At 34.6% G+C, this 522,500-nt stretch overlaps 2 protein-coding genes and 1 long non-coding RNA gene across 5 annotated transcripts; 1 reads left to right on the top strand and 2 right to left on the bottom strand.

Moving 5' to 3' along the window:
- Positions 1-9,584: 9,584 nt before the first annotated feature.
- ZNHIT6 (zinc finger HIT-type containing 6) lies at positions 9,585-66,841 on the bottom strand. Of its 2 annotated transcripts, XM_074266344.1 has the most exons (12): positions 64,454-66,841; positions 63,449-63,721; positions 63,151-63,281; positions 59,019-59,084; positions 58,822-58,928; positions 58,641-58,726; positions 56,299-56,402; positions 35,264-35,332; positions 33,618-33,698; positions 32,930-33,007; positions 17,343-17,467; positions 9,585-10,794 (listed from the first exon to the last, which is right to left on the bottom strand). In XM_074266344.1, the coding sequence occupies exons 1-12, from the start codon at positions 66,815-66,817 to the stop codon at positions 10,709-10,711; spliced, it is 3,570 nt and encodes a 1,189-aa protein (XP_074122445.1). In that variant the 5' UTR covers positions 66,818-66,841; the 3' UTR covers positions 9,585-10,708. The 2 variants fall into 2 exon arrangements, with proteins under 2 accessions (XP_074122445.1, XP_074122443.1); XM_074266342.1 differs by having other exon boundaries at positions 63,449-66,841.
- Positions 66,842-78,484: 11,643 nt separating this feature from the next.
- On the bottom strand, positions 78,485-424,110 carry COL24A1 (collagen type XXIV alpha 1 chain). Of its 2 annotated transcripts, XM_074266340.1 has the most exons (61): positions 423,936-424,110; positions 423,367-423,503; positions 406,286-406,350; positions 381,350-382,725; positions 375,319-375,372; positions 371,476-371,529; positions 363,265-363,318; positions 359,070-359,123; positions 334,660-334,704; positions 331,113-331,166; positions 329,637-329,681; positions 327,392-327,445; positions 323,746-323,790; positions 311,491-311,544; positions 307,783-307,827; positions 301,377-301,430; positions 301,248-301,292; positions 300,886-300,939; positions 300,381-300,434; positions 285,176-285,229; positions 261,567-261,620; positions 251,985-252,038; positions 250,805-250,849; positions 248,523-248,576; positions 233,756-233,800; positions 215,685-215,738; positions 208,662-208,715; positions 206,940-206,993; positions 205,502-205,555; positions 204,400-204,453; positions 203,989-204,033; positions 203,840-203,884; positions 195,695-195,748; positions 192,135-192,188; positions 190,917-190,970; positions 190,639-190,692; positions 188,217-188,270; positions 187,995-188,102; positions 170,770-170,823; positions 169,051-169,158; positions 166,157-166,210; positions 165,835-165,888; positions 163,893-163,949; positions 158,528-158,581; positions 152,680-152,733; positions 152,526-152,579; positions 139,178-139,231; positions 137,131-137,238; positions 121,600-121,707; positions 120,095-120,202; positions 119,949-120,002; positions 118,657-118,719; positions 113,537-113,590; positions 104,853-104,888; positions 94,643-94,678; positions 94,512-94,538; positions 92,694-92,759; positions 91,851-92,019; positions 88,371-88,480; positions 81,852-82,067; positions 78,485-80,006 (listed from the first exon to the last, which is right to left on the bottom strand). In XM_074266340.1, exons 1-61 carry the CDS (start codon positions 423,945-423,947, stop codon positions 79,860-79,862), a joined length of 5,244 nt encoding a protein of 1,747 aa, XP_074122441.1. In that variant the 5' UTR covers positions 423,948-424,110; the 3' UTR covers positions 78,485-79,859. The 2 variants fall into 2 exon arrangements, with proteins under 2 accessions (XP_074122441.1, XP_074122442.1); XM_074266341.1 differs by lacking the exon at positions 423,936-424,110 and having other exon boundaries at positions 423,367-423,497.
- LOC141541826 (uncharacterized) lies at positions 134,120-165,968 on the top strand. The gene is made up of 3 exons (XR_012481912.1): positions 134,120-134,250; positions 149,953-150,038; positions 165,849-165,968. It is a non-coding gene; the product is annotated as an uncharacterized LOC141541826 (long non-coding RNA).
- Positions 424,111-522,500: the final 98,390 nt, after the last annotated feature.

Below are 522,500 nucleotides of genomic sequence, written 5' to 3'. Positions count from 1 at the left end.
ATGGAATAAGCATTTAATAAGTGATTGCTGACTTGAGCTGTACAAGACATCTGTTGTGGTCCAGGAGGCAAGTGGAACTGAGGTGGAGTAAGTTAATGGCCACACTCCCACACCATCTACTGGGGCTGTTGGGAGCCAAGACTCTGTGGTGCAAACCTGAGGTAATTTGACTTAACTTTGTGATCTGGGACCCAGTTGTGGTCCCTTTGGTTAAAAAAGAATATTGTATAAAGAAAGTTTTGTGCCTCTGATGGGAAGTTCCTGGTCCCCATGGATCTTCCTTTGTGGACTGCTTTTATCTGCATTTACTCCTGTTTGTTGTTCTCCACCCTCCCCCCATTCTGGAAGTTACTGAATAAGCTTTTATTAAATAAATTACCTATCTAAAACCTTAGTTTCTGAGTGGTCCATTGCATCAGACATGGAACCATAACCAGGCCAGGCTAATAAAAGTACTTTCCTGGAGCCTTTCAAATTTAATCCAAAGAACCTTAAACTGAAAGGTGGTAGGGTAGGGGGTGGGGGGTTGAAAGGAAAAAAAAAAAAAACTGCCTAAGAATCCCTGCCAAGCTCTGCCTTAGAGAGTGGCTATAGTGTAGAAGAGGAGGAAAAAAAGGTAGTCATCCAGAAAATCTCAAGAGGAAAATTCAAGGAAGGAGCCAGCAATAAAAACCATGGTCTCCGATGCCTATACATACAAAATATGTATAATAAACAGGCTGAACTAGCTCCCTGTGAGGAGGAAAATCTGATTTCAAGAGTATCACAGTGACTTGGTAGGATGGAATCCATGACAGGGATATGGCCCTGAAAGGTTATATATTTTTTCAAATGTTAAAAGATGGGAAAAAGAGAGTAGAACGGTTTCATGCATCGAAAAGATACAGTCATGTGAGGGGCTCCTGGAGCCAGAGTAAGCATGGCGAAAAGCATTTGGGTAAAGATCAACAGAAGAACAGAAGACATATTGTTATCCAAGTATGCAACAGACAGGGGAAATGGATTAAAAGATCAGAAACCTGGCACAGGAGTAAAATATAATACTGATGGGGATTATAAATTACCCAGATATCTGGGGAGAGGTGTCTGTCTGTCTGTCTCCTATTTTCATTCTTCTGTCTTCTTTCTCTGATCTCGCTCTGCTAAAGAAAACTATTTTATAATTTCCTGTCTTGCCTTAATAATTTCATTCTTTCAGGAACATTAATGGACTACCAATGGAGCTGCAAATTTGTCTAGCTATTCTGAGGAGCCATTTGGAATTAGTTTTCAAGTCATTAAATTATCCGTATCTGTTGATTCAACAAATACCATAACCAGATCTATATCCAAGAGAGATCAAAAACAAAACAAAACAAAAAAAAGAAAAAGAAAAAGAAAAGGAAAAGAACCCACGTGCATAAAACATAGGAGCTTTTTTTTTGTGGTGGCAAAGAACAAGAAAGTAAGATATGGTTGAACAAATTAGAATGTGTGAATGTAATGGAATAATATTGTGTCATAAGAAATGATAAACGGGACAGTTTCCTAGAAAGCTGAGACATGAATTTATGCAGTAAAGTGGATAGAACCAAAAGATCAATTTATACAATAATACCATCAAGAAAAGGAAATTGAAATAGCTCAAGAACCCTGATAAATGCAGTGACCAACTGTGATTCCAGGGATCCAGTGAGAACCTACTCACCTCCTGATAGAGAGGTAATGGGATCAAGGTGAAAAATGAGTCATATATTTGGGACATGGTCTATTCAGGAATTTATTTTATTTGTCTTTTTTTTTTTTACAAGGGGTTCATTTTTTTTTCTTTAAAGGTGGAGATGAGTTGGAGAAGGTAAAAGAGAAAAATAAGTGTTTTTTAATTGGAAATTTTAAAAAATACAAGTTTAAAAGGAGGCAGCTATACAGAGAGATGGGAGAGGGAGAAAGTAACTATTCACTTTAGAATTTAAGATAAAGGAAAGTCAGACGTAGACTAAAATGGATTTTAGGAGAGCATTTCACAGATTTGGAAAAGGAAATTTGATCGATTGAAATTCTATGAAGAAATAAGCCATGAAGGATGGGGAAATTTGAAGTAGAACTACTGAAGACACAGTAAGAAAAAGTTTCAATGAGGGAGAAGGGAGTTGTTTTTACACATAGGGAAGTTGGCTGGAGTATATAAATATGTAATTATAAGGAAATGTAAGATAATCACAATTCTGGTTCATGTTGTACAATGGAAAAAAACAAAAAACAACAACAACAACAACAAAAACAGGATCTCTAGCCAGAGGGCCATAGTTCAAATCTCAATTTTCAGTTACTTGAATCTTTGAATCTTGCTCTGCTCCATTTCTGTAAAATGAAGACACTGAAAATCTCAACTCCTTTCAAGATCTAAATCTACAATGTTATGAACAATAGAAGCATATAATGTTTCTACATTCATATTTGTGTATTAATATAATGAAATAGTCTGTAATCTTGTGAATAATAGAAACATTATTCTCTCTCTATGGAATTATATATATAGAATACATAGTCTCTCTATATTGATAGAATGAAACAATTATATATATATATATATATGTACACACACACACACACACACACATATATATATAAAATGTTATGAACAATAGCAGGAAAGCCATGGACTTTTCACAAAAAGACAACTGACTCAAAGGCACTTATTTGTACAGAGTAAAGTTTCCAGAGGAAGCCAGGTGTTTTCCTGATTTCTAAAGTAAACTGGGATTTAATATGAAAACCCCCCACCTGCTTGAAAATAATCCTCAGAATAACAGAAGCCACCCCCACCCAATTCTGGCACTTCAGGGACTTATACCTGCCCAGACAAAGGTTCCGAAGGAGCTCTTCAGATTCACAAATAAGATGGGAGGTTCAGGTATAGTTTATGAAAAAGAAATGTTGGAAGCATAAGACCAACCCACTTCTCTCCTCCCTTCCAGCTTCCCCACCCTCCCACTTAAACCCTTCACATTTCTGTTTTTAAAGGTCCTGGGCCCTTCTTAAAATGGTAATACCCAATGGAAGGGAGATTATCAGGATCATTAAAGGTGACTTTCAGGTTGTCCTGTGTCCCTCCATTTATTGTTCATTCATTTGGTGAGAGCTGGCTATGTATATGTTTCACTTATATAAACATAAAAATAAGCTTCTGGAAAACAAGGAGTATTTTTTGTTTTGTTTTCTAATTCTTGATCCCTACTATAGTGTCCAACAAATCTTTAAGATGGGAAGCATTTAATAAGTGCTTGTGGTACCAAGTACTGGGGTTACAAAGAAAGGCAAAAACAGACCCCACTCTCAGGGAGTTTACAATCTAAAAGGGGAGGCAACATGTAAACAGCCAGATATAAACTAGGTATTTGCAAGTTAAAAGGAGCTAACCTCAGAAGGAAGGTCCCGGCAGATGGGACTGAGACCTTTATAAATCCTGATATTTCAGGGGATAACAGAATATAGATATAGAAAGTCCCTTCTTATCCTGAAAACTACTTTCAAGCTATAAAAGCTCCCCCTTTCTCCTTAATCTGGCCTTCTGGGACTTGGGGAACAAGTACAGACCCATCTTATTGATCAGTCAGAATGTGTTTATTAAGTGGTACAATGAGCTGGCCTTTGTAACTGATAAACAGAAATGGGTCAGTCCTTGTTCTCCTGTTCCTACTTAGCTTTCCAGTCTACTTAACCACTTACCCATCATGCCCTTCTGTGCCCAAGTTCAGCAATCCAATAATCCAATAATCTATTGTCTCCGCTACTTTCCCTACGGGCTACTCTCTATTCCTAGAATGCTTTTTCCTCATGTTTGCCCCTTAAGAAAATTGTGTGACTATTACATCAGGGATCTTGTGCAATCTACCTTGGGAATGTCTGTTTAAATAAACTATTCAAAGTCTCTTTGAGCTTCGGCAGTTAGGTACCACAGAGTCCTGACCTGGAGTCAGAAAGACCTGAATTCGAATCTTACTAGCAAGTCAACCTCTGCCTCAGTTTGCTCAACTGTAAAATGGGGATCATAATACTGCCTGCCTCCCAGGGTTGTTGAGAGGATTAATTAGCATTTTCTGTTCTATTCTTCTTGTTATTTATTCTCCCCTTCCAGCTCCAAATCCTATGATATAGAAGAAGGGGGCCAAAGAGCAACTTTTAAGAATGGCAGAGTAGGGCAGCTTGGATAGGAAATTGTGATCAGGAGGCAATATTAGAATCCTGAATTTTGGAGATGTGGGAGTTTGGGTGATGGTGACATTTACAGTGTGTTGAGCCTGTGAATGGCCATGGCAGAATGGAATTGGAGGTTATGGCAGTTAAACCAAAAGGCTAAGGATTTAGGAAGGCTGGGGTCACCAAAATAATGATTGATATTGGGGTGAGAAGGCAGATTGCAGGCTAGGGGTGCAAGTTGTTAAGAGGTGGGTAGATGGGGATGAGAGAGAGGGTGATCTAAATGGATAGAGTGATTACAAGAAAATGAGAAAATCTAGATGTGATGGTGGGAAGATGGAGTACGCCATCTCCCCCTAGACCAATGAGTCAGAAAGCGTCCCAGAATGTCTGCAGAGTAAGGGTACTCTGATCCTATTTAATCTGAAGTTACAATTTCAGAGACTAAAACTGTTCAAAGATCCTAAATTCAGTGGCTTTTTTTTTTTTACAGGCTCAAAAAAACTACTATTCTTCCTCCTTCCCTTGCTCCTCCATACACATACATTGCTCGTGACATGTAAGTTGGGTGGAATTTAGTGGCTCAAAAAAAAAAAAAAAAAAAAATCCCACACCATCACCCTCTATCACCAAGGGAGGTTAGAAAGGAACATTTAAATTACTTTCTCCCTCAAAAGTGTCCAAATATAGGTTAACCATAAACAGTACCATATAGTCTTCTGTGAATTTACCTAGGAGATTAAAGACTCAATCTCATTTGGTTCTGCTCACTACTAAAAATTAAAAAATAAAATAAAAGTGCTTAGAAGTTTTGATTATACAGGGTCAAATATGGCATTTACACAGGTTTCCAAATTGCACGGCTCTAGAGACCAAGCCAGGATGTTGGCTGAGCAAATGATCAATTTATTCAGGAAGAAGGTTGGAGCAGAGAATTTTAAGACATCTTTCAATCTGACTGGAATATGGAACAAGTTGCTGTCTATTCTGGGTTGGAGAGGGCCCTAAAAGCACAGCGTCATCAGAGCTTGGTTAACCAACCACCAGATCCTTTTTCAAACTCAGTTGCGAGCGAGGCTGTTTTTCTTCAGGCATACAGAGCAGCACAGTCAAGGAGGGGACTACAAGGTTCCATGAAAAATAGCTGGTTATTGGACATTAGGGACTCTCTTACCACAACAAATTCATACCATATGGATTGCCTAGAACCAACTATTCAAGGAACAGGAAAAAAAAATCATGGTGGTTTCGAGGCGGTGTATAACAATCATTTTTCACAGTAAAAATAACCCAGCCTGCTCAGCTGTAACGTGGGAGCGTGCAAGTTTTCCGATATGAAAAGTGAAACTACTACTGATCCTATGTAAAATTGGGACTTTTTTTTTTTACTCCAAAACAGACAGCAAACCTTTCTAAGAATAGCCCTCCCCCAAATCCAAAATCCTCTTTCCATCTCTTCCTTTTTTGGCTAAGTTTATCAGACCCCGAATGCATGTTTCTTGCCCACTGTACCAGAGCAGTCTTTTCAGTGTGAGGGTCCTCCATCCAACTATTCCATTTACACCTCTGAAGTTCTCCCCCCCCCTTCCGTTCCCTAACTTTGAGAGGACTTTCCTTCCAAATTCTCTTCAAACAAACAGCCCCTGAAATCCATTTCCTCCATAGAGCTTTTCCTGGCTTCTAAGTGAGCTGGACAAGATGACTTCCTTCCAAGCTGCCCTGGCTAATGCAACCCCCCATGATTTTCACTTTTACTTACCATCCTATCAAACAAACTTCTTTTAGCTTATTAAAAAAACAACAACAAAAAAAAGAACAAATGAACGTGAGCAAATTCAAGTTCAACAAACTGCAATAGCTAGGGGTGCAGAGACAAAAGTGAGGTTCCTTACTCTCAAATAAGAGTCATTTTAGATGATGACATTTTATAAGTTTGTTTATGGAGACAACTGGTCTTTACTTTTTTATATTTTTTTCCACTTTTGTATTCAACATCCTACATAAAATTACAGGACAAATTTGGATCTAAAAATCACTTTAAAAATAAACCTAGTCCATCCCATTTTTGGTCTTTGGTTAGAAATTTTGGGAGACTTTTAACTTGCCCTAATCCAGTGTCCAATATAGATGAGCATTTATTTCAATGATACTAACATCCTGAATCTTAACTGTGAAATAGTTAAAAGTTCCACCATAGCAGTGACAGTTGGATTCAAATGTAAGTGAGTAGTGGTTTTAAAGTTCAATCAAGCAATGAATGCAGACAAGATTCAAAGCAGGAGCTGAAAATACTCAGAATAAAGCAAGGCTCTTGGAACCAAAATCTTCCAAGAAAACAATTTTTACAAATCACTGTATAACTGTCTGGTTTTTTTCTTCAAATAATAAAAGAGGGTTAAAGTTGAAGTGATTATTAAAACAGATATTTCCAGTTTTAAGCTGGAGAAACAAATTGTTCTTTCTATTCACTGCAAACTGGGACAGAAAATAAGTCTGCCGTTGGAATGAATGTGCAAGAGCAGTAGGCAGATGATTTTTTAATAGTTCCTTTCAGGCAACAGTTATGCTCCATTTAAAGAAGGAACATTTATTAAGCACTTACTAAGTACTGAAGATACAAAAAAAGGCATAACATTAGTTCCTGTTCTCAAATAATTCTTAAAATGGAGACAATGTATAAACTATGTACAAAGAAAAAGAGGTACAGATGGGATAAATTGGAGATAATCTTAGAAGGAAGGTGAAAGGGCTGCTTGCACATGGTGGTACTTTAGTTGGGACCTGAAGGGAGGAAGCCTGTAATGAAGTTGCTGAACACTGCCCAGCCATCTCCAGACAGGCTGCCTCCACTCTGGCCACGATGGGTTCTGAGAAGAGAGCCTTGGTTTATTGTGCCAGTATCCACGCCTTCATTCTGTCCTTGGACTAGCTACCACGTTCACTCTGTCTTTCAGGCCTGCAGTATTCTCCTGCCCCACCTTCTCTTCTCTTAACTCTCAGTTAAAAACCTACCTTCTGGAGGAAGCCTTTCCTAAATCTTCCTCATTCTAGTGCCTTCCTTGGAATTTCCAATTTATCTTTTAATAAGGCTGGTTTATACCTACTTATTTCCATCTGCCTCCCCATTCAGGCCGTGAACTCCCTCAGAGCACAGGCTGGTTTTTAAATCTTTTTTTGGAACTGTTACATAGAATAAAAGTTCATTGACATACCTTCTCTCCCATCCTTCTTTTCCAGGTCCCCTTTTTGGTGTGGCTTTCCCCATTGGGATATAAGCTGCTTGAGGGTAGGGATAAATACGTAATAAATGCTTTATCTATTTATACTAACCAAGTGCTTTCCTTGGAGTTGGAACTCTTCCCTAACCCCTACTAGTATAGTACATGTATAGACACTATACTTGCTAGTCTATAATATGCCTATTTTGGCCATCAAGAGATACACTTTGATATTGATGAATTGTACCACTCAGGAGGGGCTATAACTAAGGTTCCCTATCCTCTTAGAAAAACGGTTGAATTATAGTCCAATTTAAGAAACATATGCATTCATATTTTTGATGGCTTTCACTGCATAAACTTTATCCTTCCAGTACAGATTCCCTAAGAATGGGAATATAGACACATATTAAAAAAATGTGTATTATGTATACATGTATGTGAACACATACATATACAACCATATAGACACACACACTCTTTTATACTTAAAAGGTTTTTTTTTTTTTTTTTTATTATTTTTGAAGCATATTGTACCAAACATCTCTTGAATTTCAAAATAACCATATGTAATGTTGGTGAAACTGGAAACTGCTTCCAAAATTTCAACAGGGAAAAAAGTTTGAAGCTACAAGCATTTATTCAAATCAGCAATGCTATGACAAACGCAAATAAGTCAGTCCTAAATGGAAACTGAAAACATTTCTAAGAATTCAGATAAATAGTTAAAACAACTAGGACTTTATATATACATCTCGTGCTATACTCTAATTACCTTCAGAAAAATTACTTTGAATCACAAAGATAAACTCTGAATAAGTAAACCATGTGTCTAAAGACAAAACATAAAAATCATTTTAGGACATTGTCATTTTAAAATCTATAAGTGATGTTAAAAAAAATTTTCAAGAAACTGAAAAAAAAAAAGCCACAAATTTTAAAAATTCTACTCCCCTAACAATATGATATAAAAAGATATATACATTTTTAGTATTTAATAACCACCAAGAACCTTGGATCCCAGTACTTGCTACAGGTGAAACAAATTGGCTGTTAACTAAGGTTTGGTAATTATAATATTTAGTGAAATAACTCCTTGTGATCTTTAAACTCATATTTATAATAAGAACAGCTGTAGATAATATTTACAGTAATTTGTGGCTATTAAATAAACCTTTATGCAATAATTAGCAATTATGAAAGTCCCAATTTCCTTTGAACTCAATGTTTATAAAAACAAAATGAAAAACCTGTTCATCTCTTGTGCATTGAATACGATTTGTGAAATGCAGCATGCTGAACTTGACATACATCAGTTTACTTAGAACCCTGTCAAAAATCCAGAAATGGAAAGGGAGAAAGAATGACCATCAAAATAAAAGTTCCAAGATTTTAGTTTCTAGTTCTAAAATATTCTGGACTCTCAGCAAATTAAATTCCTTTCCCCCAATTCCACCGCTTTTGAAACCTATGGCACAGGGCTATACCAACACATCTAAAACCAATACAGTGAAATCAATTGTACATCCTATCAGGGGGGAAAGGAGAATGCTTCCACAAGGCTAATCTAGGATAGGAATGGCTAAGAAATGGAATTTTAGAAATCAGGGATGGCAAAGATGAATTAAGTCATGGAGTCTTTCCCCTGGGTGGGGGAAAGTACAGGGTAAATACTTTGGGTTTTATCCAGTCTACATCTAAATTCCAGAAAGGATGGAACTCTTAACACTCTGCTTGGAAATATATCTACGACATAACAGATTTCACTGTCAGGAAATGCCTCTCTTCCCTGATATTCAGATTGCATGTCCTTTTGTGTACTTTATCCTATTTCTGCTAAATCACATCTCTGCACCATGCTTTCTAACTCTTTTCATGGTATTTATACTATTCACTTAACTCACTTTTGTCCCGTTCCCAATATTGAGTAGCGCCAAATTTCACATTAGTTTGAATCTGATCTATTCATTCATCATAAACAAACTCTTTGAGATATCAATTTTAGTTGTCTCTCTGCCATTTTGCCAGCAAGGTGTCGCTCACATGAGAAATTTTTATAGGGGAAGGGGAAATATAAAGATCAAAAACAGAAAGATGGAGGAATATATTCTTTTTAAGATGTAAAGATTTAGGGTATATAGAAAGCTCTCATATCAGGTTAAATAATGAACTTATTCTTTACAAATCATATTGAAAAGATGATTTATTTTTCACCCAGAGACTCACTGGACATCACCATATTCTAGATTTCCTCTTTCCCAGTTTCTATAGTAGCTATCATAAAACTTTTCTTTCAATTCATCCCTTCATAATCCTTACATATTTTCAAACTTCCTAGGGCCCCACACTGTTTTCTAGATCTCCTTCCAATTTTGAAACAATCATAAATTCAACAGTGTCCTTTTTATCTCTCTTTTAAAATCACTCAATACACAGATGCAATACAGATGTAATAATCTTTTAATCTATACAGTCGTTTCACAACTTAAGAAATTCCAGTAAAATTAGGAAAACGTTGCAATTCCAACAAGTGAAATCATAAGGCTTACAAGGATACCATATGATAAAAATTTAAAGTGTCCATATAATAAATACACATATGTACATTTCTATAGCACAGATTCCAAGTTTTCCAGGTATTGCTAGGAATGAAAAATAAATTAAAGATCCAACTACTTCATACATACTTTAATGACATTAAAGGGGAGAAGCATATGTAGTGATGGAAATGAAGACAGTATTAAACATTTATGATTCCTAGAGAGTATGCAAACTGATGATTCAAACAGCCTTCTGTTACATTTTAACAAAGTCCTCATTTGATTATATTAGGTGCCTTTCAGATTAAACTACTCAATTCTAAGACGTTGTTTTTTCTTCCCTCAAAACGGAAAGATGAACATGCAGTTTAAAAAAAATCATTGTTCCAAGGTCAATATACATATATATATATCAATGTCAATAATTGAACTCTCATGAAGCCAGATACTTTTGGCCCTTCTAGTTCACACACCAATCTTTCACTGGTTAGCAAAAATCTGAGTAATTAAGCTTCAAAATATCTAAGTAAAGATTAGATAATAAATACTAAAGTTCATATGAATGAAAATGGGAATAAATTCATTCAATGATGATCAAAAGAAAAAAAAGCCAGTAATCTGACTGGGCACCTCACATGAACACTGGGCCAGAAAAAAAAAAAAAAAAAATTCTTAATGTAAATTTAAAAAAATTAAATTTAAAAGTAAAAAACCAAAAACAAAATCAAAAGCGCTCCTCCTGTCCCAAAGCAGACAACCAATGCACATTCCTCAGGAACTCTCTTGAATTTCACCTTCTTCCTCCGAAGAAAGTCCTGGATTTTCATTGCCAAAACTCTCAGTAGATTCATTTGTCTCTGGAAAAGTAAGTAAAGATATAGTCATATATTTACAGTATTGCTGATTTGACTGTTGTCAGATCTCCTTTTCTTCTCCCTCATGATGAGTTGGGAAGAGTGCTCTACCTCACTGGGCCCCACAAGTCAGATCCCCCTGCCAACAGCTGTGATGTACATCCTGGCCATGATAAACAAGAGTCCCAGGGACTGAAAGTGGCAATTACTTTGTGAGCTAATATTCTTCCTGAATGCAGGGAGGACTCGGGAATGGTCACTTCACAGTGTGGTTATGATTCCATGCTAGTGGCTTTGATTAGATCACTATTATTACACAGGATATGCAAGGGTGGTTAGAATACATTTTTCCAAGATTTCGCTTTTTCTTGTTTTCTGCAAAAAAAACCTGAGGGCTCAGTATACATTCATAAAATGTGGGCTGATAACCTAGCTAGGTCATGAGCTCCTAATAAATTTTGGAATAACAATATTGGAAGTCCACAGATCCTGGGAAAGAGGGAAAGGCAAGATAAGAAACACTAGGGGGCAGCTAGGTGGCGCAGTGGATAGAGCACCAGCTTTGAATTCAGGAGGACCCGAGTTCAAATGTGATCTCAGACACTTAACACTTCCCAGCTGTGTGACCCTGGGCAAGTCACTTAACCCCAGCCTCAAAAAAAAAAAAAGAAAAGAAAAGAAAAGAAAAAAAAGATAAGAAACACTAAATGCATTACCTGGACTGGTATTCCAGCAACCAAGACCCACGATAACAACAATAACAAAAGCCATCTTTCCCCTGACTCATGCCTCCCCTTACCCCCCCCCCCCCCCCCCCCCGCCCCTTAATTTCTTATGAAACAATAAAAGCCCGAGTCAAGGGATGGCACATGATCTGAGCAGAGGACAGCTGTTCTGTGCTACAGTCTCCATTTTAAACTAACTTTTTTTAAGTCAAGAAGGCAATGGCATTTCCTAATCTTGGGTTTTATTTGTAGAAATACAAGAAGGTTGACATTTTCCCCCCTCAAGTTAATGGTCCTCTATACCACAGGGATCAAATTCATTGCCCAGGGCAGGAACACTTAAGGCTAAACCAGATTAAAACATAATTAGAAAATTTTTAACAAAATAAATCAAAATGCAATACAACACAATGTAAACCACAGCCATAGGGATGTTTCCATTAGAGTATGGCCTAATAACATTTTACCACGGCTTAGAGAAAGGTATTAGATCGATTACTGCCCAATAGCTTTGGGGAACATCCTGAGGATTTTTGGAACTTTGGGTTCCAGGCCTACACTCCCTTACATGAGATGTTTTTCATCATTTGAATGTAGCCTCCTTGAAGGCAGGGACCGTTTCTTTTGGATTTGTATTCCCAAAGTGCAACATGGTACCCGGCATATTAGTTAACTAATTAACACAAGGCATTTTCTTCATTCATGTAGTTTGCTTCCTTATGGCTGCGCAGGTTCCCTAGCTTCTCTTCTGAACTGCCTTTACTTTAACCCCAAACTGGGAGATGCACAAAATAGAGTGACCACAGATGGCAAAAAATTACATGGACAGGCTAGAATGGTGATCTTAAAGACAAAATTTAATAGATTCTGCCTGTATCTGGGTAAAAAAGAAAATGCCCATTGTCAAGTCCAGGAAAATGAGGGTTGCTCAAAAGGCAATTTATAAGAAAGAAAAAAAGACAAAATAAATCTTTAAGTTCTGGTGAATTTCAAGGTGAAGGAGCCATCAGTACAATGGCAAACATTTATTAGGCAAGGTACTTGCCCCTGGGATAAAGAGCAATACAAAACCATGGCTACCCTTAGCTCCAGGCCTACTTCTTCCCTCCTCTCCTTCCTCTTGGAGGGGCTGTCTCCTCCCATAAGAAAGTCAGCTCTAGGAGGACAGGGCTGGTCTCTTCCCCAGCACTGAAGGCAGAACTCAGTACAAAGGAAGCACTTAATAAATCCCTCTCAGAAGAGTGCAACAAGCACAAGTAATAAGTGAATTCAAGGCAACTAACTGCAGAGGAAGGGAAGACTAACATCTGAAACAAGAATGTGGGAGTGAGTCTGGGGAGGCCGGGTGGATTCCTTGAGGTAGTATGACAGTAGGACTACAGTGAGTGCACTAGGCTGTGCCATGGGCACAGGGAGGCCATCTCACACCTGAAAACCAAGGAGGCTCAGGCCCCCTCTCCCCAGCCTGAGGGCACCAAAGCTGAGGGAAGGCATCCTCTGAGCAAGGACCCTGGGCTCCCTGGGGTCTCAGCTCATCACAAACTGTGGGAATCCTCACAGAAGCAAGCAGAGCTTCAAGATGGGCCCAGCAGCACCTGATTAATATCTGGGATGAGAACTCAGGCTTTTCTGGGTCCAAGCCACAGGCTGAGCCCCTGCTTTTCTCCCTCCTTAAGACTGCTGGCCCTCTGGCTGTCTCTGAGTCAGAGCACCATGCTGCTAATGTTGGAATGTAGCTAGGAGAGACACCGGAGGCAAATATCTTTAACCTCTTCTATTAGAGCTTGGCAGAGTTGGGAGGCAGAGTCAAATTTTGGACTCTTCAACTACTTAGAGAATTCTATAAAATATGAGATTAAATTTACCCAGCTTGGCCCTGAGGGGCACAACTAGGAACACAAAAGGCAAACTGAGGATGAGGGGAAAGACCCTGGTTGGGATTAAGAAAGGCTTTGTAATAATTAGAAGTACAAACGTCCTTTTTGAGAAGAAGAGTGCCATCTTTGCTATTACTAGGGTTGGCCGGACCAGAACACTGCTGAAACCTCTCCCAACTAAGGCATTGGAATTCTCCTGCTCCCACTTTGGCACTGCAAATGGCACAGATTTGAGCACCTTCGTGGACTGGTGTGAATACAGGCTGTTCCAAAATAATAATTTTCTGAAGGAAAAATTAAGCACACACCAAAATATATCATATCAAATTGCATTATAAAAATAGGCACTTAACAGTGATTAAAAAAAAAAAAAAAAAAAAAAAAGCCTATTTACACCATTTATAAATTCCAGCTGATTTTTCATTGCTGTCTTGCTGTTATTTTTGTTGTCATTCTGTTACTTCAGAGAGTGACATTTAGAATCCCACTCAGGCCTCTGCATAAGTTAGATCTGGGTAAAAAGTGTGGTCTTTCTCTAGACTAATATGTTAAAATAGTCTCCCTTTTGTCAAGTACAGGTCACTTGTACTAACTCTATAGTGAGGATTTAAGCTAATCAGCACAATTCCTTTGATGTGCTAATAAACACTGAGCCATTTTCTTTTAGATTTAAAAGAAACAAATATCAAACTCAATTTACCTACGGTTCCATCAATGAAGGCAGACTTTTCAAAAGTAACTTTTGGCAACCTATGACCATAAAAAACATTTTAACAGAAGCAAAGTGTGAAAACTGCTGAATCTCAGCCCAGAACCACATTTCATCTCCCTGCCCCCCACCACTGTAGCTAGAGCCAAAGTGAAGAGAGACACCTTGTACTTTAAATTCAAGACCAACAATTTAACATTTTGTCTTAGGAGAGGGGGAGGAATTCCAAAGCCTTTCCAAAGAAAATGCTGTCTTTGGTTCTTCCCAATTCCTAAATCTAGGCTATTAGCAAGACCACCCTGGCAAAAATCCCATGTTCCAAGAGCATACAAAGAAGCACCTTCTAACTGCTCATACAGGAAGAACTCACAAATGATTTTCTGAGGCCTTTATATCATTGACAAAATGAGAATCAAACCTTCCATGTTTTTGGTTTCCTCACTATAATCTCTTGTATTAAAAGCATAGCACCCAGAGAGCCTTCCATATCCATCAGAAAATGCCAACTTTGGACTTCAAGTATACTCCTAAAGCAGCCCTTTTATTCCCACATTTCTACAGGAAGCCCTACTTTCATTGGCATTCCTAAACAAGGTGAAAAAAGAAGCTGTGTGTGATGTGTTTATTTACACAGACATGTTTGCCCTGGCTAGTACTATACAGCTTTCAGTAAAACCAACATTTAGACAGAATTGTATGAAGATATTAATAAAATAAATTAAGTTATTACCTAAGATTAAAACAAACTTGTAATTTAAAGCTAATTTATGATTTATTTTGAGCATTATAAAATAATATAGCTACAAAAGTATGATTCTATAAAATATGAGAGACTATAGTATTTGGGATCTGCAATTTGTAACTAAGGAATCTCAAGAGTTTGTTCCAAGTAATGACTGCCAAATTTTGGTCATTTTGAGGATATATCTCTTTCACTACTAATTCAATTTAAAAAAAAAAAAAAGATGTGTCACAAACAGGAGGGAAAATATAACTAATTCAAATCCTATTATAGGAAAAAAATCTTGTTAGAATAAAGAGCTTGAAGCCTCCTGCTGCTTACACGTATTGTTTATGTAAGAATTAGCAGGATTTGTGGGGTAAAATAATTAAGTCTTCTCTAGTCTCTTAAAAGTGTTTGGTTTATAATTACAATTTGTATCTGAAATGGTATCTTGTGGGCTTGAATAAAGAAAATATGAAGCAAAAAAGTCCTTACTGAACTTTGTATAGGTTACTGAATCTTCCTTTTAAAAGGATTCCAAGCTTAATTTAATGTATAGATTGGGAATACAAAATAAGCTATGATCAGAAAAGGAGGGATGATCAATTGAGAGGTCCAGAGGAAGTTTTTCTGAGGGATGGATCCTTCACAGGAAGCCATGGACAACATTTTGCAAGATCAGGAATGGATGAGTTGTAATTTATATTATTATGAGAGAGGAAGGGCAGCAGAAACAAGCTTTTATTAAGCTTGTGCTAAATATTACCTCAAATATTACAAATATTACCTCATTTGATCCTTAGAACAACTTTGAGAGGTAGATAGAGGGATCCACTGACATATCAAAAATGAAATTAAAGCTAAGTCAGAATGTGTACTTTCAGAAGAATGCAAGTTCTAAAAGTACAGATTGGTCAAAAGGGGGGTGCAAAGGTAGCCAAGGAAGCAGAAACAAGAAACAAAAAGGAGGTGGGTTTAGTTAGGGGAGAATGGGAGGGAGGAGTGGAGAGGAACAAAGGACCAAGATAGGACTACTGCCTAAATATAAAGGTAGCCATCAAGTCAAATCACTTTAATAAACTCATAAACAACCCTACTTCTACACTCACACAAGACCATAACAAGAGCAATCTAGAGAGGATGTAGAATACGACCCCAGTTAGAGAGATGCCAAGTAACCTAAGGTGACAAGGTGGCTTGTCTGCAAAAGCGGGCACCTGGGGACTGCCCTGCCAGAAGCTGCAGTCTAAGAGATAAAAGAGAAGGGTCAGTGAATGCACTCCCTAGATAGCCCTGCTGCCCTTCCCTAGGAAGGCAAGAAAGGAGAGGTGAAATAGAATTCACTCCTTGACACAGGTGGAGAAAAGCCTGATTCTCCAAAGATGCTTCAGGAGGATCTGAGCAGAACAATTTTTTCCATTACTATAAGTGTGTGTTAAGAAACAAAGATCACCAATACCTAAACAGATTGCATCACCAACTATGTAAGATCAGTTAAGATTGATGTGAGCTGTGATCCCTTTTAAGATTCCTTTCTGATTCCACAAATCCCCATGGCTGAATTCCAATGGGAGATAACAGGCTCTTCCAGCCCCCATAGGATCTGAGCTAACTTGGGCTGTCCCAGCCCCCATTCTAAAGATCTGCTTAGGTTTCCCAATCTCCACCCCAAGCACAAACAGCTTCCTCCTTATCTAAAAACCCACAGAATTCTATTCAGATTCTAGCCCTGGCTGAAGCTCAAGACAGAGGCCAATCTGGGACTCTACCCATGAGCCCCTTCAGATTACCAAAAGCCCCCCTATTATAAAAGGGGCAAAACTGGAGTCCCCTCTTTGCAGAAATCCCAAATATGGCCATTATGCCGGCCATGTCAAGGATTTTTGCCCACCAGTGCCAGCCCTGGCTCTGGTGTCTTTCTACTTTTAACCTTACTTCCAAACCCCACAATAAACCTCTTTTATCAATCTAGGTTTTCAGATCTGTGAATTCCTTTACAGAGGACTCTTGCACTGCTACTAGACCTCATTTAACTCTGCATCCTTGTGCCGAATCCAAAGGGGTTGCAGGGGAGCTCCATTTGACTCCCTGTACCCCGAACCTGTCACTAGATCTCAATTAAGCCTAATTTCATTTAGATACTCCTTATCTAATTCTCATCAAGATTAGGTGATGCAAACCAAGTAATAAGACAATTCCAGTTGACAGCTTCTTGTGTTGGAGTACATTGCATTTACTAATTTTAAATAAATCTTCAAAATATTCCATAGCTTTCTAAATAACCACTGCTTTATACAACAAAAGGAAAAGAAATAAAAAGGGTTTAAAACCATATACTTAAAGAATATTCAATAAAGCAGAATTGTTTATTTTCTGGCAACAGTTAACTGACCATTAAAAAGTAAATTACCAAAAATGCTCTTTTCCCCATCATTTAATATGTGTATTCTTAATTATTATTTATTTTGTGGAATTATATAAACACATATAATACTTAAACATTAATTTTCATTTACCTTGGCCAAGGATTATCATGTCATTCTTAGATCCTTTCAATACCACATGTAATGTTGGGTACTCAATCACCACTTTGTCTTTCAAATTGTCCGTGAGACTTTGACAAGGATCCAGTTCATAATACCTTTAAAAAAATTAAGGTTAGAAAATAAGCATTCAGGAATGAAAAGAAAAACAAAAAATAAATAGCAGCATTCTGGGACCAAGATACATGAAAATGAAAGCCTTTATAAACTTTATGGATTTTAAATTTGATTACTTCTCAGAGAAAACCCAACAAAGATCATATGATGACAAAGAAGTAAATTCAGACTTTTGACTAAAAGCAGGGCTATTTTCATTGATGACCTCTATAGTCTACTCTTCAGATGATCTCCTATTGAAAGATTTTGAACTCAGAAGGCTAACCTTGGTCTCAATTCTGACCACTTGCAAAATGGAGTTAAGCACTTTCCCTCTAAACAGTAGCAAGAAAAGACCTAGCTCTTTGGATGATCATTCTATTATTCAATGAACAAGTATTATTCAGTCATTCAGGCAATGCTATAAGTACAAAGAATGAAATAATCCTTAATCACCAGATTGAAAAATTAACACATATACAAAGGCTGAAGCTAGTTAGAGTAAAGTCTTTTCCCCAAAGTAAAGTGGAGTTGGTCTTATGAAATTTTAATATATTAAAAAATTAGTTAGCATTTTCCAGTTGCTAAATGTTTTTACCTTTGTCTACTGACAATTCATACATTAATGTTGAAGACTGAAGTTATTTTACCATTAAAGTGATTAAATAGAAAAGTATGAAATCTGGTCAACAAAGGAGACATCAAGGATATGCAGAAGCTGCACATAATGGGACTTGAAGAAAACTAAAATGAAACCAATAGCAATTTCTTTTCCCCTTTTTGATGAAAACATCATGAAAATATCTGGTTTCATATTTCTCTAGACCAAAAATAATTATGACCTATTCTAAGAAAAATATTTTAGCAAAAGACAGAATCATACCCCAGTCTCAAGTACCTTCATTACACTTAAGTACCATGTTTTAACTCAGTCATTAAAACACATAGCTGTGAGCTCTATAACCATAGCCGCTTTATAGCAATATCCTACAAATATTAAAAAAAAAGTTATCCATAAAACTAAAAGCAATCCAAATACCATGTCAGATTTCTATTGACTCATGACTTAGATGGGATATTTTATGGTGCCCAGCAAAGAACTAAAGAACTTGTACTTTAGTAATAATTATGTAATAATCACAGGAGATGACCTGAGTCCAGAAATCTGTTAGCTGTTGAGCCTTTCAATTTGAAAGAAAAATCGCTCATTTCAGAATTCAGTTGATGACATAGAGCTCTCTTTGCCTTTCAAAAATCTCTGCTATTTCCTCCTCTTTTTAGTCTAATATATTTTAATTCCTATTAGGTGGCTTGATTAAAGCCCAGCAAATGAAGAAAATTAAAAAAAAAAAAAAAATTAAGTTATATAATCAAATCTCTTCCCTGAAATGAAGTCCTATCAGATCTGGTAAGTAGTGACCTAGTGTTTCTGCTAGAAGATTTTCAGTAACTGGAAACCCACAACCTTTTGAGGCAGTTTTCTACTTTTGTATAACTCTCATTATTAGAATAGAAATACCTTCCTACAGTGGTCTGAAATTTGTCCCTTTGAAGCTTCCTCCTGTTGTTCTCTGGGGCTAACTGGACACAATCCGTTAAAGAGATGACCAGTTTAAATATAAATGAAAGAGGCTTAAGAAGTCCAGGGCCGAATTCCTAGTTTCTTATGGAATCCTGAGCTCCCTTCAAAAATTAGCTCAAATGCCATTTCCTAGAGAAAATTACCCAAATATCTTCATTCAACCCTTACACCTACTGTGTAAATTTCTGAGTTTTGTACATATTTTATATTATTATCATACATGATTCCCCTGTTGATGATTAAGTTTCTTAAAGATAGGAAGTAATCTCACTGTAGTCCTGGCACCTAATACAGCTTCTGACACATAATAAATACTTAATAAATGCATGTTAAATTACATTTGGTCAAGCTATTTAACTGTGTCACTGCTTCTAATTTGCAAAATCAAATTGATTCCTCCTCATATCCAGCACCCATCCAAATTTTTACAATGACTGTAAAAGTTCATGAAATAGTTTACCTTTATCTTCTTCTTGCACTATCCTGAATCTATATGTTATGTACATTTCAGTATGCTGGGCTAAATATAAACATTCTATATTTAAACCCACAAAACAACATAATTCTCTACACTTTAATTTCCTCACCAAAAAATGTAGTGGTCGGACTATATAATTGCTGAAGATGGTTTTCCCTTCCACTAAATTAATTGATGTGAAAAAAAGTAAATAAGCAGAAGATATCCATCTACTAAATACAGCACTTGAAATTTCATTCTGTATAAGCATGTTTCTCAATCTAGAATTCTTGATAAATTTACTAGCATTTAGAAGGGCAAAATTGAGTTTCTAATCTTTTTTTTTTCTATTACCTTTAATGAGATCAATAAAAATCTACCAAAACACCAGAAATTTTTGAAAAATAATGCTTTTGAACACAATTTTTAACACTACTGAACTGAATCAAATGGCTCCTAAATCAAATGCAAAGTGCTTAAAATTCACTAAAATTTTACTGTTCTTCAAAATAAGGTGAACTTGTATCAGGAACTAAGTTATGTAAACAATGAAAAAAGCTGGAAGGAAAATAAGTGGAGTGGAAAAATTTAACTTTAAAGCCAAAATGTTATACAGCAATGAGAAGGCACTTTAAAAATTTAGCTTAAAAGAATAAAGTCTTGTAAGTTTACTATTAGATAATCCAAACAATACAAAACCCAACTAAATGCAGATGAAATAGATCTAATTCATTCCTGGTACTTTAATATTTTTGTCCAAATATTTCTATGTGACAATTTCTGTAACTCACAATGTCCCAGTACTATTAGAAACAGACCTTATCTATGAGTTAACATTCTTTTAACGTATTTCTTATATTCCATTAAATTTAAAAGAATCTGATTCCTATCATTTTTTGCATTTGATTTTTTTTTTTTTTTTAATTCATATAACTACCATTACCCATGCTGGGGAAAAAAAGGGCACACCTACAGCAAAGCTTATCTTCCAAACTTTGTGATGAAACAAGGCTTTCTTTAATGGAAAAAGAGCTTTTCTATTCTAGTAGCCCTTAATATGAAATTTCCAAGTGTGAAGGTGTCTGAACCTTGTTTTTTTGTGATAAGAGTTCAACAGTTTTACAAAAGGTATAAAAAACAATCCTCATTCTGCAATGTGGAAAGGCCATCATAGATACATTATTTATAAAAGAATGTAAGAATGTAATTTGATGAATACTGAAATGCTGAGGCTATTTCACCACAAATTCTTTCAAAAATGTTTACTAGGTATGTAGCATGCTGGTATATTCTGTTTCTCATCTTTACTCATTTCAAGTCTGTTCTTTACTACTACTTATTTAATAATTTGATGTTTGTAATTAAATAAGTGTATACTGTCCCTTTAAGGGTGCAAATTACAACCCAGGAATCACTAAGTGCTCTCGTCCAAGTGCATACATCTACTTACTTGGGACTTTTTTCCAAGATTTAACACTACCCAAATACCAACATGGCACATCAATCGCGTGATCTGACTCATCTACTGAATTTTTCTATTCATAACCCTCTCCCCCACAATTATTTCCTTTATGTTACTGCTTGTGCACAATAATCTTCTTAGGACATATATAAGACTATTTAGGACTATTACACACTTCTCCAATGCCTTTTGGGTGACTCACAAGAACTGTGAATCTTTGGAAGCAAAAGAACTACATGATTTCCAGTCATACAAAATCTTCAGGGGAATAGTGGTATTTGAAAGATGGACCTTTATTTCAGGAAGACGGTAGGGAGATCATTAAAAGCACCTGTCAGCTTCTCATAAGAATCACATGTACCAAGCTTGATTCCTTCCCTTCTCAGAACAGCCCAGTCAACCGGAAACATCATTTGTCATTGATCCATCTGATAGTTCAGCCAAAATCTTTTGAATGATTATAGATCTTATTTAGGAGGCTATGCAATGTTTTAAGGAAGTACAGAACAAATAATACAATGTCAGTTTGCATTGGGGGAACTCCCATCTATAGCAAAGTTGGGTTTTTTAACTTTTTGTGTGTGTGTGCTATAGACCCCATCAGCAGTCTGATGAAACCCATCAACCTTTTCTCAGAATGTTTTTAAATGCATTAAGTAAAATACATAAGATTACAAAATGGAACCAATTATACTGAAGTAGCTATTGAAAAATTTTTTTTAAGTTCAAAGGTAAAGAACTACAAATTCAAAAGGAAATCCCTCTTTTATGTGTAGTGTTTTACTATAAGACAAAACATCTTGTGTAGTGAATGAATACAGACACAATTGAAAAGGTTGTCTCCCTTTTTTATGCTTTACTTGACTTTGTTAGGGCAGCTAGGATAGCACTAGCTATCACTAAGTAGCTAGTGATAGAAATAGCACTAGATTTTTGAATCAGAAAGACTCATTTTTCTGAGTTCAAATCTGACTTCAGACATTAGCTGTGTGATCCTGGACAAGTTATTTAACCGTTTGCCTCAAGTTTCCTCATCTGTCAAACAAACTAGAAGAAATGGCAAACCATTCCAGCAAAATCCAACAAACCCAAATGGGATCATGAAAAATATAATGACTGAAAAACAACTAAACAATGAGTGACTGTAATAACTAGGGGATCTGTTAAGGGACAGCTCAATTCTGAGAGCCTCCACAGCTGTGAATTATAATATCTGAAGGAGTGCAGGGAAGCCTTTGCTGACACACGTGTTGCCAACTGGGAACGAGATATAAACTGGAGGCAGAGGGAAGAGGAGAAAGGTCAAACAACATAACGGCCTCTCAGTCAGAGGTCAGAAAACAGTACCTGCCTCTCAGTCTCCTTGTTATCATCCTCTCACAAGAGGAGATCCATTCTGGGTTGGATCTCCAGCAGTCACTGTCAGGTGGCTCCCATGTATTCCAACAAGGATCAAAGTTCTTTGAAAAATATTTGATAATTTGACAAACTTGTGGAATGCCATGTTGGGAGAAAACTTTTAAGGAAATGGACTATACTGTTTTTGTGTAGTCAACAAACAGTAAATAGTAGGGGTCTTATTTTTTCTAGACCCTTCATCTGACTGCATGACTTACAGAAGAGCATTTCCCAAAAGCATGACTGTAGGCAACATAAAAAGACTCACCCCCTCAATGAGTGCATATATTATTTAGAGAGAGGGACAGAGAAATATAAGTGGGTAGATTACTGGGTATTCTGAGGTCTTTTTAAATAGTAAGTATATCCAACATCTCCATTACCATTGTTTCTTTCAGATATCTGAGAATCAATCCTTTGATATCTCTAATTCATATTAGAGACCTGTGAATACTAATCTATTTCATCTTGTCCCCATTTTCATTATGTCTCTTCTATGTTCTTAGGGTTGGGGAATTGTTGTAAAAACTTTCAAACTCTTTCTGTTTTGGTCTGTTTCTTAGATTTCTTCCAGTTTCATCCTTAATTGTTCTTGGAATGATTAGGATTAACTGAATCTCAACAAGGTTTCTGTACACTTTAATTCCTTTCACAGCTTCTGTTATGTTAAGCAGTACTCAATATACCAACCATACTTCTCTGCAATATTTTTTAGAAGGTTTTCTAATATAAACCGTATTGGCCTTAGCCAAATTTCTTCTCTACTTAGGGTTATTACAGATAAATGAGAATTATGTTCTCTACTCAATTATTAAGTGAATCCTGTTTACTGAGGTACCTAATACACAGATGGAATATTAGTGAAAGCTTTCACCCAGCCTTTTTATTGCTGACATTCTCTTTTCTCAGGTACAATTCTCAGCTCTCTATTATCAGTGCTCCTTAAATAGTAACATAATTCATCAATAGATTTTAGTTTCAAAACTGGTTTCATCCAAATACCTCATTCATGATGTATTCTGATGGAAGTGGATATCTTCAACATAAAGAAGATCCAACTCATTTCCAGTTGATCAATGATGGACAGAAATAACTACACCCAGAGAAGGAACACTGGGAAGTGAATGGAAATTGTTAGCACTACTGTCTATCTACCCAGGTTACTTATACCTTCGGAATCTAATACTTAATGTGCAACAATAAAATGGGATTTACACACATATATTGTATCTAGATTATATTGTAACACATGTAAAATACATGGGATTGCCTGTCATCAAGGGGAGGGAGGGGATAATTTGGAAAAATGAATACAAGGGATAATGTTATAAAAAAAATTACTCATGCATATATAATGTCAAAAAAATTTATAAAAAAAAAAAAGAAAACTGAAAAGAACTTAATAAAAAAATACCTCATTCATAACTGTAAGTACCTTTTTTTTTTTTTTTTTTTTTTTTTTTTAAAGCCTGTGATTTCACCAATAGCTCCTACTAGGAACTTCTAGAAACATAAATCAATATCTTTCCTACTAATTATTTTAGAATTTTTTTAGCATATGTTTCCTATTACTTAAAAAAAATAATAATCTTATAAAGTTTACTCAAAATCACTCAGTAGGATGTGTTAGAGCTGAGACTTGAACTCAGATCTTTTTAATTCTCTACCCACTAAGTTAGGGTATTATACTATTTTGAAAATAAATCCTACAAATCTAAATAGCTAAAATATCAGCCAACAAAGGTTACCTCATGCACAAAATTGACTATGTCTTTCCTGCTTATGTACCTTCAGGGGTTCCCAAAAACATGTAAGATATTAAACTTCTTGGGTTGGAAAAAGCCACCTCAAAGGCTGGCTCTAGGCTTATTACCCATTTATCCTCTGGATATTTTTATGATAATCTAACTGGTCTCCTTACTTTTCCCTAAATAATGCATTTCTGATTCTGCTGTGGCCACGGCTAAATCCCTCAACTCAAGTGTTGGATTCCTGAAATGTCTACTTCTTTCAAAATTTTCCTGATGCTCCTTGTCATCAGTCTTTTCACCTTTAAGATTATCCCATCTATATTTATCTATTCACTGAGCCTGAGTAGAATCATAGCTCCTTAGATAAGGAAGACATGGAGAAAGGGAGGCAGAAAACTGACATATTCATGAAAGTGTATGAAAGAGTAGGATTAGATATTCCCATGCCCAATATTTTGCTATTAAGAAGCAAAATAATAAATTTTATAAGAGGTAATATTAAAAAGTCTATACCTTCATGTGTTATCTTTTCCTATTTTTAATTGCTCTAATTTGTTATTGACTCCAAACTTATTCAGATAAGTTAGTTGATGATATGACTATACATAGCTAGTTTAGAGACAACAAACCTGTAGTTGTCTTCTGTGTGGTAAGTCAATCTTTTTTCTGCACTATTATTTGGTGCTCACCACAACTGACGCCTCTCATCTCTCTTTTTTACCTAGAGGTATTTATCTAATTTTTGATGTCTCAGAAATGCTTTATGTTCATTGTTAATTACAGGGGCAGCTAGGTGGCGAAGTGAATAGAATACCAGCCCTGAAGTCAGGAGGACCCAAGTTCAAATCTGATCTCAGACACGTAACACTTCCTAGCTGTGTGACCCTGGGCAAGTCACTTAACCCCAGCCTAAAAAAAAAAAAAAATTGTTAATTACATCTTAGGCCTTTCTGCACCCATTCCTCCAGGACCTTCACTCACATCAAGGAGAAACAAAAATATTTGATACACTGACTGAATCTCACAATGTGTATACTTATTTCCCACGCTCTCAGCTGTAAAGGAGGCATTTCATTCTTTTTTTCTCCAATTTTTTTTTTTTTTTTAAGGTATCTAAAGTTCAGTATCGTTCAAGGATCTTTTCATTTAAAATGTTGCAAACATTTTATAAATTTTTTTTTTGATTCTGCTTATTTCATTTTGCACTTATCTCAATTTTTCCATTTGTGAACCTTTCATTTCCATTGCTTCTTACTGAACAGTAATATTCTATTACATGCATAGACTATAGTTTTTCATTTATTCCCTTTTTGTTTCTAGTTTTTTGTTATCTTAGAGTATTGTCTGTGGCCTTCTTGGGAGCACAGACCCATTACTGGAATTACTTATTGTAATCCAAATGTTGGATTACAAAATACAATTTACTCATTTTTCTTGCTTGATTCCAAATATCCTGAATGATCAAACCAATCCACAATTCCTCCAACTGTGCATTTATGTGCTTGTCTTTCCAGAGAGCCCACCAACATTGACTACTCTCTTTTGGGGCATTTGCCAGTTTCTAAGATGGAAGATGAATGCTACAAACTGTTTTACTTTGTACTTCTCTTATGATTAACTCTTTGGAACATGATTTCCAGTCATTTACACTACATGATTCTTTTAACCCTTTTCATACAATATCTTTTGGCCTTTGTATACTGATAAATTATTATTGGAGAAAAGTGCTTAGTTCTATATTTGTATTAGCACCGATATATTTCAGAGATGAGTCTTATGCTGACGACTGTTAATATCTTTTCCTATTCATTACCTTTTCATTTTCTGTCTTCAGGGTCATGTAAATCTTTTATGTTTCATATAATCAAAACCACTTTTTATTTAGCTATTTTTTCTATTCTTCGGTTAAGAATCTTTTCCCTGACCAGAGTCAAAGTGCTTTTCTTGTTGTCTTTTAACTTTTTTTTAAATGATCTAACATTATACTCATGTCAATACACATTCAAAAGTTATTCTATTTTCTTAGCAAAAATATTTATGACATAAAATTTCTTTTCTTTCTCAATTCTGATCCATATTTTCTAAACTTTTCTAACATGTTGAATTCTAAATGGCTCTACTGTACTCTTCTATGCTCACCTTTGCTTTAAAATCCTATTAAAGCATATGTTCATTGAAACTGTTGGGTATTACTAAATTCTTTATACAATTTCTCTGTCTCCTTATCCTTGGCAACAGATGTTGGGGCATAAGCTGCAATTAACTTCATGGTGGTCTTTTTGCAAATGCTGAAATATGAGAAGATGAAGTGTCTATGAAATTATGTAAACATAATAGGAGAAATAAAAGGAGAAAAGCAATTTAGCCAATTCCTTTTACTTGTCTTTCTCAGGAGAACCTGTTCCTCCAGGTATTGATTTGTCTTATGCTTTACATAAAATGCAAATATTCAGATTGATGATTAGTTCATCTAGTAGTATGTCAACTGGCAAGCACTAGAGGTCACTGACAAGGATCTTATATCAAAGGTACTGACTAATAAGTTAATATTTATAGATGGTTTAAAAAACTGTCTAATTCCTTAACACTCTCTCCTCTCTTTTTTGCAACTTGATCACTATCACTAAAAAGTTGAAAAAGACTGCTAAGGACATTCTACTTCTCCAAGACTTGGCTCAAATTCAGCTTTGGTAAGAGGTCTTTCCCAGTCCCCCCAATTGTTTGTCCTTCTGTTTCATTATTATCTTTCCAGCTACACTGGTATGCATCTTTAAAGTAATCTTTTATTCCTCTTTCCCACATCCCAATGAAGAACTAAATGGGCTTCATAAGCCTTCTTGGAAGTCTTCAAGTAAGGGCCAGAAGACCACTTTTTGATCATATTTAGATGGCCAATAGTGTCACTATAGACCCCATCATCTCTAATATATTCCTCTCTTTTTCACCCATAGAAACACAAATTTATCCCAAGAAGTGACTTCAGAGGCCTTTTAGCCTAATCCCTTTACTCTGAGGATGAAGACATTGAGTCCATGAGAGTTGAGTGACTTATCCAAAATCATATGGGCCAGGTCAAAGGCAAAAATGTGACTCCATGTCCTCTAACGCCAGACTCAGTGCTCGGCCCACTTGTATCTCTGCCCAAGCTCACAAAGCCTTTCTCAAAAAATGAAACAGGTCATTGACAAGTATCTGTGCTCAGTCTCTTCACTCTCCACAAAACTGGCAAAGTGATCTCCCATGGCCCAGGTCTAGTTTCACCATTCCCACATTCAGGAATCCCATGGCCACCCAGCATTTCCAACCTTTTACAATTTGACTATAACCTATTCTTCTAGATTTATTTCCCCATTATTACTTCCAAATATTCTATAGCACATATGAAATAGGCTACTAAATGTAGATGAACATTTAGGTATGTTCTAATTGCTGCAGAGAAGCATTACTTTTTTACTATGATTTCTAGTATATGCTAAGCTTCTTGAGGGAGTTAGTTTTATGTCCCACATTGTCATCTAGAAGCTAATGTCCAAGAAAAGCCTTTAGATTCACTGCCTTCTAATGGAGTTGAACATGATTATTATTACCGAAGTGTACTTTCTTCTCTGGATTGATTACAGGAAATGTCAGTGGTACTAAAGAAATTCCAAAAGGGAAATTAGGAAAAATAATGTAAATGAGATCTAAAAAGAAGTGGCTTGCCTTTGCTTATTAAAACGTTCCCTCACCACAAAGTTACATTCAAGAAGTTTTCATAGAGGCCAACAGCATACTCTCTCTGTTTATATAAGTAGAAAGCAGCTGAAAGTAGTTAAGAATGTGCTTAGAAATTCTGGAATTCTTTTTAATGTTCTGTGATAGATTTAATATTGCATCACTGTCATTTAAATATTCTTAATTTCCAAAATCTCTAGGTTTCTTTTAAGGGTAAGATGAAGACAAAAAGAAATTCCGAATTAACAAATACAATTCAGTAGCACTAAAAAAAATTTTCATTCTAAGGTGCAAACTGGCAATTCTATTCTTCAAAGTATTATTATTAATCCTTCTTCCCCTAGTTATTAGTCCAATTTAAGAAAATAACAATTTTAATGCATAAACTTTTTAAAATAAAAACAATCTAGATTAATTAATATATTTGGAGAAAAGGTCTATAGGTTTTACCAGTCTACCAAAGGGATCCACAAAAAAGGTCAAGACTTAATCTAGTCATACCTTCTCACAGAAGCTGAAGCTTAGGAAGTTAAATAAAGTGATAAGATGAGGAAGAAGGGTCAATATTCAAAAGCAAGTCTACCTCCAAATCTACCAATCTTTCTACTGTGTTACTTACTACACACAATACTTGAACTAGATCTGCTGTTGTTTAATCAAAATGTTCCAGTCAAAAGCATTTATTTTCTTGTTTCTTTATGTTTGTCCTTATGATCTAATTGTTTATAATGGGCACAAAAAATGAACGAGGGGAAGAGAAAGAAAAAACACAATATTACAAGTGGACATCAGCTTTACACACACTCTTTTGGGATAAATTAACACTTAACTGACTATGATATGTACAAGGCAGCTGGATCAGATGGCTTACATGGAGTAAGGAATTAAGGCATTAGCTAGACAGAAATTTGTTGTCTGAAAGAACTCTCTAGGTCAACAGTATGATACGGCAGGCAGGGGAAGCTAATGTGATTTTAGGATGCATCAAAATTTTAGAGGTACAGATTGCAGGAATGAGATGATAGTCCTATGGTACTGTTTTAAACAAAATATAAAATGTTATATTCATTTCTAAATGCCACATTTTAGGAAGGATATTGATAGTCTGGAGAATTTCCAGAGGAGGGGAACTCAGATTGTGAAAGTACTGAAATCATGCTAAAGAAGAATAGTTTGAAAGATTGTGTGAAGGTTACAGAAGAGAAGCTCAGAGGACATATGATTTATTGATTATTCAAGAGGCTATTATATGTGGGGAAATAATTATCCTTTTCTATCTTAGAAGGCAGAGTTAGGAGCAAGGGATAGAAATTACAGAAGCAAAGTCAGGCTTGATGTAAAGAATAATTTCTTTAAGTCAGAGCTAGTCTGAGCATCTTACTATATGATGATAAATGCTGGATTCGGGGGTTATGAACAGAATCACACAAAATTCCCAAACAGTTTTTGCTTAAGAAGATTACATTCTATCAGCCAAATGAGTTTAAATATATACAAAATAAAACCAAACTCATGAGGGGGAATTATGTACTTTAGTGTCAGCATGAAAGGGCTAATGACATCTGGAGATACTGAATCCTAGAGAGAAGGTGGTGGGGAAGGCGGGAATTCAGACATGGATATTCCAGGTGATGGGATGGAGTCAGGAGATGAAACGTCATGCAATAAGAGACCCCCGAGAGGCCCATTTGGCTGGACCACAAGATGCATGGAGAAGAGTAATAATAAGTCTAAGAGAACAAGTAGTTGAAGGTAACTCTTGAAGCCATGAGACTCTAGAGATGGTGGCACTCTTGGGAAGGAAGCAGATGAGATGGAGAGTCAAAGATAACTTCTGTTTCACATATATGACCATGGAATTAGAACTATAAGGGACCTCAGATGACACTTAAGCCTCATTTGACAAATGAGGAAACTAAATTCTCTGAGGTCAGATGATTTATTGGAGATCACAGAGGGAGCAAGCTGAGTTCCAAGGCTTCTGGCCCCAAATTCAGGCTTTTTCCCATGCTGTTTCCCTATGGAACATCTGGCTCAAAATGCCTGTTAGGGAGTTGGTAATCTGGATTAGAGGCTAAGAACAAAGCTGGTTATATCAATCTGGGACTTATGTGCAGAAAAGATAATAACTACTATGAGAAATGAATTCACTAACAAAGTATAGAAAGAAGAGGGCTCAGGATAAATTCTTTGGGATACATCCAGTTAAATAATTAAAAAAATAGGCATGAAACCAAGAGAGAATCCAAGGAGGAAAAAAATAGTAAATAAAATCAAATTCTATAGAGAGGATGAGAAGATTGAAGTAGGGGAGGGGTAGAGAAGGACATCTGATCTAGCAACGAAGAGATCACGGGTGACTCTATAGGGCAGTTTAGTTTCAGTTGGGTGATCAAGTTGGAGACCAGGATACAAACAGATGAAAAGAGAAAAAGGGGAAGGAGTAGAGAAAACAAGAATGATCGCTTGTGCCTACAGTTGGTCTGGGAAAGAGAGCAGAGATGTGGAAGGATGGAAAGAATTAAATAAGGGGGAAGAACTCTAAGAATCAGGGACAATGTGGGTAATTTAAGTAGAGGGGAGACTAGGCCAGAGAGAAGGTAGGATGAATATTGGGTCAGCCTGCCAAAGAAATCTGAAGGTGAGACCAAAAATGTACAACTAGAGGCTGGAGATGAGACCAAAGGTACAACTAGAGACCTAGTTTTCAACAAGAAGTTCTAATCTCTCTGTATCTCCTCATGAGAGGATGGGATAAAGAGAAAAGGGGAATAATGTGAAGTACAGGGTGGGCTGGAAGGGACCTGAGGTACCTCTCAACTCTGATAGTTTGTGATTCTAATTCTAGCATTCGATAAGTAATTCAAATTCTAGTCAAATTACATAACTCAAAGCCCTTATTTCAGCAAGAAATGAAGTTCCAAAAGGTCAGGGGAACCACTCAAGGTCAGAAACCAACAAATATTGTAATGCCCACAAGCCAAAGGTGGCTTATCTGTTAGCTGCCTGCCAATCCATATTGACTAAGCAGTCAACTATATGTTAGGCCCTGTACTTGGACGCTGAGGCAAAAAACGATCCGTCCTCAAGAAGCCTATAATCAAATGGGAAAAAGCAGGCAAACAAATACATACAGAGGGAAAGCTCTGGAATTACGAGGGGTTGAGGAAAGCTTCCTGTAAAAGATGGAATTCTAGCTTGGACTTGGAGAAAGTCAATACTTAAAGTGGAAGAGGAAAAGCATTCCAGGCCTGGAGAATGGCCAGAGAAAATGCCCTCTCAAATTATGTCAAAAGAAATCTGCATTAATTGATATGATTAGGAAAGTGCCTTCTAAAGGCAAGGGACAAACAACCTATTGGAATGGCAGTTAAAACAACACTATGCAATCCATAACTTCAAAAAAACTACCAGAAATTATTGGATTGAAGGGAACCCTATTCTAATATGCAAGCTAGGGTTCAGTCAATATTCCTTCAATGATCAATTTTATAGAACTTTTATATTTTCTTTTTAATATTTTCTTTTAATGTAAAAATATTCTTCAGGAGAAATTGCTTTTTACTCCTAGTATAGCAAGAAGTTGAAAAAAAATTTTTTCTAGCTTCAACATTATTTATTTGATATGGGCATATTTATGTAGTTTTGACTTTGAAAAAATCAGCCTGTATTAATTTACAAAGTAGGCTTTCTAATCACAGCCTCAAAATTCACACCAGTCCAGCCTCCAATCCAGAATAAGTATCTTCTCTCTAACACTGCCAACTGAACCAAGATCTTTCCAGTTCTACTTTCACCTAACACTTTCATGTAACAGGGAGGTTCCTCCCTATTGAGACAATGCTTTTTGTGTTAAATAACTGTGATTGATGACATTGTTCCAATTAAATTGCTGAATTAATGAATTTTCAACTACCAACCACCTGGATAGCTGTCACTGTTAGAGATCATGTCTTTTTACATAAAGTCTAAAAATGTGCCTTTCTCTAACTTCTCTTTTTTATGGGGGGGAAGGGAAGACAAGGGAATAGGCACTCATTAAGTTGCCTACTGTGTGTTAGGCACTTTGCTAAGAGCTTTAGAAATACTATCTCACATACAATTGGCATCTTAATAATATCCCTAACTCATCACTTACAAATAATTTACAACACTTACAACTTAAAAAGGATCTTTCTAATCCACTTAATAGATGAAGAGACTGAAGCACTCAAAGTTTTATCTGCTCCATTCTTAATGCACAGATAATGGAGCCAAGATTAGAACAGACATCTCCAGATTTTTTTAAGCTGTCTTGCCATCCTGGTTTGCCCTGCTCTCAATTTGACAGAATTTTAGATTCCCTAAAAATCCCACAGAAACGTGTAGTTCTTACTTCCCTCAAATCATAATTCTAAAAATAAAAGGAGAGAAAATATGCCTAGTTCCATACAATTCTTAAAGCTACACAAACAAGCTATTACTTTTGATTATTCAATTTTACATATATCATACAATTACTATAGTTATCACGTACTTATTCAAATAAGAATTGATTCTGGTGGATTCGAATATCTAGAATTTTCAATATTTAATATTTCTCTTACTTAAACAGTATGAAACTTGGAAATGTAAAGATGAGTTAGGGTTTCCTTGGTTGCAACCAAATTCCAATGGTATTTATTATAAGATAAAGAGAATCAATTTTAGAATTAAAATTCTAATGGAAGAAGAATTCTAAGAGTAGTTACCAATAGGAGTGCTACTTTTTTTCCTCCTCGCAAATGTCATTCAAATTTTGAAGTTAAAGGTAATTCCCTGTCTGCCTTTATTCTGGCAAAGAAGCAATTTTATGACATCCAAAAAACAATATTTGAGTTACTTTCTATAACTGAAAGTAGCATTTTTAGGTTTTTAATATGGAACTTTATTTTTGCTTGTTACTTTCTTAGGTCATGTTTGTTTGCTTCAAGTTCATTTAAACATTTGAACTCTTTGTGAAGTTCATGAAATTTAAAAATTTAAAGTCAAATGGCATGACACAAAAATGATTTTTAACAACATCAATTACTTGGATAGATCAATGTTTGGAAGCACATCTGGGAATGAAGAGAATTTTACCTGATTAAGTTATGCTGCATGTTTTCAATCTTCATTAAAATTTGTACACCACTCTCAGAAAACACATAAGCTTTTAACCTGAAATTCAGTTATTCCTTAATTAGTAACATTCTGTAACAACAAAAGAAACAAACTTGATTTCTTATTATCCCTCAAGACAGATACAGCAAAAGATATTTTCCAACCAGTATCTTGATGTAAGAAAAAACAATCCATCCCAACCCTTTTTCCCCCCTCATTATTCCATTAAAGATCTTCATTTGAAAATATTCCTTTTACCCAATTATGCTAATCTGATTGTCATTTTCATTTAGTTTTTAAAAAAATTTCATTTAATATACTAGGTCTAGTTAGTACTTGAAGGTAATTTATCCGAAGTATAACACTTTTTTACAGCCAAGTATTTGGAATCTCTTAATTATTTGATTGTAAAAAGGCACAAATGCCTTTCCAAATATATTGATATTGAGGTTGGCATCCCTCTGGCTCAGCTTTGAGTGAGGAGAAAGATGAATACAAATTGGGAGCATATAAGACACTTCAGTGTATAGTCAGTCTAAACCTATACTTCAAGTTTCCCTGGAGCTACATCATAATGAAGCTGATAAAATAGTAACTGGAGAGTGATTTAGAAACCATTGATGTCCATAATCCAACTTCAGAAAGTTTTGAGATTTTAAAAGCATACCTCTGACGAATTACAGGATCAGATTTTTCAGGATCAATGTAGGTTCTTAAGATTTCATGAAGCTTCTTATCACCAGGCACTCTTTTTACAAAAAAGAAAAGACAAAGGATAACATTTGTGATTCTCTATTGAAGATGTAAAGTTTAAAAACCAATGGAGGGGGCAGCTAGGTGGTGCAGTAGATAGAGCACCAGCCTTGAATTCAGGAGGACTGGAGTTCAAATCTGGTCTCAGACACGTAACACTTCCTAGCTGTGTGACCCTGGGCAAGTCACTTAACCCCAGCCTCAGAAAAAAAAAAAAAAGAAAGAAAAACCAATGGAACCTTTGCATTTTGATTAACTTTTTAAAGAAGTCTGATCATCTTTTGTTTTTTACATCTAAGTAATTTCTGAATTTATATGCTTTCCCTAAACATGCTTTTAAACAAAAATTATTCTATAAAATGCTTATAAGACTTTTTGGTCATACTTATAACCTCATTAAAAATCTTGAGAATTTTACTATAATCAAATTATGAATATTAATATGAACTTGCAAAAATGGAATTAGCCTTATTAAAGAAAAAAAAATGTTTGCTTATGGCTAAAAAGGTAAAAAGTTTCGCCACTCTAACTGTTGAGGACAGATAAAAGAATTTTTACCCACAAAGTAATACTAGTTTTTCAACTTCTTCATATATATCATTTCAAACCACAAAACTGCTCAGCAAGATGTTTGAAATAATATATAAAGGGGGCAGCTAGGTGGTGCAGTGGATAGAGCACCAGCCTTGAATTCAGGAGGACCCTAGTTCAAATCTGATCTCAGACAGTTAACACCTCCTAGCAGTGTGACCCTGGGCAAGTCACTTTACCTCAGCCTCAAAAAAAAAAAATAAATAAATAAAAATAAAAAAAATTAATTTTATATATATGTATTTCTTATTCATTCAGTTGCATACAATTGTATGCATACTCAGGAGAAAAAAAAAAAAAGGACTTTCCTTATTTTTGATATAAGATTAGCCTTAGAGAAAAGCTCAAAGAACTTCATGGAAGTCCAAATTGACAATCTGAAGTGAACAACAACCATGAATGTGATAACAATGCATATTATGCGAACTTTCCTCAAAGCAACCTAAAGGAATAAATCTAAGTTCTACTTTTTGCAAGGAGAACACAATCACCTTTAAGTGTCAAAAATATAAAAAAGATAAGGCTGGCATTATGTGAGTGTATGCATGAATGTATGTGTTTGTAACATACTTGTATATATAAATGCCTCTACCTTATCATTTATTGGCAGTCTATTTAAACATAGGCACTTGGAAATAAATGAAAGTAGTATTCTGCAATTATTTATTAACTTTTATAATGAAATAGTTTATTTCTAAGTCTAAAATTCTGTTATACCCTTACTTGTATTATCTTCACATAGAACTTTTACTATTAACTGATAACTCTAAACATTTTTTTTAGAGATCTCAAATTCCTCAGGTATAAGATGTAGTAGGGCCAAACTATCTTTCCTTTATGATACAATCTTTTCTGTCAGCTTTAAAATTCCATTCTTCAGGATCTAAGAAATCCTTTGATATTCATTCTACTAAATGAGGTTTCTGTCTACTGAAATGATTTCTTTATACAGGCACAAGTAAATCATACCCTTTCTCCACATATTCAGCATGACTCTGAGGAAACAGGAGTTTCAGATGCCAATAGAAACGCTGCTCTCTAAAATGTAATAAAATAATAGCAATTATTACACAGATAAATTAATGTTAAATTAAGTTACAAAAATAATTTCTTTGAACTAATGATCAAAATGATTATCTTTTAAAAGTAATATTCTTGAAATTCAATGCTTTTTCCACAAAGAAATATTTTGCTTTTTTAGAGAATTTTAAGTTCCACTCTTGACAATTCTGGTGCATACTTTTTACAAGGAAAAATAATGGTGATAGTTCAAGTTTGTGTAATGCTTTAAGGTATTAAAAACACTCTGAGAATAATCCAAGAGGGATAGGGCTTAGCACACAGCCAGTCTCCCCTGACCCACTGCCCCCTCCAAAGCCCAAAGAGAAGCCAAAAGGCTAAAAACCATCCAAGAAAATTAAAGTCCAACCAAAGTTTTCAAAATGAGTAAGGTACCTATTCCAACTAAAAAATACTCCAGGGCAAGTAAATCAGCTAAAAATGATTTAAAAAAAAAAAAAAAAAAAAAAAGGAAAAAAAAATCACCAGACAAATACTCAAATAGATTAAAAAATACATTCAAAGGGATTAGGCAAGAATTGGTGACTGGATAAAGAGCAAGAGACCAAATACAAGAGATGAGGAGAGCAGAAAATCAGGTTAACATCTAAAAGAATAAATAAAAGTCAAACAAGTACAGCAGAGAGGCAATACAAAGATCGGTTTCTATTTCCTAGGGCCGAGGATAGAAACAGTTTGTTAAAGTAATTTGCCCAAGATCATCCAGCAAGCACCAACAGCCAGGATTAAAGATAGGTCTATGTAAATGGCATACCATTGGAAATGTTGGAAGACATGGGTGCAGATCGTACAGTCATTAAAGGTGCCTATTGTCCCAGTCATTGGCCAAAACTTATATGTCTAGCATAGGAGGATCAATATCAGCTGAAGTTAGTGCTGTCCCTCTGAGATGGATATTTGAAGGTGAAACAGTTTTTACTCCTTTTGTAGTTGAAAAAATCCCTATCAATTTGTGGGGAAGAGAGATTTTACAACAGGATTACAAATGAGTACTTCAGCTTTTTAGGCAGGCTGCTGTTGAAGACCTGCCTGCACTCTCACCTGTTCCCATTCAATGGAAAACTGATACACCTATGTGGGCCTTAGTGAGTGATAATAAGATTCAGGCATTATTAGATATAGTACAGGAGCAACTTGACCAAAGACACTTACAACCTCCTCTAAGTCCTTGGAATTCCCTTGTATTTGTTGTAAAAAAGAAATCTGGAAAATGGAGGATATGTTGACTGATTTAAGAAAGATAAATGAACAGATGGAAACTATGGGAACTCTTCATCCTGGAATGGCCTCTTTTGAATTACAGACATTAAGGGTTGTTTTTATTCTATTCCTCTAGATAAGGAGGATATGAAAAGATCTGCCTTTTCAGTGTCCAGCATTAATTTAGCTGAGCCTTACAAAAGATATGGACAGTTTTGCCACAGGGAATGAAAAATAGCCCTACTATGTGTCAAATGTATGTGGCTGCTGCTCTTACTTCAGTAAGAAAAATATTTCCAAAAGTTATGTTGTTACATTACATGGATGATATATTGGGATGTGCACCTGAGGAGCAAATGTTAGAAGCAAAAGACCATGGAAACACTTAAGGAACTACAAATTGCATATAGCTCCAGAAAAAATTCAAAGACATGCTCCTTTTCAATATTTAGGATATGAAATATACCCTAAGGTGCCTTACACTACAAAAACTTTCTTTAAGAACAGAGAAACTGAACACCTTAAATGACTTTCAAAAACTGATAGGAGATATCCAATGGATGCGTCCAGTGTTTGGCTTAACTATCTATCAATTACAATCATTATATGACACTTTAAGAGGAGACACTGCTTTAAACTCACCATGTCAACTTATAAAAGAAGCTCAAGAAGGCTTTGAGAGAAGTCAGACTGGTAGACTGCTAGAAGAGACTGGGTCAGACTATGACAGACACAGACTGAGTAAAAGACAATAAAGACTTTGGACTCTATTCTTATCCATTCTTTTGGTATCTATCCTGCTGAGACCAAGGCCCTTCCATAAGACCTCCAGAAAGCTAGCACAAACATTACAGGTTAACTCCAAGCCAAGTAATTTTTCCAAAGCGCTTTGTACCTGCTCACAAATATACCTACATGTACAAAATGATGACTATACACATATAATGAAAATAAAAAATAATTTCAGACTGAAATTCATTTATTATCTTTAACTATCTATAACTTGCATTCTAATGTATGGAAAAAGGACACCTGAGGCAGGCCACGATGCATGGAAGTAGCATAGTCTATTAAAAGGTACTTATTGCTCCCTTGGAGGAGTGAGTGCCAGATTAGCATGGCAGAAGATAGTAATGGAGAAGACCATCAAGCAGAAATCATAACAATCTGTCAGAATTTGACAATTCCCTTTGTTCTGTGATGAAATGCTAAAGACTATGATGTCAATTTCTAGAAATGAGTTATTTTAAAAGTTGGATGCACTTGAACAAGTCAAGTAGGATTTAATTTCTGTTTATACACTGAATTCAATGCTTTGTGTTTCCTTGGCCATTCAAGAAGTTAATTTCAAGGAACATATAGTAAAGAAGGAAATAAGATCTAATAAGAATATATATGCACAAAGAAATTACAGGCAAGAAAACGGCTGCCAAAATAAATAAAGAAGCTGCTTTAAGATCTGTAAGAAATGCTCTCTGGGAAGTGAAAACAGAAAAAGAACCAAAGTTTTCAAATAAAGGAAAAATTTTTTAAAAAAATGAATTTTTGGTTCTGTTTGGTGAATATTTTACTTTGGTGAATACTTAAGTATTTATTTATTTAAGTATTTAAGTATTTATTTAAGTATTCCATGTTAACTTTTGGCACCATCCTTTCAAAATTAGGTAAAAAATGGAATAAGACTGTATTGAATTTCAATTGCAAAAACTAAGGTTTAAATCTATGTAAAATATGGCACAAGGTGCTTTCTCCTAATATTTTAATGTTTTTCTAATTCTCAAAGATTTGAAATTTCATATCAATATTTTGCTAAGTATAACCAATGAATTATTACATTTCAGTTGCATTTGTTGTAAAAAAAAAAAAATACAAAAAAGCCCCCAAACTAGCTATTATTAGTGTTCTTATAAGTTATAAGAATTCTGCAAATGAAAATTATCAGGGTTAATAATGCAACTGTTTTTGGCATATTGTGTTTAAAAAAAGGATAAAATGACTAAATATTTCTTTATAGTATAATTATTATGGTTATGCCTTTTTATTTCTAGAAATCATTGATCATTTAAAAATAATTGAAATATGATAATTAAACTTAAAGGGTCATATATAATTTACAACTAACTACTTGTCTACAATGTCCATTTAAAAATAAATGGAAATGTGATTTAAATAAAGAGTTGAGATTTCATCCTGAAGCCTAGATTTTGCATAAAGAATCACAAATTCTTTGAGTAAAGAATCACAAATTCTGGGAAAGAATCCCAGATGTCATCTCCTTTCAACACTCCCATTTTACCAGCAAAGAAGCTGCAATCCAGATATGACTTGTTCTAAAAATTAGGGTTATCTTTGTTTTAATGACTTTTCAATAAGTTTTTTCAGATAATTCATTTAAGATAGTCATCCTGTTCAAATGAATTGTATTGCAGAGGTTCCTATGAATAGTTGGCCATATTTATTTGCTCTTGATTCAAAATACTTAAAAGACAGTTCTCCTATTTCACTCTCACAGACTTGCGTACTCTCTCTCTCTGTTTTGCCTATTTCTCCAGTTAGGTTTTATCAGATTACATTATGGTTAATAGTTGCAAAAATGTCTCTTGTCAGGCAGAATCCAAACAAAGAGATTATAGAATCCCTGTAATTTGCCTCATTTTGGTGGAATAGTTTTCAGTGATAATTCTGTATTGAACTTTTCAATATTTCATAAACTTTAAGACCACAAACTTTGACTATACATTTCCAATTAAAGCAAATGGAAAAAAAACAAACATACCATAATATACCAATAACATACCAAGAAGAGTAAAATACTTCAATTTTAGAGAAAAAAAGATGTATCTTTGAATGAATTTCATAATTTATAGAAACAGATATAGAAATGATTCAAAATGTAAAGGATTCTGCATCCAGAGAGAGAGCTATGGAGAGTGAATGAGGTGAAGGATACTATTTTCACCTTTTTTGTTTGTTTGTTTTTTCCCTTTTGTTCTCATTTTTCTTTCACAACATGACTGATATGGAAATATGTTTAAAAATGACTGTACAGATTGCTATCTTAGGGGTAGTCCAGGTATTTCTACCAAAAACAGAAAGACCAATACATATTTGCTTTACCTTCATCCTACAAAAAGTTAAAGTGATAAAAGGAAAGGTCTACTCCGAGCCTAATTCTTTCACAACACAGAGGGCTTGGCTTATGAAAAGGAAATTGTAGTAACAAAAAAGAAATAGTTTCCTTAATTTTTGCTTTTTTTACATTCAAGTTGTAGAGCTATAAGATAGTAATGTAAGAAAAATTTGGGACTAGTAGAATGTCTGGACAAAGGAACAGTAGTGAGGAGTTAGTATCTGGTTGGAAGGAGCTTTAGATGAGGTGCTTGAGGATACATCCTTGGTCTTGTGCCAGTTAACATGAGATCAAAGATTCAGAGCTAGAGCAGATTTTAAAGTTTTCTTCCCTTCTTTTTAGAGTGTTAGCATAAGAGTGTAAGTGACCTATCCAATGTTATAAATGTAGTTCTAACTCCAATTCTAGTGATTTTCCCACTGCTTTCATCTTTTTTTTTATCAATGGTGAAGAAAGGCATAAAGGTATGCTTACAAACTAGACAGATGACACAAAGCTGGGAGGAGAGTTAATATTCTGTGACCAGCAAGTTTGTCTGAAAAGTTATGGAGAGTTTAGTGGACTGCAAATTTGGTGAATCTACAATGTGAAGTGGCAGCTAAAGTAAGTAATTCAACTTTAGGCCAAATTGTAAAGCACAATTGTCTAAGACTGGGATAGTGACAGTTCTGTCTTCTGCTCTGGCTACATTACAAACGGAACACCATGCTCAGCTCTGGCAGACCAGTTTATGAAGGAAAACTGAGAAGCTAAAGAAGATCCAGGTGAGCAAGCAGATGACCATGCTGTGAAGTAAGGTTGCAGGCTGTAAGGACACTTAGCTTGGAGAACAGAAGCCTAAGGGAACATAATAGTTTTTTTCAATTATCTGAAGAGGAAGGCTCAGAATTCATCTACTTAGTTCGAAAGGGCAGAATTCAGAATCACATTGGGTTGGTGCTAACAAAATCTTTTATCAGAGCTGTTCCAAATCAGAATGAGAAGGATGACCAAATTGTGTAAAGGAGATTGATCCTTTTTCAGATGTAGGCTGGAGTAGATGGTTTCTGAGGTCCCTGACAACCTTGAAATTTTACAATTGCCAGATTTAGGAACTTCTGAGAGCCCAATTTGCTACTATGAATGATAATATTACCTATTGCAAGAACCAAGAGAATGTCCTTTTAGTTTTCGAATATTATATTGTGACAAAAGACAACGAATTGATGTTTTAGGATGATTAAGTTGATGAAATATCCAGTTGAATCCAGCTGGCTGCAGTTATACTTTGGAGGCATGTGAACATGCATTCAGTAGCAAAACAGTAGACAACAAATTGGTTGCTAAGTAAAATTAACTCTTTGAAGTATTGTCACTTTACTCTTGAGCTGAAAATTCTATTTGCTGGAATCAATTGTAATTATTTCATTACAAACCCAACTTTTAGCTCCATTTACCATTTTATATATGTATAAATAAAGTCCATAAAAAGAATTTCAGTTTCAATTCCAACTCTGATATGTACTGTGGGACCCTGGGAAACTAACAACCTCTCCAGGTACAAGTTTTCTCATCTTCCATGAGGTGGGTGAATCAAATGTTCATAAAACTCCATACAGCCCTAAATCTTGGTCCTATTAATAACTGCCACTGGATGGGAAAAAGGGGTGCTTGACCCACATAGTCAAAGCTATCCACCTGGCTAGAAATGGATCATTTTAACTGCATGTTGTATTTCTTTAATTATGGTTACTAAGATTTGAAATATATTTCACCCAATATAACAAAGAACAAATGTTTCAGTACTTCTCTAACTTCAAATGAGACATTACTTTCTGCTGCAAAAATCTTCAAATGCCAAATTCAACAGCTACTGGTTTTAAACAAATAAAATTTTTCCAGGAGGCATTTAGCAATATTCATCATTGTGAAAGACACAGCAGAAGTAGTAACATTAAATGACTCAAAGAACCAGAATGTTTGATACTAGACAGTAATGCTAATCTGAGAGGGATAAAGTCTATTTTCTTCATATGAATCCAGAATATATTCCCTGATCACTCTGCTTCTACACTAATTCAGAGCAAAGAAAATGTTCTACCTGTCATCTTTGGAATTTTAAGACATACTCAGTCATTGCTTAGATAATTTCAAGAACCACTCACCCAAAGTTCTCAACATTTAATAGATCCCCCAAATACCTTCAAAGAAAGTACTTAACATTCCAGATACAAAGGTGGGGGAATTCTTAGGAATTATCATAGTATTTACTTTGGTTAACTATAGTTAAGGTTATAATATAGGAATCCATTTGAATCTTATTTCTACTTTTCTATGCAATTACGATATTCATGAGCTCAAAGCTTTGTTCCTTGATCTCAGTTCTAAACTGAAATATTAGGAAATGTTTAAGAAAAACATTCAACTATTAACTTTTTGTTACAGATGTTTATAATTCCATAATTTTTCATGGAAATTTTATGGAAATTTTTTTTAAACCTTGTCTGGCCAGAGGCTAACACAAAAATGGAAGAACTATATTTATAGTTTTCCTACTCTCCACTCTTCACAGTGATAGCATTTACAGTATGACTTTGAAAAAGGCAGAATATCTGATCTTTCTTGAAAAATCAATCAATTAAGTAGTATTTATTAAACACTTCTTATATGCTAGGCACGGGGGAGACAAGTACAAAAAATGAAACAATCCATATCTATCTAATGCTTATATTCTAATGAAGGAAATAATAAGTGTATAAATATATGCAAGATAAGTAAAAAGTTATAAATACAATACACACGCACTTTAGTTAAATACAACATACATTTACTAGTCAAATAAGAGGGATTTTGAAAAGGAGGCCACAAGCTATTAGGGGGACCAGGAAAGACTTCCTGAAGAAGATGGTGTTCAAGCTATATCTTATTAAGCAGAGATAAGCAGTGTGGTACAGGCATGTTGGACAATAAGTACAAAAGAATGGTCATGCAAAATAGGGGAGGGAGAATGATGTTCAGAGTCTGGAAGGGGAAGCTCAATAGGTTTTACATTTTATCCTTGAAGCTGCAAGAAGTCACTGGAGTTGACTGAGGACATCATGCAGTCAGGAGTGATATTAAGGAACATGATTGCAGCAATATATAGGATGAGCTATTGGGAAAAAGACTTGAAGCAAGAGGGGTCCATTAGGACACTGCTACATAGTCTAGTCAAGAAGTGAGGAAGACGGGAACTAGGGTGATGGCTATTTGAGTGTCCAAAGGGGTAGGGAGAAACAAGATTTGGCCACTGATATGAGATGAAGGAAAGTAAAGATCCAATATAATAATAACAAGATTATACATTTGGAAGCCTGGGAATATAACTGAATTGTGCCCTGAGTTAATTTTAGCAATGAAAATACCAGTGGTGATAACCTCCCACATTATTTCTATACTCTAGTCAATATACAGCCATATCCACAAAATTAGATACTAAAAAGTCCTGTAATTTCTAACACTGAGTAACAGCAACATATCTAAAAGCTGTTAAAAGAATAGACCAAAAAACTGAGAAAGGTAAAACCTCAAGCATTTTATAGAGTCTATCTAAAACTGAAGCTTCTTAAAAAAAATACTGTACCTTATTTAGGCAAACCTTCCTTTCTTCTTTTTGATTTTCTCTTACTGACCTTGTTGACTTTTATTCTCCAATGCAATCAGACATCAAATTAGAAAAGAGATGGGAAGTAACAACCAGATGGAAAACAAGCTTTAAAAGGGGAGAATGCTTCTTCAATGAGGGGTGCCATTCAAGCTCATTAAGAAGCTGAGATGGAAGCAGTCTGTTGAAGCTAGGGAGCCTTCACTTTTTGGCTATAATAGGTTATCAGAGTGTGGCTGAATTGTGTGAATTTTTAGATATCATAAACCATATCAAATGAACAAAACAATATCCTAAAGACCGAGTACGAACCGTGGGGAACCTCTACACCATAGCTCACTCATTGACCATTCCTCCTCAGGATTTTGTTCTCCCTGGAGTAGGAGGTTCCTTATCTCTCTAACTGTTCTTCCTTCATTTTCCCCTTGTTTTCTTTCCCAACAAGAGAAAGCAGAAGGTCACCTATCAAAGACCAGGGGATGCAAGGCAGAATCCAAGTTTTCAATAAGCTTGCAAAAGCCCATTCAAACTTTTACATAGCTCTAATTGTTCAGAAGTTTCCCTTTACATTAAGTTTGTCTTTTTGCAATTCTTAATCAGTCAAATGACTAATTTTGTCCTTCAAACCCAAGCAGAACATTCACATTTTTGAAAAGGGCTATCAAGTTTCTTCTGCAGCTTTTCATGACAAATTCCCAGTTCTCCAGCACCAACATGTGGCCCCTCTCCATCCTGGTGACCCCTCCGGTCACTTCCTATCATCACTAGCCTTCCTAACACACGACACCCAGATCTTTATACAATATTCAGTTGTGGTCTTACTAGGCCAGCCTACAGCAACTGTTTTTTTCTTAATGTAACTGAAGATTGCATTAGATTTTTGGGCTGCTTATTGCACACTGCTAACTTACTGAGCTTATAGTCTAATTAGACCTCCACCTATCAAAAGTACTATCAAATGAAGTACTTACTAGCCACACCTTACATCTGTGAAGTTGGCTTAAAATGTTTTTATGTTTATTCCTATTATTTCATATTGAGATACAATCCAATATTTTCATCTGTCAAGGACCTTCTGTTATCCAAAATGTTAGCTATCTTTCCCAGTTTTGTGTCATCTACAAATATGATGTGCACACAAACCCCGTCAGCCAATAACTGATCCAGATCCCTGTGGCACTATCTGTTTATCTAAAGCTCATATTCTCTTCTTTCTCCACAATAACATGGGACTATCATGTTTTGCTAGTTTTAAATAGAAATTTTGTGGCATATTTAGCAAAGTCCATTAGCCTGTCTTTTGATGCCTTCATCCTCTCATTTTTCATCATCTCTCAAGTCACCAACAATGGCTCAGCTGTTATATATGCAAATCCTTCCTACACTTAAAGAGAGATTCTGTATGGACCTCAGTATCTGAATGCTGTTTCACAGAACTTGCATTCAGATCCCTGAAAAGAACTGTGTGACCCTGGGCAAGTCATTTAACTTCCATCTGCCTCAGTTTCTTCATCTGTGTTCTTCATCACACAATAACAAAAGACATAAGTGCTGAACTTGGTTCCCACCTTTCAGCCCAATGGGATTAAGAAAAAAAAATTTTTTTTTTTTTTTGCAGTTCAATTTATAAATCATTGAAATGAAAAGAAAAATAAATCAAAGTATAAATGAAGGTTCTGGAATTTATCTTCAAGAAAAGGAAATGAATAATCCCAGCTCTTCAAAGCATTCCACAATTAGATGAACATATTTAAATGTAATTCATGTTGGTCAAACACAAAAATACCTCAAGTTAGTCTAAACTTAGAATCAGGAATGTGTAACAATGCAATCTGAGGCTTGTATTTGAAGAGACTATGGATATAATTGTGAATGTATTGGCCTCTAAGTTGCCTTTCTTGCCTCATGTATTTCCTCACTGAGGTGAAGATGGTTGGCTGAACTGTCTAGAAAATTTTAAAGATAACCTAACAATGTCTTCCAATCTAATAATCTACCTTGAAAATTTAAGTTTCCTTTCAAAAAAACTGTCAAATTCCCTCCACCCTCAGAGAGATGCTTAGCACATGGGTCCAGGATTGTCTATCATGAGGTCCTTTTTTAGAAAACTGATTATTAAAAATGAAAGTATTCTTTCCTTCAATCACTCTGTACAGCAAAGAAGTCTATTTTTGAGCTATATCTTTATAGTCTAAAGCTTTCCTGACAAAAGCAATAGCTGGAAAATGAAAATACTATAAACAAGCTCTAGTTTTATACTTGGTAAACTGGAGAGATTTCTTTTAAATGAAAATATTTTGCATCAGGAATTCATGACCAAACCTTAGCATGATTTAAATACAGAATGCTTATTACTTTAAGATAACACAGAGGAAAAAATAAATTCACAATGTCTGAAAGTAGATCTCTATAATTTATATCTTCTTGCCAAATGATTTAAAAAACCTAGACTTGAGGTCAGAAGACCTTGGTCCAAGTATCAGCAATGTTACCAAGCGGGGAAGTGTAAACTTCAATCTGAGTTATTGCTTCCTCACCTAAAAAACTGAGTTGCTTCAAGGAGACTGCTTTTAAAATAAAAAATCACTATATAAATTAAATGTCAACTCCCATTGTATTTTAAATTATAAAGTTATGGTTCCTTGAACAATAAGCCCACATGCATTTTAAAGTTTGATCAATGTATGAATTGATAATACTTGTATTTCTGTTTCAAGGGAGTTTTTACTTTTTTAACTAGGGAAAGTAAATGTATCTACAAAGCTCTTGTATTCATTGATACTCTTCTTTCAAGCCTCAGGAATAGCCCTCATTTTATCTACCATATTTTCACTGCAGTAACTAGTAGTTAAATCACTATAGTTGGAGGATTGAACCTATTTCCTCCACCATTTCATCTTTCACCTGCCAGTTTCCCAATATTTCTAGTTCTGAACAGACATATTACTTTGCTATTTCCACTGTTGTTTTTCAGATTCAGGGGATAGATGAAGGAGGCTGATAGGAGCTGAACTTACATATATGATCATGAGACACAAGTCAGAAAGACCATGAGTAGTTTTCTTCTTGTACATGTAAAACTTGAAAAAATTAAAAGTTCTGGTGAACAAATTACACTAAGCCTTACAAAAAGGGGGAATTTCAGCATGATGAAGCAAGTTACCAATGCTACACTCCTGGACCACTGTTAGGAAACAGAAAACAACTTCTTTCACTACTATTATTCATTCAGATATACTTAATAAATCTTAAGAAACAGCTACTTGTGTTCTATCTTTTCAAATAAAAGAGGCTGAAGTTTCTAAGTAGATTTTCCCCCCTCCTCTGGGATTGTCTAAATAATTATGTTGAGATACAAAGAGAAATTCCATTTAAAATAACTGTCAATAGTATAAAATATTTGGGAATCTATCTACCAAGGTAAAGTTAGGGACTATATAAGCAAAACTACAAAACACTTTCCATAACATAAAATCAGATCTAAACAACTGGAAAAACATCAAGTGCTCTTGGATAGATTGAGCGAATATAATAAAGATGACAATACCACCTAAACTAATTTATTTATTTAGTGCTATACCAAACTCTCAAGAAACTATTTTATTGACCTAGAAAAAATAACAACAAAATTTATCTGGAAGAACAAAAAGTCAAGAATTTCAAGGGAACTAATGAAAAAAAAAAAAAAAAAAAAAAAAAAAAAAAAAAAAAAGAAAATGAAGGTGGTCTAGCTGTATGTACCTGATCTAAAACTAGATTATAAAGCAGCGGTCACCAAAACCATTTGGTACTGGCTAAGAAATAGAATAGTTGATCAGTGGACTAGGTTAGGTTTACAGGACAAAATAGTCAATAACTACCAATCTAGTGTTTGACAAATTCAAATGTAGGCATTGACCCACACATAACACCATATACCAAGATAAGTCAAAATGGATTCATGATCTAGGCATAAAGAATGATACTAGAAACAAATTAGAAGAGCAAAGGATAGTTCACTTCTCAGAACTGTGGAGAAGAAAGGAATTTGTGGCCAAAGAAGAACTGGAGCTCATTACTGATCACAAAATAGGTAATTTTGATTATATTAAGTTAAAAAGTTTTTGTACAAACAAAATCAATACAGACAAGATTAGAAGGGAACCAATAAACTGGGAAAACATTTTTACATTCAAAGGTTCTAATAAAGGCCTCATTTCTAAAATATATAGAGGACTGACTCAAATTTATAAGAATTCAAGCCATTCTCCAATTGATAATCAAAAGATATCAATAGACAATTTTCAGATGAAGAAATTGAAACTATTTGTAGCCACATGAAAAGGTGTTCCAAATCATTATTGATATGAGAAATGCAAATTAAGCAACTCTTAGATACCACTACACACCTCTCAGATTGGCTAAAATGACAGGAAAAGATAATGATGAATGTTGGAAGGGATGTGGGAAAACAGAGACACTGATGCATTGTTGGTGGAACTGTGAAATGATCCAACCATTCTGGAGAGCAATCTGGAATTATGCCCAAAAAGTTATCAAAATGTGCATACCCCTTGATCCAGAAGTGTTTCCACTGGCCTTCTATCCCAAAGAGATCTTAAAAGAAGGAAAGGGATCCACATGTGCAAAAATGTTTGTGGCAGCCCTTTTCGTAGTGGCAAGAAACTGGAAACTAAATGGATGTCCATCAATTGGAGAATAGCTGAATAAATTTGGTATATGAATATTATGGAATATTATTGTTCTGTAAGAAACAACCAGGTGGATGATTTCAGAGAGTCTTGGAGAGACTTATATGAACTGATGTTACATGAAATGAGCAGAACCAGGAGACCATTATACACAGCAACAAGAAGACTATGTGATGATCAATTCTGATGGAAGTGGCTCTCTTCAACAATGAGATGACTCAAACCAGTTCCAATTATTCAGTGATGAAGAGAGCCATCTGCACCCAGAGAGGACTGTGGGAACTGAGTGAGGATCACAAAATAGCATTTTCACTCTTTTTGTTGTTGTTTGTTTGCATTTTACTTTGCTTCATTTTTTACTTCTTGTATGGCCCAATAATTATATAAATATGTATACGTATATTGGAATTAATATTTCTATCATATTTAATTTATTGTACTATTTGCCATCTGGGGGAGGGTGTGGGGAAAAGGGGGGAAAATTGGAACACAGAGTTTTGCAAGGGCTAATGTTGAAGAATTGTCTACTGTTTTGAAAAATAAAAAGTTTTAATTTAAAAAAACAATAATTATGTCACAGAATTTTATAAAAACATTAAAAATCCTCCTATATTATTTGATAGCAAAACTTCTAAATAGTTCTGACATTTGGACAAGGCAAATAAAACAAAGAACAACCAAAAAAAAGTTTTCAAAACACATAATAACTGGAATAAAAGTCACATATTAATACTGAAAGAAATGCTCCCAGATCTTGAAATCTTTTCAAAGCAAAAGAATGAAACAGGAAAATTTAATAACAGTCTCTCTTGGTCTATTTTAATACTTTAACATTTAACTCTACATCACTGGGTTAATTACTATGAAGCAAAAGAGAATAAAGATATACTTAGAACTGAACTTTAAAGAAATTAAAATTGCTTTCCTTTCATATTATGAAGAAACTTAATTTTTATATTAAACATTATCTGGGAAGCAGCTAGGTGGCACAGTGGTTACAGCACCAGCACTGAAGTTAGGAGGACCTGAGTTCAAATCTACCCTCAAGACACTTCACACTTCCTAGCTGTGTGATCCTGGACAAGTTACTTAACTCCAATTGCCTCAGGGGAAAAATTATCTGTAATATTGTGGAATGTTAACAAGAAACATTTTTTGGGTGGCAGATATTTTCCAAGAAATAAAAAATTATTTCAGGAAAAACAGAGATAATGGAAATTTGTGTTTTCCTTCAATCAGTAGATACATATTTAAACATATAATTTGTGCAAAGTTTAGTACTGTGCACTCAAAACAGGAGTTCAAATCTTTCTCATAAAGGTATTTAGGTAAGCTTTCCTACTCTCTTCCGAAATCTCTCTCTTCCCCATGACTCCTTTGCACAACTGTGGGGTCTACAGGTGTATACAATGAAGATAATCATTTTTTCCTCTATTATGTTAATCAGTTCTACTGAATTTGTTCTTTTTAAAAAAAACTTCTACTATAAGAATACACCGGGAGAAACTGTGTAAAGAGAATCCCTAGGACCAATTTTATCCATCTTATAATTTTTCTCAAGGCCTTATAATAACCAGTCCATTTAAAACTCCTAAAAATCTGCCTGTAGTTGACTTTTACCAAAAGAAAAGCAATGGGACATGAACAGAGAAATGACATAATGAGAACACTATTTTAGGAAGATTAGCCTGGCAGGATTTTTTGGATGGATTAAAGAATAGATGATTGGGGGCTGACTAAGGATGCAGCCAAGGTGAGATACACTTTCAAAAAAAAAATCACTAGGACTCAAGACTATTCAATCCATCCCTACTTATCATCCCCCAGATTCACTTATCACCTACCAGAGCAAATTCCTCATTCCTTCACAACCACCAACAACTATAAATATGAGCAATTTGATTTACTTAACATTCTACTCAAATCAGCATTCAGCAAAGATCCTACTTTTTATGTCTTATGCAACATGGGAGAGATTTTGGATTCTCAGAAGCTTGCCAACAGAGGACAAACTCTGGCAGGGCCTAAGCATATGGAAACAGCCTACAGGATGGAGCCAGGGATGGACTGGGTGAAGTTCAAATCAGTCAACTAACAAGTATTTTTATTACCTTTTTTTTAGCCACTAAAGTGGTTTTCCTAAAATTTAGGTTAGCACTTCCCTAACTCCAAGGGTTCCCCCTCACTTCCAGGATCAAATACAAAACTGTCAGTTCACTGCTCAAAGCTCTTCATGACCTGGTCTCCTCCTCCCTTCCAAGCCGTCTTACTTCCCCATGCACTCTTTCATTTAGTGACACTGGTCTGCTGGCCATTCTACAAACAAGTTCTGGGCACCTATGGCTATTTCCCATGCCTGAAAATGCTCTCCTGCCTTTAAAAGGTCCTAGCTCTGTCTCATCAGATCGGTCAACAAGCATACCTTAATTCCAGTGCCTTTTCTCTTTTAATTATTTCCTCTATATCTGGTGTATAGTTTGCTTCATACACACCTATCTGTTGTCTTTCCCTTTATATTGCAAGCTTCTTGAAGGCTGGGATTGTCTTTTGCCTCATTTGATAGCCCCAGTACTTAGCACAATTCCTGATATATAGTAGACACTTAATAAATGCTGTATCATTCACATTTCATGACATCACAGAAAATACTACACACTTTAATCTGGATTATTATTAATGTTTTTATGAATATTTTAGAAAATGTGTGACTAGAAAAAGCTATAAATATTAATATAGATCTGGGTGGTTAGACTTAGAAGCACCACAATTAGGAACACTAATTTTAGGGGAACTAAGCTTGTTAAATCCATGGTTCCATTAAAAAAAAAAAAAAAGTCAAACATCCTATTTCTTTACAAGAGGGACATCTAGTGGTTAGCCTCTAAACATTTCTAATAAATACCTCAGTTAAAATGTATTTCTATATTGATAACTTTTACATAAGACCTATAAACATTTGTTGTCGAAGATGATATAGCATATAAATATCCATACACACACACATGCATGTGTATGTGTATATGTTTATTCCACTCTAACTTATTAATACACTTGAATTCCTTCACAATGCCTAGTGTAAATGCTTATTTTCTTTTATATAGATTTATTAATACAAGAAAATTTTTTTTTGGACTCTCAAATTTACAATTTCTAGGAGGAAAAAAAATATATTTAAGTACTTTCCTTTAGAGCAGAAAAAGTATAGATTTAGAACCAAGAGAAGGGCTAAAAAATCAGATCTCTGGGTATTTCTGAACAAATTACATTATCTGGAAAGTTTTCCACATTCTGCAAAATGGGGATGAAAATATTTTGCATAATTTACGAGACTTTATAGTACTTAATAGCAATGCTGTCTTTAATGTTCTCTGTCAGCTTAAAATATTTAAGTGTGAGCTATCAATATCAATTATTATTCTTAACAATTAGATAACAGTAAATCATTGAAGGATGTGGGGCAGAAGGGTGATAATGAACATATAGAAATATAACTAATTTGGCAGTACTAGAAGACATGGGCTAGAAAGGCAGAGAAAGAATGTGGTAGACAGTTCATAAAAAAAAGAATTTTACAAGGGAGATGACACAGGGAATAGGAAGGAAAAAAAAGATGAGAGATTTATTAACTAGGTGTATAGTTCTTGGCAAAAATGGAGAAAAGAGTCAGGATAAGCTAAAGTTTTGAATGAAGTTGACTGGACCAGAGGTTGTACCACTGACAAAACACAGGGATATCAGAAGAAAAAGCAGAATATGAAAAGTAAACAGCTGAGGGAAAGGACTGAGACTTTTTAATTTGGATACATCTTAAGTATATGCCGCAGATCTCTGCACACAACAAGCATCAAATGTAGGAATAAAAACTGGGACTCATATCCAAAAAGGTGACAGATGTCAAGTCATGAGAATGAAGGTCACTGCCAGGTGAGCAAGTATGGTGAGAAAATGAGATCAAAGATTCTTGGGAAAGTCCAATGCTAATGGTAAGGAGGAGCTATCAAGTCAGCCAAGGAGATAGGAATAGAGGGAGAAGCAGAGGGTAGTATCAGGGCATTAGAAGCCACAAGAAAACCATCTTAAAGGATAAAACAAAGCTGTTCCCTCATAAGAACCCTGCAAGGTATTAGGAAGAAGGGTAAAAGATAGTATATCAACAACACTCAATGCTGTGGAGAAGGCAAGGATAACAAATGGGACTTTAGCCAAGTGTTTGTCAAGTCTCTCCTGTTATCTTTGTGGAAGATGGAGATGTGAGCTCCAAAGTGATGCAATTTGGTGTATTTATTTGCAAATGGCAAAATGGCCGGATGTCAAAGAATCATCATTAGTAGGTCATGTAAACTTGAAAGGACTCTAGTGGAATGCTTCCGGCATCTGACCTTGGCCATATACTTTTCAACATTTTCTCAAGTGATCTGAATGAAACATAGATGGCACACTCAACAAATCTGGGATTTAAAAAGTTCTAAACAGGCTAGAACATTGGGACACACCTAATGAGGTAAAATTTAATAGAAGAAAATAAACTGTACAGCATTTGAGTTAAAAAAAATCAACTTCACAAGTATGAGATGCTAGAACCAAGCTCAGACAGCAGAATGGAAAAGAGTTTTCAGTGGACTTCAAGTGTAACAAGTCAAATGGGATGATATAACATTTTGTGGGAAGAGCTAAGGAGGAAGAGTAGCACAAAGCAGTGTAGCAACATCTCCTCCTCCAACTACTCCAAGAGGACTCAGAAAATGCACCAGACTACACCCTGATAGGAATGCAAAGAAAAGGACAGGTAGGCACAGGGAGATGAAGAAGTCTGTGGACAAGAAGGATGTGGTCTGGCCAGGTGTGTACAATGAGGAGAAGCTGTGCATCAGGACAAGAAGGGGCATCCCTAGACCCATGCCAGAATCTCACAAGGGTCACAGGTGAAAACCGACAGCTTTGTTTTCCCATTACCCAAATCTGAGTCCCAGATTCACAGGAGACCACTATAAAGGAGGCTAGGCTCCCAGGCAGCTTCCTGAGACTACAAAAGATCGAAAAAAATTGGGGGGAAAAAAGTCATCTTATTGCAAAAATAAGTGACTCAGAAAACAGACTGAAGAGAGATCAAGATTAAGATTAAGAATCATTGAACGACTTGAATGTCTTGATCAAAATAAAGGCTGGAAATCATTTATCAAATTTTAAAAGAAAATTTCCCAGATCTTTTACAACCAGAGGTCAAAGTACAATTAGAAAGAATCCACTAGTCACTTCCAGAAAGAAATCACAAAATGAAAAATCCAAAAACATTTTAAGCAAAACCTGGAGATTCCCAATCAAAGAAAATATACTATAAGCAGTCATAAAAAAATAATGTAAGTTCTAAGGAACCACAGCCAGAATCAACCATGACTTAGTAAATGGCACTATAAAGGAGTAGAGAATTTAGAATACGATATTCCAGAAAGCAAGCATTGAACTGAAACTTACAGACAAAAACTACTTAGTAAAACTTGAGTGTAACTTTACAAAATGGACCTTTGATGAAGCATTCTTGATGAAAGATCAGAGTTACATAGAAACTTTGAAATTCAAATGTTGGAATTAAAAGAAATATAAAAAGATAATAAATACAAGCAAACAACAATAAAGACTGAAGCAAAAAAAAAAAAAAAAGTAAATGTCACTTATGAATCCTATCATCAAGGGTCATAATCAAAGGTTTAGAATAAATAATAAAAGTCTTAGAAGCAGTTGCTATAGTTTGATAAATTTTAAGAATGGAAAAGGAAAGTGAAGAGAATACCCTAGGGAAGCAGGAAAAAGAAGGGTACATAGACATCTATACAAATAAGAAATAAAGAATCGGGGACTGGGAGGAAATCAGCTAATCCTTGAATATCATTTTCATCTGAACTGATCACAGGAAGTTAAGTGTACATACACATATAGTTCACTTAATAAGAAATAAGGAAAAGGGGGAAAAGGGAATAAGAAAATAGATTATAGAAGGAATTAATCTTAAGCAAAACAAAGTCTAAGCATATGTGAAAATGTTTATAACTTTTTAAACTGGTAAAGTATGAAATTTCATCAAGGGTTAATCATTGACTGGGGTATGACGGAATGAATTATAGCATATAAAAAAATGGTAGAATACTATCATTTTATAAAAAACTGATGAAAGGACTGATTTCAGAGAAACTTGGGAAGGTTTCACAGGTCTTATGTAAACTAATAGAAAGCAAAGTGAATAGAACAAGGAAAACAATTTATACAAAGATAACAATGTTTTGTTTTTTTTTTTTTAAAAGAAGACTTCAAAAGAATTAATACACTCTGATTAGTGTAATGACCACCTGCAATTCCAGAGAAATAATGATAAATATGCTACTCACTTTCTAAGAGTCTGGTGAATAGATTCAAAAACATAGGAATCAAATATAGTCTTTGTACGTGGCCAAAATGGAAATGTTTTGCTTAATTACACTATTTATAACTTGATTTTGTTTTTCTTTTGCTCTCATTGGGTGCAGTGGAATAGATTTTTATAGATTAAAAAAAAAAAAATTAAAATTTTTAATCATAAAACATAATGTGCTCTTGGATTGTAAAGTTATCTACATTAAAGGAGGTGATAAAGTTCTGCTTTCATTTTATCTATTAAGTCTAGATCTAGGGCAGTAGTTTTAGCTCTGGGTGCCACATTTTAGGGAGGAAAATGGCTGAATGCTCTTCATATCATGTCAGTCTGTCACCGTGTGACTAGAAATAAAAGATAAGTGAAGAGCTAGCAAGAGATTATCTCACTCCCCTCCATGAGTTCAAATCACAAGTATTCAATGATCTAGGCCCAAGATCATGGAAAATATAAGATATCCTGAAGCAATAAGTTAATTTCCCCATTTTAAAAAAAGGTGAATTGTGGATGGCCTATGAATTGTAGATTGATAACTTTGCCTCACATGTGAGGCAAAGTTCTAAAAACACATTATCAGAGAGAGGGTTTCTGAGAACTTAAAAGATATAGCAAAATCAACATGGATTTATCAAGAACAGGCTATGCTAGATAAACTTCATTTCTGTTTTTTATAGTATGATTAGATTGGTAAGTTTGAGAAATGGCATACACATGACACAAAGATTTTCAGAAAAACATCTGACAGTTACCCTTAAGTATCCTAAAAGTAGACTTCAAAAAATATTCCCATGACATGCTCCTCAATAGCACCGCGGCATTACATAACATATAATACAGGGATAGTCTTTCTCTTGATTCTGTCCTAACCCATGTTCCACTTCCATGTTCAAGAACTCTGAAATTCTATTATCTAGTCATGCTGAACTCACTTATTTAGGTCTTCGTTTTCACTGTGACTTCTAGTCTTTCTTCCTAAATACTTTCCCAGGTCAGAATTCTTGCTATAGCTACACTCTTTACTTTTCCTAAAATAAATGTAGACTAATTCAATTTTAAATGATGCTTTGCATATACATTCCTTGCATCTTTGTCTTATTGTCTCTCATGTCTTGTTGAAGCCCATTGGTGAAATATTCCCACCATCTACTTCCTCTATTTCTGATCACATATAGCTAAACAGAGCTGGAGACGTCATGAAATTACTGAGTCTACTACAAATTTAGGCTGCTAATCTTAACTGGGCCTTAATTTGAATTGCAGCAGTGCAATCCTTCTATGCCCATCCCTAGCCAATTCCCTACTCCCCTCAACACAGCTATTCCAAGTTTTCTCTCCAAACTCCTGCCCTACCTCTTCACCCATCTTCTCAGATGAGGACTTCACATAGCAACTTAAATAAAAAAACAAAAAGAAAAGTCTTCACCTTACATTCTTCCTTTACTCCAGTCTCTGGACTTCTTGCCAAGGGCAATCACAATACATGTATTGTTGGTCTCTTGTCCTTTGCCTTTTTCGATAGATTTTCTTCCTATCACCTCCTTTACTCTTTAAAACTTGAATATTTATCTATTTTATTCCTGCTTTGTTGCCTAAAAATATACCCAACTATCCCAGATTTTTAAGAAATCCTCATTAGATTCTACTGGCCCTCCAAGGTTGCTCATCTATAAAATGAGGAGATTTGACTCCTCATTACCTCTAATGTCTCTTCTCAACTATGACCATATGAGCTGTAGCTCATTTACTCGTACTCCTGGGCAAGAACAATTCATTCTCGTAGTCTACTTCATTAGTATGATAAACAATAGATTATGCCCCCAAAGTTAACAGTTTAAATAAAGACACTAATTTAAAACATTTCTATAATTAGATACTTACTTCCTATCAAACATTGTTGAATTCTCTCTTCTTTTGGTGAAACCAATTGGCAAAATTCTTAAGTCAATGTTGTGTCGTCGTGCTCGGTTTTTCATATAATTTAACTAATAGAACAAAAAACAAACATTAAATCAAAAAGCTTAAATAACTTAAAAATTGAACTAAAACTTTGAAAAAATTATTGATGGCACTTCGTTATCTCAGAATCAGTATAGAGTCCATAGATATTCTGGTCTCTTTTTGTCTGCCTTTCCTTTTGGCCATTTCTGGTTAGCACTTCAATTAATAAGCAAAGGTCAAAGAAGAAAACAAATTGAAACTAGTCTTCTCTTAACTCTCAGAAGAATTCTAATGAGGATGATGAAGTTATTTCATTAAAATTAGGCATTGGATTCAATAATTCATGTATTCTATGTTCTCAAGAGACAATAAAACTGTTTTGTAATTTTTATAACAATTCATATTCTGAAAATTTTGTAAAACATTTTTTTCCTCATAAAAGTGAGAAAGTGTGATGTAACTGAGTCTCAGAGAAATTAAGTAACTTCATCAAAATCACACATCTATTGCCAAAATCAAAACTCAAACCTAAATCTTCTATTTCCAAAAGCAGGAGAGTTTATTATTTTAACATTATTAGGTGAAAAATTCCATAGTTAAAACTATTTATTGAGAAGCAAATTTCTGGAAGTGGTATGCTTTGTTTAATAAGTAAAAAAAAAAAAAATCACTTAGCAATCATAAATGCCTTTTGAAAACAAAATGACTTGTTACAATTCTGAATTATTCATAGCCTGAGATAACTTCGGAGTAAGACTTTATCATAGGCATCTCATTAGTAGTTTAATAGAACAAGCATATGTCATCAATGTCCAATAAACTTGGCATAACTAGTGGCATCAGTCTTCTGTAAAAAGTAAAAGACCCATTTGGATTCAGAAACAATTGATGAAAGACAATAATGGCCGTGAATAATAAGATATAGTTAAAAAATGAAAATCTTGATTGCAGAGATAGGTCATAAAATGCTTTGTAAACCTCAAATATGCTATGTTCAAGTTGCTCACACTATTTTGTAAAAACTTTAGGACTAGGTACAAGAAATTCAAATGTCACAATGAAAAATTTTCTCATTACCTAAAGTTTAATTTTTAATTTAAGAAATTATGTGTGATCTTAGGCCTTTTAATTGATAACCTTTTCTTCTCAATGCTCTAACCCAGTGGTGCCAAATTCAAATAGAAGACCATTAAAACTGTATATAAAGATCCCCAACGGTTGCATATCACACACTGACATCTGTATTTGATTGTATTTTTACTTATTGTTAATATTTTTCAATTACATCTTAACTTGGGTCAGGCTGTAGATCTGACACTTCCACTCTAGCCAACTCTCTAAAGAATAAAAAGTGTCAACCTGAATAAGTGGAGAGAGTTTCTTCATTAGACAATTCCTCACAATGAGGAAATCATAAGTTCAGCCACTATCTCTAGGAATAATCTGATTTTTAAACTTTGTTACATAGCTCTAAAGAAAAATTAAAATTCAATTTTCCTAATATCTTTCAGACACTATGCAGAAAAATAGCTCTCTAATGAACCAGATAGTACAAGAAAAGAAAAATGTCAATAATAAAATCGATGGAAGGACATATATATTTTAAAAGTATGATATGCTTTTTTGCTAACTATTCAACAGAAAAATAAATTACTATGTTGAACATTTCTGAAGACTTCATGTTCAAAGAAATTTATATCACAATGATGAACATCAATTTTGTATTTACTTTAAGCAAATTTTTTTACAAATGTGGAGCACAATGGAATGGAAAGAGAATTCGGTTCAAACCCTGCTTCAGCTATTTATCATTTATGTGACCTTGTAAAAGTAAACTTTCTTAAGCTTTCATTTCCTTATCTGTAAAATGAGGGAACTGAACAGACTAATCTGAAAGCTCACTTTTTGCTCTAAAGTCTATGCTCCTATAAAAAAGAAATTTAATAGTAAATTGTTGCAGTTATTGTCTCTTAAGCTTTTGTTGCTGCTGCTGTTCAAATTGTTTTTTGGTTATGTCTGACTTTGTATGACCCCCATTTGGGATTTTCTTGGCAAAGATACTGCAGTGGTTTGTCATTTCCTTCTTCAGCTCATTTTACAGGTCAGAGAACTGAGGCAAACAGGGTAAAAAAACTTGTCCAGAGTCACATAGTACTAAGTGTCTGAGGCAGAATTTGAATTAAGAGGAGTCCTCCTGACTTCTGTCCCAGTGCTCTGTCCGCTATGGTGCATCCTTAAGCTAGTTTAAACTAATATGGTTATTAAGAGAAATGAATACTTACAATTCTATTTGTTGAGGGTCTTTTCAAGAAAATATCTCTAGCAATATAGTCAGCTGATCTTCCTACATCTTCCAAAAACCTATAATCTAAAATTTCCAAAGTAAAAAAATCAGGTGACACAGGCCAAAGGAAAAAATGCATCAATTAATTACTACAAATAAGATGAGATATTATGCCTTACCACTTAGAAGATTAATTTCAGTAAACTGTTTTAATGAAACAAATGCTGTCTTCTCTCGAATTCCATTGCATGTAAGCTCTGTTTTGTGTTTCTTCACACAGGCTAAACTGGAAAGGCAATATACAAACCTTTGCATTTTTACTGAGAAGCATAAAGGTACAACAAGCCGAAGAAACAATACGAAACCTATTTCATACCTGCAGGAACATTTCATACAGCGTGGACACCTGTATTTTGCTTCTTCGGTACCACAAGTTTCACAGCTAAAAGAAACAAAAAAACCCCAAATTATTAAAAATTAATTATGTGTAATTATTAAAATTGCCAAAGTTGTATTCTGCTTGTAGCTTTACACAAGTACTTGTAACTTAATACACACGTTAATTGATTTGGACATATGCAAAAGCAATCTTTGGTTAAAAAATAAAAAAATAAAAATACTTCATGGCAGTTCATCATTGCCTTCTCTTCACTCCCTTCCTAACTCTGCTTAGATTTCTCAGGGACTTTGCCTCCTGGGACTCTATTTTTAAAAAGGGACCCAGGATGACCGGCCTTCATTCCCTCCCAGCTTCACTTCTGATTTTAGACTCAACGTCTGTTTGTACATTTTCCATATTACCACCTCTTTCTTTGACTTCAGCTCCCCTCCCACCTAGAATCTAAGCTCCTCTCAGGAGCTGTCCCTAAAGCCATCATAGGAGAGCGCTTCTCAATTCCAGAGGGTTTCCTCTTTGGCTACTCAGCTAGTGAAAAGTAATGTGATGGCGATACCACAAAAGACATTCCTCATTCTCAATGTACTCAGTTTGAGAGGAGGCAACATGCAAGCAACTATGGACAAATCAAACGGTACAAGATACATTGAGCACAATCTCAGAGGGAAAAGAGTTAAGAGTCAGGAGGACTAAGACTCTTGTAAAAGCAGAACTTCAGTTGGGACTTGAGATTGCCAGGAGGGGCAGATGAAGAGGGAGACAGTGAGCCAGTGAAAATGCTCCAGTCAGGAGACAGTGCCTTGACCAAGGCAAAGCAAGGAGGCTAGTATTGCTAGATTTACATGTAAGTGGGGAGAAGGCCTAAGAAGACTGGAGGCAGGTTATACAGAGTCGGCTGAGTCAAAGAGGAGGTTTTACATTTCCTGAAGGTGACAAGAAGCCACTGAGTTTATGGAAGGAGGTATGTCATGGCTAGACTTGAACTTTAGGAAAATCCTTTTAAGCTGAAAATGGATTGGTGTGGGGAACGACTTGAGGCAGGAAGACCCATCATCACCAGAATAGTGTAAGAGGGCCACCAAAGAAGGGGGAGTGTCAGAGGGGAGGCTATGAGAGGTTACCAAAGCAGAAAAAAAAGGGAATAACAACTAACTAGATATTGGGGAGGGAGGTCAAGAATAACACTTAGGTTTCTAGTCTAGATGCTTGGGAGGATGATGGCGCCTTGGTAGTCACAGGAAAGTTAGGAGGGGAGAAGGATTTGGAGGGAAAAATGAATTCGGTTTTAGACAAGTTAAGTTAGAGTTGTCTACAAGAAGCCCAATAAGCAGTTGGAGTCCCATATAGTGGAAGTCAAGAGAGAGGTTAGGACAGGGCAAACAGATCTGAGAACTGTTGTGTTTAGAGACAATGGCTAATTTCATAGAAGTTAAGATCACCAGTGAAATCGTATAGAAGGAGAAGAGGGCTCAGGACAGAGGCTTGGGGGCAATTCTTGTTAATGAGCACGATCTGGATGAATATCCAGCAGAGGCTGAAGAGGTCAGATGGGTAAAGGAGCAGAATCAGGAATGTCACAAAAACCGAAAGAGAAGAGAATATCAAGGAGAAGAGAGTGATCAACAGTCAAGGAAGAAGACTGAGAAAGGAGAGTAGATTTGGCAACCAAGTCACAACACTTGTAGGAAATTCTCTAATAACAAGAACAATAGTATTACTACTTTATGTGGACTAGAGACAATTTCCATTCATTTTTCTATCCTCTATTCAAGTTTATTAAGGAAATCAGATAATTCTTCCAATTATTATTCTGTTAGATATTTGGTAATCTCCTAGCACCACATACAATGACTCGCTCACCTACAAGTCCAGTTACAAATAAATATAGATCAAACCTCCTATAGTGAGAAAAAGAAAGTCTTCTAAATTCATTTTTTCTCTATAGAAAAACTAGCAGGGGTAGCTGCCAGACTAGAAGCTAAATTAAGGATATAATAGTAACATCTAATTTAGGAAAGATCAATACTTCCTTCTCCATTCCAATCCCTGACCAAATATCTTCAAATGTATTTCTAGGTTTTTGTGATGTCGATAGATGAGCCATCTATGTTCTAGACAATAAGATTCCTTTACCCATTTCCACCTCCAGAATCAATGCCTTTTTGTTTCCTGTTTCAATGCATGACAAGATCTCATTACTTCCAGTATTTGTGATTTCATCAACTCTTCTACAACTTAGTCAATGGCCTCAGAAATTGCTGTATATACATCATTTATCTATCACCTTGTGGCCAACCTAAGTAATAAACCTCTCCCCAGATTAGTCAGGCTGGTCTTTAGACAAGTCACACATGTCCACTATAGGGTCTGTGCAAATCATAAAAAATTCAGATTTGGTGACCAGCAGGATTAATACGGAGAGGCTTGGAAAGATTTACATGAACTGATACTGAGTGAAATGAACAGAACCAGGAGATCATTATACACTTCAACAACAATACTGTATGAGGATGTATTCTGATGGAAGTGGATATCTTTGACAAAGCGAAGATCTAATTCAGTTCCAACTGATTCAATGATGGACAGAATCAACTACACCGAGAGAAGGAATACTGGGAAATGAGTGTGAACTGTTCACATTTTCGTTTTTCTTCCCAGGTTATTTTAATCTTCTGAATCCAATTCTTCTTGTCCAACAAGAGAATTTTACGGTTCTGCACACATATATGGACATTGTATCTAGGATATACTATAACATATTTAATATATATAAGAATGCCTGCCATCTAGGGGAGGGAGTGGAGAGAAGGAAGGGAAAAGTTGGAACAGAAGTGAGTGCAAAGGATAATGTTGTAAAAAATTACCCATGCTTATGTTCTGTCAATAAAGTTATAATAATAATAAAAAAAAATTTTAAAAAGGCAAAAAAAAAATTCAGATTTGGGACTGTTTTTGTCTATGCTATCTATGATGACAGGAATCCTTACTCCAACATTCTCAATAAGATCATACAATTTTGATTGAAAACTTTCACTGAAGGGCAAACTACCAGTACCTCCAGAGGCAGACAACCCACTTGTTAAAAGTTTTCCCCTAAGATCAAGTCTAAGACTTTGCCTCTTTACCATTTTCATTAGTTGCTGTTGCTTACTCCATTTTCTAAGGCAGTGGTGTCAAATTCAAATAGAAATGTATCCTGTGAGCTGCATATTGATTTAGAAAATCATAAACTGCTATCATTTATTTTATATTATATTTTAAAATTTATTGTGTTAAACATTTTACAATCACTTTTTTTGTTCTTGTTGAAACAATTGGAGTTAAGAGATTTGGCTAGGGTCACACACCCAGCAAATTTTTAGTGTCTGAGGTAGGATCTAAACTCAGGTCCTCCTGACTTCAGGGCCAGTGCTCTATCCGCTGTGCCATCTAGCTACAATTTTACCTGGTTCAGATGACACAGGGAGTGTTGCTAGGGGCAGCAAGGGTTAACATTTTTGCTCAAGGCGCAATGTGAGCAAGCTATATTACTAATGATAAACCTGTGAAGATGTTTCTTACAAGATATTAAATGTCTTGTTCAGGACCATACGGCTAAGTATTTGAGTCTAGATTTGAACTGAGCTTCCTGACTCCAGGTTCAGGACTGGTATCTACTGTAGTTGCTTTGCCTTCTGTCAATTAAATTATAATATAAATTATAAAAATAAATTATAAGATGATAAATGTAAATGAAACCTATGTAGAAATTTAGGTACATTTTTATCTAAAATTAAGATAGGTCAAGACTACAGATTATTCATCTCTTTCCACAAGACAAAAATTAACAGAAGACAAAATTTAATTACTTCATTTGACCTCAAGATCTCCAATCCCCAAGACCTGCTCTGATTTACTTTCTGGTCCTCCAACACCACATTCCTGTTTTTCGCCAAACTCCACTGATCAACTATTATCAAATATTGCTACTGAGCCCAACTACCCAGTTGGAGCTTCATCAAGAACCCTAGGATGCTTTTGATTCCAATTCTCTTCATACCTATCCACCCCAAAGAATCTCCAATCAGTATCTCTTCCCCCTCCCCTTCCCACCATTTCACCCTTATCCTACCTTGACATGGCCAGCTTCCGCTTGCTGCCCACCTGAGGCCTTCTCGGTGGCTCCTGTGCCTCTGTCAGCTCTTGTCCAGCCATTTCTTCTTCCTTCACTTCTTGTCCACCTATCACTTCTTCCTTCACTTCCTGTACACACATCATTTTGTTCAGCCCTCGTCCATTCAACCCTTTCATCCCTCCTTCAAAACTCAATTCTCCAACTCTAAGACCTCCTCCACTCTCCCTCTCCACCTATCTCTTCTTTCATTTTCATTCCACCCACTTTTCTTCCTTATTCTCATCATCCTACCTACCTCTTTCATCTCCATTCCATCCACTTCAGTCTTCAATTCCATTCCATTTTCCTTTTTCTTCACTTCAAATTCATTCTCTTTCACATCCACTTCTTCCACCTCCATCTTAATTTCCTCCTCCTCCTTCAACTCCATTTCTCCCATCTCCTCCTTGACATTCATCCCCTCTAATATGATCTCCTTCTCCTCCCCAATTTTCTCTTCTATCATTTCTTCTTTTACTTCTAATCCCCCTAACATCTCTTCCTCTTTCACTTCTGTTTCACCCATCCCCTCCTTCACACTCATTTCTTCTATCACTCCCTCCATTCCAATTTCTCCCACCATCCCCTCCCCTCTGCTCAACAGTGAGATACCCTCCTCCAGCCAGCCTGGCATCTCCTTTTTCATTTGTAGTCTTCCCACCACCTCTTGCATTGCCTCCAGCCCATCTAAGAACTCCTCCTTTGTGTCTACTCCATCTACAAGTTCCTGCTCCCTGCCTTCTCCATCTACAAGTTGCTGTTCCACATATTCTCCATTCACAAGTTGCTGTTCCACATATTCTCCATCTACAAGTTCCTGCTCCCCATCTTCTCCATCTACAAGTTCCTGCTGCCCATCTTCTCCATCTACAAGTTCCTGCTGCACATATTCTCCTTCTACAAGTTCCTGCTGCACATATTCTCCATCTACAAGTTCCTGCTGCACATATTCTCCATCTACAAATTCCTGCTGCACATATTCTCCATCTACAAGTTCCTGATCCCCACCTTCCCCATCTACAAATTGCTGCTCCACATATTCTCCATCTACAAGTTCCTGCTCCCCATTTTCTGCATCTACAATTTCCTGTTCCACATATTCTCCATCTACAAGTTCCTGCTCCCCATTTTCTCCATCTACAAGTTGCTGCTCCCCATATTCTCCATCTACAAGTTCCTCCTGCCCATCTTCTCCCTCTATAAGTTCTTCCTGATCGTATTCCCCATCTACAAGTTCCTGCTCCACATGTTCTCCATCTACAAATTCCTGCTCCACATATTCCCCATCTACAATTTCCTGCTCCCCATCTACTCCTACAAATTCCTGCTCTCCATCTACAAATGCCTGTTCCCCGTCTTCTCCATCTATAAATTCTTGCTCCCCATCTTCATCTACAAATTCCTGCTCATCTTCTCCATCTACAAATTGCTGCTCCCCATCTACTCCTCCTACAAATTCCTGTTCCCCATCTACTCCTCCTACAAATTGTTGCTCCCCATCTACTAAAAATTGCTGCTCCCCATTTACTCCTCCTACAAATTGTTGCTCCCCATCTACTCCTCCTCCAAATTGCTGCTCCCCATCTACTCCTCCTCCAAATTGCTGCTCCCCATCTACTCCTCCAAATTGCTGCTCCCCATCTACTCCTCCTATAAACTCCTGTTCCCCATTTACTCCTCCTACAAATTGCTGCTCCCCATCTACTCCTCCTATAAACTCCTGTTCCCCATTTACTCCTCCTACAAATTGCTGCTCCCCATCTACTCCTCCTATAAACTCCTGTTCCCCATTTACTCCTCCTACAAATTGCTGCTCCCCATCTACTCCTCCTATAAACTCCTGTTCCCCATTTACTCCTCCTACAAATTGCTGCTCCCCATCTGCTCCTACAAATTGCTGCTCCTCATCTGCTCCTACAAATTGCTGCTCCCCATCTACTCCTCCTACAAATTCCTGTTCCCCATCTACTCCTCCTACAAATTGCTGCTCCCCATCTACTCCTCCTACAAATTGCTGCTCCCCATCTACTCCTCCTACAAATTGCTGCTCCCCATCTACTCCTCCTACAAATTCCTGTTCCCCATCTACTCCTCCTACAAATTGCTGCTCCCCATCTACTCCTCCTACAAATTGCTGCTCCCCATCTACTCCTCCTACAAATTGCTGCTCCCCATCTACTCCTCCTACAAATTGCTGCTCCCCATCTACTCCTATAAACTCCTGTTCCCCATTTACTCCTACAAATTGCTGCTCCCCATCTACTCCTCCTACAAATTGCTGCTCCCCATCTACTCCTCCTACAAATTGCTGCTCCCCATCTACTCCTCCTACAAATTGCTGCTCCCCATCTACTCCTCCTACAAATTGCTGCTCCCCATCTATTCCTCCTACAAATTGCTGCTCCCCATCTACTCCTCCTACAAATTGCTGCTCCCCATCTACTCCTCCTACAAATTGCTGCTCCCCATCTACTCCTATAAACTCCTGTTCCCCATTTACTCCTACAAATTGCTGCTCCCCATCTACTCCTCCTACAAATTGCTGCTCCCCATCTACTCCTCCTACAAATTGCTGCTCCCCATCTACTCCTCCTACAAATTGCTGCTCCCCATCTACTCCTATAAACTCCTGTTCCCCATTTACTCCTACAAATTGCTGCTCCCCATCTACTACAAATTCCTGCTCCCCATCTACTCCTACAAATTCCTGCTCCCCATCTACTCCTCCTACAAATTCCTGCTCCCCATTTACTCCTACATATTCCTGTTCCCCATTTTCCCCATCTACAAGTTCCTGCTGCACATATTCTCCTTCTACAAGTTCCTGCTCCCCATCTCCTCCATCTCCAAATTCCTCCTCCCCATATTCTTCATCTACAAATTCCTGCTCCACATCTTCATCTAAAAGTTCCTCTTCCATGTCTTCTCCATCTACAAATTCCTCTTCCATGTCTTCTCCATCTACAAATTCCTCTTCCATGTCTACTCCATCTACAAATTCCTCCTTCATCTCTACTCCATCTACAAGTTCTTCCTTCATGTCTATTTCACGTACAAACTCCTCCTCCATGTCTTCACCATCTACAAGTTCCTCCTTTAAGTCTATTCCATCTAGAAGTTCCTCCTTCACCTCCACTCCCTCTGCAAATTCCTGCTTCATTTCTTGCTCATCCATCAATTCCTGCTTCACTTCTGGTCCATCCATCAATTCCTGCTTCACTTCTGGTCCATCCATCACTTCCTGCTTCACCTCTACTCCATCTATTATTTCTTGCTTCACGTCTACTGCGTCTATTAGTTCCTCCTTCACCTCTACTCCATCTATGAGTTCCTCCTTCACATCTATTCCGTCTATTAATTCCTCCTTCACATCTACTCCGTCTATAAATTCTTCCTTCACCTCTACTCCATCAATTAATTCCTGCTTCACATCTACTCCATCCGTCAATTCCTGCTGCAGCTCCGGGGCCCCTGGGTTCACCTGAACCATCTCCTCTGGCTTATCCATCACTTCCACCTTGATCTGCAGCCCGTCCCATTCGAGCTTCGCCTCCACGCCCCCCGCCAACTCCAGCTTCACCTCCAAGCCTCCCCCCTCGGGCTCCAGTTTCAGCTCCAGACCCATCCCCTGGGCCCCGGGCCCGTCTTCCCCGCCCCGCGCTTCAGCCATGTCTTGGCGTTCCCTCCCGCCCCGCCCCGGCTTCAGCTCCCGCCTCGGGCCCCGCCCCCGCGCCTGCCACGCTAGGCCCCGCGCAGCTTCCCCTCCACCCGGGCGGCCTCCACCTTCCCGGAACCGCCAAGTGTCCCTAGTGCCTAGCCCTCGCAGCCGCGCTGCGGGAGAGTGACTGAGGGAAGAGCGAGGACAGCCCCTAAACCGCGCGCTGCGAACCACGTGACGCCACGGGCCACGGGCCTCCACGCGTTCCAGCCGCCCGCCGTAAACCGCACTCACCGCCCGAGCCGCGCCAGTCCCGCTTTACGACCTTTTCCCAGCACGAGAACGGCTGCACGCGCGATTTCCTAGTCAACAGAAGGCTTCGCGACGGCGAGAACCACCTTGGGGGCGTGACTTTCTTCTTATTGGTGCTTCAGGCGCCCGGCTCCGCCCCACGTCCTGGGCTTTTTCTCGGACGCTTTGCTCGAACTTCTCCACGCACCACGCGGCCTGTTCTGAATCTGTTGTACCTGATTCTTAGCTTAGTACCTAGTAAGAAGTAATTAAAATTAGAAACTGGCTCCTCCCACCAGGTGCGGCCTAAGGCCTCTCCCGCCCCCACCTCGGGCCTGCTCCTGGAACCTCGGCTCTGAAGAGTAGATTGTCACCAATTCTTGTTCCGACCCAGGTCCCTTTGACCACTTCCGATCTACGTTCCCAGTCCTTTCTAACCATCCCAGAAAACCATCATCAAATCAAGTCGCTGCAGCTCCTCCCGCGGGGGCGGGGAGGGGGGAGGAGCCTCTTCCTTTGTCCCCTCCTCACCCACATCATTATATATATATATATATATATATATATATATATATATATATATATATATATATATATATATATATATATATATATATCAATAAATATTGAGCCGTAAAGGATCTTCCCCGAAAGGATTTCTGGGACAACTTAAGACTCCTCCGGGATGTAATCACGTGCTTTCCTTACGCCTCTGGGTCAATTCCACTATCTCTTCCCCCCCATGTCATTTTACTCCGCTACTAAAGTCCCACCCTTTCTCCAGTTACACTCCTCCAAGCCCCACCCCTTCTCCAGTTACACTCCTCCAAGCCCCACCCCTTCTCCAGTTACACTTCTCCAAGCCCCACCCCTTCCCCTGTTACACGCCTCCAATTAAAATTTGACCGACTCTCGCTGGGGTTCTCACACTACGGCCGGAGGGCCACAAGCGACGTTTATGCGGCCCTCCGGTGGTGGCAAATGGGCTGAGGGGCGGAGTTTTACTGTAGTCCGGCCCTCCCACAGTCTGAGGGACAGTGAACTGGCCCCTATTTAAAAAGTCTGAGGACCACTCTAGGGTTTTGCTTTAGTTTCCCACTACTTAGCACTGTCCTTAGCACCTAGTAAGTGCTTAATTTAAGTGCCTTTTCATTCATTCATTCAGATCCTCCGACAAATGCTTAAAATTTTAAAATAATTATCTCTACCCTGAGGAGCAGCTAGGTGGCGCAGTTGAAAGAGCACCAGCCTTGAATTCAGGAGGATCCGAGTTCAAATCTGGTCTCAGACACTTAACACTTCCTGGCTGTGTGACCCTGGGCAAGTCACTTAACCCCAGCCTCAAGGTGGGGAGAAGAAAAGAAAAATGATGAAAGGATATGAACAGATAATTTTCTTTTCTTTTTTTTTTAATTTTTATTCATAAATTTTTGACAGTATATATGCATGAGTAATTTTTTTTATAACATTATCCCTTGTATTCATTTTTCCAAATTTTCCCCTCCCCCCATGACAGGCAATCCCATACATTTTACATGTGTTACAGTATAACCTAGATACAATATATGTGTGTAAATCCCATTTTCTTGTTGCACGTTAAGTATTGGATTCCAAAGGTATAAGTGACCTGCATAGATAGACAGTATGAACAGACAATTTTCAGATGATGAAATTAAAGCCATCAATAATCATATGGAAAAAATGCTCTAAATCACTATTGATTAGAGACATTCAAATTAAAACAATTCTGAAATACTCCTCACACCTCTCAGATTGATTAAGATGACAGGAAAAGTTAATGACTTTTGGGATGTGGGAAAACTAGGATACATGCATTCCTTGTGGAGTTGTGAACTGATCCAATCATTCTGGAGAGCCATTTGGAACAGTCCCCAGACTGTAGGGGTATTTAAGATCAGGGATTGATTGACATGATGTGACTGGTAGTAGGAATGGGCGGGGTTGGGGGGGAGGGGTTGAGAGTAAAGTATAGTGTGGAGTTAAATGGTTTCACCAAGGAGTTGTGGGTGAGAAGGACGGAGAGTGCAGCCACAGCAGAGGCGACAGTCAGGGAAAGGAAGATGGAAAATAGGTTTAGAAGTAGGAAAGCCTAAATGAAAATGGAATGGCAAAAGAGTATTATCAGTTTTAAGATTCAGCTTGTTTTCCATTTGAATTATCTTTGCAGATTAAATATTGATGACTGGATTCTGACATGGTTCTCCCCTTACAAATTCTCCCCTACCTCTGCTCTGTAGTTTCTGATAATATTAATTACCTTTTTTTCCCTTATTTTTCTAGGATGGTTCTCCATCTACCTCTCAGACTACTCCTTCTCTGTCTCCTTCTCTGGACTCTTATCCAGATCATAATTAATTGTGTCTCACAAAGTACTGCCCTGGTTCCTCTTTTAATTTTTTCCCCCTTTTATACAGCTTTACTTGATGAGCTCATTAGCTACCATTACCATCTCTATGTGGATGATTCTCACGTCTCTCGTACCCCAAACTCTCTGCTGACCTCCAGTCTCACGTCTTTAACAGCCCCTCAGATCTCTCCAATTGGAGCTCCAGTAGTCGTGTTAAATTTAACATGTCCAAAATCTCACTCAGTGTTCTTCAGAATGCCGCAGCCATCCCGGCTTCCCTCAGTCTCTTACCCTCTGGCATCCCTGCCCTTTTTACCAGTGTATCCCACCTCTCTCTTAACAACACAAACATTCTAATTATTCCACATAGTTTTCCTTACCTTGGCTGTGTTTCCAAGCTCCTTTTTCTTCTTCCTGAGTCTCTTTCTTCAGGTTCTACTCCCACACTTTTGGGTGCTCCCGAATCCTCCTTAATCCTGATCTATCTTTGAAGCCTGGGAGCTCGCCTTCTTGGAAGTCTCAGTAGACCTCTTCGGTCTTGACCCTCATCCGTCAGCTTGGAAGCTCAGCACGTTTGAAGCAATAGAACTGTGAACTTCTCTCCGGCTTGGGAATCCTGGTTATTCCTCTGCAGGTTTCAACCTTCTCTGCTCCTGGGGTCAGAACCACACAGATATTATTTTCATCTGTACTTTTTCCAAACTCAGTACTAAGACTTGGAATTAGTTCTTCCCTTGGAAAGCACCACTGGTACATCCAGAACTGAATACTGACTAGAAAAGCTGGCACTTGACACTTGTTCCCAATCTCACACGAAGTCACAATGTCCTGTGGGGATCTGGGACCTGATCTTGCTTTTGGGCCAAGCCCTGGTCCAATTTGGGTCTAACACCTCTCTGCCTGTCGCCCTGAACCTAGGTGGGCTGGGAAAATGACTCCCATTTCTCCCTCAGGATTTAATTTGGTGATTTCTAGATCTGACAAAAATATGGCTCAGTGGATAGAGCATGGGGGCTGGAATTAAAAAGACTTTTATTTAAATCCTGTCTCTAGATTCCCTAGATGGGTGCCTTTTCTTTGATTCAGTTTCCTCATCTTTAAAATGATGATCATAATAGTACCTACCTCTCTGGCTTGTTGTGAGAATCAAATGAGTTAATATTTGTAAATAAAAAAAATAAAGATTACATAAATATTAGCTATTATTATTATTAGTTTGGAGAAATTTTATTGCAAATAGGGGAATTCTCTGTACTACTTCCTATTACTCAGTCACCTTAATGTACTTGTTCTTTCCTTAAATTATTTTATTTGACTTCTAAATAACTTTGGAGCTCTTTCTGATTGTTCAGAATTTTGCAACCCACTCTTCTGGGGATTTTTCCTTACTTTAAAAAAAAAATCAATATAATTTAGTTCTTGTTTTGTAGCTTCCTATTTGTTTACTCAATTCTTTCAAGCTCTTTGGTGGTTTTTCCATGAGGTTTTCCTTGCCATGAATTATTTGTTTTTCTGTCTTTTTTCCTGTTGTTGTTCTTTTACTTTATATAGCTTATTTCTCCCTGCTTTGAAGTGATGATGGGATCTGGACTTAACCACGACATCTTATTTAGCCATCTTGCCAAAAGTCTCCTTTGAATTAGTTTTTTTGGCTGCCATCATGTGCCTTTGGCTCATATCAAGCTAGCAGACACTCAGAACTTTCTTATAAGAATGTCTCTTAATCATACTTCTCTTGTTTTCTGCTCAACGGAGATGGAGTGGCAATGAATAGAAACCACAATGAACTCACCATTTTGGCTGTTTGACTCAAGGGAAAGAAGTATAATGTAAGGATGGAAAGACATGGTCTTCGGAGTCACACAAATGGGGAGAATCCCAGTTATTCCTCTGTAGGTTTCAGCCTGGAGAGAACCTTCTCTGCTCCTGGGGTCAGAACCACACAGATATTATTTTCATCTGTACTTTTTCCAAACTCAGTACTGAGATTTGGAATTAGTTCTTCCCTTGGAAAGCACCACTGGTACATCCAGAACTGAATACTGACTAAAAAAAGCTTAAAAAAGCTTTGGACCTCAGTTACCTCAGCTATAAAATGAGTTAGATAACATGATTTTTAAGATCCATTCCAGTTCCAAATTCTATGATCCCACAAATGAATGAAAGAAAAGGTATTTATTAATAACTTGTTTTGGATAAAGTACTATATAATATGCTGGGGATATTAAAAAATAAGCAAGATAATCTTCTTTCTCAAGACAAGACGGGATTTAGAAAGGGAGATGATATAGAACAGAATTCAGATTCGGGATACACCCAATAAGGGCGGATGATAAGATTTAGTAATCTAAAGGATGAAGTCATAGAACAAAGAGTAAAGTTCTGGAGCACTTGTGGAAGGCTTGTAGCAATCTAGTTGGCAAGTAATTGGCAAGTGAGGTTGACATGCAAAAATATCTTCTTTCTAATTGATAAAATTATATCTTTCTAATATTGAACCACTACACAATGCAATATAACATATTTTTCAATCTGAAGAAGACTATATTCGAACCTTTCCCCATCAGTATTATATTTTCCACCATAGCTTATTCTAAAGGTCAAATCAGAATCTGTGGAAAACACCCAGGATGACATAAAATCTGAATTTCCTATGCAGTGTTCGCATTTGTTTCTCCATCTTGTTTTGACAACATGGGAAAAAAAAAACTTGATACCCATCTAAAAATGAAACTGTAAGTAACTGCATTCCCTTTGACCATATGATGAAAGTATACTCTCAGCACAATATAGCAAATGTGTAATTTTAAGGCTCTTTGATTTATCACTTTTATTTGAAAAACCTTATGTTCTAATTTTAGTTTGTTGACTAATCCATATTAACAATAAATATTGGGAAGCATTAACATTCTCATCGATTGTCAAATCAATAGAGGTACAAGAAACTTTTTACTCTTGTATTGATAGAAATCCATTTTTGCTTCATTCATAAGGGAAATTTTTCACAAAACTGATTTCTTAGAGTTTAGTTTTATAAAAAGAAAAAAAAAGGGACACCTTTTTCTTATATGCCGGATATGAACCAGTCCAAAATGATTTTTAATGGATTGTTACTGGAATTATTTTTTATATTTTGAGTAGACTTGAGGGCCCCGCCAGGGTGCCAGCTCAGCTTGGCCATAAATGTATGCCCCCTTGAAGTATTAATAATAGCGCCCTTTTTCTACTACCATCCTGAGTCACATAAGAGCTTTGAATCCAAAGCACACAGATTGCATAACCATGTACCCAGCTCTAGGTGACAACAACTTCATCACACCTATTTAGAGCCAACTACCTATAAGGTCAGGGGGAAAAAGTTACACTTGGTTCTTTCACAGAAATGCGCTACATTGCACATTAAACATGCACTTGTTTCTTATTCGCAAATGTTGAACATTGTAGGTCTGGGGTGGGAGAGAGAGACTTGGACATTCATGCCAGGATAAGAAAAGGACATCAAAGTCTGCCAATTTATTATACTTTTTCAATGGCATTAGTGATTGCTCTGGTCTTTGACTTCTTATATGCTCTGGGTGCTCATACTCATGAAAAAAATATTTTACCTCCTATAGGAGAAACTAAATTTTTGTGACTCAGTCTAACTACGTAATTCTTTGCTTTCAGTTCTTAGACTCCATAAATATTATAGTATAAGTTCAGATTTAGAAGGGATTTTATCTACCTTCTCCCTCCCACTTCCATTTTATAGATAAGAAAATTGAATCCCAAATTTGGAAATTAAATTGCCCAAGGGGTACACCAGTACTAAGTAGCAAAGTTTGGATTCAGATCCAGATCTATTGGATCTAAAGTAGCTGTGTTTCATTAAAAAAAAAAACAAAAAACAAAAACAAAACTATTCTGCTTACTACCTTTACTTATAAACATATTAGATTTCATAATTTAGCAGTGGGAGTACACAGACATTTGCTGGAGATAAGATAAGAGCCACATTTGAGTAATGAATAAGTGATTAATAAGGTGTGGTATGTTAATTTGGAATGGTATAAGAAAGGTAACCATCTATCTGCCTGGTGAGTAATGAACTGGTAGCACTGATAAGAAAGTAAATTGAACCAGGAGTCTCATAAATCTAATCAAAAGATATTTAGATTTAAAAGGAGAAAACTTTTCATTTCTATCCATCAAGATAAATATATCTGGGAGCAGCAACAAAGAAAAATTGAAGGCAAGATTCCTAAGCATTCATAGAAAATATAATGAGACTGGCCTTAGGAGCAAATATCAAATGCTACTGATGCAATTCTTCATGTGCCAGAGGTTGGGTATATGTAATAAAAGCACCTGACGGATATTTAGAGTATGCATAGACATTTTATATAACTGATTCTAGTCTGCTATACATGTAGTAGATAGTGGTTCCTTTGATTGACAGAAGTAGTGGAGACAGAACTTATGGGGCTTTTTTTGACTTAGTTTTCTCTTCTTGGTTCTGTCTCATCTCTTAGCATGACTTCTACCTGGCCCTTCACATCCAGTGAAAGGCATTAGATCCTTTCTTTCTGGGGTGAAATATGAGCTCATCAATACAAACGTCAGTGTCTTGACTTAGCCTTTGTTTGTTTGTTATGTTTGTGATGAAGGAGATTAATCTAGCTTCTATGACTTTGTGAGTTTTTAAAGAGTTTTTTAAAGTTTTTAAAGAGTGAGCTATATTTTTGAAGTAAATATCCCTTTGTAAAAACTAATTTTTAACTAAATAGAACATGCCCACTAGATATTGGTAGTTAACAGTGAATGTGGGTTACTACACTGAATTGGGGCTAAACACATTGATCTTAAGAGACAGGCCAGGACCTCAGAAGTACCTCTAGAATCCTAAGGTGAAGATGTAGCCAGCGTCTCTCTATGGGAGTAAATTCAGAGAGCATACTTACGACAGGAAAAATTGGAGATAATGTCCATAATAAAACTTTTGGCATTAGATGTTTATCATCACAAGCAAAATGAATTAGAAATCCTGCTGAAAATGGAAAATTTAATCTAATTGATAAATATGAGACTTGGTAAGAAAAGACATTACTGAAATATGGCTTTAGAAAGATTTATCTTATTCAAAAGCACATGGAAGGTACAAAGGAATAGGTGAGGAGAGTTATCTTAAGAAACTCAAATGAAGATACCCAGGAATCAGTTGGAGGGAAGTAAAGTGGAGGAATAAACAAGGGGAAACTCCATTCTGGATTATATTATCAGCAACAAGGGGAATTATTTGTAGAGATATAAATAAGGAGATCTTTGGATGGGGATGTAGGAAATGACCACTTAAAATTTTTTATTAGGAAGAAAAAGGATGTTGGGTATAGTCTGACATATTCCCTAGGTTTTAGGAAATCATTTTTCTAATAATTCAGAGAAAGGATGGTCTGCTTTATCTGAAAATTCTAAAGGAAAGGTGATCCTAGGAAGGAGAGGAAGGTCTCAAGAATGAAATTGTGACAATATAAAAAAGGGAAGAGAAGAATTGGGGGATCTCATTTCTTAGCTGTGTGACCCTAGGCAAGTCATTTAATTTCAATTGTCTCACCCAAAAAAAAAAAAAAAAGGAGAAAAATAATGTTGAGTTCAGAATCAGATCAAAAAAAAGAGAGAGAGAGAGAGAGAAAGAAAAGAAAATGCAAGCAAACAACAACAAAAAAGGTGAACATACTATGTTGTGATCCATATCAGTTCCCACTATCCTCTCTCTGGGTGCAGATGGCTCTCTCCATTACAAGATCATTATAACTGACCTGGAATCAGCTCATTGTTGAAGAGAGCCACATTCATCAGAATTGATCATCGTATAATTTTGCTGTTGCTGTGTATAATGATCTTCTGGTTCTGCTCATTTCACTCAGCATCAGTTCATGTAGGTCTCTCCAGGCTTCTCTGAAATCAATCTGCTGGTCATTTCTTACAGAACAATAATAGGTTAGTTCTTTAGTGGAAACATCTATTGGTTGTCTATTCCCATCACCTAAGGCAAACCTTAAATTGTGGGTTTTTGACTCCATATGGGAATGTATAACTGAATGTGGGAATTGCAAGATTATGATTAATTATCAATAAATCTTTGATTAAGTATACCTATTTTATATATCTTAAATCACATAAAATTTCTTGAGTGAAAAGGGGTTACAAGTGAAAAAAAGTTTAAAAAGCCTGACTTAAGATATGATAGCTTGGGTCTTTGGTATGTACTGAAAGAGCTCAACCTGAGCTTTTCACACAGTCAGTTATTCAGCAAGAATTTACTAAGGGCCCACTAGGTGTGTATTGTAATGAGTGCCTGACATACAAATTAAAAGCAAAGTTTCTGCTTTCAAAGAGCTCATAATCAACCAGGGAAAACAACATGCTGTCAATTAAAAACAAACAAGATGTGGGTAGGATAAGTTGAAGATAATGTCAGAGTTTAAAGCCTTAAAAGGAATCAGGAAAATGAATTGGGGTGGGGAAAATGACATGAAAAAGTTCTGAGGGGTAGAAGGATTGAGGATCAAGGTGAGAACAAAGGAAAAGTATTAGAAGAATGCTGTATATTTAAAGACTGTATGAGGGAAGACTATGATCAGAGAGAAGAATGTTAGAATTCTTGAACAGGAGACGGAATATTTGTGTGTGCTGATGAAATCCAGGTTGTGTTTCAAGTGGAGTGAAGAGGTCAGAGGTGATTTTGAGAAACTATGAGAAACTCATGGTCTTTGAGAAGATATCACAAAATCATGGGGCAGCTATGTGGTCACAATGGATAAAGTGCCAGGCATTGATTCAGGAAGATTCATCTCCCTAAGTTCAAATCAGAGAAAACAAAATTTAGAAATGAATCATATCATCTATAGAATAGGGCAATAGAAGAGAAGAGAGAAACCAAACATACAATAAAATCATCATCATTTCAAGTTTCTCCAAGTAATAACAAATCAATCATTCCTTATTAGATCCTTTTAATAAACCAAGTAGTAAGTCAGGAAAAGGTAAAGGAAAGTTTCAAATTCTATAAAGCTTAAAATCGTATCTATCTTTTGTTCTGTGCAAAACCATCAATCCAAGTCATGGAAAAATGACATTAAAATTCTCTCTAGGGTTTGGATTTTTGTGGTCCTTAACATGATCATCTATAGCAAAATTGGCATCAGGAAGTATACAGTTATCATCTAAATTCACTTTCAAACAAAGATGATTATCTTATTGTCCCAGCTAATTGCCTTAAGGTACCACCAACAATATATACATGCTGTCTTTTGGCTCTTTCTTCTACAGGTCTCCTTGTCACTGGTCTACCATCTCCATGATAGCATTCATTGTTCAATAGTTGAAATGTTTGCCTACCTTCTTCAGCTTTACCTCCAGAACTTAGCATAGTGCCTGGAATACAATAACAGTTAATAAATGCTCTATCCATAATACATAATACATATATTCTGGTATATATATATATATATATATATATATATATATATATATATATATATATATATATATATATATATATATGCATGTCAACCTTGCATCTCATATTTAGGACTCACTTTTGTGCTACTTGTTGAAGTGAAGGAACAGTTGGCCTTAATCACTATTGGAAAACCCATTGAAAATCTCCTCTTGATTTCTGATGGCTTTGATCAGGAACAGTAACAATAGTTGCTGTAAACTAATCTCCCTTCTGTAAGCTAATTGCTCCCAGTTTGAAACAAACTGGTCTGAAAATAATTATGAAACTGTCTGTATGGTTAACTTCTTTTTCTTGCATTCCCACCAATTATCTTTCTACCTGATAACAGCTCCTGTCAACTGAATGGCACATGGCCACCCATGAATGTTCCTCTTTTATTTGATTCCTACTTCTTCTGTTCTGATCACTTCTTTGAAAGGTTGAAAAGTTGCTACAAAATGCTGCTTATTATGTGTTGTTTTCCCGCATTAGCATGTAAGGTCCTTGGGAATAAGGAATATCTTTCAGTTTTTATATTCTTGCATTTAGTTTGGTGTCTAGGACCTAGTAAGGGCTTAATAAATGTTTGTTGACTTATTGGCTTATTATCGATGCTACTTTTGTAAGGAGAGATCTAGGTGTTTCAATGTAAGGTCTGGAGTCAGGAAGACGAATTCAAATTCTGCTTCAGACACTTATTAGATGTAAGATTCTGCCTTAATCCACTGGAGAAAGAAATGGCAAACCACTCCAGTATATCTGTCAAGAAAACCCCATGGACAGTATGATGTCACAAGTTCAACTTAAAACAAGATTAATCCTTTCTTTGGAGAGTCACTTTCCAGAGTTTATTTTAAAATAAACCTGCCATTTTCTTTTCATTCTATTTCTGAAGTTATTTGATTACCAGCCAGCGGATCCAACTGGTTAGAGAGTCTCCCCGTGTTCTCTTGGAATTGATATTGAAAATTGCCCCCCAATTTTTTCTCTGTTTAGTAAGGTTAGCGACTTCATTGGTCATACTCTTCTTTGTGCAAAGATTAAGAATAGATGTATTTCTACCAATCATATACCACAATACAACAGACCTTTTTAATTGAATATATCTTCTCCAGGCATTTTACTACTAATATATCATTAATATAGGTGTTTCTGCTGCTGATAAAGATGGAATCCCCTCCTTACTTCAGCGGATTATTTCATGAGTCTTTGTAGCCATAATGTGTCACCTGATGGCCAGCCTTTTCGTGATGAGCCTTCCAATCTTGGCGAGGATGACTGGTCCTTTGATGACAGGCTTATTGGCAAGCTTTTACTTGAAAGCTTTTTAGCTTAGTAGTATTTGTCAGAGCTTGGGTTCCCATGGCATAGTTTTTGGGAACTGAAGTTCATCTCCATGCTAAGATGAAGTATCAGAGATGGTCAGTGGGCTTGGAACACATACTCAAGAGAGGACATGGTAACAAAGGAAAAAAAAAACACCCCATCAAAAAACTGTTTGAAGAACGTTTTTATTATATTTGGGCAAATGTGACTTGCTGTGGCCAAACATATGTTAATAACATCAGAACACATTTTCCCAAATACAGAAAAGGATGATCTTTTTCTTGTTCTCCAAATGAATATTTTTCTGGCAACGAGGAAAGGTAGTGAGCTTTTGTAAACCTGTTTTGAATAGTAAAAGCCCATCTTTTCTGAGACATTACTTTAAAGCCTACAAAAGTGAATTCTTTTAGGCTCAAATGGATTAAAAGGAACAAAAAGTGAAACAGACTCAAAGAATGCCACAAAACATGGAATTTCTAGGATGCAAAAATATTTATGGTGGTTATAATTTAAAACAGCAGCAACTCAAAATATATGCTGTATTAACAATTTCCAAAAGTTACAAAAACATATATACAAAGCATCATCTCAGATGATCATGGTGTTTAAAATAGTACTCTAATTCAGAAAGTATAAATCCAAACCTACTACTGTATGTAGCTGTTCTGAAGTATTTTTTACAATGGTTTTAAAAATAAAAACAAAATGAAGAAATTCCCCCAAACTGTCCTGCACAAGATACAATGTGCTAATGTCTAGTCCACATCCATAACAACAAAAAAAATTTTAAGAACAAGGATTTCATATAAATAACGTTTTTTTAAGTATGTGACCAAACAAATTAAAATAAGTACTAACAACCAAAACGTATCTTGATGTAACCAGTACATATAGCCTTAACGAATGACAACAACAATGGTGGGAACCAAATGCTTGATGCTAAAGCTAGAAGCACCTTAGGTTTGAACGAGCACCTTGCAACACAAACAGGCAACACATAAGAGGTAGTGTACCCTTGCCTAAGATGTACATGCCCTCTAGGGACCAGAATACAGCTTAGTGGTGGGGAAAATAAAATTTAATGAACGATGACTTAATTTATTCTCAGACAGAAACTATTGCACATTAGGGAGCATTAGCCAGTATTGCTCCATGGTAGTATATGTCTCCAGCTGTCTGTAGGGGATTTATTTTTACAGTGCTGTCAAATAGGTTAAGAACACAAGAGACCCTGAAGAATTCCATAATCAGATATAAATTTCAGTCCCAGGGAATTCTACAAGAAAGCATTGATCAGTATATATTTCTTAAAAAATTAAATATCATTTATCAATATCATAGTCCTTTTATTTAAAAAAAATGCCTTTTCTCCTTCTTAGGAGGAAGTCTTTTTCTTCCTGAGATTCTTAAACTATAGCCAATGCTTTGTTTCACACATTTCCCATAATTTTTTTAATGATGGTCTTCATCTGTATGTTTTTTTTCCCTTTTGCAACAATTCCCTGGCCATCAATCAGATTGAATCCTGAACTGATTCAGAGTCTTTAGAGAAAGCACACAGAACTGCTTTCAATGTAGTGTTTCTGTCCTGTTTTGAGATGAGGAAGTTTATGTACTTCAATCACTGGGAGTTGATTAGGGTCCTGAGTGTGAAAAAGGAATTTTGCTTTATGCCAGCTGCCATCTTGAATCTGTAAATACACACAGAAACATATTTTTCATATGCAATTTTTCATTGTTAATTAACATCATCAGAAAGAGACCTTTATATTCACAAAGTAGAACTCTGAGATCTCCTGCTACTTCTCCTTCTATCTTCATTGTTTTCTTTGCTTCTCACCTTCATACTCCAACCAGCTCGGATGCCTATTTTCTGGTTATCATGGAGCTGGCTGGAGAGAAAGAGTCTATTCCATTTCTCACATTGAGTAGTTCACAGGCCTCTATTTCTCTGGAATGTTTCTTTATTTAGATGAAAAGCTTTCCTGACTACAAGTAAATTTAACTTCGTTAGTCTTCCTATCCCTTAGAAGCCTCAAAGTCATCATAATTATAGACTTTATTAATCACAGTATCATATATCATATTAAAAAGAATTAATTTCCATACTTCCCCAATTTGTTCATTATCTTCTTTTGATTTTTATATTAAACACTCATCTGGGCCTCAAATATAATAAAATGACCAAGAAATTAAACTCAGAAGAGAATGAAAAGGATAAGCTAATTTCCAAAGTTTAATTTAATTCATTCAATAAAACTTTATGCAATAAACTGTGTAGGCTTTATGGTAGCTACCAAGAATTTTAAGAAATGGTCCCAGACATCCAGGAACTTACTTTTTTTTAATTATAGCTTTTTATATACAAAACATGCATGGGTAATTTTTCTACATTGACCCTTGTAAAAACTTCTGTTTCAACTTCCCCCCTCCTTCCTTCTACTCCCTCCCCTAGATGGCATGTAGTTCCATACATGTTAAATATAGGAACTTACTTTTAATAGGAAGGATAAAATATGTACATAATTAACAATAATAAAGGTTTTAGTAAATGGTAAATTTTGTCTATATGAAATAGATAGTCCGAAAAGAGGTCAGAAGTGGGGAAAAAAAATCATTTCTAGTTGGATTGACCAAGGCAAGTATGTTTCAAGTATGAAGTAGATTTGAGCTGCGTCTTGGAAGATAGATCGAAGTTCAGCAAATAGAGAGCAGCACAATTAGGGAGAGCATTTCAGATGAAGGGTTGGAATGATAGGAACAAAATCATTGAGGTTAGAAAGAACAAGATATATTTGGGATTTTAGATCTGGAAAGGAAATTAGAGATCATCTATTATATAACCTCATTTGACAAATGAAGAAACTAAGGTCCAATTATCTACTGATTAGAATCAGGATAGAATTCAGAACCCCTGATTTTTAGTCCTATGCATTTTCTGCCAAAACAAACTGTATACTACATGAAACAATATTTTTTATAATTCAGATTTTATAATATACACTCCAATAAATTACAGTCAATCCTTATTTGAAAGGTTGTCACAAATCTTTATTTGAGGGCTTATAGTAATGGGGAGTTTACTCTTTCTCATTCAATTTTTGGCAAATTCTAATTATTAGGATGTTTTCCCATATATTGAAATTGAAAAGTTTATGGTTATAAGTCAATTGCATTAAATATAAGGAAAAACACATGCCTGAAATACTTCCTTACTGGAATGAAAACTCATTGAAGGTAAGTACAATGCAATTTATTTTTATTGTTTTCCTGACGCAGTTCCCTAAACAAAGCAGGAGCTTAATATTTATGGAATAGAATTGAAATTGAACTGTTTTATCTGTCTGAACACTGACAAATAAAGTCTGATTTTACTAGTCTAGAGAAAAATAAATTCCCTTTGTTCACAATACAATTAAACTAAAAGAAATAAATGTTCATACATCTCATGTTCATACTAATTTTTAAAGTTGATCACTGACCCTATTTCAGTGTAATGTAAATAACTTTAAAATGTCATTCCATTCCTTTCTTACCTTGCATTCATCTGTAAGCACCTTTGGTTCAAGTACTGTGTTTTCTTCAAAGATCTGGCCATTCCATCCCTTGAAACTGATAGGTGATCTTGGGGCACTAGTCCTTTGAGTTGTCCAGACTGGTGTGTTCAGACAGTGAATAGTGATGATATGGGTAGCTTCTGAGCTCAGCAAATGAAGGAAGTTCATCTGGACTTTCCCAATGCCAAACTCCAACTAATTTCATGAAAATAATACTTATGTTATGAGATGTAACAATTAAATAATTTTTGTCTTGTAGCAAATGGGGCTAAACAGGTAGATATGATATATCTCTTCCAGGAATTTTATAAAATATGTGATTATCATTCACAGGAATAATTTGATATTCAAGTAATTATGTTTTCATCTGCAAAACACAGTGATGACTTACTACTGATCTCTTAAGATCTCTTCTCCTTCCTGAAATCTAAATCCCACTTCAATCAATCAATAATTAAGAATCTACTAAGTGCTAAGTAGTGTACTGGGCTCCTAAGAATCAAAAATCAAAAGTGAAATAGTTCCTGCCCTCAAGGAACTTTCATTCTAATTGATTAGATCATGTATATACAAGGTGTCCCAAAAGTCTTACTCAGTTTTAAGCTTCAATGTCTTAAAACTGCAGTAAGACTTTTGAATTATTTTATACTTAAGAACATACAAACTTTATACAAAATAGGCAATTTTTTTTTGAGAACCACTGAGTCTCAGAATTGGAAGAGACCTCAGAAGTCCTCAAGACTAGAGGTATCAAACATGTAGAGACATGGGGTCAACAACATTCCCAATTACTCTCCAGAAACAGATTAAAATATAATTGGGAAATTAACAAAATAAATAAAAATGCAAGAAAACATGCATAACAATAATATGTCGCTTCAGGGATTCTTAATGTACCTATAAATGATCTCCATTTCTAATTGAATTTGATACCCTTGATCTAGACCAATCCATAATTGCATTCTGGCTTGGGATTTCAAAATGTAACTGAAACTGATCTTTCCATCATTATCAATGGCCTGATTCTGGTTTGTATTACAGAAGATTATAAGAGAAAGAATGAGATAAGGAAGAACTTAAGTTGACTAATAAAGAAAATTGTGTACGTGAATTAGAAGGGTTTGGACTAGTGACTTTGGTCAGTTTGAATTATGACAGAGAAATTGAGAAAATTTTGAAGATTAATCTTCAGACCCAGGTATTATTTCAGAATTTACTTTCTAGTAATAGAGAGGTAGGTTCGTAAAAGGGTTAACGAGAATTACAAGAATCCTAATAACTTGGAAAGATAGAGTCAATTTAAGGATAAATACTGGGAAGACTAGACAAAGAAAAGCTAAGTGTCAATTAGACTGTTCACATGAATTGATTGACTGGTATGTGGGGCAAATTAGTAATGAAGCTAGGACTGGACCTGGGTATGAGGAAGGCTAAAGGGGAGGCAAGTATGACTGGACAAATATGACAAAAACCTGTAAACAATTATATACTCTATCCAGGTAGGAGTTAATGGCTGACGCCATGTGAATGACTTCTTCACAACTAAAATTATCAATTAATGGAATAACTTCCCTCAAGAAAGGATGGTTTCCCTTCCTGGAGGTCTTTAAACAGAGTTTGGACAATTATTTGTTGAGTGTATGATGCTGGGGATTCCTTCTTGTATTTAAAGCGTTTCAGAAACTGGCTCCTTCTTATCTTTCCAGTTTTTTTCCCTACTTTATTCCTCTCCACATATTCTACAATCCAATGACTCTGCCTCCTTTCTGTTTCTTACATAAGTGTTCCATCTTCCCACTCTGCACTTATTATTTTTTTTTTTTTAACAAAAACTCAGGGCGTTTCCTCTAACTATTCTTTATGCCTGTGATTCCTTATTTTCCACCTCTTGGTTTTTCTGATTTCCTTCCAGTCTCAACTAATGTCCCACCTACTGCAAGAAGCTTTCTGGGCCCTCTTTAAGCTTAGTGCCTCCCCATTGAGAGTACCAGCCAATTAATTCCATATGGATCATGTGTGCAAATAGTTGTATGCATGTTGTTTCTCCCATTATGAGTTCCCCGAGGGCAAATTTTCTTTGTAAACCCAGTGCTTGGTATAGTGCCTGGCACATAGTAAGCACTTGAGAAGTGCTTTGGCTATTGATTGTATGGACTGTGCTGGATGGCTGCTGAAAGACTCAGCACTCAGATTCCATTATTTATTATAAGGGCATAGGGTGAGGATGATGCAATCCCCCATATGGAAGAGGCTGCAAGTCTGCCTCCAGAAAGGCGTGATGACATGTCATAGAAATGTTCTGATTTGAAGCAAGTTCAGTAGATGGGTCTGATTTGCGGAGAAGAATGGTTAATTAATTGGTTGTCTAGCTGGCCCAGACGCTGGTCTTTGGCTATTCTCAAACCTGTTAGTGTTGGAGAAAATAAGAGGTCTCAGACTTTCATCTCCCCATTGGGGCTGGAATGAAGGCTACAGTTCATGGTTTGTAGATTGCTTCTGTCCTAAAAATTTTTTCCTTCTTTGAGATAAAGGAAAATGCGAGAGCTACAGCCTTGTGTACTCCAGAATGTCAGGCAAATAAGCCCTCAGAGGTTTGTGAACTGGAGTGTATGCTAGAATTTGATGAAAGCTGAAGACAGAAAAATTAGGTCCAGAACCACCTGCTTTTCCTAGCCCAGCAGTAGTGAAGCCAAAGACTGATCTATCCATCTAGCTTTTGTCAGGGATCTTGGGATCCCTTTGATCTGATCTTGGGATCAAATGCAATATAGATCTATCTTAAGGTTGAGTCTGCTTTCCTAACTGAAATGACAGAGATAAAAACAAAGTCCCAGGTATTAGCAAAAACATTTGTACTTCTGTTTATTCTCTAGCTTTGCAGTAAATATCCTTATTTAAAAGCTAATTGGTATTAAATGAAATTGGGACTCGAATCATTGTTGATTAACAATGGGAGAATCCCTGCCAACCCTATAAAGGTACCTCAGAACTTTGAGGGTTAGATATAGTTGTCCTTTCAAGAAGTGGTGGATTCCTCCATCCCCTCCTTGCATATTTTTAAGCAAAAACTGGAGGAACATTTTTCTGGTGTAGAAGAAAGAGAGTAAAATCAAAGAATCACCTTTCTTATTCTTTGATATCTTGACTCCTAAATCCAATGATCTCTTCTTAAGGCTGATAGTATGACTTTTCTGGAATTTTTGTCACAATTACTAAGGGCACTCCTCCCAGATACTCTCTCCCTCCCCTCTCAGTTTCTGTGACATTGTTTCCTTTGGAATTCTTTCTGAGAAATTCTCTGTATTTTTGGCTATTCTCCCTTAGTTTCTTTTGCTGGATCATCAGATCACCATCCCTCACCATACCACTAAATACGATGTCAACTTCCAAAGCTCAGTCAAGCTCTGTTTCCTCTCTTTCCTCTTGACATTTCCTTGTGTATATCTTGTATATTTGCTAATCATTGCCCCTCTCCCAGCAGAATGCAAACTCCTTTATCACTAACACCTAGAAAAATATCTACTATACATAAAGCACTTAAAAATTGGTAAAATTACATTTGTTGAATCCCCTCTACAATGCATCTATTGACAAGCAGTAAGCATGATTATGCCTTTGCATTAAGACCACTAGGGTCTCCTGCCACAGGAGGCACAATAGCCAACATCTGGCTAGCTTTGATTTGGAGAGTTTTGTCCATAAGGGACAAAAACAGGATTTGTTGTCTTTGTGGGACACTTTTAGAGAAAGAACAAGAGTTTGAATAGGTGTGACAATGATGGAAAATTGAATAACATTCTATGTCTCTGCTTGGTCATTACTTTGGATTTTCAGGAGATAAGAGAGAAGGGCCAGGAGAAAAAAAAACAATGGGAAGGGCATGAAGAGGACAGCAAAGAAATAGGCACAGATAATAAAATAAAGATAACCTAAAGACTGGGCAGGAAGAAGGAACCACAGCAGTTGTACTCATTCAGAAATGTTATTAAAACCACTCAAAAAGGGGCAGTTAGGTGGCTCAGTGGATAGAACATCAACCTTGAATTCGAACACTTCCTAGCTGTGTGACCCTGGGCAAGTCACTTAACCCCAGCCTCATTAAAAAACAAAACAAAACAAACAAAAAAAACAAACTCAAAAAACTGCAGAACTCTATCCTGTTTTCCATGATGACTTAGACTTCCAGAGAATTGAGTAGGGTGACATCGATAAGTCAGAGGAAAGAATAAGACTACCTTTGTTATGTTGACATAACAAGACAACAAATCTCCTTTTATTCCAGGTTTTGGGGTGAAAAATGAAGATATATTTTGTCAAGATTTCTCAGTGGAGTATACTCCCAAAATATTGAAAGATCATTGTTAGTTCTACCTTCTGGCAACTGCTAGGTAGAGATATGGGCTGCATATTTCAATTTGGAAAAAAAAAATCTTTACTCCTTAATGGCCACACACTTTCATGTTAATGATTTTTTTTTTTTTTTGACTAATGATTCTAATCCATATGTAGTAAAAAACTGCATGGCTGCACTTATGCCAAGAACCTCTCTTCATTTACTGTCTCCTAGGTGTAGTTTTTCTTTATAAAGGGGGGGAAGGAACTAACTGGGCAAGTTTGGATTCTCTTTATACTCCACTGTCCCATCTTATTCCTATCCAACCCCTACACTGTTCCAGGCAAGGTTTTTGCCTGGTATTGATTAAATCCATGGCTTTGTCATCATAGCCAACAGTAAAAATCACCCTTGATGCATACCTGGACAACAAGCAGGTTATTCTCTCAAGGTCTTCTTCATGCAACCTAATTTGTCTTTGTGAGTCTATGTCTACATTTGCTATGGCCTAGTTCCCTGTTATTTTCCTATTGTGGTTGATATTTTAGGAAGGACAGAATTCATCCACTTGACTTCTTAGACACAAGAGAAAATGTCAAAGAGAAGTTCTTCTAAGGTGTCAGAACTCAAGATTGATCTTTAGGGAAAGAGAACTGGAAAGGAGGTTCCATAAAACAGAAGGATAATTGAAATTTGGGACAAAAGAAAATATAGGTAGACACACATACAAAAACTGGAATATACCTAGACCTGGAAAGGAACTTGTTCATTCATATCATCTTAATAGGAAATTGTACACATCTACAAGTTGGAAAATGTGGAAACATTCAGAATTATCCCTATACCTTATGGACTATATTGGTCCAAAGGGAGGGTGCATCTATATCCCTCCCTAGGTATGAAGGGTTATTTAATGCTCTCCAAAAAAGGAAGAAAAGTTTCCCTGCAAATCAAAGCCCTCAGATCAGAAGCCATTCTGCTTCTTTCAGGCTAACTAAAAAAAAACAATTTTGTTTTCTTAGTCTGAATGCTTACTTGGGGCCCTTTAAGGGAGAGACCAAATTCTGATGTTCCAAGGGGAAATCTTGAGAAAATAAGCCAAATAGACTGTTATTAAAAGAGACCCCTAAAGATGAACATATATATACATATCTCAAAGAAAGACTTCTCTGTTAGTGTAAAGGTCAAATACTTTACCATAGGAAGTTCTAGAAAACCCATTTATAAGAGAGATAAACATAGGATTTGTTTCCTCAATTTAATTAAATCATATTATTTGGAATGAAGTTTTTTGCTTCATACATGTTTTAAATATATGGCCAAAAGTAGATTAAATAATCCCTAATATCTATAGAATAATTAATTTATGGCTAAAAGGAAAAAAATACTTAAAGAAAGACATTATTTAATGATATCCAGGGAAGGTTAATTTTTACCTTTTACTTTATAGATGATGTTCAATATTAATAGTTTTTGTGCTGAGTCTTCTTATAATGATACCAGTATCATTAAAATTTATATCATTAGTCACTGATGACAGGTACTGTAGCTGTTACAGATCTGACAGAGGCATATGTGTATGTAAAACATAATACATATAAGTTATATGAGAGGAAGCATGTAATGGATAGAAGGCTAGTCTTGGAGTAAGGAAAAGATGAGTTCAATTCTTGCCTTGGAAATGTTGGATGTGTGATCATAACAAAGTTATTTAATCTCTTAATACTTCAGGGAACTCTCCAAGACAATAGAGTTTCCTCATGGGAATTTTTCCAATATATACATATTTATGTACCCATATATGTGTATAAGTATATACATAAATATTTATCAGAAATAGTTTTATAATATACATATATGTATACAAATATTGATAGTATGTATGTATATATAATATGTATACATACATATAGACACATTTATTTATGAAAAAACCATCAATAGAATTTGGCAAAAAAAAAAAAAAAAGGAACACCAAAAAACCGATTCTTTTTTTACTTACTTGGAATAGTTTTTTAAAAATCAGATAATTTTATTTCTTATGTTCTTGGGATAATAGGACTTTGTCTTCACTTATAATTAAGGATCATCATATTTACAGTACCTGGATATTTGAGCCTGAGAACAACTCTGGCTAATTGTGCTAGAATACAAGACATACATACCTTTGTCACAGATACAGGAGATAAGCACGTTTGGCCACCAGCACTGAAATTGCAGAAAACCTCAATGGCATCAGAAGGGCACCCAAGATTTGGATCAATCCAGTATTTTCCTATCAATTTACAGAAAAAAGGAGTGGATTAAGTATTAAACTAAAATGTATTTGAAAAGTTCTTAAAGATTTTTTGGAAGATGTTTTTAATTTTTTTTTCCTTCTGGGAAACAGTTACATTCCCAAAACTCCAATGTTCATAAATATGTTTTCATTCAGCAACAAGAGAATGTGCTATTAATAAAATAAGTAAAGAAAAATCATTATAAGAAATCAGAAAACTGTTTTTCAACTACTTTAAGTTTATCAAAGATCCTAAAGAGTTAAGATTTAGAACTTGCTTAGTCTAATTTCATTTTAATATGTGAGGAAACTAAAATATAGAGGAGTTAAGTGACTTGCCAATGTCACAAAAAATAGCAGTAAAGCCAGCACTAGGACCGAGATCTTTGGATTCCCAGTTTGAGTTCTTCCTTATCTCATGCTGCCTCCTAGTAGAGTCAACTATGATGATATACATTGATGTACCTTTAGACCAGATCATCACACAGGATGTCCCCAAAGTCCCAGAGCAGGTTTAACCTATTGAAGCTTTAGTATTTTAAGCTTAAATAGCTTAAAACTGCCCTAAGACTTCTGGGATACCCTATTGAGTTAGGAAAGAACATTTTGGTCAAAAATATGAAGTTATTTTTGTAAATCACTAAGACAAATATATGAATACTTCTACTCAAGTTCAACTAATAACATTTCAGTAACAATTACTGCTAAATAGCTCCAGATTTTAAAAATATCTCAAAGTTAAGAAAACATTCTTTACAAATCATTACGTATACAGTGGAAATACCATTATCTCTATTTTTCAAGGAAATTAAGAGATAGGGAAATTTAGTGAGTTACCCATATTTGCTAACGTTAATAAGAGTCAACTTAGATTCAGGATGAGGGTTCTTGACACTGCATCCAGACTCTTTCATTTTGTCTATGAAAGAATCTTCATGAGAGTATAGGAATAAAAGGATCTACTAGTGGTAAAAATAAAAGAAGAATGGGTTGACAACTAAGTGGAATGAGGGATAAATCACTGGGCCTGAAGACAGAAAGATCAGAATTCAAATTTGACTTTGGATACTTACTAGCTGTATAACACAGACAATACATTGCATAAAACTGGAGAAGAAAATGGCAAGCCAGCCCGATATCTTTCCCAATGGACAGTTATTATGGTCCATGGGGTCACAAAGAATGAACAGCATCAATAACTAGTGATAAGGGAATTCATGCAGTGCAGCATATACATGGACAAAGATTCTATCTATAACATATTTAAGAGATTTATTAATGAGATAGAACCCACAACTTCCAAAGACAGTCATCTACACTTTTGGGTCACTCTAATTGTTAGGAGATTTTTCTTTACATAACGCACTTACAACTTCTATCTATTGACTCTAGTTCTACCCTCTGAGGTCAAGGAACACAAGTCCTCTTTCACATGATTGTCCTTTCAATACTTGAAAAAAGTTCTCATATTTTCTATTTTTTATTTCCAAGCTTAACGTACTAAGTTCTTTCAACTGACCCTCATGTGTTCTGAATTTTAAGCTCTTTACTATCTTCATTCCCATCTTCTGGTTACTCTTTAACTTGTCAATATAAAATGTAGCACCCAGAATAGACCATAGTATTTCCAATGCAGGTTGACTTATACAGAGTACAGTGGGATTTGAAATTAAGTGGTCCTTTTCCTTATACTTCTATTAAAGGCACAATGATCCTCCATTCATTTTCTTGGTCATATCATTTTGATGGCTCATATTGAGTGTGAAGTCTCCTCAAATTTCCATACCTCTTTCACTTGCCTTTCTAGACACAAGCCTCCCCCATCTTGTATTTGTGAAATTGATTGCTTAAATCCAGGCCTAAACATTAACATTTATTGTTATTAAACTTCATCCCATTCAATTTGGTATAATTTTGGGCCATTTTGTTTAAATACTAATTATCACCCAATCTTTTTGCTAATTCTTTTTACTTTTTTGTCATCTGAAAATTTGAAAATTATTCCATTTATCTCTTTGCTCAAGTTATTGATTGAAAAAAGCAGTAGAACGCCAAGCAAAAATCTCTTGGATGCTCCAATGAAAATTTCCTTCCAAGATGATATCATACCATTAATGATCTAGAAGTTTGTAGAGGAAAGAAATTTGCAAATTTTTTTTTTTGGAGAAAGTTCTTGGTGACATATATTTTCATTATTTCTTAGAAAGTGATGTTTTCTGTGAGAAGTCTCTGAAATAGTCTATAAAATAATCTCTATTGCCAGTCAGATTTAGGAAAAAGGTAAAATTTATCTTTAGCATCCTTCTTCCTCATCTTACTTCCCTTTGGTAGTACTTCAGCAAAAGTAAGCAACACATATAGGGAACACATATTTTGATAAATACAAATGTGAAAATGGATCTACACTACAGAAATTTTTCATCAAAATATTTGTTTAAACTGGAAGATTGCCCCCCTTGAAGATTTTGGCCAAAATGATTAATTAGCAGGTGTTCCAGCTTCAGATGGAGAGCAGATTTGCATGTGCCAGCTAGGGATGATGCTGTCATCAATGCTGCTCACTAGATGCCTGGGACTAAGTATATTTACTAATGTTGCCCTTTGAAACTGGTGTTCTGATTAATTTCTCCTTTCTCCTTACATCGAGGGAGGAAGTTAGCACAGATAGAAATTGGTCTTTGAGATTTTTTTTTCCAAGGAATACTGGAACTGAAGAATATCTTAAAGGACCAAGCCGAATCATTTGATACAAGCCATATCATTTGATACAGTGAATTTACATGCACAGGACTAAAGGATGAATTTTTTTTATTTCAAAGTAAAATGACAATATATGCAAGTTATTATTTGTATTTAAAATATTTTCCATAGAAATGAGGAATTATAATAAATCTATATACAAAGATATTTTTAGAGAAAATGTGTCACTTAATCAATCTGTTGTTAACTAGCTCTTTGTATGAGTTTGTTTCTCTCTCTATCTCTGTCTCTGTTCCTGTCTCTCTCTTTCTTTCTATCTCTGTCTCTTTTTTCTCTCTCTCCCTCTGTCTTTTCAAGTAAAGGAACAAGAAAAATTTCCCTTATAATTGTGAGTGGCAAAGAGTCTGAGAATTGGTCTGAGTCAACCTGAATGAGGTTGTTGAGCATGTTGGCCACTAATGACAGTAGATTCTCTTTTGAAAGTGGAATTGTGAAGCTCTTTACCATCACATCTTTGATTATTTAGGAAGAGTGCCTAGGAGAAAAAGGTAATATCCTTTCATCATGTTAAAATGCTACTTGCTAGGATAGAAATGTAAAGGCTATTTCGAATTTCAAACCCACCAATAAAAAAGTTTAATGACATCACAAAACTGAGAGTACCTACCATTTGTCACTTTACGTTCACAGTTAAGCAAATCTCTACAGATGCGAGCTGGGTTATCTCGTGTGCCAAGAGGGTTCTTGATGCTGTGTAGTAAATTACTGAGATAGTGCAGGGTTTTGAATATTTCTGCACTGTGGTCCAGCAAAGTCACTTCGGTATTCTGGTAGTTCTGCCAAGCCACCATGATGATCACATTTGCATGGAGCAGCCATCACAGAAGATTAAATCCAATGATCAACACAAATCACAGACAGGAAGGAAGCATGTCCATTGCATGGAAAGAATCATATGGGAGGCAAATGTAAAGTAGAAGAAAATTTAAAAATATATGGATACGTTTTATTAATATCTGCCTACATTAAAAAATTTAAATGATACTTCACTTCCTCTCCCCCTCTATACTCATTTTTTATATTGCAAAAAATCTAAGACAATAATGGAAAGAGGAAGAATGTAGTATACCTACTGCGGCATGTTCTTTTGATCTTTTATTGTTTGGTAAGTATTTGATTAAGAAAACCAAGAAGCAATAACAGCCAATCCTCTTTTTAGGAGAATAGCTAACTCATTCTATCACTTTACTCTAAATTCCTCAATAGTAAATCATTTAACAGTGTAAAGATTGTGCCCTAAAAATGTTCTCTTAAAAAAGCATCCTCTATATACATTTGTGTTTAATCATATTAGAAACAGCTAACTTTTTCCATGAAAAAGCAGTCTCATATTTTTCAATATGTTTTAAATACAATCTTTGTGATGAAGCCACATTTTGGCCTCCTAAAAAATAACTCTCTATAATTTGTATATTCTACATGCCAATGTAAATAAAGCAAAATATATTACCTCCATCTGTAGTGCAGTATTTGATTCAATCAAGGCTTGAATAGCAGCATTGATATCTATTTGTTTCTGCATAAAACAAAACCGTTTCAGATCAGCAACAAGATCAACATGGAGTACTCTAAGTGGAGGCTGTAAATTCTTAAGGCAGTGCTATTCCAGGATACCAGACATATTATCTGAAGGGGGTGTAAGGGGGTGGTGGTTTATAGCTTATGGTTCAACAGTTCTTGCAGACATAGCCTGGCTCTCTAAAAGGACAACATACTGCCTTCGCTCAAATCTCAAAGGTCTCTTAATTAATGTAGGAATAAAAATCACAGCTCCTCAATGAAAAAAACTATTTGTCCACACCATATGAAAATGGAGGAAAGAGCTACTCAAGTGGAAGATGAATGAAATCTGATCCTCATTTTAATGAATTGAAAAGTGAAGAATAAATAACTTTAGTAACTTTTAATAGTTGCATTCTTGGAGGGAAAGCAGAATAAAATAATACTGTCCTGAGGTAGTTACCACATTAGTTTAAACTGATACTTTTGTGGTCTTAAAAACAATTTTGGTAAGTAGGAAAATGTGCCATTACTCCCAAAAGAAATAATACAGAAAGAATTCAATCTACCACTGTATTTAATAAAAGATATTTTTAGAGAAAGACTCAACAGAACCATTAGTACAACTCAAGTCTTTCAGCAATTCTTTTTCTTTTTCTTTTTACTGAGAAACCAAAATGGTAAAGGAGGAGCTGTGAATTGGTAGAACATCCTGGGTTGGCACACACCCAAGTCAGCTAATCCTTTTATTTGAGTTCAGAAAAATCATACTGCTTATTTCTTGGAAACCCATAGCATGGGAACTTTCAGTAATTCTCTCAATTTGTTAGTAACGTTTGCTACTTAAACTATACTTTAATCATTCAGGCATCTCTGTAAAATGATTGAACTATATAAAGAATGTACTTCTGGGAGCTTCAACATGGTGTTCTAAGCTGAAGTGTTGGTTCTTCAGTTTGTCTCTCCAGATTGATTTAATCCTCCTGACTAATAAGTCAGTTTGTAATGGGGGAGATGGGAACATATCTAGAATATGGCCTACATAAAAAGATGGAAGAAATCATAGATAAATGGTTTTCATTGGCAACATTTCTATCTTCCAGTTTGCTAGTAAGGTTTTCATGACAAAAGCATATTTGTGAAAATGATGTTTTATGGAAATTTTAACTTTGGATGAGGTTCTTACTCTATAGACCAAGAAACAAGAAGAATGGCCTAGCCGCCAAGGGGAATTCCTGGTTTAAATGCGTGTAGATATCTAGGATTCCTGACTTCTTAGTCTTAGTTTATTCTATGGGCCATGGGACTGTTCTCTTAACTCAGTCTTTTACTACTACATGAAATATTATAGAAGGAAACATACCCATTCATTTCAAGGCTGAAAACAAAAACCATTCTTCACTTTAATGAACAAAGTAGAAAAGCGTATGCAAAATTTCTCAAGTGGGAAACACACATAATGCTCCAAATTCTGACATTAAAAGTGCAACTTTCCACTATACTCTTCTGAGATGAAATATGATCTCCTGACACTTGTTTACTCTTGGAAAGGAAAGGGGGAATGGAAAGGGAACATTTATTATGTGCCTATGAATGTGCCAAGCACTGTGCTAACTACTTTAAAAATAATATGTCTCAAGGTCAGTACAATATTGGGAAGTCAACAATATGGGTAGTGTACACAAAGCTAGAACATGGAAATAGTGCTCATCAGAAAACTTTTTTAAGTATGAAATTATTCTATGGACTTAAAGAATATGGAACTTACTCGTGGTCCTGGTGCCCCTGGTGGACCCTGAAAAACAGAACAGATTTTTTTTTCTTTTTTTAAATAAAAAACTTTTTCAATTAAGCACATGTGTGAATTTCAGGTGTAAGCCTAATGGCGGGTAAACTTACAGGTGGTCCAGGATGACCTCTAGGTCCTTGGGGACCCTGAAAAAAAAGATACAGAATAAGAATATTACTCTTTTTGCTTAGAGTGCAGTAATAGAAGGCAGTCATTATCTTCTCTTTCTAAGTAGCCAAAAGAAAATTGCAAAATTGATTCAATGCTTTGAAATATATGAGGGGCTCTTTCTCATCCTTACCCAGACGCTATATTCTACTGCAAAATCCCTTAATTTGTTTTTTGGAGGAAGGCATTTCATCTCTTTAGTGAATTAGCTGAACATGTACACCTATATGCAAAGTGATTACCAAGTCAAGAAGTATAACTAGCAAACATGGTATTTAAAGTAGCAATCACAAAATGAGCCCAAGGAAAGAGCACGAAAAACATTTTTAAAATAACTTTAGATCAATTCTTTTTTTTTTTTTTTTTTTTTTTTTGAGGTGGGTGAGGGGAAGAGACACTGGGGGAAGATCACAGTCCTCAAAACATAGATAGAGATTTCTATCTATGGTGAGACATAGAAGCTCCTGTCCCCTGCTAGAGAAGCTCAGAATTAGGTAAAGGAAAAAATAACTTGGGACGTAAGGGTAGAGACAAGAGTCAGAGATGCAATATCTGTGAGCTTCCTATGTTAACCTATTATTATTGCTAACTAGTCATATAGCTTTCTCTTGTTGAGTACATGTGCTGTCAATCACTCTAAATCTTAGTATATTGTGGTAAAGTTATAGTGGTCCTGCCTCTAATTTCAACTCTGGTGTGGGAGGGATGAAGGTCGATTTCTGTTTTCAAATTTTCTGGAGGTTCAGTAAAACCTTGAGGTAATTTGCATGGTTTTGTCCTCTTGTCACAGAACAAGATAGAAAATAGAAAGAGAAAGAGAGCATGAGGACTGACTATGTTCCCAAAAGACTTATTGGGAAACATATATATATGGATCCATAGATAATCTTAGGGAGGGAAGGCACTAGTAACTAGGGGAAACCCAAATCAGAAATGGCCCTTCTGAGCTTGAAGCTGGAACAGGAAAATCTCAAAGATACTTTGGTTATGACCACTTAAGTCTAAAGAGCTATAACTAAGTAGATAATTGCTCTGTAATCCAAGTGTTGAAGAGCTGGCCCCATCTGACACTGAATACTAGGAAATTAGGATATAGAAGTAACCAGAAAAACCAAGGTAGCAACAGAGTGATGGATGTCAGTGGGGAAGATTGGCTCTTGTGACCAGAAGCCTGAGCAGCAAATGAAACTCTAAAGGGATATAAATTAAAGAAAGAGATTGGTCTGGCCAATAATCAGAACAGTATGGAGGTGGAGTATTGGCCACTGGAATATAGAAGGAGTTGTTAGGAAGTAAATGAGATGCAAGGGATCTGCTAGGAAAAAGCAAACTTACCCCTTGTTCCCCAATCCTCTGTTAGAAGAATACTCTTAAGTGTTTGGAAATGGGGGGGCATTTCTAAAATTCTTGACAAAGTCAGAGTTCTTTCCCCTTTGGGAGATGATCCCACTAGACATAAGAACACTAGACATATGAGTACCTGTCAAAAGTGGAGGCCCAAAGTAAAAAAGAAAGCTGGTTTTCTATGCTCTCAGATCCAAGTTCTTTCTAAACTATTAATGTTTTTTCAAAAATATTTTCAAAATTATTTTTATTTTTAAAATATTAAAATAAAACTTGTTTGGTGCCTTGTAAATTCGAGTGCTTTTGGTTAAGGAGGTACAAGCAACTTTTTGAGTAAGAAATGCTCATGTTTCCAGATGGGGTGGGGTACAGATTAAGGAGAAGAATGATTTAATGATTATCTTTTGAGGTGTTTCAGTAACTGCCTAAAAGTGGATAAGGACAGATGAACCAAAAAGAGAGGTAAAGAGCCTTCTGACTGTACTTAACCATGTCAGGGAGAAACCTCTGACATAGGATTACAAATACATGTGTGTATTCATGTTTGCATATACACAAACATAAATATGCATATTTATGCATATATGTGTGTTAGTGAGGGGCAAGATCGTGATTTTATTGATATATAGAGATCTCACCATCTATCCCCTCTGAAAATGTTCCTGACAACGTTTTTTCCTTGCTTCTATTATTTTCTTTCAAATGTACTTTTATAAAGCATTTGCCAGAATTCTTGAAAGATGAAACAAATAACACTTTGATGGTAACATATTTTTCTGCTAATGAGATGAACTTTTACCTTTCTTGATTTTATTTCACAGATCTTTTTACAAAGTTCTGCTTCATCTCGTTACATAAAAGCAAAGTTTTTGTTAGTCAGGAAATTTTGTAACCTTTTAAAATTTAGTCTGCAATAAATCCACATCAAGTAATTTTTTTTCCCTTCCTTTCTTTTTTCCTCCAGCAGGAATAAGTGGCAGGAACTGTGGGACTAGACATACCCTGAATGTATTGTTAGGTGCTGGAAGTGAGTCTAAAATACCATGAAGTCCCTCAATTATTGAAGGCTCCCAGGATGAGACTACTGTCACCCAAGAAACCAGACAGCGAAAGAAACACTTGCTGGAGCATTTCCACTGGGAAGAGTCCCTCCAAAGTTTTCACCCCGGAAAACCTCTGATGTCCTTGCTTTAGTTATAGATCTGACCTACAAACTTGCAATACTTCAAAAAGAATGAAATTTCTGTCTGAAATCTATGGAGCAGATTTATTTGAGCAGAGCAGACTGACTATATGGATAGAATGAATAGTTTTGAAAGATTGATTTTAAATATAGTTCCCAGGTAAGTAGAAGGATAGGGGAAAGACAGGCAGTACAGATCTTAAAAGAAAACATTTGGCAGCAAGTTAGAATAGAAAGTAAGGAAAAAAAAAGAAAGTAAGGAAATTCTACCTAACCACCATCCCCGGCAGTAAAGGAGCCACAAATTAGTGATGGAAAAGACCTGTCTTCAATTAAGATTAGGTTCCACAAATGTCAAATTTTAGAAAGTGTAAAAGTTTGTTCTTTCCAAGAAAATTCAAATTGATCTGGTAGCCAATGAGTTATAACTTTGTTTGCATTTTTCTTATTGCTGAATAAGACTATACTGTTATTGTAACTTGGTTTCCAGAGCACTGAAGCAATATAGATTTCTAAAACAACTTTCCAGAAAATTTGCCTGAACATTGTATTTCCAATATTTCTACAAAAAGGCAATATATCTCAATTTGCTTTGATTCACAAACTCATTACTAATAAAATTCTGTTCACAAAGGTTCATTTGTAGTATCACTATCTGAGCCAGACCCTTTGGGTATATTATATTTTGGAAATACAGTAAATCTTTAAGAGTCTTTAGTCAATTAATTATTTAAACAATCACTTTAAACATAAAACTTCATAGAATGCATGGAGGAGTCTCTAATGTATTTTAAGAAATGCTACTGGCTTTTTTCAATCCAACAACAACATAAAGTTAATTTGAAATTTTCACAAATTAACTTAATGTTCTCCAGGAATTACCGTTTTACCTTTATAAATCAACATTAACACTAATGAGATTAAAGGAAAGAAATAATGAATGCATTAAAATCAGTTCTTTTACATTAAAAGAGAATAAACTAATTATTTTATTGTTTCCATTAATATTTTTAAGCAGTTAAATTGTTGAAAGCAAAGACCAAGCTCCTGGTTGTTTTTAGGTTATTTGGTATAAAACTTTCTGAATTGAAATATTCAGCAAAAAGCTGATGTGTGCGTTTATGTAAATGTATAATTGCTTAGAATAATTTGGTGCCTTCTCTTCCATTATCTAATGAGATTGTTATTTTATCCTAGGCTTCCCCTCTCAATTTTGTGTGAATTTTTTTTTTTTTTTTACTACTTAATTTCTCATTATTTGTAGGCAATATGGAATAGTTCTGTCTTCAGGAAAAAGAGTACGAAGGAGACTATCAAGGTGAACTGTTCTAACCTTGTATATACAATAGGACTATTTGGTACATAGTCTTGACTGACCAACTCTAGAGTATGGCTTTTTAGTTTCTGCTTTAAGTCTTCCAATGATGTCTCCATTATTCATTAGCTATCAAGGCTGTCTCTTATCATTGTATTGCTCTGTTCTTCCTTATTTTAAGTTGAATGACAATTCATCAGTTAGTCCCAATTTTGATTATTCTGTCTTCCATACATCTTTTTTCCAGGCTTAAGAATCTGGTATATATGTGCCTCATAAGAGATAACTTCCTTTACCTTGTCATTCTTTAAATGTGGGAGTCAGAATTGGGCACTGTATTATATCTACCTGGACACTATTAAGAACTCCTAATATACTAATAATAGCTAACATTTAAATAGTACTTACTATGTACCAGGAGCTTTACAAAGATTTTATTTGACGTTCACGATAGCCCTGGGAAGTAGATACTATCACTATTGCATTTTACAGATGAAGAAATTGAGTCAAGCAGAAGTTAAGTGACTTAGCATCATATAGTTGGGAAGCATCTGGGGCTACCTTTACTATCAGGGCTCCTGATTCCAAACCAGGAACTCTATTTGTTGCTATCTTGTTTCTTTTTAGCCATTTGGAAGTAGGAGATATAATAATGCAATGTTCCCATATCTTATCAGAGTAATATTCTTTAAAAATGAGAAGAGCAACAGGGCATGTGAATGTATTAAGGAGACACTTATGTGGAGTAGATTTATACTTTTGGGTTCAAAGTTGGCCCTCTGTTGATTAAGAAGGGGCAGGACTCCTTTGATCTCTACATCTGGTATAGAACTTAAAATGCAGAGAGTGCATATTTCTTCCAATTCTTTAAAAAAATTATTTTTAATTTATGGAATAAAAGCAGTACTTCCATAACATAATATAACAAAAAAAAAGATGATTGCACATGAAATTGCAAATCTATTATGTACAACTTATTCTTTTTAAATATGTAATAAAGTCATCATATAAATCATTTCCCCCCTTTTTTTACCTTTCCCTATCCTAGAAATGACTATCATTAAACACAATATATATGTATACAAATATGTATATATATACATATTTATATTTACATATATATTATATATATATATGTAAAGTCATTCTATACATCTATTTTTCTGTTTTCTCTGGATGCAAATAACATTTTCCTTCCTTTAATTTGAGTATTTTTCATAGTCATGTAAGACACTGACTTATTCACTCAAAGTTGTTCTTAAAACAATATTGTTGTTACTACATACAATAATTCCAATTCTGGGGGAGGAAAGAGCAGGCTATAGAGGCTTTAACAAGAAGGATGGTACTATATAAGTAGCATGACCAACTAGAAGAAATAGTATGAATATAGTGGAAAATATATAGAGAGCTACTTTCTCACCCTTGGATTCTTTTTTTTTTCTGGTGGGCAGGACAAATGACTTAGCCACAGAATTTCTATTTCTTTTTTTGAATCTATGCCAGAGGTTGCATTTCTCATTGTTCTCAAATTTTACCTCAAAATTTCATTGCTGTCTTTTACAACCTTCATGTCCCCCTTGCATCTGTCTTTCAATCATGATTTTTATCTTTTAAAATTTACCTCCCCCAGATCATTATACACTTCGACAACAATACTATATGAGGATGTATTCTGATGGAAGTGGATATCTTCAACAAAGAGAAGAGCTAACTCAGATCCAATTGATCAATGATGGACAGACTCAGCCACACTCAGAAAAGAAACACTGGGAAATGAATGTAAACTGTTAGCATTTTTTGTTTTTCTCCCCAGGTTATTTTTACCTTTCGAATCCAATTCTTCCTTTGCAACAACAACAACACCAACAAAATTCGGTTCTGCACATATATATTGTACCTTGGATATACTCTAACATATTTAATATATATAGGAATGCCTATCATCTAGGGGAGGGGATGTAGGGAAGGAGGGGAAAATTCAGAACAGAAGGGAGTACAAGGGATAATGTTGTAAAAAATTACCTATGCATATGAACTGTCAAAAAATGTTATAATTATAAAATTAATAAAATTTACCTCCCCCAATGTGAAACCTTTCTTTTACAGTAACAAGCACCATGTAATATTTCTACCTTTTTTCACTTCTGAGGCAAGACTTACTGACAAAGCAAAATTTTCCCTCAGAATCTCAGACATGGAAGGGATTTTAGAAGACATCTAATCTTCCTCAAAAAAGAACAAAAATTCTGTCTGTAACATATTTAGCTAATAGCTATATAGTTTAGTATGAAGACTTTAAGTAAGGAGGAAGTTTCTACCTAGAGAAGTTCAATCCACTTTGGGAAAATTCCATGGGTTTGGAAATTTTTCCTGATATGACATCCAAATCTATCTTGCTTTAACTTCCACCAATTATTTCCATTTCTGCCTTCTAGGACTAAGTGGAAGAAATCAAATTCTATTCTTATAATAACTCTTTAAATACTGATAGAAATCTAGTATGTTCCATCTCCTATGTTAGTTATCCCTTCTCTAGACCTCTCAATTCCTTCAAAATCTTCTTATGGATGAATGAATAAAAAACATTTTTTTGAAACAATGACTATGCCAGGGAATAAATAGTATGCCATTAATTCAAGGTAGATCAGAGCAGCAGATTAGCAACACAACATCCAGAAGAAAATGAACATAGTAGAATGATGCTTAATAAATTCAAAGATTCCAGTTACTGAGTAAAGATTTTGAAAAAAAAACTGCTAGATAGCTTGGCAGAAATTAGATATAGATCAACATCTTCTACTCTATATCGAGATTAGCTTCAAATAGAAACATGATTTACTGAGTGACATCACACATTACAGGAAAAAAAGAAGAAATTGCTATTTGCATATGGGTAATTTTCCCCAACAAGGAACAGAGAATCATGGAAGTTAAAATGGATATTTCTGATTATATAAAATTAAAAAGAAAAAGAAAGATGACTCATATACACAAAAACGTAATGGATCTTTTTATTATAGCAAACAACTAGAAACCAAGGAGACTCCTATCTTTTGGAGAATGGTTAAAAAATTATAGCATATGAATGTAAGGAAAGAAATAAACATTTGTTAAAAATCTATTCTCTGCCAGGAATGTACTAAGTTCTTTACAAATATTATTTCATTTGATCCTCACAACAACCTTGGAAGTTGGTATTATTATTCTCCCCATATTATAGTTGAGGAAATTGAGGCAGATAGAGATTAGGTGATTTGCTCAGTGTCACATACCTCAAGTATCTGAGACTGAATCTAAACTCAAATGTTCCCAACTTAAGGCACAGTACCCTATTCATTGAACCACCTAACTGACTGATAAAATAATATGGCATTATAAGAAATGACAAAATGGATGATTTCAGAGAAACCTGAGAAGACTTGTATAAACTAATACACATAAACAGAACCAGGACAACAATTTATATAATAACATCATAATAAAAAAATACATCTTTAAAGACCTGAGAACTTGGATCTATTTAGTGACAATGAAGTCAATGATCAAGAATATTAAGAAAATAACTATAAACAAATACAAAGGCGAGTGAGAGCTCATTATACTTGGAATGGCTTATTTCTATACTCCATTTAAAAGGCCTTTTGCAACCTGAATGTGTTCCCTTTTCACCTCTGACTCAAAGAACCTCTTCCTTTAAGATTGACCCAACTGCTACCTTTCTATAGGAAGTCTTTTCTGGACCATTTCCCTTTCCTCCATCCCCTTCCAACTGCTAGAGCTCTCACTCTCCCTTGCATTTGTTTTATTTATTTTCTTAATACTTATTCTTTATGTTCGATTTATGTTTCCTTAACTATCATCTCCACTGCTATCTTTTTTTTTTTTTTTTTTCTGATCAGGCAGCTGCTAATGTTTTCTCTCTAAGGCTACCTTCCATCTCTTCTGTATTTATTTAGCATATATTGATCTTAGTCTTCCCATTACAAGGCAAGCTCCTTAAGGGATAGGACTGTTTTTTACTTTTTAGTCTTAGCCTATAGCTGGAAAGTAGCATGCACTTGAATAACAATTGTTGCTTGACTAACTAATTGACTGTGGTTTTCCTTGATTAAAAGGTAATTCCTTTGGGACTAGGGATTATTTTATTCTTAAATTTAAAATTAATTTAATTTTTAATTTATGGACTCAAATCCTGTTTTAATCTTTGCATTTGCATGCCCAAAGTCTGGCACAATGCCTGGCACAAAGCATACACTTAAGTTGCTTGATTAATGACCACTGAAGTCTCTATCAATACTGAAATTCTATGATTCTCTGCTACTCAAGGAAAATGGATAGTATTTAATTCAGTTAAGAAGCATTTATTAATGCACTAGGTATTGTCTGGAAGTTAGGAGTACAAACATTAAAATACGATGGTTTCTGCCCTACCAGAGTTTATAAGGGAAGATGACCTATATATAGGTAAATGAATGAATATAATTTTTTTGGAGAAAACATTAGTATCTGGAGGTTGATGAAGCTAGGAAAGGATACATGTAGAATATGACACGAGCTTAGCCTTAAAAGAAATGGGGAAAAAGTGTAGGAAGTACATTCCAGACTTAGGAAATAGCCAATGCAGAGCAGGTGGACCAGGTATAGACTTCCATCTATCCTGTCATGCTTCCTGGATGGTTGTCCATCTCAGTGACAAGGAGGCTATCCTTCCTCTGTCCCACTGTATTCCAGTGAAGAAAGTACTTAGTTGGCCCATGTTCTTGTTGTTACTGGGTAAGTAAGCATTCTTTTTCTCTTGAAATGTCTAATGAAGCAATTATTCCATTTCACACAGTTGGACAGTAAGGAATTTTGTAGAATTTTTTGAGAATTGGTGTGGAAAAGAATACTGAAGGGAGAAGGGTTCAGGAAAACTGGTTTCAAGTAGGGGGGCCACAAACCAGATGTGTGACCAGATACAACTCACCTAACTTCTAATCTTAATTTTGTTCCTAACATCAGAGATTTCTTCTCATTCAACTCTTTCTTTTTTTTCAGGAAACTGAAGCCAAGAGAACTTCAAGAAGTCTTCAGGTTGTGTGTGTGTGTGTGTGTGTGTGTGTGTGTGAGAGAGAGAGAGAGAGAGAGAGAGAGAGAGAGAGAGAGAGAGAGAGAGAGAGAGAGAGAGAGAGAGAGAGAAAGAATGAGAGAGAGAGAGAGAGAGAGAGAGAGAGAGAGAGAGAGAGAGAGAGAGAGAGAGAGAGAGAGAAGAGAGAGGGGAAGGGGTTTAAACTGTAGGATATAAGCTATAAAGTGCTATATAAAAGTGTGTTACTGTTAAAAGTTAGATATAACGGACAGGAACAGGAACAATCTCTATGTTTTCAAAGGTATAGGGAATGTGAAAATTCCTTCAATTACTGCAAGTGAAAAGCCAATATTTCTCTCTTCCTCCTTCACTCCTTCCCTCTTCCTGTCCCTCTCCCTTTTTTCTTTCTCTCCCTTTCCCCCTCTCTCTTCCTCTCTCCCTTCCCCCTCCCTTCTCTCTGTCTGTCTCTGTCTGACTCCTCTCCCTCTTTCCCTTTCTCCTTCTTTCTCTCTTCTTCCCTCTTCCTTCCCTATTTTTCTCTCCCTCCCCCTTTCTGTCTTTATCTCTCTTTTCTCACCCCTTCTTCCTCCCCCTCCTCCTTCCTCTCTTCTCTGTCTTTTTTCTATCTGTTTCTCTCTCTTTTTCTTTTTTGACTTTGTCTTTCTGTCTCTTTCTCGGTCACTATCTGTCTTTGCCTCTCTGTTTTTTCTGTCTCTTGGTATGTCTTTCAGTCTCTCTATCTGTCTTTGCTTCTGTCTCCACATATATACACGTGTGTGAGATTCTGTATGTGTATGTGTGAGTGAATGTGACAGCATATTAACCCAGGTCTCCTTGGCCCCAAAGCTAGTCCCATTTCCTATCCCTACTATTTTTATTTTCAGCATATTTTAAATGATATCAGAAGTATTCCCATTTTTGTGGTTAAGTCATTTCAGTCATATCTGACTTGAGTCTTTGATTCCATATGGGATTTTCTTGGCAGAGATACTATTGCGTTTTGCCATTTCCTTTTCCATCTTATTTACAGATGAGGACACTGAGGGAAACAGGCTTAAGTGAGTAGTCCAAGGTCACATAGTAAATATCTGAGATTGGATTTGAACTCAGGTCCACTTTGCTCCAGGGCTAGTATTCTATGCCACCTAGTTGCCCTTTAACATTTCACATATTTCCTAACAACTCACCACAAAATGGTTACAAATTAAGAACAACAAAAAAAATACTTTAAAAACTTACCATTTCACCTCTATGGCCCTTTTCACCTCTGGGTCCCTGAAAGAGAGAAAGAAAAGGAGGATTTGCCTGGTGTGTTAGTTATTACATGTTCTTGTGGTTGCAAATGAAATTTCAAGAACATGACAATCTGTACTATTTATGTTTTTTTCTACCACAGCAAGACTTTTTTTCATTAGTTTGTGTAAATTCCAGTCTTCCTTCTGATATATTTTAAAACACTAATTGATGTTCTGTTCTGTTAGTCTTACTATCTTGAATTCCATAGTTGACTGTGGCTCTATCTCTACAACATCAAAATAACCAGTAAATTCATTCCTTCTAGTCAAAATAGTTATTTCCATATTCCTGGGAAGCCAAAACCTAAATTGTGGAATTCTTATTACTATTCAAAAAAAAAGAGGGGATTTTTTTCTCCTGATACCTCTTTCTCTATAATTTTGAAATCCCTATTTCAAAAGCATTTCTTAGGATGGGAAATACATAAAAGGAGAATTTGTTAAAAGGGCACCTAATTACATTGTGCATTTGGGGGGAAACTTATCCTCTTGAGGAAGAAGAGGAGCCTTAAGTAATCTTCACATAAGCAGATCCCAGCAAGTCTCTTCTACTTGGTTCATTATTTCTCTGTCACATACATTTTCTTTGGCTGATTAACATTTTATCCTTATATGGAGAATACTTTTTTAGTGTACTTTTTAGTACAGACAGTTACTTTATGCTGATCAATCAGCTCATGAAGTATGAAAGCATGAAGTATGATGCTTTCATTAGATTTTCTCTGATAGACTTTAAAGCTTACAGTGGAAATACTGAAAATTTAGAGAAATGTCTATTGATAACCACATGTTTTTTTCCTAGCTGTAAATCTATTTCAGTGTGATGTTTTCTTTTGATCCTTTCAAACAATGGGATAGCATTTCTAATAGCAGAAGAATGTTATTTTTCTTTCCTCATTCCCATTTATATGCATTTAATAAAAAATTTCCAAATTACTACCAGATGCTAATTCTTCATAGGGACTGAATCATCCTTTGTCAGCATCTTAATTTTTTTATCTATTTGCTCCTCTCACTTTTCTTTCAAGAATAATCAGGCCTCCCCAATTTTTTAAACTTCATTATAGGTTCTTATCTATAAACTACTTAAAAATAGTTTATACTATTTAAAAGTTCAAGTTTATTGGTTTCCTTTGTACTCCTATGTATTTTGTTTTATTTATTAAAACTTTCAGAGATATATAATAACTCAGTGGGTTGGGAATGGAATTTTAGAAACATGTACTATTTTTTTTAATTATAGCTTTTTATTGACAAAACATATGCATGAGTAATTTTTCAACAGTGACCCTTGCAAACACTTGTGTTCCAACTTTTCCCCTCCTTCCCTTCACCCCTTCCCCTAGATAGCAGGCAGTCCCATGCATGTTAAACAGAATGTGTACTATTTATGAATTTTTTTAACCAGTCAGACTTTTTTTCATTAGTTTGTACAAATTCCAATTTTACTTCTGATATGCTAAAAATGCTAGTTGACATTATGTTCTATTAGTTTTGCTATCTATAATTTTATATTTAACTCAGGATTGGACTTCAAGACATCAAAATAACCAGTTAGTTCATTTAATCTAGTCAAAACAGTTATTCTTTGCTAGACACTCCAACTTCTGACTCAGGGAATTTTCACTTCCTATCTTCCATGCCTGAAATATTCTCTCTCCTCCTCTTCATCTCCTGATTTCCCGGGCTTCCTTCAAGTGTCAGCTAAGGTTCCATCTTCTGCAAGAAGTCTTTGTTAATGCTTTCAATTATCTTCAATTTATCCTTTTATCTTGTTTATACAGAGTTTGCATGTCATCTTTTCCATTAAAATAGTAAGCTCTTTGAGAGAAGGGACTATTTTTGCCTTTCTTTGTATCCTTATCAATTAACACAATGCCTGGCACACAGTAGGCTCTTCATAAATGCAAGATGAGTTACAGAGAAAAGGTCCATAGCTTTTTGCCAGATTGGTAGAGGAGCCTGCAACACCAGAAACTTATAAAAAAGTACTTACTGTTTTATTTCCCTGAAAAAAGTCTCAAGGTAGTTTCTTCCTCATTCTCCTACAATAGGTCTTCTATCCCTATTAATCTACTCAAAGTGATCTTTCCAAGGTCATCAAAGACCTCTATATGGTCTTTCACTCTTCCTCATTCCCCTTCTCTCTCTGATGTATATGACCCTGCTGAATATCCACATTTACTTGAAACTCTCTGTCCCCATGGAGTTGGTGACTGTTTTGGTTCTCCTATCTCTATATCTAATCTTTCTGATTCCTTTGCTTAATCAACTCCCTCCTAATTTTTCTAATTTTGAGCATTTCCAAAATAAAATCTTTTGTATATTTTCCTATATGCTCTATACTTCAGTCTGTTGATCTGTTTTTATAGTTTTATCTAATATTGATTACTCAAATTATTTTTCTAGTTCTATCTTCTTCCACAAATGCTATCACTCATTCCCACCTAGTAATCACTGCTACTTCAAACTTTATATCTTGAAAATCAAATATATCCTTTCAGCTCTATATCTATCACCTTATGACAGAACAATGAATAATCACACAGCCTTTGGTTTCAAGGAGTTTAACAGTTTGTAAAGGAGGGCTGTTAAGTTGGGCATACAAGTAAGTATAATATAGGCAGAATGTGACAGATGCCCAGGAAAGATGTCGACAAAGCATGAGGAGAAATTAGAGTATGGAAAGATCACTTTTAGATGTGTCTATGAGATAAGCATTAACCGAAGAGAATTATTTTAATTGGTAGAGATTTAAAGGGAGTTAGTTTCATAATAGGAGCACATTTTGAGTGACTTCCTGTAAAGGGCAGGAACTTTGGAGAAATATACTTAAGGCTCAGTATGATTGATTTAGTCCTACACCAAGGTATTAACTCAGTGGTATTGATAAGACAATGGTTATCTAGATTTACTTGTACTTGGTACTTAATATTGTTCTATAAGATTGACACCTATGATGATGTACTTGTAATAGAGTATATAAGAGCCAATAAGGACAGGAAGAAGGGCATTCCATCTCCCACCATCATGGTGGCTGGCCTGTCCTCCTGCATTTCCCCCACTGAGGCCAAGACCCATTCCAGAGGGCCTTCAGAAAGCTAGCTTGGGCCCCAGGCAAGGAGACAGATTATGAAGGAGACAATAAAGACTTTTGGACTTTATCCTTGGCTATTCTTGTGGTGATTATTCTGTTGAAACAAAGGCTGGTCCCAAGACCTCTAGAAAGCTAACCCAAACCTTACAACTTCCCATAGATGGGATAAGAGTAGGACATTGCCAGTGTAAAGGGCTGAAACTTTGAATAGGTGCACTTGAATCAGACAACCGAGCACTTAAGGCTGATTACCTATTGGAATAACTCTATTAGCATATTTGGAATTTCTCTTCTCACAGTTAATGCTAGCTCAATGCTTGGGGTTAGGAGAATCATAGGAGGGATTAGGGGGTAGAGTGAGACAAGTCAGTCACTTTGGAGGAGGGCGACCGAAAAGGGAGATTGGTAGAGAGTTTGTGGCAGTTTTGTCCATCCCCTTCACTTCTCCCCCTAAATACCAAGGACTTTTGCTTATCCCCGACTCCAGTTGATTCTGAGGCCTCCAGGGAGCTAGCCCAGAACTTATAGCTAGTTATCCATTTTGGTTGGAATATTGAATTTGAGAATTAGCAGGGTGAAATTTGGCTAGAAAGGTGAACTAGAATCAGGTTTTGGATGACTTTGATGATCAAACTTAGTAGTTTTTGATTTTTCCTATAGGGAATGAGGAGCCATTTAAGGTTTTAGAATAGTAGTACTCACACATGACTGGAATATTTGGAATATTACTTTGGCAACAAAAGAATGAGATGAATTGGAGGGAGACTGGAGGAAGTTACATATTAGAATGCATTCACAATGATTGAGGTCAGAGATGTTAAAAATGAAACTATGATGAAAGCAGAATGGAGTGGAGATCAATTGTAAAAGGCACTTAGGATCTAGAATTCACATTATGGATTCAGAGGTTAACTGGACTGGATTTGGCCACTAATTGGAATTCGAATGCCGTGTAAGTTACGGCTTCTTCCTCTCTTGGGGAATAGTTAGTGATGGAAAGAACAGATAAATTGTTTTTGTATAGAGGAAGAGATCTATGTTACTGTCAAAAGATGTAGGATACGGCTGCTGTTGTGGATGGATATTTTGATTCCTAATATCAGAAGACAATTATTTCAAGATAGTCACTGATAAAACATAAATATGAAGAAATGGATTTCAGATAAAATTTGGACAATTTTGGGGAGAAAATCACCTATGCCATTGATTTGAAAACAGATTTCTTTGTCAGCAAGATAGAGTGATTATTGATGGTAGAAATACAAATTAAAACATCTACTTCACACTTCTAAGATTAACTAAGATAACAGGAAAAAGTAATAATAAATATTGGAGGGGATGTGGGAAGACTGGGACACTAATGCATTGTTGATGGAGTAGTGAAATGATACAGTCATTCTGGAGAAGAATTTGGAATTATGCCCAAAGGGCTCTAAAACTGTGTATACCCTTTTATCTGGCAGTGTCACCAGACTGGGATATAGGGTCTGCATAGCCCAAAAAATCATAAAAGAGGGGAAAGGACTCACATGCACAAAATGTTTATAGCAGTTCTTTTTGTGATGACAAGCAACTAGAAATTGAATGGATGCCCATCAATTGGGGAGGAGTTGAATAAGTTATGGTATATAAATGTAATGAAATATTATTGTTCTATAAGAAATGATGAGCAAGCTGATTTTCAGAAAAGCCTGGAAAGACTTATATGAACTGAGTGAAATGAGCAGAACCAGGAAAACACTGTACGTAGCAACAAGATTATATAATGATCAACTAGGAGAGACTTAGTTCTTCTCAGCAATACAGTGATCCAAGACAATTCCAAAAGACCTGAGATGGAAAATGCCATATACATCCAGAGAGAGAACTATAGAAACTGAATGTGAATCAAAGCATACTTTTTTCACCAATTTTTTTTTTTGTTTTGCTTTTTTTCTTTCTAAGGGTTTTTCCCTTTTGTTCTGATTTTTCTTTTACAACAGGACTAATATGGAACTATGTTTAAAATAATTGTATATGTATAGCCTATATTGGATTGCTTGCTGACTTGAGGAGGGAGTTGATAAAGGGAGAGAGGAAGAAAAAACTTGGGACTTAAAATCTTACAAAAATGAATTGGAAAAATAAAATGCTACTGAGAAAAAATAACAAAAATACAAGGTAGAATGATGCCTCATTTGTGTAGAAATAGTTTGTTATTAAAAGAGACAGATTGTTTACTAAAAACTAGAGACATGTCTTATAAATTAAAAATATCAAGGACTCTGAAGAGATGGAGGAACAGTTTGAGACACTCAGGCTGTAAGCATGATGGTAACTTTCATCATGTGTTTTATAGCTCAAAAGGACAAGCCTGAGACAATGGGTAATCATAAATATTTGAAGACTGAGGAATAATGAAAATCTGTCATTTATTGGGGAAAATTGGTGGGGGTTGTGATAAAAAAATAAGTAGTGAATCACTGAAAGTCATTTAAGGACATCATAACATCAAGGAAGGAAGACAGAGCAGAAAAACTGAGCCATTGCTCTTAGAATCTGGATCCTGAGCTGATAGGCTCAATTGATTGATTCTTGATTGGTCAGAAAGAACTGATTTCCTTGGACAAGCTTCAATGACTGCTACTACCTTGTAGCCCCAGGTAGAGATGGAGAAATTGTTCTCTTCTGCCATCTAGGGCCAGAGGAGAGAAAGCACAGGAGACTTGGCAGCCTCTTTAGCATCCAGATGAACTGAGCTCTGTTGTGATCTCTGTTCTAACTGGACAGCAGTGATGGATGGGGAAGATGAATAACTGGCTGGGCTAATGATACGTACAGGCCAGAAATAGTCGGTTTGATGACTTTTGCAGTTATTTTAAAAAGAGAGGATACATTCATTGTTGTTGTTGAGTCATTTAAGTAATGTCCAACTCTTCACGATCCCATTTGGGTTTTCTTGGCAAAGACATTGGAGTGTTTTGCCATTTCCTTCTCCAGCTCATTTTACAGATGAAAAAAATGAAGCAAAAATAAATTAAGCAATTGTTCAGAGTCACATAGCTAATAAGTGTCTGAGGGCAGATTTGAATTCAGGTCTTCCTGATTTCAAGCTTAGATCTCTATTCATTGCATCACCTAGTTTTCTATAATTTACTATTATTATATTATTATTTTGAGTGCATTGATGGGAGAGTGTGATCTGGGTTTATATATGCATTGTGATATATTTTGTTATTTATTTATTTGTTTTAATATTTTAGAATTTATATTATTTCTTTTCTCTGGCTGTTTAATAATGGTTATGTTTAAAATAAAAAAGTTTCATTATTGTGAATGACTATCTGTATAAATTTCATGTGTAGTATAGGTAAATTACCTTGACAGTGACTGGTTGGATATATTGAAAACTCATTGGATTGGGGCTCAAGATCTAGTGTGGAGAGTAGAGAAAGCATATATATATTTCCCCTCACAGAGTAACTCCTAGTACCCTGAGAGATTCTGAATGTTTATCCTGTATATAATTTGCTCTGTTTATATTTGTTTTCATGTTGGCTCCCTATTAGATTGTACAATTCTTGAGGGAAGGGACTGTCTTTTTTGAAGCTCTAGCACTTAGAAAAATATCTGACACATAATAAGTATTTAATAAATGTTTGTTGTTTGATGATTGTGGAACTGGTGAATTACTGGTTACTTAGACATACCAGTATCAGAGCAGGTTGAAACAATCAAACAAAACCCAGAGAGAAATAGGGTGTTTCACATGCTTATATGGGAAAGGAAACAAGCATTTATTAAGCAACTATTATGTGCCAGGCATTGTGCTTCACAAATATCTCTTGATCTCCATGACTGCAGGTAGGTGCTATTTTACCCTCATTTTACACATAAGATTAATATGTTAAGTGACTTATCCAGAGTCACATGGGCAGTGTCAAGACTGGATTTGAGATCAAGTCTTCTTGACCTCAAGCCCAGTGCTCTACCCACTGCCTAGTAGACCTAAGTGTGAGAGGTATGAGTCTGACACAATATGCATAGTTACTAGATCTCAAGTATAGCACACATTTCTGGTGATACATTTGGAAGATAAAAAGATTGTAAATCTGGATAACTAGTAATACCATTAATAGAAATAGGGAAGTTGGGGAGATATTGAGTTTGAATTCTGAGAGGATATTTGGGCTGAAGCCATGTCAAAGAACATGTTATTATGTCTTCATAAGGTAAAGTCTTAGGGATATTGAAGGAAAGATTCATCACTTATATAGAAAGGCAGCCAATATGAGCTGAGGAAAGAGAAAAGCATAGTAGAAAAACCTATAGTTACAATCCTGCCTTCTTACTTGTATTAAAGATGGACTACCATATTTGTTGAGGCCCCTTATCTATTTTTAAAGAAATATGACAAATACAACATTACCTCCAAAATACCCCCCAGAACACAGGTTTCCAATGTCCAAATAGAAGAGTAAAAATAAAATAAAATTGGAAAAGATGAACTTTACCTCACAAATTGCCTCATATTTATGTTGACAAATTGTTCTCTCTCTCTATCCTGTCTCTCCCTCTCTCCATCTTTCTTTATCTCCCTTTATCCCTCTTCTTATCCCTCTCCCTCTCCCTTACTGTCTCCCTTTCCCTCACCTCTTTTTCCTTCTCTCTCCTTTTCACTCTCTCTCTTTCCCCCTCCTCTCTCTGTGTCTCTCTCTTTCTCTTCCTCCTCTCTGTCTCTCTCTCTGTCTTTCTGTCTCTGTTTCTCTTTCTCTCTGCCTTTCTGTCTCTGTCTCTTTCTCTCTCTCTCCATCTCTTTCTCTATCTGTTCTCTTCTCCCTTAGCTTATACCAGAAGAGTAATAGCAGTTCCCATTTATAAAACTCTTTGCAATTTAAAAACACTTTCCTCAAAGCAAACTGGTATATCAGACTAGACAAATGTTATTTTCCTCATTTTACAGATGAGGAAACAGGCTCAGAGAGATGAAGGGACATGCCTGTGGTCACAGGAATAGTAATTAGTAGAACTGGACTCTAACATTGGTCTTCTGTCAGTCCAATGTTCTTTCAACTACACTGTCCTCTTGTTGCCCTTGACATTTTAAAAAATAACCCAAACTTGTGACATGAAGAATTGGACTCTTCCTTGGCAGGCAGACTCTTTAGGCCACAGGTTATTGTCTTCTAGTTTACTGTGACTAATCCTAAGCTATTTCTTCCACCTTACACTGAAAGAAAGCTTTCTATACTTGGTTTTGAGAGAGAGGAGTGTCCTTAAAATAGGAAGAACCCTTCTTTCTCTCCAGAGTCAAAAGTGAAATCAATTAGTAGCAGGGGAAAAGGGCTTGCTTAGAGAGTAGGCTGCTGCTCTCACTATTTATATGTATTCACTACTTCTCCCATCTATTGTCAGTAGCCAGTCTTAAAGAGAGAAAACCAATTTCTTTTGCAAATTCCAGGGATCAGCCCTGTTTAAGATGTATCCATTAGCTTGATTCTGAAAAAACCTGATACAGCAAAAAACTAGGATATTGAATGAGACAAACTTACAGTTTTGCCTGTTGGACCTATTATGCCTTCTCTACCAAGGGGGCCGATGTTTCCCTGCAGGAGCAAAATGAAAGAGATCATTTTAAAATCAGATTACCTATTTGTCAAAAATCCCATGACAGTCCCGGAGAATTTATCTCTTGTTTAATGATGAAATATATCATCCATATTCTTGGTGATCATGAGAGTGAGCAATGATATAATATTAATACAAATTAAGATCAAAGGATTGTAGAGAAGGATTTTAAAGGTGACCTAGTCTAAGTTTGTGCCCAACCTCTGGGAGAGCCTTCTGAGGGGCTATAGTTGGACACATTGTACATTGACCTTGAGGTGAGGATGACATTTTGGTCCAATTCAAGTTGGTTAGTTGGTAGGTTGTTCTTTGTTCTTAAAGAAGACCTAAATGACATCAAGTTACAATATGAATATAGGTCAGAGGCTACAACTGAAATTCATAGCAAGTGAGTATTTAGATCACAGGTCACACAGACAGCAAATGTTAAGGAGTATGCCTAGGTGAAGGGGTAGGTCAATTCTCCAAGAGCCTCCTCAACTTCATAACATTTGAAGGAGTTGCAAAGCAGCTTCGAAGATGTTTCTTGTGGATTGGGAATGAAATAAATTGGAGACAAGAAGGAAGAGGAGAGAGTACAGACAATGCAACAGCCTCTCAGTGGAGAGGTCAGAGAATGCAGCTGCCTCTCAGTCTCCTTGTATCATCATCATCCTCTCACATGAAAAGATCCATTCTACAGATCTTAGTTAGACCTCCAGCAACCATTGACAAGTGGCTCCTCTATCACAACAATTGAAGTTTTTTTTTTTTTAATTTTCAAAACATATGCAAGGATAATTTTTCAACATTGACCCTTGAAAAACCTTGTGTTCCTATTTCTCCCTTTCCCCGAACCCACTCCCCTAGATGATATGAAATTCAATATATGTCAAACATTTCCATTCTTTTCTTAAGTAGGGATAACAATAGGTTATATTTTGTGAATTACCAATGGCTTATCAGATCCCATATGTGGCTTTATCCCTCCTGCATAGAATGCTCTACTTATTAAGCCTTTTATCAACCAATGTGTAATGCTTCATATACTCTAATCATATAAATATTTATACTAGGAATGGTATTAGACAAGGAACAGAACAAAGCAATGCAATACAACTATGGAGAAAGATGAGCAAAGCAATGAATAAACTCTCTGACAATATGTTAATGGATTGGAAGTTTCAGTTAGTGAAGGTCAAAGTCATAAACAACAGAAACGGGAGTTTCATACTTCTAGAATATAAATTCCTTTTGAATGACATAGACTTATCTGGGGCAAACATTTTACATTCTTGTTCACATTATCTGTTCTATTAATTGTCCCTTACTGGCATCCTGAATCATTCATTATTTTGAAGAATTAACAAATCAATTTTTTGCAACAAACTTTTGAAATTACAAGGTTATTTTGGGACAAATTTTTATATAAGTATATTTAACATATTTATTATGCATATAGTTTATTTATAATTTTTATATAAATATATCTGATATTCTATGAATTTATAAAAACTTCAAACAAATTACTGAGGTCAGGCTTCAAAGTCTGAAGCATATGATCCTCAGTTACTCAAAAGCATAAGAAGCAATCTCCAGGGGCAGCTAGATGGCACAGTGGATAGCACACCAACCCTGAAGTCAGGGTTGAAACCTGAGTTCAAATCTGGTCTCAGACACTTAACATTTCCTAGCTGTGTGACCTTAGGCAAGTCACTTAACTCAAAATTGCCTGGGGGGGGGGAAGTAATTTCCAATTACAGATGCAAGGTTATCTGTTAACCCTCAATTATCCATCCTAATGAAAGGAAAGTGGGATATGTGAACAGTTGTTTTTTTTCCTGCCTATCTAACTACTCTTTCTCAGGCTTCTTTGCTGGATTTTCATTTTTAATCTTGTTCAATAATTTCAGGTATCTACCCAGGACTCTGTCTGGGCCTTTTTTTTTCTCCATGCAATCTTTTATTTAGTGACTTCAACATCTCCCATAGGTTCAATTGTTATCTCTATGTATTTGACTGTCATATCCAGCCCTAGTCTGTCTCATGAGATCCAGTTCCATTGAATGAATGTTTAGATATTTCAAACTAGATGGCATCTCAGAATTACTAGGTCCAAGAGAGAACTCATTTATTTCCAAGAAAACCCAAATGATGTCACAAAAAGTTAGGCATTACTGAAGAACAACAAATTATTATCAAGGGTACCATGATCCTTCCAGTCACCCATGTTCACTATCTTAGTGAGACTTTTCAGTTTTCATTTATCTATCCATGTGACACAATGGTTAGAGTGATGGACCTCCAGTCAGCAAGATCCAAGTTCAAATCCATCCTCAAATGCTAATTGGGTGACCCTAAGCAAATATCTTAACTTCTATCTGCCTCTGTTTCCTTGTCAGTAAAATGGAGATAGTAATAGCACCTACCTCTCAGACAGGTTTTGAGGATCAAATGAAATAATATTTGCAAAGTGCTTAGCATAGTGCCTGGCTTTATATAATTATATAAATGTATATAACATAATTCTATAAATTTATAAAATTATATAAACGCTAGTTATTATTGTGATTATCACCCCACCTATTTATTCAATTTCTTGTCAAATACATAGCAATTCTTAGAGTCACCTTTCTATTTACACAATCATTACCCTAATTCAGGCCATCATCATCCCTCACTCAAACTATTTCAATAACCTTTTAATTGAAATCCCTCTCTCAAGTTTCTTTCCATTCCCATCCAACTTCCATAGTCTCGAAAATAATTTTCTTGAAGTACAAGTCTCACCATAACATCTCCTATACAAAAAAGGAATAGTGATTTCCTATTATCCCTATCAAGCAAGAATCAGGTATAAATTCTTTTTAAATTTTTTCAATAGTATTTTATTTTCCCAAATACATGGAAAGATACTTTTCAACATTCATTTTTTTATTGATTTTTTATTTTCAAAATATTTGAAAGACAATTTTTCAACATTGACCCTTGAAAAACCTTGTGTTCCAATTTTCCCCATTTCATCCCTCCCACTCTCTCCCCTAGATGGCATATAATCTAATGTACAATATTCATTTTTTAAATAAAGTTTTTAATTTTTAAAACAAATACATAGATAGTTTTCAACCTTGCATTTCAATTTTTTCTCCTTCCCTTCTCCTTACCTCTTTCACTAGATGGCAAATAATTCAACATGTGGAATTCTTCTATAGTATAAATTCTTTGCTTGGTATTTAAAGCTCATGGAAACCTGGCCCTATACTATCTTTTCAATCTTCTTACATATTATCTTCCCTAAACCCTCTTTCTCAACATGGTAGAAGTTTTTCTCTAGAACTCCTGAAGAGTTATCTATAGAACACACAGGCTATCCACCAATATGTGCCTTCTAAACTCTTATCATCTATTACTGGACTTCTTAAAATTTTTCCATTTGCAACTACTTTTTGCCTGAAAAAATTTTATGCAACCCTATATATACATACATACATACATATATGTATATATACATATATATAATATTATATATACCAAACACTTATTGATAATCATAATTTTGTGATCCCTACATAAGGATCCATAAGACCCCATATGGGGTCATGATCCACAATTTAAGCTTTGATCTATTACAATGGTCCACTACAGTCTGGGCCATTGCTAAGTTATCTGGACTTTTGTCTTGCATTGGATCCAATTCATAAGCAAGTCAACTCCATGATCCAGCCAACCTGGGTAACCTGCAGTTCTGTACAGGGACAATCCACTTGTTCTCATTTTGGTTGTCTTTCATGCCTGGAGTTCTTTCCCTCTTCAATACTGTCTCTTAAAATCCCCAGTTGTCTTTTAAGACTCATTGTAATCACTTCCTTCTGCATGAGGTCTTTCCTGTTCCCCAAGTCTCTTGTTCTCCTTTTATCTACCTAGTATGTATTGTTTTTTTGTTTGTTTGTTTTTTTTTCTGTCTACACACACACACACACACACACACACACACTTTCCTTGTTAAAATGTAAACTCCCTGAGGACAGGGAGTTTTACATTCATGTTCCAGATGTTTAGCTCAGTTCCTAGAACACTCAATTAGAACACTCAATTGGAACACTCCTAGACACTCAATTAACAATAGATAAATGGATTGGCTGATAAACAGGTGTAACTTTTTGGACAAACTGCTTAATCTCTTCTGGCCTCAGTTTTTCCATTGGCCAAATGAAGGACTCAAATCCGTAAGATCCATTCTAATTTTAAAATTTGATGAAAATATGAAAACCCCTACTGTCTCTTCAACTTCAAACTTTCTTTGTAAATTTCTTGGTGAACAACTTTTGTGAAATATTTAAGCATCTACATTTTAAAAGTCCTTTTGGCTCCTGCTAATTTTCAGGACATTTAGCAAGAATAAATAAAGATAACAATTAGTAGAATGGGTAACATGAACAAGACTTGAAGATAATATTTGCTATAGACAAACCTACTTGTAAATGGTCCAGTTTGGGATAAAATGAAGTGACTGTGGTTTTAAAAAGTGTTGCTTAATTATGTTCAACTCTGTGACCCCACCTGGAGTTTTCTTGGCAAAGACAATGGAGTGGTTTCCCATTTCCTTCTCCAGCTCATTTTATCAATGAGGAAACTGGGAGAAAAAGGGTTAAATGACTTGCCTAGAATTACTCAGCTATTAAGTGTCTGAGGCCAGATTTGAACTCACAAAGATGAATCTTCTTGATTCCAAGTCCAGTGCTCTATTCACTGAATCATCTAGCTGTCTTTAATAAGTACTAACTTGCTAACATATAACAACATATAACATATAAAATATATAACATTCTTAACATATAACAAGACAAGTCATCAATGTATACTCAAAAAGAGTGATGGACCCTAATAGTGTTTTTTCCTTTAAGAATTAAGTGTTCAAGTACAGAAAGAAGCTAAAAAATCAGTTTATTAAATCAAATATTTTAATGTTGCAAAATGAGCTTTAAGATTAGAACATGCAATCCATAGTAAATAAAAATTCCCAAATAGTATTTTCTGGCTAAGTAGAATTTAAATTTATACTTACAATTTGGCCAACAGGACCTTTAGGGCCTAGAATTCCAACCATGCCAATATCTCCTTCAGGCCCCTAGAAATACATTAAAAAAAAGAAAAGTCTTATCTGGATATGAATATTTCACAAATGAAAGAGACTCATATTAATACATAAAGAGCTGATTGACTAAAATGAAATGTAAAAGAATAATAGAAAATTGCATAATTATTATGAACATCATTGAGATGCAAAACAATTCATTTCAATAAAACATGTGGTCATTATTTCCCTGAACATATGCTTTAAAAACAATGAAAAATGATTTAAACAATATTCAATGAAATCCTTACACTATAATTTGGAGATTATGAAATGTGAAGAATTTTTTAAAAGGATACAGAGTCTGGAATAAAGTCTCTAGTACATAAATATTTCTTAACTAACTATGCACTTCCTAAAAAGGTATCACACATGTATAATGCATGTTTACACATGTACACATATACATGTACACACAATACATATATAATGTATTCAAATTATTATAAAATATATTATAAAATGTGCATATGCACAAGATATATAATGCATGTATCTATGAACATTATATAATGTGTATGAACATTACAATCAATGCATGTATATACCCATATTATAAAATGTATGCACATATACAGATTATATATGAATACACACATATTATATATAATGCACATATATACATGCATGTTATATATAATGTATGCATACATTGTATAATGGTGTGTATGCATGTATACCATATGCATATATTATGTACATCACATGTATAGTACATGTGCATATGTATATGTGTATATTTGAAGGAGCCCTGATTTTCTTGGTATTGATCTTTTTCCTCCCAATATAGATGGCATCTTCTTTATGACTTAGTGATAACTCATTTTTACTTATTACTTTCATCAAAATAATCCTGTGAGCTTGGTAGTGCAATGTTATCATTATTCCTATTTTGCAAATGAGGCAATTAAAACTGAAGAATTAAATGACTTTCATAGGACCACATAGCTAGGAAATGTCTGAATCTGGGTTTGAACTCAAGTCTTTCTTACTCCAAGTCCAACTCTTTATCCAACTACCAGATGTCCTAAGCATCATCTTGGATAATGGACATATTTTGTCAGAGCGTAAATTTGTAAATATGTATAAATATGCATAAATGCATCCATGTGAAAATATAGTTTTAAATCAAATATTACTAAAATGGGAATAAATGTTGACATTCGAATATCTTTTCTCCAGATAGATAAAAACTAGTAAAAAAAAAAAGAATGCAAACCTACTTTTGGACCTGGGAATCCTTGGAAACCCATCAAACCTTGGTCACCATGGTCCCCCTGCAATATGAATAGAGATGATGGTGATTATTCCAAACTGATGAACTGGTTGTCAGAATATATAAGTGGCATGCATCCTTGTTGGCACATACAGACTGCCCTTTCATCCCATGATCTCCATGTGGTCCTTGATTGCCTTGAGCTCCTGGGTAACCTCTTTTACCTGGCTTCCCAGGATGACCTGGTAGCCCTTGCTCGCCCTGTGGACAAACAGAGTTATTAGTATCTCTGAAGCAGAATGTTAGAATACATTACCATATTGGTTCTCAAATGAATTAGGTTAGCCAAGGAACTCTTTTTAGAGAGGTCCAGTCATATTTGTGTGTATTCTCTTTCTCTGTGATATTTTTTTCCTTTTCCCCCCAAATATAGAAAAATGCAAAATAGAGTGGCTAGGGAGATGATTAGATAGCATGTGGGGTATGGAGAAGGAACTGCTTTACATTTTAGAAGTTGGAGTAAGGATAGTAAAAATGAATATGGTAGTTGGGCTAGAGCCAATGACTCAGTCACAAGGCAAATTCTGCTTAGTCTACAAGGGACCTAAGATCAAGTACTGCTGGTCTGTATCGAAAAGGACCCTGTAAGAAAGTTCTCATAGGAGGCTTGTCATGGGGGAGGGGGACTTCTTTTCTCAAAATTTGCCAATTGCCTCTAGTTTCAATAGAATTGGAAGTTAAGGAGTCAGGAAGGGGGCTTGGTGTGGAAACAAGTGTCACTGTTTCTGCTTTACCAATATGGTTCAAAAGGCTTGGTAGAGAAGTGCAGACAAGGTTAACATTGCATTAAGTCAATCTATATACTTTCATGAGGTGGTTTCAGACATGGGACAGAAACTTCCACTTCTGAGCCACTTACTGTCTGGGATTGTTACTCCTAGAAGAGCCTACTGTAGGTAAAATGCAGCTCACTTGAGAGGTATATGATAATTCAAAAGGAGACTGTGACTTTAACACCAGGAAATTATGCATGTTGCTTCCTCTGTTTTTCTGTTCATTTATTGCTTCTTAGGTTCAGTCTTTAAAGAGAAAATCTGTTCCCAAGGAGACATCCTTCAGGAAGCAGATGAGGTCTGAAAATAAGATCTTCCCTATCTTTGTGAAGGAAGCAAATAACAAGGAGGAAAAGGGATTATAAGAATTTTTTAAAAAGCAACACCCAGAAATTCCAAGAATAGTCACAGAGAATGGATCCCAAAGTTGTAATGGATCTTAAAGATTGTCATCAAAATGGTACTTAGATAGGCATATACTTTATAGCACCCACAGAAATACAAACTGTCATACAGCCCTCCGTCTAGTGAGGGGGAGCTCACTACTACCTTTCTAGGTACCCCACTTGCAAAATTGTTAAGGAATGTGGGAAAACACTTCAAACATTGGGTTAATGGATTGTTCCATTAAACTGCTTCAAAGGAGAATGAATAAATCCCCTCTGATCAGCAGTTGGAGCCTGGATATGGCATGCTAAGGGATTCATCTACTATTCCTGTTCTTGTATTAATTTTATTAAAAGTTTAACATTTTTACCATCCTTTCATGTAACCCTTAATGACAATCAACTCATTTCTTTTAAAAGAACCAGAGCCCTAAATTACCTTTGGTCCTGGAACTCCTGGGCTTCCTGGCATGCCTGATGAGCCTTTTATTCCTCGAACTCCTGGAGATCCAGCTATTCCCATTCTTCCAGTGTTGCCTTTGATCCCCTAAACAGAAAATGGAAACTATGAAAATTTATTAGAGATGACTCAGTTTTCCAGCTTCAGGAAATCTAGAAGGTCTAGTTTCCTAATGTTCTGTTACCTCCCCCACCTCCTAAAAGTTAACTAGAAGGCTTATCCTGAGAAAGAATAAGTCAAAGAGTGCAAAGAGTTGGAGGGGACTTAATCTAATCCCTTCATTTTACCTTTTTTTTTTTTTTCCCCCTGAGGCTGGGGTTAAGTGACTTGCCCAGGGTCATACAGCTAGGAAGTGTTAAAGTGTCTGAGATCAAATTTGAACTCCTCCTGAATTCAAGGCTGGTGCTCTATCCACTGCGCCACCTACCTGCCCCCCCGCCTTCATTTTACAAATGACAATTGAGATAGAGAGAGGTTGCTTGCAATCATAGTTAATTTAGCGCAGAATTGGGGTAAGAACTTAGATTTCTTGACTATCAGACCAGTGGGATAAGTATTGACAGTTAAATGTTTTTTTCAGGGGTGTTGTGTAGCTTGAGATAGGAGAAAGGACCAGATGACCTCTTTTTATCTTGTTCAAGTTATTTTATTTCATAAAAGCCATTCCCCTCGATCATATCCAAACATAGTTTTACAAAACTAGACAATATAAGGAAATATAAGATTTTAAAGAAATATAATAAATATAACAAATATGTATTATGTAACACATATAATAAAAACAACAGATATAAGACAATATAAGGAAATCCATTTAGAGAGATTCTGAAAAGATGGGAAAAGGATTTGCTAGAAATGGAATTTAGCTCTAGGCAGAGAGGTTCCCACCCATCCAGCTTCTGATGCCAAAGTAAATGTATCCTTCTTGGATTGTGAGTTGCTTTTTAACAATGCAGATTCATAGGGCATCACAATTCTAAACAATAACTTAAAAGGGACATTGGTCTTTCTGAGAATGTATGGAGTAAAATTTTATAGACATATACTATGTCTATTTTTAAGTTCTTGAAACCTCAGGGCCCTGGGAGACATTAATGAATAGAAGATTGGTCTTAGAATCAAAGTCAATTCCTGCCTTAGGCATACACTGGTGATGTGATGCTGAGCAAATCATCACTTAAATTCCCAACATGCCTCAGGCAATGTTTAAAAAAGTTGTGCAGTGGAATTAATTTTTGTGGTAGAGTAGGTACACAATTTTCACAAAGAAAAAAATATAACAAAATAAAATCTTATTAGGAAGGCATACTTTCAAAAGTCCTTAGTTAGGGAAAAAAAAAAAGGAGGAAGGTTGGTGATGGTATAAAAATAAATTGTGGCTGCACAAAAAGCTCTTTCATAACTCAGAATGAGTTTAGAAAAAAAATCTAAAACTGTTGGTAGTAGGAGGAGAAGAAAAAGACAGGTCCCTGATTGAGGAAGATAATTTAATACCAAAAGATGATAGTGAGAAAGCCTGACTGCTCAGTTATCATGTATTTACTAGTTTGACAGTTTAAAAGACAAGAGAGCACCTAGCTTTCGTTTCTGTTTCTAGATGATTCCTTTTTCAGTCCTAAAATATTATTGTTGATTATTGCTATTACTATTATTATTATTTTATTGTCCAACTCTTCTTGACTCCATTTGGGATTTTCTTTGCAAAGAAACTAAAGGGGTTTGCTATTTCATTCTCTATCTCATTTCCTAGATGAGGAAACTGAAGCAAATAGGGTACAATCACTTAACCAGTATCATACTATCATATCAGACCTCATAACTGTCTAGTAAGTGTCTGAGGTCACATTTAAACCAGGTCTTCCTGATGTTAATCCTGGTACTTTATCCACTGTATCACCTCATAGCCTCATAAACTATAGATGTGATCACCAAATTGCTATGGGTGATCTCTACAGAGATAAGAAAGTTTCAGAAAAGTAAAGATAATGATTTTGTTCTAATTTTTCATTTAAAGAAGAAGATTCAGGGAGGCAAGAAAATTCAAACTGTTACACATGGGAAGTGGCTGAAAAAAAATCAGTAATGATTAGGCAGGAGCAGTAAAGAAATAGGGTGGACAAAATCCGTCTTCAAATATCTTTCTATATCCTTCCTTCCTTCCTTCCTTCCTTCCTTCCTTCCTTCCTTGCTTCCTTCTTCCCTTCCTTCCTTCCTTCCTTCCTAAAAAAAAACTTTTTTTAGTTTTATTACTAATTTTTACATTTTGTTTACACTTAAAATGAAGTTGGATGAAATAGACATTCACAATTTCACATTCTATCCTTTTTTTTTTATATAAAATGTTCATGTTGGGTAATATTTGTTAAGTTCATAATTTTTAAAAGATACACATACATATATTACATAAAGTTCTAGATTTGGAGTCATGGATCCTGTCACTAGCTATTTATATGACTCTGGGTAAATCAGATGCCCTCTCGAGACCTCAGTTTCCCCACTTGTAAAATAAGGGGGTTGATCTTGATGGCTTATGAGGTCCCAATTAGTGATAAACACATGTCTAGTGCATCACTCCTTCCTCTGAAACCAGGAGTGCTTGTTGTCTAGACTCCTCAAGTACTTAGCTTATAGATAGCCATCTGATCCCTGAAACAAAACTCCCTTCTTTTTAATAGGAATATTCCTCCTCTAATGCTATGTGGTTAGGAAGAATTTTTCAATAATAAGTACTGTTCATAAAGGAAATGTATTTCTCTGTGTAGTAGTCAATTCTTTGTCACTGGAAGTATTTAAATGTAGGTGTTAAATAATCACATGCCATATAGTCATCATAAAGAGAATTCTAATAAGAGTGGGAGAGCGAAACAAAATACTTCAAAGGTTTAAATTTGAAATTGTATAATATTACTTATAATTTAGAATATTACTCTTGTCAAAATATGATCACATTAACAGCATGTGAACATATCTCTAGGAACAATACTACAATCCTACATCTTTCTAGCAATGCTGAAATCAGTGGGAAATTTTCTTGGGTAAGAAATATTACTGATTCCTAAGGAGTAGATTTGTTTTGGAAACTCTCCTAAAATTTGTCATTTATAGCTTTCAGAACACCAAAGCTATGGCCCAGCTTGCCAGAAGGCATCTGTCATGAGGAAGACAGTGCAAAGTCAAGGTGAAATATACTTATGCCTGCAGCTCCCCAAAATGTTTTATATTGTAATGAAGTTTAAATCTCAGCATATAATAGGAGTTAGTACTTCCACTTGTTCATTTTAATATATACTTTTGAGTTTTTATATTCATCACTTAATAGATAGCATTTTAAAAGACTTTTTAAAGTGCTTTGTATAAATTTGTGTGTTACCTTATTTGATCCTCACAACAAACCCATTTTTTAGATGAGAAAATTGAAGCTGAGATAAATTAACCCAGTTGCTCAAGGTCACCCAGTAAAATATTTGAGGCAGGATTTGAACTCAAGTCTGTCTTCCTGACTCCAAATTGAGCATCATATGTATTATGCTACTTAATTAACTTTAATAGTGAAAATAATAATAATAAAATTATAGCTAACTTTATAGAGTGTTTTGTTTTTAAAATTACATGTATCACATTTGATTTTTTGCTCAAAACAATCCAGTAAGTTTTTTTGTTTTTTTTTCAGAAATGAAGAAACTGAGATAAATAGAAGACAAGTAATTGCCTGAAGTCACATAATGAGTAAATGTCTGAGATCATATTGAAATTCAGGTCTTCTTGACTTTATGTCTAGTACTCAATCCAATATGCAATCTAACTATATTTCTCTTGTGTATAGGAAATAAACACTCCTCTATTCTCCTTTGGGGAAGACCCTAGATATGAATCAGAAAGTTTTAGGTCAATTGTCCCTAAGGTGCTGATTGGGGGAAAGTAGACTAATTCCTCTTCTTTAAAGACCAGGACTTCCAGGACTAAGCATGGTCTGAACATTGTATGTTGGTCCAGAGCAATGGGCACAAGAGTTTAAAGAAAATATATGTAGAGACCTAGTTCCTTGGGACTATGGTACTGATATTGTTAGTTATTCAAGTTCCAGACTCTGTGCTAAGTATTGGAAATGCAAAAAAAGAAAGGCTTATATTATAATAGTGGGAGGTGAAATATTTAAGAAATGGTAGTGAGATAGAGGTATTCTGTCCTAGAAGTCAAAGAGGTTGGAACGATTGGACAATTCATTACCAGAAGTAATAGTAATATTGACTTAATTTTGAAAAATTATGAATTTAATGAATCAGGCAAGCAATGTTTTTAATCAATTGATATACTAGGCACAAACTTGATCATTTCCATTTACAAAAAAAGAACAGAAAAGGAAAAATGTATATGAAACTGCAAGTCTCTATTATGCATATAAGAATTAGTATATAAAAAGTGCTTTCTGAACTTTAAAGAGTTAAATAAATTCTAGGTTACATCATCATTTGTTATTATTATATGTTATATTATCATTAACATTAATATAAGTATCATAATAAATATATATAACATAATATGTAATAAATATAATCTAATAATATATATAATATAATAAATATAACAACAGTGTCATATTATTATTCTTATAATAAGGCAACTTTTATAAAGTATATAATAAGTTATTATATAATAAGTTAAATTTGAACTCAACTGCTCTTGAATCCAGACCTAGACCAGTATCCACTGTGCAATCTAGCTGCCTAAGCACAGATTCCGAGAAACCTAGGAAAATTTACTTAACTGATTCAGAGTAAACAAAACAAAGAAAACTTCAAACATGTAATCTTCAATGAGTAACTTAACCTTTACTTGTTTTTTCTATTGCAAAATGGGGATAACAATAGCTTCTCTTCCCAGGGTTGTTGAAAAATAATATTTGTAAAGTGCTTGGCACAGAATTTGGCAAATTTGCAGGTGCCAATTAAAGGCTTATTTCATTTTTTTTAGCCATTTCTTATATCATAATAATCTATTATATTAACATATTATAATTTGCTCAGTTAGTCCCTATTTTTTATTTTTAAAATTCTGCATTTGACATTAAATAAACAAGAACATTTAATTATTCAAAATGAGACAGAGAAGGAACATTGCACATGAAACCTCTTTAATACAGCTTGTTTTCCCTTATAAGCATGTTATAACTTCAAGTAGAAAATTTCCCTGATGTTCCACTTGTCTATGTTTCATTTTCACTTTTGTTCTTTTCTGTACAAATTTTTAAATATCCAAATATACATTGATCTATTCTTTTTTTTTTTTTTTTTTTTTTTTTTTTTTAGGCTGGGTTTAAGTGACTTGCCTAGGATCACACAGCTAGAAAGTGTTAAGTGTCTGAGACCAGATTTGAACTCAGGTCCTCCTGAATTCAAGGCTGGTGCTCTATCCACTACGCCACCTAGCTGCCCCTATTCTTTTATTCTTTTGTTGATAAAAGTTTTTAGAGATTCGGAAATTTTCCTAAAGATTGTCTTGTCTGTATTTCAAAAGTTTTGGTATGGTGTCTCACTGTTATAATTTTAAATCAAATTATTTATTGTTCCTATAATTTGTTTTTTGATCTACCAAATCTTTAAGATTAGATTTGATAGTTTGAATTCTTTCTTCTAGTGCAATAATAATTAATCATTATTTAAAATTTACATTGATAACTGAAGACTGAGTTTAATATTTCTCCTTTTCTGAATTTGTTTATGAGGTCTATATGTAATAACATATGATACATTTTATAAGACTAGTATGCAAACTTCAGAAATACATAGTATTTTGTAACTGCCAAAGATCTATCATGTCTCATATTAAAAAAAAAAATCTAATTTTAGGTCCATTATTTATTTATATTCCTTTATATTTATATAATTTATTTTTAAAGTTAATTTTAATTAAATTAATTAAATATCAATTATTACAATTAATTTAAATGTACTATTTTTATTATTTGTTGTTTATCTCTATTTATATTTCTTATTTATATTTTTGCTAATTTGTAAAGTTTTGGAAGGGATATGTCAATTTTCCCCTCATAATTTGGCTAACTTTTCTTTTAACTGTTTAGATGGCCACACCATTTAGTAAATATTTATTAAAGATTTATATAATTGCATTATCTATTATATTTTTAAATGGATTTGCAACTTTTCAATATGTTTATTTTTTTTTTTTTACCATTGTCTTATATTAGGTCATGATTGCTGCCCCTACATTTTAAAAAATGTCCCTGAAGTATCTTAGAAGCAAAATAAATTATGCTCTAATCTCTTATTTTAGCTATGTGAACCATTAGGTTTCATGTGTGTTTCTTGTATATATAATACATTTTTGAACTCTATTTTCTAATTCATTGCACTGCCCTTCATTTTATTGTTGAGCTAATGCCATTCACATTCATACTTTTTAAAGTTGTTAATTTTGTGTTTTTATCTATCATTATATCTTTTACTTTTTTTCTACCATCCCCCTTTTCCTCTTTGCAGAGAAGAAAGAATTGTAGAAAGAAGGTATCTGATCAATGCTATTTTGTAACAAGTACTTTGGTCCCATTCCTTTGTCTTTCCTTTCTTCACCAATCTCAGAGCCTAATCTCTAATATTTATCCCTTGTTTATGTCTTTTTGGCCCCTCCTTTAGGATCTCTCCTACAAAGCTAACATTTATTTGTGATTATTTGCTTCCTGTATTTGGCCTCCCTCTTAAACACTCCCACTCTGTATGTCTGTATGCTACAATAATTGCTATTCAGTACAATGAATGTTTCAAAACATTTGCTACTAAAGTTAGTTTCTCAGTCATGAGAGAAAGTTGAGGAAAAGTATCCAAATATTAACAACAATCACAAAATGTCATATGTAGCAAAGAACAAACATTTCTCAAGAACAAGTAATGAGGGTAAATATCCTAGTCATGTTTAGCACAATGTCTTGCCAACTGTGTCACTTAATAAATGTTTATTGAAACATTGTCTTCTAGGGACTCTTTCCAAAAAGTATTTTGTATCTGCAAATACCCACTGATGTCTTTATGAAGTATGAATATCTTTCTCAGATAGAATCAAAGGGCAAAATCACTGGACAAGAAAAAATTAGATTTACCTTTACAGGACTTCAAAAAACAAAGTCCTGGGTGAATTCAACAGTTTATGGATGTACATAGCAGGAGCTTCATGGGGAAGAGACCACTTCAGGGATAGAAAAAGGGAATTTCTCTCTTTTTTCTTGCCCTTTCTCCCCTTAGCCATAACTTTGAAGGAGAAACACTTGACATTATATCTGGCAGGAATACATATACTATTAAAAATGCAAACACAGAGATACAGTCACTCAAAGGAGCAAATAGCTTTTAGTAGGAGCATCTGTGATGGAGCCACATGTGAACTCATGACAGAGCAAGCTTTGGTGATCAAAAATCAAGCTGTAAAGAGGAGCCAACCCTGGGAGCCTTGCTGAGTGACAGACTCACTCGAGATTTCCATGCTCATGATAAAGTTGCATGTGGAATCCACAAAGAGAGCTAAGACTTTGGAGCACTATAACACAGTTACAAAGTGTCTTGGTGTTCCACATATGTCTATTGCATTACCATTGTACTTTGTTCCTATTCTTTCCACAAACCCTCAGGGTACTTGTGGGAAAATATGACCAAGTTTTTGCAAGTAAATGTTTTATAGCTACTTATTATGACATCTTAGTAAATCAATGCTTTTTCTAAGAACAAATTGCATCTACTGGCTGATTGTTAATAAAAAGTACATTGGCAAGCACTTGTGACCTAGTATTAGAAGTACGTGTCCACATGTAAGTCTCCTCTCACTATTAGGGCAGGATATTTTCAGTACTATATTTAGATGTTAGTATATTGTGAACCAGTCAGTCACACAAATAGTCCTTTGCTTCCCTTACCTCAGACAAGTAAAATTTATACCTGGATCAATAGTAAAGAATGATCATTTTATTTATTTTACTGGAGGTAAATTCCCCTGGGAACAGAGTGACTTAAAAAATTTGGGCGAGTAAATATTTTGTGCTTATTTACAATGCTTCTTTTTATGTAAATAAAGCTGTTATAGTATTTTTTGGAATTCCCCATTTCTTTCCTTCCTCTTCCAATGACCATAAATATCCAATAATCAAATGTTGCACTTGAAACATATTTATTTAGTGACATCTAAATCAAGATCAGTAGCCTTCCTGAATCCAGGTGGGGATATTTTAGTATTATAAGCTGCTAGAGTTAGATCCAAGGGGATCTAGAGAAGGGAAAGATCTAATCCAAAAGTTGGTCAGCAGTTTGGTCTTTATTATTAGTAGAAGTCAGGGATGAAGACTGGAGTTTTTAGAATTTGTCTGAGGGATAAGGTCAAAAGACCTGAGCTTAAAATGCAGGAGCAACTGGTTCGAGTTCTATCTATAAAAAATGTTTTCTTTTTACTTTTTTGTATAAGGGAAGGACACTGACAACTTTGGTCTGCAGCTCAACTTCATATAAATCTGTTTGGATTGCTTTGTCAAAACAGTCTATTCCTGATTGTGAAAGTTTATACCCCAATTTCATACCTAAATCCTATTTAGACCAAAGACTTCACTACAATTTTGGGATGGGCCCTTAATGTCTTAAAAAAGATCCAAGTAGAAATACCAACCCAGTCTGCCTGTCCTTTGAAATGATGTCCACGCAGAAGGCAACAATAAGGCTTCCTGCTAATTCTCACGCAACAAAGATTTGTTTAGGAGCAAGTTATATTGTGAAAATTAGATATGTGAGACCTATTAAAATACTACGATTAAATGTGTTGATTAAGGTCATATCACTAATAACAAAACAAGGATTATATTTCAGTTTTCTTAAGTTTCTAGTTTTTTTTTTTGTTGTTGTTATTTGTTTGTTTGTTTGTTTCACCAGATACTGAAGTTCCCACAACTTTATTCATTAATGAAAATAGCATGATCCTAAAGTTAGGGACTTTTTCTTAATGTTTCACTCCTCTTTCCATATTTTACATTTCCTTATTCCCTGTTTTCAGTGGAAACAGAAAAACTATTCACTGCTATTCGTATAATAATTCATGTTTAATTGGAAAAGGGGCAGCATTTGTCCTTGAAAACCATGGGTAAAACTAAACTACCATTTCAGCCAATACTTTTATCTTCCTCCCTAGCCAAATTTTTCATCTTACTCAGTAGACAGATTGATTGATTTGAGGCTATTTTTCTCTGGAAGCAGTTCTAATGAACAGGAAAATAGCCAAAACATAAACTACAAGAGGAAAATGGACCAAAAAAGTCTGGATTATCCATAACCAGTTAATCAGCCCCTGGATAATCAAGAGTTGACTAAATTTATGTAACACACATTTTGCCAAAGTAAATATGTTTCATTTCCAAATTTTCTCCTAAGAAAAAGGCTATATTACAAACAAAAACTACATGCAAATAAGAGTTGCCATAGCTTGCTTCCAGATTATGGGCAAGAGGATACACACAACCCAGCTGGGATGCAAGGTTTCTTGTGTCCACAATGTGGGCTTTCATGGTGGTCCTGCTGTTTTCCGCTCATGGGGTTCCAAGTTTGAATAGGGTGAAGCTAGTTTTTTTCACTCATGATAAAGCAAACTCCAATGAAATCTCAAGATTTTCAGTGTCTCTTTTAAGATGAATATTACATCCCTATACTATGTTTAAATTTTTGCAAAAAAATAAAAACAAAGTCTTAATTTATCACCGAGAGTTAACTTTTTTCTCAACAACAAAAAAAGTTTTATTATTCATAGCAATAAAAAAAGTCTGGTAAGCCTTCATTTGGGATGATGAATGAATTTATGATCTTTTGCAGGGAAATGTTGTTTTCCTTTTCATTAATGATTGTGATGATCCTCATGTGAAAAAGGAGTCCAGCTCAATGAAAACAGCATGGTAGACTCATTTACTACAGATGTGCTAAGTTTACAGCTCAGACTTAAAACGCTCACTTGTGAGAAAGGAAATATACACTAGGCAACGGTGATATGCCTCAATGTTATCCTTCAGTTGCACTCATCTGATGTTGTAAAAAGATTAAAATAATAAGGTGATCATGCCAGGGATGCTTTAACTTTGTTGGCTTCATCTAAAAGGGGCAAAACATTGTTTAGGAAAATCAAGCAATTGCATAAGGCTAGAAACCCCAGAATAAATATTTTTCTCAGTGGAAAAACTCAGCAGGGTGTTTAAAGGTAAGCCAAGAAACACTGTGGTACCATGCTTTAAAAAATGAAGCAATGGAACAGTGCCCTTACCCAGCCACATGTATTCCAGGGAACTTGGTTTCAGTTACAGATTTTGTTTAACCTCCTGTTTATTTGTACTTTCTTTACCTTAGAACCTTCAGGATATCATTCTAAGTAAATTGAACTTCTTTAAAGTCTCATTTAGTTTTCTAGTTCTAATTGGGCTGCAGAGTAATTTTAGGTCCCAATATACAATACTATCTTATTAATATCATAATGATGGACATTAATAATTTATAATAATTAACATTATGAGCAATAATAGCTAACATTTAAATAGTGCTTATTATGTGTCAGGCACTGTGCTAAGTGCTTTACAATTTTTATCTCATTTGATCTTAAAATTCATACTTTATTGTACTTAATGTACTTTGCAATCTAAAGAGAGTCATTTATAGAAAAAAAATTCTCTATTCAAAAAGATCAACACTTCATTTAGGGCTTGGGTTTAGACCAAAATCCTCAAGATAACATTTCATGAATCTTTTGTTATATTGGATGCAAACACATCAGTATTCAGAGTAACTGATGTGCTACTAATCCTGAGCATAAGTTAATACAACTCACTACATAAAAACATTAACAGTAGCAGGATATGTCATGACCTGATAGTTAATTGCTCATTAATGAACATTCTAGAAGTTAGTACAAACACATATCTTATATTAAGTAATTTCAGGCTCCTTTACTAATGTTAATGAATTTACTGTTCAGAGATTCTATAAAAGCATGTATTGCCCAGAATTTATCACATAAGAAAACAAATGACTGGTGGTCAGTAGTAAGACTAAGGAATAGTCGAGGAATAGAATGTTTCCTGCTATGTCTTTCTCGGATTTGAGCCAACATAAGTCTGATGTTCAGTATGCCTCTTCCTTTAAATAAGAATCAGATTAATTACTATTAATTTTTCCTGTTACAAAGTCATTTATTTCCAGGATTCCTTTCAATAGCAGCTTCTATGAAATTTAAATATTTCTAAGTTATTAACTCATTGCTCAGATAATGAGCAAAGAAATTTAGAATTTTTTTTGGAGTTTCTGCCAAGGAAAGGTTAGTTACCTTAGAAATCCCTGAAATGGCTTGGTGTGTTGCCTTCAATATTTATTCAGGTGACTTTGCATAAATGATTATTGTAAGCCAGTGAAAAATACTAGTTGGTTTGTAAGAATTAAAGTTTAAAAAAAACAAATTTTAAAACCTTATCTACTTATTTTGGAGATAAGTTAAAATACCTGACGTTTGTAAAAATTTCTACATGATGTTCTTAAAAGACTGGCAGAGAATTGTTAGAGGAGCAGTATTATAAAGTGACAAAAAGTTGGCTTTAGAATATAAGAACTGGGTTTTAATGTTGGCACTGCTACTCATTATCTCTGTGGCTTTGATCAAATCACTTGAACTCTCAATTTCTTCATTTATAAGATGAAGATTTTGGAAAATATCATCTTTAAGGTCACTTCTAGGTTCCAAGTGATGACTCTTGTCTATGGTACTCTCATGTTTCATGTCTGACTTTCTGACATAAGTAGCTTGAGTGACTTGGCTATAATCATGTAGCCTGCATGTGTCTGAAACAGGATTTGAAGTCAAATCTTCCCCTGACTATAAGGTCAGTCTTCTCTCTACTCTGTCAAGTGGGCCCCAAGTTGACTTAATTAGAAACAGAACGAAGCAAAAGGCAAGCATGATTACCATTCAGGGATGCCGTAACCTCTTTATTTTTTCAGAACAGGTCAGAATTAGGATTAGGGTTAAGTGGTTCTTCCCTATAAGATGATATTGTATGATTTGTTTTGATGTGCCATATGGCTTCCTCTGAAAGCAGCTCTGAGTCCTGTCTTCTTTGTCCTAATTGTGTGGTGAATGAAGAAACAGGCAGACTTCAAAATCTACTCTCAGATATGTTACATTCTAGTTCTGAACTTAGCTCAAGACGTTCAGTTTGGTATTCCCAACAAAGTCAATTCAAGAGTGACCTTTCAATTTTGCTGTGACTCCAGAAGTGCTCCAATCTCTTAAGTCCCATTTATTTCAGCACCTTCCTGAATATTTTTCTTTGGGCCATAAATCATCTGCTTATCTTCTTTCTATAAACTGCTAGGTTGCTGAGTATAGATCCAGGGTTGTTAGGGCGGTTTTGTTGATGGATCCTACTAGCAGCTAGGGTCTGACAGTGAGTTGCCACATAGCTGCTTTTATGCAAGAACAAATGTTTCAGATTTCATAAGCCAACTCAATGTTCTCTTTACTTAGAAATTTTTGATCCTTCTTGTGGGAGCCTCCAGGTATCATCTACAGCCAAGAAGAAGCTGTTTGTCACATTGAACTTTTGAATGACCTAATGTGGTAAGTAATTTACTACCCTGATGTGTAGCTAATGTTCTGATGAGTATCCCATATACCAAATAGCTGAAATTCTTTTTCAGCACATAAAATGCATGTAAATACACCATGCTGGTTTCTATTGTGCATATCTGGAATGTACTGTCTGTACTCTAGTTGGAATATGAAACATTTCCTATTCCTAGTAAAGAAATGCATTTATTTGCTATTACTAATATTTATAATTTGCCATTCAGTTTCAGAAGTTAATATTCATTTTCCTACTTTTCCACAACAAGAAAACATAATGACTTTTGGAAGACTGAGATTTCCCTTACTTCACCTATCCAAATATATAAAAGAAATTATACAAGCTGAAACATAATACACAAGAAAATAGACTCACTCTAAGATCACTCACCAGAGCTTACAATTGAGTAATAGGCTGGGCCCATTTCAATTCCTATTTGAAGGGACCATGAAAGATGGTTTCATTCTAATGTGACCCAATTATGTGGGACCTGACGACAAGTTATTGTGATATTTTAGTGTGTATATTACTTTAATTGCATCTTCCTATGAATGCAGCATTTCAAATAAAAGCCTTTTGAAATATTATTGAAATTATTATAGACACTAGCACTTTCTTCTACATGGATTACAAAGAGATCAAAGATAATATAAAGATTAGTAGAAACAATCAAAATGGGGATCCTGTTAGAATCTGATTCTGGAGCATTTACATCTAGAATACACCAGTGTTGGGACCTTGTCTTCCCAGAATCAAAAGTCTTTAGTCTTGGTTTTTGCGGTTGTGGTCAGGGGATTAGATCTAGCAATCTCCACTCCTCCTTCCTCTCTCTCCATCACCAGGAGAATGCCTCAATTTCCTCCTCTTACTCCACCCACTCATGTCACTTCCCCTTCTTTGTCCACATCCACTGATCCAGCCAGCACCAAATAGTTGGGGAGGGTCATCCTTCAAACATGTTAATAGAGAATTGTCCAATTGGCAAGTAGTTTCACATGCTCCATTATCCAAGTGCATTTGCTCAGTTCTAGCCCTTTACACACCAGTTATTTGGATCTGCTTTTTCCAGGCAATTCAGAAAATTCAGCACAGGGCAAAAAGAAACTTCCCTTGGCGTTTGAGATTAGTTCTAGAAGTTGTGGCAATATTAGGTACCCAATAGATTTGCTGACTTCCTGACTAATATAAAAATAGCCATCTTTTTTGATATCTGAGATAGAAATAAAATCTCATAGTGGGAAAGGATCTGAGAGTCCTATATCTATTCATGGACCCCTTTGATAATTTCCTCAGGAAATAGTTATTCAGCCTCTGTTTGAAGATTTCTAATGGAGGGAGTCCTACCTCCCCGAATAATTTCATTGTACTTTTGCATAGCTCTATTGTTTGGAGAGTGTTTCTTTTATATTTAATTAAAATATTCTTTTCTTCAATTTTCAACCATTGTTAGTTTATTACTCTTTGGCCAAATAGAAAAACTTCTCATTTCTTAAACCTTCAAATAATTGAAGAAAATTATGAAATTATCACAGGCTCTTCTAATTCCTTCTATCTCCCCCAATACACCGGAATAAACATTTTGATTTTTTCAATGGATCCTTACATGACATGGTTTCAAGGTCCGTAGTTATGTTGTTTACCTTCATGTATATGATGACTGGGTTATCTATGTCTTTTGAAAAACATAATACCAAAAACTAGGTATATTACTCTAGAATAGCAGAACTATTTACTCCCATGTTTTAAATATTATGTCTCTTTTGATACAGACTAGAATGATATCAGGGTTGTTTTTTTTGTTTTTTTTTGACTGCCACATCACACATTGACTTATGTGAGTTTGTGGTCCACTAAAACTTTCAGATCTGTTAAACTGTTTCACAACTACACTGCTATAGGCTCTGCCTCATTTTGTATTTTCTAAACTGATTTTTAAAATTTAAGTGTTGGACTTTAGATTTACTTACTTAACTTTCATATTATTATCTTTAGCCTATCATTCTAACCTATTTAGTTCTTTTTGATTTGAATTCTGAACCAAGTATATTTGTTCTCTCTTTAATTTTTGCATTATCTATGAAATTTGTTGTAAAAATTTGGAAAGCTTGCCATCTTTGCTTTTGTCCAAACCACTGATGAAAATGCAGGTATTCTACTGGAGGCCTTCCTTTTACTTGACACTGACCCAAAAACTAAGAAGAATTAACGACTTGCATACATATAAGGAAAATTCTAAGAAATTAATAGGGAAGCAGAACAAAACCAGAAAGCTTAAGTAAATGGTTTTTGCTAAAAACAAATGTACATGAAATACTATATTAGTTGGAATACAGAAAGGAAAATGTTGGGAAGAAAGAAGGAAGCTATGTTATTACACCAAAAATTGAATGAACACTGAGAGAATCTTTTCACAGTCCTTGAACAGTATCAAAACTATGAAAATTAAAGGAAAATGAATTTTGGCAGAACTCATTTTGAATTTTTGCCCCAAACCAAAATGTTCCATAAATAGTCCAAATAGATAAAGCCCAAGACAATCAGGTTGAGTTGCCCTTTAATTTGTTCTTTTAACATTCTGATAGAAATTTTTATATGGGCCAAATGCCTTAAATTATTTAAATGGGGTATTGAAATACTATGTGTGGGGGTATTATATAGTAGTGGATCCAGGATAATATTCTTTCTGACCTTCTCTAGAAATTAACTTGACATCATCCCAGATAGGTCTCCAGAAATAACTATTAAAAGACTGACTAATTTAATCTGAGATAGTGCCAAAGCAAAGAAATATAGATAGTATGTTCATGCTTTAGTAATAGAACCTTGTACATACATTTAAATAATATTTTATAAAAGGACAAAGAATGACTCACAGGAAGCCCTGGTCTTCCCGGTAGCCCAACTTTTCCAGAATTTCCAAGGATGCCTTCTGCTCCATGGTATCCTGGCTCACCTTTTTGTCCTGGTGGGCCCATGAGTCCCTTGACAAATCAAATAATTACACTGGTTATATAAAGACATAATACAAATGACTAGATCCCCATATTCTATATTCATCAATGAGTGGTTTTATTTGAGCATATCTGTCCCATGATAAATCCTAAACCTCCCCAGAGAGCTAGTAATGAATTGTAAAATTATAGAATGAATTCAAAAAGATCAAGTTTCTGTCATGAGGTTTTCCTAACCAAGAAATGTTATGCTAGTTATCAGTGTTTATTTAACTCTTTCGATTTTAATAGTATTTGCCTGATAATTCTACTTGTCCCAAGTTCATGTTTTAACTTCCTGTAGAGAACATAATGGCCACATGTTAACAGTTGAGCCAGGATAACTGTCAAGAGATACTCTTCCCCATTCCTAGAAGAAAATTTCATTTCCATCCTTCAGGGTCGTTCTCTTCTGTGAAAGCTCTCATTCTCTTGGTTGAATGCATTCTTTTCTTCCTCAATTTTTCTTAGAACTTTTTGGGATTTTTCCCTCCCCCACCTCATGTCTTTATACTATATATATCTATGTAAATATTGGACTCTCATGCTCCTGTCTACAATTTCAAAATAACAGAAACTCTTTGAAATTAACATAGTATTTCAGAAATACTTGCTGAACTGGATTGAATTCTTCATCTTCAGAAATTATTCCTTGTGGTGGTGTTCCGATTGTTCTCATACATTAAAAATCAGGTCTTTTTTCTTATTGTCCTTTTAGATCAGATAGATTAAAAAGCCAAGGGAATAGCCTATCAGTGTCAGTATCTCTCTCTATTTCTTTCTAATATGGCCTATACTTTATTGGACCTAAATTTATTCTTCTTTGCTTAAATATTTTCCTACATATCCTTTCAAGGGACAATCTACAGCTACATCTTGCCTTTGGCTAGGGTTGATGGGTAGGAAGTCTTAACTGAGCCAGTCAATACACATCTGTTTGGCCAGCTGAGGTTATTGGCGGTTAATGTGAAAATCATCTTTGCCTTATGAGGGAAGATTAGAAAATGGAAGGAATTTGTGTCCTAGCCCACTCTGTCTTATTTTCTGGGGAAACAAGAAGTTGAGACCTCAAATTTAAAATCCATCATGTGTCTCCAGCATGTTATTACTCGACACTGTTGTTATTTAGTACCATGAAGAAATCTTTGGTCTTGACTCCCTGCCCCCACCTTAACCCCTCCCCTAACCGGGCCATAATTCTAAGTTCTCTGTTTTGCAGGCAGAGTAAGGACAAGGCAAGGCTCAAAAATTGTGCTCTTGGGCATTATTGTCCTCTACCATGCTAACACATGAGATGATTTAATATAAAATAAATGTGTATGTGCTAGAGAACAAAATTTTCTAATATATATGTATTTAAAATGCACTTATTAAAAAAAAAGTTTATTTAAAAGGCAGTCTCATCTTGGGGAGGGGAAAGGCCAGAGTGAAGGAGAAAAAAATGGAAATCAAAATATTATGAACATAAATGTTGAAAACAAATACATTTTAAAAATAAAAGTATTTAGGGGGAAAAATCCTCTCGCCCTTTTTTGTGTTGTTCCCTAGAAGATTACCATTTTCCCCAGACCTGGTCCTTGTTCCACTCCAAAGGATGCTTCTTATAGGCTTTCTTTCCATCATTTAGCTAGTGGATTTCCTCTAGTAAGTATATCACACAGGCTTAAAGTGATTTAATCTTCGAGTGACAGTTGAGTCCCTGGGATTCTGGTCCCTGTGTTCAAAAGTCAAGCTTCCGTTTTCAAAGAGGAGACTATCTTTCCAGGATACGAGATCACTGATTGACCTCTCTGGATTTTAACCTATATACTTTCCCCACAATTTAATTATATAAGAGATTATTATAAGTTGTCATAAAACTTTTCTGCTATTCTGAAGTTATTGTCTTTATTTGGAAACAAGAGATCAATGAGAGAGAATTGCTACTTACAGGAATCCCAGGTTTCCCAGATAGACCAGGAGCTCCTTTCTTCCCTTTTGGACCCTAAAAATGTCAAACAGAATTATCAGTTGGTTAAAAAAAAGGGGAATTGAATCAAAAACTTTGAGGAGCTCTGCACAGGGATTTAGGAGATGTAGGTTTGCTTCTCAACTCTGCTCCTAACAGGGATAAGTCATTTCCTCTCTGAACTTCAGTTTTCTCATGTATAAAATAAAGGACTGCATTGGATGATCACTGAAGTTTCTTCCAATTCTGACATTTTATGACTCAGTTGAAGGGAAATTGAAGAGATGATTTTATGTATACGATTTCATGCTGGAAATGCAAATGGATATTTTGCCCTTTTCCATTCCTATTTTGCTTATATTCAGCAGTTTAAGACCAAGATCATCATTATCCATAGAGCTTTTCTTATCTTTGAGTAGTGGGAATCTCCAAATTAAAATGATTTTAGCAGCAGCAGGTTTGTCAAGATAGTAAAGGACTCAGCCTACCCTCCCTAACCATGCAATTGTTCTGATGACATTCTTGTGATTTAAAAAAAGAAAAATGTGGGATACATGGATAGGTCAACAGTGTTTTTCAGATTATTTGTCAATCCTAGGGTAGTGAGTGGGGAGAGCACTGTATTAGGAATGAAGAAACTTGGGTGTTATTGTCAGTTTTCTCCTGCTATAAATAGCCTTGTAATTTTGGGCAGTCACTTAAGCACATCGAGCCTCAGTCTATTGATGTCAAAAGTCCCTTTTTGTTCTAAGTTTTACGATTCTGAATAATTACAAATGTATTCATAAAAAGATGATTGAGAAACCTCAAGTAAAAATAAACAGTGATTATAAAAAGGTAGCATTGCATCATCAATAATAATAATGACAATAACTAGTATTAATCTAACACTTTAAAACTTATAAAATGCTTTATATGTATTATCTCATTTGATTCTTGTAACCCTGTAAAGAAAGGAAGGAAAGAAAGAAACAAACTTTTATTAAGTGCCTACTATGTGTTGGGCACTGAACTTAATGCTTTACAAATATGATTTTATTTTATCTTAACAACAACCCTGGGAGGTAAATGCTATTATCATTCTTATTCTAGGTGAGGAAACTGAGAGAGACAGAGGTTGCAAATTGACTATGCTCAAATAGCTAAGTTTGATAAATGAGTGTCTGAGACAAGCCTTGAATGCATGCCCTTTCTGAGTATTAACTCCAGAGTTCTAACCATTGTGCCACTTAATCCATTCAACAATAGATTATTCCAAATGAAAATCACTTCCATTTTTGGGGGCATTATTATTACATTGGGCAATAGTGACAATATAGCTTTCTCAGATTTCCATGAAGCATTTAAAAGGAGCAAAATGAATAAAGTATTATATTTAGGCTCAAAAAGTTTGACTCAAGTACAGCATAGGGAAGGCATGGTCAATTAGGATTGCATCTGGGGAAAAAGAGATCTGGGGGTTTTAGTACTCAAAAGTGGCACAAAAAAGGCACTTAATAAGCACTTGTTTATTACTTACTTGCTTGGTTTTGCTTTGCAAAAGGTCAAAGAGGTAGTAAATTATGAACTCAGATATACTGAGTCCAAATCCTGTGTTTTGTCTACCTCCATAACCTGTCTTTTAAAATAAGTAGGAAGGGGTACAGTAAATAGACTGTTGAGTCTAGAGTCAGGAAGACCTGAGTTCAAATGTGACATCATACTCCTGTGTGACTCTAGGCAAATTACTTAATCCTGTTTGCCTTAGTTTCCTCATCTGTAAATGAGCTGGAGAAGAAAATGTCAAACTACTCCAATTCTCTGCCAAGAAAACACCAAATGGAGGTTGGACACAATTGAAAAATGGATCAACAAAAAATTGTTGGGAAAATTGGAAATTATTATGGCAGAAACTAGGCAGTGACCAACACCTAATATTCTATACCAAAATAAGCTCTAAATGGGCTCATGATTTAGACATAAAGGGTGATACTATAAGCAAACTAGGAGAATGAGCCTCTCAGATCTGTGAAGAAGGAAGGAATTTATGGCCAAAGAAGAACTAGAGAACATTATGAAATGCAAAATAGAAATTTTTGATAATATTAAACTAAAAGTTTTTGCCAAAACAAAATCATTACAGCCAAGATTAGAAGGAAAGCAGAAAATTAGGGGAAAATTTTTATTTCCAAGACTCTGATAAAGCCCTCATTTCTAAAATACATACAGAATTCACTCAAATTTATAAGAATATATGCCATTCTTCAACTGATAAATGATCAAAAAATATGAACAATTTTCAGATGAAATTAAAATAATTTCTAGTCATCTGGAAAAATGCTCTAAATCACTATTGATTAGATAAATGCACATCAAGACAACTCTGAGATACCACTACATAGTTCTCAGATTGGTAAGAGGACAGGAAAAGATAATGATAAATGTTGGAGGGGATGTGGGAAAATTGGGGCACTAATACATTGGAGGAATTGCAAACTGATCCAACCATTCTGGAGAACAACTTGGAACTATGCCCAAAAGGCTTTAAAATTGTGCATAAGAAATCATTAAAAAGGGAAAAGGACCCACATGTACAAAAATGTTTGTAGTAGCCCTTTTTTAGTGGCAAGGAACTGGAAGCTGAGTAGATGCCCATCAGTTGGGGGATGGCTAGATAAGTTTTAATATATGAATGTAATGGAATATTATTGTTCTATAAGAAATAATCAGCAGGTTGATTTCAGAAAGGTGTGGAGAGATTTACACGAACTGATGCTAAACACAATGAGTTGAACCAAGAGAACACTGTACACAGCCACAACAAAATGATATGATGATCAACTCTGATGGAAGTGCTTCTTTTCAACAATGAAGTGATTAAGGCCAATTCAATCAATTTGTGATGGAGAGAGTTATCTGCATCCAGAAAGAACTATGAGGATTGAGTATGGATCACAATATAGTATTTTCAACTTTTTGTTTGTTTGTTTACTTTTTTCTTATTTTTTCCTCTTTGATCTCATTTTTCTTGCACAACATGATAAATATGGATATATATATTTAGGAGAATTGCACATGTTTAAACTATATTGGATTACTTGCTGTCTTGGGGAGGGAAGAAGAGAGGGAAGAAGAAGGGAGAAAAATTTGGAACACAAGATTTTGCAAGGGTGAATGTTGAAAACTATCTTTGCATGTATTTTAAAAATAAAAAGATATTTAAAAAAAGAAAAACCAGTCAACAACATCTGAAGAATGAATCAGCTAGAAAAGAAGACTAATATTAACTATGGTTTTAAAATTATTCAGACTTTTGTAGAACACAATAACAATAGCTCACATTTGTATAATATGTTATAGTTTTCACACTTCTTTTTTCACACTTTTCTGAATTAGGAAGTATAAGTTTTATCATTTCATTTGTGTATCTGCATGTGTATAAGAAAACAGGGAGAGTCAACTCTGTGTGTGTGTGTGTGTGTGTGTGTGTGTGTGTGTGTGTGTGTGTGTGTGTGTATAGTTAAAAGTAGGATCTGAGCTGGAAACTCTTTTTCCCATTAACTAAGTTAACAGCTGATCTTTACTAAACTAAATTAAAACTTAATACTGGGTAGAATGAATCTATTTGCCAATTGATTATAGATCTAGCAAAATGAGAAAAAAATTATTGGTATATGAAGTGTTAGAAGATGATTGATTGGGTTGCTGTCACCAGAAATATATAAGGTCTTACTCAACTAATACAAAAATTGAAATAACCTTCACTTAAAACCTTTTATGTTATTTTAAACTGTTTTCTTGACATTATTTTATTAAAAGTAGAACACTCTATGAATCAAGGGGTTCCTCTTTATGTTCTCATTAATATAATTGGTAATAATAATGTGTACATAATTGTGCTTATTTTACATAGCCAGCTTTGAAAATTTATCATAGGTGATAGAAAAACACTCAAAGATATATTTTTAAAACCGGGGCTTCACCAATTTATTGTAATGCCATTTCTTTGTGCTTAAAACAGTCTCATTTTGATTCCCTAAAATAATATTTATATGCTTTGCTATCGGGGAACTATAATAACAATTCACATTTATCTCCTACTTTTGGGTTATGTAGTAATTTTCCTTTGACAACTTCACAAAATCAGTAGTTGACAATTCTGTTATCTCAATTATATGTTAATTCTGTCAAACTTCCTAAGGGAAGTTACAATAAAATCAAATTAATTCAAAAAGATCACAACAAACTTTCCATTTTAACTAAAGCATTTATTCTTTCTCAAATACTTTTTTTAAAGGAAAAAAGGAAGGGCACATATCATGAAAAATTATTAAACTTTTTTCATATACTTAAAGCTATAGTTCTGATTTCAGGGAAACCAATGAATTTTGATTCTCTTTTCAAATGTATTGATCTTGCAACTGGTTTTGAATTGATCTCATTTCTTTTTCTTCTTAGATACTAATGTTGTAGTAAGTGATAACTGAATGAGTGGTCTGTCTGAATAGAATGAATATTTAGTTTTTATTTATATTTAAATCTACCAAAAAATCTTAGCAAATTTGTATACAATAATGGAAATCAGAAGACCTGGGGTTATCATTTTGGTTCAAACACTGACTGATATCCTGGGCAAGTAACAGAAATGCTTGTGACCTCAATTTCCTAACCTGTAAATCAAGGGATGGGAGAATAGATCAGTTAGTTTTCTTCCAGCTTTAAACTTGCTGTTGTTCAGTCATCTCAGTCAGGCTTGACTCTTTGTGATTCCATTTAGGGTTTTCTTGGCAAAGACACTAGAGTGGTTTTCTTTTCTTTTTTTTTTTCTCCAGTGCATTTTACAGATGAGGCAAACAGATGTAAGTGCCTTTGCTCAGGATCTTATAGCTAATAAGGATCTGAAGGCAAATTAGAATTCAGGAATATAGTTCTTCCTGACTTCGAGTTTGACACTCTATCCACTATACTTCCTAACTGCCCTAGGTTTAAAATTATATTATTCTAAAAATTAGAAATTTTATGAGATGAAAATAATGATCAAAACATAGGTCATAGAAATCATCAGGTCATGCTAGATAGATGCAATAGAGAAGATAGGAATACATAAATGAGTCATTCACTCAATAAACATTGTTTAAACATCTATTGTATACAATAAACAGTATATTAGCTACTCGTTATAACAAATACATGCTAGTTTTTCCATTTAAAATTTTAATAACATTTGGAACAATACTTATGGTTCCAAAATATGGGAGAAAAACTCCGACATCTAGAAGACCGGAGAAGGCCATCTACCAAGTAGAAAAAGAAAAACTCTTAGCAACATACAGAATAACATAATAGAGACATTCATTCAGGTTTTGAAAGATTGGCTATAATTGATTTTTGGTGACTGTAGTCCCATTATTCTCTCATTATTTTGATGCAGGTTCCATATTTCTAAGTACTTATTTTAAAGAGTATTAGATGCAATATACATTCATGGCTAAGATCCAATTCAAAGTCTGTATAACCCTACAAGGATTCTATGTCCATTTATTTATATATATATATATCCTTCATTAAAATAAAGTCAACCCCAAAGAGCTAAGCCTGAATGTTTTTCCAGGGAAGAGTATGTTAAGTGGGTTTTTATTTGATGGATAAACATGAATATTATTTAAGCCATTTCATAGAAGGAACTTTTTTTTTTCCTTTCAAAGAGATTTATAACATTTGAGGTAAAAATGATCTATCAGCTCCCCAACAACACATATTTTAAACATTAGGTCATTGCAAGATTCTGTTCGGTTTTTCTATCCCATTCATTCCTGTGGTTCTCAGGCATTTAAAGGATAGCAGTGAATCTGACACACCCTCACTCTATATGCTAAAAGCTACTAGTATAGCTTGTACTAAGGCTAGGAAAGACTAGTAGGAATGGATGAAAAGTCTAAATTATATAATAGTAGCATGTCCAAGCCTTTATAGATTATATGGTATAGAGGATACATGTTGTAATAGGTAGAACTATTTTTCTAGTCCTGTATCTAATGCATAATAGCCATGTGAACAAGATCAAGTCTCCTCACTTCTCAATGTTCCCAAAATCTTTGGGCTATAAGTGATCGTGAATAATTGTTGGGGACTAATGGAGATAGAAAATCTGTTTTCACTCTTTCTCCTTCCCCATATTAATACTCTCCCTAAAAGTCATATTTTCATATCTAATCATGGCACAGATAACTTGAAGTTCTTGAGGACTTTTATCACTGGAGCACAAAATTCTGGCTTGATTAACCGTGCTGAAAATACTGTTTCTAGAATGTCAACTATCTGCAGAATAGCTTTGGGAAATATGAAAAGACATTTCATAAGTAGGCTAGACACTAGGTGATTAATTTTTTTGGTCATGGTAACACACAAAAAAAGAAAATCATAAACTATCCTCCAGTCCTCAACAGAGACAGAGTAGAAGGAAAGGTGGCAGAAAGTACTAAGAATCACATAGACTTTTCATCCATTTAAAAAGATTTATTTGACCATTGGCATTCTAAATGTGAGATTCTTATCCAGAAAATCAGTGAATGAACAAATGGATGGAATAATTTCCATATTGACATAATCATTAAAAATGAAACCTGAATATAAAAGGAAATTGTAGTCAAATGGAAACTCTCAGATCCTTCTTGTAGAAACAAATAAAGGAATTAATGGAATTCTAGTCATTTTTGTATCTAAAGGAAATAATTCCCTTCATCATTTCCTATGTTAGTTGGTTATTATTCACTACACGAATCTTTTACTAATCTTGGACTATTTAGTATTTCTATCAATGATTCGGGTAAAGATATAGATGACATGCAGAGCACATAAAACTGAGAGAGATAACTAATACGTTGGAAGAAAAGGTCAGGATCCAAAAGTATTTTGATGAACTAGAACACTAGGTTGAAGAAAGATGAAATTTAATTGGGATAAATATAGTCTTACATTTAGGTTAAAAAAATCAGCTTCATAATTATAAGATAGGGCAAGCATGGACCAATGGATCTAAAAAAAAAAAGTTGGGGTTTCAGTGGCCTTCAATCTCTGTATTAATTAGCAATATATTGTGACAGCCAAAATCAAATGATATATTATTAATAATGTGCTCAGTACTGTGCATATCACATAGTAGGTGCTTAATAAATTCTTGTTCCCTTTTCACTATTTTCCTCCAAAATTAACATAATCTTGGACTTCATTGAGAGGTGATAGTTCTACTCTGCCACCATTAAGCCTCACATGGAGTATTTATTTAGTTGTGGACCACACACTTAGAGAAAGAAATAAATTGATAAATTAGATGATATCAAGTAAAGGGTAACCAGAAAAATGAAAAAGCTTTGATTCCAGAAACAGTTGAAGGAATAGGCAAATTCATCCTGGAGAAGAGAAGATTCAAGGGAGGAAAGATAACTTCCTTAAAGTATTAAATGGAGAAAGAATTAGACTTTGGCATCAGGGGACAGAATCAGAAGCAATGAGTAGATTTTGTCAAGAGGTGAATTTAGGCTTGATTCCTACAAAAACTTCCTATGTAATAGAGCTGTTCAAAATTGGAATGAAAAAAAATGGTGGGGTCTCTATGAAAATGTTTACATAGAGGCAAGATGACCACTTATGGACATATTTGAAGTGGGGGTTCTCTTGCGGATGTGTATTGGACTAGATCACTGCTGAGGTGCTTTTCAGCTCTCAGATTTTGGGATTCTTGCATAGACAAAAAGAATGTGTAGCTCACTATAGAGAATGATAAAGTAGATGACTTATGTGAAAATCTTGATAAAGACTTTTCAAATTAAATCAACAGAATACCTTACTACTCTTCTTAGAGGCAATGGGCACTAGACCTTAAGAAAACCCAAATTTCAATCCAATTTCAGCTATTAAAGCCAACTTACAACTATTAGCTGTAACTACAGCAGCTAGGTTGACCCCAGGTAACTTATTTAATCTCTCTGCTTGCTTCAGTGTCATCATCTATAAAATGGGAATAATAACAGCATTTATTTTCCAGAGTTGTTTTGAAGAAAAAAATTTGTAAAGAGCTTTACAAACCTTAAAGTATTACATACATGCTAACTATTGTTATTTAATAGCTAATGACTTCAGAAAAAAGATGAGTATGAAGGGAAATGTCAAAATATGTGTTGGAAAATAGAAACCAGAATAAGGAAATGTAAGAGACCACATAAAGAAAAATTCATAGATATGGATATTCTTTATATATTCTTATGTTATCTTTTTATATTACATAAGAAGCCATAGATTCACACACACACACACACACATGCATGCACATAATTTCCTTTTGTGATATTGTTTACTCTGTCCACTGCTTTTCAACTCTCTCCTGGAAGGATTCTTTCTCTCTATATATTTCTCTCTACATACACATATAATGAATACTCCTTATATATTTTATATATGTAATGAATACTTATGAATATGATATACATATATATGTAATATATATGATGATATACATGATACATGATATACATAAATACATAAATAATATATTATATGCAATGCTTAATATATGATACTTTCCATTATATATAGCATATTATGTATAATATTTTCTATATATAGATTATATAGAATATTAATCATACAAGCATATAAATATATGGATAAATATGTATATATACTAATGTAATACTTTTTTCAGAGAGAGAGGTGGAGGGCAGTTGATATGCAATGAACAATGTTACAAAAAAAGAAATTTATTCTCTGCTAATACAAGAAAAGACTAGTTACCAATGTGAGAGTCAATTCTGAGTTGGATATTTATAGACAGATTGTAGACTTGATAGAACAAAAATTAAAATCATGAACAAAAGGAAAATATGAAGATAAGTTATAGCATATAGTTCAAATGCAACATGTTTAAATATGCTATTAGTGCTTAATGATGGGAAATGGAGAAAGGAACTGTCAGTTTCCTATGGCAGTTTGACCCATACAAAATGAGTGTTCTAACAATGAGTACCAAAGAAACACTTGATCTTCCAGGAAGATCTTGACAAACATTGAGATATGGGAGATGAGAGCAACACTCATGTTGAATTTATATTAATTTGTAAAATTTTATGAAGAAGAATAATAGAAAATTTTAAGACATTGAGGATCATAAAACAATATGTAGCCATAGAGATAAGCCTTTAGGGAAATTCTAAAATGTAACTTGAATTCAGTTTAAATAAACTTTATTTATATTTATATTTTTTGAACTCTTAAGCTTTTCCAAGGATTACTTATAGATTTGTGAAATAGATCAGAGATCCATAGATATTGAGAAGAAGGATGATGTGGTAGATAGAGGGTTGGCTTAGGAATCAGAAATAATTGGTTCCTACTTCTAATACACATTAGCTATATGACCATGGACACATTCCTTTCATTCCTTCAGTAATTTTTTAAGACTAAAATTCACCTACAAGCTGCTGATCTGTATTGGTGGGTAGAGTTTTTCATATCAGGAACTTTTAATCCTGATGAATCAAGAGATCTGATTCAAAAGAGGAAAATAATATATTGATATATATTTCACATATGGTAGTCTTTGTATTCCTAGGAAATTCTAAGTTTCTAAGAACTTATCTTGAAAGTGATAATTCACCCATCCCCCCTCACTTTTTCTTCATTCACTTACTATAATGGGTCCTAGTTCCTTTAAGAAAATTGTTGAGTCTTGTTTGCATCTCTTGTTTAGGTGCTGCTCTAGATGGAACTTAAAAGGACAAATTCTATATGGGATCCAATGATACATGCTTAAGAACATGCAGCTGAAGATGGTTGGATGTTGAGAGGGCTACCAGAAACCTCAGCCAAACCACATTTTGGATAATATTACTTAAATTATACATCTTCAGTTATATTAAAAAGTCAATGCGTTGCTCAAATGGAAAAGTCATGAGTATAATCAATAATTGCCTGAAGCACAAAAAAGTAGGATGATTTGATTTATATAGCATTTCATTGTAGAAATAAGACAATCTGATGGTTTATTCTAACATTGGAAGTGGGAAAAAGAAGGCCGAAGCAGTGGATGTCCCTTGATGATGGTCATGTAGTTAGCTGTACAGTTATTGTTTCAGAATCTCAGAACTGAAAGGGACTAGTCTACCTTGCATGTGATTAACATTCCCCTTTACAGTATTGTCTGTGAGTCTTTATTCAGATTCCACTCAAACCCCTGTTGTAAGTGAGAATAAAATCAGATTATTTCTTGAGGCACACTATTCCATTTGTTTGGATAATGCTAATTAGAAAAATTTTCCAGAAATCTGCCTCATTGCAATTTCCTTCTTTCCAAATCCTATTCTCTGATGTCAGCAGAGTCTTTAATGTGATAACACTTTGGATATTTGAAAACAGTTCTTATGTCTTTCCTCTTCTCTCGTCAGGATAAACAGATCTAGTTCCTCCAAGTGATCCTTATGTGACATGGTTTTTGATCCCCACCCTGCTTGGGTTCTCTTCTCTGGCTGAATATATTCCTTCTTGCCAATATTCTATGTGATTACTTTTATTTCCTTAATCAGAGGATGAGTCCAAGGAACAGACTAAGTTTATAATCCATAAATTTATTCCTTCTATATTATTACCTCTCTCCTTTCTGGTTTTTTTTTCCCTAACTTTGGATAACCTGAGTTAATTTTGGTCCTGATTTGGCCAGAGATTTTAAAAGTAGACAATCAACATATTTGTAGCTAAGAATGCTTCTCTTTCTTCCTTATTTATAGGAGAAATAGCATGGGAGAAGAGAGAAGGTATAACACCTATGATTCTTGGATCTCCTTTCCATTAGCAGGCCAATTGCTTAGCAAATGTAAGTAATTATGTTATAATACAGGTAAGTATATAAATAAACCAATTTTTCTTTTCATTCTTGAGGAAAGAATTAGTGAATTATGTCCAATACCAAGAATAGAAATGTTGTTATATATTTGCCACTGTATTTATTGTGAATGAAAATAAGGCACAATAAATCAGCCATTGAGATAGCTAAGTGTGCTAAAGACTGGAGTGAGGAAGATCTGAGTTCAAGCCTCAGACACTTAATTACACGGTTATTTTTATTTAGTTATTTAGGAAAGGCATTTAACCTCTATTTGGAGAAGGAAATGGCAAACTACTTTAATGTCTTTGCCAAGATGACCTAATAGACAAAGGTCCATAGACTCATGAAGAGTAGGACACAACTGAACAATAAACAACAACAAAAATCAGTTATGTAGAGATTATGGTATCCATGCCTTTGGGGAAAAGTTGTTTGTGCTTTTTGTTTCCTGTGTACACTCCTGTTTCACTATTGAAGAATGAAAAGGAGAAAGAGACTTTGCATCCATCACCCCTACATTTTTATAATGAGTCAGATCATCACTTTGGCTTGAAAGACAAAGGATCAGTAAAAGCTGCAATTTCTGCCTATAGGGTTAGATCAAATAATGACAAATCTAGGAAAGGGGGTGACTCACCCCACATTATGAATAAATCTGGTCCAAATTTAAAAGAGCTAAGATAATATAAATTTTCATTCCAGTCTTTTAGGGATTGCTTTTAGCCAAGCACTAATATAATAAAGCCTCATCACATCAATAATTGCACCCTTTGAAAATATTTCACACACTTTGGCACAAAATAAGTTAAAAGGAAATTTGATAGTGATTTAGTGCATTTCTCCAATGTTAATAATTATTTTAGACAATTTTTCAATCAAAGTAGAATTTACTGCTAATACATTTCTAGATAAACCAGACATTTCCACTTCTCCTTATGCTAAGTAAAATGATCCCATCCCATTTACCTTGAGCAAAATAAACAAACAAACAAACAAACAAAAAACAAACAGAACTAATAAGTAAGTAGTAAATACTATGGCATGCACCAAGATCAGATATAAAACAATTTTGGAGCAAAAGTAAGTTTCTAACATAATTTTGTTGTTGACTCTGGCATCTTTTTTACTGATAACAACAGTGGTGATAACATTCACATAGTACTTTTAAGATTTGCAAAGCATTTCACAAATATTTCATTTTGTCATTTGAACTATCTTGAGAGGTAAGTATTATTGCTATCCCCATTTTATAGGTGAAGAAACTGAGGAAAGCAAAGATGAAAAGGGGGAAAGAGAGTCAAAATATTTCACTAAATAGTGAAAGATAAGAATTAATCCCTTAGCAAGGAACTGGAAACAGTGAAAAACCATCAGTTAGGAAATGGCTGAATAAGTTATGGTATACAAATGTAATGGAATATTATTGTTCCAGAAGAAATCATGAGCAGGCTGATTTCAGAAAAGCCTGGAAAGTTTTACATCAACTAATGCTAAGTGAAGTAAGTGAACATTGTACACAGTAACAACAAAATTAAGTGATGATCAAGTGTGAAAGACTTGGCTCTTTTCAACAAAGTGGTGATTCAAGGCAATTCCAATAGACTTGTGATGAGAAAAAAACTATTCGCTTCTAGAGAGAAGCCTATGGAGACTGAATGTGGACCAGAAATTAGTATTTTAACCTTTGTTGTTGTTGCTGCTGCTGTTTGCTTGTTTCAGCTAGTTTTTCACTATGATGATGGCTCTTTTGGTGTTTGTTGGTATGTTTGCCTGAACTCTTAAAGAAAATGTCATTATTCTAGTTTTGCAGAGATAAGTTGGAAGTGGCTTTAAGAAAGTCAGTTTGCTCTATAGAGTAGGAATCATAGGTTCTATGGTCAAGGAAAACCTAGTTTTCAGCATAAATAGTAGGAAAAAAAACATTTATGTTTTGACCTAACTGTTAACATACACAATTCAGGAATTTTCTTTTCCTTTTTTTCCCTTTTTTTCTTTCTTTTTTATGTTTTTAATTACAGTATTTTTGATGATTTTTGCATGGAAAATTATTGTTTAGCCTACTCCTCACCTCTTTCCCTACAAAAGAAAAAAGTCAAATTTAATAACCTGGAAAGATTTACATGAACTGATGTTAAGCGAAACAAGCAGAACCTGGAATACATTGTACATATAACAGCACAAATGTGTACTGATCAACTATAAAAGACTTAGTTCTTCCAAAGCAAAGCAATCCCAATAGAATTTGGACAGAAAATGCCATCTCCATCCAGAAAGAGAACTATGGAGATTGAATATAAATCAACATATCCTATGTTCACTTTTTTTTTTTAATCTCTCCCACGGTTTCTCCATTTTGCTCTGATTTTCTCTTCCAACATGATTCATAAAGCAATGTGTATTAAAAATAGATAAAATTACTACAATAAAAAAAATCAGTAAGTATTAAAAAATGTGCCTTCAATAGATTTCACTTACTTCAGATCCTCTCTCTCCTTTAGGCCCTGGTTCACCCATTTCACCTGGTTCACCCTTTGTCAGGAACCAAAACAAAAAACACACATGAAAAGGGGTTCTTAGACATTATCTTTTTTTAATGTTAACAAAAATAATAAGTGTTGTTAAAACTTACTGGGGCCCCTTGTTGTCCAATGGCTCCTCTTGGTCCTGGTACACCCACATGACCCTTGGAATAGAGAACACGACAATACTTTAGTGAATATGTAAGGAAGATAGTCATAGTATCATATTAAGAATGCTGTATTGGGGATCAAATTTGGGTTCTTATGCTATTATTAGATAATTGATTTTTCTGAGTCTCAGTTTCCTCAGCTCAAGTATAATGTGATTGAACTAAATGAAGGTTCCTTCAATTTATAAATTATGATTTTATGAATAGGGTTCCTTCACTAGAATCTTAGCATTGTATGGAGTCTTCTTTGAAGGCTAGCTCAGGCAAGTATAAATTCTGGAAGTTTTTCAAGCATTTCTGGTAATGAATTGTCATGAAAGAATCCTCTAAGATGAAGTTACAGAGGCATATCGCTAGAAAGTTAGGTGTCAGATAATGATATTTTTTTGCTAATGCAAATTGTGAAACTTTTCTTAAGGCACAAAAGAGGATTAAAATATACATTAGTGAATGAGGTACCTGCGATGAAAAATAACCAAAGTACTGGAGTTGAAGAATAGACAAATATTAAGTTATAGGGAGATGTTACAAAATTCAATTTAATTACCACAAGGGTTATGATTGTCAGAAATATTAAATAGCATAATGACTAATGCTATGATGAACGGTAGATATTGTCTTCTTTTTTCCTACATGTACCTTTATGACTTCTATCAAACTAAGGTAATAAAGAATATGAGAAGGAACCCATTTTACTGAACCTATTCCCACACTGGGGGTGTACCATGGCATCTAACCTGACATGCCAAGGACATAGATGTTTGGATAGTTGATTTTCTGCATTGAAGAATGGGAGCAATTACTGTGCACAATGTTTAGAAATAACAAATTACTTTGACATTCAGGAATCTGCCATCATCCTGTTTCTCATAAGAAGGAATGCCAAGTTGCCATGTTTCCTTTTCGAAATGTGTAAACAGAAAGATGCCAGTATCCAGGAAGAATAAATCAGGTAAAATTTGTATAGCAAATATTTCACAAATGGACACTCCCCAGTACCCTTTCCTACTGTCCTTGTCACCTCACATTCCTTTCTTTTCACTTCTCGTGTCCAAAAAGAAAATTGATTTTTAGGAGGAGAAAAGTTCCTGGATTTGTCTCTTCTCTCTGGGATAAAAAGAGTATGAATATAATACACAGGGATAAGTTTTGGATATTCTCATTAGTCGGCATAATGATTTTGCCTTTTAGGAAGCAAATATGTATTTCTGACACTGAAATCTAAATCCAGGATAAAGAATCCAATGCCTAAAATGCAAAAAAAAAAAAAAAAAAGGAAAGAAAAGAAAAAAAAAGAAATTTCAGTGTAAAAAAGCTGAAATTATATATATATATATATATATATAATGCGTATAATATGTAAATATATGTAGTTTTAGGGACACATGCTTCTAGTGGAAGGAAAAAAGAAGAATGTTCAGAACATAAAAGAATAAATTCAAACAAGAAGAGTCTCTGAAGTCCTGGTATTTGGCAAATCAAACTTTGACGAGTACAGAAACATTTAAAGATATTAAAACTGAAGTCTATGAACTCTAATCATGGCTTTGTGATTACTCTGGCTATGTGATATTCATGAAGCCTTTCCAAATTGATGTGAAATTTATTCCTCACCCTGCACAGAATAGACATGGTTGTTTTACTGGCTATTGACCTCAATTATACACTTAGCCTTTATCCCTCATTTTTCTCTTAATATATTTACACTGTTTTGGTCAAAAGCTATAGATACTTTCCTGTGTATTCTTATATTGGTTTAATATTTACATTTATTCCTCCGAACCCCAGCAAGTATAATTTCCTGGAGTACTGGCATTCTTTTGTTTGTAGGGAAGGGGTATAAATTCTTTTTATAAAGAAGACAGAACACTAATATAGAGTTAGTATGTTGGAATCTTGCCTGTTATCCTGAGTGAATCACTTAACTCTGGACCCTATTCTCTTCATCAATAAAATAATGAGCTTGGACTCAATGACTTTTGGGATCTATTCTAAAATCTAAATTTAGGACTCTCTGAATCTAGTTCAATACATTGCATGTATTGGATACTAAATGCTTACACAATTAAATGACAAAATATCGGAAATGATCAGTCTATCTGTCATAGGCTGCAAACTCCTAGATGGAAAAGTTGAATCTATGGAATTTTCTTTGTACTATGCAAAATAATATGTCAGATACAGTGAAATACTTAGTTGATGAGAAAAATCCAATCCCTATTAGGCCTCTCTTTATATACCAAACTGAACACTTCTTAGTATTCTCTTCTTAGTGAACTCTTCTTAAAATATAGCTATCATTGGTTTCAGTCATGTCTATCTCTTTATGACTCCTTTTGGGGTTTTCTTGGCAAAGATAGTGGAGAGGTTTGCCATTTATTTTTCCAGCTCATTTTACAGATGAGGAAATTGAAGCAGAAAGGGTTAAGTTACTTGCCTAGGGTCATACGGCTAGTAAATGTCTGGAGCAGGTTTGTATTCAGGTCTTCCTGACTCCAAGTCCAGTGCTCTGTACACTGGATCATCTAGCTACCCCGATGATAGTTAACAAAAACAAAGAAACATAACAAAAAACTCAAATACTTTTCAAAGATAAACATAAATAATATTTGTTTTATCCATCATTTTGAGCCTACTGCTCCTACCTAGTAGTATAGCTAATTGTGAGCTGACTGTAATTATAAGTCACAAACAAAGTCAAAATTAAAAAAAAAAAAAGTCTGATGATGATAATAGTCAGGCTCACATTGGGGAAATCAGTTAACACATAATGTCCAAAGTAAAAATAAAACATCTTGGAAGACTACCCACGAAGATCTGGAGTCTATGATGGAATAATACAATTGTCAACAAAGTTTGATTTTTCTCATATGAATTAAAGTTGTATTTTGCAAGAGTTGACTGGGAGAGGCTGTATATGCTTCATGAATTTCAAATGTTAGAACAATAAAATCAGCAGGTTGGCTGGCCTTGGTTAACTGACTGCTTAAAGTGGAGCCATCAGTAAACAGAATAAAATGGGCTCTAGAACCAAATGGGAGGGAATGAGAAAAGATGAGAGGAATGGATTTGTTGATTAAACAAGTTCTTGAAACACATGAAAGCAGCCAATGTTGAAACCCCATCAGGAGGGAAAAGAAGGAGGAATGCGGAAATAGAAAGAGGAGGCCATAGTGTGAGCCCAGTGGAAACATTCTTTACTTGGTAGGTCCTACTAAAGAATGCCAGACTGTCTGGAGTCTGGTAAGTAATAGGGATCTGGTTTTAGCTAGCTGGTTATAGGTGAACGGAAGCCTTTTATCTCACATTAGGGTAGTAAACTCTTCATTTGGCAGCCAATAGTTTTGACTTGGCCACACCATGTAGTTTAGCTGGCAGAGAATAATATTACTAAAACTGAATTTCCTACTGGATATGTTGGGAAGTTATGCACCAAAAAGACTAAGATGGAATCATATGGGCTCTAAAATATGTTGGAAGCAGTTGGTGTATTGCAACATCACAAAAAGGAAAAAAAAAAGCTTCAGAAGAAGTTCTTGGGCCTTCTTGCATTAAAATATCAGTTGATATAAATGGCATGCAAAACAAATTGATATTTATTTTTTATACCTTGATAGGTCTTTCCTAAAATGTATAAATATAAAATGACTTATCATAAGAAGAGAAATTGGAATTATTTGAAGCTGTCTTAAAATTAAATGAAAATGAAAATTAAATTAAATTTAAATTTTAAAATAATTAATATTCTAAATCCTTTAGAATAGGGTAAAATTATTATTTTTCAGAAAATAAATTATAACAAGGATTTGACATTTTTCTGTTTTAAGAAAACCAAAATATTAATAATCTGTATCTATCAACCCAGTCTAGTTAATCTGAGTTTCACTTCCAAATATGGGTCACTTAAGTTTTACCATGGTACAAAGTTAAATGAATCAATTCCTCCTGTTATTAATACATATTCAGTCAGGCCAGGCTTGGTCCTAAGCACAGTGTAAGATTAAAAGAAGAGTGAGATATAATTTTTGTCTTGAAAGGTATTTGACTAGGGTCACAAGAACATACACATGAAAATATAAGGAAAGAAATAAATCTGGGAAACTGAGGATAAATATAAAAGTGTAGCATAGTTCTATAAGAAAAGTATCAAGGTTTGCAAGAATGATAAATGATAGAAAAAGTCAATATTTGAGGAACTGTGGAAGGATAATAATATGAATACACTATAAATATATTAGAGTGATACAATGTGAAAATATGTGAAAAAAGTCACTAGACATTTTATCTACCATTCATCTTATATCTAGGAATCTTATTCTTATGTATATTTTTCAAGAAGGTCAAAGTCTCAAATACAGCAAAATAATTAAAACAGAACAGATCAAAAAAATTGATACTCAAAGACTGAGGAATGGTTGAACAAATGTTGATAACATACATAATGAAATTATGTTGTGTCATAAGAAATAGTTAACTTGAAATATTTAGAGAAACATGTGGATGAATGGATGCAGGGCCAAGAAACAGATCTATTAGAAGAATACACATGACTCTAATAATGTAAATGAAACCTAAAGTAAAAAGAAACTGATCTCAGATTCAATGTCATAAATATTGTTTAATTTAATTTAATTGGTTGATCCCAGAGGACAGATTATGAAATATCCTTCTCTCCACATGGCAGGGCGATGGAAGATTTGGGTGTGGAATCTTGCATATGCTGTCAGATGTGGACATGGTGCCAGTTTTGCTTAACTGTTTTCTTTGGTTCAAGGCCAGGCTCCATTGAAGGAAGGAGTATATTAGGAAAATAACTGTGGTTAAAGAAAAAATAACAAGGGTCCTTAAAAAGTACAACATAAGTTGAAGCTAGCAATGACTACTAAGGACAAAAGAAAGGGATGTTTTGGATGTGTAGGGAGCAGGAGAAATAAGAATGTGGGCCTACTTTTTAGGGAAAATAGGGTGATAATAACAGGGAACAAAGAGAAGAAAGACTCTTTTACTTTTATTTATGTTTTCTCTGCCAAGGAATACTTTTATTTGGAATAGGAAGCATAGGACAAAAATGGTTAATTGTTGAAATTCTCTCCTTTATCAGCTAAAATCGTCAGGTTAGCTGTTTACACTGCTTTTACTTATTCTTCTATTATTTTTCAACTTCTTACAACCTGACTTCCAAACTCAACACTCAATTGAAAGTATTTTGTACAAAATTCTCAATAATTTCTTTTTTTTGAATAATAAATTTTTATTTTTCACAATACATGCTGATAGTTTTCAACATTTACCCTTGCAAAATCTTGTGCTTCATATCTTTCTTCCCTTCCCACTTTTCCCCTCCCTAGATAGTAAGCAATCCAATATAAGTTAAACATGTGCATCAAACATTTCTTAATGGCCACATCTGATGGTCTTTTCTTAGACTTAATTCTTTTCCACATATCTGCTACATTTAATAATACATTTAACTATAATGATGATGGTGATGATGATAAATCGCAGTTACATAGCACTTTTAAGATTTATAAAATATTTTACAAATAAGATCTCATTTTATCCTTACAAAAAGTGTTAATGACTTCTGTTTTTTTACTTCAACAATTTCCCAATACATATTTTTTAACAAAAAACAGCATCAAGTAAAACAGACTTGCATAAAGCATTCTGTACCCATAGTCCACTGTGCCTCTACCCAAAGCAGAAATCATTTGCCTTTTAAATGAAGTAAAGCCAAGATCATATCTTTACAAAGTTTGAAAGGAGACAAATGTCCAGTAGTTATTACCTTATAGCCTTCAGCTCCACATTCTCCTCTTTCTCCTGGTTTGCCTATTGGACCCTATAGAGATCACACATATACATAATCAGTTTTATAACTGAATTCAAATGTCTTGAACTCATTTGATATAATTAGTATAGATTTTTCTTCTGCCAAAAATTCAAAGAAATACTTAAGCCAAAATGTTGAATAATTTGTTTAATTCCACTCAATAATAAAGACTTATAGGAATGGAATGGATTTCAATGAGACCAATATCTTTTTCCAACTGTGGGAAGCAACAAATTTACACAAAGACTGAAGGAAGAATGAATTTGTGGAATGACTGGCCTGGGAAAAAACTTGAGGAAATGAATCTTAACTAAACAGCCTACATTGTCAGATGAGTAAATTGTCTGACCCTGGAAGCATATGTATGTGCTTTATAAGTGACATCACAATAAGGAAAGGAAACAACAGAATTTTGTTTAATGACTAAAATAATGAACTCTATTAGTTCCTCATGGCTACTTTAAAGAATATATTGCAGTTATTTCTTCTTCTCTGTCATTCTTAACCAGACATGCATTTGTTTACCCCTAAATTTGTGGGAAATTCTATGGACAAACACTAATCCTAACCCTCCAGGCAGAAACCAACCAAGCAAACATTGTGCTTATAAAAATATCTCAAACATTCCTTTGAGAGCACATATACCTTTGATATTGTAAACTGTTTTCATACTTTGCTATAAAATTTACCTAAACATCTATTCAAATATGTTAGTATTTATGGGCTACTTCAATTATGGCTGATGCTGAAGTTGAAATCAGATGTCAAAACACACAACTCATATTTGAAACTAAGTTGATATTTTAAAACTCACTCTATTATGAAAATAGCCATCACATACCATGGTTACTCTTAAACCAGGGATTAGATCTACCTCTTAACAGACCCACTGGTAACATTGGTGTTAGGGATTAGGATTATAAGGCTACTTGTTATTATATTAGATTTTTACTGCAGAAAATTATCTTATTTCTAAGGACATTTGGTTTGGGGTCTACCCAAATTTAAGTAATAGCAAATAGCATTTTTAAGGGTTCTCCTCAATTTTTAAAAATCAATTTTATTTAGATAAATGTTTTAGAGAAGTCAGAACATATTCAATAAACAAACCAAAAAAGGTATCAGTTACATATATATGCAAAATAAGAAAGAAGCATTGAATTTAAGTCAGAGCTCCTGGATTTGAATCTTGATTCTGTTACTAACTACCATGTGACTTTATTTAACTTTTTTGGGACTCAATTTTCTTACATATTAAATTAGGGAGTTTGATTAGATGACATTAAAGATTCTTTTTAATTCTAAATTCTATGCTCTTTCTCATCTAATGAATGGATCCAATTATAGATTACATACTGGAGCAAGAATCTCCTTTACAATTACCTGCCAAGTGATCACCCAACCTCTGTCTAAATTTTTCTTTTTGGGGGGGTGGGGCTGGGGCAATTGAGATTAAGTGATTTGCCCAAGGTCACACAGCTAAGAAGTATTAGATTTCTGAGACTGGATTTGAATTCAGGTCCTCTTGACTTTGGGGCCAGCACAGTCATGCCATCTATGCCATCTAGTTACCCCTAAATATTTCTAAGAAGGGGAACCTAACTCCTTATGAAGTAGTCTCTTCCACATTGTTGTATTCTTTCCAAATTATTGTCCTTCCTTTTTTAAGGATTTCATAATCTTTTCCTCTTCTCCCCAACCTCTGAGCATATACTTAGGAACTTTGATATTTATGTTGAGATTACTGGACTCTCAGTTCATCAATATCTTTAAACCTTATAATCTGTGCCTCAATTCTACCTTTGCTTTTAAGACATCATCATTCATTACTATTTGTATGATCCAGAATTCTGAAACTCCTTTTTCTAATCCCCTATGCTTCTATTGAGTTTTCTGCCTCACTCCTTTCTTCTCACTGTGATCTCTCTTTTATTCATCTCTATTTTCCTATTCCATTATTCCATTGATCTCATTTGAATTCCTTTACATTTTTGACCCTATGATTGATTACTTTGACTATATTATCCCTGACCTTTAAATTTTTTTTTTGTCATATCACAAATTACATTGTCAGGCTCTAATACAAGATTACCTCAATCAGTCACTTTTTTTCATAGCAACTGATGTGTTGTTGAATGCTGTTGAAGAGTCATTCAACCATGCCAGTTGAGTTCACTACAAATTTATTAAACCAACTGGATCTTCTTTGCTATATGTTATTCATTTGCCAACCATTGAATGTGGATTTTTTTCAAGATTCCCTCGTGTCTGTATCAGTTAAAGATCTCTTTAGCTTCCATATGTTCAATTACCACCATTTTGGGAAAAATCTGAGTCATGATTGATCTCTCTGTCTCTCATCTTGTCTACTTATAGATTTCACTTTTTCCTTGTCCACGTAATTATTACCCTGAGAAAACCTTTCTAAGTCGTTCTTTTCCTGTTTGATAATTTTCTTTTTTGGATCACCATTCTGGGAAAGACCTCAGCCGTGCTTCATATTATTCTTGCTTCAAATCTATGGATTTCTTTTCTCTCCACATGCTGGATTGTCCCCTGTGACTACTGGTCTTCTTCCATTCCTTTGCAGCATTCCTAAATCCCTAAATATCTTCCATTAGAATATAAACTCTCTTTGAAGGTGAGAATTGTCTTAGTTATTTACATTTCAATCTCTAATGCTTATTATTTGCCTGGAATATAGCAAGTGCTTAATAACTGTTTTATTCATCCATCCCTTTCTATGTAGATCTCTCCTAAATTTAAATATATAATTCTAATCCTTCCTATGACTTGATGACTATTGGATATCTTCACCTGGATCCTACTGACATCTCAAACTCAATAAGTCCAAAACAGCTATTTTAATTTCTTCTCAAACCTATACTTCCTTTTCCTTTTTTTTTTTAAATTTTTACTGAGGGTACCCTATCCTTCCAGTTATCCAGGCTCTCATTCTTGAATTCTTTCTTGACTTTTCTCTCTTCCTCCTGTCTTTTTTCCTCCCCACTCATATCCAAGCAGTTGCCTAATTTTGTTGATTCTTTCTCCATATCTGACCAAGGTCTCCCTGACTTCAGGTGCAAAGCTTTATGCATTGTGCTATGTAGCTACCTATGTTCCTTCAGGCTAGTATGTGCTTAAGAAATTTTTGTTGAACAGAATAAGAAGGTTTTCCCTGATATTGAGCTTAAATTTGGCTTTTGAATGTTGCAACCATTGCTCTTAGATCTAAACAGAACAAGTCTGATTCCTTTTTCATATGATAGTACTTCAAAAATATGAAGACATTTCCAGTCTTTTTTTTTTCCTTCAGGCTAAAGGTTCCTAATTCCTTCTAACTAATCTTCATATACCTAGATATCATGCCAATTATAAGAGATCATACTTGCATTATCTAACTCATAGGGCCAATGGGAAAGAATTGCTGTTAGCCCTTAAGTGTTTATTAAATACCAGACACTTTGCTGAGTGCTAAGGATTCAAGAACAACCCTTGCTTTCAAGTTGCTTACAGCTTAGCCAGGGAAGACATATACTTTTATGGGCATCTACAAAATACATCCAAAGAAGGCACAAGGTAACCTTGGATGGGAAGGCACTAGCAATCTTGTCCATTAGCTGTACCTACTGGATGGAAGGTTTGAGGAAGGTGGAGAGGTAGAAAATGACTTCTGCAAAAGTTGATTGAAGTTTTAAAGAAAACAAGGAATTCCAAGAGGTAGTGGTGAGAAAGTTAGGCATTCCAGGAATGGGGACTACTAGCAAGAAAGAACAATGAGAGGAGAGGGAACAAAAGGTCTGAGGAATAGTAATTAGGTTGATGTAATCAACTGTAGAGTATGAGAAGGGGAATATATGGCAGAAAACTGGAGAAGTAGGAAGAGATCAGTTTGTTAAATGTTTTAAATGCCAAATAGAATAGTTTATATTTGGTTTCAGAGGTCATCAGGAACCACTGGAGTTTATAGAGTAGGGGGTGACATGGTCAGACCTATATGTTGGAAAAATCACTTGGTGACCACGTGGAGGTTAGAATAGAATAGGGAGAAATTTGAGGAGGAAGACAAAATAGGAAGTTAATCTAGTAAACTGGGCATAATCCTGTAAATGTGGGCTACTTAGTCAGGTTTTAAACTGTCTATAGGGAAGGTTATAAAGGACTGAGTTCCATAAAATCTTGTTTCTTTAGAGGTATATAATAGAAACCAAACTGTCTTTGGAACCAGCAGGCCAGAGTTTAAATTCTGTCCTGATAACTTACTACTCACATAGCCCTGGACAAGTTCATTTGTTTGGGCCTCTGTTTCCTAATCTATAAAAAAATAATATTGGGTTGGATGACCATTAAGGTCCCTTCCAGCTATAAACCTATGATTCCAGCCAGTGGGCATAAACGTTCTGGCACTATTTCTTCACTGCATGGGTATAAAACCATAAAGAAACCAAAGGACAGACTTCTGAGAACTTAAAAATTTTTTCAATTTGATTATTATGAAATCTTTGTCAAAATTTTCATAACTTTTCTAAAGTAATCTTCTTCCTTGATAGCTTCCATTAAAAAGGGTACATGACACCTCCATTAAAGTGGAATATAATTGTAATGTTTTTGTCATGTTAGACAACTGTTCATTTTTGTGGACATTTTTCCCAAATAAATTTAAATTGAAACCTTTTGTTTTTACATTGCCTGTTTTCCCTTAGATCTCGCCTTCAAATTTACCCATTTTACTAATACTTGAATGAAAATCCCATTTCAAAGAGTTTTTATTATCTCTTTTAACAACAACAACAAACATTTGTGTCTAATGATAGCCATCTCTAGAATAGGAGGAAGAGGGAATAAAAAAATAAATTTACATGATAACTTTATCATATATTTAAAAGGAATAACAAGTTGCACCTAATAGATTTGCAGTTTCATGTACATTTGCCTTCTTATACTATATTATTGAAATGATTCTTTTATTCCATAAATTAAAATTCAAATAAATAGAAAAATTAAAGAAGAGATTAAAAAAATAAAGATAGAAAAAAATAATTAGTTCATATATACCATTTTTTAAAAGTACACAAAACAATAGTGGTTAAAGGAGATTAAGTGACTTGACTAGGTTTATACAGATAAATTTAAATTCAACTCTTTCTGGCTTGAAGATATAGTCTCTATCCTTTGTACCATTTAACTTCCTAATTATGATCAAACTATGATGTATAAAACTAAGAAAATGTAAGAAAATACTATCAAAAGATGATATCAGTGTGGTGAATCTTATTTTATTCTAAAAAAACATCAAAACAGTATTGAGAACAAGACCTACTGGTTCACCTAGGGGCCCCGGTGGTCCTAGAATTTTGTTGTCTTCTCCTGGATAACCCTAAATGAAAAATGATGACATGAGAAATGAAAGCAATATATTAACCTTTCCACAACTCTGAAAAAAAAGACCCTTAACACCCTAGAAAGTTTAATTATTTAGATATTAAATCCCAGGTATGATATAGCTTAGTTTTGTTTTTGAAGCAAAATTTTCCGCATCTTCTGTTTTGCATGGAATCTCAAAAAGTGTATACATTTCATATTTAAAATGCTAGTCTGGATCAATTATATAGAAATGATAACATTGAGAGTTAAGTGTAAGATTGCCCATGGCATCAATCTCTCTCATGACTACTCCTAAGCCACCAGAAATCCTTGATGTGCAGGTGCCATAATTAGTCAAAAATCATCATTCCACATGAAAAGATGCCAAATATCATAATTGTTATATTTGTATTGTCTTATCTGTATCAGCACGAATGTCCAGTTCTTCAAAGACCTTATCTAAATGGGCTAACTCCTTCAGGGTAGACCCTGAAGCACAGTGCTGTCTATAAAAGAGACACTTAACTTGTTGAATGAATGTTTACTTGTAGAAATGAATTTAGTAGACTTTGAAAAGGATATTAATGGATCTAAATGAGACTAGGACATGTCTGTGATGCTATAAATTGGAACACATAGGATAGGTCTAGTGACTGGAACAATGATCTCATTAGTAGGGAAGACATCTTTTTTTTCTATTAATACAGGTTGTTGTTCCTTTCTTTACAACCTTAGAGAGTTATCTAAAGCATGTTAGGCTAAATTACTTGGCCCTGAATCATGAAGCCTGAAGGTATCAGAGATGAGTCTTGATCCCCTTGATTACATTAAAAAACTTTTTTGTTTTTTTGTTTTGTTTTGTTTTTTTAATATTTTATGCTTTGTTGTCTCTCAGCCACTGAAAACCATGATATTTGTTTTCTCATATCTGTAAACTGATGAGAGTAGATTAGTTAACTTTCAAGATCTCTTCCAACTCTAGTTTGAAGAAATCATAAGTACCCTTTAAGAAATTGACTTATAATAATGTCTTATTTAAAATTTAGGTGAGTATATTATTAAAAAATTTTGGAAAGGTGCTTTTTTGTTGAGAATGAGAATCCTGAGAAAAGACCTCAGCTGTGGGGGAAGACTATTCTTGTTCTACATTCTTTGAGCAGTCCTCATCATCAATCCTCAATCATCAATTATCTCCTCCTACATTCCTCCCCCCCTCCTATACCACATCACCATTTGTGGTATGGTTGTAATGAGATCTGACTCTTAAGAGTGTCTATGATGGTGTCAAACTGTTACTGTGGGAGTGAATTTGAGTGGGGGAGGAAGGAAGGTTAGAACGGTTCAAACACACACACACACACACACACACACACACACACACACACACACACACACACAGAGTGGGTGTTTAATACAATGGACTGAATGGAGATTCTTTTAACTGATTCCATATTGGATATGTGAGAAATAGGTCAAAGTAGGGAAAGGCAACCTTTGCCTTGGATCTAAGCTCAATCATCAATTGGGAATATCAATTCCCAAGAATTAATATCAACATTGAGGAAGCAATGAGGAGTAAGCCCTAGCAAATGTAGATATATAATTGGCACAGTTCTAAAACTTCAATAGTCTCAGTATAAGAAAAGAAAGGGGAAGCACCAATGGACTCCTCAGAGTCTGGATGTGAACAATAATTAATAATATATAAAATGTGGCTTTGGGTACATGACAAAGAGGGAATATACTAAAAGGGTATGACAATTTCTTAGTGTGAATATAATTTCTTAAGATTTTTGAGAAAGTTTTTGCTATTTTTTCCTGAGGGGGAATAAGAACTTATAAATTCTATATTTCAACCTTAAGTAATTAATAATGAGACAAAAATCTAATGAACCTACCTTTTCTCCTTTAGGTCCTGGCAACCCAGGAGGTCCTGGCTGACCCTGATGGCCCTAAGAAAAAGAAAACCACTGAAAAAAGAAATGCCATACTTTGCTTCCAAGTGGTTTGTTTGATTCAGTTTCATGCCCATGTCATCAGACCTTATATTCTTCCATGAACAGAAGGGATATACTCTGCAAGATGATGAGGTTTCACACTATGTCATTAGAGTTTGCTAAGGGGATTTCCAATGCATGTTCCTCTTAGGAACACCATCTATCAAATACAAACAAGTACTTGTAAACAGATAGTTTCATGTTTGATAATGTAAATCCTTACCATATATCCTGGAATTCCTGGTTCCCCTTCAGGTCCCATTAATCCTAAACTTCCCTATAAAACAAAATGAAAAATCAATGAGAGTAAATATAGTTAACTCCATAAAATTTCTAAATGCTATTCTTTTCATGGTTTTGTGTGTGTGTGTGTGTGTGTGTGTGTGTGTGTGTGTGTAAGGTTTGTAATGTCTAATTTGATACAAGCAAAACATAATAATTTATTCTTATTTTGGCTCAAACTACTCTTCTGTACTGTAGAAGTGGGAAAAGGGTTTTTTTGGTTTACTTTTTAGTATTTCATTAGATTTCTTTAGATTAACTTTAAGGTCCCTTTCAGCTCTAAGATTTTCTATACAAAGCATGATTATAAATCAATAGGACTAAGACACAAGATATCATTCCATTTAAAACATTGTTGTTACAAATTACCTGTCACCTTGGAGGCTGGACATATATAAAACTAATTTTTTGGAACATCTCTTTGTAAAAAATGTGGTCAGAAGCAGGATGAATACAGAGAGGCTTAGAAAGACATACATGAACTAATGCTAAGTGAAATGAACAGAACCAGGAGATCATTATACATTTCAACAACAATACTATATGATGATCAATTCTGATGGACGTGGCACTCTTCAACAATGAGAGGATCCAAATCAGTTTCAATTGATCTGTGATGAACAGAACCAGCTACACCCAGAGAAAGAACACTGGGAAATGAGTATGGACCACAAAATAACATTTCTACTCTTTCTATTATTGTTTGCTTGCATTTTTGTTTTTTCTTCTCAGGTTATTTTTACCTTCTTTCTAAATCTGATCTTCCTTGTGCAACAAGAAAACCAGATAAATATGTATACATATATCGTATTTAACATATGCTTTAACATATTTAACATGTATGAGACTACCTGCCATCTAGGGAAAGGGGTGGAAGGAAGGAAGGGAAAAATTGAAACAAGTTTTCGCAAGGGTCAATGTTGAAATATTACCCATGCATATGTTTTGTATATAAAAAGTAATAATAATAATAAAAAACAAACAAAAAAAGTGGTCAAAGCCAGTATATAAACTTCTTGACCTTATAATCATACTTCTTTCCTCCCCTTTAACCAAAATGAACTTGATTTGTCTTTGAATTCAACATTTTTGGCACAAAGTAATGTTTGATTAAATCTAAGTAAAAATCAGCCTCAAAGAATGAACATATGCCATCTCTGACTGATGAGTCAAAGCATGTACACACTTTGAAGGCAGTCTGAAAAGAGTTTCAAAATGATTGAGTAAAAGTATATCAAAATTGTAGTAAAAATATATTGAAACAGATAACTGTGTATATATGATTTGCATGTGTATAAATATTCTCTCTCTCTATTTTTATACACACACACATATATCCTTACCAAGAGATTCCTTTGAAGGAGACAATGATTATTTTCATGTAGGAGTTCTAGGAAAATCACTCACATTATTCCCAAGTTAGGCCAAATATCAAGAGGATTGGCCATTTAGAGAGAGAAAAAAAATGAATGGAAATCACGATAAATCATATGGAATTAAGGAAACCAAATTTAAAATAAACCTCAGCAAATCTTCTGATGGTGAGCAGTGTGCTACAATGATACACTCCTCCCTAATGCTATTGTCTTATTTGAGAATGAAAGACAAATAAAAATAACTGCAGTAATAAAGGATTTGTAGTCAGAAGGTCTGGAATTGAATCTTGGTTCCTTTACTTGGGAGTGGCTTCTAGCAAGTCTCTTTGCCTGTTTTGTCTTTTTGTATATGTAGAGTCAGATGGTATGGTGTGAAGGGGGTAGGGAAGTGATTTCTAAAGTTCTGGGTTCTTTCTAGTAGACTGGGTTGCCTTACTTCATGATCATGCCTTGAAACACTACTAGAAGAATATTAGACTGGTAATAATTCAGTTAGGATCCAATTCTGATCTGAGATGTAAGTAGAAACATTTTATAAAATTAGTTCTTATGAGAATTAGATGTAGCTTTTGTGAATGGCAAGTATTAGATTTAACTGTTCATTTTCAAACATTATAGACATGACATTTCCAAGACTCATAAGAGAGAGAAGATTTTTTTAGAAGTCTCTTTATAGAGCTAAAGATTCTTAACTTCTAATATAAGAAGTGCTGCATCATGCAATGTTCTCCAAATATCTTAGTGAAAGATCTGATATTTATGTCATTTAAAAAGAAATCACGTAAAACATTGCAACATTATTTAGGAAGTTTCTGAAGCAGAAGAGTGATTAGTATAATCTCATGGACATTTTTTTCTTCTTCTAAACTGTACTATGATTTCAGAAGTTCACTCAAATGTTGGCAATATTTTTTTCCATTGTGATGGGCTTGAATGAAATGTGCTATACTTCTTTCCATCCTAAAGGAGATTCATGAAAAAGATGAGTCATGGGCTTGTATTCTTAGGAAGATTTATCATGTCATAAAATAAAATAGCCAGGGGATAATACAGATGTTGAGAAACCCTAATGTCAATTGAATGTTCTTTTCATAACAATTTATCTACAATGACAACATAGTTTTCTAGATACTTAACTTCAGAGAATAGGCTTTCAGTGCTAGGCAAGTAACTGTAGCTCTCTAGATTGTGAAGTATATAATCTGCTTGTGTTTTATCTTACTTTATAATTTATTTCTTGTTTTTGTCTTCAATTCCTCACATCCAGAAACCACTAAACCATGCAAGTATTGTGGAATGTTCACAATACTCCCTGTACCATAGAGGTGGATTATTTTCAATGGAAAGGCTGCCATCCCTGTAAAGTTCATCAAGGGATGAGGCTTGAGGGAGACGGACACATTTTCTTTTCCACTTGTGGTTATAGATACATAGACCTGAAAGATAAACAAGTACTAACCACAGGACCTCTGGTTCCTCTGGCACCTTTAGGACCAATTTCCCCAGTTTGGCCAAGAGCACCTGTGCTTCCAATTTCTCCTGTTGGTCCCAGTTGTCCCTTTTCTCCCTGTTTGTATCATTAGGGATTGAAAAAAGAGAATGAATTCATATTTTGTAAAAGTAATGGTTTTAACCACATACCTAAATGACCCCAGAAGAATTCTCAAAATAGAAACTTTGCTTTAACTTAGTATTACATTTTAAAAAATTCTTTGAAGGGTGCAATGAAAACTCATTTTGGTAAAACAAGCCAGGAAAGTATACTGTTCATTTTTGAATTAAATCTTTTCTTTAGGAAAATTTTTGCTTTAGAAAAGCTGAACACTTCAAAGTTATTGACATCTATTTAATCAAAGAAGACCAAGGATCTGCAATTGCATGTTCTCGGGCTCATCTATTATTGGGTAATATGAAACAGAATGGTTTGATGAAGTCTTCTACTGACTACTTTTAAAAAGCATGTATCATTGTAATTTTAAACTGCTTTGAAATCTATCTTCTGTTTTCCATAATACTGACTGACCTAGCCTGAAAATGGGCCTGTTCTTAGACACACATAAATATCATTTTTCACTTTCTGGAAAATTAAATGAATACAAAGGAAATCTAAACTTTGGCCACAGCCAGGAAGGAAGAAATGTACAGTGTCATGATCCATTTTAGATGCTGGATGAAGTTTTATTGTCTTTTCTCGAGAGTTTAGTCTCAAGTAACAAAGTTATCCTACTTTATTTCTAATTCTAGTGATGACTTTAGACCCAATGGTTATGAATGGTGAAAAGAAAGCCCATGGCTGGTATTATTTTCATGTTCCAGAACAGTGATGGAGATTTGTTTCACTTTTTTTTCATTTCTCCATTCCAACAAAGATTATGTGGCAGATGGACTAGATGTATATTGGCAGAAATGCTAGAATTCAGTCTTTTAAAAACTGGACATATGGTCAGCTAAAGTTAAATATAATATATTTCTGGGATGGACATGGTCCAGTAACAGATTTAGAAAAACATTTCTCAATATTAATCAAAAGTCTAAAGCTCTCAATTCTACTCTCAGATGAATTTTCCATTGCAGCACACAGTAATAATTAAACAAGCATATCCACTTTTCTTACCAGGAAAACATCTCATGGGTTTGCAACAGAAAGTACACTTGACTTTCAGCACATTTTGGTAAAGAACACAGTTAATCCTTAACCTTGCAATTTGAGGCCAATGAAGTAATGGAGAATTGAAATCCACAGATAATTCAAAGATAATTTTAAATCAATATAATTCTTCCACTACATCCTTTCCTAGAACTATTAACATGCAGCAAAATCAACTTGACTTGATTTTTTTTTCAGTTCTTTTGATGCTCAGGACCTGTGAGTTCAAAAGAGGCATCAAAAGCAGGTCAGCAATGAAAAGAAGCCAGAGCAAAGTGTCAGGATCACTCACAAATTTTAAAAGAGATGGTTATAGAGTCCAATGGAAATTAAGGCTTTCTTTATTCAAGTGTTACTTTCCATCTGAACTCTCGCTCGAGAGTTTTTAAGTAATGAATGTCCTTGGGCCAAGAATCAGAAAATTTTGTGGCATAGTTATAAAAAATGGCACTATCTTGTGGAATTTTGGATTTATCAAAATAGGAAGAAGACAAAATTTGGAGGACGAATACATATAAAGTGAGATATTACCTTTTTGCCTGGGCGACCCCTTTGACCTGGATTTCCAGCAGCTCCTTCTGGTCCCTAGTTATTTAGACAGGAAGAAGAAACAGAGAGTTAAGTAAAAGACTACATAGGATTTTTTCATTATTTATTTATATTAGAAAATCCCTGTGAAATGTTGGCAATTCTATGAAAGTTGTAAATTTTTCAGCAATATAATCCATGTACAGGTTACAAGAGCAATTTAAACAGATAGCATAATGAAAGTTGCAGATTAAAAAATGATCTAGATAGAAGCAATGATACTATCTTTAGCTTGAGGAGGAAATAAATTTTGTTTGTAGGTTTTAATTAGCAAGCTTATAACTTAGTTCAATTGACAGCAATCTAACTTAACTCAAAAGCTTCACTGAGCACCTAATAGATGCTCAATATAGTGCTAGATGTACTAGGATTACCAAAGAATTATTATTTCTGGTTGGTTATCAAATACCTTAAAAATCTCACTAGAAATTTAAATTCTTTTCTATAGGTTTTTACAGATGGGAGATGGACTGATTTGATTTTTACTTGGATTTAAATCTCATTTGATATTGGGATTTAAGGTACAGGTTTGAACACAGTTTTTACAGTTGTGTTCTACTGTGATTCCATGGACTGCAGAACAGCAAATACTACCCATGGGGTTTTCCTGGCAAAGATTTTGGAGTGGTTTGCCATTTTCTTCTCCAGCGGATTAAGGAGAACAGAATTTAAGCAATTAGTACTGGGTCACACAACTAGTATCTGAAGCCACATTTGAACTCAGATCTTCTTGATTCCAGACCAAGTTATTTACTCACAGAACTATCCAGCTGCCTTTTGATAGTTCTACTCCCACTCAAAATAACTCCATGATTCCTCATTTGCTCAAAGGACAAAATACAAATGTCTTCGCCAGGTATTTAAAGCTCATACCTTTCTACTTTATTAGTATTATTGGTTTTCAAGAACTTTACATTTCAACCAAACTGGACTATCAGCTGTTATACAAAAACAAAATATCTCTTATTTTCATGCTTTCATACAAGGTATTCCCAACACCTGAGAAACCTTCCTTTTTCATCTCTCTCTTTCTCTCTCTCAGAATCCTTCAGCTTCAAGGTTTAGCTCAAGCTCAAGTTCAAGCTTTACATCTGTGAAATCTTGTTTGCTTTTCCCTAGTTTTTAGTGCATTCCTCCTTCTACAGTTTTTATTGTACTCTACCTGGATGTATATTGGATCTTCTTAGTAGAATGTAAATCTTTCCAAGGCAAATAATTTTGGTTGTGTTTTTGTATCCTTAATTATTAGTAAGTGATCTTGCAATAGTAGGCACTAAATAAATTGTTGCTGAGTTGACCATATACGAATTAGGGTTTAGATCAATCAATTATTACATGATTTACTATGCCTAGGCATCTGTGTGACAAGTATATGGGATACAAAGAAAAGCGAAAAAAGTTCCAAGCTTTAAAAAATTTACTTTCTAATGAGACAGACAAGTTAAGTACAAAGTACTACATGGTAACATTCAAAAGAAGGAGGATCAGGAAAGGCCTCATTTAGAATGTTGTCTTTGAGCATACTTTTTTTTTTTTTTTAATAGTTTTTATTTACCAGATATATGCATGGGTAATTTTGCAACATTGACAATTGCCAAACTTTTGTTCTAATTTTTCCCCTTAATTCCCCCCTCCCCTCCATGGCAGGTTGACCAAGACATGTTAAATATGTTAAAGTATAAATTAAATACAATATATGTATACATGTTTGAGCAGACTTTTAAAGGATGTCAGAGGCATTCTATATGTGATTCTCCTAATTGGTGAAGATATTTTTTTTTCTTTTTTGAAAGATAACAATTTGTGATTCCATATTAACTCTTGGTCTCTGGATACAAGAGAAAGAAGAAGAGAAAGAGAAAGACTTTGGACATTGCAGACAAATAGAAGAAGCCAATTTATCTTATCTCTGAGTTCCATTTTACATCACTGAAGACCATGGGGAATCTCTTCTTACATTAAATTAGAGATGTTTTCCCTTGGTTTTAGTGGAATTTATTTCATTTCCAGTGGTAGAGTTTAATCATTATGTCATATTTTCTGATATATATGTATGTATATATGTAGGCACATATACATATTCTACTTCCTATTGTATTTTTATTTATTTAAATAAATGTTAAATGTTTTTCCAAAATATCCCAAATCTCTAGGTTCCCTAAAAATTATTCTGTGAAGGTGTTCATGGGTACCAAACTGACAAAAGGGTCCATGAAAAAAACAAACAAACAAGTTTAAGAACCCCAGCCATAGATGGCCAGCTGCTCTTATTGGTAAGTGACTTTGTACTGATTGCTTTATTCTCCAAAAGCATCTAAATGAGATATATTCTCAATCAAATGATTTTGGCTTAATTATCCATGTAGGAAAAATCAAGTGGATGAATAAAGCAGGCCATGATATGTGAATAAATGTATATATAAACACACATAGAACACAAATATTGGGTGAACCACACAAATGGACAATGTATCAGGTCCAGAATGAAGTAGATGGAGAACAGACTAGACTGTCTTCGGAAAATTACAAATGACATCAAGCTTCTCGTGGAAACAAGAACCCAACTTTTCAACAGCAATATTTTTCCAGGGCTCTACTATGGCTGTCAGCCATGGGACATTATAATATCCAAAACAGAAAAGTCAATGACTGCTCAAGAGACAAAGAGAAGGAACATGGTAGGCATGAACAGGCTGTGTAACAAACATGTCATCAAGAAAGAATTGTGAAGAAGGGAAAAATTGCTCCAATTTTCCAAAAAAGAAAAGAGAACAGTCCTATAAACTCTAGGCTCAGGAGTTTGATTTCAATTCTTGGGAAAATTCTAGACTAAATTATTGGTGAACATCCAGAAAAAGAAGCAGTAATTCAAAAGAGCCAGTATAACTTCATCTAGAATAGGTCATGTCAAGCCAGGATAATCTCATTTCTTTTTCTGATAGGTCATGTCAAGCTAGGATAATCTTATTTCTTTTTCTGATAGTATTACTAGCCTGTTAGATGAGGGAGTTATCATCTAGATTTTAGCAAAGCAATTAATAAAGTATTCCATCTTATTCTTGTGGAATAAAGATGTATATATTCTATGAGAATACTTTAAACAGATGGGTCAAGGGCTGGCCAGACTCAAAGAGTCATTAATGGTTCAATGTTTCTAATAGATTACTTGAGAGATCTATATTTGGCCTTGTGTAGTCTAACCATTTTTTTTTCAAAAGTGTAAATAAAAACAGAGATCACATGCTCATCAGATTTGTAAATGATGCAAAACTGAGAGGGATGGCTAAGAAATGAAAGACATGATCAGGCTTCAAAAAGATCTTGATAAGATTCAGTGGGAATACATTTAATGTCTTGTACTTGGGCATAAAAAAATCAACTTAAGTTCAAATTGGGGAAGGCATGAATAGACAATTCTGGGAAAAGATCTATGAGTTTTAGTGGACATCAAGTGAAGTCAGAGTCAGTAGTGTCAAAGTTCAAAGAAGCTCACGTGATTTGAGCCTACATTAAAAGAAATCTAACTGCCAAGAGCAGGGAAGTGATAGTCCTACTATACTCTGCTCTAATCAGAAGTCAGTTGGAGTATGAATTCAGTTCTAGACACCAACGATTAGGAAATACACTAATAAATGAGGAGGTTCCAAACAGAGGATATCTGGGATGGTGAAGGGCTTTAAGTTGAATCAGTTGAAGGAACTAGGCTTTTCTAGCCTGGAGAGGAAAAGGCTTGAGAAGTAAAGGAACATGATTTATTTTGGGAGGAATTTTTAAAAATTATTTATTTTAATACACATTGCTTTATGAATCATGTTGGGAGGAAAAAAAAACAGAGCCAATGGGAAAAACCATGGGAGAGAAAAAAAATGAAAAAAGAAATCAATATAGCACGTGTTGATTTACATTCAATCTTCATAGTTCTTTTTCTATATGCAGATGACATTTTCTGTCTACAGTCTATTGGGATTGCTTTGGAGACATGTCTTTTAGTATTTGAAAAACTGTCACTCAGAGGAAGGATTACATAGGTTTTTTTTGCCCCCAGAGATCAAAATTTGAAGGAACACGTGGAAACTATAACAAGGAAACTTTAGAGTAGATGTCAGTTAAAAAATCTCCTATCAACTAGAACAGTCCAAAAGTAGAATGCCCTAATTCAAGAGGTGATGAGTTCTTCTTTTTTGAAAGTATTTAAGCAGAGTCTGGATTATACCTTGTTGGATATTTCATAGTTGAGATGCCTTTTGCTTGCCAAATTTCCTTTCATTTTATAATGTGATTCTGAGATTTTTTCAAAAATTTTCTATTATTATTATGATTATTATAAAGGACATTATCAATAAAGTTAGATTAAAAAAAAGTGTGGGTTGTTCATCTGGTGAGGGAAATAGCCCACTGTCTCATTGATTTCTTACAGTTTCAAAAGAAAGTGTAGGTTTCCAGTAATTTGGGCGGGTCCACTCTGTCAAATTTATGGTAAGACAAAGACAAGAGTTCCAGAGAACAAACAGATATAAATCAGGTTTTTTGATCTTCATCATTGGAGGGAATTCATCACAGTGATGAAATCACAAATCCATTGGGGAAATACAAATTTGGGATAAGTAGAGAACTATTTATGTGGAGATGAAGGGCTGACAGTTGGAAATTGTGGTCTACAGCTTAGAAGAGACACCAGGATTGTAGATATATAAGTAGGAGTAAACCACATAGACTTGCAAGGCAAAATGTATGAGTGGATGAGATCACTGAGAATGGCAGTGCGCAGAAAGAAGGTAGAACCTTTGAGGAGGCTTCTGTTTATGGAGTGATAAGTCAATATATAAATCAAGGCTTGGGTAAAGTATGTACTAGTCAGGCTAAAAAAGAAATTGCTCTCTACTATATCCATTTTATTATTTAGAAACAAGGATGGAAATTCCCATTTGCCATTCAAAGACTAACATGCTTCAGAGAGGTCTAGAAAAGAAACAAGTCAGGGTTTACTACTGTGCTTTGTACACAATAAGTACTCAATAAATAGTTTTTAAATGAATGAACAGATACAGGAGGAACTGACTCACATCCTAAACATCTGAGCTTGGCTAGCCAGACCCTTGTAGGCTCCTGAATTTAGGGGACATATTGTCTAAACTTTCTACCTCTACAATCTAACTGAATTTAAAAGAATGATTATACTAACTTTAGGATTATTCTTTGATCCACTGATAAACTTTTTATTAAGATTTTCAATTCTGTTTAAAATAAAATTCTTGGGGACTATGTGAGTATTCTATCCAGGGTGTCCCAAATGTCTTGGTATATATTTTTTTAGATTTAATGGCTTAAAACTGCATCCAAGATATTTGGGACATCACATACACATATAGGTATATATGTATACAAATGTATAGATACATAGAAATATATATCACTATTTCAGGAATACAGATATAAATATCTAGATCAGTTCCTTAAACATGGTGCTAAAATACCAGCCAGATTAAAATACAAGTGGGAAATATTTAACAAAATAAATAAAAATAAAAAAACCCCATAGATAACATTATGCTTAAATACTGTCACCAAATAGCCTGCAGAGATGCTTATAGATGCAATGGCCTCTTCTATTTATCTGATGTTACTGTGCTAAGATATGTTTTACTGGTATTATTATGGCCAATTGTCCATCCAAACAAAACAAAACTTAGGGTCTCTGTCTGACAATACATATTTAGTAAATAGCTGATTTGAAATCAAAATCAGTTCTTTTGACTCTCAGGCTAGCACACTTTCTACCACACTAACCTCCTTCCTAATTTCCTGATAACACATTCACATAACACTCTTTGACACAAAGTACTATTTTCACTACATTTAAACTGCAAAATAGCCCAGGATTGTTATATCTTATAATGGTAGGAAGTGTTAGTATCATTAACTTCATTGTTTAGATTCAAAAACTGAGAATCCAAGAGCTAATTTCTCCATTTAGGGCCACACAACTAAGAAACGATAGAGTTAGGAATCCAGCCCAAGAACTGGGTTCAAACTATGGGAGAATGTTAAAATGTTACATTTTCCCCCAATGGCATCAGGAAAGATGGAGTATCTAGTTCACTGGGGATCTGAAGCAAACAGGAAAAAGCCAGAAATGTGCCTACTAAAAATTTAAGGTTAAAAGGGTTTAGCAATTTTAGAATTTCTCATTCTAAATTCTTTCTTAGCCATCAGAATATGTTTCCTTTGGATCCTTTAGAAAGAGATTTTTCTTCTAAACGTGTATTAGGTATATAGTTCACTATCTCACTCACTCATCTATCTGTCTGTCTGTCTATCAACTATTCCAAATGTGTGTGTCAGAGAGACAGGGACAGAAAGATAAAGGGAGAGTGAGTGAGGAAGGGCTTTGGTAGTCTGCCAGAGCTAGAGTATATAAATCTAGAGAAAATTTGTTTTGTTGCTTTGTTTAGTCTTAGTAAAATTTTATTCACAGAGCTGGGCTAGTTTGTTTATTTCATTGATTGCTTAGTTATTCAAATCATTCATAAACAATCTTTGTTCCAAGGTGTAGGCTGTTTAAATTTAGGGTTATCCATTGTGAGACATTTGAGTATTTGCAGACTAAAACAGCAGGCTCAAATTCTAGCACAAACTAGGGATATTTGGGTGATAGAACAAATTTTATTAATAGCCACAGGAACACTTCTATAATTTCAAAACTGGTTAAATAGTGAGAGTGACAGATAACAGATGGTCAATCTGAGTGTTACATTGGTATCCAAGAAACAGTAAAAGATCCAGAAGATGACAGCTGGAATATTGGCTACATCCTCTAATGTGGGATTTATGGAAGAATTCAGCAGAATGAGAAAGTGTGGATTGATGGCTACTGGCAATGGAGGAAGGGTTTTCTTCACTGAAAAGATCATAGCTCCATCAAAATAACTATAGCAGTGAAAATATTAAGTAAATATAGCATTGATAGAGAATAAATGAGGCAAATAGGTGGTGCAGTGGATAGAGTCCTAGATCTAAATTTAGGAAGATATGAGTTGAAACCTAGCTTTGTAATCTGAAAAAAATCACTATCCTCCTCTATAAAATGAGGGTATCTCACAGACTAATTGGGAGAGTCGAATGAAATAATATTGGTATGGACCCACATTTAACACCATATACTAAGATAAGATCAAAATGGGTCCAAGATTTAGGCATAAAGAACGAGATCATAAATAAATTAGAGGAACATAGGTTTACCTTTCAGACTTGTGGAGGAGGAAGGAATTTGTGTCCAAAGGAGAACTAGAGATCATTATTGATCACAAAATAGAAAATTTTGATTACATCAAATTAAAAAGTTTTTGCACAAACAAAACTAATGCAAACAAGATTAGAAGGGAAGTAACAAATTGGGAAAACATTTTTACAGTTAAAGGTTCTGATAAAGGCCTCATCTCCAAAATATACAGAGAATTGACTTTAATTTATAAGAAATCAAGCCATTCTCCAAATGATAAATGGTCAAAGGATATGAACAGACAATTTTCAGATGATGAAATTGAAACTATTTCCACTCATATGAAAGAGTGTTCCAAATCACTACTGATCAGAGAAATGCAAATTAAGACAACTCTGAGATACCACTATACACCTGTCAGATTGGCTAAGATGACAGGAACAAATAATGATGAATGTTGGAGGGGCTGTGGGAAAACTGGGACACTGATGCATTGTTGGTGGAGTTATGAAAGAATCCAACCATTCTGGAGAGTAATCTGGAATTATGCCCAAAAAGTTATCAAAATGTGCATACCTTTTGATCCAGCAGTGCTACTACTGGGCTTATATCCCAAGAAATACTAAAGAAGGGAAAAGGACCTGTATGTGCCAAAATGTTTGTGGCAGCCCTTTTTGTAGTGGCTAGAAACTGGAAAATGAATGGATGCCCATCAATTGGAGAATGGTTGGGTAAATTATGGTATATGAATGTTATGGAATATTATTGTTCTATAAGAAATGACCAACAGGAGGAATACAGAGAGGCTTGGAGAGACTTACATCAATTGATGCTGAGTGAAATGAGCAGAACTAGGAGATCATTATACACTTCAACAGTGATACTGTACGAGGATGTATTCTGATGGAAGTGGATAATCTTCAACATAGAGAAGATCTAATCCAATTCCAATTGATCAATGATGGACAGAATCAGCTACACCCAGAAAAGAAACACTGGGAAATGAGTGTAAACTGTGAGCTTTTTTTGTTTGTTTGTTTTTCTTCCCAGATTATTTTTACCTTCCGAATACAATTCTTCCTTTGCAACAACCACAACAACAAAATTCGGTTCTGCACATATATATTGTACCTAGGATATACTATAAGATATTTAATATGTATGGAAATGCCTGCCATCTAAGGGAGGGGGTGGAGGGGAGGAGGGGAAAAATTCAGAACAGAAGGGAGTACAAGGGATAATGTTGTAAAAAATTACCTATGCATGTGTACTGTCAACAAATGTTATAATTATAAAATTAATTTTTAAAAAATAGAAATAATATTGGTAAAGTGCTTTGTCAACCTTTGCTAGCTCTGATCATGAAGTATTTTTGTACAGAATAGATTAGGGATTCTCCATGTCCTGGGGACTCCTGACCTCCTCCCATCTTTTTTTTTTTTTTTGCTTTTGTTAATAGTTCTTCCTTCCTTTAAAAATGTTAAATGATATCTATTTATATCTATGTTTATGTTTGTATCTATTCTAAAGCCAAGAGACAGTGTGGACTAGTGGATAGAAAGCTAATCTGTCTTGTTCCTATTGGGCTATTCCTGAAATCCTCCAGATTTTGAGTTCAAGTATTGCCTTGACATATTGGCTGTATGATTCTGGATAAGTTACTTAACTTTTTAGTGCCCCACATGACTTTCTAAACATAACAAATTGCAGAAGTTACTATGTTATTGGTAAAGAAAATATCCTGAAAAAATAATTTTGTGCTAGCAATATAGTCAAAGATCTAGGTCCTTTAATTCAAAATAATTGATTTAAATTCAAATTAATTATTTTCTTAACTTTCCTTGAGAATCTCAAAGTGCTGCTAAACCTGATTTATTCTTCCCTGTATTTCCATATTGCTTTATTGAGTTAGGACCCAAAACTATGACTTCATTGACATGAGGAATTCTCTGATGAGGAAACTCCTTCTACTAATTCAGGTCAATATGTTCTCTGAAATGTATACTTTGTTGAGTTCCCTCAGATCATGAGAAATCAATGACTTGTCCAGAGTCATACAGCCAGTATGTGTCAAAGGCACAACTTAAATACAGTTCTTCTTGGCATCCAACTTTTATCCACTATGCCATGCTTCCTCCATGATTAAAACTGAGCTAAAGCAAACAAAGCAAAGAATCTTTGGATAAATATATTTTAGCTCAGATTAACCTCAACAAATTTCTGATCCCCAGGGATAATATTATGCTATCCCTTCCAATTTTCCACTTTTTTTCCAATTCAAAACTCATCATTTCAAAGGTTTTTCAAAGGGCAAGAAGGGTATTGAATTGGGAGGTAATGGCAAAATGTTCCCAGGTGATCAAGAAAAAGTGTTTGCTTCCATAGTTTGGGATATCAGTCCTCTTGACTTCAAAGCTTCTTTTTAAAGGTGATTTAATAGAACTAAAAAAGAAGCAGACCTTATACTCAGTACTGCTTTGGACATAAAGTGACTGTATAACCTTGAACAATTTTAAGCCTCATTTTCCTTATCTGGAAAATACAGAATTTTTCCTTGATGATCTCTACAAAGTATTTTCCAACTTTGTTTAGTCATTTGTCAGTTATGTCTGACTTTTCATGACCCCACTTGAGGTTTCCTTAACAAAGATATTAAAGTTTGTAATTTTTACAGTTGAAGAAATTGAAGCGAATAGAATTAAGTGACAAAGCTAGTGAGTCTCAGAAACCAGATTTGAACTCAGGAATATGAGTTTTTCTAATTCTAGAACCAGCACTCTATCCATTGTGCCACCTAGCTGACCCAATTTCCAGCTTTAAAACCCCATAATTCTAGTAATTTACTATGAGGAAAGTATCTCTCTTATGATCTTCTTCTATAGATTAAGCTCATCCTGATAGTTGAAGGAAAAAAAATGCACATTCACTATTCCATTTAACTTTATTCTAAGGGCTGAAGACATGTTTATTGTCATTCAATCATGTCTGACTTTTCATGACCCCATTTGTGATGTTCTTTGCAAATATATTGGAGTCATTTGCCATTTTACAGTTGAGGAACTGAGACAACTAAGATTAAGTGATTTGACCAGAAATTTCTATCACTAGAAAAAGCATCTGAGATTTGAACTCAGAAAGATAATACTTCTTGACTCCAGAGCTGGCATTCTATGGATTGCATCATCTAATTACCCAGAAGGCATTTAACTTTGGACTCAATTAGGACCTAAGAATATACAGAGTAATTATCATTGCAATTGATTCCTTAGATGAAGATGACATTAAGTCAGGAAGATGTTTCTCCAAGGGAACATGCAAATGTCTTTTCTGTTGTAATTGGTCCAGTGACATAAATTTCAGATGTTGCTGTAGACTTTAGTAGGAAAATAAAACAGAAATTGGATGGGGGTTGAGGGTGACAGGCTGCACTCTTCTTGTTCTTTTAAGCTCTTCTTTTGAACTTGGTTCTGGAACTTGGGACGGAATAGAGATCACTCTCTCGAAGATCCAAAAGTACACTTAAATCCTCAGGACATGTCAAATAGTGGCCTTCTCTAGTGTGGGATGGGAAGTGAGGAAGGGGGACAGTTTGGAACTTAAAATTTAACATTGCATTCATTATCTTTATTTACATTTCTTCCAATTTGTTCACTTCTTGACTGGATTAGTGGCAGCCTGAAAAGTATCTACTTTCCATATCCTTTTCTCTCTCCACACTAGCTTTCAAAATACCAAAAGTATTAATGTTCCCATTTTATAGATGGAAAAACTGAAGCTCAGAGAGGTTAAGAACCATGTCCATGTTCATAAAGTTAGCAAATAAGGGTGATCTGAATCCAGGTTTTTTTTTTTTTGTTTTGTTTTGTTTTTTTCTATGTAGAAACTCTACTGCCTCCAAGTGTGACGTACTCATTTCTCTTGCTTTCTCCAAGGCTGGTGCTCTATCCACTGTGCTATCTAGCTGCCCTAGATATGCTCATTTCTCATCATTACTTTTTAGCATTCTGGCTTTCCTTCAAGTCTTCAGCTTAAGTATCACCTTCACAAAATTTTCTCTGATCCTCCCATATTTCATTTCCTCTTCAAATTTTCCTTGAGCATTTTGCTTGAATCTTTCCTTTATGCCCATCACATTCTAACTTGTGCATATTGCAAATATCTATGAATAGCCATGACTATATCATGTTTGACCCCTACTCATCCCATCAAAATATAAGCTTTTGTGGATATGGATTATCATTTTATCTCTAGAGCTTAGCAGAATATTGTTCATATAGTAGGTGTTTCATAAATGCTCAACAAATTGAATTGTTTATTCTTTACTACAGAATTTAACTAAGGAAGATCTCAATGGCTAAAATCAATTTCAACTTCAGGAAGGCCGATTAAGCAACAATTCATTGGCCTGTGAAAACTTTTTCGAAAACATGTCATGGTATTATTTATTGGGTTTATGAACCTAAGGGGATATAAAATTTCAACCAGAATGGCAATCAAAAGAATGAAAGAAACATATGACTGCACTCACCTCCACTGAGCCCCCCAAAAGGCATTATGATAAGCCAGGCCAGACTCAAGTAAAATTGTGAAATGGGAAAATGTTGTCCTCAGTCTCTCTCTATCCCCTTTTCTCTATCATTGTTTTCTTCTTCATTTTTGGAGGTTCTATCCTTATGCTGTTCTTTCTATGTTTGTTTTACTTTGATAACTTTAGATTACCTTCTTAGATAAGGATCTTATCTTATCTAAATTCTGTATCTTCCCCAGCAATTAGCACAGTGCTTTAAATGTATTAGGCACTTATCCTATATTTGCTGAGTCTCTATAAATGGATGGTTCAAACTTTTTATTCCCTTACTGCTATTGATGGCAACAGTGTGCTATTCCTTCCAGAAAAAAAAAAAAAAAGAAAAGAAAAATTTAAAGATGACTTTTATTGGAACTGACCCAAATAGAGCCAAAGGGAAGATAGTTTTATGGTGAGAGAACTTCTCATATAATGCTATGCAATAAGCTGGAGCTCTATCTTTATAAAACACCCAGATGCTGGTACTGAGAAGAATGAATGCCTGAGGGGAAATGAGTTCACATGGAACAAAGGTACAAGATAAGGCCCCATGCCAAAGGCAAAGCAGAGCCTACTCATGTTTGGGGATTCCCAAAGAACAATCAAGTGTTCCTTAGAGACACAGGGATTCTTTGAAGAAACAGCCATTCTTCCATGTAGATTTTCTTTTACTGTGACAAGTGCTATTCATGAAGCTTACTTGGCTCTGAAGAAAGTCTTCATCTCTCTTGAATATTCTGAAACATGTGACCCTGTTGATCACCCCTTCTTCTTGAAAACTCTTCTTTATTTGTGACATTGCTTTCTCTTGGTTCTTCTACATATCTGGGTGCTCTTTCTCAATGTCATTTGCTGGATCATCTTCCATACTCCCTACACATGAGTATACTCCACAGCTACATTCTGTGCTAATTTTTTCCCCTATGTACACCTTTGCTTTTTATATATTTTTCTTTTGGTGAGTATATCAGTTTCTAATTCTATGCAGATGATTTCAAGGCATCTATTTGTGATTCCTGATCTTTATCAACAAGACCAATTATACATTATTAATTGACTACTGAATATTTCCAATCTGGATATTAGAAATTTACAGTTGATTAATGTTTCAAATATAACATTTATAAATAAAAGTTATTGCCTTCTCTCCCCCTCCAAAATCTAACCTTTTACTAACTTTCCTATTTTTGTTAAGGATATCACTGTCTTCCAATCATTACCAGTTGACAATCTCAGAATCAATTCTGACTCCCTCATCTTTCACACCAAAAAGAAATCATCTTATAATAGAATCACAATGTTTAGAATCATAAGAGATCTCAGAGACCAAGTCATCTAAGTTAACCTATGCCCCCAAAGAATTTCCATTACAATGTACCAAACAAGTGTCTCAGCATGAACACTTTCAAAATTCACATAGTGATGGCTACTTTTAGGATCTGATGCATAAAACATTTGTCCAGCCTCTTATTTTTGTTGAATTAGTTCTTTGCTTTCTAAATGTGTTTCTTCTAAGGGACTGTGGAGTTTTGTTCTGATATATAACCTCAGTCTTTTTATTAGTTTATTTAATACATTTACAATTTAAATGTTGAGTTTGACTTTTATTTTCCTCTATTTTTCTAGTAATTGTTTTTTTTTTTTTTTTAATTTCTGAATTAGAATTTTGGTTTGCTGTTTTCTAATTAAGTCAGTTTTTTGTCCCTACATATGATTACTTTAAGACAACCTTATTTTAACATTTTTCTCCCCCTTCTCTCACCCCTTTTTTTCCTTGGGAATTTTAATAACCTTATTGATTTTTTCTTTCCCTACTTTATTTTGTGATATGTTTTCCCCCTCCTTTCACTTCTTTTTTCCTTCTTATTTAAGAGGTTAGTTCAAAATTCCCTTTCTCCTTCACCTTTTCAAATTTTTTAGTTTTTTCTTTTTTATTTTCCTTTTGTTTTTCCATAAGAAAGATATCTTAACTTTGTTTTCTTCATGAATTCTTTCCCCCATCTATTCTAAACTTTTATTCTTTGATTCATAGAATGTATTCTTAGAATTGTAAAGTTCCAAGTTTGTTTCCTCATCTAACCAATTTTTGTTATTGCCTTAAAGATTTTATCCTTTTACTTTGTTCCTTTCTTTCTATTAAGTCTAACTCTTACATTTCCCCAGAGAGACATTGCCCCATAGTAAAAAATATCCCAGCATTCCAAATTGTGAAGTCCAGTGCTTCTCCTTGCCCTCTCTATTTCACCCCCTCGTTTGCCATGCAATCTCCTTTCTGGTTTATAGCTTACCTTTTAAGTGCTGGTTTCTCAGGGGAGCTCTAATTTCCCTTCAAAGGAAGGGTATTGTCCATAAAGGCACACAATTCTTTTGCAGGAAGTATTTTCTGCTGTACCAACTCACAGCAGGAGCTACATTTTTCCATCCATGGAATTGTTCTTCAGTGGGACCTCCTGAATCCAGATGTTGATGGGTCAGAAGCTCCTCATTTATTTTCTCTGTTTTAATCCCTCCCTTTCACCACTTCAGTCATTCTCCTGTTTCCTTAAGTTCTACTTTAATCTTGATTTCTTTTTGTGCTTTTAGAAAGAATTCTTTAATGGTTCTTTCTTTCTTTCTTTCTTTTTTTTTTTTGAACCTGATAGGTGAATTACTTTTTCTAGTAATTTTTAATAGAGATGTAGACATGGGGTTATTTATGTTGTTACATGGAATTTGATGGTTGTATTCATTTTCCTTTCATATGTTTTTGATGTTTGTAAGTTAAATAATTTGCTCGTTCATCCTGCTTCAAGTGTCTCTTTTCATTGAATGTCTGTTTTATTTCATTCATTATTAAGCTCATGCTTGCAGGGTATGTCTTTCTCTTAAGTGGTGTCTTGAGCTCCTTTACTTTTCAGAATATATTTTTTCATTTCTTTTTGTGGTTTCCAGTGGATGCAGAATGTTGTTGTTCAGTTGTTTTCAGTGTTGTCCAACTCTTTGTGACCCCTTTTGGGATTTTCTTGGCAAAGACACCAGAATGGTTTGCCACTTCCTTATACAGATAAGGAAACTGAGGCAAATAGGATTAAATTACTTGCCCAAAGTCATACAGCTAGTATCTGAAGCTGGATTTGAACTCAGAAAGAGGTATCTTTCAGATTTCAACCCCATTCATTCTATCCATTGTCCCATCTAGTCTTACATTATTCAAATTTCCTTTTCTTTATATTTGAAGAACTTTTTCCTGGTCATTTCAAAATTTGCTATTTGACCTTAAAATAGTTCAATTTAGGCACTGATTAAATTGGCAAATTATTGACTGTAGACAAAGTAATATGTTCAAAAACAAGCTTTACTTTTGATGACTGTGGAGTTAGAACAGGGAAATTTATATATATATATATATATATATATATATATATATATATATATATATACATATATATGTATATATACACACATATACAAATATGTGTATATATACTTAGGAGGGACAAAACAATAGATTTGTTTTTAGATACACAAAGCTTAACATGGAATAAGTGGAAAAGTCTAGTAGTCAGGAGGAGAGATGGTACTGGATTAAAGGTGAGAGGTCAGCAGAAGATGTCGACAATAATCATCTTTGTAGGAGGAAAAGTTGAAACTATGGGAGGAGATGAGAGAGGAACTTTGGAAAGTCCCCACATTTAACAAGTGGGAGGAAGAAGAAAAGGTAAAACAGATCACGTCTGGGGCAATGGACAGATGTTCGGATTCATAAAATCTTACATATCATTTGAGAGCTGGGAGGTACTAGCAAAGGAATCCTGTCTAACCCACTCATTTTACAGATGAAGAAATGCAGCATTCATACATGGATGGGAAAACACGTGAGTCTGCAGAGAAGTACAAAGACTTTCTTCCCATCTTTTGTCTCCTCTATCCCCCACAGGAGAATCCAGTAGCCAGTCCCTTAATTATTCTTGGTGTCAGTATTAATGGCTTACTTGAAGTTCACAGAGTATTTCTCATCTTACCTGGGCTCTAAGGTACTCAAGTGAAAATGCCACTTTAGTGGAAGATTTAGAAAGCTTGATTTAAAAAAATGAACTAGAAACATTTATGCAGTAAGATTGGTTTTTATATGGATTATAATGATTTTTTTTTTGCATCACAGATTGATGTGATCAAAGATGGGAATGTGGTAATAGAGAAATATATATAACATTTGCCTTATTCCAAAGGGATAAGTTAGAGAGGTAATGGAGTAACATTGAATATTAACTCAATTTACTCATAGGAGAAAATCTGTAAGTTGTGGGGAGAAGTATGGAAAAGAATATTTGGTTGAGGAACAGCAGGAATAAACATAACTGAGGGGTGGGAATAGCTTGCAGACTACCTAGAGAAAAGGAAGAAATAGACAGTTAAATGGTATAGAGAGAAGCTATCATTGCCATTTGGAGACTTCAACTACCTTGACATTTGATGTCATTCTATTTTTGAAGGTAAATCAACTCTTTGACTTAATATGTTCAATTTTTAAAGGGTAGATGAAGGAATGGAAATAATTAATAAAAAGGAATATGTAGAAATAGAAATTGTAAAAACCCTGGGAGAAAGTTACTAGTCTGGCAAACAAGAGTATAACATATCTTGAGTTCAGCCATGTATTTTACAAAATCTCTCAAAAATACCTTCATGGACAAATAGGGGGATACATGATATATAGCAGATGTGAATTCAGAATGAGTGTATTTTTTTCTCATTCTGTTTGCTTCTTCATCAGTTCACTTAAATTTTCTTCTATTTTTTTCTTCTGAATTTCTCTTATTCTGAACTTTTGTGTGTAATAGTTTTCCATTGATGGAGTAGTGGATACAGCATTGGGCCTAGAATCAAGAAGACTTGAGTTCAACTGTAGCCTCAGACCTTTACAATATGTGTGATTCTGGACAAATCACTCACACTATTTTCCTCACTTTCCTTATCTATAAAATGAGATGGAAAAAAATGGCAAACCACTCCAGTATCTTTGTCAAGAACATCCCAGGGAGGGAGGGGATAATTTGGAAAAATGAATACAAGGGATAATGTTATAAAAAAATTACTCATGCATATATACTGTCAAAAATTTATAAATAAAACTTAAAAATAAGTTAATTAATTAATTAAAAAAGGAACATCCCAAATGACTTCACAAAGAATCAGATGCCACTGAAATGACTGAACAAAACCAACAATAGATGCTATTATGATTGTAATTATTATTAATTATATTACCAAGAGAGGTCTAAAAGCAGTGCCATACTCTTTCTTGTTAGCTTTAATTCCTAAATTTCACCTTTTGCTAAGCTTTAATAAAGGGGGCCTATAAGCTTATTGAGTATTTGGAGTGTAAAGCTAAATGCTACTCACTGGAGGGCCAATTGTTCCTGGTCCACCTGAAGGTCCTATAATTCCGGGTAAACCTGTCTCTCCTTGTTCCCCAGGCTCTCCAGGAGGTCCTGTATCTCCTATGTGACCCTGAAACATAAAAATAAAAGCATTATTTATTGTATAGCATATCCTTTAATTAAGGATACATGATGAAAAGAAATAATATTTTAGATTTTAACTATACCAAAAATGTTTTGTCACCTTTATTCCATCTTTTCCTTGAAGACCATCTTCTCCAGGAGTTCCTGGTTCACCCTAATTTATGTGAGAAACATAAACATTAAAAAAAAGGTTTTGTTTTTTTTTCTAACACTGCTAAGGCAGATATTTTAATTGAAAAAAAAATTGCCTTTGGACATTCCAAATAGTTGAAAAAAAGAATTTATTATGAAGCTTTTTATTTCCTTTATTTCTTTATTTCTAATGACATAATAATAATTTTTGAATTTGCTTCCCATGGCTGATTTAAAAAGTCAGAATGTTATAAATCTAAAATACAGTCAAATCCTAGCAAAATGATAAATTTTAGTCAATAAAAAGTTATGCAATGTTCATTTTGTAACTCTGGTCCTTGAACAATTGTTCATAGGCTCACATCATAAAATTATACTTACTTTCCTGTCATCTTCATGGAGATAATAATTGTAAAGTGCTTAGATTAATGCTTGGCACATAATAAGCAGTGCATAATTGTTATCTATTATTATTGTGTTCAAATGATTCAACATGTTATATTTTGAATGTTTCTGTGTCCCACGACCTGAGTAACCCAGAATATAGATGAAAAAAAATTTAAAAGTAGTTTTTTAAGAGGTTTCTCTATAGAACTTACAGAAATACATTTTATAAGATATCATAGAGAGAGATCATAGGATCAGGGTATTATAAACTTAGAGCTGTAAGGTATCTTAGCAACCATTAAATCTAGGCCCCTCATTTTACATATGAGAACACTGAGGCACAGATAGGTCCTGTGACTTGTCTAGAATCACAGAACTAGGAAGTGTCTGAAAAGAGATTTAAACACAGCTTAATCTGACTCAAAGTAAGAAACTCTATTAAATATGTTATATTACATATACAGGTGGATCTTTACTTTTTTGAGTCACTCAAAGGTAAAATTAGACTTACTGATATTTTCTTCCTGGGTTTACAAAAAGCAAAAAAAAAAAAAAAAAAAAACAGACTAGAAAGAGAAGGAGAAGGGGAGGAAAGAAGGAAGAAAAGGGAAAATGAATTCAAAAATGAAAAAATGAACTTAGATTAAATCTGTTCTATCATTGTTTTCCTGATAAGCAGATAAAATGAAACTGAGATGTTCTTCAAAAAGTACAAAATGGAAATCAATCAACAAGCATTTATTGGGCACCTACCATAAACATGGTATTTTGCTGGGTGTTGGAAATACTAAGACAGAAATGGAACAATACCTACCTGCAAGGTGCTTATTACCCTTATTTATGATTATGGGGTCTGGAACTCTAGACCCTTCCTTAGGCAAACCTCTATAGGAGTCTTTGTTGTACTAGGATAATTACAATACAATCTGGGTTCATGGTGACCTGAAAAGAATCTGTTTTTAATGAATCGTTCTGACATGTGAGAAAAGGAATGTATTTTCTGTAAAGTAGTGTTGTGGGAGATACATCTTTAATAGGAAATTAATATTACTAGTTTAGTAGGTCAGTTTAAGTTTAGCTTATCTGATCTTAAAAATAAAATAATAAACTACATTTCTATTATTGCTGATGTTTTAATGTTGAGGGTGAAAGATATTTTGGGTAAGGAGTAGAGGATAAAATGAACTCCTTTTAAAGAAATAACTAAATATAACTAAGCGCTATGAAATAATGAAATTGTTCACAGGATGGGTAAAGTTTTCTGGTGTTTTAGTTAATTTAGTCTCTGATAAATAAGAAAGGAAGGAAACAACATTTATTATGTACCTTCTATGTCAGGCACTGTCTTAAACACTTTACTAATATTATTTGATTTGATCCTCATAGAAATTCTGAGAAGTTAATGCTATTTTTATCCCCTTTTTACAATTGAGGAAACTGAATCAGAGAGTAAGTAACTTGCCTGAACTAGAAAGGGTCTGAGGCTGGATTTGAATTCAGTTCTGACTCCAGACCAAGTGTTCTATCCAATGTACCACGTAGTCACCTTTTTGTTCTATATTATTATGATTTTGTAATTGACTGGTGAGTAATTTAACCCAACAATATAGAATCACAGTATCAGAAATTTAGAGCTGAAAGGAGCCTTATTAATTGTCTAGTCCAACTCTCTAATTTTACAGATGAATAAATAGAAGTAATTTTGTTGATATATGTGAATCACTCTTCTTCCCTCTAGTATTAAGAAAAATCCCAGGGACTATATAAATTGGGCAATGGAGCTTTGAATATATGTCTAGAGTTCTAAAAAGCTGTTAAATTACAGCTGGATAGCATTAGCAATGTACAGCATACTTTTAAAAATTATGAAATATGGCCAGCATTATTCTGCAATGAATCAGAGAGGTTTATCACGTTATTTGATTGAAATGGACATGCTGGCAACTTTACATCTTTAAAATAGGCAATCCAGTGCACTAAATTGATACTTATTAGACACTCACCCTTAATCCTGGTTCTCCAGATGCTCCAACACTACCCACTGGTCCAAGGTCTCCCTGAAGCATGGAATAAAAATGGTAAAGTACTAAATCATTGAAATGAACACATTATCTTATCATGATGGGCATACCATAAGGGAGAGAGGTAGAAGAAATTTGCCTCTTTAATTGGCTATCTTCCTTCTTTCCCTTTTCTTGAGATTTCTCATTAAATATTAGCCAGGCATAGTGATTTTGTGGAATTCAATGGATGGAAGAAGCCCTTGATGAATGAAAATTACCTTTGTACCTGGCTCTCCTTGTAGACCGGATTCTCCTTCAATGCCTGGAGGTCCCTAAAAATGGACATTTTGATGTATTATTTACAAAATAAATGTTAGCTTCTTTTTAATTACCACTACATTTCTTTGCCTAAGAGAATATGGTGTCTATAAGCTAGAAGATTCAAGAATACTCATGTAAAATATTTGCTTCTGCTAATAATGGAGGAGAGAAATATGAAAGGCAGTATCTTCAGAGTGCCTTTAGAGGCAGGGCAAAGATACTTTCCTCTTCTCTGAGGATTCTCTGATTGAGCGTACATCCCCAAAGTAATTCCCTGAAACCTTTAGGCACTGGTAGAATCTTATGAACAATTTTGTAGTGACCACTTTATAGAAGTAGCTAGTGATAAAGTGAGACTTGAGCCTAGAATCAAGATTTGAGTTCTAATCCAGCCTCTGACACTTACTGTGTGATTCTGGGCAAGTCATTTAACCTCTCTCTGCCTCAGTTTCCTTATTTATAAAATGGGACCTCTCAGTGTTTTCATGAAAACCAAATGAGATAATATTTATAAAAACACTTAGTGCACAATCCCTGGCACATAATAGATATTACTTCTTGCTTTCCTTTCCTTTTCTAGTCTTGAAGCAGGTGTGGATTTTTTTTTCAATTTCACTTATTTTTCAACTTTTTCCATTATATTTCTCTAAAGGAGATAGTTATAAAACCTGGAAGGGAAGCACTGAGTGAAGTTAGCTCTCAGGCTATGAAATAAGAGCATCATTTACTCTCTGTTCTATTACTTATTATAAGAGAAGCTTTTGGGAGTTTATACTTGTGATTTTACTGGTTTAAGGAGCATCCTGTAGAGGAAACTCTTTCATTGATATACATTGTTATGTGTAATCTTAAAAAGCTGCTGGGAGCACTGAGCAAAGAGTTGATATGCCTAGGGTAACACAGCCAGTCTGTATCAAAGACCAGACCTATATTCAGGTTCCCACAATCCCTCTCAAGAAGTGTTTAGAAGTAGTAGAAAATTAGCATCATCAAATAAAACTGCCCTTTTTTTTCTAGGTAAAGATTAAAAATTTTAAATTTCCCCCTTATGTTAAATTAAATATTCTTAAAATTATTATTATTAAAAAAGTACACAGTGTCTGGATTGTAGACTGTATGTCATATGTTCAATATATATTTACTTTTTCATATTTTTTTTAATGAGTGAAACTTACCTCTGGTCCCATCTCTCCAACAGGACCAGCATCACCTGGTTGTCCCCGTGCCCCCTACATTAAAAAAAAATGTAAAAATCTTGACTATCAGGCATTAAATTAGTTTAAATAAACACAGAATTATAAACAAAGACACAAATATGGAATATACCATTTGTTTAACCATCATATTCATCAGTATTGTTCTCCTATCCATTGGAATAGCATTGAAATTGAAATCAGGAAGACTGGACAGAGATCAAATCCCACTTCTGATACCTAACTATGTAATCTATCTGGGCCACAATTTTTGTATCTGTAAAATGTGGATGATAATACATGTACTATATTAATTATTCACAAAGTAGTTAATGGGATGAAATGAAATAAAGTATTAATAATATTTACAAACCCTAAAGTTTTATATACAAATGCAGGCATTTCATTATCCTTATTCTTTCATGATCTTTTTTAGACCAATGAGATACTAAATTTTCTTACAACCACTGCTAAGTGATTGGAAGGCTAATAGATTCAATGACATATTCCGTTTCACTAATGGTCATTTGCATGAATTTTACAAAGATTCAAATATGATCTTCTAAGAAAAAAGAAAAGCAAGCTATGCCCAATTAATTCTGTTTGGTGAACAGTCTTGGCTGGCATAGAATCAGACTGAATAATTTCTGTGCTCATTTTGTGGATTTAGTAATAGTATAATCACAGTATGGTATAATGAAATGCATACTGGGGCTTTTGGCAAAAGAAAAGTCTAGACTAAGCAGTATTTTTTGAAGTGAATGAATAATGAATAATTAATAATTAGCCTATTGTAATAACAATAAAATTGCCCACACCAATGGGATCTATTTGCTAAAATTGGGGAGAGTTGTGTGCTCAAACATCTTTATGGAATTTTTATAGATGAATGGATCCGTATTTAGAAACCACATCATGTTAGGTACTTCCCCAGGGATCTGTAGGGCTATTTATTCTGTCTGTGCTTTGCTGGAGTGGGAGAAGCCATAATAGTAGCCTGTTGCTCCAGGAAACTTTGCCTCACGGGAATTTCCCCAGCTTGTTTGGCAAAGAGCATCCTAGAGGCATGCTTGTACACATTTGTGCAAGCTGCAACAAGTGCCTTTCTTACATCTATATAGGGCCAGCTGTCCACACCAAGGATGCTCATAGCTATGGCAATATGGACTCTTGACAGAAAAAAGGAATTATTTCAGATTTCTGCTAGAGATTCAGAATGATGTTTATGTTTTAACATAAGTACACTTCCACAAGTAAACATATCTGCTTCCCAGAAAGCTCAGACTCTCTCTCAGTTTGGCAATGCTTGCTAAGTTTCTGTGATTAGAATCAAAATGTGTGAACCCATGCCCATTATCTGCCAAATAATGCTTTGCTAACCATACACCTGGCTTTATAACTTGAGTGGTCACTTTAGATACTCAGGTTCTAACAAGGATTTTCTGTCACATGATGCTGTCTAGCCATTTGAAAATATAGAATTTTTCAAAGTAACATTTCTTTGTTCAAAGAATCAGAACTTACCTTTCTAGTTACCATAGCTCCAGTGATATACTTTTAAAAAAATACTAAAATTTTTAAAATTTAAACTAAATTAAAATTTTAAACTTAAACTAAGACTATTTCAATAGTTTAGTATAATAGTAGTTAGAAAACTGGGCTTTGAACTAGGAAGATGTGAGTTCAAACACAGCCTCAGACATTTATTACCTATGTGACCCTAGCCAAGTTGATTAACTTTTGTTGGCATTAGCTTTCTCAATTGTTAAAGGGAGGTGGTTATAGCATCTATCTTCAATGGTTGTTGTGGAAACAAAATGATACATGTATAAAGCAGTTTGTAAATCTCAAAGTACTACACATATGCCAGTGAAGATGCTGATGATATGAACTATAGGCTTGTTTTAAGTACTCAAAAGTCAGAGTTGAAAGGAATGTTAGATTATCTCCTTTTATAGACAAGGAGAATTTATACTGACAGTTTCTTCCCTCTAGATCAGTGGTCCTCAAACTTTTTAAATAGGGAGCCAGTTCACTGTCCCTCAGACTGTTGGAGGGCCGGACTATAGTAAAAACAAAAACTCACATTCTGTCTCTACCCCTCAGCCCATTTGCCATAACCCAGCGGACTGCATAAACGTCCTCAGTGGGCAGCAGCTGGCCCATGGGCCACAGTTTGAGAACCCCTGCTCTAGATGAAAATTTCCCCTCTTTCCTTCTATATTCCCAGCACAATTTTTTCCTGCGTCTATCTTTTGCTCTCTTCATTCCCTACCTTATGTTATATTTATCTGTCCACATGTCTCCTCAGAAGAATATAAACTTCTTGAAGTCAGGGACTGGGTCAATGTTATCTTTGTATCTTCAATACTTTGATAAATAAGTTGGGTGCTTAAGAAATCTTTGCTAAGTGGAAGCAAATTTAGATTATTAGGAGAAAGGAGTGTTATTCTAATTCAAAATAATGTAAGGAATTAGAATTGGACTGGAGGTCCAAAAGTTTAAAAAAATAATAACCCATAATAATCAGATAAAATTGAATAATAACCTTTTTTTCCTTTCTCTCTTAGTCTCTCTCTCTTTCTCTCTTTTTCTGTTGTTTCTCTTCTATTTCTCTCTGTCTTTGTCTCTTGTTTCTTCTTAGTAGAAAATAAGCATTTTACTTAAAGAGGCTTATATAGTTGGAGCATGTTTAATAAATACATATGGGAGGAAATAACCTCAGAGTTCAGTAAAAATAACTATTTTACTGCTAGAATTTTTCCACATACTGTCACTCACTAAATGAATTATACAAAGGCTACCTATAAACCTTTGTGTCAACTGATGGATAAGATCAGCCCGGTGGCTTGAAAGATTGCATTATATCACAAACCTTAAAAGTACATTACAGTCAATTATATTTGACATGACTCACCAGAAGAATGATTTCATGGGCAATAAAGAACCAAATGTAAGAGAGTGGGCTTGACAAGGTCTTTCCCTTTCACAATCAGTTTTTCCATGGAACTCCCTCACATATATGAACTCATGATGTAATTCTTTGTGTTGATTTAAATGCATTCTTGACGTGTTTGTACCTTTGGGTCCGTCATCTGTAGGGTCTGACTTCAATGTGTGATCTTTTGTTATAGATTTGGCCACATAGAAGAGTGTGTGTGTGTGTGTGTGTGTGTGTGTGTGTGTGTGTGTGTGTGTGTGTGTGTGTGTGCACGTGCATGCACGCATGCATGCAATAATAATAGCAAGCCATTCAAAGTAAGAATTTTTTGTGATCTATTACAACAGACTTCTCTTTGTTTCAGCATTACCCTATCTACCATAGTAGTCTCAGAATAAGAATATCAGACACGGTTTTATTAAAAACAACGAGAAAAGCACTAAAATTTGTATTCATAATAAGACATTTATACAATATCATTAGCTTTTACTGTCTATGATAAAGGCTACTTTTAATTATAATTGGCTACAACAGACTGGGGTTCATGGTATATGAAATTTAAAGATTGTCCATCATTAGCAAATGTCTTTGATAAACTTACTGGTTCTCCAGGAGGTCCCTTGTCGCCCATGCTTCCAGGGGCTCCTTGTAAACCCTGAAAAAATAAAATATATTTGTAGAAAAATATTGTCTGAAATTGCTTCAAAAGATAATCTACGAATTAGATGATGACTCATTAAAAGATGAGATGTATTTAATGTACTTGCCTATTTTTAGTTTTAGAATTAGGTGTGAAAAAAGGTAGAGTTAGCTTAGCATATAGAGAGCATATATCAAAGCCTGGAAAACCTGGGTTCAAATCCTTCCCCTGCCATATATTGAATGTATAATCACTGGCAAGTCATTTTGAACTTAGTTACCTAGGCAAGTTTCTGAAGTCCATAAAATATGGAGAAAATGCTGACTCATATTAGTGGAAGGTGGTTCCTTTTGGGGGGAATTCTAATATCAATAAAATCATAGATCTCATGCTTATTCCTATCCCTACTGGGTATGAAGAGAAATAGCATAGACTGGTATCATGTAGATAATCCTTTTAGACCTTGTGAATGCTACAGATAATAGATCTGTCAAAGTGCTTATTCTTTTCTCTCTTTTTTATCTCTGATGAATCTCCCATGCATACAACTTACCAGTTACCTAGTGTGTCAAGCTAAATTACATTTTCTGTTCATGATTTTCCTTTTGAGTCAGGTCATGGGAAGAAGTGGAAGGACCATTTTGGTTTATGGAAAGATATATTTTTATTAGTCTTCTGAATAGTTCCTGGACACTTTGTAAAAGGCCCTCTATTCTAGGGGTTGGCAAACTACCACCTGTGGGTAAAATTCATACCACCACTTGTTTTTATATGGTTCTTTAAGCTAGTAATGAATTTTACAACTTAAAATACAATTTTGTATTTAAATTTGTATTTTAGAGAGAGGTTGTTTTAAAAAAACATAATTGCATTCTTAGCTTGTGGGACTATATAAAAACAGGTAGAGGATTGTCATTTGCTAAGCTTGGTATTAGGCCAACCTCTTAATTTCATGAATGAGAAAATTAGGGCTCAGAGAATTTAGATGACCAAGAATTTGGATTGACCAAGGTCACAGAGTATCCATGTGTCCAAAGTCACATAGTAAGTAGAAGAACTAGGACTAATTAGAAGTTTGGTTTTCTATCTTCCCAGTCAGTGCCCTTTCTCTAATACTAAGTTGCTTCCTTTTAAGGTAACTGAGTGGCACAGTGGATAGCATGCCTGGGCTGGGTTCAGGAAAACATGAGTTGAAATCCAGCCTCATATACTTGCTTGCTATATGACTCTAGGAAAGTCACTCAATTCTTTTTGCTTCTGTTTCCTCATTGATAAAATTAAGTCGGAGAAAAAAAGAGCAAATCATTCTAGCATCTTTACCAACAAAATACAAAAAAGGGTCACAAAGAGTTGGATATGACTAAAAACAACTAAACAATTATAGAAAAAGAGGATAGAATGTAGAAATAACTCATTTGTGACCAATTTCAATTTACTGAAAATTTTGGAATGTCTTTGCCTAGATTCTATCTCACTACAAAAGTCCCCAAGGTCAATGAAACATAATTGTCCTCAGAAGAAAATGGGGAGAGGTGAAAATTAGCTTCAATGATTGTTATACATTCAGGTTTATTAATTCTATCAAGTTACCATCTGATAAAAATCACTCGGCATTATAGGGTTTCAAAATGAGTCCTAAGCTTGGATCCAGGAGACTATGGTTTAAATCCTGGTGATGACATGAGCTGTTATTATCTCTGGAGGAATCATTTTACTGTTTAAAGATCAAAAACAGTATCTGAATCTCCATTTCTTTATTTGCAAAACCCTTAGGCTTATGATTTTATAAATATAGGGAAATTTTGGTATGAGAATTCTTTCTGTTCACACACAATGACAATTTCAGCCAATAGTCAATAAACATTTATGAAGTGCTTACTCTATGCCAGGTATTGTGCTAAGTGTAAGGGATACACAAAGAGGCAAAGATGATCTTGACCCTCAAGGTACTCACAATCCAATGGAGGAGACAATTTATAGGAATAATTGCTTGTGGCAGTAGGTGATTAAATCACTTGTCTAAGCTCACAGAATATTTGGATTTCTGACTCCAATATGGGCTCTCTATCAACAGTGCCTTCCTTGTCTGTGATATGGAGATATTCTTTACATATTATCTTGTATATTATTTAGCTCATTGATACATAGTATGTACTTAATACATTTTTTACTTGCCTCATATGATTGCTGTGAGGAGAGCATTGCAAATCTTAAATTTTATATATATATATATATATATATATAGACAGGGGGTGGGAGGGTGGGAGAAAGAGGGGGATAAAGGGAGAAAGAGGAAGATGAAGAAGGAAAATAGAGAAGAGAACAGAGAGACACACAGAGAGACATACATACAGAGATAGACAGAGATAGAGGCAAAAAGAAACCGAGAAAGAGAAAGGGAGAAGAAAGAGGAGTAGGAGCAGGAGGAGAAGAAGGAGAACAATAAGAAGAGAGGTCAAAATGGACCTAAGACCCCAACCCACAGTTAAGGGATGGGATTTCATACAAAACTCTTCCAGTTGTTTGATGAGATCAGAATCTAGATTGCAAGATGAAGGCAATAAGTGTGAAAAGCTTTTTATTTTCTGGGAGTTCAACTATAAAAAAGGACAAAGTTATAGGAGGATAGCTTGAGGACTTGGTAGGTAAGCTCAAAATGTAAGTATTAAAAGATTCCATTAGAAATAAATGTAAAATGGTTCTTCCAGCATCTATTACTTGGCTTAGGAGCCCAATGATTACTTTACTTTTGTCACAGTCTCATTTTGCTGAATGCAAATAAAGACAAGGAGTTTAAAGAAGTCTGATAATACTATAGGTTAGAAGCCAAATTCAGAAAGAGATTCCAATAAGAGAATATTCATTAAGATTAGAAGTCAACCTCATTGTCAAAGGGGGGAATCAACTTTGGAGTCAGTGTACCAAATAACTAGAAGCTACAGAAAAAAAAAATAAACAAACAATTAAACAGAAGAAATCTGATAAAGCATGTCAAGCTTTGTGAAGCAGTATTTTATTGATAGCTTCAGTTTAAAACACACATGTACACACACATACATAAATACATACATATGCACTCAAGGACTATTCCTTCTTTCTCTGACAGTGACCAGTATCTCCAGTAGACTGGGTTTTTGCCTTTGCCTGAAATGATTGTGTTTCTCCTATGGGAAGCCACCAGCAGGGGACAGCAGAGACTCCCAGAGACAAAACAGCTGGAGTATGACAGCAGTAACAGCCTTTACCCCAGCTTACACTGGGAGCCCCTCTTGCAGGGATATTTTTCTTGAGGGATGTTTATATCAAAGCTTTTCTATTTCCTTTCTACTCTTTTCACCTTTTTATTCCTCAGATTTAAGAATATACAAAATGTCATCAGTTATTTAAAATAATGCCTTTGAGTATTTTTCTTTTTTATGGAAAAGTAAACCAATTATTTCATGAAACTCATTTATCACATGCATATGGTGCTTTCTCCATCAGGGTCAACGTCTCCAGGCTTTCCTGCTTCTCCCTGGGGAGAATGATGTAATTTTTAAAGAACAGTCCAACATACAGGGAAATATCTGTCCCTTGTATCAAATAAGAACTTAAAAAAAATCCAAACCTACATGTCAAGGGACTAGAAAATACACAAGATGAACCTAAAAGAAACAGAGTAATAGACAGGAACCCCAAATCCCCAAAGTTTTAGCTCTGCCCTTTGGGGTCTGACCTTTGGACAAGCCATTTTACTTCTTTGAGTCCATTTCTTGATTTTTTAAAGAAAAGAACTAGAGTAGATGATCTCCAAGATCTCTTCTAGCACTAACATATCATACTATGCAATTTTAAAGAAATTCAGTGTCTTCTTTGAAGCATTTCTATGACATCTACATTTGTAGGGGAAAACCTGTGTTTGTTGTAGGAAGAAGTTGGAAAAAGCTGGATTTTTAGGCAATGGAAGACTCAAAGTATTTAACCGGCTCTCATTGATGATATTGCCAATCCCTCAAACAATGATGATTTCTACTGACTTGCACATTCTGTAATACTTTTTTCTATATTTTCCCATGTGCTTGCTACAAGGTGTTTACTCAATGAGTAGATAAACTTATTCTCTTTCTCCTGACATTCAGAAGATACCAGTAGAACACATAGCTGTTCATTTGCAATTCTTTTCTCTTGCTGTGTCTACTCTACTTTATTTGATTACCTACTATTCTGATGACATCATCCTCTAGATTTTCTTTGAGGTTCCTTATTGGTTAGGTATTAAGAAGAACAAATTATCACTTGGTTTTAGGGAAAAGGGTCACCCCCAAAATCTCATTCTTTTAGCCTCTAGGTAATTGTAATATCCTATCTATGGGAGAAGTATCCTGGAACTGGTAAGTTTATCCGCTGATAAAAATGAATATGTTTGCTAACTCTAATATTTCTCTCCCATTTTGTCCTAGTACTGGATTGTGCTTCTTCCTAAAGTCTTTGTGAAGATAGGGTACTCCAAATATCTAAGTGCTAGCTTGTCCTCACTCCATGGTTGGAAGGAGGAGTGGAGAACCTGGGTAGTAAATAAATTCTGTTATCCAGAATTGACAGTGAATGAATTATTCTGGTAACAGGGTAGATGCTCTAAATGATAATGATAACAATAAATATCTGCATTCAAAGAGTATTTCAAAGTTTGTAAAGCATTTTACATATGTTAAGTCATTCTATCTATCTATCTATCTATCTATCTGATGATTAGCTTTCAAAGATGGGAAAAAACACAATGAAATAGCTTCAACACTAAGATTATTCTAACTATTCTCTGTTTCAATGTTAGGTTTGAGGGGTTTTTTGCCCTTAAAATTGTGAACCATAATGTAATTTACTCCCATTAAAATCTTCCTTTGGATAGTCTGAGTCAGAGGTGAAGACAGTGAGTATGAGAAAATGGAGTTCTCTCTCTCTCTCTCTCTCTCTCTCTCTCTCATCAGGGCAGTCTTTCTAATAGAAAAACAGGTCATATCATATTTCTGGGTATATAACAGGGAGAGATAAATGCATCAGCTTCCTGTATGTTCAGTTAGGATGTCCCTCAAGCTAATTTTACTTATATAGAGTGTAGTATAAAGGTAAAATATATCCATATTTATAAATGTAACCAAAATAGTTAGTATACTGCCTGGTACCATTAAGGGAATAAGAAACATTTAGTGACAATGGTCACTGTCATTATGATACGGTATATTGGACATAGTGGGTATTTAATAAACATTTATTTAAATTGGTAAAACATGAAAGTGCTGAATGGAGAGTTTTGTTGAAAGGATCAGAAGTAAAAAAAAATATTATATTTATCTTTGATTTTTAACTAGTCTCTTCTCTGAAGATCCACTAAAGTACAGAAAACAACTTTTTTTTGGTAGTACACCCTAATTTTCCTAAATAAATTTATTCAACAGGAATTGGAGCTGGCCTTGTGATTTCAAAATCTTATAACAATTGAATTTTTCTGGCCCTCTTTACCTCCCAATTTTTATATTGTAGGTTCACTTTCCCCCTTCTTTCTTATATCCATCATTCTGCCAACTTCTTGGCCCATTTAGTTTCTTTAATCCCTCTTCTTCTTAGTACCAAATCTTTAGTATGTTAATCAAGAATTTAATATACATACATATATATATATATACACACACAAACACATACATACACAAATATACATATATACATGTACATATATGTGTGTGTATTAACAATTATTTGAAAAAATATTCTTTTTAACTTTAAAGGACTAATATAGTTTCCCTTGGGAATTCTATCACTATACTTCAAGTGTTAAAAATATTTATTAGAAACCTACTTCACAGCTAAACATTGTGTTAGGGGCTCAGAGAGATATAATTAGTTAATCAACTTGTATTACCAAGCACCTACTATGTACCCGGCTCTGTGCTTACCATTGTACGTACAAAGAAAGATAAAAGATATCCCCTGTTCTCAACCAGATCACAGTTTAAAGGTAAGAGATATTATATGGATAATACTGACTATCCATCCAATGCTCAGATAATCTTTGCTATCACAGAGACTGTAGTTTAATAAGGGATATAATTCATTTATAGTTGTAATACAAACAATATTTAATAAAAACAGAAATGAAGTGCATGTAAAGTAAGGTTTGGGGGTAGAATTTTTTATTGATGGGAAAAATCAGGAAAAAAAATTTCTGGAGGAAGTGATATTTGAGCTGTGCATGAAAGTCCATGAAGGATATTGATATGCAGAGAGGCCAGGCAAAGGGAAGTGGGAAGAAATGAGGTGTGGAAGAAGGAATGAAAAATAAGCAATCCATTCTATCAGAGTTTAAAGTATGTAGAAGGGAATAAATTAAGAAAATACTGGAAAGGCAAGGTGGTGACAGATGGTAGAGGGTCTTAACTACTAGGTTAAGGAGTCTGGACTTTGAGTTTATTGAATAAGGTTAGGGAAAATATATACCTTTAAAAATTTAGAAGCAGATAGAGTACCCCAGAGAAAAAGTGCTGGGCCTGATTCAGGAAAATAAGTTAGAAACTGGCTTCCTACTGACTAGATGTGTGATCTTGAACAAGTCAATTAACCTCTGTTTGCTTCTTTTTCCTCTGCAAAATGGGGATAATAATAGAATCTATCCCACTCACATCCAAGATTGCTATGAGGATCAAATGAAAACATTTTAAAATAGTTTCACTACCCGAAAATTACTATAGAAATATTAGCTGTTATAATTTATAAAACAACTCAGGATAATTATGAAATATAATAATGACCATCTCCACTTTATAGATAAGTATACTCTTACCCAAAGAAGATAACTTGCCCAAAATAAGCATGAAGTTAAAAGGAAGAAGACTTAGAAAATTTTATCTTAGTTCTTAATACATACATGTGTATTAATATATATACATATCAATACATATACATATATTTATAAATATGCATATTATACATGCATGTAATAGATAAACACAAAGCATAATCTATTACCAATTATAATTATATATCAACAATTATAATACTATATTAACAACATAACATATACATATAACAAATTATAAAATATATTATATGTAATACATGTACTAATTTATAACAATGCTACATGCATATAAGTACATGCCGAAATACATGTATTTAATATACACAAGTGTATATTATGTAAATTATGTAAATACCCATATATAGGCATTTATAAATATTTATTTATATAACTGTTATGTAAAAATAATATTATGTTGTTATATGCAAAATATAGATATATGTATTACATACATATGTACATATACCCATGTAAATATATGTCTATGCATATATATTTCTCTATATAGATATATGTGTTTTATGTCTGATGTAAAGATAGCTGATATTTACATAGTATTTTAACATTTTCTTTTCTTTTTTTTTTTTAATTTTCAATTGTATTTTATTTTCCAAATAAATGTAAAAATACTTTTCAACATTCTTTTTTTAATACTTTGTGTTCCAGCTTTTTCTTCCTCCCTCCCTTACTTCCCCTTTCCCCAAGACAGGAAGGAACCTGACATAGGTTAAATATGTGCAATTCTTTTAAACATAATACTCTCACTTTTTCTTTTTCTTCCTTCCTTCCTTCCTTGGCTGAGGCAATTGGGGCTAAGTGACTTGCCCAAGTTCACACAGATAGGAAGAGTTAAGTGTCTGAGGCCAGATTTGAACACAGGTCCTCCTGACTTCAGGGTTGGTGCTTTATCCACTGTGCCACCTAGCTGCCCCTACTCTCACATTTTCAAAGCCTTTTAAAGACATCTCATTTGGTTCTCATAACTATCCTTTGAGGTTGGAACTATAGATATTACTGTATTATCCTCATTTTGCAGGTGAGGGAACTGAGGCTCAGAGAAGCCAAGGACTTGCCTATGGTCACAAAGCTACTAATTGTCAGAAAAAGGATTAGACCCAAGTCGTTTTTTTTTTTTTGTTTTTTTTTTTGTTTTTTTTTTTACTTTTCTGTCTCTCTGACTCTGTCTCTCCCAAGTCTTCTTGATTGTAAGTCTCCCCTCTCCATCTGCCATAAGATTTTATTAGGAGTTGACTTAGTACTGATTTTTCATTACTTACTGGTTTACCTTGAGCACCTCTCTCTCCTGGGTTTCCAGCATTACCCTAGATGAGAGAAAAAGAAAAAGCTAGGGTAGATAATAAATAATCAAGAAAGGCAATTTAAATTTGAATATTCATGTTTGATCTGAAATATGTTGATGACTTACGATAAGTCCATGAAGACCTTTTTTCCCCTGATCGCCTTTTTCTCCCTAACAAAGAATTGATATCAAATAATTTCAATATAAATGTAGTTTAGTGCTCATAGATGTATCTCTTGTGCATGTCTGTATACACACACACACACACACACACACACACACACACACACACACACAAACATACATATAACACAACAAAGTATCTAACTCTGTAGTGAAAAGGATTATAGTTATATTTTGGTTTTGGTTTTGATGTATATGCATTGGGAGAAAATTTTATTGATATTATTTATCCTGTTAACTTAGAGAGAATTCAGAATTCAGTTCTGTATTCCAGATGTTACCTGTCTTTGTTGGGTAGGTGGACAGAATTATATAGAAATTAAATGAATATACAATGAGGAAATAAACCATTACCTTACTACCTTGTATTCCTTGTTCTCCTGGGAGACCATCTAGACCTCTAGGTCCCTAAAAATAAAAATAAAATACAAAGGTGTAAGAAAATATAAATGAAAACAAAATATTTGTAACAACACATATGAAAATTTGTTATTTATTGTTATTGTTGCTTTTTTTTTAAATTGTAGAAACTGAGGACTCTTTAAGCTAAAAAAAAATAAATCTACCTCCTCTATTTTCCCCATTCCCTCACCCAATAAATTGTAACTCAGAATATGGTTATCTACAAAGTCATAATAACTGATGATGATATGGCACGTTAAGGTTTTCAAAGTGCTTTACAAATACAATTTCATTTTCACCCCACAACTCTGGAAGGTAGGTATTATTATGACCTGCATTTTACAAATGATGAGCCTAAGGCTGAGAGAGATTAAGTAATTAGCTCCATGTCACATAATATATTTGAAAATATTTGAGGCTAGGATTGAACTCAGGATCACAGATTTACTTACTGTTACCTAACTCCCTCACAAAATATTTTTTGAAATTTCATCTTATAAATACAATTGCTGTTCAATATTCTGTTGTCTAAAGAATGGATAGTTCATCAATTTTCTAAAGAAGACTTTTTTCTTATCTCATTTTTTTCCAGCATGGGGTAAATTATTGATTCAGTAAATAAAACCAGCATAGCTCTGATTGGTCCAGGTTCACTACTCATTCTATTTATTATGACTCTATTTCTCTATTGTCTTTATATTTTCATGGTTTCTCATATCATGCCATAGAATGATAAATTCCCTGATACATTTGGTTTCTTGGAATAGGGAAAACTTTTAGTTAATGAATGCTCATATTTATAGCGATTGAAAATGTTGAATTTGGAAGTGACTAACAAAGTTAAGAATCTCTATTTAGTATAGTGAGATCTTGAGAAAGAGAGAAAATTACTTTGGCTCTATGAGGCTTCAGAAATATACATTTTTAAATAATATGGCTGGAATCCATATTACGTAATAAAAATGACAAAAACATTTACCAAGACCATAGTACTTAGCACTTCTACTGAAATTATTTCTCTGATTAAGACACTTGATATTCCAACGTTACTTACCCTTCGTCCCTTTGGACCCTGTAGCCCAGGTAGTCCTCTTGTACCTACATGACCCTGAGTAGGAGCACATAAGAATATGAGAATGTAGAATTTTCAATTAAAAATGACCTTGGAAATTATGTAGTTCAGCACTGAGATTTTACAGAAGAGGAAATGGGGGCCCTAAGAAGTAAAGAAACTTGGCAAAAATCATGCCAGTTGTTAGGGACAGAAGTAATGTTAGAATCCAGACCTTTTAATTCGCATTTCAATGATTTTTAATATCACCCCATGATGGAAGTAGTAGATGATTTTTAAAAAATGAGAAGGGATTGTGAATTTTTTAATCACAACTTAAAAATAATCAGGGGACTATAGGCCAGGAACAGAATATACTTAATAAAGATGGATAAAAATATGTTTTCGCATAGACTTGAAAATAAAATCAGAAGAACTTTTAAGGAAAGGAAAGGAATGAAGCATTTATTAAGCTTTTACAATGTATCAGTCACTGTGCTAAGGGCTGGGGGATATAGATATACACACATGTAGGTGTATCAGTAACACATATGATATACATATATGCATTAAGTATAGATAGAAGTATATGTATATATAAATGCACATATATATACACATATAACACACAGATCCCTCTATATATCCTCCAAAATAACTGAAAAAAATCAGAAAAAATCTATTTGAAAGTAAATATAGCCACTTTTAGAGAAAGTTAAATTAATATTGATTAGATTTGTCTTTGTATTCTCAATGTCTAGCATAGTTCTTTGCAAGTACAAGGTACTTAAGACTGCTTGTTGAATGAATGGATTTATTATTAAGCCAATTAAAATTCATTATCAGTACTAGTCACTTCAAATGGAAGACACAATTGGAAAACCAAATTTAGCCAGAGATAGCATTAGGAATTGGTCAGCTTAAACTAGACTTAGGTTGAATGAAATCTCAGAGCATCTTAAACTTGAGACTATTTGTGTTTATGTATACAAATAAATGTTGAACACATAATACTTGCAAAAGAGACTAGCTTTAAGTATGATAAGTAGAATCCCCAATAGAAATAATGAATTAGTAGTGATGCTCTGGGAATTTGAAAGCTCAGATTCATTTGACTCAATGAATATTTAGTCTTTTCAGCTCTAGATCCATAACTTTATATTCAAATGCACATCTGACATATTTTTTGTAAGCAGCTACGCTAAAAAAATTTGTTCTTGCAAAACTTGTAGAAGTTACAAATGGTACACTTTTAAACTTTTGAAATGAAATGAAATTTTAAATATTTATTTTTGAAGCAAATATTTACTTTCTTTTAAATTATTTATAAATGAACATTTGTTGCAAACAAAGACCCACCCCATTTCCCATGAAATGTTTCTATGTTTTGAGAATATGTTTATATTTTGGATAGAAATAATAAATGTTCTTTTTTACTTACAGGTAGTCCAAGAGGACCTATGGGTCCTGGATCTCCAGGAGGTCCAGGATATCCCTATAATTTAAATAAAAAACATAAAAAGTATTACAAAATCTTCAAATTCAGTTGCTTAACATTGAAGACAAATTATATCACAAAACTATCCCTATCAATCAAACGACAATTTAACAAAGCTTCTTTGTCCTTCCAATGGGAAGAATGCCCTGGTTATTGTCTGTGGAAATAAGATTGACATTTTTATAGAGAAACAGGCAAGAATGTGCTGGATGTAGTTTCTAAGAGATGACTATTAAATTTTTAGTGAAAATGTTTATATCTTGGAAATTGTACAAATCAAGATGATATATTGTTTTATTGATTATTTAATCTTAAGAAAGTGATGAAGAAAATATTAATAATGACAAATTTATAAGTATGTCATGGGTACATTTCATCTCATCTCCCTCTGCACCTAAAAGGTTAAACATTTACCAACAGCACAATACTGGGAACCTCTTTTTGTTATTATGTATTCCATAGTACATGTATCATCTTGTTCTATAGTTTTTAGTCATGACTAGAAAAACACTTCATTGACACCATATTCTGAAAACTCAAAGAAGGTCTAAACAATACTAAAAATATGAACATGAATGTGTTCCTAAAGAAAGGAATTGAAATTATGATAGTAACATAGATTTATTAAGTCTCTCAGGATGTGGCTGGTTCTTGTAGCTTATCTTTTAGGTTTAATATATTTGCTTAACTGAGAAAAGCTAAATATATTTAAGAACAACTGGATCCATTTTTAATAATCAAGGAGTTAAAATAAAAGTGAAGCCCTTAAGGAATGATTGTCAGAAACTAAAATATGCATTATTGGAAGCATCAAGAGTTGATTTTTGATAAATCAAAATCTCACAGGAGATTTTGGAAGCAAGAAAAGAATCAGAAATTGGAAAAAATAATGTTCTTTTTTTTATCTTACTTTGAAATCACACTATGATCTTGAAAAATATCACCTATATATAAAGAATCTTGATTATTCCTATCTAGTATGGGTAAGAAGAGTGCAAGTTAAATATAGGCTCTTCTAAATATCAGTAGAAACCATACAAGGCAGATTTCAGTTCAAAATGAAGGGAAAAAAATGCTTGTAACAATGATATCTCTCCAAAGATGGAATAGGCCATTTTGGGAGGTAGTATGTTTTTTATCATAAGTTTCTGGGATGAGCTTAGATGACCATTTAAAAGGGATTCTGGAGGGAATTTTTTTTTTTTTTTCGGATATGGGTTGAACTACATAACTTCTCAGGGTTCTTATGATTCTGCGAGAATTGCAGAAGAATTTTCTACCCCACATTGTGGTAATTTTATAAAATAGATCCCCCCTGTAGTTTGCACATAATAAAAAAAATTCTTCAAAATTACAAGCAATAGCAGAACAATAATTAATATTTTCTTATATTTTAACTACTCTTTGTTGCTATCATTCTTTACCCAAAATTTTAAGTCCTTTGCTCACATTTGATGATGCCATCTGCCACATATTTTCTATAATTCTATATGCTAGGCTGTGAATTCCCTGAATTCCATAAATGGGAAAGATTGCTAATATAAATAGGTTATAAAATGATTTTTCGTCCTTTTTTCAATTCCAGACCAGATCATGTGCTTCTGAAGTGACTTTATTATATTGGCTCTTAGGAAGTAAATGCTTTTCATGTCACTGCTTGCTTACCATAATTCCTTTTTCTCCAGGTGGGCCCACTGGGCCTGGGCTCCCACGTTCTCCCTTTTTAAAAAGAAAAGCAAAGAAGAATATTTAGGTATTTTACTTAAACTTATAGCAATGTACCTTTATCTATAATACTGTTCAATCCCCCAGTTTTTAAAATCTATGGGTATTTTTTTTTCAAAGTTCTACCCTAAGAATTTTGGGACACACATATAAAGTTTGAAAAAGGAAGTCACTTTTTGAATAGTAAAAACATCTTGAAATTTCTTTTTCAGAGACAGGATATGAAAACTCTTGGTGATTTGAGACAAATGCAATCAGTAAAACATTTTTAACTTTGTGCTTTCTGCTGGAGATACAAAGAAAGGCAAAAGAGAATCCCTGGCTTCAGTTGGCTTATAGTCAGATAGGGGGAAGACAGCATATTAACATATAAAAGGCTGAAAAGCAGCTGGGAGGAGGATTTTTGGGGGATGGTAAGTTAAGGAGAGCCATGATAGAAAAGTCAAAATGAGTGCAGTCTAGTGGGAAATAAAGATATGGTTGATCTGGACAATCTAAATTGAGCTTTGGGTAGGAGGAAGGGAGAGGCCTCAGGGCAAAGGGGTCTTTTGTGGTGTGGGTTCCAGGGATGAAGTGTTCTTAGGTAATGTACATGTAAATGGGATAAAAATATCCATATATCATATAAGGAAGGGCCTTATAAGGAAAGAATTCTAAAGGTCTGATAGTACATGGAAAAATATGAGGGTCAAGTTTTATTTTACCTTGCAAATGTTTACTAACTAACTAATTCTTGCACAGAAGTTTCTTCCTTTATCTTGTTCACTTGTTAGGGTACAGAATACATTGTTGGAATTAGGAACAATTCTAATTAAGACTGACCATAAACTAGAGTAACAATTTTGTCTACTTAAGTAGGAAATGTTAATTTCTATTAATATTATTTGAGTTTCAGTAGAAATTGGATTATAGACATGTTTAGGTAAATTATAGAGAAGAAACATCACAGCTTTTTATATTTTTTCAAAATATTTATATTTGTACTGATCTTTATTACTCATTAAATGTATCTCAATCAATAAATAAAATAGCCAACTAATATTTTCTGGCCAAATATGATACGTTTAACATTCAAATAAAACAAGAGAGATATGAGAGAGAGAGAGAGAGAGAGAAGAGAGAGAGAGAGAGAGGACAGAGAGAGAGAGAGAGAGAGAGAGAGAGAGAGAGAGAGAGAGAGAGAGAGAGATGACAGATACAATAGAGATGACAGAGACAGAGAGAGAGAAAAAGGGAGGAGAGAGAGAGAGATAGACACGCACACAGATAGGCAGAAGAAAAAGGGGAGTGAAGGGAAGGAGATCCCCTTTTTATTTTTTTTCCTCCAATTCTTCTATATCTACCCCTTCATCTCCTTGCCTAGATTATTGTCCACACCCAGACTTCAAGAGTGGATATACTCTAGGATTTAATGTCTTAGAATTTCTTTCCTTATACTTTGTCTCATGTTGATCACATCCAGCTCCCATGTTTCATCTCTATGCAGATGAGTCTAAATCTCTATATCCATTCTTGGTTTCTGTTCTGAAGGCCACTTTCATTCCCTTTTAGTCATTTTAAAATGGATGTCCTTTAGTCATCTCAAACTCAACACAGGCAAAACAGAACTCAATTTCTTCACTCCCACTTCCAAATGGATCCCTCTTTTCAACTCTGTGATCTTTATTAAAGATGCCATCATTTCTCCAGTCACTCAGATTTATAATTTTGGAGACAACTTTGATTCCTCTCTCTCTCTCTTGTCCCTCATATCCAACCACTTGCCAATACTGTCAATTCTATACTCATAATCTTTCTCTTTTTACTCTCTAGGTTTGTTCATCTTAATTCTTCTAGATTGTTATAATAGTCTTTTAATTGATATTTATCTATTAGTTTTCTACCTCTCCAGTCCATTTCTCACATAGCTGCCAATTTACTAATACCAAAACACAAGCCTTACTATGTAATTCATCCAATCAAGAAACTCCAGTGGATCCCTATTGCTCTAGGATTAATTATAAACTGCTCTGTTTGAGATTTGAAACCTTAACAACCTGGTTTCCCTCTATCTTCCCATGCTTCTTGTGTATAATTAGCCTGCATGCATTCTGCCTGTTTGCTGTTTGTTCTATATGTCTTATTTTGTTCTCATGCCTCCTTCAAAAAAAAAAAACCAATCCCTATCCTGATTCCTCTGGTTGTTGGTATACTTCTAGAAATTACTTTATATCTACTGTCTGTATATTTTGCATTTATTTTAGGGCATGTACTATTATTTCTCTTCAATAGAATGTAATATGCTTGAAGGGAGGAACTTTTTTTGAGTCTTTGAAAATCTCCAATTCCTGACATGTAGCATGGGCTTAATAAATAGTTAATGAATAAATGAATACTATTTTAGACAGAGAATGGGAAGGGAAGATATAATAGATGTATTAGATATATTTTTGTTCTTAAAACAGCCTGAAGATAGATATCCTTTCCTCATGGAACTTATGACTTGGTTGGGAAGGCAAAAATTATATAGATGAATTACAAATTTTATTAGTAGTACTATAATTATCATCATCATTATCATCAATAAAATAATGAGTTGAAATTAATAACTTGAAATTTATATTATGTTCCACATCTTTCAAAGGGTTTTATTAATCTTATTTCACTTGTGAAATAACGTTAAGTTCTATGTCACTGACCATAAATACCACAGGAATTTAGAAAAGGAGAAATAAATATTTTATGAAATCCAGTGGAGTTTAGCTGGCATCAAGTGGGGTCTTGAAGCAGATTTAGGTAGAAAGAAGAAAAGAATATGTTACAAATAGAGGGACAGTTGAACTCAAATACATAAAAGCAAAAATACGTTTGGAAGATGGAGGCAATTTCAAGGAGTAGAGGATGTTACTGCTGGTAATTTTTGAAAGCTGTACTAGACATTGCAGGACTTCTGAGAGGCAAATGCTTTGGTTTTCTAAAATTAGAAGAGAATGGAATCTGTAGATCAGAGGTCAGAGTTTGACTATGATTCCTGACAAAATTCTAGGACCAATTATTAAAGGGACACAGTGAGCAGTTATAAAGAAAATGATGATCCCAAAGAATTCGCATGGTTTAATCAAGAACACATCTTGCCACAATGACCACATTTTTTTCACAGGGTTTGTGTTACTGAACTAGTATAATGGGGAAATTCTGTGAGAAATAATTTACCCATATTTTAGAGAAAATTTGAGAAAGTCTCTCATGCAATTCTTTTTGGGAAAGATGGATGATATTGATATTAGATAAATGTTAGTAAAGTGGTAACAGTTGAACAACTGGATCTATAAAATAGTCATTAACTGTTCAATGTCATTTTGGAATTAGGTCTTTGAGGAACACCTTCTTGAACTCTGCTTGATTATGTAGCTTACTATTTTATCAGACTCCAATAAAGCTATAGATGACTTGTTTATCAAATTGGTAAAAGATCAAAAACTAAGAGAGATAGTTAACATATTATGGATGGCTATTACACCGAGTCAGATTTTTTAAAAATCTTGACAAGTTAGGACAACGGAGTGCATCAAATAGAACTATAATAATCTTAGACTTAGAAGAAGCCCGGTGTGGTGGAAGAGCATTGAACTTGAAACACTGTGCTTGAAGTAATGATATCTTAAACAGGTCACAAAGTCTCTGGGCATGATTTCCTCACAGAAATTAAATGAGTTTGACTACATGACTTTTGAGGCTGCTTCTAAGTCTCAATATCTGAGTCCATGATAGTTATGTTCTCTGTTTTTGATCAGAAATCATCTGAAATATTATGATTAGTCCTTGGTAGCACATTTTAGTAAGGACATTGATAAACTGGGGATTCAGGGCAAGGAAATAAAAATGATGAAGGCTCTTGTGGTTCTACTATATAAAATCTGGTTGAAAAAACTAGAGATGTTTATCTTGAAGAGTCCTGCAGATGTGTTTATGTTAGAGGGTGTCAGGGAAAATAACACAGCATTTATTTTAAAATATTAGATGAAATTTAATGTAAAGTGGGATTCAAATCTGGCCCTAGACTCTGGGAAAATCATGTAACCATGTTAGCCTCAGTTTCTTCATCTGTAAAATGAGCTGGAGAAGAAATGGCAAACCACTCTAATACCTTTGCCAAGAAAACTCCCAATGAGATCATGAATAAATTAGTTGCCTCAGGAGGAAGAAGGCTCTCATCTTTTCAGTAGATGTCTTCCAGCACAGAGTGGATGAATATTTATTAAGTATCTTAATTAATTTTCATCTATGTGTTGAATTCAATGACCACTGAGATTTCTTTTAATTCCGTTCTTCCGTTTGTGTGTTTATAAGTATGGGAGAGTAGGTGAGCACATTTTGAGTCTAACTGGAAAAAAATGCTAATATACAGAGACTGGAGAGCTTTAGGACCTAAGTAGAAGAGAAAGAATTAGTGTATCTATATTAAGGAACAACTCTGGATTCTTGAGTGGCAGTATAATAGCCATACCATGAAAAAAACCTTATTATTGGAAGGGTCCTTAAATACTATCTTGTCCAAACTCTACTTGAAGTACAAATGACCTTATCATGATAAAAGCAGTATTTTAGCAAGATTAATCCATCAAGTATTGGCAGTATGATTTTTAAACTTAACAATAAAATTTAACTTAATTCAATTCTATATTCATTAGTTACCTACTATATTTCAGGTACTAGGCTACCGACACAAAGATAACTACTTTTCCAGTTTCTGTCCTAAAGGAACTAATATTCTATGGAGGGAAAGATGAATATCAATGAACAATTAGAATATATATATAAAGAAATCTTGGTAAGGATGAAGATATTATCATATATGAAGTAATGAGGGATAAGAATACTATTACATTTAAGCAAATTATGAAAGAATGGCAAGAATCGATGACAGATTGGATATAGGTAGTCAAAGTTGACATCAGTGTCTCTGTTCTGGGAGATTGAAAGAATGGTGGGATTATTGAACCACAAAAATAACGTAATTATTTGGAAAGGCATCAGCTTTGGAGAGAAAGAAGATTAATGCTATTTTCAATATGACCAGATTTATAATTAAGATTGGAGTATTTAAGTGAAGATGGCTTGTAGGTGATTGGAACCAGGTGTAATATTATCATAATATGTCATCATTTCACTGTGTGCCATGGATACTATTATAAAACTTTTTTGTAGGTAGGGAAATGCCATCCTTTCAATTTGTAGATAAGTAAGCCAAGTATTAGCCCCAAATCAGAAATTTATACATGGTTATTAAATTAATTATAAGTATTTTCTAAAGTTGGGATCAAAGGAAAAGAAGGAATAGAAGATGCTGCTTTTGCCAACTCCCAATGGAGAATTGATACTGTTTTTTATGATCTTTTAAGTGTGGGAGTTCATCATGGAAAATCACTTCCAGGAGAATAATCTAATAGAACTCATTAATCAAATTAAAATTTCCATAGCTAAAGCCAGGTTTACTCAGAAGAAACTACCTGATTCTTCAATGGTGAGTGAAAAGATTGGAAGAGATTGGCTATTAAAATCAGGAATTTTTTTGATTCCTCATTTTATTCAAAATCAGTTGGGAAAGTTATTAAACACTTAATCTATTCCACTCAGGCCCTATGCTTGGGAATATAAATATAAAAATACAAATATAAAAAGAAAAAGTGTCAATTCTTAAGGAGCTTACATTGTCCTTTAGCTGGTTTTTCTGATAAATAAGGATTTTTTTTTTATTATATATATATATATATTTTATAATATTATCCCTTGTATTCATTTTTCCAATTTACCCCCCCTCCCTCTATTCCCTCCCCCTGACGACAGGCAATACCATACATTTTACATGTGTTACAATATAGTCTAGGTACAATACATGTGTGCGAATATCACTTTCTTGTTGCACAATAAACATTAGAATCCGAAGGTACATGCAACCTGGGCAGACAGATATTAGTGCTAACACTTTACATTCACTTCCCAGTGTTTCTTCTCTGGGTGCAGCTACCTCTGTCCATCATTGATCAACTGGAAGTGAGTTGGATCTTCTTTATGTTGAAGATTTCCACTTCCATCAGAATACATCCTCATACAGCATTGTTGTTGAAGTGTACAGTGATCTTCTGGTTCTGCTCATTTCACTCAGCATCAGTTGATTTAAGTCTCTCCAGGCCTCTCTATATTCCTCCTGCTGGTCATTTCTTACCGAGCAATAATATTCCATAACCTTCATATACCACAATTTACCCAACCATTCTCCAACTGATGGACATCCATTCATCCTCCAGTTTCTAGCTACAACAAAAAGAGCTGCCACAAACATTTTGGCACATATATGTCTCTTTCCGCTCTTTAGTATTTCTTTGGGATATAATCCCAGTAGTAGCGCTGCTGGGTCAAAGGGTATGCACAGTTTGATAACTTTTTGGGCATAATTCCAGATTGCTCTCCAGAATGGCTGGATTCTTTCACAACTCCACCAGCAATGTATTAGTGTCCCAGTTTCCCCACATCCCCTCCAACATTTGTCATTATTTGTTCCTGTCATCTTAGCCAATCTGACAGGTGTGTAGTGGTATCTCAGAGTGGTCTTAATTTGCATTTCTCTGATCAGTAGTGATTTGGAACACTCTTTCATGTGAGTGGATATAGTTTCAATTTCTTCCTCTGAGAATTGTCTGTTCATATCCTTTGACCATGATAAATAAGGATTTAAAGAAAATTTAAAACCACAGTTGCTTGGCTGGCAATCTTATATTTTCTTTTCAGATTGCTTCTTCACTAAGAAAAACATCTTGTCTTTAGGGAAGTCGATACATGATCAACTTTGCCTCATTAAAGTTTAAGCTCTTATAGTATATTGGTAACTTATATTTCATATGGGATCCTATCTGCCTTTTACTAAAGGAAATAAAATCATCTTTGAATTTAGCCTAAGGTCCCAAAAGTAAGTAGAAAGCTTACCTTTTCACCAGAGCTTCCAGTTGTACCAACTTCTCCTGGTAAACCAATAGGTCCCTTTGGAAGAAACAAAATGAAGGCCAGATTATGTTATAGTACAATAAACTAATATCCCCCAAGGTAAAACATTCTGGCATGAATTACTGATCTGAATGTACCAACAACCAATGATTTATAGGACTATTCACCTTTCTCTATATTCTATCAACTTGGAATAATCCAATAGAACGATTTTTAAGGTGTCATGCCATCATATTGCTGTGAGTTCCATGACCTCTTTTAGAAAAGAAAATCCAAATGATATTAATCATATTCTTTGGCTTTCTCTTTTTTTGAATTTCAAGGATGGTTTATCTCCTTTCATATTAGTGAAAGTTGTGTAGATAGCACTTTAGTGCTTTGAGGTATGCAAAATATTCTCCATACTGTAATTCTCACAAGAACTCCAAGAGATAAAGCCTATTATTATCCTTATTTTACAGAGACACAGAGAAGTTGCCTTGGATCACAAAAAGCAGTCAATGTCTGAAGGAGGATTCAAACTCAGGTCTTTCTAACTCCCCACCTCACATTCTATTCATGGCACCACCTAGCTGCCTTGAATTGATGATTAGAAAAGGTGAATGTAACTAAGGTACAAGAAAACCCAATTTGTAAAATGGAGTTTTAGTAGTTACAGGTGGAAATTGCTTAAACCTCAATGTGAAGTATGTTCCTATGCAAAAATTAACACTAAAAGAAGATTAAATTGAACAAATTTCAATAAATATTAGCTTCATTCAACATACATGGGGTATTATAATTATTCAAATGATGGTTAAATGATGGTTAAAAATCCAGGGACTTTCATGGACATAACTGTGAAGAAATTTAAGAAACAGTACTATTTACCCATAAAAATGGGGTAACTTCCTTCTGAGTCAATTTTTGGAAGTAGAAATGTTTTCTTCTAATTATCAAGTTAAAGATGTATATTGATATAGATAGCAACTTATAGCAACTTAGCTATCCATCCTTTTATCTCTATCATTCATTTATTTATCTCTCTATGATTGTCTATTCATTTAGCTATCATCTCTGTCTCTATTTCTCTCTCTCTCTCTCTCTTTTTGTCTGTCTCTCTCCCCTTTTTCCACTTCCCTTCCCTTTCTCTCTTTCTCTTCTTCCCTCTCCCTCTCCTACCCTCTTCCTCTTTCTCTTCATATCCCTTTCTTCTCCATCTCCCTCTTCTTTCCTCCCTCTTTCAATATTTCTTTCCCTCCCTCTCTCCTTCCTTCCCTCTCTCTCCCTCTCCCCTCTTAGTGCAGAAACTGACATATAAATCTTTAAAATTTGACTATAAATCTAAAAAACTAAAGAAAGTGTAGAAATTTTGAAGGATGTCTATTAAGTTTTCTCTGGAGAAGCAGCTTGTCTTATGCATCCAAAGGCAAATGAAATAGTATTTCAAGACACACGGTTATTTCATACTATAATGCTATATCAACATGTGTTTAAATGTTGATTTATGAATGTATTACTTAGGAAAATATATTTATGAAATGTATTATTTATGAAAATAGTCACACAATACTTTTGAAGGTTACAGCAAATTACCTATTGTAATCAGTGATCTTATAAACCCGTTACTTGTTTGTGAGTGATGAAACTTCTTTTTTTAGGTAATGAAATTCCAAGGAGAACTTGCTAAGAACCTTTATTGTTATCAATATATACTTGGGAACTTGAAATAACTAGTGCAAAGGCAGGTATTTTTAAAAATGCAGCTGTTGGTAGTTTGAAGGTTTCTTTTGACAAACTTTGCTCATATCCTTATGTCTATTGGGAAACAGATTTTGTGTCAAAAACATTGTACAGACTCCTAAGTAATCTTAATAATCACTCAAAAGAGGTTGTATAAATGGAATGATAATAAAAAGTGATAGGAACTACCTCTAACTTTATTATGCCCTGAAGAAACAGTATCAAAACAGCCGGTTGCTCTATAAATTTCAGATAATAATAGTCCCAAAGTATTAAAAATGTAAAAACTACTATAAGGGTTTGATATATTCAAATAACATAGGAATGAATTAATATTACCTTACATATAAGAAAGATAATTTCACAGAATATGAGCAATCTAACTGAATCAAAGATAAAAGTTTGAGAATTAAGTAGTCTTATTCTTGACAAAATTTCTCAGGCGTAAGTAAAATATTTTGTATACACAGAATTTTTAAGGTGTTACAAATATTATCTTATATGAATCCATTTTGTTTTGAAATTTCCACCTATGGAAAACAGTACTAATACTGGCAAGTAAGAAAGCAAACATTAATGCATAATAAAAATTATGAAAGCACAGAATGATTCTGATGTTATTCCAAGTTTATTCTTGCTTTTGTTTTTCTCTAGGAAGCTGAATTAGACTTAAAAGAGAAAAAAAACTAAGAAAAGGGAATGTTTTAATTTTGAACAATTTCATAACAACAGTATTCTCTTTTCATAGTTTCTCTAGTATTCTAGGTTTATTTTGGTCTTAATAATGAGTTCCAATAACAGTATAATTTGAACTGTCTCATTACTGTATCAGATGTCTGCTTCTCAGGACAATATGCTTCCATTAAAATAAACTTGGAAGAAACTGTTGGAGATGAATTTCATATTGTTTTTCTTAGCTCCACACAATTAAAATTCTCAGAATATTTCAACTCCCTCCTCAATTTTCCTGAATATTTTGTGTTTGTGACAAAATAAGAATTGCAACTGAGTCCTTGCCCATATGCTTATGCAAATTGAATCACAACAGGGTCAGTAATGTAATTTTTATCTGTGTAGAAGACTGATCTAATTCTGTAATTCTGTGCAAGGTTGATACTTGAGTTATGGGTTGAACTTCTCACCAAGTTGACAGTTGGGGAAATATCAGTAGCTTACATCTTCTAGAAACTCTGACAAGTGGCATATATCATGGGCTGTACATGTTTGTGGAGACATTCTAACTCATGTCTGAAGTAAGTTGAGAGTTCAATTCAAGTAACTCAGACATCTAACTTCAGAATAAATTCCTTATCCCAGTGGAACCCTGAGCTAGAAGGCTAGAACAAGGTTAAAACAGACTTTAAAGCTAGAAAAGACCTTACCATCTGTCTAGTCACAAGAGGGAAAATGTTCCAGACATAGGGGAGAGCAAGTGAAAAGGTATGGAATTAGAAGATGGAGTGATGAAAGCAAGAAATGGAAGGAAGACCACTGTCACAGAAAATTTAGATGAAATTAAAGTGTAAAAAAATTGCAAAGGTAGAAAGGGACTAAGTTGCAAAGAATCTTTAGTCAAGTAGGATTTTGTTTTTGATTTTGGAGGTAATAGGGAGTCACTGGAGTTTATTGAGTAGGTTATGGTTAGACTCGATCTTCAGGATGCTCATTTGGCACTTGAGTGGAGGATGGACTGGATAAATTTGAACTTGAAATAGAAAGACCAACCTTGAGGCTAAAGCCATAGTGCAGTTATGAAATTATGGGGACTTGTGCCAGGGTATTGGTAAGTTTCAATGAGAGAAGGGAATGCATATTATGAGAGGTATTGCAAATGCAGAAATGATGGGACTTGACAGTGGATTAGATATATAGTCGGATTTGAGTGAGGAGTTAAGAGTGATACCTTGGCTGTGAATTTGAGGAATTGGAAAGGGAATGAGGCCCTCAACAGCAACAGGAACATTTTGAAATGTGAGAGTTTGAGAGGAAAGGTAATGAATTTTGTTTGGCACATGTATAGTTTAAAACTACTTGTGAAATCTTTGGTTTGAGATGTCAAATGGGAAGTTTGAGATTTGAAAATGGATGTCAAGAGAGTGGTTAGGGCTAGTTAAATAGATCTGAGAATCATTTTGGGAGAGAAATAGGGGTTGACATCACTAAAAGAGACTGCATAGAGGAGAAGCCCAGACAGGTCTTTGGGGGACACCCCACAAGATGACTTAGATAAGATCTAAAGGAACTGATACAGAGAGAAGTAAGAAGAATCAGGAGGATGATTTATACAATACACTGAAGATCACATTGACCAACCACAATGTCAGAGATGTCACAATGAAACATTACTTCCTGGTAGATGATGGACTCAGAACATAGATTAAACTTTTAAAAATATTGTCGACTTATGGATTTGTTTTATATAATATATGCTTGTAATAAAGATTTTATTTTTCTTTCTCAGATAAAGGATGGGGAAGAAAGCAAGACAATTTTTCATTTGAAAAATAAAAAATAGAAAAGGAAACTGAGAAGGCAATAAGGTGAAATAAGAGAGAACAATGCCACAAGAAGTTCAGAGAACACAGAGAATCCTATAGAAGATGAGACCCACAGCCTTCGATGGGCTTCAGAGAAATCAAGAAGGTTTAAGGTTGAGAACAGACTGATGGACCAAAGGAATACTTTGGATAGTTAGGGTTTGGATTTCCCTTGTTTCTAAAACATTCTCTCTCTTCATCACTTCCTCTTAAAATCTCTATTTTATTTTATGATTTGGCTTAGGTGCCATGTCTTCCATCACTGATACTCCTGGCTGTTACACTATATTTACTTATCTGTGTTCATGTCACATCTACCCTGATGTCATGGTCATCTCCAAGAAGGACAAACAAAAACATCAACTAGTAAACTAGTTGATCAAGAGTAGAGATTCTTTTGCTTTTGTTTCCCATGGTGCTTCGTATGTAGTAAGAATTTAATGGCTGTTGGATTGAATTGTCTTGCCCTCTTTATGTGAATACATTGGACATCAGTCAGCCCTGTTCTAAATGCTACATGAATCCCAACCATTTTGTGTCTGTATGCATTTCTTTTATCTCTTTCTTCTCTCTTAACAGGTCCCTCTACTGTTTTCATTGTAAACTCACTTTGAAGTTCCTGCCTTAGTCTCTCTCTCTTCAATCTGACAAACATTTACTAGGTGTATAATAAATAAAGATTTAAATTAAATGTGAAATAGTAGTTTTTGACAAGGTTGAGATACCACAAAATCCTATTAAATATAACTGTCATACTTTCTCAAATCACAGAAACCAGAAACATCAAGAATAAATGAAAATTAGTCTGGCTTTCTTGCTGGGTATTTACTAGCTATCTTCCCATCATTGCAATGAAAAACTTGTTGACACTTAGACATAAAAGAAATATGCATATTTCTACTGAAGAATAGCCAAATACCCTTAGGAAAGCTAAGATTTCTTTTTTTCCCCCCAGTATAACTGTCTGAATTTTTTCAATTGACATGCTAGGTAGAAAACTTTTTAAAAAGGCATTAAGTCTATGTTGCATCCCAATATAAAAATGTTCTCTTCTAAACTAACAATAGCAATGTTTAATGTCACACTCCTTGAAATAATTATTTTGAAAAATCAATTTATTTCTAGCAGTAGTCCATGATGGTGGGGTTGTGTGTGGAAGAACAAAAAATTTGGCAGACATCATACTGTTGTGGTATTGTGATGCTATGAAATTTAAACAGTTGTAACGTGCTCTCCTGGCAGTTACAATTACTAGTCTGTCCTAGACCCACCAGAGTACCTTTGACCACTGTCCTTTGCAGTGTGAGCTCTACCCGGCTCGCCTCCTCTGAGGCCTTCTAAGGTCTCTGGCCACAATCTCTTGAATCTATAGCTTAGTAACCGGTAGCGCACTCAAGAACAACCACATGTAATCTTAAAAGCCTTTATTATACCTACTCACATAATGCCCTGACTGATGCCCTGACTTGTTGGTTCCCTGGTGAACACCTGGTCAGAAGACCCATGTGTTCACTACCAAAATCCTTACCTCTTTCGGCTACCCATCTTGGCTTGGCCACCCAGCTAGGGAGCCAGGGTGAACAGCAGGAGGTTAAAGAGGGCGGTTGCTGCCTGCAGTGGGCTTATATAGGGCCTGTGAGGTCACACACACAGCCAATCAGCGAGAGAGTCACCCATTACGAAGCTATCTCAATATGGCCAGGATCCCGCCCAAGGGCAGTCCTAATATCCACAGAAATTATTTCTGGGCCTCAATCCCGATGCACTGTGTCCGCCCATTTAAAGGGCCCTTACAATTCCCTTTCTCTTGTTTTGCGGGAACCGCACATCTCACCAAGCTAAACTTTTAGCACCAGCTATAGTTCACTTGATCCATGAGATGACAGTGTTATGCCCAAGGAGGTACAAAGCAGCAGATCAGTAAACAGAAGTATGACAATGAGAACCAGGCTCAACAGTGGCCCAAATGTTCAACCCATTCATCAAAGTCATACTCGAGATAATATGCCAAAGAGGTAGGATGTCAACACTGAGGTGGGAAGTCAACAAGGTAAAACATCACAATTCTAGTTAACAAATATTAGTAGGTAGGTTGTCACAATTCTAGTTACATTTATCACAGTTCTAGACCAATTCTAGTTTCTTACAATTTTCTGTTGCACTTTTCACAATTCTAGATCAATTCTAGCTTATCACAATTCTCTATTGCACTTGTCACAATCCTAGAACAATTCTAGTTTATCACAATTCTCAATTGCATTTGTCACAATCCTAGAACAATTCTAGTTTATCACAATTCTCAATTGCACTTTTTCACAATTCTAGAACAATTCTAGCTTATCACAATTCTCTATTGCACTTTTCACAATCCTAGAACAATTCTAGCTTATCACAATTCTCTATTGCACTTTTCACAATCCTAGAACAATTCTAGCTTATCACAATTCTCTATTGCACTTTTCACAATTCTAGAACAATTCTAGCTTATCACAATTCTCTATTGCACTTTTCACAATCCTAGAGCAATTCTAGTTTATCACAATTCTCAATTGCACTTTTCACAATTCTAGAACAATTCTAGCTTATCACAATTCTCTATTGCACTTTTCACAATCCTAGAACAATTCTAGCTTATCACAATTCTCTATTGCACTTTTCACAATTCTAGAACAATTCTAGTTTCACAGGTGCACATAAGCAGTCATGTCCAGTAACATTGTCTCAATAACAATGGCAGGTGGGTGTGTTGGTTTTTCACCCACTAATTTAAAAGCATAGTCCTTCAATAGAAAGCATAGGGCAAAGCCTCTTCCCAGGCCACCATATGGCAAGTGGCCACGGGAGGAGCAAGCAGGCCCATTGTCCATTTACAGTCTTTATATTGCGTATCACCCAAAACAATCCATCTCAGCTGCAACACTGGAACTGTGTCTGCTGTCTCTGGTGTCATGGTCAGGAGGGACATCGCTGCCATCAGCGTCTGAAGGGCTGCGGACATCTGGCTGGTCCCTCTGGCTGGTTGTCTGGTCCTTCTCTTGGATCCCCAGGTTACAAATGTCTCTGGTGGGGATGAACTCTGCTGCTGGATCTGCACCTAGGAAGGAATGTCCCCGGGGCCCAACTTGGGCCTTTCCAAATGCCATCCAGGCCTTTCCACATCACAGTGGAAACAAAGTTGTTGTCAAAAAGATTAACAAGTCAGACAAAAGTCAGTCTGTCACTTAGCTGCACTTTCTGTGTATGCCCGAAGTGCATTGCTAAGGTAAAAGGCAAAGAATTTAAAAATGTAAAACCAAAATAATTTAAAAGTGTAAAACCGAAATAGATTAAAAATATAAAACCAAAATAACTTTAAAATGTAAAATCAAAATACTTTGAAGATGTAAAATCAAAAATGTTTAAAAATGTAAAATCAAAATTTAAAAATTGTAAGCAATCACATATCCCAAAATTCCCTTCTCTTGTTTAGAAGAGATCTTGGGGATAGTCTGTGCAGTAATGACTTTACTAGAACACTCGGCTATATCCCTGAATTCTTTTGCCTAAAAATCAAAGTTTGAGTTTCTGATACCGAATTGTACTCCAGGAGTGTGAATCAATAAATCTGATATTTTCCTCCTGGGTCAAAGATCACACACTGTCTATTTATTCTAGTGATTAAAACAGCAATTTTCCAACCCATTCTAGACATAAACACTGTTTTATAAGTACCCGTAGGGGGTTGGGAAATCAAGCTCACCTGTGGAAGTGGAAAATCCACGAGGTAAGAAAAGAGGAGTTTCAACTCTCCAAAGACGATCCTAGCAGTTTTACAAGTATAAAACTCCACTCTCTCTAACTGCAAGGTCTTGTCCCTGTAAGGTTTCTTAGAAATTAACTGAACTGTATTTTTAAAACTTTTCTGATTATACTCAATACCCCACAATTCCTTTATGCCTTGGGGCATAAAGCCTACTCCTGTCCTTTGAAAAGACACAGGAGTTTTGAATGGATTAATGGGCAGTGCTGATAGTATTATCGCCCTTCCTTTTCCTCCTCCCGCTTCTCCCTTGGCCCAAGAAGGTGAGGCAGAGGGAAGAAGAATTGGAAAATCCCCCAAAGGCTGATTCCAAATCAAACCTGAGCTTTGCACATAAAAAGAACTAAACTTCTTCTCAATGGAAGAGTAATGGATAAATTCCTTAAAACAACAATGCAGGAGGTAAACCAACAAAATGCTAAGAAGAATTTCTACAACTTTAGTCCATGTGGTTCCTTTATTTCCTTCCTTAGTTTCAGCCACTGGTTTGAACTCTTCCTGTTCTGTCTGTAGTAACCTAGCTTTTTCTTCTTTCTCTATCTCCATCTGTAGTTTAACCTGCAATTCCAGCAACTCTTGCTGTGGCATTTTGTACTCTATACTGTCATACAATCGCATTAGCTCTAGGTTGCTCCCTCTCCTAGCTCTATTTACTGGGTGTGGGGATAGCCTTTGTGGAGCTTGATTACAAGCTTCCTGCTGTTCTTCAGTGGTGATCTTTGTTAAAAGATCTTCCATCTGGCTCTTTAACCTCTTTATATAATAAGCATTATGTTCAGCTGTGTCCTTGAGCCTGATCCCAGATTTACCTGGGTCCATATTGCTTCTCTGTCTTCCCTCTTAAGTGGCGTTTCTACCGGATCTTTCAGAATCTTAATTCTGAATATTAAATATTTTCAAAACCTGATAATTCCTTATGTGTCCACCACGTTGGGCGCCATTTGTAACGTGCTCTCCTGGCAGTTACAATTACTAGTCTGTCCTAGACCCACCAGAGCACCTTTGACCACTGTCCTTTGCAGTGTGAGCTCTACCCGGCTCGCCTCCTCTGAGGCCTTCTAAGGTCTCTGGCCACAATCTCTTGAATCTATAGCTTAGTAACCGGTAGCGCACTCAAGAACAACCACATGTAATCTTAAAAGCCTTTATTATACCTACTCACATAATGCCCTGACTGATGCCCTGACTTGTTGGTTCCCTGGTGAACACCTGGTCAGAAGACCCATGTGTTCACTACCAAAATCCTTACCTCTTTCGGCTACCCATCTTGGCTTGGCCACCCAGCTAGGGAGCCAGGGTGAACAGCAGGAGGTTAAAGAGGGCGGTTGCTGCCTGCAGTGGGCTTATATAGGGCCTGTGAGGTCACACACACAGCCAATCAGCGAGAGAGTCACCCATTACGAAGCTATCTCAATATGGCCAGGATCCCGCCCAAGGGCAGTCCTAATATCCACAGAAATTATTTCTGGGCCTCAATCCCGATGCACTGTGTCCGCCCATTTAAAGGGCCCTTACAAACAGTGAAATAATTTTAAAATTACATAACAAGAATTTATACCATTGTGTTTTAATGTTGGAATAATTTGCTTTTCTCTTGAGTATTCTTTGGTCTCTACCAGATGATGAACTACCCTAGGAAACTGATACTTTCTCCCAAAGTGAAATATCTATATCTTTTATTTTTATTTCTCCAAACCTACTTCATCCTTGTAGACCTAGATTAAGGTCAACCTTTTCCCCTAACTATCACACAGAGTCTTTCAGGATTTTACCTTCAAAAGTAATCTTTATACTTAGCCATGGAACCCCAGAGATCTTTAGAGTCCTTCTAGTTTAATACCTATCTTCCTTGAAAATTCTCTCTACAAGATCCTCAAGCAGTGTACATCCAATGTTGCTTGAAAATCTCCGGCAAAGGGGTGTCCACTAATTTCTGAAGCAGCCTATTTCCTTTTCATAGATCTTGAATTGTTAAAAAGGTTTTTCCTTCATTGAGCCAAAATGTACCACTCTTTAATTTACACCCATTGTTCCTGGTTCTATGCTCTGAGGCTAGGAAGTACAAAAATATTTCCTCTTCAAAGTGTTGACTCTATGTTTCTTTCTATTGCCAAGCCTTTTCTTCTACAGGCTAAATATGCCCAGTTTCTTTAAGTATCCATATCATGATGGCAAGATTTCAGGATTCTTTATTATCCTGTCTATGCTTTACTAGAGGCTTTCTGACTGGGCTATTATAGACAGTGGAACCTGATGAACTCTGGAACTTAATACTTTTAAATACAGCCTAAAATGTTATTAGCCTTTTTTTTGGGGGGGGAAGATAAGTTGCTATATTGTAAAACAAATTGATGTTATGAGAGAGTAAGTAACATGCTCAAGGTCATACATCTGGTTTCTGCAGAGCTCGGCTGTAATCCAATGCTCAGAAACTCAATTCCAATTCAATGTTCTTACCTTATGGTATTGGTTTTAGTAGCATTTATATAAAGAAATTAAGTATGATCAAGATAAAAATTGATTGTTGTTAGAAACTTGACTATCATTCTGGAAAATTATTTATCCATAATGCTACCAATATAGTATTTGCCATTGAATATTAATCACTAGCACCATTTTCAATCTCCTTTCCTTTCATCCATCCTTTTTCTCTCCTAACTTCAAATCTAAAAGCCTTTGATTCCTTGTCCCCACCTACATAAAGAACCAGCCAGCCAGATCTTCCATTCCCTAGCTTCTATCTTTCAAACAGTGAAGGAAATAATGAAATGGTTTCATACTTATAGAAACTTCTTTTTTAAATATGAGCTGGATGTGGTTATGAATGAACTAAAATCCAGATTTTACTTAATGACTTTTCCCAAAGTCAAAAGGACTGAACCCAAAAGTTCAATGAACCATTTTTCTCTGCTCCTTGTCCTGAACGGTAGTGGTGCTCTGAATTAGGCAATATTATCAAGTTCATGAAAAAAGTGAACACTCATAAATAGGACAGATTTCAAAACAAATTCCTTATTTGAATGGCAAATATAACTTTGAGGAAATTCCTTTCAAAACTTTCCTTAAAAATTAAGGAAGAAAAATCTACCAAATCCTAAATAATAGGAAAGATTAGTATATTAATCTAGGGCTTTAGAACACATGTAAAATATTCAGAAAAATGTCATTAGTAAATATTAACATAATAAATTTCCTTATTTTCAAAAATATTTTGTAAAGGAACAGATGTCATGTCCCAGTTAGAGCAAATTTGGAAACACATGTGGTCAACATATCACGAAAGATTAATTCATTATGTTAATATACTATATACATCAGTAAAAGAGACGCAAAATCTGAGCCCTAATTTGAGTTTATTTTTATTTTTTATTTGAAAAGGCTATATTCTATATTTGGTGCCTCATCATGAAGAATACACTTTGCTTTAGTGTGACAACTCTAAGAGTAGGAAGGATAGGTAGAGTTTTTGAATAAACTCTCCCAGGATTCTCTTTACTATTTGTAATAGCATTTGTAAAATGTAGAGCATTGGTTAAATTGATATTTAATATACACACATCTATGTTCAAAATCAGCAATCTCACTAATTATACTCACTAATATTTTGCATGTGAAAATCATCTAGTGGTACCATGATTCATAGAGTGCTGAACTCAAATCTGGCTCCAGACACTTTCTGACTATGTGACCTTGAGCAAAGTCACTTAACCCCATTTGCCTCAGTTTCCTCATCTGTAAAATGAACTAGAGAAGGTAAGTCGCTCCAGTGTCTTTGCTAGGGAAACCTCAAATGTAGTCACAAAGAGTCAAACACTACTGAAAATGATTGAACCATTGGGCTGCTATCACTATCCAGAATATCATTAACTTGTGATATTTTTATTTCTCAGGTGGTATTCACTGCCATACAATTTAATCTTGACTTTTCATGATGTAAATGGATTGAGCAAATGAACAATTTTAATTATATTATCAATATTGTGAAAGCAACTTTAAAAAGTTTAAGGATTCTGATCAAGTTAGAGAACCAATAAGGAGGCATGCTATCTACTTTCTCATGGAGAAATGTTGGATTCAAAGTACAAAATGAAATGTAGATTTTTAAACATAGCCAATGTACAGAAATGCTTTTCTTAACCATATGTATTTGCTACAAAAATTTTGTTTTTTGTTTTCTTGTTTTGTTTTCATTTTTTCCAATGGGTTATTGGCATTTGAGGAACAAGGGATCTACTGATAGGTATGCCAAAGAGAAGAAAGAAAAGATGATAACTGAAACATTTTAAAAATATACATAGCAGAAGGAAGTCCAGAAAAAACATAGAGAAGTATGCTATCTTAGATTAAATGCTGAATTTATCATAATTAACATAATTATAAGAAAGATTGTATAGAATGGAGATTCATTATTTCATTAATAATTTTCTTTATTCCATATGGACATTAATTTGGTATGTGTTAAGTTTGGAATAAACTATTAAAAAGAGATTGAAGAGATCTTTTTGATTATCTAGGTGGTGTCAAGCTCAAAAAGAAATGGGTGCCACTAAACCACATATAAGGGTTTCTATAGGCTGCATAGTGACTTAGAAAATCACACATTAACATCTCTATTGTATTTTTATTTATTTTATTAGAGATTTCCTAATAACAATTTAATCTTGTTTGGGCCCACTTTACTCTAGCTCCAACCTTTCCTTGAATGATGAACATCTTCTGTCTATCTCTTCCTTCTAATATTCATGAGTAACAGTCATCTAGCCTCTACTTGAAGACCTCCAGTAATAGAGAATTCACTATCCTTTGAGGTACTATTTCTATTTGAGTACAGCTTAACTATTTAGGACATTTTTCCTTTTATAGAGTAGAAATAATACTTCCTTGCAACTTCCTCTCACTCCCTTCTATTCTTGATTCATAGTTCTTACCTTTGGATGCTAAAGTCTAATCTTTTGTCCCCATGTCAATTCTTAAAATACTAGAAAGCATCAGCTTTGTATTACAGGTAAGGAAGGAGTCCTGTGCTGTAAGAAATAACTAATGTGTCAATTCCTTTTCCTTTTCTGTATTTCTTTGTTATGAGAAAATATTGTGGTCGGGTAGATTGTGGTTCTGGGGAACTCATTGGGAAATATCAATGTAAAAAGAAAATTTAAAAGAAATATAATCTTAACCCTATCTTTTATTACCAAGCTTATACCTATTTGTTTTTGTGAGAAACAATGTAATATTAAATCTTTTCTTTGGAATTATCTTCCTATTTGCCATTTGAACAATAGCATACTTTTTCTATTTCTACACTTATTGTTTATTTTTTCCTATAAGCCTTTTCCCAAGATGACATATTAAAGATATCAAGCAAAAAACCAGGCAAATCCTTCTAGGGTTCAACAGTGACATCTGTGTAAGCATACTTTGAAACACACCTGGATATTACTCAGGTGCCCATTCTCTTAAACAAATCCTGTGACATTTTTATTGGAGCTTTTTATGCTTCACTTATAAAAGAATGTTTCACTCAAGTGTGAAACACTTCTGTTTTCATTGCCTGACTTTCATGATGCTTTTAATTTAGCCTTATTAATAAAGGAATAGGGAATTAAATTGGCAATTAGTACAGAACAAGCATTTATTAAACACTTATTATGTACCAAACCACTGTATTAAGTGGTTTACAAATATTATTTTACTGGATCCTCCAAATAATCCTGAGAAGTAGGTACTATTATTACCCCATTTTACAGTTGAGGTTACAAGCAGAGATTAAGCTAATAAGTGTCTGAGGCCATGTTTGACCTCACTGGGGCCACCTACCTGCCTACCGATCCTTTTATTCTTACTATTAATTTTAAAACTTTTTGCATTTTGCAACTTTGATGATTCTTTATATTAATGTCATTTACAAATTGTGACTTTCTTCTCTGAAAATGTGATGCTCCCAATACATTGGTGATTATAGCTACCAGACACCCGGCCACTGAATGATAAAATGTAATCTTATCTTATTATTTTAAAATCCCATCCAAAATCAAAATATAATAGTCAATAATAATGTGCTTCTACTTTCTTGGATCTCATGATACTATTCTGAATTAATAGAAAAAACATGCTTCCTACAATTATATTATAGTAAAGGAAGCTAACTATTACAGTAGAGATAAAAGCTTTGGATTCTAATCCCAGGACTGCTGGGTGATTTGAGCTAAATCCTTTCCCTGTACAATTTTTTTTCATTAAATTTATGCTTCATTATTTTCTCACTAAATTTCACAATTTTCTCACTAAATATTGTTTGAGGACTTTCCTATTTTAAGTCTATAATCCTATGAATAGCATTGAGACCTGGTACCTTGCAATGGCTTATCAATGAAATCCATAAGGATAATTATAACAATAATAATATATAGGTGTTTTCAGGGTTTATAAAACACTTTACTCATAACAGCCTTTTAAATAAGATAATATAAGTATTATCATTCCCATTTTATAGATGAAAAAATTGAGGCTTATGTGATTTATCCAAGATCACACATCTAGCTGGGATATGATTTCATTTGAAAATATGCAGATCTATATGTGCTTGAGTGCAGAGATTATGCTTTTGTCTTTCTTTGTACCCCCAGCACTTAGCACATTGCCAGACATCAGCAGAAAGCACTTAATAAAGGCTTACTTAATTACTTACTGACAAAGTTCAGTAAAAAACAGCAAACAAATAATAATTTCTACATTATGATGCTTACAGCAGCTCTACCATGGTGTATTGGGGTACAAAGGGCAGCTTAGTGACACAGTGATACAGTGATGGCACTTGAGTCAGGAAAACCTGAGTTCAAATCAGACCTTTAACAGTTACTAACTGGGTGACTCCAGGCAAGTCACTTAACTCTGTTTATTTTAGTTTCCTCATCTACAAAACGAGCTGGAGAAGGAAAAAGTAAACTACTTCAGTATCTTTGCCAAGAAAGTCCCAAATGGGATCATAAACAGTCAGGCAGAATTGACTAAACAATAAAAAGAATAAATTTGGGGTACAATTGGCTGGAGATGGTAGACATTTTCCAAATCAGTACCAACACACTAATGGAATCTCCCCAGAAAGAAGAGTTTGTGGTCAATTAGGTAAGTAGAGTCTTCCCCTAAACACTCTTCTGCATATAAAAGAAATAAGGTTCATTAAATGAAACAATCAAATTCCATCAATTCAGGACACTATTCTCATGACAAATTTACAGCAGGATAGCATGGCTGACTACTATTATAAATTAGTCTTTTTGTTAAGCATTTTAAAATAATTTTGTTTTCCTCCCTTAACATCAATGAAATCCTACTTTATATTCTAAACTCATTAATCTATCTAGTTTATCATGTTCCACTACTTCTCAGAAACTAATAACATTTGATAATATGTTTTAACTTTGTTTAATTTAATTACCAGGATCCAAAACAAACTGATTTAGCTCCTGGATTCTGATTTGGATTTAGCATCTTAGTAATTTTGGAATAACACAAATGGATTCCCAAGAGAACAATGCAATAGCTTGCAAGGTGTTATTTAAAAGTGTTTGTAAGTTATATAGGACTTTGGACTAAATGGGATATCAGAAATCATCAGAACAAGATAATCACAACAGGAAGCAGGATATTTCTAACTAGTCCAAAATTATTAACTTAATAAGTAACACTTTTGAATGTGAAATCACATCAATGTACAGATGGGAAAACTGAGTTCAAGGGGGAGTGAAATGCCTTGACAGAAGTAGGTGATAAACAGGATGTCTAAAAGCTGTTTCTGGGTCCTTTTGTTCCATTAGCTTACTACTATATACCAGGTCCTCTTAGCCTACAATTTTAACTGGATTATATGACAGTCTTGCCCATTTTTTCTCCTCCTAGTACATCTGCAGGAAGGCTTCTGGATTGATGGGACCTCTAGGAAAAATTGTTTAGCTAGCCATATCACAAATGGCTAGCTCCTTGGGCCTGAGGGATTCTTTGCATGTCAAGGACTTGGCCCATGCCTTTAGATAATGAACCAGCCCTTCACCTACAGCATGACTACTTGCTCTCTTTGGCTTTCTTTTATTCCAACTCTGGTTTCAATTCTTGAAAGATTCCAGCCCATCTTATCAGATCCATGGCCTGGCCAACCTAGTCCAGTTCTGTCACTGTTTTTAATGACCCAGTTTTGCCACCTGCTGGCCAAACTCAGCTTAGTTGTAGTGCCCTGAGGAGATAGAAGTAGATTTTTTTTTTCCAAGTATCCAAAATAGTTCTTCAAGGGATGTTCTTTGAAACTTCATAGAGATAAGATTAGAATGAATAAAAGCAGTATCAATTGACATGATTGTTAATCAACTTATGGAAGGCAAAACTTCAAGAAGTGGTAGGAACATATAAGAGAATTTTTTTTAAAAAGAATTTGGACAAATTTATAAATATTGATATCAACTTTGAGAACTCGGGATTTATTAGTCATAGAATATTAGAAATTGAATCTGTTAGTCTTTACTTAAAAAATGAAAAGTTGAGGTCCCAAAAGATTATGACTTGACCAAGATCACTACTATCTGATAGTTATCTTTCATTCTCAAAAAAAGACCAAAATAACATCACTGTGTTGAGGTCAATGTACAATGTCTGACTCTGGCTAATCAAACCAATATAAGCTCAGATCTGCTAGAAGTTGGGCACAAAAAGTCTGTGTGAACATTTGGAGTGGATTCTCTAAATTTACATTTCTCAGATTTCTTTTGAGCTACTTCAATTCTGCTTTGTTCTTAGAGCACAGTTCCTTTTCTCATGAGAGCATATCATGCTGGGTGGTCCTGTGCCAGGATATCCCAAGTCATATAATCAGTTCCAGAGTTCTTAAGAGAGATTTTGAGAGTGCCTTATATATGTCATTTCTTGTGAACACTTGTCTGAGTTCTCCATAAAATAGACTTTAAGGCAAGCATATGTTTGACATTTGAACAATATAGTGGCAAAGTACAACCAAACATTAATGATAATACTACTACTACTACTTCCTCCTCCTTTCTTCTTTCTCCTCCTTTTCCTCCCTTCTTTCTTTTCCTTCTCCTCTCTCTTCTTTCTCTTCTGCTCCTCCTTCTCCTCCTTTTCTTCTTTTTCCTCCTCCTCCTCTTCATTTTCCTTCCCCTTCTCTTCCTCCTCCTTCTCCCTCTTCCTCTCCTTCTTTCTCTCCATGCAGCCAGCTCTCTATTATCTATTCCCATCCCCAAGTCAGTCCTTTTTCCACTATAAGGGGCTACTTATAAAACTGATCTGAGGGAGCTATTATTATGTTATCCTAGTATATTTCTTTCTTTTGATGGAGATTTTTTATTAGTTTATTCAGATTAATTTCCCCATAACAAAGATGAATTGGCGCTTGCTCACAATATCTACCATTTACAGAATAGAATATAGTATATTTCTTTATGTCAATCTGTCCAACATCACTAAGTTAATAGCAGTTTTAGATGAAACATGTAAATCACAATATAATTAAAAAGATTCTTGCCTAATGATTTAACACTGACTAGAATATTTAGATTAAGTAGAACTCTTTCAGGTTATTTTAAAAAGCTAAAGTTTTATTTCTTGTTTATTTCATTTTATTAACTCCTAGATAAAACCAAAGGAAGACTATTAAATTATGTTTTAATAACATATGTCTTTTATATGAACACAAATGATAGAATTTACAATTTCAACAGAACTAAAAGAGACTTCTGCAATGAAAAGAATGATACAGTCATAGAGACGTGCAAATTATATTGGCTCATTTCAGTATTTTTCTTATTTCCTTTCTGTATGGCAGGTTTAATTTTTCCATGGAGAATTTCTAAGTAGATCACTAAATTGGTAGATTTAGTATAATATAATTTATTGAATTTTTTTAGCACTAACCTTGGTTAGTAGGATAGATACAAAATGCATTTAGGTGGTTAAAATTCAACAAGAGATCTGAACAGATAAAATAAACTTACTGCTTCGCCAACTTTTCCAAGGTGTCCTTGATCTCCTGGTTCTCCCTGTTTATATAAAACAAAAGTTTACATAAATTTCAATTTCAATATTTTCATTGCTTTTTCAACAGAAATCTTTTCTCTTTTTTATTTTATGTATGATTTAAACAAAACATTATACAGTGTGTGGTAAAGTGAGTGAAATTTATTTAAAACTAGTCAATTGCCCACATCTTTAGCTTTGAAGTTAGTTCCCTAACTAATCCTTTAATCTATTTTCCTTCCAATTCTCTCATTCCTTTGGCCTACCAAATCCATTTGTTATGCTCATTGTGGTCTTTGGTTCCACTGTCTCCACTTATTCTCATTGACATCCCTTGGCATTTAGGGATCATCCTCATCTACCCTTGTCATGGTTATCTATTATTTCATGATGCATTTTTCTACTCTTCATATTCTATTAGTCCTATCCCACTAATTCCAATGCTGAATAATTTCCTATATCATCATTTCTTCTTTTACTCTTAAATTCCAAATAATGCTGGAGAAAATCTTAAAAGTCTACTAGGATCTATTATCAATTTGTATCTAACCTCAACTGAATGTTTACTGTTCCAAGTTATTTTTAAAAAATATGATATTTGATCTTTATATAATAGTATTTTATGTCTCCCTAGAAAAATGACAAAATAATTTATAGTATTTATTTTTATCAGATTTTGAATTCTGAAGTTTTCTCCCTCCCTCCCTTTCCCTGTTCCAAAGAAAAGGTGGGGGCAGAATGATCTATTTTATACATGTGTTATCATGTAAAACATTTCCATATTAGTCATAGTTGTGAAAGGAAAAAAAACAAATCAAAAGGAAAAAAAACATGAGGTAGAATAAAGTAAATAAAAATGTACTGCAATCTGTTTTTCAAGTCCAGAAATGCTACAATAATCATGGATAACATTTTTGTTTTCATGAGTCCTTTTTACTTGTCTTGGATCACTGCATTGCTGAGAACTGATATATTCATAGTTGATCATTATACAATGTTGCTGATTCTGTGTACAATGTTTTCCTAGTCCTGCTCATTCTGATTTACATCAGTTTGCAAATGTTTTTTCCAGGTTTTTAAGAAATCTGCCTATCCATCATTTCTTATTGCACAAAAGTATTCTGTTATATTCAGATACCATAGCTTATTCATCTATTTTCAAATTGATGCACATTCCCTCAATTTCCAATATTTTGTTACCACAAAAAGGCTATTATAAATATTTTTATTTCCCTCCTTTTAAAGATCTGTCTGGGATATAAATTTAGTAGTGATCTTGTTGGATCAAAGGGTTTGCACCATTTGGTTGTCCTTTCAGCATAGTTCCAAATTGCTCTCCAGAATGGATGGATTCATGACTTCAGCAGTGTATTAGTGTCCCACATCCCCTCCAACATTTTTTGCTTTCCTTTTGTTGTTATACTGGCATATTGACTGATAGATGTGATAGTATCTCAGATGTTTTAATTTGCATTTCTCTAATCAAAAGTGATCTAGAACCCTTCTTTCTATGCTTTGATTTCATCTAAAAACTGCCTGTTCATATCCTTTGACCATTTATCAATCGGAACATGGTTTGTATTCTTATTTTGGCTCAATTCTTTACATATTTGAAAAATGAGGCCTTTATCAGAAACACTTGCTGTAAAGATTGTTTTCCAGCTTTCTGCTTTCCTTCTAATCTTGGTTGCATTGGTTTTGATTATACAAAAGCCTTTTAATTTAATCAGAATCATCTAGTTTGCATTTTATAATGCTTTTTCTCCTTGTTTGTTCAAAAAACACTCCCCTCTCTGAAGTTCTGGTAGGAAGACTAATTTCTTGCTCTTCTAACTTGCTTATGGTGTTCCCCTTTAAATCTCAATCATCCATCCTTTATTTTGTTATACATCATGAGACAGTGGACTATACCTAGTTTGTAACCTATTGTTTTCCTTTTCTTAGCAGTCTTTGTCAAACAGTGAATTCTCATTCCAAAAGTTGGAATCTTTGGGCTTATCAAACACTAGGCTACTTTTGTCTTATTGATTTTAATCATATTTTCTTGAGCACATGTTCCACATATTTTTTTTTATTCCTCAAATTCCAACTATACCTTACTGTCACCTTCACTTTCAAGAGAACTGAATTTAATTGAGAATTCAATCATTTCTACTTTAGTCCTTGATACTGATTTCTAGAGTTTAGAAGTATTATCTCATCAGTTAATTCATGTCTAAATTTTTTTCAGCAGCTAGAGTCTCTTTACCCTGGAACATCCATCTGCAGCCTTCTTCCTCTGGAATATTCCTGTCTGATAGGTTGACTTCCTTCTCCCATTGGTGAGTTTCTTCCAGGGTTTCCATTTTGTAGAGGGACCTAAGCCCACCATTGGGCAGTTAAGCCCAGGAAATAGAGCACCTTCTCTGGAGTCAGGGAGACTCATTTATATGAGTTCAAATATGACTTCAGACAATTATTACTTCTGTGACCTTGGCAAATCATTTAACCTTGTTTATCTCAATTTTCTCACTCTAAAATGAATTGGTGAAGGACATGGCAAGTCACTCCAGTATCTTTATCAAGAAAACCCCAAAAGGGATAAAAAGAATAGGCTATGACTGAAAACTGCAACAACTTCCACCAGTTTTTGTTTACCTCAACATTGATTTTGATTTCCAGAGTTACCCAACTCTCAAATTTTAATATTCCTTTTGTATATTACCTTCCTTCATTAGAGAACACTAATGGAGCTTTTTGAAGGCATAGAATAACTCTTTTTACCTTTATTTGTATTTCTAGTGCTTAGTACAGTGCTAGCATGGAGTGATACTTCATGCATGGTTCCTTCCATTTGACATTGATGGGGGTTGAGGTCCTTTAAGCTAGGATCTTGTGATTCACAAATGCTGGTCAAAAAGCAGCCTTTTGAATTCCAGTGATATCCAGGCTTTCTCCAGCCTCCACCAGATCTTAGATAACTTGGGTTTTCCCAACTTCCACAGTTTAAACCCATTGAATTCTATTCAATGCTGACCCTGGCTAAAAACCTGCCAGGAGCCTGGGACTCCATCCCCCTTCAAGATCACCAAGAGCCCCCATTATAAAAAGGGCCACTTTGGAGTCCACGTTTTGCAGAAGTCCTAAGCATGGCATCCTTATGTCAGTCATGTCAAGGGTTTCTGCCCACTGGACCTATTCCAGTGCCCTTTTATCTCTACCCTCAACTTTACTAACTAAACTTTACTTCCAAATCCTTACAATAAACCTTTTTATCAATCTAGATTTTCAGACCTGTAAATCTTTTTACAGGGGACTCTGCGCCGTCACAGGACTATCCTTTTACCGATGTAAAAGGGGGTTTTCCCCTTTCCTAACTCTCATCAACATGAACTTACTCAGCTCCCTTCTTCTGCAGTTCTAACCCTGTGTCTTTAAACATTCTTTCCTCTTGTCCTTGAATCTCAGAGGACAAAGTATTTTTCTTCTTTGTCACAGATGACCCCTCAATTCAATTCAACTTCCATTTGTACTGCCCATTCTGTGGTAGATATTGGAAATAGAAGTTGAAAAACAATACAATATCTCTTCTCATGTTTACAATATTCTCACTCTGAACACTTGATTCAACCATATCTTCAATTCCTCTTTCCTCTAAGATCTTTCATTTTCAATCATCCCTTCCCTAAAAGCATACTCAGGTTTCCTTATTCTTAAAATGAACTGCCCTTTGACACTGCTACTCACTCAAGCTATGACATTTTTTTCTTCTTTTCACAGTAGTCAGTAAGAGGCTCTATTACATTTCTATGTACTCACTCAGAATTTTCTTGCAATTTGGCTTTCATCTCTACAATTTTACTAAATTGCTCTCTTCAAAATTGTTAATGATCTAAAAAAGATAGAAAATACTAATAAGTAGATAGGACAGATATATATGGTATCTGAATTTTAATCAGCAAATTCGAAGAGAGAAAAGAAAAGATAAAAGGAACTGGGAGCAGGATTTCTATATGAGGCCTCATCAACAAAAGCTGAGTAGAATTCCTGTTTGAATTAATGCTTGCCCTTAACACAATGCTTTTTACATAGTAGGTACTTAATAAATGTTTGTTTAATTGAAATGAATTGTCAAGCATCTGCTAACCACTGATTAAATTATCTGCTGAAGTGAACAAGTAACTCATGGAACCTTACTCAAGGGACAGTTGAAAAGAATGAATGGTATGAGAGTGTGATAAATTGGCACTTTATCACGAGATTTGGCCATAAGATCTAACAATAAGAGCTATGGAGAGTAAAGAATTGTCTAACTGAAAAACCTGAGCAGATAAGCAGAGAAAAAAGAATTGTCCAAAGCCTCAGAGATTATGCTATATTTGGATTTATGCCTGAATAAACTTGGTTTCTCTACTAAAGGCACCAGTGAAAAGACTGTTTTATGGTATCAGGAAGGTTGAATTATTCTCTGAATGAGAGAAAGACTGGTTACTAACTAAATGTTTTGTAACATGTAGCATGGGATATGCATATGTTACCACTAAATGTTAAGGAATTAGAGAAGCATTTTTCTGAGGAGTCTTAGGAAACAAATCTGTTAATAGAATGTCTGATTCACTTTCTTTTGTCTTGTAACATTTATTCCTAGGTGTCTATGTTCTTTTGGTTGATATGGAGGCTACATTCCCATCTGCTATTCATATCTTCTTGGTTTATCTGCAAATGTTCAAGGTCTTTAACTGAGTTTTCTTCCTTCTGAGATCTTAGGTATTTTCAGTCTTTGGTTCTTATTTTCCCCTACTTGTCACCATCTATTTGATTCCTTCCTCTTTAATGGTGATTTCCTTGGGGGGTTGGTCTAAAAGTTAACTCAGTTTCCTCTGGCCTTAAGTCTCTCAGTCCTATGTAACTTCGGGAGGATATAACTGGTCCTAGCTGGAATTTGCTTCTTCTTCTTTTTTTTTTTTTCAGGCTTGATGGATTCTCATACAACTATATACAAATTCTGCCCCATCTCTCTCTGTATTCCTCAGTTCGTTGATTGAATATGTTACATGGACACTCTGCTGTCCTTCATTGAACAAGTTTTTGCCACTTGATTTTCCCTGGCACTAGGAGGAAAGAGGGGGAGATTTATGTTCTATTGTAAGCCTAGTCTAGTGTATGTAGGGAGGGGAGAGTACTGAGCATAGGTTCAAATCAGGATTCTATGAGTGCATATGGAGGAATAAAAGAGATAGTACCATGTCATGTTGATCACTCTGGGTCTTTGTCTCTTTCTCTGTCTCTGTCTCTTTCTGTGTATGTCTTTCTATGTCTGTCTATCTCTGTCTCTGACTGATAACTGACTGAGTACTGAGCCCTAATCTAAAAGGAGTTGTTTGCAGGATGAATCCTAAGGTCCTGCCCACCCCTCTAAATAATTTACATATTAGCATTGAAAAGCAACTAATCTGAACTCAGAAGATCCAGACCTAGCACTCTATGCCACCTAGCTGGGTATGTCACTTCATCTTATTTGCCTCAGTTTCCTCATCTATAAAATGAGCTGGAGAAGGACATGGAAAGCCACTCCAGTATCTCCGCCAAGACAATCCCAATAGGGTCATGAAAAGTTAGACACAAATTAAATAATTGAACAACAACAATATTGAAAAGCAGTGATAAAAAGTTGTTACTCAGATTTCACTTATCTGAGTTGGAATTTTTTTTTGACACAATCTGCCTAGACTGATTTGTGAAGAATATGTTCAGGAAGGAGAGATGGTGCAGAGAACAGGATTTATGTGACCATGTAAATTTCATTAAAACTGAATATGACTACTCCATCTTAGAATTCTGGGTGCAGAAGGAAAATAAAGCCATATAAGAGTCTGGTGGAGGGAACACAGCTTGCAAGAATCCCACGTCCTAATATTCCAAAGGAAGAATTTGGCCTAAAGAGGCATGGGATGTTTTCAAAAATTCTTTTTTGCATGACCCAAAGACAAATGGTTCTGAGGGAAAAAAGGTCAGATTGACCAAAAAATGATGCCAGATATTCAAGGAACATTACCAAATGTAGATTATATGGAGACGCATACACACACACACACACACACACACACACACACACACACACAGAAAGAGAGATACACAGAGATGCAGACACAGAGACAGAAATAATGAGAATGGATCCAAAAGAATGGCATGATTCTAAAAGTATTACAACATGAATTTTAAATCTCAAAACCAGCTGAGATTAACAATGATAGTAAAGACACTGTACCATTTTGATGTTGTGTTAAAGATCATAATAAAGGAGGGAATAGAAGGATACCACCCAGTGTGGATGAGATGATATTACTGGATAACAGATGTCAGAATTGCTTAATTCCTTGCTTCATTTTATTTAGGAGAATGACCTTTGCAATGGAAATGACACAACAAGGAATTATAGCACAGAAATAAAATAGACTTAGCAAAAAGTCAATAGAGAGTTACTTAATAGAATAGTGGAGAAAACATAAGAAAGGTGCTTGGCAAACTTAAAAACACTTATGTGATATTTAACATGTATTGGTCTACCTGACATCTGGGGGAGGGGATGAGGGGAAAAAATGGAACAAAAGGTTTTGCAAATGCTAATGCTGAAAAATTACCCATGCATATATCTTGTAAATAAAAAACTATATAAAAAAAAGAAATACAAGGATCCAACACAGTTCCAAAGGAGTCATGACGAAAAATGCTATACACCTCTAGAGAAAACTGAAGGAGTTTGAATGAAGGTGAAAGCAAATGAAAAAAACAAAAAACAAAAAACAAACCACTTATGTGATATAAGTGTAAGCCATAAAGATAAGTATTAACTAGGTAGTAAGGGAGCAACTAACTGCTTAATTAAATCAAGCAAGTGGCCAAGATGAATTACATGATAGGTACTGACAGTATTGGCAGATGTGATTGCTATACCATTTTGGTGATCTTTGAAAATCTGGAACAATGGCAACAGTATCACAGACTTTAAGGAGGGTGTTATGGGCCAGAACTTGGAACTTGAAACAAGGATTCTTACAAGGTGCTAAGTCAGTGATAAAGACAATGGTTACCTAGTTTAGCATGGTGCTTAACAGTTCTCTAGTTCAGTACATGTACTTAGTACTTAATATAATTCTATAAGATTCATACCTATAATAAGAGAGCATATAGGCTCTATATAAGCATATAAGCTCGGACATCTCTAGAGACAGAGCCAGAGAAGACAAGCAGACAGAAGGCTGGAGCATAAGCCCTTGGACTCAGATTCATCCCATCTCACACCACCTTGGTGGCAGGCTCTTCTCCTTAGCTTCTCCACTGAAACCAAGACTCCAGAAGGACTCTAAGAAACTGCCTAGCCCCAAGCAAGGAGACAATAAATGATTTGGACTTTAACCCCTGGCTGTTCTTGTGGTGATTACTGAACAGAAAAGAAGGCTGTTCCCAGAGACCCCAAGAAAACCGAACCAGAGAACGCTATAGGAGGGAAAATGTGGTCTCTATTTCCATGAAAGGGAGAGGAAATAAAAGATCAGCCCTCTTTTCTCTGACCTCTGGCAAAATTCTAAAAATATCACTAACAAAATAATTCACAAAACTTAGTGAAGTTAAGTAGTGATCAACAAGAATCATCATGGCTTCATCCAAAGATGTTTATACTAGACTAATTCTATTTCCTTCTATTCCAGAATTACTAGACTGATAGATCATGGAGATGCTCTAGAAAGAAGTTACAGAAACATGCAAAAGTGACATATTTTTTGGATATGAACAATAGAGGAATTTGTTTTTTTGAAATAAGCAGCTATATATTAAAGACTTTTTTTCCTTTCCTTTTTTCTCTCTTCTCCCTTCTCCTCCCTGTACTTCCTTTCTTCCCCTTCTCACCTCTCCTCCCCTCCCCTTTCCTTCCTTCTTATCCCTTCTCTCCTCTTCTTTTTTCTTTTTTTCTCCAGATATCACAAAGGTACCAGTGAAGTATATTGACTCTCTATCTATTATCCAACATTCATGTCTCATGATCAAATTCTTTTCTCTTCTTATCATTTGGTTTCTAGATAATGTATTTTTTTGAGCTTCTTTGGCAACATACCCACTCCCCAATATGTACTTCTTTATTGACTCTTGGGTGCTGTTCATTTTTAGTTTTTCAGAGGCAATGGCATTCAATACCTCACTGACGTATAGCAATACTGATAAATTGTTATTGAAAAGATGGGACTTTGCTTTCATGGAAAGCTGAAGAATAGTAAAAGAGCTTTTTTTATTTGTAAAAAAAGCAACCTAACTCACTTTCCTCAACTTATTCAACTCTGGTCTTAAATTAGAGTCAATTTATGCCATATATATACATATATATATACTACTAGATAAACTCTGTTGGCTTTTCATTCAAATATTCAATTATCTACTCAATATTCAAATGTCCATATGAGAGTTTGCAAATAGGTCATTAATTATTATTGTTTCATTCACTTTTGTTGGCATTAAAGTCCAGGATTGTTTCTACATCTTTAACATTTTCTTTTTCATAGTCATAATCTCCTCAAGACTCTTTCTCCTCTATTATAGATCTTTTCTATATCCTTCTCTGAAATCCAATTGCTTGACTGATTTCAGAAAAGCCTAGAAAGACTTAGATGAACTGATGCTGAGTCAAGTGACCAGAAAAGGAAAACATTGTGCACAGTAACAGCAGATTATGTGATGATCAAGTATGATAGACTTAGTTCTTCTCAGCAATACAGTGATACAAATCAATTCCAATAAACTTGGGATGGAAAATAACATTCATATGAGAGAGAACTATGGAGACTAAATGGAGACCAGAGAATACTATTTTTGTTTTTTTTGTTTGCTTTTTTTCTAGTAGTTTTTTTCTTTTTGTTCTGACTTTTCTTTCACAACATGAGGAATATGGAAATATGTTTTAAATAATTGCACATGTATAATCTATATCAGATTGCTTGCTGTCTTGGGGAGGAGGGAAGTAAAGGAGAAAGGAAAAAAAATTGGATCTCAAAATCTTACAAAAATGAATGCTGAAAACTATCTTACATATAGAATAGAAAAATAAAATATCTTACATATAGAAAAAGAAAATACTATTGAGAAAAAAATTAAAAACAAATAAAATGGATTAGTAAAAAAGATCCAGTTACTTTTCCCCCATATGTCTTCTCTTTTAGTCTTTTCTACTATATTCATGTAAGGGTCCTTTAAATGGGCAGCCACAGCGCAACAGGAGGTTGAATGGCCCAGAAGTATTCTCTGTGGATATAGGACTGCCCTATGGGTGGCATCCTGGCCATATTGAGATAGCTTCGTAATGGGTGATGGCTCTCTCACTGGTTAGCTGTGTATGTGATCTCACAGGCCCTTTATAAGTCCACTGCACACAGCAAGTCGCTCTCTTTAACCTGGCTCCCTAGCCTGAGGTAGCCTAGCCAAGCTGATGGATAGCCGAGAGAGGTAAAGAGTTTGGTAGTGAACACATGGGTCTTCAGACCAGGTGTTCACTAGGGAGTTAACAAGTCAGGGCATTAAGTCAGGGTATATGAGTAGGTATAATAAGGGCTTTTAAGATTGCATGTGGCTGTTTTGAATGCACTACTGGCTATTAAACTATAGATTCAAGAAATCATGGCCAGAGACCTTTGAAGGCCTCAGAGGAGGCGAGCTGGGTAGAGTTGACAATGCAAAGGTCAGATGTCAAAGGTACTCTGTTGGGCCTAGAACAGACTGGTAATAGTAACTGCCAGGAGGGCATGTTACACATTCATAAGCTCTTCCAGAATTATATTGGAGAAATTTTTTTTCCATTGCAAATTTGGCAGATCTAATATATCTTTTATTGGTAAATTCTCTATTATATGTTAAATTTAATCACAATAAATGGTGAATTCAAGAAGAAACCAGTATTTTTCAGATTTGTTTACAACAAAGTCAAATATTCAAATTTGCTGGAGAAGATAGTATATTTGTTAGGAAGAAAAACTTTGATCAGATAAAACTACTGTTTATGCCTTGAAAATATAAGATTTAAAAAGTCAGTGGAAAGTGGAATTGGTTAATGATAAAATGGAAAGTTTTCTACAAAACGAACTAAAAATACCAAAGACTGACAAAGTTATATGTTGGCACTATTGCTTGATAAAAATGCAGTAAATAGATGCTATATGAATTATAGTTCGACTAACTTAATAAATTGGATCCTACTGAGAATCAGTATGCACTTTGAATAAATACTACATGATATTTTCCACATGTAAGTAGACAGCTAGGTGGTGCAGTGGTTAGAATTTTGGACTTAAAATCAGGAAAACTTGAGTTCAAATTCAGCCTCAGACACTTACTAGCTAGGGAAATCACTTAACAATGTTTGCCTAAATTTCTAATCTATAAAATGAGCCAGAGAAGAAAACATTAAACCACACTAATATCTTTGCCAATAAAACCCCAGAGGGGATCAGGAAGAATCAGAATACTGAAAAAACTGAACAACAACAAGTGGACCAGAAATACAGAAGATGAGATTTAGAATTAATCTCGGCAGTCATAAGGAATAACCACTATTAATGTGTATGACTAGAACTAATACAGTAGTATAAATTATATGGAGCTTAGAAAAGAATGGTCTCTTAAGAAATCTATTTAGTCATTCATTAAACAAACATTTATTAAGATTCTAAATTTCTGCCAGGAACTCTGCTAGGTGCTGTGGATAAAAATATAAACATCCACAATCCCTGCTGTTGGTAACAAATGTTTTGCTTTGCTTATATTTAAACAATGGTAGTATGTATAAGTAAAGAGGATTCTCTAGTATTCTATATAATTATAGAAAAATCATATTCTAAGTAGAGTCACATATGCATTTATTGCTAGAGAATGCTTGTTTGAATAAAGAGCTTTAATCAATGTAGGGAGATTCTTTTCGAATACTTAGCCTTTTTTTAATTTAGCAGGACATCAATAAATTTGATCAAGATTTCTAGAGAATTTAGACAAAAGTCTAAAAGTTTGTCCAACTCCATGGATATCAACTTCAAAATGTCTTTATCTGATTATAATTTGTTGTCACTCCACTTATCTAGAAGTCTTACAACCCCAAAGCCTATTCTTAGTTATCACAGAGATTTTTAGTCCCTCAGTCCCTCAGGTCTCTCCTTTGTGCACTAGTCACACTCTCCCCATCTCCCCATCTCAATTCTACATTGATAATTCACATTCTTGCCTTGTTATGCTATTGAAGATCTTGCCCTGCCAAACCTCAATCCTATATTATTCCCACCATCAGCTGCCTTTTCTCCTACTCACATTGCTAAATAAAACCATAGAAAATCGCCAAACCATGCTGACTGGATCGTCTACAAATTTATGTTAAATAATCTCAACTGAGCATTCAAGGCAGCAAGTTTTTGGGTTTTTATGTCTCAATCAATTCACTACAGCAATCTTTACATTCCCTACAGCAACATTTCCAATCCTTTTCTTCTCCTTCAGACATTCCATAGTTCCTCTTTTCCCTAACATTTCTGCTTAAGAACTTTGTCTCAGATTTCACCCCTCATCTTCCCCCCACTCTCACCCCCCAAATGGAGCTATTTACTAAGAGCTCCCTCTTCTGTCTTCTTTATCTCAAACATTCTGATGCCTTCCTGTACTATCTCCTCCTTCACCTCTGTGTCACATGCTCTTTGCCAAGGTAAACCCTTCACATGCACAAAGGATCCACTTCTATCCCATTTTGCCACTTCCATCATCCCTACTTTCTCACTTATTTTTAACCTCTCCCTGTCTATTGGCTGTTTCTTTCTGTTTATACATATGCCTATTTCTCCCCCATTGGACAAACCTCCAATTACTTGATTTGTCCAACCCTACTTTCACTCCATGTCTCCTCTTTTTCGTGGCTAAATTCCTTGAGATCAACAAGAAGTGCTTCTACTTCCTTTCATCTCACTTTCTTCTTAACTCTTTGTAGACTTACTTCTGACTTCATCAGTTGACTGAAACTACTCTCCAAAGTTATCATTTAACTTTTTATTGCCTCATCTAATGTTTTTTTTTGTCAATCCTCATTCTTCTTAAGCTCCCTGAAGCCTTTGATACTATCCATCAGGTGTTTCTTTGACATTTTCTTCTCTCTAAGTTGTGGGGACCCTGCTTTTTTCTGTTTCTCTTAACATAATGTCTGTTTCTCAGTTTCGGAAACCTTTTCCTAGCTCTCTGAGATGATTTTCAATTTGACTTATATGTTTCTTCTTTCTAGAGAATGTTTTCTCCTCTACTGTATTGTTGGTTCCTACAGAACAGGGACTGCTTTTGGTCTTTCTTTGTATCCCCAGAACTTAAAATGTGCCTGACACACACAGTAAACATTTAGTGTGTGTTGACTAGACTTATCTTTGACCTTCTAACTGGAAGGTGGAAGGCTTCAGAGCTGAAGGAGAAGAATCAGGAAAGTTTTTGCCAATTATAAGGCAAGGATCCTTGCTCTTTTGAAAAAAAAAAGTTTTATAGCTACTTTTAAGGTAGAAGTGATGGAAACTACAGGATCCTTCAAAACCTACTTTAAGTTGGTCCAGAGAGGAGCCAGGCTTAGGGGAGTTCAGCGCCTAGTAGCATGTATGAGAAATAGCCTGTGTGTCTGGGACAGTGGAAACATGGGAAAAGCAGATGTATGGGTACATCTGGCCCAAAACCCCAGGGTGATAATTATGTATATTTCTTTTGTGAATGTGGAGAAAAATTTTATTTCTTTGTTTTAAATGTTTACTTTGTCATTAGCTATTAACACCGTGAAGGAGAGTGAAAACATAGGAGTTACAGATTTCCCTAGACAGCTTGACTCAGAAAGACTCTGCGGGAGCTACAAACAAACAGGACAAGGGACTTTATAAAGGTCTCACTTTGAAAAGTATGTGAAGGGGAAACCTGCCATAATTAGCAAAGTATGTGATGCTTACATTTTTTCCAGATATAGATATCTCACATTTTATACAGATAATTACTGATTTTTGCCTTCTTTCTACACTTTCTAGAAGTAAGATTCTCAGTCACTGAATCTTCTAGGTCATAGTTCCCCTGAAAAGCTTCTGTGGAAGTCTTGTATTTCCCATGTTCTTATATTTCTTTACTTTTCTTTTAATGTCTTACTCCATTTTCCTCATCTTGTAATGCCAAATTTATTTAACTTTGTCTTATTAATTCTTAAATCTTTCTTCCTCCTGAGCTCTTTTCTTATTATTGTTCTTCCTTTTGTTGAATTTTTGCCCCTTTGCTATGTGATTTTTTTCCTTTCCAGTTCTTGATATCTTCTCCTTCATCTCAACCTCTTTCCTCCTCCCTCAGTTTCCTTTCAAGTCCTCTCAAATCCCACCTTGTCAAAAAATTAACCTTCAGTCTTTATCACCACCCTTGTACATATTTTCTTCTCCTTTGTTAAAATACTGATAGCCTTTATATGGAGCTTTAAAGTTTGCAAAGCCCTTTCACAAATATGATTTTATTTAATCCTCATAAGAATTTTGACTGAAACTTGATGTCATACACATTTTATAGACAAAAAGAGTGAGTCTAAGAGAGGTTAAGTAACTTTTTCAAGATAATAAAGCTAACAAATTTCTAAAACCGGATCAGATCTTCCTCCCTCCAAGTTCAGCACTCTATTCACACCATATATCTAGCTGCCCCTGATACTTATCCTATTCCTCCCCACAACTTTTTTTTTTAACTAAAAAATAGAATAGAAAGTACAAACCCCCAATACTGGTCTCTGAAGGTGAATAGATGCTATATTTTATTAGATAAAATAGTACTTTATATGGTCTTATCTAACATTAAAGGGATCAAAAAGAATTTAATATTTTGCTACTCCAAAAGACACTTTAGGACCTTAAAAGAATCCAAAGTCATCATTATGAAACAACATTATCATTATATTGTAGGCCTGTTTAAGGATGAATTTGGGGATATCAGTTAATAGAATTATCTGGTTAACAGAATGTTGAAAAGCAGAATTTCCACTGTTACATATTTAAGACTATAAGAGTGGTTAAACAGAATTTTAGAGAAACTATTCACTAACTTATCCTTTATTATTTGGTGTCATAGAAATGCTAATAGAGTGAGAGATTTTAGTTGCAAAATGATAATTAATAGCTTTCAGAAAAATAGTATAAATTTTTATGTTGATATTTTTCATTACTACTCAAATAATTTAAAAAAATTCTTTAGCTATCAAAATTGTTTAATTTCTACTTTAGTGGGAGGCTAAGGCATACAGACTCAGTGATTCAAGCATAAGTCGAGCTGTTTGGAGAGGGTCACGACCCGGTTGTGCAAAGAATGATTTTTTTAGACACAGTAATTCTTGAAGAACTGATGGGTTTGTAATCTGTGTCAAAGGAGACAACATCCATTCCAGTGAAGATAGAAATCTTTCATTCTTAAGGTTAATTTAATTTCTTTCAGGTCTCAATAGTCTCATTCTCACTTCCTCCCTCCCTCCTTCCTTTCCTCCATGTCTTTTTCTCCCTCTCCTTTTATTCTTTCCTCCATTTCTCCCTCCCTCCCTCTTTTTGTCTATCTCTGTCTCTGTCAGTATCCCTTTATCTCACTGTCTTTCTCCCTCTCTCTCTCCCTCTTCCTCCTTCCCCTTCCCTTCTCCCCCCCTCTCTCCCTCTTTCTTCCCCCTTTTCTCTCCTCTCCACAAATCTATGAATTACACAAAAGTTGTACCTTCAAGCCATCTGGTCCAGGTTCACCTGCATATCCCTTTCGACCTGGTTTTCCCTATGATGCAAAGGAAAAGAAAAAAAAAAGATTATTTCTCAGATTGACATTTTAAAAGTTTGAAAAGTTCTCTTGAGATTTGTGACATTTCTAGTTCCCTTGGTAGCCAAAATAAATATTTGACAAAGATTCAATTATTTCAATTGCATCTTATTTAACAGAACCTGAAGGTTCTGAATTTGGGGTCCTTGGAATTGCTTCATAAAGTTGCTGTCAAGAAAACAGGATCATATGATTTAGGGCAGGAGGAGAACTTCAAGGCCCTCTAGTTTAACCCAGTTGCTTTTACAGATGAGAAAAATGAAGCTCAGTGAGGAAAGGACTTTTTTTTTTTTTAAGGAAATAAGCTTAGGAAGTGGGAGAGCTGGAAATCAATCCTCCATCCTTCAACATCAAAGCCAGTAGTCTTTATTGGGAAAGTTGAAGCCATTTATCTTGAGACAAAGCTATATACCTCTATATCTTTGTGTATTCTCTGCCCTTATTACTGTCTGTGAAGAAGAGGTGCCCTTCTACTCTATAAGGCCACTTTTCTACTTTAGTTCAATTCAACAAACACATTAATTACCTAATATAAACAAGCCTCTTTGCTAGGCATAGGGGATAGAAAGGAATGAAGGATAGAAAGATGTAAATTAAAAGCATTTTATTATCTTTGTTTTCTTCATCTGCCACTTCCATTTGACTACAACTTCCTGGAAAACAGGAATTGTGTCATTTAAAAATATATATCTTCTGTGCCCAACACAGAGCTGTAGTTGTTGCTAAATAATAATAATTCGCATTTATGGAGCATTTTAAAGGCTATAAAGTGCTTTCCATGTAAGAACTTCATAAAGTATGTAGTATAATTACTGCAATGATTATTATGTCCATTTTAGAGATGAGGGAACTAAGGCTCTGAATAGCTAAGTGACCATAATCAAATCATCACTAATGTAATAAGGGCCAGAGGCAGAATCTGAACTGGGTTACAGTCCAGTGAATAAAGGTCTGATGTTAGATCTTCCTGGCTTTTAGTCCAGTGTTCTATCTGCTATGCTATATGCTGCCTCTCCTTTCATGAGTATTTGTTGAATTTAAAATGGATTAACGGATACAAAAAAAGTAGTATAATTTAAATTAAGAAACTAATTTTGGGGACTGAATGAAAATGTTTTAGTTGTCCAGTTAAAAGGAAAATTTCTAACTCTGTACTTCATTTTTTAGTTAGGTAGACATGGTCTTACATATTTATTCCCTCAATAGTAGGAGTACCACTGTTAGCTTTACAAACTAATCAAACAACTTCTGAATAGTCTTTTGAAATAGCCATGCATTCTTTCTATCACAGCAAGAATTCTACTAAGAATAAATATCCATTCAGTTTATTTTAATAGTATAAAGGAAAGCAAAAACACAAAATAAAACAAAACTCAACAATCTCCCAACCACTACATTTCTCTAACTTTGAGAATGCAAGCCCTCTGAATTGCACAAGACAAGGTTCATTCATTTTCTTCAGATAATGAATCACTGATGCAGCTTCTATTCATTTGGGATATTTCTAATTTCTCTAAAATAAAAATTTCAAATTAGTTTCATTTCTCCCAAAGAGTTAGTGACCTAATAGTAATAAGGGGCAGAGAAAAAATTATTTCTGAAAAGGGACATAACTATGGAGAACTTCCATTCTATTCCTTGTTATAAAGGAAAGATGAGGAACTTTTAAAAGTCAACTTTTGATGGATGCTCCTCAAATCCTCAAGTCACTAAGTCACTAAACTGATTCATTTTTAGGGGTAGGGAATTAATTATACCAAAAACAGTTTAAAATCTATTTATAGAACCTGAAAACACCTTATAAGTTAAACAAGTAAACTTCCTTAAAGGGATTGTCAAAAGTATATTTTTGTTCTTTGCAGTTTTGTTGATCCACATAGAAAGCAGATTATCTGGGTACTATCAGAATAGCTAAAATATCATGATAGAAAATTTAGAGAAATATTAGACATGATTTGCATAAGCAACTAAGGCTATCAGAGAAATTAGTAAATATTTAAAAGATTTATATTATTCTTTAATAAGTCCCCAAAGAATTCAAGTGGTTAGCCTCTGCTTTTATTTTTTAAAAATTTGCTTTAGGCTAAATTATATTCTGACTATTTATACTCCATTATATAAAATATGGATTTCTGTTCTGGAGAAGCACTTCTGGTTTTCAAACATATTATTTCTGTGATACCTACTCGTGGACCCAGCTCTCCAAAGGGTCCAACTGGTCCTTCTTCTCCCTAAAAAATAATTAAAGCTTGTTACTTTAAAGAAAGTATTTACAAATTCACAAATTATTATTTTCCCTACTTCTGAAGAAATTTGAAGTCATTTTGAAACATTGATAGTATAATGATTTTCAACTTTTTTTTGGAGTTGTGACTCCCCCGTCAGGTATTTTTGAGTGTAACAATCAAAAATGCTATAAGACATATACCTAATTCCTTAAAATTTAAAGTAGATTAAAAAGACAATTAAAGGCATATTTTCTTATATTTTAAAAGTTTTACAATATCAGAAGATTGGTAATCAATAGCGTAATCAATCAATGAATTGATTTTAATCTCTAAGTGAGAGAATTCAGCCAGTCTACCTACTTGGAAATCTTTATTATAACATTAGGGCACATGATTTGTACATGAAGTCCTTTCCCTGACAGAATATTGACTCTAGCAAAGAGCCGATAAGGATATTTTCTCTTAGCAAATTTTCAAATATTGCTCAACCTCTTACACTTTAATAGGCCCCATATTTAGAAGGCTAAATCATCTGTTAGCAGTGCATTTCAAACCTGCTGCTTACTTCTTAGGTATAAACTTAAAGGAAATGATTATCTATATGGAAAACTAAATTATTGGTAATAGTTTACTTTAAAACACCAAAAACATAAAATGTAATGCTAAATATTTTATATGCTATCAAATGATTCATTCACAAAGAATAAAGTCTTTCTTTTCTGGATATGTTGTGTATATGACTTACTATGTCTGAACAACTTATAGTAGTATAATCAATTCTATTTAACTTGATTCATGGACATTTCTTCTACGACAGTTAAAAAGAAGACTCCTTCAGTTGAAAATACAAAATGATAAACATGACTTAAATTTTGGAGCATTATGAAATGTTGAATCCATATTCTGTAAACATGCCATGGAGACCACTGACATCAATCCCTTAGTGAATACAGAGCACTAAGAAATGACTGAGAACTCCATTTAATACCTGCCAAAATGGAATGGAAACTTGAAATCCTCCATGGCAAAAATGACACATCCCACAGTAACATTTCCTTTAAGCAAAATTTTAAGGTCTACAGAAAAAAGGAAAAATAAGCAAGAAAAGATGCTGAGTGGACACTTATTTTTCTCATACCTCAGTTCCTTTGGGACCAGGAGGTCCTGGAGGGCCTCGATTGCCCAGAAGTCCCTGAAAAGCAAACAAGAATCCACAATAAGTTTTTAAGTATCGTCTAATCACTAAACACTTTAAGAAACATTTTAAAGCATTTACTACATCCCACAGACAAAAGTGAAATAGTCCTCAAAGATGGTGACCTTTATTAGAGAATTGAGCTTTGAATAGAGTAAGATTATGGAACTTAAGAAATGTAAGAGAGGGCAGCTAGGTGTCGCAGTGGATAGAGCACCAGCCTTGAGTTCAGGAGGACTCAAGTTCAAATGTGGTCTCAGACACTTAACACTTCCTAGCTGTGTGACCCTGGGCAAGTCACTTTATCACAGCCTCAGGGAAAAAAAAAAAAAGAAATGTAAGAAAATTGAGTTAATGTCAATCTTACTTCATTTTACAGATGAGGAGACTAAGATATAATTATAATAATAAAAAATAATAAAAAAATAAAATATTAAGATATAAACTGGCTAAATAATGTGTCCAAGGTCACACAGGAATTGAAAAAGTAGAGCCTATGTTTGAACTCAGTTCTTCCCTCCCCAAATCTTATGGTCTTTCACATCTACCATGTTGTGTCAGTACTCTCAAATTTAAATTATATTTTTTTCCTACTTAGAAAAGAGCACACTCTTTTATGTGGTCTATATGTGCTTTATATGGTCTATGTGCTCAGAAAAGGTTTACTGACATAACAAAATAAAAGCTTGAATTTTATTAGTTAATTAAAAAAAAGATGTGAACTATTCACTAGCCAGAAGGTACAGAGTTAAATAAAGTTTGGTCTCTGAAAAAAAATCAGCTCCTAGCACTGGTAAAGCTTTGTTCTACAGTATGCATATTTATTCAACATGACTTTTAATTATTTCAACTTGGTGGCATTCTTGATCTGTTAGCAGCTTTTGAACTGTTACAAATCCAACTTCTTCTAAGTTATTATTTTAAAATTTTCCTACATAGAAAACTAAAGTGCTCTAATTAAAACTAAAATTCTATGATTTTAAATGTATTTTTAGAATGACAGGGAGAATTACACTATTGAGTTTCGTATATGTCCACTAGAGGGCACTAAACATCCTATGATTTTGTACATGGATACAAAAAACAAATCAAAACATTGTGCTAAAGAGGATTTTAGAGATGATTTACCCATATTTTTAAAATGAGGAAATTAAGGTCCATAGGAGTTAGATGACTTACTCAAAGGGTGAGCTTTGTAAGGATCAACAATAACTACTATTATAGTAGTTATGTTTCTTGTAGGGATTATTCTGTGGCACAAAGAACAAGGTTCCATGTGCTGATGTCTACCAGGGTCAGCCTACACTCACTGAAGGACAAAGGATGACAATCTCTTCCTTCTACTTTTTTCCCCATCAAGCTCTCCTCTACCTTGCTTTCAAATTAAACTTCCTAAAACACCATTTTAAGATATGTTATTTTCATTTATAAAGATGGTTCCCTATTATTTACAGGATAAATTTCCTTAGCTCATTATTCAAAGTTTTTCCACAATCTTTTCCAGCCTCTCCTTTCTATTTAATCTCAGTATACACCAACATAAAGACTTTTACTTTGGACAAATTTTTTTTTACTTATTATTTTGCTGTTTCCCTAGATATGATTTGTGTATCCTTATATCTATATGTTTATCTTGTGTGATAGTATGATCACATTTTCATATATTTATAGATAACTTTAAAAAGTATTATTTTGTAAGCATATCAGAATCTTATGAACTATGAAAATCTAAGTGCTTGTAAATTATTGTTTTAAAGTCTACTAACATAAATAAATCACCAATGTGTTTTCAATGTTAATCGAATTTGTCCTCTCAGTTTTTGATCTGTGGCAATGAGGCTGACTATGTTAGCATGTTATCAATATATTATTTCCATGCTAGAAGTCACAAGATTAATGCACAAGAAACAAAGTGGTACACTCAAACTCCTACATCTGAGACCTTAAGGAGCAATCTTGCAGTCCATTGTATCCATCAGAAATGGGCATTGTTCACTAGTACTCATAAAAAAATGTCTAGCAGACTTTTGCTTTTGCCACTAGGTGGTGGTGTGGGAATGTATAACTAGTTGCCTAGTACTTAGAAATTAATTAAATCTAATTCACCAAGAATTTGTTGTGTCTTATTTGAAAGGTGTTGAGGTTACTTAGATAAAACAATGAAAAAGAAGTTGTCCTTGTTCCCTAACAAAGAGATAAATACATACAACATAATTTTCAATGGATAGAGAAAAGAAAAACAAGAAAAATAAACTTGGAGAGCTAGAGAAGGAACCTCATCTTTCATAGATCTAACACTACAAATAAAGAGTAAAGCAAAGGCCTTTCATTCCCCTTTATCATGATTCAGTCTATTGCTATTTCTCAATTGTAAGGCTGTATGAACAACAGATTTGTACTAATCAGGAATTACTCATTTTCTTTATAGAAGATTTAGCTCCTGAATTTTTAGGAACTTAACATTGTTCAGGAAATTCACTCTCTATCATGAAAGCTAGTTTCTGGGACCCTTCTGGAATTCAATTTTATCCAAGAAATCTCCCTTTCTTCATCCAGGAGACTAACTTTCAGGAATTCTTAACTCTTTTACAGAGGAATAAGTCTTCCCACCACTCAGCCACATGGATCCCCTCTTCATGGCTGTCATTTTGCAGGTAGGAGAGTTAAGTTAATGTCTCTCTAAAGCTAAGGCCAAGAACTCAAGACTCAGAAACTCCTTAGAAGTGACAAGGCCAAGAGATGAAAAAGAGAAAATGGAAAAATTTTCCATTTTTGGAATGGAAAAATGGAAAACGTTTAAGAAGCCATGCTTTAGAATAATATTTTTAAAAGCATAAAATAAGATATATAGAATCATGAAGGCAATCAATTACATTGAAATATAGTTATCAAGATACTAAAATAAAAGACAAATTCATGATGGTCTAGAAGTATATTTTTCAAATGCTTGGTTCCAGATGGTCACCTTTCCCTTCCCTTCCTAAAATACCATCCATCAAAAGCCTTTCATCGAGGATCATTATCTTAGTAAAAATTTAATTGGATTAAATAGAAGATAATAAAAGCAGAAAAACTTACTTATATGTAACACATAGAGTGCACATCCCATCAAGCCTTTCAAAAGCAGAAATCTCTTTTAACCTTCAGAGCCTAATCATTTGACTTAGTTGACCTGACTGTCTTTCTTGCTCTTTTTCATTTACCTCCTAATCACAATATAGAATTGGAGACATCAATTAAGGTTATAAATTAGAAGTTCAGTGCTCTGTTTTAAGCATTCTATCTCCTTGTGAAAGGAAGTAGGATAAATGTAGTTAATTCATGACCAAATGCCCATTCAGAGATTAAAGAGATATCCAAGCTTTCATATTGGTGGCAGAAATCAGAGACTGCAAGATTGTTCCTTAGGGTCTTAGATGTAGGAGTTTGAGTGTACCAGTTTGTTTCTTGTGCATTCATCTAACCTTCTAGCATGGAAATAATATATTGATAACATGCTAACAGTCAGTCTCATTGCCATAGAGCAAAAACTGAGAGGACAAAGGCAACTCAGTCATCACTTGCATCTCTCTCAGTTCTTCTCTGTATCATCCTCAATGGACCTGCCAGTACTATTTTGATGTTCACCAGTTGCCAGGCCAAGAGACCAAAAGAGAGGTGAAGCTATGTCAGAATGCCAAAATACTAGGGAAGTTGGGACACCTCAGTTACATCTTCATTTTTAAAGAAATCAATATTTTTAACCAGGAAAAGGAGATCTCTTGGTTAATGTTAACATAACATTATAATTGTTATAATCTCCAAGTAGATTATAAGAGTGTTCATAAATATTGAGTTTTTTCCTTTTTTGGGGAGCCTAAATAAAACTTTGTATGTAAATAGGCATTCACTCAGAAAACATTGACTGACTGAATGCTTCCTGGTTATTGACAAATGATTTCTCTAATAATGTAAGCCCCTATATGTTTATTATAATTTGTAGCTCTCAATAAGACTTATTGAGTCAATTATATAAAACTATTTGCATAAATACACATACAAATAGATACCATAATTAACAAACTTATGCTTCACAAAAGTTTCTAATCCTATTTTGAGTTTGGGCCAATGAATAGAATTTGAAGGACTATCTTTAAAGCAGTGTCAGGATGACTTGAAAACAATTCAACTTGACTGTAAAATGGAGTTACCTTAGAATGCAGTGATTATCATATCCAGTTTTCAGATGAAGAAACTGAGCCTGAGAGAAGTTAAATGGCATACTCAAGGCCATCCAGTTAGTAAATGTTCTACTCAAGATTTGAAGCTAAATCTCTAATACTCTACTAATTGTATCACTTAGTTGTCTGAACAAACCATGAAGCCAGTTTTTTTTTAAAGGACCATCAGTATGTACCTTGAAAATCTTCATCTAGTATATTATCATGGTGAGGTAAATTGGTAAGGTTCTCAGATGAGACTGAGGTATCAAGGACTACTCTGGTAGAACACAAATCTTAAAGTATAAAATCATTTTTTTCATTTTATTTTGGCAAAGCAATTAGGGTTAAGTGACTTGCTCAGGGTCACAGAGCTAGTAAGTGTTAAGTGTCTGATACTGGATTTGAACACAGGTGTTCAAATTTTTTTAGAGTTTAGATTTTAGAGCCATCTAGGTAGTTACTCATGAACAAAAATTCTAGCAGGACCCACCAGGCTCCATTAGATTAGAAAACCTAATTAGGTTTTTATCAAAGTAGTCCTTTTCTTGCCTAAATGATTCCCTATCACACTCTGCATAGGAGCTATTCCAAGCCTTCTCTTCTTACTGAAAATACTCATATCTCTTCCTTCCATCACTCTTTTCCACCAGTTTCAGTTGAGATGCTTGAATCTTACTTCACTGAAAAAAAAACTCAAATCCCTTTTGCCAAAAGTTGCATTTCCCCCCTTTCCCTCCATCTCAAAACCCATTGATATTCTCATGCTGCCTTTTCCCCCTAGTGTCTGATACTCCTTTTCTTAGCAAAGGCTAAATCCTTTATATACACCTTTGATCTGATCCCTTTTTTTCTTTTCCAGAAGATTGTACCCTCATTTTCTCCCTCTCTTGAATCTTCAACTTCTCTCTGTCAACTAGTCCTTACTGCTTTTAAATTCACTCAAAATGCCTTAAAAATCTCTGAAACCTACCATTCCTTCAAGCTATTATCCTATATCTCATTTCCTCCCCTTTTAAAAGCCAAATTATTTAAAAATACTTGTCCACTTAAAGCCCATATTTACTGCCTTCTCTCATTCACTTCTCACCACTTTGCATTCCTCTGACCTGATCACTCAACTGAAACTTCTCTTCAAATTTACCAATGATCTTTTAATTAATTGTCTTTTCACTGTACAAATCTTTCCTGTGCATTGCACTTGACACTGTTGATGACTTTTTCCAATTAGGCACTCTCTTAGGGGTCCCAAGATACTTCTCTCTCTTGGTTCACCTATTAACTTCCTGATCTCAGTCTCTTTTGCTGGATCATTATTCACATCACATTCCCTAATTGTGAATACTACCCAAGGTTCTGTCCTGGGTTTTGTTCTCTTCTCCCTCTATATTCTTTTCCTTTCAGTTACTTCATCAATTCCCATGGGTTTAACTTACATCTTTATGCATATGACTCTCAGAACTAGAAACTGAACTCCTATCATTACCAAGTTTCAGTTCCATCACAAACTACCTATTGGATATTTCAACCTAAATATTCCAAAGATATTTTTTAATTCAACAACCCTAAAACTGAACTCATTATCCTTTCCCCCAACTCTTACTACTTTCCAAATTTCCCTATTTCTTTAGAAAGTACCAGCATCCTTCCAGTAAATTAGGTTTTTAATTTTGGTGTCATCATTCCCTTCTCCCTGTCCCTCACCTTACCTATCCAATTATTTGCCAAATCTTGCCACTTCCACCATCAAAACATCCTTTGCGTTAGCTCTCTTCTCTCCATTCTCTCCATTCACATAACTACCAATTCATTTCAAACCTTTATTATGTATTGCCTAGATTATTGTAACAGTTTCCAAATTAGCATCTTTGCCTCAAGTTCCTTACCATTCAGTTCCATTCCACATTTTTCTGCCATAGTAATTTTCCTTAAGCAGAGACTTGACCATTTAATTCAAGCCAATGACTTTCTATTGTCTTTATAATAAATATAAATATCTCTGCTTAGCTTTTGAACTCCTATATAATCTGATCCCAACCTACTTTTCCAGACCCATTGGATATTATTCTCCATCTCATACTTTGCAATTCAGCCAAATTGATCTCTCTGTTCTTCACTCATAATATTCTATTTCTCAGGGGTGGGAGTCAGGTCCTGCCTCTGACACATACTTGGATTGTATATTCTTGGAAAAGTCACTCAAATATTTTTACACCAAGAAATTTTCTTATAGCACAATGACTTGGTTGTTCAAAGTTATTCTTAGGACAATATTGCTGTTTCTGTACACACTGTATTCTTGGTTATTATTTCACTCTATTATTTCTTGCAAGTTTTTCCATGTTTTTGCAAAATCAACTATCTCATCATTTCTTACAACACAATATTATATGATCTTGATCATATGTCACAACTTGTTTATCTATTCTCCAACTGATGAACATTCCTTCAATTTCTAGCTCTTTTCATCACAACTGAAAACTGCTATAGTTATTTGAGAACATGTACATTTTTCTTTTCCCCTGATTACCTTGAGAAATAGATCTAATAGGGGGATTGTTGGACCAAGGGGTATGGCAGACTCATGTAGGAAGAAAAAAGTGCACAGAAGAGAACAAAAGAAAAGTTGGAAGCACAGAAAAGAAAATAATACAAAAATAAAGAGTGAAATGGAAGCTCATGGTTTTATATTGAATCTTCTTGCTATGTTGTGCTGTGTATATGGAAGTGTTGTGGAAATATTTTTGCCTTTTTCTATTTAATTTCAAAGTAATTTTTTTAAAAAGTAGCTGTAGATCTGCAAATATAGGGAGCTTCCTTGCTTGGAGTTTTCTACCCAACAATAAAATCAGAGTTCTAAACCAGAAGACTCCCAAAACAAAACCCAACAAAAATCCTATGGAAACAGGTGCCATCTCTATAGATACAAAATGAATAAATAGAAGCACACGTGACCTAATTGTTGCAATCATACTTGCAATTGATGGCAATTGCTAGCCTGTTAAAGTTGAGTGCCCTATTTTAGCCTATTTTTAAAATTATTTTTTTCTAATAACATATACAACTTTTCATATGTAAGTAAAATAAATCTGGTTAACAACTTAAACATTTAATACAAATGACTCAAACTTTTCTCATTGTTCTTTCTGTGAGGTCTCAAGCTTAAAGCTGGGAGGGGCAGTGAGATAGATGGCTCTAAACCATATTGAATTCCTTATAAAAGCAATACTTATTTTAATTAAATGCAGTCTACCCCAAACCATTTTTTGAATTTCCATTCATTTTCATCATCATTTGCTCTTGTGTTGGATATCTTTCTTGATAAATAATGGAAATTTCATTTCTGAAAAAAGAGTAGCCAGAGAGAGGCAGTATAGAAATGTAGGAATGGATAAATAGTTAAAAATCAGAAGCCATAGAGAGAGAATTATTCAAATTTCTAGACTCCAGCAGTCATGCCCTGTTTAGCATAATAAGCTGCATAAAGAAACTTCTGGGATTTGGTAATTTTCCATCTCAAATGTAAGCTACCAATTCTTGTTTAGACCAGATTGTCTAATTCAGTATTTCATGAGGCTAAAGTTCCAAAGAAAGAATGTACAGTTTTGGAAAACTACATAAGCATTTGTCAAATGAATCTTGGAATCTTAGACTGTTACTGCAGGATCCTTTAAATATTGGTTTATTTCAGTGGAATTAAAGCACTTATTACCAACATATAAGAGACTGCTCTAAGGTAACAAAGATGAACAAAAGTACACAATCCCTGCCCTCCAGGGGATGACAGTCTTAGAAAGAATTTCATAGTTATTTTTCTTTTCAATCTCAGAAACCTCTATATAGGGAAGGTGAATGTTGTAATGGAATCAGAAGATATGTATGGAATTTCTACTTCTTATTCTTACTAGCTATGTGACGTTAGGCAAGTCAGCAAACCTGTTAGACTAAATTTTAAGATAGAGATGATAATATCCCATCCTACTTAGATCTTAAGGTTGTAAATATCAAATAGGATCAGGCATATGAATATATTTTGCAAATGACACAAATTTAAGGTATTATGACATTATGTGAAGTAATGGGAACTAAAGTCAAAAGATATGTGGTGTCGGGAAAAATACACCAGACTGGAGGAGTCAGCATACCTGGGTTCTAGTCCTGGCTCTGCCATTTACTAGCCATGTGACCTTGGAAAAGTCCCTTCATCTCTCTGGCCTCAGTTTCCTTATCTGTAAAATGAGGGGGGTGGTATCAGATACAGTGATATCTAAGGTCTCTGAAAGCTCCAAGATTCTAAGATTCTAAATGTTTGAGGATTAGGCTAAATTTTTTAAAATTTCTACTTTGACCACTAAAAGATAATTATCTTTCATATGATCAGGAAAAAAACATCATACATGAAATCAAATAGTACAATTAAATAACAAATTGATTTGATTTAGATAATGAAATGCCTGGCATTTAGTAAGTACTCTATCAATGTTGGTTATTAATATGATTATCTTTATTGATGGTGGGAAAATAGTGAATTCATATTTCACAAATGAATTTTTCAGATTTTGATAAGCTTTCAATGAGAATGTGATTGAACTTTTTAAAGGAAAATGTTGATGGCTATTTTCTAATTGTCTTCCATTTTTTAGTAATTATTAAACTTTGGCTATTCTTTGAATACACGTTTAGTAGCCTACACAGAAGTAAATGAGATAGGAGATACAATTGCATTCCTATTTGTCAGTTTCTCTTAGATAATCAACAACATAGGAAATGAAGAATGCTTAGATCTAATTATTTTCATTAAAATAATTAAAAATATGGGAAATGAAGAACGGTTAGATTGAATTATTTTAGTTAGCTATCAGTGCTCATTTTTTTTGCCATGGAACAAGTCCAGTTTACTGAGACGATGGCTTCACTTTCCATTGTTTCAGGGCTTCAGTAACTAATATAGTTATTGTTGACTGGATTATTTTCATATTTTATTTCTCCTTCTTGCCCCAAGAGATTCCATCAGAATAGCTTAACTATGCAAATTTGGAAACCCTAAAGATCAAGCTGAGAACAATCATGTTCACTTACCTGGACTCTACTGATTTACAACATGCTTTGGATAAAACACAGTCATGAGATAAATGGACTTTGAAATTGCTTCTAACACATCTTGAAGCAAGCTGTATAATGTAAAATGGTTCACAGACACTATTTATTTTATGGGTTGTAAAGGAATATTCTCCCATCTTCATCATGTTCTCTCCATTCCTGGCGTGCAGAAGACTCTGAACATCAAATTTTAACAGTTCCAAGTTACAACATAATAAAATTTTACCTTTGGTCCTTCGGGTCCATTTTGCCCAGGAATGCCAATGTCTCCAGGAAAACCCTAAGAAAAGATATAAAAAAGTAAAATTTTACATACAGAGTTATCTTTTTCCTGAAAAAAAAAACACACAAATCTGAGAGGCATCTTAAAATTCCCTTTAGACTTTTCAAAGGCCAAGACCATTAGAATGAAGTATACTTCTTGAATACATGCTATCTGGGGGCCTTCATTTCTATGGATTTGCAATTTGCATTAATGGAAAAAATAGTAACAGATGAGACCACAGAGACACTGTAGTAATTATTCTGTTGAAGAAATCATTGAGCTGTGGAACTATGTTCAAGTTTAATCAATGACTTAAGGGTTTTTTTCCCTTTTCAATATCACATTCATTTCACCCCCATAAAGTTTTGTTCCAATATTTTATAGGTAATTCTGGATTCTCAAAAAGTGATACCAAGTGTACCACAAGTTCTGACAGGTCCTTTTAAGTCAAGATTTCAAACATGGATCCTTGGATAATCTGTTTCTATGGTTTCAGAACTAGCCTTGCTAAATTAGCAACAAAAGTACCAATATGACCACTGGATGAAGCCACAGATCTTCTTTAATATCTTCATAGACATAACAAGGTTGTGAATTGCAAGAAATCGAATATGCTGACAATAGCCTTGAGTGACTGGAAGGACATAGTTGCATTAGTTTATGGGTGATGGGAAATATGTTATTTTTGGTTGTGTTATGAATGGTGAAATGGGGTGTGACATTGGGTGATCCTGAACAAGTCACTGAATCCTGTTTGCCTCAATTCACTCATTTGTAACATAAACTGAAAAAGAAAATGGCACTCCAGTGTCTTTGCCAAGAAAATCCTAAATGGGGTCATGAAGAGTTGGATATGATTGAAGCTATCAAACAACATGAAATAAATTGTGTTAGATCCTGTGTTACTTGCCAGCAGTATGGAATGTTTCACAGTGATAAAATTATAAAACTGAACCAATCAGTTAAGTCATGTCAGTTAGCACTAGTTAAATGCCTACGATGTACCAAGCAAATGCAGCTAGGTAATTTAACAAATACAGTGCCAGCCCTGGAATCAGGAAGACCTGAATTAATAATTATTTATTAGCTATTTGACCCTGGGCAATTCACTTAACCATGTTTGTCTCAGTTTCCTCATCTATAAAATGAGCTGGAGAAGGAAATGGCAAACTACTACATTGTGCAGGTAGAAGATGATTGTTACATATTTGGAAATGAAAGACATATAAAATCAAAGAAGGAGGTAGTATGTTTATCACTGGAAGTCTTCTAGAAAATGTTGATAATTTATAATCATATGAAATGTACATTAAATATGAGAAATGGAGAAAATGGTAAGTTATGGCTTTCAAGGAAGAACCTAAGAGTTATTAACAAAGACCCTGTGGACATCAGGGAGGTTCTGTCTATTTTGGGGCTATAGTTGGGGTCATCCTGAAGTCTTTTTTGAATATCAGAACAGAGCTGGGAGAAATCGAACAAATGGGTTGAAAACAGAATAAAAAGCCCTTAGTCATTAAATAGTCATTTGTCTGGGATATTGTAGAAAAAGTTTCTACCGTGTCATGAGTTGTACTAGATGATCTCCAACCCTAATTCCAATGTTCTTTAACATTCTTTCATTTTATGATTCCATGAGTTTTAAAACATATATCTTTAGAACTTTCTTCTTTAAAACTCTGACATTTTATGATTTGAGTTTCGAAACATATAACTTTAGAATTTTCTCTGGATGAATTATGGCAATGGAAAAAATCCTCTTATTTTAAGAGCAAAATAATGTCGGTTTCTTTCCTGGAAACTAAAAGTTAAGTTAAATGTCTCTTATTATTCCTTTTCCAAGGGTGGTCAGCCTAGACCAAAATAACATTTTATTGAAGTACCAAAATGGAATGATTACCAATTAAGTGCTCAGTCTTACTATTCTCTCTTAGGATGAAAATTAGAGTAAAAAGTTTGTTTAGATGATGTATAGAGAGACAGACAGACACAAAAAGAGAGATACACACAGAGAGAAAGGAGAGAGAGAAATAGACACAGAAAGAGAGACAGAGAGAGACATATACACAGAGACAGAAAGAGAGAGAGAGAGAGAGAGCTCCAGAAAGACACAGAGAGACAGAGACAGAAAGAGAAAAAGAGAGGGAAAGAGACAGAAACAGAGACAAAGACAGACAGTGATAGAAACAGAGAGACAGAGAAAGACAGAGATAGAAACAGAAAGAGGGAGAGAGACAGAAGAATGTGTTGAAGCAGGAGAATGCATAACTTAATCATGCCTACTTCCACACTCTTCAAATGATGGCTTGGGAGATGAGCTGAAGAAGCTTTCCTGCCCTAGGAGTAAGTAGGAGTCAAGAGCTTTTGAAAGAATTAGTTAATCCAGACCACAAGAAACATTTCAAAACTGCTCCTTAAGGAGATGCACTGCTGAGGGTAGCAGACCTAAAATAATGCCAGATGAAGCCTTTGAAGCTTTAAAAGAAGAAAACTCTGGCTGTCTGGTTTGTATTCTCTTTTAAAAGGACCCAAACTAAAATTTTATAAATTTTGTTTAGAAAGAAAAAAAAGGAAAATGAGAATTACTTCCAGTTGAAGTTTTTGAATGCCAAGTGTTCAGACCAATTAGGTATTTTACAGTTGACTTTCAAAATTTTGTAATGAAAATGTGAATCTGGCATCATTTTAAAACAAGAATTTTGAGTTGTAGTAGGTTAAGCCATATGAGTGTCTAAACTAAAGTTCGATACAAGAAAAATCAAGAAGATAGAAAGAAAATTCTAGGAGTTGAGATTTGATGATTGGATACAGAATTTTGCTTCCAAATTCAGGGACTAGAATCACTAGTCAATGAAAATTCTTCTCTTCCTTTTGGGAAAGAGGCTACTGAAATGTAATAATATCACCAAAATAATGACAAAAAGTTGTTAAATTTCAACAAATAATTGAAATAAAGATTTAAAAATTCAAAAAGTTGAGAAACTTTCTCCTGGATATATATCTTCCAGGTAAAAGTAAAAGTACAGGCTATGTACCAATACTACTGCCAAGATTCTCCCCAACTCTTATTTCCTTTACTTCTGACATAAAGAGAAGATCAAGTTGCAGAACGAACTGGAAAAGAAGGTAGATTTGGGATGGATTTAAATGGTGAAAAAATTGGAGAAATAATTTGGAACATTTTTGGGTTTGCAAAGGTCAAAGATTAAAATGAGTAAGAAAGAAATTGGGGAGAAATTAAAATAGAAGAAAATCACTTGAAAGGGAGAAAAGGGATTGAGAAAGAAGAAAAGAGGAGAGGGGTGCTGTTGAAGTCAGATAAGTTTTAACAAAGAAGGAAAATAAATTGGTAAGTGCAAATAAGACATTAGTGAAATAAAATAGGGCATGACCCTCATGTTAAGAAATAATACAAAGGAGATAAATTGATGAAATGACTTATAATTACTGAAGGACAATTTAAAAGACAAGGACTGAGGAATTTTGCAATCAATTGCATTAAGTATGCAAAATTTGTATATAGTATAGTCATGACAATCTGTTTAAAATGTCATCCTGCTACCTGGGGAGGCTGAGTCTGGTGGATCATTTTAAAACAAGAATTTTGAGTTATAGCAGGCTAAGTCATATGGGTTTCTAAACAAAAGTTTGATACCAATATTGTGAGTCCCTGGCTGGGTAAGGAAGGCAAAACCAGCCCAAAGTAGGAAGTCAAAGTTCCCATGATAATAAATAGTGGGATTTGACCTTTGAACAGATATATTTCCAGTCTGGATGAGATAAAGAAACCTAGTCACTACAGTAAATATTCTTTTTTTTTTTTTTTTAATTCCTCCTCAATTCTCCCATACCACCCCCTTCCCAATCCTCCCAGGTTCATTCCCCAATTTTAGATTATTCATGGGGAACTCTTTTCTTTTCCCTTTCTTTCCTCATATCACTCAAACATCTTCCTTCACTATCTTCTTCCTCGCTCCTACTTCAGATGAAGAGGTGGCCCTTTTCCTTTAGAAAGAGCAGTTACAATCACCTGATGAAGTCAAAAGTCAAATTGCAAAGGATTAAAATAAGACTGAGAGACAAAGTGGGGGTACTGAGTACAAGGGCTTTTAAAAGCTTTCTCTGAGAAAGAGAGGAGAAATATAGGAAAACAGTTGGCTAGGATAGTAGTACTTTGAAAAGGAGTAATATCCCCATTCCTACTTCAATCAATCAACAAACCATGTTAAGTATTTATTTGCAAACAAAATTATCTGCACTTGTTATGGAGATTCTTCAGTAATTATGTCAAGAAAGGAATGGTATGTTCACATGACTAGCTAAATAAATTAACTGTAATTCTTGGGAGCTTTAAACAGGTGAGAAATCTTAAACTGATCAATCAAAAGATGAACTGCCAAGAAGTGAAGAACTTTCCAGTTGAGAAAGTATTGCTCTTGTGGGCAGAGAGGACAGAGTTGGCCATATGTTCTACCCATGTGGGACTCATTGTCTTTTTCACTTTCAGTTTGTGTCCATTCTTTCAGAGACTTTGTGTACTCAAATTTGGGGATAATATTTTTGCAACTGCTAGTTTTACACTGTCTTCTTAGCAATGAACTTTTCTAAAAGGAAATCAAGAGAAAGAGACAGACAGACACAGGGACATAGAAATAGAGAAAGACGCAGACAAAAACATCAAGACAGAGAGACTCTGGCCAATTATCTGGGGGAAACCTAGTCCCAAAGGGTTGCTTTTAGACCCTGAGGGAGTTTTCTCAATGGGAACCCAACTTGAGAGTTGGGAAAGTAATCCCATTTGGTATATTACAACCTAACGAAGGATTTTAAAAATTGTTGCTGTTGTTTAAGGTAGAGGAATGAGCACATTTGTAGGAAGCATGAAAGGAAGCAACAAAGCAAAGAAGATAAGGGGAAAAGAATGATGGTGGTGGTGCTGCTACTCTGCTGGAGAATACAGGAGAAGATTAGAACAATGATACATGTAGAGGATTTGGGTTTAGTGAGAAAATAGGCTATTTTGTCATAAGAGAAAAATAAAGAAACTTCTGTGCTGAAACATGAAACTAATGTCCCACAATCCTATAGTTTAAGAATTGATTTACTGGGATTTTGAAAGAATCAATGCTTTTGTATATGTATGTGTATGTGTACACACACACACATACACAAACACACACACACGTAATGTTTGAGTGTTTTTAACAATTAAATATTAAACTTCTTGATATTTTTGAAATGAGGATGGGATGAAAATCATACAATTAGCTTTATTAGAAGCACTGCTTCATGAAATTTATAAGGATTAGACTATAAATTTTTCTAAAAGACTTTTTTTTGTGATTATTTAATGAAAAAAACTCTGATCCTTTCCTTAGGGAAAATTCTCATTGAAGTCCCATAATTATTTTTCCCAATATATCTTAGAATTAAAATTTTTAAATAAGAGACTTCTGTCTCTTTCCTAAAATAGAAAAAAATATTTGACATTGGATCATCTGTCATCTTTATGTAAGCTACAAAGAAATTCATCAGAGATCTCAGAAGCATTTCAGTAATATTAAAAAGTGGGGGCAGGGACAATCTCCATCCCCCTACTTTTGTAAGACAATCCAGAAATTTAGCCAAAGAACAAAGTTTTAGTATTTTTGAAAATGTGGACATGGACTATGTCAAGCAGAGTTATCTGCTTTGATAGAAAATTCAAAACTCCAAGAATCAGTGTGCTATTTCACTCCATTAACACAAATTATAACACTTCAGAACATTTCTGGAGTAAGGTTGAATAAAACCATCACGTGGGTACCAGAATGCTCATGTTGTGCACCATCAAACTCAAATAGGCTGGTTCAGAAAATATGCAGCTGCTGATTTCTAGGCCCATATTCAAAGTCTTTCCAACTTGACAGGACCTACTATCGATTATATTTTACTGACATAAAGAATCCAGTGTTACCTGATTGACCTGATGATGACACATTGGAATGATGTGGATTTTAATGGCCTTTTAGAGGGAGTAAAGCATCAGATACATCAGAATCAACATTTAGTATGGATGGATTGATTTTAATGGATAACTCAAAAATCTTTGCCAGTGATGAAATGTCATGTAACAATAAAAAGGAAAAGAATGTAATTCAGAACTTGTAATCTTAAAAAAATGTAAAGCATAAAATAAATTATAAAAATGTTAAAGAATTTTTAAAAATCAATGGCCGATTTATTTCAAAGCCAAATTCTAAATGTTAGGCAATCAAGGCATTTTCTGCCCCTAAAATCAAACCATTGAATAACATTACCTGCCAATTTACAATTAATTATGCTATACTTTAGTGTTTACAAAATGTTTTCCTATATATGAGTTCTTGAGACTAATAATAGGATTGTGAGTTAAGAAAGACAGAAGTTATTCTTTCCATTTTATAGATAAGGAAATTGAGGCTCACAGAATGGCTTGCCCAGGGACAGAATATGACCAAGTGAAAAAAGTAGGACTATTTCTCAGAGCAATACCAAATGGAGAGTACAACAGAATGATTATAAAGAAAAGCAATATGAAGTCCTTGAGTGATGTACAAAAAAATCAATTTTACAATTACATAGAAAGGAGGGTTGGCTAAACAATAGATCCAAAATAGAGATTTTAGTGGTTGGTCAGTTCAATTTGAGTCAGTGGTATGTCATTCAAAAAACCCTAATAGATCTGGCTTTCATTGACAAACTTAGTTTCTAGGAATAGGCCAATGGCAATTCCACTGTACTCTTATTTTTCTTGAAACTTCATCTAGAGTTGTGTTCAGTTGATACAGTCAATCTAGAGAGCTTCCAGAGTAGGATAAGAATGACAAAGTCAAGTCTGTTTCTTATGAAAATTTGTAGAAGAAATTGGGTATATTTAGCCTGGAAAATAAGAAACTTAAGGGAATTGTCATAAAAGTGTGGTCACATTAGTAAGATTAGACTTATTCCATTTGTCTCCAGAGAACAAATGGATGTAAGTTGTAATGTGGCAAATTTAGACTGAGATCAAGGAAAACTTCCTAATGTTACAACTTCCCCAAAGTAGAATGGGTAGTATAAAATGTTACCTTAGATCCTGGGATAAAACCATATTACATTTTCTTCTGTATTTAAATCAGAAGGAAAAAAATACTATCTAACAAGTAGCAAAAGCCCAGAATGACAATGAATTTTCTCCAATTTCAGAGAGAACAAGGAAAAAAAATCCTATTACAACAAATTTCATTTTAAATAAAATAGGAATTATAATATCACACTCGTCTATAATACTAGGATGCTTAAGAAATTGAATCATAAATACAGTATCTTCCAAGAGTCTTAGGATAGTCATAGCTTAAAACTATTCTAAAGCTTTTGGAAAACTATTTTTATGAACCAGGTTGAACTACTCTCAAGACATACTTATCTACAAGCTCTTGTTATTGTGACTAGAGAAGTGATCCAAAAACTGAATTTCATTGTTTTTAAGGTGTGCATTCACTTAGAGAATAAATGAAAACATCTCTCTGCAGGTTTTGAAATTGTTTCCAGAGCTAAAAGAATAAATAACTGCTATCAAAATGCAAATTAAACCATTTCCATTCATCATTTTTAAGTGGGATGACTAGAACTTCACTAGAAGGCTGAACTAAGGCCACACTCATTGGAAAAAAATATTACAAGAAAACTAAAGTGGTCCTCTGGCCAATTGCCATGTCTATTAGGAGATTTGATGCTACTGATTCACTTTATACCATTTCAACTGTCACATTTTTGACTACTGAGAAAATGAAAAGTGGTCAATTTTGTTTTTTTTTTTGGTCTGCTAAAACTGGTTCCCAAGTTTGGGGTTGAAAATTTGACTATGCATTAAGTTTTCAAAATATACAACTTATTTTGCTATTAATGGAGTCACTGTGGAATCACTCAAAGCAATTGTAGAAACAGATGTGAAGGTCACAAAGAAGAAAACAAATCTATCCATAGTGTTTTTTCTGAAGAAACCAAATCATAATTTCAAGGTCAGATCATCTACTTCAGGGCTCTGCTCTATGGAGAAATTTATAGTAGTCCTGACCTTAGAAGAAGGCAAAGAATTGATTTATTCTCTTCTTTCTCCTCCTGCATTTTAAAATATTGTAGCATTGAAACTATAGAAAGAACACTGAATTGGGAGTGAGAAAGCTAGACGTAATTCATATTTGAAGCTAAATCATAATTGGCACAAATAAAGAATCACTTGAAATATTTGCATCCAAGTTTGCACTAGTTCAAGTTTGCACTAGTTCAAGTTTGCACTAGTTCAAGTTATGATTATGTGAAACATGGCAATTTGTTTCAGCCCCATGGAAATATGTATTGAATGATTTTGCATTAATAATAAATTTAATAAATATAATAAATTTGCCTCCAGGAGGAGCAGTGAATAGAATGATACCTGAGTTCAAATCTAGCCTTAGACACTTACCAGCTGTGATGACTCTATTTGCCTCAGTTTCCTTATCATAATCATGAGCTGGAGAAGGAATGGCAAACCCATCTAGTATCCTTGCCAAGGAAAACCCAAATGAGATTATGAAAAGACAGACACGATTGAAAAATGACTAGTGCCATAAAAAGATACACTTTGAGATTGAAAAACACTTATCAAACTCTGATTTATAGCTATTATTAACATTCTCATATGGCATATAATGACACCTAATGAAAATGAGTATCAGCAGAGTATTATCTGGGATCGACAATTTTGGATCTGATGTATCATTCCAATTCAAGTCTTTCTCACTCCCATTCGGAGCTCTCTTTATGTAGTGCTACCTCTATATAGATCTATCTTTTCCATTTGCTAATGGTCTGTTCCGGTAAGTCATTTTGTGAGCCTCAGTTCCCTCATCTATAATTCCTATCCTGACTACGTCACACAGTTATCCCTGTTATGAGTTTTGTGAACATATAGAAAAACATTTTGTAAACACCAAAGCACAGCATAATTAATTGTTGTTTCAGAATGGCAGGTAATGATTCAGTTGTAAGACTGAAAGAAGAAAATGCCTTCATTGCATAGTATTTCCATTTAGAATTTGGATTCAAAATGAAGGTAATTCATATTAAAAATCTTTTTTAATATTACAATATAATTTAAGTCAAGCAATATTTTTAAAGGATTCATTTCAGTTGTGCCTGACTCTTTTTGACCTTATTTCAAGCTGGAGTAACTTGCTTTTTACTTTTCTAGCTCATTTTACACATGAGAAATTGAAGCAAACAGTGACTTACCCAGAGTCACGCAGGTAACAAGTAATTGATGCCACATTTGAACTGAGAAAGAAGAGTCTTCTCAGTTCCAAGTCCAGAACTCCATGCACAATGGAGTCATTTAATGCCTTGTTAAAAGATCCTCTGAATTCTACTTGCTTATCCTGTAGGATCCTTTTTAGTTTTGATAGTCATTCAATGTGTTAAATGACATGACATATATATATATATATATATATATATATATATATATATATGCATATATATATAAATGATATAGATATACTATGGAGTATATCTCTAGCTATACTATGTGGTATATCTGTAGCTGTCCCTTCAACTACTAATTTAATAATCCTTGATTGTAATGGAAATCTTTAGAATCACCCCTTCCCTGTCTAGATATTTTGTTAGTTATCTATCTAGTTATCCATTCTAATGTGTTTCTAGGAATCTAATGCAAGTTTGCTCCTCTATAGTTTATAAACCCTATTCTCTTCCCTTGTTTGAAAGTTATAATGATATTTTCCCTTCAATATTGTGTCATTTATCCATCTTCTATAGTCTTTTAATTATAATCACCAGTCCTTTTAGCATCCTAGATCAGGTGATATTGTTTTGCCATGATTATTACTCTATCCAAGCCAGGCTATCCAGACCTATGAGCTCTTCTTCAGTTTTGTTCCACCATGCATTGGTGGTACCTAATAACATCAAATTTGCTTCTTTTAACTAGGACTTTAGGTTATTTTTTGTTGCCTAAACTTGAGACATTTATTTATAAACAATTGAGGCCCAAAATTTTACTACAGGTTCCTTTCTTAGTTTTTAACTTTCTATGAGTGTCTCAATTCCTATTCTCTTTCCTTTTCTGTAGTATTCTTTCTGGTATCTAATTTAGGGGTTTATTAAGTCAGTCTTTCCCCTTCCATGTCATTTTTAATTTAAAATTACAAAAGCATCAAGGACAATTCTACACATATATTTCACACATATGAAATAATTTATAATATAATATTAATAATATCTAAAATAATTTAGTTAATGTAATATGAAATAATCAATCTATGATATGATGGTACATAATATTGTATGATATGATATAATTAAAATAATATAATGTCCAAAAGGGAAAGCATATTATGGGCAGAAGACCTAGATTTTCAAGTCAATAAGCATTTTAAACATTAATTTTTATTGTTTTGTTTGGTTTTGATTCCCCTTGCATTTCTTTCCCTTTCCTTCTCCAGGACACTATCCCAAGCAACAAAGATTTAAAAATAGAAAAGGAAAAAAAACCCAGAATTTGCAAGACAAATACAACAACTGTATTTGAGAGCAAATCTAATGCCCTATGTCCTTTCAACAAACATTTAGTAAGTCCTTAATATTTTTGGGTACAGTGATCAGTAGCCAAGATACACAGCTAAAAAAGAAAACTAGTTTGCTAGGCACTAGAATTTTACTAATAGGATTTAAATCCTGGCTCTTCTACTTGCTATTTATATACTCCAGGACAAATCATTTGGTTTTCTAGGAGGTAGCTAGATTGTATGAGTCCTATATTATTTATTATCACTAAACACTATGTCTCTGTTCCACTTTTCCATCCTCACAGTGCCTAATACATGACTATGTACACAAATAAGCATAATAAAGCTAAGCTTGGTTTCAAGTATTGGGCAGCATAACATGATCTTAATTGTATAATTAAACTTCCAATGACACTTAAAGAACTAAAAGGGACGAGATGTATTATGGACTGCCTTTTTTGAAAGAACAAATAAGAATGCATGTATTTATTTGTATTTCATCCAAAGAGAGGGGCTTTTTTAGAGGGGAAAACTTGGTTTGAGAGATATGTTCCCAGAATGCACTTATAGGACAAAGTCCTGGCAGTTGCAGAAATGCTTGACATGTCAGTAATGTGCTGAGTCTCAGAAGGAAAGTAATAAAAAGCTTTAATATGATCTTTTTTGAGTGAAGATAATTTAGCCAAGACTTGAAGCCAAAAATATTTAAGAGGGTAGTAATAATAAATTCATTTTCCCTGTAAACTTAAAGGAGAAAGCAACATATAAATTTCAAGAGAGGGAGCTATTCCACTTTCAGAGAAAATAATGAATGGAAAAATACTATTTTCCAGATTGGATACAAGAATAAAAGCATCTCTCTAGGCACCTGGCTTTTCCTTCATTTGCTGTTTAGCCTTTTCTTAAAACCATGATTTATGGTGGAAAATGCTTACATTTGGTCATTGCTACTCAGGTATCTTTCTTTCCTTCCAAAGAAAAAAAAATAGCAGCTGAATTCCATATGTGTATCTTCCAGAAAACACAGCTGAGACAAATCATGTCCAGAGATGAAAATCAAATTCCTTACTGTAAGTACTGTCTTACTATTTGTGATCCAAATGCAACTTATTTGCATATGATCTTTAAAACACATTTGAAATAATTTCTATGAGAAATTCTAAACCAATTTGAAAATTGATTTCTGATTTATGTTAGAAAAAACTTATAATTTAAAATCAAATTATTCTGACAATATTTTTGTACATTAATTCAATTCAACAAACTCAAGCTAGCTCATTCTGTTCACATCCTTGGAACAGTCTCCAAATGGCCTCAGGTCATTCTTCTTTCTTAAAAAGTTGAGTACTTAGTTCAGTTTTCATTTTCACCTCAACCATGGCCCTCATACTAGAGGATTTCTATATACAAGTTGGTGTTACCTTAAACATCTGGCTTCCCAATGCAGTTAACTCTTTATCTCTTCAAACTTCATTCCACCTCAGTCACCAGGAATAGTAATGACCTTCATCTATTCATCATCCCAAAAGTATTATAACTTCACAATCCACAACTCTAATTTTCTTTAACTTTAAATATTTAACAGAAACAACACTATTTAACAATATTCTAAGTAGAATGTTTCTTTAAATGATACATATTGTATCCTCTAAGAATTTTGACACAAGAGAGCTATCGTACAATCTAGAGGCTTTCTTCTGCTAATAAGAGGTCAATATATAGTCTAGGCAACTCCTTGTTATTTTTGACTCTCACTAAATGACAAGCCCATCACCCCTTTCTATTTTATATTTCCTTGAGACTTTTTTACTCATATTTTTCATTAAAGATACTTAATTTTTATATCTTGCAGTCTATGAACTTACATCTCCAATGCCCTCTGTGTAATATTTATTTTTAGTTCTTCAGAGACTGTTATGTTCCATGAATCAGATCCATTCAGCAACACTAGTAGAATGATGATGCTAAAAAATGATGATGCTCCTTTGATTCTGGGAGAAATTTGGCTGTGTCAAAAGAATTTTGCAATTTCCTTAGTACAATGTGGTCCAATCTTCTCCCTCTGCTAACATCTCTAACGCATTGTCCATTTGCATTGTCTATCTCCGACAGACTCTGGGTTATCCATACAATTATGTCATAATGTAGGCAATAGGGATTCTTCATCCACTTGGTCTTTTTTTATGTATGGTCAGGCCAAACCCTTTTGAATAGTTTTCAATCATTTCCAGGAGATATTGAAATTAGCAGGATGTCCTTTGGAGTGCCTTCCCAATCACAGGGCATCTCCATTTCAACTTACATTCTATGTTGATGTTCTTTGTCACAGAGGCAAATATTTTTGGTCATGATACAATATTTAGTTTTTGCTTCATTTAATGTTTATGATCAGACGGTTCTTAAATAGTGTTATCTCTGACAACGTGATTTTGGCGTATGGGTGGAAGACAGCATATTAGTAAAGAGTCTTTAAGATGCATATTGCTTCATTAAATCAAAATTTTTTTTATTGAAATGCTTTTTTTCATTCATGTTCCTTAAGACCACTTTCTTTGGGGACATGACCTACTATTGTATATTTGCTTTTGGAGTATAAGTTCATACATCTTAAAATATTAAATTTGTTCTCTAAAGTGCTATTTGACTTTCCTTGTAAGAAAGACTGATACCAGAATCTAAACATGGAGACTCCATTGTTCTTGATAGAGAAAAAAATGCTGTATAATAATCTATGCAGGTATTTTCCATTTTTCTTCTATTTGTTATTCTCCTTCTATTTCTTGTCCTTGAATGCTCTCAGAATAGCTTTGCTTAGCTGAATCTTTTGCCAGGATTTCTTTTAATCTGGTTTCATCCTCTTCTGCTTCTGTCTGCTTCATGAGATAGTTGTCAAAATCTCTCCTCATTCTTCTTCATAGAATTTTACAAGCAAATAAACATTCTAAGTCAATTAGCTTTGGCCGCCATCACTTCCTACTTGTCAAACAAACCAAGTGTTTGCTGACTGAGGTGATTTGTCAGGCCTTTGATGTCCTTGTGGAAATAGATAATGCTGGTTTAACTTCTATATAAAATTATTATAATCAACATCAATGACATTTACTTGATTCAGTACTTATTTTCATGAATAATAATTTGTTTAAATAGTTAACTATTGAATTGCTTCAATTCAATGTCATATCTTTTTCTCCTTTGTATACTTTCTTAATTCTTAATTCTGTTTTTTAACTTTGATTTTTGCTCTGACAAATCACTTGTCTGACTAGATACACCTGATTTAGGAATAAATGTCACATTAATCATGTCTTTTTCTATTTATTAAATATGATCAGTTTAACTTAGCATGAAGTTATTGGGTGCTTGACTTGTGATGTTATTGGTATTCAGCACCTATTTATTCTCTTGTTGAAGAAAGTGTTAATGATTTAAGAAGAGTGAGAATTCTGTAGTCTGTATAAATCTTTGACTTCTTTTCTATTCCCTGTACTTTGCTTTCTGAGATATCTACTTTTGCATTGATATCACCAAGTATTAATGTGTATACTGATTTAATTTGTAAGGCCTTGGTGATTTCTTCATTGAATTTCTTCACTGGTGTATTTACAACCAAGGTTTGTTACATGGTTATATATTTTTAAATGTCTATCCTAAGTACTGTAATATGAATTGACCAAAGTCCCTTGAAGTTATGTTTCTTGTCTTTGTACATATGATAAAATCAAGTATGACAGTTAATTTTTAAAATTCTTTTCAAGAAGTACCTGTGAATTATCTTTCCCTGCATGTTTTTTTTCCTTTTTTTTCTTCTGGTTTATAGTAATTGTATCAAGTTTGATATAATTTATTTATTCCATGAGTAAGCCAACTCATTAGTCTTGGACAAAAATCTTACATTAACATTATTGACAACCCAAGTTAAAATTTATAATGATTTTTTTAAAGCACCTGTGTGATTTTTACCATGAATTTATTACTACCACTTTAGAAAGGAAAGGCTGTTGCATTGAACTGAAGGTAATTTTGTATTTTTCTTTGTTTCAAGGCTTTCCATATAAGCTTAGTCTATATTATTTTCTTAGCTAAATCACACCAACTTATACTGAGTTTGCAATATATTAAAGTCTCTGGAAATTTTTCCCATATGAACCATACCTTCTCCATTTTACACTTGTTTTGAAACTAAAAACATGATTTTACCCTTATCTTTATTACATTGTGTCTTAATCCACTAATCCAAAAATGTCATAAAGATGACTTTAATTTATCAGGAGTATTCTAGATATTCTTTTAGTATTTTGCTCTTTATTTGAGTTTCAATTCCCTATTTGGCATTTTGCTTCTATCCTTTCTATGTTAAAATATCTTTATTCTTAGTAGAGAAAATAAATTAGATGAAATAATTTTTTGAACTTGTATTTTCTTATTTTCAAAAAAATTACATTTAAAACCATGTAAAACTTTTCTGTAATTATATCCATATTCACTTCTTAAAACAATGAGGAAAAAATGCATGGAAGATTACTTGGTGCTATCCTTTCTTCCTAATTAGAGGATTAAAGAATTTCCTATACTGAACACAACTAAAAAAGAGTTTGTTCATCCCTGAAACTTCTTGAAGTCTTGCTCATCAACCATTTAAATGACTGATATTTTTTTTAACCACATGATATAGTATAGTTTTGTTTTTTTTTAAATCACTAATGATTTTCTCATTGCCAAATCAAAAAGTCTTTTTTCTTAAGTTTTATTCTTCTTGGGCTGTTAAAGCATTTGATAATCTTGAATTTTCCACCCCTCTTCAAATTCTCTTTTTTCCTTGATTTTCTTAACAAGCTATCTGAAGGCCATCTACAAAACTGCTGTACATAAGGTAACAACAGTGTTTTAACTGTTAAACTTCATAGCTTTTCTTCTGTCCTCATCCTCATTATCCTCTCCACAATTGAAGGATGGAATTACCTTCTTCTTCCCAGATAGCATCTAACTTGATTTATTATCCGAGGTCACAAGACCATAAATGTTTAGGTAGAAGAGATCTTAGAGGTTATCTAGTCCCACCTCTTCAATTTATTGATGAGGAAACTGAGTCCCAGAGATTAAGTGACTTTCCCATAGTTATATGGGTAGTAAGTATCTGAGATAACTTGAATTCACATGAAAGTGGGAAGATTGTTTGCCTCTAAGCCCAGTTGTCTTTTTACTGTAATACATTAACTTCTGGGTAATACTTTCCCCTCTGCTCATTTTCTTACTTGTCTAACTATTCTTTCATATTATACTTAATTGGGTCACACCATTTATGTCCTGATTGTTAGGCACTGGAGTTCCCATAGGCTTTGGGGTCTGTAAGAATCTTGGGAATATCCTGGAGATAAAATATGGGTAGTTTGGGAGCAAAATGAAAAAGAAAATAGTCCAGCTGATGGGTAACATAAATGTGGAACTCATTATGTTAAAAGTTAAGAGGCTCATGGAGGTTTAAATGAATGAACAGCTTATTGGTTGATAAAAGGGGATGAGTGGAAATGAGGGTATTTTGTTGAATCTTTGGAAAGTGATATCATGGGAGGACTGCTCACATATTTTCCCATAAAACACCTAGTCAGAAGCTTTATCACAATGGACCATTGCATTGTAGATTTAAATTTAGAGCAGGAAGGATTTTTAGATGAACTTAATCCCAATCCCTTACTTTAAAGATGAGGAAGCTCAAGTGACTTTTCCAAACTCACACAGGATGTAACTGGAAAAGCTGAGATTCAAATTCAAATCCTCTAACTCAAAATCCCATACTTATCCCTTTATGCTATACTGCGTCCAATAAAGGGTACATACAGAGTGGTACTTGAAGTCAGGAAGACTTGAATTCAAATCCTGATTCAAACTTACAGCTATATAATCCTAGGAAAATCATTTCTCTTTCTGTATCTCAATTTCCTCATCTATAAAATGGAAATAATAATAACACCTATCTTCCAGAGTAGTGTTTTTGGTGAGGATCAAACAAGTTAACATATAGAAAGTACTTTGCAACCCTTAAAGTGTCATGTTAATGCTTGCTGCCATCATCATCATCATCATCATTATTATTATTATTATTATTATTATTATTATTATTATTATTATTATATAGCATTTCCTACATTAAGAATAATATCATCCTGCTTTTTCTTGCACAGCATGAATATGGAAATATGTTTAGAAGAATGGCACTTGTTTAATCTATATTGGAATGTTTATTGTCTATGAGAGGGGGAATGAGGAGGAAAATTTGGAATATAAGGTTTTGCAAGGATAAATGTTGAAAACTATCTTTGCATGTATTTGAAAAAATGAAAAGCTATTTAAAAAAAAAGGGGGGGGAGAATGGTATCATTTAGCTCAATTGTGATGAACTTGGCTCTTTTCAACACTGGAGTGATTTCAAGACAATTCCAAGAGACTCATAGAAAAAGTCATCTATATGCACGGGCAATAAGTTAGATTTGAAGAATAAGTGCAATTGAGCAGTCATGGATGTGCCCTGGGTTGTGAGCCTGGGCAGCTGAAAGAATGTCTTCAGATGTAGTTTGCCCTCAGTAATAGGAAAATTCAGAAAGGAGTAGGGTCTCAGGAGAAAGATAAGTTCTGTTTTGAAGATGCTGAGTTTGAAACGTCAGTAGGATATTCAATGTTTGAAGTCCTACTGGCAGTTGGACAAGCAAGATAGGAAATCAGGAAAGAGGTTAGAATCAGATAATTATCTAGATAAAAAATGGTATCTGAACATGTGAACTGATGAGATAAACATCAAGAAGTAGCAGAGAGAGAAAAGAAAAGAAGGTTCAGGATAGACCTGGGGGGAGGCAGTATGGAACACCCAATATTAATGGGGGTGATCTGCATGAAGATCCAGCAAAAGAGAATGATGAGGAGAACCAGGATAAAGTAGTATTAGATAAACCTAGAGAGAAGTATCAATATAAAGAAGATTGACAGGGTCAAAGGCTGCAGAGAGGTCAAGAAGAACAAGGACCGAGAAAAGCCATTCGGTTTTATTATTAGTTACTGTGGAGAGAGCAGTTTCATTTGAATGAAAAGTCAAGATTTTGAATCATTTGGAGGAAATGCAACAGAGGAACCAATTATAGACAACTTTTCCAAGGAGGTTAGCCAAAAAAGAAGATTTAGAAGGTAATAACTGGGAGAGACAAGGATGTGGTTGTCAGAAGTAGAGAGGCAGTTAGTAGACAAATGGAAATTTAAGATGAGTGAGAAATTGGAAATGATAGAAAGGGTGATTTGCTGATGAAGACTGGAAAGAATGGGATCTCGTGTGTGTGTGTGTGTGTGTGTGTGTGTGTGTGTGTGTGTGTGTGTGTGGTAGATTACTATGGCAAGGAAAAGCTATATTTCTTCAAAGGAGGATATAACAGCAAAGGATCACTGAGTGATGTGAGATGGAGAGAAGATGTAAAAAGCATTGCCTTATTTCAATGAGTATCCTTTTGAGATTATGTAACAAAGTTGTAACACTGTTTCATGATTTTCTTTAGGTTTGTTCAGTGGCATATGAGTAGGAAAGGAAGTAGCAAATGATGGAAGTAATCCAAGTCTGAGGTGTAGTAGGGCAAGATTAATGATAAGATTAAAGGATAATATAGAATTGAACTGGTTCACTTAGAGGTTAAGACAGGAAAGCAAGAGGAGTATAGCTGGTACAGGAGAGGTGTTCTGAATGAGAACTGAAGGGTCATGGGAGTTTTTCATTCTTCTCAAGATCTTTATTATTAGGAATCTTGGGTAGGGTGGAAGTGATGAATATAGTTGAAAAGAAATGTAATATAAAAATGGAATGCAATATAAATAAGAAAAAAAGTTTGAAATGCTATTTTAGTTGTCTCATCCCATTTGATAGAAAACAACTGGCTGCATTTACCAAAAATATCATGTAAACTTCAAACTTTTTGGCATTCTCTATTGTCCCGGGATGTCAGTAGAAGAATCAATTCACAGACAATAGTCTTCTACTTTGTTACCTCAGGACCAAGAAGAGACAAGCATGTTGCAATCCTATAAGTATGCTGCTATCCTAAGCCTGTTTTGAAGAAAGAAATAAGATCTGAATGTACCATCTTTTATTTCTAAGAACTGAACATATCTAACCAAGAAGGTAGGGGATATTAAAATCTCATGTTCTAAAACATTCAACTTTTATCTTTTTTATTTCACTGGAATTCATATTTCTTTGAAGGCTCGGATGTGAAGAAATGTAAACTTCTTTGGCCATATGGCAACATACCAATTTGTCTTCAATAAGCAAAACATTAGGAAAGAGGAAAATACATACTTGAAAGTATTCTGAAGTGACATTTGTTCAGATGGTTTTCAGAGACAATCATCTTATATGCCAAAGGCAAATAGTTCAGATTTACATCCAAGGATCTGAAATTGTTTTAATTCCATTGAACAATTGAGAATTGAACTTTAGAATAGATGCTACTAATCCAGAGAGATAAAGCAGCTGTACATGTTATATGATTTTTAAGGATGCCCTGAAGGTTTTTCATCTAAAAACATGCTCAGCTGGGAAAATCATGCGTTTGGCCTAAAAATTCTTGTTCTATATTATAAAATAATGCCACCTGAAAATCCATTGAAGCGACCAATCATTTATAGCTCAGTGTTAATTATATCTTTTCAATGCAGTGTAATTCAATTACCATGCATTTAGTATCTGCTATGAGTAGATTCCTGATATTAAGGAGATTAATGCCTTTGAATAATGTAAGTATATGAAGGCTACAATGAATCACTTTGAGGTTGAAGGAATCAGGAAAAGTTACATAGAAGATATACTGGAAATGAGACTTAAAGGGACAGGGAAGGGAGTAAGGCATTCTCGTCATATCAAAAACATGAGCAAAGAATCAGAATGTTAAAAACCAAAGAAATCTTTGGATCCATTTACATTAGAAAATATTTTCATATGAAATGTAATGTGAATACATTTATAGTAGAAAATATCTTACAAATGAGAAAACTGAGTCTCAAAGAAGATGGATGATAGCATCAGAAAAATAAAATCTAGAGGAATATTTTCTATATCGGGGTTAAGTGCCTTGCCCAGGGTCACATAGCTAGGAAATGTTAAGTGTCTAAGGCCAGCTCTTCCAGACTTCAGGGCTGGTGCTCTATCCACTGAGCCACCTAGCTGCCCACCTCTAGCTTTTTGAAAAAAATAATTTCACAACTGCTTAGTGGTAGAATTAAGTCTTGAATTCAGATCATCTCCTTGTATACAAGAACTCTTCAATCCCACAAAATGCCATGTTAGCCATTACATGGTTTTACCCCATCCTTTAATAACTCAATCTTCCACTATATTGTCATAGAGCTTCCAGAAATGGAAATGACCATAGATTCTCAAAAGTTAAGTAAACAAAGTATAGTTACCAAGTATTTGATTTGTTCATACATTTGGTCATGCTACTTCCACATTTAAAACTCAAAGTCATCTTTATTGTTCATTAAGCAAAGTGTAAACTTTTTTTCTGGCAGCTAGGTAATACAGAGGTTAGAACACTGAGACTGGAGCCAGGGAGTCCTAAGTTCAAATCTGTCCTAAGACACTTAATAATCATGTAACTGAAAAAGCCACTTAACTTCTGCCTATCTCAGTTACCTCAACTGCAAGATGGGCATCATAGAACCTACTTCCCTATAAAATAGGCCTTAAATTATGATTATCATCCACTTGAAGCAGGAACACTTATCCACTCCTTGATTCATTTTAATTCAGTAAACATTTATTCAATGCCTACTGTATGCAGAGTTCTATTAATACCAGTTGATATATAAAGTTTAGAAAAGATTTAGTCATTTATATCATGAAGCAATTAGTTTAATAAGAGTATGGTAAAGCTGTAATTAACTTACAATGCACAAAAATGTATTATACTTTAAATTTATGAGAAATATAAATACCAGTGAGTAGAATTATCAGTAATTACAAAGATTTAGGCTCAGCTTCAGGAGCAAATGATCACAATTAAATTTTCAAAAAATGCAGTCTCAGGTTCTCATTATTAAGAATTATTTTCAAGTGGGAACTAGATTATCATTTTTTATTGGGAATATTGCTTATGTGATTCATGTGTTGGCTAAGGATTGAATTAGATAATCTCTAGATTCCCATTGCATAATCTATAATCTCATATGCTTCTCAGGAAGGCAAAATAAACAAAAAGGAAAAAGCTTCTTTGGCCTCTGGACTAATTAATTTTTTAGAAAGGTAGCCATATTTGCACAGAAAGTCATTCATATGTACATCCTTCATTTGACCCTCATGAAGGAGACTTGTCTTTCTGTTCCTACCAGAATAGTGTGACACTTTTTACAATATTGGTACTTAATAAAAATGTGTTGAATTAACAAATGAAAAAAAATGACTCAAAACCCAACAAATTGACACCTGGTCTTTGCAAAAGAAATCAATTTCTAGAGCATCTTTTGGGACACGGGTTGTGTTCTAGATCATAATTACTGCATTTACAAACTAATACAACAAAAGCTTGTATTATTGATGATAATCATGGCGCTGACCCTGAATTATTGTGAAAAAGTCAAACTATTTTTTACAGACACCATTTAAAAAAGTAGCATATATATATAACATTCCCGAATAGTTTTTACTTTAAAAGTCCTTGGTAATTAAAGAGTTACATTTCCATTATGCAGAAATTTCACTTATGCAGATAATTTAACATCTAATTATATTTTACTTTGCTATATTTGGTACTGTAAATGTAATTCTTATTTTACTTTAAAATGAAATGCAGGCATTATTTTTAAATATTAATTTTGAAGCAATAGTTTTGGTGCATTTAAAATTAGACACTTTGACAAAATATGCATTTATTAAATCAATCAGTCAGGCTCAGACTATACTAAAAGGCATCTATGTAAGAGTAATATGAATACTTTGTTCTTTTAGAAGTTGGAGGAGAGAACACTAGTAGTCTCCTGCCCCTGGAAAGTGTCAAAGCATTTGGCATTCTGGGTATTTATTTTTTTTTTTTGCTTTTCTTAATCTAAAAAATTAGTCTGATCCTAAATAATTTTGTGTTTTATAGTATATGTGATACTTTATTATATTCTCATATATCTTCCCCTTTCTTTTCTTTTCCCTGGCCCCCTTCCCTGGGCTCATATGTTTGAATAAGAGTGAGCTTGAGAAGTATTCTATTCATGTGGTACATGACTCATAGGACATTATGACTGCAAAGAGAACCCAAACTTAATATCTCTGAAGATTCTATTTCAAGTAAGCTTCCAGGAAATCAACCAATTATAAATCACACATCAAGCCAATGTCTAAATTGTTATAAGATATGCAAACAATTCTGAGGCATTTTCATAGACTACTTAACAGAATGTTGTCCGCAACAACAGAAAAATGAAAAAAAAAATGCAAACATTTTGGAAGTAAACATTCTGTAAAGATCAAGGTCCAAAGAGAAGGGCATAAAATATGCTTCAAGAAGAGAAATTAAATTAAATATTAGGAATGTATTATGAATTATTTTGAGCTAAGCTTGAGAATATGCTTCTAGTATTTCTTTTCTTTACTCTATATTCCATTTTTTTCCTTTTAGCAGCTGGATGGTACAGAATCCTGAGACTGATGTAAGAATATAAAGATAGATATTTAACAATTAGGTGGGCATGGAGATCTGGGTGGAGTAGAGATGTGTATAGATATACTTTTACATTTAATCTGCATTATTAACATTTTCTCCCTCACTTTCTTAAATTTAAATAATTAAAAACAATAAATCAAACCCTAAATTGTAGCATTTCTTGATTTCTGAAGTGTGAATGCTCACACTAAAAATATGGCTCCATTCAGAACATTGTTGATTTGGGAATCTTAAAAACTTGATTTCAAATCCTGCCTCATACAATTAATAGCTGGATGACTCTGGATGACCCATTTGGTTTCTATTTGTTCATTTCTAAAATAGGAATAACAATAGTTCCTATTATCAAATTAAAGCTAAGTTCTGAAAGGTTATGTTATCCTTTTCAAGTCTAGGGATTAAGGGAACTTCAAGGAGCAGATATTTGTTCAGTTGTGTACAATTTGGATGAATGATTTTACTCACAAAGACATGATTTTGTTAGGGGGAATGTTTCCTTCACTGAAGCAGATCACAACCTCTTGGTAGATGGTTTTTGTGAATTACTGTTGCCAAAAAAAATTCACCATCCAGTGGCCAACTCTTTGGCGCAGAACTAAGTTGAAGTGATTCTTGGGCATTCTATTTTCTACTACAGAGGAATTTAGCCCTTTCTAATTTAGGAGAATCTACATTACTTTGTCCTTGCCCATCTACTGCATAATCTGTGAAAACCTTTGGTTATTTCCACAGGATAATGTAGCATGGGGATATACATACATACATACATATATATATATATATATATATATATATATATATATATATATATATATATATATATATATATATATATATATATATATATATATATATATACAAACAATATAAAATATATTGAGGTCCTCAAGTAAAAATTGAAGGACAACTCATTGCTAGTCCTTTCATGTTGGAAAAATTATTTGATTCCTTCAATTTCTGTTGCCTCAAAGATTCTTTCTTTTCAGTGGGAACAACTCTATGGGAACTATATGGCTAGAATAGAGAAGTTTTCCTAGAGGAACATCAATCCTATCTACTTATACAAGTTTCTTCCTTTTGAGAAAGAGAAAAGGAAACTAGAGACCATATAATTTGTGATCTTCTGCCCTCAATGGTCTAACTTCCAAAGTTTAACAAAGATCATTGTCAGATAGTATCTAATGTAACAAAAATATTTAATCTAATCTATGTTCACAGATGTTAAGTCTTCTGAAGTGCTCCCTTAATACTGCTATGTGAAAACATATTTTTATCAACGGAATTCTGTTCTAATGTTATTATTCTTTCACCAACATTTTACCTCTGGTCCTGGTGGTCCAGATGGTCCATGAGGGCCTGGGTCACCTGCTTGTCCCTAAAAAGAAAAGAAAGCAATGATAAGAATTTACAAAATAACTATAATTTATGAAGAAACAAGCATATAATAAACTAGCATTTTACAATGCAATTATCCCCTTCAAAGTTTCGTTGGTTTCCCATGCAAAAACTAGCAAAATTATATTCCATTTATTGAAAGCTTTCAACATTATTATAAAAAAAATATTTAAAATATTTTCATCTATGCTCATTTCAAAATAATATTATTATAAAAGAAATTAAAGCTAGTGGTTCCAAAAAACACTCAACTCTTTTAAAGATTATCTGTTAGATCATTCCATTTTCTCTAATTTTCATTCTCTTCTAATTTACTGGCTACTTCCCTTATTCTTAAAGCAACTAAAACACTTTGTTGAACCCTACAACCTACTATTTCATGACATTAACATTTTACATCCCAGGCATAGAGTTGATCCAAATCTTTTAAGTCATTGTAAATGAGGCTCTTCAGTGTTATGGCATTCAATGCAATCACCACAATGGCATCTTCAAGCAGGAGTATCTGGAGGAGCTCACCATCTATAAGTGATTCCTTCCTGGACTTGAATTCTGTGCAAGCTCTAAGTAAAAGGCAAGACAGTTATATATACCTCTGAAAAGCATATGTCTCTCTGTATTTCTATTAATTTGATATTAATCATCAGGAGTTCACAGAACAAAGTTATTACAGTTGTGAAATTGTCCAAGGAATCTCGTACAATTCACAAAAAAACCCACTTTTGTTAGAAGAGAATTCTTAAGGTAGTAGTTTTTCCTACTACATTATAATCTTTTTATTAAAAACAAATAATACAGATAGATTTTATATGTTCTGTGGCTTTCAGTCACTTGTACGACTAATGATATGATATGCAATAGATTATCTTTCATGAAGGACTGCCTATTATCTTATCAAGAAAGCCTTCAATAATACATAGATGTTATTTACTCTACACACATGCATATGTGTGGGAAAGTAGGAACTGAGTCAATAATTATTGATATTCTCTAGCTTGCTTTTCTGCATATAAAAAATCTATTTTTTTTGCACATATTTGGTATCTTCCCTCTCTCAGACACCTTGAAAATGAATGCTTTTAATAATATGTTGTGTCTAAGTTGGACTTCCTCTGTGTGTATTTGCTCTAGGACATTTAATATAACTATTTTTAGTTCAATTCTTAAAAAGTGACATTTACTTTCATTGTCTCTACTTTCTTCCCATTTGCTTCTCAATCTTATCAAAACTGAGTTCTTATCTCCTTCAACAGAAGCTACTCACTGTGAGTTTACCAATAATAACTAAGTTATTAAATCCAATAATCACTTCTCTGACTTCACCCTTCTTTATCTCTTTACAGCATTTAACAATATTGAACACCCTGCTTTAAAGTAATATTTCCTTCTTTGCTTTATGCTTTCCCATGCTTTTCTTACTTGGCTGCCTATTTCTTCATAATCTCCACTGCTGTATTATTTCCCATATTTTACCTCTTAAACTGGATTAAGTGAATATATCTTTGCTGATAGATGTCATATATGGATAGATACTGAGATACACACATGCAAATATATATGCACATATATGTATATGTGTGTATTTATATAATACATAAATGCTTATATGAGTAAATATATGAATTATAAAGCTTTCTGTGTGTATATATGTATTTATTATATATAATATATAAATATATGTATGCAACTCCCATCTCTTCTTACTTTACATTTCCAATTGAAAAAAAAATTCTTATTATGAAATAGAAACCTTTGGGACTTATTAATTTTTAAAGGCTTACTAACTTAAGAAAATTATTAATCCTTGTTTCCTTTTAAAAAGCTATGATTTTTAAATTAAATTAAATATATATTCAAATTTACTTTTTTGTTTTGTTTTTGTACATTCTAATTTACTTTGAAATTTACTGATATATCTTGATTTTACACAATAGACACTTTAATAAAAATATTCATAGTAATCTCTTACAAAGTATACTTCCTAAAGCTTGTTTGCTAACAGAAAGAAATGATATGTCTTTTAACTTTAATCATCATATGAACATAGACCTTTCCTTATATTTGAACAGTTTTGTTTGATTTCCATGTTGACTTTGTTAACATTATAGTAGTTTGTACATGGTAATTTTGTCTCCAATTTCTTCAATTTGCATATAAATCTTCCTCTGTTTCTTTAAATTCTTTGTATTCATTATTCCTTATAGTGTTCAATATTCCATTTCACTGGAAATTTGTCCAGTTATTTATCCAGTTATTTCCCATCACCAGTCACTTATTTGGCTTATTTTCCAACTTTTTTCCTATTACAAAATGTTGATATGAACTTATTTTGTACATATAGAGCTTTTCTTTCTGTAAATAACTTATTTCAAATATAGTTCTAGTGTTATTTTCTGGGTACAAAAGGTCTGAGAAATTCAATAGCTTTTCTTACAAAATATTAAGCACTTAGTAAATGCATGGAAATTTATAGTTTTACATAGAATACTCTTTTTTATGTTATTCTGTGTAAATAGAATACTCTTTTTATGTTATTCTGTGTAAATAGAATACTCTTTTTATGTTATTCTGTGTAAATGGAAATAAGATTGTTTTGTCTTTTTGTATTTTTTTGAGTTCAAACTGAAATTTTTTTTTTTAAAAAGAAGCCAATTTTCCTATATTCCCTTTAATAATGAGTTTTGCTCATCTTTGACCATCTAGTCTGGAACTGATAATTGTATGTTTCAAGATTATTAAACTTGCATTTAGCCTCTCTTTAATTATCTTGCAATCTAGCATTTTCTTCATTTGAAAATAAATTTATATCATCTAACCCCTTATTTACTTAGGAATAGTTTATAATCTAACATGTTTGTCAACTTCATATATATGCACACATACACACACACACACACACACACACACACACACATATATATATATGTACATGTTTAATATTACATGTCCATCAGAAATATCTAATAGAAAGGTCTTTCCTCAAACAGAATAGATTCATACTGTTCTCTCTGCATCCAGAATTATCCTTCTCTTATCTTCCACAACTTATACAAAAGTTACAAAAGCTTCTAAAGTTGAGATTTTTACCCTGCCACTTTTTGACTAAAGAAGCTTCAGGACCTACCTTATTGGCTCTATGACAAAAGACAAACTTCTTGGTTGAGCTTCCCAAATTCTTTAAAATCTGGACTACCTTTTCAGGAATAGCACTCATTACACTTTTACATATTCACCATCCTACTCAGTGCATCCTTAGCCAAGCTGCTCTATTAGCTAGATGTTTCCTACACACAACTATTTGCATTGGCTCTCCCTTATATCTGGGATGCACTGCCTCTTTATCTTCATTTTACAGAATCCTTAGCTTTTCTTCAAAGCTCAGCTAAAGTGTTATGTTCTTAAAAAATAATACATTGATTCCCCACACTTGATGGTTTCTCCCATCTCCAAAATTATTTTGTGTCATTTAAATCTAATTTTTTTGGTATATATTGTTTTTTCCAATAAAATATAATATACTTGAGTTCTTAGGCAATTTTATTTTTTCTTTATTTTTCTGGCACCTAATGCTAGCATCTGTTGAATAAATGCATAAAAATTGACACACCTGTAAGAGCATTAAATGATGGCTTTTAAGAGAGGATATCCAAGATTTGGGGTAAAATGTTTGGTATTATTATCTCAAAATTTAACCTAAGGAACAACTTATGTGCCTAGTTTGCCATCTCAAAAAATGTTTGTGACAATAATCTAAACATTGAGATGTAGAACTTTTCAAGCAATTTTCCATAGAACATACTTTTGTAGTCATATAATTAATTGACTGTAAGGTATAAACAATCCAAAATACTATTGTCTTTACTGCTTCACTATAAGAAAAATATTGATTCAATAGAGCAAAGCATTGAAGTCTCTTCCAACAACGTGTCTACATCTCAGGTGTAAAACTCATATGAGACTTCATGAAAGGTATAATAATAAAGAAAGTTGGTTGACAATCTCCTGAGTATGAATATCAATCAAGAGATATAACAAGGAGACATGCTCACCAAAGGTATGTTTCACTGTCATGGGAGAATTCCAATGAAGAGTCTAAGATGAAGAAAGGTTCCCTAAAATTGTGGAGTCTCCAGAAGCTCTTATTTAAGCTGACCTTGTGTTGATTGCATCAACCCTCAGAATACTGCAGAGCCTCCTAAATGAGATATGAAGTTACTGAAGAGTTTGACCTAACTATACATAAAGGAAAAACATAAGTGGAAGAAAAATTCTGATTGTCCAAAGTATGATTTGCAGAAGGGTGGACAACTTGGAGATGTGATCCATCTGTACCTTTACAAATTCCTGCATTGTCCATGTCTGGAAATATGTCTCATTCTGTATCTTGTCTTTCACTTCTCTATGAGAAAATGGGTGAGCTTCATAGTTGGTCTTCTAGAATTGTTGTAGATCATTTTGCTCAACATTTTTAAATCTTTCAAAGTTGTTTGTATTTTCAATTGTCCAATTGCCTTCATCAAGTCATACAAATCTTTCCACGTTTTGCTAAAACCATAATTTCTTTTTTTTTTAAACTAAAGCTTTTTATTTTCAAAACATATGCATGGATAATTTTCACCATTCACCTTTGTAAAACCTTGTATTCCAATTTTTTCCCTTCTCTTCCCTTCACCCTCTCCCCAGATGGCAGAAATCCAATATGTTAAATATATGCAATTCTTCTATACATATTTCCATAATTATCATGCTATACAAGAAAAATCAGATCAAAAAGGGAAAAATGAGGAAGAAAACAAAATGCAAACAAACAATAAAAAGGTGAAAATACTATGTTATAATCCATACTCAATCCCTACAGTCCTCTCTCTGGGTACAGATGGCTCTGTTCATCACAAGACCATCGGAACTAGCCTGGATCACCTCAGTATTGAAAAGAACCACATCTATCAGAATTGGTCATCATATAATCTTGCTGTTGCTGTGTAAAATGTTCTCCCGGATCTAGTTATTTCACTTAGCATCATTCATGTAAGTCTCTCCAGTCCTCTCCGAAATCAACCTGCTGATCATTTCTTATAGAACACTAATATTCCATAACATTCATATATCATAACTTATTCAGCCATTCTCCATCTGATGGGCATCCACTCAGTTTCTAGTTTCTTGCCACTACATAAAGGACTGCTACAAACATTTTTGCACACATAAGTCCTCTTCCCTTTTTATGATCTCCTTGGGACATAGAGCTAGTAGAGAAAATGCTGGGTCAAAGTGTATGCACACTTTTATAGTCCCTTGAGCATAGTTCCACCTTGTTCCCCAGAATGGTAAAACTGTCATTTCTTACATCAAAATATTAATTCATTATATTAATATACCATAATTTGCTGTCATTTCTAGTACTTTGCAAATGCAAAAAGGGGTGCTTAATTACTTCTCTACATATGGATTCTTTTCTTCTTTGATTTCTTTAGTGTATAGGTCTAGTGGAGGTATGCATAGTTTAGTCATATTTGAAGTATAGTCTTAAGTTGCTTTCCAGAACGGCCACACCAAGTCACAGGTGCCACCAACAGTGTACTAATGTAGTTCTTTTCCTGCAATTCTTTCTACAATTAATTTAACCAATTAAAATACTTTGATTTGCTTTTCTAAAGTTATCAGTGATTTGGATAATATTCACCTATTAAATAATAGTCTGGATTTCATTCTTTAAAAAAAACACTTGTTCATATCCTATGACAATTTATTAATTGGGGAATGACTCTTATTCTTAGAAATTTTAATCAATTCCTTCAGAAAATGAGCCTTTTAAAGAGAAAACTACTGCATATCTCACTCTCTACCCATTAATGTTTCCATTCTTAGTTGCTTTGATTTTAATAATAAAAACAATTTTATATAATAAAATAGCAAATTTTATTCTCTGCTTTCCTACCTTGTTTAGTTATGTGCATGGATATGAAAGAATTTTTGATACTCTTTTTTAAAAATTATATGATCTTTTTATAGCTAAATCATGTCAAGTAAATAAAGTAATCATTTATTAAATATTTACTATGTTGCAAGATATTGGATACTAGATATTGGAAACATAAATAGAGGCAAAAAGAATGACAGTCTCTTCCTTCAATTTATATTTTAACAGGAGAAAACAACACAAAAAAGAAAGCTGAAGGATATGGGGGGAAAGTAGGGATGTGTTGGAGTCAGTTCATATCCATTTTTCAGGGATCAACTGTTGTTTTCATTATGTTCATTTAAACCTCAGAAACTGTCAACTGCTACAAATCAGGAATTGATTTATTGTTTTATGGATTGTTTGATCTTAAGTGGTGAAGAAAATGTTAATAAAGCAGATTAAACTTAAAAGTGATTCATAAATTCGTTTTCCTCCACCTAGTTTTTAAACATTTTCCAGCATATCCATGAAAAAAGATAACCTGGTTTGGGGCATGGCAGAAATAGAAATTGATAGAGTAAGGAGCAAGGCCAGAGAGGAATAAAGGAGTAAATTTGAATCTAGTATCCACTTGTATCTATTACAACAAAAGATGTAAAATGTTAATTTATATCACATTTTTGCCAGACTACTTTTCATTTTTTTCAGTAAGAAGTGATTTTTGGATTTACTGAATACCAGGCTACTAGGCTGACTTGCTTCTATATGTTGAATATCTATTCTGTTTTGATGATTCTTCTATCTATCTTGACCAGTATAAAGGCATGATTATTTCTTTGTAGTATAGTTTGATATCTAGTTTTGCTAGGCTATTTTCCTTTCTACTCAAAAAAAAATGTTTCCCTTGAAATACTTGAACTTTTGCTACTCCATATGAATTTAGTTATCCCCCCCCCCCAGCTCTACAAAATATTGTTAGTTTGATTAGTATACACTGAATAAGTATATTAGTTTAGGTAGGTTTGCTATTTTTATTATACTGGCATTCTCTAACCATGAGCAATTAATTTCTCCAATTATTGAGGTCAGTCTTTATTTCCCTAGAGAATCTCTTGTAATCATACCCATATTGTTTCCATATGTGTTGGTAGATGGCCTCCCAGGTATTTTATACATTCTGTAGTTATTGTAAATGGAATTTCCTCTTTATATCTCTTCCTGTTGCATTTTGTAGGCTATAAATAGTAATGCCAAAGACTTATATATATTTAGATCATGGAATTGTATTGACTTTATTAGTTTTAATATATTTTAATTGATTCTCTGATTTTCTTTGAGTAAATCATCATATTACATGCAAAATGTGATAATTTTATTTCTTGTTTACCTATGTTTATACTCTCAATTCACTTTTTCTTTTCTTATTCCTATAACTAGCAGTTCTACTATCATATAAAATGTTAGTAGTGGTGATAGTGAATATTTTTGCTTTACTTAATCTTAATGGGAAAATTTGTAGTTTAGTACCATTAAATACATATAATTTGTTAAGCAAAGAATTTTCTATTTTAGTACTCTTTTAAAAACATAGATGAATGTTAGATTTTGTTTAAAAAGCTTTTCCTACACCTTTGACATTCATAATATTTCCATTATTATTAGGTTTTATTTTATTTGTAGTTTCCATAATGGAAAATTAAACTTGAAATTCTGTTGTAAATTCCATCTAGTTATGATTTTTTGATATGTTGCTATAAACCTCTTAGCTAATCTTTCATGATACTCAGTGGATATCTTAAACTAATACATCCCAAATGGAACACATTATCTTTTCCCCCACAATTTCCTTTACTCTAGAAGGCAACATCATTCTCCCAGCTCCTGAAGCTTACAACCTAAGAATAAACTGTTCTTTGAATTTTTGATAGAATTTACTTATACATTCATTTGTTTCTTTTCTTTTTCTATAAGGTATCATTTGTGGCCTTTTCATTTTTTACTTCCTGCATACATGGATTATTTGAATTTTTCGCTTCTTTTCCTGAGTTCAATTTTGCTCTTGAACACTTAATACTTCCTAGCTGTGTGACCCTGATCCTGGGCAAGTCACTTAACCCCAATTACCTCAGGAAAAAAAAATCAGTGACTTTTTTACATTGAATGTTATTAAAACTATTTTTAATTTTCAGAATTTGGGGGAAGTTAATTAAGGTTTTAAAATTTGTTGGTTTTTTAGTTGTTATACTCCCAATTTAGTGATCTGTTCCTTCTCCCTTGTTTTTAGTGAAATTATCTGGCAATTACATATTTTCCCATAAAGGCTCCTTAGGCTATATTCTACAAATTTTGGTATACTATGTTGTTATAATTTTCTCTGACAAAATACCCCTAAAATTTATTCTCTGACATACCATTTCCTCAGGATTAAGTTACTTAGTTTCTAATTTTTAACTCTTTAATTTTCCTTTACTGAGTATAATTTCTATTGCATTATTATTTTTTTAAAAGGCTGTGTTTAATATTTCTTCTTTCCTTACCTAATTTCTTCTTTGGGGTCTAAGGTTTTTATGCAATACATTTTGAATTTTTGTAAATGCATTGTACAGTGCTGAAAAATGTATATATGCAGATTAAGGGTCTGTAAACAAACAAAAAAATAAACCTTCAATAAAATAAAGGATTTCTAAGTATTCCTAAAAGACCAGAACTAAATAGATATTTTGAAATGGAAATGTATACAGCAAGAGAAACATAGGAAATCATTTATTGTTTAACTGAAAGGGAATTGTGAGGATACATTGTTTTCATGTTAATAAAGAGATAAGAAACAAATGACTTCCCAGAACTCTAATATTTTTTAAGTCATAAAGAAGTTAAAATGATGGCAGATCTATGGATGGTTTTGTTCTCTTTTAATGGTCTTAGAAGACTAAAATAGGAGGAAAGGGGCATTATAATGGGGAGGAAAGGCAGAATAACCAGGAGTAAATTACCATTGTAAAATAGAAGTGCATTAGATGAAGATCATACAAATAAGCACACAATCATAAATGCAAATTTTCCCTCTATAAATATATTAAACAATAGAGAAATAATAAGGAATGGGTTGGGGATAGAGAGAAATATGAAAAAATAAAAGGGTAGTATTAGTAAGAGAGCAGTCAAACAAAAACTTGAATGTTGTAGGCAGGAATGTAAAGAGAAGATAAAAAGGAAGAAAGAGTAAGAATCAAGGGTAAGGAGTAAAAATAAGAAAATAAATGCAACATAGAGGCAGCTTTTTCTTGTATAAGATCACGTGTCATTTAAGTGGTTTTTCTTCCACCACATCCTTTTTCTGTAAAGAGGGATGTGAGACAAAAAGGAGGAAAAATTGCAAGCAAGATACAGGATAGAGGAAATTTCATATACAATTAATCATGATTATAACTATGAATGGGATTAATTTGTATATAAAATAGAAGAGGTTATGTAGATGGATTAGAAGTTGGAATACAACAATATGTTGTTTACAAGAAATATACTTGAAACCCTAAGATTCTCATATAGTTAGAATGAGATGCTATGGCAAAATATATTATATTTTAGCTGAACTTAAAAAGGGGAGGAGTGAAGCAGCAGTTAAATTGAAATAAGATCAGAGTAAATATAGTGAGGTAAAAAGAAAAGTAGAGAAACTGTGATAATGTAAGGAAAAATCAATTCCATATTCCATAAAGGTTCCTTAAAGAATTAAAAAGTAATTGGAAACTAAACAATATAATTGTAATGAATTAGTAACCCAAGGAAATACTAAAGAAGGGAAAGGGACCTGTATGTGCCAAAATGTTTGTGGCAGCCCTTTTTGTAGTGGCTAGAAACTGGAAAATGAATGGATGTCCATCAATTGGAGAATGGTTGGGTAAATTATGTATATGAATGTTATGGAATATTATTGTTCTGTAAGAAATGACCAACAGGAGGAATACAGAGAGGCTTGGAGAGACTTACATCAACTGATGCTAAGTGAAACGAGCAGAACCAGAAGATCATTATACACTTCAACAATGAGACTGTATGAGGATGTATTCTGATGGAAGTGGATATCTTCAACATAGAGAAGACCTAATCCAATTCCAATTGATCAATGATGGACAGAATCAGCTACATTCAGAAAAGGAACACTGGGAAATGAGTGTAAACTGTGAGCATTTTGTTTGTTTATTTGTTTTTTTGCTTTTCTTCCCAGATTATTTTTACCTTCCGAATACAATTCTTCCTTTGCAACAACAACAACAAAAAAATTCGGTTCTGCACATATATATTGTACCTAGGATATACTATAAGATATTTAATATGTATGGGAATGCCTGCCATCTAGGGAAGGGGGTGGAGGGAAGGAGGGGAAAAATTTGGAACAGAAGGGAGTACAAGGGATAATGTTGTAAAAAAAAAATTACCTATGCTTATGTACTGTCAAAAATGTTATAATTATAAAAATTAATAAAAAAGAATCAAAAAAATGAATTAGTAAGTCAAAAAACAAACTGTAGAGACAAGAGAAAATTAAATCAAATAAAATGACAATAATGAGACAACAAATCAAAAATGTATAAAATGCAACTGAAACAGTTCTTAGAGTAAATTTGTATTTTGATCTCTTTCTCAACAAAGAGGGTGAATAAAGAAAAAGTATGGGAAAAAACAAAAACAAAATAAAACATTAAAAAATAATGTTTAATGTCAAAAAAAAAAGCAGCCACATTAAAGGATGGACATTTATTTATGAATTAATTATAACACAGAACAAAAGTATCGAATGTTTTGCTCACAAAAGACTGCTAATGAAATCAAAATAAAATGTTTTTGGAAAATATTTGACTAAACAATTAGAAATATGATGCAATATAGGTTTGTGGTTTCCTAAATAAATAAAGCACCCACAGGCATTCATTTCTATTTTGACACTATTGCTCTAGAACATTATCAATTTTTGAAAATGCATGCATACTAATGATCAGAGAAATGCAAATCAAAACAATTTTGAGGTACCATTTCATATCTATTAGAGTGGATAATATGACAAAGATATTGGATATTGGAAGGGATATGGGAAAACAGGGACACTAATACAATGTTGGTGGATTTCTGAACTGATCTAACCATTCTGGAGAGCAATTTGGAACCACATCCAAAGGACTATAAAATTGTACATACCCTTTGATCCAGTAATATAATTGCTAGGTTTATGTCCCAAAGATATCCAAAGGGAAAAGGGCCTACTTTTGCAAAAATATTTATATTTTTGTGGTGACTAAAAACTGGAAATCAAAAGGATGTCCATCAATTGAGAAATGATTAAACAAGCTGAGATGCATGATTATAATGAAATATTATTGTGCTGCAAAAAAAAAAAATGACAAGCAGGATGATTTCAGAAAAATCTGGAAGAATTGACATAAACTGATGGACAATGAAATTACCAGAACTAGGAGAATGCTATACGAAATAAAACCAATATTATGTGATGAAAAAAAAGTGTATAACTTAGTTATTCACAACAAGACCATGACTCAAACAATCCCAAAGGACTAATGACAAAGCATATTATTTGCCTCTAGAGAAAGAACTTATATTAATATGGAATGAAACATGCTATTTTTCACTTTATTTAATTTTTTCTTTTATTTTTCTTGTATAAACTTGCTTGTTAATTTAATACTTTTATCAATTTATTATTAATTTTATAATTTAAAATTATTTTATTGGATCTTGCAATAATTCCTAGGATTCTTATGGTCTTTCTATCCTACTTTCAGGAGAATTAGTTATAATTATTTAAAAATATCTTTTCTGTTCTTTTCTCTTAGTATCCTCTTGCTCTAGAGTATTTCTTCATTATATTAGGAGCTTTTATTTTCTTCTTCATTTCTTGAGTTTCTCTAGTGTTTTTAATTCCATTGGTGCTCTTTTTCCTACCCCTTTTTGTAATTTTTTTTTTTTTTGCTTTTAATTGATTTGAGTCATTATGAGATGTTTTGAGGTATTAAAAGAGCTGGAAGTATTCAAAATCTCTTACATCATGAATCCTGAAGATCTTTCTGATTTAATCTATAATATGCATATTTTTGAGAAATAATCTTTTGAAAATAGTGAAATATTCAATATACATACATAATTGAAACTCCTAAAATATATAACTGTTCATATAAACATATCATAATAAGACTGTAAAGGTCAATAAAAGGTATGATTTAATCTCCTGCCTTAAGAAACAAATAATTCTTAAGTATTCCATGGGGATAATTCCCATTATTTTTCAAAATTCCAGAGAAAGAAATTCCAGCTGCTCCTTCCCTAACCTTTAAAAATGTTTAACAAATCTCAAGATAAGGAAATTCTTCCTTATTAAACAAGAATCCACACATTGCAGATTAGGTTCATTTGGAAATAATGTTATTAACAATAGCATTGTGAACAATAACAAAACATGGAAGAGATAAAACAGTAAAGATATTCTTATGACTTTGGTGGTCTATTAATGATGGTAAACAAATGTTTTGGAGAAATATTGTTATTTGACGTGAAAGTGAGTTTTTAAATTGGAGAAGTGGTCTTTCTGAACAAAATATCCTTCAAGCAAGTGTTTGAAGGCAACCTTTACAGACAAAATACATCATAATTCATTGTCACTGTGCCACAAATGAATGTAGGAAAAAACTATAGACCAAAGATTTTTAGGACTAAGTCCTAATTTATGCTTTCATTAGGACTAAGTCCTAATCTTCTGCTCTCATAGTACAAAACTTTTAAGGTAGGATATTAAAGAATGGGAACAGGAAGTAGATCATTTCATTAAATTTTCTCTTTCCTCTACATTATCATATAGAATAATAGTTTAAAAGGGGAAGAAAATAATAAGAAAAAATTGAAAGGCTTTTAGCAATTATCTAATTCAACTATTAATTAAGCATTTACTAGGTACTTGGTATTGTAGTAGGAACTGGGGATAGAAAGACAAAAATGGAACAGTTTCTGTCCTCAAGAGCTTATGTACTATTGAATAGTCAAGTTGCTCATTTTAAAAATAACAATAAATCCAGGAATGATTAGGTGGTTTAGTCACGGATCTCCACAGAGCTGGGACCAGAACCGAGCTATCCCCTGAAATTTAGACCAATGATATTTCACTCTCACATGCTGCTAAGATGATTTAGATTAAACAGTACAAAACAAAATGAATATATTTGCTTCATGTATATGTGACTTGAATAAGCAATTATATAAAAAAATCTCAACAGTATATTATACAACCTTACATTCCTGAAATGCATTCCTTTTGCATCTCCACCTTGAGGATTCCTTCCATTCCTTCAAGATTTAGCTCAGTGAAGCTTCCCTTGATTGGCTTATCTTATAGTGCTTTTTTGCAAATTTTCCTTGAGCATGTTCTCTAAAGGTCTTGATTCTCATCAAATTAACCCACATTATATATACATAACATGTCAAATTTTATTAAATTATATGTAAGCTCCTTAAAGGAGGGGACTGTGTTCAGTCCCCTCCTTTAAGGAGTTTATATATAAGCACTTTATTACTGAGTTCAACTAATATTACTTATAATTTGGGGAGTTGACATAGTATATTACACCTTTTCTACCCTCTCTCTTTCAAAATAGTGGTGAAATAATATATTTTTTAAAACCTGAAAAATCCTCACATTGAATATCACTATAGAAGACAAGAGTAGTATCTTCCTTCAATTTCTGGAAGTTGCCACCATGTTGTCAAGAAAAGATTTGAAAATATTCTTGTAAACCTGAATTTTGTAAATCTTTTGTTGACTTATTATAATTCCACAAAATTTGCCCTCTTGATAATAATAATAATAATAATAGTTGATTTTGATATAGCCCCTTTAAGTTTCATAAAGCATTTACATATTTTGTCTCTTTTGAACCTTACAACAAAACCATAAACCATTATCTCTGGTTTAGGGATTTAAAAATTAATATTCAAAGGCCATGTATTCCTCACCACAAAGCTAGCAGTAGAGGAAGAATTTAAAGTTAAATTTCTCTGATTCTGAGTCCAGATCTTTATTATTCACTGTTCCATGGGATTTACCAAAAGTTAAAATGCAAACTGCCTTGATGCCAGACAAATAGGAAAGCTTTCAAGCCTGGCAGATGATCCCTAAAGATGAGGGTTCCTTCCAAAGGCTGTCAGGAAATGTCTTATTGTCTTTTGGGGTAGTTCAACCATAGAAAATGCCTTTGAAATACAATTTCAGGAAGCTACATAGATGGGATAAAATCAAGGATTTTTAAAAAACTAATATTCTACAGCCTGTGGGTCCTTGATCTAATGATGCTATCATGTCTTTATAAACTGAAACATGTGTAAATTTTTCAGGAGAGAGGAAAGGACTGTTTCTCTAGAGGACTTAGGAGAACCACATGCTGTGTGTATATGAGTTATAGAGCAGTATTAAACTTGATTTTTTTAAATAATAGTTTTGCTTTTGTAAAATGCTTTCATTAGAAGTATATGACTTAATGGGTGAATTAAGCATATTATGTTAATTAATTCTGGTTCTATGTTGTCTTTTTTTTTTTTTTCCTGAGGCAATTGGAGTTAAGTGTCTTGCCCAAGGTCACACAGCTAGGAAGTGTTAAGTGTCTGAGGCCATATTTGAACTCAGGTCCTCCTGACTTCAGGGCTGGTGCTCTATCCACTACACCACCTAGCTAACCCAGTTCTGTGTTGTCTTAAAGTACAGCATTCAGTGATGAATGTCTAGGAGCCATTGAAAGAAAGAATCAAGTACTTCTTGGCCAAAAGAGTTAGTATACCATAGTATCTCTCTTGGGAGCTCCTTCCTTAGTCAGTTGCTTGGAAAAATCAAAATATCATTATTTAAGATATTGTCTATTTTCTGGCTTGTAAACATATGATTCAAATTAAATACTTCTTGTAAGATGTTATCTAAGGGAATATCACAGCCAACCAAAGTCTTTAGGGTTCATAGAAACTTGGGCTTCGGCCTGATCTAAAGCGAATTGGGAACCAATAGCCTGTGGAATGTGAGTTAAATTACTAAATTAGCTGAGCCCTGAAACAGGCGAGAAAAGGCAAGACCAGTGAGTTTGAAACCCTCTTATAGCCGCTAAGACTAACAAGTATTGAAATTCATGCTATGACTTGCACTGATACAATCAGAAAGAGTGAAGTAAAAGGTCAAACCTACAGAAGGTCCTGGCTTTCCTCTCATTCCTGGTGGTCCTGGCAAACCAAGAGCTCCCTAGAGGGGGAAAAAAAAAAAAAAAACTAATTCAGGAAAGAGAGCAATCATCACATCACAAAAGGCAACTATGGTCTTATTTATGAATGACATTTCCAAAATATATCACAGTATTTGGAACAATTAAAATACATGTCAACAAAGCAATTTAATCCCACTGTTGTTTTTTTTTGTTTGTTTGTTTGTTTGTTTTTGATTCAGATGTTGTCATATGTTAATACAGAATGGTAAAAAAAAAATCTGGGATCAAAAGATTAGAAAAAGCAAAATTTGGGGTTACATCTTAATAATATTTATGAACTAATAAATTTGTTGTCCAAATTATGCAAGGGCTTTATTTACTGACACATTTAATGAAAGATACATATTATATCTTTTCTTTTAAAAAAAATTCCATATTATATTTCATTGGATTTTTTCAATATACGTAGAAATTATTCACAAAAATTACCTTGTCTCCAGGATACCCTGGTTCTCCCAGCTCTCCTGCAATGCCTTGTTCACCCTAAACAACATAGTATTATGCACAGGCAGACACTGAATGTAAAATAATGTATCTGCAAAGACGATGACATTATAAGAACAAAAATATCAATTTAAATGAACCACATGTAAACTTATCTATTATCCACATAAGTACTGAAAAGTATCCATTAGCAATATGAAACTATGACTGAGGGTTTGTGTGAAAGCTAGTAAATGGGAATGTTATTTTGAAAAAAAAAATTTTTTTTGAAGATAAACATAGTAGAAAAAAAGGAAAGTTTAAGAGGAAATGAATTATCTCTATGGTAATGGAAATATTTAGATCACCTTATCACCTTTGATTCCAGGTTGCCCCATATTCCCTGGAAGACCCTAAGGGGAAAAATGTTTTGACAGTCACTTTTGAAATCATAAATCAGTCAAAGAGAGATATCATTTAAACAATCAAAACCATACCATCGGCCCAGGAATCCCAGAAGGTCCACTTGATCCCAGGGGGCCAACAGCACCCTGCAATGCAATTTTAAAAATCAGTCCTAATTAAGTGTGCAAGAAGATTATAAAGAGAACATCAGACAAGCAAGTGGTTCAATGACTCCTTAGCTATGGTCAAATTAATTTACTTTCTCTTCAGATATTATTTGCACTTTTTTATCTTTAGCTGAGGTGATAGTGGCAGGGGCAGTGAATTCAGCATCAGAATATTTGGCTTCAAATCTTTATTCAACTACTACCTCTGTGACTTTGAAAAGTCAGAAAATATCTCTGGCCTCAGCCATTTCATCCAGAAAGAAGGTGATTGGATAATATTCCTTCTAGCTTTAACGTTTATAGTTCTCTTGGTCTATCCAAATCCTAGCTGTCCAATGCAGACCCTCCGTGAAGTCTTTCTGGGGTATTTTAGCCCATGATAAATTTTTATTTCCTCTAATCTCCTTTAATGTTTACTATTAAAACACTATATTTACTATATTAGGTATTTTAATTATACACACTGGCCTGTAACATTGCTTTTATCCCCTGAATTATGATTTTCTTTTCCAGGATATGAGTATCAATGAGCCAGATTATAAATTCTTTCAAAGTAAGGACCATATGTGATTCCTCTTTGAATCCCTGAACAATAAATTGATTTGATTTAAACTTAGTACTTTATTATACCACTTGAAAAATTAAACTTCCGAACACATTAAGTCTACTCCAGCATCAAGGCTGAATTCAGTTAAAAAAAAAAAATTCCCTGTTAGACCTTTTTCATTGTTCTAAGATAAAATTTTTCACCAGCAGTGTTATCCATATTTCTAGATCTCTGTATGAGCTTTCAGATGCTTTGTGGGATCCTTAAAAAATTGATATAAAGAACCAATTACTTCTCTACTGGTCTTCTAAACCTTATTCAGACTGGGATCTCTCTTTTAGGTTTGATGTCTTCTTTTTTTTTTCCTGCTTTACTCAAATTTAAGTGAGGGATTTTGCCTAGATTTTTCCTGCAATCCAATCACATTTTACTCTGTGATACTCTTTTTTGTAATTCCTTACTAAAAGAAACCAGTTCTTTTTTCATCTCTATATCCCCAATATGAGAGATAGAGTAGCATAATAGGTCATTGAGTCAGCTTTGAAGCCAAGGAGACCTTAATACAAGTATCACAAAGACAGATAATGTCTCTGTGACTTTGGATAAAAGCCTTAAATTCAAAATGGTCTAAGTAGCACCATAAGATTAATTTACAAAGAAACTGTAGACTTTCTTTGGTAGAGGGAATTTCTTCACTTAGGAGTAACCTGAGTTACTCATGTTACTCTGGTGCACCTCAGTTCAAATCTGAATTCAAATACTTACTAGCTGTGTGACTCTGCCTAAATCACTTAACCCCAATTGCTTCAAAAAACCAAGACAACAATAAAAAACAAAAACAGAAAAAGTTTGATTCAATTAAGTTATAGGTCCAAAGCTTAAAATATTGAACATAGTAGGTTTTTAATGAAAGTATATTGAATTATTGGTACTTTAACCAAGGTCAAAATAGATAGGCAATTCTATTCTATTCAAATTCTATTGAATAAATGTTTTCTCTACCATCACTTTTTTAATAAAAGAAAATAAACAACTTTTAAAAGATGCCTTTGGGAATAGAATAACTGTTCTACCTCCAATATAATAGGTCAATTCAAACAATCTAGAATTGTACGAAACAATATTTAAGAAGGGAAAATCTGACAGAGATTGAGAAATACTGTTCATGAAACAGCTTTGTTTCAGGGTAAATCTTAATGTGAAATAAAACTAAGATAGATTGTTTCCAACATGTTTAATCCTGAAATACATATGACAGTGGGGAGGAAAAGGGTAATTCTTTCCAGCTTGTTAAAATAGATACGCTATGGAAATACATCATTACTTATTCATCCAAAAATTTGTCAATTGGAAGCTTGTATTCTCAAAATTACAGTAGTAAGTTTACTCAGAGTTCAAGATATTCAAAAGCTAACACCCATAATAATATAATGGGCTGAAAGAATATTATGAAAATTTTTTGAAAATTATAAAACTATAAGATGTATGAAAGAGAAATCCATATACAAGTATATTGTATATAGACACATGTGAACAAATATAAGGCTGTTTGTATGTGTGTATTTTAGACAGATATATGTATAGAATGGAGATACATACATATTTATCTATATATCTTGAGAGAGATCTATATAGACTTCAACAGGTCAGATATCTCTCTCTCTCTGTGCATATATATATATATATATATATTCCTATATGTGTGAATTATATATCCACCATATCTACTGATATTTCTCCATACACATATATGTGTGTATATATATGAATAGCTGTTTAATATATTAATTAATAACACATGCTTATATGTGTGTGTATAATATGCACACATATAAGCTTTTCTTCCATATTTTGAAGTAGAAATAGGTACATACAAGCATCCTTAGCACAGTGTATTTGTGGGACAATAAGGAAGCTAGGAGCAAAGAGTATATGACAGGGAATAAAAATAAAAATACTGGAAAAGTAAATTTTTTGGAATAGATTTCTGTAGTATTCTGGTCTTGGGACCAGCCTTCCTTTCAGTAGAGTAATCACCACAAGAATAGCCACGTATTAAAGTCCAAATCCTTTATTATCTCCTTCACAATCTAGTTTCCTTGCCTTGGCCTGGGCTAGCTTTCTTGAGATCTTCCAGAGTCTTGGTTTCAGTGGAGAAGTGAAGGAGGAGAGCCACCACATCTTGAAGTTTGTCTCAGTCCAAGGACTTGTGCTCTAGCCTCCAGTCTTCTGTCTTCTCCAAGTCTGTTTCTGAACCCTTTCCAAGTCTGTGTCTGGCCCTTCTGTGTCTGTCTCTGGCTCAGAAGGGCCTTGGTCTCAGTAGAGAAATGGAGGACAGGACTGCCACCACGATGGTGTGAGATGGAATGAATGTCTCTAGTTGAGTTTGTCCCAGCTTATATGCTCTATTACAGTTAAATCCATTCATCATACTGAGTATAAGCCAATCATTATATCACTAGGGGACCATTATTTGTTGTAAGATTAAATCAATCATACTGAACTAGAGAACTATTAATCACCATGCTAAATTAGATAACCATTGTATTATCAATTATACTGATTTAACACCTTGTAAGAATCATTGTTTCAAGTATAGAGTTCTGGCCCATAACAGATTTCTATAATTTTGTGTTAATCAACCACTTTGTCTGGAAGGTACTCATTTTTGCCTCATCAAAACCATTGCTTCCTTCAAGGTTCAATTCAAGTACAACCTTTGACATAAAGCCTTTTCTGATATCCCCCAAAGCTAGTGCTTTCACTAAACTTCCTCATCTTTATTTTGTAATTTTTTTTCTAATAACAGGTGTATTCATAAGTCATTGAACAAGGATCTCAACTTTGGAGCATCAACAGCCAAGTTGTACATAGCACTGAGAAACTGCTTTTCATTTTTTTTTTTTTTTTTTTTTGTTACTTCCATGGGTTATCACAGTCAAAGAATTCCTTGGCAAGTAGTCATTCTGCTGGTGATGGGATTATCTGTACTTAGCTAGAATGCTCCTTCCACAGCTAATTCAGCCTATTGATATGACCAAAGCTTTCTTAGCATACTAGAATCATTTAGATCTTGCAACCCACTGACAAAGTATTCTAGAACTCAGATTCTCATTTACTACAGAATGAATAATTGGAATAGAACTTTACAGAGAATCTTATGTCATTTACCAGCTGAGAGCTAAGGATAATTAAGAAAGCAAACTTCAGTATAACTGGAAGAATGGTGATGTCCTAAACAGAAAATATCTCTCCCTCAAGCCCAACCCCTTTCTTTTGATATATGTATATGTATATACATATACACATATGTGTAAGTATATGTGTGTATATATATATAGATAGATAGATAGATAGATAGATATGTTATATTGCTAAATTCTGCCTATACATGTTTTTTTTCACTATTACAAATTAAGGAAGCATTTTAAAACCAGACATAGGATAGATGAGGTTAAGGAAAGACAAATTATATCATTTAAATTACTTCAAATTAATAATAGCTAACATTTATATAAATATAAACCTTATTCTCATTGACCCTCATAAAAATCTTATTAGGTATATTTATTAAAATCTTCATTTTATCCTTGAAGAAAGCAAAGCTTTTCATGAAGTAATTAAGAATGAAGGAAGCATAACAAGAAAAAACATAGCACAAGCACAACTATATTCAGCTTGTTGGCACAGTGGATGGAGTAGTAGAGTCAGATTTGGCCTCCAATGCTTACTTGTTTCATCATTCGTAAAATGAGAGATAATAATAATAACATCTTACTCCCAGGGTGGTTATGAAGATTGAATAAGACAATAATTGTAAAGCACTTTACAAATCCCAATGCAGTATAAAACTGCTAGCTATTATTCTTAAACTCAAAGGCAGCAGATGACATTGGTACTAAGTAATTAAGATTGAACTACATGTCAACCAGTTCTTCTTGCTGTTACTTATTAGTACATTATAAAACTGGAAATTGTATGAACTACTGGCCTTGATAAGCACTTCAAATGATTTCATTTTAATATGGGAAGTAATACAGGGAGTAATTTATTATGGATATGCTTTATGTTGAAACCACAGATGCTACCACAATCAATGAGTGACTAGCTGGTGAATATGTGTGGTAGTGGTTTTCACTTCAATATAAAGCATATCCATAACAGATGTAAATTTATCATCATTTCTATCAAATATTTATAAGGGAAAAGACATATATAAGTATATTGGGAGAGAATTTAAACTTCCCAATATTTCATTCTAGACAAATGTTTATTATCCTTAGTAAAAGGAACAAATTCAGATTTATGTGAAGAGAATCCCTGAATAGTTTCAGCATCTATGTTAGAAATCTACGAACTTTTATTAGGGCATAAGGTTCTTGAGGGCCCAAATTGGTCATTTTTTATCTTTGTACCTTGAGCATAATTCTTATGTATTAGTCACATTAAAATATCAATTAAAGTCCATTGAGTTGATTTTTAACTTCACTAAAACCACAGCCGTTAGCTGGCTAATACTATTTTGAGCCAGAGATGTTTCTGTAGAACTTCAAAAAAGCACAAAATTAAAAAAAAAAACTCTACACAAAATTAAATAAGATGGAATAATATCTATCTATAATTGATTACCTGCCAATTATATTACAGATAGTGAATTATGTATTATATTAAAATGAGTATTATGGCCCTTTGGCTATTAATACTAATGAATTCTGGCTCCTATCATTGCTCAGATACTACTGAATAATTCTTGTTTCAAGTATTTCTAATCTATACAATTTCATCTCCCATTTCTTGTACAGAAAAGAAATATTTGTCACAGTGCATGAAGACTACTATGATCAGCAAGCAGTTGAGAGAGTGATCCAGTAGCTAATCAGGGGATACATTTGACATTAAGAAGGAAGGAAACCCAAATGAGCAATATCAAGAAAGGAAAAGATCATAATGTTCACCAAATCCAATCTGTTGGGTTTTACTCGGAATCAATCTATAAAGGGAAAGTGTGGGAAGTGGGGAAAAGAAGCTCAGGTTTCGAATTCTCAGAAAGAATCAGACAATGAGTACCAACCTATTAACTGGCAAGGTGAAGAAGATACAAGAAATTCAAAGACGTGGGATGAAGTCCATTAAATGTGCAAAAATAAAGTGATAATCTATATAAGATTAGAACTCCTTCATCGATAAAGAACTTATGATTATTAGATAAAGCAAATGCCATCTACCACCATTCAATGAGTTTCAAAGACAAAAAACAACAAAAAAAAGACATTATAGTTATTTTTGGTGGGGGTAGGGATTTGTAGCTATTGATCACTCTTTAGTAATTTTTTTTTGGAAATCCATTATTATATGTACTTCTTTATAAAGCTTAATAGAAAACATGTATTTCATTAGATAATAACCCATAGTTCATTCATATGTCTCATTTAAGAGTAGGGATTTTATTGGTATAATGGACTCCCAGGTAAGGGGACTTCGATTTCCAATCCAATCTAGCAACTTCATGACAACTGTTGTTGTAGAGATCTTATTTAGAATACTAAGAACTTAAGGGTCTCAAAACCAATACATGTCTGAGTCAGGACTTTAATCTCTGTCTTTCTGGCTAGTTCTTTTTTTTATTTAAAAAATAAATTTGACCAAAGTTTATAAAAAGTAATGAGATTAAAAATTTTCATTTTGATAGATTAACTTCTAAATATTTATATAACATCATAGAAAATCTATATTAGGCAATGAAATGTTTTTTAAAAGATGGCAAAATCAATAAATTACACTTACCCTAAGTCCAGGAAATCCAGGAGGGCCGGCACCACCAACAAAACCCTTTAAAATAATAGTTATAGAAATAAATTAAATATAATTCTATTATAGCTTACAGAGGCCAAAGTTGATTTTCAAAAATATATATGTTAATTTTTCAACTTAATTTTATTTTTCCCAAGTTTTTTAATCACTCTTCCTTCTCTCTTCTCTCCAAAATAGCAAACAAGCCAATACAGGTTAAACTTTTGCAAATCTTCTAAGCATATTACCACATTTGTTATAGAAGAATTTTTAAAAGGGAAAATATTTAAATACAATTTTATTTTTAAAAATCATGTTCTATTCTAGCTAAATTTCCTGCCTCTTGCCCATGGTATCCAACCTCATGTTATTTATACAACTTATAATTATTTTTTAAGTTAGAAGATAATTACTCTAAACAAGATCTTGTTATAAAAGTTCTGTGCTTGCTGAGTTATCTTTTCATGGTAGTGATAATGGTTATAGTTATTCCATAGTCCCTATATTGGCCCTTTACCCTATCATCTTGGTCAAAGATGCATTACCTAGAGCATTAGTCTCTTTGTGTTCCCTGCTCCTTTCGAAAAGAAGGTAAGTTCCTCCGTTAATCACCATAATGTTCATAAGTTCACAAGCAGTGAACAGCTATTTTAAAAATAACCCTTTCTCATCCCAAAGCCTAGGGTATCATATCAGGAATTTAGTAAACAGATATGTAAAACATATCTTTAGCATCCCTCTGATTATTTGGTTCACAAAAATTATCATATACAGTAATTACAGAAGAGTTTGAAATGTTCTGAGAGAAAATGTGGTAGAAATAAGAGTATCAGCTAAAGAATCAATAAGACAGGTTCAAATCGTGATGCTGACATACTGATGATGTGACTCTTGGCCAGCTACTGAACTAATCAAAGTCCCAGGTAAGACTAAAGTTAAGATTAAATATCTGCTCTGCATCCATGGAACAAATTTCAACATTAAGAATTTCCCAGAGTGAGGAAATCAGAGATTTCAATCACCCAAATATAGTAACAGAAAAGAAACATTTAATAGTTCTCATTGAACAAAAAAGAAAACTGAATCAGTCTCAAATTTGTTAGTGCTCAGATTTTGCAAACTTTTAAGTAGTATCTCTCCAAGAAAAACACATAAATAAATGATAGGTACTCTAATAATGTAAGCATTAAATTACAACATATTTCACTACTGAATTATGAGTATCATCAATGACATACATGAATTGGAATTGCTTTCGTTTGATGTTGTTTAATAAAAAGAGGTGATGCAGTGGATAGAGCACCAACTAAGATATAGAAAGACCTGAGTTCAAAGCTGATTTCAGATATTTATTAGCCATGTAACTTTTAGCAAGTCACTTAACCCTCATTTACCTTTGTTCCTTATCTGTAAAATGGGGGCACTCTGGAGAAGAAAATGGCAAACAATTCCAGTAATTTTGACAAGAATATCCCATGGATTCTTGTCCATGTAGAGTTAGACATGATCGAATAACTAAGTAACAGTAAAACTCTCTATCTAAACAAATGATGCTCTTTTGACCTTATTGTAATTATAGGGCAAAATTTTATGATAAACCAAATATTTATGGAGTTTTAATTTACATAATGCATCACAAGGAATAATCTACAAAAGAAATAGCAAATTATTCCAGCATCTAAGAAAACCCCAAATAAGGTCACAAAGAGTTGGACACAACTAAAAAAAAAATAACAGAACAATAACAGCTTATTGGTATTTCCTAAATAGTGGTGCCCAGAACTTAATGCAATATTCTAGATGTGTAACTAGCACAGAATACAGTGGGGACTTATCACTTCTTTACTCATGGAACTTAAAGCACTTAGTACCAGTCCCAAATTGCATTAGGTCTTTGAGTTTCCATATCTCCTTGTTCTGTCATACAACCCACTCTACACTAGTGATATTGATGTTCTGAATTTGAGTATAAGACTTTAGTTATGACTATTAAATTTGTCTTTATAGTCATTATGATGTTTTAATTTATAGTTCTCACTTCCAACTTTGTATCATCTACAAATCTGATAATCATGCCATATGGCCACTTATGGAAGTAACTGATAAAGACGATAAAGGTCCAAGCAAAGAGCATGGAACACTCCATTAGTGTCCTTCCAAGTTGGTATGGAACTATTAATCATTACTCTTTGAATCTGGTCAATTAACTAATTCTAAATACATCTATATTATTGACTGGCTTTTTTCTATCACTTTCATTAACAGAGCATAAAATATTTTATCATATAGTTTTCTAAAACCAAGGTAAATTATGTCTAATGCAATCCAATCATCTACTAGTTTTATAAGGTGTAAAGAGAAATAAAGTTATTCTGAAACATTATTTTTTCCTTTAAATTTTTTTTATTATTAGAAAATCAACAACAAATACACACATTACTTGCTATGAAGCCATTGCTAGCTCCTTGTCATTAGCATTTCTTTTTCTAGTTGTTTGCTAACTAATTCTTCAATAGTTCATTCTACAACTTTGCTAGAAATTACAGACAAATTCATTGATAACAGAATTATTTGCCTTTGTATCTTATGAATTTTTTGCCTTGACTGTCTTTTCTTGTAAAATTTTAGCCTGTGGGATCCTCAGACTACTCTGAACTCTTCAGAACCTGTTTTTTCAGAAATTTAGGGAGCAAATCAAAGTATACCTGGCTTTACCTTTCTTCTCTACTCACAGTTACAAGGTAAAGTGTTCATTTCATTGAAAATTTTACATTATTTTCCTCTAGCAGCCATTTTCCCTTTTGGTGAAAATCAGATTTAAAAGTTCCTCCCTTTTGAAGCATGAAATCATCATTAAGGGAAATCAGGAAATTATTAATTGCTCTGCTTTTGGCAGAAGTATTACAGCTGATGTTAGAATAACTGAAGTCCCCTGTCACTACTTTATCATGTTTCTTTGTTAGGCGTATGATATTTCTGGAACTACTTCTTTCTGTTCATCTGCTCTGAAGTATATCCTGATGACAACTTTGCTTCTGTTTCTCCCTTCATTAAATCTTCACCCAAATGTTCTCCAGAATACTTTTCCCTTTGGTTCTTTGATTTCCTTATCTAACTCCATAAAATGCCTTCTTTCCCCACCTCCACTTTTACCTATTGAATTTATTCTAAATAAAGCATACATATCCAAAATCATATTCTATTAATGGCTTTCTTCCCACAGGTCTCAAGGTAAAATTTTTTTTATTTTAGGATCTTGGATTACTTTTGCTTGTTACTGACCTCTGGGCATCTGTGTACAGTTATTTTTGGTTACGAATTTTATCTCTCTTACCACCCTAGTCAGAAGCAATGCACTCCCATCCAGAACTACCTATAGCACTTAGATCCTCTCCTTGCTTTCCTATGCACTTTTACATTTTTATTTTCTTATTTTAGATATTATTATTCATCAGGACATCTTTATCTCTCACAAAAGAACTAGTACAATGACTTGCAAATAGTAAGCAAATATTTGCTGAATAACAAGTTTGATATACATATATATGTATATCATATATATAATATGCAAATTACATATATACATATAGTCTTTCTATATGAATGTATAGTGTGTGTGTATATGTGTGTATATGTAACTAAATTATATAACATCAGGCTCTTATTCAAAAAGGCAAATGAAGTCTATAACTGTAAACTTACAGGGTTCCCATCAAGACCAGCAGGGCCTCGTTCTCCAAATTCTCCTGGAAAGCCCTAGCCAAAAAAAGGAAGAGGAAAAAAGAAAGAAGGATTCAATTATAATAAAAAAACATATGAAAATAATTTTACATCATATTTTAATGAGAGAATTTGCCTCTAGTCTCAAGCTCTAACATCACTTTAAAATATTTTATATCAATATTATTTTATTAAATGTCATATACCTACATGAGCTGATGGAAAGTAAAATATACTGTGTACAAAGTAACAGCAATATAATATTGTAAGATGATCCATTTTGAATGACTTGGCTATTCTCAGCAATGCAATGATGCAGCACGACTCTGAAGGACTTAAGATGAAAAGACAAAGAACTGATGGTGTCTGATTGAACATGCTAATTGAAACATACTTTTTTTTAAACTTTATTTTTCTTGAGGCTTTTTTTGGTCTGTGTTTTCTTTTATTACATGACTATTTTGGAGATGTTTTGCATGACTACACATGAATAACCTGTATTGAATTACTTGCCTTCTCAAGGCGAGTGGTGGTGGAAAGGAAGGAACAGAGAGAATTTGGAACTCAGTTTTAAAAATGAATTTTAAAATTGTTTTACATGTAACTGGGGAAGAAATAAAATATTAAAATTTAAAAATATTTATGTATATTTTGAGATTCATAATAAATATTTTAGTTAAATAACATGACTATAGAAGACTAAGCCCAGATAGCAGCAGTAACTGGCCTATAATCATATATGGATTATGTATCAGAATGAAGGACATATCTCTGATCTGATCTACCTATTGTTTCATGTTGACTATCAGAAGCACATAAGAATATATTCCTCATAGCAGAGAAAAATTGATAGAAATATGTGACTCAGAGCTGTATTTCAAGATAAAATATGGGGTAGTTAGGTGACACAGTGGATAGAGTACTAGTCCTGAAGTCCTCCTGACCTGACCTGAATTCAAATCTGGCCTCAGATATTTTTTAATTGTGTGTTCACTTAACCTCTATTTGTCACAACTTTCTGATCTGTAAAATGGGAATAATAATTATATCTATCTCCCAGAGTTATTGAGAGGATCAAATAAAATAGTAATAATAAAGCACTGTTTGGCATATATTGTTATTGCTTGGTCATTTGAGTCATGTTTGACTACCATATTTGTTGTTAAAGTTTTTTTTTAGTCATCTTCAATTCTTCTTGACACCACTTAAGGTTATCTTGGCAGAGACATTGGAGTTCTTTGTCATTGCCTTCCCCACTTGATTTTGCAGATGAGGAAACTGAGGCAAATAGAGTTAAATGATTTGCCTAGGGTCATACAGCTAGTAAGAGTCTGAGGCCACATGTGAATCTAGGAAATGAGGTTTCCTGATTTCAGACACAATTCTATCCATTACACCACCAGTTTCCTTTAATTCATCATCTTTGAAGATCATATCTACTTAAACTGACCTGTGATCTCATTAGGGTTTAGTATTTCTTTTGACATAGACTAGAACTCATCTTCTCTTTTTGCCTCATTAAAAAAATTTTACTTAAAATGTTTCATTTTTATTTTCAAATTTTTTACTTGTTTAACATTCGTTTCTTAAAATATTTAGATTAAAATTCTTTCCTCCATCCAATTCCTCCCTCACCCATTGACAAGTCAAGTAAAACCCATTATACATTCCTTCCTAACCTATATAATTCTTGTCTATTTGTTTTCATAAATCCTCCACTGAAGACTGACTCATAGGGCTAGCAGATTGACTCCAAATCACCAAATATCCTTTGAAAGATGCTTATTAGCTTTTATAATACAATGAAAACCAATTCCACTTAATTTTTTATTTGCCACTGGTAGAAGAGGAAATAAAATATTTAAATAATACCAATGTAAAAAATGAATAAGCCATCAATGAACTTCTTAAGGGGAACAAACTCTAATTCACTAATTACCACCTGAAAAAAAAAAAGATCCTACAAGGAAAACCCACAGGGACATTATTGTTAAAATTTAAAACCCCTAGATGAAAGGGGAAATTTTACAAACAACAACAATAAAACAATTCAAATATGCTGAAGCCATAATCAGAATCACACAAGATCTATCAGCAGCTACAATAAAAGACTGTAGATCTTGGAGTACTATATATCAAAGATCTAAGGAACTAGGGTTGCAGCCAAAGATTCTATCTAGGCAAAATTAAATATTATTCTCAACAAAAAAATGAACATTCAATGAACTGCCAGATTTTCAGGATTCTGTGGTAAACAAACCTGAACTTAATATAAAATTTGACATATAAGAGTCAACATTAAAGATTAATTTCAAAAGATTCAATAAAGACAAGCTGTTTATGTTTGATATGTGGAAATGTAAACCATATGTCTAATACTGCCATTAGTAATTGGGTAATTCAAAAGAAAGATTGGGGTAGAGGTGAGTACATGGTTCCAAAAAATAAAACCATGAAGGAAAAGGTAAAAACAGTATTTTATTACACAACTGAGGTGTGACGACAAAAATTGACAAAGAGGACATGGGGGAAGAGAGCTTGAAATACTACTCACATTGAAAATGGGTTAAAGAAGGAAATATGTGTGTATGTATATATATTTGTACATACATGCGTATGTATATATATATACATACATATATGTACATATACATACATATATATATATATGTAGAATGGTATAAGACCTTCCAAAATTTATAAAGAAATAAAAGGAGAAGGGAATAGATAAGTTGGGGTAAAGAAGAGTATGTAAATTAATTGGAATAGGATAAAGAGATTACCCTCAGTGTATTTTAGTTTGTTTACCTAGATGTTGTCCTGGGGTATGACCACTGTACATACTAAAGTTTCTTGGAGCCAAGGTGAGAGTTGAATGCCAAATAGGTTAGTCTTCCTTGATTACTTACTCTACCACCACCACTACCCTATCGTATAGGTACATATATCACAAATGCCCAATCACAAAATCTTGTCTAAATCATGGAAATAAAGAAAACTTTGAGAAGTCCTATTCCCCATGACCCTGACTTATGCATTCCAAAAAGAAAACCATATTTTCCCTCTTCAATTTCAAATAAGCATTGTTGAGTAAAATCATTCTTTTTACTGCTTATCTGTAATACTCTAGCTCAGTTTAAACTCATCCTTGTTATCTAAAACTGATCATTTCACTTTGATGTAATCACCATTTTTCAAGTAGATTGAGATATCAGTCAAAATTGTATTCAGTTTGCTTTGATAACACTAGTGACAGAATACAGGTTTCTTCTGTGTTTGACAAAATAGACAAAATTGTCATACATATATGCTGAATTCTTTATGACCAAAAAAATTTCAGTTATATTCTAAGACAAAGAAAAATGCTTCCCAAGTGCCTTGTAAAACATATATCTAAAATTCAACTATGTGATATATACTTAAAATAATCTTGGGCCAAGGATAGAAACAAATAACAGATGTCAAGAAGGATACTTAACTCTGAAACTGTAACACTATCATTAGGAGCCAAACATACATGGCATCTATTTAAAGCTGACTTTTCCAAAATGAAGGTATGAGCTAAGAAAATTGTTTTCTAATATTTTTCTAATAACTTCCTTTTATTGTTTACTTATAATATTTCTCTAAGATTTAAGAAAAATAAATATTTCTGCCACCTGGTCTTTTTAAGGGTGTTGTTTTCCCACCATTTTGGAGAGTCCTGCTATTCTGACTTTCCAGTGGAAGAGAACTCTAGGGATCTGAATAGATGCACTCACAAAGTTTTGTTCTGTGAAAAATCTCTTACCGCAAGGAACAACAGAAATCTGACTCACCACTCTCTATACCCAAAAGAATTTTTAAAAATATCCTGGAACTTTCTATATTTTGGCATCTGTCATTGGCCAGGTGCTATGGAGAGTAAGTCCCACACTAGTTATAAAACTTTAGCTTCTTTCCTAAAAAGTTAATTTTGAACTAAATTCATTCAAGGCTGGGCCTATGTGCCATGCCAATTTGCATGGATGATTTAATGTAAGGAAGTGACTGATGATCAAGTTAATCTGATAGTCATGTAAAATTTTAGCAGCTCTAGATTTTCCTGGCTGTGAGACTGGAGAAAGAACTTTGGAAATGCATCTAAGTGAGGGGTTATTTGGATTCTGATAAGATGAAATGGAATTGAAGCTATTAAATCCACATGAAATTTTTGTCAGTGGATCTTCCTTTCCTTTTATGATGAATCTATCTTTGGTTATTTTTTCTTTTAAATTTAAAATGCTGTCGGGGGTTAGGCACAATTCAGATGTGAACCAGGCTTCTCTTTCCCCAGAGCTCTAAAATTTGAATCTTCTGGCTCCAAGTTTCTCAACTGGAAATTGGGAAACATAAAATAAAATCACTGGGACATATGGAAAACATTAACAAAAAATTAAGATTGGCTCGTTTTCTTCTAACACTTATAGCAAAGACAAATTTAGTTGAACTTCTATATGCTAGGATGTATAAAAGAAGAAGAGAAAATGTGACCTCACTAGTACCTTTTTAGGCATATAACTTTGGTCTGAGTGTATATACTAAACAATAACCACTTTTTCTTCTTTAAATACTTATAAACCATTTTTTCCCACAACCCAGTTACCCAAAGGGAATCTTTTTAATCATCACAAATGTTCTTACTAGATCCAAATATCTTCCAGCTTTTAGGACAGTGTTTTACATGCAGTAAACACTTAAATGGTTGTTGAATTGAATTTAGTTTATCTTTTGTAGCAAATGATAACTAATCCTAGGAAATGATGGAGAAAATCTTCAAGCACTATTAAATATAACCAGACAATAATGGGACATGTATGCTGGCAAAATGCATTAAACAAAATATTTAAGCACATTACAATTCTTCAGTGGATTTGAGATCTTTTTACTACAAGTATTGCTTCACTGATATCAATCACAATGCATTTATGCTCTCCTTTCTCTCTGTTCCTGTATTTTCTTAGACCCTGTATATGTCACCTGAGGTATAGGATGTGTTCAGGAAAGACTAGTGGTATGAAAGGTTCCAAGCTCCTCACAGGGCTGCTTTCCACTTTTGGAGCCCACCTGATTCACCTAACTCTTATCTGTGGCTCCAAGAAGCTGTAGCATGCACAGGTAAACCATTTTGAAAGAAGAGCAAAACCAGGTTGAGGGTTACTAAAGAGTCTCAAATCTACAGTGCATTAGAGGGGTGTCTACCCCAGGTATATAAAGACTTTCTCTTGTGCAATGAGCAGATAAAAACAAATTGTTCCAAGGGCCAGGAAGGCAGATGAATGGGATATTGTGGAGTGCTTAGAGCTTGGTCATATATCATATATCATAAATCCAAATTATGCATGAAACAAAAGATATTACATACCATTTAATGATGTCATTTTGGTCCTCTTCAAAAATGAAGGACAACGACATGTCACCTATACATTGTCTTTGAGGCTATGCTCTAGGCCATCTTACATTTCATGAGTATCACTGTAGCCATGTGTTATATGTGGGTTATGGGCCAGAACTCTGAAACAAGGATTCTTACAAGAAGTTAAGTGAGTAGAATCGATAAGACAATGGTTATCTAGTTTAGCATGGTGATTAATGGTTCTCTAGTTCAGTATGACTGATTTAATCTTACAACAAATAATGGCTTCCTGGTAATATAATGATTGGCTTTTACTCAGTGTAGAGCATATAAACTGGGAGCCTCAACCATATTCATTTGGAACTAGTGAAGACAAGCAGCCTGGCCTGGAGGCTGAAGCACAAGCCCTTAGACTCAGATTCATTCATTCCTTCTCACATCCTGTGGTGGCAGGCCTGTCTTGCATTTTCTCCACTGAAACCAAGACTTAGGAAGGCCTTTTAAAAAGCTAATCAGGCCTCAGGAAAGGAGACAAGACTTTGAAGGAAACAATAGAGGATTTGGACTTTAATGCCTGGCTACTCTTATAGTGATTACTGAAACGAAGCCTGCCCCAGAGACCTCCAGAAAACCGAACTAAGAACATTGCATATATGTCTATCTGACATATCTTAATTTCACTTCAGGATGACCTCTACTTCCTTTATATTTTCACGATGCTATTACTTGGGCAATTTCTTGCCCTCATTGCTCTATGTCTGATCTAGTCTTATCAGCCAAACCTGGATATACTAACTTGACCCTAATATAGCAATGTCGTTTTGATTCTCTTCGAGAATGGAAAACAATAACCAACCACCATCCCCACCAGCATTTCCTTTGGGCCATAAGCTACCTCTGGAAATATGCTGTTATCTGCTTGCATTCATTAAACTTCTTTGTTGCCTTAAATTACCTGTAACTTTGATCCTTTGGAAATTTTGGTGTTTTAATATTCATAACCACACAGAATTTCCAGGTAAACATCTGTATTAGGAAGGTGGATATTTGCACAAAGTTGAGGATGAGGATGGGGTTTCGATTGTGACAAGCATTGTACAATTTCCCAAATACAATCTACATCACCAAAAATAGACTGTATTTTTCTCAAAAGGATTTCTAGGAGAATTAATTCTGAGGAAATATGGGTTATTACAAGAAAAGACTTATAATATCCTGGGGCTTACTAGCTCACTATCTTTAACTGAAAGAAGACATTAGAGTTCTTTATTAACTATAGAAATTTCCTACTTAGATCTCTTGTAGGACACTCTCCAGCTCATGGTGTTCACCTTTGGCAAGCATATATCTCCCTATTGTATTCTCAGCTTGATGTTAATAATCAGTGAGTCATAAGAGTTATCTCTGATAGAATTTATCAAGAAATTTTCTTTGAAATTCAAGGTTGGAGCACATCCAAGCCATGTTCTGTTCTAACTGAGACAAATGTTTTTTTGGGGCAATCAATAAATACAGCAGGGTCTTGTATTCTTTCTACTTATCAAATGTGTGACTGTAAAAAAAGAGGTCAGAAAATTGTTTTCAAAAACCTGCCTGTTTCTTTCTTACATTTTAATCAAGCAAATCCTCATGTATATTACTCGAGAAATGTTTAATTAAATCAAATTTAAGCTCTTGAAAGCATCATCATTAAAAATATTTGTGCACTATCTATAGAAAATGTGGGATTCAAAATTTTAGTCAGTAACCCTTACTGCTTTTTAATGGGGATATGAGAAAGGACAAAAATGAACCTCAAAATTATTTTTATATATAATAGACACAAAAGAAATAGAAGCAGGGTCAGGGTTTATATTTCTGGGCTCAAAGATCATTCATAGACTTGTTCCTTGGGAGGAAACTTATGATATAAATCTGCCAACAAAGATCGATATAATCAAAGCTGTAGACTGTCTAGAAGCAATGGAAGTCTGTGAGAGTTGGACTATAAGAAAAGCTGAGTAGTACAGAATTCAGATTTTTAAATTGTACTTCTAGAAAAGTCTTTTGAGAGACCTTTGACAACAAGGAGATCAAAACAGCCAATAATTAAATTAATTCAGGCTCTTTACTGGGAGGCCTAAAATTAAAGCTGTGAAGCTTAAATACTTGACCACATAATAAGAAGATGGGACCCAATGGGGAAAAACTCCAGTGTTGGGAAATAGCAAAGGATGAGTTGGATAGTGTCATGGAAACAATGAGCATGAACTTGGACAGACACTGGGAGACAATGGAGAATAGGAGATGCTGTGGTCTGTGGAGTCAGGAGTTGGACATGACTGAAAAATTGTACAATGAAATATCTCTCTTGGTGAAAGCTAGTTTCTTTAGTAGTATCTAGAGCATTATGTATAACTACTAATTACTAATTGATAAGCACTTTGATTACTTTGATTTGATTTAAATAGATCTAGGAGAATTAAATAGTCCTTTGATGAGAAACAATCCCATTTATTGAGTTGGTGACCACAAATATGAGCATACAAAGTTTTAAGAAATCATATGAAAAGAGACAACAATCTACCTCATAAAATAATCAGGACAAAGAAACCTAAAAGGATATTAACCTAAAACCAAATCAAATCAAATAAATAACTTGGTTGTATATGTGTGTATGTGTGTATTTAGTATTTGCATTATAAATTTAAAGTTGGAAGGGTCTTTAAAGGAAGGAGGAAGAAAGAAATAAGTACTTATTAAGTATTTACTATGTGCCAGATACTGTCCTAAACATTTTAGAAATATTACCTCAGGGGCAGCTAGGTAATGCAGTAGATAGAGCACCAGCCCTGAAGTTAGGAGGACCTGAGTTCAAATCTGAATCAGACACTTAACACTTCCTAGCTATGTGACCCTGGCCAAGTCACTTAATCCCAATTGCCTCAGGGAAAAAAAAAAAAAGGCTTATAGGATTTTTTCCCCCCTGAGACTGGGGTTAAGTGACTTGCCCAGGGTCACACAGCTAGGAAATATTAAGTGTCTGAGACCAGATTTGAACTCTGGTCCTCCTGAATTCAGGACTGGTGCTCTATCCACTGCACCACCTAGCTGCCCCGACTTATAGGATTTTAACCTTGTATGTCAAATTATGGGGTTGTTTTGGGTGACCTCAATATAACTTTCAGAAGTAAATCTATAGTTTTATTCTCTTTTCCTTTAATAGATATTTTAAAAATGAGATATATCTATATTTCTAGCTAGCATACCTAATTGTCTAAAACATGAAACACAAGATTCCTTGGGTGAATAATGCATATTATTACAAATGCTAATTGAATAGCCAATGCATTGGAAGGTGAAATCATTTGTTATAAAGAGAAATAAATCTTTGGGGTACAGGGTCACATGGGCTAACATTTCAGAGTGATCTATGAGGCTTTCCTGAACACAGTTTGAATAGCAACCAGAGTTGAGAAATGTCACCATAAATGGGGCCAAATCATTTGATGGAAAATGCAAGTATGAGTACATGTGATGTACATGACATATTATAGGATCAGGAACATTTTCTAGTACAAACATTGTCAAGAAAGAAATGGGATACATATGGCTTAGAGTTGTAATCGCTTTTCTAGGAATCCTAGTTCATTACAAAACGGTATACTTTTATAGCATTCAAGTATGGCCAATTTTCTAATGTTTAGGCCAGAACAAATATAAAGAAATTACATAGAGCAACCATTTGGGAATTTCTATATGTTTATCTTTCCCAAAACTCATTTTGAATCAGGGAGTTCTGGAGGACAATTATATAATATAGGGGCAAACTAAGAAGCTAAGAATTATAATATCTTTAAATCCTTGAGTTCAATGAAAAAGCTTTACCACCAATCATTTACAATAAATGGAATAATAAGTGATCACAAATATGGCATTATTTCAAGAGATCCAGGAAATATTCCTACTTATTAAAGTATCTCATACAACTACCCATTGATTTGTGAAATTCCACTATTAAAGATGATTAATTCCTTTGGCTTAAGCTTTTGTTCCCCATATTCAGTTTCCATATCTTTACTACTTTTCAAAGAAATAAGATTAAAAATTCTAATTTAAAATATCCTTGGAATGAATAATCAAACATCTGATTATATACATACATGTAAATGTGTGTATAATGAAGTAATAATAATAAATAGTAGTAAAATAAAATAAAAACAACAATGATAATGAATATATTATGTATGAGGCTTAAGATTTGCTGGGAAATGCATAACAACTTGAAAACTTATTTATAGAGTTGAGTGACATTTTAGTGTGAATGAGGTCATCAAATCTTTTTTGAAGAAAGAAAATAAGCCCACTAGATTCATGGATGAGAGGACTCACCAGTGAGGGAAAAAAAAAGGTCAGAAAGGGATAAGGCTTTACAATTATGTGTAAGGTTGAATGTAAATCTTTCATACAATACAGAGAATAGAATCAAGGAATATGTCTAGCAACATTTAAGATACAATATTTACACAAATAAGAAAAGTAGCATAAATAAATAACTCAATGTCATTTCATTGCAGAGTAGAAAAGATAAATTTGAAGTAGAATCATTGCAATGAAGAAAGAAAACAAATTTAAACAGCTATTTCCTAGGATTGTTGTGAGGATCAAAAAATATAATATTTATAAAGTACTTTGCATAGTGTCTAGTCTATAACAGATGCTGTGTAAATGTTATTATTGTTGCTGTTTTCATAATTGTCACACTAAATAAAGTAAGTGGAACCAAGAGAACAAGGAAACAAGTTTAGTTTCCTGAATTATTTTAATCAGTTTAGTTAATTTCTCAAAGCTGATTAATAATCTAAAAAAACCACCATTAAAATTTTATTTGAATATCTATTCTACCACAATTTTATGAAAAGCAAAGTATGTTATGTTACTTCAAAGATACCAGAGACTGTAGAAAATCTGTTGCAGAGAACTCCATTCTCTTTTATAGAGCCCAATATGGCACAAGAAGCTCCAGACATATTGCAAATGATGCTTAGCTATGCTGTATAGATTTATGATCTGTTTTCATTACAAAAATATTTTTGTGTTGGTAAATAAATATAGAGACTTTGTGACACAGTAGAAATAGTATGGTGTTGGTAACGGAAACACAGAGATTCCAGTCTTCCCTGTCTACCAGAAAACTATGTAAGAGAACACAAAGTCTCAGTTTCCAACTTGCTACTGAAGTTGACTTGCAAAATCTTTAAGATCCCTTATATTCTTCACAATCTGGTTATATATATGTGTGTGTGTGTGTGTGTGTGTGTGTTACATGTACATATGCACACATATCAATACACACATATATTTGCACACACATATAATATATACATAGATATATACTATATATATTACACATATACATAACACATATATACACATTTATACATGCATATATATAGATATGTTTCTATATCTACATACATATATAAGACAACATTTAAATCTAAAAACATTAAAATCTTTGTTAACTTGTCTGTGGGCACAGTGGTTAGTCCACTAGATCTGGAAGCAGAAAGACCTGAGTTCAAATCTGACCTCAAATCCTAACTATCTGTGTGACCCTGGGTAAGTTACTTAACCCAGTTTGCCTCAGTTTCCTCATACGTAAAATGAGCTGGAGAAGGAAATGGCAAATCTTTCCAGTGTCTTTGCCAAGAAAACCCAAATGGGTTCATGAAGAGTCAGATATGACTAAAATGACTGAACAATAACAAAAACCTCATCATTTAAAAACAAAATCTGTATTTTTCATTGACTTTTTTAATCTTTTCGGCAACAGAAATCAGCTTCCACAATTGTTAATGGAAAAGGGAAGAAGCATTTATTTAATTCTTACTGTATGCTAGTTACTGTGCTAAGTGATTTTTACAAATTGTATCCCATTTTATTCTCATAATGATCTTGGAAAGTATATATTATCATTCCCATTTTATAGATAAGGAAACTGAGATAAAGAGAGGTTAAATAACTTTTCCAAGTTTGTATAGTTGGTATGTAAAGCAGGATTTGAACTCCAGTCCCAGAGATATATCTGCCATGCTATTAATTGTTGTTCAGTTGTGTCTGACTCTTCATGATCCTGTTTGGGGTTTTCTAAGCAGAGATATTGGAGTGTTTTTTATTTCCTTCTCCAGCTCATTTTACAGATGAGGAATCTGAAACAAATAGGGTTTAGTGACTTGCCCAAGATCACACAGCTAGTCAAGATCCGAGGTCAGATGTGAACTCATCCTGATTTCAAGTCCAGCACTCTATGCACTATGAAGCCTTATCACCACCTGGCTGTCCTATATTATACCACCTAGCTACCTTTAATCATTAAGAAACAAGAACTTAATAATTCTCTATTTTTAAAAAGTTTAAAACTTCTATAATAATAATAACAGAGCATCATACGTAGCATTATTGTAGTTAACATTGACTTAATGTTTTTATAGAGCTTTAAGACTTGCAAAACATTTTACAATTATTATCCCATTTGATTCATTCAACAACCTTGTGAGTTGGGTTGTTATCATTAACTGTATTTGGCAAATGAGAAAAGTGTGACCGAGTAAGGTTCAGTCATTTTCCCAAAATGGCACAGCTGATAATCTGAAGCAAGAATTGAACCAACTTCTTGATGTTAAGTCTAGAACTTCAGCCACCAATCACACCCTCCTGGCTGCCCTATTAGTGAAATGACTTATTGTCTGCTGAACAGGCTCTTCATGTAACAGAAATCTGATCTTTTGGAGGAGAAATAAATCCACATTCACATGTGTTTTAATTTTTAATAGATTAGAATTAGAAGATAGGACATCTAAAGTAAGTTAGAGACCAATTACCTGTCTTCCTTTTGGACCCTTTCTTCCACGCGGCCCAGGAACTCCCTGTAAAATAGAGATGACATGTAATATGAACCTATGTAACTAAATTATATGCTGTTGTTGCTTCCAATAGACAAATAAAGAAAGATAACAATAAAAGTTTGTTATAAGGGATGACTTGTGGGGAAGGGAGAAAAGATATATCAAGAAATATAGAGGCAACAAAAAATAAAGAAGTTAATGATGCTTTTAGAAAAAAGATATTTTGTATAGTTTTTCTTATTTGACAGGATTAGATGTGTTTTATTAAATTGCAGCTGAATTCAAATCAGATATCATCTCTGCCTGCTATTTTGTTCAGCCTGTGAAATCAGTCTGTTTTCAAGAGGTTTGAAGCAGATAATTCCCATCATGCCAAACAAAAATTCTGAGGATTTGAGGTAAACCATTCATATAAAAAAATTAGAAACAAGCATTTTTCATTCCAATTTACTCCCCTTCACATTATCTGTGATCAAATGTAATTTTTTCCTGATCCTTTAACAAGACATCCCTTCTCCAGACACCAGGCATGTTCAGTGGTTGTCCCCAATGTCTGGAACTTCTTTTCTTTTCATCTTCACTGCCTGGATTCCCTCAGACCTAACCAACATCTCACACTCTACATGAAGCCTTTCTAAAATCCCTCTTAATTTCAGCACCTGCCCTCTGAGATAGCCCCCATTTTATCCTGTATGTAATTTGTTTGAACATAGCTGTTTGAATCTTCCATTAGACTTTTGAGGGCAGGTTGTGTTTTTTACCCTTCGTAGCACAATTCCAGGCATATAGTATAATGTTTGTCAACTTGGGGTTAAGGAAAAGTTTATTTAAGTTAAAGAATAAGTTAAGATCTTCCCCCAATAGATTTTACCAATTCCTGTCAAAAAGGGAGAGCTTTTGTAAATTGTAAAATGGAGAAGATTTTAGTCTAATTATGAAGACAACTCTAATAGAACAAAAGCAAGAAAATGATAACAGTTATTTGATGGTATATTCAATTTGGTGAAAAGTGGTACATTCTATTCATTCTTCCTTAGCTAGTTCATTTATGAGTTTGTGGTAAGGGACCAAAGACGATACAAGAAGAGAAAAGGCAAAGAAAGACCACCAATGGAAGGAGCTTAGCTCCTACTCCCACCCATGCTCCAAATCACACACACATACATACATACATACACACACAACACTTAAGAAGGAACTACCTATCTATTATTTGTTGACTGTGATAGGTGAGGGGTTTGGTCACTTAGTTGATCTCAGGCTATTTTTTGTCCTTCATTCTTGAAAAGGATCATCTTATCAGGGAAGTAATACATAAATCCAACTCATTTTCAGGACAAAGCAAGATCCAGTGACAAAATATAGATCAGTACTGATGGAATGGGCCTGGATACAGTGGAGATCTTGGCTTTTTTTAAGCTCAGGTCGTTAACAGGTCTTGGTAGGACTGAAGCTATAGCCATCCAGTGATTAAGGCTAGGTAAAAAATGAGGTAGAGAAAGGTCTTCTATTTAGTTACCAAAACAAACAAACAAACAAAAACAAACAAACAAAAAAACATTGAATCTGGGAGGGGAAGACCCTTAGGGTTTCTAATCAAAACAGAAATAATTGCTACTTACATTCTGCTCCAAAATTCTGCTGGCTTGGACATCTCCATGTGTATGTCCAAAGTTTGGTTGATTCACTCTCTAAAACATTTCCTTCCCTTCCCCTTCTTTTCACTCACAAAAAACAACATTCTACCCCAGTTCAGGCCCTCAATGCCTTTACCTGTGTAGTTATAAAATCCTGATGCATCTCTCAGCTAGTTCCTCTTGCCTATTTATCTTAAGTGCCAAATCAATCTGCCTAAAACACAGGTCTGGCCATGCAATTGCTAGACTAACTATTAGTAGCTCCTAAGGCCACTAGGATAAAATACCTCAGTTTGGCATTTTGCCTACCTTTCCAAGTATTTTATTATTGTCCTTCACTTATTGTATATTCCAGCCAAATGAGCTGACCTTTTATTTCCATCACTATGACCTTTTATAGGATATTCTCTAGTCAGCCTTTTAAAATCTAATAAATCAGTACCATCTTCTCCAGATATCTGGATGCTCTTAGATCTTAGCATTCTTTGTTCTCAAATGATTTAGTGCTTGTTTTTTAATTTGTTTATATGTTACATCTTCTTGTATAATGTAATCTCCTTGAGGGTAGAGACTATTGTTCATTTTATATCCCAAGCACCTCCTAGACATGTAAGAAAAATATAGTTGAGGCGTTCTATATGTACCTAGCTGGATCAAAAATCTTCTAGTGGGGATTCCTGGACATAGAGAGCTGGAATGTGTCTTAGAGATCATTAAATCTGACCCTCTCATTTTACAGATGAAGAAACTGAGGCTCAGAGAGATTAAATGACTTTTTTCCAAAGTCATAGGTAGTGACAAAATTAGGATTTGAATCCAGTTCCTCTGACTGTAAATATAATACTCTTCTTCACTGTTCCAAGCTGGATATGCTCCTGTATTTTTTCTACACTATAGTTTTTGTGACTCTCTAAAGCTTCCATTTCTAACTTCCTCTTTTAACTGTTATATAAATACTATGAAAGTTAGGTTCTTGACCTAGACCTCATGTTTTATTTATATATGTATACACACACACACACACACACACACATATATATATATATATACATATACATGCACATATAACACAACATAAGTATGCACACAAGTATGCATGTACATTTGTGTACACACATGTGTGCATACATTTTACATAGGTGGGTATACAAATAGATCTGTGATCTCATTGATAAAGGATATTTTCTCCAGTGATGAATATCACAAGCCATCCCTTCTCACTCATCCTGTGCAGCTTATCCACAGCCTCCTATAAATTTGCCATAATAGGTCCACCCAACATCTTGGGGAATGTTTGAGTTTCTTTTCACATTAAAAGTCCTGTATGAAATATGAACTCCTTGGGCTGTCCCTCCAAATACAAATTTTGTGTCTAATCAATCAATATTTTTCATTCAATTTGTTTTTCTACCTTGAATAGTTAAACATATTTACAAATGGTAGAATTTACTGAGGACAGTATCTAGAATTCTAAGATTTGGTACTATTTGCCTTTCTTTGTATCCCCAGTCTTTAACACTGTGTTTTGCACAAGGCAGGCACATAATAAATATTTATTGCCTTACTGTTTTTCCCTGTCTTTTTGACACTTCCTCCTTGATTTATTCACATCAAGCAATATTTGCCCTCCTTTCCCCTACCATTTTTGTGAAGGTTACCCAACCCTAGATGTGGCTTTATTTATATATAAGGATGGGTAAGCAAGGACTGAGTTGGAAGGAAAAATCCTGATGTATTATCAGCTAGGAAGGTGTGCTGACATCATTATAACTATAATAAACATACTATTATAACCATTTTGGACACAAAGAAAAGCCTATGTTTATAATTTTTGTTAATCCATTTTTGTGTTAAAAAATAACTATTTTATTTCCCTAAATGTGAAATACTTGTAAAAACAACCATATGCTGCAAATTTGTCTTATATTCATCATAAATATATTACTTTTAAAATAAACCTTTATTTTAAAAAGTGACAAACTTACTCTTTCTCCTTCGGGTCCTGGTTGTCCTGCCATGCCAGGAGAGCCAATGAAGCCCTAAATAAAATAAGTTAAAATTAAGTAGCTATATTGAAATATTGATAAAAATACAATTTATCAATATAAATATTAGCAAAAACATAATTTATTAACTTAAATGTCAGTAAAACCCAATATGTGTTAATATAAATATTAATACAATATAACATAATATGCATTTACATAATCTCATTTCTGTTCATGAGAAATGGCAAATTTAATAGGAGACATCATTTCTTTCTCCCTTATTTCTCTTCCAGGCAATACAATTTAATCAAGAAATTTATCAAATTTATTCTGACCCAGTGTTATGGGACTCCCATAAGTGTATAATTCAGATCTTTAAGTTTAGAGTGTAGTCAAGTGAATGGGACATTCACATTAAAAATGATTAATAATATAAAATAAGCCATGTGAGTGATATATATGAGGTATATTGTTTGATATCAGATTCACACTGGAGGTTAGCTTATATTGGGAAAGTTTCATTCACAGAGGACTTTTTGAGTCTTTATGAATGAATAGAAATGATCAGGGCAGGAAGGTATCAAGAAAGAAAGTATTAAATGATGCGATTGGGGATTAGGTCCAGAGAAGAGACAATAGGCTGAGAGAGGCACAAGAGCTGACATCAAGCATTTCAAATGTGTCATATAGAAGGAGGATTCCACTGATTCATGGATGGAATTAGGCAAAAGAGTAGAAAGATGCAGTTACATTTCAGCTTGATTTAAAACAAAACAAAACCAAACAAAACCTCCATCTTTAAAGATCTCTCTGAATAGGACAGGAGGCTGCAGAAGGTATTTGATTATCCTTCACTCTCCAGGGATGAATGGGATTCCTGTTTATGAATAGGTTGCATTAGATGCATTCTGAGCCCTTTCCAGCTCTGAGACTCTGTCCTTCTGAGGCTATGCCAAAAGTTGTTGGGATTAGAATGACAATTATATGGCCTTTGAACATTCAGTGTCATCAGCTGAGTTTCTGGTAAATGTGATGTTTTCAGTGACTTTGTGTTTAAATACAGCTGGCTTTTGTTTTATGTTATCCAGCTGGAGAGTTGTTTGTAAAGAGGGCCAAAACAGCTTAATTGAGCTTACACTTAACTCAGTAAGCATTGGGAACCTAAACATTCAAATCTCTGCTCTGCTTGGGTGAAAACACAATGCCTCACAAGTAAGGATTTCAAAGTGTTTTTTAAGGCAGTAAAATATAGTTGAAGAATTCTATGAGTTAGGTAAAATAAGCACGTATAGGCTGAGCAATGTGGCAAAAAAATCAGATTCTTGCTTGCCTACCCACTTGCCAACAGTTTATTAAGTGCCTACTATACATATGGCATTGTGTTAGGTGCTGGAAATACAAAAGGATCCTTTGAGGGGCAAGAAAGACATAGATATAGAACATGAACAGATACATATGGTAGAAAGTTATAGAGGTCAAGGAGAGAACTAGACAGAGAAATTGTGTGGCAAGACAAAACTCTTACCTAGTAGGGAAAGGAAAGCTTTCCTTGCAAGTTTAACACCTGAACTAAACATTGAAAGAATATAAAATTTTTTAAAAGTAAAGATGAAGAATTGCCTTCTCGACATGGGGGTTTGTATGTGGAAATGGAGGGAAATAGAGGATATATTTAATTTGGAGAATTCTATGGCTTCAATACAATGCTTGTGTGAATTAAAGCTAGAAAAGTAGGGCAGAACCTTACTTGAAAATGGATTTTAAGGAATCTGTATTTTATCCTAAAAGCAAAAGAAAGCCATTGAAAGTTTTTTGAGTTGAAAAAAGTCAGACATATGTTTTAAGGATATTATTTTGGAAACTATGAGAAAAATTAGAATTAAGGTTAGATTAAAAAAAAAAAAGAAGAAGGCTCAGAACAATCCTTCATGAATCTCAATGTATGAGGTATAGGAAATGACTAAGAACTAATAAAGGATATTTATAAGGAGAACTAGGAAAGGACATCATCAAGAAACAAAAGGAAGAGACATTCAGAAAAAAAAGTGATCAATAGTGTTGAAAGTTATAAGAAAAAATAGGGGAGATAAAGAAAGGGAAAAAACTACCATTGAATTTGGCATATAAGGGATCATTGGTAAGCTCTGAAGAAGTAATTTATTAGAAAAGTTGCACTAGCTATTAATACTTTAATGTGTGAATGCAGTCATGTTCAACAGAACTCTTTAAAATGATTACTTACTCTTATACCTTTAGGACCTTGGTTACCTTCTGGTCCAGCTAACCCCTAGTAAAGAACAAAAGACATTAACGATATATTACTGAAGCTGAATTAAATGCCATAAAAGACATAATTTTCGCAGGCTGGGGACATTGGCTGAAGACCAATGAAATTCTCATAAATTTTTATGCTTTTAAAAACTCCTCACTTCATATCAATGAAGTGCATTGAGTTTTAGGTATTTAGATAATCTTTCTGGATCATCCAGAAAACATGTAAACTACTTGATGAGAGTTTTAAATGTTTGACTAACTTTGAGATTGTAATATACAAAAAAAGGAACCAAGACATTTCTTAGCTATTTCTAAACAACCAAGCCATAGACTCTTGTTTATAATTTCTTTTGGTGTTTGCATTTCTTTTATTTGTGTGAATGGAAAAATATCTGAAACAAAGCTTTGTAAGAAAACTGAAGGAATGATTATTTTGAAGACTAAATGAAAGCCAGAAAATGGATACCCTCGATTCTTCGGAGTAGTATACCTGTAATATGCATCATGTGTCAAGCACCATGGTAATACAAATACAAGCAAAAAAAAAAAAAAAAAAAACCCTCACTGTCTCTGCCCTCAAGAAGCTTATATTTAAATAGGAATAACACATAAAAGGAAGCTTCACTCTTTTCCAGGCTACACTCACAATTCTCCAGACTTTCTCTATCATTCAAAGTAATTTCCTTATTCTGAGAGTTCAAGATACCACTGTAACTCTTTCCTGATTGCTTAAAATGGAGATTCTGCAAGGAACAGACCAAAGTCCCCAGGTCATTTGTTTCTTCGTTTCTCTCCGAGTTCTAGTCTTTATTTTCTGGACTTCTTTCCTTCTCACTTTGGAATTTCACTCTAGCCCTGTGATTCATTTCTTTATTCATTTCTTCTTAGAACTTCCATTTTTTTAAAAAGTGCATTGGCCAGCCATGCTTTCACTCATCTCCAAACTCATCTCCTTATTGTCTTGAATTTCTATACCAAGACCCTACATAGTGTTTTATTCTCTTGGATTTCAGCTTTCTTTTGTATTGCCTTCTCCCATAAGAATGTAAATTCCTTAAAGGCAAGCACTTTGTGCTTGTATTTTTATTTCTAGTACTCTGACACATTCCAAACATTTAATAAGTGCTTATTGAGTTGATTTTCATCATTACAAAAACTTCAGAATAAAAAAATAAAATAAAGCAGATGAACTTAAAGACTACATTTTCAGATAAATTTTCCCAAGTTTCAATGTTTTGAGGAAATTAGGCAGCACTATGCCAAGGGTTTATGATATCATGAAGTAGTAATATTAACCCTTATTACAATCACACACATTGGCCTCTTGTTTCTTAAAGAAAGAACACCTTGTCAAAAGTAATACTGAGCCCATGGATTCAGAAGTACAAAAGGTTAAACAATAAAAGAGAAATATAAGGGCAAATGCAGAGGATAGTTACTGCACCTGCCTGCCAGGGTAACCAGGTGAACCAGCAAGACCAGCCATTCCAGGAAGCCCCTAAAATTACAAAAACAAAAATAACATATCAAAGCAGAACACATTTTTATATGTTTGAATACAATATTCAAATTCAGGGGGGAAATTGAATCCCCATGCTAATTCCTGATTGGAACCTCCCTGGGCTATTCAAAGGAACCAGTCACACCAAAAGAAGTGAATGAAAACAAGATAAAACTAGATTACTAACATCTTGTCAAATTCAAAAGCTAATTACTGGAAAATGTGAAGTGACATTTCTGGAAAATCAGGTATGTACACACATGTACACACAATGATAAATCTGACTAGAAAAGCAGTCAACTGTTAGGAAAATCAGATGGATCAGACAAAAATCATAAAAGTGAGTTTTTTAATGGCTTCCTGAATTAAAATTCCCTTCTTCTTCAATCATCCTTACAGTGTGCTATAGCTGTCTGAAAGGACAGCATCATATGGTGGAAAAAAACAGTGAACTTGGAACCCAATGACTTGAGTTTGTTTCAGCTCTACCACCATCCAAGTGGGTACCCTTTAAGGAAGTCACTTAAATTCTCTGTGCCTCAGATAATCTACGTAAAGTATTTTGCAAAGATTAAAGTCCTGAATAATTGTAGGTTTATATATCATATCAGGGCAGCTAGATGGCATAGTGTACAAAGTGTTGGGTTTGGAGTAGGAAGACTCCTCTTATTGAGTTCAAATGTGGCCTTTGATACCTACTAGCTGTGTGACACTGGGTAAGTCACTTAACTCTGTTTGCTTCAGTCTCCTCATCTATAAATTGATATGGAGAAGGAAATGTCAAACCACACAGTATCTTTGCCAAGAAAAATACAAATATGATCATGAAGAGTTGGATGCTACTGAAATGACTGAACAACATTATATCATTCTTAGTACTAGCAATGATGATAATATCTGGTCTCAGAGAAGGAAAGACTAATGAGCCCAAAGTCAGTAAGATTTGAGCTCAAGCCTGGAACATAGTTGGTAATTAATAAGCGTCAGTTAACAGCACTTAACAGACTTCTAAAATCAGATCAACTTGTTAAAACAGGAGTAAAAAGCATAGGAGACACTTAGGTCCTTCACAGAAGATTTTTACTGAGTCCTTCTAGATGTAACTGTGATAATACATAGAAATCAACTCATTATCTACCATGTATCTTAGGGAATGAGGCACATAAAAATGCACACATAGTTCCAGACATCTAAAATAGGGGAGGAGAGAGGGAGACGTTTTGTTTTGGAGAAACAAAATCAGAAAATCATTGATTAATCAATCAATGGAAGAATTGGGCCTGTAACCCAAATCTGCCCCTTTCCTACTTCATATTCTAACCATTAGAGTGTGCATAGATGGCAAGATATACTTTGAAAGGCTTGTGACTAACTTCATAGTAATTTCTCTAGTGTAGGAATTTGGTCCACATGAATGCCTTGTAGCAAAACAGGCATTTTTGTTTTTTATTCAGCATTTCTGTTGTTTTTAAGTGGTTTTGGTTATTCCAAAATCATTTCAGATTTTTCATCCTTATTAGCACTTTGTTCTTCTTGAAACAACTCGCTTTATTTATTTATTTATTTAGTAAGTGATTATATGGCAGAGTGTATAGAAAGCTGACCTCAGAATCAAGGAGAACTAGGGTCAAGATTTGCAACTAACAATCCTAGCTGTATAAACCTGGACAAATCACTCAATCCCTGAGACTTTTAGAATCTTGAAATCAAACTCAGAAAAAAAAGGCCACTAAACTAATTAAAGATCAATTGTACTTCATAATGACTTAGAAAACCACATGTTAAAAGTATCTATGTTCTATTATATTTTTATTTATTTTGTTAAATATTTTTGATTTGATTCCAACTGTACTTGAGTGTTGTGCACTACCTGTTCTAGGCGACTAAATATGAATCACAGATGTGGTAGTCATCTGAATTGGCAGGGAGGAATTTCCCCATTTGGGAGTTCTCTCTACTCATAAAATCAAAGACACTATCTGTCTTCCAACTTTGTAATTATATATATCTTCTATCCCATCAATAGACTAATAGACAATTTAGGCACCATTTTGTTAGATTCCAGAGTACATAGTTAATTGGTACATAGTTAATACTTAATAATTACTCACTGAATTGAATTATAGCCAATTTAGGTCCAAATCATAAAATATATTGAGCTTTGAGGGCCTAGAGCTCTGATCCTGGAGTCTGGTCTCAGGTACTTACTAGCCCATGTAACTCTGGGCAAGTGTGTCTATTTCTTCAACTGTAAAGTAGCATCTACCTCCTAGTATTGTTGTGAGAATCAAATGAGATATATTTATAAAGCATTTATCAAAATACCTGGTAAATAATAGGTGCTTAATAAATGTTCATCCCTTTTCCCCTTAAACCAAAAAATAAAATAAAATAAAATAAAACATAGATCTTCTCTAATCTTTAAACCTGACTTTAGACTTTTCAAAAGAAAACAGCCCACTCAGGACTATATTACTTGTGTTAGCAATGAGAGGCTTCTGGATTGTGGTCAGAGAATCGCTGCATAAGCAATTTTTCATTTGGCTGTGAGGCATTTAGGGTTTCTGCAGGCAAATCCACACTTTTAGTTCACTGTGTGCCAAAGCTGTATTTCATAAGTCATTTTTTTCTCTTCCCCAAGGCCTCCTCCCTGCTGCCCCTCTCATTTTCTTCCCATAATTACTCAATTGCTTTTCAACACTTGTTTTTCCCTCAAATTTCAAGAAATAGCCACTGCACCTGCTATGGACACATGAGTTGCATTCTTGGCCACCCCTAGTACTTTGGAATCTTGAAATATGGTGCCTGAGGGACTGAAGAGAGACCACTCATCTCACTTCACCTAGGATTTTATAGTACAGTTGAGTGAGAGTGAAACATTGCCTTTGTATCCTTATTTCATGGATTCTCCTTTGGGGGTCATTTCAGTAACCCCTGTACTTCTCCTTGAGGCTCTGCTATATATAAGTTGGTCTGAGGCTTTTTGCAGGAACTATCATAATAGTATTCTTGATATTAACCTCCCCCTCCCTCCATGTGTACCAGTTTTACACATAGCCAGCTATCTAGTGGACAACAGTATTATTCGTTCTTATAAACTGATATAATTGTCATATATTATTGATTTCTGATTACCTATCCTGACTGAAGGAGCAATAAGTCATTTTTATATTGTTTCAGGATGTTTGTTTGTTTTGAACAATAGCAGATGTCCCATCCTAATTGCATTTCACTTATGCCCAATTGATTAATTTTCATTCACTAATAAGAGCCAGTATGGAAAGGAAGCAGTCTTATTAGACAATAGCAAGAAGCAGACTGATGAAGAACAGAAGGTCCAAATGGATAATCCACATGGAGATAATAAAAAGTTAACTGTACTTGTAGTACATTAAATCTGACATATTAGCTAGGAAAAATAGGGAGAGGTTTGAAGAGCTCTCAATGGCTCTCCTGTTGATGTTGAATAAGATATATTTATAGGACTTACCTGATCACCTCGGGGACCAGGAGGCCCTGAATATCCTTTGATACCCTGCATGAAAGAAATAAGAGACTTAGTGTGAAAAGGAAATTCAGATATGCCAAATGAAAGTACAAACAGCCAGCCAGTCAATCAATCAATAAACATTCATTAAATGCCTATTATTATCATTCTGCCCAAGAATGACAAAAATGGCCCTCAAGGAGCTTACACTCTAATGGAGGAAACAATATGTAACCACTCAGTACAATTAAGCTATGGCAAATTATCAACAGAGGGCAAGAGAATTAAAAGAGGTTGAGAAAGACTTCCTAACGAACGTGGGATTTTAGCTAGAAGTTGGAAAAGTTGGGGAAACCAGGAGATAGAGATGATGAGAGAGAGTGCTATAGGAATAGGAGAAAATCAAAATGCCAGGAGTCCAAAGATGGACCATATACTCAGGGATCACATAGCCATGCACTGAATCCAAATTTCTCACATTTATATTCTTCACTTGGCTTCCACACTAAAAAGAATTTGACTTGGTTGATTTATCAGAGCCATTTTTATGGGCTTCATATTACCAGTAGAAGCAGTAGCACTTTTAGGACTAAAAGAAAAATCAAACAAAATTTCCCCAGACCGCCCCCTTTTCTGAAAATTCGATATCTAGTTATGCTTCTGTTACATTTGCTGAGGCTTGTCAAAGATTGGGGTTAGTTTAAATGACAATGAAATGAAATGCCTTTAGCCACAATCTGTTTGTAATTATTGCAAAGTTGGATCCCTTCCAGGCAATTTCCCTTATCCAAATCCTTGTCATAACATTCCCCAAATAAGCCAATATAAATGAGAGTAGTATACTCATAGGGTCATCAGAGAAGGTTCTAACAAGCTCTCTAGGAAATAAATCGAAGTAAACATTTTCTTAACCACAGTTAGAATGGAATATTATATTGCCTATTCCCAAAGTTGTGAGATGGTTGATAACCTCCTAGTGAGATATTTTATTTAGGAGAAAGAGCTGAGAGACAATGAAAAAGGAAGAGTAAGCTAAGAAGCTGAGAAGGACAGGAGCAGAGGAAAGAAGACAGTAAGAAGGAGGAGAGAGAGACAGATAAGCAATAGTCAGAGGAAGAAAAAGGAAGAAAGGGACAAGAAGAGGAAAACAACAGGAAGAAGAAGAAGAACAAGAAGAAGAATAAAAAGAGGAAGGTGAAAAAGAAGAGGAGGAGGAGGAGGAAGAAGAGAAGGAGGAAGAAGAAAAGGACAAAGGAAGGGAAGGGAGGATAAAGAGAAAGTATGCTTAGAGGGGCACACAAACTTAGATCAAGTAGTTTTGTTTTGTTTTGTTTTTCTGAGGCTGGGGTTAAGTGACTTGCCCAGGGTCACACAGCTAGGAAGTGTTAAGTGTCTGAGACCACATTTGAACTCGGGTCCTCCTGAATTCAGGGCTGGTGCTCCATCCACTGTACCACCTAGCTGCCCCCCAGATCAAGTAGTTTTGAAGCTGCTTCTGAATAACTTTGTTGGTCCCTCAATAACTGAACCTTTCTATAAGATGCTAACTAGAAAAAAAAAAAAAAGGAAATGGATATGGTCCTTAATACTTTTGCTGGGGTAACAATGACTATGTGAATTATTTGAAAAAACTATTAGATGGCTAAATAGCAAACCATTCAAATTAATATAACATACCTAGAAGAAACAAATGTCAAATGGAGTATAGAGAAAAGATCCATATTAATTATATGAAGTTGACCAGAAGAGGTATGTTTAGAAGTAGCTTTTGTAAGAGGCAAGAGTTACAGAAAAGCAGAGAAGACATAGAGGGTGTTCTAATTGATAAAAATAAAGAGGCAGCTAGGAAGTAGAATGGGAAAAGTGTTGGATTTGGACTCTTGTTATTGTTGCATTGTTTTTCAGTCATTTCTGACTCTTTGTGCCTATGGACTGTATACCAAGCCCTCCTATTCTCCACTCTCTCTCAAAGTCTCTTCAAGTTCATGTTCATTATTTCCATGACATTATCTGGTCATTTTATCCATTTTTATTCTCCTTTTCCTTTTGTAGGTCTTCCCCTATATCAGGGTCTTTTCAAATTTAAATTCAAATTCCTCCTTAGACAGTTACTAGTTGCATGACCCTGGACAAGTCACATAACATTCCTCGGTCATAGTTTCTGCAAGTATAACATGTATAATAAAGTATGTAAATATAATGTAAAAAAGAAAAGTATAATAATAATACCTACTTCACAGAGTTCTTGTGAAGATCAAATGAGATAATGTGTTAAAGTACTTTGTAAGTTCTTTATAAGAAATAAAGAAGATAAACTTATAAACTCAGTTGTTTAAACATTAATTTTCAGGCACTAATGATATAGAAAAGTAGAAATATCCTACAGGAAACTTGAGAACATCAAGCCTGGAGGTGTAGATTTGTGAATCATTCCAAGTAACTGAAAACATTTTAGAAACCAAATGCTCCAAGAGAATAAGAACACAGCAAGAAGAGCTAGAAGAAAAATGGAACCAGAGACATTCCATTATTATATTGAATCAGTCCTTTGTTTTTTTGGTATCCACCCTGTTTCAAATAGGCTGTTGGTCAGAAGTCAAGTTATAGAAAGTCCAGTTGTGGGTATAGAAGGAGGCAGATCCTTAGAGTCAGCCACACAAAGTAGTGATAGAAAACACTTTGCATATTTCAGAACACTATGTAAATATGAGTTACTGTGATTACTATGTTAAAAGACCTGTAATTCACAGGCATGTATACAAGACTGCAGCTTGTAGGGATGACTAAATCATTCAGATCTAAAACAAAACCGGGGGAATTACCCATTCTCTGCAATTTATTCCCTTCAAGTTTTGCATTCATTTATTTGTCCAAAAAAAAAAGTATTAAAGGTGCATGTTATACACTAGGTGCTAGGAACATAGAGATTTTTTTAAAAAATGATAATGTCTGCTCAAGGTAATTCATATCTACTGGAAATAAGATAAATAAACATAATTTGTGGGTCAGAAGCATGTACTAAAAGAGCCATTTTCTATCTTTGATCTGTTTACATCAACTTCAAGTTTTATTGCAGAGAAATATTCACTTTAGTACATCTTGTGTTTAGGTTTCCCTAAATGTTAGTGACAGAGTTGATACTTACCCCCTTCCTCTCATTGTACACTAATGCATAGTTGTTATAGGAAAGTCTTTGCTAAGATGTGAGATATCACAGGGACCCAAGAACAAATATGGAATCACATTATACATTAAAACAGCTCAATGAAAGATAAACAAAGGTAAAAGGTACTAAACAAGAAATCCTCTTCCCTTCAAGGGCCTAAGCAACTCACTACACTGATAAAGAGGAACTGGTAAGGTTCAGTTTGATTTCATGGCTTCTCATGGGACATGTCTTCAAATAAAGGGTGAGCCTGTTCCCCCTCCCAAAAGAAGACAGTTGAGGAAATCTCCCTCTCTTGTGCCATTATACAAGTGCTTGGACCTGCTGTGATTACTTGTAAATTTAGGAGAGAGAGAGAGGGAGAAAGAAAGAGACAGAGACAGAGACAGAGAGAGAGACAGAGAGAGAGAGAGAGAGAGAGAGACAGACAGACAGACAGACAGACAGACAGACAGACAGACAGACAGACACAGAGTTGGGAGAGAAAGGTAGGGAGGACTGCTATCTCTTCTTGATAATGGGGGGAAAGGCAATTTTTCTGACAAAAGTCCTTTTCCTCCTGGCTCCTCCAGTCCATAGCAAGGGACTAAGAAATACTTTCAGAGGTATGCTGGTGCCAACTTAGGAGAAAACTGTTAACTTTTTCAGCAGAAAATATTTGTTGTTGTTCAGTCATTTCAGTATTATCTGACTCTTTATGATCTATTCTAGCTCATTTTACAGATGAGGTAACTGGGACAAGTAAGGTAAAGTGACTTGATCAGCGTCATACAGCTAGTTGGTCTGAGGTCAGATCTAAATTTAGAAAGCTCCAGCCTCCCAAGCCCAAACCCTATGCACTGTGCTATGTTGCTGCCTGTGCTTGGTACATAATAGGTGAACATTTATACCTCAGAAATTGTCAAACACTACAAACCAGAAGTTTGATTAATATTCTTGTTGATTGTCTAGCTTTCAGAAAGTGATGAAGAAAAAATCAATATTACAGGTTAAATTGAAGTGTTCCTTGAATTCATTTCCCCCCTAAGTACCAACTAAAACATTTATCAGCACACCTCTACATACATGCTTCTATGAGTGATGCTCTTTAGACTAAGTCCAAGCTTGGAACACTGCCCTTGAACCAGGTGAATTCCTCATCAGCATGAGAAGATCATATGACCTTCCTGCTTTCAATCACCAAAGATGTCAGTAGATTAAAAAAAAAAAGGAAAACCAGAAAAGCACAGACTGGAGGGAGCGAAAGAAGCAAAGTCTAGGAAGGGATAAACCAGATTAAATTTAATAGAGAGTTCTAGAGAACTGGAGACTGGAGGCGAGGGAGAAGGAGGAAGGGGATTTGGCCAAAAGAGGTTATTTGTTTGTCTCCTATCATCAGTACTAAAGTAGATTATGGCCTTGGAGGGGAAGTAGGTGGTGAGGAAGCAGCAAAGACATACAGCTATTTAAAAAACAAACAATTATTTATGAAAAGATGAGAAAAGGGATAGTAGCTGAAAGATGGCAGAAATGAATGAAGGATTTTCTATTTAGTTCATCTTTAGATATTCTATATTGCAAAGGTACTCTGAAAATATCAGAGTCATATAGAAGCAAGTAAATTGTAAGCAAAGTGAGTGGCCCATGTTCATTTACTTTCTGTTGAATCAAAGAATAATCGTCATTTCTTTTGAAAAAAAGAAAAAGTATTTCTTAATTATAACAATGGGCCAGGAATTGGCTGTCATTCTGGGGATACAAATACAAAAGAGAGAGATTCTGCCTTTAAAAGTTTATATTTTGATTGGAATGGTGACCAGGGAAAAGTGTTTTGGTCTAGGAAATAGCTGATTGACTGACATGCCTTTCCTAACAGGAATGATAGGTTTAATGTAATTATTTTTTCCTGAACAAGAGACTGAGGGACAGGGAGAAGAAAGGAAGAAGTTCAAGAAATAGAGGCACAATAAGAAGACTGACTTCTTATATAAACTGGAATGAATCACTGTTTTGGGTCAGAAGTCAGCTAGACATAGTGGGCAATGTGGTTCTACAGTCAGGTCCTCAGTGATCCTGACAGCATGGCCCCAGGACAAGAAACAAAGCAGAGTGCAATAATATTCCTATCTATTCATGTAACACTATTCATATAGCTATTTCTCAATTAATGAGCCCTTACTTTATTTCCAAGTTTTGGAGGAACTTTTTATTTTGCTATTATGGAAGTGCTATATATTTTGACATTCATGGGCCCCCTCCTGTCATTGATTCTCTAATAGTGTATTTTAAATTCTAAAATTGCTGTATCAAAGGATATGAGCCATTTAATAGTACTTATCACATCATCCCAAATTGTTTCTCAGGATGGTGAGTTAGGTGGCTCAGTGCATAGAGTGCTGGGCCTGAAGTGAGGATCTTTCTGATCTCAAATCCAGTCTCAGTTACTAGCTATATGACCCTAGGCAAGTCACTTTACCTTATTTGCCTCACCAATGTTGAATTCATGACCCTGTCTCCCCATAGTCAGGCCACCATTCAGTATTTCCATTTTTTGCTATTTTGGGCAATTCAGTGGTTATGAGGAAAACTTCAGAACTTGTTTGATCTAAATTTTTCTTATGACTAGTTTATTTTTATTAGAATTCCTATATATGGTTTATATATTTTAAACAAATTTTTATTTTAAAAGTTGTTTCAATGGTTCTGTCATAAATTTGTGTTAATTAAATATCTTGAATACTAGACTTTAATCAGAAATGTTTGATGGGAAGATTTTCCCCATTCAATGCTTTCTCTTCCTGTGGCTTTATTGATTTTGTTTGTGGAAACAAATATATAGCTGATATATATTTATAATATTATATATATATATATATATATATATATATGATATATGAAATCAAAATTTCTAGTCTTTTTCAATGCCCCATCTCTTATTTGTTTATGAATTTATCCCAGAGACAGTTGGGGAAAATAATTCCCTCTTTTCTCCTTTCATTTTGTAATGATATGACCTTAAAATTTTTTACATATCTAATTGGAGTTTATTATGAAATGTGCTAAAATGGCTTGGGGGCACTCTTATTTTCTGCCAAATCTCTTTCCAGCTTTCTTGGCAATCTCTGTGGCAGAGGGAAGTCTTTCCTGAACTTGTTTTCTTGGGCTTTATTGAATCACAGGCTAATGCGTTCACTTTCAACTAAATCTAAGCGTACTCTATTCCACTGATTTATTTGTCTTTTCAGTAATGCAAAATAGTTTGGATGATTATTATTTTATAATACAAAATGCTAAGCTCTTAATTACTCATTTTAAATTATATAATTTCATTTTAAAATCTTGAACTTTTGATCCTTCAAATGAATTTTGTATTTATTTTTTCCAGTTCTAAAAAACAACCCCCCAGTTGTTTGATTGTCATGGGACTCAATATATAAATTAATTTAGATAACAACAACAAATAAAAATGATAGTACTAAGTCATTATTCACTCATATCTGACTTTCTATGACCCCTTCTGGGGTTCTCTTGGTAAAGAAGTTGGAGGGGTTTGACATTTCCTTCTTTAGCTCATTTTACAGATGGAGAGGGAACTAAGGCAGAATTAAGGAGTTGTCCATAGTCAGACATCTAATTACGTCTCCAAGGCTGAATTTGAAATCAGGGATTTTTGATTCCAGAACCAGTCACTCTATTCACTATAATTCCCAGCTGCCCTTTATTTCTATTTTATTAATGCAACGGCCATGAGCAATGAATATCTAACCAATTATTCAACTTCCTTTTTTTCTATAAAGGATTTACTATTATATTTATGTAACTCTTGTCTATGTCTTAGCAGGTTAATTCTTGGATGTTTTTAGCCTGTCTTTCTATCATTTCATTGTAGTTTTTGTGACTACTTTATAGAAATATTGCTGATCTTTTGTGGATTCATTTTATATTCTGCAACTTAAGTAAAGACATCAATAATATTAATTCCTTTACTTACTTCCTGAGATTTTCTAAGTAAAACAATCATATCATGTACTATAAACACAATTCTATAATTATCATCACTGCTAATGTTTATACTTTCATTTCCTCATATTTTATTGTTATGGTTAGAATTTAATTGGTTAATGAGGAAATATGGTTTCATTTCAAGACATGTTAAATCAATTCTTTCTCCTTCCCTCTTCTTGACAAACTAGATTTTATGCTCCTTAGTTTATTTTTCACATAGGTCTTTTTTTGGGGGGCGGGGGTTACTGTTCACTTCTTAAATCTCAAACATTATTATAATTTTAATAGCCTTGTTTGGTACGAGAAGTATAAAAGCATTGATTTAATTGCTTGATCTTTTCTGGAAAAATTATATTTATTTACCTTTCAGCAAGTAGAAAAGGGCAAAGAAAAGATGTGCTGGTACCAAAAAAAGATAGGAGAGAGGTAGAGAAGCTGGAGAAGCCTTCCTAGATGACTGTAGTGATAACAATTACAAAAATTGTTGGTATTTATATAGTGCTTTAAGATTTGCAAAGCACTGTACATGTTATCTCATTCAATCCTCACAACAATCCTGAGTTAGGTACTATTATTATTTCCATTTTATGGATAAAGAAACTGAGTGATTGATTTGTTCCAGTTCATAGAGATGTGAAAGTTAGAGCCAAAGTGTTTATATACATTTCTTGGTTCTTTTCCTGCTTGGTTAATTTGCTTTTCAACTACCCTGGCATTCTGTTTTTTAACCAGAACATAGAATTTAAGAACGGAAAGAAATCTTAGTAGTCATTTGCTGAAGCCCATACTTGAACAACAATCCTATATAACCTAAGTGACAAATGTCAAATGCCACTTTGGTTTGAAGGCTTTCGTTGAGGGATAACTTGCTATCTCCAAAAGTGGCACATTCACTTTTTTAATACTCAAATTATTATAAAGTGCTTTCTTTTTGTTTCAATCTAGTTTGAGTTTTGATGATCCTATTTGGGGGTTTCTTAACAAAGATGAGAGAGTGATTTGCCATTTATTTCTTCAGATCATTTTACAGAAGAGTAACCTGAAGCAAATACAGGTAAGTGACTTGCCCAGGGTCACTCATCTAGCAAATGTCTGAAGTCAGATTTGAACTCAGGAAGATGAGTTTTTCTGGTTTCAGGTCTAGAACTCAGTGCACAATGTTGCCACCTGACAATCAAAGTGTTTACCTGTATCAAGCTGAAACTTGAATCTATATATCTATATCTATATCTATATATCTTCTATATTATATATATATATATAACTTGAATCCATTACTCTTAATTCTTCTTTCTGAACCCAAGAAGAATTCTCCCTTCTCAATGTGAAAATCCTCCAAATATACATATATATATATATATATGTATATATATATATATATATATATGTATATACATATATATATAAATATATAAAATTCCTACCCATCTCTCCTAAAATCTTTTTCTTCAGGGTACAGCATCCCCCTTTCTTTCAACCAATCCACTTTTGGCATAAACCTTCTTGGTTGCTCACCTCTGATGTGTTCTAGCTTATCAATGTCCTTCCTAAAATAAGATAGCTGGAACTCAGGGACACTTGAAACATGGTCTGACAAGGGCTAGAATGCAAAAAAAATATCTTCACCCTCTTCCTTGATACCGAAGTGTACTTGCTATTTATAAGATCATATTTTCTTTCTTGATGTTACACTAAAGTGTTGATTCATATTGAACTGGCAGTCCATTAAAAGCCTCAGAAAATTTTAGAACTGATCTTTGGTTACAGCTATCCTACCTTGTAATTTTAAAAGTCAACTTCTTAAGGCCAAATGTAACATTTTATATTTATCCCTATTAAATTTCATCCTATTAATATAGCCAATTAATTGACTAGACTGTCAATATCTTTCTGAATTGTGATATCTAGCATATTATCTATTTCTCCCATTTTGGCATAACAAGTATATTCAATCAGACTGCAAATTATACTTTTATCTGAGCCTTAACAGAAACATTTAACAATGAAAAGTCAAGCACAAATCCCATGGGGGATTCTGTCAATGACCACCTTCCAAGTTGAGATTGAAGCATAACTGACTAATTTTTGGCTTTAGTCATTCAATCAGTTCTGAATCTATCACATTATATCATTGTATCACACAAATACAATATACAGATTATACATATACTATATATAAGTAAATATACGTATATGTACATGCATATACACATATATGCATTTTACATATGTATATGATACATATGTACATTTGTGTCTGTGTGTTTGTGTCTGTTTTTGTATAAAAGCTGTTTTCCACAAAGACAATAAGATAATTTTTAGTAAATATATTTTTAGGATATGGGCCTTCTCCTCACCTACTAGTTCAGTGTTCCTATTGTTTTTTCCCCAAAAGAGACAATCTAGTTAAAGCAGGTAATCCACAAGGATTTATTAAGTGACTGTCATAGGGCTAAGTACCATACTTAGATATATAGGATACAACACAAAAGCATGAAATTTCTTGAATTAGAATTATAGGTTTTGAGATAATATTCTAGCTCTGCTTACTGCCTCTGTAATTCCTAACCAAGTTACTTAATTTCCCAAAGCCTGACTGTAACATTCAGGCTAGTTTTTTGGAGATCCTTTGGACAGGCCTTAGACTCATCAGGATAGACACCATGAGAATGGTCAGGAATAGAGTCTAGAGTCTTTATTCTGGCCCAGTTTTGATCTTAGTGGAGGAGTGCAGGAGAGCCACCAGGATGATGGTCAAAAATGGAATGTCTCATTTCCAGTCCTTCTTAGCCCTTATATACTTTAGTACAATTACATCATTACAGAATACTAGATATGTGTGAACTAAAGAACTATTGCATCTCCACACTAAGTACTAAGTATATATGTGAACTAGAGAACCATCATCTCATCAATTCCACTCAGTCAACACCTTGTTTTAAGTATACTTCAGAATTCCGGCCTTCTACACTTGACAAATGTAGTTCCACACCATACTTTCTCATCTCAATGAAGAAAGGAGACATGTTCTCATGTCTCCTTTGTTGAGTCAATGATATCATCATAATTTTACAACATTCAATTTTTACTACTCTGCTTTCTACTCTATATTATTGTAATACTTGTATATAAAAGTTTTTCTGATTTCTTATTTCATATAAAATAGTCATATCCCACCATATTCATTATTTCTTATAACAGTAATATTTCATTATGTTAACTTATCAATTTGTTTAGCTATCTCCCAACTGACCAATATATACTTGCCCACCCCCACCCCCAGCTCTTTGTTCTTTTTATTTATTTTTTTATTTTTATTTATTTTTTTTTTTTTTGCTGAGTCAATTAAGGTTAAGCGACTTGCCCAGGGTCACACAGCTAGGAAGTGTCAAGTGTCTGAGATCAGATTTGAACTCTAGTCCTCCTGACTTCAGGGTTGGTGCTCTATCTACTGCGCCACCTAGCTTCCCCTCTTTGTTCTTTTTAAAGTATTGCTACAGATATTTTGGCATATTTTGGGATGTCTCTTTTCATCATTTGCCTCCTTGTGGTACAATCCCAGAAGTGGAATCTTTAGACCAAAGAGTATGGGTATTTCAATCAGTTTTTATAGATATAGAATTTCAAATTGTCATACAGAAGGATTGTTTCAATTCACAGTTCCACTGATAGTATGTTTGTATGCCTGTCTATTCACAGCCCCTATATAACTAGTGTTTACTACCACGCTATGATGCAACTAGAAGAAATAAAGTGGCAAAGACCCTTAGAAATGAATACAAAGCCAACTGGATGGCTGGTGTTCATTATGGAAGAGATATCTTAAGTAAAGTTAGCTAAAGTTGATATTGTGTATTTTTATGACACTTGGCATTTCATAAAACACAGCCCTTATGGAAGTTCTTAAACCTTGGATAGGGCTTTAGCTCAAATCTAATTCAAGCCATGACACATAAAATTCAATTGAATATTTCTGGAGATGTTCTAAATATTAATCTATAGTAGGAATGCTGTGGGAGGCAGGGTTGGAACAGGAGTGGCTGCTTAGGGTGTGGAACTGCACTAGATGCTAAATGTGGTATAGATCTAAAAGCTGCCTGGGAGGGGTCTGCCCTTTGGAGGAGCCATTTGCAGATGGCTCTGTAATCAACTGCAATTTGCACCCCTGTTGGCTATTCTACACTACCATTCCCCAAACTTTTTAACCACATGCCTAATTCACTTTCTGCTTGAATACCAGTCTAAGTCTGGAAGGGGATCGGGGTGAGGATGGCAATATACATGGATAGAAGGAAGCCATTGGACTGACTCCAATATTTGAACTGGATGTCTTATTTAAAACAACAACAACAACAAAAGATTGATCTACACTGGGTTCTTTTGAAAAGTCAGTATGGTTATGACTTTCTATATTCTCCTCAATGAATAATAAAAGGAAAAGGAAAAGCTCAGAGCTTGAATTCTTCTTCAGATATATTCATGGGAAATGGAGAAAGGGGCAGGGAATCAACCAGGCCAAAGAAATATTTAAGGAACTTCCAAGAAAAGGCATATTGTAATTTCTCTTTCAATCCAAGTCAAATGCTATTACTACTGAATTCTGCAAGTGGTAACAATTTTTGTTGTTCTTGTGCTACTATTGTTTCGTATAGAAATTTGTTTTATTCTGGACTTGTAATCATTTCAATGCAGGGAAATCTCACCAGTATAGGTGAATTCCTTGGAATACCCCAAAAGTTTAAGTGATTTGCCTGTAGTCACTTAATTAGCATACAGAAGAAGGTCCTACAATTAATATATAGCTGCTGTTGTTGTTTATCCTTTGTCTCCAAGAGGACTGTGACATGGGGAGGTGATTTTGTGACATGCAAGTAAATTGGATTTAAGTGAGAGAGGGCTGTGCAAGGTTAACTCTCTCACTTTCCCCTCCAGGGCCATCTGGATAGTGGCAAGATAAAGATCAAGATGACTGAAGATGACCCAGAATGCATTGGGAGATCTTTAATTAAAGCCTTCAACAGATCTCAATTTGTCTGAGGCAATACCCATTCAGTGATTAAGGCTAGGTGGCAATAGAAATAAAGAATCTCCTCTTGCACTTAATCAAAAAAAAAAAAAAAAAAAAGACAAATAAATAAGTAAATGAATGAATAGATAGAGAGATAGGGAAGGAGGGAGGGAAGTGGATATGATTGCTATTTACATTCAAAATGAGTCAATCTGGACCCAAACAATGATCAAATGGGGATTGGTCTAGGACTTATTGGTGGCTAATTAAAATCACATTGGTTTTGGTTTAAGGCAGAAACAGGACTTGAAACTTAGACTTCTTTACACTGAGGCTAGCTCTCTAGTTCCCATTACATGCCTCCTGTCATCTTATTAAATATAAGATGAAATTTTAAATTGGAAAGGTAATGTGATCGAGCACTTAACTTGGGGCCAGAAAGTTCTTAAATCCTGTTTTAGATAATTATTGGCAATATGACTACTGGGCAAGTCACTTAACTTTTCTAGACTGAACTTTATCATCTAAAACATAGGAATAATAATACTTGGAGCAATACTCTGTTTTGGTTCATAAACTTGAAACTGTAAAGCTGCAAGGGACTTTAGGGCTTGTCTAATCCAATCTTTTCATTTTATTTTTTTAGGGAAACTGACCTCTAGAAAGGTTAAGTAATTTATCTAAGATGCTATCAAATAAGGGTGCTTTTGAGAGACTTTTGAGAGTTTCTTGTACAGTAAAGAAATAAAATCAGTCAATGTGTGAGGCAGCAAGCCTTACTCAAATTAAATCAGAGACTCTCAAGGTAAAAAGCAAAATAGAGGATTTATTAGGATCTCAAGAGAAAGGGCAACTCCCAACAGAGAGGAGTGCAAAGTATAAGCTTCAAAGACAGGATTATATAGACCCTACCTCAGAAGCCCCCACTCCCCCTTCTGAACTTTTCTTCCATTGGCTGGGGAGTTCTAATTTATCCAAAGACTAAATATATATTCCAGAAACAGAGAATACTGGTCAATAACATACTCTTTACCTATGAGGTACTTAATGCTAATGAAAAAGTATAAGGTGGGAAACAGGAAGGAAAAGTTTGTTTATCTAAGATGTCAAACACTTGCAAAGTCTGAAGTCATAATTAGGGCATAGATTGAATCCCCTTTCTTATGAGAGGTCTTCACTCAATTTATCCCATTCAGTCAATAATTAAAGAGATTAAGTCAGACCATTCACTGGAAGGTCAAATAATGAAGCTTAAATACTTTGGCTACATGAGAAGATGAAACTCCCTAGAAAGAAAAAGGAGAAGGGGACAGCAAAGGATGCCCTGGAAGGACTGAGAGGAATATGAGAGAGAGTGAAGGACCGAATTGATGAGGGAACCCCAAAACTCTGAAAAATCTTTAAAGGAGAAAACCTCCTTGGACTCTGCCTCAGGGAGGGGACTCTACCCTAAGCACAAACAGTTTCATCTTTATTATCTGGCTCAGTCCTGAAACCCATTGAATTCAATTCAAATTCTAACCCTGGCTGAAACCCAGCCCAGAGCCAATCTGGGACTCCACCTACAAGCCCCCTTCAGCTTGTAGCCAAAGCCCCCTATTATAAAAGAGCCAAGCTGGAGTCCTCTCTTTGCAGAGGTCCCAAACATGGCAGCTATGCCATGCTTGGCATGCCAAAGGATCTCTGCCCACTGGAACTCTGGTTCTGGTATCTTTTATCTCTACCTTAAACTTTACTAACTAGACTTTAATTCCAAACCCCATAATAAACCACTATTTTCAATCTAGGTTTTTGGGTCTGTAAATTCTTTTACAGGGGACTTTTGTGCCACTACTAGACCTCATTTAACTCTGTATCCTTGCACTGAATCCAAAGGGGTTGCAGAGGAGCTCTATTTGACATCCTGTACCCCGAACCTGCCACTAGATCTCAATTAAACCTAATTTTATTTAGGTGCCCCAATTCTAAACCTCATCAGAATGACCTGAACAATGAATAACAACAACATACTGGTGCTAAGTGGTGATCTGAACTCTGTTCCTTTAATGCCTTATTCCTCTGCCACCTTCTCTCTTGTGATCAAATGGGAGAAAGTAGGTACTTAGCAAACTTTAAACTCTATAAAGAGTAATTATTATTGTGAGGTAGGTCATTAATACTCATTTTCCCTGACTTCAGAATAATAACTCATATTTCCTTGGAAGTTCTTAGAAGGAAATGTTGTTTCATATATATATTTATCCTTGTATTCCATCTGATAAATAATATCTATCATCAAGTATTTATTAAGTTCTTACTATGTGTCATGGATGGTTGTATGCAGTGGAAGTACAGGGATGAAGAATAAGATAATCTCTACTTGTAATCAAGTCACATAAGATTCCTATGGGGAGATAGGTATATACAAAGCATCTATACAAAGTTAATAAATATAAATTTATGCAAGATAGTTAGACAGAGGCAGGTTTGGGAGAAAGGCTACTAGTAATTGAGGGGATCAGAAAAAAAAATTTATGCAGAAGATGGTGTTGGAGTTTAATTCCCTAAGAAAGAGAAGGATGTAATTAGGTGAAATAAGGAGAAAGTATATCCCAGACATTTGGGATTATTTGGGTGAAGACACAGAGATGAGATGGGGGAAAGGAGGTCTATGCAGAGAAAGAAAAAAAAACAAAACAATTTGGCTGGCACAGATTGAGAGAGGGAGTGTAGCAAACGAGGCTGGAAAGAGAGTTTGGGTCCAGGTGGAATATGGTTTTAAAAACAAAACAAAAGATTTCATATTTTACCCCAGTGGCAAAAGAAATTCCTGGATATGAGTGGTGGAGTCCTCTGATCAAATCTGTATTTAAAGAAAATGACTTTGGCAGTAATTTGTGAAAGGGGGGAGAGATGAGGCAGGGAGACATTTTAAGAGACTTTTGTAATAATCTAGGCGAGAAGTGATGAGTATCTCAACTAAGATGGTTGCCATGTGAGTATTAAGAAAGGATCAGATGTCAGAAATGTTGTGAAGATAGAAATAGCAAAATTTGGAACCTGGATATATGGGGGTGAGAGACTAAGGAATCTAGAATAACGTTGGGTTCTAAGCATGACATACTAGATATTGGGTGTTTAATAAGTGCTTATTGTTTGATCAATTATAAAAGTTTACTGTTTATAAAACTCCTTTCTCATAACAAGCCTATTAAGATATGTAGCATAAATATTATTTTCTCATTTTATAGATGAGTAAATTGTGTCTCAGAGAGACTAAATGATTTATTTGGCCATGTTCAAATAGCTAGTATTTAGAGGCAAAATTTTGACTCAAGTTCAGTATCTTTTTCCATTATACACATCATGCCTTATTTTACTCCTTTAGCTGTCCAGACACATTATTATCATTATTATTATTATTATAAATTTTATGAGCTGGCCTGTCTTCATCTGATATGCCTTGGCAAAGGGACCTTTATGAATAATCACATTATATGATAGAGACATCTACCTATTCCATTTCTTATGCAGTCTGTCCCCTAGTCCATGATCTCTCCTTACAATCTTCTTATCATCTTCTCTTTCTCTTCCTCCCATGAGAGAAAGCAGGAGGCAAATGTAGGGGTGAGCACAGTGCCCCAAACCACAAGTGGTTCAAGAACCATCACATAGCCAGGGACTACTCTGATTTTTCCAGAGAAGGAATACAAATCTCTGTCTGACCAATTCTGTCCTTCAGTAACAGAGGTGTGAACATAGCTGTAACATTGGACAGCTGAGCAGCAAGCATTATCCCCAAATTTCCTCCTTCCTTTCTCTGCCCAGACTTTTATTGGCTTTGATAGTATGTCTCCCTGTGGTCTGTTTCCAGAGTGGTAACTAATGCCATCTACACCTCTTTTAAATGCAATTTACAAAACTGTTAGGAATTTAAAGACCTTTCCCACATGTGAAAGAATGGACTTCAAATCCCAAACCTTCAGGTTGGGTCTTGGCTCTCCAAGTTACTAACTGTTTGACTGTTGGCAAGGGATCTAAACACTCCGAGTTTCATTTTTCTCATCTGTAAAATGGGAATCATGCTATTATTTATATTCCTTATCTCTGTTTTGATGCCAGAAAAACATTATGTAAATGTGAGCTACTTAATCATATCTATTTATATAAATATAAATGGTATCTTTATTCTCTTACAATAAATAAAATATTTATCCTAAACAAAAATGGAAAAAACAAAAAAACCCCAAAAATCAAAAACCTGTGAATTGAATTTTATGACCCCCAATCCCAATAACTAACTTTGACAATTCACAAATATTGCAGAAAGTATAGGAAATTCATATTCCTTAATATCTAGGAATTAGGAGAGAAATTGACTAGAGATATAGATCTAGGAGTTACACAGGAAAAAACAACTGAACTTTGACCTATTATCATCACTCAATAGCCAGTCAACAAACACTTATTAAATGTCAACTGTGTATCGGGCACAAGGATAAGAGTTGGGGGTTCAAAGAAAGATAAAATATAAGGCCTTAATCTCAAGGAATTTAATCATATTAAGGACTAATTTCCTAAGCTATTTCCAAATGGAATTTAACCCACTTGAAATTTAGTAATACCGCCAAAATGTATAGATCAAAAAAGTCCTCTTTTCAAAGTATCCTCTCTCCTACTGAATAATATGATCCACTATGATCCAAGGATAGATATCATTAGCTCTTTAAGTGCTTTATCATATAGACCTGATATTCAAGAATTTGGGATACTATAGGAAGCAGCTAGGTTATTCATTACATAGGACACTAGACCTGAAGTTCAGAAGACCCGAGTTCTAATTCAATCTCAGATACTTACTATCTATGTGACCCTGGGCAAGTCACTTAATTCTGTTTGCCTCACTTTCCTCATCTGTCAAAAAAATCTAGAGAAGAAAATGAGAAAACACTCCAATACCTTTACCACCAAAAAAAAAAAAAAAAAAAAAAAAAAAAAAATTGAGGTCAGACACAACTGAATGACAACTGGGTTTAGAACCAGGAGTTCTTAACTGAGTCCATGATTTTGGATGAGGGAGAAATAACATTAGCCAGATAAATGGCACAGTAGATAGAGAGTCGGGCCTGAAGTCATGAAGAATTGAGCTCAAATTCAAATCTAGCCTCAGATACTAGGTAAATCATTTAACCCCATTTACCTCAGTTTCTTCATTTGTAAAATGAGTTGGAGAATGAAGAAGCAAACCACTCAGGTATCTTTGTCAAGAAAACCCCAAATGGAGTCATGAAGAGTCAAACATGATGGAAATAATCAAATACTTTCATAAAGTGAAAATATTTTGTGAAATTATTTATATTTGTACAAAATATTTTGTAAGAGGTGAGATGGATGCAAGTACTTTCACTGGGATAGTAGCCCTTTGCCCTTAGCTTGTCTGCTTGAGTTCGGGTTTTTTGGTTGCAAGATCTGGGGACTTATGACCGATTTCTCATTTTAATACAGTAACTTAACCACCTAGAGGTAATATGACATCATGACTGGTCAGGGAATCAGGAAGATTTGGATTCAGATTTCATTTCTAACATATACAGGCTGTGTAACCCTGGTCACTTAATTCTAATGCCCCAAGAAATTCTCTGCAGGATGAGAAGGTACAGAACAATAGTTGTTCAATTGTATTGAACTCACCATGATTCCATTGGGATTTTCCTTGCAAAAATACTAAAGTAGTTTGTTATTTCCTTTTCTAGCTCATTTTACAGATGAAGAAATCAAGCCAAACAGAATTAAGTGACTTGCCCAGGATCACATAAGTGTCTTGGTAAGATTTGAACTCTGGGAGACTGTGCGCTATGGCGCCACCTAGCGCCCAAAGTGGTTGCTGATCTAATTTGGTAAAGAGGATTTCCTCAAGAAATTCTCTCTTTATCAATAAAAATAACAACAGTTAGTAAATATGAAGCACTTCAAGACTGGCAAAGCATTTTACATATATCATTTCATTTGATCCTCATCACAACCCTACCCCTACCCCCAAAACAAAACAAAACTAAGTACCTAAATATAATAGATTTTATCTGTCTCAAATGTGAGTCTCAAATTAAGAGACTTCCCATGGCTCTATGCCAGTGTGTGTGGTGGAAACAACTTCTCTTGAACAAGAGATAACAAACTTTTAAACGTTTGGTGGGAAATATACATTGCTGCTGGAAAACAGCTAACCAGTGAGATGATAACAGGCCCATAGCTAGTCAGCCTAAGCCCTGAGGGATTGTTAGTCTATCTGAACTCCCTCTTGGACAGTCTTAGCCCTGGGAAATTTCCAAAATGATTCCATATACTTGACCCTGCAGGGTATGATTAGGATGGCCACAGGGATTGGTTTGGGAGACGGTTAAAGAGAAAAACAGAAAACAAAGAAAAAGAAAAGGAAAATCCAAAGAACATATCATAAATTTTCCTAACTTCTTAAGAGAAATTTGACATCAAAAAGAAAAAAAAATATGTATATTGGGAAAGTGTAGATAAAAATGGAGAAAAAGAAACAAATCTTATATATCCATTGTACAGGTGAGGCCAAAGGAAATGGTAACTTCTATTTTCTTGATCATCTATTTCTGTCTCAACCCCATTGTGGTTTTTACAGAATTTCCTGAAATTCATCTTCTCTTTAATTTTCTCAACACATCTGAACACCTCGCCTATAGTCATTACATATATTTGGGAATGCTTTGAGTATGGCTAATAGCAGGGGAGTTTTATTATGGCTACTGAAGCATTCAGGCACTTCCCAGGGTGAAAGAATTATGAGGTCACGATTAACTGGCATCCAAAAACTACTTGTTTCCCTTGGCAAAATTTTCAGCTCCTCTGACACACACACTTGAACCCCATTCAATTCTCTTGCTGAAAGACCAAATACCAGATTTAATATTGAGCAAGTGAATGAATGAGTGGACAATTCACAAAGTAGATTAATAGGTCAGTAGGGTTTTTTTTTGTTTGTTTGTTTTGTTTTGTTTTTTAAGTGAAGTCACTCTATGATTCGATACTATTTTCTCAGTAGGTGAAAGAAAGCAAATGAGGACTGGAAATGGAATCAAGAAAACTGGATTCAAATTCCAGCTCTGGATTTTATCAGTCATGTAACTGTATCAGCCATGTATCTGTATTAAAATGAGAAATCAGTCATCTAAAGTCCCCAGATCTTGCAACAAAAATGATTATAAATGATTCTCTATGATATTTAGATTCCTTATCTGTAAAATAGGAATAATTATACCTTCTTGGGAAACATCTTATCTCAAGTGGACCCAGAGCAGAATTTGGAGTCTCAAAGAGGAAGAGAGGAAGGAATAAACATGTATTAAGCATATGCTGTATCCCTAACACTATGTTAAGCATTTTATAGTATTGTCAGAACTCATTAATCAGCTTAACAATAAAACACAAAGAATAAATAGTAGAAAGACACTAGAAATAGGGACATCTGAATTCTGTTTCCTCTTATTAACTTAACATTGGAGACCCGAGTTTGAACTCTGCCTCAGATGTTTTTGTGTCAAATAAGATAATACATGTAAAGTGTTTTGTTAACCAAAAGTATCACGCTTTTGTTGTTGTTCAACAGTTTCAACTTTTCAGTAATGTCTTCATCACCTTATTTGGGATTTTCTTGGCAATGATGTCATATCCTTCTCCTGCTCATTTTACAGGTAAGGCAACTGAGGCAAACAGAATTAAGGTACTTATCCAGGATCGCACAGCTAGAAAGTGTTTGAAGCTAGATTTGAACTCATCTTCATGAGTTTTCCTGACTCCGGGATTGGAGCTCTATCTACTGTTATTATTTTATATTATAATAACTTTTTATGTTATTATTTTATATATACATTATATTATATTTTATATTATTATTTTATATTATAATAACTTATTAACTCCTTTGGAAAAGTGATATATATGTAAACCTCAAAACATTCTATGAAGGACATTTGTTATAATTATGTAAAAATCTTTTACATATAAAAATATTATAATTATGTAAAATTTATTTAGCTAAATAGTTATTGAGATCAAAGGAGTATACCCATCTAACATTTCAGAAGAGCACTGGACTGGAGAACCAAGTCCTGGTTAACTAGCTGTGAGATCTTGAACGAGTCACTTCACATTTCTTACGCATTTTCATAATGCTTTAAATTTTGCCAAGTGCTTTAGATATGTTAGCTCATTTGATCTTCACAACAAATTGGTGCTATTATTACTTTCATTTTACTTAACCTTTCAATGTTTATGACTGCCAGGTAAAAATTACTATCACTAATCTGTCTTAGCTTAGTTCAAGTTCCACATTATAAACTGAATTCTTCTAATCGAGTTCCCATTAGCCATTCTATTTCAACATGTTCAAAACAGAACTCACCCTTCTCCCAAACTCTCCCATCTTTCCAACCTCCCCATTTTGCCATGCTACAACTATCTTTCAAGTCACATATGTTCACAACATAGGAGTCATTCTCAGCTCTTTCGTCTACCCATCTCACTGGATATATGCATATATCAATTGCCCAGTCTTGTCAGTTTTTTTTTTTTCCTACCACATCTCTCATTTCCATCTTGTTCCTTCTTTCCCTCCTGATTTTTCTCCCTGATTCCAGCCTCTCTTATTTTATAATTCATCCATCACACAGCAGCATAATTAGTATGATTAAAGGATGGCTGTGACTTTGACATTCTCTTGCCCAAAAAGTTGGGTGGCTCCCAGTTGTCTCTAGGATAAAATATAAACTATTCTTATTGGCATTTAGAGATGATTTCACCTTCTCTCTCTGATCTTATTGCATATTATCCTTTTTTTTTATATCCTCTTACAAACCATTTTTTGCTGTTCCCATAACATGATGTTCTGCCTCCCACAGCAATATTTTTCTTCACATAGGCTGTCTCTCATGTCTGACATACAAGTGCAGCATCCCTATACTACTTCTGCTCAAGTACCACCTCTCATACAAGATGTACCCTTATTCCCCAGAATCCACTTCCCTGGCCCTGAGATTACTCTGAACATACTTGGTCTACATTTCAAGTTAACACTGTTTTAATTTTGTCCCTCTCTCCTAATATAGTGTCAGTTCCTCAAGAACATGGAGAGCTGAGGCAGCTAGGTGAAGCAGTATAGAGCACCAGCCCTGAAGTCAGAAGGATCTGAGTTCAAATATGGTCTCAGACACTTAACACTTCCTAGTTGTGTGATCTTGGGCAAGTCACTTAACCTCAGTTGCCTCAGCAAAAAAAAAAAAAAAAAAAAAAAAAAAAAAAGGAATATAGACACCTTAATTTGGCTTTTTATTCCCTATACCTAGCCTAGTACTACTACTACATAGTAGAAACCCAATAAATTCTTGTTGACTGAATTAGCCACACAGAAAGAAAAAAAGTGATACATTTTCCACTAGACCCCACTTTCCCAAATACCAGATTATTCGCATTAATGCTATTTCTTTGAAGTAACTCCAACATTCAAAGGATCTGTGATCTTCCTTCTATGGGCATTCCCTTTATTATGCAAATCTCAATCCATCCACACTGCCTAAGCTTGTGTATCACTTATCCATACTTTCCCATAATTCCACTGTGGTGTGTGTGTGTTTTTTGGGGGGCTACCCAATGATTGCACATTCTTTTCAATATATCCTGGAGATACTAATGAAATATATGAAATGTCTTACCTCTAGATCTATTTACATGATTTACATTTCCCTTTTTTGATCATACCTATCATTGATGACATTCTTTACGCAACTGTGTGTGTGTAAAATTCCTTGTTTCTAACATGTTACATCCTACATTCCTATCCCTCTCTCACAATCCATTGAGCTTCACCTTCAATTTTTCAGAAAGTTTTTGATAATGTTCAGTCATTCAGTCAAGTTCATCCTCATGACCTCATTTGGTGTTTTTTTGGCAAAGATACTGGAGAACTTTGTCATTTGCTTCTCTAGCTCATTTAACAGATGAGGAAAAAGCAAATTCAGTGACTTGCCCAGGTTCATATAACTAGTATGTATCTGAGGCTAGACTTGAATTCAGGGCTTCCTTTTTCCAGAGCTGGCACTCTATCCCCTGCACCAGCTTGTTGCTCTCAGAAACTCTAATGTTCCAAGACTCTCAGTCATACAGCATTATCTAAAGGATGCTGGTTTAAAAAAAATGAATCCTTGCTTCAGCAAACAAGTGACGTTTATTTCTTAAAGTGTTGATAGGCTTATACAATAGTTAGAAGCCATAAAACAATTCCTTAGCTATTCACTCTCAGCATCTTTTCTTTCTATTTGATATATAGCAGTAATCTACTACTGCTCTGAATATCAGTCTAGCAATTGGTTAAAATCAAAGTATTTTCTTCTGTTTTTAAATATGAAGGAACAGTCTTATCAGGAGCTTTTAGTAACCACCTTTTCTAAATACCTGTTCAGATTCCCCAAGTTGGAATTGCAAATTTCACAACCATTGGAGTGACTTGAAAGCAACAGATACCACTGAATTAAAATTGGAGACTTCTGAGAAGCTGCCTTAGAAAGTAACCATTAGTATGTCTTTTTCTTATAAGAACTGTCAGTGTTTAGACTGCAGTAACAATCTATTCATTGCTCCAGATATAATAACTATGATTAATTCCATATTATAAGGTCCTGTAAGGTTGACTCTACAGAATATGTCAGTATATACATGTATATTGCTCTTTGCACTAAGTAGTATTTAACATGCCTATTTATAAGTTTATGTCAAGCCCAAACCAATTAGAGGTAAGCAGTCTGGAGTCTGGTGGCTCCATGAAGGTAACCTCCTCTGCCTCAAAGAGAGCCTGCAATTCTGATACTCTCTAGGAGTCAGTATAAACCAAGAGCAATCACAACCATAGCATGATCACCAGTGGACAGATTCTTGCTATTCACTACCTGTGTGACTTTGGCCAAGTTATTTAACCTCTCTTGACCACAGGATTCTCACCTATAAAAGGAGGACCTCTAACATCAAAGACATCTAGGTAGCATAATAGAGTGTTGGGCTTGGAGTCAGAAACATGTGTTCAAATACACGTGTGATTTTGGGCAAGTCACTTATCTCTATTTATCTCAATTTCCTCAATGGTAAAATGGGGATAATAATAGGAACTACTTCCCAGGATTGTTGTGAGGATCAAATGATAGAAAGGACAGAAGAATGAAAAAATGGATGGATGAATGGATAGATAGATGGATGGATGGATGGATGGATGGATGGATGGAAGGAAGGAAGAAAGGAAGGAAGGAAGGAAGGAAGGAAGGAAGGAAGGAAGGAAGGAAGGAAGGAAGGAAGGAAGGAAGGAAGGAAGGAAGGAAGGAAGGAAGGAAGGAAGGAAGGAAGGAAGGAAGGAAGGAAGGAAGGAAGGAAGGAAGGAAGGAAGGAAGGGAGGGAGGAAATAAGCATATATTAAATGACTACTAAGTACCAGGCACTTTACTATGTGCTTTAAAATAATTATCCCCTTTCAACCCTAGGAGGGAGATACTGTTATTATGTTCATTTTATAGCTGAGGAAATTGAGGCAGAGATCAAGTGACTCACCCAAGGTGAGCAAGTGTTTGAGGCTGAATTTTACATTAGATATTCCGATCATAGGCCCAGTGCTCTATCCACTGAGGTGCCATGAGTTGATTCTAAGAATCCCAGAACATCCAACTGAGAAGGCATAAGTCAGTCTATCTGAAGGCTTTACATGCACAGGTATTTTCTTCCCAACATCCCTGACAAGCCACCAGCTTTCCTCTATATGAAAATCTCTAATGATGAAGGGAATCATGATCTCTCCATCCTGGCCATTGCATTTTTGGAAAGGCCCAAAGATTAGTTTTTTTTCCTTTACTCTGAGTTTCTATGGACCTCTGTGTCACCTCCAACTTCTGTCCCTATTTTGCAAACCTCTGGGGCTGAAATGGACAGGCCCCACCCCACATTTCCATCCCAGCTTTTCAGATATTAGAAGGTAAACATCAAGTCCCTGCTAAGAATGTCAGCTTTTTGATTTGCATGCTTTCATGGGAACTTTAAATGGTATGATTTCTAAGACCCTCTCTATCCTAGTGGTACTCTGATAAGGCAAGGCTTCGATTTTGATGACTGAAGGACATGACAGAGTAGATAGTAGGCCTCTAATTCATCTGTAATATATTATACCCTTCAGTCCAAATGCCAAGAAAAAAAAAAAAAAAAAAAGAGCCTCAATCTTACCTTGTTGCCTTGAAAGCCAGGGGGGCCTATTAACCCAAAGAGTCCTGGATCACCCTGTAAGTAAGAAAGATATAAAGATTTTATTTAATAGAAAAGATTTTTAAAAATTAACTTTCCCTTTAATTGCATTACAGAACTGTGACTGTGATGTGTGGGCCAACATTCTTTGATTTGTTTTGATCTGAAGCATGCTTCAAGGCTTAAAGCAACTCCTATCCTCAATTTGTCTTCCTACTCACTCTAACCTGAATCTCTTCTTCCCCTAATCAAAACCGTATAATACTCCTCATCAAAACTGCCACATAATCATATTCTGTTATTGAGTTCTTTGAGTCATGTTTGACTCTTTGTAACTTCATTTGAAAAGACATTGGAATGGTTTGCCAGTCCCTTTTCCAGCTCATCTTACAGATGAGGAAACTGAGGCAAACAGAGTAAAATGACTTGCCCAGTTCCACAGTTAATGTGTCTGAGGTCAGAATTGAACTGAAGAAAGTAGGGTGGGTTTTTTTTGTTTGTTTGTTTGTTTTGTTTTGTTTTACCCCAGGCTCAGCACTCTGTCCATTGCTCCACTTAGCTACCCTATTCTGTTGTGTGTCACATTTAAATGAGGATCTACAGGAGTATTCTGTAACACTTTTCAGAAATTTTAGGCTTTAAAGAAAGCCATAATTATGGGGTTTGTTTCTGTTTTCTTTCTTTTTATTTTTGAGCCTCAAAGCACCTAGCACAAAACAGAATATATTGTAGGAACCAAAATATTCTAAGATGAATTGACTTGAAATGATTGTCTCCTTACACAGTAGAAATCAGAAACTGGAAGAAATGCTTATTCGTTAAAAATGATGGCCAGGATTTTTAACATAGGGATGCACTGGGACGTAGGGGGATCTGAGACCTAAGGATTCATTAGTAAAGGTGTTCTTTATAGAAAAGTCCCTGAAATAAGTAAATATTGGCAACTCTTCAGCAACTTATACAAGAAGTAACATGATAAGGTGAAAGTAACAAGAGTAAACATTGAGTTAGCTCTTAAAAGCTTATAAAATCACTTTCTAGTTTTTCTAAGCCTTCCAATAACCCTGTGAGGATTTTACTTATCCATGAGTTTTTTATACAAATCAGAAATTTGATCCCTACCGAATCAGAGTTCTAGGTCCTATTTCTAGTCCTGCAAAGGGACTAGGATCTCTATTGGCGGAAGTAATCCTTTGAATTATCAATAAACTTCTGTTTGACCCACTCTTATATTTCTGAATCACATGTAGATTTGGCTATTTCTTTCATACATCACCACGCTGGAAATATATGTTCTTTTCAATAGTTAGCTTTTGCTTCAAAGCCATTATCAACATGTTATTAAATTCTATATATTTCTACATTTCTCCTTAACAGTGTTAACCATAATGAGCACATGAGCATTTCAAAAGCAAACTGGTTTCAAGGCTCCTCCAAGCTACCCTATATTTTTACACCAACAAGTAACTGGCAAAGAAAAAAAAAAAAATCAAAGTACCTGGTTTATTTGTCTTTGCTTTTGCTGGGAATTCTATTTTAGGCTGTCACCAGAACAGAAAAGGCTTCTGTTTTCTAAATTTTGAGGGGATAGAGTGTACTATATTTATGCTTCTAAAAACAGGCCTCTTGAGTTCTCAGATTTGGATTCCCTTACATTGAGGGTATAAGTCAGCTGCAGATAGGAGAGCAGTGAACGATCCCATTCCCAAAAATAAACTTGCCTTCCCTTTCTAAATAATTTCATCAATGAATTTATTTGCACCAGGAGAAGAAATCTCTCCAGTTCCAGGAATCACACACCTGAGGATTGCTGGTATGAATTAACTTAATCCTAAAAGAAATAAGGATGTGCTGAATAGGCTTATTCTATAAGGCATGAAGAGAATGGTTATCAGGTTGCAGGGAAGAAACTGGTAAAATACTTTGGAACTAAAAAAAAAAAAAATGAAATGAAGCCAGCAAGCACGCGCCACATAAACAAAGACACCCTATAATTGTCCTGGGGAGCTCAAATCTCAGTCTAAACAGATGTGGCAGATGCCTCCAGAAGATCTTCTATGTGACTAAAGCCCTGCATTTATGAATTTGTCACAGTGTTTATAGGAATGTTAGTTATTATCATGTAGGCTTCTGCTTTATTTTCATATAATGCTTGAGAATTCTCAAACATTTGATAATATAGTATATGATTTAGTATAGTAGAGTGATATAAGATAGGATAGTGATATGAGAAATGATTTTAGAATTTTGGGGATGTCCTGTTATGTAGTACTCTTAGGATCTGCAAAATATTTTATCTGATTAGGTTAATTCATTTGGTTCTCACAGCCACCTTTTCTCACAGCTATTTCCCCCATTTTACAAATGAGCAAACTGAAATGCTAGGGATACTAGCCTAAGGTCATGTGGGTCACATTTCTTACCTCCTGGGTAGGACTCTTTACTCTGGCAATATGCAAATTAACCTAAAGCAGAAATAACATGGTCTGGCTAACTCACTGGGCTAGGGTAAGGATCAGGAAAAATAATGTATGTGAAAGCCCTGTGAATACAAGCCAAAAACAAGGTATTATATCCATATATGCATATATACATTTGTGTGTGTGTGTATAATACATACACTTACTTGCTACATAAAGGGAGAGTCATTAGGTGGTAGCACAGGACACATAGCACTGGGCCTGCAATCAGGAATACTCAACTTCCCTAGTTCAAATCTAGCCTCAGATACTAACTAGCTATGTGATCCTGGTCAAGTCATTTAATCCCTATTTGCCTCAGTTTCCTCATTTGTAAAAATAAGCTGGAAAAGAAAATAACAAACCAGTCCAGTATCTGTGCCAAGCAAACCTCAAATGGGGTCATGAAGAGTTGGATACAAGTGAAAGTGACTGAACAATACATGTACATATGAACATACATATAGGTGTACATGTATGTCTCTATGGCATACATGTGTGTGCATGCATTATATGAGATGCAACTTAATGGCATAGTACTTGGTGTAAACAAGACCTGAGTTTGAATCTTGCCTCAGACACATGGAAATGATGTGATATTTGAGCCCAGTTTTTCCATCTAAAAATTGACAGACCATAATTAGCATCTATTTTACATGATTCATAAATCATGTTAAATATTTTCCAAATTTTTAAGTGTCGTATAAAATTTAGTGAGGTATATATGCATTATCCATCTATATATTATGTGTGATATCTGTATATTGTGTATCTGTATGTTGTATGTATTTGTTCTAGGTCGGCAATTTCATTTCCCTGGAGAACTTTTAGCTTGAAAACTCCCTGATCTGACACAAACCATTAACTTTGTAACTCATAGAATTCAAGAGTTGCCATTTACATCAATAAACTCCCTTATCCACAGTAACAAAGTGATTATGTAGCAGGTCTTTAAATTGTATCTTCCAGATTTCAAGTAAAACCTTGTTTTCCTTTTATCTCAGTTTCTCAGTCTATGAGCAATTGAACCAAAATGTATCTATATTGGGAACAGGGATTAGAGCTGTGGTTTCTCTGGTCCAGGGATCTCCCAGATGAGAAAAGTCCCTCTACCTGTACAGGGCAGCCCCCTTCTCTGCAACTTAAGGTCTTAGAGAATTGCCTAGGGTGCTAAGAAGTAAGTAACTTGTTACTATTTGTCAGAGGCAGGACCTGCACAGAGTCCCTCCAACTTCAAGACCTGCTCTCTATCCTCCACATCCTAATGGCATTGAGATATATATATATATATATGTATATATATACACACATATATATATATATATACACACACATATATGTAGGTATGTATATATCACATATATACATGTATGTGTATGTATATATGAAATGTAAAAATACTTTAGAGAACATGCTTTATTCTTCTTTGTATACTACCCTCCAACCTATTCCCTCACTCTCACAGAGTTCAGAGTAGTACATGCTCTTAGTGTCATATTCATTAAATAACCATCAGCAATAATGCTTCAAACAAATCAACAAATCAGTAAACCAATAAGTCAATGAATAAATGAAATTAACACAATGCTCAGGATGATTTCCTTTCAGTCCGATAGCAATTCAAAAAATATATAATGAGTGAAAAAAAGAAGCAAGACAAAATTAGAAAAACAACTCACGATCATGACTTTTAGATTTTTTTAAGGAAAGCTCCTTACCTTTTCTCCAGCTATGGCTTGACCTGGTGATAATCCTGGATCTCCTTTAGGGCCCTAGGGTATAAGAATGAAAGAATAGTGAGGGACAGGTTCATACACATTCATGTTTCAGCAGTCACTAGGCATTCTGAACTTGGGATTTCCTTTGGGAAAATCATTTAACTTTCTCCTGGGCCTCAGTTTGCTCATCTGCCAAGGGAGTTGAAATAGATAATCTCAAAGTTCCCTTCTAGCTAGGAATTCATGATTCCAAGAATCTATAAGTATTCTAAAATTTAGAAGAAGACAAGAAAGAAAATAAAATCCTTATGAAAAATTTGGCAACAAATATGTTGTCGCTCTTGTACATGATACCATTGTACATTCTAAAAAGTTTTAAATCAAAGTTACTATAGTTGTTTGCTATTTATCTCTTTTAGACTTGTTTCTGTGACTACATTTGAAAAGTAATAGTTTCTTGAAAATTCTTAATTTTCCTTAATTACTTCACATAAGAATTCATATTTAACATTAGATTTGTTTAGTATGAATTCTTATGTGAAGTAATTAAGGACTGGAAGCCAGTTACAACTCCTACTTTATATATATCATTGCCCAATTCCTATGGCACATTAGTGATGCAGGCCACAAAAATTGTTATTCCTACTGAAGTATAGTAGAATAATGTGGGTGTTTTCAGCAAAAATAATTGGGTATACAATACTTGAAATGGTTTGACTAAAGTTTTCCCACTTGTCAAAAGATCTTTTACTTGCCATCATAATAGAAACAATGCTTAGACAGCAAAAACTATTTCAAGTTTCCAAAAGAGAAGTACATTATTTAAGACTCTCGACAATGCGCTTCCAATCTGCCTTTCCAGCCTCAACTCCCTCTCCCCTTCATTCCAAACAAATGCTTCCCCAAACTGAAAGTGAAATTTTCAACTTCTATTAATTACTTCTTCATGGAATGCACTCTGTACTCATCTACCCCTTCACACATTCTGCTTCCTACCATATTTAAGTACCACTTCTACCATTTAGTCTTCTCTGATAGTTCAAATGTCCTCATTTCTCACATGGATCTTTTCCTATCTATCTCGTTGTTGAGATTCCCTCAGTCTCAAAATTATTTCATAAATTTTTATATCCAGTAGAACGTAAGCTCCTTGAAAGCAGGTGCTCCATTTTTCTTTGTAATGATTCCTATACGAGATATATATATAAACTACTTCATGTTTCAAAAAAAGAAATACTTCACCAGCCCTCCCACTTTCTCCTCCATCCAAAAGTATTCTCTTCACACCAGAAAATGTGGTTTGAATCATTCCATTGACTAATCCATCACTCCCTACCCTGTCTTTTATTTATAAGGATACTTCCTGTATCCTCCCCCATCCTAATAGAATGTAAGTTTCTTAAGGTTAGGAACCACATAAAGATTATAGCCTATGCTTCTTGGTTTCAGGGTTTTCTGACTTCAAAAATGGCCTTTGGAGATACTTGCATCTATATCCTTTTGATGATATCAGATATTATCAAGTGCCTTCTCTAGGGTTTATGATCTAGGTTTCCCTGCAATATGAAGCTGATATTTACTACCTGGTACTAAACAAAACAAAACAAAAATACAGAAGCAAAGGCTTTGAGATACAAAGTAGTAGATTGGGGGTGGGGGGACACACACAAAGAATCCATAGGATGATAAGGCATGAATAAATAGCTATATGTACCAATGGAAATTATATCCACATTAATGAGCTCATAGAACCAATAAAGAACTCTTATCAGGTACATGATCAAATCAAGGGGGAAGCTCAGCATTTTGTGGTCACTATTAAATGATAAGCCATCCATTGAGATCCATAGCCATCTGAAAGATGTCAACCTAGAAATCCACATAGGAAAAACTAAGTGAATGACAAATACTTATTTCTCAGACCATAGCACACAGTTATTGATGGGTGGCCCATTGAGTTGTGTCTATTAGTATATCTTTGTCAGGCCTGTTTTATAGATAGTGAATTGAGCCCACAAATGAAAAGGAGAAAGACAGCAAACAGGATTGTATTCAGGAAACTGCAGAGGACTTTAGACAATTCTAGGATACCTTTGACTGACAAAAAACCTCTTTTTTTTTTTTTTATTTTCAGGAAAATGCATAGCTACACACTATGATAGATCACAGTATCAGAAGAATCAAAATCATGAGTGACCCAAATAGCAATGGGAGACACATGCTAGGTGTAAATAGGAGATGACATATCAATAATGACCAATACATGATAAATTGCTTAAAAGACAACATGCAAGCAAAAAATATATAATTATTTGGAGTTCATGGCGCCAATGTGAGAGGTAACAGAGGCAATCTAAGTCCTATCTTCAAGGCCTAGAGGAAAGTCTCAGTGTCATTGTATTTATCATCTAAAGGGAATTTATGAATTGTACAGAATTGTACAGAATTAAAAGGCATGGGTGTGTTAACAAGGCATGGGTGAATTACTACCCATGCTAATAGAGCAAGTATTCTAATCAATGGATCCCAAATCCTTGATTTACAAAAGTATAAATAATTTCATAACAACGATAATAATAGCTAAAAATTATTTATAATTTTAATATTCACAAAGCATTTTCAAAATATTATCTTTTAGGGCAGCTAGGTGGTGCAGTGGATAGAGCACCAACCCAGAAATCAGGAGGACCTGAGTTCAAATCTGGTCTCAGACACTTAAATTGTTTGATCCTGGGCAAGTCACTTAATCCCAATTATCTCAGGAAAAAAAAAAGGATTATCTTATTTTTATCCTTATCTATTTCTGGGAAGTAGGGGGAAAGGACCAAGATGGTGGAAAAAGAGAGGAACAATCATTGATTAAGCTCCTACTTTGTGCCAGGTACTTTACTAAGAGCTTTACAAATATGAATTCATTTCATACTCATAATGATTTTAGGAGACAGGCATTATTCTTATTACTGTTTTACACTTGAGGAAATTGAAGCATATAGACATGAAATGACTTGGCCAAAGTCATGCTGCTAGTAAGTACCTGAGGCTAGATTTTAAATCAATCCAGGCCCAGAGGTCTATCTGCTATATCACCTAATTGCATCTACAGAGATCATTTTTGTTAAACTCATTTAGGGATGAGGAAAATGAGGCAGAAAAGTTAGGTAATATTCACAGGATTACACAGATAGTAAATGTCTGAAGCCAGATTGGAATTTGGGACTTGCTACCTTCAGTTCCAATGATCTGTCCACTACCATCTACCCACCTCTACTCAAGAACTGTACGTAGTTTGTGCTATTAGCAAGTACCTCCTATATGCCACATACCTGAATAAATTCTTTCAATACCAGAGAATTTCTGAGTATATCATCAATAAACACTAGATCCTCTCAGAATTTTTCCTCTGTATTAGGATTTGAAGTTCTAATTGTTAGGAGGCTAGGGCCCACAAGGATTCAGAATCACAGGATTTGAGAGTTAGAAAACCCCCCAACATCCATTTAGCCCAATCTATGCATGAAAGTGTCTGTTACTAAGCCCCTTGTAACTAAAGAGTACCATCATGGCAGTAAGGGCCCTTTAAATTTAATCTCAGTTTCCCATTAGAACCTAATTTTCATGACCTCATTGATTGATTGATTCATTCAACAAGCATTTATGATGCTCCTATTGTATATGAAATAAACAGGGCCTGCTTTCAATAAATGTCTACATTTGCATGGTTGATTTATAACATGAATGTGATTTTTTAAAAAGTCAAATCACTGAGCATTCATGAAGTTTCAGATAAAGTGCTAAGTATGGGGGAACTATTTGAGCTCAAGAAGCTTCCTCTCAATCTAATGGAGTGATGACATGCAAACAATATGTACAAAAAAGATATACACAGAATGAGCTGGAGATAATCTCAGAGACAGACCTAAAATTAAGGATGACAGAGAAAGGCTTCTTGCTAAAACGGATACTTTAGCTTAGACTTGAAGAAAACTAGGAGGTGAAGATGAGGAGGGAGAGAATTCCAGACAGAGTGGGGAGATGGTGTGTGCAGTGTGCAGCTCTCAGATTATATGAGTGAGTGAATATAATGTATGAGAAGACTAGAAAGGGAAGGAGTTTCTAAGTTATGAAAGGCTTTGTAACAACAAAGAGAACATTTCATATTTGATCCTGGAAGTGACAGGAAGCCACAGGAATTTAATAAATGAATATGGAGGTGACAGTGATGTGGTCAATTGTTGTTCAGTCATTTTTTCGACCATATTCATGGCCCCGTTTTGGGTTTTCTTGGCAAAGATACTGGAGTGATTTGCCATTTCCTTCTCCAGCTCATTTTACAGATGAGGAAGCTGAAGGAAACAGGGCCCAGGGATTTCATGGGTTCCACTGTGTGAGGCCGCATTTGAACTCAGGTCTTCCTAACTCCAGGCCCAGTGCTATTTGTATTGTATCACCTAGGTGCTTTATTAAGGCAGATATTTTCCATCAAAATTACTAAAACCATAAAGAAATGTTGTGCCCTGACTAAACTGAAAGAAGCAATGCTCATTGTTTTTAGGGTTCCTTAAAGAAATCTTCTTGTAGCTGATCTGACTACCAGCAGATTGCTTAGGACAGAATGAGTATCACATGGGAAGGTCATGATGCAGACTCTGGCCTCAGCATGAATCTTCAAAGGGTTGTTACTAAACCATTTGTGTGCTTCATTGGCTCTAGTAAAGATGTGTATCTACCCCCCTAATAAAAAACAAAATAAACAAATAGCCCACACAACACTTGATGGCATCAACAATGGAGGGAATGGACATATGAAAGCCTTAAGTGGAACATACTTCTTTGTGGAACTTATTAGTAGGGCAATATTTTCACAATTAGTCTCATAATGGGAGCTTTCTGATCTCAGTTAATGAGATGAATAGCTCTTATGTCCTTTATTACATTTTACTTTATTAACACTGGGAAGGATTGCAATGAAGCTATTATAATGGCCACGTGGCCTTTTGATCTTTTAATGTTTAACAGTTTAAAGACATGGCTCTTGGGGACTTGAGGTCAGATGTGACCTCCAAGAAGGATTATCTTTATGTGTTTCAAACAAGTGCTAACTGCAGCACATGCACAGTGTGTCCCTAAAGGAACAACTTTGCTCAATTACTTCTTATTTTTACATGGACCATACTTTAAAAAAGTAGAGGTATTAAAGGATGTTTCAGTCTATTCAACATATTGAGGTCAGCATTTGCATTATTAACCCAATATTTAGTACAATGGGATGAGAAGCTGTTTGAAAAACAAGACTTTGAATCTCATTCATGATGGAGAACTAGGAAAATCTTTTCATGACTCGCACTAAAGGTACACGTTATATTTCTATACAGCCAAATGATTTCTATTTGAGCTCAAAGTGCATTATCACATGCCTTGCCAAGTTTCAGCCCTTGATTCAACCCCCTGAGACCATTCTTCTAATTATCTGCCTCCTTGACCCAAATTTAAAGGACTCACCTACAGATTTGTAGTATATAATTTCAACTAGGTCCTCTCGGCTATGAAACAACACTTTTACTAATCTTCCCCAATTGGCTATGAATCCCCATATGAGAGATACTTCAAACCTCTTTCCCAAGTCTCCCATGCCACTCCATTCCTCCCTCTTAAGGAGGGTCTTCCTTGTACTTCACCATGGACATCTGGCACGAGTTTCCTCTTCCCTTTTACTACATCTATAAAAATTCACTCTCTTCCTTTTCTACAGTTTTTGATGAAGAGGTGGCCCTTCTCCAAAATAATGGCAACATCTCTACTTGCACCCTCGATGCCATCCCCTTTTGTTTCTATCGACAGATCACCCCTATAATCATTTGCCTATTTTTTCTAATTTTCATTTTATCTACTAATTCATTATTTGCTCCATACAAACATTCCTGGGCATCCCTCATGCTTCAAAATAAACCAAAGAAAGTCCCTTCACTTGAACCTACCATCTTCTCTATCATCTCTTTCTCCTTTTTCACAGACAAAATACTAAACAGTCTGTCTAGGATTATTGCTTCTATTTCTTCTCTTCTAACTTCCCAATTTCTTGCAAATAGCTTCCAATCCCATTACTCAAATGAAACAGCTCTCTCCATTACCAATGATCCTGTAATTAACAAATCTAATAACTTTTTTCTGGTCCTTATCCTTCTCAACCTTTGTGAAAAATTGAATACTGTCGATCAATTTCTGGATACTCTCTCCTTTCTAGAACATGATACTGCTTTCTTAATTTTTTTCCTGCCTGGAAATTCCTTCCCCATGTCTTTTGTTGGATTTTAAACCATTTAATTATCTCTTACATGTAGGTGTCCCCCAAGGTTATGTACTTGTTTCTCTTCTTTCTCTCTATTCAATAAGTTAACAACTCCTTTGGGGCTCAAATCTAGTCAGATAAATAGAAGAGAAATTTCTGTTCCCATTCAGATTATTCCAAGATCATATACCCAACTTTGACTTCTCTCCAGAGCTCTACCCATCTGCCTATGAAATATTTCCAACTAAATGCCCCTTTAGCATTTGAAACTCAACATTACCAAAATAAAACTCAGTATCTCTATATACATGTGTGCTCCCCTTCTCTCTCTTCCTCCTTCTCTCCTTCTTTCCCTCTCTCCCTTCTCTAAGGCACTATCCTTCCTTTGACCCAGATTAAGAACTTCAGAATCATCCTTGACACTATAATCTCCTTTAATCCACATATCCAATTAGTTTTTAGTTAATTGTCAGAAATTCTATCACCCTTTTCTCCACTCAAAATACCACCACCTTAATTTAGGCCCCCATCACCTTTTGGCAGGATTTGTGTACTAGCTTCAAAACTGCCTTTTCTATTTCTTGTTTCTAGTCTCTCTTCAATCCAATCTCATAGCTGTCTAAATTATGTCACTTATGCATAAATCTAAGGACATTATCCCTTTGCTTAAAAAGCTTCCAGGGCTATCAATTCTTTTTATGATAAAAGAAACATTTCTCTGGCATTTAAAATCATTTAGACTCAAGGTCCAGTCTACCTTTCTAGGCTTACCATGGATTACTTTTCTTTACATATTCTGTGGTATTCCAGTTAAACTGGTCTACATACTCTTGTTTCCCATGGCTGAAAATACCATTTCCTAGCTCCAGGTCTTTATCTAGGCTATCCTTCATAACATTTTTGGGTATCATCTTTGACATTCTGGTGGGTGTGAGGTGGAAATTTAGAGATGCTTTAATTTGTACTTTAATAATCTATATATGGCTGGACAAATTGTGGTATACTGTTATGATGGAATACTGTTATACCATAAGAAATGATGAAAAGAAGAGCTCTTGAGAAACCTGGGAAGACCTAAATGAATTTTTGAAAGAGTAAAGTGAGTAGAAACAAGAAAACTTATTATATTAAAAACCTTTTTTAAATGAATAATTTTGAAAGACCCCAATCAATGAAATGATAAAAGATCATTCCAAAGAATCACTGATTAAAAACATGATCCATCTCCTGATAGAGACTTAATGGACTAAATATTCAAGATGACATTTTAGAACATAACCAATTTGAGAATTTGCTATGTCTGACTACATATACATATATACATATATATATATATATATATATGTACACATATACATATAAATGTATGAATATATATGTATATATATACACACATACACCCCCACACCCCCACACCCACATATATATATATATATATATATATATATATATATACATATATACACACACACACACACATATATATATATATTTGTATATATGTTAAAAGGGATTTATTTTTCTTTTTCAGGAAAGAGAAGAGAATACAGTGTAGATTCTAGGTCCTTTGAAAACCCCATTCTCTTTCTTCAATATTTTCTATTGCTAATATGATTTATACATTATATAGGAGTAGAGCTGGGAATGTACATTGGCCTTATTTTAGGGTATTCTAGACTTTAAGAAGCATTGGGATCCTGGATCTTAGAATTGTTCACCATCTGCTTTGATAACCCTAGATGAGTGCTATCACTTGGCAAGTTTAGAAGGAAATGCAACAATGACTGCTTCCTTCTGGGAGTTTTCTCTTCCTCTCCTTTCCTAATGCTTCAGACATACTGTAATCCAAATGCTCAATTTCTAAAGTTTCCATGTTTATGCAGTACCAGGAAAATCATATGACTCTTGGGAAATAAATCACTTACCTTTGGACCGGGCAGTCCAGGCAAACCAGGATTCCCATGTGGTCCGGGCATGCCCTATAAGTAATGAAAAATCAATGTCAGTCATGGAACAGATCAGATGCTTGCTATTAATATGATACTTTATCTACTGTAGCACTAGCTGCCTAATAGTAAAATGCTGAGCCTGGAGTCAGGAAGAACTAGTTCAAAACCAGCTTCACACAAAGAGTTTGTGAGAGGGAGATTAAGGATTTTCTCTTTAGAAATCAATGATTCTGTTTTATGGGCCAGAACTCTGAAACAAGGATTCTTACAAGATGTTAAGTCAATGGAATTGATGAGACAATGGTTATCTAGTTTAGCATGGTTCAGTATGATAGATTTAATCTTACAGCAAATAATGGTTTTCTAGTGATATAATGATTGGCTTATACTCAGTGTAGAGTATATAAGCTGGGACAAACTCAGTCAAATAAGCCAGAGACAGATTCATTCCATTGTCCACCTTTGTGGTGACTGGAGGCTGAAGCACAAACTCTTGGATTCAGGCTCACTTCATCTCACACTACCATGGTGGTCTATCCTCCTGCATTTTTTCCACTGAAACCAAATCCCCTCTGAAGGCAAATGAGAAAGCTAGATGAGCACCAAATTGAAGGAGACAATAAAGACTTTTTGGACTTTTCCTGGCTATTTAACACCTGCCTTGTGGTTATTACTCTGCTAAAAAGAAGGCTGCCCAAAGCTCTCCAGAAAACCCACCGAGAACACTACATTTTGGCACAAGAACATTATAATTGTGAATCAATAAAATGAAGGGAACAGGAGATGGGTATTTGCCCATCAGAAACAAAGGACATATTATCCCAAAATTCTTAGTGTTCTTTTAAGCAATTAAAACTGCATTAAGACTTTTGCGATACTGTGTATGTATATCTATCTACTTTTATCAATCTATCTACCTATCTAACCTATCTATATTATGTGTGTGTGTTGGGGGGTGTTTCATTTGATCTTTATAGACAGATGCTATTTTCCCATTTTCTTGAAAATACTGATAGGAATTAAGTGACTTGACACATCACTAGTATCTAAGGCAGGATTAGAACTCAGCTATTCCTGATAGCACTTCACAGCTTTTCAAAGAAAACCCAATGATAAAAAAAACCTTAGGCCACAAGGTCCTGCTTTGATTTAGCACAGTAAACAAACATCAACTTTTGAATTTTGTCACTTCAAGCAAGTAATCCTAGCTGTGCTTCTAGGTTTATAAATACATGGAGATTTTCTCTATGATGCTTGCATGAGTTATATATTCAATAAACATGTTAAGGGAATTTTATTAATCATTCACACCTTAGTAAGAATCTGAGTTAAATGCCTAGTTGCAATCTTCTAAATTATGGTAATTGAAGTTTTATAGGATTTGAGGGATGAAGGGGCAAAAGGATAGAAGGGAGAGTGGGAAAAATAATTTTGGAATGTGTAGTAAATTTGTGAAGGGCACGTCAGTGCAAGACTTTCCAGAGCCAAAAAACAACATTAGGACACTAGGATCCTGGAAGGACAAACTGCAAATACTATCAGTAAGTGGGAGAGAAGCAAAGATGGAAATCTTATCAAAGATGAACTGTGTATTTTAGTATTTCACCAAGCAAACCCAGATATGTCTCCTCTTTGGAGAAAGCTCATAACTAGAAGAGCTTCTATTGTCTTCCCTTCCCATCCTCTTCAGTTGGTTTCCCAGAGGATTTGGGAGGCTGTGCCATTCTACTTCTATACAGTCTAAGCCCTTGGTTCTCTCAGACCTTGAAGATACACTTAAAAGCTGGTAAATTGCTACTATTAGCATTTTTCTTTTGAACCCCCTCAACACCCACAGCCACACCAGGATCCCTATTTTCATCTCTAAATGAAATGGGTTGCCTTAGTTAAAACAAAAACTGGCAGGGGGAAATTAACTAACACCAATTTTAGATTTATATAACACATAAATCTTTTGTTCAGCAGATGTAATTTTAGAAATATGGCAGCTCCTTGGAGTGATTTTTTTTTATTCCGTACATTTCTTTCCCTAGTTAACAGCTAATATTCTGCCCCTCTCTTTTCCACTATGTAATCCAGGAATGCACTATTTTAAGGAAGCCCACTCCCCTTCATTCCCCACAGCAAATGAACCTGACCTTCACCTACCACTCAGCAGATGGATGAGATCACTCCAGGGCTAAGAATAATATTACAAGTAGCAATAGACCAGTTCTGCTGCTGCTGCTGCTGCTGCTGTAGCAAATTTGATAATCTTCCTAGGACGTGTTCATAGAGAATGCCTTGACTGGGCGTTTATAGCTAAATAAACAAGATTCCATGAGTTTCTTGGCTTCTTTGGAGTTGGCAAAGGAAGGATAGACTTTAAAGATCTAAGCTACTTTTTGGAGGAAATGACCATCATCCATCTCCAAGGAAGACAGAATAGGAAAGGGCAAGCAGTCCAATTTTTACAGACATTACTTATGGGGAAGCCTTTCTGCTAGGAGCTGGGATACAAAGAAAAACATTTTAAAGAAAAGAAATAGTTCTTGCTTTCAAGGATCTTATATTCTTGAGAAAAGGGGAAGGATTGAAAAATATAGGTAGTTTCACTTCCAGTTGATCAATGATGGACAGAAATAACTACACCCAGAGAAGGAACACTGGGAAGTGAATGTAAAGTGTTAGCACTACTGTCTATGTACCCAGGTTACTTATACCTTCGGAAGCTAATAATTAATGTGCAACAAGAAAATGGGATTTACACACATATATTGTGTCTGGGTTATATTGTAACACATGTAAAATGTATGGGATTGCCTGTCATCTAGGGGAAGGAGTAGAGGGAGGGAGGGAGGGGATAATTTGGAAAAATGAATACAAGGGATAATGTTATAAAAAAATTTTACTCATGCATATATACTGTCAAAAATTTTTATAAATAAAATTAAATTAAATTAAAAAAAAGAAAAATATCGGTAGTTTGAGGAGAACAGATAGAATCATAGTTGAAGGTCCATGAATGATTTCATGGGGGAGGCGGTATATTTTATATTTTGTTCTGTGACATTTGGCTTTCCCCCACTGAAACCTCATTCTTGTTAAAGCTCTGTTTCAGGACTCATTCATCTCTTTTCATTCAACTTTTACTTGAATATCAGCATCCATAGAAAATGTTCTAGATATAATGGTTTGTTCTAGACAAAGTCTGGAAGAACTGGACTTCCTACATGAAACCTGGCCATGATGAATGCTGTTTCCTACTACCCTGAATTTAGATAGATGCAAGGGGAGAGATAGACACACACACAGAGACAGAGAAAAAGACAGAGACAAAGAGGCAGAGAGGGAGAGAGTAACTATTTCGTATTTTGTGTTTATTTATGTCTACATAAATACCCTGATAGAATGTAAATTCATTGAGTATAAGGATGTCTTTCTACCCCCAGCACCTAGCAATCTCAAGACACTGTAGGTACTCAATAAATACTTGTTGACTGATTGCTTGAACTCTAGCATTTACTAATTGTGTGAACCTCAGGTGAGTCAATTAATTAATAAATATTTATTAAGCATCTACTAAGTGCAGGCATTGTGCTGAGAATACAACAGATAAAAGCCAGTACCAGCCCTAAAGGAGCTCACCATCCAGTGTACAGGATAATCAGATACACTGAAATCTTCATTGATGAAGGGAGATAAGGAATCAGACTTCCTCACTTTGAATATACCTCAGATCCTTCATCTATTTGCAGGTTACCATCCATCATCCTTCCCATTCTTTAAAAATACATAATCATTCTGATAACAGAAAGAACATCCAACTCATTTACTCACCCTTGGACCTCTCCTTCCTGATGGACCTGGGAGACCAACAGGACCTGGTGGACCCTTGAAAGAGAAAGAAATGAGGCAATTAAAAGGAGTAGTAACCACATAGGCCCTCTCTCTCCATAGGCTGAAATCAGTTAAGATTTGAAATTGCCTACTTGTGTACCACTTCTCTAGTCCCAGCTGATAATCATTTAATAGCAACATCAATTTCCACCTGCCTCACCCCAAACAGCAGGGGTAAGAGCTAAAACTCCAGTTGTCCTTTTTAATCTGGTCAAAAATCACAGCAGGAAGCTCATGACTCATTGGACTGGCTACCCAGGATGGTTTGCAGAGGCATTGGAATGGGCAGTTTTGTGGGTAAGTTTTACCTAAATTGACTTTTACTAGAGAGGGGGAACTGCATTTAGGGTTTGGAGACCAAGAACTATAGATTTTCAAGCACACTTTAAACGGGGGCTACCCCAGAAAAGCTGAAGCCCTGTGGATTTTATGTACTTTTAAAGGAAATATGCCAAGACACAATGTAATGTGTGGAAAGCTAGATTGTAATGAAGTCCATCTGTTCCTTCCAATGGTTATACTACAATCTACCAGTTCTTGCCCTGGTAGGTAGCTCCTAGAGCCAGAAACTTTGTATAGGGTAAAGTATAGTATTGGGACTAAACAGAAATAAAAAAATTCTAGAGTAACAATTAACCTAGCCAATGAATTTCTTAGAGGTTAGTTAAAAAAAAAAAAACAATCAATAATAGATAACCATCTATTTGCTTTATTACATGCACTAGGGCAGGGAACATACCTATGATTTCCTCAGCGTAGGGAACTTATGATATGAACTCACATGGAAGTTAGCAACTCTTTAGTTATTTATAGCTTTAGGCAGTGCTGTCAAACTCCAACAGAAATGATCTCAGAAAGCTTCATATTGACTTAGAAGACCATGCTATTACCATTATCTGTGTTGTATTATATTTTTACAGTTTTTTTTGGTAAATTATTTCCCAATTACATTTTAATTTGATTCAGGTCTGATTCATGAATGCTGCTGACCTGATAGAAAGTTGTGCATAGTAGATTTGCAGTTTGGTATGAATCATTTTCTTAATGTAGTGTTATAGAAATGCTTGTTTTATTCTATAAATTGTAAAAAAGTAATAATTATAAAAATCTAAGAGATACATTCACCAGTTATATGGTCATAGGCAAGTAGCTCAACCTCTCAGAGCCTCATTTTTCTTGTCTATTATATAGGTTTATTTAACTATATTATAGCAATATTTAGACTATCTACCTTACAGGGTGGTATGAAAAAAATGTTTTACAAACTTTACAAATATATATATATGTATATATATGCATATATATGTATATATATGCATATATATGTATATATATGCATATATATACATATATATACACACACATATATAAATGCTAAAGTAATACCAATTTTTAATCAATCCATGTTACTTTAAAATGTAGTATAAACCTACATTATTTTATTTTATTGTGAATTTTTTGTGAGGAATTTGTGACTTTCCCAAGATCATAGAGTCAGTAAGTATTAGGTGTCTGAGATCAAATTTGAACTGAGGGCCTCCTGACTTCAGGGCCAGTGCTCAATCCACTGTCCCCACCCACCTCCATTATTTTAAAGATACTAAACATAGCTTCAAAACATGAGCAATATCACTGAGTATACATTGTAGAGAATGGGAAATGGGATTTATGCCTTTTATTCAAAATCAAATTAAGGATATGCTCATCTATTCATTCTTTTAAGCTATGATGTTAACTCTTTCCTCTCCTTTGACTAGGAAAAAAAAAAGAAATTCTAGAAAGATATCTACACATAGCTCTACAATTTCCTCACTGCCCATTCATTTCACCACTTGTAAAATCTGGCTCTTATCCCCACTATTCTAGCAAAAGACCTCCATCCAAAGTATTAATAAATTCCTTATTGCTAAAAACCAAAGACCTTGTTTCAATGCTCATTACTCTTAAACTCTCAGTGATATCAGACAATAGTTATTAACCTTTCCTTGAAGCCCTCTCCCTTTCCTTGGTTTGTACAAGGAATTCTCAAGGTTCTTCTTTTACCTTCTTGACAGTTTCCTCTTGGCACCTTACTTTCTTTCTGACCTTATTCCAAGGGAATTGTCCTGGAACCTCTTCTTGCTTCATACTCTCTTGGTTTACACACTCCCATGTCTTTATTCATCTCTCACCTCTCTGCAGAAAACTCCATTCTCCCGACTCCCAAGATCTCCTCAGAATTATAGGCTCCTATTTCCAATGCCCAGTTGATCCTTGAAATTTAAACATTTCCAAAACCAAACCACACATCTTCCTTCCTAAAGGACCTTCCTCCTGATTTTCTTATTTCTGTTGATGTACCGCATATCCTCCCCAATACTTCACCATCATCTTTAATTCTTCACACTTCTTTTTTGTTCACATTTGGAAAATGAATGATTTGAATTATACTCTCTCCAAGGTCCCTCATAATTGGAGTCCCGAGGGCCTATAATCCAGTCAGCAGCAAAGCTCCTTGGATGCTTTGCAATATTTCTCCTACAGTCTTCCTCCTTTTTACATTTGTTGTTACCCACTTAATTAGGCCTTCATCTCTTTTGACTTGGATTATAACACCATCCTCTTAACTGGTATCCCTGTCTCCAGTCTATCCCTTCCTAAATCCATTTTTCAAACTGCAGTGGTGAGTTGGATGGAGATGGGGGTCTGGAGTGAGGAAAACTGACCTCAAAAAGCACGTAAAAGATTCAGAAGAAATAAAGGTTGGAAGTCTAGCCAATTAAGTCATGAGGTGTGTGACTTAAATTGTTTTTTTAATATCATGGAATTATAGAGTCTCAGAGTACAAAGGAACATTAAAGGCTATCTAGTCCAATGGAGATCTTTTCAAGAATCCCTCTATAATCCATCTGACTCATGGCCATCTAACATCTACCCTAAGGACATCAAGTGAGGAGAGACCCATTATCATCTTGGATAGCCCCATCCACTTTTTAAATCAAGCTTAAATCTATCTATCTTATAGTTTCATCCATTGTTCTCATTTCTGCTCCCCTGGCTTCCTTTTAAGTCCCAACTAAAATCCCACCTTCTGCTGGAAGTCTTTCTTAATCCCTCTTAATTCCAGTGCCTTCCATCTATTAATTATTTCCCATTTATCCTGTACAGAGCTTGCTTTGTATATAGGTTTGTATTTAAAATCCCTAATTAGATTGTAGGCTCCTTGAGGGCAGGGATATCTGAGGGTAGGAACTATTATTATCTCTACTTTTCAGATGAGGAAATTGAGAAAGACAGAAGTTAAGTGACTTGCCCATAATCACAAGATGCTAGTGAGGCTGGATTTGGATTCAGGCTTTCTTGACTTCAGTTTTATCATCTTTCATTCATTCATCAAGAAGGCAGAGGAAGGAAAAAAAAAAAAAAAAGGAAAGGAGATGTGACTTGAATTGAGGGAGGAAGTACCCACACTGACCAAGTCACAGATTCTGGAAGTGTTGAACTTGTAAATATGAAGAATAATACAAATATGAATAATTAATAAAAGTATAAATAAATAATTGCTATCGTGATGTGCTGAGATCAAGAAGGATTTCAATATAAGAAATAATGAAATATGTTTGGGGAACTATGATCAACTAATCTTCCTCTTTCCAAATAAATTCCCATTATTCCCATTTTCATTTTTAAGATGATGATTTATTAAGTCTGGAATGTGTAGAATTAAAAACTATTGTGTCAATAATATTACTCTTAATAATAAAACTAGCATTTATACTTCATTTTAATGCTAGGAGCTAAATGCCATTATTATTCCCATTTTACAGATTAAAAAAGTAAAACTAAGAGAGGCTCAGTGATTTCACCAAACTAGCAAGAGTCTGAGATCAGATTATAATTCAGGTAGATCTGCCTCAAGGATTAGTGCTCTATTCACTGTGCTACTACATGCCTCAAGATTAAAAATACTTAAGATTAAAATAAAATATCTCTCTGGGGAGTTTGGATGAACAGATTAATTTGAAAATTTTGTGTTGCCTAACACAAAGCCTTGTACATTTTGTTGAATAAAATTATGAATGAATGAATGACTCACTGCCTTTGAATTATATTTCTGTTTCTTAACATCAGTTTCATTTAGAATGTTAATTGTTTTCAAAAAATAGATTTTTAGTTGTTAGTTACTAGCTGGTTACTAAGCAAAAAATTTGTCCTGTGTTAATAATATCTGTACACAATATTTATAGACATATACAAAACTATATTAAGTGTTGCTCAATACATATCAAATAACTTTCCAGTAATAACCACAAAGAAAAACTAGTCTAAGCATGTAGCATCATCTTCTCCATCCAATGGTTTCTGGATCTACACCAATGTCTCAAGTAAATGTCTACTAACATATTCATCAAACAAATTAGTCTTATAGATGATTGTCTTTGGTCTGACTTCAAAAAAGAAAATGCAATTTTTCATAGACACAGGACTCAAAAAAGATATTTGGTTTTCAAATGCAAAAAGTAAAAAATAATATTCTTTCTAATTATTTGATTTTTCATGTATTAGAACACTGCAGCAAAACTCAAATTTACTTCAAAATAATAATAGCTCACATTTAAATAATCTCTTAAGGTTTGCAGATGTCCTCCTTCCAAATAATCTAGTGGAGGTAAGTTGTATAAATATTTATCACCATTTTACAAATAAGGACACTGAGGCTCTCAAAGGTTTAAGTGGCTTACCTGTGATCACACCACTATTTATGCATCTGAGCTGGGTTTTGAATCAAGGTCTGCTGACTACATAAATGTTCAGTATTTTATCTGTTATAACATGTTTTTTAAAATGTATATGGCTTTGGAGCTCATGATAATTCAATGAAAAGTGGAAAATGCAATCAATCAGCTCATAACTCTGTCAAAACTTCACCAAATAAATCATTGCACCATTACTTTTGATTGCTTTTTGGATTTTCTATCTCTATTCAAGACCCACATAAATTACCACCATGAACTGGAGGCCATTCCCAGAATATAAGATCCTTGGGGGCAGGTTGTTTTTTTTCTTCTTTGCTCAGTACTGAGTATAATACTTAATACAAAGTAGATACCTAATAAATGTCTAGTTAGGTTGAATTTATTAACATTTTCTTCTTCACTGAATTTGTGTCAGATAGACATAGCCTGTATTTAATCTTCAAATGCATATTTATTGCACTTTTAAAAATTAAGTCTGTACCTTATAACAAATTCAGAATTACAATCCTTGCCTAGCCTAGGCAACAAATAATAGCTATTAAACATCTAACTCTTTTATTGATGAATAGTAATTCTTTGCAAAGTAGTTCTATCACTGGGTATATTACCACAATGTTAATGCCAGTAGTAGCTTAAAGGGCATAATTTAACTACTCTGGAAGACCATAAAACTCAAAATAAATCTAAGATTTTCTTGGTGTCAGTATCCTTTCCACAATATGGCCTTTAATCCATCCCTACCTGGACATTCCATACATATACTCATATACACACCCTCCCATAATTTTAAATAAGTATAATGTTTTCCTTTACCTCTCTTCATCTGTTCTTCTGACCCATCTCTTAACAAGAAGGTACATTAATCCTATAATTGTAATTATTTTTCAAAAGAGAAAGCTGAATCCATATTTAACAACTTGAATCTTTGGCTGAATTTCAATTAAAAAAAAAAAAAGCAAAACATCTGATTTATCCATAACATCACTAAAACTAAATGCTCCTACAATCTATCAATAATATTAATAGGGGAAAAAAAACATTACTCAGAAAAAACCAATAGCTGTGCTAAAATTGTTCCCACTGGAAGTACATCTTATAGGAGCCATAAATTCTTTCATTGTATTCAGAATAATTTTCTGTCACAGGTTTGGCTTATTATTTATACTCCATTACAAAATTTTCTCTAAAATTCTCACTAAGCTAATTTCAGCAAGACACATTTAAAGATAACTTACAGGAGGTCCAGGATCCCCTTTGGGGCCTCTCAGATTCCCCATTTCAAGCATCATATTCAGATCCTCATAGTAATAATAATCATAAAAGTCAGTTTCATAGTTATCTTCAATGTGGTATGTACCATCAGTATCAACTTTGCCTTTCCGTTGATCATGATTATTATCCACAGATGGTTCAGTTGTTATCCGATATAAAGTTGTATTCATAATTTGTGACAGATCCGTGAGTTTTTTAGTGTGCTGATTAATCTTGTTATCTTTTTTAAGGTGATCAGTTTTATCCTCTTTCATAAAGGGAGGGATGATGTATGGCCTCTCCTTAGACGAAGGGAGACTGGTTGTTTCTTCTTTATGTCTCACAGCATCATCACTTGAAACATTTTGGATTAATTTCTTATTGGAGCTTACTGTCCCCTTTTTGAGTTGGTGGTAAGGAGCTGATAGATTGAAATTTGGCAAGCTATGTTCTTTGATGATCATCTTTGTGACTTGAATTTCAGGTTTCATGAGATCACCATCAGAGATGTTTCCCCAGGGGACAGATGATGTTAAAGAGCTTGATGATTCCCAGGGTGTTCGAAGTTTATGGACAGATGGAGCCTCTTTATTTACTGAGTTTGGATTTCCTTGTCCTTCATAAAATGGTCTATACTCTGATGGTATCTCTTCACCAAACTGCTTGTGTGATGGAGACTTTTCTAGCACAAGACCTGGCAATGTGGTAGTGTGAGGAAACCCAGTCTCTGATCGATAGGTATCAATATGGCGACATTGCTGCTTCCGATATCTACAATAGTTTGCCGAGGCTTCAGCTGAGGGAATTATATCCAGCTGACAAATTATTCCTTCAAAGCGGACTGAATGGGAGTCCATACTTCCCAAAGTAAACACACTATCAGCATTGAATGCCTGCACTCTTGAAAGAGTGTCTTTGCTGAATTGCTTCTTTCCACATTCAACAAACATGGAAACCACTGTATCTTGAATATCAATGGCAAAGGAGTGCCACTGTTCATCATGAACACTGTAGTTGAAAGATGCGGCTAGCTTCCCACCAATATGGATCACTACTTTTTTGGGTAATAGTTGTACTCCCAATTGCAGTCGATTTTTATTTCTGATACTGAAGAGAAAAGCGTTGTTGACTCTATGTGAGAGTAACCCAATTACTATTGTGAATTGCTGTCCTAGACTGGATGGCAAAATTTTCTTGGTAGGTGCCTCTATTTGACTGTCACTTGTTAGAATGACACCTGTTTCTGCTACATGAACTCCTTGAGGTAATGGGGTAGATGATGATGCTAGAACCATGTTCTCCACTGGTTGATATCTTACATCTTTGCCTCCAAGGCCTAGTTGATAAAGAACATCTATGCCTGAAAGAAAAGGAGAGAGAAAAATGAAAAAACAAAAACAAAAACAAAAAATCCAGAATATTACTGAATTGAATTCATGTGCTTGAGCAAATGGAAGAGGAGAAAAGTGTTTTTATAGAATGAATATAATCCATCAATTAAACATTCTCAGTAGGGGAGAAGAGAAAGAAGGCTACATCATTCTGTGGTTTGATATAGCCATGTGTTTTAGAAAGTATACCTTCCCAAGTCCCTCAAGACCCATTAATTGGTGACTGAATGATTATTTTTACTGAAAAGATATACTCTATGAATATTTTATTCACACTTCCTGATGTTTATATTATTGGGCTTTTGTGCTCTCATGTGTTTGTTTTCATCTACTTTGCTAGATAATAAAGAAAAGACACAAAAAGTAAATGAATATTTTTATGATATGAATCAGGGGACAGAGGGGGCAAAGGAGAGATCAGAACAAGTCATTTGTTAAGAGCTGATGACTGGGAAGCTTAACAAGGAAGTGGCCCTAAACTGAGCCTAGAAGAAAGATAAATCAAAAAGCAGAAATAAAGAGGGAGAAACTGCACTTCATGGAATGAATAGAGATAGTAGAGAGAATGGCAATTCAATTCAATTTGACAAATATTTATGAGTATCAGAATTACGTTAAGCCTGATAAATATAAAAACCTGCTCCTCTAGAAGCACACACTTTAATAGGAGAAAGTACCATAAGAGGGCAGGGGAAGATGCTTGTTAAGCACCTACTATATGCAAGGCACTGTACTAAATACTTTACAAATATTATCTCATGATCCTCTCAACAACCCTTAGAGGTAGGGGCTGCTATTATTTCTATTTGAAAAAACTGAAATAGATAAAAGGTAAAGAAGTTCTTCCTAGAATGCTTTGTGTGACCTCCCCTTACCTCTTTGGCCCCCATCTTCTATCATACTCCTCTCTTTACCTGCTATATTTTCTCCACCAGAACATAATACAAGGTCACAAAACTAGTAAGTGTCTGAGGTCCAATTTGAACTCAGATCTTCCTGTTTCTAGGTCCAGAAGTCTATCTACTATCCTACCTTGCTGCTTCTACATTGGTAAGTAACTATAAAGTAAATGTTAATTGTTTGACAAATGCCTACTATCTAACAAGTACTGTATTAGACACTACAGATACTAAGATGAAGGAAGAAACAATTCTTGTAGTAAAGAAGCTTCTTCTGAAAATTTAAACCCAAGCCTTTTGACTCCAAATCTAGCATTCTAAATGAAGAATGGATTTTGGGAGAAAGGTCTGGGCTAGGGATTTTACACACATACACACACACACACACACACACACACACACACACACAGACACACACATATTACTATATATATTATATAAGTATATTTGTGTATATATGCATAAACACATAATCTTGGTGATCCAATCTAAGATTTTTCTTGGCAAAGAAATTGGAGTGGTTTGCCATTTCCTTCTCCAGCTCATTTTATAAGTGAGGCAAACAGGGCAAAATGAAATGCCTAGGATCACACAGCTAGTAAGTGTCTGAATTCGGATTTGAATCCAAGAAGATGAGTATGTATACCACAATGCATGCATATAAAATTATAATATGTCATATATATAAAATCTCTAGTCGTAATCTCTGCTGTTTTATTATATATATATATATATATGCTCATAAGTCACATGTATGTACAATATAAAATACATTATAAACACATATACATACATGTACATATCCATACTTGTGTGTGTATATACATGCACATATATATGTATATCATCATGGAAGGGATCAGGGCAGTCACAAGGAGGTGATCACTTGTGAGATCACTAAGAGAGAGAAGAGAATTCAGTATTAAGCTGTAGGGGGACACATACCTAAGAAGGAAGAGATTAGAAGATGATCTAGCAAATGAAATCAAAAAGGAACAATCCAAGAAATAAAGGGAAAGAGCAATGCATGAAATCCAAGGGAGGAGCCAGTCAGTCTCAAAGGTTAAGGAGAAAGCGGGCACAAGGCTTGAAAATTAGCCTATTATTAAAAGCTTCAATGTACCTAATATCCAATATCTATAGAAGATTTCAAATAAATGTTTGTGGAATAAATAATAAATGGATGCAAAAAAAAAAAAAACTCTTGATGTTCAGTGAAATTATTTAAATATTTGCTGAAACAGCCAAGAGGAAAAATGAGAAGATAAAGTGTTTAATATGTTTCATGAATGAGGATAGGAGAAGAGGAAATAGAAAGAAGACAAGAACTGATTAAAAGTTGGATTTTTTATAAAAGACCTTCTTGAAGATGACAGTTAAGGAAGTTTAAATTCTCAAAAGGATTTTCTTTTCAAAGAATCTATTAGTTAGATGTCAAAGAGAACAAGAAAAAAACATATAGAAAACCAATGTGAAGGAAGAGGAGAGAAGAAAGGTCTCTGTGGTTAAAGCCTCAGTTGAGAAGCCCTAATGATTGCCCTTCTGTTTGCTGCAGATGTTATCCACAAAAGTGAAAGAGCTCCGTTTCAACAAATATGGATGGCAAGTTTTCATAATTGTAATAGGCAGCCAGCTCCCCTATTAGTGCAAATAATGAATCCCATAAAGTGGCTGCAAGTATTGAATTCATTCTATTCAAAGTTATAATTATGTAAAATACAGTAATTGGTTCCAGCTCAATGGGAATATACAGAATGAATCTAAATGATGCTATCTCTTCTCACATTCTTTAATCTGCACCAGTCAAGACCTATCTATAGTCAGAAGGGAGAATGGATGGAAGTCAGAAAGGAACGTAATATTGAAGCATCCAACTTAACTACTTGTTAAATATTTTTTAAGGGGAGGTGCTATAAATTGGTGGCTTAAATAAAGATGATACATCATTAATGGCATGTACACACTAGGTATTTAATATTTTTCCATTGAATTGTAATGAACTTTCTATAGTGTTATCCTTCAAATAGAATTTGAGATTAAGGATTCTCACTGTTCTATCTGTATTCCAGTTCTTAGCATGGGGTGTGGGACATAGTAAAGGATTAATAAATGCTTTTTTTTTTCATTCATAATTAACTTTGTTAGACTAAATATGATCAAATGATCAGAATTCAGAACTGAAAAGAGACCTTATAAATATAGTCTAAACTCATTTTACATAAGAAACAAGCATTGAGATGTAAAGTGATCTTTGTCTATGTGGGCCACAAAATTTCAATCGGTAACACAAATTAATGAGGCAGGGCTCCAAGCATGATCAATCAATTAATTAAGAAGTCTGGAGGTCCCTAATCAATTGAGTTCAAAACCTTCCTTATGGTCAAGGAGCCCAGTGCTAAGGGGCTTTTTAGGTCTTGGAGAATCCCTGGGAGGTCCCCTTGTTCTTAGGATTTTTCTTCAAAAGCATGGAAACTACTTGGATTAATCTTAAAAAATGGGAGAACTGCCATGAAGGACTAAGAACGATGGCCATCAGTCACAACCATTTTGTCAACAGGCCTCTCACAGGTCATTAATTATAGGTTTTCATCTATAGGCCATCAATGGCAGGCCATATCAGCGGCATTTTCCACAATCCATCAAACACTAGTGTTTGGCTCTTAAGGTCCAAGAGGTTGTTCTCAAGCAAATCCACTAGGGAGTGGAGGTAGTAATTCATAGGAATGGAGGGTAAGAACTTTACCTGAAATACTATACTTGAAGAAATGTAACTTATTTCAAATTCTACACTTAGGGAAAAGGGTTTAGTACAATGATTAAATAATAATAGCATTCCTAACTAATTAGCTGAAAAATCAAATACAATTAATATAATCATCAATACATCATGGATTAATCATAACTCTTATCCTAATAGCATTAATTAATACAATGAATTCAAACTTAATCTTATTCTGCTTAATTTACAATGAACTGAATAAATGCTGATTAAATTAAGTAGGGGTATCAATATTTTCTTCACACCCAAAGTCACACAACTAGAAAATTTCAGAGCCAAGATAATTATCTAGGTCTTCTGAATCTAACTCTGATCTTTCTCTTGTACCACACTGCCTCAAATGGTTTTATATTAGTTGATCTACTTTCATATGTGTTATATATTACATGGTCCAACCTTGTTCAAGCATAAAATTATTCTACATTTTGACTTTTTGTCTTTTATTCCGCTTGAAATTTAAACTTGAAGAATCTCTAGTCTATCTGTTGATTTAATAGAATATTCATCCCTATAAATGAGATTGCCCATCATTAAAGAAGGGTCATCTCCAGTTGTCTCGATCTATATCTGCCCACTAGACCCAGTTGGCTCTGAAGGGGAAAGTAAGACAGGTGGCCTTGCCCAGCTCTCCCCCACTTCAATTCATCTGCATGTCATAGTATCACCTCCCTGATGTCATGGTGCTCTTCCAGAAAGACAAACATCCCTATGAAATATAAATAAAAATGTTTTTCATAATGAATAAATTCCCTTGGTCTGAAAGTATAAAGCTGGGTTTTTAACCAGTAAAGCCTATGGACCTCTTAGGGTAATGTCTTGTATTATTCTGCCTAAAATAAAACATACATAATCACAAAGGAAACTACTCATGTTAATATAAAGTTATCAAAATAATTTTTAAAAGATAGTTCATGGACTCCAGGCCAAGGACCCTTGCATAAATCATCTTCATATATTAAATGTTTGAGAGCTGACTGGAATCCTAGGATTTCTAATTCATAGGCTCTTGTAAAACTTGAGAATGATTAAGGACAATTGTAGTCTTTGAACTGGAAGGCAGATGAGTAACATGCCAAAGTTCTTATAGGGTCACAAACAGTCTGCAAAGGATAAACAGAGAGGAAACATGGGGACTGCAAGATTTAAGCAGCAGCTGTAGAAAGATGGTATTCTTTTCACTACCCAGGACTTAATGAATAGAAATGGAAAAAGTCGGGACCACAGGCACAACAGGCAAAAAAAAAAGACTTAAAAGGAAGAAGAGAGAAAACAGAAAGTGTCTACAAGTATCACAGAGCAGAAGTTTTGGAGTGAAGCTCTTTAAGGACTAAGGGAAGTTTCAAAAAAAAAAAAAAGGTCTGGTCTATTTTTCTTCCACTTGCCTGTATACTAACACCAGACATTGCAATGTATTCTGTTTGCTTTACATAAATGTTGCCCATATTCTGATTTTCAAACTTCAAACACAAGGCAGCATGGGGTAGAAGCTGGAGAAAACCATACATTTAAATTAAGTCAAAAAGCCAAACCTCAGTTTGAATATTAGAAGTTTTTAGAATTAAGAGCTCTGAGTTGTGATGATATTATTTTCAGTTACTAGGTATTCATTTTTTGAGGAAAGCAGGTAGTATCATGGAAAGAGTACTTGGAGTTGGGAAAACCCAAGTTCAAATCTTGCCTTAGGCTGTTATTATCTATATGATTTTAGGCAAGTCAAATAACCTCTCTCAGATTCAGTTAATATTTGTAAAATAGAAACAACAGCTCCTACTTCTCAGAATTGTTGTAAGGATTTACTGAGATATGTAAAGTACTTTGTGAACTTTAAAGTAGTACATAAATGGCATTATATAAAGCTATATATAAATATATATAACCTACATCATTATTATTATTAGCTATTATTTTCAATTGATACAGACTCAATAAAATTGCAGAGGGGATTACATAGACCTTAGGGCCATTATATTGCTCCTGGGCTAAAAAGTGAGCTAATAGTTGTGACAGAGTGATTGATTAAATCACCAGAGAGAAATATAATAAAAAGGAAGAAGACTTCCCAAAGGAAAGATCATTCCTTAAACCACAAAGTCATATAGGAGCCACTAAACTATATATAAAAATCCTTGAATCCTAAATAGTGTGACTTGGAGAACCACCCATTAATATTATTTTTATTCTATCTTATTTTTATTTATATTGTCAAAGATATTCCAATTGCATTTTAATCTGATTCTGTTATACTAAGAATCTAGGCATTTTTTGACATAGTACTCCCTCCCCCCATCTCCATTTTCTTTTTTTAGTTATATGCTTCCTAGATATCCCTTATTCTATTTCCCATTCTTGAAATTTGTGTTATATCCTGTGTGTACGCACTGTGCGAATGTCAATTGCTTTTTGGTTGATATACAGATTTGATTGTTTAAAGATGATGGTATTCAAAGACTTGCAACCATGTAGAATTATCAGAAGAATATTGGTAGTTTCAAAAATTTGGGTTTATATCAAGTAGCAACATGGGATTATTTCGCATATGGCAGTTTCCTAAATGCTGTCCAGCAAACTCATTCTCCTATTTAATTCTGGGTCCAATTCATCTCTTTTCAGGGCATATGGTGTAGATCAGAAAGACTTGGGAATTCTCCAGTTCTGCCCCCAACCAGGCAGAAGGAGGAGGCAGAAACGATCATGTATCAGCCTGCCAACTCTACCCTTCATAGCTACATTCATACCTACCAGCATTATTTTAATTGACACATTAATAACTTTTTTTAGTTAGAAAATCACATTCTCCAGCATCCCTACTCTACTCCCATACCAAGGGAATAAATTGTTTAATATAAATGGTATAATAATTTAAAAAATAGTTTAGCATTAGCTATACTTGTAATGATTGCATAGCATGCGAAGTCTGGGATGAATAAAAGTTTGGAAGCACAACCCTAAATACTACACAACCTTTCTCCAATATTGAATTATTTTTCTTCTACAATCCTATTCAGTAGTCACATGCTAATTCATGTTAAAGAATAATAACTAAAGGTCCATTATGAATGAACAAATATAATATAGAGACTTTAAAATGAATCAATGACTTAAATGTTACCTCAAAACAAATAGCACTGACTTAACTTTTTTTTTCAAATCAGGGAATATTTATAAAATAATACTCCAATTACAGACAGATGGGTGAATCAGTAAAGAAAATACAGAAGCTAGAGCTAGAAAGATCTGAGTTCAAACAGGGCCTTAGACACTTACCAACTGTGTAATTGATCCTGAGCAAGTCACATTACTTTTGTCTGCCTCAATTTCCTCATCTATTAAATGGGGATAATAATAGCATTTACCTCTCAGAGCTGTTGTGAGAATAGTGTTATATTTGTAAACTGCTTTCTAAATCTTAAAGTGCTATGTAAATGTTCACTATCTTATTATTTTGAACAGCCCAGATTCAACCTTCTCTTTAATCAGTACGTCTATAATGTCATTACTCCCAAGTTCTGTTCAGATGTCAACTCATCCCACACCTTTGTATGTCATGTCATTCTTATTCTTGTTTGTTGTCCCGTATCTCCAACACAGAAAGTTTACCACACATTCTGGTGTAGTTCTTGTAAATCTTTTTTTTTTTCCTTTTCTGTCTTCCTTTTTCTTCTTTTGTATTTTATTCTAAATAAATATTAAGATAAAAACTAAACAAAAAAAACAGGATGTCATGGGGATGGGTGCTACCTCCAGTAAAATAGCCTCTCTGTAACTTCATAGATTGTGGGATCATTGATTCAGAGCTGGAAGAGAACCTTAAGGTAGTTTAGTGCAGCCTTACTTAAAATCACATAGGGTACTAACGAGTAAAGTTAAGATTTGAACCCAGGCCCTCTGACTTCAAACCTATTATGAAACTATCACTTTTATTACCAAGTATTGTTTCAAAATGTTATTTCTGAATATTTTAAACTTTATTATATAGTTTCAAGACTATGTAATAGATATCACCTCCTGGTGATGAGTCTTTCTATAACTTAGATATATTGCTGGTCCTTGCTCAATAGACTAAGTCACTACCAGAACTATATTGAAAGCCATCCCAGCATGGAAGAATCTGATAGAAGGTTATAACTTAATGGTACAAACTTTGAGAACCCAGGATCACCTCAAAAATGCTCTAAAGCATCGAGGAGAACCTCTGGAGAATCTAATTTCATCTGCTTTTATTCCTTAAAGCCAATAGGATGAGATTTCACCTCATCTTGCCCAGATCCTTTCCTTCCTATCACTTCCCAATCATCTCCTTACCATGCTGGCCACACTCCAACTATCACTCTTACCTGTTCTCTCACACACACACACACACACACACACACACACACACACACACACACACACAAATACACAAATACAACATATTTTGGACTCTACCTCTGAATCCTTTGAATTCCTTTATGTCTGATGGTCCCCAGATCAGGCCTCCATACCAATTCTAAGCTATCTCCTCTCCATGTCACCCCATATTCTTTCTTTTTATTGCCTTCTCCCAGTTAGAACATAAGTTCCTTGAGGATCATATTTTTCTTACTTTTTATTTGTATTCCCAGTGCTATACTGAACATACTCCCTGGAGTACAGTAAATGTTAATCAATGTCATCTATCATCTAGCTAATTTATTTATTCTCTCTCCTTTTCTCTCCTTCTCCTTCCCTTTCCTTCTTTCTCCTTCTTCCTCTTCCTCCCTCTCTTCTTCCTTCTCTCTCTCTCTCTGACCCTGTGTGTGTGTGAGTGTATCTCTGCCTCTCTCGTGTGTCTCTGTCTCTCTCCCCCTCCATTGGTCTCTGTATATCCAACTATATCCTAACTACTATCCACCTATCAGTTGTCTCCCTGTCTATCTATGTATCCATCTGTCCATCCCCCTATCCATTCATCTAAATCTTTTACCAATATATCTCTCCATCCATCTACCTTGATTACTCTTTTACTTAATATTTTTTTCATTACTCAATTAGGCTACTTTATGACACAATTTCTATATTCTCTAGTTATGAAGACTGTATCTTCTACATCATTAATACCCTCCATGAAACTTAGACCAGTACTAGACACATGAGAAACATTCTAAAACATGTGGTGATTGAATAAATGAATAAGGATTCCATACAAGTTTTCAAATAAGAATAAAATTTAAAAGCCCTCTGTAAAAGATCACAAATCTGGAATACTAAAATTTAACTTTAGCCTCCTTCCAGTTCATTCCCCAAAGTGCCTGGCAACCCATCCCTTAGAATCAAAGAAGGGAGATTTAGAATACAGGGTAAAGAGGGTTAACTCTCAACAAAAGTCTAAATCATAGAAGAAACATGAGAGAAAAATTAAATCAACATCAAAACATCCGTGCTTTCTCAGCTTTGTGAATGTCACATTAAAAAATCCTTTCCCCACTCCCTGCCCTTTATTTGAGAAGTTGTGGCTGCATTCTAAATAATTTTTGCATGAAAATCATTCCATACATGAAGACAGCAGACACTGGAATCTAGTCCAGCTATGAGTATGGATTTGATTGTTTCTGAGGAGTGACAGGTTCTGATTTGCTCTAGAGCAGAGGATGCTTTTTAAAGAGCCAAATGAGGTAAAGCAAGTCATAGGTAAACCTAAGAAGTAGTCCATATTCTCTGCCCCTTAAATCCCATTCTGTGCCCCCTCTTTCTGTCATCTTTTCTATCCCCTTTGGAATCCATTTCTGTCCTTCCAGCAGATAAAACTCCATTCACTGTCCTCCTTAACTATACACACTCCATCTCAGCAGCATCTCACTCCATGTCCTGGACCTTTCCTAATCTTTCCCCATGATCAAACTGAACTTCACTGAAGTTCCATTGTTACCATTCTCTTAGAATTCTGCTTGGTAGACAATTCACCGATCTAATAATCTAATTAACTAAAGTGGTTCTCAAGTATTCTGTTGGGGTCTATTCCCTTTAAAGAAAATCTCAGTAGAATATTTCTTTATAAGCTTTCAAAGTTATTTTTAAAAGGCCTTTTACAAAATAGCACAAAACTAATTTTTTCACCATCAGTTTTATTCTGAACACAACAGTAGCACACTATATTTAGTGAGAGTGATTTGGTTATTTGTTTTCCATAAGTATTTTTTCCTACTTCATGACTTGGAGGGGAGCCTGGGTTCTAAAAGCTAGACCAGTGGAATGCAAGCTCTGGACTTATAATACAAGCTTAGCAATGGATTACCTCTCTGTCATCTAAGAAGCTACCTGGTTAAGTTTAGTTTCATCTTGAAATGAATTTTTCAATTATAGATCAAAAGACTCAGTATCTTTTAAACTTCTTTCTCTATTTTAAAAAATTGACACATTTCTTCATTCTAGTGTAAAAGATATGTGAAAGCTCTATATCCACTCTAGAAACTCTTTCATCTATAAGTATGTGAATATTCTGTATTCTGTCTTCAATTCAATTGTTTCAGTTGTGTCCAACTTTTCTTGACCCCACTTGGGGTTTTCTAGGCAAAGATACTTAAGGGATTTGTAATTTCCTTCTCCAACTTATGTTGCAGATGAGAAAACTGAGGAAACTGAGTTAAATGATTTGCCTAAGGTCACACAGTTACAGAAAACTAGGGACTTTATTAGTATTTCTCTTTATTACATAAGTTGCCATAACAGTAACATTTACCCCATAGTCATCTGTTACATAGTCTTAAAACTAATAAAATCTAAAACATTTAGCAATGATATTTTATAACAATACTTAGCAATAATCATTTTTAAAAAGTAATATTTTCATAATAGGTTTGAAATCATAGGGCATGAGTTCAAATCTTAACTCTATTATTTAGTACCTTCTGTGACTTTAAGTGAGTTTACTTCTCTACTATAGTTTCCTCATATATAAAATGAGTTTGGACTAAATGACCTTGAAGTTCTCTTCCAGCTCTGAATCAATAACCACATGATCTATGAAGTCACAGAGAAGATGCCATCTGTTACTGAAGTTAGCACTCATTCCCATGACACCTGTCTTTCTTTTGTTTTTGTCTTCATATTTATTTATTTAGAACAAAATACAAAATAAGAAAAAGAAAGACATAAAAGAAAAAATTTAAAAAGAAAAACAAAAGAAAACATTGTCATGTGCCCAGCAGCATATCAGGAAGGATTCAAAATATGTAACAATAAATTTTCCTTTAAATTCAATATAATATATATTATTATGTATAATATATATTATTATGATATATTATATAATATATATTATCATATATAATATAGTAATATATAATAATAAAATAAGTTGTATTTTCATGACTGTCAATCTTTTCTTTGCTTCCTTGTAAATTATTCTTTTGTTATCTGCTGCATACTTTTTACTTTATTCTTTTTTCCCCTTTTCATGCCTTCTACCTTGAGTCAGCATTTTGTGGAGAAACTGTTACAGTTGGGTAAGTTTCACTTTTTAAAATTTAAGAATTTTGTTTTTTAATTTGTTATTTTTTTTGTCAATTCCTTTGTAATCTTGCATGGGATTGTATTGAAAATGTTGATAGCCAACACATTGTACATTACCAGTCTTTGGACCAAACTGGAGAGAAGCTTTGGGTTTATTTGCATTTTAGTCATTTGGGTGGGAGTTGGAATAGATTTTGTGTTAGATCAGGGTTTGTTTACATTTGCTTCATGGTTGATCTTGATTATTAACACTTGCTTTTATCTTCTTTTCAAATATCATGAGTTTAATCAGTTATCATAATGTGTATTGATACTAATCTACTGGATTTTTAAAATCTCATTTCTAATTTCTTTCTTTCATTATTTATTTGTTTATTTAATATAGCTTTTTATTTACAAGACATATACATGGGTAATTTTTCAACACTGACACTTATAAAACTTTCTATTCCAAATTTTCTCCTCCTTTCTCCCACCCCCTCCTCTAGATGGCAGGTATTCCATTACATATTAAAATGTTTTTTAAAGCTCTTTAAAATGATTGATGTTGAAATGTGTAAACCTAGAAAACAACTTACAACATGTGGGGGGAAATCAACATTGTTAGACTTGAGAACTCTGATCCAATGGAGTGACTGAACATGATTTCTTCAAATGACTGAGGATAAAGTAGGCAGCCTACTTCTGGGAAAACAGGGATTTATATTTGCTCCTGGAGCCAATGAGGAAACACTTCAGTTTATTGGAAGGAAGAAATAGTTTGATGAGATCTGAGCTTTAAGAAAGTCATTTTGGCACCTAAGATGTCAATGGGTTGGAAAAGGAGATGATGTAGGAAACCAATTAGAAGATTAACACTCCAAGCAAGAAATTTTAAGGATCTGGACTTTGTGAGATGGATAGCTGTGTGATTAGAAAGAAAGAGATATATAACAGAGATATAAGTAAGGTAGAAAGAAGATCTGGCAACAGAATGAATATGTCAAGTGAGTAAAACTGAGGCCTCAAAGATCACATGGAAGCTATGAGCCTGGGTGACAGGAAGGATGCAATCAGTAATATTTTTAATGGATGATATTTTGTTGTGCTCATGACCTTTGTCAGTTAATATGTGAAATTTAATAAATGTTTTCTATTCACAATTCACAACAGGAGTTAGAAATTTGAGAGTCTTTGCTTGATAGGTTATGGAAAGAATATTTTTAAAGATTACAATAATTGATATGAAACACTTAAAATTTAAATGTTAATGAAGTTCTTTGCATGCATTCTGTCATTTGAATCTCACAGTAAAGCAGTGCAATGAGATCAACTTAACAAAGATTTATTAAGTGCCTACTACATGCCTGGCACCATACTAAGTTCTGGGGATATAAAGAAGGCTTAAAAAGGTCCCTGCTTTTAATGAACTTAAAATCTAATGGGGTAAGTACTGAAAGTATTTAATATTCCCATTTTATAGCTGAATAAACAGATTTCTAGGGTTTAAGTGAAATAAAGAGTAATAAAAAATAACTTAGTCAGTTTTCTTTTCTTTTATGGTGGAGGGGGTGTTAAGTGACTTGCCCGGAGTCATACAACTAGTGTCTAAGGCCAGATATGAACTGAGGTCCTCCTAACTCTAAGGCTGGTGCTCTTTCTAATGGATTTCCTTCCTTCCTCCCTCCCTGCCTCCTTCCCTTCCTTCCTTCCTTCCTTCTTTCCTTCCTTCCTATTTCTAAATTGTGAAGGATGTATAATCATATTATCTTCTCAAATGCAGGACAAACATGAACAATTCTTTTTTTTTCCCCACAGAGTTTTGACTTGACAAGCTATTGGGTTTTTTCCATCCCAAGATCTATGATCCCTTATAAAAGCACTACTTTCCAGCCTTTAATTAGTGGTTGGAGTAAGCATCTCCAAGATCTCTTCCAAATATACCATCTTCTGGTTCATTTCTTAAATCTAAATTATATTTTCTAATTTTTAGAAAATTTAATTCTCTCCTCTGATGAAATTCACATCAAAGTGATCGAGTATCAGTGAATATGATGACTTCATTTAGAGCATCTTATCAAGTTCTACATGGAACTTCACTCTTCCTTTTCTGCAATGCATGATGACACTTAAGCTACAACTACCTCCATGGTATGTTTATGTGTTTGTATGGAGTTTTTTTCCCCATATGTCAATCATATGCACTATAAGAACAAATGATCAAGGATTCAAGAAAATCCTCTTTCATTTTTATTGTTTTTAGGGCTGATGAAGTGATCTCTGCCAACTCCTTTGGTTTTACAAGTTATCCTTCCATTCATTTGAAACTGCCTTATATTTTATGGTTTCATTTATAAGAATGTTATTATCATTATGGTTGAGTTTCTCTAAATGTCTTTGATATAGGGCCTCTCAACCTGGGTCCATGACCTTAAAAAAATTTTGGTAACTCTATTTCATTATAAGTAGTTTCCTTTGAAATACCATTTGTTTTATTTTATACATTTAAAAATATTATTTTGAGAACAGGTAAATAGACTTCCTCAGATTGCCAAAGAATATATAGGCTTTCCCAGACACTCCATGGATATATCATCATTTTGATCATTGACAATAATCTCATAATTAGAGGGCAAGGAGTTATTTTGTTTATAGCAAGTGTAAAAATAATTTGGTTTTGTAATTTCTCCCTCTCTTTATTTCTACTTTGCTGTCATTGCTGCCAAAGTAGAAAAGTGCTTCATAGAACTCATGACTGCTTGTATTTTTATCTATTTCAAAGGTCACCTGGCTAAACTTCTTTACTCAGAGACCATGTTACTGATAATGATAATGCTCTCCATATTTAGTCAAACAAGTTCTCATACAGTAGACATGATCTGTCCCTTACACCATACTCAAAGCTTTTCCAGTATGGTAGAACAAGCCAGAAATTGAATTCTTCCATCATAACCTTTGAAAACCCAAGGTCAGTCATTCACATGACACTTTGGAAGAATAAAGTGAGGATTTTTTGATCATGTTAAAAAGACCTAGAATGGGAATTACATAAAAACTTAAAAAAAAACTATAACTATATTTTACATTAATATGATTGCATTATATTTTAATTTATATATTTTATGTATCTGTATATTTTATTTTATACATTTAAAAAATTATTATGAGAAAGGATCCAAAGGTTTCATCAGATTGCCTAGGCAGTTGGTCCATCACACATAAAAAAGGTTAAGAACCCCTAATTCAGAAAGATTTCAGTTTCTTGAGGTAGATTATTTATAAGAAGATTTTTAGAAGTACATGGCAAAGAATGGAGCAGAATGAAAAACCATGGGTAGACTAAGATTTAGACTACATGAGAATACAAGCAAGTGATCTATGAAATGTAACATTAAATACTTATTATATTAAGTATTGAATTTTATTTCACAAAATCCTATAAATCTTGATCACAAAGGATCTCTGATAACATCTATTCCAAGCATTATATTTTATAGTTAAGGAAATTGAGGTATAGGAAGTTAAATCATTTTCTAAAGATTACAATGATGGTGAATTTCAAAGAGATTATATGGCAGTTAATCCCAAGTCTGTATTAAATTGTAGAACAGAACTGAATTAGTATATATTCCATTCTTTGTTGTATGGCATATTGAGTTATGTAACACCATTTTATAGGATGCAAGAGGCCATGTTATGATTCTATTTATATTTCTTACATGACCAGTTCTACCCATTTGTTGAACCTAAAGTCTCTTAGTTATCTCGAATCATCATTTATTTTCAGCCAAAGTCATAAATGATATGTTTGAATTTCCAGAGGATGTGTTGAATTTTGTACATCTTGCATTGGTCATCAAGGACCAGGACTCAGTTGAGTTTTCCACAATAATAGTTACAATTAAGGGATAAGACTTGCCTAAATAATCACAGACTTGGATAACTAAAAGAGGCCTCAACAGCATCTAGTTCATCCCATATACAAAAGGTGTTATAAAAATAGTGATGAAATCTGTGACTTAAATTTTCATTAAACCCTGATGATCTGTGGCAAGTTCTATTCTCTGCCATATTTTATAAGCAGATAAAACAGCCAACAAAATTAAATAAATTATTCAAGATCATATTCTAGCCAATCTTCAATAATTAACTAAAGAATTGGTAACTTTTTGGATAATACAAATCTCAAAATGGATTAATTTTTTTAATTACAATTACCGAGTTGGATTATCTAATTCAAATGAACTGGAAAATTGCCATATTTTCACTTTATTCTACATTATCTAGTCACATGTTGTGTGGCCATGAGTCACAAGATACCACAGTTGCTAAAGTTATGAAACTGAAAGCCAACCAAAGGGCTTGATATATGTATGAATGTTTTATGAAAGCATGTGGGCCTATCATGTGATAGTGGTTAGGGATAATGCATGTGTAGATGCACCTACACTATAGAAAGAAGGAACAAAGAAAGGAAGGAAAGAAGGAAGGTAGAAAAGAAGGAAAAAATAAGAGATAACGAATAGATAGATAGCATTTATTTAGAGCTTACTGTGTACAAAGCAATATGCTAAACCCAAGAGATACAAATAAAAACAAATTGGTCCCTACACACAAAGAATTTTCCTTTTAATGGAGAAGGAAAATAGATAAAGAAGAACTAGAAGTTGGAAGAGAGGACAAAGGTTGATGGTAAAGAGGTAGAAAAGTCTGGAGAATGAATAAAGTTGGGAATAAAAGGGAACATGGCCTCATGCTTTTCCATGATTTGGACTAAAAGAATCACGAATCTATAGAACAGATTTCATGATGGAGGCATCTCTAGGAAAAGACCTAGAGAAAGGACTTTCTTTTGAATAGACACCTTGTGGAAGATTTACAGGAGGATATGGACAAAAGTCACCCAAGTTATGATCTGCATTATTGAAAGGAACACCTCTAATTCTGAGATCACAGATCCTTTGATGAGACATCAACTAAAGGCAGAGTCAGCAAACACCTACAAGAATCCTGGATTTTAGCCTACAGAATACAATATCTAAAAGAGTTCTTACAACAACTATAGGCTTCTTACAATGGGTTCTGTGGTTCCCTAAAATGGATTACATCCTGATAGAGGAAAAGTTAAGATGTGAGAAAATGAGTAGGGTTATTGAATGAATATGAAGGATGTTTCAAGATAAATAGGGAGGAGCTGACAAATTTTAAAGGTAAGTATCTACTATGAGACATAAATCTTAGATATAAAACATTAAATACATTTTTATGGACTATTTGTGAACACTTTTGTTGAGGGCTTTAGCTGAAAATGTTTGGGGATTCCTATAATTAGCTGGCATGAACCGCCTCTGTCTTTATAATCAAAACATTTTCAGATTAATTTCTATAGGAAATAGCCTCCAGAAAATACCCATTGAGATTTGCACATATGTGGTTTTCAGACAGTGGGAGCATGAACCTTACTTAGTATGGCATATATGCTGGAAATTAGGAACACACCTTGCATAGTGGTTAGTCATCATGTTAGAGACATTGTAACAGTGCCAAGATTTTAGTGGCAGTGAGCCAACCAGCATAGACGGAGAAAGAGAGAAAGCGTATTACTATTTCAGAAAAAAGGAAGGGTGTCTGCCAATTCCTCATAATATCCATTCTGAAAACAATGAATTTGTCCATGAAAAACGATCATTTGTCATGCGTGAGTAACCCAAACTCAGAGTTTCAAAACATCTACCAGACTCCTACATCTGTTAATAAAAGACTTTTTATGCTTTCTCTTGGATGAAATACATCTTAAAGTAACAAACACTGAGGCATCTTATGCAATAAAGCAATAATAAAACATGATAAATTATATTTCAAGAACATTAATATTTAACACGACTTCTTAGAGCTCCAACTTTTAGGTGACTCCTGGCTTGAAATGTATATATTCATCAATAACAAATAATGTCATTGAATAGGATAAAATTCCTGGAGGAACATGAATGTGCATTATTGGATGTCCAAGCACTAACTTCTTAGCATCACATCCATCCATCAATAATTAAAGATTTATTAAGCAAGCACCTACTGTGTGCCAGCATTATGCTGAGAACTAGAGCTTATAGTCTAATGGGGGGTTTAAGAAATAATCCTACATAGGATAAATATGAAATATCAGTGGGAAGGCACTAGAATTAAATGAGGTTGTTAAAGGGTTCCTGGAAAAGATGGGATTTTAATTAGGAAGGAATTAGGAAAGAACACTCCTTCTTAAGAAGGGAAGCTAGGGAACACTCCAAGATGACTAACCACCACTCTACTTGTCTTCTGACTTTCATGTTGCTAATAAGTATATTTATTTTCCATATTCACTTTGAACAGCATACATTTCTATTTGCTAAATGTCTGGGGTTATTTTGGATTTTTTACTTTCCCCTTTTATTAGGGGTGGAAAGTAGAGCAAGTCATAAAACTTTATGATTACAGAAGGACTAAAAATTCTGTTCTTCACATAAAATTTGTATTTTGTAAATGGGACCTGAAAAGCAAAAGGGAAATATCATCCCTCCTTTCTAATAACATAGACAAAGCATGATATAATGGAGAGAGTGTTGGACAAGAGTACCCAAGTTTAATTCTCAGATCTAACACTGGCATTGGCTATAGAATTTAGCCTCTCATTTAAGCCAGTTTCCTCATTTTTAAAATTCATCAAATATTAAGTTCCTACTATGTTTAGGTACTAGGGGTAAAAATAAATAAATAGATTTATCTGCCTCAACATGTTTACAAATAACATATTACATATAAAACATTTTAAGCCATGAGGTAGCATGATGTGAAGTATACATGCCAGCTATTTTTATTTTATTAATTACCATTTCAAAATCTCTTCCTAAAAACTATTTTTTCCTCTGTGTGTATTTGCCTGTTTTTCTGAGAACAAGAGTAAATAATGTCCGTGGCAGTAATGGTGGTTGTGGGGAGATGGTTATGATGATAGTGATGGAGGTGGTTGTGGTAATGGTAATGATGGTGATAATAGTGGTAGTGGTTGTGGCAGTAGCAGTGGCAGTAGTGAGCAGGAGAGGAATAGTGGGGGAATTATTTAAAACTCTTCCCATCTAGACTGTTGACAACAATTATATAAGGGGGCAATTCTTTCTTTCACCTTATCTCAAAAGTGTGGGTGACTGAAGGCAGAAATCTGGGTTTCTGCTTTCTTCTTTGTTATTCTTAGCTACTTAAAGCAATATGAACTCAAAGAATTTCCTCTTGTAAAGAATAGTCTGTTCTTTAAGGACACACACACACACACACACACACACACACACACACACACACATACTCTATCTTGCATCTGTTTAAGTAAAAAAAAAGTCTGCTAGAAAAATAACAAATATGTGTCATGCTCTGAGCCTTATGAAGCTCTTTAGATACTATCTCATTTGAGTTTAGTGTCTACTTTATGAGAGTATCTAGGAATTAAGGATAAAGAAAATCTGTGAATCAATGGTCTTGTGGTTGATACAAGAGAGTGTTCAGAAAAAAAGACAAATCAAGAGGAAGAAGGGCCTCAGGTCTATGCCATAAGATTATTGGTTGAAGGAACTGTGAGGATTAAACCTAAAAAGAAATCTCAGAAGACATAACCATCATAGTATTTTAGATTTGAAAGTGGAAGTATCTTAAGGGTCCTTGACTCTATCTCCCCTCAATTTTGAGATAAGGAAAATGAATTTAAAGAAGTTAAATGATTGGCTCAGGGTCACGCAGCTAGTAAGAAGTATCTAAAGCTGAATTTGAACTTAGGTCTTCTTGATTCTAGGCCCATCATCTTATCCACTATGCCACCTTGTGGTCTTAGAAGCCACTGCTAGGAACAATGGGTCAAAGTGCAAAGAGGAAAGTTAGACTTGATATAAAAGCAAACCCCCTTAAAATTTTGTTGTTGTTTCATTTAAATCAAATTTGACTTCTCATGACCCTATTTAAGATATTCTTGGCTAAAATACTGAAGTGGTTTTCCAGTTCCTTCTCCAGATCATTTTATATAGGAGAAACTGAGGCAACAGGGCTAAGTAACTTGCTTAGGGTACACAGCTAAGAAGTTTCTGGGGCCAGATTTGAATCCAAGTTTTCCTGACCTCAGGGCACTGTCCTAAAAATGAGAGTTATTCTACAGAGGAATGAGATGTCTTAAGAGAAAGGCGTTTTCATCTCATAGGAGGTATTTGAGAAGAGGCTAGATAACCACTCACCAGATAATTTGTGGTGAAGATTTTTGTTCAGAAAGTATGAGTGAGCCTTTGTATAGTGGTAAACATTCCTGCTACCAGAGAGGTTGAGAATGAAAGAGTTCTGAATTCTGAACACTAAGTTCAGCATCAATGTGATGAATTTCTGAGAGTAGAGAAGGCCACCTGACTGCCTAACCAGCCAAGTCAGAAATAGGACAGGTAAAAGCTCCCATGATAATTAGTGATTGGGTTAGGGCCTTGAATGGCTACTAACCCTCCAACCTGGACAAGCTAGGGAGACCTTACACCAAGACACACACATTCACAAATCCAGAATAACTAGGTTAGACTAAAAGGCTATTCTTGACTTCCCCAGATCAGTTATTCAGTGTTGAATGCAGAATCTGAACCAGGTCTTCTGTCTTCAGATCTAGACCTCCATATTCTAGCCATTATCCACCATGACTTAGTTGCCTTTTCATCATAGAACTTCCTTCAGTGCTTTGGAACTTCCTTACTCTGGAACATCCCTCTGCCATGCCATTTCCCTCCTCCCATTGGTGCGTTCCTTCTAGGAGCCTCCATTCTGGGATCAGCTATGCTTCATCCCTCTCCTGGCTGTCCTTCTGATGCTTTATGATCCTGAAAAGAAATCTTCATTCTCAATCACACTTTCTAGTTCTACTTTTTTGTGTTGTCTTACCTTATTGAAATGCAAGCTCCTTGGAGGCAAGGGATTTTTCCTTATATTTATACTACCAGAACTTAGAACAGGATGTGACACATAGTGCTTAATAAATGTGTATTGCCTGCATTTAGGAACTTGAGACTCTTTTATGCACATTAATAGAAACCTAGAAAAGAGTCTGCTTACTTGGAGGCAAAATGAGAGAAGTTTGAACCTAGACTATATAAGCCCAGAGCTTGGGGTTCTGGTCTATATGCTTAAATATATATATATATATATATATATATATATGTGTGTGTGTGTATGTGTGAAAAAAAGCCACAGACATATCCGTTCCTGGAAAGCAATATTCTTTATATAGGATTCCAAAATCTACAGGGCACAGGAGATCTTTTAAATAACCCAGTGATATTTAACAACAAAAACCATTATGTACTGTCTGCAAGAAAGACCAATGCCTTTTGAGACTTTAAAATGAAGTAATATACTTAAACTTCACATTCCCTAAAATCTGAATAAGCTTTCAATATACAGATTCATTTCCAAATAGTACCATGTCTTAAAATAGGAGGGATTGCTTTCCTTCTTGGAGAAATAGTGAAATCAGGACCAAGAGAAAATGTTCAACTGTTTGAGATAAGAGAATTGTGTGGAAGATGGATTTGATCTGTTGGGTTTGGTCACAGGGGATAGGATGAAGATTGTATAAACAGAAAAAAAGCAGTTAGGTTTAATTCTTAATAGGGAAAACTGCTCAGACAGAGAAATGACTGCCACAAGATGTAGTGATTTCTCTCTGCTCTTACCTTACCACCATTTTACATTATGAGGAAAAAGAACCTCAAAGAGATTGAATGATTAGTGTAGCAAATAAGTGTCTGAAGCAAGATTTGAATTCAGGTCTTCCTGATTCCCAGTTCAGCCACTGCTCTAAATCTCTGGTATTTGTAGGGGGATGATAGGTGTGCTGCTTCTAAATCTCTGGTATTTGAAAGTGGATTAAGAGCATGACTTCAAGACATTGGAATGATAAAAGGTCAGAAATGATAATGAATCAATGAAATGAAATGAAAAATCTCTCCCTAAAATCTTCCTCCTTGGGAAGGATTATATGAAATGATAGAGAGCAAAGAAAGCAGGAACATGATGATCCCAGGGAAATAAAGAAAAAAAATGGAAGATTTAAGAATTCAGATCAATACAATGCCGATTGTAACATCAGAGGACTATTAGAGGTGATGGACAACCAATGAAGAGCAAAATATCAAGTGTCAGACATGATCAATGTACAAGGTACACGTCTCTACCAATGTGGAGAGTTGTATGCAAACACCAGGCTTGAGCCCTGGATAACAGCTGACTTATTTGGCATAACTGTACTTCTCTGCTGCAGAGAAGACTTCTGGGAAGAGGAGAGGTCATGAGGAAATAATAGCAGCATAAACAAAAGCCTCAGCAAAACATCTTAAAAATTCATTATCTCATGTCTTTATTTCAATAGGACTAACATCTATGAGATAAGAAAACAATTCTCTGTGTGCTAAAAAAAACATAATTAAATTTTATATGTAACATTTAATACAAGAGGCTGTTAACACCAAAAGAACCTCAAGCTCCTTGACCACTGTCTTATCATAAATTGTATTTTGAAAATGAATAAAGTAACAAAGCTGAGTAACATAAAATAATATAGATTCTGTTCTTTCTTGCTCTTCAAATAGTTTTTTTTTTCCCCTTTTGGATGCCCAGCCATGGAGAGAAGATCAGGTAGTATGTCATGGAAATTACTTATTCCATTGTATACAGAATATAAAATAAACATAAAATAAAATATAAACATATTAATATATGTATATATGTGTATATATACATATATATAAATAAAATAACATCTCACATTCCCATACACCTTCATGGTGTATGATGTAAAAGGGCTTTATTTTAATATTTCATATATGCATATTACATATATGTATATGGTATATATTACCTCATGTAATCTTTACAACAATTTTGTATGATGTGTGCTATTATATTAAAAATAAGGAAGCAAAGTCTAAAAGAGGTCAATTGATCTGCCTAGAATCACATAGCGACTATGTGCTTGAGGTGGGATTCAAACTCAAGCCTTTCTAACTCCAAGCTCAGAGTTCTATCTTGCAATTTCTCAGTTAAATGTCTTTCTTAAGGACCAGGTCTTAAAAACCAAATCATTCCGGCTCTCATTGATTGGCCAACGATGGATCTCAGGCCAAACCTCATTTGATTTTTTGACCCTGATTGGCTCAAAATGAAGATAAATAGCCATTGTTTTTGTTTTGAGCAGAAACCTCGAAGGTTTTCCCTTGTAGATTGATTTTTTTTTTTTTTACCAGATAAAAGAGGCCATTTTTTGCTTCATTTCTCATCACTGAATGGGTGTTGCCACAATCAGAGACCTGTTAAAGATCTTAGCTTAAAAAGGCCAAAATTTCCCTTTGCATCTACTTCCATCTCTAGGTATCCTGTTCTATATCTTGTCATTGACCTACAAGGCTCTGGTGGAGAAAATGAGGCTGGTGATTTTGCCCAGCCATTCTTCACTTCAATCCAATTCACTTGCATGTCACAGCATCATCTCCCTGAAATCACGGTCCTCTTCCAGAATGAAGGACAAACAGTTACCTCACTAAAGTTAGATATTTTCAGGCAAATTTTTCAGTCACACACAAAAGAAAATATGTTTGATAAAGCATAATGTTGCTTTTTTAACTTTCCTGGGCCTTAATTTCCCCATCTATAAAATAAAGGGACTAGACTTGACATCCTCTAAGGTCCCTTCCATCTCTTAGTCTGTGATCCCCTACTTCTGTGACTTCTGAAAGATCAATTAATAGGGTAGCAAGGGAAGTAGTTATGCCAGCCTGTTATTCTCATTTCTGCAATTCCCATAGAATTCTCTCCCTTCTTAACCCCTCCCCTCCCCCACCCCAGGACTGCAACAACCCAGAGGGCACAAACAAACATAGAAACCAGAAATACTGAACTCTTTTCTAAGCAACATCTGCATCTGAAATAAGGAAAACCCCAAACCCACTAGTATGTAAATTTTAATGATGCAGATCCAGACTGAACATTTCTTATATGCCAGTGTTGTCTCCAGAAGTGCAAAGGTAACTGGGTCCCAGGAGGCCACCCCCAAGAACGCCCACAGGCTGTGAGGTCACAATCAGAGCTTTTTCACTATATGAGTATTCTCTTTTATGGGGCGTTTGTTTAAAAATGTAAGCAATTTCTCAGACGGAACATCTGAGTAACTCAGAAAAGGTCACTTTCTCCCCCAAATTTAGTTACTTTACCCTCACATTCACATTGTACTCTGTGGAAGTGTTCATTGTTAGTTTCTGCACAGCGGCATTTTAGGCCGTGAGGGCCCCAAAAGTCATGTGCTTGTACACTTTGGCAGCCAACCCAGAACCAAGACCCAACCCAGAAAGTAGGAAACCTTCTCACCTTGGGCTGGGATTTGTCCAGTACCTGCTAGGACACATAGTGTAAGAAAAAGGAGCAGGGCTTTCCTGAAAAAGAAAAAGGAAAAGGAAAAATTACTCTTTTTTGGTCAAATATTTACATTTTTAACATTCAAATTTTTAATTCAGAAATTGGAAGGAAATGGGCCCTTTAATAATGATAATATTGGCCAGTAGTTTAATCTTGTCTGACACTGTGATCCCATTTTGGGGAGTTTCATTATCCAAAGATAATGGAGTGGCTTGCCATTTCCTTCTCATTTTACAGAAGAGGCAAAACCTTAGGCAAACAGGGTCACTTTCACAGCTAATAAGTAACTGAATATGAATTTGAACTCAGGGCCTCCTGAGTTACTTCAGACCTGGTACTCTATCCAGAATGCCACTTAACAGCCCTTATAATAATAGTAATAATAATAGTAGCATTTGTATCCCAAGTTTACAGAGTGCTCTACATATTATTCCACTTGAATCTCATCGTACTTTTGTTACCATTTTTCAGATGAAGAAACTAAGATAGAGAGAAGTATGATTTCTAGAGTCACATATCTAGTAAGTGCCTGAAACAGAATTTGAATTCAGGTCTTCTTGACTGAAGTCCAGCACTCTGGCCACTGAAACATCTAGTGACTTTCATTAACAACAACAACATTAACAAATTAACACCAAACAACTACAAAGCAGGGAGAGAATGACAGTAAGCCAGATGGCTAAACTCGGGATCCATAAAGACCTTGGAAAGTTGGAACAATAGGCCAGAGGCAATGAAATTAAATATAAAAGGCATAAATGTAAAGACATGCACTTTATCTAAAATATTAAGTTAAAACAACAGGATAACTAGACAGAAGTGTATTAATTCTTAATACAAATAAAGACTTGTCAAAAAATTAAAAACCACATAAAAATAATGTCTAAATTAAGGAATCCATTAATCACAATCATGGGCCTAGAAACATAAAAGACTGCAGTGGGGAACTGAGTCCACAAACACTTCTCAAGTATTAACCCTATAATGGTTCAGGTAATCCAAAGGCAAAAATAATAGATAATAATAATAGTTACCAGTTACAATTCACAAACACTTTACAATTATTATCTCATCATTCCTTGGCCTCAAGGAGCTTACATTCTCTCTGGGACAACAATACATATATAAGTATATTTGGTTTGATTAGAACAAGTCTTATGATTTAATTAGTATTAGTTTAGTGATTCCCCAGAAGTATTAGTGATTAGTGTATGACTATTAGGATTACCTAGAGGAAATAGTGACTAGTATATCACTATTAATATTCACTAGAGGAATTAGTGTATCACTGTTAGTATTCCCTAAAGGAATTAGTACTTACTGTATCAGTAATATCTCTTAGAGATATTAGTGATTAGTGTGTCACTATTAGTATTCCCTAGAGGAATTAGTGTATCACTATTAGTATTCTCTCAAGGAATTAGTGAATAGTGTATCACTATTAGTATTCACTAGAGGAATTAGTGATTAGTGTATCACTATTAAAATAGTGATTCCCTAGAGGAATTAATGAATAGTATGTCACTATTAGTATAGTGATTCAAGAGAGGAAACTCCTTATAAAGACTGCTACTTGCTGGGCTATTTATAACCTCAGAAGGTCAGCAAACCAAGGGTCAAATCCAGTCCACTGACTATTTTCATACGGCCCAAGAGTTAAGAATATTTTTTACATATACATGGACCATATGAAAACAGATGGAGGGCTCAGTTTGGTCCATGGGCCAGTTTGTTAATCCTTACCTTAGAGAGTTGCTTAGTAACCAGAGAGCGAGTGATTTGTTTAAGGTCATATAACTGATATGTCAGGGTAGGAATATGAACCAGGTATAAGACACATTCTTTATCCACTGTGCAAAGTTGCTTCTCAAATGCAAATTATAGCAAAAGTAATTGAGATAGATGGAGGGTACTAAAGAAAGGTTGAAGAGAAGGGTCTCTTGTGAAAGATGACACTATCATCTATTGCCATACTGTACTTCAGTCAACCCACCTGGAATATGTTTTCAGTATGGATACATACTTTAATAACACACTCCAAATGAGGCAGACAGGAAGATGAGGGAACACAAAAACCATGTCATATGAAGACCAATTGAAAGAACTGAAGATTCTTAGCTTGGAGAAGATATAGTTATTTTTGAATATTTGAAAGATCATCATGGGAAGAGAGATTAGATCAATCACTAAAATCACTAAAGATCAATCACTAAAAGATGGAGAAAGGCAGAAATTAGAAGAATATAGGAAGGACTTTTTGAACAATTGGAAGGCTGCAAAAATGGAATTCTCCACCATCAGTAGTATTCAAGAAAATGCTAGATTATTACTAGAAAGTATTACTTCTTTCTTCTATGGCCTAGATGACTCCCAAGATACCTTCTAACTAGAGATTTTGTGTTTTTGTGAGTAAACAGTGATTAATGTAAACCAAATGATATGCAAATTTGCATAAATAACTTTAGTGACTATGCAATATGTCTTTTGACTATGGTGATTCCACTTTGTAAAATCATAAAATAATTTAATTGTCATCTTGGTTCTTGCTCAAAAAGCTTCCATGGTTCCATCTGGATTTGGGGGAAAAAAATGCAAGTTCTTCTCTGACACCTTCTTCCAATATTGCATTCTCTATAGTCAAATTTATCTATTTGCACTTCTCCATACAAAACATTAAGGCAGATAGATGGTAGGTATAGTAGCTAGAACACCAGGCCTGGAATCAGTAAGACCTAAATTCAAATTTGATTTCAGACATTTACTAACTGTGGGATCCTTAGTCACTTAACCCTGTTTGCCTCAGTTTCTCATATCTAAAATGATTTGCAGAAGGAAATGGAAAACTACTCCAAGAAAACTCCCAAATGGGTCATGAAAAGTCATTTAACAACAAATACAAAACATTCCATCCCCAGCCTCCAGGCATTTACAGAAGCTGTACTGGACTCCCTTTGTGCTTCTAAGGCCTTATTTCTCATCTCCCCCACCTCTCTCTGTCTCTTTGTTTTTCTCCCTCTTTCTGTCTGTTTCTCTGTGTGCCTCTGTCACTGCCTCTATCTGACTCTCTGTCTTTGTGTCTCTCTGTCTGTCTCTGTTTCTCTTCTTCTCTCTCTCTCTCTCTCTCTCTCTCTCTCTCTCTCTCTCTCTCTCTCTCTCTCTCTCTCATTAAATAGTTAGTCCTTCCCAATTACTCTGTATTTAGTTTTGAGGTATTTTATCTTTTTTGTGTACATTTTATCTCCAAATAAAATAAATGCTCCTCAATGACAGGGAGTTTGAGTTCTTTGTTTTGTAATCCCAACACCTAGCAAAATTCCTACCATGTGTAGATACTCAATAGATGCTTGTTGAATTCTTAGGGGAAAGTCAATGCTTTTTGTACAGATTAGACTTCTGAACTACTCATATTAGAATAATGAGTTTTAGGGTTGGACATTAAGGTTTTTATTTTTAAGTCAGAATTGAGCAGTTTTCTTATTATTAATTAGTTAATGTCTTCACCATCATTTTTTTTTCTATGTCAGTTTATGGAGTCTTCTGATAAGAAAATGCTTCTCTCACAACAGAATTGAATGGAAATCTAATGGGGACTTTGTGGAGAGACGAGAGATGGTCAATCTTAGACAAAATTAGAAAATATCTCTACATTAGCAGGAATAAATCTATAATACTGTGCATTAATAAACTCAGTGTCCCTCTATCATTGAATGATTTTTTAAAAAATTAACTATTAAGGGTTTACTATGTGATAAGCAATATGAAAAGTGCTGGAAATGCAAATGCCAAGTGAGGTGATACTAGGGGTAACTGCCCTCAAGGAGAATATATTTTAGTAGCCAAAAACAGCACACAAAGAGAAGTGATTAAGGGAAGCTGGTTTGGTTTAGAAAGTCCCAAGGACACTGATTGAAACAGTATGATAATGTTGATTTGATTAGTTTTTATGTCAAAAATTAGGGGGAGGGAGACAGGGAATGAGTGACAATGATAGAATGGAAAATACCCAGTGAGGATAAGAATGGATGTCTCACATCTGAGCTAGGACTGAGATCTCTCTTGAAATAGACTGGAACTTGAAGCATTTTTATTCTTATAAGGAGATAACTAACTCACCCTAACAAAAAATGGATTCGTTTGCAAATATCGCCAACCATTTTACTAAAACAATGGATCAATTCATAGCATTAATTGAGCCCCTGGTATGTTGGGGAAAAAATTCTTGGTACATTTCCTACTCTCTATCTCATTTATATCAGTAGCATATTTTTCACCTTGATTGTGATCTTTGTAATCCTGGGGGATTTCACATACTTTCAGGGATACACATGTTAAAAACTTATTTTCATAATAATATTAATGTTATTTATCTACTGAAAAACTTCTTTTTTCTAACTACATAAGTGTAAAGCCAGATTTTCTTCACATACTCCAACCAAAACAACATATTGCAACAATTGAATGCAGAAACAAATAGGAGAAACCACTGCCTTCTATTATACCAAACATTAAAAAATTTACAAAACTATGGAAAATAATGCTATTTTTCTCACTGAATGTTTTATTTAGGAAAACACTTATTTTTCATAAAAATATATTACTTATATAATATGAAATGAGTTTATTACTGTTATTTTTAAACAAATGGATAAACAGAATGAAATTATCAGTTTTAATTAAGAAATATCATAAAACATAAAATAAAATCATAAATAAAACATTTGTAAATTCTCAATAATTTTTAAGAGTTATAAGGGGGTCCTAAGATCAAAAGTTTGAGAATTCTTCCTCCAGAGAAAGGGACAAATAAAAAGGTGAAAATAATTTCAAAGGCTGAGAAATTGCATTAATGCAAATAAACAAACTTTTATTAAACACCTACAGTGAGTGAAACACAGAATTGTCTCCTCAGGATACAAAGACAAAAACTGAGTTCCAAGGAATTTTCATTCTACTTAGAAGGTGAAGTGAGAATGCAACACCTATCTGAATAAGAAAATAAATTCAGAACAATATTTAAAGGGATATACGTGATAACTTAAGGAAGGGCAGGAAAAAAGATGGAAAGAGCTTCCAAAGATCACACAGATCACAACTCATCTAACTTAGCAAAGCAGTCATGGGAATTCACCTGAGGTGATATGGACTTTTCCAGGGCCTTCTAGTTATTAATGTATCAGGAGCAGGATCTGAATTTCATGCCAAAACCAACATTCTTACTGACCCTCTGATATTCTCCCTTTTTATCATAGTGTTGACCTCTTTAAAATGTCTGACTTAGTGGGATAAGACTAGATAAATCAAGGAGTAAGCACAATTCTTATTCATTTTGAGAGTGACTCATTCATTAGTTAGGCAATCAAGGTACAGTTGCCAAAATAAAAACATTTTGGACCAGGGCCCTATTATAAGTCATAATTGTGATACTGGGCTTAATGATGAGTTTCAAAACCTCAAGACTTGAGCCATCTAGACATCCCACAATTCAAATACTGGTCAACCTTGAATTGTTTTCATGAAAACAACAGCAAAATTATAACATGGAGTTTAATAAGACTTTTAATATAAAAGAAAACCACAAACATGAAACCCATTTAGATTATTCTTTATCTAGAGATGTGACATATTTCATAGTTTTAATCACTGTCTTTGTATGCAATATGGATTATTTTATGATATATTCATCTAATGTATCCTTATATCATCGCTGTTGAGTCATTTCAGTCATATTTGACTTTTTAATGATCCCATTTGAGGTTTTCTTGGCAAAGATACTAAAGTGGTTTGTCATTTCCTTTTCCAGTTCATTTTCCAGGGGAAGAAACTGAAGCAAACAGGATTAAGTGACTTGCCCAGGATCACACAGCTAGAAAGTGTCTGTTGCCAGATTTGAATTTAGGAAGATGAGGCTTCCTGATTCCAGGCCTTGTACTCTATCCACTATGGCACCATCTAGCTGTTCCTTCTTATATAATAGTATACTCCAAATTATAAATAAAAAGTGTTTGACTTTTTTTTTCCTTTTCTTTTCTACTATCCTAAGGAAAGCTGTATGTAGCTTTCAGCATCTAGAGTTATGATGTGAATATTCGGTACCCATTTGTTTGGGATCTATTTGTTTGGGATGATCTTTGGCTAATCTAGAATGAATCCTATAGTACTTATCCTAGCTAGACTGGTGAATCCCAGTATGGCCCTGAGTCTTAAGTGTTAGCCAACTGTCTTCTTCCTTCTCTGTATTTTCATGCATTAAAATGGTACTATAGATCACCCAGACTGGCAAGAAGCCCAGCATTACCATCACCAGGGGATAACTCATCGGAATCATGCTGCCTTAGCAGAATATGAGAAGGGGAGAGAAATAGCACCTGCCCCAGGTACCTCTGGCCTAGGCTGGAACCTTAATCACTTGTATGAGTTGACAGATGAGAAAAGTCAACTCACTAAACATCCATCTGCGTACATGAGGGCAAAAAAACACCTGCCAAATGCATTTGATGGGCTCAGCACCTCCCCCACCAATGACCTCAGGAAAAAAATGAGCTTGCCCTAGACATACTGACAAGTTCATTCATGGTTCCAGGCAAGAAAACCTAAACTTGTCAAATATCTTTTTCTCTTGCCTTATCCAGGTGATCCCAGGAGATTATGACAAATCTGTTAGGCTATACCTTATGTAAGTGTACTTCTGTACCAAACTCCATGACTAATGGAGGGGAATAGACATATGGCTGACGTACACTTTCTTTCCCTCTCTTCCTTTGGCTGATGTCAAGTAGTCAAATTTAACCAATGGGGAAAAAAATTTAAGCAAGAGGCCAAAGACAGATGCTATACTGAATTCTGTACAAGGAATCCTTATCTACCTCACATGTTTCTGGAATATTGGAGAAAGAACTCAGAACTAGGAATCAGTATACTTGGTTCACGTCCCAACAATGGTGTTGAGAAGACACCTCTTCCTGAATTCAAATCTAGCCTCAGACATTTGATGGATATGTAGCCCTGGTCAAGTCCCTTAATTCTTTGCCTCATCTGTAAAATGATCTGGAGAAGAAAATGGCACATAGCACTCCAGTATCTTTAACAAAAACAAAAAACAAAAAACCCCACCAAAGTAGAGTTATAAAGAGTCAGACAGCATTAACAATGACTGAACACGATAATTGTTTGTTGACTAACATATAACTTGCTGAGGCTCCCCAATGCAGCCCAGCACCTTCTCAGCAACTTAGAGAAAAGTCTCTGAAGTACTCAGAGATTAAGTGACTTGTAGTACTTGTATACACACACACACACACACACACACACACACACACACTCATACATATACAGAGAAATGTATCATGTATATATACATATGTGTATATGCAAATACATATATGTACATAATAAAACCAATCAGTAAATAAGTTATAGAACTATAGAATGCAAACAGATTTATGCCACCTCTTCCAAAGTTCATTGGTACAGGACTCTACTTATTGGTAGAGATGAATGCCTGGACCTGAGTGAGAGGTTGGGTGGAGTTAATGAGAGACAAGTTGTTCAGATCTTGGGAGTCCTTTTTTGGGACTCTCCAAAGAAAGTTCCTGTAAAATACCTCTTCAAAAGAGCTCAAGATGGGTCCCAATGGGGACTCATCCACCTTCAAGTTTTCTTCAATCAGAGTTGCTTCAGGTATTTTAGGTTTTCATGTCTTCCAACTTCAAGAGACAAGATGGGAGACCAATCATACTTTAGGTAGCTGAAGGAAAATCCCTGGGAAGTTTTGAAAGGCACTGCCTATGTCCATCATGTCTCCAATCCCTTTGGTCTGCAGGACTCAGGTTGAGCTGAATGTCTTCACTCTGTCTTACCTGATAACTATTCTCCTATGTATACTTTCTTGGATTTCTACTTTGCTATGATTTGGATAAATAGATTTCTTTGCTATTTGCCACATGTGGAACTGGAATTAGGTAGGGAAATCTGAGATGTAGAGTTTGAGGTGGTCCTTCCACCAAAATGACAAAATGTTAGCTCAAACTCTATCATATCTTCTCAATAAGCAATATTTAAGAGAGCAGCCTTTTTCCTTTTGCAGAGAGCAGTGATAGCCTCTGACCCTAACCTTCTGCTTTCCCTCCTGATAGGAATGAGTATCTTCCTTGGAAAAAGGTGGAGAGAAAAGGCTTAAAATTTCTATTGTGTCTCCTTTGGAGCCCCTCCCCCACACACAGATAGTATAGCTTAAATAGATTGAGAGCTAGCCTTAGAACTAGGAAGACTAGTATCACTGATACATATTGGCTTTTGGGAACATGGGCAAATAACAACCTTTCAGTGTCTGAAAAAATCTTTAAGATTATATGTTACAAGAAAGTGATCCATTTTGAAAGGGATTTTCTTCACTCAGGAATTCATTATATTCATTATTCAGAGTCCCAAACCCCAAATGTACACCTAGGAGTTATTTCATCATGTGCATATGCATCCCTTGCAGCTTTCAATCTTATTATCCTAATGCTCTCCAAGGTATCCATTCCCACTAAAGCCCTAAAATTCTGCATTTATAGAATGACTGTTAATTCTTTGCTGTTAATGGAAAATGACAAAGTTGCAAGCAGAAATTGATCACCACAGAGACAGGAAACATGATGTGACACAATAATGGAATCTGTGAAAAATTTTGAGCTTTACTGTACATTATTTCCATTAAACTATGTCATATAACCTCAGATTAATCACTTTGAACCTTTTGCTCATGTATTTAATTTCCTGTAACAAAGTGTCTAACTGCAGAACTCAGAAGGAATTTTTTTCCCCCTTAACTTCTCAATGAGGCTAGGAAAACAACTTATTTCTTATCATGTTTCTGGGGGATCTAGAATCCCAAAGTGACCTAAACCAAGTAAAAAGTTAACACAGAACCTAAAAGAAATCAGACCCGCTGAAAAGAGTTGCTTAGAGAATAAGGGAAATTTTAATAAAAATAAAGAATATGGCCTACAGCACTGATTTTGAGAGACAAGTAACTAAGAGACAAGACAGAGCCCAGATTGCTTCAGCCTCTTGAGTGGGTGTTTACAAAGCAACAGGCTACCAGGTAATTGATGTGATGGTCCCTAACATTCTAAACTTTGGAATTTCCTTCAAAACCAAACCTGGCAATCCCACAAGCCTTATTGTAGTGGGAAGCAAGATAAGGTTGGTTCTTTCAATATATATCCTGGAGAACTGGGTCCTGGAATAACAATTCCAAGTTTGATAACATTCACAGTAATGCATCAGATAAAAATAAGAGGATTGTGGGGGACTAGAGACCTCAGACCATATTTAGGACCCCAGACTAGAAACAGAAGGCCTCTAACTTCTCACTCTTATTTTATAGACAAGGAAACTAAGGCCTAGAAAGGTTTTCTATTATATGTAAGAATGTTTAGGTTTTTTTCCTCTTTCTTTTTTTTTAATAGAATCAAGTGAAATCAAGTGATTGGTTGTTGAGTCATATCTGACCCAATAATTTTTATTTCAGGAGCAGCTTCTTGGACAGCATCCAGACCTTTTCACTTTTCTCTCCACTAGTTTGACCCAAGGAACCCCCAGATTTTCTAACTGAAAATGCTGCCCATGGGACCCTATGCTTCTTTTTTTCTGCTTCAAGTTATTGATGGTGGGGCAGCGAGGTGGCACAATAGATAGAGCACCAGCCCTGAAGTCAGGAGGACCTGAGTTCAAATCTGCAATCAGGCAATTAACACTTCCTAGCTATGGGACCTGGTGGAGTCACTTAACCCCAATTGCCCCAGCAAAAATAAATAAATAAAGTCAAGTTATTGATAATGACAATGTTCATTGCTTTTATTTATTCTGAGGGAAACTATGAAATTTAGCATTTTGTGTGCATTTAAGAAAGGGAATGACCTTCTTTTAAAGCAATTTACCCAGTTTCCACTTAACCTCCTCTGTAAAAGGGAAGATAAGATGACTTCTGAGATCCAACTAGTCCAATTTTCTTATTTTATAGATTAAGAAACTGAGACCTAGAAATGTGTATTTTTTCTCTTTCTTTTTTCTTCTTTTAATTGAATAGAGTGAAATCAAGTGATTGGTCATTCAGTCATATCTGACTCTTCATGACCCTATTTGGGGTTTTCTTGGCAAAGATACTGGAGTGGTTTGACATTTTATTCTTCAGTTTCACAGATGTGGACACTGAAGCAAAAAAAGTCAAGTGACTGACTCAGGATCACACATATAGGAAAGGTCTGAAGCTGGATTTGAATTCAGGAAGAATTCTTTCTGACTCCAGTCATTCTATACATTACCTCGCTACTCCAGTCAAGTTATTAGAATGAACTAATCTAAAAAACAAATGTGTAAGGTAACAGGGTCTGTTGGAAAGAACTCTTGACTTAGAAGTTAGAAGACATGGATTCAAATCTTGCTCTTGACACTTATTAGAGATGTAATTATTGGTACATCATTTCATTTCTCTGACTTTTATTTCTCATCTTGAAAATGGGAATAATAACATTTGGACTATCAATCTCGGGGGTTGCTGGAAGGAAAAAGTTAACCTTTAAAGGGCCATGTATAAATGTGCCTATTGTAGATATCACTCAAAGCAATTGCAGTTCTCATAATAACCTAAAAATGTGCTATCTGAGAAATACCTCTGGTTCTGAAGTCAAGGGAGCTGAGTTCAAATCCCAATTCTTACTCACTAAGTGACTTTATTCAAGACAGTTTTCTTGCATGGAAAAGGTGGGAAGATTAGTCTACATGTCCTCTGAGGTCCCTTGTGGCTCAACAGCTCTAATCCTAATGAATTTTCATGCCAAAATATTTGATGACCACAATCTAAGTTTTCCTCTTTACCACCTGTGGCAGACCCAGAGATATAGGAGCTGCAGAGGTCTTTATACATCATCCCTAACCTCTTAATTTAGCCCATAAGGAAACTGAGGCCCAGAAAGAGGTCATTTGCATAAGATTACATCACTAGGAAAAGGCAGAACTAAAACTCATAGTCAGGTCTTCTGAATCAATCTAGTATTGATAGAGTTTGGAAAAGATCTTGCAGGCCATTCAATCTGACTCCCTTAGTTTACAAATGAGGGAACTGAGACCCAGACTGAGTAAATAATTTAGGATAATGGATTAAAAACTGAAAGGGACCTTGGAGGCCATCTATTGGACCCCCTTTTAGTATCTGAGGTTCAGGAAATTGAAGTGACTAGGGATCATCAATATATAGATGAAAAGCTAAAAGAGTCAGGGATCAAAGGGCCATCTAGGCTTATCCCATTTTGCAGATGAGGAAACAGGCCTACAAAGGTATATGTGTTCTTTCTATTAAATGATAACTTTCTGTTTTTTTCTTCCTTTTATTGCTTTTTTCACTTGAAATAATAATTATTTTTTTCTTTATCCTCTGACAATAGAAGGGGCAATTATGCCTGGATCAGGAAGATTCATCTTCCTCAGTTCAAATCTGTTCTCAGATACTAACTGTGTGGACAAGTCACTTAATTCTATTTGCCTCAGTTCCTCTTCTATAAAATAAGCTGACAAAGGAAATGACAACCTAGTCCAGTAACTTTACCAAGAAGACCACCAATGGAGTCCCGAAGAGTTGGACGTGATTGAAAAAACGATTGAACAACTGATAACAGAAGTCAGACTCATGAAAATGAGGTTATCCTCTCCCTTCTTTTAGTTAGATGCTTGAGCAAGAAAAGGCTTCTAAATATACATTTATTTTGAATCCTGTGCCTTCAGGTAAGTCCTAAATCTTACTATAAATAAAACCTCCTCTTATTCTATTTCTCCCATACCAGAGCAGAATCCTACATTTAAATAAATAACTATATTTCCTCTTGTACTGTTTTGCTGTAAACATATATTTAGACTACCAAGACCACAAAGTCATTTTAAGAAATAGAAATGGGTGTCAGCTAGGAAATGGATCCTGTCTTCGAAACAAAACGTTCTATCTTTTGTCATCGATACCCTTTAATTAACAGGAGACTGAGCCGAGTAGACTCTCCCTCATGGTATCCCATTGGTTTAGTAAGTTGAAGACTTCAGAGCAGTGACATACAGTGGAAAAAACATTAATCCTAGAAGCACAGGTTGTTGTTTTTCAGTCTTTTCAGTCATACTCAATTCTTAGTAACCCCATTTGTAGTTTTCTTAACAAAGATACTGGAGTGGTTTGCCATTCTTTTTTTATTTTTCCTGTTATTTTACAGTTGGGGAAACAGGGGCAAACAGAGTTTAAGCATAGCGATGAAATGTCTGATTCTTGGCGCTCCATCCACTGTACCACCTAGCTGCTCCCAAGTCATAGGATCTCTGGCACTTAGTAACCCTGTGACCTTGAACAAGTGATAATAACAACAATAACTAACATTTATATAGTGCATACTGTGTGCCAGACAGTATTATGCTTTTTATGGCTGCAATTTGAGAGTTTAGACTAAATCCTTTCTAGTTTAAGATCTAAGGTTCCCTTAAGACTTTTTAGCTGTACTGTTTCCCTTTTGCTAATTTTACAGACTTCCACACTTGGGAGATAATTGAAAAGCAGTCACAGAAAATATAATATGACTTTAAAAGGGGGATCTCGAAATCAGTTGCCTCCAAATGATTTCTGGATTCCTGGGTTCAGGTTTGGGATGAAAGGAAGCTTGTCTGCCTCCTCCCAAGGACATCATACAAAAGCACCAAGGTAAATGAAAACTCCATAGTTTTCAGGAAGGAGCCTGGTTTGCCTTTAGCATCAACTGTTTCTCCTAAGCTTCTCCAGGGTGTTTCCAGCTTCTAGCCCTTTGGGTTTGACTTTCCATCTAACTTCCATTTCTTCAAGGAAACTGACTTTCCTTCCCATGTTTAATTCTCAGGTTAAAGTTAATTAACCAGGGCAAAAACTGGTGGGTGGGGAGGATTGTTAATATTATATAACAATCACTTATCCTGTCTCTCTAGTGCTATTTACTGCTCATTCTTTCTTGTGCTTTGTAACATGAAAATGAGTTTGAGAGTTTATGTTTTTTTTTCCCCCCCTCTCCTTCAGCTGAAGCAGAATGGGTCTCTTCATAAATTATGCAAATAAATCACTGTACTTCCCAAAACCTGGACTTCCTCCCCATAGAATTTCCCAGTAAAGTTTCTCCCTACTTTGTAAAGTATTGTAATTTTGCTCCGATGTTCTCCTTTCAAATCATTTTGTCTCTCCTCCTCCTTGTCCCTCCCCCCAATCATCTGGACCCAATTTACAAACCCCAAACTGCCCAGGAATTTATGCAAGGCCTTTTCTCTGAGAGTCTGGAAGGGGAGTGAATACCAGACAAGAAGAGACCAGGAGCAGAAGGAATGGCTTTAATCCGTGAAGTTGCTCACATCTAAGAAAGCAATATTAAGCAGCAAGTAGCTTCAGGGTGCCCAAGGAGGTAAGGGGTAGTGAGGGGGAAGAAAAGAAGAGGAGAAGATGAGAGGAAGCCAGGGGAAGGAGAGAAGGAGAAATTGAAAGAGAAAAGGGAAAAGAAAATAAAAGAAAGAAGAGGGGAAAGAGGAGGAGTCTAGGCTGCTTAAATAACTGCAATATAATTCAAAGGTGGTAGAGTGGACAGAGTATTGAGCATGGAATCAGGAAAACTTATCTTCATAAGCTCAAATCTAGCCTCAGACATTTCCTATCTCACATTAAATGACACTGTCATTTAATCCTTTTTGCCTCAGTTTCCTCATCTGTAAAATTAACTGAAGAAATTCTTAATCTTTGCTAATTCCAGTATCTTTGCCAAGAAATGAAGTTATTAAGAGCCAGACATGACTGAAAAAAAAATGGCCAAACAACAAAATTCAAAGATACTGGGGAAATGAAAAGGTCAAACAAACTTCCCTTTATACCCAGAAAAACTCCTCTGGGTCTGCCCTAATTTCGGGGCAAGCATGAAAGAGGAGGGTCCTTGGCCATTTTCTTGAGCCCTTCTGCAGCTTCCATAGATGCCCAAGTACAGATGGAATAGCCAAAGAGCTGGAAAAACATCCATTCTATCATCAGAAGGGTCAGGTACATAGAAGCTAACCAGAGTCTTAAGAAAATGGAGTACAGGATTCATATGCATATTTGGCCCTGCCCCCATTCCATATTTCACAAGTTTCTAAACTTGAGTATTACTTCAAGCCAATAGGCTTATTTGTGATCTGTAAAATGGGGATAATAGTCATCTTGCAGGATTCTAGTAAGAATCAAATGATATATAGATATAGATATAGACATAGATAGAGATGTAGATATAGATATATGTATGTACACACACACACATACATATAAAGTGCTGTACAAACTTTAAATTATGTCATCAATCTAGACCTAGAAAAGGCATCAGAAATCATCTAGTATGACCCCTAATTTTAAAGAGGAAGAAACTGAGGCCCAGAAAAGTGAATGGAACTATTCGTTTCAATTCAGTAATACTATCTTTATTGCACATATTTAATCCATATTAAATTGCTTGCTGTCTTGGAGAAGGGAGAGGTAAGAGAGGGACAGAGAAAAATCTGGAACACAAAATCTTACAAAATTCAATGTTGAAATCTATCTTTTTGTGAATTTGGAAAAAATAAGATATTATTGAGGTGTGTGGGGGAAGATGCTGTTATTTAAGGGAAAAAAACTATATTAAGTTGTTACTAGATAGCAGGTACTATGAAGGAAGAGACAGAAAAAACATTTTTCATGTGACAGGTTCTGTGTCAAGAAAAGCTTTACAAATATTATCTCATTTGATACTCACAACAACCCTAGGAGTTATTATTATACTCATTTTATGGTTGAGGAAACTGAGGCAGACAGAGGTTAAGTGGCTTGCCCAGGGTCACACAGCTAATAAATGACTGAACTCTGGTGTAGGCCCAAGAATCTATCCATTAGACCACTTAGCTTCCTCGAGCCAAGGTAGAGGCTAGAGTTCTAGAAACATAACTAGAAACTCCCAGTCTTGAGGTTTTGCAAAGGTGACTATTGAAAACTATCTTTGCATGTGTTTTGGAAATAAACAGCTATTATATAAAACAACAACAACAACAAAACTCTCTGTCTTCAAGAAATCCTCCACGGAGCAATACCTGAAAAGGCTATCTTTGATATAGACTATGTCCTGATCACTTCCAGCTGGAAGTTGTCAAATCTGACTACACACTAATAGGCAGCCCATATCTTAAACAACCATTTTTCGAGGAAATTAATTCCTGAAAGTAGTTGTTCTTCCTCCCCTAAATCCCATGACCCCATAAACCACTCATTTCCATGTCCATTTTTCTTTCTTCACTTTTTCCCCATCAAAGACTTGACTGAATCAGGCTGTGGGAGGGAGAAAAATAAAATCTTTCTCTCCCAAAGGTTTTGTAATTAGGAACAAATTTGAAGAATAAATATAAGAAATCTAATATTATAAAGTATAAGAAATCTAAGAAAGGGAAGGTTATAGATCCCCACCACCACCCTCCACTCCAGTCCATTTTATTCCACACCAGGGGTGAAGAACAAGTTTGCACAAAGCTACGCTGCTCTCATGAGAGAGCGACATTTTTAAATTTACTCATAACCTTCAACCTCGGTTCTGACAGCTTCGTAACCCCTGGAGAGTCAGCTAGACTAGCATGGACTAGTCTGCCCCCATCCCTTCCGGTTAAACTAAGGCAGGGGCTACGTCTTTGTTGCTACGGCCCATCACAGTATTCAGGATCCCCTCTCTACTTCCAAGTTAGAGACAAACTGATTTGCAACACTCAGAATGCAGAAGAAACCCCTTTCAGAGGAGAACTTAGAAGTATCCGATCTACCCACTCTCCTTTGCGTCCAAGGAGGTTTGAATATGGGGCGAGAGGCAGCAAACACTCAAAAAAAAAAAAAAAAAAAAAAAGCCAACCCGGGGGAGCCACACTAATTCAGCTCCATCAGGCCCCTTCAATTTTCACCGGGCACAGAGCTCCGCCCTCCTTCCTCCCTTCCCCCCTACCCCGCCCCGCTTCTCCCGCTCCCAAGTCCCAAATGACAGCGTAAGCGCAAGAACTGAGCAAGTTGGTGGTGACGGAAGGTGAGTCCCCTTTGCCCCAGTCTGTAAAAGCAGATGCTAGATGACACCTTAAACTCCAAAGCAGCGTGATTCAGACTTTCTCAGGGTCCTCGTTCCCTTCCTCCTCAGTCCCTTTCTACAAAGGATTTGGAAACCCGGGCCCCGAAATTGGCCGTTCAGTTAATCCAAAGAGCGAGACAGAAGCACAAAGCAGCAGGCAGACGCACGGAGGAGAAAGGGGTAGGGAGGGAGTAGAGAGATAAGAAAGAAGATAGGAATGAACGAGAAGAAGGGAAGAAGGGAGGGAGGGGAAGAGGGAGGGAGGGGGAGAGAGAGAGAGAGAGAGAGAGAGAGAGAGAGAGAGAGAGAGAGAGAGAGAGAGAGAGAGAGAGAGAGAGAGAGAGAGAGAGAGAGAGAGAGAGAGAGAGAGAGAGAGAGAGAGAGAGAGAGAGAGAGAGAGAGATGAAAAATTTCCGAGGAAGAGTATAAAAAAGGAAGAGAAGACCGGAGAAAGGAAAATAAAAGGAAGAGAAGGGACTGAGGAAAGAGAAGAGAGAAAGAGGAGAGGAATAAGGGAAGGGAGAGAGCGCAAGAAGGAGGGGAGATTGGGGCGGGGGGGAAGAGCAAGAAGAGGGAAGTAGGCAAGCTCACAGGAGCCTGGAACATCTCTCTGAAGGGGACCAGAAGCAGTTCCCTTTTCCTCCGGCTCAAATGATGATTTTACCATAAACTGCCTGAGATAGCCTCTGGCAGGGCACTCGTTTTCAAACATGCTATTTTACAAATTAAAAAGACAAGGTGAACGCCACAGCTGCCCTCCGGCTCCCACGCCAAGAAGCGACTGGGAACCGGAGCGCAGACCGCCTCCAGGCGCACAGCGAGAGCTCTGCCGCGCGGCTGGGTGCCTGCTGGCTTGCCCTCCTGCCCTCCTGCCCCACGCCTCCCGGGGCGGGCGTAGCTACTTACGTGACGGTGATCACCGTGGAGAAGACCTTTCCACGCCTTGTCCTGTGGGCTCCTAAATGCATTTGTCTGCATCTGTCCAAGCAGCGAAGTGCTAACCGAAAACAGAAGCCAACTCCACAGTGCTGGAGATGCAGGTACTGTCCATGAAAGGAGGGGGCGGGGGAGGGGGGGAAGAATCACAAGAAAAAATAAGGATGCTTGGAACAAACCAAAACAAACTTTATAACAGCTAGCCGAGGGAAAAACGGACCCCCCCTGTCGGAGCAAAAGAGGGAGCAGGGAAAGCTTCACGCTGGTTGACAGCCCCGGGGAAATGGGTGTCCCCAGGGCCGGTGGCTAAGGGAGCAGAGGGCGAGCTCACTGTCCCGGCAGAGGGAAAGCAGCCGGCAGCATCAATAGCGAGCGCCGCACGCCACCAAGCAAGCCCTGGAGTTCACTTGCGGTTCAAAGGCGACTCCGCGACTCCAGAGGAGCTCTCTGCGCTGGGCTGAGGAGGAGGGAAGAGGGGAGGGAAGGAGCCTGGGGGTGGGGGAAGTCCTTGGATCTGGGGAAGGAACCAGCGCACATACATACACACACATACGCCACCCCGGCAATCAAGTCGGTGGAAGGGGGCCGGTGGCAACTGCGAGGAGGAGGCTTTCAGCGCCGAGTGCCGCCCCGGCCGGCTGCTTCTCTTTGGGGAGGAGAGCCGCCAACTCCGCGGAGCAAATCCGGCCGGTGTTAAATTTCACCGCTCGCGGACTGGCAATGACATCACCAAACACAGAGCACACCTCCCCCTCACCCCCCTTCCCTTCCACCCGTCAACCTTCTCCACCCCCACCGCAGAGCAAAGCGCAGCCCCCGAGCCGGCGCGGACGGACGCCGCTTTGGGGGCTGCCCTGTCTGCGCCTGCCCCGGCGGGCTGGAGCTGCGCCGCTCTCGCCAAAGCCCGCTAGGCTGCACTGGCAGGGGAGTGAGCTGCTCGGGACCCATCTGCTTCCTTCCTTTTCCTTCCGTCCTCCTGAATATCAGGCATTTAGGGCCGTTAGGGGACTCCCCTTTGAACAAACCAGGAAACTGAGGCCGAGAGAAGCCATTTGCCTAAAACCACCCCCATCCAATCCAGCGTAATAAGCATTTATTAAGCACCTACTGCATGCAATGATCTGGACCAAGAGTTGGGAATTCAATGGCAAAAGAGAAAACAATTCTGCCTCCAAAGCGAGTTTATGATGGGACGGGTAACCAGGGATACAACATTGAAACATATATAATCACACCAGTATGTTCCGGTACTGGCACATAATATGTGATACATAATACATAGTACATAATACGTCCCGGCAGAAGAATTCAACCCGATTTAACAAACATTTAGGAAATGTTTACTATGTGGTATAACGGATTAGGAGCTTTCCTGGGAGCCAGAAAGTTCTGGATTCAAGATCCCCATCTGACATATAATAGCTGTGTGATTCTGGTCAAGTCACTTAATCCATCTATGGTTCTAAGTGTCAGAAAAAGTATGGATCTGCATTGTTAAAAGAAGTAGCTTCTTTTATGAGTCTAATCCCTATCCTTATGTGAGAGGTAATTTGCTTTAAAACCTGGGGGAAAGAACGAAAAAAAAAAAAAAAAAAACTAACTCTAGTTTGAATAAAATCATCAGAATCCCTTTTAAATCAAATACTTAAAAAAAAAAAAAAAAGCAAACAATATATTCCTGATGCCTCTTCAACTACCGGCTACCACACATTTTTTCATTGTTTGTTTCTCCTTAAATTTGGGAACACTAATGGCCCCTCAATATAATTAGACATTTTACAACAATTTCTCCATTTTTCCTTACACATGCACTTATCACAATAGGTCACAAGACTGAAGATTTCTCTTTGCTGGGAAGATGGGAAGCATTGTACTCTTTGCCCACTTTCCATTTTCTTTTTACTTCTTTTTAATTCTAAAATATCCCTCATTCAGTTTATGTTTTCCATTCCTTTCCTTGTCAACAATCTTTTAGTGGCAAGAACATTGAATTTTGGGTCAGTCAATTTGGTGAAAGATTTTAAATCTAATTACTTGGTTTCAAATTCTTGCTCTGCTGTTTATTGCTGTGTGACTTTTGCTAAATTATTTCATCTCTCTAGGTTTCCTCATCTACAAAAGGAAAAGGCTGGTACTGGATGAAAGCGCCAATGTGGGAGACAACAGGATATGCTTCTAGGAGAAGTCATCTTGTGTTCTCCTACCCTGTGTTTGGGAACAGACTCTTTTCACTGGCTGCACAGCCAGAGCTAACTGCATCTTTAAAATGGCCAGACTGGGAAAGTCTCAATTTCTGCCAGCATCCAGGATATAAAACTCTTGTTCACATGATGTTTAGGTTGTCACACTGAGTTGCATTTGGAGAAGGGATTATCCTTTCTCTTTCCTCTTAGGCCCTATGGAATCTAGAATCAGGTTAGAAGTTTTGGTTTATTTCATATGTTCTTTTCACTTCTGGAGTTCAAGCTATGGAGACTTTGGAGTTAGGATTTCTGGACAGATGTTGCTATTGCTCCCTCTGGGAAGCCCAGAGAAGCCAGGGTTCTGGGAATTCAAATCCAGAGGGGCTTTGGAACTTGGTGGGACCATACTATGTAGTGTTTGAATTGAGCTAACAGCTTTGTCCCTCTCCCCAGAGCCTGAGATGAGGCAAGGGAAAGTCTGTGCTCCCTAAGTGTTGGGAGGGAATATTTGTTCTTGATATATCTTTAAAGTAAACATTCCTTTGTAAAAAGCTAATCTTATTGTTGAGTGGTTAAATGGAACTGGGATGTAAGGGCCCCCTAAAATTTGGGACCGAGTAGCCCTGGGCATTTAAGTTAGTGACAGAGAGACCAAACACCCTCAAACCCTTTAAGTATACTTGAGAACAATGAGGAAGGGATCAAATATAAAAGGCTTGGGCTACATGAGGGTGTCAGAGTAGTTGCTATTATACACATATTAATTTTCTACTATGTGCAAAATACTAAAGATACAAAGATGAAGAGTAACAAAATCTGATTATTCAAAAAGCTTACAACATATAAGAAAGGCATATAAATGAAAGAATGAAACATTACATGTGAATATTGTGTTTTGAAAACAGTAATTAATTTAAAAGTAATAAATATCCATACCATACCTTTGTCTAGTAACATTATTATTAGTTCAGGACTTGAAAAATCATAGTCACAGAGGAACTAAAAAAACAAGAGTTTTTTTGTTTTGTTTTGTTTTGATTCTTGGATCCACCAGAAGCTCAAGCAATTTGACTCAAAGGATGTAGTTCAACCCAGAACACATTTATTAAGCACCTTTTGTGTAATGTCTAGTATATTAAACCAGAGGAAGAGACAAATTTTGGGTGAAATACGGGATCTTCCCCCACCTTCATAGCATTTGTAATCTTTTTTTTTTTTTAATAGAGAGAATTATGTTTCAATTTGCACTCAGAATTCATCAGTTCTCTCTCTCTAGAGGTAGATGGCATTTTTTATTATTAGTCCTTTAAAATAATTTTAGATTATTATTCATAGTAGCTAAGTCTTTCATACTTGGTTTTATCATTACAATATTGTTTATTACTAGATATAATGAACTATTGATTCTGCTCAATTCACTTTCTTCCAGTCCATATAGGTCTTTTCAAAAATTTTTCTGAAACCATTTCCCTAAGTATTTCTTGTAGCACAATATTATGTCATAATCATATATCACAACTTCTTTAATCACTTCCCTAGTTAACGGCCATCCTTTCAATTTCCAATTCTTTGCTACCAGGAAAAGAATTCGTATAAATGCTTTTGTACATACAATTACTTTGATCTTTATCTTAAAGTTGTGCTCTATTCACCTGGGGGTGAGAAATCACTGTCCTGAGCTTCAGACTTTTTCATGTTACTATTTTCAGAGCTAGTACTGGGATTCCGCAGGGTTTTGGTGCTTCCAAGGTAGTGTTATCTAAGAAGAAGTATCCTTAGTGTTCTCCTGATCTGTACAATGTTCTTTTCCAGATAGAGCCTTTATTCCCCATGGACACAAATACTAGAACTCCTCCTGGTTCCGGCACTGTGTCCAGGTCCAACAAACAAAGTTCTTCTTTCTGTTTTAGAACTGCAACCAGGACCCTTGCTCCCTTGTAACCTACCATAAGCATTCTTTTCCACCCTGGAATTATTTTCAGAACTGAACATGAGCAGTATGCAAGGGTAGCCAAACAACATCAAATCCTGAACCCAATACTAGGAAAGGGATCCCTGTTGTCTCTTTCTGATGAATGTATGTCCCCCTTATCATTTCGGGACTGAGTTCCCTAAGCTGTTGCTGCTGCTGTTGCAGCTGCCTCCAATGTCTTCTGCTAATATTGCCCCAGTATCTGTTCCATGCTGCCTTTCTGTCCCAAAGTGTAACATCTCTCCTTTGATTTCCTAATTTGTGTTGGTCTGGGAAAATGTCTCATCCTGACATTCTGTTGGCTCTCTAGCTACAAAATTCAATTTGAGAAATTATTTTAAAGTTATTTAGAAGAGAATTTAGAAGAGTTGAGTTGGGTTGCTGCCATTATCATGGTTCTGCTTTTAATGTAGCTTAGGAAAATCGCTTCCATTTAACCTTTTTTTTTGGAAGGTCTTCAGTAAGAGGAAATTCTCTCTGTGAAAGCCCATCTATTTTTTAATAGTGCTAACTGTCACCTTAATCCCTGTCCTCAAATAGCTTACATTTTAGTGAGCAGGGATAAGTAAGCCATTTACCAATGCTGATTATTCCAGGAATAATCCTTTTGCTGTACACTTAGACAATTTGAGAAGGGAGAATGCACTTTCATCTGGGGAAATCAGACAGCTTTCATAAAGGAGGTGCCACCTGATATAAGCCTGGAAGAAAGGAAAAGATTTCAACTAGAAGAGATGCTGAACACACTGAGAATAGCTTGAGAGTGTGAAAGCAAAGGAATGAACCAGGGCTATTTTGCAGGCCCAGCATTGAGAGATAGTTAGAAAGGCAGTTTAGCTAGTTGAGGAGATCCTGAAGATTATGGAGAAAAGAAGATGGAGCAATAGCCTGGAGCCTGATGACAGAAAGAACAGGGTAAAAAGTTTGTATTTTGAGTTTGGGGAAATGGGGAATTTGATTTAAGGTATCCGATTTGTTTTGCTTGTCCCTGATGGGCAGAACTACAGTAGGAGCAAATTGCAGCAGCTGGCTTGATTTAATTTAAGAAAAAAACTTCCTAATACTTAGAACTGCCTAAAAAATAAGATGGGCTACCTGTCACAGTATGGGGAGATCCATACTCTCAGAAACTTTTAAAATAATGCTTCAATGACCATTTTTTGAAGAAGTAGAAATGAGTTTTGGTCAGGTTCAAGTTGGAATAGATGACCTCTGGAATCTTGAGGTACTGTGATTCAATGAGGAGAAACTGAAAGTTTTAAGTAGAGGAGTGACAATGAGAAAGTTTATTTTGGCCACAGAATAAACGTTGTTTTGGAAATGGGAGACACCTCAAGCAAAAAAAGGCATTTAGGATTTTCTGATGAAGTTCCAAATTAAGATGGTGATTACATGAATGGAGAGGGGGTGGGAATGTGAAAGATGTTATAGAGGTGTGTATAATTGATAGGAAATTAAAAACAAAACAAAAACCTAAAGGTATTACATTGATCAATATCTATTTACATGAGATTTCTGGTTAAAAAGGTCAATTCAGTCATTAAAAAAATCCAGGATAGAGCTTCATCAAATTGTTTGGGAGTATACAATAAAGGCTTATTTTTATATTTTAACCAGAGACTATTAGGAGGAATGTAATCATCCAAATAATCTATCCAATCTGAATAGTATGATATTTTTACACAAGTGGTAAATATTATGAGAAGAATGTTCAAGCCAATAATAGGTGACTTCAGAGACCCTGTCCTCCAAATCCCTTATGTTACAGGGAGGTTTAAGGTCACACAGGTGAAAATCAGTAAATTTTTGAGTCCAGATAGTTGATCTTTTTGATTCCCTTTATTTTATTTTTTAATTTTTTTTTTTTTTTTTTTACTCTGGGTAAATGCCTAGTTCATCCTATGTATTATAGGTTTTTTTCAGGAATAACCATACATGGCTTTATAGGCTTGTTAACAGAAATATAAATAAAACATGATGATAATAAGTAAACAAAAGTTTAAACTAAGTATTTATTTAAAAAGCATTTAGGAGGGGCAGCTAGTTGAATAGAGCACCAGCCCTGAAGTCAGGAAGACCTGAGTTCAAAAGTGACCTCAGCATTTAATACTTTCTGACATTGTGACCTTGGGCAAGTGACTTAACCCCAATTGCCTCTGCAAGAAAAGGAAAGGGGAAAAAAAGCACTTAGAAAAGGTGTAACCACAAAGTATTCTTTTGATGCTTATTCCCAGCATGGAAATGGCATATGAAGCTCTTGGAGATTATTCCAGAAAGAAATAAGCTTTGGGGAAGATCTACCATTCTGGAAAGACTTTGGCTACAATTGGTGACTCACCAAGTCTGCTTTTGTGCACTAGGCTTTCTTAGCACCAGAGGCTTATCATCAGTGGGCTGGCTAGTTGCTAATTAATTCTTCAGCCATGGAAACTCATGAAACATAGACAAATAATATTGTGGGAGTCATTCCTGTATCAGCTTCCTATGTGAAATAAGATCACTGAATTCCTAGAATCAAGATTTAAATTATTACAAAATTAGAGGAAGGAATAAAAATGAGGAAAAAATATGGTATACAACTGAAATGACTCAACTCTAACATAAATTATTGATAACAAAAAGTGGGATATAAATAAATGAAAGGACATAGGAACTAATTATAATAATCTCATACAGAAGTTTAAACAATATGTCAATTGCCTTGAGAAGGAGACTTTTAAAATAAGTTTTAAAAAAGAGTGTCTTGATCAGTCAGATCTTGGCTTGTGTGCCAACTAGAAATTGACAGCAGCCAACGGCAACCCTGGTTTAAATTACAAAGTCATTTGCAACATCTTACAGAAAAAGAGGATGGAAGATTAGATCAGTACCACCTCATAAAACAGAGTGAAGTGGATGGTAAAATTAGTTTAAAGGAAATTTGGCAAATGACCCAGCTAAGGAAAAGAGGACAACAAACAAAAGAAAAATGAAAAAGATCTGCAAAGATTTTTTGAACCAGATTATTTTCTCCACCAAGAACAGTAGACCTATTATACTTATTCCCTAACATAGCACCAGATGTGGTGGTAGAGAAGGTAGCAATGATGCTAATCAGTTAAAGAACATTTATTAAATAAGTACTGGGAATTCAAAGAAAGCAAAGAAACAGTTCTTACCTCAAGGAGTTGGAAAGAAAAGAAAAAAAAAGAACAGAAAAGAAAGAAAGAAAGAAAGAAAGAAAGAAAGAAAGAAAGAAAGAAAGAAAGAAAGAAAGAAAGAAAGAAAGAAAGAAAGGAAGAAAGAAGGAAGGAAGGAAGGAAGGAAGGAAGGAAGGAAGGAAGGAAGGAAGGAAGGAAGGAAGGAAGGAAGGAAGGAAGGAAGGAAGGAAGGAAGGAAGGAAGGAAGGAAGGAAGGAAGGAAGGAAAGAAAGAAAAGAAAGAAAGAAAGAAAGAAAGAAAGAAAGAAAGAAAGAAAGAAAGAAAGAAAGAAAGAAAGAAAGAAAGAAAGAAAGAAAGAAATGAAGAAAGAAAGAAGGAAAGAGAGAAAGAAAGAGAGAAAGAAAGAAGGAAAGAGAGAAAGAAAGAGAGAAAGAAAGAGAGAAAGAAAAAGAAAAAAAGAAAAAGAAGGAAAGAGAAAAAGAAAGAAAAAAGAAGGAAAGAAAGAGAAAGAAAGAAAAAACAGAGATAGATAGAGATATAAATATGTATACATAAAGATATATGTGTGTATATATATATATAAACACACAAATGCACACATCTAAATACATATGTGTATGTTTATATGATGCTTATATCATATATATATACTGTGTTTCCCCGATAATAAGACACTGTCTTATTATTTTTTTGGGACTAAAAAACACCAGAGGGCTTATTTTCAGGGGAGGGCTTATTTTATCCTCCATCATGCCCCTTTTATCCTCCATCATGCCCATTTTAGCCTCCATCATGCCCCTTTTATCCTCCATCATGCCCATTTTAGCCTCCATCATGCCCCTTTTAGCCTCCATCATGCCCCCTGAGTGCTTATTTTATTCTCCATCGCTTACTGAACTTACCGAGTTTTTAGATGGTCCTGTCTCAGCTCTACTCCGCGGCGCTGCTCTCCGTAGCGCCAGCAAGCAAATCACCAGGGAAGAAGAGGATGACGCGCTCACTGCTGCAGCTCTGATTGGATGCAGCTCGGAGCGCGACGTGCGTTTCACCCGGGAGGGGAGGGCGGCGCTGCTTACTGAAGGTACCGCTACGCAGCATATAGCGCAGGGGATCACCATGATGACCGTTTTCATAGTAAGTTCGATAGGGCTTATTTTCGGGGGAGGGCTTATTTTAGCGGAATATTAAAGAGTATGTGGGTGTCTTATTTTCAGGATAGGTCTTATTATCGGGGAAACACGGTACTTATATATACAAACACCTATATGTATGTGTGTATAGATATATAGAGGTAGATATACAAGATATATGCATCATAGATGATAACTCTAGCAGCCAATAAAGGTTTCCTATAGAAAACAGCATTTGAGATGAGTGCTAAGGGAAGATAGGGATTTTAAAAGACCATGGTAAGGAGGGAAAATATTTGTACACATACATATAACTATACATGTACATACATACATGTAATTATATATAAACTGTCTGTGGCTCTCTACAAGGGCTAGTGCTCTAACCACTGCACCACCTAGCTGCTCCATTGTCCTTCATTCTTGAAGAGGACCACTGACATCAGAAAGGCAATGGCTTAACTTGCAAATGAATTGTATTTAGCTGTGCCAAGCCAAAGTATGAAAGAGTTCAGCACAATAACCAATGTATAGTAGGTACTATGTAAATATTTATTGCCTTTCCTATATAACCTATTATTATTATCACATGACTTATTAAAGGAATGTAGAAAATAAGATCCTAATATTTTATTGTTTGCTGATTATACAAAAGTATTTGTTAGAGTAGAGCAAAGCAACATTTTATATGCTCTCTTTTTATAAGATATCTCATATTTATATATAAAAATTACCCAAACTTCCTTGAAAGACACAGCAGCAGAGATTGTTTTGTTCAACAGCCCTCTGATCATAAATATTAGGAGAGGAAGAAAATGGGAAATGGAAATATGTACTTGCCAAATTTGTTTTCCACTATGGAGGAGATCCAACCCAGAAGTACAAGTTGAAGACTTTTCTGTGGATAGTGAGGTTATTTCAAATACTCCTATTGGTAAGATGATAATCTATTGGCTATATCAAGCCCCAGAACATTGCAGAGCTACAAGAGATTGTTACCACTCAAAAGGCTTTGGTCTAGTTACATGAGCAAAACAAAGAAGATAAAGGCTGTCTATTACTCAGATTGCAATTTGGATGGAAAACCTATAATGCATGTCCATTGATAAATACTTAAATACATATGTGGATTTATGTATGTGAGTGTACATATCTTATCTCATATAAGTATATATTTATACATTATATAAATATATACAGTTGATTCTCATCATTTGTGGTAATTATGTTCTATAAAGTTGCTGTGAACACTGAATTAGCAAGCATTGAACCATTGATCCTTAGGGTTGGATTGTTTTTACCACTTGATCAAGATATAACCTTGCTTTAGATATATTTCTCTTTAAAAATACATTTAATATCTATTTCATATAAAAAGTAATATGTGAATTTCCTCTTCCTTTTTCTGGATGTATGATATTGTTGATTCATTAACATTGAACTCATGACCAGTAACACTCATGTTTAAATAAAACTTGTCTAATGCATACATTTCCTCTGTAAGGTACACCACAGCCTTCTTTTGTTTAGAAATAGTAAACAATACTTCAGTACTCTGCTGAGTGAAATCATCAACAAAAAGCCTAACAATGAAAAAAAAGGGTACATAACAAAGACATTTTTGACAGCATGAGAGCTAAAACAAGAAGGCAAAGAATTGCCTTATTTGACCTCAATTGGGAATGTGCACACCAGACAATTCAAATTTTTTGTGTCTCTGAACATCTCCATGAACAACTACAAAAAAAAAAAAAGTACCATGAGTTTTTATTTTTGGAATTACAAATGAATTTTAGTGAATAAATGAATATGAAAATCTAGAATCTGCCTATCATGCGGATCAACTATATATGGCAGATGACATGACAATTAGATGGTACCAGATTATTATGATGTACACTTAGGTGAGTAATTTATAATGTTTGTCCATTACTATAAATATGTGTGTGTGTGTGTGTGTGTGTGGTGTGTGTGTGTGTGTGTGTGTGTGTGTGTGTGTGTGTGTGTGTGTGAAGATGTGTGTGCATAGATAATATAGTGGATAGAATTCTGGAGCTGGAGTCAGGAAAACTTATTTTTCTGAATTCAAAACTAGCCTCAGACACTTACTAGCTGGATAACTAGGCAAGTTACTTAACCCTGTTAGCTTCAGTTTCCTCATTTGTAAAATGGGATGAAGAAAGAAATGGCAAACCACTCCAGTATCTTTGCCAAGAAAAAGCCAAATAGGTCATGAAAAATTTGAACATGACTGAAAATTACTAAACATAAGAGCAGACCAAATTGCCTTCATGAAATTATAAAGTTCCATTAAATCACTCAAGACTTTTTCTACAAACAAGATTCCACCTTTTTAACATAATAATTTACCCGTGTTATTATATGACTGTGAGCAAAGGAACACAAGTCTCATCAATAAAATATGAGCATTACATAGAGAGCAAAGGTGAAGCACACATTTGGTGTGAATAGGCTGAAAAATACAACAAATGAAAAAACTTTGAAGAACTGGACAAGATGTCATTAGAAAAATGGATGATTACAAAAGACAAATTGGTCCCATGGAGAGAGAAATGGATAATAAATGGAGAAGCCAAGTGTTCCACAGGTATCTTTATGCTTACCTACCTACCTATCTATCTATATCTACCTACCTCCCTACCTATCATAATTTACTTTCTTCATTTATTCTTTCTTTCTCTTGTTTTCCTTTCTCCCTCCTTCCACCATTTCTTCCTTTTCATATCTCTATTCTTCCCTCCTTTCCTTCCTTCCCTCCCTCCCTCTTCCTTCCTTCCTTCCTTCCTTCCTTCCTTCCTTCCTTCCTTCCTTCCTTCCTTCCTTCCTTCCTTCCTTCCTTCCTTCCTTCCTTCCTTCCTTCCTTCCTTCCTTCCTTCCTTCCTTCCTTCCTTCCTTCCTTCCTTCCTTCCTTCCTTCCTTCCTTCCTTCCTTCCTTCCTTCCTTCCTTCCTTCCTTCCTTCCTTCCCTCTTTTTCTTTCTCCCTCCCCCTTTCTTTCTCCTTGTTCCAAGGGAAAACAAGATTGTCAGGATATTGGGTGGACCCCAGTGGCAATTTTTTAAGAAAATGAGGGCAAATGTCTCATAAGAAAGGTAGGGCTAAATGGATTGCATTGTATTTGCATTAATGGAAGGACTCACAAAGCAATGAAATCATAGATCTTCTTGAGAATTTGAACACTAGTATTAATTTAAGAGGAATATTTTGTGAGTTCAAAAAAGTTTTATTCTGATGTCACATTGTTATAGAGAGATAAGGGTATGAACTCTAGACAGAGCCTAAATATGACTCTGGTATTGCACTATATGTCTCTTGTCTGATGACCAGGCGGGCTTCTCATTCTCCAAGACTGCTACCATGACTCAGATGTCATATCACTTTGGAACTTTACTCAGTAAGCCTGAGGGCTTTTACTGGTGAGTTCCTTCTGGAGAATTCCACATGAAGAATGGGTCCTGGCTGGCCATGCTGCATTCCCTTTCTGGGTCTCTAGACTTCACCAAGCCTCAACACAGGGACCTCCTAATTAAATGAGTAACAGTGGTGATTATAAAAGATAAGACTGGTCATTTTGAATGTGTGGAATTGAAAAGGTTTTGCAGAAACAAAATTAACTCATTTGGGATAAACAGGGAAGTGGTTAATTGGGAAGAAAGAAACATTTTAAATCAAATATCACTGATAAAGATTTGATATGCAAGATATATAGATAACTAATAGAAATATGTAAAACTAAAAGTGTTTCCTCAATAGAGATATGGTAGGAAGATATTAATAAACATTTTTCAAAGGAAGAATTGCAAACTATTAATAAACCTGTGAATTAATATTCTATATAACTGACAATAGGAGGAATGCAAATTAAAATAACCTCGTATTTTATCTTGTAGTTGTTTAGCCATTTTCAGTCATCTCTACTTTTTTATGACCCCTTTTTGGAATTTTCTTGTCAAAGATCCTGAAATGGCTTGCCATTTCCTTCTCCAATTCATTTTACAGATGAGGAAACTGAGTCAAACAGGGTTAAGTAACTTGCCCAGGGGCATAGTGTTTGAGATCAGATTTGAACTTTGAACTTAGGTCTTGTACTACTTAGATGCCTTACACTCAGCAGATTGGCAATGATGACAAAAGATGGACAAATCTATGTTGAAAGGCTTGTGAAGAAGCAAGCATACTGGTTAATTGTTGGTAGAGCTATGAATGAATGAATGAATGCAATTACTCTGGAAAGCAATTTGGAATTATTTAAGTTTGACTAAAATACTTATATACTCAAACTCTGAGATCAAAGAAAGTCCATATCTGGTGAGATTAAAGGGTGTACATTACCCCTTCCATTATGTGTGTGTTTTCATGTTGTCTTACAGATAAATTATTAACTCCTTAAAGGTAAATAGTATTTCATTTTTTTCTGTCTCTTTAGCACATAGATCACATAGCTCAGCCAAGTGTCTGAGTATATAGTAAGTGTTTAATAGTCATTGGTTGACTGATTGACTGACATGAGAAGAAGGAACATTTATAGGGAGTCATTTCATTTGAGTTCCTAAAGTTGAGGGTCAGTATATTTATATACATATATATATATGTGTGTGTGTGTGTGTGTGTGTGTGTGTGTGTGTGTGTGTGTGTGTGTATGTGTGTGTGAGAGAGAGAGAGAGAAAAAGAGAGAGAGAGAGAGAGAGAGAGAGAGAGAGAGAGAGAGAGTGTGTGTGTGTGTGTGTGTGTGTGTGTGTGTGTGTGTGTGTACTGTTCTTATCCCCTATTTCTGCTGACAAGATGAAATTCCCCAACAATCAGCCACAGAAAAGAATCGAATTCCAACACTACATGGGGAGGTGAAAGCAACCATAAATAGTTTAGGAAATATTGATGTAGTAAAGGTAAAAATAAAGCTGCAATACTCTATGATGAAGCTAAGGTCAGGTGAAGGAAGCATGAAATCTGAAAGCCATAGAAATAAGGGTTAGTGCCAACAGAGAGGTGGATGTATTCTGACTCACAAAGAGATATCCCACAAAGGAAAAGAAGATATCAAGCAAGATAGCAACAATGAATTACCTTCAGGGGCAGCCAGATTTTCTTCCTGGTAATTGGATCCGGTATCCACTTTTATACTTCATTTTAGCTTCCATGCTTAATCTGTTTTCTTTCTCTAGCAATTGGAATAGACAGAGGTGACGGATTATTTCATAGGTGAATCAATGGGAATAGAACATTCCATGGGGAAATAATGAGATGATAATTAACGATGTTTAAATATCATATTTCAACATTAATATGTTAATAATAGAAGGATCCAAGATGTATAGAGTACACACACACACACACACACACACACACATACACACATATATATGTTGTAGAGGGCCAGAACTCTGGAGAAATATACTTGAAACAAGGATACTTACAACAAGGTGTTAACTCAGTGGAACTGATGAGATAATGGTTCTCTAGTATACATATACTTAGTACTTATCATGGTGATGTAATGGTTCTCTAGTTCACACATAATCAGTATTCTGTAATGATGTAATTACAATATGGTACATAAGGGCTGAGAAGGACCAGAAATGATTCATTCCATCTTTGACCATCCTCTTGGTAGCTTTCCTGCCTGTTTCACGCCTCCATTAAGACCAAGACTGGTCCCAAGATCTTCCAGGGAGCTAATCCAGACATTACATATATAGTACATATACATAGATATAGATAGTATAAATAGGATGTATATGCATAAATATATGCATATATATATATACATACACACATATCACATATATTTATATTTATATTATATATGTGTGTGTATGTATGCATATATATAGTACATAGTAGAAACTATGTACCAAACCCTGTTCTAGGTATTAGGGATAAAAAAACAAAAATGAAACAGTTTCTTCTTTTAATGAGAATATATTCTATTAGGGGAATTGCATGCAGTTGAGTAAGTGCACAATAATTTTGTGAATTTGGAGAAGGAGAGAGAGAAGGGAACAAACACTTATTAAGCAACTACTACATACAAGGCACTCTGCTAATAACTTTACAAATATTATCTCATTTGTTCCTCACAGCAACTCTGGGAGGTAGGTCCCATTAGGCATTCCATTTTAGAATTGACCTCATGGAGGATTCAATAACCTTTGAGCTGAGCTGTCCCAATATGGCTTTCTGTATGCTCCATTTCTTAAGGTTAAGAAGGGGAAAACAGCAAGCCAAGTGCTTGTCCCCACTTCTTGCATTAAGAAATAAAACTTTGAAAGGAATTAAAATCCAGCAGTGAGAATATTTGTTACTGTGGGCATTATGCCTGTATAGTAAAGCACTGTAGTGGCGCCATTCATACTGCTAGAGGGAAGAATCTGTCAGCATTTCCATTTTAACCCCCTTCTGAATGAATTCCAAAAACGACAGCATTACCAGGAAGCCCATTAGTCTTCCAATGTATATAGAAAACTAAATTAGAGTAAGAATGGCAGAACTCCCCTTTGCCCCTCAGGATTTCTTTCCCTGAATTAGGAAAATAGCTAAAATCCCTTTTTTAATGATTTGACTTCTGACATCATATATCCATGTCTATTGAGAACTGAAGAGTGCTTTTAGGTAGAGAGGGAGAAAAAGGCCAAGATATTTTTTTTCTTATATCTTTTTGTGTTTCTTCACCAAAATCCCTTCACAGAAATATTATTACAGAACTATTTTATAGGAATAATGTGTATTTCAGGAGTGAAAGTTTTTATCTAGGCTAACTTTTTCTGAATTTTCTAAGATCAAACTTCCTTTATTTTCTAGGATATAATTCTCTCCCAAATTTTGGTGAAAATAACTTGTCTTAAGGTTTATGATGAAACAAATTATAGTTCAGGATGGTAACTATATTGGGAGTATTTGTGTCTCTGCCATTGAGAAGACAGGATCTTAAGTATCAGTGTTTTCCCTTTTCTATCTCCTTTTATTTATAAAGAAAAACAGGAGTACTTGGAAGATTTAATAGGATCTACTGTATAGAGATATTTTTTAAGTCCTTAGACTGTCTTCCTTGAACTTTCTTCCAATGTTGAATCAGTGAAGACTAAGGGGAGCAGAAGCACATTAATGTCACTGACTACTTGAGATGTTGGTGCCATAAGACCAGTCAATGGTGGAGCACCATCCTTTTAAAAGGATCTTTTGCTAGCTTAATGCCCAGGGTGAAGCTCAAGTGTTCCATTTATAAATTGTATGATGTTGGGCAAATCATTTAACTTCTTTAATGCTCAGTTTTCTCATCTGCAAAATGAAAGAGTTGGTCTAAATGACTTTTCAAGTTTTCAATCTCATCTTATCATATTGTCTCTGTAACTCCATTAGTACAAAATCTCTTCCTAGATTTGTGGGGTTTGTTGATCTCAAAATGAATCCTCTGGGCCTAATTAATGGAGTAAGCTAATCCAAATATATTATAATTATTTTAAAAGCTTTATTAATGACTTGTTTTTGTTTCACAGATATGCTCTTTTGTCCTTTCTATCCCCAATGTCTTCACCACTTCTTTCCCATCACCTTATCTCCATCCCTCAAAATAGGGGGGGAAAGATCTAAAAACACAATGACACACTGATTTCATTTGAGAGTATATACATCATTCTACACCCATGGTCCCTTGACTCTCAAGCAAAAGGAGAATGGAAGATAACAGGTTTCATTTAACTATTTCAGGCAACAAATAGATATTTTTAGACATTCCCTACTTAGGAATATATACAAAAAAAGCTTTAATATTTTTGCATTGCAATAGAAGGCAGAATCTTCTAAACCCGCCATTTGGATTGCTCTTCCTAAATGATTTCCCTGATATCCATTCTTGAAACTTTCACTGTGTCTTCTATATTTTTGTGTTCAGATAAAAAACAAAATTTCAAAGAAATAGGATCTTCCGTGCAGGGCTTTCTTATTCAGTTAAACTAAGGGAGAGTAAAGAGAGAAAAAATGCATTCCTATTGTCTGACTGAATTGTCAATCATTCTTAAATACTTTACTAATGATATAATATCCAAATTCTTAAAATGAGAATTAAAAATGTCAATTTCTGGTTTTTAAAAAAAATTTAGTATCTCATCTTATCTTTTGGGTGTAGAGGGACTCTCATTTTTGTTTTGTTTTGTTTTATTTTTTCAGATGCTGGCTTTTAATAATCCAATAATTTTAAATATTAATATGATTATTATAATATAAAATATAATTATTAATAATAATTTAATAATTGCTCATATATAGAGTGGGCAATGGGTGATGGAGCATCCAGCCTGTAATCGGGAAGATCTGAATTCAAATGTGACCTTAGATACTTACTAGCTGTGTGACTTTGGATAAATCATTTAACCCTGTTTGCCTCTTTTTGCTTATTTATAAAATGAGCTGGAGAAGGAAATGACAACCCACTCTAATACCTTTGTCAATAAAACCCCAAATGTGGTCATAAAGAGTCAGACATGACTGAAAAAAATAACAAAAAAGTATTCTACTTTAAGTATTGAAAATATTTCGTATATGGTTTCTTTTCATTCTCATAACCTTGAGAAACAGAAGCTATTATTGCTCCCATTTTACAAATGGGGAAACTGAGGTAGAGAGAGGTTAAAGGGCTTGCCTAGGGTCACACAGCTAATATTTGTTTGTGACTAGATTGGAAGTCAGATCTTTCTGACTTATTAGATTATTATGACTACTTCACAATAAAGATCAGTTGAGAATGAATGAATGAATAAGCATTGGCTGTGTGCAAATACAAATTTAAAAAAATAAAATTAAGATTGTTTTTGCTTTCAATGAGCTTATATTCTAATGGAGGAGACAATGCATGTAGGGGAGGGGTAGCTGGGAAGGTTTTGATGGGGGAAGTCATGGAGATGATGTATGAAGCATTGGTCAATTACTTAACATATTTTTTCTAGGAATGGCATTATTTATTTAATTCATGTTTTCAGACATGGAAAGTAGGGAAGGCAGGATGAATTAAAATGAAGTAGGGAGATGTCCAGAAAGTATAGGAAGTGAGGTGGGTCTGAATTAGGACAGTTATGGAAAATAAGTCACAGTCAAGGAGGGATGATATTAATATGACCATTTCAGGCTAGGTCTGTGGTAGGGGGGAGGGTAGGAATAGAGCACAGTTTTGCTAATTTTGTGACTGAAGGAACAGACCCCTGATCAGTCATGTTCACTCCTTCATTCAGATTTCATCCTCCTTCTTTCCTCACTTGAGGAATCCTCCCTCTCATCTTTTCTCAGCTTCCTCTTCAGTGCTGTCTTCCTTATTGGAATATAAGGAGGATACAGAGCACTGTTTTGCTTCTATTTACACTCCCAGTGTTTAGCTCATACCAGGCACTTAGTAAGTGCTTAATAATGATGAGAAAACCCCAAGAACTCTTAAAATCTCCTTGGACTCTGCCTCAGGGAAGGGACCCCACCCCAAGCATAGTTTCATCCTTATCTAAAAACCCATTGAAGTCTATTCAAATTCTAACCCAGGCTGAAACTCAAGCAGAAGCCAATCTGATACTTCAGCCAACAGCCCCTTTCAGATTGTCCAAAGCCCCTATTATAAAAAAAGTCAAACCGGAGTCCATTCTTTTCAGAGCTCCCAAACATGGCATCCTTATGCATGTCAGGATTTCTGCCCACTGGAACTGTGATTCCAGTGCCTTTTTATCTCTACCTCAACTTTACTAACTAAACTTTACTTCCAAACCCCACAATAAACCTCTTTTATCAATCTAGGTTTTTGGGCCTGTAAATTCCTTTACAGAGGACTCTTGCGCCACTACTAGACCTCATTTAACTCTGTATCCTTGCACCGAATCCAAAGGAGTTGCGGGGGAGCTCTGACTCCTTATACCCTGAACCTGCCACTAGACCTCAATTAAACCTAATTTCATTTAGGCACTCCTTATCTAGATCTCATCAATAACTGCTTTCTGATACAACTGGAATCTAAAGTCAGAGCATAAATGGTTGGGAAAGCTAGTAATGAATGACGCCTGATCTTGCACTGCACTTTGATAAGCTTCTTGAGGACAGGGGCTATTTTTGGTTTTGTTTTTATAAGCCTGCTATCTAGGCAATAGCTCCTTGAAGCCATGGTCCTCTTCAAGAAGCAATATTAAACACTAACAACCCAGCAGCCATAAAGGACTAGTGACCATAAGTTGTGGTAGTGGACACATATAATACTAGCTAACAGGGAGGATCTGTTAAGGTTGAGAACTCCAAAGTAGAATGGGTAAACCAACTTATGAGTTTCCATTAAAACTATCATATAGTGAACCTCTTCACTCCCTACAACTAAGGTTGACTAAGGGAGGGAGAACCAGCTTGGTAACAGATTAGGTCAAAGCTTCTGTGCTGAGCAGTCAGTAGACAAAGTCTTTAAAAAAAATTAAGGGGCAGTTACGTGGTACAGTGACTAGAGTATTAGATCTGGAGTAGAAGGACCTGAGTTCTAATCCATTCGCAGACACCTATTAGCTGTGTGACTCTGGGCAAATCACTTAACCCCATTATCTCAAAAAATCATATCACAACAACAAACCAACCTCTTTGGGTTTACAAGTCTTGCCTCCACAGGATAAAAAAGAAGGGTCAGGACAGAACTTGTTGTGATGCTTAGAACTGTAGGCAAAGTGGCATACCGACAACTACTTTTTCAGAATCAGCAAGATTCAGGAGATGCTGAAGCGCTATGGAAAGTAATCCAGCCTGATCCTAAAATGAGTAAAAGGCAGTTCTCTCAGGAAGGGTTGTTCACTAGCAATTTCCTACAAACTGTATCTAGAGTTCTATTTGTTTTCTGCAACTTGTAAATAGACTTTGTCCCCACCTTTGACCTTGAACAACTAAACTATGAACTTGTTAGTAAAGAGGGAAACAACAGAGTAGGTGGAATTGCTTTGAAAAGTTCTCAGATTGTTTGGGAGAGTTCAATGACTTAAAAGAATGAACAGGATGCTGGATTTGGAATTAAGAAGACAAGTTGACATCTAGTCTCAGACATTGACTACATAAATACATGACTGGTGAGAAGTCACTTAAGTGTTGTATTTCTCAGTTTCCCCATCTGTAAAATGGCACCAATAAAAGCACTTGTTTTGGTTGTAATTAGGATAAAATAAGATTAGTTTTGTAAAGGACTTTGCAAATCTATAAGAGCCCATAATTCTTATCACAGAGCCTACGGCACAAGGATTACAAAGTTAAAAAGCACTCATTTGTTATCTCACATCTCTACTCAGAGACAGATAAATCAATAGCAATACTTATTTATTAAGCACTTACTATGTGTCATTTGTATCAACTTGAAGTACTTACTAACTGTGTGATACTTATAAATCTCAACATCTCTCAGATTCGGTTTTCCCATTTGTAAAATAAACATAATAATTGGTCCCACCTCACCAGGTTATTGTTTCCAGGTAAAATGAGATACTATATGCATAGTGCTATATTTTACAAGCTATATAAGCTGTAGCTATTTTTGTTATTAATCATTCTGGTCCATTGGAAAACAAACAGCAATAGTTCATAATGCAACTAATTTTTTGTTCTTTTTAGAGAGGACATTAAATAGAGTCTGAAACATTTCAAGTCAGTGGAAGAATTTGATTACTAATAATAAAACAGAGGAATAGAGATGCATAGAAATACTAATCTTTCTCTAAATTTGATATTTAGAAGAATATTATATGATGTAATAATTTTCATTTAAAAATATAGTTTTATTTCTTTGTTCTCTCACCTACTCCCAACCCCTGTAGACCACGAAATGAAATACTAGGCTACATACCAATTTTCTTTTTAATATGGATCCAGGGGAAAATACATTTAGAATTCTACTCGCAGTGTCCAAAAGTAGAGAACTTTGCTTTGGTTAAAGAATCACCAAACTATCAAATGTGGATAGAAAAAATCAGGAAATCAAAGCAATGGAAAGAATTACAACATGTTTTCCACTGTAACCAGATTAATTTTAGGAGAGATGGCTATTTTCCCTTAGAAGAAAAAAAAAAACCCCTCAATGATTTAAGCTTTTGGGTTTGAATAGAATGCAAGAGCAACATTGTTGGATTGGAACAGTCTGCTCGTTTTCCTCCAACTTCAGTATTTGCTCTTTAAGGGAACAAAATAAATGTGAAATATAGGATTTTCAGCATTGTGAATTGCTATGTAATTAAATAAATACAAAATAAGACATTATTTGTTTATTGCTTCCTAGCCAAAACTTTCTCTCTAGCATTTGTAGCAGAATATCAAATTACATATTTGTATCCACAAAGATAGATTTCTCCAGATGGGAGGATTCAAGGAAAATGCTATACAACTTTCTAAAAACAGCTATTCTGACCATCTGGAAATTAGTCAGTCATCTATTAAGCACCTACTTTGTGCCAGTCACTGTGCTAAGCAGTATCTTGACAGCTATTCTCTCAGCAAAACTTTATAGTTTCAAATCACAGAATTCCATGGTCTCAAGAAGACTTAAATTGTCTGTGTCCTGAGCAGTAATATATATGAGATAGATTCAAGCTTGTTTTTAAGGCCTTCTGTAATTGGGTCCCATCATACCTTTCCAAATGTATTTCCCTCTTTACATTTCAGACAAATTAAATTATTCCCTGTGTCCTTATTTACGTTCATTTCCCAGACATACTATAAGGTTTTTCCCTCCATGCCTTTGCTCAAGCTATTCATAATATTATGAATCTTGAGCCTGAAAGGACTTTTGAGATCATGTGATCCATTCCTTTCATTTTGTTGATAAAGAAACCTAGGTCTATGCTTCGAGAGTGACTGTTCTCAAATCACATATTACTAGTCCTAGGTCAAAGGACCTGAACTTATATCCCACACACAACATTTATCACCTGTGACAATTACTCCATCAAGTCCCAGTTTCTTTATCTGTAAAGTGAGGTAACTGAACTAGATGGCCTCTGCCATCAGTCCCAGTTCTAACTCTAAAACTACAAGTAACAGAGCTAAGTTTCAAACACAGGTCTTCCAACACCAAATCCATCTTTTTCTACTGCATAGGTTCCGTTTCTTCCCTCGATGCCTTTACTTATAAAACTCTTTCCTTCTTTCTTTTAAAAGCTCATATCAAATGCTAAGTCCTGAATGGAATTTCCTTTGTTTTCTTAAGCCCTCATGGAATATCTATTTGAACTGTTTTGTACATTTTGGCACTTAATTACATCTTCATGCATTATTATTGATTGTCCATTTTAAGAGGACCAATGCCATTACTGGGTAATGACTAAACTTGAATGCAAATTGGATTTTAGGGAGGCAGTCACATAAAGCCATAAGCTTCACTCATTCTTTCAAGTTCAGTGGCAGAACAAAAGTTAAGATCACTGGCAATAACAGCCTGGGATGCAATGGATGACCTTGATATCTCTGATATCTTACCCAGCTCTACAGAACCTGCTTTAACTGCTTTCCTGGCCACTGGAACAAATTGTTCTCATTCACTCTTTCCACCAGGGGAAAGTCTTCACATGCTTGGGGTAGACATTCCCCTAATTCATTGTTGGGTTTGAAGTCTATTTGTTACCTTCAACCTGGTTTAACCAGTCTGCTAATAAGTTTTTATGGAAGTATGGCCATAGTACACACTACAGCAGTCCCAGGTGAGAGTTGGGTTGGACACCAAAGGTAGATGAGCAGCTCTCAAAAGGATTCAGCAAACCTTCACAGAAGGGAAGTCCTTCCTGAACACTTCATCCCACCAATCTCATGCACTAATGATTTAATTCTAGGATCAGAGATCTGGAGTTGAAATAGATCTTAGAAGAAATATGATTCAACTCTCATTTAAATGATAAGAGAACTGAATTTCAAAGAGGTTGAGGAATTAATCAAGGTCACATAGTGGAAGAATTTAAATGTAGATCCTCTAATCCCCAAAATCAGTGTGTTAATTTTGTCAGTCCATCTAAATTAAAAACTTTTTAGGTAAAGAAAATTCTGTTCTCTCATCTGAGAGCTGATGTGGCTTATATCAATTCTGGAGGCAATAGTTAATTTTAATAAACATTTGCTGATTGACTGAGATTTCATTAGAAAACTGAAATGAAGTATTTCAGGAAAGGATGCCTGTCAGCAATTCAGAAGTCATAAATACTTCAGCTTTTCTTAGATTCTACATAAAACCAGAGCTGGAGACAATTAAAGAGAAAACTCTTGGACAGCCAGAGATTTCCAGCTCTATCCTAATCTTTCATTTAGTGTTCCACCTAGGAATGGACTTTAAGATCCCACAACATTTAATGATTACACATGGCCATAGTTATACCTTCTTTAGTATTTTTCTTGTTTTTAACTACTATAGAGCAAAAATTAGATCATGCCCACAATCCTTCCCCCCAAAAAAGACTCTTTACAGGTAGCCATATCATCAGGTCAAGCCAAAAACAACTAGAAACTTTCAAGTGAGCAAGATAGTACGCAGGTCTACATAGAAGTAGCATCTATCATAATAGCTGCACTTATCAGGAAGACACCAGGATTACTAACATTGTTTCAGGTTCATAATCAAAGGGGGTCTGTGGATCTACAAACTAATTTTGCTATAAATTAAACTGGAAATAACTTGCTTCAACACACACACACACACACACACACACACACACACCACACTAATGAATTGGAAAAAGAGCTTGGTGTAGTCCAGGTGTTTTGTGTCATAGATCCTTTTGGCTTTCTGGTGACTGCTAAGGACCCTTCCTCAAAATAATCTCCTTCATGGTTTAGGTTTGGTATTAGAACAAAAAAAGACATGCTTAAATCCTTCACCAATTAAAAGAAGCTTTACTTAGTCATAGCATAGGAAGGTTACTCGATAAGCATACTACTGCAGCACTTAGTTTGGGTAGATGTAGTCTATCCATCTCCATATGGAAATACATCTGGTCATCAAGGCAGAGTACAGACATTTGCCTAAGGGTTCTACCTCCATTTTTATGACCTTTTGTGACTAGGAAATGAGTCAATATAGTCAAAGATCATCAAAAAAGCTGCATCAAAAAAACAAACAAACAAACAACAACAACAACAACAACAAAACCTGGGAACTGAATCTTTGTCCTTTGTGCCAGTGGAGCACTGTGAATAAATGTGTTACTTTTCATGGAAAAAGTAGCCTGACCCATGTGGATGGAGTTAGGAGGACCCTAGAAGATGACTTTATCATTAATAACATGTCCTGAGAAGGTAAAGATCATGTTGATTTTAGACTTTGTTTATGACACATGCCTTCTTGATGTTGTTTGGTCATTTAGTCATATCCTATTCTTTGTGACCCCATTTGGGGTTTTCTTGATTATTCAAGTGGTCATATAGTTGAAGAACTCAAATGCAGATTTATCTTCTCCAGCTCATTTTACAGATGAGGAAACTGAGGCACACAGGGTTAAATGAATTGCCCAGGATCACACAGCTAGAAAGTGTTTGAGGCTCAAGTTGAACTCAGGAAGATGAATCTTCTTGATTCCAGGCCCAGCATTCAATTCATTATGGCATTTAGCTTTTCTGGCATTCAATTCAACTTACTAGCTGAAGAGAATTTTGTGTTCACTCTTTAGCTCTCATAAATTCACTGAACACTAGCCAGAAATTAAGAGATGGAGGAAAAAAGCATTTAAAATAGAATAGTGCAATAAAATTTCCTTTATTTGTCCCCAGAATCTCACCAAAATGTGACTGTGTACAATCCAGAAGCACTTGGATTTCTTTGATTTAGACTTCTTTGACTAAATGTGCCTTAGTTGTGACTAAAAAGATTCCAGACTTACAAATTCATCAAGGTTAAGGTGTTTGATGCAGTCTCCCTCTCCTTTTCCCTCTCCCTTTCTCTTTAAGAATTAAGTAAAACTCACTTGGAAGCTGCTCTATTGTGGAGACAGATTGAAATTGATGGCTGTGTTTCTTTTAAAACATGATGATTGCTGAAAGATTCAAGCTTGAAGGCCAAAATCTTGGTTCCAGAGATCTGAAAGGAGGATTATTCGGTAGAATTGGAAAAGACAAACCCCATTTGGCAAAGGAAAGCTCTCTCAAGGGTGTTTTAATTTACTGTTCTTCTGAATATATAGAGGAAAATATAATCCAGAGACACTGTTCTGTTCTAGGACTTACAAAAGTCTTCCCTGAAGAACCATTCAAGAAAAATCCTATCTTGTTTCTTAGAGAAGAGGGCCTTTGATACTGAATCCTTAATTTGGGTCTTTCAGGGAAAACAAGATCCACCTGCTATGACATTCTAGCTGACAGCACAGCTGAATTTACTCATGCAACTGGAAGAGCAAGTGTTCCCATCTACCCTGTCTTCAATTCTTCTCTTGCCAGGGGCCCACAAGACCTAGCTGGCATTCAGATCAGAAATTAATGTCAACCTATCAGGGTCTCCTAAGAGTGGTAAATGGAATTCCCCCAATTGAGAGAAAAATCTAGAAACATGGCTGATTTCACTTGGAAATTAGGACCATAGACCTTGATCAACAAATCTCGATGTTCTGATTTTTTTGTTTTGTTTTGTTTTTGTTTTGTTTTTTTATGTTTGGAAAATATTTGTGATTCTTCTCTTTTCTAAGTATAGCCAATGAAAGCTGTGAGAACCCTTATCCCAACTCCCACGCTTACTGACAGTCAGGTTCCCAGAGCTATGCTAGCTACATCTCTCCTTCAGGGTTCCAAGGGTACCCCTGAGGGTTCATGGTTGATTGCTTTCTCAGCTGGTGCTCTTGGTTCAAGACCTCACCAATGTATTTTCCTTAAGATTATTGGATGAAAATCATTTAGTCAGCCTTAAGTAGCTTTAAGAAAGGTTTATTTTTTAGGGATACAACAAGATGTTTGTACATCTTCCTCTGCCTCACCCCGCCAAAATCTGTGACACACTCTCCCTCAAGTACGTAGATTATCCAGGGGAAATTTGACTGAAGCTTAGAAAGGACATGAGGCCATGGAGTGACTCAAAGTTCCTATTCGTGCTTTGCTCTCATTTTTAAGGTGAATCAAGATGTTTTCTTTAGGAACTGTGTATTCTCATTGCTAGAACCTAGTAGAGTCTTGAATCCTTGACACTTAATGATGCAGATACTGCTGCCATCAGCTGATGTAGAGATGCCATTTAGAATATCAGTTGGAAGGAGCATCGAGGTTGTGCAGTAGACAGAGCACCATTCCTGAAGTCAGGAGGACCTGAGTTTAAATCTGGATTTAGACACTTAACACTTCTTATGTGTGACCTTAGGCAAGTCACTTAACTCCAATTGCCTCAGCAAAAACAAATACATAAATAAATAAATTAATTAATGGATGAATATTGATTGGAAGATGAGAGCTACTGATATACTAGGACAGTGACAAAAAGATAGCTGGTCCAACATCTTCTGGGCCCTTTGAATATGGCAAGAAGGTCCTTTTCCAGACAAAGGAGGGGAAGGAGAAGGCTACTGGCTAAAGCTGAAAAAGACCTCCTCCTAATCCAGGTGATTCTTTCTCAGAGATGAAGTGGAAAACCACAAGTTCTAATTTCTGGAACTCCATGCCTTCTCAACTACATTGATAATTTAAAGATGATCCTTGGAGGCTGGCCAAGTTTCCTAGATCTAGTCTAATATATCATTCATGTCTTTGGCAGAATTCAAATTCAGTTTTTTTTTTTTTTTTATTATAAGGCTAATATTTAATCTAGTAACCCCAACCTGCAGTAGATCTTCTCTTACATGTTCATAATGAATAATAGCCCTATATTTTAGCATTACATAGTTTTATGTTATATAATTACTGTGCCATCTAGCTCTCTATCTTTTAGAGATATTGAAGAGGAAGGAAAATTACAAAGACCTTTGTAAAAGCAAGTCTATAAAACATATTTTTGATTCCTTTGTTGTATCAATATATAGGGAGATGACAAAACAATATACTGGAAAATTTGTGAGAGGTTTGAAAAATAAGTGGCCAAGGTTTGGAAATCACCCCAAAGAATATGTGTGTGCAAATATGCACATAAATAAGTGTGTATGTATGCATATATACATATATGTACTATATATATATATATATATGAGTATATACTATACCTATACAGATATAGTTATATAATGAATGCTATCTTTCTTCCTTCCTTCCTTCCTTCCTTCCTTCCTTCCTTCCTTCCTTCCTTCCTTCCTTCCTTCCTTCCTTCCTTCCTTCCTTCCTTCCTTCCTTCCTTCCTTCCTTCCTTCCTTCCTTCCTTCCTTCCTTCCTTCCTTCCTTCCTTCCTTCCTTCCTTCCTTCCTTCCTTCCTTCCTTCCTTTCTTTCTTTCTTTCTTTCTTTCTTTCTTTCTTTCTTTCTTTCTTTCTTTCTTTCTTTCTTTTTCTTTCTTTCTTTCATAATTAGGGTTAAGGGGCTTGCCCAGGGTTACAGAGCCAGAAATTCTTAAGTATCTGGGCCATATTTGAACATAGCTCCTCCTGACTTCAGGGTTGGTGCTCTATCCACTATATCAATTAGTTGCCCCACAAATATTTTCTTCCAAGAAAAAGTCAGAAAACACTAAACATGAAAAACACTAAGCAGCATCACCAAAGATGAAGTTGATTTTCATTTTTTAATGATTTGTAGATATCTTTTTTTAATTTTTGAAGTTTTAGGATAATATTTATATTTGCTATTCTAAATTTAACAAATATCCTCACCAAAAGTGCCCAATATAAACATTTTCAAATTATTCTTACATTATCAGATATAAAATGTTCGGTATTCTGGACCAGGCCTATCATAGGTGATTCTCATGATTAGGTTACAAAAATTCTCTTGAGGGTAGATCACAAAGAGAAGTTTAAAAAGAAATACAGATTAGACAAGAATCTTTGGGGTCTGATGAGGGAGAGAGAAGAGTTTTATTTGTGCTGTGCACACACATTCCATCTCTATAACTATCCTGGTATGTTTTGAAAAGAGAAGACAATGAGCCAAAAAAGTCAAAAGTATAAGAGTAGGGAAAATGAAAATACATAATTAACAATAATAATTGTGAATATTAATAAGAGAAACCCACTTGTAATATAGAAAAAAAGCAGCAGAAAAGATTGAAAGCAAGGTCTAACGTGTTTACAAGAAATACATCTGACACATAAATCTTTACAAATATTTTAAATAAGGGGAAGAACCAACAACTACTGCAGCTGCAACTGACCTCAAAAAATCAGGAGAAACAATCACAATTTCAATCAAGGCAAGAGCAAAAAGTAAAAGAAAAAATTTAAATCAAAATAGGGAAGAAATGTGGTATCAATTGTATAGTCAGAAGACCTCAATTCAAATTCTGTCTTTGACACTTACTGCCTGTATTAATTTGGACATCACTTTGGTACCTAGGTCTTAGTTCTCTCATGTGTTCCATTAATTATAATTATATTATACTATGAATTCTATAATTACATTATACTATATTGCCTAGAGGTCCCCCCTCTAACACTAGATATATTCCAATGATATGGGATATCAGAATTTTATGAAAATATTTAATGCAAATATTTCTTTTCCTACAATATATGCTTTTTCTTCTATTTCTAACTGAATTGATTTTGTTTGTGCACTTTCAAATTTACATAGTTGACATTGTTTTTATATTTCTATTTCAGATCTGATACTATAGCATTTGTTTGTTTGTCTTAATATAGGTCATTACTTTCCTAATAACTTGTGTTTTGGGGTTTAATGAACTGCTCTGCTATGTGTAATGTTTCTTGATCTAGTTAGTCTAGTGTATTCTATAAATCTACTTTTTCTTATCCAGGAATTTTGCTAACTACTGCCTGGTAACAGTTTATAATCTCAAACCCTTCTTTTTCCTAATTTTTTCTTTATATATTTTGATATTCTTAATAATTTATTGTAGATGAAGTTTGTTAATTTTTTACCTCATTGAATAAAAAAATTGCTAATTTAATTGGAATAGCACTAAATATTTAGAATATTTTTAATATTTCTACCATTTTAAATATAGTGACAGGACCCAGCTATGGGTTTCTGTGTGTTTCTCTAATTAATGAGTACTTTTTTATTTACATAAAATTGTTTTGTGAATGTATTTATAAAAATATTATCCTATATTAACAAGTTGGTTTTCATATATTTAATGAACTTTGTTTTCTCAAATGAAATATCTCTTCCTATTACTTAAGTATTTATTAGTATACAGAAAAACCCATTATTTTGTGGATTTCTTTTTTATCTTAATCAATTTGTATTCTAATCAATAACTGTGTCTATTAGGATTTTCTTTGAAATTCTATAGTAATGTAATTGAACTGTTGTATGAACATAGATATCATTTTGATTTATCTTTGCTTATGCTTCCCCCTAATTTTTAAAATTTTTATTATTGCTATATCTTTATAATTCTAGACAAAATTATTTATTTTAAATATTAGATGTCAAATATTTAATATCTACATGAAAGTCATTCAGGTAATACTAGTAAGAGCCATACTGAAGAAAAAATCTAATGAAGATCTTCGACCCCCAATATAAAATAGGTATGGTGATGTCTTTTGATTCATGCATAAATTGGATTTAAGGGAGGCAGAGTTACATAAAGTCATCAGCCTCACTATCTCTTCTAAAGTCATCATCATTCAATAGTAGGACAGAATCAAGATGACCGGTGATGACTCAAGATGCAGTGGATGACCTTGATGTCTTCAATATCTAACCATGTTCTAAGTTCTACCTTCTCTTGCCTTCATTACCATTGTAACAAATTGTTCTCATCCACCCATTCTACCAGAGGAAGACTTTACATCCTTGAGGTAGACACTCTCCCCAAACTCACTGTAGGGTGGAGACCCTTTGGTTACCCTCAACCTGGTTTAGTTTGTCTCCTGAAATGATTTATTAGGGTGTGGTCATTGTGCATGCTACAGCTTCTGGTAATCACAGGTGAGAGTTAAGTGGATCAGATGGACACCAAAGGTGGAAAGCAACTCTGTAAAGGACTCGGAAGCCTTCATACCAGAGGTACTAGTTTTCCCTGAACACACCCTATACCTATATCTCTCCAAAGTAAGACTATCTAGTACTAATCAAAAATTAAAGAAAAAGTTCAATGGAAAGGAATGGATATACCAGACAGCCAACCATATATATATGTAAAACACCAGTGTTGGACAAAACTTTAGGAAATAAAAATAGGGAAAGGATTCACTGTTTAACAAATGTACTTGGGGGAAATAGTTGGCAGTTTGGTGGGAAAGGGATTGGCCCCACATCTAAAGAATTCCAACTGAATGAGGGACTTAAACACTTTTTAAAAGAATCCTAGAAAAATAGAAATAAATGGGGTGAATTATTTATTTCAACTGTGGAGGGGAGATTTTTTTTCCTAATTCAGAATTGAAAGGAATTATTGGGGACAAGTTAAATATGCTCCCTTGCATAAAAATAAAGTCTTTATTGCAAAATATGATTAAAAGAAAAATATGAATGACAAAAAATGACAAGTAAAAACTTGGTATCTATGATATAAGTGTAGATATCTATATACTATCTCTAATCTTCATCATGAAGCTGAAAGTACACATTAAGTATATTTGTATAATGGACAAAGAATTGAATCCTCCTGAGTATGTGCAAGTGATTGGCTGCAGCAGTATGTGTAGACAATTCTGTAGCTGGCTCTAGTCTGCTAACCATGTGATGAATAGGAGACACTTTAATTATAATTAGCTGTGTAACCAGAACTGGGGAAGCTTTCAAAAGACAGTAGTTGATCTCATCCTTTCCCTTGGTTTGGCTTCTTCCAGCCTGGTTGCATTCCTGGAAGACACAATGCTGGATGGAGAAGTCTTGGGCCCTCCATTTCCAAGGACAACATGTGATTCTTGAATATGGCCCTTGGTTCTTTGCATTAGTGTTTGCTCTTAAGATTTAGAGTAATAATACTGAATTTTGGAAAGTCAGGAGAGCAAGCCAAGAGGAGGTCATGGTGTGTGGCCAATATATAGCCAGCTGGTCCAGTTTTTAGGCCCTAAGGATCAATGACCTACTTTTAAGAGTCAAATCATCACTAACTAAGACAGTGGCAATGTGGCCAATGCTATATTGAAACTATTTTGAGTCTGAGCCCAATCTCCCAAGATACTGAAGTATCATGGGGAGAGAGTGCCAATAAGGTCTTAGGGACAAAGTTTTACTTCTGTTCATGTTGTATTTTTGAAGTAACAGTTCCTTTGTAAAAGATAATTAAAGGTACAGGATTAAATGGAATTAGTGTGGTAGCCATGGCAGTTAACATTACCATACTAGAGCCATAGCCTGAGTCAATAACATTAGATGTTTCAACTTCATAAAGGTAACCCTATTAGCTTTTTGGGGAACTATAGTCCACATTATCCTGGAATAGTGAACTCAAAGAGTTCAGGCAACATAAAGATGTGATAAAATGTCAACTAGATAAATGTACTATGGATAAATGGTCAAAGGATATGAGTTGAAAATTATAAAAAAGTTGACAGAAATTGTTGGCTATTATTAGAACAAATGTTCAGCCTTGCTAAAAATCAGAGATGCACATTGAAATAATTTTGAAGTACCACCTCACAACTGTCAAACTGGCAAAAAAAAATGGTTAAAAGCAACAAAATTCAGCATTGGCAGGATCATAGAGAAATATACATATTTGCCTAGAAAATATCTAATATCTGGCGCATAGTAAACAATGCTTATTGATTGGTTAATTTATTAATGCATTCTACTGGTGACATTCTGGATGAGTATTGTTTGGAAGAACAATCTATCGGTATACAGTAAAAAGTTTTAAAATAATCACACTCAATGACCCCAAAATTTCATTGTTGAAAATAAATCCTAAAAGTGTTTAAACAAGAATGTGTAAAACCTAAGTGTCTAAAATTAAGGCAGTGGTTAAATAGCATGCCTTTAATATTGTGGAATATTATAAATCAATCAGTAATGACTTTTAAAATGATTTCTTCTCAAATAACCCTGGGAAGCAAGTACTGTTATTAGCCAATTTTATACTTGAGAAACTGAGGCAGACTGAAGTTAAATGACTTATTCACAATCATACAGCAAAATGAGTGTCTTGAAGGTGGATCTGAAGTCAGTTTTTTCTGTATCACCTAGCTGCCTATGTTTAAATGACTCATTTCTGATAGTATCATTGTCAAGAAATATTAATCCTTTTCCTCTTCTATTTAATATTTAACCTAGGCTTATAACTGATACCTTTCATATTTTATAAACTTTCTTAAGTTTCTTTTGTTTGCTATATATTAATTTCGGTTTTGTCAAAACAAGTCCTAATCGTAGAAATTTTGTAAAAATTCCTTTCTTTCCCCAAAGAATAATGTTCAGTTTTTAAAATATTATTCTTGGATGCAAAAGATTTTTCTTGGCTCTGTTCTATGTCATATTCCATTTTTCTCTTCCCTTTTTTCTTTTTCATTAATGCTTAGTAGTCCTGAGATATTCTGATTAGAATTCCAAGGTATATGACCTGTGTTTTTTTCTGATTTTTTTTTTCCTTTGAAGTAGAAATTCTGGAGCTTGGCCAGGACTGTTCTTTGTAAGATGAATTTGGTTATCTTCTCTGGTATCAGTCCATGGGTACCATTGGGCTTCACCTTGTCCTCTGGTTCCAACATTTCTATATAACTGCATTTTAAAAAATTTCTTGACATGAGATTCTGGATTTTTATTTTATTTTCTTTCTAAGAAGTTACTTTTTCTCCAATTATCTCTTTAATCATTTTACAAATTATATTTTTATAAAATTATTACTATAGTAGTCTTATATGTCATAGTGAATAGAACTAGTGGATAGAGTCCTGACTTAAAATCAGGATGACCTGAGTTCTAATACCATCTCAGAAGTTTATTATAATAGTTATGGGTAGATCATTTAACATTGTTGAGCCTTAATTTCCTCATCTATAAAGTGGGATTTCACTGGACTTGATAGTCTCTTTGATGCCTTAATGGTCTCTTGATGCTTTCTTGATGCTTTTCTTGATGGTCTCTCATCCTTTCAATTTTATATTTAGGATCCTTCTAATTGTTATATAGGTATATAAAGTACTTTGCAAATCTTAAAGTTACACACACATGCACACAAATATATTTACATACATTTTCATATACATATACATACATACCCATTTATAAATATAGATGCATATGTGTGTTTGTATGTATATTGTATATATGTGCTAGTTATTTATTCTTCTTTGACTATGACTATGACTGCAACTACTACTACCACCAACAGTACTATTATTTTGCTTTAATATTTTTAATTGTATCTTTGGATTTTTTTAGGGCCTTCACTGATGTGTTAAGTTTTTTTCTGGTTTCTCTCCTAAGCTAACAGTTTTCCTTTTAAGTTTTTCATTTACAATTTGAATTTCACTCTCATGTTTTTGCCTTCAATTATTTTATTTGGTTTCTAGCCTTTCTCCTGGTTTTATTTGGCATTCCATTTTAATTTTCATGGCTCTAATTATAAGTATTCCAGACTTATTCTCATCTTCTGGAAATTTTTATGGAATTCTTTTATCCCATTTCTTTCTTTGCATTAAGAAGTTGTCTTTGCTTGCTCATTTCCTCTCTATCTCTTCTCATTTTTTTGTGGTTATTTTATTGTAAATATTTTCTTTCTACCTCCTCTTTTAAATTATCATTGCTTTTTATGTTATTTGGCATATTTCCATATTTTCTGAGGTGATAGGTTAGAACTGAGTTCACTCAATCATCTCATTGGAGAGCTAATAGGTAGACTTTCATGATGGATTATTTTTAAAGTCACTCTGTTAACTATGCCCAAAGGACTATCAAACTTACCTTTGATCCAGCAGTATTTCTACTGGGTCTGTATCCCAAAGAGATCATAAATAAGGGAAAAGGACTCACATGTGCAAAAATGTTTGTAGCAGCCTTTTTTGTAGTGGCAGGGAACTGGATATTGAGTAAATAACCATCGATTGGAGAATGGCTGAATAAGTTATAGTATATTTATATTAGAGAATATTATTGTTCTATAAAAAACGATCAGCAGAAGGATTTCAGAAAGGCCTAGATAGACTTATATGAATTTATGATAAGTAAAGTGAGTAGAACCAAGAGAACATTGTACAAAATAACAAGATGATATGATGGATGTAGCTCTTTCCAACAATGAGATGATTCAGGCCATAGACTCACAATGGAGAGAGCCATCTACATCCAGAAAGACTTTAGGGACTAAACATAGCTCACAACATAGTATTTTCACTTTTTGTTGTTGTTGTTGTTTGCTTGCTTTTTTTTTTCTTCCTCATTTTTTGATCTGATTTTTCTTGTGCAGCATGATAAATGTGGAAAAATGTATAGAATAATTGCACATATTGAATAAACATATATTGGATTATTTGCTGTCTAGAGAAGGGGATTGGGAGACAAGAGAGAGAAAAATTTGAAACAAAAGGTTTTGCCAGGGGGAATGTTGAAAAATATCTTAGATGTATTTTGAAAGTAAAAAGCTATTCACCAGCCCTGAAGTCAGGAGGACCTGAGTTCAAATTTGGCCCCAGACATTTAACACTTCCTAGCTGTGTGATCCTGAGCAAGTTACTTAATCCCAATTGCCTCAGCAAAAAAGAAATAAATAAAATTTTAAAAAAAGCTATTGTTAAAAAATAAAAGTGTAAAAAGTTCCAACAATGGATCATATTGTGTTTCAAATTTCTAAAAAATTCAAAGTAGTTAACTATAAAAAAATAAAGTCCCTCTGTTGATTAAAAGATGCAGAGAATAAAAGACACTTCTCTTTTTATATCACAATATCATTATCACACACACACACACACACATACACACACACACACACACACACACACACACACACACACACACACACAAATTGACTTGGTAGTCTCAAATATGTCCACAAAGGCTCTTTTCCAACAAGGAGTCTTTCACATATGTGTTTTATCCTTTCATACAAATACACTTTTCCTTGGAAAAATTAAACCATTGAGATAAATGATCAATGACCGTTTGATTACTAAAATCACCCAAAACATAAATTAGGAAAGATGTATATGACCTTTCTTTTTTCATTAGCTTCTCCTTCATCACAACTCAATTTTTTTCTTTCCAAAGTAACAACAAAATTTCCCTTTTCTAATATCATTTAGTCTATGATATTCCTTTATTTTCTTTCCTCTTCTTCTTCCAGACTCCTAAAAAGAGTGCTATATACTCGTTTCCTCTGCTTAAAAAAACTGACCCAATGATTCAAGTTCTTTTTTTATCATTCTATTTAGACTACTTTCTTAAAGATTTTTAACTTATTAATTACTAAAGTCAGTGAGTTTTTTCCACCTTTATTCTTTTTTTTTTTTTTTTTTTTTTTTTTAATTTTGATCACTTGACACTATAAAATAGCCCTCCCACAACAAACTCCTTTTCTCTCCAGGCTTCCATGTTAATGTACTCCACTATTCCAACTTCATTGATTCCTACTTCTCTCTCACTTTCTTGGGATTCTTTTTCCTCTTGTCCCCTAAATATTAACTAGTTCCAAGGCTTTCTTCAGTCACATTCTTTTCAAGTCAAGTCAACAAGCATTTCTCTCTCTATTCTTTTTTTGACATGTCATCAACATCACCAGTTTGTAGCTTAGCTGGAATTATGCCAGCAATTAAACATCACACCATTCAGGAAACATCCCCCAGTCATCTATTTCTGAAGAATATTTCCAAATTTATGTTTCTAACTAAACTCATTTTTTCTCCCAAGCTCTACTTTAGCATTTAAGTTTGCTTGTTGGAGCTCCATTTGGGGGATGTCAAGCTCAACATGTAAAAGTGAACTCATCATCTCCCTCGGGCTTATCCTCCTCCCTTTCTTATCTCTTTTAGTGACACTATTGTTCTCTTTCCTCCAGGGTCTTTTTCTCCTTTTACTCCTCCTTCTCGGCCTCCCTCATTCAATCAATCAGAAAATCTGATTGAACTGGTTGAACTATGCAGTTTCCTTTGCTTCCTTGGGACAGCTGCCATTTATATTCCCCCTTGTTGTAACTTTCCATGAACTTCAGAGAGAGCTCTATGAGAACAAGAGTTGCTCTTATAGGAGAAGTAAGCCAGCATAAATATTAACAAACTTACTATCTATGAATAAGTTAATGAATATGCTTTAGGGAGGGTGCCCAGGGAATTCTCATCATTTCCCACCCAGCTACTTTCCTGATTTTGTCATCTCCGAAACTCATCATTCTTCAAGATGACATCTATTCTGAAACTCTCACCTTCTTAGATCACTTCCAACGTTGTCTGCAAGATTCCCTTACCCCCTCAGCACCCCATTATGCTTTTCTATTTCTTTTTTTGTGTTGTATTTTCTCTCTTCCCCCACCCCACATTAGATTGTAAACTCACTGAGTTCAGGGACTTGTGTCTTTTTTTTTTTTTTTTTATCTCTAGCACATAATGTGCGCTTGATAAATGTTCATTGACTCTGACTCTCAATGAATATATAAATGAATGGATGAAAATTCATTTATTTAACACTTATTTTATGCCAAGCACTATATTAATTAACTGAAAAACTGAGAAAGTTCCTTATTTCAAGGAGTTCACATTAAAACTGAGGGAGATAGTATAATAGGCACTGTTTGCTTGCACATAGAAAGGCCCAAGGGGTCCATATGTCATGTACATAGAAGAAAACAGAATAAGAGACTTTAGGGCAGAAAGGTCAGGCAGTTGATGAGGCTTAAAGGATTTTATTGGAAAGTTTTTGGAAAGACCTGATGATCCTCCATTTTGTCAAAAGTAACAAGCTGTGAATTCCCATCTCATTCAAGAAGCATGATCAAAAACTTTGGCTTCCAGGTTCTCTCTCTTCCTCCTTCCCCATTCCCCTCATTGAGAAAGTAAGCAATTTGATATAGGTTATACATGTATAGTTATGCCAAACATTTCCATAATAATCATGTTGTAATATAAAGCAGCCAAAAAAAAAAAAACCCTCAAGAAAAATAAAGTGAAAAAAAGTATTTTTCAATCTGTATTCTGATGTCAGTTTTGTGTTTTTTTTCCCCTATGGGGATGGTTAACATTTTTCATCATAAATCTTCAGCATAGTCTTGGATCACCATATTTTTTAGAACAGCAAAGTCATTCACAACAGATTATCTTAATTTCTGTTACTTTGTATACAGTACATTGCACTTTGCATCAGCCCATGGAAGTCTTTCCATGTTTTTCTGAAAGTGTATTGGTCATTATTTCTTATAGCACAATAGAATTCCATCATAATCACACTCCACCATTTGTTCATCCATTCCCAATTGATGGGTATCCTTCAATTTCCAATTTTTTGGCCTCAGAAAAGAGCTATTTTGGACATTTTTGCACATATAGATACTTTTCCTTTCTGATTTGTACCTCTTTTGGGATATAGACTTAGTACTGGTATTGCTAGGTCAAAGGTTATGCATGGGTTTATATCCCTTTGGGTATTGTTCCAAATTTTCTAAATAATAGTTGGATCAGTTTATAAATCCAAAGCAATTCATGATGTTTCATTTTTCCCACAACCCCTCAATCATTTGTCATTTCCATTTTCTGCCCTATTAGCCAATGTAATACAGATGAAGTAGTAGCTCGGAATTGTTTAATTTGCATTTCTCTAATCAATAATGAATAATAGCATTTTTTCAATATGGCTGCAGCTAGTTTTCGTTACTTCATCTGAAAACTGATTATATCTGTTGATAATTTACTAATTGGTCAATGGCTCTTTTTTTAAAAAATAAATTTGGTTCAGTTCTCTATATGGTTGAGAAATGAGGCTTTTATGAGAAAAACTTGCTTTAAAATTATTTTTTCAGTTACTATTGTGAACTGTATTTCTCTCTGTCCTATTCCCTAGTCCATCCATTCCATTTTTTCATTTCTTTCCCCTTTCCCTTCTGAAAAGTGTTTTGTTTCTGACTATGTTCTCTACCAAGCTTCACTTTTCTTCTATCAGCCCTTTCCCTTCTCTTGTCCTCTTCCTCTTCTACTTTCCTGTAGGACAAGATAGATTTCTATATTCAATTGAGTGTGTATGTTACTCTGTCCTTGAGCCAATTCTGATGAAACTAAGAATTTACTTTCACTTACCTCATCCCTTTCCTCTCCACTATAAAAGTTTTTTTTTTCTTGTTTCTTTTATGGGAGATAATTTATTCTATTCTATCCCTCCCTTTCTCCTAGTACATGCCTCTCTCAGCTCTTAATTTAACTCTTTTAGATATCATCTCTTCATATTCAATTTACATCTGTGTCTTCTAAATGCCCTAATAATGAGAATTCTTATGAATTACAATTATTATTTTCCCATCTAGGAATGTAAATAGTTTTAGCTTTATTAAGTCCCTTATGATTTCTCTTTCCTGTGTACCTTTTTAAGCTTCTCTAGAGTCTTGAATTTGAAAATCAATTTTCCTATTCAGCTATCTTTTCATCAAAAATGCTTGAAAATCCTCTATTTCAGTTAATGTCCAATTTTCCCCTGAAAAAAAATATACTCAGTTTTGCTTAGTAAGTGATTCTTGGTTGTAATCCTAACTCCTTTGCTGTTCAGAATATCATATTCCAAAACCTGATCTTTTTTTTTTTTTTCATTTGTTTTTAAAATTTTTGAGTTCCAGATTCTTTTCTTTATCTTCACCTCTGTCTTCATTAAGAAGCCACATGTGAAGTTATGGAAAACATTTCCATAAAAAAAGGTGTTGTGAAAGAAAACATAGATTTCCCACTATAATAAATAAAACCCCTCAAGAAAAATAAAATCAGAGAGAAAGAGAAAGAGAGAGAGAGAGAGAGACAGGCAGACAGAGACAGACAGATACAGAGACAGAAAAGGTATAATTCAATCTGTATTTAGATACAACCAGTTTTTTTCTGTGGGTATAGATAGCATTTTTCATCATAAATCCTTCAGAGTCATGGATCATTGCACTGCTGAGAATAGCAAAGTCATTTACAGATAGCCATCCCAGAACATTGCTACTATTTTGTATATAGTACATTTCACTTTGCTTGAGTTCTTGGAGGGATTTCCATGTCTTTTCATCATGAATGCTTGAAAATCCTCTATCTCATTGAATATCCATCTTTTCCCCTAAAGGATTATACTCAGTTTTGCTCAGCTATGTGATTTTTGATTGTTATCCTAGCTCCAATGTTCTTTAGAATACAATATTCCAAACTTTCCAGTCCTTTCATGTAGAAGTTGCTAAATCTTCTGTTACCCTGACTATGACTCCATTGTATTTGAATTGTTTCTTTATGGATGCTTGCAATATTTTCTCCCTGACCTGGGAGTTCTGAAATTTGGCTATAATATTCTTGGGAGTTTTCATTTTGTGATTCTTTGGGAGGTTTGGTTTCTATTTAACTCTCTGATTCCAGGATATCAGGACAGTTTTCTTTGATAAATTCTCAAAAAATTATGTCTCACCTCCTTTTTTGATCATAACTTGAAGATAGACCAATATTTTTAAAATTACCTCTCCTGGATTTATTTTCCAGGTCAGTTATTTTTCCAAAATTTTCTGTGTTGTTTTTTTTTTTGTTGTTGTTTTGTTTTTTGTTTTTGCTTTATTTTATCTTTTTCTCATAAAGTTATTAGCTTCCATTTACTCAATTCTAATTTTTAAGGAATTATTTTCCTCAGTGAGCTTTTGTACCTCCTTTTCTAATTGACCAATTTTGTTTTTAAAGCAATCTTATCAGCTTTTTTTAATCTTCTTTTGCACCATCCTCAATTCTTTCCTTATTTTTTCCTCTATCTCTTTTATTTAATTTTCAAAATCCCTTTTGAGCTCTTTCATGGTTTGAGCCTACTTCTTATTTTTCTTAGAGACTTTGGATATAGGGACCTTGACTTTGTTATCTTCTTTTGAGTGTGTGTTTTGATCTTCCTTGTCACCATCATAATTTCCTATGGTCAAAAATTTTTTTTGTCTGCTCATTTCCCCTGGCTTTTGACTCTTTGTTAAAATAGGGCTCTGTTTCCAGGGAGGAGGGTGCACTGTCCCAAGCCTCTGGGATTTTGTGCAATTCTTTTCAGCTTTTATGCTGACTTTCCAAATTGTCTTTGGTGTATTTTGGCTAATAGGTCTGATAGCCACTAGTCCTGACACTGAATCTCAACACCAGCTCCTGCTTTGCGGGCACAGGCCTGGGGACCAGACTGTACTGGGATGGCCTGCACCTGAACTACAGGCTGGACTCCCACACTGATGTCACAGACCTTACTGACCTTCTAAGTTGTTTTCAGTTGAAAATGTTCTGCTTTATCTTTTGGGGTGTTCTGATGCTTTAAATTTTTGTTTAGACTCATTATTTAAAGAAATTTAGAACAATTTAGGGAAGAGGTTGGGCAAGTTCCTGCCTTGACTCCACCATCTTGGCTCCACTTTATTCTCTGATGTTTAATATAAATGCTGCAACATCTTGTGATATCATGATTGTGGCTTCATGGTACTTGAATCATTTCTTTCTAACTGTTTGCAATATTTTCCCTGGAATTTGACTATAATATTCCTGGGAGTTTTCATTTTGTGTTCTCTTTCAATAGATGAATAGAGGATTCTTACAAATTCTTTTTAATGCTTTCTTTGGAAGCAGCCATTGCCACTGCTGATTCAATGGTTCCTAAGGCCTGCTCCTGGTTTCCTGAAGCTATGCTGATGTGTCCTATGTTTATGGCATCAGACTTTAAGTCTAAATGTTATAAACATTTTGACCTTATGTTCATATAGACCACAGGACACAACTAAATCTCTTTCATTCAATCCTAACAGACTTGCTTTTGTATGTAGCCGAAATGCCTTTGTTTGATTCATTCCCTATAAAGTCTGAGTCTGGTTCACACTTAGTTCATACCTCTGATTGATTGACTAAATAGAAGTGTTCTAATTTGAAAAAATTTATCAGGTCATAGCATTTCCTTAGTTATTTTAAGTGGGTGGTAGTCATAGTGATTGATTGACTGAAATGTCATACCACCGGAATGCTTACATTACTTTTTAGGGTCATAAAAAATTCACCATGTCACTTTAAAAGCTGCTCTACTTGTCTACATTTCCTTCTGATCTTTGTTTTGTTGTTAATCCATACATATGCTAAATGCCTCAGTGATTCTCCTTTTTACCCCCTTTTTTGGTAATCTCATCTCTGTCCTTCTCACATATTCCTAATTTTCTTCTCATTAAAAAGGGATGTGTGTGTGAAACAAAACCCTTATAATAAATAAACATATTTAAGCAAAATCAATCCATGCTTTGGCCATGTATGATGCCTCCTTTTGTTACAAGTCTAGTATTTCTTTTTCTGGGGTAGTTTACTTCATCCTGGCAAACTCAAATTGTAGTTGGTCATTGCATTGATCAGAGTTTTAACATTTTTCAAAAAAAATTTTTATACTGTTATTGTTTTTATATTTATTGCTCCTTCTGGTTTTGCTCTTTTCACTCTATATCTAAGCATTTTCAATAAAAGATGATTCACCATTCTCTTTTCAGATTTCACCCACTCCCAGAGTTCTATAATTAATCCTAATCACTACCCTATCTACCTCCACCCTTCCTTGTCTATTATGGAAGAGTTCACAAAGGGTACATATGCATGTCATTTTAACATAATCTAAAGGAGCCCAAACTATTTTTAAACCAATACAAACTAGTTTTCCAAAAGGGAATCACATGGTTGTCATAAAATTTTATGTTTTGAGGATTCTTCAATTTTTTAGTTTTCCCAGCAGACTATTAAAGGAAGGTTCATTGGGCAAGTAAAGGAATAGAAAACAAATTGATGTGTTTTCCTAGACACTATTATCTATACTGGGAGAAATTTTTTCTCCCCCTCACAACCAAATGGGAAAGTATTAGTCTAAGCTCATTCTACCATATTCAAGATATTTATTAAGTGATTACAATGCTGAGAATTGGTGATACAAAAAGACAAAAAAAGTTCTTGTCTCAAGGAACATACATTTTATTTGGAGTTTATGGAAAGTAGACAGTAATAAAATATGAATGAATGAATCAAAATTTATTAAGAGCTTACCATGGGCCAAGAACCAGAAATACAAATAGAAAAACTGGAACAGTCTCTGTATTCAAAGAACTCATACTCCAATTGGGGGAGACAATACATAAAAGAAAATTCAGTTATAGGACAGTTGCAGGGCAGATGGAAAGTCCTTAAAATCCAAAGGGTGCAGTGGCCACTTGGATAGCAAAGTCCAGAAGTTCTTGTATTAGATAGGTAGTCAATATGACATTGTTGGAAAACTGCTTGTCCTACAAGTGACGATCTTAGGAGAGAGTGGAAGAGTAGATCATAAGATTAGTCCTCCATCTCATTACAAAACATGGAGTTGTTCATTCTCATATTATTCACATCCTGGGAGCTGTCAAGTAGTATAAGTGAATAAGAAAGGCAAGAAGGGATAGAAAAGCCCTCTAAATGTATATAGGTAAAAGGAAAAATGATTTAAACAGGGAGATCCTAATACACAGGGGCTGAGGATTCAGATCAGGGAAGGCTTCCCAGAAGAGGTAACACTTGAGCAAAGTCTTCAAAGAAGTTAGAGATTCTAAGAAAGCAGATGACTAGGAGGAGAATGTAATGTTATGTTATGACCAAAGTAGTAGCTGGGATTCTTCAAATGTTTATTTAAACAATGTCCAGATCATTGAATTTAAAGATGATAGAGCATGACAGAAATTCTTTAAAAATATATATTAACTAGTACCTTAAATATGCATTTGTAATTATTTCCCAATCTTTGTACTTTGAGAGGAAATTTTAATTTTCCCAAGAATGAAACCTAAATTACATTCACATCTAAAAATCCCCTTCACTATTTCTTCAGCTTGGAGAGCAGCCAACATGTTCCCAATTCAATTTAATTTTGGGGAGTAAGCTTAGTGTTTCAGCAAGTTGATTAACTCTTTCAACACCAACTGGTATTTTGGAGGAAATTTTATTCTAGGAAAATGACTTACAAAATAGCATATATATCTGTCATTAATATGGTCAGGGGTAAAAATGAGTGATGTATTACTTGCAATGGGGGCAAAGAGTAAGAGAAGCACACAACATATCAGACTAACAAAGTTGAGATAAATGGATGAACTTAAAAAAGATTATCTAGTCCAACCTCATTTTACAGATAAGGAACCTGAAGAACAGAAAGAAATGATGCCAACAAATTCAATTCAATTTGATTGAATCCAATCCAACTGAATTGAATTAAAAAAAAAAAAACCCATATATTAAGCATATGACATAAAGCACTGTACTAAGTACCAGGAATATAAATCTAGCATATAAATACTGTTAAATCCAGAGGTTTAGGACAATTGATTCTCTCTGTATTGTACAGAGGCAATTGGATCAGGTTCAGTTCTGGAGTGTTCGAACCTAATGAGAGGGATTAGATTTTCAATTCTCATACTCTTTTGCTCATTAAGGCTCCTACCCATGCTACTCAGAGTTGTTGCTGAGTTGTTTTTCAGTCACATTCAATTCTTTGGGACCCCATTTGAGGTTTTTGTGGCAAAGATACTGGAATGATTTGTCATTTTCTTCTCCAGTACATATACTTATAGATAAGGAAACTGAAGCAGAATTAAATGACTTCCGGAAGCTTACAAAACTAAAAAATGTGTCTGAGACCAGATTTGAACTCCCAAAGATGAGTCTTCCTTATTCTAGGCCCAGCATTCTATCCACTGTACCACCAGATTGCCATTTTAAATTATGTCACATTTTAAAGCAACAAGAATATTGAGGAAAGAAAACCTACTGTCATGTGTAAACTCAAATGATTCATTTCTGTAGTCTTCTTTAAAACTCACATTAGTAGAATATAAATTCTTAAAAGGACAGGAACTTCCTCATGTTGCATTATCATACATAGTACTTTGACTGAAAAATACTTGTTTAATGGTTGATTAAATATGATACAAAACAAGAGACAAGCTAGTATTTATTTAGCACATTAGAAAATATTTTAAAATGGCATCTCATTTATTATTTGCATTAACACTGAGGAAAATACGACAGATACTTTTAATCAAAAGAAGAAACTAAAGCTCAGAAAGGTAAATGAATTGCTGGTGGTCACATGATTAGTAAGTATCCAGGACAGAGTCAAATGCAAGTCTCCCCACTGTTAAGGCCATTAGTATATCTTCTAGGCCACTGGCTCTCAAAGAATCCTGAGGAGTCTGAAACCTTTTCAAAGGGTCTACAAACTCAGAATAAGTTTTAATTTCCAACATGGCAAACATCTATAAATATAACCTGCATAAAGAAAAACTTTCAAGAGACGCTTAATTTTTAATAATATAAAGCTACTGAGAAGAAAAGCTTAAGAACCACTGTCCTAGACTACATTGACTTTTATCTTAAAGAATAATGGACTTGGTGGTAGAAAATCTAGATTTGAGTTCCTGCTGGGTCACTGAAATGACCTTGCCAAGCTGTATGATCTTTGATAAGTTAGTGAACTTCTTTGGACATCAAAGTTCTCTTCTGTGATTCCTAAGGTTGCTTCCCATTTCCAGATGTTGCTATTCTAATGAGACCTCTGAGCTGTGTAGGACATTGACAATTTGATCCTTCTTTTGTATTGTGATTTTGTTATCTTTCCACAACTGGAATAAAACTCCTCTGGAAATGGTCTACTCCCTAAATAGTTTATCTGGAACTTGAATTCTCCTTGAACATTTATTTAACCTTGTGATAAAACTGGGTTTTTTTGTTGTTTCTCAGTGTCCACCCACGTGAGTATTATCTCTTTCTTTCACTAGGCCAAATTCTGCCCTGTGTTACTCACACAAGGCTCTCATTGAAGTCCAACTCCTCCACTGGGATGGGATTTGGAATAGGTTTTCAGAGGAAAGAATCTGGCTAGTTAAATGGGACAGTAACCACAAATATGAGACTTAAAGGTAATTGCCCAAGTTGAAGAAAATAAGTAATGAGACACCCATTTTGAATACTATTTGGACTTAAAGGGAAGGACACCATAGAAATGGAGAATCAGCTTTTGTGTGATAATGTTCTGGGTTCCAACTATTCCACAACCTTCTTTCTGGCTATGTCATTTTGGGCAAAGCATTTAATCAATTAGTTAACTCACCCCAGGCAACTCTCTGACATATGAAATTGGAGAATTGACATCTATATTGTATTTATTAAGTATTTACATCTGCCAGAAACTGTGGTAGGTACTGGGAATACAAAGGCACATTGATAGAGAGTTCACCAGAACTTCCCTACACACATGAAATCATACATACACACACACATCAGGCATTAGCAATGTTGAATTCTAACCTTCTTCAGGCATTCTCCCACTAACTAATCACAAATAGGCCACTAAGTTAATTAATGTTTTAGTTTTCTTCAATTCTTCAAATGAGTCATGATCCTATTGATGTGGACACTTCCTTCTCAGAATTTACTAATTGTGTGACTGTGGGTGAGTCAATTAACAATTTCCAGCCTCAATTTCCCCATCTGTAAAATGAGGATAGAAAACCTATTCTTCTGGGTTGTTCTAGGATCAAATGAGATCATGTATGTAAAGCATTTACAACTCGTAAGTCCTACAAAAGAGTTAGTTATTATTACATGCATTTTTAGTGATTCCTTTTAAGCCATTTATATAATAAAGATCATCACTGGAAATAAGTGAAACTTACAGAAACTGTGGAGCCCGTCTCAGGACCTCTCAGCTAGGAAGCATCATAGCCAGAATGTGAAGTCTACTTTCTTCCTTCTAAATCCAATGCTTCTGCTATACAACCACAAAAACTGTGAATAGAAACCAGATAATTTCCATTTACTTATAAATGGAACAACTTCCTAATTAAGCCCATTCCATTTATTACATGTGATCCACGAGGGGAAGAGAGAAAGGAATGAATATTTATTAAGTGCCTACTATGCATCAGACACTGTGCTACAAGTTTTACAAATATTGTCTCATAACCCTGAGAGTTATGGGATATAATCATCCCCAATTTCAGAAGAAAAAACTGAGGTATAAGGTATATAGAGGATGAGTAACTACTAAGTGTCTGAAACTACATTTGAACTCAGATCTTCTTGATTCTGGTCTGATGTTCTATCCATGTACTTCCAAGTAGCCATTTAACAGCCTAGACACTGTCAGAAGATTACTCAGGAGACATTTTTACCCTCAAGGGTAGATTTCTCTTCTCTGGTTGTAATACTATCTCTGGACCACAAGTTGTATCTCAGTTAGACTCAGATAGCCTATTTTTTTCATGTAAGAGAATCAGTTTCAGGTATTTCCATAGGTTATCTTTTCATTTCTGTCTTGATTTTCTGTCCTTCCCAATTATGGTTCCATATTTAACATATTCTACTCTATATTCACCTGAATTTTCCATTGGCCCACTTTATTTATAGGTAGCAACAGGGATTGGACCTGATTTCATTGGTCTTTCTATCAATTTAAATCTACCCCCTCACTTTGCTAAGTTAATGGCCTAAGATAATTAGGAAGTTAAGTCACTTGCCCAAAACTACACAATATATGTCAGAGCTGGGTCTTGAACCTGACTTCAACATCAGCTCTCTATTCCCAATGCTAAACTGCTTCTCTGTTGTTGTTTCTATCGCTATTTGTCACTTCTATTTGGGCTTCAATATACTCGAAAGGGGGGGGGGGCATATCTATTTATGGATCTGAGAGGAAAATGTCAAAAGGCTTTATAAACATCAATTACATTTCAATTTCTTTTAAAAATATTTTATCGTAAAGGTAGAGAAGGTGTTATGTCTAAACTATAGGCAGGCATTCATGAAAAAAAAAAAAGGTGTTTTTAACATAGGGTTATATTTAAGTATATTTAAGTCACATTACTGAGTTTTAAAGAATATGGGTTATACTCCTAATACTGTGAAACTTCTTTATAATGTTTTCCAGGAGACCAGGTTTTTTTGAACTTTCTTGCAGGAAACCATTACATGGGGGAAAATATTGCTTTATGGGCCTCCAGCTGGGACTTAACTTTAAGTGTTATATGTGGTGAAACATTGAAGTTTGAAAGAAGGGACAGACAGTATAACAAAGCAACCTTGTTTTGACGTCCAAGATACCAGCATTCTATTAATAATATTAGAATAAGCCCAGAATTTTTCTTTAGAATCTAGAACATCCTTTTTTCATATATTGTTCCTGAGAAAAGCTACCCCAGGTTTGAAATATTCTGTGGATCAGCATTTTCTTGAAAACCTTATCTCAGAGCCTCCAGCCATGTGTTTGGTTTTACCAATCAGCCAAAAGAATGCACATAATGCAAAAGTCATTTAATCAAACATTACAGCAAATAAAATTATAAGAAAAGATTCCACAGACAGTTTTCTGATGAAGAAATTAAAACCATTTCTGGTTATATGAAAAAATGCTCTAAATCACAATTTTTCAGAGAAATGCAAATCAAGACAACTCAGATATACACAAGATTGTGTAGTTTGGCTGAGATGATAGGAAAAAATAATGATGAATGTTGGAGGGGATGTGGGAAAGCTGGGGCATTAGTACTGATCCAACCATTCTGGAGAACGATATGGAACTATGCCCAAAGGGCTATCAAATTGTGCATATTATTGATCCAGTAGTGTCTCTATTGGGTCTATATTCCCAAGAGATCATAAAAAAGGGACCTATATGTGCAAAAATGTTTGTACCAACCCTTTTTATAATGACAAGAAACTGGAAACTGAGTGGATGCCCATCAGTTGGAGAATGACTAAATAAGTTATGGTATATGAATGTTATTGAATAATATTGTTCTATAAGAAACAATCAGGAGGATGATTTCAGAAGGCCTGGAGAGACTTTTATGAACTGATGCTAAAAGAAGTAGAACTAAGGGAACACAGCAACAAGACTATTATATACGATGAGCAATTCTAATGGACGTGGCTCTTTTCAACAATGAGGTGATTCAGGCCAATTACAATGGACTTGTGGTGGAGAGAGCCATCTGTACCCAGAGAGAGGACTATGGGTATAGAGTGTTGATCATAACAGAGTATTTTCACTTTTTTGTTGTTGTTTGCTTGCTTTTTGTTTTCTTTTGTTTGTTTTCAATCTGATTTTTTTGGGGCAGCATGATAATAGGGGAAATATGTATGGAAGAATTGCACATGTTTAACACATATTGGATTACTTGGCATCTAAGACAGGAAGTAGAGGGAAGGGATGGAGAAAAAAATTTTGGAACACAGGGCTTGCAGGGGGAATGCTGAAAACTATGCACATATTTTGAAAATCAAAGCTTAAAAAAAAAAGGCCCTATAGAATCAACTAAAAACTACTAGAAACAATCCACAAATTTAGCAAAGTTGCAGGATACAAAATAAGTCCACATAAATCATCAGCATTTTTATATGTTACCAAAGTCCAGCAGTAAGAGATACAAAAAGAAATTCCATTTAAAATAACTGTTGATAATATAAAATATTTAGGAGTCTACCTGCCAAGGCAAAGTCAGGAACTATGTGAATACAACTACAAAATATTTTCTACACAAATAAAGTCTGATCTAAGCAATTGGAAAAATATCAAGTGCTCTTGGATAGGTCAAGCAAATATAATAAAAATGACAATACTACCTAAATCAATCTATTTATTTAGTGCTATACCAATCAAAGTCACAAGAAATTATTTTACAGATCTAGAAAAAAATAAAAACAAAGTTCATCTGGAAGAACAAAATATCAAGAATTACAAGGAAATAATGAAAAAAAGCAAATGCAGGTGGCCTAGCTGTACCAGATCTAAAACTATATTTTAAAATAGAGGTCATCAAAAACATTTGGTAATGGCTAAGAAATAGAATAGTCAATCAGTGGAATAGGTTAGGTTCATAGGACAAAATAGTCAACCACTATGGTAATCTAGTGTTTGACAAACCCACAAACCCCAGTTTTTGGGATAAGAACTCACTATTGACAAAAAACTGCTGGGAAAATTGGAAACTAGTATGGCAGAAACTAGACATTGATCCACACTTAACACCATTTACCAAGATAAGGTCAAAATGGGTCATGAGCTATAAATAAAGAAAAATATTATAAACAAATTAGAAGAATGTAGCATAGTTTACCTCTCAGATATGTGGAGAAGGAAGGAATTTGTATTCAAAGAAGAACTAGAGATCACTATTGATCACAAAATAGATAATTTTGATTATATTAAATTAAAAAAATTTGTACAAACAAAACTAATGCAGAGAAGATTAGAAGGGAAGCAAAAAACTGGGAAAACATTTTTATATCCAAGGGTTCTGATAAAGGCCTCGTTTCTAAAATATATATAGAGAGAATTGACTCAAATTTATAAGAATTTAAGCCATTCCCCAATTAATAAATGATCAAAAGATATGAACAATTTTCAGATGAAGAAATTGGAACCATTTCTAGTCATATGAAAAGATGCTCTAAATCATTATTGCTCAGAGAAATGCAAATTAAGGCAACTCTGAGATACTACATACCTCTCAGATTGGTTAAGATGATAGGAAAAGATAATAGCAAATGTTGGAGTGGATGTGGAAAAACTGGGATGCTAATATATTGTTGGTGGCATTGTGAATGGATCTAATCATTCTGGAGGGCAATTTGGAACTGTGCCAAAGAGTTATCAAATTGTGCATACCCTTTGATCCAGCAGTGTTTCTACTGGGCTTATATCCCAAAGAGATCTTAAAGGAGGGAAAGGGACCCACATGTGCAAAATCATTTGTGGCAGCCTTTTTTGTAGTGGTAAGAAACTGGAAACTGAGTAGATTCCCATAAGTTGGAGAATGGCTGAATAAGTTATGGTATATGTATGTTATGGAATATTATTATTTTGTAAGAAACAATCAGCAGGATGATTTCAGAGAGGCTTGGAGAGACATATATGAACTGATACTAAATGGTATGAGAAGAACCAGAAGATCATTGTACACAGCAACAAGAAGACTATATGATGATCAATTCCGATAAGCAAGGCTCTTTTTAACAATGAGATTATTCAGACAAGTTCCAATGATCTTGCGATCAAGAGAGCCATTTTCACCCAGACAGAGAGGACTGTGGGAACTGAGTATGGTTAACCACATAGCCTTGTTACTCTTTTTATTGTTGTTTTGCTTGCATTTTATTTTCTTTCTCATTTTTCCAGTCTGATTTGATTTTTCTTGTTCATCAAAATAATTGTATAAATATGGATGCATATATTTAACATATTTCTACCATGTTTAACATATATTGGACTACTTGCCATCTAGGGGAGAGAAGGGGGAAAATTGGAAAACAAAGTTTTGCAAGGGTTAATGTTGCAGAATTATCCATGCATATGTTTTGAAAAATAAAAAAGCTTTAATCATTAAAACAAATAAGAAAAAGAAAGAAAGAAAGTAAAAAAGAAAGAAAGAGAGAGAAAAGGTCCCACAGGGCAAGTCTCCCTTAGGTTACCACACTATCAGTTAAGGGATAAACATACAGGGAACATACACAAATATATCTATATTCATCCGTCCATCCATCCATTGATCTATTCATCTAAAAATCTACTTATTTACCTATCTTTCTATCTGTAAAAAATATAGAATATAGGTGCTCAGAGAACTTGCCTGAAGTGGAACATCCCAAGACCCTGTGCTTCCAGAATTCATATAAGTGGGAGATATTCAAAAGAGACATATGTAGCTACAGCACATAAATGAACAAGGCAACTTACAACTTCTAACATGGTAGAGAGAGCAGTAATAAGGTGAAGTTCTTATTATTGCCCTCTGCTGGCCATTGTATCTTTGTTCTCATTGTCTAATGGGAGAAAGAACAAGAGAACTATCATTTATTTACAAAAAAGATAAATACGGAATAGATGAAAAGCAATTTCAAAAGGAAAATTCTAGCAATATATGTGGGAGATGGAGGCCAGGGAATACAGACAGAGCTACAGAAGACAGGAATTTGGTGTGAGTCTTGAAGAAATCCCTGGAAGTCAAAAAGCAGGACTAGGGAAGGGAGAGCATACAATGCTTGGGGGACATCCAATGGAAAGTGACATTTGGGAGATGAAACAGCAAGAAGGCCAGTGTTCAAGACCTGCCTGTAACCCATGAAAACTATATAGCCCTAGGCAGTTTTTTAATCTCTAAGTGCCCTAGACCATAGCTTCTTAAACTGTGGGTTGTGACCCCATATGACAGGGATGGGAAGCATCCAACCTGTGGGCCATATAAGGACTGTGAAATTGTTTAGACTGGCCCTGCCAAGGCAACTGCAGGGATGATGCACTGAAAGCTAGATTCAGCAACCTTCTGCTGCTTGAGTTCTATAAATGTTACATAAGCAATGATGAATTTAGTGCTTTGAGGAGACATGCATTGAAATATGCATTTATTATTTTTATATGTAACTGGAGAAAGCAAAAATTTAAAACAAAATGAAACAAAAAGAAATATGCATCTATATTTGAAACAACTTACTGCTTCAAGCAATTCTTTTCAAAATATACCACTGCAAAAATTCGATCGTGCTCCAGACTGACCAATGCAAATCTGGAAAAGCAGATTCAACATTATCAATGCCTTACCAAAGAGAAACAATTCTAGCCCTTTCTTTAGGGGTGAGTTAATCAAATGTTTAACAAAATATAGTTGGCTAATTTTAAGTTAATAATTTTGTATGGCCCATGAATAATGTCATAAATATCCAAATGGCCCTTGGTATATGGGGTTGGATAACTAAACGTGGGAGTTGTGAAAAATCTGGCAACAGTAAGAAGTTTATGAACACAAAAACCAAAAATCAATTCAAAATCAAATGGATAATGAATCTGAGGCATTTCTGGCAGTGCTTGCCTGTATTGCAGCCTTGGTTCTGAACACACAATATGTACATTTTACACTGAACTTGCACAAACACTGCCAAAAACACCTCAACTCAGATTCAAGACTATTCTATGTCAAAAATTGCAGTGTTTTTATTATACATACAAGGTTTTAAGCTCTTTCAGAAACATAACAGTTTAATTACAGAAAATGAAGACTTTTAATATTTAATTCCCATCATGCTTCAGCACATAAGTATCAAATTAGTGTGTCTTTTGATTGTATTATGTTAAAATCTTTGATTTTAAAAAGTGTTAACTCCTTTTACAGAAACATATTTAATTGTAACAAGTAAAGACAAAAGTCTTTTAACATTTCTCCTCCATTACCATTGCATGTATGTGGAAGTGTGAACATCATTTTTTTTTAAATTAAGCACAAATAAATGTAATTTCATAAGCTAAAGCTACATATATTTGAGAAATTATTAACAATATTATTTTTATATTTTAGGACAAATATTTTTCAATTATGGATAAATAGTTAAATTTAGGAGTAAGTAAAAATACTAATGACAGTGCAGCAGTCTTTGTTACCAAGTTGTAGTACACCTAAATTGACTAGAAAAAGAAAATATGTCGAATTATTTTAGAGAAGTGGCTAAATTCAGACAGAAGAGGTAAACATATTGATAACAATATAGCAGAGTCTTTGCTGCCAGAGACACCAAAATTGACAGAAAAAGAAATTATGTCAAATAGTTTTTCTAATATGGATTCATTTCTAATAATGGTGATGGTGTGAAAAATTTTTTTTTGCTTAATTTGTAATAAAGTTTTGATTGCAGACAGGATGAAAGCAACCAAACTAAAATGACATCTTAATGCCAAACAAGCAGCATACTACAATAAACCAAAGGAATATTTGAATTATTTTTAAAATATTCAAATAAAAAATTGTGAAATGTTACTATAATTGAAAAGTATTTACTTGCATCTTATGAAGCTTTTTATTTAATTGCAAAAACTTAAAAGCCTTGTGTGATAGAAGATCTCATTACCTGCTGTTATTAAAATGTCAGAAATAGTTCACAAGAAAAAGCTCAGGGCTGAAATTTATAAAATTTCTTTATCAAATGATAATTTCCAAAAAGAATTTCTGAAATTAGTAATGATTAATTCCAACAGCTTATTATCAGAATGTTCAAAGTTCAAAGTTTGCAGGTAAGTTAGATGAAACAAGTAATATTTCTAATATGGCACAGTTGTTACTTTATGTAAGACACGTTTATGATGGAAGCATACATGAGGAATTGTTGTTTTGTCACCCTTTGGAAAGGCAAACAAGAGGCGAAGTCATGTATCTTAAAGTTGATGAATTTTTCAAAAATGAAGGTTTACAATGGGAAAAATGTCTTTGGACTTATCCAGCCATTCTGCAGAGCAATTTGGAACTATGCCCAAAGGACTAACAAGCTGTGCAAACCCTTTGATACATTATTGTCATCACTGAGTTTATATCCCAAAGTGATCCTAAAACAAGGAAAAGGACCCACATGTGCAAAAATATGTGTAACATCTCTTTTTATGATGACTGGGAATTGGAAATTGAGTAGATGCCTATCAACTGGTGAGTGGCTGAATAAGTTACAGTATATGAATATAATGGAATATTATTATTCTATAAGAAATGATTAGCAAGATGATTTCAGAAAAGCCTGGAAAGATTTACTGAATGAACTGATACTGAATTAAATGAGCAGAACCGGAGAACATTGTGTACACTAATGGCAAGATTATGTGATGATAAATTTAGTTCTTCTCAGCAATACAGTGATCCAAGACAATTCCAATAGACTTGGGATGAATTATGCCATCCACAACCAGAGAGAAAATTATGGAGACTGAATGAAGATTGAAGCATCCTGTTTTCAGCTTTTTTTTGTTTGTTTTTTCTTTCTTGTGGTTTTTCTCTTTTGTTCTGATTTTTCTTTTACAACATGACAAATGTGGAAATATGTTTAAAATGATTGAACAAGTATAGCTTATATCAGATTGCTTGCTATCTTGGGGAGGTAAGAAAGGGAGGGAGAAAGATTGGAACTCAAAATCTTATAAAAATGAATGTCAAAAACTAACTTTACCTGTTATTGGAAAAATAAAATATTATTGAGTAAAAAAAGGAGGGGACAAACAATGGCATTGGAGTCTGAACAGATGGTACTGAAGCAAAAAATGTTGAATTTGTAGGAAAAACTAAAGTTGGTAGCAATGAATATATTACTTTTACTCACTACATGATCCATCAGGAGGCATTCATAGCCAAAAATATCACCAAGATGTTGTACTTCTCAATACTATCAAAACTATTAACTGTAGTTAGTACAATACTAACTGTATTCAAAGTTGTGCCCCTTATCTGTCTCCAAATCATTACAAAAACATGTACTCTAAATACAAAACCTTATTACCACATGGAGAGGTAAGATGGGCCTCAAGAGAGCAAAATTTAAACAGATTATTGAAATTGAAAGATGAAATTGTTTTTTTTTCTGAGCAGAAATCTAATTTTATTACTTTTTTATCATGATTCATGACTATCAAAACTGTTATTTGCCAGTTACTTTCAAAAAACTCAGTAATTTAGTCATGTCACTTCATGAGCTAAACTGCAATATATTTATGTTAAAAGATAAAACTGAAAGTTTTACTAAAAAAGTTAATATATGGAAGAATAGAATGGAAAGTGGTGCTTTCGAAATGTTTACGGCTACAGATAACTTTGTAATTGAAAGTAACCTTACCAAAGATTTAATTATAAGAGTTATAATTGATCATCTGAAGTGCCTGGAGACATTATTTCAAAGATATTTCCCTTCAAATTTTGATTCTAAAAAGCTAATTTGGGGTCAGAAACCATACTCAATTGAAAGAAAAATATTGATTACCTTCCATTAAAAGTTCAAAAAGAATTTGCCACACAGGTTTAAAACTCAAAATTCCTTTAAAAATGTTAAATGAATTTTGGTTTGTAATTGGGATAGTATTTCCACAATTTCTAAAATGGTCCTCAACATAATTTTGTACTATATATATTCATGTAAACCAGCATTCTCAGCACTGATGATTACAAAATCAAAATATCAATCAACTCTGAAAAACACAGAAGATGCTCTATATTCTACAGTATCAAATATCCCACCAAGATTTAATTCTTTATGTAAAAATAAAAAAGCAAAAATAAGCAATTATCTCTATTTCATTAGTATACAAATTTATTTTCATCTTTAATTAATGGTAAAATTATATATACATATGTATGTTTACATACAAATATGTCTATCACAGAATTGTTTTAAAGATTTTTTATGATTATCAATAAGCATTTAATTTACATGCCTTTTTTATATACCTATATACCCAGTGTCTATAAAAATTTCTCAGGTGAAAAGGGGTTGCAAGTGAAAAAGTTTAAGAAGCATCTGAAGATCTAGTTGTAGATATGGTATTTCCTTTAAAAGGCAGTTCAGTAACTCTATTCAATCAAACAAGCATTTATTGAGCATTACAATATGCAAAACACAAGCAAGGCCCCTGGTAAGTAAGTATGCTTTGCCCTTGAAGAGTTTATATACTACCAGGGAAGGAAAAAGCCCTACTCTAGAAAACTTCCTAATACAGATGAGTTGCTGATCTGTTAATGAAAAGACTTTTCTACACTGGGAATTTTTTATATTGATGAAATCACAGTTATGGATTGCCTCAGGATTCTATTCTAGGGGTTGAGGATATAACGAAAAATTGAAAATTAGTCCCTCTAATCTTTCTCTATTCATGAATTAAGGTTTATGGAAAGGCACCAGATTTTAGTAACCAGGATATAGAGCAATATACTCTGGGAAGCAGTTTTATACAATGAAGGAGGGTATTGGTGTAATAGTAATGATGGGACATTGTTTCTGACACTGCTTTTCCATTAATTTCCTGATGTTCAGTTTCCTTACACAGAAAATGAGGACACTGGATTTAATGTTCTCTAAGATCGCTTTCAGTCATAAATCTAGGATCCTACAATTTACTTTCTTTTCATTTCTTTTTTTTTTTTTTTTTTTTTGGCAAGTCAGAATTTGAGGGAAAAAAAATGAAAAGGTTTTGGCCTTACAACTATTTTCCCTATCCAGATTTTTTTTCAATGCTTTGGTTTGATGCCAGATGATTAGATGTGTTGATGGCATGTTGAAATATTATATACAACCAACTGCTTACACCAGGCTAAAATAACTGATCATAAATCTTGACCAAAATATAAAAAGCCAAAGAGAGAGAACTGTATTTTTGTGGGGGTGATTCATTAAAATTAATAATAGAATAAACCAAATCTTTTTCTTATGGAAAATACCCGTTCTTCTGCAGTGGGAAAGAGATCAAAAGTTCTTTGAATCAGAAAATCCAAAATATCACAGTTAAGCATCTCTGTGGTCAAGATTGAGTTCCTTATCTTCAATTGTTTGTAGTAGGTCAGAGTATATGCAGAAAAAAAACCTCAGATAATGAGAGACTCAATTTGTTCAGTCTGAGAGCTCCTGAGTAGATGGAACTTTTCCTTCTCATAACTTTCATGTTTCGGGCCAAGAAAAGTCAAATGGACAAACCATAGCTTGGGTTAGGTTATGCAAAATGACTAAATGTTTTATTTCCACAACATCAACCATAGTTACCTTGCTATCTAGTCCTTAGTCTAGACAGATTAAATCTATTTCTTGTTGCTTTCTTTACTTCTTCCCTACTTTTCCCCTGTCCCACAATTTTACTTTTGAAGGCTATCTCTCTTCCTCCCTTATTTCCTAAGTATTTCCTATTAAATCTGTGAAAACAATCCTATTTGGTTTTATTTAGTCTTTGTTGTTGTTGTTTGTTTTGTTTTGTAGTTTGTTTGTTTTTTCAATATTTTTGAAATGAGTATGTCTTTGAGAAAACAGATTGTATTATTCCCATAGATGAAACAAATTTAAGTGAGTATATTAGAAACATCTGGAGATCTAGTTGCAGATATGGTATTTCCTTTAAAAGGCAGTTCAGTAACTCTATCCAATCAAACAAGCATTTATTGAGCATTACAATATGCAAAACACAAGCTAGGCCCTAGTTAGTAAGTATGCTCTGCCCTGAAGAGTTTATATACTACCAGGGAAGGAAGAAGACCTATAAAACACAGAACTGGTGATGATTGGTTGTTGTTGATGTTGATGTTGTTGTGGTGATGGTGGTAGTAGTAGTAGTAATAGTTGTTGTTATTGTTATTGTTATTGTTGAGTCATTTTTCAGTGGCAATCTATTCTCCACAGCTCCACTGGGATTTTCTTGGCAAAAATACTGAAGTGGTTTGCTATTTCTTTTTCCAGCTCATTTCACAGATGAAGAAACTGAGACAGACAGGATTAAATGATTTGTCTAAGGTTACATAACTAGTAAATATCTTTGACTAGATTTGAAATCAGAAAGATGATTCTTTTTGACTCCAAGCTGAGCTCTCTCTATTGCACCATCTAGTTGGCCTGAAGATGATTCAGAGTAAAAGAAATTAAGAGTTGCCTAAAATTATATATTGCTTATCTTTTAAGATGTAATTAGTGCATATGTCCTATCTTCCCATAACTTTTCAGCTTCCTTTTATGTACTGTCTTTTCCCATTAGATTGCATGCTCCTTCAGGATAAGGGACTGGTGTGTGTGTGTGTGTGTGTGTGTGTGTGTGTGTGTGTGTGCGCGCATGAGCCTGGTACCTTACTATTTAACAAGTATTTATTGCTTAGTTAACTGATAATTAACTGAAAAGAGAAATAATAGAATCTGAATCCAAGCTGAAAAATGTCTTAAATGAGAAAAGAAACAAACTAGTAAAGATACAGGATAGTTGCTAAAGCCACTCACAACTAGAGAATCTGAGGCCCAGGCAAGTCACTTTCCCATGATCACAAATGAATTAGTTATGGAATGAGACTAGAAGCAAGAAGCAACATCCAGCCCTTATGCTCTTCCCATGACATGGCATTGATGAAAAGATGGTTTTACTTAAAGAGGTACCTGGGTGGCTCAGTAGACAGAGCACTTGCTCTGGAGTCAATAAAACCGGCATTCAAATTTAGCTTTAGACACAAATCATTTAATTTCCCTTAATCCACTGGGGAAGAAAATGGCAAAATCATTCTAGTATCTTTCCAAGAAAATCCCATATAAGCCACAGGGTTAGAAAGAATCAAACACAACTGAACAAATTGTACTTAAGAGTTTTTGTTAGTCAAAAATTTTTTCTAACAAATATACATAGTCAAATAAATTAACTCTTCATTATGTCTAAAAATATGTATGTTTCATGCCTTAATTTCAGTCTGTCACCTCATTGTTTAAAGATAGATCGTATTCTTCATCAGTTCTTTGTTTTTTTAATTTTCAATCTTATTTTGTAATTTATATTTATTTATTTATTTTTCTGAGGCTGGGGTTAAGTGACTTGCCCAGAGTCACACAGCTAGGAAGTGTTAAAGTGTCTGAGACCAGATTTGAACTCTGGTCCTCCTAAATTCAAGGCTAGTGCTCAATCCACTGTACCACCTAGCTGCCCCTGTAATTTATATTTAAATACAAAAAAGAGGGAGGGGAAATTACCATAAACATAGCAGACCATTAACAAAGGATTAACAAAAACCTTCCATTTAAAAAAAAAAACCTATATAGTATATCACATGGTTTTCAAAGCTATCCAGCATTTCTTTGTTTCCTTGTTGTTGTTGTTGGCTTTTTTGTTGTTGTCTGCTGTGTACTTTTTACTTTAGTTTTTTTTTTCCCCTCTCAACCCCCTCCACCATAAAAAAGGCTATAATTAGTCATGGATACACACACACACACACACACACACACACACACACACACACAAATATCCAATTACAGACACATGTAAACATACATATACACTCATCACATTTATGTAAGACTATTACTATGCTTATTTCCTACTTTCATTTGTTTCTCTGGATATAGATAGCATCTTCTTTTATAAGTGCAAGTCTTTATATGTTTTTCTAAAACAATCAGTTCACCATTTCCTATACCACAGCAATGATACTCTTTTCTGGATTCAAACAGCATTTTGCTTCACAAGATTTTTAAGGTTAATTTGGATATATATTTGGAATAATCATTTTGCTCTTCATTATTTCATGGAAGTCTCTCCCTGATTTACTTTTTTTATATAAAGTTTTTTTTTCAAAACATATGAATGGATAATTTAATAATATTGACCCTCATATAACCTTGTGTTTCAGATTTTCTCCTCCTTCCCCTACCCCCTCCTCTAGGTGGCAAGACATTTAATATATGTTAAACAAGTTAAAATATACATCATCACTTTTTTGGAATGATGGTTCTATATTGATCAGAATGCTTTAGTCTTTTAAAGTTGTATTTTATTACAGAGTTTTTATTGCTCTCATGCTCACTTCACTCTTCATCAGTTCATATGTCTTCCCAGCTTTCTTTAAAAGAATCCCTTTCATTATTTTTTGTCACTCAATACTATTCTAATACATTCATATACTGTAATTTGTTGGATACCCCCTTAGTTTTCTACTTCTTAGGTGCAACAAAAAGAGCTTGTTACAAATGAGTTTATGTACATGAGTTCTTTTCTTCTTTCTTTGGTTTCTTAGAATTAGACAGAATAGTATTATGGCCCTCTCAGGTTTTCCTTGATGGAGCAAACAGTGGCATTCATGGAGTCTGTTTTGTCTTACAACTAAAGGTAACAAGAACCATCTTTTCATTAAATGCTTAGTCATCTCACCATGAACGTAAGCAAAAAAGATTGCCAGGAAGATAATTATAGCTTATAAACCAACATCTGTTGCATAGGAATGAAGTTGAAAAAAAAATTCTATTCTAAACAGCTTCTTCAAATTAGCTTCTATTTTGATGAATGAACGAACAAAAATAAATTTATTAAAAGTTAACCTTGCTAGTATTGTGCTAAAGACTAAGTATATAAATACAAAAATGAAGATACTCTTTGCCTTCAGGGAAGATACATTCAAATGAAGGAAGATAACACTTTGAAGGAAAAGATGGCCAAGGAGGGGTATTTTCACTTGGAAAGTTACAGGACTGGTGAATGGAGCAGAGAGGAAATAAACTGATAAACACTTTCCGTAGCAATGGTGACGTTGGTTTGATGATGGTTTTATGTTTACAGTTAGAAGGTGGAAGGGACAAAGATATTCACTTGGGACCAATGTAAATACCAAATAGATATATAGAGAATGAAGTAAAGCTACCTTAGATATAAAGTAGGCAAATGAGCTGCTCATGAATTATTATAGCAGAGATCTGAGCGTAGAAACTCTAAAGTCAAAAGTCTTCTTGGCTGAGTTGTATCTGGCAACTTAGTGACTTCATTGCCAAGATGGATATAAAGAAGGAGCGGGGAAAGAGTCATCAAAGAAGACAAAAGAAAAAGTAAAAGGAGGAAATACATAAGAAAATAGGGCCAAAAGCTTGTAGATTAATTAGAAGTCCCAGGGATTGGTAGTTAAATATTTTGTTTCAATAGAGAGTAAAAGGACATTGAACACACTGAACACCAAATAACAACAAGCAAAATTGAATATATAATAATATATAGGAAATGATTGGGTAATGATAATGTAATTATATCAGAATTAGCTGTCTCAGAATGTCCTTTAATTAGAGTGAAAGTCAACACTCCATCAGAAGAAAGTTTAAGAAGAGAAAGAACCAGTTCTACAAATGTTTTATTAATATAAAAACAGTCATTATAATGAAGAGGCCAGGAGAACCTGCAAAGTGTCTTAGCCAACAAAAAAATTGGTCTCTTTGTCAAATAAAGAGATCAGTTTCAAACTCAATATAAACTCAAATGTAAAAATTATGAAGGAGGACAACAAAGGACTGTAGGGATTTCACTTTTGTAAAACAATGAAAAGTAATGGGGGGAAAAAAACCAAACATGTTTATCTAGTGAGAACCAACTTTGCCATATCACTCCATGAATTACTTTGTATCATATTAATTATCTACTTTAATTTGTATATTTGTAAAGATGTTATTTCCCCTGATAAAGTTTAACTTCCTTGAGGGCAAAAGCTGTCTTATTTTCATCTTTGTATTTCTGGTGCCTAGAATCGTGCCTAGCAGATAGTATGGAGTTAATATATTTTGGTTAATTGATTAATTAATTAATAAGGATTCCCAAAAAAAACTTAAAGAACAACAAGTGACTAAGAAAGTAGCATCATGATTTAATGATTATCTATTTTCAACATCAGTGACAGAAGCATCACCACATTTAGACCCCAACATTTCAGCCTCAGAGATTCTATTTGAATAAGTAGGAATTGTACTTTAGAAGACAAAGTCAGAAGTAACAGCTGTATAACAGATGGATGGCCCAGTTGCTGTACTGGGATACACAAAATGTAAAAAAAAAAATAAAAAAAAAAATAGAGGAAGCGCTCCAACACGTTGGGTGGCAATCCCATTGATGAGATCATGGATCCATTTGACAACTAAGATCAATTGATGTGTTGTTGTTGTTGTTTTATATGTTTGTGTAAGTGTGAATTATATTAGTATATTCCTGCTTATATGAATTAGCCACATCTTCAATATACCTAATTTCAATCTCCATGCTATCTTAGTCATTATCAAATAGCAGTTACCAAAGATGAAACACGGAGAGGGGGTGGGGCGGGGCAGAGGGGATAACAGCGTAGAATTGCTCTGTAATTGTGCTCTCTTCTAAATGTTGAAAACATTCTATTTTCCTGTTTCTAGTCAAAACTAAACTTAGGTAGCTATACCACTTTTCTCTCTTATTCTGTATACAACATCAGCTTCATAGTGGTTAAAGTTCTTTGTTGTTCCTCAATATTCTGGTAATGTTAGTGACTGTCTTGGATGCTCGGTAATGTAAATGACTTCCTATTCAATGGTCTTTTAAACAACCCCATGGATTATCCTGGGCATATTGTGTTGTTTCATTAGAATGGATAATTAAGGATTAATTGTGTGTGGGTCTCTATTCAAGAGAATTCAAGAGAATAGGCATAACATATATATAATATCATTTCAATAACATTTTAAGGTTTATAAAATACTTTTCTTATAAGAATCCTGAAAGGGAATTACGTATAGTGAAACTGAGGAACAAAATGCTAAAAATTATTTGCCCACTGTCAGTTATCAAAGTTCAAAATCTGAATCTAAGTCTTCCAAGTCCTAGTTCCATTATATAATATTGCCATTCAGAAATAAATATATTTATGTGCATATTTTTCTACATGCCATCTTTTAGTATAAATGTTCCCTTAATAACCAGACTCATGGCTCTGTATCTTGGATTTTATTAAATATATGTATATGTATGTATATAGATATATATGTATATACACACACACACATATATATATCTTATTTCATTTCAGTAGAATGTAAATTCCTTAAGGACAGATACTATTTCATTTTTGTCTTTGCATCTCTCAGTACTTATTACATGCTGACATATAGCAGGTGCTTTTAATAAATACTTATTTAATGGAACTAACATTCCATAAATAATGGCAAATGTTAGTTAAGATATGAGTCTATGTTGCTATACCAAAACATTCAATATATTAAAATTTGTGACCTTAGTCAAGTCAATGAGAATTTATAGTTAAATAACCTCTATGTGCCAGGAATTATGATTGAAAAGCTTTTTGTTTCAATGATGTTTAATATAAATCAAATTCATTCATTCATTCATTCATAATGGTTTTATGAATATTTGGTCTTTTAAAGATTCTTCAAGCCTTTAAATAAATAAATAATAAGCCAAGATATAAAAGTGACGTGGATTTAAAAAAATCTCAGAAGTTCTAACAATCTAGGTGACAAAGTAAATAGAATCTGGTCCTAGAATCAGGAATGCCTGTGTTCAAATAGATACTTACAAGGGTAAGTGATCCTAATCAAGCATTTAACCTTTTTCAGCTTCAATTTCTTTATCTGTAAAATGGGGGCAATAATAGTACCTACCTCCCATAGTTGTGAAAATAAAATTGGGTAATCTTTATAATGAGCTTTGCAGACCTGAAAGCACTGGATAAATACTGGCTATTTTATTGAATTGTTCAAGTGTTTAGTTATTTTTCAGTCATGTCTGAGTCTTCATGGTCCCATTTGGGGGTTTTCTTGGCAAAGATATAGGAGTAATTTGCCATTTCCTTCTCCAACTCATTTTACAGATGAGAAAACTTAGACACGATTAAATGACTTGTCCAGGGTCATATAGCTAGCATCTGGGGACAGATTTGAAGTCAGGAAGACGAGTTTTCCTGACTTTAAAGCCTAGCACTATGTCAGCTAGTTTCCGCTATTTTTTTTATAAGATCATTTATTCTTTTCAAGTTAAAGAAAAGGAAAAAAAATGCTACTATTGGTCTGATCAAATGAGTATTTTACCAATTGGTTACTAATTGGGCCCCAACTTTTTTTCTTAAAAAGTATTTGTGGTCACTTTGCTGGGAATGACTCTGATGCTGAGTGAGAAGGAATACAAGGTCTATGGTCCTCTTACAAATTTTAATATAATAAAGAAGGGCCTTCAGCCATCCACAAATTAGTCTCTGAGACTATGAAGACTTCGATGGTGATTCAAAGCAGTCACTTACCTAGAGTTCACTTGAGTTTGGAATTGGCATAGGAAACCAATAGGTTCTACTCTGTGTCACTATCTGTGTGAGAATTAGTGCACATATGTGTTGAGAAACAAGTCCAAGAAAAGAAAGGATGGAGAAGAAGTATTACCAGAAAGGCATAGGTCCTACTGCATAGCCTTTCCTGTTCATTCCATCCAAGGAAAGTGATGGTTCTTCCACTTTCTTTCCAGAGCCACTTCAATGGCAAAGAAGAGGTTAGTAAAAGGGTCAGGCAATTATACAATCATCTCAGAACAATGTGTGAAGAGCAGCTTGATAATTCCCAAGATGCCTTGGCTTTATACCAGAACAGACTCAACTTATACGGTCTCCTGGAGGCTGGGACTCCAGACCACAAACAGCTGTTTCACGTTGCAGTTCATCAGTTACACAGCACATAGCACATTACTTGAGAAGGATAATTCTTCAGTTCTGCAAATTTCAACAGAATTAAATCAAGAAGATAGACTCTCTGATTCAAAGCAGGGGCAATGTCAGAACCAATGACATTTTACATTATCCTTCCTCCTTAGCACCAGTAGACTTTTCAGTTTATTTAAGTGTTTATGACTAATAAACCCACGGGGATATTTTTAGGTTTGGGGAATTTTTCCTACTCCCTATCTTAACCTTTCTTTTATTCCTTTGTTCCTCTCTCTCTGACCCTGTCTCTGTCTATGTTTCTGTCTCTGTCTCTATGTCTCTCTGTCTCAGTCTCTGTCTCTCTCTCTCTCAGATACAGAGTTCAAATCTAACTTTCTCAGGATTACTAGTCATTTCTAATCAGAATTTAATGAAATTGGTTTGCTATTATTAAGTTACCAAATTTAAAAATACGTGTAAATCACTTTGGAAATCTTAAAGCACTGATAAGTGCTAGTTATAGTTATTGTTGTTATTTCTGTTGACTTATTAATTAATCAATATGCATTTATTAAGTACCTACTATATGCCAAAGACTAGGCTTTGAACTGGGAGGAGGAAAAAGGAGAGGCACACAGGGGGAGAGAGACAGAGACATTGACAGAGACAGAGACAGACAGACAGAGAAATAGAGTCAGAGACTGACAGATAGGGACAGAGACAGAGAGAGGGGAGAGGGAGGGATACTGATTACAAATATCCAGATTGATCAATGGAGTAAAATACTTTTAAAAAACCTGAACTATATTACCAATCAGTCAGTCAATAAACAATCTATTAAGTGATTGTAATGTTGCCAGTTACTGAATTGAAGGCTGAGGATACAAAAGGAAGCAAAAGACAATCTGCTCTCAAGGAGTGCATAGTCTAATGGAGGAGACAACAGAGAAACAAATATATAGAAACAATCTATATACAGAATCAAAAAAAGGAAATCATTAGAAAAGAGAAGGTCTTAGAATTGAGATGTTAGAGAAGGCTTTCTGTACAACATGGGGTTTTAGTTCAGACTTTAGAAAAAAAGCCAGGGTAGTCAGGAGACCCAGATGGGAAGGGGGAGCATTCCAGGCATGCCCAGAGCCAAGAGATATGTTTTGATCATGGGGCAAAAAGGAGGTTGGTGTCACTGAGCTGGAGAGTATTAGCTGGGTATAAGAAGACTTAAAAGGTAGGAGAGAAGTAAGTGTATGATAAATCTGAAAACATGAATTACTTGGATAAAAATCTCCAATTTAACAAGAGCTACTGGAAAAACTGGAAAGCAAATTGGCAAAATGTAGATTTCAACCAGCTTGTTAAATCAAATACCACAATAAATCCCATATTTAGCAAAATATTCAGAGAAACATTTTTTGTGGTAGCAAATAGCTCAGAAAAAAAGCAGGTGTCCATTGATTGGGGCATGGCTGAACAAATCATGGTCTGTGAATATGACAGAATATATTGCACTTGGAGAAATGTTGCGTATGAGTAAATTTTTAATGGAATCTGAATACACAGTTAAGTAGGCAGAACCAAGAAAACAATATTCACTGATTACAGTCATGTAAGACAAAACAATACCAAAGGACAGCAGAGTTCAGATCAATGTTATTAATGATGCTGATAACAGGGAATCAACTGATGATGAAGCAGCTATCTCCTTTCTCTGATAGAGAGGCAATGAAGTATGAGTAAGAAATGAAGCATTTGTTTTGCTTAATCGATTTTTTTATTGCAAAGGATCATTCAGAAAATGGAGAATTAGATGCAATCCAGTTGTATTCATTCAACATTCCTTTCCCAACAGCTTTGAAATAACTCAATTTTGAAATGGCAGAGCCACTAAAAAGTCAGGCTGCAATATTTTTCCAGCCTAAGAAAATTTAGGAGCTTGGCAGGAGAAGTTTGTGACAGAGCCCACACACAGGTGGCAGCAACAGTGGCTGCAGCAGTAACAGCTTTGGTAGCTCTAACTCCAGAGAAGAGGAGGAAGTGAGACTATAGGATCAGAAAGAGAATATAAGAGACTTTTTGCTGGCACTGGGTACTCTGACACTGAATGGCAGCAATATTACCCACACACAGTCACTATTTGAAGGCAGATAGGAATACTGAGGTCAGTTATAAGGGAGAAGAGGCCCTGGTCATAATTCCAAGGCAAGGAGAGTAGCAGCACTTGTGGCTGCAGAACACCAGGGGCTTTCTTGGATAAACATCAGAGTACTGACCAGGAAAACAATGATCATGCGACCTTGAAAATAGCAAAAACTTGCAAACCCCAGAAGTAGTCTGAAAACAGCAACACAAAGAAATCTGAGGATTGAGAAGTTAACTCCAAGGTTAGCAAAGCCCAACTTTGATGTAAAATTAAAAGTAAGAAAAAAGCCTGGAAAAAATGAGCACAGCAAAAACAAATTAGACTATTTAAAAGCTACTATGGTGGTAGGGAAGACCAAGATACTAAATTAGAAGAAAACAACAGTGCAAAAATATCTACAAGCAAAGTGTTGAAGCAAAATGCAAATTGGACATAAACTCAGCATAAATCCTAAAAGAGTTAAAGATAAAAGTGGTGGAGGAAAAAAAATGAGAATGATGCAAGAAATCCATGAAAAGAGAATAATATGGTAAAGGAGGCATAAAAATATTGAATAAAATAATATCTTAAAAACCAAAATTGGCCTAATGGTATTAGAGGCATAAAAATTCACTAAAGATAATTCTTTTAAAAACAGAATAGATCAAATGGAAAAGGAGGTACAAAATTTTATTGAAGAAAATAATTCCTTAAAAATTAGACTTAGGAAAGTGAAAAGTTTAATTCCATGATGATTTCATATTTTATGATACTATCAAGGGCAAAACAGAAATTGAAAAAGTCCACCAATTATCTCTTTAAAAAGATCTCCAATTGAAAATTACTAGGAATAGCATAGATAAATTCCAGAGCTCTCAGGTCAAAGAGAAAACACTTTAATTAATCAGAAAGAAATAATTCAAATATTGTAGAGTCACAATCAGGATCACATAATATTTAGCAGCTTCTATGTTAAAGGAATAGAGGACTAAGAATGTTATTTTCTAGAAAGCAAAAGAACTAGGATTACAAACAAGAATAGCCAGCAAAACTAAATATATTCCCTTAAGGGAAAAGTGGACGATGAGTTTAAAAAAAACTTTCAAGCATTCCTGATGAAAAGACCAGAACGGAATAGGAAATTTGACATTCAAATGCAAGGTACAAGAAAAGCAAAAAGAATTAAAAATGAAAGAATAACCAGAAAGGTCTCGATAAAATCAAACTGTTTACGTCCTTATCTGGAAAGATGATACATGTATCTCAAAAAACCATTATCATTATTAGGGCAGATGAAAGGAGTTTACACAGAAGCCATGGTTGTGAGTTGATACTTACAATAATCTCCCCAAAAAATGAAGTGGTAAGAAAGAGGTATGCACTGGGAGTAAGGAGAAGAGAATGGTAGAATAAGAATTTTTTTCCCACATAAAAGAAGTGCATAAAGAAGAACTTTTACAATTAAGGGGAAATGGTAGAGGGGCAATGCTTGGACCTCATTTTTATTGGAATTGGTTAAAATATATATATATATATATATATATATATATATATACATATATATATATATATATACATATATATGTATATATAAAACATGAAGGTGATAAAGTCATCCATAAAATGGAAGCAGATAGTAGAAGGGGTTAGAAGCCAGAATCCAAGAATATATTGTTAATAAGAGAAACAGAAAGACACACATGGAATTAAAATAAAGGGCTAGAGGAAAATCAAATATGCTTCAGCTGAACTAAAAAAAGTTAGAGGTAATAATCATAACCTCAGACAAAACAAAACAAAAATGTTGTTCAGACATTTCTTCTGTATCTGACTTTTCATAACCCATTTGGGGTTTTCTTGGCAAAGATAATTGAGTAGCTCACCATTTCCTTCTGCAGCTCACTTAACAGATGAAAAACTGAGGCAAACAGAGTTAGGTGACTTGCTCAGGGTCACATGTTTGAGGCCAGATTTGAATCCAGGATAATGAGTCTTCCTGACTCTAAGCAGGGCACTGTACCATCTAGCAGCCCAAAAATAAAAACAAGGATGATCAGAAAAACTATATTTTGCTAAAAGTACCACAAACAATGAAATAATATCAACAAATTTTACAGCAAGTTTCCATGATAAAGGCCTAATAATTTCTTGATTGTACACTGAGTATAGAATTGATTTAGTTTTACAAAAATGAAAGCTATTCCCCAATTCATAAATGGCTACCGGATAAAAATAAGAAGCTTTAAGAAGGAGAAATCAAGATATCTCTAATATATCTATGAAAGTTGCTCTAAATCATTATTGCTACGAGAAAAAAAAAACAGGCAAATCAAAATAACTCTGAAGTACTTTTTCATACTTACCAGAAATGACAAGTACTGGGGAATGAGGGAAAAATTGGTACACAAATGAACTGTTGGTCCAATATTTTTGGAAAACAGTTTGGAATTAAGCCCAAAAGTCTATAAAGCTATTATGTAGCAGCAACAGTACTAGATCTGTATCCCAAAAGAGATGAAATGAAAAGGAAAAGGACTTAAATATACTAAAATATTTATAGCAGCCCTAATTTTGTGATGAGAAGGGATGCTCATCAATTATGGAATGGCTGAATAAGTTGTAGCATATGACTGTAATGGAATACTATTTTGCTGTAGGGAATGACAAGAAAGATGTTTTTAGAAAAATTTGGTAAGACCTATATGAATAGATGCAAAATGAAGTGAGAACTGGGACATCAATGTTCACAGTAATAGCAATGTTATAATGATAATCAACTCTGAAAACACAAACAATCTGATCAACACAATGATCCAAGACAATTCCAAAGGAATTATGATGAAAAAAAATGCTATCCATTTTCAGAGAAAGAACTGATGAACTCTGAGTGAAAATTGAAGTATAATATTCCCATTTTATTTTTCTTGTTTTTTGAAAAAGATGGCTATTATAGAAATGTTTTTCATAATTTCATGTATAAAATTGTTGTCATATTGTTTATCTTCTCTGTGGATCGGTGAAGAGTGTAAAAGGGAGTAAAATATTAGCATTTAGAACACAAAATATAAAAAGAAAAGAAAGCTAAAAATTTCAATAAAAACAAAGAATAGTTCTACGTGAAATAGATGGATATAGGGAAAAGAAAACAATGCAAAAAGAATCATAACTATTTTTTTAAAGAATAATCACTGACTGTACAATCAAAAGACTTCAGTTTATATCCTGATCCTAATTCTTAAAGTAACATTACTTAACCTCTCTTGCTCCTTTGCTTCTTTATCTGTAAAATAAAAATGAACATTCCTATATAACTCACCTTATGGTGTTATTATAAGGATGATGTGAGTTAATAGATGTAAAGAACTTCAGAAAATTGATTAACAATAACCATGAATGGCAATCGTGTTCCTAGGACGTTTAAGGAAGAAGTCCTAGGTGAGTCTCTGGGCTCAAGCTCTAGCTTTGGAAATTCACTTCCTAGGACCTGGTTCTTATTGCCCTCTAGTTCTTCTAGTGCTTTTCTAGTACTCTATTCCTTTGATATCATGAAAAAGCTCAGCCTTGCTATTCACTCTCCACTTCTGATTCATCTGGAAAGTAGGGAACATCTTGTTTTCTTGTTTCCTTAGCAAAGTACCTGGCATACAATAAGTGTTTAATAAATGCTTTTGCTACTTATTCATTTATCTCTCCCAGGTGGCACCATACTCTATAGCTACAATCTTTCTTCTTTTATGGAACAAGTATACAAGTATGACAAATCATTCCCATATAGCCTTCTATAGCACTTTTAAATTATAATGATTCATTTGAATTGATTTTGAATATTTTCAGTAAGTATGCAGGTGAGGGATGGAAAATTAAAAGAGAGACATCTATGTTGGATTCATATGCAAATGTGTTTGGGTGTGTGTGTGTGTGTATGTGTGTTTGTGTGTATACGTGTGTGTATGTGTATGTATAGGATGTGTGAGAACTACTTATGAGGAAGAAAACTTCCAAACAACTTTGATAACAAAATAAATGCATCTTATTTTTCTTAAAACACAAAATTATTCTCCCACTGACAAGACCAAAAAGAATATCAGGATATTGTGATGTCATCAAAAAGAAATTAGAATAGATTCAAATAAAGCCTAAGACTCTCTCTCAATAGACAACTATGACTTAGAAATGATCATTATTTAGACCTTGACTCTGATAAAAGTAGGAATATTTGGAATGTAGGAATACATGGCTTCATTTGGAAGGTCATGAGGCTCACTAAAACATTCTTAATGATCATAACAGAATGAGTTAGGAATGAGCAACTCAATTATTTTTCCAATTATACATATATTTTAAAATTCAAGTGAAGAAATCCTTCTGTGGATTGCCACAGCCAAAGAATTTATCACCCGCTAGCCAATTTGCTGGTGATAGATGTCTCTCTGGTGTGCCAGGACAGTCCTTGAGAGGCAGATGTATTCCCAAAGCCTATCTAGATTGGCAGAGTCTGCTTGACATTGCCTTCAAACAACCAAGAAGCATTTACTAAGTTCCTACTATGTTTCAGGCACACTTTCCTAGTAACAGACATTTATATAACTTTTAAAAGTTTATTAAATCATTTATAACTAAATCAAATTGCTTGCACTTGAGGAAGGGAAAGGAAAAGGGTAATGAAAGGGGAGAATTTGGAACTCAAAATATTAAAAAATAGATGCTAAAATTTGTTTTTACATGTAATTGGGAAAATATTCAAAAGGCCCTTAATTTGCAAGGTGTTTTGCAAGTGGCATCTTATTTGAAGGTCATAATCTTATAATAATAAATAGGTAACATTTGTATAGCATTTATTATGTGCCAGCCATTAGGCTAAGTGCTATACAATTATTATCTCATTTGACCCTCACAGCAACTCTAGGAGATAGGTGATATTATTACCTTTATTTACAGGAGAGGAAAGAGACCCAGGAAGGATGGGTGACTTGCCACAATTCACACTAGGGAATAGTAGAATTTGAATAGATTTTCTGACTTGGAGGTCCATTTTGCAGATGAGGAAATGGAAATTCAAACAGGTTCAGTTACTTGATAATAGTTACACAGCTAGTAAGTAACAAAAGAGGGAAAGAGGGAACTTTTTTATTCCAAATCCAATCCTTTACTATGGGCTGTTCAAATAACAAATAAAAATGCCAAGTTGACTGGTATTTATTAAATCAACAAACATTTTAAAACACTTGCTGGGTACTTGACACTATATGTGTCAGTTATTGTTTATCATCACCATTATTAAATATATTATTCATATCTTTTTAATGACATCCTTTTGGAAACAACCTTGGGATGTCCTGCTATTATTCTTTAGTAAGTAATGTGCTGTGGATTGCTACATGGATAGAGAAAAACAATTTTTAAATAATTAAATAAAAATAAACTCATGTTTCATAGATCTCCAAGCCATGTGAAGGAAAGGAATAAGACATACCTTATATGCTTTCCATGTGATTTTTATTTCTTTCTATATTTTAAAAACTTTTCAAATCACATAGATTAAGGGTTATAACTATTCAAAATGGCTCTAATTAAAGAACATTGTTTTTAATTTTTTATGGTTCAATGTTATGTCTACAATTGTAGGCAGCAGTTTTGTCTATGGTGATGCTTTTGTTATAATCCACTTTATTTATTGACTTCTTGAGGACATTGTGAGTTGTTCTGTAAGAAATGACCAGCAGGATGATTTCAGAAAGGCCTGGAGAGACTTACATGGAACTAATGCTGAGTGAAATGAGCAGGACCAGGAGATCATTGTATACTTCAACAACAATACTATATGATGATCAATTCTGATGGACATGGCCATTTTCAACAATGAGTGAACCAAATCAGCTCTAATAGAGCAGTAATGAACTGAGCCAGTTACACCCAGATAAAGAACTCTGGGAGACGACTATGAACCACTACATAGAATTCCCAATCCCTCTAATTTTGTCCGCCTGCATTTTGGATTTCCTTCACAGGCTAATTGTATACTATTTCAAAGTCCTATTCTTTTTGTACAGCAAAACAACTGTTTGGACATGTATACATATATTATATTTAACTTATACTTTAACATATTGAACATGTATTGGTCAACCTGCCATCTGGGGGGGGGGAGGAGGAAGGAGGGGGAAAATTAGAACAAAAGGTTTAGCAATTGTCAATGTTGTAAAATTACCCATGCATATATCTGGTAAATAAAAACTATTAAAATATTTTAAGAAAAAGAATAGTGATCTGAGCCCACAAAGGAGATCCAAAAAAAGTAGTTGAATGCATATAATTTTAAAAAAAAGCTATATCATAGAAACCAAAGGAGGAGATAATCTTAAGTAGGAGGTGATCACACATACCCATTAGATTGACTAATATGACCAAAAAAAAAAAAGGAAATGATAAATGTTGGAGAGATGTGGGAAAACTGAGACACAATTTCTTGTTGGTAAAGCTGTGAACTAATCTAACCATTATGGAGATCAATTTGGAACTACATCCAAAGGACTATAAAACTGCATAACCTTTAAAATCACTGTTAGGTCTCTATCCCAAAAATTTTTTAAAAGATTGGAAAGAACCTATTTGTACAAAAATATTTATTGTAGCTTTTTTGTGTGGTGGCTAAGGACTGGATATTGAAGGGATGCCCACCAATTGGAGAATGACTGAACAAGTTGTGGTACATGGTTTTAATGAAATATTATTGTGCTATAATACATGAAAAGCAGGATGATTTCTAGAAAAACATGGATTTATGCAAAGTGAAATGAGCATAACTAAAACAACATACACAGTAACAGCAACATTGTACTATGAAGAATAGTAAATGGCTAAGATATTCTCAACAATACAAATTTGATCAATCTTCCAGCAAAGCTAGCATGAACACAGTCAAACTGATAACCTCCCAAGATGACCAAAAATAGGCCAGAGACATCTGTAACCTACAGAACTCTGTGCTTGGAACAGTTTAAGGTGGTGGAACCCATCAAGAAAGTCTCTGAGAAGCAGAAAATTCTCAAGGTGATCAGCAACCCCTAGGATAGTTAAAAATTAAAAAAAAAAAAACAGCAGGGATCTTGGGAACAATCAGGAGTGACAGTAACAAATATGATTTACCATCACAGAGAGTGGGACAGCCTAGGCTTCTGGGACACTGAGTCTTCTAGCAACTAAACTGAGATAACATAGAGTTCTGAAGGTCTACCAGAGAAGTCTAAACATAGGTTGTGGAAGTCAGTAAAAGAACCCAAGGGTCACAGAGTAAGACCAAGCAGGCCAACCAAAAATAGTGACTTTGGCATGAAGTCCCAGTCTAGAAACTAAAGCTAGAAAGGTAAATAAAGCAAAGAAGCAAATGATTAGGTTTTTTTTTTTTTAAATTGTGAAAATCTACAGATGTCCAAAAACTTTCCCTTAAAGGATAAAGTAACTTTTAAACAACTATAAATAAACACTCAATAGGGGTGGGGTAGGGAGGAACAGATTTCCTAGAAAAATTATATGAATATCAAGAAGAACTAAAGCAAGATATAAAATATGAAGTAAGAATATGGAGGAAAGAATTGGAAAACAAAACAACAAAGCTTTATACCTAGTTAGCATAAATAATTAAATAGCTACCAGATTGCTTTCCTCCTCATAGCTCCATGATAATGGAGCTCCTCTCCTTCAAATGTGGGGTGCTGTACCTCTATTAATGCAGGTGAGAACTATATGTTCCAGGTTGTTTGTAGTACTTGGCCCAAGTGTAAAAATTCCTAGTTATAGCTCTGAACTATCAAATTTAAGGAGACCACAGTAGGAGACTGAGGAGATCAAAGAGTATTGAATTTCATCACTGTCATGGAGAAGCATTTGATACCCACATGGGTGCAAAGAAGAAGGCCAGGGGACTTTAATACTTTGAAAAGTCCCATTGTTGAGACTATAAATGAACACTGAAATAGATGTCCTGAGAAAAAAGTGGGAGTCACTATAATTTACTTGCAGAATGGATACATTTTATGACTGTATCATCTAATTTAGCATTTCCCAAACTCATTTGACCATGGAACATTTTGAGGATTGAAATATATTGAAAGAAGCTATAAACACTGGTCTTAGAAGCCCAAGGGTATGAAATACCTCTAGCATAAAAGAGGAGTACAGGCAAATATTGGAGGAAAAGAGAGGAAAATTAAGCCTCTGTTATACAAAAAAGGGAGTACATAATAATTATTTTTGATACATATATAATTTAATACTTAATATTTGAGAGGAAAATATCACTAACAGAAATTTTCTTACAGAACTCCTATTCATATGGTAGAGAACTCCAGGATTCTGTGGAATAGAATTTGGAAAACATTGATGATAGGGTTTGTGGGGGTTTAGTGAGATCATCTACTAGCCCACATGCTCAACCCAACACAAATAGACCACAAAAAAGAAAATTACAACTTGGACAAGTATCAACTGCAAGGAAACAAGAGATAGGGAAGGTCTATGCAGAACTCAACAGAATTGAATACCTTGATATTTTGTAACTTGAATGCTAAATTGGGCATAGGGGACAAAAATATAATTTGGGATCAAGAAATGAAAAAGTTTCAAAGATTTGACTGTTCATAAACTCATAGATTTAAAACTGAAAGGGTCATTAGAGTTCATTAAGTCCAGTTCTCTCACTTTATAAATGAGGAAACTGGGGCCCTAAGTGACTTGTACAGGTACAGAGGTAGCAACACCTGAGGTACGATTTGAACCAGCCTTCCTGGCTCCAAATTCAACACAGTATCTACTCAACCCTATTCATAGTCAATACTATCTTTTTCCTTCAAGGAAAAAACTAGCTGGAAAGTATTGGATAATAAACAGAAAATATCACAAAAATAATAAAAGTAACTAATTTAGACATAAAACAACTCATATTAGTGATCTTAAATTACTGACTAGTTAGAGCAAAATCATTATCAACAGCAAATTAAAAGAGGATAAAGATAAGAGGGAGATATTATATGCAAATACAATAGCTCTAAGCTGGTCTTTTAAAAACATATTGCATATAAAAATAGGAAATGGATAAAAGCATAGATGTTGATTTCTATTTCCATTTCTTAGAGAAGTTTAATTGATCCAATCAACCTGAAAGATGAGGATGCAAGAGAATCAAAGACACTTTAGCTAGAAGACATTTCATTATCTTATCAATGAATGAGACATGGAAATTAGCACAAGATAATTCGCAAAACATTATAAGGGAAGAAAATAGAAAATTATGAATAGTCACATATTAAAAGAACAATATAGAGGTATAAAGATTGGAAACTCCATGTAGTTTCCCCCCCCCCCCAAAAAAAAAAAGTTTAACAAAGAGTTGTCTTACTTTTGTTAATTTCTAAATACTCTATAATATCTCCAGCAGGGAGTCCTTTTTCCCTTCCCCAAACTTTTTTTTTTTTTCTTTGTGTGTGTGTGTGTGTGGGGGGGGGGAAATTGTACTTCCACTTTCCTTTTAATTCAAAGGTCTATTGGGGTAGAATTTACACCAACAGTATTTCAAGCCTCTATGGCCATTCTGCATGCTTAATTTATAGAACCGTCACGGTTAAGGGAATGGAGAAAAGTCCCTGAAACAGGAGTTTGCTGAAAGGAGGACAGGAGTATGATAGGAGAATATAAGAGAATTTCACATACATGGGTTGCTGCCCAACTTTTTCCAAATGTCAGATATTTTCAAATGTCACAAAAGGAGGACCAAAGGCAGGAATCTGTGAAAACCGCAATGACTAAAAGAAACTTAAAATGACTTATTTGGAAAATAAGATTAAGCTAAAGCCTTAGGAAAGGCAAAAAGGAAATGGGATAATTTAGCCTGAAGAAGACCAGGTCTGGGAAATGTCTTTTCACAGAAATACAGAACAGCACAACTGAAAGGGACCTCACTGACTTCCTGATCCAACCTATAACTTGAAAAAGCTTCTTCACTACAACCTATCCCAAAATAAGTCACAGAGCAACAGAGTTGATATTGTTGATCCTATGTATTTTTTAATCCAATCTAACTTATTCCTGAACAAGACAAACCCCCGTAGATGATTTTTTAACCAATAATCAGCTAGCCTTTGCATGAAGATCTTTAATGAGGAGAAATGCACAACTGCTCAAGAGAGTTTTCTTCACTTTGAGACACTTCTAATTATAAGGAATTGTTTTCTAACATGAACTTAAATCTACCTTCCTATGACTTTCACCTGATTCTTCTCTTTGGGGTCAAGCAGAACAAATCTAGTCCTTCTTGCACTCAGCAATCTTTCAAAAATATGAGGACAGCTTTTAGGGTCCCTTCAAGTCTGCTCTTCTATAGGCTAAGCAGGGAGACATTTAAAAAAACATTTATTTAATTTTTAACTTTGAGGATTAAAACAAACATTTCCATAACATAATATAATTTTTAAAAAGATGATTGTGCATGAGATTACAAATGTGTTATGTACAATTTGTTATTCCCTTTACATATATAATAGAATTATGTAAATGTCTTTTTCCTTTCAGTCCTCACCCTAACTTTAGTTACAAATATGTTTGTATTTATATACACACACATACATTAAAATCATTCCATATATACTTCTATTTATCAGTTCTTTCTCTGGATGCAGATAACAGATTCCTTCATATGTCTTTGTTTTGAGTTTCAAATTCTCTCCTCTCCCTCATTGAGAAGGCAAGCAATTTGATTTAGGTTATACATGGATCACATCAACTTTTTTTAATGGAACCATTTATTTCATTTTTGTAACAAGCTCAAGAGATCACATAAACTCTTGAAGCTGTCATATCACCCTGTTTGTTCATTTGTCCCTTGAATGCTAAATAATCAAGGTATATTTTTACAGGTAAGAAAAGTGAAACTCAGAAACTTTGACATTGCATTCATTGTAGGGAAAAGAAGAGCTATGACTTCAGACTTCAAACTGATAAAGTTTCCTGATTCTATACATTGCCCTACAGCTGATTCTCTAACATTGGAAAACAAATTTAAGTTGGATTTGTGTATTGCCACAAGCTTCTCTGACTCCAGCTCCACAACAATGGCATTTGTGCTGCCAAGCTCTAAGAGTCTTAAGCTTCTATTGCAAAATGGGTTTTGAGCTCACAATTTTTTTAGGAATGTTCCTCCAAATTTGAAAAAAGTGACAAAGCATTTGGGTTGACATTTGACATTGGATTGGATTTACATATTGCAATAAAACGATTCACATGCATTTCTCAGAAACCATATCAACCAGGAGGTAATGTGTCACAGCAGAAAGAGTACTAAAGAAATTGAATTTGAATACTGATTCTTTCATTTACTTCCTGTGTCATCTTGGACATATCAACCTCTTTAGACCCAAGTTTTCTCTTCTGTAGAATGAAAAAGTTGTGTTAAAGTGGCTTCTAATTGCATCTATGACCCTATGAAACCAAATAAACCCATTTAATCCAGATGGGTTAGATCAGAAAAAGAAATTTTTCTAAAGAGCTAAGGTCTAGGTTGAAAAGAAAACAGGTCAAAACTTCAGTGCTAATCAGTTGGTCAGTAGTGTGTCTGAATCTGTGATGAGACCTTGCACTTTCAGCTCTGGTGAATTAAGAATCAGCCTCTATGTTTGTGTGTGTGTGTGCATGTTCATGAATGTATGCACACATATGTCTCTCATTCATTTATGACATATTAGTAATATCAATTGTTAATCATATTTAAATATAAAATTATGTAATTGTGTAATTACTTAAAGTATATATAATTAAATATACAATTAATTATATTATCAATGTATTATATATAATGTATATAATTATAATTATTTATCATGTTATATTGTTATAAATATGCTTATATAATTAATATATTAACATGTAGAATATATCATATTCTATATTATGATATATAGTTATATGTAATTGGTACTATAATTATTTATAATATTTTTATTTTCAGAGAAGCAGAATTATGGTTAATATAAGGGAAAATGACATTATATTCTATTGATATTATATATCCATATATTAAAATATGTTTATGATATTTTATAATAACATTGTTGGTGGTAGTCCAGCTAGGTGACACAGTAGATAGAATGGTAGGTCTGGAGTCAGGGAGACCTGAATTCAAATCTGGCCTGTTTACTAGTTGCATGACCCTGAGCATGTCATTTAATTCTGTTTACATCAGTTTTTTAATCTGTAAAATAAGGTGGGGAAAAATATGGCATACCATTTATGTTTTTCAAGAAAAACCCCTAAATGGGGTGAGGAAGACTCAAAAGTGACTAAAATTACTGAACAACATCAAAAGACCACCTGGTGCCCTCTACCTCCCAGGGATTGTCATATTGGGGGCCAGACTGATAGTTGACACTAGATTGGCTTTTAGTCTTATTGAAGCTCAGAACTCCTGAGCTCAACAAATCATCAGCCTGTAATCCTTCAGTAATAAGAACTATAAATGTTCACCACCCCTCCTGGTTACTATAGTAAATTTAAGGACAAAGACCAAAAACCAAATCCTCTCTTCCTTCAGATTGCAGATATTACAAGACAAGCTTTGTACTACGCAGGGAACTAAGAAGCAGTATGAGCTTTGTAAAAATAGAGTAGGATTTTTTCAAACTTGTATTCTCCAAACATTGTTTAAAAAAAATTTAGGAGAAATGTCAGTAACCCAGGTCTCACCTATAAATATACAATTTTCATAAATTAATTAAAGGAGAAATTTTCTACTAATTATTCATCTAGAAGGGAGTCAGTCAGTCAATAGATATTTTTTAAAATGTTTATTTAGTATTTTATTTTTCTCCAATTTCATGTAAAAACAATTTTAACATGTGTTTTAAAATTTTTGAGTTCCAACTTCTCTCCTTTCCTTTCCATCCCCCTCATTGAGAAGGCAAGCACTTTGATATAGAATATGAATGTGTAGTCATGCAAAACATATTTCTATATTAGTCATGTTTTAAAAGAAAACATACATCTAAAAAAACACTCAAAAATAAAGAATTTTTAAGTGCTTTAATCTGTATTCAGACTCCATCAGTTATTTTCTCTGAGAATGGATCACATTTTTCATTATAAGTCCTTCAGATTTGTCTCCAAACATTGTGTTGCTGAGAATAGCTAAATCATTCATAGTTGATTATCTTACAATATTGTTTCTATTATATACAATGTTCTCCTTATTCTGCTTACTTCACTTTGCATCAGTTGACGTTAGTCTTTCCAGGTTTTTCTGAGAGCATCCTGCCTATCATTTCTCATAGCACTATAGTGCTATTTCATCACAACCATATACCACAACTTGTTCAGCCATTCCTCAATTGATAAACATCCCCTCAATTTCCAATTCTTTGCCAATAGGCATGGATTAAGTAATCTATATTGGGGGTGACCCTTGTTCCTGATCCAGGGCTACTCTTATACACAGAGGGAAGTGATTGCTATCTAATATGAAGTTCCTCTTTCATCAAAATATCTTCTTTTTAGAGGCCTGCTGTGATGTCTGAAATTTCTACCACTTGTTACTCTCTTAAACTAAGTATTCAAAAACCCTTTTCCAAATGCCAGTATTATTTATTGGGAGTAAAATAGAAACCTATGATTAGTCATCGATGGCTAGGCTCCAATTAGTTTCCTAAATTACTTGGCCAGTTACCAAGTAATTTACAGTTACCAAGCAGGTCTCCCAAGGAAGGTGATGTATGACAGATAATGTGAAGGATTGAAGTTGAATCAGTAAAAGCCTAAAACTTATAGCATTACCTAGGGAAAAAAATGGCCAGAGGTAATAGCATATCACAAAATCATAGATTGAGAAATGAAAGGGACTCTAGAGGTCATCTAGTCTAATACTTCCTTTTATAAATGAAGAACTGAGGTCCCAGGAAGTCAAATGAATCAGAATTTCAATACTAAATATTCTTACTCCAAATTCTTCAGTCTTTTCACCATACCATGCAGCTGGTGAGAATCTGGGTTTATAGGAGAAGAAAGAAACAGGAAGAAAATGAAGTATCACAACTATATAAGTCACAATTATACCAAGATTTGGCCCTTTCACCAGACCTATTCAAACTCACAGAAGGCTTCCCAGTAATGAGATCCTTATATTCTACTGGCCAGCAAATCAGATTCCTGCTCTATAACTGATGTGTTGACTCCTTTTAACTGGCATTGGTCGGGGCAAGGGTTAACTTTCAAAGTGTCATCAGATCGGATATAGCTGTTCATTGGGAGGGGTTGGGCTGAATGGCTCAAGCCAATGTCAGAACCAGGAACAGACAGAGAAAGAACACAGTAGTGTAACTCTGGCCCAAGGGTCCAACCAGAGAAGCTAAAAGGCAGAAACCAAGAACAGAGGCACTGGAACAAAAATTCAGTATTGAATGAGCCAGAAGGCAATCAGGACATTCAGAAAGCTAAAGAAAGCCAAGACTTCTGGGGTTATACTTTGCCAGGCTTAGCACGTGCTGTGTGGATCTGACCTTTTACTGTTGGGTCCCAGGCACTCCACACACCCAAGCAGACTCCTCAAGGACCAATATCAACATGTGCCAGGGCCCACAAATGCCAGAAGAATGGTACATGGATTTATGCGCCTCCTTTTTAGTCTGAGTCCATGCACCAGATTGAAGACTACTTGCTTAGAGATCAAGAGTTTCCCAGTGTTGCCACCCCATAAAAAGAAATTTTACCAGTCTTGAAAACTTTTACTAACAACAATCCTTACTTCTCAAAATATATAACTTCTTTTTAAGGATTCCTTTTCCTTTCTCCTGCTTCCCTTATCCCTTGTCCTTGCCTTTTCTAAAGAAACTATATCCACCTCCTCAGTGTCCAGAACCTGAAGGCAGAGCTATCTAGGCAAAGGATTTCAGTGATTTCCCAATGGCACAATAGGTTGTAAGGATCTAAGGATCATCAAAATCTCTGTATAACATAATATGACTAGCCTAGATATCATAGAACACAGAATAATCAAAGCAAAGAATTAAAGAATTAGCACTGATCTCAGAGACTCCTGAGGCCAATTTGTACCTGGAATAAGAATCAGGAATCTTTGAAGACCTGGGTTTAAATCCCACCTTAGCAGACATGGACTGTGCAACCTTAGGCAGGTCACTTAAGCTCCAGTATAACTGTCAAGTGGATTTCCAACAATTCCTTGAAGGCTATCAAGAAGAGAAAACAATTGCCATTAGAAGCAGCCCATTCTACTTTGGAATGGCTCTAGTATTATTAACTTCAACAGCAAATGATATATTACATTTTACAGAAGAACACTTTTTATCATTATTATTATTATTATTATTATTATTATTATTATGTAGCATTTAAAATGTGTAAAGTAGTTTGATATATATATACATATATACATATGTGTGTATGTGTATATATACATATATGTGTATGTATATATACACATATATACATATGTGTATGTGTATATATATACATATATGTGTATGTATATATATACACACACACATATGTGTGTATATATATATATATATATATATATATATATATATATATATATATATATATATATATATATATATATATATATATGTTTGTTACAGCAATTCTGGGAGACAATGGCCTCATTTTAAAGATGAAGAAACTGAGAATGAATGTGATTACACAAGACCATATAGCCTCTTTTATCTGAGGCTAGATTTGAACTCAGGTTTTCCTAACTCTAAGTCATTCCCTGATGGCCTACAACTGCCATAATGTTCTAGTTTCAAGGACTTTTTTCCTTGTTGTTCAGTGGTATCCAACTTTCTGTAACCATATTTAGGGTTTTCTTGGCAAAAATATTGAAGTGGTTTGCCATTTCCTTCTGCAGCTCAGTTTAAAGATGAAGAAACTGAGGCAAACAGGGTTAAGTGACTTGCCCAGGATCATACAGCTAGACATTGTCTGAAGATGGATGGGAATTCAGATTTTCTTGACTCCAGATCTCATGGTCTATTCACTGTAAAACCTTAATTCAGTTTCTCTAAAGCTCATCTTCTCCTTACCCCCATTGCTCCTTTCTCTGACTTCTGGGAACTAAGCAGTCGAAGTCTAATACTTCTTGACAGCCTTTCAAATATTTGAAGACAGCATGTCTGGGGCTATTTAGCCTGAGGAAGAATAAGTTAGAATCTATTCTTCCTATTTCTACTTCTTTCAACTAATTCTGCTAAGACACAGTCTTTTTGAAATTATTAATTTATTTTGATTAAAGTTTTTATTTTCAAAACATATGCATGAATAATTTTTCAATATTGACCCTTGCAAAACTTTGCTTTCAAAATTTCCCCCCTTTCCTTATCCCCTCTCCTAGATGGCATGTTAAACATGTTAAAATATATATGTTAAAGTCAGTATATGTATATATATACATATATATATATATATATTTATACAATTATCATGATGCACAAGAAAAATCAGATCAAAAAGGAAAAAAATGAGAAAGAAAACAAAATGCAATTGAAAAACAACAAAAAGAGTGAAAGTGCTATGTTTTGATCTTCACTCAGTTCCCACAGTCTTCTCTTTGGGTGTAGATGGCTCTCTTCATCACAACGTCATTGGAACTGGCTGGAATCATCTCATTGTTGAAAAGAGTCATGTCCATCAGAATTGATCATGGTATAATCTTGTTGTTGCCAAATGCAATGATCTCCTGGTTCTGCTCATTTCATTTAGCATCAGTTCATGTAAGTCTCTCCAGGCCTCTCTGAAATAATCCTTCTGATCTTTTCTTATAGAACAATAATATTATATAATATTCATATATCATAACTTATTCAGCCATTCTCCAACTGATGAGCATCCCTTCAGTTTCCACCTCTCAGCATGCTGATTTCCCTTTCCTGAACATTCAAACTAATCTAAGAACTACCTAAAAATGTGACACTCAAATATTTACATATAGACCCTTGTGCTACTTGTGATTCTGCCTTTTGAGTACAGGTCAGTCCCATCTTGTCCCATTGAAGGACCAAAAGGGGCAGGGCTCCAAAGGTATCCTGGAGCCTCCCAAACATGGCTGCTCCATAGAAACAATCAGGAGAACTAATGTCATGATCATAGACTGTTTTTGCAGCCTACACTCTTCTCTCTAGTCATTTGATGTGTCTCTCAGATTTTCTGTATCTTCCACTTTTCAGATCCCCTCTCAAATAGCATTGATTCATGGATTCTGCCTGATCTGCTCATATCAGCAACCATTCATCAATTCCTTTTTCACCCATAGAAGGCATCTCAGTAAATGAAAGAACTGGAGCCACAAAGCCAAACCTTTGGTTTGCCATTGGTTTTTCTCAGTCTGGGTCCCATGACGATCCCTAATTAGCCCTTTGAAATTGAGGCTTTCTTGGGCTATGATCTCTACCTTCTCTTTGGCAGACTGGTTTGCCAGCTGCTATCTCATCAAATTTTCTACTATAGAAATTATTATTTGGACTTATATTACAGAGCCTCTTAACTGGTCTCCCAGTCTTCTTTCCAATCCATTGGCCACAGAGCCGACAGAGTAGTATTCCCCAAATAAAAGTCTTCCTTGCATTCCCTAGCTTCAAAAGCTCAGTGGCTCCATATGGTCATGAGCATAACATACAAACTCCTCATTCATTTTTATAGTACTTCAGGATCATGAACTTTTTAGCTAAAAGGGACCTAATTGTAAATACTTTAAAGGGACCTAAATTTAAATACTAGTTGACACTTACTTTCCCAGACATTTCCTATCACAGTCCCACCCACTGATTCACTCTATGCACAAATTTATGTAGCCTTTTAGTTATTTCCTATTTAACATTCCAACTCTCTTCTCTATCTTTGTACAGTCTGTCCTCCATGCTTCAAATATTTCCCGTAAGACTTTAAGTTACAGATGAGTTGCTGATTTGAATTGGTAAGGGAGAATTTTTGTACTTGAATCCATTAACATTTAATGAAATCACATTTCCCAGAAGTTTATATAGATTCAAACATCTATATAGATACAGATGATACAGATATGTATATCTAGAAATAGATATATACATGCATTCATATATATGTGTAAGCATATCTATCCATCTATCTATCTATCCATTTTCCTGTCCATCCATCTATCTGTCTGTCTGTCTATTTATCTATGTACAGAGAGAATGCATAAGTGGGTATAAAGTCAAGTCTTATTTTTGACTATGTGATCTTGGGCAAATTTGTTAAATTTTTTTGTTAAATGTCTCAGAAAACTCTCTAAAAGTTGAACTTGCAAAAGAATTTTTTTTTACCTCCTGGCTTCCACAATAAGTCTGCTCCCATCCCTTCATTACTAGTGCCTTCCCTTTGAGAATAACTCCCATTTACATTGTCTATACCTTATATGTTACTGATTCTTTGCATGCTGTCTCCCTCATTAGAATGAGGGCAGAAACTGTTTTGTTGCTTTTGTTTTATCATTTCTTTTATTTTCTTTTTTTGTTTGTTGGTTTATTCAAAATACTTACTATTATCTCAGGAATGTAGTTAGCCCATAATAAATGCTTATTGACTAATTGATCAATCGGTAAGGATAAAAAGAACTTCCTATTTTCCTATGCCAATGAAATCATAGATCTGGTCCATATCGAAATATGTACATATATCATATTTATGTGTGCACATGTCAGTGTGTATCACCTCCTAAATACCATCATTTTTTAAAATAGATTTTCACTAATAAATTTTATTTTTTTAATTACTTAACATTTCCTCTGCATTCTTTTGTTTGCCCTCCTCTCAAAGAGCCATCCTTTTTAATAAGGATTTTTCTAACATAAAAGAGAAAGAAAAGAAAAAAAAATCACAAATGATCAATGCATCAGAAAAACCTAATATTATATGTAATATCCCATAACTATGCTCTCTATCTAAAGGAGTTGGAAGGAGCTCTTTGTAATACTGAAATACTTAGTTTTGACTTTGTGATTGTCAGAATTCCCATTTACATTGATGTAGTATTTATATATGTTGTTTTCCTTGCTCTACAAATCTTCACACTTCTCTACATGCAGTATGTTTGTCTTTTCTTATAACATAGTCATGGATCATGACATTCACATCCACAATTTTTAGCCATTTTACAATTGATGGGCATCTCTTTTTTTTCCATTTTTTGCTATCACAGAAATATGTTACCATAACATATATTCACACACACATATGCACATATACATGTATGTATGTTTATAAATATATAAAATACTTACATGTATCTACATATATTGTGTATATGTGCATTTATACACATATGCATATGTGTATATATATATATACATATACATATATATATATACAGACACATATATATGTGTGTGCCCATACATTTATACATATATTTGTACATAAAGATATAGTCTCCAAAAATCTTGGTGCAGTTTTAAGCATTAATAACTTGAGAAATTAAAATACCTAAAACTTATAAAGTTATAAGGTTAATTATGTAAAAATTTAAAATATTGATAGGTTTCTGGTTAGCCTTCAGCATAATCACCATCTTGAATTATACATTGTTCTAATAGATTTTTAAACTTTTTTCTTTTTTTTTTTTTGCTGAGGCAATTGGGGTTAAATGACGTGCCCAGGATCACACAGCTAGGAAGTGTTAAGTGTCTGAGGCCAGATTTGAACTCAAGTCCTCCTGACTTCAGGGCTGGTATGATTTTTAAAAATTTGTAAAGACCATTCCATCTGTTTTTCAGTGACTGATAGGATGGCATTTATAATTATGCTATCCTAGTCTTAAGATCACCTAAAGAATGAAGTTTTATGTATTGATCTACCTGCCAATTGGGAAAGGAGAGGAAAAGTTGGAACAGAAGGTTTTGCAAGGGTCAATGCTGAAAAATTACCCATGCATATATCTTGTAAATAAAAAGTCATAATAATAAAAATATGACATTTGATGCACACAAGATAATTTTGATGTGACTCTCAAGAAAAAGTCTATTGGAAATATATTAGTGGACCAAAGAAGTCCAAGAAGAGCAAGTTTTCTATTGACCAAGTATCATCCTGAAACTGTGGCATACATAAATCTTGTTAAAAATTAAAATTATTATTCCAAATTCACAAAATAACATGTTTAAGTGAAATTTAAATAATTAAATTTTCAAATTATTTTCTTTTGTAAATGGATATAATCTTTATGCTTCTGGAGTTATTAAAATTTAAAATGGCACTAAGACTTTGGGAATGCCCCATATGTATACATGCATATGTGTACATATGTAAATTGATGTGTATGTATTTTATAAGAGATTTCTGCTAATGATTTTGTCATGGAAAATTTTACGTAGCTAAATTTGACTCTTGGTGTCTAGACCCAGTGCCTCCTACAGCTCTTAGATAATCCTCCCCCTCCTCCTGCTTCTGGAGTTAATAATACTTGAACTATGTTCTTTCCAGAGTTGATGTAGAAAAATGTTTATCTATATTACCTTCAATTTGCAATATATTACATACATATTATATGCAATAAATGCATTCCAAAAATCTCATATATACAATTTTTTGCACATTGCTTTCACTATGAGGATATGAGTTCAAGATTAGGGGTTACATTCTTGTCCCCTTTTTATCCCCAAGGTTTATCTCAATGCCTAAAACATAGTAAAAAACACTTTAATACTTGTTCTGACTAATATAAAATGTCTGGGAAGGTAGACTGGGAGCAGATCATAAAAGACTTTAAGTGCCAAGCTGAGAAGTGGATGTTTATCCTATGGGCAATAAGGACACGATTAAAATTTTTGAGTAGCAGAATGATGTGGTCAGACCTGAGCCATAGGAAGATGATTTTGGCAGCTGTGTATGGAATGGATTGGAGAGGGATAAGACAGGAAGCAGAAGGTAGAACAAGGGGACTGTTGAAATAATAGTCTGTATAAAGAAGTGGTGAGGGCCTGAGTTAGGGGAAGAGGGTGGTCTTGGGTGTAGAGAGAATGAAATAGCAGATGAGTGGAAATAAATACTGACAAAACCTGGCAACTGATTGAATATAGGGAGATGTCAATAATGAAGAAAGAGTTAAAGATGATTCTTCATACTTGGAGGACTAAAAGGATAGCCATGTATTTAACAGAAACACCAGATTAGTGATTAAAAAAAAAAAAAGACACTGGGCAAGTGGCAAACTATCAGACAGGGAATTTCATGATGTAGAGATTTCATTCTTCTTTTTCCACAGGTTGCTGGATGGTCATGTGACCTTTGTGCCATCTACAAAACTGTAGTGAGTCCACCCAAGAGATATTTTCACCCAGGAGTGTGCTAGAGATGGCTTACACCTTCTCCAGAACTGATTGTTAAATTTTCAATGTGAGATTTTACATCTCGAAAATCTGATTTATTGTTTTATTGATTGTTTAGACTTAAGACTGTAAGGGAGAAACTGTTAATAGAACTGGTTAAACTTAAAAGTGTGGTCTGGTACATTGATGGGGGAGAGATGTGCAGCTGATGGCTAAACATTTACCAGCACACTCTTAAGTTTCCACTCAGCTTCAAATATACCCTATGGGAAAAGCTAAGAATGTTTGGAAATACTCTGAGCTTTTCTGAAGAAAGACAGAATGTTTTAAAAAAATGCTGAAAATATTACAATTTAAATGTTATAGTAAAAAGCAAATTGGATTTGGAGTATGAGGGCCCAGAGGTGAAAACCTGATTTTCCTACTTTTTTTGTGTCATCTTAAGTCACTTTACCTCTGCTGGCCTCCATTTTCCAGTCTGTGAAATAAGACTAGTTTGAGCTCTGAGGTCTCTTCCAACTGTATCACTTGATGAATCTTTAAGTCAGGGTTTTCATTCCAAAAGTATATTTGCTCATTACCCAACCCCAGTCCTATTTCCAGTCCTAAAGTCTTATGATCCTTAACCTGGGATTCAAGGAGATTTACTTCACACCCTCTCTAATAGGTTCCTGCTGATAGAGCAACATTGAATTATTTCTGGAACAGGCATCATTTCCCTGTCCTTTGAGGAAATTCACCAGCCTGTTCTACTTGGGACAAAATGTGTAAAAATAAATATCTATTTCAAAAGAGTATGAGGAAAAAAAAAAGCTAAATCTCTCTTTTCCAGTATGAATTTCATGGGTCCCTTGGAACGCTTCAAAAGTGCTACCGTTCTCTTGAGAAGTTCGACCTGTAATAACGTGTCCAGTGTTTTTACAGGCAGAAAACTGAGAATGAAAGTAAAAACACGTGTGGCTGAGATTATTTTTTTTCTTTTTAAGAAAAGAAAACCATATTTAAGATTTCCTGTCCAGATGCATCAGTCAGCCACGTCCTGCCTGTCTGACTCTATACTATCCGGTCATGGGTGCTTGCTTGGATGTGAAATGACAGATTTCTGCCAAAAGAGAACAATCTATTGTTAGGAGCTAGCCCAGGAAGTATTCAAATATGATTTTAGGATGGTGGTTTTTTTCCCCTCCAACTTGTCTCTGTTTTTGTTTAGATTCACTCACATCTTCATCAGTAATACTACTTTTGCCTTGTTATTTCCTCAATTTCCCACCCAAATTGTGCCATTATTGTTTTGGTAATGGGCAGAGAGATATAAAGGAACATAATGACCCTTCAACCTGTGTTCTCTTGTATCTTTCTATCATTTAGGACTGTAAATCATGAGTTTGAGATCATTTAATCAACCCCTTATTTTACATTGAAGGGGATTGCCTAAGATAACACAAATTAAGCAGAAAGTAAAGATTTGAATCCATATCCTTTGACCCCCAAATCCAGCATGAATCATAGTGCTGTCCAGCCTCAGATCAACTTCTTTTAGCTTGTTTTTAAAATGAATAAACTGCCGTTGGTCCCTTTGTTTACAGAGATTCTGTGTAGATATGAGATAGCATCTTATTGGCCAACAAAATGCATGCTCTTTGAAGGCAGAGTTTATTTTTATGGGAAGAGAAGAAAATTCTGCTTATTATCTATTCACTTGTATATCTTTTAGTCACATTTCTGACTCTATTGACAACTTTTCCTTGATTTTTAAATTCCCTTCTCTTCTACCTCCATTCTACCAATTTTGTCCCTCAATTTTTAAATTAAAAATTTCCCTCCATCCTATTTTTGTCCCTCAGTTTTTAAATTCCTTTTCCCCTCCATCCTACCTATTTTTGTCCCTTGACTTTTAAATTCTCTTCTCTTCTCCCTCCATCTTACCTTTTTTTGTCCACCTCCTTTCTTTATATTGTCTGCAGAAGGGATAGAGCTTATTCCCCTCCTACCCCCCAGAAAAAAGGGCCAAATTTGTTTACAGATTTGTCTTGCCTTAAACCTGCTCTATTTACTGTTTTTTTTTTCTTTCAGAAACTTCCTGTAAAGATCAAGAGCACCACTGAGAAGGCCTCCTCAGCTCCACACATATCACTTTATACCTAGGGAATCCTTAGGGTCTTTGATGCTTCTTAGTAGTTCCTTTTAGCTTTACTTTCTGATAATAAAAACTGATATTTCCTTAATGTTTTCATTTTGCAGAACTCTTCAATTGCATTATTTCATTTTCTCCTCCATTTGGAACTGTTTCATGCTTCAGTGTCTCAGCTGTTCCAGTTGCCCTACCCCCATTCTCCCCCATCTTGCATTGCTTTCTGCATAGGTCCTCTTGGCAGAATTTCCATAATTCATTCCTCCAGTGCCTGAGGAAGTTAATACAGTTATTTTTGGAACTTCTACCTTGGAATCGAAATTGTTTCAAGTAGTGACTGAGTACAAACTTACCTAGTTCATTATGTCTTGCGGGTTCTTCATCCCAAATTAGACTTCACTCACCTTCTCCTACAGCTGTTCGCCCAGATACTCTTCCCGTTTGGCTAAGTATGGACCCATTACTACCCAGATCTTAATCAATCCACTTAGTGCTCTAAGTACAGCAAGCAAATCAATACTGCCATTGCTTTTTGAAAGGGGATGTTAATTGCCCTAAGGATCCACTCACCATCCCTCTAATTCAACAGATGAAAACTTGCTCCCAGAATCATCATCCCCCTCACATGTTTTATTTTCCCTTACTAAAAAGTTATGTGTTTTTTTTTTTTTTTAATGGCTGACACACAGTAAGAACTTAAATAGGTGTTTTTTTTCATTCATTTATTCATCCTCTCAACAACTCTTAGGGGTAAATAAGTCCTTAAGTATTCACCCCATTTTATCAGTGAGGAAACAGAGGCAGAGAACAAGTGACTTCCCAAATAATATAATGTGTGTTAGGGATCTGATTTATAGCAAAAAAGATTTAGTTAATTAAAATTTAATTAGTGTTTTAACATTTGCAAAGAACTTTATAATACAAATATTATCTTATTTCATCTTCACGCAGCTCTAGATGATAAACTTTTACTACGCCCATTTTACAGATATAGAAACTGAGGCAGGCAGAGGGTTGTTTATTTCATTTTTAATGATTTGCCCTAGCATCATGTAACTAATTGGTATCAGAGGTTGAATTTGAATTCAGCTCTTTGGGACTCCAAATCCAATGCTCTAGCCACTCCCCCACCTAGCTGCCCGATTTGTACTTAATTCTCTCCTAACTCCAGGGTTCCTATAGTCACTACATGCCATATTCTCTCACTCTACTCTAGAGACTGTTTACAAATAAGAACTCCAACCCATTCACCTGGTTCTAAATTCCTTTTGAAGGTATTTTGACTGGCTCTTAGAAGAGGATTGTAGGGAAATGGGTTCCACCAGCAATGAGAGAACTAAACATAGAAAGTTTGCTATGTCTATGTGGGAAAGTTTAATTGAAAATAATATAAGAAATGTATGTATATGAGCTATGCTGCATACATATTTACAGCATGGTACATAATAGTAGTCTCTGCCTGATTTAATTTTGCTGGTGTTATTCAATCATTTTCAATAATCTCTGATTCTTCATGGCCTTATTTGGAATTTTCTTGGCAAAGATACTGGATTGGTTTGCCATTTCCTTCTCCAACTCATTTTACTAATAAGGAAACTGAGACACACAAGTGACTTGCCCATGGTCACAAAGCTAGTGTCTGTGCCCAGATTAGAATTTAGGAAGAAAAGTCTTTCTGACTCCAGGCCCACTTCTCTATGCACTTTACCACCTAAGTGCCCTCTTAATTTAACAAAAGTTGAGCTAATTAGACTGGACACCATATATGAGTCTTGGCTATATTCCAGGGAAGAAAGAGGAAAAAAAAGTTATTGGTGTTGTAACAGATGAGAAAAGGAAATGGGAAATCAGATTCAACTTCCAAGGAAGTATTTTATCTTAACTAAAAGGGCCCAATTCTGCAAGCTTCTAGTCATTCCTGCTACTACCAAGACTATTTATATCCCCATAATAAAAGATCATAGGATCATAAACTTGGAGTAAGAAGAGATCTTATAATCACCTTGTTCAACCTCTGTTGGAAAAGGAAACTGAGACTCAGAGGAAGGAAAATGATTTGTCTAAGATCAAATAGCTAATGAAGAACAGTGATGAGATTTGAATACAGTTCTCTGATTTTAAATTGTCACTCTTTTAATTATACCATGGTACTGCTACTAATATTACTGCTGTTCCTGCTGTTGCTGCTACTATTACTATTAAAGCTTCTTCTTCTTCTTCTTACTTCTTCTTACTTCTTTCTTCTTCTTCTTCTTCTTCTTCTTACTTCTTTCTTCTTCTTCTTCTTCTTACTTCTTTCTTCTTCTTCTTCTTCTTCTTCTTCTTCTTCTTTTTCTTCTTCTTCTTCTTCTTCTTTTTCTTCTTCTTCTTCTTCTTCTTCTTCTTCTTCTTCTTCTTCTTCTTCTTCTATTATTACTACTACTGTTGCTTCTGCTGCAGTTACTAGTACCATTTTACTGCTATTTCTGCTACTGCTACTGTTACTAATATCACCACTACTGTTACTACTACTACTATTATTGCTGCTGCTGTTGCTGCTATTGCTACTGTTACTAATATCACTACTACTTCTACTATACTACTATTGTTGCTGCTGCTACTATTATTACTACTGCTTCTGCTACTGCTGCTGCTACTATTACTATTATTACTACTGCTGCTACTGTTACTATTAAGGCTGCTGCTGCTACTACTATTACTACTATTGCTGTTTCTGCTCCTGCTGCTGCTATTATTATCACTACTGCTGCTACTACTATTACTACTAAAACTGCTGCTGCTACTATTATTATCACTACTGTTACTACAACCACTTTACTGCTGTTGCTGCTGCTGCTACTGTTACTAATATCACTATTACTACTGCTACTGCTACTACTATTGCTATTACTATTGTTGCTGCTACTACTGCTGCTGCTGTTGTTGCTTCTACTACTATTATTTATTACTACTGCTATCGCTACTTCTGGTGCTGCTGTTACTATTGTTGCTGCTTCTGTTGCTGCTACCACTACTAATATTACTACTACTGCTACCATTACTACTGCAGCTGCTACTGCTATTACTTTTTCCTTATACTTTAATTACTTAATACTACTACTGTTGCTGTTGCTGCTATTGCTTCTGCTGCAGCTATTACTGTAAAAATGATGATAGTAATAAGAACTAGCATAGTACTTCAAGATTTGCAAAATCCTTTTCATATATTATTCATTTGTACTTTATAACAACCCTAAGAGGAAGTTGCTATTTTTAATCCACATGTCATAGACTAGGAAACTTTTTGTGAAAGACTGAGAGATTTGCCCAGGTTCAGCATCAGATTCAAACTCGGCTCTTTTCTATTCCAACTCTAGAACTTTTTCCATTAAGCCAACTTAGCTACCCTCACTATAAACATACACAATGACCCCAGCAAACATACAGAATCAAGGGTATCAGATGAAAGTTCTGAAGGAGGGGCTATGTTTTACTCAGACTGAAGAACAGGAGAGAGTGAACTAGTGAGAAGTCACCACAACTACCTGCCTGTCTTGTTGTTAGAAATGGCTTTTCCATTCCTTTTCCTGGGCCAACAATTCTGTGTTATATAACATATTTAAAATGAATGACCCTCTTCCTGATGAGTTTCCCAGGCCCCAGTTTTAAAGAGGAAATGGAAAAGACTGTGGTTCCCGCAAAAGAGTGGGCTGGGTAAATCAGCTTCTCACATGCCTAGCTTGTATTCTGACCAATGTAAACTCTGGCCTTTGTCTCTTGTGGGTGGCTCCTTGGGTATGGGCCCTAAGCTCTAACCAGAAAGGTGACGTGACCATGTGAGTACATTCCCATGGGCAAAACCTTTCAAAATAATGACATCCCTTCCCAGTTTGATTAAACATGAAGGAAGTTCTACATAAAACAACTTTTCCAGTCTCTACAAAGCAGAGAAACTTAATGATCAACACAAACTTTGCTGTTGTCTGATCAAGTTTCCAAACATGGTTCCAGACCTAGACAACATGACTGGAATTTGAACGTTTGGTAAGTTCAGAGAGGAGAGAGAGGGTTCAATCACCAAATTGGCCATAAGGTGTTGGATTTTTCAGCCACAACAACTGTAGAAGACTGGCTACTAAATCTTGGGGGAGTGGGGATGGGTTCCATCTGCTTTAGCAAAGGGATTACCCAGACCAACAAAATTACAGATCCTTAGAGTGTTGAAGGATTCTGGTCTCTTAAAATGACCACAGTATTTTTCAACATTTATATTATGAAAACCAAATATATTTCAAGAGAAAATTGATATGGTATTTTCTGTCAATTTAATCTTCTTTCTGGGTGTGCATACATTGGGAACTAGACCCTGGATAAGGAAACTCTCTCTCCCAATGTAGGTCAGAATCTTAAAAGTTTCAAGAGAGAATCCTTTGGACACTAAAACATCAAGTGATTTTGCCAATGTAATATAATCAGTATAATACAGCCAGTATGTAACAGAGGAGGGACTTGAGTCCATGTCTTCCTGGCCCCAAAGACTACTCTCTTGCTACCTTTAAGTCACTGACTATATTGAAGAAGTAGCTTAGTTTATTAAATTTGTTATGGACACAGGTATGTTTATGAATTGGGTGCAATTTCCAGCACAGTGTGAAGTACTTAATACTATGATATGGAGAAAGAGATGGCAAATATTCTATTATCTTCACTAAGAAAACCCCATGGATGATATGGTTGACAGGATCACAAAGAGTCAGACAGATTGAATGACTGAACAACAACAATATTTGAATACTTTGACCAGTGACAAAACCAGAACGGAATTTCTCTGTTACTTGCCTTCCTCATTTCTGGTTCATAGTCATTAACTTCAGAGCATGACTTGAGGCCTACAGCTTTCTTCTCTGCCTTTGGAAATCAGTTTAAATTATATCTTATATAAAATACATTTATTTATTTGTATTATATATATATACATATATATATATATATATATATATATATATATATATATATATATTTCCACAATAATAAATAAGTTCTTTGGTTTCATTTTGGTCTTGTATACCAAGTGTCTAACATAGAGTTTTCACATAGTTAGCATTTAATATATTTGTAGAATTGACTCTCATACAAGAACTATTCGGGTATTGATTATTTAGCACACTCTTCTTCAATTTCCTCATAAGTTTAAGAGTAACATTGATCTAACATTTTAAAAATTGCAAAGTATTTTTCATATACTTTCTTAACTCCATGAGATCATTATTAAGTATATTTTTATCTCCATTTCAGAGATGAGGACATTGAGACTGAGAAGTTTCCCACCTTGCTCATGATCACACAGCTAGTGTGAGGGACACGGAATAGTTAAAATTCAATTTCTCAGAAACCTTGAGCAGACAATGAGAAATATTGAAAAGTCATGTTTCTACAGAATGTTGTAAGTCTCAAGGTAATGTGAGATAATAAGGATCTTGGACCAATGAGCTTTCCAAAGGAGAAACAGATTTGGCTGCAAAATTCTAATAAGGGGGTCTTAAGTCAGAAATTGACTTAAACTGGCCAGGATCAATGACCAGGAGAAGGATTTTCTTTATTGAGCTTGCTTAAGGAAGCTCATTATGTTATATCTTTTCCACCAAGAGGGGAGCAATACAATGGGATGAAAAAGAGGGCATTTCTAGGGCATCCCAGGAATTATTTCTCTAACCAATTAAAGACTAAATGGGAAGGTGTAGGAAAGGGACTAACCTAGAAAAGCTTCCTCTGGCTTCTGTAACAGTGTGCTCATGAGAAAAAGGCTGTCCTTCAATCTTTCTCACTCTTCAATAAAACATCACAGACTTTGAAATTGGTTCTGGGGTCTTGTTTCTAACATTAGTAAGAAGTGAGATTGGAAATTAGGTCTTCTTGATTCCAGGTTGAATATTTTATTCTAAAACACATTAAATTACTATATTTTTGTTTTAGCTTTTGTTTGTTTTCCTAAGAGAGACATTTCTATGATGGTCTAAGAAAAGGAAACAATGATCACTAAAAGCCAAAATGGACTAATCAAAAACAGGTCATATACTGCTAACTTTGGACCAAGAGCATTAGGAACCAGCATGGGTTCATCAAAAACAAGTCATATACTACTAACTTTAGGCTTTGGGGCAGTGTTATTTGACTTGACTATTTTAACTAGTTTTCAGATTCAATAAGTATCAATAATTTAACTTAGCCAAAAAAGCTAATGTGACTTTAAGGCACTTTTAATAGTCACATAACACCCTGGTGAAATAATATCTGGAGAATTCCATTACGTTTTAGTTACCAGACTTTAGGAAAGATGCTGTATCTATCATAAGAGAACTAGAATTCACAGAATCAATTGAAGGAAATAGGGGGGAAAGACTTGGGGGTTCCATATTGTTTGAAGACTTATCATTAGAAAGTAGGATTAGATTTATTTTGTGTAACTATAAAAGACAGAATTGGAGCTACAGGTACAAGGTCCAGACTGATGCAAGGAGTTTTCTCATAATTGTACATCTCAAGTAACCTATATGTCTTATCCAAAAAACTAACCCATGCTGATCAATGTTTCCAAGTTTATGAATACTTGGAGAATGGGACACCTCCTTTTCTGGTTTCAGGGAATCTTATCTGTTATCTCCTCCTCCCAACTTGGAAAGTCTCTAAGCTTTCCTCAAATTCGAAATCAGACCACCTAATACAATCAATTAAGTGGCCTTTTTTGATTATTGTTTTTAATATATGAAAGTCTGCCTTCCCTTGCATTTGGGGTCCAGAGCTAAGCTGGGAAAGGGGGCTGGTCCCAATTTGTTATGGAATTGGCATGTAATTACATTGTATCTAGGATATACTGTAACACATTTAACATGTATGGGATTGCCTGTCATCTAGGGGAGGGGGTAAAGAGAGGGAGGGGAAAATCTAGAAAAGAAGTGAGTACAAGAGATAATGTTGTAAAAAAAAAACAAAACATGAATATGTACTGTCAAAAATTATAATTATAAAATTAATTTAAAAAGTTATACAAAATAGATTTGAAAAAAAAAAAGGAATTGGCATGTATTTCTTGGAAGATCAAACCTTTGTTACCTCAGTCATTCCTCTTTCACCTGCCACATGACTTTGTTCTCTCTCTTTTTTGACCATCTTAAAGAAAATGTGTCTTAGTATGGGAAAAATTGGATAAAATGAGAGATTATATTGGGTTTGATTATTTATGTAGTGGAGAAATTTGGCTTTCTTATAAATTCCTGACTTGGGGAAAATCTATTCTTTAAATACCCATAAAATGATTTTTTGGCAGATTAGAAGCATATTAAAGATTTTAGATTTTCTTTCTGACTGCTCTCTTGCCTTTCCCCCAAATCTAATTTGGATCTATTCCATTCCAGAATAAGAAAGGGATTTTAGCCTAACCAAATATTCAGAATAGAAAAAGGAACCATGACAACATAATTTCTGATGAGTGTGGCAGTCCAGCAGAAAGCAAAGCTAAACATCATTGCTATTGGAAATAAAAAGAGAAACAAGAAGGGTGGGAAGTCCTGGAGTATTCTCAAAGCCCCACTCACCATGAGCCTCAGAAATTGAAACACTCTTGCAGGGATAATAATGTGTCATTTGAATACTTATTCTGTCCCAATCAGTATTAACCAATTTGATATGATTCTAAAGAGTTAGTGATTATAAAGTTCTGTATATTAGGCTCTAGAGTTGTGAATTTCAGATTGTAAGGTTACTTGTTTATTCAGAAGTTAACTAGAAGACCTTCACTCTTGTTTTTCCTTATCATGGTGACCAAGTCCAGGATAGCAGAGATGACTCAATCACATGGAAAGTTCACTAATTTATTTTTGTACCAGACCATTTTCTCTTTTCCAACATGAGTAGATGACCACTTTATGACCTCTTAGTAAGTGAAGATGCTCCATACTTCACCCAACCTGAGATCTCTCACCCACATACCCCCACTGACATAGCATTTCTAGCTGTTGAATCATTTTTGGCTCTAGAAGCAAGGTTTATCAACTAATGGGACTCTGTACTTTCAATACCCTCTTTAGAGTAAACAATTATTGAGATTTGTAAAGTTCTGGAAGAAGGTGCTATCTAAGATTGTGAGGAAGATCTGAGGTTCACTTCAGTAGAATAGGCCATGGACCCTTTAATAAAGTGCCCATCGGCTCAGTCTCTGCCTCAGTCTCTTTTATTGTAGAACAATTTTACTCCCCATAATGACAAATTACATTCGTTCTCTTCCAGATCATCACTCCACACAAAACACATCTGTGCTCACTATATACAAAGGTCAAAAGGGAAGCTATTGAGCAAAAGAAAGAAATTTGGAAAATGTTAAAATAAAAGTAAATTTCATACGAATTTGCATGCTCTCCCTACCCTCAACTAGGGGAGTTAGTTTAATTCTAAAGAATGTACAGAATTAATGTCAGAGTGAGAAATTATCAAAAAGAGAAAATCGGGACGTGCTAACTATATGTTGGCCAACCCTTTGATGCTGAAGATTAGAAACTGGCAGTTCCCTTCTTACCTTGGCAGTTATTCACTGCCTCCTACATACAAGAGAGCTCTTAGGAAAAGGCTAAACTCTAGGACTCTTGGGACCTGGCTACCTGTAGCTCTCCTATCTGCAATATTCACACAAAGCAGAACTGATCTCATTAGCCTACAGGTATGATGGAAGTAGATTTATCCAGTTATTCTCTTATGACTCATGGTACCCATACTCCCCCCAAAATGCTTTGTTTCTTTCCCCTGCTGCTGATTTTCAATGGAATTCAGTCATAAACATGGCTTAATAGGAGACAATCACACAACCATGACTTTGAAATTTATATTGTTCTTGACTCATAACCATAAAGGAAAAAAATTAAATTATAAAAACCACTAGTCAGGCTAGGCATTCATAATTCTCCCCAGTTTTAGGAAGCATGAACTTTAGCAAGTTAATCTAGGAATTCAGGAACATAATTAAGGTGAATTAAAGTGTCTTGTTTCAAAACACCTGTTCTCTCTATTTCAGGAAGGGAGCAACCTTTGTCACTCATCTTTGGGCATCAAGATTCTCTATGTCTACCCACTCCTGACAAATGTGATCTTTTGTTCTTCTTCAGCTCCAGTCCTAGAGTCTTGATTCTGAACATGATCAGCATCTGTTCCTCATTCCTGTCTCACAGCAATGGGCAACATGGATAATTATTGGATATCCCTTCTCTGCTTTTGTTTCTTCTTTTCAAATTTTCACTATAGTTGTCTCCTAATTTTTCTTCTCAGAACCCATCCCTTTATCTTCTCCTTTGGCTCTTTGCTTAAGATCAACTTTAGAAGTCTTAGGGACAGGGCAGGCTGATGGTTCATCAGTTTAGCAGACAGAAGCAAAGTATGACTATATCTCACTACATAGACGTATGCAAATGACATTCAAGTTTCTAGTGAACATCCCGTAGCTTTCCTGACACTTTTTTATATAGGTGGGTATGATCTTTGGGGAAATCTTAGTAGAGAGAATTACATTTAAAGAAGATACTCAGTCCAACAAAATTTAGGAGTAGACCTGACATCACTACAAGATAAAATAACATGTTTGTTACTCATCCCTTTAACCTCAAATATTCTCTGAAGTTGAGTGGGTGTAAGGGAGATGTGGGAGGAGGCCCTTCCCTAAAGACCCTTTAGTGGTATTTTTTCAGACAGAAGAAAAAAAGATAAACATCTGGCCATCTCCCTTGTTTCTCCTTTTTTGTTCTCTCTAATGCATTCAGTCATAGATGACTTGTTGGTATTTAAAATGTGAATGGTTTCCATCAAGGGGAGACATGACCCTGGCAACCAGCTTGGGAAAAAAAGAATTTAAAAAGTCAAACACCTTATTGTTTCTTCTCTATCAGAAAGATCCAGAGCAGAATATCTTTGTCTAGTGTCTGAACCAGTGGTAATGGTAGTAAACCAAAATCCAAGTGAATATACTTGAATATATTG

Source organism: Sminthopsis crassicaudata, chromosome 4, assembly GCF_048593235.1.
Source record: "Sminthopsis crassicaudata isolate SCR6 chromosome 4, ASM4859323v1, whole genome shotgun sequence".
In the NCBI taxonomy this organism is placed as follows: Eukaryota; Metazoa; Chordata; class Mammalia; order Dasyuromorphia; family Dasyuridae; genus Sminthopsis; species Sminthopsis crassicaudata.
The sequence above is the reverse complement of the archived record's forward strand: the minus strand, read 5'-3'. Positions and strand labels throughout refer to the sequence as shown.

Bases quoted from the DNA above. Each gene is read 5' to 3' on its own strand.
- ZNHIT6 (XM_074266342.1), bottom strand. From the start codon at position 66,817: ATGGGTCTGGAGCTGAAACTGGAGCCCGAGGGGGGAGGCTTGGAGGTG. The intron at 58,929-59,018 runs GTATGAAATAGG...TTGCCTTTCCAG, and splicing joins TGTATGAAATGTTCCTGCAG to TTTAGCCTGTGTGAAGAAAC. The intron at 56,403-58,640 runs GTAAGTATTCAT...TTGTTCTATTAG, and splicing joins GACCCTCAACAAATAGAATT to TTAAATTATATGAAAAACCG.
- COL24A1 (XM_074266340.1), bottom strand. The intron at 363,319-371,475 runs GTAAGTGATTTA...CTTATACCCTAG, and splicing joins CTGGACTGCCCGGTCCAAAG to GGCCCTAAAGGAGATCCAGG. The intron at 137,239-139,177 runs GTAAGTAGCAAT...TGATTTGTCAAG, and splicing joins CTGGGAAACCTGGGATTCCT to GGACTCATGGGCCCACCAGG.